The sequence below is a fragment of the Xenopus laevis genome, chromosome 1L, assembly GCF_017654675.1.
Source record: "Xenopus laevis strain J_2021 chromosome 1L, Xenopus_laevis_v10.1, whole genome shotgun sequence".
In the NCBI taxonomy this organism is placed as follows: Eukaryota; Metazoa; Chordata; class Amphibia; order Anura; family Pipidae; genus Xenopus; species Xenopus laevis.
Genome location: NC_054371.1, coordinates 70,915,271 through 71,472,390, shown reverse-complemented (window position 1 = coordinate 71,472,390; position 557,120 = coordinate 70,915,271). Strand labels below are relative to the sequence as shown.

General features: G+C 37.3%; 10 protein-coding genes and 1 long non-coding RNA gene across 28 annotated transcripts; 8 read left to right on the top strand and 3 right to left on the bottom strand.

The window, feature by feature from the left end:
• Positions 1 to 12,593: 12,593 nt before the first annotated feature.
• sec24b.L (SEC24 homolog B, COPII coat complex component L homeolog) lies at positions 12,594 to 53,172 on the bottom strand. Of its 2 annotated transcripts, XM_018251284.2 has the most exons (24): positions 53,015 to 53,172; positions 48,165 to 48,847; positions 43,188 to 43,256; positions 39,758 to 39,850; positions 35,662 to 35,742; positions 33,565 to 33,746; positions 32,233 to 32,417; positions 31,669 to 31,771; positions 28,696 to 28,822; positions 25,967 to 26,076; positions 25,058 to 25,170; positions 24,236 to 24,354; positions 23,428 to 23,483; positions 22,591 to 22,797; positions 21,302 to 21,425; positions 19,865 to 20,023; positions 19,150 to 19,323; positions 18,360 to 18,470; positions 17,953 to 18,128; positions 17,470 to 17,607; positions 15,978 to 16,082; positions 15,400 to 15,492; positions 14,750 to 14,853; positions 12,594 to 13,421 (listed from the first exon to the last, which is right to left on the bottom strand). In XM_018251284.2, the coding sequence occupies exons 2-24, from the start codon at positions 48,715 to 48,717 to the stop codon at positions 13,307 to 13,309; spliced, it is 3,297 nt and encodes a 1,098-aa protein (XP_018106773.1). In that variant the 5' UTR covers positions 48,718 to 48,847; positions 53,015 to 53,172; the 3' UTR covers positions 12,594 to 13,306. The 2 variants fall into 2 exon arrangements, with proteins under 2 accessions (XP_018106773.1, XP_041446020.1); XM_041590086.1 differs by lacking the exon at positions 39,758 to 39,850.
• A 78,215-nt stretch (positions 53,173 to 131,387) lies between these two features.
• LOC108710147 (collagen alpha-1(XXV) chain) lies at positions 131,388 to 371,725 on the top strand. Of its 15 annotated transcripts, none has more exons than XM_018251222.2 (38): positions 131,388 to 132,348; positions 136,125 to 136,194; positions 267,359 to 267,403; positions 269,686 to 269,693; positions 283,171 to 283,197; positions 283,376 to 283,402; positions 292,879 to 292,938; positions 295,094 to 295,210; positions 297,018 to 297,053; positions 303,163 to 303,189; positions 304,925 to 304,969; positions 308,587 to 308,640; positions 309,292 to 309,318; positions 311,673 to 311,717; positions 314,968 to 315,000; positions 315,176 to 315,211; positions 319,026 to 319,070; positions 333,195 to 333,257; positions 334,280 to 334,348; positions 337,241 to 337,285; positions 339,226 to 339,270; positions 340,507 to 340,584; positions 341,132 to 341,155; positions 343,595 to 343,639; positions 344,582 to 344,626; positions 346,424 to 346,504; positions 346,658 to 346,720; positions 347,198 to 347,248; positions 347,596 to 347,622; positions 350,002 to 350,082; positions 352,584 to 352,619; positions 354,283 to 354,336; positions 355,262 to 355,315; positions 355,949 to 355,975; positions 357,519 to 357,572; positions 361,090 to 361,176; positions 366,136 to 366,174; positions 367,671 to 371,725. In XM_018251222.2, the coding sequence occupies exons 1-38, from the start codon at positions 132,052 to 132,054 to the stop codon at positions 367,704 to 367,706; spliced, it is 2,103 nt and encodes a 700-aa protein (XP_018106711.2). In that variant the 5' UTR covers positions 131,388 to 132,051; the 3' UTR covers positions 367,707 to 371,725. The 15 variants fall into 15 exon arrangements, with proteins under 15 accessions (XP_018106711.2, XP_018106764.1, XP_041445982.1 ...); XM_018251260.2 differs by lacking the exons at positions 292,879 to 292,938; positions 361,090 to 361,176 and adding exons at positions 293,540 to 293,611; positions 361,541 to 361,618 and having other exon boundaries at positions 131,390 to 132,348; XM_018251268.2 differs by lacking the exons at positions 292,879 to 292,938; positions 361,090 to 361,176 and adding exons at positions 293,540 to 293,611; positions 361,541 to 361,618 and having other exon boundaries at positions 131,390 to 132,348; positions 367,097 to 371,725.
• A 27,472-nt stretch (positions 371,726 to 399,197) lies between these two features.
• etnppl.L (ethanolamine-phosphate phospho-lyase L homeolog) lies at positions 399,198 to 425,983 on the top strand. The gene is given in 13 exon segments (NM_001093168.1): positions 399,198 to 399,337; positions 406,539 to 406,657; positions 406,819 to 406,978; positions 408,552 to 408,626; positions 411,404 to 411,497; positions 412,958 to 413,074; positions 417,059 to 417,141; positions 418,188 to 418,413; positions 419,226 to 419,380; positions 419,909 to 419,998; positions 423,855 to 423,985; positions 424,893 to 424,960; positions 425,045 to 425,983. Coding segments are annotated over 13 exon segments (1,530 nt in total). The 5' UTR covers positions 399,198 to 399,281; the 3' UTR covers positions 425,201 to 425,983.
• A 24,642-nt stretch (positions 425,984 to 450,625) lies between these two features.
• Positions 450,626 to 456,807, bottom strand: ostc.L (oligosaccharyltransferase complex subunit (non-catalytic) L homeolog). Of its 2 annotated transcripts, none has more exon segments than NM_001092333.1 (5): positions 450,626 to 450,944; positions 452,639 to 452,836; positions 453,843 to 453,936; positions 455,872 to 456,033; positions 456,767 to 456,807. In NM_001092333.1, coding segments are annotated over 4 exon segments (450 nt in total). In that variant the 5' UTR covers positions 456,011 to 456,033; positions 456,767 to 456,807; the 3' UTR covers positions 450,626 to 450,925.
• A 9,057-nt stretch (positions 456,808 to 465,864) lies between these two features.
• LOC108705586 (protein kinase C delta type-like) lies at positions 465,865 to 475,542 on the top strand. Its single transcript, XM_018242480.2, has 9 exons — positions 465,865 to 466,485; positions 469,209 to 469,315; positions 469,955 to 470,122; positions 470,493 to 470,584; positions 471,095 to 471,157; positions 471,930 to 472,068; positions 473,006 to 473,197; positions 474,213 to 474,341; positions 474,829 to 475,542. The coding sequence occupies exons 1-9, from the start codon at positions 466,308 to 466,310 to the stop codon at positions 474,937 to 474,939; spliced, it is 1,179 nt and encodes a 392-aa protein (XP_018097969.2). The 5' UTR covers positions 465,865 to 466,307; the 3' UTR covers positions 474,940 to 475,542.
• A 1,584-nt stretch (positions 475,543 to 477,126) lies between these two features.
• Positions 477,127 to 479,774, top strand: LOC121402972. The gene is made up of 2 exons (XM_041590011.1): positions 477,127 to 479,122; positions 479,640 to 479,774. The coding sequence occupies exon 1, from the start codon at positions 477,502 to 477,504 to the stop codon at positions 478,714 to 478,716; it is 1,215 nt and encodes a 404-aa protein (XP_041445945.1). The 5' UTR covers positions 477,127 to 477,501; the 3' UTR covers positions 478,717 to 479,122; positions 479,640 to 479,774.
• Positions 479,775 to 487,175: 7,401 nt separating this feature from the next.
• Positions 487,176 to 496,751, top strand: LOC108705587 (protein kinase C delta type). Its single transcript, XM_041590002.1, has 9 exons — positions 487,176 to 487,463; positions 490,237 to 490,343; positions 491,477 to 491,644; positions 492,032 to 492,123; positions 492,611 to 492,673; positions 493,442 to 493,580; positions 494,474 to 494,665; positions 495,610 to 495,738; positions 496,229 to 496,751. The coding sequence occupies exons 1-9, from the start codon at positions 487,286 to 487,288 to the stop codon at positions 496,337 to 496,339; spliced, it is 1,179 nt and encodes a 392-aa protein (XP_041445936.1). The 5' UTR covers positions 487,176 to 487,285; the 3' UTR covers positions 496,340 to 496,751.
• Positions 496,752 to 506,902: 10,151 nt separating this feature from the next.
• Positions 506,903 to 517,470, top strand: LOC108696485 (protein kinase C delta type-like). Its single transcript, XM_041589998.1, has 9 exons — positions 506,903 to 507,372; positions 510,277 to 510,383; positions 511,668 to 511,835; positions 512,223 to 512,314; positions 512,853 to 512,915; positions 513,657 to 513,795; positions 514,691 to 514,882; positions 516,003 to 516,131; positions 516,625 to 517,470. The coding sequence occupies exons 1-9, from the start codon at positions 507,195 to 507,197 to the stop codon at positions 516,733 to 516,735; spliced, it is 1,179 nt and encodes a 392-aa protein (XP_041445932.1). The 5' UTR covers positions 506,903 to 507,194; the 3' UTR covers positions 516,736 to 517,470.
• A 5-nt stretch (positions 517,471 to 517,475) lies between these two features.
• Positions 517,476 to 519,285, top strand: LOC121402971. Its single transcript, XR_005966909.1, has 2 exons — positions 517,476 to 518,428; positions 519,052 to 519,285. It is a non-coding gene; the product is annotated as an uncharacterized LOC121402971 (long non-coding RNA).
• An 11,340-nt stretch (positions 519,286 to 530,625) lies between these two features.
• LOC108719618 (protein kinase C delta type) lies at positions 530,626 to 540,306 on the top strand. Its single transcript, XM_041589997.1, has 9 exons — positions 530,626 to 531,095; positions 534,046 to 534,152; positions 535,476 to 535,643; positions 536,031 to 536,122; positions 536,653 to 536,715; positions 537,493 to 537,631; positions 538,010 to 538,201; positions 539,396 to 539,524; positions 540,018 to 540,306. The coding sequence occupies exons 1-9, from the start codon at positions 530,918 to 530,920 to the stop codon at positions 540,126 to 540,128; spliced, it is 1,179 nt and encodes a 392-aa protein (XP_041445931.1). The 5' UTR covers positions 530,626 to 530,917; the 3' UTR covers positions 540,129 to 540,306.
• A 10,061-nt stretch (positions 540,307 to 550,367) lies between these two features.
• On the bottom strand, positions 550,368 to 555,407 carry rpl34.L (ribosomal protein L34 L homeolog). 2 transcript variants are annotated; one of them, XM_018226564.2, is made up of 5 exons: positions 554,476 to 554,629; positions 553,133 to 553,206; positions 552,934 to 553,033; positions 551,399 to 551,502; positions 550,368 to 550,494 (listed from the first exon to the last, which is right to left on the bottom strand). In XM_018226564.2, exons 1-5 carry the CDS (start codon positions 554,572 to 554,574, stop codon positions 550,410 to 550,412), a joined length of 462 nt encoding a protein of 153 aa, XP_018082053.1. In that variant the 5' UTR covers positions 554,575 to 554,629; the 3' UTR covers positions 550,368 to 550,409. The 2 variants fall into 2 exon arrangements, with proteins under 2 accessions (XP_018082053.1, NP_001080832.1); NM_001087363.2 differs by lacking the exon at positions 554,476 to 554,629 and adding an exon at positions 555,376 to 555,407 and having other exon boundaries at positions 550,370 to 550,494.
• Between the last annotated feature and the right edge of the window lie 1,713 nt (positions 555,408 to 557,120).

The window sequence follows — 557,120 nt, the reverse complement described above, 5'->3', positions numbered from 1 at the left end:
TTTCCCCATAAAGAAATAGGGAATGACCATGAAATAAGACAAATGGTTAGAAGCAAGAGGCCCACTGACACCTGGGCCCACCGGGAGTTTTCCTGGTATGCATGTAAAAGAAACACCATATATTACTCATAATTGCCTGCAAAATTAGTTTTTTTTTCATTTATCCTATATGTCTCCTTTAAAGTAGATATAGATACAGTGTATATATGGACCAAATAAGAGCCTTGCGTGAAATCAAATAGGCAGATGTATTTAATGGGTATAATATTCCAACGGGGGCCATAGCTTTCATTTTCCGAAGTGCCATATATTATATCCGATAAAAATAATAGGAATTCAATTTCACAGACAGTTTGCAGCATCAGACTTTAGTACAAGCGTTAGCTGTGTTAAAAATAAAATGTGTATAATTAATGGTCAGATTGACAAGGAAGACTATTGTAATTAGCTTTAGAAAATGGACACCAAAAGTCCCACCAGAAGAACCTGACTAGGGCCCCACTGCTACCCACAAAGCATTCATAGTAAACTGGCAATTACTTTTCAGCACTTCCTAGATGTCATTTCTCTCCACACATTCCCCCGTTCTCTTTACCATTTAATTGTGTAGCTAGGGCATGGGAACAGAGATCAGGTCCCCATTCTGGTGCACAAACAAGATTCTGAGATGATGCAAGGCTTGTCTTAATAACAGTGTGCACAAAATGGCTCCTGCCTGCTTGCTATAATTATGAATTCCCAGACTGAAGGAAACAAGATTCAAATAATTTATATAATGTAATTAAAGTTTATTTTGCTTGACTAACGTGATTTGGAATATTTTTTTCAGATGACCGGTCCCCTTTAAGACATACCCTTAAATCCATATGGCTCATCCTCCCCTGTGGATAACACAGCCCCCCGGCACATGATTAAATGCCTTAGGGGCCCCTAACAACAATTTTCAAATGCTAAAAGACCCCCAGAACAAACTCCTACCAGGCTTATGTTCCACAGGCAGAACAGGGCACACCCAGGGAACAGAGGACGGGCAGATTATGGCACACACAGACAGAGAATGGCACACCCAGGGAACATAAGGCAGAGTATGGCACACCCAGAGAACATAAGACATGCAGAGTATGGCACACAGGGAGCATAGGGCAGGCAGAGTATGGCACACACACAGGGAGCATGGGGCAGGCATAGTATGGAAGACACAGGGAACATAGCAGATGACAATCGAACAGGTTTGAATTTTCCTGCTGTTGAGGGCCGCATCGGCTAGTTGATGAAGTCCTACAGCCTGTCGGTGCCCATTGCCATCATTATGATCGGATTGTTTGGCCCTAGGGCCGAACTAACGGATTAACCCGATATTGCCCTGCCCTTGGTGGGCATATTGGAGAAAGATCTTAGAAGGTATGGTCATCTTAAGCTCTGGCAGAAGTTGCTTAAGGAAAAATCGTGTAAAAAAACAAGTCATTTTTACGTCATTTTTTACACATTCATTTACCACCATTGTTGATCTGAAATTTCTGAAAACCTACTGGTGCTAAGGCCTGCTGTATAAGATGTGATAGAAATGGAAGGACAAGAACAATATGTTATTTGATATCAATTACGAACAGATGGAGCTATAATATTTTCTGGATTTAATACAGAGCCACAAATGAAAATAGTAATTCTAGGTGAACTAAAAATAAAGAGAAATACATGTATGTGAAGAATGCAAGCAGCTGCTGCAGTGAACAATTTAGGTCAAAGTATAGAATTACCAAATAGGCAGAATTACAAACCAAATGGAAAATATATTTGAGAAGGTCATTGCTACCAGTATAAGTAGACAAAAAAGAACATACTGTAGCTCCAAGTAGTAGCTAAACGCCAAAACCTTTGCTAGGGTGGTGGTAGACACACATTTCAGGGTACAGCTTGGGGCTCTTTTTCTTTATTCTTATACAGGTATAGGAACCGTTATCCGGAAACCTGTTAGCTATAAAGTTCCAAATTACAGGATGGCTATCTCCCGTAGACTCCATTTTAATCAAATAATTCAAATATATAGAAATTATTCCCTTTTACTCTGTAATAATACAGTACATTGTACTTGATCCCAGCTAAGATAGAACTAATCCTATTGGGTTTAATTGATTTTTTTAAAGTTGGTTCACTGAACTGAACTTTTAGTATGTTATAGAAGGACTAATTCTAAGCATCTTTACAATTGGTCTTCATTATTTATTATTTTATAGTTTTTTTTAATTGTCTTTTTCTTTTGACTCTTTCCATCTTTCAGATGGGGATTACTGACCCCGTCTAAAAAAGAAATGATATGTAAGGCTACACATTTACTGTTGGTGCTATTTTTAATTACTCATCTTTCTATTCAGGCCCTCTCCTATTCATATTCCAGTCTCTTCTTCAAATAGTTTGGACCCTAGCAACCAGATTTGCTGAAACTGGAAAGCTGCTGAATAAAAATCTAAATAACTCAAAAACCACAAATAACAAAAAACTAAAACCAATGGCAAATGGTCTCAGAACATTACTCTCTGCATCATACTTAAAGTTAACTCAAAGGTGAACAACCCCTTTAAGGTATGGAGATCTCAATTCCCCTTATGCGGAAAACCCCAAGTCCAGAGCATTCTGGATAACAGGTCCCATAGCTGTACTAATAGTTGAGTGTAATCAGTTAAGGCCTCTCTACATTGTAAGCAACTGAAATCATCTACCCAGTATTTACTTTGGGCAAAAGCTCATCAATAATAATAAAGGGGGTTGACCGTTCCTACATCTTGCTAGCTGCAAGCAGATGAAAAAGACCGCTCTAAGCTCCCCCTTGTTCAAAGCAGCTCCTAAAGACCAGGACCAGTCCACAGTATATATCTTTCTTTCTCTCATTGGATGAGAGATATTCTTCTCTTGACCGGCCACCATGCAGTGTATATACTGATCCTATAAAGATATCACATGATAACACCTAATGCCTAACCCTTATAAAATATTTTCCTGTTCTTACCTCTCTCTCTCTTCCAGCTTGTATCCAGCCCTTTGGGGAGAAATTAAATGTCATTTCTTCTCGCTTCCTGTTTGTCTTGTAAATTATCGCTTTTTATAATCTCTTACTTCTTAATGAAATTTGTTGGTGGACTATTAAATCCACAAAGACATGTTTTTATCAGTTGACAGTACGGGCTTGTGAGCCTCTTGTCCTTTTTATCAATTTCCTCTTATTTAAATATCAAAGGCAGTAATGAAGTTCTGAATGTTTGATGTGCAAATGTCAAAGGAGATGCACGGGGCATACAAAGCCAATAACTGCCTTGAAAAAGTATCCATCCTTCCAGTTATGTTCCTTTGGCAAAGAAGATAAAACATATTTTGTTATTAACCCTTCTACTGCCAGCCAATGGCCCCCAAATATTTACTCAAAATTCAGAGGCATTTCCTGAAGTGAACTTTTATTTTAACTAGGACATAAAATACATTATTTTATGTAGGACAACATATTGTAAATATGCCTAAATTTGTAACCCCCCCCCCACTATATATATAGAACGTATATATAGAACGTATTAAAAATGTGATTTTAGGTGAAAGTTAAAATGCTGGGAATCCAGAAGGCTTCCTCAGTTCATACCAGTTTCACAAATCTGCCCCAAGTCCAAATAACACTAGGGTTGTGTTTACAGCCTTACCTTCTTTTGTATGAATAGAAATTTCCAGAACATTTAAATTAGGGAACTTCAATGTATACATTCTACATCAAATATATTTGCCATATAAAGCCTCCCAACTGGTACATAGCACTTATAGATTTTAATGGCTTACATTTTTATGAGTATTCCATTTTCTGTGAACAGAATTCCTTTCCTTTTTGCATACGAATGTGCAGGGCCAGATTTACATACCAGGCACCCCTAGGCCCTCTAACGTTTGCCGCACCCGTTCCCTCCCTTTTGTTCACGCAAATTTCCATTGTCTGGACCAGAGCAATTGGGATTGGTGCTCAGGACATTTTAAAAACTATTTTATCTCCTGCGCATCCCCAGTGTTTCTGAACTAAATTGGGTGTGGTTGGGCAGCATGCCACCTCCTAAAATCCTGCCGCCTTAGGCACAACAGGAAGAAGCACAGGGTTGGGATCTTGGCTGTCAAGGGGCCCACAAGAGCGAGGGGCCCAATAGGTTTTTTCCCAGGGTCCCGCCAACCCAGCACAGGGCCGTGTTTATATATAGACCCCAGAGCACCTGTGCCTAGGGCGGCACGGTTTTGGGGGTGGCCCAAAAAATCCACCCCACCCTCTGCCATGGATTTCCATAGGAAATCCGATGACAGAGCTGAGGGGGTGAGGGTTCTGAGAACACTGCGGAAGTGACGTCACGCGCACAACGCGCCTATGGCACCGGACCTAAATACAGCCCTGACCTCGCATAAAACAAGATTTTGGCATGATGAAAAGCTTACCTTAATAACAGTGTCCACAAAATGGCTGCTGCTTGTTTCATGGGATTGCGACTAATAGAAACAACACTGAAATAATTTATATAGTGAATCAAAGTAAAGTTTATTTTGATGGACTAACATCATAAAATAGGATTTGGAATTATTTCTTAGGGTGACAGGTCCCCTTTAAGTGTCACTAAAATGTAAGAACAATACATTTCTAAAAACCTCACATACCAGGACTACAGATGCTAATCACAAAAGTGAAATGGATCAGAGCAATGGAGTCAATCAGAGACCATCTACTCGAGCGGAGCTACGAAGGAGAGCTGGAGTGGCTTCCGTGGACCCATTATTGGAAAACACACAGCAGAGACCTAGTAATCTCCCCTAGGGCGCCCATTATAAAGAACGTATTTTTTTTAGTAGTCTCTATGGAACCTGTACTAAAACTTGTACCCCTACCCTTATCTCTTCTTTCCTCCTGTACCCACCCTCCTCCCCTACTGGTTTGACGTAAGAGCTAAACTGTGGCACATTATGCTACCAATGTGCGCATTACTGAATCATATACATCTCAATGACTGAACGCATACCAATGTATAATTGTGACAGATGAAGTGACACTGAGCTACTTTTATTTGTACTGTGATTTCAGTATTATGTTAAACCTATCTTTCTTTGAAAATCAATAAAATGTTCAAATGAAAACAATACATTTCTGAAAGGATTAAGCTGGGTAATATGTACAAATCAGTTTTGACAAACTAACTAAACAAAATAACTTGCATCTTCACATATTCATGGGTATAAAGACAAACATCATAAATAGGAGTGGTGAAAGTCTTCCAACTAGTGGAACACCCAAATCACATGCTTCTGCCCAATACTTACTGACACCTTTTGGAACTCAGCATTCAGTGTTAAAACAGAGGAGACTCGATTTTAAAAGGGTTATTCTGATACTTTTGATGTGTACTAGAAAATAAATTGCATCTGTTTTGTGCCATCCTATAAGAATATAAACTACAAACATTACCTAAAGAATTCTAAAATGGGTAAATCTTTTTAAACAAAAATACCACAATGCAAACCATTGATAAAACTAGTTATTTTTTTACACTTGTACCCATGAAAATGTCAGACATATTTGTGACCCAATAACCCTTAAGTTAGTTAAACCATAGATACTATATTATATATATGATATATATATGATATATATATATATATCATATAGAAATGGACAGCACACTGTTCCAGATTTCTACCTGGGTGCACTGTAAAAAAATGGTGTAACATGCAATAACACCTGCTGGTCTCTATATGTACATACATACACATATATTAGGTAGGGAAGGAGGGATTTTATGAATATGCTTTCATAACTGCACATCTCACAGCCTCATACTGTGTCATAATATTTTGTGATAAAGGAAACTTTATAAAGGTTTTTTGGATTAAAAAGTTAAATACTCTGACCCCTCTTGGCCTTAATGAAAACTGTCCACTAACATGTTTCCTACAGCAGAGATGAGCTGATAAGCTTTTTCAGCCCTTGCTCAGCTTTTTGGTTACATTCTGTCGGTTGCTGACTTTTTAGTTACTGTTGCCATTTTTGATACTTTGTATTTAATATATATATCCACTAAGGTGTGATTAGTCATATGTTTCTGTAGTCTATCTATTGAGTGATTTATAACTATATGTATTTTAAATATTTTGTGACAGTGCTGACTTGTATTTTTAAACAGCACGATCTAACTCTTTATCTTATTGTGCTTTCCCTCACAGGGTTAATTGTTTCTTTCCTATATCACACGGTCAATATGGTACATGCTGGTGATTGCTTTCTTTCTGATGATTTTAAAACACTAATGGTCTTGATAAAGGTCCAAGAGGTGGACCGAAAAGGTGGCCTGTTTTTTAATTATCTGAATAAAATTATGATTTTAAAATAAACCTGTGGATAGGTTCCCAGTGTCCACTTATTTACCTTGGACTTATATATATATATATAAATATATTAGGTAGGGAAAGAGGGATTTTATGAATATGCTTTCATAATTGCCCATTTCACAGCCTCATACTGTATAATATTTTGTGATAAAGGAAACTACACCCATCCTATACAAGCACACATATTATAAGAGCACAGTAATATCTAATATACCAGGGTACAGAACTCTAAAATTCAGCTCATAGCTAAATGATGCACAGCAGTCATTAATTATGATTACTCAAACAGCTTCCAGGATGTATGGTATTTTGCACATCGTTGCTATAGCCAAAGCTCAGCAAGCATATTATTTTGTCATCTCTTGGCCTTTTGTTTCTATTAAAGCTGGGCTATATATACACAGTGGTTTTGCAATGCATTGAAGCAAATTTTAAAGGGTTTGTTCACCTTTAAATTAACGTTTCTTATATGAGAGAGAGAGAGAGAGATATTCTGAGACAATTATTTATTATTTGTGCTATTTAGCATTTTATTCAGCAGCTCACCGGTATGCAATTTCAACAATCTGGTTGCTAGAGTCCGAATTACTCAAGCAACTATGCACTGATATGATTAAGAGACTGGAATATGAATAGGAGAGGCCTGGATAGGAAGAGGAGTAATAAAAGTAGCAATAACAATAAACGTGCAGCCTTAGAGAGGAATTTTTTTTAGATTTGAGAGTTGGAGAGAGTCAATTGAAAAGTTGCTTAGAATTGGACATTCTATACCATACGAATAGTGAACCAACCCTTTAAATACCACCCCATCTGGTGATACATATTGAGCAGGGGATGGATCAGAAGTTGGATGCATCTGGACACTGCATGGTTTTTTAAGGGGGTATGGTCTGATCAAAACACCAGCTTTAAGAATGTTTTTTTTTCTTTGTAATTGTCATCAGCTAGCTTTCTCATCATATATAGCGAAACACAAGTGTTTTAATGGAGGGAGAGCACGTGGTTCCATACAGTGGTTTATAAATACAAGCAAGAGTACTATAGTACCCTTATAAACAATAACAAATCCAACCCACAATGCCTGTTTTCTCTATTCAATACTCTTCTCCATCCCTTACCAACAGTATTGGTCAACCTGACACACTCTCCTCAGGACTGCTGATTTCTTTAAAGACATAGTAGAGTCCATCCCCAATAATATCCCTACCTCTTCTAATGTAAACCAGCTCCTCCTTCCTAAGCCCCCTTCTGCATGTCTTAATTCCTTACCTCCTGTAACAATGTCTGAAGTCTTCAAATTTCTCGTCCTCACCACTGACAACTTGCCCCCTGGACCCTATGCCTTCTTGGTCAAACGTTGTTGCAGAGCTTACACCACCACTTACTCACATATTCAATTCTTCTCTAGCTTCTGGAACCTTCCCTTCTCCTTTCAAACATGCCTGTGTAAAGCCTAAAAAGGCCACGCTTGACTCATCCTGTCAATTACCGTCCTGTCTCACTTCTACCACTTGCCTCTAAACTCCTAGAGCATATTGTGTTCTCCTGCATTACCAACTTTCTACACATGCATGATCCGTTGGACATTCAGCAATCTGGTTTCCAGCCTGGTCACTCTACTGAGACTGCTTTGTGCCGAGTTACAAATGATCTTCAGGCTGCCAAAATCAAAGGTCACTTCTCCATCCTTAACCTCCTCGACCAATCATCTGCATTAGATACGGTTGAACACTCACACCTGATTCAGATTCTGTATTCGCTTGGCATAACCAGGCTGCATCTTGGCTCTCTTCTTACATTTCTAACCAATCATTCACTGTCTCCTATGATAACAAAACCTCATCTCCAGTTCCACTTAATGTGGGGGTGCCGCAAGCCTCTGTACTTGGTCCGCTGTTGTTCTCCCTGTACATTCTGTCTTTGGGAGATCTCATCCATTCATTTGGCTTTAATTATCATCTGTATGCTGATGATACCCAAATATATTTATCCACCCCTTCATTAACAGCTGAAACAGAGGCTCAAATCTCTAACTACCGGTACCTCTTAGCTATAGTATATCAAATTGAATGAACCAGCAACACCTCAAACTCAACCAAACAAAAACAAAACTAATCATCTTTCCACCTAAGCCTGGTCCTAGTCCCCTATCTCTATTGATGGGATGCTCATTAATCCTGTCAACTCAGCACGCTGTTTGGGGGTAATTTTTGACTCGTTTCTCTCCTTCTCCGATCCTATTAACACCACTGTCACTTTTTCTTACGCAATATTGCCAAAATCCATCCCTTCTTTTTACCTGCTACGGCCAAGACGCTCATGCATGCTCTCATCTTATCCCAACTAGATTACTGTAACCTTTTACCAACTGGCCTCCCTAACTCCAATCTCTCCCCTCTACAGTCTGTATTAAACACTGCTGCCAGAATTATTCTCCTCTCCTTATCATGGCTCCCTATAAAACAAAGAATAACTTGTAAATATGGATGTTCCTGCACACTTGATAAAGGGTCTAGCCCGAAGCATGTGTTCTTCATATTCCCAATACATTTTTGCAGTCAAAGAATACTGCTGTGGATTTGTCCTGCACTTTGATTTCTCTTTTGATTGACTCTATTGGGGGATTGACACAGGATACCCCGCAGGATAACCAGTACCAAGCAACTAAACAGTGAACTGCAGCCTATCTATATTCAATAGATTGTAAATAGGGATGCACTGAATCCACTTTTTGGGATTTGGCTGAATCCCTGAATTTTTTGTGAAAGATTCGGCCGAATACCGAACCAAATACTAATTTGCATATGCAAATAAGGGGTGGTAAAGTATAAGGTGGGAAAAATTGTTTTTACTCCCTTTTTTGTGACAAAAAGTCGTGTGATTTCCCTTGCCACTTATGCAAATTAGGATTTGGTTCAGCCGAATCCTGCTGAAAAAGGCAGAATCCTGGATTTGGTACATCCCTACTTATAAACTCCTCCTCATAACCTTCAAAGCCTTTCATTCCTCTGCACCTAACTACATCTCATCTCTTGTCTCTCTATATGTTCCTGCCCGAAACCTCCGCTCCACTCCGAGCAACTGCTTGGTTGTACCCACCACTACTTCTACTGTTACCCGTGTGAAACCCTTCTCTCTTGCTGCTTCTTATATTTGGAATGCCATTTCTGAATCTACCTCCTGAAGACTACCTCTGGGAGCACCTGGATAACACCTGAACTGGGAACTGGCACTTATATGACAGTGTCACCCACTGTAACCTACAGCATTTTAATACCCCTCTGACTTGTGTCCTTAAATTACCCTCCCAATTAGACTGTAAGTCCCATGGGGTAGGGTCCTCCATCCTTTTGTCTCCATGACACTGAGCACTTAATCTGTATTGTAATTATATTTCATGTGAATTGTATTTCTTATAATGCACTTACTTATTACTTACTTGTTACTTATTAATGCAATACAGTGCTTTGCCCTCACTATACAAATAAAAATATACATAATGTATCTCCTCTTATCGGTTGCCTGACCGGTAAAAGGTTAAATTGAGAGTGCACAAGATGAGCATTTTATGTGACAATGATGTTAACTGATAGCAAAACATGGAGACAAAGATAACGCTGAGCTCAGCAGTGGATCATTATTCAGTGATCACCTTGTCAGGTGAATAGAAAAGGAGAAATGCTATATACTTGCATCCATCACAGAATCCATTTCGCTTTTCATCCTGACACCTTTCTCATATCTACTAGGTGAAATACAGCACAATACTTGACAGCACAGTGGTTATTTATTAGGCTTTTCACTGGTTTATTGAAAAAATTTAAGTTTGGAGCAAAGTGGTTTCACCCAGTGAAAATATATATGATATTGCTGGCTCAGACACATTCTGACACAGCAAAAATAGAATTTCTATGTAGATTTTATTGACTAGAAATCCAAGAGAATTTTAAGTGCTTGCTGAAATTATGCTTTCCTTGATGAAAAGGAGATTTTCTTACCTGGAAACGTCTTTCTTATAGGTCTGTACTGTCAGTGCAGGATGACTAAAGTTAAATTGATGCCTCCAGAAGGGATAACTTAACCTCATTGGTCCTGCACTGAGAGGTAGGGCCGACTGAGAAATTTCTCTCTCATTCACTTTAAGAATGTTATAGATGAACCTATTCTACTTTTATACACCAAATATTTGGAATACATTTGAAGGCAATTCAGAGAAATCTATTGGAACTGCTTTTCACACAGCGATGTGTCAAGCAGAAGTGGGGTTTTAGCAGCGCATGGGCAGTATTACCTGTGAGACTGGTGATCCAGAGGAAGGATGTGATGACTGGTTCCTTAAAATGTCTCCAAGCTATGACTAAAAATATCACAACATGGGTTAACAAATTATTTAATACTTAATCAACACATTTTGTCAAAAACTCCCATCATGGACATTGTCCGTAATCGGAAGATTTATTAAGGGTCAAATTGAAAATTTGAATTTTCGAATTGTATTTTTGGTCAAGACTCACAAATTCGAATTGGGAATAATCCAAACTCGATTTGAATTAGAGATTTATCAAACCTTTACCCTGGGAACAATTCGAATTCGACTATTCGCCACCTAAAACCTGCCGAGTTCACGTAGAAGTCAATGGGAGAAGTCCAGTGACACATTTGAAGTTAATATTCATCCTGACATTTGAGGGTTTTTTTTGGAGAAAAAAAAAAAAAAAAAAAAAAAAAAAATTGATTCGAGTTTAGTCGAATTCGATTCAAATTAGATTTTTCTACTCGGTAATATTCGTTTTGAGTTTTAAACATTTGAATCCTTTCTTAATTAACCTCCCATATGAATTTAGAGTATATTTGAATTTAATAGAGTAAAAAAAAAAAAAGAATTTGCATGAATTTGACCTTTGATAAATGGGCCTCCAAGTAACAAAGAAGTTATGAAATTTAAACACTTACTGGAAGTGAAGCCTACATATAAGATTCTGCTGTACAGATAACATACTCCCTTTTTCTGTTTCTGTAGAAAAGGTCCATAAAATAAATTGCCAGTTATAAATTTAAAATGTATTTTTTGCTCTACAAAAACATACCGGATACCACAGATTGAAATTAACCCACGATAGCCTCTCTATTCACTGGCAATGGAACAAGGTACAGTATGGGTGAGGTTGCATTGTAATGGAAGTTGGGAGATTACTCGTTTCATGGTTTTCCTTCAAATCTGTGAAATCGGGGATGTTTGTGCCATGAAATAAAAACAAACCATCATTCATATTTATTCCTGAAAGTTCAGATAGTGTTTATGCAACCTTTCTGCATACGCCAAATTAAATGAGCTCATTTTGCCTTTCAATAACAGCCAAAACCAATGTAAAGTTAACCACTAGTTCCCCATCCACATGGAGAGGTCACAGACACATGAGTGTTTTTGCACTAACAGTTACCACTGTGAGTGCATGTGATAGTGGGGGCATTGACGAGTATTAGACGAGATTAGAGGCAGAGAGGGGCATTAATCTGCCACTGTTTACGGTGGATGGCAGCAGCAGACAAAACAAAATCATAACCCTAATTACCACAGATACACATTTAAAGGAGAATGAAAGCTACAGAAGCAGTTTATTACTAGATGAGCCACAATAGTGCAAAATTATATTTATTCTGCAGAATGCTTTACCATACCTGAGTAAACAGCTCTAGAAGCTGTTTGTTTAGGATAGCAGCTTCCATATTAGCTTGTTGTGACATCACTTCCTGCCCGCGTCTCTCCCTGCTCACTCATAGCTCTGGGCTCAGATTACAGCACGGAGGGGAGGAGCAAGCTGAGCATGTTCAAGCCCTAGTCGTTTAAGCTGAAACAGGAAGTCTGATGCAGAAATCCATGTGTACACAATAAAAGGAACAAAACACTTTTTCTTTTGCTAGAGGACTCAGAGCAGCATTACTTTTAGGGTTTACTGGTGATTTATATAGACCTTTCCGATGAAGCTTCCTTAATTTTAGCTTTTCCTTGTCGAGAAAAAAAAAGCACCCAAAACCAGCTGCCTAGATAGCCACAACAGTATACCTTTCTACTAGCTGCGCTTATAATAGATCTATTGGGTATATTTTGCATAACAAAGCATTATGCATAATATTTAGTGGATTGTGATGATTTACAATAAAAATATTTTAAAAGAAGAACAAACCGAGTTAAAAGTCAAACACAAGGGATTAAAATGTTTACTCAAACAAAGTGTCAATTATAATATATATTGTGTGTGCATACCTTAAAGTTAAAAATAGCTATTACTTAGGTATAAAAACACATTATCAAGCAAAATATTTTAATTAACAGGTCCGTCATAAATATATTCACAGAAAAGTTGTAACAGAAAGAGGAGAGGATCTGGTGGTGATAAACTTCTTTCAGACCCAAGCAAACCTCTGTTGGACTTATGAGTTCCACACTTAATTCAGTAAATCAGTAGTTACATGTTTCCATTTACTTTACAAATACAAATCTATTTACATTAGATATTTTATTGTTATCTCAATATAAGTCATTTAAGTCTAATCTTCCGGGTCAAGGATGCCAAATTTCATAAATATTCATTTAAAATGTTTAAAGGTACAACTGGTGTTTGGCATCTCTTTATTCCGGAAGGAAAGATGAATAATAAAGTAAATAATAAAATTTTTGCTAATTCCTCTGCAAAGAAAGAACCTGCTCACATAAAATGACCACAGCACCATAATGCTACTTAACTCAACATACATAAACCTGCATAGAACTGAAGCTATACTCTTGTCTCCTCCAACTTTGCTTCTCATAATGGAAACTTGCTCTTCATACATTGCTTGCTTTGTCAGTTTCCATTTAATCCACACACACCTTTCTTGGGAACTTTCTGCCTCGCTGCATTTCTGTATTGCATCTTCACTTGCAAACTTGCTGCTGAATATGAAGCAGGAACTCGTAGTATGAAAATGCAGCTTCCGTCCGGTCTTCAATTAAATGTTGAAAGAAGTTAGTCTTTGCTGCACTGTCGTCCCTAAGAATTGAAGAGGTATATTTATATATTTTTCAAAGATTAATATCAGAATACAAGTAAAGGGCCAATAATTATACCATGGTATTAGGCCAGATGTATGTAATACCATATGCATAAACCATGACAGGAAGTCCAAAGATTTCTCCCCAAATCATTATTAATAAAGCTTTTGTCTACCCTCTACCTGCGAGCACCTACAGTAACACAGTCAACACAATAGTTAGTTAATGGCCTTTCAAATATTGCAATAGTGCTTAAAAAACATGCTTCTTAAATCCATGGCATTTTATATTTAAGAGGCACATTCTGCATTCAATATAGTTTGCATCAACTGGTGAAAACTGCATGATGTAAAGGTTTTGTGTTAGGGCAGAGACCAACGGAGATTCAGGAGATGTTGCCTGGCAACAAATCGCCGCTTCGGACGACTAATTTCCCGGAACTACATTCCCGCCGGCTAGAATCAAATTGGTCTTCTTCGGGCGACTAATCTCCCCGAACTTTGAACACTTTGTTTTCAGAAGTCGCCCGAAGTTTCCTTGTGAGGCAACTTCGGAAAACGAAGTGCTGCGATTCAGATTCTAGCCGGCGGGAAGGCAGTTCGGGGAGATTAGTCGCCCAAAGATGAGATTTGGTCACCGGGCGACTAAATCTCCCCAAATCTTCTCGTATTCTGCCCTTACAGGGAGTTTTTTCATACATAAAAAGCCTTTCCATGAAAAATATATCTTTCAGTTATGTGCATATTCCCCAAATCCTTCTGAATAATGAGGCACAGTACTCACACAAACCAATGGCACACATATATGCAAGGTCAATGAATGACCAGTTATGTCTTCTCCTTTGAACCGCGACAGACAGACTGAGTGACTGAACACATTTTGACGTTCCTAACTAAATGTCAAAATTTTGGTCCGTATCTTTGAGCTTTATCAAGACTTGCTAAAGATAAGAACTGAAATGTTGACTTGCTTGTCACTAATTAAACATTTTGAATGATTAAATAAAGAACAAATGCTAGTGGCACACAAGGCTTATGATAGTCTTTTCTACACCCGTGTTTTATATGAAATTGGAGAAAAGCCGATTAACTACCTTTCACAATGCACTGAAATGAAGTCAGCCTGTGTACAGACACACGGAGTGGATTTCGGCATGAAAATGACAACAAAAATTTCCAATATGTATTTTGTATATTCCACTTTCAGCAAACTAGAAAAGTGGAGAAGACGCAACTGAATGGTATGATAACTGGGAGTAACCATTTGCAGTTTGCATATACAAAAGGACTCTTTAAAACATTTAAAATAACAAAAACTAGGACTTACTTTATTACATACAGAACAGGGTTTAATGGACTATCTTCTTTGAGCCATGAAATAAAATTTCTCAGTCTTTCTGATGCTGTTGTGTTTAAATCTGGGAGACAGGTCTATAAAGGCAAGCAGAACAGAACACATTCATTTTCTTTTGCTTCCTCCCATGGGTAATTAATCAGGTTGTATAAATTCAAACATCACTACTACACAATACTCAAATTCTCTCTCCTGTTCTAGTCTCAACCCAGACATCTACTTTTTTCTTCATTCAACCCAGACATCTACTTTTTTCTTCATTATTAACTAGTTCTACTTGGCAGTCCTACTGCTGCATTAAATGAAAGTCTAAGACTTACAGTTAGGTCCATAAATATTTGGACAGAGACCACTTTTTTCTAATTTTGATTCTGTACATTACCACAATGAATTTTAAACGAAACAATTCTGATGTAGTTGAACTGCAGACTTTCAGTGGGTTGAACAAAAAGATTGCATGAAAAGGTTAGGAACTAAAGCCTTTTTTTAACACAATTCCAAAGATTTATGGACCTAACTGTATATGGACATTTTTTAAATAGAAAAAGTAGTAAAGTATATGAAAACATTGTAACCGTTACCTTAGCCTAGCTTTGGAACAATTAAGCTTTTAACACACTCACCAATTTCTGTGGAACGGATGCATAGTTTGGAAATCCAAGAACATCACTTAAAAAGCTATTTGAACAATTCCTTCCTATCCAAATGTAGAGAGACTGCAAAAAGAATAAAATGTGTTATTAAAAAATATACTGACAGTCTTGAGTATGTTTGTGTTCAAGAAGGACTATAACTCAAACTAAAAGACTCATGGTGGCAGAAGGTTTCAGAGCCATCAATTTAAGGGATCTCCTGGGACGGTCTATGGCTTTCATAATCAAGTGGCAGACAGAGATAGATCATCTTGAAACGTTTTTTTTTCAATTTGCCTTTTAGCATGAGCTATACCTCTGGTGGTAGATGGACTAAGCTTGTCCCTAGACATAATTATTCAATTTTGAGTAGAGAACTTGTCCAATCTACCACCCAAGATAGAATTCTCAAATTCCATAGTGTATACTTTATGGCAATTAAGTAGGTAAAAACAACAGGCTTCTCTGCTGATTATGGTTGACTGTGTCATCACACTAAATCACACTGTGCAGCCCTACTAGTTTTGGAAATTTTGAAGACTTGCAGTATAAATAAACGTCAAACATACCAAACCAGAATCCATAAGGAATGCCCCTTCCCTTGACAGTTTTTCTGCTGATAAAGACTGAAGAGAAGGTTGTGGCACAACACAGTCATTTACATGAATAGCACCCTATGAAAAAAGAATTAAAGCCATGTTAGCACTGCAAATGGTTTAATGGTCTATTGTGAGCAGTGTTCATCAATACTCCATTTGAATGTAAAACACAAGAGAGAATAAGACTATTACTTGTCTTGGCAAAGGCTTTCTCTATTGCCACTGCTTGTTTTCGATTAGGAATTCCTAAGCCAAAAGAAGCAATGTGGCAAGTAGCACTCCTACATACAAAGGCAAATATTCAGAGATTCGTTTATTAAAGCTATGCCCTTATACTTTGTTTTATAGGACATGGCAAATGTAAATATTTATCCAGTGAAATTCGATAAATAAAATTAGCCTAAGTAAGTGTGTTAAATGTGCTAATCAGCTATACTTTGAGGGACTCAATTTAAAGCCCAAGGCATCAGAGATTCTGCTGTATAATGCAGTCTGTGAAACACTGTTGAAATTTGAGATTAAAATATACATTTCATTAATCGCCTCTTTAAACTGAGATAATTATGAATAACTTTTAATAATAAATGCATGAAATCAGCACTTCTTTGCAAGATATAATGTGTTCCCCTGGTTACGTGGTGCTCTATTTAGCCTATCTATGCAATGCTTGGATTTCATACAGGTATTACTGTACCTGGGGTACCTTTGTATAAATGACCCATTTTAAAGCATTCAATGAAAGAAAAAGTAATTTTTAACTAAATTCCAGCACACATTATACATTGTCAGTGATTATTTGTAAACACAGTTGCTGAAAGTAGAATCTGATCAAAAATCTGTCCATGCCTGACACATGAAACAATGTAGCAGAATTCATTTTCACAAAGGTCTGTTAAAAGGGCAGCATACCTCATTGTTCAACATAAGTGTAATAAAAAGGGCTACTCAGGAGCTATAGAAGCATTATCAATCTTGGAGTACCCAGAACAATATGCATTATTTGCAACTAAGTGGTGTTCACTTACCCTTTGCTCAGAAAGCCCAATGTTGCCAGGGGTTTAATGTTTTTACATGCACTTATTTAGTACACAGCAGGCAGTACATGTGGTATGCATGCTTGATATTTTAGCCATAATGTGGTACCAACACATCAATGCTTGTCATTTTTTTTAATGGGATTGGCACAGGATGAATTTAAGCCTGCCTTTTTTTCTCTTTTGTGCATAAATAATGGCTGTAGGTAGTTTGTTGCAGCAACTGCAGAGTGTAGGTTAGAAGAGTGCTAAAAAAATAGAAGCTAATCTACACTACAGCACAGCTTAGACCGAGCTCTCACAATCTCTTTCCTTTTCGTCTATCAAACCACATTTATAGCAAAGGACCTGTCTATCAAAAGATCTGTCACTTCACGCTAACAGCTTTTTCTGAAATTGCTTCATATTAAATGCAGATATGGTCATACCTCATCGGTAAGTCTGTCTATTCTGTAGAGGTGTGGATGAATCATCTTCATTAGACGGCCAACTGGCTGACATTTCATATGAGACATTGCAAACACTCTATCGTCCAGTCGTGTGCTAGTGCCAGTTCTGAAGGCTTTCTAAAAAGAAAGTGTTATTATTAGTTTTTATCTGACCATACAAGTACAGTTGTCCAGGTACAGTTCCTGCTTATTTACCATGCGGCGTTATGAAAAAACATCATTAAGAAAGGAACTTACTGCGCATGCAATCAATAAGCTCTTCCTATTTACAACCGATATCACACATTTTGAGAATTTTTGGTTGCTGTCAATAACTGTCACTATTTTGCCAGTCCCAGAAATTAGAAAATAAAAGTTTAGTCCTACGAAATAACAGTTATGGATCAGATAATTAGTAACACTAATTTTCTAATGATAAATGATTGTTGAAAAAAAGAAAAAAAAAAGGTAACTGGAACATACCTGTTTCAGGAGTGCCAACATATAAAGTGGAAACATTCTGAGAGAATTTGGTGAAATCAATGTGGACTGCTGAAGGTTTGAAAGTGTCGAACTGTAGGACGCCAATGAATCTACTACTGCATTTACTAAAGCATCTCTTGCATCAGAAAGACTTGAGGAAATTGACCTGTCTACAGCTGTAGAAACAAATTGTAAATTAGTCTAGAATGACCAGAATAAACTGGCAAGGGGGGAAAAAAAACCCTGATATTTTATGAATTCCAAGGCATTTACAGACGTTGCATGTGAATTATTTTTCAGTTACAATAAGGTGCCCTTAAAAGCAAAAAATAAAATGATAGAATGCACATATCAAAGCATAGATCTTTCCTTATTTACCACACCAGCTTAAATATAGATTTACATACCCATATTTGCCAAAAGGCAGGTAATTGCTTGAACATCTGCTCCGGCAAACACATCAGGCAGTGAATTTACGACTGGCAAGCACAATGTGTGGACACGAATCCTACGCTGACCTGAGCAGGAAAAAGAACCATTTGAAATTATGATGTGCAATATAAAAAAAAATGTACAGTATGTACACTGCAAAGTACAGTTGCATTTAAAAACATCTCCATGCACTATATTGCAAGGCAATTAGTATATTCTAAAAGTAGTAAACCAGCCAAACCTTCTGGCAATGCAACATACATTGTGGCTGGCACTTTCAAATTGAAATACTTGTAGGGTTACAGCCCACATAAATTCCAACCAAACTCATTTGTGGTAAATCATAATTTTTGTGGTCACTTCCATTAGCATCCACTAGCAGGACCTGATAAATGCACGCTTAGCAATGAGAAGGCAGTTTAAATGGCAACTTGTAAAACTGCAGGAAAAATCGCAGCTGAATACAGTCTTAGAACATCACTATTTACATTATACTAAGAGCTAATGGTATACGAACAGCATCTTTCTTTAAAAAGAGATGCTAAATATAAGGTTAATGTTCTGCACAAAATTAGTTTGATGGGCGAATCTGACCTGTTTCACCGAAAATCCGCAAAACGGTGTAAATTTGCTGAAATGCATTGAAAAGTCTATGGGCGACAACATTTTTTGACCCATTACAGTTTATGGGCATAATTTTTGGATGCCCATAGACTGTGGGTATTTACAAGTACATGTTAAGACCCACTAGATTAGTTGTAATACCTTTGCGAGATGTATAAAGAAGCGCAACTTGAAAACAAGCCAAAGACGTGTCCGTTAGGCTTTCCTCAATAGACATTTGTACTGCAAACCCAGCATCTTCATGAATATTAGCAAGTGACAGAAGATCCGTAGAACGTACAAATAAATTCCCATGGAAAGTGTGTATTGAGAGACCTGTAATATAAACATTTACACAGCATTGATAAATCAAATGTATTGCTTATGTCAAGGTGTGGGTGTGTGTGTGTGTGTGTGTTTAGGTCTCATCAAATCTGGGTAATGTTTCGAGTATAGGTACCTTACGCTGCTATAGTGAATAAAACCCTACATATTTGCATATTTTTAAAATTCAATTATTCAAATAAAAGTAAATTCTCACAGGTCAAATGTGTCTCTCTGGACAGGTTATGGAAATGCACTGGATTTTATATTAGGATTGTGTATGCAATGTGCATGACTGTATTCCATGGAGAGCCGGACCTGACAGCAAAGCTGGGTTGGTGTGTATTTCCCATCATCAGATAGAGTACAAATAGGTGGATCGAGACCGAACATGATAAAATTATCTCTTTGTGGACTGCAATGCAGTGCTGGACCCCCCAAAAAAATAATATGGCAGTAGGTGATTGTTTGCTATACTGTACAGAGTAGTCACTTTAAAAACCTGACAGAATCTACTCTTAAGTATCCGCATGCAATTTACTAAATTACATACCTTTAGTACATCGTATTCTCATAACAGCTTCAAATCCAATCTTTCTTGTGAGATAATGATCAAGATCTTTCTTCAGCTTTTCTGCCTGAGCTAAATTATGGGTATGGTGGAACATGGGGTAATAATATACACATCCTGCAGAATATTTTGACATACAAGCTATAAGAGGGGGAAAAAAAAAAAAAAAAGTACAGGGTTAGAAATGTTTTTAAAATAATAAAATGACTGGAATGTTTTTATAATAATTAGGAATATCACTTTATTATATTAATGAATTAATAGATCCAAATGGAAAAGTTAGAACCAATTTCAGTGCTTTTACCATTATTTATTGTTACAGAACAAACAGAAGCCTTATTTATTCCTTTGCCAAATACCACCTATAATAAGGCTTCGCTCTAGACCAAGCTGAAAATATAAGCAATACATTTTTCAGCTAGAGTTATAGCATAAAGCAAGTACAGCTGTGTATTTTCCTACCTCTTGCCTATTTTTTCATTTTGCATTGTACATTTCAACCAGACCATGCAATTGTTAAGTCTCAAAATCATATACCTTTATTTTATTTCCTTTGTACCCTGACCATATTAGATCTTTCAATCAAGGCAAACATGATTTGTTAGGCATCTGAGTGACATAAGTCTTTTAGCCCAGGCCAGTGCAACACTTAATTAAAACATGAATAATGGTGCCATCTTACTGGTGCTTCTATGTGTCCCTTAAAGTGGACCCGTCACCCAGACATAAAAAGCTGTATAATAAATGTCCTTTTCAAATTAAACATGAAACACAAACATTTTTTTTTATTTAAGAATTCGTAGCTGTTGTAAACTCATTTAAAAATCTCAGCTGTCAATCAAGTATTGCCTGACCCTCCTCTATGCCTTAGTCATAGAGGCGGGGCAGGCAATTACTTTCACTTTCCATTCAGCACTTACTAGATGTCACTGCACTCCCCACATTGTTCTCTTAACCATTAATTGTGTAACTGTCTTAATAACAGTGTCCACAAAATGGCTCCTGCCTGCTTGCTATAATTATGAATTCCCAGACTGAAGGAAACAAGATTCAAAAATGTTTACAGCGTAATAAAAGTTCATTTTGCTTGATTAACATGATAAAAATAGGATTTGGAATTATTTTCTTGGGTGACGTGTCCCCTTTTAAGAAACAAACTGGGTGAACATGCAGTGGAGCACAGCTTCCAAACACTGTGCATGCACCCAGCCCAAGCCACTACAAGGCATGGGACAATACTTTTGCCCTACTCTACAGCCAATAACCCTGGGCAGGTTCATCTATTAAAGAGGTTCTCTGACCCAGGGTAAAAGGTTAGCAACTTTGATCCCTGGGGGGAGCTTAATAAATCAGCACCTCCAGTTTTTTTTTTTTAATACAGTAAATTACATAAAACACAAAGATAAGAATACAGCATACCTAGTGAGGCAAGGTCAGAATATTGGGAACTTAACAAAAACAAATCCACAGCAGTTTGTTGTCCTGAGCAGTCCAGTGCTAATTTCTTGTAAAAGTCAGTGGCTGGGCCCAGATGTTGCACCCCCTTCACAACAAAAACATAAGACAAATCAGACAGGCTATTCATAAGCACTTGAATGTTTAACTGAACCCAAGCTATAAAAACACAGTAGATGGTAATAAAATTGTTTACAGGTGTGGGATCTCTTATCTGGAAAGCCAATATCCAGAAGATCCCAATAGGCCATCTCACCAACACTCCATTCATGCGATTAATTGTGTTTTTTTAAATTTCCTTGCACTTGATCTGAACTAAACTGCATAAATATACTGGGGACTGGCAAACAGTCCTATTGGGTTTATTTACAATTTGCATTTGTTAGTAGAGTTAAAAGGGTGGTTCACCTTTAAGGTAACTTTTATTATGTTATAGAACGGGCAATTTTAAGCAACTTTTCAATTGGTTTTCATTATTTCTTTTTTATAGTTTTATAGTTATTTGCCAATTTCTTCTGACGCTTTGCAGCTTTCAAATGGGCGTCCCTGACTCCTTTCTAAAAAAACAAATGCTCTGTAAGGCTAAAAATGTATTGTTACTACTGATCCTTCTATTCAGGCCTCTCCTATTCATATTCCAGTCTCTTATTTAAATCAATGCATGGTTGCTAGGATATTTTGGACCCTAGTTACCAGATTGCTTAAGATGCAAATTGAAGAGCTGCTGAATAACTCAAACCTTCAATAATAAAAAATGAAAACCAATTGCAAATTGTCTCAGAATATCCCTCTCTACATCATACTAAAAGTTATCTGAAAGGTGAACAATCCCTTTAACTGGATTCTGTATGATTTTCATGGTGTACTTTCCAAATAATTCACTCTACCAAATAAAATTTTATTCCTGAACCAACAAATGTATTTATTTTAGTTGCAATATTGGTGTGTAGACAGTCAATATTACAAGCCGAGAGTTGCAGAAGAAAAATATAAATATTAAAGAAGCCACAAAATTCGGAACTCTTATTGGTCCATGTAAGGGCAAAAACAATATACAAGTGACTGGTCTATTTATCAAGCAGTCTTAAAGATACTGTTGGCAGAAAAACAACAGTAACTTTCCCAGATCTGACTAAATCAGGCAAAGGTTAATTTATTGCGACAAGGACACTGACATTAAGTTGTTTTCTTTCTTAAAAAAACAAAAACAAAACAGGATAATTAACTTAGTTAATACAACAATCACATTGTACCTTAGTACTTGATCTTTGATTTGGATCCTCTCTTGACTGCAAAAGTCCTGCTCCTAAAGATGGCAGCTGAGTTTGAAAAACTGAAATTCTGCCTCCTGTAGGAGACATCAATTTGACAGCTCCTTGAAGGGCAGGACCTAGAGCACTATGCGTTTCTCTTGTGTTGGCAAACATGCTGGGCAAAGCAGTTAACAGATCCTTGATGAGCTGCAAGATAAGATGGTCATTTTGTTAGAGAGCAATAAAATCTTGCAAGTCCAATTAAAAGCTACACACTGCGCATCAATGCTTACTGTGGTGCTAAATATTTACATTTTAATGTATTCACTACAATTTTTAGGCATAGTAAATATGGGTTATGCTGTCACTGATGGGCCCAAGATGTGTATTGGAGGGGTATGTGGGAGGCTTGGAGACAGTTCTACACTAATGGGATTTGTAGGGTAAGTTAAAGATGTCACTAGCCATGAATATGGCCACTGACATAAAAAGCTGGTATGGAAGCCCAATGCACAAAGATTATTAAAAGCTTATTCTTGAAAATATGCAACATCCATACGGTATATAAAGAATTATAATTAAGAACTATTTTTTTACAGTAGGACTAGATGAATGAATGTCAAAACGGTATTCCTGGTAATGAAAAGAAAATTTGGTTTTTGTTGGAGTTCATTAGTGTACTTACAACAGGAAGCCATCTTAGTCAAGAATATTCACACAACCCATTTCAACATGACAAGCAAAAAGTTATTTACATTATGCAAAGTGTCCCTCACAACAGTAGACTTCCAACTTAAACTTCCACTTTACTGGAATTAGTTATAAATATTATCATACCTCTTTGCTTTCATGCATATTTACAAGCAAACCATCAGGTGTAGGCAAGAAAATATCTAAAATAAAGGCAAACAGTAAAAAAAGTAAAGGGTCATATAATTGAATGCTGTTTTATTAGTACCAACCTACATTTGCAGCTGCATAAAGTAATGAAAGATCATTTATTTAATCAACAGAGGTATGTACTAGGAGAATAAATATCATCATGAAATTTTGACCCATAAAGCAGCCATTGAATTCATGAGTCTATATTTATATTATGGCTCCTAAGAGTTATAATAGATCATAATGTCTATAATAGATTACATGCTGATCTAACAAATCTGATGTATGGTCTCCAGCCATAAAGCCCTGCTTGGTATGAAGTGAAGCACATGGACCTCTACAGCATAAACATATACATTTTTAAATATACTTAACCTACAAGAGGATTCCATAGACTTCCTTGTCTGATGTATCATCACATTGAGACCTTGCATCACATTAAACACTGAAAATGCAGCTCTTACAGTTAAACAGCTATCCATATAGCACTGTGGCAAAGGCATGTTTTGTCCATATTATGTAGACGTAGTAAATGAAACCTACTTTGAATTGTAAATTTCTAATGTTGTGATTGGCTTCAGCTTAATATAGGCAAATCCACTTCAAACGGGTTACACAGATGAACTCCCAACAGTGAAATATGGGTACTGAACAATAGCCCATTTGTTTTAGATTTTAAAATGTGTCTAAACAAAGTTACTTCATGGAGAACATTAAGAGACATATATGACTAACACACATTTCCCCAATGGTTATAACTTACCTTCAATATCTGTAACCATCAACATCTGGGGTTGAGAAAGGCCTTCTTGTAAATTGTAAAAATGAACAGTACTGTCAAAAGTAATAAATCCTATTTTGGTTCGGGAATCTCCTCGTAGCCTGTGAAAACAAAAAAGGAACATTTTTCATGTAAAAGTTATTAAACAATTTGTCCATACTTGAATTATCACCAATAATTTATCAATCAACTTAAACCTGTACTTTACAGAGGATTTTTTTAAAAATTAAAATGTAAAATATTTAATCAGTCAAAATTGCACATCTAATATTTGGTAACTGCAGTGGAATGTAGCAACTGGGATAAGATCCTGATTATAGTGATTATAGTGAAAATGACACCAAGAGACAAATAAGACATTAAGCTGTGCCTGGTTATAATCCATTAATGTTATGAGCACATTGAAATTGTGTGGACTATGGGCCTGCTGCTTATGGTAGTGATACACAGACCACATTGCTATCCAGGAACAACTTTGGGGGTGCAGAACAAAACGGTTTTAATTTAGTGCAACTGATTGTAAATGTAAAACTTGGAGACATCTAGAATCCAGGTGTCCACTCTCTATATTGGTTTAATTAGCTCTCTAGAATGCTACCAGGTGAACATGTGTGATACACCGTCAACTTTTCTTTTCTTTTCTTTTCTATATCTTAAATAAAACAACAGAAACTAAATAAGCTCATCAGAATTATCAATTGTTGGTGAGGTAGCTATTCATAATAAAATATGAATCCCCATTATATTATAGAACTACAGCCTGGTATTGTCAACTAACATAAGTATATATAATAATATACTTACTTGTCCAAATTATCCAGAAGGGACTGGGAAAAGACCCTCAAGTATCCAGATTCAATAGCATTGTACGAGACATCCAGAACAAACAGATATACTGCCGGTGGAGGAGGCCGTAGCTTGAGAGAGAGAGAAAAATTGAGATCAATATATGTTTATTTATGAGCATAAACAACTTCTTGTGGTGCAAAAGTGGAGTATTGTTTGCTGTAAAGATATTTTGATAAAATGAATGATAGTAACATGACTGTCATGAGAGAAAAGGCAGCTCAGTCATTATTTATGTCAGCGCATAGTGGTATGTTGGGAACAGAAGCAAACAATAGCAAGCCATTGCAAGCTCATTAAATCTCTATACAGATGAGAGAACAATAAACAATATGGTTTAATACATTATCCTACATGACCAGCCATAGCAATCTGTCCGTAGTAAAACTGTGAATATGACCATGTGTGCTGCTTGCACAATTTTAATGAACTATAACCTGTAGTCTATGGATATTCCCAATGTTTTGTTACCATCTTTGCATTGCTATAAGCATATTTATTCCACAGCAAGACAATCAATATTAGCCCATAAAATTGCATACAATATTGCCATAATATTGAAACAAAGAACAACACTATGTACTTTATAATGATATATCCTAACAGACCAGGTACCCAGCACATTAGAGCTCAGGCACTAGGCAGCATTATCTAGCACCATGGGCACGGAACACATGATGTCACTGATCCATAAAAAACGATCTCTAATTTATAGTATGTGCACAGCCCAGAAGAGCTACGTACACTACACAACAAAACTTTCAGTGTGGCTTTGTGCAATGTAAGGCACATGCTGTCAAAAACAAGGCTGATTGCCCTTTCTTAAACTTAACATACTGAAAAAATAAGAATTTAAAAAAAACCTACCATATAGTCAGACGAAGCAATAAACTCCACCGATGAATTCTGAACCTCTGGACGTTTGTGAGGCTCCCCATAGGATCGAGTCACTGGGTTATACATAAATTCTTCTGGTACTAAAAACACAAACACATAATTTTACATATCATTTTCTGCATAATGATAAACATGTTAATATACATAGTTACATAGTTTGTTACATAGTTAAATTGGGTTGAAAAAAAGACAAAGTCCATCAAGTTCAACCCCTCAAAATGAAGACCCAGCATCCATACACACACCCCTCTACTTTTAATTTAATTCTATATTCCCATACCTATACTAACTATAGAGCTTAGTATCACAATAGCTTTTGATATTATGTCTGTCCAAAAAATCATCCAAGCCACTCTTAAAGGCATTAACTGAATCAGCCATCACAACATCACCCGGCAGTGCATTCCACAACCTCACTGTCCTGACTGTGAAGAACCCCCCACATTGCTTCAAATGAAAGTTCTTTTCTTCTAGTCTAAAGGGGTGGCCTCTGGTACGGTGATCCTCTTTATGGGTAAAAAGGTCCCCTGCTATTTGTCTATAATGTCCTCTAATGTACTTGTAAAAGTGTAATCATGTCCCTCCGCAAGCGCCTTTTTTCCAGAGAAAACAACCCCAACCTTGACAGTCTACCCTTATAATTTAAGTCTTTCATCCCCCTAACCAGTTTCGTTGCACGTCTCTGCACTCGTATGAAAAAAGATAAAAAGTAACAATGTTTTTTGATTTCATTACATTTTGTTGAACAAATGATTCCTTTTTCGCTGACCTGTGTAAGCTCATTCACTACCTAACAGATTGAAATTTCTGTGCATTAATTTGATTAGTTCTCATCAAATCCTTTATGAAGCTAACTACCCAACCCTACTACAATAAATAGGTAATACTTTGCAAACATTGAAAACCCAAATATCTCCTGGTTGGGTCGTATTCACTCCATTAAAATGATAATTCTACCCAGAGTCCTAGTGCTATCTGCTAGTACTTCACCTTTTTTTTTTTTTTTTTAAAGCTTACATAAGATATGTTATACATATATTTGGGACAAAATTAAACCTTGAATTCCCAGGAAAAGTATTTCCCGCCACACACATAACGGAGGTTTGGGAGTCCTGGATTTTAAAAAAGATTTTATAGTGTCTCAATTAAGCCAAATGGAAAATAACCACTCCACAGTGGGTTTATTTGGAAGAGGCAGACCTAAAAAGCTACTCCTTTTCCAATTTATTATGGATTCCTAAACACCTTAGACCAAGAATTATGTTTTGAAACAAGAACTGCGATTATGGGACCAGGTGACAAAACACCATGCTCTGGTATCAATACACACACACACACATTGCTAGGATGGCCAGAGAACAAGGCATTTCCACCCAGGCTGACTGCTAATTTCACCAGGTGGCAAGATTCAAGACTATCCAGAATCTGGTATCTGCCTAAAGCAGGTTCACTCCTCGCAATACCATCTCTTATAGAGAAGTTTAACATTCCTCCATTTACGCCTGGCCCAAATCCACCATTATGAATCCTCCCTCCTCAAAGGTAAAGACATACCATCACCCACCTAGTTTGTCTCAAAAATTTATAGAGATCTGATATCTATTGATCCAATCCTCCAACTAAAAGGTGAAGAACTGGCAAATGAAACTTGGGAACTGGCAGACAGAGGAAGTCTGGGATGACATCTTACAACAGTCTGCAAAATGTTTAATTAACACCTTGATTCAGGAAACTTCATTTAAAGTATTGCAACATTGGTACTTGGCCCCAGCCAAAATAGCAAAATGGTTACCTGGCCCTTTTCCCCCAACTGTTTTAGGGGCTGTAATGTGGAGGGTAAAATGTCCCATATTTGTTGGAACTGCTCTATAGTAAAACGTATTTGGATTCGGGTCTATACGGCGATAGATAATTGTATAGGGACTTCTTTGGAAAAAAAATATGAGGCTTTGGCTTATTGAGCAATCGAAAGCCTGTTTAATTTTCAGCTTAAGTTTACAACGGTCATATTTATTGCTACCAAACAGGTTATAGCAAAATCATGGCGTACATCCTCATTAGATTTCTCCAAAATTAGAATGGACAACATCATGGTACTAGAAGAGCAGACTTCTTTATTGACAGATAAACAAAAGCAATTTAACAAAATTTGGTCCCCATGGTTAAATTACAGAGGTATTACCCATACTCCTAGCTAGCTTCTCCTGCTAGATGCTATTTTCAATGCTTTGTATTAGATTTGTGAACCAGACTGTATACTTTTATTCTTTTGCAAATTAATTTAGAAAACAAGTCATGTAAACCTGGTAATGGTTAGACAGTTAACACTTGTCATATACTTGGAATTGTATACATTTCCCATTGTTTCGAATTCACTTTAGCTACAACCATTTTGTCAGAAGGACAAAGGAACATTTAGGAATGTAAATAAATATAACAATTCTTTTGCCACCAGTATGGATGTATGCTATTATTACAAAAAAAGGAAACCATTAAAAAATTGCTTATGGACTGAGTGATAACCTTCCTGTATTGCAGAGATTTCCGAGTTAACGGTTTTCTGGACAACGAATCGCATAGCAGTATTCTCATGTCAAGGCCTACTCTAATACATGATATTGGATAAATATCATATAAGCCTGTATGTGCCAAAATGATGTATGTCTGCAGCACAAATTCTTCTATAAATGTAAACCTACCATCATTTATCCTGTAGCATAGGTTGCATTTCCACCTCCTCTGGTCAATAAATGATACAAAGGGATTAATATATGTTCTGCAAGACCTGCACCTCACAATTGTGCTAGGAGATAAGACTGGTATCCGCTGAAATGAAAGCAGAAGAGCAGACAGGCGATGAGTATAAAGCAGCTGGTATGTAAACACCTATTCAACGAATTTAAAGAATGCCATAAAGAAAAATATCTGTAAAATATTGAAGCAGCAAGAACAGCTTTAAAAGTAGCCTAAAAATATATTTCTCTTGCCTAGATTGGGGGACACAGGCACCATGGGGACGAAGATCCTGTTGCTTGGAGAAAGGACACTAAAAGGTTAAAGTTGCTCCTCCTCCTGCTCGGGGCTTCACCCCCCACCTACTTCCTCAATCCTCTGTTTTCTTTTAGTGCCCTCAGAAGGAGGAAGGACACTATGTGGCTGGAGCAGTGGTACGGATTTAATCAGTTACCATGCCACTTTTAGAGTGGTCTTTTCCAGAGCCCCTCCAGCCAAGTCTACAATTCCCAAGTCATGCTCCATAGCCTTTCCACTCTACGGAGGCTGCAGGCTCCCCCCCCCCACTACCCTGGGCAACTGGTTCCCGCTCTTCGGAGGCTGCACCTGCGGTCACAGAGAAGGGTATTTTTCAAGAGAGCTCACATGGCTGGCTGAGGAGGTAAGCTATTCCTCCTCCCTGCCCACGATCTATCAAATTTTTCAAACCACCCCCTACACCTTAGGAGGTACCTTCTAGGGGCAGAGGCATGGGAATCCAAGGGGGCGGGTACCTTCAATTACTGCGTTTCACAATAGCCCATTCTGCGCCATTCGCGCTAAAAGTTAACAGGCGCCATCTTGGTGAGGTCTCCCTTACTGCCTCCATCTCCTGAATGCGCCCTCATTAAACCGAACAGTTCCCTGAGGGTGCCAGCTCAAAAGCGCCTGCGTCATCCGATACAATCTTGGTAAAGGATACTTCCTTACCGCGTGCCCGGGAACTCTCTCTTGCGGCAGCAATCATCACTTTAAAGGCATTGTTTAGTGTAAAAATAAAAATTGGTAAATAAATAAATTGCTTCACTGGTCAGACAGGTTACGAGGGCTACCAGTAAGAATACAGTCAGACAATGTGACGGCAGTGGCAACCACCAGGGAGGCACAAGAAGTCAAGAGGCCCTAGCCGAGGCACAGAAGATGCTACAGTGGGCAGAGAATACAGTTCCAGCCATCTCCGCAGTCCATATTCCAGGAGTGGAAAATTGGATAACAGATTTTCTCAGCCGCGAAACAATAGATCAGTGCGAGTGGAGCCTACACCCAAAGGTCTTTCAAATGATCCTAGCAAGGTGGGGCACACCGGAGTCAACCTAATGGCATCCAGGTACAACAACAAACTCCCGGGGTTCATCGGAAGAAGCAACGACCCGCTAGCATTGGCGGTGGATGCACTTGTAATACCTTGGAAGTTTCACCTAGCATATGTCTTCCCACCATTGGTGCTACTGCCAAGGGTCATCAAGAAAATAAAGCAAGAAAGGGTAGAAATGATTTTAGTAGCACCATACTGGCCACGTCACACCTGGTTCGCCGATCTCATCAGCCTAGCAGTGGATGCTCCCTTCCATCTTCCAGAGAGGAAGGATCTGTTTAACTCAGGGGCCGATCGTCCATCTGAATTCACCACGGCTGGGTTTAACAGCACAGCACTTGAAGCCCTAGTCCTATCCAGATCGTGCTATACCGACCTTACTAAGGGCCAGAAAACCTGTCTCTGCCTGTATCTATCACAGGGTATGGAAGACGTTCATATCCTGGTGTGAGTCAAAAGTCAGAGACCCACAGTTCTGGGGGTAGCTTATTGTTATTCAGCTGACCAGGTTTGTGGGGCTGCAGTGTGGTCATCCATCCACACTTTACCCAAATTCTTCAAGGTGCATACATTCGCCTCAGCCAAAGCCAGCTTCAGGAGCAAGGTGTTACAGGCAGTTATTCCCTGAACACTAGGGGTCACAAGTCCTGCCTTCATGGATAGCTTTGGGACGTCCCCATGGTGCCTCTATCCCCAATCTAGGCAAGAGAAATAGATTTTTGTACTTACCATTAAATCCTTTTCTCTTGACCTACATTGGGGGACACAGGCATTCCCTCCCTGTGTTTAAGTTCAAGTTAATTAAGTTGAATTCTGTTACAGCTAAAGGTCTAAGTTTAATTCATAAAGCAGTTGTCACTGCAGTGCTTAGTTGCCTTGGGGAGGGGTGCCTTCTCTTCACATGGGTTATGGTAGTGCTCGTCATCACTTCTTCGGTCAGAAAACGGAGTATTGAGGAAATAGGGGGGGGGGTGAAGCCCGGAGCAGGAGGAGGAGCAACTTTAACCTTTTAGTGTCCTTTCACCAAGCAACACGATCCCCATGGTGCCTGTGTCCCCCAATGTAGGTCAAGAGAAAAGGATTTAACGGTAAGTACAAAAATCTATTTTTGACAGTTACTATATTCTATTAAATATACAGAGGAAGACCTTTAATAAACCCTTTTACTTCCCCCCCCCCCCTCATTCCCAGGAAAATACAGTACGCATGAGTTATCGGGAAAACTGTTAACTAGTTTGTTGTATACTTCAGCTGACACGAAACAAGTCAATGTATACAGGCATCTTCTTCTACTGACAAAGAATAGCTAGACTATATAGCCTTGCACCAAGAGAAACCCTATTTTGTCATTGAAATGTGTCACCTGATGTTCATTGCTTTTTGTTCTTTTAGGTTTTTGTTATTGTTTGAAATAGCAAGAAAAACTATTTTGGAAAAAAAAAAATATATATACAGAGGAAGCATATTGCCAGTTCTAAACTTTCCCAGAAAAGTTTAGATTAATTACAAATTATTATAAAAGTTTAGAAAAGCAATCATGCTAAGATAAAAACACTTTGAATGATAAACACTTGCAGCTCCTTACCGGTTTGCTTCTGAAGGGATGAAGTAGTAATCCTAAAGGAAGCTTAGCTTTGTTCAAGAGAGCTTGTGTCTGTGGAATATTTGTCAGTGTGCATCTAAATGAACTAGGTAGAAGAGAATGACTTTGTTAAGACGAGGCATTTCTCTCTCCAAGTATAGTCTTTTCAATTTAAAAATAAATAAATAAAAATCCTGTGTAGAAATGGCAGAAATTGAAAAAAAGGCTTTATGGCACAAGTTAAATAGTGGATAATAGATAACACCATTATGTTCTACACAGCTTATCTGCTATCTGATGTGTAACGTAAGCCTTTTCTCCTTTTAATGGCTGTCCCCCCCCTTGTTAAACAGCAGCGTAGTGTTTCTACTACACAGCAGTTTTACCAACGCAGGGCAGCACTACATTATATTTTTATTACTTTGAAACACTTATATTTTGATGTTACTGTTCCTTTAAGAGATACATGTATAAAAAAAGGCTTTTTACAGCTTCCTAATACTGGTTATAACACAAATATATACATATACTTTATTGTGATATTCATATTGTTATATTAACACCTACTTGGGGTTGCAGTTTAACCTTTTCAGATCTGAATTTAGGTTGGGAATTGGAGCCGGCACATTCAATATAGGAAGGAGATTTCGATCTTGGATAAGGTTTATAGGACGCAGGCCTTCTGGCTGCTGAGCCTGTTGAAGGCTTAATCCTCCAAGGGAAGCAGGCAGCTGGTTCAACCCACTGTAATTCTAAATTGCAGAAAGGTATAGAAAAATAAAAATGTGAACAAACCAGAGTGCTCTTAAGCTATTATAAGATACTTTTAAATAAATGATTGAATTAGGCAGATAAATAAAAGGGACTGAGAAAATTGTTATAGGAATGAGACCATCACATACAAAATAAACAACACATTGAAATATGTTTTTTAAAACTTGCCATAAATGAAGACATGAAAACAATTGCCATGGGGGGGGGGGAGATTAAACAAGACTGGTGCCACACATTTTGAAATAGTAAGTCTTGGTAGATAAGATGTGTTTCTTAATGGGTGGACTCAATCTTTGATAAATTTCCTAAAATCATTGTTTCACAGCAGAAAAGTTGTAATTGAATGCAATATCACCATTTTGGTCTGCTTATAGAATTGGCAAGAATGCTTCTAAGCACCAACTTAATTTAGAGTTAAGTACGTTGAATTTGAATACAAGTATAGTACTTTAGTATCCTCCGGTGTTCTATCCACCTTTGCATGAACTTTATATAAAGCTTGAAGAGCGTTGCCGTTCTTAGGTTTATCCTGAACAAGGCACGTTATGTATGGAGTTTGTTTGTTCTCTCCATGGTTCTGTGCATTTCCTCTTCATTCTGCTATTTATTGTCATTACAGGTTCATGAATCAGATTGGTCACCAAATGATTTCCAGCTTGGCATCCAAGCAATAACTCTGAAAATCTTCAGTAAGACTAAGGTTTTTCCCCATTCCCATTTGCTGGTATACCTGCAACAAACATAAAGGGCCTATCCCTTTTAAACATTTGTAAGCTATCCCTCTGGGGGGGTCTATTACAGCAATTTGTCACTGCTGCCTTGCCCTGGGAAAGTAGTTTGAAGTGGTAAACAAATCCCTTGATGTGACTGAATTCTGAAATAAGAAAGGCTACTTTACATTTTTAGAACATCTTATGAAAACCAGATCATTGTATTACAAGAAATAACAGAACTGGACCTAAATTTTCAGCAGTAATCCACTGCACAGGAAAAAAAGCCGCAGTTTTCACCCAATAGCATTGCAATTTTGTTGTTCAGTATGAAAATAAATGGGTTATTACTTTTGATAAATAAAAAGTAGCATTTTAATGTAGTGCATGTACAGAATGAGTTAGAAGCGCTTACAGAATTATATTGCGGATAGCTAGGCCGGTGTATCGGAGAACTGGACTGAGAGCCATGTGGGGGAGCAGCATTCTGATAACCAGGTTGAAGAGCCGGATATACTTGGCCAACTGGCTTGGTCTGCTTTGATGCTTGTGAAACGGGGTTGATAAAGGCTGGAGTGCTGGTTGTTGAAGTTGGTTCTAAAAAAACCAAAAAAACAAATAAGAGTTAACGCTTAATATAATGAATGCATTTTATAAAACCTCTAAAAAAAAAAACTTTGTTGTACATATTAGGCAGTGTTATACTGTTCTGCTTTCAGCCGCTCTATGCTTGTATCACAGATCTAATATGGCTTCACCGGTGAGGTGGCTCTGCAATTTGCCTGTGTATCACACTGATGCAGCTTTACTAGTAATGGTGATGCGTAAACAAGTTATGTGCCTGAACCAAGACACAGCCCTGCCTGAATGATGGGACTCTTCATTTTGACAGGCATCTGCTTTGTATTCTCTCTTTTTATGCCAGTGATATCAGCATGGGGAGGTAAGGCAGCACTTTTGGGGAAACATTTCATAACTGGCAGCAAATCCACAAACACTGTAGCAGACAGCACCAACAGGAATATCTGTTTATAAAGCCTTTATTTTGCTTTTCTTAGGCTTAATGATCAGGACAGTTACAACGTTTCAAGCCAAACAATTGCCCTTTATCAAGGGGTAACTGGCAGCAAAACTTAGAGTTAAAGTCCTGAGAGGGTGGAGACACCTATGACTAAGCACCGGAGGGTGTGAAACGCGTAAGGTGGGCCATGTGGGGTCAGTATGTATCTGATTTTTAATGTGAATGTAAATAAAAAAAATTGTTTTTACTAAAAGAGGCCTTGGGACACATCTTTTTGATACAAATTTTCTGCATGTGTGCCTGTGAACTGGGGCAGGTCCCTTCGGCTTAATTGGAATTTAATTGTGGACTCCCGATTTTTTGAATGTTTTAAAGTCCTGAGAGGGTCTAATTTTTGAAACCTGTAAATGACCAAGAGCACTGACCTGCACTCAAAACCTGCATTTTCAACCTCTTAACCAGATGCCCCACCTGCAACCTGCTGACCTCCTTTAAACTAGAAATGTTGTTGCTGCAAACCAGGAGTGACATCAGCAGCAATGGTTGAGGTTGAACAAAATTGGTGGGAGCTTAAAACTTAAAACTTGCTTGCATTTAGAGCTGCGATGCGATTTTCGGAGACGTCGATCTGCAGTCATAACCACATCCATCAGTACTACCCACAACTTGCAGGTTACCCGTTTTTGTTGCAGGTAGATATTTAAAGGAGAAGGAAAGGTTAAAACTAAGTAAGCCTTATCAGAAAGGTCCATCTAAATATACCAGTTAACCCCCAAGTAATGTTGCTCTGAGTCCCCTGTCAAAAGAAATACTGCATTTCTTTCCTTCTATTGTGTACACATGGGCTTCTGTATCAGACTTCCTGCCTTCAGCTTAAACCTCATTGCCCTGGGCAAGAGCATGCTCAGTTTGTTCCTCTTCCCCCAACCCTCCCTTCTCTACTGTAATCTGAGCCCAGAGCAGGGAGAGACTCAGGCAGGAAGTGATGTCACACCACATTAATACTGCAGCTCATATTCTAGACAAACAGTTTCTAGAGCTTTTTACTCAGGTATGGTAAAACATTCTACAGAATAAATATAGCATTCTAGCTTGCACTATTGCAGCTAATAAAATGCCTCCATAGCTTTCCTTCTCCTTTAAATATATTTTTTTTTAAATGGGGGTAATAGACTTTATGGTACCAACTGAATTGAATGATCAATCTCAAATGTAAAGACTGGGCCTTGTTGATTTGAAAACTTACACAAACATACGGCTAATTAGCAATTAGGCACAAATTACCTAGAAGTGTAGTATAATTAATCAAAACTTCCAAAACACAGTTTAACTACTAGTTGCCTCAATTAAAAGCTGCTGAATATAATCAATATGTGTGTCAGAACGACTGTTGATCATGTGTTACGCCTTATTTTTGCCTTTCATATACCATATAAAAACAGATCAAATTTTGTTTTTATTAGATTGATGAACAAAAATGTAACCAGACACCTGTATAACCTCCTCCTTCTAAGACATCATAGTTTGTGGGCTCTAGGGATGCTGTGCTGGTTGTTGAGGAGCTTTCAAAACCTGAGAACAAAAGGACACCAGTTTAGTTATATTTTCCATGAAGTCAAATATTTGCAATAATGTGGCCCCATAATATTTTTTCTGGGCTATATATTTCTCAGTTAAATAGAAACAGTACTTCCATCAACACTTAATGAATAATAAAAACATTTTTTACAATGACCCTTAACCAAATCTCTGATTTTACAAAATAAAAATTCCTACACTGAAATTTTGCTTATAGCAGGACAATGATGCCCAAGTAATTCTGGAGGGTTTCAAGAACCAAAAAGACAATGATGTACTAAAAACCCAGTCAAAGCCCTGTGGCATTATTTGAAAATTAAGGGAGCTCATTTACTAACACAAGTGCTAAGTCAGTGTATGCACAAATGCTGCCACTTCAAGCATACAAAGGTTTGGCATGTAGATGTCCCATGTACATAGTGACAGGTGGATGCCGCTGTTGTCACATAATACATTATGTGACATTAACCTACAGTAACTGGGATACAAGTACTTTCTAACTTGCTGGTGCAGTTGGCTGTCAGATTTATTTTGTATTGCTGAGAATCTAATAAAAATTTAACACTAGTCACATTTAAAGGAAAAATATACCCCTCTTTTTAACATGATCTCATTCAGTTGTGCTTATGTAGAACAAAATACTTTTTAAAATTTTTTTTTTTTTTTTTTTTTTTTTTACGCAGACATACCCGATTCCGATTTAAAGAAAACCCATTTCCCAACATACCTTGTGCTCACAGTGTATTTCCTTCCATCGTGAAGGGATGAATTCTTGGACACCAAGTCCCTTTACTTTCCACAGAATCTATGCACTATGCAGAATCTATGCACCTCCCACTATGGAAAGGGAAGAGAATTCAAGTCCCAGAATCCATCACTTCCCAACGGAACATAGTGAAAGAGTGTTTAAATAACTTTTGTTCTCCTTACCCGGTATGTCTGTATAAAAACTGAACTCAAACTCAAGTCACAAAGGGAGAGGGTATATTTTCTCTTTAACAGATTAAATGCTTTATTGTTCATGTTGGCAAAATAAAACCATGGAAATATCTTCATAAAATACATAACCCGAGGGGAAGAATATCACATTATTGCTATAGCAATAATCTATTTTAGCTTGCATGACAATCGCTTGCAATGAATTCTCAAATGACTTACCTGGAAAAGCAGATTTGCTTTGTGCCACAGTGCCATTACATTAATGGCTGACAGGGCAATTTCAAGCATTTTGCTGCTCCATTGGAGAGGGATAAAACTTTTAATATCACCCTCCCCATTCAAAGTGAATGGGAATTGCTACCAAGCAGGTACATGCGGCTTGAAAATAATAAAATAATAAAATACAAACATGTTTTCTGGTGATAAATGTTTGACTTGGCAGCACTATATACAATGCAGCAAATCCATTAGAATCAGAGATGATGTTTAGCATTCCCCTAAACTAGCACACAGCCTCATATTTAACCTACAACTGTTAAGCTTAAGGGTCCAGTTTTTCACATAATTCAACTGTATGTACGTAAATTAATAAAGAGGACAATAGGTTATACATGCTAAAATAAGTTAATTTATATAAAAGCAGGTTTTGGAAAAATTTTGTTTTTCTCTCTATTGTACAAGTTTTGTAAACTAGGTCCCAGATATGCTAAACTGCTATAATGTAAATGGTTATGTAAGTGTATGTTTAGCTGTCCCTTTAAGGTGGCCATACACGGATAGATCCGCTCGTTTGGCGTTGTCGCCAAACGAGCGGATCTCCCTCCGATATGCCCACCTTGAGGTGGGCAATATCGGGCTGATCCGATCGTGGGCCCTAGGGCCCAACGATCGGATCCTAGCGTTCGCCCAAACGGGCGGTCGGATCGCGGGACCGCATCAACGAACAGATGCGGCCGCGATCCGACGGGATTTTTAATCCCATCCGATCGAGATCTGGCCGACTTTCGGCCAGATCTCGATCGGGGAAGCCCATCGGGGGCCCCCATACACGGGCCAATAAGCTGCCGACACGGTCTGTCGGCAGCTTTTATCGGCCCGTGTATGGCCACCTTTAGTTTCTTTCTTTTCCCCTCCTTCCATATTCTTGCTCGTCTTTTGTCTCCCTATTTTTCCCTTCCCTTAAACCTCTATAACCTATTTTTCCTATGTTCTTTCTATCTCATTTGTATCATTCCTTCCCAACTTCCTTTATCTTCTGAACTCAATCTCAGATCTTCTTTGTTGCTAATCAGCAGGAACAACCAAACTATCAAAATACCAGCAGAGACAGAAATGGACTTATCTCCTGATAACTCTAGTCCAGCCCATAACCACATCTAAACCATTTTTTTGGTGCTTAATGATCTTCAGGTAATTATGAAATGTGGTAGATATTGGGGTTTTTATAGTTCGAATCAGGCTTCGTTCCGTAATCTGTTCTCATTTACATAGCACTGTGACTGATAACATTAGTGTGTGTGCAATGCAAGATTTTGCCTTTGCTTTTCCCATAGCCTAGAAACAAATTTGCTTGTCTATTTACTGAAGCTGTAGCTTTGCATGTAAGAGATAATATAGGACTAGTAAAATGAGCAGACTAGGAAGGAAAAACGCTCAGTGGGAAAACAAATGCTCCACTGGCCCCTGTACAGCAGTCCCTGGGCTATAAATGATTCACTTGAGGGTTCCCTCTCTGTTCCTGAGAGACTGACACGGTTACATTGGTAGCTGAAGTGCTTGTGAAAAGGCTGCAATATAACAGATCTCTCAGGGACGGAGAACCATCAAGTGAAAGATTTATAACAAGCACAGGGACTGATGAATAACACTAAACTAACAGTTTGGAAGGCTAGCAATCTGGTTAAATGAGAGGATACTTGGAAAGCCGAGGTGGAGGGAGCTGAATAAAAAAAATATAAATTTCAGAACTGTAAAAAATTAAAAAACAGAATCCAACTGAAAATACCATCTGCGGTGTACTATATGAAGATCATACATTTTGTAAAGATGAACTGCTCTTTTAAAGATGATCCCATTGGAGATAAATATCTCTGGAGATATTGCCCATAGCAACCAATCACATCTTTCTTTTGTTTCCCAACTTGCAGGTGACTGTTTAAATCTAATGGCTGATTGGTTGCCAAGGGCTACATCTCCGGATAGCTACCGCCAATGTTGGTAAACGTGCCCTGAAGTCTGCTAAAAATTGTGTAAATTTGTTATCAATCAAGGACTGTTTCCCTCCAATAAGGATTAATTATATTTTAGTTAGGATCAAGTACAAGGAGCGTTATTACTACAAAGAAAAGGGCAATTTTTTAAATATTTGAATTATATGATTAAAGGTGGCCATAGAAGCACAGATAATATTGTACGAAACAAATTTTCATATGATATTCGGTACATGTATTGTGGTAAAAGAGCTGACCGATATCGGTCGGCTCGTCAATTGGGCTGGGCACAAAATTTTGATTGGGCTCTTCTGAAGACACCCAAAGGTCGGCCATTGTTAGTGCTGAATCGTCAGATACAGGTAGAATTCTATTGTTTCTACTTTTATATCTGACAATTCAGCTCTATGTGTGTATTGAAACGGAAGATCTTTTCTAAGAAAATTGTTACGTCTATGGCCACCTTGAAATGGAGTCTATGGGAGATTGCCTTCCAGTAATTCAGAGCTTTCTGGATAACTGGTTTTCAGATAACAGTTCCCATACCTGTATATTGAGTACATATTTTCCATCTAGATGGGTTCTATAAAAGTTACAGTCACGCATCCAGTACATTTTTCTCAATGTAACTTTTCAGTCAAAGGTTAGAGTGTATGAGATGGAACTAATACAGTTAAAAATAAACACACTGCACTGTAAAAAAGGATTTAATGGCTGAAAGATGCAGGCTGCAATGCATGCTTTTTCCATATTGTATTCATAAGAGAAAGGTTACATGGAAGCCGTATACTCTACATGCTAGAAGCAAACAAAAACCAAAAAACAACCCCTCCCCCCCCAAAAAAAAAGCAAAATCAGACCTGCTTCCTCATCCTCCTCCTCTTCATCCTCTGAACTAGATGAAGAGGGAGTTGGTGCAGAGTTAGCATGATTATATCCACCAAACTGCATGCCTGTAAATTACAGAAAGCACAAGAATTAAGAAAAGCAGAAAAACAAAAAAGTTGCAAGCATTGGTAGATCAGCATCACACAGCATGCAGTCTTAAACTGTCCATATACAAATAAATCCACTGATTTGACAAGCAGATCTTTGCCCAATTTGGCCACCCATCTGCAGGGCCAAGTTAGACTGAAAGTGGTTGCCCCCATGGGAAACTAACAAGAGTCCATGCAGAGCCGTTGCGAAAGGACCGCATTAACATGCCAATGTATATGTCGCTGAATGGAATTTTAAAATCTTCCAGATATTTGTCGGGCTGGCTATAGGAAGGGGCCCTTATATGGGCCAATAAGATGATAACGTGACAGGCTTTAAACTGGCCATATTAGGGCCAAGACAACGGCTTAATGGCCCATGTATGGGGCCCTTGGGAAGGCATGTCTAAAAATGGGGCAGATATCTATCTGGCAAGTTTGAAAATCCCCCTTGGGCAAGGACTACATCAGTGCATTGGTATAGTCCTTGCCTGGCAGGTCTCTGTGGTCCAGCTATATGATGAAATCATTGGATCAGCCCAATCCTCAGCGTGGGGAGGGCAAAAAAAACACAAAGAACTGCTCATTTGGCAACCTCCCCAAGCAAGCAAATCTGAGATATGTTTACCTTTGTGAAACAATAGCCAATATTGTTTTCTGTCACACATGTAGCATTTTGTCATATAAATGTTTTTGTATTAACTGAAATTAAGTCAGAATCTGGTCTAGTTAAATGTTATCTGTAAAGGAGATTGCCGACCCCTTCCATTATGATGCAAAGAACACCAGCTGAACATCACACATAGTAAGGGCACTACAAGCCTTAAGCATTAGGGTTGGTAAGAAAAAAACATGCATTTAAGGTACTCAAGACAGACAGGACATCTGACTTATTAGGTACAAATAAGTCGATAACACATGCAAAAAAAAAAAGCAGACTAAAACAAAGAATGACTGAAAAGGGCATTGCAGAAAGGAGCAAATTTAATCTAAATGTTTTTTTAAATATGTAAATAAAATAATAAGGAAACAAGAAGGGTGGAATCCTCAGTGTCTGTCAGAGAAAGGAAAACTGGAAATTTGCATGACGAAAGCAGGAAAAAAAGCAAAAATTTTGAACTGTTACTTTTTGTCTTTTTACTCAACGGAGGAACCTGTTATTGAAGTTATAAACCCAAATACATTAATAGTACTATTAAAGGATGGGGGTGGGACTCAGGAACAAAATCAAAAATAGAGACTAAAACATGGGATCCAGGTATTCATCAAACAGTACTAAAAAGAGCCTTCTACGAGGTGAGCAGAAGTCTAGAAATGGGGTGGGGGGTTGGCCTTCGTCGGTGGATGTAATCTACTTAGATGTTAGTGGAGTACCACATGGACCTGTCTTTGGCCCTTTGATTTTGAATTTATTAATGACCTTGTGTTTGGCATTGTTAGAACTCTTTTTGCAGCTGAAACTAAATTGCATCAAACTAATTCCATGCAGCATATTGCCACGGTGCAGAGATTTGACTGAACTGGAAAACTGTGCAGCACACTCGCAAATGAGGCTCAACATGATGCATTTTGGTAGAAAAAACAAATGCTCGATATATGCTAAATGGAAGTGTTTTGGAGGCCTCCTTAAGCGAGAAGGATTTGGGGATTTTGGTGGGACACATTTGTAACTGTAGACAGTCCCTCAGTGGCTACTAATGAAAATAAAGTGCTGTCTTGCAAGAGATGAAAACATCATTTTGGCTCTTCATAGATAACTAGCAATGCCTCACCTTGAGTAGAGCGATTTTGGGCCACAGTACTTGGGAATATTTATGAGTTGGAGATGTGCAGAGACATGCAACTAGAGCAGCAAAGGGAATGGAAAGTTAAACTATTTTGAAAGACTATCAAGGCTGGGGTTGTTCTCTCTGGAGAAAAAAAATCTTGTTTTCACTTCGAAAAGAAGGCCACCTGTTTTAAAATTTAATTTGAAGTGGTGAAAGGGTTTCTTCAAAGTCGATGGCAGATAATTGTGGAATGCCCTGCTGATGAGGTTGTGAGGAAGATTTTTTTCTAACTGAAATTATAATTACACATTTATCTTAGTGAGGAAAATTTTTTATAAATTCCTTTAAAAGGGGTTGTTCACCTTCCAAACATTTTTTTCAGTTCAATTGTTTTCAGATTGTTCACCAGAAATAAAGTCTTTTTTCAATTACTTTCCTTTCCTTTTTTTTTTTTTACAGTTTTTTCAAAATCTAAGTTTAATGTCCCTGTCTCTTTTGTTTGAGTCTGGCAGCTCAGTAATTCAGGTGCAGACTCTAAACGGTTACAATTTTGCAACATTTAGTTGATACATTTCTCAGCAGCATCTCTGGAGTATTAGCAACTATTGTATCAATTCTAACAGCTGCCTGTCATGAAACTCAGGGATTCTGCTCAGCAGGGACAAAGTTAAGAAATGTATCAACTAAATGTATCAATTTAGAACAGTTTACAGGGTCAGCGACCCCCCTCCCAGAGCTGCTATAGAAGGTGAAAAATGTCACTTTACACTTCAATATTAGAAAAACATAGAAAATAGAAAGTAACTGGAAAAAGTTATTTCTGGTGAACAATCTGAAACCAACTGAAAAAAAGTGTTGGAAGGTAAACAACCCCTTTAAGAGTGGCTTGGATGACAAGAAAAACAATTCAAGACTATTGTGATCTACAATTTAGTATAGGTATTACTATATATAATTTAGCAGACGACATGCAAGCTGTTAACTGGGCACGCTTGGTAGAATGTTAAAAAAAAAAGGGTATGTATATATATATTTTAATTACTATTTTTGCTACTCAGCACAATATTCAGAAATTAACAATACGCATCTGATAATATCATAAGGGTTAGATTTATCAATTGTGAGATTAGAAAAAACTCACGCAATTTCTATACAATGGGATTTGTGATAAACTCTGATCTTCGATTTCGATAAACCAGTCCAGGTCAGTTCTTAGTTACCACAAAGTGCTTACTTACAGCAATTTGATTTTATGAGCAATTGTACTGCTACTTTGACAGTTAATAGCAACAATATATGAGTGTATTTATAATAATTTCAGCTTTTAGTGTGTTTCCGAACCATCGCAAGAGTACACGGTCTGCATTTTATTTTGTTTTTAGAAGTACACCGCAGTTAAAAATACAACTACATTGTTCTGTAATAGACAAAGATCTAAAATAAGGACTTCATAAAGTCTCCTATTAATAAATAAAATGCTAACAATTCCTGGAATACTTATATGACAACATAACTTATGAATATATTTTTTAAATCACAGGTACCTTCTTGCAGTGTTGAATGATGGAAGGATGCAGGAGATATTACAGCTGCAGGTCTTGGTGATTGGGTGTCTGCAAAATATGAAAAAAGCAGATGATTTAAAGAGAACAAGAAAGCATACAAACAAGTTTCAAAGAGCAGCAATACACAGGCAGATTCAGTATGGTACAGATATCATACAAGGCGTCCATTGTTGTACTCATTAAAGGGCTGTTTTACCTGTAAGTTAACTTGTAGTACATTAGAGAATGGTCAATGCTAAGCAACTTTTGGAGCAGTCTTCATTATTTAATTTTTATATATATATATATTTTTTTTTAATAATTTACCTTCTTCTGAGTCTTTCCAGCTTTCAAATGGGGGTCACTGACCCTGTCTAAAAATAAATGCCCTGTAAGGCCACAAATTTACTGTTATTGCTACTTTTTATTAATTATCTTTCTATTCGGTCCTTCTATTCATATTCCAGTCTCTTATTCAAATCAAAGTGTGGTTGCTAGGGTAATTTGGACTATAGAAATCTCAAACTGGAGAGCTGCTGAATAAAAAGTTTAATAACTCAAAAATCACAAATAATAAAAAACGATTACAAATTGTATCAGAATATCACTCTTCATCATACTAAAAGTTAATTTAAAAGGTGAACAACTCCTTTAAGGCCCGATTACCAGACTCAAAAACTTTTCCTAACACAGCAAAATAAACAATGCAGCTCCAGTAACGTATGATTTCATGAGGCATTTAAACAACTTTAGTATGATATAGGTATTTGGTAATAACTGGTGACCTCCACATAGCTACATTTTACATCCATGCTATTCCCATGGATTTTTGGAGTTTACACACATGCCCAATGTGTGGTGGTGCTAGCCTGAAGTAAACTGCTCTTGCGTTTATATTGTTCGTCAGGAGTGCTGGCAGTGTCACTATTCCTGGAAGGGCCCTTAGGATTAAGAACACTTGAGAAAAGCAAGTTAGAGCTATCTATCACGTTAATGCAAGTTAAAACTAAATCATTGGTGAAAGATAAAATTACAAGTATACTTAGAACAGTCATTCTTAATTCATATTCTAATACATGGCCATTCTTAATCAGATACCTGTATTAATTATGTGCACACTCCCAAGAGGTATAGTATTGTTTTGCGAAATCCATTGCAGTATGGGCCTTGGAAATTGCATGTTTTTCCACACTCCTTTTTTCTGTTCTATCTTCTAATATCCTGTCCTCTCTGACTGGCTCCATGTTTTTACAAAAAAGACGAGCAAAACAATTGCCTCAAACAATCCACCATCCGCAAGTCAGAAACGGATTCAAATTCTTACTTACAAAATTGCATCAAACTAGAGAACACTGTGAGCCAAGCAGACTTCCTCAATTTGTTGCTAGCTGACCAGTTCAGATGGTGATTGCAACAATGTATATAAAACTTAACTTTTACTGTTTGATAATGTTAAAATATGTTGCCCAATCTTATACAAACTCACTGCTCACAAATACCAATATATATATATCAGTTATAAACGGTGAGTTCTGATGTCATTTCTGTCACGACTCACTGAAATTGGTGTATTATAATATATAAAGTACCCGTTTGTAAAATATAAGGATATTATGAGTTACCGAGGAGTTTCATGACAATATAAAAACAAGAGGCAGAAGGCCGCATGTTTTTATACAGGTCATGGAACTCCGAGGTAACTTCTAATACCCTCATATTTTGCAACTGGGGGTACTTTATCTATTATAGGTCTTGTGAAGTGAAAAAAATTATTTAGTCAACGTTTCAGCTCCTGTACACGAGCCGTTTGTTGCACACACACACAAATATAAATACTCACAAATAAAAAACAGTGCAGGACTGTGTGCTTAAAAATACAAATAATTAAAAAACGCATATGGTGGATTCAATTCCAAAAGGTATTTACGGCTTACTGAAATTATCAAACTTTGGTTGCCTAATGCAGACAAGCGAAATAGTAAGTAATGTGCTGTACCCAAACCCTCCCTTCCAATGTGCCCACATGTGCAAACCTGCATGTCTACGTGGGGACAAGTGGGAGCTATACTCCCCACCGTCCACCTATGCCACCCTACGCGTTTTGCTGACTGCTCATAAGATTGCAGTAACAACGCATATGCGCAACTACTAAGAGGATTACATAAACTGAAACATCTGCTGGAATTACACATACTTTATACAAGGATTCTGTCACACCAAACAGGATTACCAAAATGTAACAACAGATCTGTGCACAGATGCCCCTCTATACCTTTACAACAAAGAGCATATGAAACGGCCATTTACAATAACTAATCATAGTTAAAATACATTGTGTATGAGCAAATCTCCTTAAAGGCAATTCCTTTTATAATTTAGAAAACAGACGGGAAATAAAACAACTACACACTGAAAAAACAGGTTGTAAACCTGGCACAGCATGCAGAGATAATTGCCTTTGGCTTGTGAGGTAGTTTCTCTCAATGCACTCATTCCATACATAAACAAAACATTATTTTGGGGCAGGACATTCTTAACCCAAGCCCAGTTTATGTTGAAAGCAGGTCTAAAAGGTGCTTTAAAGGAGGAAGATAGGTACGGACAACTGTGTGTGATTGATCTTTAACAATCGAGAGTCCATGAACAGGGCTAGAAATATTTCCTCTGCACATGCTCTCCCCAGGCCACGTGGATTCAAACAGTCAAGTAATCTATAAAAGAGTTGGCACAGTTGCAGCTGTTACCAAAAAATAAAATACCACTGTTTAATAGTATTTAACCACCTATATCATTTAAAACTAAAACCCCATTCTATTTCCTGATACCAGTGAGCAAAGTGAAGCACATAACAGCCACTGAGAAGGCCTCTGTATAAATACAGCCCTCCTTTTCCCTAGCTACTGCTATCTTTGTACTTTTAAATAATGAGAAGCTCAATATAGGGAGGCTGCTCTGCTGGTATGCTTAACGTTGCTCATTGGGCTTTAGTTTAAAGAAAGACAGAAAGAAAGAAAGACAGAAAGGTTCAATCTGGTATACTGAAAAGCAGCAACAACCTCCTGTGTTTAATGTGTAAAACAAAAGGAACACAACATTTTGGGGGCAGGTCTGATGATGGGGTCTGCCCCTGAAACATTGAGTTACTTTTGATTGAGTTGCTTTTGTTTGACACAGTAAATATAGAGAATTGTTTCCGCTTTGCAGCATGTTTATGTGCCAGCTGTTTTTTTTTCTGGTTACCAGTCCCTCAATTGAAAACCAGTACATTTGAAAAATGGAAAGAGGGATGAAAAGATCTGCTATGCACAGAGTTGAATTTTTGGCCATGCCTATTGTGTCCATACCTCATAAAAAGCACGTTCTTTTTCCAAAATTTGCCAGATTAAGGAAAAGTTGAACACAATTCTGTGGGTTTAAGGGTCATGTTATATGTGTTATTACAATTTTGCTATGAAGGTGAAATCGCCCTTTCAGCTGCAAGCCTCAGTTCTCCAAAAAGACCAGCTTATCTTATTAGTTACAACTGTATCTAAGTGCAGGTGCTAAGTATTCTGTGCTCTCTGCTAAAAATCTATTTCAATTATATTTATCTAAGAGTGAAGTAGTTAAGAGATCACCACAGTCCACTATAGTGAAATACCTCCTCTCTCCATTCATTTCTATGGGATTTTTAAAGGCGTATTTATCAAAGGGCGAAAGTTCAACATTTGATAAAGACACCTTTACAAATCCCATAGAAATTAATGGATGCCAGCAAATCTCCTGAAAATACATCTTTCTTCACTAACATTCAGATAAATACATGTAAAGCTCTAAAGTAATCAGAAGAAGGAAGGTAAAACAATTTAAAGTGCTGAGCCTTACAAATAAATTTAGGGACAACCAGTTCAATACGAACAGCCTCATTGTTAGCTTTAAACCTAATCTGCAAATCTCAGTTGCATCATTCGATAAAGAAATAAATAATTCAAACCTGTCCCTTGAGATGTCCCACAATAATTTTAGCTGTAACAATGCACCTGCACCTAGATAAATGCTGCTCATTTGTATTCGAATAAATACTTGTAGCTCTGGTAGCATTATGCCTATTCTATTTTTTATTATACAAGTCGACCTAACTCATATCCACAAATTAAACTCGTTTATCAATAATTCTACTCAAAAAAGTTGGAGTGAAAAAATGCCGCAAAACAAATTTGAACGTCAATTTAAATTGTTCGATTGACGCTCTGACAACTCCACGTTATCGAATTATCACTGCAAAATCTCAACTTCATCGGACGAAAACCCAGACTTTATTGGATTATCCAGCACGGATCACAATGACCTAGACAGGTTTGAGATGGAGTATGTTCGAATTTTTAGCAGCTTTGGGGGTATAACAATTATAATAACAAAGTAAAACAAATAACAGTAAGGCCAATGTCACACACAACTGTAAAGCCTTATAGAGTGGTACAGCTATAACCAGTGGCATAAGTAGGAGGTACTGAGCCTCATAGCAAATTATTTAAGGACCATCAAACACGTACTAAAATTTCTTATCAGCCAGTGCTCTACTGAGCCACCTATATCAGAGATTCATGTACAACTGCTCTCTACATTACCAGACTAACAATTTAGGGCAGAGACACGCTGCAATTCGGGGAGATTAGTCGCTCGGCAACAAATCTCCTCTCCTTCAGGGTGACTAATCTCCCCGAACTGCCTCCCCTGCATTCCCATTGGCTAGAATGAAAATCGTCGGCGGGATAGCACCGGGGAGCACTTCGGAAAACTAAGCGCTCCAAGTGTCATCCCGCCGCCGATTTTCATTCTAGCCGGTGGGAAGGCAGGGGAGGCACTTCGGGGAGATTAGTGGCCCCGAAGAAGAGGAGATTTGTCGCCGGGTGACTAATTTCCCCTTAGCGCAGTGTGTGTCTCTGCCCTTAATGGTTGTTTAGTAAAATGAAAGTAGAATTATCTATTTTGTCTTACCTGAATGAATATTCTGTTGTCCAAAGGATGAAGGTGCACCATGATTCTGCATGTGAACATCCCAGGCACCCAGTTGATCTACAGTGGACACAGGGGTTGTATTGTGCCTCTTCAAGTCCTGATGAAGTAGAGAAGAGCCCCCAGATGTTTGCACATTTTGGGTTGTGTTAGTCACCTGAGCACATGCATGAACATTGTGGGAGTATATCACTTGGCTATACTGCGTGCTAGCAGATGAACTTGCATACTGAGCTCCTGAATAGTGTTGGCTAGACACAGATGAAGAAATGTGATCAGAATAACCGGATAATCCCTGAGGTGTATACGAGGGGTTACCAGGATAAGAAGCATAGCTGTGATTGCCAGTAAATGTTGGGTATGGTTGTAAAACACCAGGAGGTCCCTGGGTGGCAGAAAGACCTATCCCCTCGGCTGGTTTTTGTGAAGCTGGAATATCATGGCCTGGAGATGGACTATGGTAAAACTGATGGGATAAATTGTTTGTATTTACTAAACTTGGTTTATGCTGTGGCATAGAATTTTGAGACAACATTGCATAGCTGAGAGAGTAATCGGCACCAAACTTGCTGTTTGTGTATGAATGAGTTACTTTACTCGGCACTTGGGAAATACAACGCTGGAAAAGAACTTGGCTTGAGATGGTGTGTTGGACTGAGCTGGGCCTGGAAAAAAATAAATATAACAATGTAATGCTTATATCAGCTCAACATACGGCTTCTTAAAGGGGTGGTTCACCTTTACCTTACTTTTAAGTATGTTACAGAATGGCCAATTCTAAGCAACTTTTCAGTTGGTCTTCATTATTTAATTTTTTTTTTTATATAGTTTTTATTAATTATTTGCCTGTTCTGACTCTTTCCGGCTTTCAAATGGGGGTCACTGACCCCATCTAAAAATAAATACTCTGTAATCCTGCAAAATGTATTGTTATTGCTGCTTTTTAGTACTCATCTTTCTATTCAGGCCTCTCCTATTCATATTCCAGGGTAATTTGGCCCCTAGCAAACAGTTTGCTGAAACCGGAGAGCTGCTGAATAAAAAGCTTGAATAATATAATAAATGAAAACCAATTGCAAATTGTCGCAGAATATCACTCTATCTACATCATACTAAAAGTTAACTCAAAGTTGAACAACCCCTTTAACGTCCGAATTGCTGCAAGGGTCAGGAACATATGACTATCCCTTTAATAAGCTACCCAAGGCTAATTTCAGTTTTCATTTGTGCCCCTTAAACCACCGCTGACCCCAGCTACAGATGACTGAACCTATGTTTAAACATCAGTTCCTGTAAAAGCAGGAGCTGTATCAGCCAGCGATACAGGTATATAACAAGGGCTGCCTGAAGGCAGAGTGCCTCAAATGAAAAATAAAATGGTATTGGATATCTTATTAAAAGGCACAGCAGTACATTTCAAACAAATGCAGAAATTGTCAGTAATCCCTTTAGGTTACTGCCACACCAAGCGGATTCTTGGTCAGTGTATAAATGCAGGCCAAGAATTGACCCCTACGCTGGCATCAGCCTTCCCTTGTGACTGTACCTAGTCACTACAATAGTCCAGGTGCACCTGAATCCACTCTGTGTGCAGTCACAAGGGTAGGCTGAGGCAAGTGTAGGGTGTGGCAGTTGCCATACATGACACGACTGGTACATCAGAAATGTAATCAGGCATATTTCTTAAAGGAACAGTTCAGTGTAAAAGTAAAAAAAACTGGGTAAATAGATAGACTGTGCAAATTAGAAAAATGTTTCTAATATAGCTAGTTAGGCAAAAATGTAATGTATAAAGGCTGATGTGAATGGATGTCTAACACAACAGAACACTACTTCCTGCTTTTCAGCTCTCTAAGGTTAGAACTACACAGGCAATTTTCCTCACCAGATGCGCCAAATCTAATGTAAGTAATACAAATGTCGCACATACAAGCTGATTGCATCCGACATGACTGTTGGATGCGAACGCTGCATGTTGCGTCTACATCCAACAGTCATGTCGGATGCAATCAGCTTGTACGTGCGACATTTGTATTACTTACATTAGATATGGCGCATCCGACGTGACGCCTGTACTTGCTTGCGTCGTAATGAATGGCCGCGCACTGAAAATCATTGGACCATTTCAATGGGTAAAGACTAACAGTAGAATGAAACGAGTGCTGTTGTATAGTTAAATGCACGTGGCAAGCACATGTTGAAACACCCACTGTTCTATCTGGCAGGGAACTGCCTAATGCTGCAACATCAATTCAATTAAAATATAAAAGCAATCTCATTTTACACATCAGCTTTTCATCTGCTGCACAAATCAAGATTCTAGCATGGTTCTGTTGAAGCCATATGGACAAACGGTCACTGGGCATAAGCTATACTGTGTTTCATAATAACTCATACTACACTTTAAAAAAACAAACAAAAAAAAAAAACAACAAATTCTGCGGTCATTGAAGAGCCAAAAGGAAACATCTGGTGACTTTCGATGGGTATATGTAACTTGACAATATGCATGAGTTGTACTCCCTTACTGACAAGTGAATGCTCTCAACTGACAAATGAATTCCTTTTTACATATGAAAAGAGCACCATCTGACATACAATTATCAACTCACAAATGAATCAATACACAGGTCCCTTTAAAATCAGAATGAATGTTAAATACAAGTGTGTACATTACTGGGATCTAGAGATATACATATTCTACAACCAGCTGTGACCATTTTAAGTAATTTTATTACTTAACACACGCATTTTTTATTTTAACATCATTAGCAAGTTCATGCTAAAGGAAAAGTATGCTAACAAATCCCTTTTAAACATGGTAGCCCAGGCCAGGACTGGCAATCTGTGGGTTGCGGCAAAACACCAGAGAGGCTGCTGTCAGTTGCCTTAGACAATCACTATTTATTGGGCTTGGGCTGGTGAGTTCTGTTTGGGCCTCTGTGTACCAGGGCCTATTTTGTATCTCAGTCCAGACATGTGATGGCCTTAAAGGAGAATTCAACCATAATGTTAAAAAAGCCTACCGCCCTACCCTACATAGACCCCCCCCCTCCAGCCTAAGTGTTACCCCGGGCAAATGCCCCGAACGTTTTACTTACCCCTCTGTGCAGATTCAGGCATCGGGGGTTCAAAGGCGCCATCTTCAGCCATCTTCGGAATGAGACCGGTGCTTAGACAATTTTCATGAATTTTGGCGCATGTGCCGCCATACCGGTGTCATTACAAAGATTTCCGAAGAGCACAAGATAGCGCCCATGAACTCCAATGCCTTTAACTGAATGAGGGGTAAGTAAAACGTTACCCCGGGCAAATGACCCTAACGTTTAACGTACCCCTCTGTGCAGATTCAGGTATTGGAGTTCACAGGCGCCATCTTCAGCCGCTTCAGTAATCTTCAGAATAAGACCGGTGCTTAGTCAATTTTCATGAATTTTGGCGCATGCACAGTAGTCGGGAAACAGAAAATTGCTCCAACTGCGCATGTGCCGCCACGCCGGTGTCATTACAAAGATTTCAGAAGAGAACAAGATAGCGCCCATGAACTACAATGCCTTTATCTGAATGAGGGGTAAGTAAAACGTTAGGGTCATTTGCCCGGGGTAACACTAAGGCTGGGGGGAGTAGGAGGTCTATGTAGGGATAGGAGTTTTTTTAGCGTTAGGTTGAATTCTCCTTTAAAAACTGGCAATAAAAAACCCAATATGCTGGCAGAAAGGGGTTAGATATATCTTATTATCTTATTATAGGTGTGTGTTGAAAGAGGACTGGCAATTATACCTTGTTCAAGATGAAATACTAAAACCCTAGCATTGTAAATAGTAGGGATGCACCGAATCCACTATTTTGGATTTGGCCGAACCCCAGAATCCTACATGAAAGATTTGGCTGAAAACCAAACCGTATCCGAATCCTAATTTGCATATGCAGATTAGAGATGAGAAGGGGAAAACATTTTTTTACTTCCTTGTTTTGTGACTAAAAGTCACACAATTTCCCTCCCCGTCCCTTATTTGCATATGCAAAATTGAATTCGGATTTGGTTCGGCCTGGCAGATGGATTCGGCCGAATCCGAATGAAAAAGGCCGGATTCGGTGCATCCCTAGTAAATAGCTTATCAGTTATACCAAGGAGCCTTCAATAGGGTAAAGACACACAGAGCCACTAGTAGCAGCTACTTGTCATCGCTACCAAATAGACAATAATTGTTTTTTGGTGTTTTTAGGCCATTCTCAGTATTGTCTATTGCAGGGTATTTTCTAGCCACAACAAGTAGCTGCTACTAATAACTCCAGAGCTACTTGTGACTACAAAATGGCAAAAAATACCCCGACATAGACAATAGCGAGAATTGCCTCTAATAAAACACACAGGTAGCGTCTTAGTAAAGGCAATTATCACTCTTATCTATATTGTAGCCATGACATGTAGCTGCTACCAGAGGCTCTGTGTGTGTGTTCAGCCTAAAATTGGGCAAGCCTGACCAGGAGCTTTAAGTTCATAATAAGGAAAGTGATGAGGGAATCTATAGAGGTATATAAATAATCAAGGAAAGTAAAAAATGCCATGAACCTTTTTTTTTTTTGTAAATTTTACATCTAGGCCAAACATTCCTTCCTTGAAATGATTGTTCCTGGATAAGTTTTCAACCTATTCTAAACAAAAATCTATTCACAAGCAGCATTTGCTATGTAATTCACACATTTGTACATAGAATATCTGCCAGTACAATATATTCCACCATATCACGAACACGAATATAAATAAACGATTTGATCAGAGCCACAGAAAGCAGACTTCATGTTTAAATACGCATAATCAAAGAACATACCGCCTGATAGCCCGGCTTTTGCGGGACAGTCCCGGTTTCTTCACACAGCCCGCAGTACAGAATCGCTGCTTAAACGTCCCGCAACGCCGGTGATGCCAAGCTCCTTAGCCCGATAGCTAAGCCAGACGTCACAAACCTTTCTCGCGAGACTTAGGCGTCACGACTACACGTATATAAGCGCAGTGACGCTGCACGTCTTATTTTATTACTCGCAGCTTCTGTTGTGTTGCTTTCCAGCAACGCCACCACCAGAGTCACTGCTCCCAATTTTTAATCTAAAGCACATTCATATTTTTGGTCTCTAGTTAGAGCTCTTACATGCCAGAGAACAAAAACAATCTTTTTTTATTCTTAAGGGTAGCCAACAATACCTTCTTCTGGTAGAGTCTGTTCTCCCAATTTGACCTGAAAGAAAAATGCTTTGTGCAAACTAGAGCCAGGTCAAATTAAGTAATTTTTTTATTGGTCCTCTAAGTGTTCCATTTTATTTTTTAAACAGAAATAATGCAGATTTTGAGGGACAAACAAATAGCAATTTTTGGAGAAGAAAATGGACCAAAATAAATAAATAGTTTTTAGGCTCTATTTTTCATGGTGGCATCAGAGGGTCTTGGTAGTTTTGTGCAAACAAGTTGCAGATTTAGGAAAACACTGGTTTATTATGGTTGGTGCAGCAGAAAGTTGTGGGGCCCCAAAACGTAGGTGTCGGTGAAGACTAGTCCTGGCAGGGAATTTCCACTGTTTCACAGATGAGTTAAGACCAAACCAGCAGCCCCCATGGTTATCCATAAACAAACTTCAAGCTCAGTGATTTATGTTAAGACGAGGGCAATATTTTTCACAATTTGGATGCGAAATATGGACTACTTTAGAAGAATGTAATGGGTGAAATATACAACAATAATCTTTAGTTTTTTGTGTTTTTTTTTTTATCCATGGTGCTGGGTGGTCCAAGTGGTTTTTGACCAAGCAAGTACCAGATTTAACATTTTAGGGACTAAACAATGGCCAATTTAGGAGAAGACAATGGCAGAAAGTGTTCTTGAGTTCTTAGGCTCTTTTTTTACCCTCTGGTATAAGAGGATTCCAGTGTTTTAGTGGAAACAATAAGAAAACAAAATTATTGGAGCAAGGCACTCAAAGGTCACGCGGGGATTAGACGGATGTAGAGTAAAAATAGAAATCTTTATTAGTATAAACTGCTCATGCCTGATGCGTTTCGTGTCGAGGACACTTAGTTATGACTAAGAGGCAGATTTACTAAGGTTCGAGTGAATTTTCGAAGTACAAATAGTTTGAATTTCGAAGTATACTACGACTTCGAAATTACTTCAACTTCAATTCGAAGTAGAAATCGAGTCATTGCAGTTTCCCATTATCTCTTCGTATTAGGGGTTTTACTGAGTATCAATGAACTATAGCATTATGAAAACATAATACCATTTCCCAACAGAACTTGTCAAATTTCCCTTACTGGGCTCTGTGATGCATTTACTCATGTAATCATGAAACAATTCCCATTGCATCAAATGGCCATTTGTCAGTTGCGTTGTCACTTGGGAACAAACTGTTACCAGTGCCTCTTTTCCCAATTTGACCGAAAAGGAAAGTGATTTTTGTCAAAATTAAGGTCAGGTAAAATGATTTTGTTTTTTTGCATAACACATCAGAACGATACCATTGTCTGTGAAAAAAGGGACAGGTATTTCACAATTTAGCGACAAAAAAGGGCAAATTTATGAGACGACAATAATAGTAAAACTGACCAAAAGTAATCTAATTTAAGCAAATGCAATAGCTGAAATTGAGCAAAAGTGATTTACTAGTCATAAGGCTGTTTTTTTTCCTGTTTATTTTTTTTTCTCTGCTCAATGGGAGAGGGTCATCATTTTGCCAAACAACAAAATAAATATATTTTTTTAAATACTTAATTGGAATACCCAATGCGTCTGGAGCCTCCACTTCCAAAATTTCCAAATGCACATTTCAGGGGCCACTGATCTGAGGTCTGATATTCACATTGCATTTTACCCTTACCTGTATCAGCTATTTGTTCATGTCCAATAAAATGATACATGTATCAAGGGGCCCATTTATTAAACATTGATTTTTTTCTGGTCAAGGTTTTTAGGGGGACTTAGTATACCCAAAATCTGCTAAAAATCCGAAAATAAGCCATCTCAAACCTGTTGAGGTCATGTAGAAGTCAATGGCAGAAGTCCCTGAAGTTTCTTGAAATCGTGATCTGTGCTGGATAATCTAAAAAAGTAAGGGGTTTTGTCAGATAATCCGAAAAATCCAATAAAGTCGAGTTTTCAAAGTGTCAATCATACAATGCAAATTGACGCTTGATTTTGTTGTGATGTGTCGCTTCATTTTCTTTCTAGAAAAATTATTAATGAATGAGTTAAATTCGTGGAAGGGAGTCAGGTTGACTGTTTTCAGAAAAAAATTAGGTACATTTTTTAGTAAATAATTTTAGTAAATCAGCCCCTAAGTGTTTGCTTAAGATTAAAATTATTACCATATATACAGCCCTCTAGTTTTCCAGCGACCCCCTTAAGCATAGATTTCTCTTTCAAGCCATTAGACAAATTCAGCAATACATTGGACAATTGACAGCTCTGCCACAGTTATAAGGCAGCACCACAGCAACTATCTGGTGGTGGTTACTGTGAAAGGTGAAAATCACCTTTTAGTTAACTTTACTATGCTATGGATTGTTCTCTTAGCATGTTTCTCATTTTGCCATAATTTTTCTATGATTAATGAATTATATACAATATTCTTTTTATGTTGCCTCTATCCAGCTTGCATTTTAAAATGCTGGAGTAACAAATGTATTCCTTTGGGAGGATACATTGTTATACTTAACTACTAATCTTTTTGTAGAGACAGTATCCTATTTATCTTACATTGGGCCTGGTTGCTAGGGTAAGTGGAACCTTAGCAACCAGATAGCAGATACAGATTGCAAGACAGAGCTGCACAAGAAAATAAATTAAAAAAACAAAAAATTAAGGTAATTTGCAAAGTTTCTTAGAATGCACTTTGTGCATCATTCTAGGCCCACCAATTACCTCCACCTATCAAGACCTGGAGTCCCCTAAGGCTTTTTGATTTTAGAGCAGTTATAAAGCAGCATTCACATCTAGTTAACACACAATCTAAAATAGTGTTCGTTGACCTACATAACCTAAATGACATACAAAACTTTTAAAACAAAGCAATTTATATACCATATATTTGTGGTTAGAGCTACTGTATGATGAATTATTTTGATAAGAAATAACTGGCTATATTTTGAGTGCACCTGCACAGCCTAGTGAAAATATAAAGGGAAAGTATAACTGAGAAAGAGGGGTTTCATAAGAATAAATGAAAAAGAAAAGGAGCAGATGCTGAAATTAAAATGTCATAAAATGACGTGTACTTTTAATATAATTGATCTTCAACAAAGTATCTGCCTGCTGTCCTTGACCCACCCACCCTCTTTCCCCCAGATGCTGTACCAAACCCTAACTACAGGGGTTAAATTCATCACACTCAGGGAACCACATAAACCCTTATTGTGGACTGGAAGCTACGTTACTCCATGAGGGGTATTGACCAGGTTAAGAAAAAGGATAACTTTGTAACTAAAAACTCTTGTTTTTAAGATATGCACTTGGGGACCAGGCAATGTGCAGTGATCAAGCACATTGATAAAACAGTAGGATTAGAGGACCTGCTTAAAAGGCATATAAATCTGCTGTATGTGGAGAAACTGACAATGAGGTTGATGAAAAAAATAAGTGATTTTTTAAAAAGAATAAGGTTTATACCTTTTTTATAGACAGGCAGATATTTAGGGAGATTGTCAAGGCCTGCCAGGAAGGGCAGATTCTTATAGTTTGCAATAGGGAAGTCCAGAGAAAAGCAGAAGAATCTTGCAGTCGAAGGAGAGGGGAAGAATAATACAGAGTAAGGTCAGAATAGACAGTAGGGAGCATGAAACCATACCATACCCATGGTGGCCATAATGTACATTTTATTATATCCACTGTAATCATATTGAACATTGATCGAGAATACCTAAAAAAATCTGATTCTGCAATATTGTTTCAAATACTATATTTTTTATTGGTGTCCCTTTAAAAATTGCAAGGTATAGCCACCCTATTTATACCCATTTTAAAATAAGCAGTTATCTATGGGTAGAGCATGTTGAAGGATTCTCATTATGCAGCTGTAGACCTTGATTCCTTTACAGAAGAAGCATGATTAACTGAGCATCTGGTATACTCAGCCTCTCCTTTTTCACACTAAAATCAATGTTGGCCTATGTGCCACAAAAACAGATAGAGATCAATAGTTTGCTCCATCTGCATGCATCTGAATTCTACACCCAAGGCCACAAATAAAGCAGATGCTATTTATTTTTTTCTCAAAAGGGGAGAGCATAGTCTCATGACTGCAAACAACAATGGTAAAGTGCTGGAAAATATATATGATAAAAATCAGTAAAAGGCTGTTAAAATTGTATTGTATTGTGCCCCTACAACAGTAGGATAGTTTGTGATAGTGTACTGTGTATGTAATAACCCTTCTTAAAGTAAAACTATACCCTCAGAATTAATACTTGAGCAACTTGAGCACCTTCAAGCAGGTGTTACAATTTCTCAATGCGCAATTTAGAGTCACAATGCAATAAAAAGTCTAATGAAGAATATTACATTACAGTATCTTCAGAGTATTTTGTAAATAATGTTTCCAGGAAGACTTTTCTTTATAATAGGCAGCCTGTAGGCTGGCATTACTAAATGCCATAGCATTTTTTCAGTCTGCATTTTTCAGCTTTCTTTTTCACAGCCTAAGTTTTACCATGAAATCTTTTTAACTGCTTTTTGCACCTGGTATTTGTCTCTACAAACACATGACACATACAGCTATGTTTGCATTGTATAAAATCGGTAACAGGTGTGAAAAAGGGCTGCATTACTAGAAGCCAACACTGAATTTACAAATACATTACAATAATAGCTACAGACCTGTGAGCTCTGGTACAAAATTCAGTGTAGGATATCCACTTTATTACTCCCAAACTCCTGTGCGGCAATCATTATCACTTTCCTAATGTATACCCATCTATCCACTCATTTATTTCCTTCTTCAAAAGTTTTTTTCTTTTTACCATTTTTGTTTAGACTTTATAATTGTCATAGTCAGGGTCGGACTGGGCTCCCGGGATACAGGGAAAAAACCCGCCAATAAATTTTGCTGGCTCTCCCCCACCTGAACACGGTGCAAGGAGGAAGTGTGGTCCACATAACATGGAGGCAGCATTGCTAGCCAGTTTCATATGGAGGAGCTGCAGCTGGTGACTAGGATGGGGGGGCCCTGGACACACCAGTCCAACACTGATCATAGTCTGGTCATAGTCATGACTGGCGCCTTACAGCCCAACCCTAAATAGCAAATAAGAAGTGCCATATTAAGAAACATAGGTGAAACCTTGCACAAGTATAGGAATACATAACTATGTTGATATTAGATTTTCATTTTATTTACTGTCTTAAACAAAGCAAACAAGGTAAATCCATAAGGTAAATCAAAATATATGTATATTTTGTAGGTAAAAAAGGAGAAATGCATTGTAACTGAAAAATATATATTTATAGATTTAGGATAATCTTTATCCAAATAAAGTTTTCAAACATGTGCTGTATGTAAATATTTCTGTTTTATTTTTACCTGGAGGCACAGTTTTGTCTTAGTCTATTTGCTCCCTCTCACAGATGCTATGGTAGCATCTGTAGGTTTTTCTCAGGCCTGTGTTTGCTGGGAAATGGGGCCTGTTGCAGATTGCTTTTATATTCTGTAATGGAAATGGAGGAACTTACCCCACGGGACATCCAAGATGGCGACCTCCTGCTCCACCATGCGGTTCTTCCTGGTCGCAGTGGGACTGCGTCAGAAACGTGTCGCCCCAGGATTGGTCGCCGGCGACGGAATGGACGCCGGCGTCAGAATGTGCGTCGGTGTCAGGACACCAACGTGAGGACGCCGGCGTCGGCGTCATGACGTCAGCGCGTCAAGTTTTGGCGCCAAACTATGGACTATTTAAATCCATTTGCCCATCCTGTCATTGCCCAATTATAGGTCTATCTTGTATAGTTCCTGGGTGCGATTTCTTGCTATTTGGATTCTCCGTGTATTGACTTATTGCCTGTTTAACGATTCTGATTCTTCGCTGCCTGTACCGACCAATTGCCTGCTTTTGACCATTCTTCTGATAAACCCTCTTGTACTGCGAACTTGGTGTTGTTTTGTCTCCTCCTTGGTCCACACCACAACAGAGCCTTCGGGCCCTGACATATTCATAGGGTTATGTAGTATAGTTATCTTTAGTTCTATAGACACTTCCTGAATCGTGAAAAATTCCTTCCTGAATCGTGAAAGTGAATCTGAAAAGGAGTATTGGTTCTTTGTGGATATAATATTTACTGTATGGGCCAAGTTTAATTGCATCTCTAGCAGTTATCTGACTGCAATGGTGCTTGAACCCTGCATCTACATCCAGTGTTTTGTGGCTATTTTCTGTTTTGCTCTTCTGGCTCTTACACAATAGTCATATCTCATGATTGCTGGGCAAGCTGGCATTACACGGGCCTTGGCCAATCCAGCTGTTACTTTCCCAGTGCCGTCTTTGAGTGGTTGACATGAAGACCTTTGCCCATGTGAAACATCTCATGCCAGCTTTCTATGGGGGTCACACGTTTTCTTCAAACCTCATATTATCTGTGCTGTATGGCCTTGGCTTAGCATTCCCATAGTGAGGCTTTCTTACAGACTAGGTTTTCTTTTCTTCCGTGCAGGACTTTCAACCTCATCTGCCTTTTTGGAATTTTTTTTCTTCTGTGCAAGACCTCCGGTTTAGAGATCTACAGTGTATGAAAGTTTTTCCACATGTCTGTCCATGCTTTCTGAACCAGTGTTCCCTGGAGGATGGTGTCATGATTCTTTTTCTTTGCAAGGGCCATCGCATTCCTACCAATGCCTCTTTATTGCTTCTACAGGGAAAGACTCCCTGAAAGATGTCTTTCTACACCTAAAAGACACTCCTTTGAAGATGACAATGTTCACATTTTGGACAGAGAAGACTACTAGTTTTAATGAGGCGTAAAAGAGGCTAAGTTGAGAAGCCATTCCTAAACAGAGTCTGCTACATACAATGCTGTCCTAACATCTTTTCCTCGTCAGTTTGCCAAAACTCCACACCTCCATTCATGCAACTCTCACAAGTAACACTCTTTCAGTTGTATGACTCTATCACAGTAACTACACAGCATTCACAACCTCTGTAAATTTCAGTTGTTACTTCTCTGGATAGTTACACTGCACCATTGTGATTGGATTATTGGAAGAGTTTATATGCCGAGGATTTCCCGTACCATTCAGTTGAACTGAAGCAGTTGCTCGGATGAGTAGTGAAACATCTTCAATGATTACACAGCAAGTCCAGATGCTCTACATTTACTTCTACTAGATATTTCAAAAGTACTGTTTCATGAAAAGGATAGGTAATGTCTAATAGACTTGGCTAAAAATTCATTCATATCAGTTTAATATAACATTTATCTTTGCCCTGTCTCTGTCCATATGTTTATATAGACTGATTCTGAATCCTTTATTAATGGCATGTGGCTTAAAAAAAGGAAAAACATTTTTTGTTGATGGGTGGTGTCTATATCAGTTGTGCACCAAGTTTAATATTCAGTTTAGGGTTTCGGCTCAGAGAAACCTTATGTGGGGGATTCAGCATCAGGCTGAATAACTGAATAACAAAATTATATATATTCTACATACCATAACATACTGTAATTCATTGTTATTTGCTTCTAAAAGCAAAGAGTCTATAGATAGGCAAAAATTCTCTTAGGAAGATAGAAACACAAATAAATAAAAAAAGGTGTAGGGTAACAGGCAGGTTTGGACTGGGTACCTAGGGCCCATGGTCATGCAACCCAGTTGTAAGCTGCCCAGAGACTATGGTGCATTAGGGGCCCAAAGCTGCCGAAACGGTTTCCCATTATAATCTACTGTAACAGCCATGGGAAAGAGGTGCACGGTAATCTGAAATCCTCAGCTCAATAACCATGCTTTTCTGCCCCCTCCCCTCTTTACAAAAGTAAATATGATTCCATTTGAACGAGTTCTTGACTTATTTGTAATTTAGCAGAAATACAGATGGAGTTCAGAACCCCTTTCCAAAATAATAAGCAGCAAAATCAAATTCTTGTCGTTATTGGTAATTGCATCACTATCACCACAAGAGGGCGATCCAGGTTTATAAAATAAAGTTATAGAATCTTGGTATTGGCTTTTGGCTTGATAAAAATGTTTTTCATGACTTGCCTAGAGTTGAAACTTAACAATTTGTGCTACACATAACACACAAACTGCACCAACCAGAACCTTCCCCCCCCCAACATTTGAATGGACCACACCACATGTGAAAGTTTGTCTCCATCTAATAATTTTATTTTCACACTGAAAAGAGGAAATACAATGTGACATCCTCAGAAACAGGGCAAATGAGGAAACCATTGGGTGCTACCAACAGCCACACAGTGTGATACCATTGCAACAGACTCACTTAAAATGGCTTGGAGTATCAGGTGATCTACCAGAACCTTTGTAGAGCAATAACCAGCAAGCTAATCTAACACTTAAAATGTTATATCCTATCTACATTTATCAAATAGATGCAGCGTGGGCCCTGAATGTGAGGTTCTCTGGTTGCTCACTCTGGTTACTCACAGATTGTTTTGTATAGAGAAGCTATACATTTTAAGGCAAATTTAGGCTTTTAAACTTATGGGAATATTTTATATCAGGGAATGTATAAAAAAGATCAAGCAGAAATAACATTATATTTATACTGATCAAGGAGGATCCGCACTCACAGATCTTAAAGATAATAAAAACTTTCAATACAAATCCAGAGACTAACGTTTTCGCTTGCAATCAAGCCTTTCTCAAAGTTTTTTGAGAAAGGCTTGTTTGCAGGCTGAAACGTTAGTCTCTGGATTTGTAATAAAAGTTTTTATTATCTATAAGACCTGTGAGTGCGGATCCTCCTTGATCGGTGTGGATAGCAGTACCCAGCACCCAGGCATGTGAACTGTTTTTTTCGTGACGGCATCTCTGAGGACCATTATATTTATATGTATTACATTATTTTTATATTACCATTATATTTGTGATACCTGCACACTATTTCATGAGCAAGGAAACATAGAAAATCAGCTCTGAACTGGTGACTACAAATATAAATCTATAGAATAAACAGTCAGTGCTATCAAGAGGCTGTGCAGCAATACATTGTGACCCAGAATGAAAAAGGTTGATTCACACTTCTCGTAGATAATTTTTGTGGTCCTTAAAAATGTGGAGATATTAACCAATTCACAAAGACCCTTTGTGGGGGCATTGTAGTAGTAATTTTTTTTTTATTAGTGTACTTTTGCAGCACTTAAAATTACTGGTATGGGATCTGTTATCGGAAACCCATTATTCAGAAAGCTCCGAATTACGGGAAGGCCGTTTTCCATAGACTCAATTTTATCCAAATAATTCTGATTTTTAAAAATTATTTCCTTTTTTCCTGTAATAATAAAACAGTATTGTTTGGAGGCAAAACCAGTCAATTAGGTTTATTTCATGTTTACATGATTTTCGACTAGACTGAAGATCCAAATTATGGAAAGATCCATTATCCTATGCTTATCCTAAGCATTGTGGATAACAGGTCCCATGTCTGTACCTATTCTGCATTTTGTTGCAAAATGTAAAAAAGAAAAATGCATTGTGTTTAAATATACTTACTTTTATATTACAAATATAAGTAATTGTGTATTATACACACATAAAGGTGTGTGCGTGTTGTTATGTCCATATGTGTGTATTTTTACACTTATATACTCTGATCAAACCTAATGTAATTTTTGGCATTAATATCACTTACACAACTGGTAATTCTTAGCATCATCACCAAAAGAAATGGTGTTACTAATACTAGGTACAGGGACTGAATAATATGTAATATGCTACCCTCTAAACATCAATCAATACTTATATAAAGGTAAAACTTATCATCAGAGGTCAATGATCACACTAAGTATTCATATAACACAATTTATGAAATGTAAGGTCAACTTAAGAATAATCAAAATTGGATCTCAAATATACCAATATAACACTTATTATAATTGGGTTCTCACCTACCACTGACCTGCCCCAATCTGCATTTTGCCATATAGGCTTCCTCATGGGGAAGTAATTTGCATTATTTTTTCACATTTATAGAATCAAAATTTCCCTGCGCTGCGGGAAGAATCATATGCACAGAATGCTAGGGCCATGTCACTCTCACAGTTCACTAGCTGCCTGACCAGAGCTTTCGGTGTTTGCTTCTTGCTGACAGCTAAAATACACATTTATTTCTGTAAAACTCTCAACGGTTCATAAATAGAGAGAATATAGTTTTTATACAGGTATTAGAAATAACTGGTGGTTTAGTTGGGAGATGGGATTATCATATGTGTAATGGCGACTCCCTATTTTGAGATGGTAGCAATAATGACAGTCATTGATTCTGCATCAATGATGAGCCAAAGATTCCTCCTTCCCTGATTGAAGATTTGAAGGGTCTTCTAGGAAAGGTCAGTATGAGCAGTGAAATAGAGTATTGGTAACATTCTCGTAACATCATGAAAATGCCTGATGAAGAGGTAAAAATTTGAATTTACTCCACCCATTACACCAATCGATTTGGTTGGAGCTGAAGGGGAAGAGAGTACCACCCTCTTTCCAGCCAAAAGTCTTTTATTGCTAAACACTTCCAAAGGAATTAACTAACAATGAGACACTGAACTGATGTTACTGTCCATCAGTTTTCTTAATGATATATCATATAATTTCCATTCTCATCCAGGGGCCCTGCCTCTTAGTTCGGAAACCACTGCTCTTGTCCCATTTCTAGGTCCTATTGCCATAAGACAAAAAGGGGATTTACATGCTGCACTGCAGTATCACATGGCTATGGTTATATGTATTCATGATACTTGTGTCAGCTTGTGCTCCTTGCACTTCTGTATAGTTGTGTTGTGTACCACTGCCTTCCTCCTGCCTCATGTCTGAATTGAGCACAGTTTTGTCTATTGAAGCAGGCCATGGTGGGAACCCTGGAGGACCATCACCTCCAAACCAGGCAGTAGCTCCAGGGTACCCACCAGCAGCCTGTGTCAATTGCTGCAGCATAGTTGCACCAAAACAATCAAGTTCACACGTTACTCTCCTGCTCCAGTATAAGGAACATAGATTTGTGCCTGATATTATGTGCAAAGTTGCATCATTTTAATAAAGACCTCCTGTCCTTTTCCCTAATACATAACTTTAACTGTGGGTATAATCTCTTTAACGCCCGCAAAACTGAAACCCTATTACAGGGTATACCAGTAATGAACAATGATCAGAATACACCCAAAATATGGTCATTCTAAACAACGAGTAAAGAGACTTATTTGTAACTTTCTGAGCAATTGCCATTTGTTTTCCCCACAATGCAGAATTAGTTACCAGTTTTCCTGTGTATCTGAGCTTGCAGCAATTTGTGGCTAGACAACTTTGTGTAAAATCTGTCACCTGTAGTAAATTATGTGCAACTAAATTGACATAATACCCCTGGGTAGACAAATTAAGTTTACATCTACAGTTTTGTTGTTTGACAGAATGTAAATAAAAATAGTGGCTTGCGCACCAGGAAATGAAGTCCTCCATCCAAGTCATTTGAAGTATTCATTGGGCAAAAGAGCAGCTGCCATTTGGAAATAGAGGGCTATTATTCCCTCATAAAGGAGACATTTGCTCAAATATTAGTATTAGATTACATGTGCAGTGGGTGGGCTCTGATGAATCCAAATGCCTGCACATGTAATTCATCTATTGTGAATCCTACATACTGTATGTAATAAAAATGATATCATAAATGGTATCTATCATAAATGGTATAAAACAGTAGCATTATATTACATAGATATGCAGCAAGGTGCATGGACACAAGTACTGTGAATAACATTTAAAAGGTGCTTGTGTGCCCTTAATATTGTCTATGTTTAACTTGGTATCTATGGCCAACAACAGAACTCCTGTTATTGCATTGTGTTTCACCAGCAAGAGATCCAGACTCACAAAAAAGGCTCATCTGAACATGTTATGGTGTCATGGAAGTGATAGTGGAGCTGGCCAGTGTAAATTCAGTACATATAGAAACAGTTTACCGTCTGGTTGAAGTAAAAGTGTGCTTTTTCTATCCTGATTCTAGTCAAAGGGTAATAAACCCTCCTAGACATAACATGAACCTAATTATCACAATATTTAGGGCTTGGTATTCAACTTGTGTGGCAATAACCCTCATAGATCTTGTTACACAAACCAACTTGGTCAGACTTACTAAAGACGGGTTTAAAAAAGAACACCAGCCTTTGGCTAATTCATCTTTATCTTTGTTGTTATTTAGCGAGTATTGCTGGGATGACGCTAAATTATTGCTATCTATCAGGATGCACATGTTGAATTGCAATTAAAAAAAAACAAAACAGATTCAGGCTGTAGGCCTCTGGTCTTAGGTTTTTCAGGGTCGAACCTGCAAGTTCATTCCAAATGTTACATTGTTTATTAATTTACACTATTAAAAGTGAAACTTGTATATGTTTATACTTTTTGGGCTCTTCCAGTGCTAATATTGGAGCAACAAAGCTTCACTTCCGAGCAGGATGGCAGGGTAAAAAATCCCAAAAAAATTTGCACAATGTGCAATTATTTTGCACATTGTAAACTACCTAAATTAATTGCACTCCACAGGTCTCTGCTTTCCACTCTGGAGAACACAAACCTGAGCAATGCCCATGAATACAGAAAAGTCTTTATTTGGCAGTGTGTCCCCCCTACCCATCCCCTAACTTAGGTGTGATTCAGATGAACAAGTTAGGGCATGATGGACCCTTTGGACTAGCCACACTTGGTGGAAGAAGTGCTCTTTGCATGAGCACTAAGGATGCTCTGTTTTCTATTGTATAATACTGAGGGACATTTTGTTGCATTATAAATGAATGTTAATCAAAATAATAATAAGCTACAAAAACTGCAGTGCTTATAACACCCAACACATCTCATCATTCAAATGTGCTACTAAAAATGCAGTGCTTACAACACCTTACACACCTCAACTAAATGTGGATGGGACAACCTAGAGAGAGCAAATGGCCCTTAGATGTCAAAAGAAACATATATTTCATGAGCAGAAAGTGCAGTGTTAATGGCTCTGTAGCTGGAATTGCAAAGAGCCTGATATCACATTTTTTTTGGGTTAAGACCTGAATATTATTTCTGTAATATAATTCTTTGTTATGCGGATTCAGAAGTGAAAATAATTTTAAACATACAGGGTCAGACTGGGCTGACGGGACACCAGGAAAAAACCTGGTGGGCCCAACCTTCATGGGCCTCGCTGGCCCAGACCCGCTCCCTACAGCCCGTGAGGGGCCCGTGGAGGTGTTGAGGGGCCCAGGTGTGTGTGTGGGCCCTTAATAGGCAGCCCCGGTGTCCAACGCCGTGGACATATGTGTGTGTATGCTTGTGCGCATACAATTCTATATACCCGATTTAAACTTCAGTCAAAGCAGCCAGCTCTTCAGTCTAGCCAGAATATAGCAGGTGTGAGTCACTGTAAAGGTTGCTATTTTCTACACACGCACACAATTGTGGAGAGAGACGAACTGTGTTATTGGTGAGGTATATTAGCTCCATTTCTCTTTTAATAATCCAGTTCTGTATACAGACAGTGTTAAAAAACAAAAAAGGAGATTTTTGAACAAAGATGCAATTGCTAAAGTACGTTTACTAGAAGAAAGTTACACCTATCTCCACCAAAAATTAAAATTAAGTAGTTGCTTGCGTGTGGTTGCCTGATATTCTCTGCACAAATAGACAGACCAACCAGTTTTGCACACAGCTTCAATGTGTAACAAATGAACATAACCTTTTTTCCAGGTACATATTGCATAGTGCAGCTTCATGATTGTCAAAGTAAATGCATTTTCAATTATAAGCTTCTGATCTCCAAAATGCACCCCCTCAAATGTCAAAAGTAGGCCCCATCAACCACTGGGAGGAACTTTGGGATTGCAGCTGAAAATACTTTAACTATTTTTGAGTGCTGTATATCTGACCAACAAGCAAACAGAGGATGTTGTCTCTATTCACTCAAACCATAGTGGATTTGATGATTTCATGTGCTTTAGATTCATTTTTACCATTATTCAATGCAGTCATTAGAAAGGTTGTGCAAATCTCTTAAAATGTTTGTTATTGTGAAGAAAGAAAAAAATGCAGAAGTCGAAAAACACTTTTTATGGGTGAGATTCACAGAGAAAAGTCACATTTCCTTTTCTAATTTTGATATATCTGCCTCTTAGTGCCTCCCTGTATGATTAGTGAAGAGCAGAATTTTTCACACATATGAATTTTGATGATCTTCCTCTACTCTGCCGAATGTTCTAGGGCATGCGCAGCGTGCACTTCCTTCGTTTAAAGCGTTGCGAGCGTCATGACGTCAGCGCATGGCGAAATTCAAATATTTAAAGAGGCTCTGTGGAATAACTCGTTGCCCGTTGTAGGTCTATCTTGTAAGTATCTGGGTGCGATTCTGCTATAGTCTGATTCCTGTTTTGACTCCTGCCTGCCTGACCATTCTGAATTCTGCCAAATCTGACCCTTGCCTGCCTGACCACTCTGAACTCTGATAACCTTGACCCTTGCCTGACTGACTATTCTGATTCTACTGGTTTAGACCCTTGTGTGCCTGACTATCCTTGAATTCTGCCTGCACCGACCCAGCCTGTCTGACCTTGCTTGAACTTTGCCCACTCCGACTCCGGCCTGTTTGACTACGCTTTGTCTACTCCTATAACTGTACCTTCCGGCCAAAACCTTGCTAATGACCGTGCCCCTTTGCTCGTTCAGAACCTTTGCTTGGATCCCCTCTTTTTAAGACCTGGCAGCATCCAATTAGCTGAGGGATCCTCCTGAAGTGAAAGGCAGCTGTTAAAGGCAGAAGCAAGAGCCGAGACCAGGGAGCTTAGCACTGGTTCTGATTTTAGGGTGCCGATCGTTACAATTTCACTTCAAGAACCATAAGCCAACAAGGCGCCCATAGAACCCAATGTATTTTGCACCAAAAAGAGTAGCTGTAAAAAAAGTCCTGAAAAAATGTATAATAAAATACAGTAGGTGGCTCTTCCACTTTCCATCTGCTTTATAGGGTGCAAATGGAGAGCCTGGAGCATAAGGCACCAGTGAAGAAGAATGAAACCAATCTAATGGAACCAAGTGAAAGTTGGGGAACAGGGACCCAGTGATTGAGGTAATTAGATAATTACAATATATGACCTGTGATAGTACACTTCAGAAGTGTGAGGTAGACAGGACAGTTATAAATAGCAGCACTTGGCTCCCATTATAATTGATAGATCAGCGCTAGCTCTCCTATGCAATAATAAAGTGAAGGGACACTCTGCTGGACAGGGAGTTCAACTAGTATCTTCTCCCTGAAGGTTTCACTGAATGGGATCCAGACCACTAAAGGGTATCTCCACAAGTTGATCTTAAAGCATATTCACAGTGGTCACAATGCACTTTATTTCTTTTAAGGGTTTGTCACTACAACTTTGCCTTCCTCCATGCAATCTTGTTCTAAGTGTCTACACTTGCATTTCTGTTTAATAAACCTTTATTTCATGGTTAATTGTCATTGACATCCAGATTCCTGATTCGTCATCTTCTTTGGTGTCATTCAATAGCATCATCAACACAAGGGCCCAACTAAGAGAGAGGTCTTTTGTGTGATGGGGTTTTGTGTCAGGGCCCACAGAGAACTCATATTCGTATGAGTATTCTTTAGCATACTTTTTTAAATTTCACTACCTGAGTCTATCTGCAAGCAAGCAAACTGCACTTAGTACAGTAGCTACAGCCGACCCGCAATCACTCACCCATGAAATTGAGGCATTCCATCATGGGAAACGCAGACATTTTCACCGGGGGAGTTGACCAGTGGCCTAGATCCAAGTCTGAATGGCTGGATGACATGACTTGAACTTACTGCTCATGACTAGAAATCACTGCAGTGTCATTTTTCTTACTTCAGTGGATATTATTTCACATGTGACCACAGTTTTCTGTTTAATGTCATAGTAAGTTTAACACATTCAAAAACATTTAAAAATATTTCCATCATACTCCCTATATTTTTCTTTAACATATCCAACTCATGAAAAAAATCCACATTTAGCTATAGCTTTTGCAAAATTACATTTATTGGTATCATTATACATACACAGTCCTCTTTCCATACAAAAGAGAGACTTATCTGTTCCATTCTGTTATGGAGTCTGCAGCTGTCAAGCACTGACTTGCATTAGGTTAGCCTGTAGAATAACATTGACTAGGTGGTTATAGCAGTATCTATTACAGCAGGAAATTCTTTAGTGTATAGGCTGAATTCTTTTTCATAATATAACCTGCACAGAAAAAAGTTTCAGTTCAGCACAACAGAACATGTAATAGCAAATAATCTCACTGATTTTCAAGGCATATCAGAATCTTCTCCCTGTGTGATTTGAGGTGTATGCACAAGGAGCATATCACAAGTCTTACATTTATAAGATGAGGAACAAGAGGGGAAAATACTGGTGGGAAGCTGTATTTCTCAGAGGTTCTTATTGTATGGACTAAAGCTCTGCAGATTAAAGAGATCAGTAACCCCCACCCAACCCCCTTCAATTCTTATACATTCTAATTTGGGTTTTAGAATTTGAGTATTTTGATTACCACATCCCTCTGATTAAGGATATGTAACCTATCTGGAATCATGGAGCAAAGAAAAGCTGAAGGACAAATTCATGCAACAATTAAAGGGGTTGTTCACCTTTAAATTAACTTTTAGTATGATGTAGAGGGTGATATTCTGAGACAATTTGCAATTGGTGTTGCTTTTTTATCATTTTTATTTTATGTATTGTGCTCTCCAGTTTACAATTTCAGAAATCTGGTTGCTAGAGTACAATTTACCCTAGCAACCAGGAATGTGACTAACGGGGGGGGGGGCTGATGAAGACAACTGCAGAGCATCTGTTTTTAGATGGGGTCAGTGACCCCCAACTGAAAGCTGGAAAGAGTCAGAAGAAAAAGGCAAATAATTCAAAAACCTATAAAAAAAAATTGAATCCAATTGAAAAGCTGCTTATAATTAGCCATTCTAACACATACTAAAAGTTAACTTAAAGGTGAACCACCCCTGTAAAGGTCACTATGCAGTTTCTGGCCAAGTTGATCCATCTTTGGGTATACTCCATCATTTATACCACACACCAAAATAGAGAAACGTGCTGGGAATTATAAATATGTTTAAAATTTCTACAAAACATTTTTCCTGTTTTTTGCAAATGAAGATGTTTATCTATTGTTTCATAAGTGATCCAATAAAAATTGCTAGGATGTTACAGTTGGGTTTTCTTCTGTTTTGTTTGCTCAGTCCTGTTGATGATGTACCAGAAACACAAGTTGCAAACAATATGCAGTGGGATTGCTGAGCGACCTGCCAATGGACATGGCCAAGTATCAAAGCCTTAAGTAAATCTGGACTGGAATTCTATTTTAGTGTTGCAATTAAAATTGCAGATTGCAGTGGAGAGTAAATACAATATAAAAGAAATTACAATGGCAAAAGGCAGATTTCACTGTGTATTAACTATATAAGGCATACAGTTTATGAATGTTTGCTGTTGGTGAACAGGATATGCATATTTAAAGGAGCAGTATACCCCCTTGTACAACATGAGTTTAATAAATAGGACTTTTGCAAAACATAATTTTCACTTATTGTTTTATGATGAAAAATCTCCTCCTAGCAAAACTGTCACAATAAAAATCTCCTCCTATCAAAACTGTCACAATAGAGGGGGTTTGTAAACTGGTAATCTAATTAGCTACTTTTGGACAGAAATATACACGTTAACCCTCTGGGTTTTTGTGCATTGTATATATGCTTTATAAAAATAACCCATTTATACTTATTGGGAGTAATTTCTAAATTTAAAATTAACTTTTGGTATGATGTAGAACCGATTCTTTCTATCCTTATTTGCAACTGGTCTTCATTGTAGAAAAGATTGGTCATCAGACAGAATGCAAGGAGAGCAGTCGGATTTTTGGTTTGGACATCATCATTTGGAAAGATTGAGCTATTGCTCTTATTATGTTACCAAGCAGGCCGCAGTTTGAAACTCAGAATGGAAGATGAATAGGAGAGGGCCTGGATGAAAATGCAATTTATAGAAAATAATCATAATGATAAAATTAGAGCCTCATGGCTGCTTTCTCTTTCTGTTGCTGATGTAAGTGACCCCATCAACCAAATAGCATTGTCAATTGTAGGTATAATGGCTTTAGAAGATAAAGCCATCTATAACATAGTAATGAGATTATTTAATAAAAATGGTTAAAAACTGTTCACCATGTAAACATATTTCCTTTGTATGAAAAATGTTTCCATTCAATATAGGTGTTGTGCAGCTGCAAAAGTATTTAGTGATCTATCTACTAATAGAAAAATTTACTAAAATGTTACAGTTAGCACCAGTGCATAGTGTATATAATAAAACATACTGGGGCTCATTTTTAAACTTTGCGCAGGGCAGATTGGTTTGCACAGTGAATATATTTGCCCAGCACATGTTACATTAAAAGTTACCTATAGGTCATGTTGATCTTTTTTTTTGCTGAGAGGTTTGTTTTTGTAATCAATTGTTGAAGTTCCTAAACCTGACTGTTTTGCCAACCTGACTGTCCCATCTCAGCCTGTCACTTAGAGTTTCTAATGCTAACGGACTCCTGCTGTACAAATATGGCAGCCCCCTCATAGAGGAACATGGGGCTCAGACAGGTAATGTAAAAACATTGTGCAAATACTATGGCAAAGTTAAAAGTAGTTTTCAAAGGCAACATTATGATAGAAAAAAGTTTAATTTCCGGTGTGGTCGCACTCCTGTCTCATTTGCGAAAATGTATTCTCAATACTAATTCGCAAAAACTGGAAAGACAGGCACAGCAGTACAATATTTTAGTGTTCAGGAAAAAACATGGGCAATACAACCATTTGAAAATAAATATGCGCTGCGTGAACTTTCTAAATGACTTACTGTCATTATATTTGCACCAAACAAACATGCCACCTTCAAGGAGATCTGCTATTCACAACTAAAGGGGTTGTACAGTTCTGGAAAAATGGCCAAAAATGAAAAATGGAAAAAAGTCTGGTATACCATCTAAAACCAACTGAACTGAAAAAAAGAGGTTGGAAGGTGAACAACTCCTTTAATATTTGCAGTGTAATAACTGCCTAATGAAAACTATTACTAAAATTATCGCTGTTTATCCGTTTATGACTTATATTGGATTCATCAACATTTATTTTATGGTGATCTTTCCCCTTTAACTGCCCCGCTAACAACACAAATTAAATGTTTCACTCCATTCATCCATTGACAATGACAGCAATGACAAGCAAATCTCTTGGTGGACATCAAAAGGGGTGAAAGAAACTGGTGTGCACAAAAGTGACTGCACTGCAGAGGCATTCAGCGCTTCACATAACTGCAGATTGATGAACTGGAGCTTGCAGCATTTGTGACTGAAAAAGTGAATGGTGTCATTAAGGCTGCATTTACTACTGGTCACGAAGGGATTAGTATGTGTTTGCTATTTCTGCTACAGTAACCCTGTAAACAGTTATAATGATTCATAGAGTCTCTCATTGATAACACAGAATTTGTTTGCACATGCTATGTCACAGGCCTGGGCATATACTCAGCTGATCACATATTTCCAACTTACCTTGTAGAGAAGAGAGTCATATATAAATAAATATTTCTCTCAGTTCACTCCTAACTGTGCCATATTTTGATAATTCGCCTGTACAAGAGAAGAGGGTGGCCCTCCATCCTAGGTAATGTTTCTGGGAGATGAAACACTGCATGTTAGAATGTCTAACCAGCAGTTCCTTTGGCTGTTTTTAAACTACAACTCCCAGCATCAGATGCAAATGGAAATGGCTAATTAAAGAGGTTCTTAAATTAACTTTAAGTATGATGTAGAGAGTGATATCCTGAGCCAATTTGCAATTTCGGTTTTCATTGTGGTTTTTGTATTATTTAGCTTTTTATTCAGCAGCTCTCCGGGTTGCAATTTCAGCAATCTGGTTGCTAGGGTCCAATTTATCGTAGCAATTATGAGAAACTGGAAATATGAATAGGAGAGGGCCTAAATAGAAAGGTGAGTTATAGAAAGTAGCAATAACGAATCTATAGCCTTAAGCTGGCCATAGACGCAACAATCCGATCGTACGAATCGTGGATTCATACGATTTTCGGACCGTGTGTGGAGAGTCCCGACATTTTTCGTCCAGCGGAGATCGGTCGTTTGCTCGATCGGACAGGTTAGAAAATTTCTGTCGGCTGCCGATAATATCTCTACATGTATTGCCGATCGTACGATTTTCAGTGGGAGACTGTCACTTGCTTTGGTTGGACATAGATATTGTACGATTGCTGTCAGGGGCAGAACATTGGCTGATCTGTTCATTTTATTTGATCGGAATGGTAAGACTTTGATTTGAATGGTTAGTGGCGGGTCGGGAGATGGGAAAGTCCGATCGTACGTTGATTCGTACGATCAGATCTTTGCGTCTATGGCCAGCTTAACAGAGCTTTTTATTTTTCAGTGACCCCTGTTTGAAAGCTGGAAAGAGTCTGAAGGAAATAATTAAAAAATGATAAAAAAAAAAAGAAATATTTTTGAAAAGTTCCTTAGAATTAGCCATTCTATTACATACTAAAAGTACTGATTATTGTATGCACAACTGTACTAAGTGCAAGTGCCTACTATAAAAATGAATAATAGTTATGTATATCTGAGGTGTACTATCATGTCTAGTTATCTGTAGAGGAAGTATTTAACTGACAGGATACATATAAAAAAGGCACTAATAAGAATATAAAGGGCAAATATGTATAGCATGTTGAGAATAACTACTGTACTTTTAATTTTTTGATAAATGTTAGTAATATATAATATAATAGCTGTAATTGCTGTAGAATTTACATTATTTTCTGCATAGAACAGAATGTAGATTCCAGTGTGAGAGAAAAGTACTTCGACACAACAAGTGGAAAGGAGAACGTTCTGGTCCGGGCTTGCTGACATGAAATTTGGAAAGCTGACTGACAATGGAAAACAAACCCTAAAATGACAGCACTTTTGTTGATTCATGTAAACACCAAATAGTCTCATAAAGCCGCAGAAGTGGTCATTTCTGTGGTGGACTGGATTTATTCAATGCTCATTGAAAAATGTGATGGGCAGTGTCATGTAGGGTATGCACTTACATCATTTTGTGTTACCTTCCTTTTTACTGGCTAAATATCAAACTGATAAAAACATTCTTTTGAGAAAGGTAATGCTTCCTGTAGCAATGCATGTTCTTACAACTTGTTATTGGTTAAGTATCCTGAGAAATAAAATCCATAAAATAGCTATTTTGCCTGTTAAAAAGAGAGGTCTGATAATGTTTTTCCATTTTGAAATATATCTGTTACAAGAAGACATTAAGCCTACTGAGATGTTATTTACTAGTGCTGGGAAGTAAGGGATATCATTCTCTGTATACACCATTTCATCCAAGATATATGTAGATAGAAATTTGTCTGTCAGTTATATACTAAAGAAACATGCAATCTGTCATTTTTTGGTACTGCCTTCTTCTTCAACCCTTCTTGAGTTTCTGCAGAGATGGAGCACAGAGACCTTCAGCTACCCTTGTGATTACATCCAATACCACTCTATTTATGAGGGGAGGTCAGAGAGAGACACAAAGTTGTACACCCCCTGCATGAGCACTCCCTCTGTTACACCCCTTAGTGCTTTTGTTGTAAATTACCCCTATAGCATAAACAAAAAAAGGCATACTGATTCTTGGCAACCTCCACCTAACCTAAGGAGCCACTTGAAAATGTTTTTGGAAATACAGAAATTATTAATCACAGCTTTTTACATGGCTTCTCCTAGAGCGACTTCCAGTGGAAGTTACTTGCATCTTGAATTTTCCCCATTGACTTTATTGGATTACATGACATCTAAAGCAGTGTATAATAACGGCATCAAATCCAGAGTTCACACTGTAAAAACCTTGAAAATTTTGTTAACAGATTTTTACTATCTTTTTTCTTCAAGATTCCTTTTATACAGCATGATAAATAGGCACCAACGTGTAGAAGGAAATACTAATATAAATTAGGTCTTACCTACAATGACCAACACAGAGTGCAAAGGGCAATTGGCCATTTTTTTTGCATTTTGCCCACTGGGTGGTGCTTTGTGCAAATAGCCACAGGCATCTGCGCTCCATTTCAGTTTCCCCTAACTAATACAGGGCTGGCTGCATTAGTCATTCTGAGGTGCAAGGTATGAATGGAAAGAGGCAACACATTGGGGCTCTGTCCTTACTACTTACTGTACTGGTTTCAAAAGACTACCCCACATCAGGGCCGGAACTAGGGGTAGGCAGAGTAGGCGGCCGCCTAGGGCGCAATAATGATGGGGGGCGCACTTTTAGGGGGATTTTGTTTTCTTTTTTTTTTAAACCCTGGTTTGATTGGCCTTTAATAGTTTTTTAATTCGCCTAGTCTAAGCCCCTCTTTCCCATGATTTGTACTGTGGGCACTCCCCACCTCCCTCTTGGCTGCTGCTGGTACAGCTACATTTTTGTGGGCAATATGGTGGATTTTTGGCTCCTGCTGGCACAAGTACATATTTGGGAGAAATATTGTGGAATTTCTGGCTGCTGCTGGCACAATATGAGGGATTGGCTGCTGATGGCACACGTACAAATGGGGGTAATATTATAGCTGCTGGCACAGGTACACAGATGTTTGGGGCATTATGATAGATTTTTGGCTTCTGCTGGCACAGGTACAAATTAGGGGCAATATGATGGATTTTTTTTTGGTTGCTGCTGGCATAATTACAGACTGGGGGTAACACCATGATGGATGTTTTGTCTTATGCTGGCACAGGTACAGCTTGGGGGTAATCTGAGTGATTGACTGCCATTGGCACAGGTACAAATGGGGGTAATATGATAGGCGCAGGCACAGGTACATGGGGCAACATAATGGCTGCTGGCAGAAAGTGGAAAATGATAATGTAGGGCCGGGTGGGGGGCACTGATTTAAGCCCTTGCCTAGGGTGCCAAAATACCTTGGCCCAGCCCTGCACCACATACAAGCAGTGCTGGTGTCAGAGCTATGCTCTGGTATCTCCACATTATCAGACAAGTAACATTTTAAGTGTGTCTTATCGCCAGGGGAAATGTTAGTGATTATACAATGGTGGATGACAGCTAGGACTGAGGAAGAGAGGTAGGCTTTATGGTGGAATTGAGAAATAGAATTTCAGAGGTAAGGAACGGTTAACGAGAAGGGCACTGGAATTGTGTATTGTTAAAAGGGGATGGCTCTTAAAGGAACAGAGGAGATGAGCAAGAACAGGTGGAGAAACAAGAGAAGTGAAGTAGTGAGGTGCAAGGGATTGAAGGGTTTAAAATTTTTTAAGTTATGTTTTGTTTAACATGAAACCATAATGAAGTTTTTTACAGAGTTGGAATATGTGGATTCTAGAATTTTAAAGGCATCGGAACACTGATTCTGGGTGTTTTGTCACACAAGTATTTAGAAGCTGTGTCGGTGGCTGACATAATGAACCACTTGCCGTTTATTGTAATGTCAGTTCCTGGACCCACACAGTGCACTTGCAATTCAGGTGATGTTTGTGGTAGGGGTTCAGTTTAACCAGTCAGGTAAGATGTCATCACAAGTTAGACTAGCATACTACCATGGTCTAAACAGATGCAATTCTTTTATGGAAAGCAAAAGCTGCTGATATAAAAACTCAAAGAAAGTAACAGTTTAAGGAAGCATCTCTTAAACCTGTTGACAGAGCCAGGTTTTCTTATGTCCACTAAGGAAATGTATGCAATATATTTTAATGGGCGGTTCAAATAGTCACTGAGCCACCATCTGCTCTATTGGAATGTTGGTAAGAGTTTCTGATATTTTATATCCTCTCTGCCTGGCACATTGCTTTCTTTGATGTGTTCTTTGGTATCCTGCGTGAAAACCTCATCTTTATGTTCTCCATCTCCATGACTATTTTTGCCAATTATTGGGCTTAATTAGAGGCTCCAAATCCAACAAAGATCTCAATTCAGTGACAACTGAAATAGAGAAAATGTACTGCTTGTCATTGCCAAAGAGCAATATGTATTAAAATGTAAATCTAGAAGATGAAAGATTAGAAGCTCTTTTGGGCAGGGCCCTCTACTTATATTAGTTAGTGGTTGTTTTTGTATGGTTTCTTGTTTGTGGATGATTAAAAGAGAAGGAAAGACCTATTTACTTGAAGGTGCCAGAAGTTAGGCACCCACAAGTGATTATACTGTATATACTTACCTGACACCCTGGGCCGGGCTCCTATCAGGAGAAAACTGCACTGGTCTAGGGATTCTTCTAGGGAGCACCACGAGATTAAATCAGATGGTGTCTGTCCGACTTTTTTTTCACATTGAAATACATTGAGTGTCGGATGTAGATGCATGAACAAATTACACCATCTGACTTTATATGATCCGACTTTACATTCTAGCTATAGGGGGGATAAGATTTCTTAGGATCCTACTAATCTTGTGCTGTTGTGTTGTTGTATGGTGTTGTGTGCAGTTGCATAGCAAGATCAGATAAAATCGGACCCACAAAATCTCCCATGTAGTTTTACCCTAAATTCCCAGTTTCTTCTTGCCTCCTACGAAAATGCCTATTGTGCAGCACCCATGAACTCAAGCTGGAGTTAACACCACTTTTTCATTTTGTTGGTGAAATGGACAAACTCATTCTCCCTTTTTGTTGTTTTTTAAGGGCAGAGTCAAAATAGGTGCTTGTCCAAGCTCTTCCCTCGGAGGTGAAGATTTTGGACAAGAGCCCAGAGTTCTGGTAGAATTAACTTAATTAAATATACAGTTGTGTGTCTGTGGCAGGGGATTAAGTGCATAAGAGTTAGTAATTGTGTGTTCAATGTAGATGCTTATGTTTAAACAGGTGTGAAGAGGGCCATGCATATTTTAAAGGTGTCTGGCCCCAGACATCCTGGTTTAAACTTAAATGCCACAGTTGAGTGTGCATGCCATTTGTTATTCCTCTGCTATGTACATCTTTTACAGCTCTCTGTGGTTTGCTGTTTGGCTCTTGCCCAGAGAAAGTGTAAATGCTCAACACCTTACCTGATTTTTTAGGAGCTGGATGCTGAGTTCTCCATCCTTCTCATTTATATCCCTCAACACTGCACAGCTATTCCAATTTAGCCACTAGAAATTCTTATCCCACATAGTCTGCCACATGTATCTTTGTAAATCCTCTCACATCTCAGTTAATTATCCCTTCTGCACCTGCCCTGCAGTGCCTTTTTATATGAGCAGTATGTTACAGAACAGGTGCAAATGAAACACATTCATATAAACTTGTATTTCCATAAGTCTACAGTCAACCGTTTTTTGTGTTTTACACCAGGGCGGTCCAACCTGTTGCCTTCAAACAAAGACTGTCAAGGGTTTCTGGTAATTGTGGCTCAGCAGTTTAATGTGTATACGTTACTCTGCATGATCCTATATCATTTTCTCTCTCTATTTATTTACTGTGCCATAGTATGGGCCAGTCCCTCCTCCTGGTCTGAACCAGGAAGTCTCAATAAAATTATTAGGTAGGGTTTGGACTTGTGGCATTTTGCTTGGTATTCTTTGGTATTCTTAGGGAGCAGGATGTTTTTTGGGGGTACTATTAGGCATTGAAAACAGACCTAACAAGCTTTGGAAGAAGAGTTGATTACAAAAGTGCAGAGGGAGTGTGGAGGTTCACCGAGTCTATAGACGTGCCCTGCTTCCATATGTGTTAAGATTCATCAGGGAAATGGAGAAGTGGAGTTGACTTCTCCAGAAGTTTTGTAGGTTATAGGCATTCAGTCAAGCAGATCATTTTCCAGATTAGGTGACACAAGTAGGAGCCAATTTAAAGGAAAACTATAACCCCAAAATAAATACTTGAGCAACAGATCGTTTATATCAAATTAAGTGGCATATTAAAGAATCTTACCAAACTGGTATATATATGCCTGGAACCACCATTTCAAAATGGTCTCAGAGATCACCTGACCAGAACTACTACAACTCTAACTGTAACAGGAAGAAGTGTTGAAGCAAAAGACAGAACACTCTCTGTTAATTGGCTCATGTGACCTAACATGTATAGTTTTGTATGTTTGTGTGCACCGTGAATAATACGATTTAATTTTTTTAAAATGGCAATTTTCTATTTATGATTACCCAATGGCAGATAATGCTAAAAAAGTATATTATTATGAAAAATTGTTTATTTACATGAAGCAGGGTTTTACATATGAGCTGATTTATGCAATATATTTTTATAGAGACTTAAATTGTTTGAGGGGTATAGTTTTCCTTTAACAGGGTAAGGTCCAATGTAGTCCTCACCTGACAGGATCTTCCAGTCAGCCTGATAGATATCTGACTAGACATTCTGACCCATATGCCAATATCAATTGTCTATGGCTAGCTTAAGAAGTCAGAATTGCAAGTGGCTTTTTTATTGCCACATCAATCATAATGCACCTACGCTGAATTTTTTGTCTTTGAAATTCAAAATAGATTACAAGATTCAGGTGCAACTAAAAGTGCACTGTTAATGTTAAAAACTTGATGCATATGAGGATTTTTAGCAATGGCACAAAGGAATGCAAGCAGCCAATTTACCAACATACAAACATATTTTTTTTCATTTGTGCATCTCTGACTGAAGCAAATCTTTCATAAGTCTCTTATAATTATTTTCTTTGTAATCAAAAAAAAATATTTGTGTGATCATTTCATGCTTTTCTTGTCCCAAGCAATGCTCCTTTTCAGTATAGGAATAGGTTGTATATATTACAGTTATTTACATGCTGAACATTTGCCATGGTGTGAGTGAATATAAAAGGTTTGCTGTATCAGGTCATCTAATACTTAGCACAAAAGGCACAATTAATTTGATAATAAATGCAGAGCAGGGTGTGTTTGACAGAAATGTAACTTTTGAATAGCTTTTAAAGTGTGGATATATAGACACTGATATTTAATGGTCTAGTTAACAGTACAAATGAAAAAGATTTCTTTGAGCTGTCATACTAAAAATCTTTCCATTCTGCAGTAGATAAAATTTTTTTTAAGTTGAAGCAGATGTCCTGTTTTTATTAGAGTATGTTAACTATCAGGTCTGATGTGTTTAGGCATCTTTTATTTGTTGTCTAAGCAAAGCTCCACCCAGTCTATTGTGTTTAGTTGAGCTATTTATGATCTTCCCTAAAAAACCTTGCAAAAGTTTCCAAATAAATATATCATGATTACGTAAATGACAAAGACTAAGTGAATAGAATACAGTATCTTAATGTATTAGGGAAGGTCACACTAGGAGATTCGGGGAGATTTAAAATGACAGTTTGCCTTTATTTAAAGGGATTGGGATTACCATGTGATTATGTCGGTTGAATACATAGTTTAAAAACTACAACCAACTGGGATAAATAGTGACCATGTTTTATATGTGTTTCTTTAAGTAGAATTTAAATTTGTATCGGTATTTGTAATTTTTATTAATATTTGATTGGGTCTAGGTGTCCCCTTCAATAAGGAGATAAACTCTGTATGTGTGACTTGGTCCATAGGATATAATGGTACAGAATATAAAATGACTGTTTGACTTTATATAGTGGGGACTGGGATTACCATGTGATTTTTTTGTGATTTCTTTGGTGATGAAATAATAATGGGGTAATAATATATTTTATCCCTTAAAGATATTGTTCCATACATACATGATGGAGGCATACCAGGGATAAAGTTAAAGAATACCGCTGCTTGTGTTAACTAGGACCTATACCATGAGGTAACAAGAGCTCACTGAAGTAAAGTGCACTGACCAATCAGAAAGGGAGGTGTAGTTATACTGGGATATGGGTGAGGTTAGTTTGTTTTCTGCCTGGTACTGGTCTTCATTGCATTCCAAAAATCCTTAAAGGAAAACTATACCCCCAAAATGAACACTTAAGCAACAGATAGTTCATATCATATTAAGTGGCATATTAAAGAATCTTACCAAACTGGAATATATATTTAAGTAAATATTGCCCTTTTACATCTCTTGCCTTGAGCCACCATTTCGTGATGGTCTGTGTGCTGCCTCAGAGATCACCTGACCAGAAATACTTCAACTTTAACTGTAACAGGAAGAAGTGTGGAAGCAAAAGACACAACTCTGTCTGTTAATTGGCTCATGTGACCTAACATACAGTACAGTGAATCCTACGATCCCAGGTGGCTGCCATTATTTTTTAAAAAAAATTTCTATTTATGATTACCCAATGGCACATACTACTAGAAAAGTATATTATTATGAAAATGGTTTATTTACATGAAGCAGGATTTTACATATGAGCTGTTTTATGCAATATCTTTTTATAGAGACCTACATTGTTTGGGGGGTATAGTTTTCCTTTAAGGGTAAGGTCACACTGGGAGATTCGGGGAGTTTAGTCTCTGATAGCTGCCATGCAGTGTAAAGAACATGACTTTAGTACAAAAAACTGCCAAGTACTCAAAGAGTGGGCAAAGAGAATGTGATGGGAGTTTCTATACATTGACAAATATAGCCATAACCCTTGCAATTTCTGAATCAAATGCCCTAAAAATTACTCTAAAGATTCTACCAAATTAGTGTACTCTTTCAGTGGAAAATGTATGCTTCTCTTGGCTCCTGTAAGTTGTTGCTTTCTATGTATTACTTTTTTTAAGTGATTCTTTAATTGTCTTTAGTTTTGATAAGAGATACTCTCCTGACGGTCAAACATTCTTATACTGATTTAAGAAGTCAGTCTGGCTGCATTTGATTGTTTATAAAGGATGCTTTAATTTGTCTTGGCCTCTTCCATTTTTTTTTAAACGTTTGTAATTTATATTTATGTATGCATATTTACTAATATAGAGCTACTTGAAAGCAAAAAAAAAGGAATAAATATAGGGATGCACCAAAGCCACTGTTTTGAATTTGCATATGTAAATTAGGGGTAGGAAGGGGGAAACATTTTTTACTTCCTTGTTTTGTGACAAAAAGTCATTAGATTTCCCTCCCTTTCCCTCATTTGTATATGCAAATTAAGATTTGGATTCGGTTCAGCCAGGCAGAAGGATTCGGCCGAATCCTGCTGAATAAGGCAGAATCCTGGCCGAATCCCGAACCGAATCCTGGATTCGGTGCATCCCTAAATAAATACAATCATAAATAATGTAAAAAGCGCCTATATGCTAATGCATGCCATTAAACATATGTGCCTGCTCTGAGAGCCACCTCACTTTGTGGTCACCATTTGCAGAGGACATTTCCATAAAAAAAACATAAAACCCCTACTGTTTCCCCCAAACAAATGATTGTAAGCTCTACAGGGAATACACTTCTTAAGTTTGTTCATCCTATGTGATTCACATAAACTGTTGCAACACACATTTGTGAAAGCATCAAGTTTACAATGCTGTTTGTGTAATATAGTACAGGAATGTTAGTGACCTGTATCTTTATACTAAAACATTATTTACACATTAAATGAACCCAATAGGTTGGTTTTGCCTACAATATGATTAATTATATCTTAGTTTGAATCAAGTGCAAGGTACTTTTTTTATTATTACAGAGAAATAGGAAATAGTGTATTTGGAAAATTTGGAGTCTATATGAGATGGTCTTCCTGTAATTTGGAACTTTATGAATAATCGGTTTCCCATACCTGTACTGTGATAGAAAGGCAGCCAACAATTGTGGTAAGGTAATATTATCTTGACTATTAGTGATTTTAACCTATATATAGGGTTCTACTGTAAACAGTATATATATATATATATATATATATATATATATATATATATATATATATATATAAAATACACAAAAGCCATGAATATCTTTTAAATTATATCCTTATAAAGATCTGATGTCATCAGTTATGAGTTCTGATGTCATTTCTGTCACATGACTCACTGAAACTTGTGTTTTATAATAAATAAAGTACCCCCAGTGGCAAAATATGAGATTAAAAAGTTACCTCGGAGCTCCATGACCTTCGGCCTCGTGTTTATATATGTTCATGAAACTCCTCGGTAACTTATAATATCCTTATATTTTACAAGAGGGGGTACGTTATTCACTATACATATATATATATATATATATATATATATATATATATATATATATATATATATATATATATATATATATATTAGAACAAACAAGGGAAAGTTGTGCTCACCACTAATTTTTAAAACCATTAGGCGGGGGTGCAATGAGGCTGTGACCACAAAATACATATAGACAAATACAAGAGGTCCTCTGTACTCAACCCATTATCAATATATTTAAGACAGAGACACTTTGTGCATACTGCTACTGAAAAATGCCTTACCCTTTAAACAAAACAGGGATGGTTTGTCCATATATTGCAATATATTTAAGCTGGCCAACTACGTCAAAGTCATCCCATATCTGGCCAGTCCTACGCTCAAATTGCATCTGATTCATTAAGAATTCTATTGCTTCATTATACATTTTACAAAGGGACTAAGTTTTACCTGCAACTTACTAGCTGCTTTAAGGTAAAACTCCCAAACTTGGCTGCCCTTTGTATATGCTTTTCTTGATCCTTGTGTATCTAGGGTCTTTAACTGGATTATACAACCCCTACTACCTGTCAGGTATAGTCAAAACACTACTACCAGTCAATGCAGGAAATTCAACTGGAAAGGGTCAGGGACATATTGGGTAAAGATCAACATAGATAGGTGAAGATCTTCTTGAACGGATGGTTCCATGCAAAAGTCAATGTAGGTAGCTGGAAGGGAATAGAGGAGTCTGGGAACAGAATAATACTTCAAAGCAACATATGGAAATGAAGAACAGAATGGGATCAAGAGGTAGGACAGAATTTAGGGCAAAGGGAACAAGAAAACTGAGAAATACGGCTGAAGGGAATCAGAACAGACACAAGTACAGAACACAAGGACATAGATGGCAAGTAAAGCTTGGGAAAATTATTCAGTGCTCAGACATCAGAGTGTGAAAGAGGAAAGATTAAGGAGACAGAAGTGTGATAAGAGTAGGCTGCACCTTAGAAGGTAAACAAGCAGCTGATGCCCTTTATTCACGGTAGGGTTAACAGGTCTCAAACTAGAATTCACCAGGAACCTTTGAGCTATCCCCCTGGTTTGAATCCCAGTAGATACTTAGAAGCAGATTTATCAATGGTCGAGGTGAAATTTAGAAGTGAAAAACTTTGAATTTCGAGCTATTTTTTGTGTACTTCGACTAGGGAATAGTCATACTTCGATTCGAATTTGAAAAACGTCGAAATTCGAAGGTCAAATTTTTTTCAAATTCTGTCTCTTTAAAACTTCGACTTCGACCATTCGCCACCTAAAAGCTGCCGAAGTGCTGTTTTAGCCTATGGGGGACCTCCTACAAAGTTTGGGAGATCGAAGGTCGAAGTTAAAAAAAGGCCATGAAGGCCATGTCCGATAGACTGCATTTTAATCAAATAATTCACATTTTTAAAAATTAAATTTTTCCTTTTAATAATGAAATAGTACCTTTTACTTGATCCAAATTGGGTGTAATTAAGGTTTAAATTAGTTTTTAGTAGACTTAAAGTATAGAAATCTAAATTATGGAAAGACTCCTTACCAGGCCACAAGCATTCTGGCTAATAGGTCCCATACCTGCTTTAGCCAAATAACTTATAGCCTTCAAAGAAAGAAAGAAAGAATAATAAATCAGCCACTTGTTTCCTAGGAATCAAAACAACAGATTATTAGGACCAAATCATATTTTTTTAAATGATTTTCTGTTTGCACAAACAAGAGTAAAAAAGCAGTGAGCATAAATTGACTGGCTTTTTAATATTTTGCTATTGATTTAAATAATTTTGCTATAGTTTACACTTGTCTTCACTGTGCGAATCAATCAATTAACATTACTCAGAGTGATTTATCATGTGTATCATTTTTCACTTCTGGTTTCCCCCAACTATTGTATAAAGACAGACGACCATGTTATCCACCATTTTACCTGAACTATAATGTCACCTTTCTTTGAAAACCTTGAGCCCCTTGTTATTAACAATTTAAGGTGAAGCTACAGAAAAAGAACATTGGGTGCAAGTTCACTGTTAAGGAGCCTTACTGTGGTTTAAAGAGGTCTAGATGAAATTACAAAAAACTTAATAAACCGTGAAGGGTAAAAATAGAAATGATAAACTATTTAAAGATCAGAATACATAATATACAAAATCAAAACATTAAAACAAAAACAAGTTCTATTTCTGGGTCATTAGACTGTTGAGCTTTATACTTCAAACTTTCCCAAGCAATAAAGTTTGTTTAAAAAAAATAAATAAAAATAAGAAAGAAATAGAAAATGCTCAAATGTTTACAAGTCAGTATGGATCATTTATTAATACTGGGCAAATTTGTAACAGTACAGTAACCCGCAGCAACCAATAATACATTTTTTTTTTCAATTTCTAACTTGCAGTATCCACTGCAGGAGAACTAAACCCTAAAAATGAATATGGCTAAAAATGCCATATTTTATATACTGAAGTTATTGCACCAGCCTAAAGTTCCACCTTCTCAATAACAGCATTGATCCAGGACTTCAAACTTGTCACAGGGGGTCACCATCTTGGAAAGTGTCTGTGACACTCACATGCTCAGTGGGCTCTGGCAGCTGTTGAGTAGCTAATTTGTCACAAATTATCAAGCAGAAAATTAGGTTGTCCTGTAATATAAGCAGTGCTTATGTAAAGGTGCTTGAAGGTGAATACTGCATATGACTTGTCATAATTTGCAGAACAGAGTCAGATTCACTAGATTTTAACAACAAGCAACTTTGTAACATTCTTATCTGGTGTTATCAGTTCATTTTAAAGATTACTAACATAGTTTCGGTTTGGATTATTGTAACAATTAAGGATTCCCTTATTAAATTATACAACAAACCGAAACTATATGTGGAGAGAAGTGGGTGAACTACAGAGGTGTAGTGTTTGATGCAGTTACAAAACAAGGTTCCTTTTCTCTTCTTTTTTTCCTTATTATAACTAACCGATACCTTGTGTGACTGTAGAGTTTGAGCATTCATTTATTATTGTAAGAGTTAACTTTTCTTCTAATAAAATCTGTAATATAAGCTGACACTACAAGGCTGATTATTAAATTCTGATGCTAATGGCACTAGTTTCTGTGCTGTCATGTAGTAATTATCTGTATTAACTATTAATCAGCCTTGTGACATTTCTATTCTATATGTATTGTATATTTTGAGTGGGTCCCTAAGCTCAGTAAGTTACAGCAGCACAGAGCATGTGCAGTGAATCAGTAGAAAAGATGATGGGGAGCTACTAGGGCATCTTTGGAGACACAGATCTTCCCTGCTAAAGTGTGTGATTGCCTAGGGCTGGTACAGAAGCCCAAAACATCATGTACACAATTTCTAACTACTTCTTTAGTTGAGCTTTAGTTCTCCTTTTAAAAAGCAAATTACTAATAAGTTTCTATAGTTTACAGATACAAGATCAGCAAGACCTTTTCACTTTTACAAGTTGTACACAATGCTCAAATATGAATGCAAAGTAGTGTCCATTTTGGTAAATAGTGTCACTTCTGGCATACATGAAGCTGAAGGGGCATCTATTGTAGGTGCTCCCTACAAGATGAAATGGAACCTGTATGGACACATAATTTTGCACTCATAGGGGCAAATTCACTAACGGGCGAAAATTTGCCAGCGATGGCTTTGTGCACATCGCAACACTTCACCATGTGTAAATTCGCTTGGACAACGCTAATTCACAAAAGATCCGAAGTTGCGCACAGGGTACCGAATGTTGGCGAAATTACGCTCACCAGTTCGAAGTTACGCTAGTGATGGCTAATTAGCATACGGTGTGCAGTTAAAGTACAATGCCCGTATATGCTGCAGCAAATACATTACACTACACAAGGCCAGGGAACCTTAGTAAAATTATATACAGTTGTTATAATGCCCTACACATGTGCCCACAGTATAGTTTAGGTTTTTCAGTCTATCACCCTTTAAATAGGAAAAAACGCCAGGGTTTTTGGGACTTAGAAAAATGTTCAACTTTTTTTTGAGGAACTCCTATCTACTCTATTGCACATCGCCTGGTCTGAGGTGGCGAAGGCAAGTCTGGCGATAGAGGTAACGTTCAGTAAAATCAAAAACTTAGTGAATTTGTGTAATAACGCTCTTTCGCCAGACTGAAAATTCGCCTGGCGTTAGAGTGCGAAGTTGCGCCAGAGTCTATCTCCTTGGCGAAATGACGCCAGCTACCGTTAGTAAATCGGAGAAGAGCCGAAATTACATCATGCTGGCGAATTTTCGCCAACGTTAGCCACTTCAACCTTTAGTAAATTTCCTCCATAGTGATTTGCACTTGCTCTTGCATTCATCAGCAAACTGTCTAATGTCTGAGTGAAGTTAAGCAATGTAGTTAAAAACTGTAGTGGCAGATTCAGGCAAATTCACTTTATTCTTTGTACAGTGGTCAGTAGTGAAGAGCGCACTTGCAGCATTTCACTTTGCAGAAAATTGCTGCTGTAAACCATAGTGTAAAATGTTTCAGAAATGCTTTGGAGTCACAGGAAGGTGAAAATTACAATGTGGGTAAGGCATTTTATAGCCATGCAATAGCAAACACATTGTCCTATCTTGCTATAGAAGATCCTCTCCACTATGCTAAAACAGTTTTTCACAGAAGAAAAAGGCTCCCATGTTGCTAAAACATGGCGTCCTGGCAGCTCCATCCATAGATGGAGGAGGGTAGGGAAGGGCTCCTATCTCATTGGTTGATGTGGATGCAAGGGCAGATAATACTGGTGTTTGTGTTATTTTTTGGTGCAACAGATCCGCATTTTTATATTTCTGGCAAAACAGATTGCAATGTCAAATTCTAGCATGGATTATTGGAAATTTCTCTGCTCCCAAAAACCACAATAGAGGTGTAGGTGTGTAAATAGTTAAACCCCAGACACCGACATACATATACATAACTGTTTATTCACACTGGGAGTCTCTCTGTCTGTCTGCCCCTCCCATACACACACACATACTGTATATATTTGTTTATATGTCCCTTTAAGATCTTAAAAATACGATATTTTATTTAATGTAATACTTTGTGTAAGAGTCACTTCTGTTGTCAGTTAACAATACAGAATAAATACCTTTATTCACAGCTGCTGCCCCTGTGTGTTGTGGTTTAAATTCCAACCACAGAACATTTGCAACAAGTCCATTAGATGTTTCATTCTAAACTAAGTCTTGTTAAATCCATTTTACAGCTCTAGTTTCCAAATGCAGGCAAGACTCGACTGCAGGAGACTGACAAGCGAGACAGGTGTATTAGGTCCTTTATAGTGAAACGATTTCAGGCTTAGCGTCACATCCACTACGGCAATGCATAAGGCAACTGGCAGCTTAGGCTCTGGTTTGCCTCTTTCACAAAGAATGTTAAGTCAGATGTTGCCCACTAAAATTATGGGGAGCTCCAAATGAGAGTTTATGTGGGTTGTTCAACAAAGCCAAATAGTCTATTGAGACTATTGCATAAGGTATGGTGGGCAATCTTATAACACCCTTACATCTTTTTTTCCAAGAGCAATTGCCACAAAAATCAACTCATTTATGAATTAAGAATTTTTGGCCTCTGTTTCAATTGTATATAATTAATAAGAACTATCATATGTTAGCATATTTTTGCAATTGGTCTTAATTTTTATGGTTTTTAAATTATCTATCATTTTGTTCAGCAGTTTTCCAGTTTGGAAGTTCAGCAACTATCTGGTTTCTAGGGTCCAGTTTACTGTGTAAACCAAATGTTTGTGGTTTGAATTTAAGACTTGAAGATGAATACTAGAGGGCCTGAATATAAAGATAAGCCTGTGTGTGCTGTAATATACAACATATACAACATATACTAACAAGAATTTTTTCGGTAAAGGGAGGCCATAGAGAGGGGATTGCCCAGAGGAGATACATTGATTGCAGGAAATACTAAAATCCTATGGCACAGTGAGCTAAGTGAGAAGATGAGGGAACAAGCCCCGGGGCACATTTACTCGTGGGCTCCCAGCGCAACACTTCACCATACAAAAATTTGATCAGACAACGCTAATTTACTAAGATTCAAAGTTTCGTCCTGGGCGGCAGACGATGGCAAACTTTCGCTAGCTTTACTTTGGCAATGCGAGCAATTCAAAGCGAAGAAGCGCTAGCGTTCAATTCTGCCTAACGCAACTTCGCTAGAGGTCTTGCGTTCAGGCTAATTTGCATACGGCAGGAAATTTAAAGTTGAATGCATGTCTTTATGTTACATGCTGCATCTAATACATTACATTTACACTGATAACTACACATGCCAAGGGAACCCCAATAAAGTCAATTGAGTTGTTATAATGCCCTACACAAAAGTCTAGTGTAAAATAATGTTACCATATGTTATAAAATGTATGGGGGAAACCGGTTACTCAAAAAAAAATTTTAAACACTTTTGCGGCCTGTCACCCTGAAAAAAGGAAAAGATGCCAAGTTTTTCCACTCCAAAAATATGATGTAAGTAACTTAAGATTGAGTTCTATGCACTCAATTGCACTTCGCCTGGTATGAGCTGTCGAAGGCAAGTCTGGCGAAAGAGGTAACGTTCAGTAAAATCCCCATTTTAGTGAATTTGCGGAGTAACGTCCATTTGCCAGAGTGAAAAGTCGCCCGGCATTTACTTAAACCAGCAAATGTGAGGGTAGTTTGCCTTGAGAGGGTTAGTGGAAGTAAGTTAGCCAGATACTTCCCAACTAGGCCATGCTTAGTTACATCCAGACTTATCACACCATCCTAACTTTAGAATACCCCATCCATTTTGGGTCTATAATTTAGGTTTATCCCATGGAATTCAGGACCCTTTGAAGGAATGCAGCTAGCTGACCAGGTCTGAACTGCCATTCAAAATAGGCCCTGACATTTCAGGTACACAGAAGCCTACTAAATAGTGACTATGTTTCTTACAGCAGCCCTTCTGGGATTTGCCAGAACCCATAGATTGCCAGCCCTGGCCTCAGTTGAGCAGTGGCGACTGCACTGAGAAAAATCAACTTGAAGTCCAGGCATTAGTCATTACAGAGACCACAGAGACAGGTCTAAGGCTAGTAAGACTCTTATAGACAAAGTTTGTGCAAAAAGGTTTAGTTACTACAATTGGCTAGGAGGATCTATGTTTAAGTATACATGGGTAATGAGTATGTTCTCCAGTGGTGGAGACAGGTGGGCAAAAATATTACAGCACCATGTGACTGATATACAGTAACCTGTGCCAGTATGTTGGTATCATCTGAGGTTGGAAAGTAGTAAAGGAGAAGTTGCATGAAAGATCTGTTTTAATACATGATTCAAGTGTTAAAATGCATGAAAACTATTGGGGCTCCTTTTAGATAAACATAATCTCTGTCTTGGTAAGGTTGTGAGCAACCTCCTTTCATTACCCCGTACATGTTAGTTAATGAGCTTCAGTGACTTAATTTCAGTCATCTGAGTGGAGAGATAAAAGGGTTCGGCTATTAAAACTCTCTGTAGTTCTAGTCACAGGGAGTGAATAGCACAATATTTTTATTGGTTTATTTGCTCAAGGTCAAAATGATGCTGCAATAACCAGTACTGAGTGGTAACACCAGACTCAGCACTACAATCAATAAAAGGTTACTATTATTCTGCTACTGTATATTACAGATCCCACAAGTACCATTTATGCCGGATATTGAAATACTATCTTCTTGTTCCATTTGTCTCTAAACATGGCCTGGAACACAACGATAAGGGACCTATTTATTAAACCTCAAGTTTTTTCTGGTTGAGTTTTTAAAGGGGAAAACTCAAATTTTTTTAGAGATGTATTATACTCCAAAGCTGCTAAAAATCTGAAACTACTCCAGCTAAACTGTCGAGGTCATGTAGAAGTCAACGGCAGATGTCCCTGAAGACGTTTCTTGACATTGGGATCTGTGCTGGTTTTCGTACGATAATCCGAAAAAGTCTGAGTTTTTGGGAGACAACTCGCCATCAGATTAGAAAAATTGGTATGATCTGAATTGTCGTACAATTATTTTGAGATTTTCCCATATCAAGAAATTTTTAGCTGATTTCTTGATTAATGAGTTAAATTTGGCCAAATGCAGTGTTCATTATTACACCAAAGGGAGGCTAAAAGGACCCCAGAACTCTGCATTTAGTTATCAATGTTAATACAAATAGATAGTTCCAGCAAATTTCCATCAGCTTCTATATTACTTCTATATTGCTGGTTTGATTTGATTTGTTTGGCTACTCAGCTAAATTTCCAAAAAATATCTATGATAAGTAAGCACTGCTGTGTAGTACATGTAGGCCTTACAGTGCTAAACCCGTTCATCCACAATGTGTTCAAATGACTACATTTTTCAATTTAAACGTGTGATACTGCAACTGTATTATCTTGTTCCTCTGAGAGTTAAAAAGGCTTTATTTATGAGCCTGGAGTTTAGACCAAAAGAGGAAATTCAGATTGTCTTATTACCAAATGGCTTTAAAGGGGCAGTTCACCTTAAAATTTACTTTCTGAATGGTGTAGACAGTATTGTAAGACAAACTGTAATTAAACTTCTTTTTTTAAATATTTATGATCTTGGATATTTATGAACTTAGTTTCAGGTGAAAAATCAGCACTCGGGCTTCATCTGTTATCTGGTTGTTACTACTTAATTATTTTTATTCAAACAGGCAATAGTTTATTTAGAAATCAAAAGAGAAAGTCAATAGAACAGGAAGATAATTATTAAAAAATAACAACAAATTTAAAGCCATTCAGTTTTTTGTTTACTGGAAGTCAGTGAATTTCCAATTGCAGATTAGAAAGAGGCAGAATAGGAAAGATGCTGAAAGATAAGCTAAATCTGACCTTGCACTTTAAGGCCTGTCCGGTATATGATAATTTTCTACTAAATAGTGAAACTTTTCCTGGCTTCCAGAGATGAATGCTGCAAACAAATGGATATAGCAGACTGTATTTAAAGACAAATATTTGACCATGCGTGTCAGGTGAGAAAATGTCGGAAAAAAAAAATCAGACCTTGTACCACTAAAAGACATAACAAAAATGTCTGCATGCCAATTCCACCTGATTCCACATTTCCTGCTTTGTGCATGGGATTAGAAGTTCTCCAGGGAATAGTCTGTGACCTTAAACACAACCATAAAAGAAGCACTTTAGAGGCTGAACAGATGACTACTTAGGAAATGTGAGTCTGTCGAAAAATCACATCATTGCCTTATTCATACACCATCCTTTACTTGCTTGTTAAATCCCAGTGACATGCTTCCTGTGTTTAATGTATTATATCCAGTCAGGAACCATGCAGTTTCACTGCAGCATTGCCACAGTTAATATACGTATATAGTTGTGGATGTCAGTGTGTGGGTTTAAAAGAGTATGTGAGTATAACCCTATAGACAAAGCTGAGAACTTTCCATAGTAGTGGGTAACCTGATTAGAGATGTCGCGAACTGTTCGCCGGCGAACTTGTTCGCGCGAACATCGGGTGTTCGCGCTCGCCGGAAGTTCGCGAACGTCGCGCGACGTTCGCCATTTTGGGTTCGCCATTGTTGGCGCTTTTTTTTGCCCTCTCACCCCAGACCAGCAGGTACATGGCAGCCAATCAGGAAGCTCTCCCCTGGACCACTCCCCTTCCCTATAAAAACCGAAGCCCTGCAGCGTTTTTTCACTCTGCCTGTGTGTGCTGAAGAGATAGTGTAGGGAGAGAGCTGCTGCCTGTTAGTGATTTCAGGGACAGTTGAAAGTTTGCTGGCTAGTAATCGTTTTGATACTGCTCTGTTATTGGAGGGACAGAAGTCTGCAGGGGTTTGAGGGACATTTAAGCTTAGGTAGCTTTGCTGGCTAGTAATCTACCTTCTACTGCAGTGCTCTGTATGTAGCTGCAGTGGGCAGCTGTCCTGCTTCTGATCTCATCTGCTGACTGCTGCAATAACAGTAGTCCTTGTAAGGACTGCTTTTATTTATTTTTTTGTTGTTTTACTACTACTACTACTACTACTACTACTATAAGAGCCCAGTGCTATTAGTCTAGCAGTGTTGGGGAGTGGGACTGGTGTGCTAATCTGCTGCTCCTAGTAGTTCAGCAGCACCAATTTGAATTTTTTTTTTTTAATATTCATTTTTTTTTTATTTTACTTTTTTTTATTTTACTACCGCTGTAGTAGTGTATAAGTTGACCTTTTAGGCATTATTTGCCCTGTAGGCATTATTTGCACACTGTTTTCTTCAACCCGCCATCTAGCTGTGTGACCTTGTTCACATTCTGTCTAAATATCCATAATATTACCGTCTCCAGAAAAAACACCGGAGTCACTTTTTTCAAGCAGCCATAATATATTTTACGTAATCCGTATCCACCGCTGTAGTAGTGTATACGTTGACCTTGTAGGCATTATTTGCACACTGTTTTCTTCAACCCGCCATCGAGCTGTGTGACCTTGTTCACATTCTGTCTAAATATCCATAATATTACCGTCTCCAGAAAAAACACCGGAGTCACTTTTTTCAAGCAGCCATAATATATTTTACGTAATCCGTATCCACCGCTGTAGTAGTGTATACGTTGACCTTGTAGGCATTATTTGCACACTGTTTTCTTCAACCCGCCATCGAGCTGTGTGACCTTGTTCACATTCTGTCTAAATATCCATAATATTACCGTCTCCAGAAAAAACACCGGAGTCACTTTTTTCAAGCAGCCATAATATATTTTACGTAATCCGTATCCACCGCTGTAGTAGTGTATACGTTGGCCTTGTAGGCATTATTTGCGCACTGTTTCTTCAACCCGCCATCGAGCTGTGTGACCTTGTTCACATTCTGTCTAAATATCCATAATATTACCGTCTCCAGAAAAAACACCGGAGTCACTTTTTTCAAGCAGCCATAATATATTTTACGTAATCCGTATCCACCGCTGTAGTAGTGTATACGTTGGCCTTGTAGGCATTATTTGCACACTGTTTTCTTCAACCCGCCATCGAGCTGTGTGACCTTGTTCACATTCTGTCTAAATATCCATAATATTACCGTCTCCAGAAAAAACACCGGAGTCACTTTTTTCAAGCAGCATTCATATATTTTACGTAATCCGTATCCACCGCTGTAGTAGTGTATACGTTGGCCTTGTAGGCATTATTTGCACACTGTTTTCTTCAACCCGCCATCGAGCTGTGTGACCTTGTTCACATTCTGTCTAAATATCCATAATATTACCGTCTCCAGAAAAAACACCGGAGTCACTTTTTTCAAGCAGCATTCATATATTTTACGTAATCCGTATCCACCGCTGTAGTAGTGTATACGTTGGCCTTGTAGGCATTATTTGCACACTGTTTTCTTCAACCCGCCATCGAGCTGTGTGACCTTGTTCACATTTTGTCTAAATATTGATAATATTATCGTCTCTAGAAAAACCACTTGAGTTACTTTTTTCAAGCAGCATTCATATATTTTACGTAATCCGTATCCACCGCTGTAGTAGTGTATACGTTGACCTTGTAGGCATTATTTGCACACTGTTTTCTTCAACCCGCCATCGAGCTGTGTGACCTTGTTCACATTTTGTCTAAATATTGATAATATTATCGTCTCTAGAAAAACCACTTGAGTTACTTTTTTTCAAGCAGCATTCATATATTTTACGTAATCCGTATCCACCGCTGTAGTAGTGTATACGTTGACCTTGTAGGCATTATTTGCACAGTGTTTTCTTCAACCCGCCATCGAGCTGTGTGAGCTTGTTCACATTTTGTCTAAATATTGATAATATTATCGTCTCTAGAAAAACCACTTGAGTTACTTTTTTTCAAGCAGCATTCATATATTTTACGTAATCCGTATCCACCGCTGTAGTAGTGTATACGGTGACCTTGTAGGCATTATTTGCACACTGTTTTCTTCAACCCGCCATCGAGCTGTGTGACCTTGTTCACATTTTGTCTAAATATTGATAATATTATCGTCTCTAGAAAAACCACTTGAGTTACTTTTTTTCAAGCAGCATTCATATATTTTACGTAATCCGTATCCACCGCTGTAGTAGTGTATACGTTGACCTTGTAGGCATTATTTGCACAGTGTTTTCTTCAACCCGCCATCGAGCTGTGTGAGCTTGTTCACATTTTGTCTAAATATTGATAATATTATCGTCTCTAGAAAAACCACTTGAGTTACTTTTTTTCAAGCAGCATTCATATATTTTACGTAATCCGTATCCACCGCTGTAGTAGTGTATACGTTGGCCTTGTAGGCATTATTTGCACACTGTTTTCTTCAACCCGCCATCGAGCTGTGTGACCTTGTTCACATTTTGTCTAAATATTGATAATATTATCGTCTCTAGAAAAACCACTTGAGTTACTTTTTTTCAAGCAGCATTCATATATTTTACGTAATCCGTATCCACCGCTGTAGTAGTGTATACGTTGACTTTGTAGGCATTATTTGCACAGTGTTTTCTTCAACCCGCCATCTAGCTGTGTGTATTATCGTTTCCAGAAAAACCAACTGAGTTTTTGTTGTTGTTGTTGTTTTTTTAAAAATAATGCCAGGCAAAGGCAGGCCGCCACGCAGAGGCCGTGCTAGGGGCCGTGCTGCTATGCAATCCTGTGGCCCTAGCAAATTGCCCAGTTTTAAAAAGCCAATGACCCTGAACTCCCAAAATGCTGAAGAGGTAGTTGACTGGCTTACACAGCACACCCCATCCTCTACCGTTTCTAACTTTACCACAACATCCTCCTCATCCTCCACTGCTATGGCCACCCCACGTAACACTTCCTCCACCACCGGTGCCCCTTCTTCACTGGGTCAGAGGAGTTATTTTCCAATGAGTTTCTTGAACTGAGTAATGCGCAACCATTATTGCCAGAAGAAGATGAAGGAGATGAGGACCTTACACCAGATTTAATTCTGGCAGAGAACACGATAGAGATGGACATAATGAGTGATGAGGAGGAGGTCCCCGCTGCTGCTTCCTTCTGTGATGTGTCAGAAGAAATTGATGCATCTGAGGAGAATGATGATGAGGAGATTGATGTTTTGTGGGTGCCTAGTAGAAGAGAGCAAGAGGAGGGTAGTTCAGATGGAGAGACGGAGAGTCAGAGAGGCAGTAGGAGAATAAGACTTAGAAGAAGCAGGGAGGACAGCCCGCAGGGATCAGTAGGGCAACAACATGTATCGGCACCTGTGTTCAGCCGGCCAACGCACCCGCCATTGCCGCCAATACCGCCAACTCCGCCAACTTCTACTGTTACCGCCAGATCGCACACTTCCAAAAAGTCAGCAGTGTGGGATTTTTTTAATGTGTGTGCCTCTGACAAAAGCATTGTAATTTGCAATGAGTGCAGTCAGAAACTGAGCCTTGGTAAGCCAACAGCCACATAGGTACAACTTCTATGCGAAGGCACATGAGCGGCAAGCACAAAGCACTTTGGGAGCAACACCTCAAAGGCAACAGGCAAACTAAAAGCCACACTCCTTCTGGTCCAGCATCTTACTGCTCTACCTCTGCTCTCCTTGACCCGTCTGAACCACCCTCCACTCCGCCTTCCACCTTGACCACCTGTTCCCATTCCCAGTCATCTGCCACCAGCCAAGTTTCTGTGAAGGCCATGTTTGAGCGTAAGAAGCCAATGTCTGACTGTCACCCCCTTGCCCGGCGTCTGACAGCTGGCTTGTCTGCACTCTTAGCCCGCCAGCTTTTACCATACCAGCTGGTGGACTCTGAGGCCTTCCGCAAATTTGTAGCAATTGGGACACCGCAGTGGAAGGTACCCAGCCGCAATTTTTTTTCTAAAAAGGGAATACCACACCTGTACCAACATGTGCAGAGCCAAGTTACCGCATCTCTGTCACTTAGTGTTGGGCCAAAGGTCCATATGACTACTGACGCATGGTCCTCCAAGCATGGTCAGGGCAGGTATGTCACCTACACTGCCCACTGGGTGAACTTGGTAATGGCTGGGAAGCAGGGAATGGGTAGCTCAACAACAACAGTGGAGTTGGTGTCACCGCCACGGATTGCACGCGGTTCTGCCACCACCTCTACTCCTCCATCGCTCTCTACCTCGTCTTCTTCTTCTTCTTACTCTGCTGCTGGGTCCTCCTTCTCCTCCTCCACACCTGTGCACCCCCAGCTCCCCCTAGGCTATTCGACGTGCCAGGTACGCCGTTGTCACGCTGTCTTGGGGATGACGTGCCTGGAAAGCAAAAACCATACCGGATCTGTACTCCTGTCATCTCTGCAGTCACAGGCCGATCGGTGGCTGACCCCACACCAACTGCAGATCGGAAAAGTGGTGTGTGACAATGGAAGCAATCTGTTGGCAGCGTTGAGACTAGGCAATTTAACACATGTGCCCTGCATGGCACATGTGTTAAATTTAATAGTCCAACGTTTTGTCTCCAAGTACCCAGGATTCCAGGACGTTCTCACCCAGTCCAGAAAGGTGTCGGCCCATTTCAGACGTTCCTACACAGCCATGGCACGCCTTGCTGACATTCAGCAGCGCTACAACATGCCAGTCAGGCGTTTGATTTCTGACAGCCAGACTCGCTGGAATTCAACGCTCCTTATGTTGGAACGTCTGCTGCAACAACAAAGGGCCGTCAACGAGTACCTTTTTGAACTGGGTGGTAGGACTGGATCTGCACAGCTGGGGATTTTTTTCCCCCGTTACTGGGTGCTTATGCGCGATGCCTGCAGGCTCATGCGACCTTTTGAAGAGGTGACAAATATGGTCAGTCGCACCGAAGGCACCATCAGCGACCTAATACCCTTCGCTTTCTTCCTGGAGCGTGCCGTGCGACGAGTGACAGATGAGGCTGTAGACCAGCGTGACGAGGAGCTGGAAGCGCACGATTTCTGGTCGGAATCACCAGAACGAACCCAGGCACCTGCTGCAACGCAGGGAGAGGTGCCAGAAGTGGAGTCAGAGGAGGAAGGTGGCTTTGGAGGAGGAGGAGGAGGACCAACAGGAGCAGGCTTCCCAGGGGGCTAGTGGTGACCTTTTGGGGACCCCTGGTCTTGTACGTGGCTGGGGGAGGAGACCGTGGATGATGCAGTCCTTGATAATGAGGAAGCGGAGATGGATAGCTCTGCATCCAACCTTGTGAGAATGGGTCTTTCATGCTGTCATGCCTGTTGAAGGACCCCCGTATCAAGAGGCTTAAGGAGAAGGACCTGTACTGGGTCGCAACGCTACTAGACCCTCGGTACAAGCATAAAGTGTCAGAAATGTTACCAACATACCACAAGTCCGAAAAGATGCGGCATTTACAAACCAGCCTGCAAAACATGTTGTACAATGCTTTTAAGGGTGATGTCACTTCAGGAACTCATCAACATTCCAGGGGCAGAGGTGCCAGTAATCCTGCCACGAGCACACCTGCAAGGACAAAGCCCTTTGGCCAGTCTGTAACGTCAGACATGCAAATGTTTTTCTGTCCAAGGCAGCGCCACAACCCTTCTGGATCCACCCTCAAAGAACGCCTCGACCGGCAGGTAGCGGACTACCTGGCATTAACTGCAGATATCGACACTCTGAGGAGCGATGAACCCCTGGACTACTGGGTGCGCAGGCTTGATCTGTGGCCAGAGCTGTCACAATTTGCCATGAACCTCTTGTCTTGCCCAGCCTCAAGTGTGCTCTCAGAAAGGACCTTCAGTGCAGCAGGAGGGATTGTAACTGAGAAGAGAACTCGCCTAGGTCACAAAAGTGTCGATTACCTGACCTTTATTAAAATGAATGAGGGGTGGATCTCGGAGGGTTACTGCACGCCGGAAGACTTGTTCTGACTTCTATGCAGCTGTCCTTCTCTTCAAGCCTCATGACTCCACACACAGCTGTCCTTTAGCGTCCTCCTCCTCCCTCCGCCACCGTTACAAACTAGGGTGCAAACCCTACTGGTTTAATTTTTTCTGGCCTCTGTGCTTCAGTGGCTGCAACCAAAAAAACTGGGCAAACAATGTCTACAAGGTCAACGTATGGCAAAAAATGACTATTTTCAGCATTTATATGGCATATTTTTTCTGGCAACTGTGCTTCAGTGGCTGCATCCAAAAAAATGACTATTTTCAGCATTTATATGGCATATTTTTTCTGGCCTCTGTGCTTCAGTGGCTGCGGCCAAAAAAACTGGGCAAACAATGCCTACAAGGTCAACGACGTTGACCTTGTAGGCATTGTTTGCCCAGTTTTTTTGGCCGCAGCCACTGAAGCACAGAGGCCAGAAAAAATATGCCATATAAATGCTGAAAATAGTCATTTTTTGCCATACGTTGACTCAACGTATATGGCAAAAAATGACTATTTTCAGCATTTATATGGCATATTTTTTCTGGCAACTGTGCTTCAGTGGCTGCGACCAAAAAAATGCATATTTTCTGCATTTATATGGCATAATTTTTCTGGCCTCTGTGCTTCAGTGGCTGCAACCAAAAAAATGTATATTTTCAGCATTTATATGGCATAATTTTTCTGTCAACTGTGCTTCAGTGGCTGCGACCAAAAAAATGCATGTTTTCTGCATTTATATGGCATAATTTTTCTGGCCTCTGTGCTTCAGTGGCTGCAACCAAAAAAGTTTATATTTTCAGCATTTATATGGCATAATTTTTCTGTCAACTGTGCTTCAGTGGCTGCGACCAAAAAAATGCATATTTTCTGCATTTATATGGCATAATTTTTCTGGCCTCTGTGCTTCAGTGGCTGCAACCAAAAAAATTTATATTTTCAGCATTTATATGGCATAATTTTTCTGGCAACTGTGCTTCAGTGGCTGCGTCCAAAAAAACTGGGCAAACAATGTCTACAAGGTCAACGTATGGCGAAAAATGACTATTTTCAGCATTTATATGGCATATTTTTTCTGGCAACTGTGCTTCAGTGGCTGCGTCCAAAAAAACTGGGCAAACAATGCCTACAAGGTCAACGTATGGCAGTTGTTTAAAGAGAACAGTAGATTACTAGCCAGCAAAGCTACCTAAGCTAAAATGTCCCTCAAATCCCTGCAGACTTCTGTCCCTCCAATACAGAGCAGTATCAAGCAGATTACTAGCCAGCAAACTTACTATCATCTGTCCCTGAAATCACTAACAGCTCTCCCCTACACTATCTCTTCCAAGCACACACAGGCAGATTTTTCAGATACATTTTTGCCCTTGATCCCCCTCTGGCATGCCACTGTCCAGGTCGTTGCACCCTTTAAACAACTTTAAAATCATTTTTCTGGCCAGAAATGTCTTTTCTAGATGTTAAAGTTCGCCTTCCCATTGAAGTCTATGGGGTTCGCGAACCGTTCGCGAACCGCTCGCGTTTTTGCGCAAGTTCGCGAATATGTTCGCGAACTTTTTTTCCGACGTTCGCTACATCCCTAAACCTGATAAACTAATATAGGGCATCAGCATCATTGGGCTGGTAATGTATGGACCAGTGGAAATTCCCACCATAAAATAAATAAACAAACAAAGTATGAAGAACAGTGATTCCCAGCAGTCGGCCCCTCTGTGGCTGCTAAATGCTTGAGGACACAACAGAATTGATTACAGCTAAATATAATAATTGGTTTTCAGGTAAATATTGTACTTTATTCAGTACAAGTATGGGATCTATTATCTAGAATACCTGGGGTTTTCTTAAATAGGAGCACCACATTAAAAATAAATAAACAAAATAGGACTTGATGTTCCTGTATTTATGAGTTTTCTAGATATTGTGTTTCCAAATAGTAGATCCAATACCAGTACACAGCAATCAGCAGGTATCACTTACACTCACATATGATTGGCTGCTATGGGTTACGTTTTTTATTGTCATGTAAAAAGTTGCACAATAGTATATATGTTATTTTGTGCAAGACATTTTATTTGTTTTTAATCATGCACAGTACTCTATCTTATCTTTATTGTATAGGTATATTGTATTACTGTGGTTGTTACGTTTGGTTGTGAAGGATTACAGCTATTTTTTAAGCACTGTTTTCTTTTCTTTTATTCCTCTGTGACAGCTGGTTCATGCATCCTGCACATAGTTCTGGGTCAGGGAGAGACAGCATAAAGTAGGAGAGAAAGGGGAATTGTGGGGGTCATTTTTGCTTGGCAAGTTTATAGGTGGGTACATTAGTGGGAAGAGTCTATGCAACACCACTGCACAGGTTGTCACATTTTGTAACTCACCAGCCTGATTGTATGAGGGCCATTTACAGTAATATAACAAATAACAAATGTTTGAGAAAAAAGTATTGCTGAAAGGCTTAAGGAATTGGTCACATACTGTATATGTTGAGCTCAGTAAATGCCTTCAACCATGAGAATGTGGACTTGAGAGAACAATATGAAGAAACAAATTAGAAGAGAGGGGAAATGCAGAACAAAGACTTATAACAGATGAGTGGGTGGCAAGTGGGGATTTTTCAAAAGATTCAATAGAGCTAAGGATAGTGGTGAGTTCAAGAGGCTCAATGCTAAGCACATATAAGGAGAGAGAAAGGAAAAAGGAAAGTGAGAAAAGATGGAACTGAAAAATGTGGTAACAGTATGTTATTGGAGAGTTACTTCCATCTAAACTTCTCCTTGCACTGCCTGGTGTCATTGGGTCAATAATGTCATCTCTTGTGAATCGTGTACAGTGTGCCTCTTAATGTAAGGGAAACCTGCAACTACTGGCACTTTGAAGGTGGCGGTATCTACATGGTACCCACAGCGACAAACAGGACAAACATTTTGAGAGACAGATAGACATTGTGACCGAAATTGTGTCCAATTTACTATGTCTGTAATTACACTGGACATATGGGTAAGAAACTGTGTATTGCGCGCAAAAAAAAAAATGGCGACTTGTACCCAAAATAGTTTTTTGCACTCTGCACTTGAGTCAGTAAAATAGGATTAAGGTAAAGATACACAGGTAACTTTTGAGTGCCACATTTGCATAGTAATCACCTGCAAGCATTTCTACAAGCTCCTGCCAGGCAATAGTCGCCAGGAAAAGTGGAGTGCTGTGTATCCTGGCGACTATCCTCTGACAAGCTATAAGGTAGACATAAACATTTACACATAAAATAGCATTTGAAAACAAACACAGGTTTTCAACTATGTTGGACACATTATTCTTGGTTAATATCTAACTCTTTTAACTGCTACAGTACTACATTGTTTCAGACTTGAGTTCATCGGCATGTACATTTCCATGGAATATTAATCTAAATACACACACAGAACGTGCATATAAGATAGAGAATTACATGCCTGTGGTCCAAGTACAGAAAATTGCTGTATTCCTGCTTTAATGGATTTTGGGATAACAATCCTACAACAGGATATCCTTAAAATTTGAAGCCCTGAATTGGTCCTTAGGATAAATGTTATACAGGGAGAATAATAACTGCTATCAGGAAAAGGTTTCCTTGTTTCCTTCGGGGCCTTGTTACATAATCTCTCTTAAAGCAAACATTGCAGCATGGAAATTATGGGAGGTGATCAGGGGGCTGTGGTTTGAAATTGATGCAGACATTGTTGTTGCTGTAAAAATGTTGTTTCATTTTTATATATTTTTTAGTGTTATTTTCTTTTAATTACAAAAGTAACAACATTTTCTTTAAGCACACAGCAGAGAAAATTCATAAGGAAATGAAGATAACATTGTTGAGGGACAATAAACCAAACTGTTACTGAACATTCTGTAACTCCTAAGGTACTTTGTACACACACTAACTGATTGTGGGAAGCAGAGAAAAGCATACCCCCCATTCTTCACAGTTCCCCTTCAGCCTTCAGACATTTCAGCATATAGATCACTTGGATAGTGACTAGTACACATATTGGGAAAAATAGCATTTACAATAGAAGTTAGTTTATGAATGGCTTTACTGTGTATAGCCAGCTGGTACCTATAATGACAAATCCCATCAAGCAAAACTAAGTAAAAAATATATTTCTTCAATCAGTACATTTTAGCAAGAGTTCTGAAACCTCTCACTTTGATTTCCTATGCAATAATGAAAAGACCACCCATCCAGAACAGATAACTAGGCTGCAGTATCAACAGAAGTGCAAACCCTTCTGTCTCTGATTCTGGGAACTGGATTATGAAAGGGAAAATATATTATGACTGTACGGTGTTTATCTTACATTTATTTAAATCAAAAATAGACAGGAGAAAATGAGGCCCAGATGGATAAAACATTTCTTTTCCAAATAACTGAATATTTCATAAGAATATTTCTTCCAAACAAAATTAATATATATGAAAATATCTGTTAGATTACATACTTAAATATAAAGATATATTATTAAGGGGTAATTTACAACTGTCTAGGCAGTGTTCAAAGTAATAAAATGGAGGCACTCTCTCCCACACCCTACCCATTCCAATAACTTGCAATTTATATCATATCATATAAAATTAATGTGGAAGTTTACCTTTAAATTGACTGTTAGTATGTTACATATTGATATCTTCTTAGCATCAATTCAGATGCTATCTATGCTTTTTAAATTAATTTATCCCTGCTTTTTAAATTAATTTATCCCTGCTTTTTAAATTAATTTCCTTATGAATGTAATCTAACTTTGGACCCTAGCAACCATATAGCAAGTGGAAATTCCAAATGGTGGAGTTGCAGAACAAAAAGTTGAATAATTTAAAATGGTCAGATTTTATGCAAATCTTGCATTCATCAAGTGTATGTAACAGATATATTTAATCTTGTATAATTACATTACTGTTAAAAGTGGGTAGCAACAGAGATGCTAGTACTGCTGTCTTGCTTTATTGCAATGTGAGGTGTGAAATACACCAATGGAGAAATGTTATGTGTGCCACAGGTGGGATGAAACTATAGTGTGGAAGGGATTTAAATGTGCATAATAAAAAGTTTCAAAGTCGGAAGCATTATTTGCTTTCAGACAATCAGTAAATGCTACTTTCTGATCGGTTGGTCTGGGTTCCAAGCCCTAGTTCAAACTTTGTGACTTTTATTGCATTGCCTACTTCAATTATAATTTGGACAGGGACAAGGATGTGAATGAGAACAATCGTGCAGGAAATGCTAACACTATATAAATTAGTGATACCAATAATAATCATAGGGCACTGCAATGTAAGTATAATTATTTCTATCAAATGTTTGCCTTAACACTATGTAATTCTCTGTATATCTAAGTTTTCTATAAGTTTTCTAATATAGGTGTGACTCTGTTGTTTTGATTTTGTAGAATTTTCGATGCGAAGAACTCGACTTTTTTGGATTATCAGACGAAAACACAGACTTTTTTGGATTATCCAGCGCAGATCATGATTTCAAGAAACAACTTCAGGGACATCTGTAATTGACTTCTACGGTACCTTGTCAGGTTTGAGATGGAGTATTTTCGGATTCAGGATTATAACGAGGTTTAATAAATGGGACCCCATAGTGTACATTGGTAGAAGGATTCACACTTTGTATCATGAAAAAAATATACATTTATTCACTGTGCATCCCAACATTTTGGTCTATATATATATATATATATATATATATATATATATATATATATATATATATATATATATATATATAATATCAAAACGGGGGTTGTGGGAGCACTCTAAAGGCTTTAAAGTATATATAAGTATAATAAATGCTATTGCATATGTACCCAAAACAGGGGTTATTTTGTTACAAAGTTATGATCATAAAATTGATAAGCCACCATACCACGTCAAGGTAAACCCCGAATGGCGGTCCCTAACTTGTTTTATATTTTATGTGCATTTTAGCATTACCTGTAATCAATGTCCGTTGAACGCTGTTTTTTCACTAAGGGCGAAATCCTCCCCAGCCAGCAATCAGGCTTTTAAAGGAGAGATATTCCCAAAACAAGCCCTCAGTGAAAAAACAGCGTTCAATGGACATTGATTACAGGTAATGCTAAAATGCACATAAAATATAAAACAAGTTAGGGACCGCCATTCGGGGTTTACCTTGACGTGGTATGGTGGCTTATCAATTTTATGATCATAACTTTGTAACAAAATAACCCCTGTTTTGGGTACATATGCAATAGCATTTATTATACTTATATATACTTTAAAGCCTTTAGAGTGCTCCCACAACCCCCCTGTTTTGATATTGTATATTTCGCCAGGAGCTGTGGCATAGCTTCAGTGGTTGTAGCACCCCATACCCCCCCTTTGAATTAGTGGTGATCCTATGCTTTTAAAATTGGGCGTTTGTTTTGGGAATATCTCTCCTTTAAAAGCCTGATTGCTGGCTGGGGAGGATTTAGCCCTCAGTGAAAAAAACAGCGTTCAACGGACATTGATTACAGGTAATGCTAAAATGCACATAAAATATAAAACAAGTTAGGGACCGCCATTCGGGGTTTACCTTGACGTGGTATGGTGGCTTATCAATTTTATGATCATAACTTTGTAACAAAATAACCCCTGTTTTGGGTACATATGCAATAGCATTTATTATACTTATATATACTTTAAAGCCTTTAGAGTGCTCCCACAACCCCCCTGTTTTGATATTGTATATTTCGCCAGGAGCTGTGGCATAGCTTCAGTGGTTGTAGCACCCCATACCCCCCCTTTGAATTAGTGGTGATCCTATGCTTTTAAAATTGGGCGTTTGTTTTGGGAATATCTCTCCTTTAAAAGCCTGATTGCTGGCTGGGGAGGATTTAGCCCTCAGTGAAAAAACAGCGTTCAACGGACAGTGATTACAGGTAATGCTAAAATGCACATAAAATATAAAACAAGTTAGGGACCGCCATTCGGGGTTTACCTTGACGTGGTATGGTGGCTTATCAATTTTATGATCATAACTTTGTAACAAAATAACCCCTGTTTTGGGTACATATGCAATAGCATTTATTATACTTATATATACTTTAAAGCCTTTAGAGTGCTCCCACAACCCCCCTGTTTTGATATTGTATATTTCGCCAGGAGCTGTGGCATAGCTTCAGTGGTTGTAGCACCCCATACCCCCCCTTTGAATTAGTGGTGATCCTATGCTTTTAAAATTGGGCGTTTGTTTTGGGAATATCTCTCCTTTAAAAGCCTGATTGCTGGCTGGGGAGGATTTAGCCCTCAGTGAAAAAACAGCGTTCAACGGACATTGATTACAGGTAATGCTAAAATGCACATAAAATATAAAACAAGTTAGGGACCGCCATTCGGGGTTTACCTTGACGTGGTATGGTGGCTTATCAATTTTATGATCATAACTTTGTAACAAAATAACCCCTGTTTTGGGTACATATGCAATAGCATTTATTATACTTATATATACTTTAAAGCCTTTAGAGTGCTCCCACAACCCCCCTGTTTTGATATTGTATATTTCGCCAGGAGCTGTGGCATAGCTTCAGTGGTTGTAGCACCCCATACCCCCCCTTTGAATTAGTGGTGATCCTATGCTTTTAAAATTGGGCGTTTGTTTTGGGAATATCTCTCCTTTAAAAGCCTGATTGCTGGCTGGGGAGGATTTAGCCCTCAGTGAAAAAACAGCGTTCAACGGACATTTATTACAGGTAATGCTAAAATGCACATAAAATATAAAACAAGTTAGGGACCGCCATTCGGGGTTTACCTTGACGTGGTATGGTGGCTTATCAATTTTATGATCATAACTTTGTAACAAAATAACCCCTGTTTTGGGTACATATGCAATAGCATTTATTATACTTATATATACTTTAAAGCCTTTAGAGTGCTCCCACAACCCCCCTGTTTTGATATTGTATATTTCGCCAGGAGCTGTGGCATAGCTTCAGTGGTTGTAGCACCCCATACCCCCCCTTTGAATTAGTGGTGATCCTATGCTTTTAAAATTGGGCGTTTGTTTTGGGAATATCTCTCCTTTAAAAGCCTGATTGCTGGCTGGGGAGGATTTAGCCCTCAGTGAAAAAATAGCGTTCAACGGACATTGATTACAGGTAATGCTAAAATGCACATAAAATATAAAACAAGTTAGGGACCGCCATTCGGGGTTTACCTTGACGTGGTATGGTGGCTTATCAATTTTATGATCATAACTTTGTAACAAAATAACCCCTGTTTTGGGTACATATGCAATAGCATTTATTATACTTATATATACTTTAAAGCCTTTAGAGTGCTCCCACAACCCCCCTGTTTTGATATTGTATATTTAGCCAGGAGCTGTGGCATAGCTTCAGTGGTTGTAGCACCCCATACCCCCCCTTTGAATTAGTGGTGATCCTATGCTTTTAAAATTGGGCGTTTGTTTTGGGAATATCTCTCCTTTAAAAGCCTGATTGCTGGCTGGGGAGGATTTAGCCCTCAGTGAAAAAACAGCGTTCAACGGACATTGATTACAGGTAATGCTAAAATGCACATAAAATATAAAACAAGTTAGGGACCGCCATTCGGGGTTTACCTTGACGTGGTATGGTGGCTTATCAATTTTATGATCATAACTTTGTAACAAAATAACCCCTGTTTTGGGTACATATGCAATAGCATTTATTATACTTATATATACTTTAAAGCCTTTAGAGTGCTCCCACAACCCCCCTGTTTTGATATTATATATATATATATATATCCTGATGAAGAGGGGTGGAGCCTCTTAAAATGCATTGGAAGTTAGGAGCAGTCAGCATCTTCTCCTTTGATTTTTCTACTGCTTGTACTTTTATCCACTTTGTGAGTAGACATCTGTTTTAACTATTTATACAACATTAATGCATGGTTGTATCTTCTATTGTTTTCTCACACACCGACTGAATGGGTTGCCATTGCTGAAACACTGAGGGATCAAATCGTATTTTGAAAAGCGACTCTTAACATTGTACTTGTGAGTGGGAGGGGGAGCTCTGTGGTGAACTCTTACCTGATACATATTACTCACATTCCCTGCTAAGTGGTAACAGGATTTTGAAACCCTGCAACTATACCATTGGTGATACACTATGGGAGTTTTCCCTTGTGCGCTCTCTTTTTCTTTTTAAGTATATATATATATATATATATATATATATATATATATATATATATATATATATATATATATATATATATATATATATATATATATATATATATATATATATATAAAATTATAAAGATCATGTGACTTTAAAAGGTTGGTCCATAATAAAGACAAACAAACCCCAAACTACAAATATAATAAAATGCATCACAATATTGCAAAATAATGTTTTTCTTTGTATAACACATATAATTTAAAATCAGGTACATAAAGTATAAGCATTCCTGAATCTAACATAAATGAGGTCTCTTAAAAACAGGGTTGCAGAAATCAGCCCACATGAGTGTTTTGTGTATATTTCCATTTTTGTTTGTAGACACATGCGCTGATGGACTTCTAGCCCAGATTAATATAAACAGGGCCTTTTACAACCAATTGGCTAAAATTGCGGTTTATGAATATTAAATGTGGTTAAAGCTGAAAATTAATTTCCCTTTCTCTGGAAAGTCTCCTGTTTAATGGTCCTTTGAGATACAGTTCACATGGCCCACTCTTTAAAACTGATTTCCTTAAGCTAAGTAAAACACTGTGAATAGATTTGGGATTTTGAGTATTTTTTTTTTTTCTACAGGCACAAGTGCCTCCTCGGAGACTGTTTTGTGAACAGAAAGAAAACTAATTGTATCAGTTAATAATTGAGAATGAAATTGCATTGCTTTCCACTTCACACCCAGAATTCTTTATTTGGGCTGTGGTTCCTAACCTTTACCAAGCATATCACCATGGCAATGGGATTATTGTACTACTCATTTATTCCTCTCAAGGTTACACAAGTATATGGCACAAATACATTTACAACACCATTTCAAAATATTTAAATTCTATCCATATACATATTGTATTTACCTCTGTTGCCCTCCTATGTATTAAAGATGCAGAATGTGCAGGGCAGATTCGAGCATGTCTACTGCTCATGTCTACTTACTTCATGTATTGCTATTCATTCCACATTTCTCCCAGATCAAACTAGATGGTAAGCACAGTAGCACGAGAAATAACCTTCCAGAGATAATATGTGTTCATTTATGCAGTGTTATATGCCTAGAAACATACCAATTTCAGCTGAATGCATTTGCCATTATTTTTCAGCTCTATAAATATATATTCTTTTGAAAGAGTTGACCTATCAAACAAAGTTTGCTTATGAAAGCTTTCTTTTTCTTTGGAATGGCATGAGTTGTGTCTGTAAGCCCCAGACTGGAGGCTTCTGTTGACATTTCTCATATTATGCCAATCCAACAAACTATTACTTACTTGATACCAGTGTTTCTTTCCACTAAGAGTCATCATGCAAATACATAAGGTAGGTTTTTCCAGTACTGTATAAACTCAGAAACTCACAGCTCTTCCTGTAAAAAGTAACAGGCATTTTACTAAGGACCTCTTTCAAAGTTACAGTACATTGGTTTTATTGATTTTTTAAATGATTTTCTTGCAAATTGTCATAATGCCAAGCACAGTTTCTTTGTGCTAATTTTTTAAATTATTTTTCGAAACATGGTGCAAATTTTGTTCATGGTATTTCAGGTAAAGTTGTTGTACTGTGTTAGCCAGTCACAGGGCAAAACAAATAACAAAAAGGTGGTATACAGGTGATACCTTTATTTGTTTTCCGAAGTCGCCCAAAGTTTCCTCGTGAGGCAACTTCGGGCAGCTTCGGAAGACGAATGTTCCATTTTTGGTGGGTTGTGATAGGACACTTAGGGGCAAATTCACTAAGGCGCGAAGCACCGAATGCTAGCGTTTTTTCGCTAGCCTTCGGCATTTTCGCTACTGCGCAAATTCACTAACGAACGCTGGCGTAGTTTCGCTAGTGTTACTTCGCAACCTTACGCCAGGCGCATTTTGCTAGCGACGAAACTACGCAAATTCACTAACTTGTGCAGTGTAGCGAACGCTACCTTTTACGCTAGACTTCCTTCGCCACCTCAGACCTGGCGAAGCGCAATAGAGTAGATAGGGATTGTTTCAAAAAAAGTCAAAATTTTTTCTAAGTCCCAAAAAACGCTGGCGTGTTTTCTACATGATGGCTGATAGGCTGAAAAAGATCGAAATTTTTTTGGGGCTCCCCTTCCTCCCCCCTACTTTTCCTGACTCATGGCAACTTACCTAGACAGTGGGCACATGTGTAGGGCAAAATAAAATTTTTATTTGCAGATTTGAAGGTTTTCTAGGCATTTGTAGTGCAGATACGTGTTCCTCCATTGAAATTTGAATTTTGCGCCGTATGCAAATTAGCCTTCGCTAGCGCAACTTCGCTTTATATAGCGAAACAACGCTAGCGCAACTTTGCAAACTTACGCTACCCCTGTGCGCAACTTCGCATTTTAGTGAATTTGCGGAGCGCTGGCGAAAATTCGCCTGGCGAAGTGCGGCGAAGTTGCGCCTGGCGCAACTTCGATTCTTAGTGAATTTGCCCCTTATTATTATTAGTCTTTTTAGATATGGGACCTATTACCCAGAATGCTCGGGACTTGGGTTTTTTTGGATAACAGATCTTTCTGTAATTTGGATCTTCATACCATAAATAAACACAATAGACCATTAAGTATTAATTATAGTTCGGATCAAGCACAAAGTACTGTTTTATTATTACAGGGAAAAAAGGAAATCAGTATTAAAAATTTGAATATTTGGATAAAAGTGAGCTTTCTGAATAACAGGTTTCCACATAATGGATCCCATACCTGTAACATGTATATGTAAATAAAATAATGTACAGTCTGGCAGAATTAAGTCAAGATTTTTACTTAAATATATTGGATAAAAAATGCCTAGAAAGTACCAGCAAATTCTGGCACAGAACACATTAAGAATGTCCATTAGAGAGTAGTCTGTGAAGGTGCAATGAAGTGACGGGTAAATGGATGGGAAATATATCTGCTTTATCAGTCCTGCTTACTTGCTTGTACACACCCCTCAGCCAAAACAATGATAATTTGTACCAAGCAACAGGAATTGTTCATAAAACTGAGTGCTCTTCTCCCAGATAACTAATAAGATAACTTTGTGGAAAAGATTTAAAATTAAATTAAAAACATTGTGACTCTCATTCTGATTAGAGGGACGTTAAGGTGCAGAGTGCAGACATTCCTCTGGCAGAAGTGCTCTTTCATAACTACACCCTTGCACTTCACTTCAACTATGGTGAATAGTAAATGCCCAATGTTGACTCAGTGTGCAGTAATATTATATCCTATTAATGTAATGTCCAACTGGAGGCCCAGTTATGGTCAACATACTACCCAAAGCCTCCAGTGGCATCTACGATACTGTGATTTTAATATAATGTAGCATGTTATAATCAGATTTCTGGCTCACTTCATAGGAAAACATAAACAACACTGGTTTAAACAGAAACATAGCATCACTCACAACTGCTGTCCACTAGGGATATCCCCTCACAAGAAGCAAACATGGGGTGTGGCCTAAAGTCATTGCAGGCAGCAAAACTATTTAAAATAATAAACATTTTTGCCAGTATGATTCACCAATAACTTTTCAATAGTCCTTCAGCACAGTGTAAAATAAAAGCTAGAGTTGAAGTTCACCAGTAGAAACATGGGGTCTGGGTGTACATGGTCAGATCTACAGATTGCATTTTGTATTTGATCTCCTGCACTAAACAGAGTGAAAAAGATACAGTACAAAGTTTCTCCAACTTAATTAGATAAGTAAACCTTTAAAATAAGTGAATGTAAAATTGATGAGGGTGCTATTCTAAGCACTTTTGTAATGTACATTAATTTTTTTTTTCATTCCAAGATATTAAGGGATAAATGTACTGTTAATATGAATGAATTTTGTTACAACAGCACCACCTGCTGATCAGTTTCCCACCAGTCTGACCACAAAGTAGTCAAGGAAGTTGTCAGGAGAGAGAAAGAGGCTGCTCTGATGTTCTTCTGCTTAGGAAATATTTGAAAAGGTACTTTTTTCATTATTTTCCTAAGCAGTTTATAATCAAAACTGTTATACATAAAGCATGGCCCTAAAATCCCCAGAATGTGTTAAAACATTTCATAACTTGCCACATTTGGTTAAATGGATGTGATATCTAGGGCCACAAAATTGGGGGTCAAAAATGCTACATGCGCCTGATCTTTTTGTCCATCTTTACAGTTTTCAAAGGTTTCAAAGATATGAGATTCCATAAACAGGTGTAAATAGAACAAAAATAAGTCTATTACAAAAACATATCAAGTACAAGATTTAAATGATACAATGTGTATGTATATGCCTGTTGTTTTTGAGTATCCTTAAATAGTGGCCAAATGAATCTAGCCTTGGCTGCCGTGAACTCAACAGGAGAGGAACTGCATGGAGGGTTCAGTAACAAGTTAGGGGTATTTGCCCGGGGGAGTTGGGGAGGAGGGAGAGGGGAGGGGTTGAATTCTCCTTTAAAGTAGACCTGTGCAAGGTTCTCCAGTACACAACCCACATGTCATACAGAAGTAGCTCTAAGTCTTATAATCTTCTTTACTTGAAGTAAATATCAAAGTAGCAAAATACTGACTTGTGTACTCTGTTGTAAATCTTAGAAATGAGCTCCCCAGACATTGCATTACTTGAACACTATAGGAGATTTAACACACCTGCAACTTAGCCACCACTTAGTTAAAATTAAATTGGGTTGAAAAAAAAGACAAAGTCCATCAAGTTCAACCCCTCCAAAAGAACCCAGCATCCATACACAAACCCCTCCCTACTTTCACATAAATTCTATATACCCATACCTATACTAACTGTAGAGTTTAGTATCACTTGCTTGATTATATACCAAAACTGGTAAAATTTGAAAGAAGGGTTAAACTGAGGTCCTTACTTCAGCATTAGTCAGTCTGTTGTAGAATCCAGAAATCTGCACAGGTGGCGGATAGAAAGGGGAATCCAGGACAAGGGCCAAGGTCATGTCATGCAACAGATGAGTAGACATTGTGTCCATAGGGTAAAGAAGAATCATAGTCACAGTTCATGTAAAGATCTGGGCAGGCAGTGTGCAGGATAGTCAGGGACCTGCCAGGAGTTGAATAACCAGAAGATCAAATTACATTAAATGAACATTGGAACTACCAGAATACCCTACAATTCGGAAATGCATTGGTGTTATGGTGGATTTCAAATTTACTCGCAACTATGATCATGTGACTGTGCTGTCAGAGTGAGCATAGAACTATCAGCACCTGCACTGAATATGCACATCTTTACACAATCCAATGGAGCAGGTTCAGGGCTAAGCTAGCATCAAAACCCCACCAACAACTAAAATGGTAAAATTGGAAAAAAGAGCCCTTTGTACACATGACCATGTCCCTCACCCACCTGGCCACTCCCCAGTTATGCTGCAGAACCTTCCATGATGCACCTAGACTCTACCCATTAACTCCACCCTGTTTGCACCAGCTAATTGTGCTTTTCCATCTCTGCCTCAGAGCACTTGACTTTAGTACCCCCTGCATCACCCCAGTGGTGGACCTGCCACAGACCTTCTGCTAGATGATCCCTGTGTTCAGTGTTGGACTGGGTGGTCTGGGGCTCACCGGGGTGCGCCTGGGCCCCCCAGCCGCAAGGTCATTATCAGGACCCTGGTAGGGCAATGGTCACATGGCAGCGCCCAGGGCTGCAGCGGGTCTGGGTTTGGGGAGTCCACAATGGCCTGAGCTCATTGGTTTTTTTTTATCAGTGTCCCGCCAACCCAGTCCAACCCTGCTTGTGTTGTCCTATAAATAGCTATTTGTGAATTTTAGTCTAGTAAAGCAAAGTTGAAGGTAAAATTCCTATGGAAATGCATAGTATAGTTTGAAGTTTGAATTAAATTAAATGAGCACTGTCTAGACCAGGGAGTAAGTTATAAAAAAAGCAGCTAAAGATCACTGTTGTGTTTGCAAGTATATGCTGCTTTATTTTTCTGCTATTTGTGGCTATATTTCCAATGTTTGTGACCGCTATATTAGTGGTTTTCATGTTTGCTCTTTCAAATATTTGGAGTTTATGAAAGTCACTTCTGCACTATACTGTTTAATAAACATCTTTATGCTTTGTGCCTTTACTTAACCACAAATAATATCCACAAACCATTAAGGACATTTCCATGCGCAAGCAAATACCAAACATAATAAACAACACTTTATCAAAGCAAGAACAAACTGTGAGTCTGGAAAAAACATGCAACTTGTTGCATAGTGAGACTTCCCTGTCGTAGAATGGGTTAGTAAAGTTACCTAATTCATTTGTGTGTGGATACTTTCACCTTTTCATTGTAAGAACTAGACAGCATATGTTTATATGATAAATATGTACTGTAGATGTGCTGCTCTTTTAAGGTACAAGTATCAAGTTTTGAAACAGGTCCAAGGAGGGGGGAGATAGATACAATATCCTACATATTTACTTGTTACTGTTACCCCCTCTGAATGAGAAATTTGAAATACATTGTTTCTTGTATAAAGTTGGGTCCTCAAGACTGGCAAGTATTATAATCCATCTGGTTAACAAACTATTGTCTATTCAGATGTATATGACTTAGTTAGTTAGTTAGGCTCTGGACACAATTCTATTAACTTGATGACGGCTGCTGTTGACATCATTGAAATTGAGAAAATTTAAACTGTTACAGATGCACACCTTTGGGTTTAAAGGAAAACTATACCCCCCAAACAATGTAGGTCTCTATAAAAAGATATTGCATAAAACAGCTCATATGTAAAATCCTGCTTCATGTAAATAAACCATTTTCATCATAATATACTTTTCTAGTAGTATGTGCCATTGGGTAATTATAAATAGAAAATTGCCATTTTAAAAAATAAGGGCCGCCCCCTGGGATCGTAGGATTCACTGTACTCACAAACATACCAACAAACCATACATGTTAGGTCACATGAGCCAATTAACAGACAGAGTTCTATCTTTTGCTTCCACACTTCTTCCTGTAACAGTTAGAGTTGTAGTATTTCTGGTCAGGTGATCTCTGAGGCAGCACACAGACCATCACGAAATGGTGGCTCAAGGCAAGAGATGTAAAAGGGCAATATTTACTTAAATATATATTGCAGTTTGGTAAGATTCTTTAATATGCCACTTAATATGATATGAACTATCTGTTGCTTAAGTGTTCATTTTGGGAGTATAGTTTTCCTTTAAGTTGATGATGGGGAACGATACATTGAGAAAAGGAATGTGAGGGCCCCCAAAATGTTTTTTCTCTGCATCCATGCTAAAGGCTGTCTCAAGTGGGCAGTCCAATAGCATCTTACCAGAGGCAGATCTAGGGCGTGCTCCCCAACACATTATACTAAATTTGTTTTTTGAGATTGCAAATCAGGTTTGGAGGTAAAATTTGAAATTTGAATTGTCACAAAGCAATTATTGTGGCAAGCTAAACAATTTACTGTATTTTGCATAATATATCTGTTTAATTACTTATGTGTACTTATCCCAATGGAGACAGCTATAACAAAAACACTTTTAAATGCTGTTTTTTCAGCTGCAGTTGAAAATTTCATTAGTGTGATTTGGTGCTATGGGGCTTATACTCAGGGCATTGCTTCAAATATTAAATCAAATCATTTTCCATTTTTGGCAAGACTACTTTGGGGGTTAGGCAAGCAGGTTAGTGGTTTAATGAGTGTAATTAATTCACCACTCTCCTAAATTCTATTCATTTTGGAATCAGTGTTGTGGAAGTATAATATATCTAGATAAAGTCTTAAATAGCCACAGATGATGAACTGGGGCAGCAATCTTCTGTTCAGACCCACTACAGCAGCTGGTTGGAAGAAAGGGCAGATACAGAAAACAGAGCATATATCACCTTATGTGATATATGTAACAACAATTTTCGGGGGTGTCCATGGAATACGGTTCCTGCTTTTATCCCACTACTTGTGGTTGTGAATTCCTCCTTATGATGTTGACCAGTGCAGCAAGTGCTTTGGCCTCTCGCTGTTATTGTGACCTTCAGTTTTTACTTTTACTACTTTGTTACATTCTCTATTGTCATTGTAGAAATCTGCAGGGGAAGCCTTTTCTGTCATGTAGACTTCTAGTATGGTATAATTATCATAATATATTTATCAATTATGAGCAGCTAGTGGCTTTTCTGCTACAAGTAAAAACATTGCCCTAGGTGGCCCTTTACTATAATGATATGATATTCCAGGTTTTTTAAGTGGTAAATTCTGCTATTTAGGTGAGAAAGTGCACTATTGGGGGGGGGGGGCAGTAGGTTGGGGGTAGTAATGCCCCAGGTGACAAAATGGCCATAATATCTGTTGTACACAGTGCTTTATAGTATAGGTATGGGATCCGTTATTTGGAAACCTGTTATTCAGAAAGCTCCGAATTATGGGATAGTCGTCTCTCATAGACACCATTTTATCCAAATAATAAAAAGTTTTAAAAATGATTAACTTTTTCTCAGTAATAATATAACAGTACCTAGTACTTGATCCAAACTAATATATAAATAGTTTTTATTGGAAGCAAAGCCAGCTTATTGGGTTAAAGGTTTAACCAGTTTTCTAGTAGACTTTAGGTATGAAGATCCAAATTACAAAAAGACCCGTTATCCAGAAAACACCAGGTCAAAACCATTTTGGTCCCAATAGGTCCTATGCCTGTTATATTATAAAAGGATTGGGGAGCATAGGTCAAAATAACTTTGTTTTGTTGGTTTGTCTCAAATTGCAATTGAATATTTCACAGAAAACTTCTACCAAGGGAAACATTCTTTACAATGCGGTGAATGTTTTGGCATATGGGGACATCAGGGCTGTCTAGAACCAACAGGTGATTACCATCTGGTGTCTGAGGGGGAAAGGGCCCACCAACAGAGTAACCAATAACATTGCTTGTCTTCAGTACTTTATTGCTCAAAAGGTCAAATACACCACTTCTGTCTCCTTTCAACTATTATAATTATATTACAAGGCAAGCTGACACCAAGTTTGCAAAAAATGCCTATTAAACCTCTTGTCCAAGGGGCTTGCATTCTAGGAATAATCTACAGGTTTTTTGGTCCATAAAATGGAAGTAAAAAGCTTGTTTTAGGCCCCTGGATCCTAATTTCTATGTTATTTTCAATTCTTTTTTTTCAAAAATTGGAAAATAAAATTTATGGAAGTCTAATGAGATCAGGGCAGTGCAAATTATTAACGAAACACTGCGAAGTACTTAAGAATAGAAGTAGAGTGGATTTTAGGGGAAGACAGGGTTCACGAGGCAAAATGTCCTCTGGTGGTTAATGAAAGCATCTCACCTATGACAGAAGGCTGTTGGGGGATGCTGGAGGTTGAAGGTAAACCTTCAGATAGGAGAATCAGTCTTTCTGCATGTCCAGATATGTCCAGATCCATTATTAACCTTTGTGTCATCATCTGTCGCATTCTATTTTCCTAACATACACTTTCTGATACTTCTTGTGAGACTCCATGGAGCCCCTTAGGCAAAATGCTTTCTAACAGCTGTTCAGTTATTGAAATGATAGAAGCCTCAGTGATGTCATCACCCAGCAACAGCTGCATCTAAAATAGCAAACACTTAGTAACGTCAATTGTGAGGAACATAACTAAAAAAGAGAAAAATAAATATACCTTTAAAATGAACTTAGAAAACAGATTCAACATTAAGCAATAGAAGAGGGAGCCATTGTAGCTACAAAATCACTTAAGCATTCATTTATTTAGATCACTATTTGCTTCATGTGTATAATTTTTGATATCTTAGTGCTGGAAAAAAAGAATTAAAAACGTCATGAGATGATTTAAATGGTTGCATTATAGGGTTTTCTTAGGGACTATTATGAACGATTTTCTTTGGAAAATTCTAGTAAAAATTAGATTACTGAACCATTTTCTCTTGATTTGAAAAATCTATGAATTAACAAAAATCAAATTGAAAAAAAATCAATTGCTTTTCACCCTAACAAGGTCAGGATTCGTAATCCGATTTTTTTTCTATGTTAGTAATTCCATCCCAAAGTGTGAGACTCAAAAGAACATATGCAAAAATGCTTATAAGAACGCTCACTTATAATATAACTAACAGCTATCTTCCAAAGGAAGATAAGGGTCAGTAAAGGACTTGACTGTACAAGTTTCGGGTGCATATTAGGAACTGATGCTATTAGTGATGAGCGAAACTGCGGAAAAATTAATGAAACACCAACATTTTGCCAGAATGCTTTGGAGTACATTGCTTCCCGCTGCCTGCCCTGATCTTATTGCCTGGATACGACAACAAACTTCTTTAACCCTTTGAATTGGACTTTCTGTATACAGCTTTTTCCTTGGTCCCTACTCCAACCCTACAAGAGGCCTTGACATACGGTAAAATACTGAAACTATTCAGTTAGTTGAAGGTAATAATATTGATGGCAATTCTTTTATTCATGTTGCCTTAACAATGTGTTTTAGATTATTAATGCAAATGTTATATTTTGTTTGCAAACATTTTTTTACCAAGAAATTAAATTATCAAAAATTACATTATCAAGTTAATGACAGTGATGGGTTAAAGATGTGTCTGAGGTAATGTAAGAAAATGGAATAGATGAAAGCACCACATTAGAGAGTAAGTGGCCAAGAAATACATATTGCCCCAATTTGACTACATGACAGCAGAGATGATTATAGATACAAGTACTTGTACTGCGTTCAAGTGGGGCATCTGCAGAACACTTAACAAAGTTACTTCTGAAAAGCCTAACATGAGGGTAGAGTTGTTTTGAGGACACTATATGGGATTATTCTAAACATGACAAGCAAATACCACTTCTGATATAGCTGGAAAAAAACAAGTAAAAATGGGATTTATTTAGCCCATTTATTAAGGCACTTGAAAAAATCAGTTATGCATTCAGTGATGCGATAAAAGTAAGTCTAGTGACCATTATTTTTGTTAAATTTAAACTTGGAATCTCTGAAGTTTCTTTAATTATCAAGTTGTTGAACTTTAGGGGGGAGTTGAACAGTAGGGATGTAGCGAACGTCGGAAAAAAAGTTCGCGAACATATTCGCGAACTTGCGCAAAAATGCGAGCGGTTCGCGAACGGTTCGCGAACCCCATAGACTTCAATGGGAAGGCGAACTTTAACATCTAGAAAAGACATTTCTGGCCAGAAAAATGATTTTAAAGTTGTTTAAAGGGTGCAACGACCTGGACAGTGGCATGCCAGAGGGGGATCAAGGGCAAAAATGTATCTGAAAAATCTGCCTGTGTGTGCTTGGAAGAGATAGTGTAGGGGGAGAGCTGTTAGTGATTTCAGGGACAGATGATAGTAAGTTTGCTGGCTAGTAATCTGCTTGATACTGCTCTGTATTGGAGGGACAGAAGTCTGCAGGGATTTGAGGGACATTTTAGCTTAGGTAGCTTTGCTGGCTAGTAATCTACTGTTCTCTTTAAACAACTGCCATACGTTGACCTTGTAGGCATTGTTTGGTGTTTTTTCTGGAGACGGTAATATTATGGATATTTAGACAGAATGGGAACAAGGTCACACAGCTCGATGGCGGGTTGAAGAAAACAGTGTGCAAATAATGCCTACAGGGCAAATAATGCCTAAAAGGTCAACTTATACACTACTACAGCGGTAGTAAAATAAAAAAAAGTAAAATAAAAAAAAATGAATATTAAAAAAAAAAAATTAAAGTTGGTGCTGCTGAACTACTAGGAGCAGCAGATTAGCACACCAGTCCCACTCCCCAACACTGCTAGACTAATAGCACTGGGCTCTTATAGTAGTAGTAGTAGTAGTAGTAGTAAAACAACAAAAAAATAAATAAAAGCAGTCCTTACAAGGACTACTGTTATTGCAGCAGTCAGCAGATGAGATCAGAAGCAGGACAGCTGCCCACTGCAGCTACATACAGAGCACTGCAGTAGAAGGTAGATTACTAGCCAGCAAAGCTACCTAAGCTTAAATGTCCCTCAAACCCCTGCAGACTTCTGTCCCTCCAATAACAGAGCAGTATCAAAACGATTACTAGCCAGCAAACTTTCAACTGTCCCTGAAATCACTAACAGGCAGCAGCTCTCTCCCTACACTATCTCTTCAGCACACACAGGCAGAGTGAAAAAACGCTGCAGGGCTTCGGTTTTTATAGGGAAGGGGAGTGGTCCAGGGGAGAGCTTCCTGATTGGCTGCCATGTACCTGCTGGTCTGGGGTGAGAGGGCAAAAAAAAGCGCCAACAATGGCGAACCCAAAATGGCGAACGTCGCGCGACGTTCGCGAACTTCCGGCGAGCGCGAACACCCGATGTTCGCGCGAACAAGTTCGCCGGCGAACAGTTCGCGACATCTCTATTGAACAGTCACATTTTAGTGATATAGAAAAGGGTTATTGTGGTTTGGCATTCTTACAAATCTACAATGGGCACCATAGTATGTGGATGTTTAGCTTTAAGAGACATTCTAATAATCATTCAGAATGTGTGAATATAGTTCACTTTCTACCTTTATTGTGCTTTATTGTACTTAATGATTCTTTCTCCAGTCTTTTACTGTGTATGGGAAGGGTAACCACTCTGATCAATCTAATAATAGGCTGATTTACACCAACTTGCTTTCACAAAGTATATACTTTAATTTATATTACATGGATTCCAGAGAGGATATCATTACAAACTTGTATAAAAAGGAAATAATATGATAGGGCTTTTTGTTTCCAAAAAAATAAATAGGCTTAACCTAGAAATGCCTTACATTTAACAGACATCCTGCCCCTACTCCTCCACACCAAAAAATGGAAAGACCCTCTTGCTACTATATGTGAGTTTGTATGGAAATAATGATTTTATTAATAGCAAACACACCCTGTCTACCTGCCTTCAACAAAATAGGGCTACTGTTTTAGTTTTTGAGGAAATATCACAATGATTTGCTTTCTGTAAAATATCTCTTGGGGAACATTATATTTAATGTTTTTTTTTCTAAACCGAAAGCAGTAAGGGTCATTAAATTGTAAAATGGGATTAAGGAAAAAAAAAAAAGAAGAAAATTTAGACACTGGATCCTAAATGAAACTTAGGAGAAAAACAAAATCCTAATGGGGGAATGTGATAAAAGTCAGTAATGTAAAAACTATTTGCAATGTGAAAAGTTATGCTTTTTTGAGAATTTGCAATGTAACTTTTGTGAACCTGGAAACTGTTTAGCGACCATTTCCGGAAAAAAGTTTGCAAATTTTATAGTGTGTGCCAATGTGCAGTGATTGTAAATACAACTTCTTACTAAATAAGTTATGATTTCTCCAAAAGCAACGACACTTTCAAGTACTTCTTAAAAGTGTGCAATTAAAATTCGCAATGCAATAACAGTTTAAGGAAGAATATTACAATTCGAAATCGACATTTTTATTCTTATAGGTGCAAATTGTCTTTTATTACATTCCCCCATATTTGCTAAAGTTCTTATAAGAACATAATTATAGCTGCTTTGATTCGATAATCTGGTCAAAAGTTTGTTCATTGATAAGAAGATTGTTTCTAGATGTTATATTTTTTAAGTATACATTTTCTGTGAAGGAAAAATATTGATAATGAGATGGAAGATAATCATCTAAATTTATGGCAATTATTTCAGCCATCAAAGGTGCAGTTCGCATACTGTAGTTACGTAGTTAATTTGGGGTGAAAAAAAAGACAACAGTCTATCAAGTTTAACTCCAGAGACCATGGATATTATTGTTGTCCCACAAGTTAGGCAAGCCACTCTGAAGATAAGTGTGATAATCTGCCAGGAGTTGAACCAGGGACGGTGTGTTTTTGTGCTGTCTGCATTACCATTGCTCTATGCAAGCAGACAGCTAAGGCCCTGGTTCAATCCTATGGCGATGCTTGGTAAATGCTAGTAAGCATGAATTGTTTCACCTGTTGCCAATCTTGCCACAGGTTATTTGTAAGCCAATTGATTGGCTATAAAACCCCCCCACTCTGCTCGGACTCATTGCCCGGTATAGGTCTATGTTCCATAGTTCATGGGTGCGCTTCTAAGTGCCAGTATTTGGTTTTGATCCTTGCCTGTTCCTGACTTTGCTTTCCTGCTGCCTGAACTGACAGCTGCATGTGTTTGACTATTCTTTAGATCCTGATTTGGTGCTGCGCTTCTGATCTGTGTTTGACCTTGGCCTGTGACCTCGACTACGCTTTAGCATTCTGACAGTATGGTATTGACGCGGCCTGTCTCTTGACAACGCTCCTTGTTTCCTGTCCTTCCAGTATTAGTTACCGTTCCCTTGCCTGCCCAGAGCTACCCACTTCGTCCTCTCACGTTAAGTCCTGGCAGCATCTGAGTAGTGTAGGTCTCCTCCCAAAGCCAAACTCGGCTGTTATAGGCAGAAGTGTAAGCTGAGACTTGGGGGTCCGTTTACTAAAGCACGGTAAAAATATGCACACAAAATATAGACAAATTTATCGCCGAATATGTTTTCGCCAGTTTACTAACCTGCAGTAAATATAAATTTGCAAATTTTCTTGCGCAAGAATATGTTTTCGGCAGTTATTGCATTTGCTGAAAATAACGCTACATACACATTAATGCCTGGTTTACGAAACAGGAAATGTACGAAAGACAAAATTAACGCCAGAATATTCGCAAAATTTTACCGACATCTATATAGTGAGAAAATTCTCAAGGGGACAGGAAATATTCCATAACACCTTGTTTTACCCATCATTCTGTTCCTGTTGTCATTCCTGACAGTAGAAGAGAGAAGTGACAGTGCACTGCATACTCAAGGTGAGGAGTTACCAAAGAACTATAAATAGACAAAATGACATTTTCATCCTTCAAATCAATTACCTTTTTTTTTTGCAAATCTGCACTTTACTAGTTCCCATTTCCTGCTTTCTATATACAGTTTACTTCACAGACACAAAGCATGCATAGAGCATCACTATGGGGCATATTTATCGAATAATAGGTCCGTATTCGGCCGAATTCGAATCGTACAAATCAAAGGAATAGCGCATTAGATCGAATTTGATTCGAAGTTTTAAGCAAAAAAACTTAGATTTTTCAAAGTTCACCAATTGACTCCAAATAGGTTCTAGGAGGTCCCCCATCAGCTAAAACAGCAATTCGGCAGGTTTTAGATGGCGAATGGTTGAAGTAGAATTTACAATAAATGATACATTTCAATATTCGAATTTTTTTCATTTGAAAATTCACCTCGACCTTTGATAAATCTGCCCCTATATGTAGTACACGCCATGTGAATAAAAGTATTCTTGGGGCTCCAAAGGGATCCCAGCAGTTTAATATATTTTCAGGGTTATTAACAGTTTTCTGATGAGAAAGTATTTAGCGAATCGGCACAATGATCTAAACAATACACTCTTTGAACAGTCAATCAGTTCATCGGAATTTGTTAGCCTGCTTTGAGCTGTTGAATTGCATACTGTGCTGTGGGGCACTGCCACTGAGCTCTAACACATCACTATATTGCAAAATATAACAAGCATTACTTTAAAATTAACACAATAAAGGGAGGGGCTTAACAATTAAGAAAAATCTCTTCTTAACTTTTTGGGTTTTTGTTCCACAAGCAATGACAATAAAAAATACAGTAAAGTAAATATGTATTTAAATGTAGTGCTACTAGGTGTTGTACTTTTTTGTCCAACTCCCATATTTCACTGCATAACTTATTAGAACATTTATTTTGCAAGATTAGAATTGTAAAAGTGTAAAAACATGAATCATGGGATTTGTTCAGTGTGCAAATTTGCTTTAAACAAAATAGTATTGTAGATTTAAACATGGTACATTTTTCAGTGTACAAATTTGTTTTTAACAAAAAAGTACTGTAGATTTAAACACATAACACAAATATTGTTATGATATCCCTTAAAAACTGTTTTGTTCTGGTATTTTCTTTTTTAGTGGTGTGTTAGGAGTTCAATTAGCTTGTTTTAAATTGCTTAATACAAAGCGTTTATGTTTGATAAAAGTCCTGTAAAAATGTGATCTGAAATCCTGGGTCCATAGCCATAGGAGGTTAGAATAAGAGCAGAGTCTGCCATGTTGTGCATTTAACAGTAGTTGAGCAGATGAGAGTGAAAACGGTCTTCGTGGAGAATAAACAAGTCTTGAGACATCCTAAAAGTGTTCATGTACCACCACAGGAATTTTTATTGTACAATTCTACAGAATATGTTGCTTTTTATATGTGCATGTTTATAATAGTAATAAGGGAGATGAGGAATCCTCAGACAAAATGTTTACCCTGAAAGGACATATATACATTTTTGGTGTGTGCTGGGAAGTTCCAAATTAGTACACTATTTCTGTGTTTAAACTGGTTTTGGTTCTTTGATCTTAGTTGGAACATTGGTGTAACTACAATACAGCCAGGCCCGGACTGGCAATCTGTGGGATCTGGCAAATGCCAGAGGGGCTGCTATAAGGTGCCATAGAAAGTCAATATTTAGTGGGCTGGTGGGGGCTGTTTGGGCCTATGGGACTATTTTAATTCTCAGTCCGGACCTGAATACAGCAGACCCCCTGGTTAATGGGGGCCCATACTGTGGGGGTCTGCTGTATAGAAATCCTCCCTTCCCAGCCCCTGTCATTCCTGAAAAGTTGGCACGCACTGAAACAACTTTATGTTGTCTAGTTATGCCACTGAACATTGCTATCTACCTCCAAGGCAAGTAAAATGCATGTGTTGCTGATGGGAGCTAAAATTGTCTAAGGTGGTCCCAATCAGGAAGCAAAATGGCTGGGTCTCTGTGAAAATTCTTTTAATAAACAAAAGTCACCTCTATCTGGAAGGGGACCACTCAGGAATAATGCCAGGAACGTACTGAATCTAAACATGTCTGTATGGAAAATAAATAACATCTAAAAGCAACAAGTAACATGGGCCATTCCTTTTGTACCCATCATGGGATTATTTGTTCCCTGTCTCTTTGTTTAAGATGCACTATGTTGAATGTTGCTCCTGTCAAGCTGAAGTACCAGATGCTCATACATGAAACAGAATGTCACTTCTGACAGACGTTAAGAAAAATGCAAGTGTTGGCTGCTTCCCACACTGGGGAAGCAAATGGAATTACGCTATTATGGGTTTCTTTTGTCAAACAGAGTACTGAAGGTAAAAAGTTTACTCCCAAGCCTACTACTCAGCACACAATGTATATCTCAAGTTCTTCAAGAGAACCAGCAGCAGCCCATGCACACATGCAAAGGTTAATTGGAATTTAAGGTGTGTAACTCCATAGCATGTTTGTGTGCACCATTTTTAAGCTGCAAAAACCCTTTGAAAGGGCTTTAAAAAACTGAATTTTTTATTACTTTTGATGCAAAAGTGTCTTTACAGGTTAACTATTTACTAAAATCTGGCACTTTGTTATGGCTAATTGCAAATAACATTGCCCAACTATTGTATTCTGTCTATATGTAACAGGGTGGGGGAGGGGGTTAGGGGCCTGTGGTAACTTTTTGCTTATGGTATGCCCTTGAATCCCATTAGCATACTCACATGTGAGTCAGGAGTCAGTATGAAAATTTGTGCTGATCAACCAGAAGGGTTTATTGCATGGGGTAAGGGAAGTATGAAAGCCAAAATATAGGACAGTAGCTGAGGATGAAAAAGACACATGCCCATCTCAAGCTCAACCGTTTGGTCTAAATGAAACTTGCCTAACCACTAGCTGATCAAGAGGAAGCTGAAAATACCCCATCCTTAGCCTCTCTCTTAGTCTTTAAGAAATAACTTACCAAAACTGCGCTTGAGCTCCTCTTCAGAAAAGTCAATCCGGCAATCCATCGATTTTGGCGCTCGTTTTCTCCAAAAATTTACTGATTCTTTAATGTACCATGAGTTCTAACCAAAGGTTGATTTAGTTAAATGTTAATGCCAATAATCTAATCATCAGCTAATACTTTTGATTCATTCGGGTTGCACTTCAATAGTTAAAAGCACAAACAAAAAAATAGTGGAACAAAAACATAAACTGTAAAAAAAACCTGACAGTAACTCCTTTTACAATGTACTCCCAGGCACATCTCAGGGAAATTCAGTACTGTGCCAGTACACATAAGCAGGGCTAAACTGACAATGGTAAATATCTCCTGTGATAAATTGCAGAATTATGTTGCTAGATAAACTGTCCTGAAGGTTTCCACTCCATTGACTACACACTGGTGCCTCAGGGATATGAAAGTACAATATCAGATATGTCTGGGAAGTATATCCTTTCAATAAACAGACAAATAGTGATACAGTAGAACCCCCATTTTACATTTTTCAGGGGACCAGGAAAGAATTATGTAAAATCCAGGTAAATTTAAAATCCGGGAAATGTGTTAAATAACTTTTTATTCAAGTACTGAAAGGATATAAGCAAAGGAGTGAGTTTTACTTTGAGATACCATATTTACTGTGTTAATAACAAGGTTTAAACATTGCAGTGTTAATGTGACACTATGGTAGGCATGTGCAAGGTCACATACACAACCTATAGCAATAAGTGATTGGTGCAGGACTGTATAAGGGGCAGACTAATTGGAATTGACCATTTATAGGCAGAACCATGGCAAAATATACACCTGGTTAGTATTTTAAACCTCTTTATTTCATGAATAACATTTATAGAGGGAAAAAAAGCAGTTTTTGGGAAAAACAAGACAACATTTTGATTTCAAAATCAGGGAAATGCATCCATTGAAATGCATTATAAATTGGAGGGACCACAAATAAAAAATGTAAAATGCAGGAAAACCTAAAATCAGGGTACTTAAAATCAAGGTTTTACTGTATTTTAATAATAATAATCCATCATTTTGAAAAGTGATATTCAGCTATGAATATATACAAGCATTTTGCTGGCATTTTGTGAGTGGGTGATGTGTCATATTTAGGGTCTGTCCAAGCATTTGCCTTTAAATTGGTGTATGGCTTAAAGGACCATAATTAAATGAATCCAGTTTTTCATTGAAATAATATGGAACAGCTCAAATGGGCCTTTGGTCTACACACTGGCATTAATCTTCCTGCAGATAAACGTTAGATGGTGGTAGCATAGCTATTAAGGAAAACAAAAGGGCAATGACACACTGGGACAATGTGTGTCATTATGTAATGTGCAACTATGATCTTAATTAATGAGGTACCAAAAGCAAAAACTATAAAACAAAATGTATCATTTATTTATACATGATACATGTTAAGAAGTTTAATTTTGCGCTGTCATGATTCAGATTTCCTTATACAGTGTACTTCTGCCTTTAAATCTAACTCTTCATTAGTAAGCGCATGCATAAGGGCTAACTGATCAAAATCCTTTCTGTTTCTGTTCTTCCTTAAAAAACTCAGGCCTCACAGCTGTGTGGGGCCATAAGCAAACTGGCACCTAGGAAGCTCATTCTTCTGTATATTAGCAGCTAGTTTTATTTAAGCCAAAATAACCAACATTTTAAACCCTGCCCTACAGACAAAACAACTAGTTCCCATGGCACAATGATGTCTGTTCCAATAATTCTCATGTCCCAAAAGCATACAAAAAGTTGTATCTAAGGCTATCTGTATGTGCATGGCCAGTTATATTGAGCAAGCAACCCGCTCATATGACAACCCTCTCAATCATATTTCATTTTGTATGGCCAATTTTAGATATATTTTGGCTATAAATACATTTGGGAAAATTAAGTGGGAATGTATGTTGCTTATTGTAGAAGCTCTGTTCCTTTTTTTTCAGACTTAGTTTAGAACACTTGCGTATCTTGACAGCGCTATATAAATAAATGATGATGAAGTGCCAGACTCAGGAGACCCTTATGATGAATTGCTATTATTTTTTAATTCTAGGTAGAGTCCACTCAGTGCCATTCCTCCATTGAGGGAGCAAAACCAGCCTGTTGGGTTTATTTTTCAATCAGTAATTTACACACCTGTAAGCATAGTGTAGCTAGTCCAACTGTCTCTCAGGTGCTCCATCCATGCACCTACATATACCAATGTAAATTCAAATAGGAGGACAGAAGGACAATATGCAGGATGACTGCTAATGTGCAATTTATTGCTTATCCACACGACATGTTTCGGGCGTCACAGGCCCTTTTTCAACACACTTGAAAAAGGGCCTGTGACGCCCGAAACATGTCGTGTGGATAAGCAATAAATTACACATTAGCAGTCATCCTGCATATTGTCCTTCTGTCCTCCTATTTGAATTTACATTGGTACCTGTTGGGTTTATATAATGCTTTTATGATTTTCTAGTATACTTAAAGGAGAACTAAACCCTAAAAATTAATAGAGCTAAAAATGCCAAGTTTTATATACTTATTGCATCAGCCCAAAGTTTCAGCTTGTCAATAGCAGCAATGATCCAGGACTTCAAACTTTTAACAAGAGGTCACCATCTTGGAAAGTGTCTGCGACACTCACATTCTCAGTGGGTTCTGAGCAGCTGTTGAGAACCTAAGCTTAGGGGTTGTCGCAAATTCACAAGCAGAAAATTAGGTTTGTCTGTAATATAAGCTGCTGCTACAAGGCTGATTATTAAATTATGGTGCTAATTGCACTGGTTTCTGTGCTGCCATGTAATAATTATCCATATTAATTACTAAACAGCCTTATACTGTGACATTTATATTCTATGTGTACTGTATATATTCGGTTCCTAAGCTCAGTAAGTAACAGCAGCACAGAGCATGTGCAGTGAATCAGCAGAAAAGAGGGCTGTGGTTGCTTGGGGGCTGGTACAGAAGCCCAAAACATAATGTACAATATTTCTAGCCTGTTTGTTTAGTTTAACTATACTTGTCCTTTAAGGTATAAAAATCCAAATTACAGAAAGATCTATTAGCTGGAAAACTCCAGGATCCAGCATTCTGGATTAAATGTCCCAAACCTGTACATGTCTGCTCAGCAGTACTGTACCAATCCCTTGTACTGCCCTGGACAAGCCTCCTCACCTGCCCTGGGTAAAGATCCCACTTGTGGACCCGCCCTCCCCTCACACTGCACAGACGACTATTCGTCCCATACCATCTCACCCAAAATTGTAATTATATATACATTCACACACACAATATTAAAGGGATCCTGTCATCGGAAAACATGTTTTTTTCAAAACGCATCAGTTAATAGTGCTACTCCAGCAGAATTCTGCACTGAATCCATTTCTCAAAAGAGCAAACAGATTTTTTTATATTCAATTTTGAAATCTGACATGGGGCTAGACATTTTGTCAATTTCCCAGCTGCCCCATTTCATGTGACTTGTGCCTGCACTTTAGGAGAGAAATGCTTTCTGGCAGGCTGCTGTTTTTCCTTCTCAATGTAACTGAATGTGTCTCAGTGGGACATGGGTTTTTACTATTGAGTGTTGTTCTTAGATCTACCAGGCAGCTGTTATCTTGTGTTAGGGAGCTGTTATCTGGTTACCTTCCCATTGTTCTTTTGTTTGGCTGCTGGGGGGGGGGGGAAGGAAGGGGGGTGATATCACTCCAACTTGCAGTATAGCAGTAAAGAGTGATTGAAGTTTATCAGAGCACACATGACTTGGGGCAGCTGGGAAATTGACAATATGTCTAGCCCCATGTCAGATTTCAAAATTGAATATAAAAAAATCTGTCTGCTCTTTTGAGAAATGGATTTTGGTGCAGAATTCTGCTGGAGCCAAATGGACAGGTGGTAACCCTGTAGGTGGCCATGGACTTCCTAAAGATAACCCTCTACACATATGATGAAAAAACACCCCTGTTAATTAAGCACAATATATTGTTACCAAACATCATTGTGTATGATAAAGAAATATTATAAAGTATGTAATATAATTATTTTAAATCTAAAAAGCTTGTATGTGTACATACATCAGCTTTCCAATAAATGGTAACACCTTACAACCTAAATTACATTTTTTACCTATTTTTTTCCTGCGAATGTATCATGATAACTTCTCTGCATACATTGCAAGGTAGAGTAACGTGCGTGTCAGAGAACCTTATATCTATGTATCAGCCTCTCATGATATGGCTTACACTTACTGTAAATGAATAGTAGCAGACATGCAGCCAATGGGCATCCCAGGGGTCCTGCTTCCTGAGGGAGTGGGTGGATGATGTATTGTTAGTAAGTGCCCTCACAGAGGGGTAGACGCACACACAGACTGAGTACTGCTGCTACTCACAGCTGGGATATTTAAAGCACACAAGGGGGCAGCGCACACACTTCTCCAGGCTCTGCTGATAAAAAGCATGTTTTCAGCCTCTCTCCCTCTGTTCTATAAGCACCGAGCTGAGTCTGCTCCGCTCCATCCCTTTATCCAAACGAGATGGAGTTAAGGTTGCAATCTTTGATGTCAGAGAGTCTCCAATAACTGCAGTTTGGCAATATCTCTGCCTGCCTGTCTGTATATCTGTCTTCAAAGAGACAAGTCTGTCCAGGTTGCACAGTTCAGCGTAGTAACCAGTCAAACACTGACAAGCCTGTATACCTGCAGAGTATTGCATGGTGACTAGCATAGACAGGGGGGGGGGTTGGTTTGGGGAGGCTAATTATAGCAATATTTAGCTTTTTCTGTTCTGTTTTTTTGCATAGTAAAATAGCACACAAATTCATCTATGTAAAATAAATCAACTTGATGACAGAGCCAATTGCCCCTTAAACATATGGCAGAATAATAAGTGTATGCCAATTCCATGTGTAATGCTAAAAAAAAATTATTATTATTTTAATTATAGCAGCAACATATTATTCAGTGCTGTACAGAGATTGTTCAACATTCCCGTCAGCCCCTGTGCCAGTGGAGCTTACAGTCTAAAGTTCTTATCTTATTCACACACATTAGGGTCACATATCAGGAGCCAATTAACCTGCCAGTATGTTTTTGGGGTGTGGAAGAAAACTGGGAGTACATGGGTGGATTGTAGTGAATGTGTGGGTAGTCTTAGCCTCCCCAAATCTGCGGGGTCAAATTTCCTATAATTCAGGACAACATCTGCATAAATCACAGAATGGTCAGCACGAGGAACAGCACTTTTTTCACAGAGAACGAGTGCCTTGCTGAAACAGTGCAGGGAGGAGGGAACAGGAGGAGGGCGGGAATTAGAGACAGAGCTCAGCGTGTCAGGGAAGATCTAAGCTCAGAACTGCAGAGAACTGTGAACCAGTGCCCAACCTGAGTCTTGTATCAGTGGCCAACATGGTGACCAGTTCCCTAGGACTGCTGTGTGCAATCTAATGAGCAACAGCCTGCTGGAGTATAGAGCAGCTCATCCTGCATCTGGACTACAACCCCACTGCCTGGCAGAGTGCACAACATAATTAGCAGCCTGCTGGAACAATTGTTTCTGTTTCCATTAATTGCAGGTTTGGGGAGAATATTTGCACGTTACATTACTATCGGGGACTGTCACTTCTCATCAGTTGGAATAAGCGAGGATTCCTCTGGACTTCCCTGCTGCTTGTGTCACTCACTGGCATTCGGCACAGAATAGAGAATACCACTAGCTGGGTAGCCCACAGCTGGGCACACAAAAAAGCTCACACCAAACCGACAAACATGTTGGTAACAGGAGAGAACAGAAAGAATGGAGAAAAGTCCCAGGGATGTCATAGGGGCAAGCTTGGAGGGGCACACGACTGGGTTAGGACTTTACCCAGTGTATTGGCATTTGTGTTCTCCCTTTTGTCCATGGCATCATTTATTTATCTGAATATGAAATCCAATGACCTGCAGGGAAGGGTTTGGGCACTGCAGCATGGCAAGTCTGGGAACATTGCTTTCCATATGCCAGGATTATCTGTGGATCAGCTTAACTCCATCGTCCAGGAGAAAGTGGATCAGCTCCTGTCCCAGGTGTGGATGATGTGCTCTGTGTTTGTCTGCAGTTCTGGTATTTAACTGGCTATTAGTTCAGAGTTGGCTGCACTTTGGCACTTCATATAAGGGCAAACCTGCTTGAGTTTTATTATTATTATTTATTATATCATCATTTATGAATAGATGCAGATTGGCTTTAATGCAATATACTTTGCAGTTGTTTTGCACTGTATTTGCCAAAAGAGGGGGACATGTGCCTGCCCCATTTATATTGCATTCCCTCCTGTGTTTATTGCATTCCCAGTATAGTTCTGGTTGATGAAACCTGTTTGATATAAAATGCATGTGGCCCCTAAACATGTAAATTGGCCCCAGTGCATACAGAATATTCCACAGTGTAATGTCAAACTTACAGTACTGCAACTGTTGATTTCTAGCAGTCCCACGGGCAGTGCTGGTAGTTGCAGTCATGCAGGAGCTGGAAAGCTTTAATTTCTCTCCTCTGTAGTGAACTAACTTTTGTAAAGGACATGTCAAAAGCATCTGAATTAGATATACTGAAAACCCACACTGAGCTAAAGACATTTTTATTTGCTTGCACAGGTGTCCCTCAGCAGGAGATTTCACTAGACTGACACCCCCCTATAAGAAGGGCTTGTGCTCTGTAACTGCTCACCCCAGTCTAAATGTGTAGGAGGAAATGAAAGGTCCATTACAGCGGCTTGGGGGGTTACACTTAGCACCAACAGCATTGCATTAAGTGGGTTAATGACGTAGCAGTGATTTAGTGGCTTGTCTTCCAAAATATCAATTTATAGACAATTTATGGAGTGATCACCAGTAAAGGGGAACGTGTCTGCATAGGGGGAACATGACAGCTCATTGAGCTGTGCGTAGTAACAGTTCATTTTTTTTTCTCGTCTTCCCCCTCCAAACCAAGAATGAGGCACAGAGAATTATTATTTATCAGAGTTGCATTTCTAGACCGCAGAGACATTCCAGAAATCCCATTGTAAATTATCCCTAGAATGGCCAGTATTGTGTTTATGGTAATATACTTCCATGTGTCTGCAGGAGAGATAGAAATACTGTCCCACAAGATGAAGCTAGGAAGTTGAATTTTACAAGCCATCCATCCACATTGTGTCATTTTTTAGGGGGGCAGATTATTAATATGCAATGTGATAGGCTATACCACTTGTGCAGAGTTTTTATATATGTATGGCAGGTAGGCTGGGGAACATGTGGCATATAAAACATCCACAGAATTTAGTAATACTTTGCTGTCTTTAGTAAAGGGATAAATACGGTATAATTTATGTGACCCAGACATGCACTAGAGAAAGACAAACTTTAGCATTCTGGCTTTTGAAGAATTATAGTACCAATAATCTTGCAAAACTGGCAGGGAAGTACTGGGATATGTAGTACAGCAGCAGTGGGAAAACCAAAGGTTATGTATTTCTGGCTTCCATTTCAATTGCCAGGGGTCAAGCTAGTTGGCAGTTAAGATAAACACCATTCAGTTGTATGTAGGAGCAACTCTGCAAATACCTTTTATCACTTTATACATGCATTTTCAACAATGATTTAGTCCTTTGTTGATGTTATTTCTGCATTAAGAATGGGGAGATCTCTGCTACAACTGGAGGTTTTGACAATTCTACCTACTATATTCTGAGTATGTGTCCCTCCATTGATTTCTGTGACCCCAGCTTATTCATGAGCCCCACATAATTCTGTCCTCGTTATTTTAAGAGAGCCTTGTCTGCAAATATGTTTAATATACAGATACTACAGAAATGTAATGTTATGGATATGAATAGTAGATGTAGGACAGGAGTGCCCATACTTTTCTAATGCAAGGTCTAGTTTTAGCGATGATGTCCAATGATGATCTACATCCATAATAGCATTGTTAGCATTCTGTTCTATGGAAATATTACTTAAATATTGATTTGTGAGAAAATGTATATTGTTATATTTTACATTTTCCCTGATTTTACATGATTTTATCCTGGTTTTGTATGGCATCCAGCATTAATCTCCCAGTATCCCATGTAGCATACAACAAGTTTGGCTTGATTCTTAAGCGACTGTGACCATTTAGGCAAAAAAATTTCAGCCAAAATTTGTGTAAAAGTATTCCTATCTTGGAATCGTATAAACCTGAAAGAGGAACTTCTTTAAACATTTTAAAAGACTGAAGACAATATTTATCTGTCTTTTGGCCTTGAATTCATATTGCGTTTTTTGTAATTTTTCATTATACTTCCTCTCTCTCCTACTTTTGTTCCCATGTGTTCTTCCACTCAGATCATTAGTTTGTTAATTGGGTAAGTGGCCATAGCAACCATCTATGTCTTTTGTTTCCTCTACTATGGTGTCATTTCATAATGGAATTGTACCACATATCTCAGCTGTACCTAGTATGGGGGGAACTGTATATCACAGGAATAGATACTTTGTCTATACATGGTCAATAGGACTAAGAGACAGGTGTCCTATAGTTTATAGTCAACAATCACTGGAGCCAATTATAGGTTTGAATGCAAGGCTGATGTAAAACAGTAGACCAACAATAAAGAATAGTTAAACGTCCACCAACCTAAACAAAAATATTCTAGTAAAGAATGTTTGCAACTTACTTAGAATATGAACTTACTTAGACAGTTCAGAAAACTTTCTGAACTGTCCTCATTAGAACTGCATGGGCTGGAAGGACGGAGAGCAAGAGGGTAGCACTGTGTGCTGGGGTTGATTAATAGTGACTAACGATCTGCCCTGCCCTTTAACATAGCCCTCTAGCCCTGGCCCCACTCCTGCTTCTTATCCATTCTTATCTTGCTGGAACATTGCTGAAGTTTGGCACTGGACCCAATAGGGACTATGGACCTTGAGCTACTTCATGGATAGCCCTTATAGTAATTCACACAGGATTTATTCCCAAGCGATCCTCCAAAAGACTTAATAGTCAGACTCTTCAACAGATTAGTGGAGATGCCATCTTCACAGCTGTATCATGGATCTTGTAGAAAACTGGAGAGTCTTCAAATGTGAAAAAATTTTAGTTTTTTATTGACCCACTACATGTTTCAGACCCCAAAGGTCCTTCCTCTGGTGCAACATCACCAAAGATGTGATAACTATAATAGCCAGGAAGAAAAACACCACATGCTTTGGTATGATTGGGTTTGAAACAGAACCCTGTACCCTCTCTGCCACTGACTCACTACAAGAAATTGTTCTATACAGTAAATTAACGTTCTTAATAGCTAATAACATCGGTGATATCTGAGCATTTCAAGATTCTGTACAACCATTTTATGTACTAGCAGTTTTGGTTAAACTCAAGCCCTGTGGCACTCCACATCACTTTGCTGATCTCTATACAATACTCAGTGCATATGAATAAAAACACATAACGACCATAAACGAGTCTTCTGGCATATCACATATGAAGTCATTCCAAAGGCTATAGGAAAGCGACACATTTCTTCTTGTTTGGCTGAATAAAATCTGTAAAAATGTTGATGTTCTTATGTACGTATGGTCGCTCTTTGTACTACTAAAATGTACTACTTAAAACATATAAAGCCCCTCCAGACTTAACTTTGTGCTCTCATGTTACCCTATACATTTCTCTCCCCACAAGCTTGGCCAAGGGATTAAGACTTAGCAGAGTTGTTTATATATTGTTGTAGCTCCTGTCCGTAAATTTGTTCAGGTTGAATCCAGTGGATGACTGTGAAATCCATCAAGCTTTTGTTTCAGTCACATAAGACCCTAACTTTTTAAATTTATTCCTGCAGAGGTCCTATGAACACATGGCAAAGCTCCGAATCTCAAGAGAAGCACCAGCAGACTGCAACTGCCCAGCAGGTAACTGTGATCATAACAGTTGTCCACAGGACGCAAAGGTGTTTGTATAGTGATTATGCTGTGATCAAGCTAAAGTCATGCCCCATTGACTACAGCGATAGTTTTCTACACAGTTCTTATGAACAGGTTTCTGATAAATACTTACCATAATAGTGCACTTTAGATTAAAATGTAACTGATCATAATAATATATATTTTTATATCAATGAAAGCAAAGCAATTTGTTTGTATTTGAGGCTTTTGGTGTGCTGATATCTTCAATCAATCCAACAATTTATGTAGTGGTTACATTTCTATCTGATTTATTCCTCAGCCATGAGCCAGTCTTGTTCTGCTTAATTTTCCACCCTAGGTGATAATGACCAGATTGGGTGCAAGCACTGTCTGTACCACAGAATAATGAGAGTAAGATCACAGATCTGGCTTTACACAGTGACATTGTGCAGAAAGGATTGATGAATGACCGTTCAGGGTCCTTGTGTGAAATGAAAGGCTATGTTTAGAGCAGGAATTCGGTGGGTCTGTTTCTCTATGTGCATGTGGCAGCGGGGACTAACTTGTGACAAACGCTGCCTGCATGACAGAGTGCTGGCCTCAAGGAATGAAACAGCCTGTGACAGTTGGTGCTCTATACAATACCCCTGGCAGAGTGCTATCATGCTGTCTTGCTTGGAAACATAATCCATTATATTAGCTGGAATGGATTAGTATAACCGCAGCTTGGTAGCTTTAGACCAACTCTGCTCACAAACAGCTTTATCAAACTCATTGTTTACCTTCTATTTGCAAGGTTTATATTTTGTCTGGGTCATCTCATCATCTTGTGGTTCATTATTTAGAACCTTATACAGTATTTCAAATTACAGATTCAGAATGAACTACAATATGCTAGTGATTATAGTCTTTTCTCCCAGTTGTCTCATTTGTAGTACATAAAATTGGGCTGTCAAACGGAATCCACAAATTGTCATTTCTAGGTTTTCTATGGTTTTCTCATTACCAGGGATCTAGCTGCAGATGCTAGTTCTAGAGCTCTCTATTACTTACGTGCATGCAGGGAATTGTGCATTTCTGTTCTGCTGCCACTAGAGTATAACATTACATCATTATACAGGACTGGTGAGAAGAAGCAGATTTTTTTTGCCTTAAGATGATCTAAAAAAGTTCCTATTTACCACTGTTATTGTCATTGCCTACAGGAAACATATAGCTAAATGCCGGCAGTTTTCTAATATAGTCATCCAATCCAGGCTGATGTGTATGCAGTCAAATACATTTTTAGTGCAAATCTGCAGAGTTATGTGATGACACAGATACTACTATAAAAACTATGGTTGTGCCATGAATTAGTAAGCCCCAAACTTTAGTATGTTTTGCTCTATACATTTTTCAAAGCTAGGACAATGCTGATAAGGCGATACAGTCTTCTTGCTCTACTGTCACTGTCTTGCCCAACTTTGCCGTAGTTAGTTGACCCAATTTGTACCCCTTAAAGACAAGGCACAGTACATGTAGATATTGCTTGACTTCTGAAAATATCTTTACAGAGGAGTAATGCTGTCTGTCCTCAATTTATGAGTGGTACTTATCCTAGAACCACCTTTGCAACAATATATATTTCCTTCTTATTATCCTTGATGAGTCCGCTATATCCATCCATGATGGTGGTACTTCATCAGCTACAGTGTTGAAAAGACCAGTAAAAGACCCAGGGGTTGAAAAGACCCAGGTGGGAAAAGAATAAATAAGGAATAATGATGAAAATTGAATATTAAGATTATATTGAATGGATTGAAGGATTTGCTTCATGAGTTGGAAGAGAAAACCGTTGCGGATTATTTACTTAACTGATCAGATCTGGCAACTATAACTGCAGCATTTTGATTTGGTTTGTCTGCTGTCATATGAATCAAATTTTCTGTTGCTGTTGTTTGCTACACTGAGGAACATTGGTCTAGTGTTGGTTAATAATCCAGCGTCCCTATACCTTTACTGTGAAACTGGAAACATCGCCAGGGTATGCAAATTACTTATTTTTACCCTATGTGCCATGATATGACCAGTTTGGGATTTGGCTGGCCCAAACAAATACACGTTTTAACAATTGAACACAAATGGCAGAACGAACAGGGGCAAATGATGTCATGAGTGTGGTCGGTGTTCTTCCCAATTATTTTCTAAATTCCAAGTACCTTTAACAACTTTCAATTTAGCTTCATGTTTGGCTGCTTCTTCAGCTCTGATAATGAGCAAATATTTTATTGATTTTTCTGGAATCTCAATGTCATATGTTGAGCAATTCGTATTGCCTCCTATTGCTCACCCAAAGTACTTCTCCCATCCTGCTATCTCTTATTGATGCTCAGTGACCAGTTGTACCATGCATTGTTCTGCAATGCAAGGGTTCAGCTATTTTTCAGATATTTTGTTATACACAAATTCATATCTGTGCCTGCAGATTCTATTGATTTGACAGAACAGTGTTTATAGATCTCAAGTGAGCAGCAAAACATTTGCTATCTTGATAGTCCAGAAGCCAGTGGGGATACTGCAGATGGTTCAACCTGATAATTAACAAAATGCAGAGCTGTGGCAATCTCTAACACTGTGCTACCATAAGAACTCTCTACGTTGTTGTGTAACGCAAAAAACAGACAAGCCGACGAGCAGTAGTCTTAATGCTCATGCTTACATAACAATTCTTCTGTAATAATTTGGCTGTAATGTTAATGTATATACAGCTTCACAAGTTGTCTCTCATCCTCCTATTTCATTTTAAAATCCATGTTTGTTATAAATCCTTTTCTTTGAAAGTGCTGCAAATCTAATTACTGCCATATAAATAACAATGATCACAATTAGCAATGAAAATATAATCGTGTAACAGAGCTGGTAGAATAAACTAGGCAATTAAACTGTGGAAGTTCAAATATAATAGCTTATTTTTCTAAGGGATTTGTGCCCCCCCTCCAAGCTTAACTGGCCATTTTGGGGGTGGGGGCTTGAGTTGTGACAGCTTGAGAGGCCCAGGCACAATTTAGAAAGATATGATCTAAAGAGTCTATTTATTATTTTCTCCTACATCCATACAGGTTTATATTTGGAGAAAACTGCTGAAAAGTAGTATAACAGTCAGATATAAAAACTGATGGTGGATCAGTTATAGCATTAATGTCCATTTTCTGGGAGAGATTTCTCCATATATAATAAGAGGGATAACGTTTATCAAGGTGCAGTATCCCATAGCTACCAATAAGATGTTTACTTTTAAACAGATATCAAGTTAAAGCTTAGACCCTGAGCCATATCTAGGGGTAGAGAGGGTAGGCACATGCCTAGGGCACAATTGTTGGGGGCTCAGTTCATGTCAGGGGTGTTAGGGGACTGGCAATTGAAGGGTGGGAGGGTGGTCAGATTAGCAAGTGTGCAGGGGCTAGACTGGCTAGACAGGCTTTGATTAGACCTATCTTTCCCAGTAATGATTGTTGCTGAGTACCACATGGTCCCTCATTCCCAGTACTGTAGATCCCAAAACAAAAATGTTATGGTTGGGGTGAGAGCCATTAGTGGTCAAGTCACTTTTTTTAATAAAAGGACCTAAACATTGAGTGATTTTCTCCCCTCCCAGTGTGAAAGTGGGTCTGAAAGTGTCACTATGACACTAATTGCGTGACGTTAGACAAATCTATTTCCTGCCCAGTAAGTGTGACCTACCTAATTACCAGATCTAAAGAACACTGAACCACTATAGGAAGCCCTGGAACATTTCTCCTAGTCTGAAGCTTTCATTCTTTAGTAGCCAACTAAATCGTTATATCGTTATTTCCAAGTGGACTGAATCTGTATTTAAGACAAAGGGATACATAATTTTGATTATTATATAGTAAATGGCTTACACATATTTATTTTTTCATTAGACGCTTACATGCACCAGTACTCTTTATTTATTATTTTATTTATTTAAATTATGTTTAAAGTTCCATTTTTTTTATACTTACCCATAAAATGAGAGGGGATATTTGAATTTGCACAGATGAGTGGAAGTCATAATTTTTGCTTAGACAGAAGCTTAATTCATGTACAGCACCAGATTCACACCTAGGTGGTTATTTATCAAAATTCTAATGTTTCTGATTTTTTTCATTAAAAAAAGTCAGACTCAACTAGAATCCACAATTTGACCTTATTTATTATTAAAAAAGCTTGATTTAATCAGATCGCAGAAAAAGTCGATAAAATGGAGCGAAAACCCAAATCATACGATTTATTCTGAGTTTTTCCTAAAATCCCTCGGTTTTTTTGGTCTTTTTCGCAAAAGGCCAGAATTTTTTGCCATAAATAGTTGGATTTTTGGGCTAATTCTAGCACAGTTCACAGAAACTTCCAAATAGGATAAGGACCTCTCCCACTGACTTATATACAACCTCGGAATGTCTTAGAAGTTGGATTTTCAGATTCTAACTTTTTGCAGCATAGGGTTTTAATACATCTCGAAAAATTCAATTTTTAAAAAAAAGCCCTAAAAACTTTTGCCCCTAAAAAACATGACAAGTTTAGTTAATAACCCCCTAGTGTTCAGTGGCACCAATCATCTTTATTTTGACAATTCGTATTTCTAACCAATACAAATATAGTTTCTTTTTAATAATTTAAACTATCTGAAATTCTATAGGAATACTGGCAAACATACTGAAGGTGTTTGGGTTTTAATTCAAACCTTTTAAAGATTTGCAATTCGTCTTTACATTGAAGCTGGTAACCTGAAGTCATGAAGAAACTGGAATGTTTACAAAGAGATGGAGCATATCTAAAGTATTTTTTTTGTGTGGTTTGAAATGCATGTTTTAATTCTGGTCCTTGTGATGGTAATAAGGCTCATTTCTAATTCTCGTGAAGAATAATATTTTGTTTTATTCTGCTGAAATCCAGTTGACACAGCTGAACTTTGAATCAGTTTTTTCTTTCTTTATCCACTTGACAACATAGAGTGGCAAATGTGACTGGAAATGCTAAAGCCCTTGATTGGTCTCCTGTGTATGTGATCACGCATATCTTATCCCCACACGTTCTGAGTGCGCACACGGGCATCATGTCAAGATCGCTGGGCTCCAGCCAGATGCTTTGGTCTTTGTGATGTGAGCACTGGGATTGATGGTGTTGTATGAAACATTATCCTTAAATCGGATTACAGCTACCATAGAAAGAAGGAGCATGTTGAAGGATTCATCTTTGAAATACATTTATTATGCCTGGGCTTAAGAACTTAAAAATGGAAAAAGAATTTATATCTAAAAAAATGGAATGGCATTTATCAACAATAATCATTTCAAAGGAGAATTATACCATAATAAGGGTAATATTTAGTAAACTTTGAAAATAAATCTGGAAGATCTGTGGCCAGTTTATGCCTAAATATGCCTAGCAAATCTGAATATTTACAGAGTCAGTTTTTAAAAATGTTTCATTAAATCTTGAGTCAAGTATCAGGTCATATAGACTCTACACTGCAGAGCCTTAAGGGTCAGGAACAAAAACAGGGCCTAGAGCGTCAAGTACCAAGGAAGTGTAGAACCTTGTGGTCAGGAAAAAAAGATGCCCAGAGCCTAGAGGGTCAGGTAAAAAAGCAGTGCAAAACCTAGAGGAACAGGTACCAAATCATTGCAGAGCCTTGAGGCCAGGGACAAAGTCTGCACAGAGGCTAGAGTTTCAAGGAGTGTATAGCATCAGGATCATGTACTTAATAATTTCAAAGCCTAGAGGGTTAGGTACCAAAGCAGTGCAGAGCCTAGACTCTGGTACCAAAGCTGTGTAGACACTTGAGGGTCAAGAACAAAGGCAGTTCAGAACCTAGAAAATATGATGCCAAGTTGGCAGGATTCGCTATCCTAGCATGCTAATTGCCAGAATAAGCATGGTTCCATATTTTAGTGTGCACTTTACTTCTTTGATTGCTTCTGTAATATAGATTGCACACCAGAACAGGCATCCTGTGAACATCACATTCCTAAAAATCTAGATATCCCAGAGTGCACTCAGCAAAGGGCCTTCCGATAAGGAATGAACACGGGCAGGTCATTGACCATGGGGCTCGTTGTCAAACTTTTGAAAGCTTCTATGATGATGCTGGGAATGTAATTTGCAGTTCAGTAACAATAGGAGGGTCACAGGTTGGATGTGTCTGATTTATATTTGCAACCTAGCATAACTGCATTGATCTAGGCCACTCTAGTGATGGCCCTGAAGGCAAGAAGCTAGTTATATGCACAACAAATGAATGTACACTGCTAAAGTGGGTAAGTACAGGTGCCAACTACACATGATTTAGCAGGCTCACGTTGATATCTTCAAGCCATCGCTGCATGGACTAGAGTTCCCCTGACTGTCTCTGGCCTCAGACAGCCAATTGCTTCCTGATAGGAAACTATGTGAGAGCTGACATCACCCCTAGAAATAGGAAGCATAGAGGCAAGGGAACTGTTCAGAGACAGCTGTTTACTAGATTCACATACAATGGATGATTGTTTGTCAATGTCTTGATACATATTGCACATGGTATACCTGCAAAGACAGTCAGACTGAATCTTGTTATATGGAAAGGACCAGAATGATTATACATAGGGTAGGAGCTTACAGTGTGCTTTCTTTTCCAGGCAAGTCATTATCTGCAAGTCATCCAGATTCAGACAACTGCTATTCTTTTCTAAATAATTTTCCTGGTTCTTGCTAATAGTAGCTGGCACTGAGTATATTCAGCTGTAGTACGGCTTTGCAATGATTACATTTATCTAGGGCAAAACCTGTTGCCAGAGTCATGAAACCTAAGCTGCCAATGATCCATTTAATCAAAGCACAGGTCTGTGGAATAGCTCTGCAGAATTTCATACCTCTCGGATCAATAAATACTGATATAGTGAAAGTGACAGGAAAAGAATTGAGCTCCCACTGGTGCCGTGTTGCTGCCGGAGAATTCTTTGACAAATACTTTTTAGAAGACATACTCGACATTAAAAGCTGCCAAGGATAAAATAGCAGAGCTCCCACACAGAGTTTTATACAGAGTGTAACTTTTCTGAGTTTTCCAGTGCAAATGGCATAGAGGATACAGTTGACATTCCACCACATTAATGATATTTGACCAGACAATAAGCAATTTGGTGGAAATAAGGTGAGCAAGACTGAAAGTGTACCAGATAGCTGGTAATCTCAGCAGGACAGCTGAGATTTTTTTTTTTTAATTTTGAAAGCAAAGGCATGGCTGCTAATACAAAGAATTTCACCTAACAATTAGATCAAACTCAGTTTAAAATCAGTGAAAACAACTTTAAAAGAAAATCTGAGCAATTCACCCGACAAAAAAAGTGAGTGACAAAATCGTTAGTGAGAACTTACCTTTGGGGCCTGTTCTTAGCTTGCAGTGACTGAGTGTGCCATTTAGACTAAGGATGCATTAAATGGTTTGAGATTTGGCTGAATCCAGGAACTTTTTAATGGATTCATATATGACAGAAGCATTAGTGGTCAACAGATCAAACTCATGTAACTTTAAATGCTATGGACAACTGAAAGCAGCAGTTATTAATAGATTGGGGCATTTTTAAATAATTTTCAGTTTGGTATCCCTTTAGATATTTGGTCAAACATGTGACATTCAGCTAAATACTAAAATGAGTGATTCGCTGCATCTCTAATACAGACTTTTCCTTCTGTACATAAAGGAGGGTTATTTATCAAAATCTGAAAATATCTCATTTTTTAAAATATACTCCGACCAAATCCACATGGGTTATTTCTCCTTATTTATCAATACATTTTGCTGAAAATATCCAGTGGGCAAAAAATAAACAGGTTAAAATTGCCCGAAAATTTAAATTGTACTAATTTTTCGGATTTTTGCCCAAAAACCACAAAATCTTTACTGCACGAAACCCAGCGCAGATCAGGATATCGTCAGGACCTCTCCCATTGACTTATATACAACCTCAGCAGGTCTGAGATGTTGGATTTTTCGGATTCTGAAAAATTTGAGGTTTTTTTCACCAACTATTTGGATTTTATAGTAAAAAAAACTTAAATTTTTTTAAGTTTTTGCCATTTGGACTTGAATAAATAACCCCCAAAAGGTTACGACTTTATGGTACAGATGCAAAACCTGTATGTCTTTTTAGATGAGTTTTATATAAGCATACTTCTCAAAATTTATAGCAGCTCAGCTTTTATCCTCCTCTTATCCATACAATAACAGGTTTGTTTATTTTCTCACTAAATTTTCAAGGTGAGTGAACCCTGTAATGTTTAGAAGAAGGACCTTTGAAGTTCCCTGATTCATAACTGTGAAGAAAAACAGCCCCTTTCCTTTCCATCACATCACAACTATGGGCAGCTGTGCTACATGTGCACCTTTCTGAAGAAACACACTTGTTTCTTGTTTCTATTCAGACTAATTCATCTTTATTTGCTGTGATGTTCTCCCCTTCATTGAGAAGGAAAGTACACCTAGAGGAGTTAATTAAGATGCATTCATAAAATTCTGGATTTTATCAACTTTGCAATTCAGGAGGAAGACAAAAAAACAAAGCTGGCTGTTACTGCACTTACAACTTATATGTAATTTGTATTTGCACACATTTTCTCCTTATAGTAGTAGTGCAGCGACTCGGGTACCTGCGGAATACCCTCAAAACAATCATGATTTGGCTAGCTTATACTTCATGTGCCCACCATGCAGTGGCCCATGGGTACCCGATCTGCTGCAGTGGGGTGTGCTACAGGTAGCCATTCCAGGGGTAATAGGCAAAAATCGAAGCTTACTAATGTAAAAATCGATCACTGTGATGTAATTTCCAGTTAATGTGACATCACTTTTCGTCCATGTTGCAATCCTTGCAGGGAGCTGGTCGGATGGAAAGCCATGGGGTTGAGAAAGCGGGTAAGTGGGTCCAGTTCAGGCTTAGGGAAAGCAGGTGCGGTTGGGCGCAGGTCTAAAAAACAGATCTGCGCAGGTTTCTATCTTATATGGTAAAACAACAGCAAAAAATAAAGGCAGTATTTCAGCCTCCTTACTGAGCCATACATCAGTGTATTTAGATGGTGGTCTACAGACAAGAGATACTCTTGGGTAGAGCTAAAATATCAGAAATGCAGGGAATCAGTAATCTTTAAATTTGGCCTAATACAAAAGATGCCAATTCCAAACCAAGTCTGAGTTACCTTATCCAAGCTCAAAGTGCATCTTTTATAAAGAAAAATGTGTCACCTATAGTTGTTTAATGCTTCGAAGTGGCATCACGTTAACAGGGTGACGTAATAAAATGCACTACGTTTGGCCAGGTCTAGTAACTCATAGCAACCAATCATATACTTGTTTTTAAACAGCTGACCAGTTAAAGCAACCTGCTGATTAAAGGGGTTGTGCACCTTTTTGCTAATTTATAGTATAATGTAGAGAGTGATATTCTGAGATAATTAGCTATTGGTTTTCATTTTTTATTATGTCCAATTTTTAAGTTTTTTAGCTTTTTATTTAGTAGCTCTCCAGTTTGCAATTTCAGTCCAAATGACCCTAGCAACCATGCACTCGTTTGAATAAGATACTAGAATATGAATAGGAGAGGGCCTGAATAGAAAGACGAGTAATAAAAAGTAGCAATAACAATAAAATTGTATTCTTGCAAACCATTTGTTTTTTAGATGGGGTGAGTGACCCTCCCATTCAAATAAATAAATAAATAATAATTTAAAAAAAACTATAAAAAAAATAATAAAGACCAATTAAAAAGTTGTTTAAAATTGGCAATTCTATAACATTAAAAGTTAACTTAATGGTGAACCAACCCTTTAAGGCTTTATACTACATTAGCCTACTAGTATTGTGTTTTAGTTAAATACCAAATATTTGGCTAAAGTAGAAATTGATGGTTTTCTACTGAACCCTGTTTTGGATTCAATGCCTATAGTGCTATAGGATTTGCACTTATGAACAGACATTGGAGAACTGTGAGACTGCCATATACAATTTTCTGTACAGGATGAGCTCAAAAAACATGACAACTAACTGTTAAATGCCCACATCCAAGACAAGAGTAGCAGGCAGAAATGCTGTGCCTCGTGTTAGAGAAATGGTAGGCATATAAACAGTAGTGTAGATTTTCCCATGCAGCCTTTTTCAGAGCAAGTTTCCATATCCATGATAGCAAAGTGCATTGGGAAGTGTGACTTGATGCTGCACATGTTATCAGCATTGGAGAGGAGCTGTTACATTTGTTAAACTGCCTTTCACCCCACTCATCTGAGAAATGTTAATCACCAGATGCAGTACTGTAATCTGCTAATAATAGACTTTAAATGCGGGTTAATGAGCCCACAAGAATGCTCTCTTTGGGAATATTCACTTCTTTGTTCAGGAACACTTATTTGAGACGGGTGGCAGATATCCCCTCAAATCATCCTTTCCCCCTGCGTCGTAGTATATTCTTTCATTGACAGCACAGTACTGTTCTCTTAACTGTTTTACAGGAAGGCACAGAAGGGTTACTCACAAGTCGCATTGTGTTCGGACACACTAATCTTTTTGTTGGCTTATGATTGGTCACCTCAGTCCAAACCCCAGGAAACCTTAATGAAATAGTCGTCTGAGAAGGACTTTTTGTTGTAGGAAGTGCCCAGTTCAAAGTCTATTAAAGGTTTGAAGAGAAGCAAAGTGGACGTAGAGGAAGAACTCTTAGGAGGTCCTTATAAGGTCAAATGGTCAATCGGCTCTCTCATCACTTGAGATCATACAGACAGCGAATAGGTCTAGCTCCTACATCTTTCCCTCTGTGGGTTGGAAATGTTGCAACATGATGGGAACACACTTCTATTCACAGGCTCAGCAGGAGAGCCTTTTACTTTTTTGCTAGTCTTACTTTCATGGTCTGTGTTGGTGGGAGGCTGAGACTGCCCTTTGTGAATTGCTTTAGATTTTTAGTAAAACATCAGCTGCTGTCAAAGATGCTATTGTGACCCAGCATTTCCCTTCCTCCCAAATCTAATTGAGCCATCCAGATGCCGTCCAAATAAGATGTAGACCTAGTAATTGCAAATTCTCAGTGCTTAATATTAGCCAATTTAGAGCTAAAGTTAAGAGCATTGAAACACTTTCTGCCAAGATAAAATCATATATACTTTAAACCACTACATATAAACAGAGAAGATGTATTGGACTTTATAGGAAGGATAAAAGTATTTAACTCTTATAGTTTCCAAGCAATGGATTTCTCATTTTTTGGTTTGGGAGGAGAGTTAAATTGATTACTAAAACTACACAATATGTAAAAAGTTGCAGAACTAAACCCCCTAAAATTCCCTCAGCAGCTTAGTGAGCAGATGGTTCGGTGTGGTGTACATTTGCAAAAGCTGAAGTGCCAAAGGCTACATTTTTCAAGGTCTATATATAAAAAACAAATACTTACAGCTATATCCATCTTTTCAATATACATGGTTGCTGCTGTTTGATCACCTATGACTTTTATACTGTTTTACTATTACAGAGAAAAAGGAAATCATTTTTAAACATTTTAATTATTTCGATAAAATGCAGTCTATAGGAGGCTGCTTTTCCATAATTTAGGATAACGGGTTTCCGGATAATGGATCCCATACCTGTACTGTGCAACATGCAGAAGGGCAGAAGTGGAGGTCAATAAATGCAGTATGGATAGATGTAGGTTCATATAAGGGTAATGTAATAACAGGCACAACATTGGCAATAGATCTGTTAAATAATTGCATCCGATCAAATGTTTGCTTTTAAACAGTGGACCAGTTAAGGCTACCTGCTAATTGGTTGTGGTAGGTTATTTGAACTAGAGTGTGGACTTTTTTTAGGAATTTGTTGTGCAACAAAAAAATATATGTTGCCCTTAGACTTCAATGCATTTCAGCGAATTTTCGCAGTTTTGTGAATTTTTAAGCGAATCAAAATTGGTCAGATTCGTCCATCACTAATTTGCAAATATAAATACTTTAACAGCAGTTTACAGTGCAGCTCACAGAAGCTAAAACATATTGGTTTTAATAAGTACACCAAAAATAATTTAAATACTTGCAGAGAAATATGTTGCCCCTGAATAATATATACATAGCACCAGGAAAAACTACATTTGAGATTCTGCAAATGGTACATAATATTAATTATAAAGCCACCTATAATATGATTCAATACTCTAAACTAATCCTGTGACAAAAGGGATACCTGATATCTGAGTGATATAAACAGATCTTTTGTAGATGTTTTGAATTCCATATGGTGAATGGTAGTTTTTCCAGTTCTAACCTCTGCATAAACTTTTTTCAGTAATTTATTAGATTAAATCCAGTGATGACTTGTTTGTAGGAAATTCAATCTGTCGCCCAGGCAGAGACTTCATTATTAGGCCATTTTTGCTAATAAATCAACAAAAACGCAGAGTTCAGTCCTAATGGTTTGCAGCACCTTATTGTGTTTCACGATTAATGTTGTGGTAGTTTTGCTTAAACAATGGGATGCAATGTATCCTTACCATAGTACAACTGGAAACTTCAGTTTAAAACCAGCAAGGCACTAGGGCTCACTAACTCATGGGGCTGGGAGCAAAGATCAGAAAACAGGCACTAACAATCATGTTTTTCACACTTTGCCAGTGGCTCTGTTGTGACCACCAAGAGATGCAGGTATTGACTTGCACCTTTCCAGTAAATAAATTGCTGCCCACGTTAGAACGCCTCATTTAGACACACAAGTTTTGCATATAAAGAAGTACAAAGTATATTTAGTATATGTGGCAAGAGACACAGTAGTAAGGAGGATCCTGCCCTGTGGAACCCAATCTACTGTATATATATATATATATATATATATATATATATATATATATATATATATATATATATATATATATATATATATACAGTATGTCCTGATCACTATTGAATGCATCACAAAGGTAGCTAATATTCTACACATTACATTGTACCGGTATAGAGCTAAAGATTGGCAATTTGCTTCTTTTACTCTGTTCATGGCAATGGACTGGTTTTGTTCAAGGATCTGCAATTGGCTGTTGCAGAAACATAGCTCCCATCATGCCATCTGGGGCAAACCTCAACAGAACTTATACAATGTGTCCCTTGGCCTGTGATAAAATGCAGTTGAGTCATATTCTATGCTCTATTTTTTTTTTTTTCACAAAATTTGCTATAAAGCAGTTCCTTTATGATTAAGGAGTGCTCACATTGGGATTATCATAATTATGACATCTAAATGGAATAAATGGTGTTTAGACTTTAGCATCTGCTGCAGATTGCACATAGCTGGGGCAGCTTGTGGTTCAGTTTAGTTCCGTTCAAGACGCTGTTATTTACTCCTGTACATGGTGCGTAAACATTGCCCACCATTTGTTTTATACTTCAGTGTGGGTGGCAGTACAGATGGACAAGAAATCTGTAAGGGCTCCACCAAGGTGATGGTGTGGAAACTGCCACTTTAACCCCAAGGTCAGATAGTTATTTTCCAAAATCAACATGTGCATGACCTTTCACACAAGTCCTAAATTCAACCAAGAATTCTGATTTTAACACCCAAATGCTCCTTTCTGGTTGAGTTACATCAGTTGAATGGTCTCTCTAGAAAATGTAAGAGAAACAAGAGATATGCATTTCCACTTTATTTTTTAATGGGGCAGCAATGCAGAAGTTTACTTATTTCATTTAAAACACACATTTGATTTTCCATCTGAAAAGATTTACTTATTTTTAACATAGTTTTGATTAGATTCCCTTCCTTTCTCTTGCAGCCCAAATTACAGCTATTTACATCACCAAACTGCTGGTTTTGGAACAAGTCACTTAGGCTTGTGGACACTTTACATTTTACGAATGTATTTGACTTTTGGGATATGTTGAACTGAATTATTTCTGACAGTTTGACACAATCTGCAGTAGAAGATAATCTCTTTTTTGCAACATTATTTCCTAAATATGTCTATTGTGTTAATGAAAAAGGCTGCAGGAAATGTATTAAACATTTATATTTGGTCTGAATTCAGTTTTAGTTACAGTATCGAGATCATCAAATGAGCAGATCTTTCTCTGATATGCCCACGTTGAGGCCCTTAGGCTAATAATTGGATCACAATTACCACTATGCCGATAAAACACAAAGATGTAGTAAAAGATCTGACAAAAATCAATACTGGTAATCGATATCCGGCCAATTTTTAGCCAGAGATTGGTTGGGCAGGCCCGTTCGCTGGCACCATACACAGGCCAATAAGCTACTGAATCGGATTTAAGTTCACACAAATCACTTAAAAGGGATATAAATTCTCTGAAAATTAAAGTAATACATTTTTCTCACAAGAAAATCAAATCTAATTACCAGTTATAGAGGTGTGAGAATACATAGTGAATAAAATACCCCCTCTTGTAAAATGTAAGGATATTATATTATATATTAAGTTACAGAAACACAAGGGCGAGGTTGAGTGCTTTTTTAAAGGCCATGGAACTCCGAGGTGACTTCTAATATCTAGTGATGGGTGAATTTGTCCAGTTTTGCAAAACGGCGAAAAATTTTCGAAACACATTGAAGTCAATGGGCGTAAATTTTGACTCCCACAACAATTTTTATACGTGCCTATATTGTCCAAATGCATTAAAGTCAATGGGGGTCCAAACTATTTTTATGCACGCGACTATTCTCATGTGCGCCCAATTTTTTGTTGCCAATACAGATTTTTTAACGGCGAATTTTCGTTCACAGTTTCGTGAATGTATTCAGTGTTTGCAAAATGTGAAAATTTGCTGCGAATTCGCGCCTGGTGAATTTATTCGCCCATCACTTCTAATATCCTCATTTTTCAACAGGGGGTACTTTATTTATTATAATACACAAGTTTCATTGAGTCATGTGACAGAAATGACGTCACTTAGCTGCGAATAAAACCGATGACATCACTAAGCACCGTTTATAAGGATATCAATAATTTATGGTATATTCATGGCTCTTTTTCCATGTACAATTTAGCCCATGAACAGCAGACAAAGACAGTCTTTGTCACTTTATCACTTATAGCTGTTTTGTGGACATGTGTGAGAATGCAAGTGCTTGGGCCATTCAAGTGAGCTTTAGTGCTGTTCACACTGACTACACAGAAACCTTTGCACGTCATCACCAGTATTTTATTTTAGTTTTTACAGCTTGAAGCCGTAAGAACCTCTTTATGCATTTACCATGGTAAAGGATACCAGGCAATGTAGGTTTGTTGAAGGCAACTCCATGTTCAGCTTCTGGTGAGATGATGTTTTATTGCTAACCAAGATGGTAAATCGCATACAAACCCATACTGTATATCACATTTTGCTGTGATATTGGCCATAGATTTCACTTTATCCTTTGTTTGCTCTTAAGCTGGACTTCTGCTTTTTCCTGCGGTTAACGAGTTGTGATTCCTGGATATATATTTATATATTTGTCATAATCAGATGGAACCTAAGCCTGTCTGCTGAGCCTTTACCAGATGGAGAGAAGGTAGAAAAGTCCACCAGGAACCAGAGCATTGTTTATTGTAGACACAAAAGGGTCTTGATAAGGGAGTATGGTGGATCTGACAAACATTTTGAGGATAAGTAGCAGATGTACACTCAATAGATCATTAGTCATTATACATGGATTCCTAGTGACTGATGTAATTCTCTACTTCTGTCAGTGTGATCAACATGCTTCATACAGTCCTTGATGTTCTTTTTCAGAGTCCTGCCAAAACAAAACCTGCAGTTTAAGGAAAAAGCAAAGACCATGTAGTCAGAGGTTAATGGATATAACAGCAATGCATCTGAATGTAATAGTTCCTTTGCTGCAAAATATCCTGCAGCTTCTTATTGAGTAGTAATTGCTGTACTATAGTCAAGAAATGGTTTGATGATTACTTTTCAGTTAGGTCAGTCATTTAGCAATGCTACCTGTAGGGCATAATCACTAGTATTGCTAATAATGGGTGTGCCAGTGTTGCAGTTTAACTGCTACCTTCTATCTTATCTCAGGTCTCTTGAAAGCACAGGCTGAGCTGGGCCTATGGGTTTTGACTCCCAAGACAAGGGTGACTTAGGTGACACTCCCTGAAGGGCAAAGATGTAGGAGCTGTAGATGCCGATTATAGGCAAATCCCAACTATGTTTTATAATCCAGACAATATTACAAAATTATTAATTGACATGATCATTTTCCTTCAATAGTGCACATTGTTTGAGTGTAATGTAAAAATAAATAACGAATATGTTGTAGGGCAGGGGTTGAATATTTGTTCTGTACTCCATGGGGGGAGGTTAGAAATGTAGTTTTTGTTGTTGTGAAAACCTTTGCATACCACAGAAAGGCACAAACTATAAGTAAAAGGAACATTTGATGAATGCCAGATATAAGAAAGTTTAAGTTGTCTTGCAGAAATCCAGTTAATGGGTGCTTTACAATTCTCTTATCTACCATCCCAGCTCATTCCATTGATTAAGCCGTTCTGTTTTTAACATTATTGCAGTATTTCACATTTGTCCTGTGTTTTTTTTTTTAGAATTAAGTAGTGCTTAGCATTGTGTCTTAGCACCTATTGCTCTGTTAATCCTTAGAGACAGCGGTTACACATTACAGTAGGACTAACGTGTTGGGAAAATGAATTAGGGTTTGTTGATCTTTTCATAAGATCTAAGTAACTAGTGAATTGATTTTAAATAAACACACAGTGCTACCGTAGCATATACCCATCTAATTATTGGCAGACTGCAGCCATCTGACTGAAAACATTCTCTTTTTGATTAAATGCATTCACAGTCCCAGAAGAATGCTGAATTATATCAGATTGTACACAGATTAAATTGTAGTTACATAGTTAAATCATGTTGAAAAAAGAAAAAGACCATCTAGTTGAACCCTTTCAAATGAAACCCAGTGTTCATACATGCACACTCACACACTCACACCGACACCTCCATACACTTACAAACTATATATACTCCAGTATCTATTTTAAGGGGGTTATTTATCAAAATCAGAATTTTTCAGATTTTTTTAATAAAAAGACCGACCAAACTAGCATCCGCAATTTACCCTTATTTATCATTAAAAAACCACTTAAATATCTGATCAATTTTTTGGTATTTGACACCTGAAAGTCAGAATTTTTTGTGAAATCGTCAGAAAAGCCCAAAATGTTCGGATTATAGTACGAAACCCAGCACAGAAAATAATATCTTCAAATAGCAAATAGGACCTCTGTCATTGACTTTTACGGGACCTCGACAGGTTAAAGATGGAGTATTCTCTCTCTTTTCTGATTTTTTTAAACCCCTGGGTATAATAAATCTCAAAAGTTTTTTTTTTCAACTAAAAATTTAAATATTGAAGTAAAAAAACTTTTTTACCATTCGGACCTAAATGTAGATTTAGGTATCATAATAGGATATTATGCTTGTCCAAGAAAACATCCAAGCCCCTCTTAAAAGCATTAACAGAATCTGCCATCACAACATCACCCGGCAGGGCATTCCACCTATGCTGCTTCAAATGAAAGTTCTTTTCCTCTAGTCTAAAGGGATGGCCTCTGCTGTGATGATCCTCTTAATGGGGAAAAAGTCCCCTGCTATAATGTCCTCTAATGTACTTGTTAAGTGTAATAATGTCCCCTAGCAAGCATTTTTTTCCAGAGAAAACAATCACATCCTCATATTTAAGTCTTCCATCCCTCTAACCAGTTTGGTTGCACGTCTCTGCACTCTCTCCAGCTCATTCATATCCCTCTTAAAGGAGAACTAAGCCCTAAAAATTAATTTGGATAGCAAAGCCATATTTTTCCTAATAAACTTATTGTACCAGCCTAAAGTTACAGCTTCTCAATAGCAGCAATGATCCAGGACATCAAATGTGTCTCAGGGGTCACCATCTTGGAAAGTGTCTGTGACATTCACATGCTCAGTGAGCTCTGAGCAGCTGTTGAGAAGTTAAGCTAAGGGGTCATCGCAAATTATCGAGCAGAAAATGAGGTTGGCCTGTAATATAAACTAACACTACAAGGCTGATTATGAAATTCTGATGCTAATTGCACTGGTTTCTGTGCTGCCTTGTAGTAATTATCTGTATTAATTACTAATCAGCCTTATACTGTGACATGTATATTCTATGTGTACTGTATATTGTGAGTGGGTCCCTAAGCTCAGGAAGTGACAGCAGCACAGAGCATATGCAGTGAATCAGCAGAAAAGAAGATGGGGAGCTACTGGGGCATCTTCAGAGACACATATCTGCTCTGCTAAAGGGCTGTGGTTGCCTTGAGCAAGTACAGAAGCCCAAAACATAATGTACAACATTGCTAGCCGACATCTTTAGTTAAGCTTTAGTTCTCCTTTAAGGACTGGAGTCCAAAACTCAACTGCATACTCCAGGTGAGGCCTTACCAGGGACCTATAAAGAGGCAAAATTATGTTTTCATCCCTTGAGTTAATGCCCTTTTTTATGCAAGATAGTACTTTATTTGCTTGAGTGACACTGCCTGGAATGATACACCTTGTTATCTGCAAAAACCCCCTAGATCCTTCTCAGTTAAGGAAACCCCCAACACACTGCCATTAAGTGTATAACTTGCATTGATATTATTTCTGCCAAAGTGCATAACCTTGCATTTATCAACATTGAACCTTATTTCCCAGTTTGCTGCCCAGTTTTCAAATTTAGTCAAAACACTCTGCAAAGTGGCAGCATCCTGCATGGAACCTATAGTTCTGCACAATTTAGTATCATCAGCAAAAATAGAAACAGTACTTTCAAATGAGGGGAGGTTGAATTTTAAATGACTATTTTTTCTTCTTTTCTAGAGTTTGGCATTTGAACGGTTATCAGGCTGATAAAGTCATTAACCCTAGATAGATTGTGGTTTGAATGCCATAATGATAATTGCCTAGAAGTGAGCATGAAAACAAGTCCACAACTACGACAGTCCAGAGATTATCTTTATTCTTATTGTTGTTATACAGCATGTTATTTAAAAAGTGTTAGCCGCAAGATTGTATCCTGGGGGGGTTAAGGATGCAAATAAAAGTGACAAATGCACATTAGTACCAAAAGAGCTTACAATCTAGGGCAGGAATGCCCACCCTGTGGCGTTCTAGAAGTTTTCACAGCTCCCCACAAACTTCTAAAGTAATGCAAAATGACTGGCATTAATAGCAAGTAAACAGATATGATAGGGTTTTCTGCAGTATTTCAAGATTATTGTCAAATGACTAAATGCCACTGTTATATTCTGAAATGCCAGAAATATCCAGCGGTTTCTTGAGAATGTAAATCTGTTGTGCAGTTTTCAGCAAGTGAAGCAAACACAAGATTCTAATACAATTAACATTTTTAAATGGCAAAAATAATGAGCAGACTCCACTGTGAATGTGCATGTGTTATAAGTAGCATGTAATTAAATATTTACCATGTATATTCATACTGTATTCTATAGAGTCTGATAACTCTTGTACATACCCGTTTTAAAACAATTCATTTACTGCCAGAGGCATATTGAAAAAACAAGCTGAATATCTTGTGTTTTTTTTGCCAAAATTCAACAAATCAACAAACCACCATGTTGTTTGTGTGCTATTTATTTAACACAGAATGTTAGCTTTTGCACAGGTGTGTCAGTTCAAAGGCAGGTAGTCACAAGTACTGTGTAGGCATGAGGCACTAATGTTTTCTAGTTGTCACGATAAAGTAAATGAGGCCTATATACTTTAGAGCAGGGATCCCCAATTTTTTTTACCCATTAGCTACATTCAAATGTAAAAAAGGCTGGAGAGTAACATATATATAAATTATGACAGGCCTAGTTGTCATATTAGGCTGGATGATCTTTAAAGTGCCGTATATTTCATAATAAACTTCAGGCATAAATACAGCATTGGGTCTGGATGCAGGGTTGGACTGGCCCCGTGGGAAACCGGGAAAAACCCAGTGGGCCCCGCCAGGCCAGACCTGCCCCCTGTCGCTGCTGGGCCAAAATGCCTCCTTCATCACTGATGAAGGGCCATGCGGTCCTGAAACGTTTGCTCTTGTGAACAGTGTTAAGAGCACCATGGAATAAAGCTTGGGATCACCCCGTTTGATGCATAAAGAGGTATCGGCTTTTCATTCATTGCCAAAATGCCTCCTTCTACCCTGTCGCACTTTGCAAAGTTTATGAGTGCGCACAGGGGGTGGGTACGAATGTGAGGTTGTTTGTGCGCCAGTAGCTTTGTAGTATGGGTGGGTGTCGGAGGGTGGCCCCGGAGACAACAGCCCTGGTGGGCCCCAGTCCGACCCTGTCTGGATGGTATTATAATATGTATATGTTTTTTTTTTGCTAAATCTTGAGCGTTTTCCAAAGCTTTTATTCCCACATAGAACTCAGCATAGGGTCCTCAAGGTCATGGTGGCAGGAGGCACTTTCTCTATGTTCTGTAGCTTTTTAAAGATTTTTTTAAAGTTATCTTAAAAATGTGATATACTCAGCTTCCTTATATGTTAATTTATTTGTAAGTCATTGTTAGTTATGGAACCATAAAACAAAAGCTCCACAGCTCTACTGAACTGTATTTTCATACATAGGGAAATAATCCTTTTTGGTACAGAGACCTTGAAATGCAGCACTGCTTGGTACTGCATCATGTATTACTTGACACCAATCACATTGCCACAGAATTTGTGTTGGGCACTAGTATAATGCAGTTATTTTGTACTATGGCTGTGACTGATGAAAAGTGTGATAAATAAAAAATAATAGTAAAAAAGAGATTGGTTGCTGAATGATGAATGGCTTTTCGATTTCACTCTGCCTGAAGGCTTCCATGCCATGTAATCATAAATTATAAAAACAACTCATACTGAACTACCTAAAAAAAAATCAAAATTCAAGTTCTGCAAGCAGTACTGTGTCTGGGGGCAAAGATCAGCTATAGAGACTTGTAAATAATGTATCAGTCAATCTATCTGTCATGTGTTTTGACTTCTGTTTGGTTTTGAGATATATATATATATATATATATATATATATATATATATATATATATATATATATATAATATATATATATATATATATATATAAATAAATTGTTGGATTTGAAATTGAAACAATCCTATCCAAAAGTTTATGACCTTCACCTAGTCTGGTCTATTGACAGTCCAGTCTAGTCTGGTGTTTTTGACAGAGGTTAAAAATGGATGGACATTTGTTCCAATTAAATCTCTATGTAACTTTGATCAGGTGAAATACCTTTCAGGACTGCTTTTATGCTCAGACAGACAGAAAATAAAGAAATCTGTGTCATGAACTTTAAGAGATACAGATCACAGGACATTTTGTTTCATAAGTCCTATAATTTCTTAATTTTTTCAGTTGGGGGTAAAGTCTGCACAAGTGAAAATATAATATCCACCCACGGTCTCTTTCAGTTTGCTCTTTTCAATGCTTTTCAATGGATATGCTAGTCTGGGTCTGCTGCATTTATTGTCATCCTGGCTGTGTTTAAATGCCTGCGGTTAAGTCTTTACTACTGGAACAGACAAAAGATAGCTTGTGAACACTGACATTATTGAAATACATTGGATTTACTGGATTTGTATTGTAAAGGAAAACATGCATACCTGGTATGTACATAATGGCTTATGAGAAAGCCCATAAAAACTTCATCTAAATCTAGAAGCCATTTTTAATGAAACCTTATTTTTGGCAAAATGACTGAATCCTTTTTCCTATGAGGTTGAGCACCTTTCCCTTCAGGGTTTCCAAACTGTGGGGCCACCCCACATAGAGGAGCTTGGAGCAATGTAGAGGGGGGGGGGGTAGCCTGAAGGTCGTTAAAGACGAGAATAAGGGAAAATCATTTAATTTACTAGATATGCCCACCAGCTTGAAGATCAGTTAGGGTATGATTTGTGGTAAATATATATGTGCTGTCCTAGGAACTATGGCTGAAATAGTGATGCATATCTGTACCTATTTCAAGATATAAGGGGGACCCTGACCAAAGGTTAGACATTCAAGGGGTGCTTGAAAATAAAAAACATTTGTGTGAAACCAACCACAAGTTGCAGAAGTTGTAAACAGCAAGTAGCAGGCATAAACTGATATTAAGTAACATTATCCAGGCTTTGCTTAACACTGGAAAGCAGAATTTTGTTTTGTGTGCTGTAGAACTTTCTAATTCATATGTGTGATACTATTGCTATTACAGCACAACATTTATATTAAGCCACAGAATTTCACTTCAAAATCACCTCCTGCAAACATGAAATAGTTCTAAAGCAACTGGTACTTCTGAGCGTTGTTCCAAATGCTGTGTGCACATTTAGGGGCAAAATGACAGACACACAAAGAGAACCGGAACACTTGCTTGTTAAGCTGTTTGCTGAATAATAAAGCCGGCAGGGACAAGTGCTGTCATGATAGTTTTTTCAACAATTACACGATAGACCAAACTGCTGACAAATACATGCTCAGTCAAATGGGTCTCTCTATTCACAATAGTTTCTTGGGGTAAATAATTTGAAACTTACAAAAAAAAAAGAGAACAACTGTTACCCTTAACATTCTTGCTGTTCTGTATTTGCATACATAGTTTATTTTGTAACCATTGTTAATTAGTATTATTATTATTTATTTATAAACCACCAACATATTGCATAATGCTTTACATTATTATTTATACATCATTTGTATTCGCCCGGAATAGCTCTATTCTATGTTTTATGGACAGATACATGTGTGTGTGTTTTCTAAAAGTGGCTCAGGTGCTCTTGTTATGCTGAGGTCCATATATTAAGCTGTCAGTGACTAGATCCTGTATATCCCTTTGGGAACACAACTAAAGACCAAATCTGCCAGCATTAAATTCACCATGACCATGGCCTTTTGCATTTCTATGCATTTAATTTATCTGTAGAGCTGACATAAGAGGTGATGACCAAGTAAATCAATTAAGACACTATAGAGTAATAATATAATGGCCAGTTCCACTGGTCATTATAACTAGCAAATATAATGGCCAGTTCCAAGTTTAGAACTGAATGTACCACAATGCAAGCATTACTATTGTTAAGTGAAACACATGGCTAATATAACCACTATTATATTATAAAGCTTGAACTACAACAGCTAAGATCCCTTGTACTACACAAATATGTTATTCCAGAAATTATTTGGCAGTGTTGTACTATACTATAATATCCAACATAACTCATCCAAGAACCAGTCTTGTGAAAATATTGTCTGTAACTTGATTGTATAAAACACTGAAAAATCAGCAAACTAGGAAAAGAGTAATTGTGATATAATAAGGGGCTACAATAGGTATGGCTATTGCAAAGTGATTGAATTGCTTATAAAGTAGCAGCAGTTGGTTGCAAATATATAAAGTTCTAAAAAGCATTTTCACTTTTATATAAATATTTTAAATTCTATGAGGTGATTGCTCAGTAGTACTATGCTAGTCCTATTAAAGGCTGGTGCTTTAGTAATAACTGCTAATAATAATAATAACTCGCAATCTAATAGGAAATAGGCTTGCAAATTAACAATAACTTACAATAGGTTCTCAAGAGAAAGGGAATCTAATGGCCATCTTCATTACTTATTTTAGCAAACAGGATCATGTCTTTATTTATTTAACTGTAGTTACTGGGTATAGACACTCATCATACAATTACAAACCTTTTATAGTCTTATTTTACAGAAGATTAAACAGTGCCGTTTTAAGTCAAAAAAGATTAGAGTTAGATATTTTAGAGACTCAGTGGTTTTGTTTTGCTTACATTTGACAAACATTTATATTGTTTCTGCTCTCCTAGAGCAATATATTGCATGCTTCTTTAATTAGCAATAATGTAAATGATCCTGATTGTTGATCTCGGGGTTAGGCTAGTGAAGACATTTCTCCGATTGAAACTCCTAGGCATAAAACAATTCAGTTCATCTTTAGGAGAATACAGAACACAGATGGATCCCACTAATACCATACATTTAGCAACTAAGGTACTAAACCTGCACCCAGAATAGTATGTATATTTATTGCTGGGGCAACCAGCAGAAATAGTTCAAGGGCAGCTAGTAATTGATCCATCTCCTAAAGCTACCTGCTACACAGATAGAGCTTGGATCAACAGGGGGTGCTGGAACTTCACAATGTCAGGAGACTTTACTACATTTACCAGAGAGTAAGCAGTTTTAATAAATGGGCTGATGTAGGTACAGTTGCAAAGATTTAGTAGTACAGATACATGTTAGGAAACTCAAGTAAATGGAGCACCCCACCCTGTTGAATTGATAGCAAAATAGTGTGTGTAAAATACAGCAGACACATTTAGGAGGGTAATAAGTGCCACCATGCACATCTGTTGGGCATTTAAGGTTGAATCAGATACTGTTCCAGTGCTCAAATATGTCAGTGTGTCGGATACTGCTTCCACCATAGGGTAAAGATCTACTTGATGTCCTGGCTAAACAAGCTGGTCATAAATTCAATTTAAGGTAACCGTAAATCCACTAATTCGGCCTGGTAGTTTAGGTGATATTGACTCTATATGGACACCCCAGAAACACGTTTTACAGACCGCCCTTTAGTTCGTCTGAATCACAGATGGTCTGTGTTTACAGAAAATTTTATCTGCTGATGCCTCTTCATAGCCAAGCGGATGAGACATCAGTATCCAAATGTGAGAGAAACTGCAGTCTCCTCTCACTTTTTATGTAGATTTGCAACATTGGAACAAATAAACGAGTATTTTTTGGACATCCGTGTAGATAGATGGCCAAATCAGACAGGATCCAACTGTTTGACAAAATAATCAGACAGGATCCAAAATCATATGAATTACTGATTTCATAATATCTGGCATTTCAGGAATACAAAACCTTTATGCAAAATTTCTGCTGTTATGTATTATGATGTAGCTCTGTTAATCTTATCCTACTTGCCTAGCAATTTTACATTACTTTATATTTCCAGATTTGTAAAGACATGAATGCTGAAGTGTAAAAAAAAGATTGTTTTTACTTTAATTCTTTAAAGTTTATGGAAAAACATGGGAGGACATCGAACAGCAGTGCGTGTTTGGTTGTAGTATTGAAAGACTGCATTAACTGATCAACTGTATGTAATCAAAAAATTCAGTGGTTTCTAGAACTAATACAACTCTTGTTACTTTTATTACATAATATCCTACAGATCCTTAAAGACAGAGTTAGTTGTATTATGACAGATGCTTTTTAGGGCATTAGGGATGATTTCAGGGCCTTTGGCAAAACATTACATTTCAAGTTTTCCGGCATCATTCACATGGAAATGCTTGCACAAGCACTTTAAGGCCAATCAACAGTAAATATAGAATCCTTTTCCTGACCAATATTTTATATGCGTTATTTTGCTGCTATACTAGAACAGTGGCTTCTTTATTTAGTTTGAATAAGCCTAAAGGACTTGGGTTAACGCTTGGCAACACCAATTACACTCCAGTAACTTGCTCATGCTGGCAATTAAATTTTCCAAAACAAACTCACTTTTGTTATCATGCAATATTGTTGTTCTTTTTCATTCATCCTTAAGGGTAAAAATATATCTATATTTATTTTCTTGTATGTCATGGTGGTTTTTCTGGAAATGCCTTGTGGTGTACAAACTAACTTCAGCGTTTATTTCTGGAAGGTTATTCAGTACAGAGCAATTACGGTCTAATTAGCATGATTTCAATGTTAAAGGCTGGTCCAATAATTGCTGTGACGGCATTAAATTCTACGGTACAGGAAAATTAGCCATAAATAGCATTGCCAGGGCTTGCTTGTAAATGCCATGTTTGAATAAAGTGAAGCCACACACAATTAAGCATTGCATTTTGATTCCAAGTGTATGATCTATTTATTGCACATGCTACGTAGGAGAAGTACTGGAATCAGCATGGAGCTTTCATAAACAAACTGGATCTTGTCTTCATTTTTTGCAGTCAGTAGTGTCGTAGGCCTTAGCATCACAAAATATAATACTTTTGATTTGTCTGTAATTGCAATGCCTCTTGCAACATGGTGCTATAAAAATACCAGTAATACAATTTATTTTACAATTAAAAAAGAATACTTGTAACAATTTAACATTGTGCTAAAGGGTGCTAGCATACTTACGCCTTACATGCACTACCACCTTATACTAAGGTAATACTCCAAAGCATGGAAATGCTCTCCATTGATTTGAATGGCAGTCACCTGGAATTACAAAGTCATCTGCTTGACTGTTCCTCTGAGCACAAAGTTGAACATTTCAAAGTCAAAAGCACATGGATGCACAGCGATTCAAAGGAAGTGCAATTCAAATGAATTAAGCATAATCCCAAACTTTTACAGAGCTATGAATTGCTTAAACTTGGGCCCTGGTGATAACTTGTGAGTATGGGAAACACTATACAGAGGACTTCATTAATAGGCTTTTAAAGGACATAGGTACCTTAGTCACTGCATGTTTTCTCTTCTTCTAGATAGGTAGGATCTATTACTCAAGATTAAGCCCTGCAGTAACTCAGTTTTGTTATTGGTTCCCTTATTTCACTAGGAGAGAAGAGTTCAAACAGGAATATAGTTTGTGGAAAATTTCCTTATATAAAATTACATAAATTAGATGCAGATGAAAAAAAATCTTATTTTACTTTGTGATAAAATGTCAGGAACACAACTTATTCCTCATCATGCAAAGTGTGACTTTGTGCGCTCTTTCAAAATTGGAACACCATGAAGATAAACCTGAACCAACATGTAATCATGTGAGTTAATCCCCCTGAATACACTTAAGGGTAAAATAAAGGGTAAGTACTATGTGTACAAATTTTCAAATTGATATTTGTTTTCCTTAAAAAAATGTCAGTGCTGCTGGCAATGATAACTTTAATCACAGGGGGGGTTAAGGGTTTATCAAAAAGGATCAGAATAGACAAGGTAGGGTGAGTGTGGCATGAAGCACCACAGGGAACACTCAATACTCTGCAGATTGTGTTGTAGGACAGGGAAACATATAGCAAGGCATGCAAAAAAAAATGCAGTGTATTGTGTCTAATAGTGAATGTTTGGTTGCATGCCAAAGAGCTCTCGACATTGACAAGGGTGGGGAAGTTTACATTTAATGTGATAAAATTAATGATCAGCTTGTACAAGGCCATGGAATGTATCAAGCTGCTCTGAGGCAGTAGAAAGACTTAAAATGAGATTTTAAGGAAAAGATGAGAGACCTTTAACAGTGTGTTTATTACTCGGGGTTATTCTTAGAAGACATTTGGGAAAAGTCTTACTCTGACAGTATGAATGCAGGCTGGGTTGTGTGTTACGTTCAATTTGCTCATTGACTCATTTAGCTGCGGAGCAAATACAGGACGAGCAGGAAAAATGAGCAGATGGGGATTAATAAAATAAATCACAGGGGATAACGCATTCATCTTGTTCAGTATAAAACAGGTGTGACTGATGTGAGGACTCCCATATTAGGGATGGGATAACTAGCAAGCAAAAACATTTTCATTTCCAGGGGACGCTTTCATAGAATGAACTAAACCACTGCAATTTATGTGTAAGTGGTTTTATTGTTTAACCCAATAACTGTTAAGGATCTTATTCACTATTAAAAGCTAAGGAATTAAACATGGTTCTGAATTAATAGAATGTAATGATTTAAAATTGGGTATTTGTATTTTGGTAGAACTACTTTCCAAATTCTCCCTCAATCACCCTTCTAAATGGTGTTCTTTGCCTGTATTAGTAACTTCCCCCTTCCTTTAAGATCATATGAAAATACTGCACATTATTTACTGATGTACTCTGGGAAAGCAAATAGCCAGTGTAAAACCCCAAGAAGTTGTTCCTGGTATAGAGAGGTTCTATAAATGGCCTTGTTTGGCTGGTACACTTTCCAGATACAGTTTGTTTTGTTTTGTTCTGTTAGGTTGACTAGTCACATCGCAACTAGGGATGGACACATTGCCTGATTATAGGGAACAAAAGGGACATCTTTATGTATTAAGAATTTAAAAGAAACCATAATTACAGGGCAAATGTATCTGTGCATCTATAAAATAGTATATTTTATTCATAATTATAGTGTAACTCTAATGGGTTACACTTAAATAGACAATAAAGTATCATGTACTCATTGTGTTCTTTTTTTATATTAGGAGAAGCTGCCATATTCCTAGTCTTGGATCACCCATTTCCCACATACAGAAAAAAACATTTTATATTTTGATGCTGAAGGTAAAGAAACTTCTAGCCGTCACTTCTATTATATGCAGCTTATCTTACAAGAGAGGAAGTTCTATCGATGACTACTCGTGTCAGTGTTATGGCACTCAGACAAGGATTTTTTGGCAGGGCACAAAGGCCTGGTCATAGTGAGACAAAAATTGTGGGGCGGCATGATGTGGTCATGCAGTTTTGAATCTCCCCTCCAGTCCCAGTGGAAGAGATCACAATGGGCAAGAAGAAGCAGATTGATGCAAGGATTGTCGGTGGGGGAGTCGGGGTTGAGGGATAGTGGGACCAGGTGGGTCAGGTGCGAGCAGTGGGGGCCTAGTGGTGCAGCCTCTTGAAATCTGGCCCTGCACGCAATCCCTACTTACTCCTATAATAGGGAATAGCTGCCAACAGTTTTAGCTGTTGAGATCTACACCAAATTTCTCTGAGAAAAAGTAGCTTCATCAATTGCTGTGATTTTGAAGGGGCTGTCCAAACAAAAGCTGATTTTTAATTAGGAAGAATTAGTAAGAAAATATAATTAGAAATGTAATTGTATTAGAAGGAAGTACTTGTTTATCCCTTACTGTTCTTTTCACTCTGGTTCTGACCCTTGAAACCAAGTAACAGAAGTCAGTTCTCCTCCAGGTTTGTTATTCATCTGGTTTTTATTACATTATACAGGAGTCATAATAGAAAATATCAGCCAATCCACTGAAACTTTTATATTGTATAATGGAAGTTCCATTTTCTTTTACGGTGCAAAAACTTTAAGCAGAGAGTGGTGTCAACTTCGAGGGAGCAGACCTTGCACCCACAAAGCAATTTTATTTTAATCCTGACTCCCCCCAACCCAGCGATGCAGTAGATATGCTGTAATTTAATGTTGTGAGATGGCAATATTCAGTGCTGTTTTTACTCAAAAACATAAGCCTATACATTAACATAAGGTTCATGCAGATTGTTTATCAAAGCTGTAAAAATATTGTGGCGGCTTTATTGAGCTCTACAGAACTTCACAGTTATTGCACTCAGTCACCTCTATACAGTCTAATTAGCAATCCCTTGACCAGTTTGACTTTTCAGGAGTGAAATGTTATTTTACCATTGAGAAAGATGAATGGCATTTTGCTATAACATCCAGCCAGTCATCATTCTCATAACATAAACACAACACATTTGCATTGCTGACTGAGTGCTAGCTCTGTAATCAACAGCACCAGTAAACAGGAAATCTGTGCCATCTGCATGCCTGCATTGGAATGTTTAGCTTTGTTATGATGTATGTATGTGCCTGCACAAAACTAATAAGCTTCATGTTGCCTGAAAAAATATTTTGGGGTGTTATTTGCTTGATGCTCTGTTAAAGAATTCAAAGTTCTTTAACTCAATCAGGCTTCAAAGACCAGGCTTTATATATGTTGTGACTGCTACAGTGTTTAAAGCACAGGGCATCTAAAAATGGCTTTGAATACATTCCCTTTACTTCAGACTCTAAATCTATCTAAATCTATAAAGTTTGTGTGTTGGAACTCTAATTCCATCCTATATAGAGAATTTGTGAAGCCCAAGTTATACTCAAGAGTGTTATAAAGTTGGTTGTAGTGTGGTGGTCTTTAGAAATGTAACTAAAAGACTTAGGACTCCCCCACCCTCTACTTGCAAGTTGGATTATAGATCAGAGAAGGGGGTCATCCCAGAGCTTTAGACTTAAGGTGCATGATTTGCCCTTACTAAAAGAAAAATTCTGGTAAGAGTCAAGGCCCCCTAATGCTGTTAAATTATTTCTCATTTTCTCTTAAAAACCAACAAATAGAATTATTAAACAGTAAACCACCCAAAACATTTAGGCTTAAGTATAATTAGAAATAACAAAATCAAAGAGCCTATTTTCATGACACCAACAGGGATAAACTGAATGGTCCCTGCCAGCGTTTGATTAACCAGCATAGAACCGTCACTGGGAACTATATCCAGAATGAGCAAAGACTTGCAGTTGATCACGGATAAGCACTGCATACTCTTTAATTGGTGTGATAGTGTCTTCACTATCCTCTTCACTATTAGCAACTGCAGAACCTGCAGCACCCGATGGGGCCTTCTTCCTTTATTCTTTGTGGCATCTTGAAAACCAAGACTTTTTTTTTTAGCTTAAATCACTGGTGGAGGTTTATTTATCATATGCATTGTACAAACAAGTTTGACATGGGACAGTTGAGGTCTCATATAAAAATAGGGTCAACAATTATTTTTTCCATATTATGATGCAGTAGAGGATAACAGAACAAATTCACCTTACTACATGAATTTCATTTTTCTTTGATACAGGTAAATTGTATATTGCTATACTATGTCATTCCCTGCATCCACAGTTCTAATTCAGTAAAGCTAACAATACTTTCATTGTAAATTGATCCATGGCAGTAACACATTATTGATAGAAGGGCATGTGGGGTTGGGGTTTCCACTTAGCTCAAAGTCAGAATGGATTTCTTTATGTTTTTGGCATCCACTGAATTAATAGTGTTACAACAATGTGTCTCTTTTCCTTCTTCCATTCAAGTGGCTTCACTATGGTTTTGGTAAAGCCCCACTTGTGAAAGATTGTGCATTAAAAAGACTAAACATATACTCACAGTCCTATATAACCTCTTCAACAATAGAGCTGTCAATCTTCATTCTGCTTTAAATCCATTATAGAGAATAATGAAAATGGCTTCTGTAACTTAGATCTGCTGCTCAGGACATATTAAGCATCTGCAGGCTTGGTTGCACTTACTTTTGTGTCAGGCAGTGGCATTTCATATCAGGCATACACTGTATTTACTATTCCATGCATGAATTTCCTGCAAACAAACAAAACGTGTTTTGGTCTCTCATTTATTTTGTTCAATAAAGCTTATGTGTATGCCTTGCTTCTCTGCTTTAAAGAGATCCCTAGAGGGCATATTCTCATTTGCGTCCATATTTTAAATGCTCTGACTGCTAAAAGGCAGAGATATTACAGTTGCATTCTGATGCAGATGTATACAGTCACGTACACAGTAAATGATTTTTTTTATTGGTCTGATTTAGTAGGACACATAAGTTTGTTATTTCATGGCTTACCCTATATTTATATTTTAAATAAACAGATAGACTAGCATTTGGCTCTGAGGAGATACAGTTTAATTCCTCTGTGGAGTAGGATGTAAATTCCCTAATAGTATTGATTTTCATCCTGATTTGTCAAACAGATTGTAAAAGTAATGCAAGTAAAGACTGTTAGAATGAAATGATACTGAAACCCCAACTATTACTACCTGAAATTAACCCCCCCTCACCCAGTCACCTACAGTAACAAAGCTAAATGCACGCGGATTCCTATAGATCTGGGTTGACGTCACTACCTGAAGGAAATATGCACTGTGTAAAGAATATAATAGTTTAGATTTAGATAACTATGTAAAGATCAATCCTACATCAGATGTAACTTCAGTTATAAGTGTCTTTTTTCCGAGGTGACTAAATTAAAAGTGGGGCAGGTAGTTATTACTTTTCAGCGACTTAAAAATTGTGCCCCTAAACATTAATTTCTCTCTGAATTGTACTGTAATACTTTAAATAAAAAAGTAAACTAAACACGTAGAAGACAAATGCTAGAAGCTAAGTAAGAATTCAGATAAAAGGAGATAAAATACAGCAAAGATAGGGCTTCAAAATAGCTTAAAGGGGATATAAAGGCAAAAAATAAAATCCCATTTTTACTTTCTTTAAAGAAAAAGAAATCTATCTCCAATACACCTTAATTAAAAATGTGTACCTTTTTTTTATAATAAACCTGACTGTATGCAGTGAAATTCCCCTTCAGATGGTCCCTAAATGCTCTGCAGGGAAAGGATCATACTTTCAAACAGCAGGGGGCGTCCCCCCACCTTTCTTCCCAGAACTCGAGCAGCTTTGTTTGTTTTCCTATAGAGCAGCCGGCGACTGTGTAGAGATTTGTATCCACAGGCCCAGTGCAGTCTGCATCTTCTGATTATAAATCAGTCTTGCTGTATTTGCTACTATAGCAGACATTATTTGACTTGTGCTGACTTGATAATGTGATCTCCCTTAACCTCCCAACAGACACCCAGACCATACTGAGCATGTGCATGGTCTTCGTCTTGCAAAGATGTTTAATAAAGTTACAAGATGGTGACCCCCTGCGGCCAACTTTGAAAGCATAAATCATTTGTTTAATTAGGCTTGTGGTGCAGTAAGTTTGCATTTAGTATACAAAATACAGCATTTCTAGCATTATTCTATTTTAGACTTTAGTTCCCCTTTAATGAGCAAAAAAGACCAGTTTGCTGGAGGACATTCAGGTAATTAATAGTTTGATCTGTAGTCCATCTAAATTGACTTGGCTTGATATTCAATACATGTCTTGCACTGTACATTTTTGTAGCTGTACATTCTGCGGTCAAAATTGTCTGTGACTGTCTCCAAAGCTTGGGTGCTTTGTGCTAATGGTGCCTGAGCTGACCCAAAACACATTAGACCTGGAAAATCTGGTTCGAATAGCACACTTTTAGCATGCAGGCTGGCCACCCCAATTTACAACATTAGAGCCCCAGTTCATCCATTTCTCCTCCAGCATCTGATGTCTTTCAGTTATAAAAACATGCCTGCCACACCTTCTGGTCATCAGAGATGGATGGGTTGACAGCATAATAGGGTCCTGATTGGAAGTTTTGGGTCAGACATGTGTCTACTATTTGTCTATCTTTGCATCACTACTTTGTATCTTCTCCCTGGTGCAGGTATAGGGTAAACTGGAGTAATCATATTCCCTCCCAAGCCTACCCACATATTTTACAGCTATGAGCATGCAGTTACAATGCCAAGAACAATTCATATGCTCTACAGTAACCTTTAGCTGTAACCTTAAATACTGTGTATTACTAGAATCACAAGAAAATGGCAACACACATACTCATATCTCCAAAATCAGTGCTTACTATACTTATTTTCCTTTCACTGCCTCTGATAATCAGCAGCTCCCGGTATTCCCTTCCAGCTACAGAGAAAAAGCAATTTCCTACAGACTTGTAAATGGATTTTAAACAGCAACTCGGTGCAGCTCCAATAAGCTCATTGCATTATTGGATCTTTCATATTGGTGTTATTTTCATTTAGCAGCTTTGACCCAAGAAAGATTTATACATTTGCAAGTGCTTTCAACGAAATATTATTTTTAGTGCCTGCTGAGTAGCTCACAGCCAGCTAACAGTGTAACTTGTCACAGAACACTTTCCATATCTTCCCATCACTCCATCGCTGCTAGATTCTGCCTGGCTCGCGGTGACAACATTAAGAAAAAGTTGTTTGCTGCTTCAGCACCGGAAAAAAATGGTGGCAATCATTTCTACATTTGTAGGGGACCAGACTATTCAGAAATCAGGAAATATATGTTGTAATAGTGAGGCTTGTATGAAGAGCTTTGTTAAATAATGGAAAAAAAACCTTTCTTAATAAAAAGGGTCCGTCATGCAGTGGTGCAAAGGTTAGCATAGAGGGGACTTAGTTGGATTACGGACAGAGCACAGGGTGTATGCTCTTTTTACGCTTGAGCAGGGTTTCTTTGGATACTCCAATTTCCTACTACTTTCCTAATTGGCTCCTGATGTATTTGACCGTATTGTAATTATGATACGAACCTTACAATGCAAAAGGACTGGTTTGAATGATATAAAAACTTTGTACAGCACTTTAGAGTATGTGGGCATTATACACTGTAAATATATGTTAAAATGCATTTACTTGTCATTATATGCCAGTGAAGTGCTATATGATAAATTCAACCAGCAGCTAGGCAAATAATGAGTTTGGAAAAAGAAGAGAAATCTACATTATGCTCTAACTATACATTGATGCCAAAATGTGCTCTATTAAATAGCTCGGATGATGAAATTATCTCATCATATTCTTCAGCCCAAATTCAGGAACATTTCCTACTTCTTAAATAATACCAAATTAATTTAAGCATCAGCAAAGAGAATTATCCTTAAAAAATAGATTGCATTGCATCAAATCCCCCATTTATAATGGAAATCATTACAGAGTTAAAAGTCCAATGCACCAATGAAGCCATTGCTTTCAAATTTGACAATGTGAAGAATAGTATGAATTTTTGGACAAAATGGAAACTTCTTATGAGCAACCTATTACTTAACAATAGAACTCATTTGGACTCAATTCTCTATTCACCATAGTTCAGTGGAATCCTTACAGATTTTTAATAGCATGTTCTGTTAAAGCAATACAAAGTTAACCCTGGACTAAGAATTTGGACATTAGTCTAACAATATGTTATTATATTATAGTATCACCTTTTTTATTTAGAATTCTGATCTAATCTGAATACATCCAAAATGTAAATTTAATTATATTGCTTCTATCACTGACCTTGTAAATCCGTGTATGGATTTTGCATGCATTTCAGTTGTTGTAATTACCTAAATACAAAATAAAATTTTAAAAAAAGAGAAGGTCGGGAAAAAAGTAAATAATGAGTGCACAATTGTATCCCAATAAGATGAAATGGAAAGAAAGTACTTCCTATCAAGTAATATTGTACTAGTCCCTGCTTTGCATCTTGCTAATACAGCCATAAACTGAATGTACATATATTGTATTCCAGTGACCCTAGAAAAAAACTGTCTACTCTGAGAAGTTATGGAAATAGTTCAGCCCAGAAGAGCATTTAAGCATGATGTAGTACAGGCATTATCCATTATCCGGAAACTGTTATCCAGAAAACTCTGAATTACAGGAGGGTCATCTCCATTTTAATCAAATAATTTTAATTAAAAAATAATAATAATAATAATAATAATAAAACATAACCTTGTACTTGACCCCAGTATAATTAATCCTACAATCCTACTGGAATTGATTAACGTTTAAATTAATTTTTAGTAGCCTTAATGTATGGAGAGCCAAATTACAGAAAGGCCCCTTGTCCAGAAAGGCCTTGGTCCCAAGCATTCTTGATGCCAGGTCTCTTACCTGTATGTGGCTATCTTATTTTTTTGTTATTTTTACATTTTGTTCCTTGCTCTCCTGCCACTCATGAACCTAAAATTGAAATATGATATCTAGCAGCTCTTTCTCTTAAGGCCCTCTCCTATTTTTCATCCCTTCTGTCATTCAAACCAATGGTTGCTAAGGTAAGTTGGAGCCAGAGAAAATGTTGAATTGCAAACTGGATTTAAGTAATTCAGAAACAACACTCAATAAAAAGCTAAGACCTATCAAAAAGTGAGTTGGAGTATACAGTATATGGAGTATATAGGCAAAAGTCTGTATTTACTTTACATCGTAATATTAAATACCCATTTATTAAGGTTTAACATTTGTCAATGGCCATTTGGGTAAAATGTAGACTGAAATGAGGCCGCTGTATATAACATGGATGGGTAGGATGTGGTTCCATACTTCCATACACTTTATACCACCTCTCTGCTGAATATTTTGACTATAGTGTATATATATATATATATATATATATATATATATATATATATATATATATATATATATATACGAATAAAATAGAACATCTGACCAAGAGATCTGTGGAGCTTGGTAAATATCCTACTCTTCTATTAAACAATTAACAAGACTTTCCTTAAATAATCCAGATTTAGATGTCCTGCCATCTAACCTCTATGGATACAAACAATGAAGAATGACACTTGTCATGCACAGTGACCTTGTTATATGTTATAATTACAGTTACAAATAACTTTAAAATCCATACATATTTTATTAATGTATATTTTAAAGTTGATTATATTTACATTTTTCTTTCATTATCCAAGAAACATTTTTTGGGAGGTTGAGGGCCCCTTTAATGGATTCATTTGCTATACCTTTAAATGGTAAGAGCAGCGATAGAGAAGCTTATTCCTCTAGTGAGCAATACTCATGAAAACGTATATTGGGAAGTATAACAATTCCTGATTTTAAAGGTTACATTTTGGCTGATTTCTCTTTTCATGAAAAAAGAAGCTTCAGGGGCAGAAAATAAATAAGGGATTTAGGAAAATATATTGATCAAAGTAATTTCTCTGTAGCCTTGGAGCACCTATAGAAATAAGTCAGATCCTCAGCCACTTTATTCCTGCCCTGTGTATTTTATGAAAGGCAAGATTCTACTCTAGCAACAAATCATTGTTAGCAAATAAAGACTTGAACCACTCTTCTAGTAAATCAGCTGATTACGGCTGAGGGTAGTGGCTGTCCCAGATGTGGTTACACAGCCAGAAAAGCTTCATCGCCTTCAAGCAATAACTGTTTACAGTAGACCTGAGCTACCTGAATTCCCAGGGATGTGGAGTATTTTCCTTCAATACACTGAAAAGGATCTAGAATTAAGGTGTTTTATAGGGAACAAGCAATAGTGACCCATTCATTTAATAGGTGGAACAGAGAGGCTGATACAATACCAGCAGCCCTAACTATGTATGATGGATAACCTGCTGTTCTGTTGCTCAAAATGGCTACCAAAACTGTTTTCCCAACTCCTAGGACCCCTAGCAAGCCTCAAAGTTGTTAAAGGGGGGGTTCACATTTATGTTAAATTTGTTATAGAATGGCTCATTCTAAGCAACTTTTCAATTGGTCTTCATTTGTTCTTTTTGAATTATTTGCCTTTTTCTTCTGACTCTTTCCAGTTTTCAAATGGGGGGGGGGGGTCACTGACCTCATCTAAAAACAAATGCTCCGTAAGGCAACAAATTTATTGTTATTGCTACTTTTTATTACTCCTCTTCTATTCAGGCCCTCTCCTATTCATATTCCAGTCTCTTATTCAAATCAATGCAGGGTAGCTAGTGTAATTTGGACCCTAGCAACCAGATTGCTGAAAACTGCAAATCGGAGAGCTGCTGAATAAAAAGCTAAATGACTCAAAAACCACAAATAAAAAAAAAATGAAAATCAATTGTGAATTGTCCTCGAATATCACTTTCTACACCATACTAAAAGTTAATTTAAAGGTGAACAACGCCAGAGTAACCTGTTGGTGCCACACAAATAAACTAACTTAAACTTAGATGTTAAGTGGGTTTTTATTTAGCACGAGCCACTGAAATATGAATATTTAGCAAGACATTATTTAACATATGTTTATTTAATCATCTTGCAAAGTGATTACTCTCAGGTATTTTAATAATCTCTCCTGTTGATATCTTCATTAAAGCTCATCTCATTTACAGTAGGGAATTGGCAATACTTCTAAACCTGACACATTTAACACGTTAATGATATGACAGGGTTGGTTTGTCTTGCTGTTTGCTGGCAGGGCATCTAAAAAGTCACTGTAGGTCAGGGGTCTCAATAGCCAATGCCCTTGTTTTTGACATTGCATCATCTATTCTTCATATTTATCCGTTTTTTAGTATTTTTATGGTGCTAACACATTTCTGCAGCACTTTACAGAAATTATACATCATGCCCTGTCTGAGTGGAGCCTACAGTCCCTATCACACACACTATGGTCAATTATAGGAGATAATCAACCTGCCTGTTTGGTTTTGGAGTGTGGGAGGAATCGGAGTACCTGCAGGAAACCCAAGCAGGCTCTGGGAAAAAACTTTTCAGTTGGTGTTTAAGACAGCAATAAACTCAGCACCCCAGTGCTGCAAGACAGAAATGCTACCCTCTGAGCCACAGTTTTAGTTCTTTTTATAAACATCAAACTTTTTAATTGGACAGATATGAAATATGTTGGAATGATGTGATGCTTGGGACCTGGGGTTTTCTGTAATTTGGATAACTATACTTTAAAGGAGAAGGAAAGCCTTGTTCCACTTGGGGGTGCCAGTGTTAGGCACCCCAAAGTGATTGTATTTACTTTTCTGAAACCCCGGGCCGGTGCTCCCATCAGCAGAAAACTGCACTGGCCCGAGGTTCTTCCAGTGAGCACCATGGAGCGATCCTCTTCCGGCAATTTCTTTCTTCAAATTTCCCGGGGCAGACACATACGCAGTAGAATGAAATAGCAGACTTTTTAGTTAAAGTTTGGCTTTTTGCTCTACTGCGCATGCGCTGCCACGAGAAGAAAGAAGAAGCCAGAAGAGGATCACTTTGTGGTGCTCACTGGTATAACCCTGGGCCGGTGCAGTTTTAGGTAAGTATACACAATCACTTGGGGATGCCTAACATTTGACAACTCCAAGTAAAAGAAGACTTTCCTTCTCCTTTAATGGTTTGTTTTGTCATCAATATGTACTTATGCAGCTTAGTTATAAGTACAAGTTACTTCCAGAGAAAAAGGACAAAATAAAAAAAAAACGAATCATTTATTTAAAATACTCAAAGGGAAGATTTATGAAAATTTTAATTTTCTAATTTTTTTTTACATTTGGAAAACTCGAATGTGCGCTTGTTTAAAAAAAATCTAAATTTGTGTTTCTGGATAAGAGATCTCATACTTGTCTTTCTGTTAATAATTCCAGGGATTACACAACATTATGTAAAACGTTAAATTATTACAAACCTTCTTTCTTTCTCAAATGCTTAACGACTGCAGTTTAAATGTAAATGATCATCAACCACATGTGGTGCTTAAATAACCAAGCTGTTTCCTAAAATGGATTTATTTAAAGCAAAAATACATAACAGAGCAGCATTAAACAAATATTAGTGCTTATTCCCTGGTCATACCTCTCTGTTACTGCCTCTTAATTCTGCATATAAGCATCACTGAAATATGTTAATGGATATTTCATTTTATCATAGGAATACTTCTGGTGGTATACCCTACAGTAAAACTTTTGCACACACCAAATATAGTGCATTCTGCATTAGTTGTCAGACGCCTGAACTTCCCGGGTTTTGACTTGACTACCAGAGTGCCAGTTACCTGCTGTGTAAGCTCTTTTTTTGTTTAATTTATTGTTTGTTCATATATTACAATGTGTATGAAAAAGGCATCCCTGGTCTGATTCATTAAGAATTCTACTACTTCATGATACATACATACTGTGACCTCAGCCTCATTGCACCCCGCTTAGTGCCCCCCTACCTAACTTAGTAGTGAACACAATTTTCCCTTTTTTACTATAGTTTATACAGGAGCAGAGGCCAGCTCCATATTGTAGCTCCTACCCTTTCCAGCTAGAGCCAGATGATCCCAGTGGGGGCCAATAAAAGGGCAACCATTTGGGTGTTTTAACCGTGAAAGCAAGCGAGTTGCAGGTGAAACTTAGTCCATGTGTATAATGTATAATGAAATAGTAGAATTCTTAATGAATCAGAAAGTGACTGTAGGACTGGCCATATATGGGATGGCTTTACGTAGTTGGCCAGATTAAATATATTGCAATATATGGACAAACAATCCCTGTTTTGTTTAAAGGGAAGGGCATTTTTGGTAACTTAATGCATAAAATGTACTTACTAGCCTCATTGTAGCCCCATCTAATGGTTAAAAATTTAGTGGTGAGCACAAATGTAACTTTTATGCTATAAAATATACATCTTAATTTACAGTCTTTGACACACAATATTTCAATTGATTCGTTCTTGTTAAACCTTCACCTTCCACCTAGCCTTTGTAACAGTCTGCCATCCTTTTTCTTTTATCTCATTACTGTTCCTTCCTTCTTACTTTGTAATTCCTGTAATTGTACCCTTCATTTCAAGTACATAGGCTCCTGGATGGGATTTGACCACAGATCTTCTTTGTACTGGCCTTAAATCATTATCGATATTTGATTGATCCTGCAAGTTTTTTTTTTTTTAATTACTGCAGGTGATTCCATACACTGCATCATTATGGAGAGATAAACCTGAGACTTCCACAATATGATATCTAGGTATAGGTGGATCTGGTTTATAGTCTTACCACAGTCACCTACTTTATTTAAATATTGGGATATGCAGCACATTAATTATATGTATTGCCCACACACAAACTCAATGTATGTCACTATGCAGCTTTCTACATTCTGTGTACATGAAGTCAGTAAGGAAGCAATTACAAGATTTCTTACTAATGACTGCATGATTGCACTGCCCTGGGGGGATTTGTGCCTCACTATAAAATATGTAATTGTGGGATATCTGCTTATTTGCATAATAATTTAAAACTGCATTGAAATGCACAGTCAATAAACATTTGCTGACGACAATATAAATACCTGAAATCATTCAGGCAATAACAAAACAGATGTTTCCAAGCTATTATTTAGGTTAAATAATATATTCCACTAGCAGAGATCCAGTACTGTATATGACTGAAATACACTATATGAGTGTATTGCAACCAGAAATATGTTCTGTATATAATGATCATGATTTAAAAGAATTGTTGTCAAATGCTTAGGACAATTCATTCCAACTGAAAGCCTGCTGGCTGGATAATGCTTTCCAAGTTCTTTTTATGGTCCCAAACCTGGCAGATGTATTTGAGCAACAATAGCCCCAAATGTTAGGTATTTTGAATATCTGACCTAATATGTGAAAAATTAAAGTTCGCCATTTGCTGTGTCTATTTTGATTAAAAGTTACAGAAGTATATAGATTTTATAAATATGTGTGTGTGTGTATAGTAGATAATATACCCCCTATTTTATAAGTATATTCATATATATATTTGCAAAGTAATAAATTACTTAAGCTGGACTGTTTAGTTTTTTGCTTTGTGCAGCTGCAATAAATGGTGGGTTTACACCAAATATATGAATGGGCAGCCCTGTCTGCTTGGAATGTCAGAATAAATGCGTACGTCTGGCCTCTGACCTGCCTCAGTGACTGTACTAAGAGCCGGAGCACTGCTGGCGACCCCTCTGATCAAGTACAGCATGGTATTAATAACATCGCTATCACTAATATGATGCAGGGACAGTGCCAACATTTCCAGTTTTTTTTACTGCTAATTGATTATCTGATATGGGATGTGTTGGCTTGACAGTATCATATTCACATAGTCTGAGATACAAGGGCAGCTGGCATGCTCCTTTCTAAATATTCTTTCTGGCAACTTCCGAAAACCAGCTCAGGGCATACTGAAAAGCTTGGCACTTCCCCCAGAAGAAGCATAGATTGCTTGTAGCTAAGCCACAGAATGAGGGGTAGAGCTAAACCGGATGTTCACCAGTGTCACCCTGCCGAAAGGCATTAGACTTAAAGTAAATAAAACAGTAATTCAGTACATGCATTGAAATGCTTGCAATAATTCCATACCAAGTAAATAAGTTGGCACTGTGACTGCTGTTCATTTCTATAGACATACATACACTAAACAGACGAAAAATCAGTTTTGAACAGCACAAAGGAATAATCATTTGTGTTAGCTCTTAAGAACAGAACCAGGTTACTGTATAGAACTTCTGTAAATGTGTATCTTGTAATGACAACCTTGAAGGCTGCTATAATAACTTTACTACACTGCCTTTAACACTATAGTTTACCAGGTTTTTAATGACAGAAATTTCTGAGCTGCATGATCTTGAAAATGCAGCCACAGCTTCTGATTGTGGTCAAATCACATTCTAAATATGAGTATATCTACATATTTTATTCAATCTATCACCATCTAAATGTCCAGTGTCCAGATTCAAAACATTTTGAGTAAGGAAGTCACAGGATTATTTTGACATGGCAGAGGAACTAGTTCTAATCTCTCCTGTGTCCGTTACCAAGCTCGGATCTATTGCACACAAAACAAGCAAACAAAGTAGAGCTATTGGGTTTCAGTGAGTGTTCTTCACGCCATGCTTTACAATAGCCCGGATTTCCCCATACAAACTGCCAACTGTGGAAGAAATAAATTATAACTCTTGTCTCATATTCTGTGATTATCAACATGAATACATACTTTTTTGGAAATAAAGGCAAGCCATTCAGCTCTAAAATAAATGTATATATGGGTAAAGGACCGGTTATCCAGAATGTTCAAGACCTGGGGTTTTCTGGAATATGGGATCTTCATACCTTAAGTCGCCTAGAAAGTCATGTAAACATTAAATAAACCCAATACGCTGGTTTTGCTTCCAATAAGGATTATATCTAAATGAGTATCAAGTCCAAGATAATGTTTATTTTTATTATAGAGAAAAAGGAAATCATTTATAAAAATTATAGACTAAAATGGAGACTAAGGAAATAAACTCTGTCCTTGTTTTTTCCAAGTGGTAACCCCCCCCCCCCATTGCTCTGCTAAAATACCTTGCCATGATGCTCTATCAGCAGAAAGAATGCAGTGGTGATCTTCTTGGATCACTATTACTGGTGACTCAAGCATTTATACTGAAGGCAGGCCATTTATCCACTGATAAACTATTTGTAAATACATTGTTGTACATATGAAAAACAATACCATGTAGTGCAAGTAATAAAAGTTGGTGAGCTGTATACTTTGGGAGACATGTGTCTTATTTCATTGTAAGCACCCTGTGCTGCACTTAAGCAAACCAGCACATTTTCAGGATTGAGGAAGATGAACTCCAGCAGATTAATTGCAAGTGCATTTATTCAAGGTAGTGTTTACACGGCATGCTTCGGGCCAATGCCCTTTATCTAAGGCATTGACCCGAAAAAGGGCATTGACCTGAAAGATTTTGTGTAACCACTACCTTAAACAAATTCACTTGTAGTTAATCTTATTCTTCTTAATAATGGAAATTTGCTGGAAAACTGTGTTCTATTTATACCTATGATAAAACGATCAAGCTAATAAACAGAATTAAATGTAATGTGGTATGTAATTATAATAAGTATCAGATATAAACAGGAGAGTAAAAGCCATGCCACTTGGTCAAAAAAAACATTCATCCAAAGATACTGTACACGCATGCTGTAAAACTGTTCCTGATATGCTGAATTTAACAGAATTTTTAACCTAAAAAATCCTGAAAGGTAAATTTATAGTTGACTAGTAAGTAGAAGATTGTGTCATATATTTAAATTGCTTATATATATTTTTTAAGAAAATAGAATGTGACTTTCCATTCGTTGCCAAAGGCACCCGAGAAGAAAGGTAGTAATATGGTGATGATCTGATTATGCTCAATCATTGCATCTGCTTTGGGTTTAAGGCTAGGTTTTGGAAACCTTTCTGCAGACATGAATGTGATGTGATACTTTTGCTAATTGAGGATGTAATGAAGCATTTATTTCATCACTTTTCTTTCATTTTATCGCTTTGATACTATCCTCTAAGAATACTCACTCAAATATCTTAGTTAATTATAACTTACTTATAACTTAACTATTATTTAAAAATAAATAAATAAATAAGCACAGCGTGTCTTAGTCTTTTAGGGAGCAAGCTTTATTATGCCTTAAATGGAAAGAAATGTTAAATACTCATTCTTATGAAAGATATGTTCAAAAAGCATATCAAGTGTGTTCCTTCTTTAATCCACAGGAAAAACATATAATAGTACACTATCTCTGCTATTACCCTTCAAAGCCTTTGATTCTTTGAAGTCACCTCCTTGGCAGCTGCCTGAAAGCTAAATGAATGCATCCCAGAGTACTTTTTCAGAACACGATACCAACTCCATATTTCCCCATTGAGGAGATGTTCTTATTTTATATAGGGGATATGCTGAGGAAGTCTTTCATCTCATGTCTAACACTTTAGTTGTTATTTATGACTTGACTCTTGGAATGAATTACAGGCTAATTAAACAACCTTTAAAGCAGTTTTTATTAAAAGAATTATGATTCTGTTCTTGGTGTGTGCACTTGCTAACAGAGGAGAAACAAGTTGAGGTTGACCGGGCAAATGAAAAGCTTCAACCACCACAAAATTCTATTTCCAGAATCTCTGCTCAAGCAATTACCTGGCTGGAAGACCTTAGAATGTGAGACATGGAATGTCAGTGTACACAATGGAAATCTTATACTTCATATAACTTTCCCGTTAAGGACGGTGTATATATATTAGAAACATGTGGACTTGCTTGCCCAGATGGGCTTCTCAGCACACTGAATGAGAATTTTTTTCTCCAAAATATAGCTTGTACGGTGTTATTGTTGTCACTGCAGAAGAAACACATAACAGCATGTGTGATCCAATAAAACACAATTTTGTTTGTTTGCCTTGGCTTCTGAGTCTTGTGAGATTTGCAAGAGTTCGCAGCATGGGAAAATGTAAATAATGTTGTGTATTTTTTCACAGCAGGACATTTCTGGGGTAATAAAACAAGTATAATGTATTAAAACACCCTAACAGAGGCTTGACCGGTGTTCAAATTTGAAACTTTTATGTTTATGTTCAACTTCTGTTTTGTTTTTTAATCTGCCTGCGTTTAGGATAGTCGTCATTTTACAATTCACTAGTGTCTAGTTGATTGCTCTGGGTGGCTGCACCTATTCCAGTTGCATAATCACCATAGTCAGTGAAATATTGCCCATGTACAATTGAAATATGGAGAAATTAGCCCAGCTTCTTTGTAAATGACATCAAATTACTTTTTTGCCGTGTGACTACGACTGAGATTCCAGATAATTGACTAATTTGATGAGAAAAGCTTGTCTCCTTATTCAGTTTTTTCCCATAGTGCCAGATGCAATTCACAGAGAAGAACTTCTCACTATTTATCACTTGAAAGTTATTTTAAAGACTGGAGAAAGACTGGAACTGAATTAAGAGAAATGTTTTTTCTCCTCAAATACAATCTTGCAGATAGGTTTTACGTTATAAAGAATGAAAAAGTTTAAAAACCGCAGGCAAGTTTTCTATTTTTAAAGTGGGATTGCCTTCAAAAGTCCGAACTATTAAAGATTTACACATTTGAGGGGCATGCCACATATATTTTTGGGTGGTCTCATGTCTAGGGCATTAGAGGAGCTTTTATGTCTTTATTATGGACATTTGAACATTTGTAATAAAAAGTGGTCATTTCTAGCATTTACCCCAACATCTCTAGAAAATATGTGTATACTTTTATGCACCCCCCCCTAGTCAAATTGACCTAAGCATAAGATTACTATTGAATATTCGATAGGCACAAACGAACGCTAGCAAATCTTCGCTATGAAATGCTCACACTGAAGACATATTGCTAGCGAAAAGTCGCCAGGACGCAACCTCACATTTTAGTGAATTAGCATAGTGGTAACGCATTTGCCCCTGGCGAAGTGTGCGAATCGATCGCTGGCGATAATTTGCCCCTTTAGTGAATCTGCCCCAATGAGTGTAATTTTAGATGTGAAACTTGCCGAAACATTTTGTTCATTACTAATGGCCACATCTAATAGAATTGTTTTTCAACCTGCCTTATATTGTTGGTCAGTCTGGTATTCAAGTTATTCTGGTCCAAAATTATTCTTTTTTTCTCAGACTCGGCATGTTTAAAACCAGGAAAGTCTGACTGGTATACACAACCTGCCAGGACCAACTGAGCAATGGCCAATCTGGTCAGTTGGCTGCCTGACATGTTGCAGGATCAAAACATTGGTCTTATGTCTTTTTTCCACCACATGGGTGGTCATATTAGCCTCAAGTGGGTTGTTTTGCTTTCTGGTCAAATGCATTGATCTTAAGTTGTATAGCTATTTGAATCTGTGTTAAATTACATGTATTATGTTGTTTACACCACTGTAGCAAGGTAAGGAATCTAAGCAGGAAATAAGGAAGCAATAGCAGAGCACTTGAAATGCTAACAAAAAGCAGAACACAAAATCCATTGTTCTGTGTTTGGAGTCCTGGAAGTATTTTAGGCAGGAAAAATGTCAGTTGTGCCTAAAAACTGGCTTTAATTTCAAAGACGGTTCACACATTTTCAGGGACCAACAGCTACTTACTATTTAGCTGCCACCTTGCCAGCGGGAGGGGATGTGTCTGCATTAGGGAAGGATTTTTCATAAAGAATATCACTTGTAGATGATTTGCTGATATGTTCACTTTCTATTGCAGTGCAGAATGTCCTTGGATTGCTATCTACATGAAGCATAATATTTACATTAATCTTCCCGAGTTTTCCTTTGTGATAGCTATTATGTGTTGTGCTCTCAGAAAAGCATGGTTTCACCTTTCAGAGTTGCATATCTCTTTCTGGATGGATGCAAGGAAGGAAAGAAAGAAAGAAAGAAAGAAAGAAAGAAAGAGAGAGAGGTTTAAAATGAGGAGGGATACTGAAGACAGCTGTTAGATTGTGTCACTGAGGTCAGATAACTAAAATTGTATTCTTCAGTATGCTTAAGGCTTTGGAGAATCCCACTGTGGTGCCCTTCCTACTGGAGGACAAGGTCAAGTCTATAAGTCACTGTTAATCTCAACCGAAATATAAGAGTTGGTTGTTACAGAATTTACAGTTTAAGCTACATTGAAGCTATAACCGTTTAATGTTGAATATTGAGGTTCTTTCATCCCACTTATTTTTATAGCGGTTGAATTTATTTCATTCAGTCATTTGAAGATTAATCTTTTGATGGCCCACTTAAGTCTTACATATAACCTTGGGTAAGGTGCAATGAACACACTCAGAAGGACAGATTGGTACATATCCTATCTCTTTAAAATGAAAGCACTCAAGCAATCAATAACTGCAATAGCTATAGTGCTGTTAGAACATACTGCAGATACGGATATAGAACCTTTAAAAAAGACTTTATATTTATATACATTAAAAGAGCCAGTAAGATTAAAAAAGCTTATACAGATAAATAAAGGGTGATCATAAATTCTTCTCCATAATTCGACCATCACAAATCTTATGGTGAGTTAGGCTTTGAAGTAAGCATATTTTAATATAGTATATTCACCTTTTAATAAAGTGTCCATGTAGTCTTCCCTTCCTAATACACCGCTTCATTTAAAAACAAAGCGGTGCAAAATCTTTTTTTAATTTAAGCTTCAAAGGAAACATTTTTACACATTGATTGAATAGCAATAATTGGAATTGGAACAGTTCAAATAAATAATTTAAAATTGTCAGGTTTTTTGTAAACTATGTTCTGTAATTCCAAAGTCACTTAACAAGATGAGGCATACTTATTCCAAAATGCCACGGGTGATTGGTTATAAAATCATGTGAGTAAATAAAGTAAGAATTTTCCACCTGGTAACCATGTAATAATCTGGGGCTTAATATGCAACAGAATACACAATACAAAAATCCTGTTTATATGATGGAAAGTATATTTCCTGTCTGTAAATGTCTGCACCATTTAGCAATAAACTGTTCGGCACATAAATACTTATTTATCTGCATATTTTTAATTATAACATGGAGCTGCCAGATTCTTTATATTGTCTAGCATGAAATCAAAAACAAAAAATTACACAGATTCTAATGAAAACCATGCCCTGGCTCGGTGACCAAACAGTAATGTCCGATGCTTGCATATTTTCAACAGCATCAAAGAAGTACAGCATGGAATCTGAGGGCTGCACTAATAAATATAGAGGCAAAGTATAAAGTACTTGACTGAGCCAGCAACTGGACTGAGTATCAGGTGAACGGGACACGGCACTTGTGAGGGAAATCAAACAGGGACGGGGGGGAAGTTACTAGTCAAGTGGCATAAGTATCAGCATTGCAACTGCTGTTTGCACTTTCAGTGCCAGTGACATAATAGAAGGAGTGAGCTTTCCACTGATGCGATGATAGATGGCCAGAAGCTGTGTGAAGACAGAGACTCAGGAGAAGAGAGCTTAGATTACACAATGGGATCTTATAATGGGTTTCTTTGGAACCTGTGTAGAGGACACTGCACATATAATATACTTTGGTTGCAAGGTGAACAGTTAGTCATACTTTTAAAATATGATTAAACATTTCTGAGTATTGTATGTCCCATAATTGCTTTGTGTAGTGGAATAGCACATTTGTAATCGTCCACCCTACAGGTATTGCCTTTAATCCATGCATAGAATAGTAAAGTGTGTGTTTATATAATGGGGACTGGCCAAAAATCCACCCCGAAGCAAGTTTGAAACTAATAAAAAGTCCACTCTAAACTACATTTTACCCAGCATATATCTACTTCAAATAAGTTCCAAGAAATTCAAAATAAAGTTCATTTAGAATGAAAGCTCTAACAACACAGGGCCTTGTACATTTCTCTACCAGTATTTTTCAAGGCCAATCATCATCATTATGCTCTAGAATACTTATGTGCCTTAAAAACACAGACTAGTAATAGTAATCATTGATGTGTGGCCTAGCCCAAAACCTGCATCCACACATCTTTTGCAGATTTGGGGCAGGTTTGGGCTGGACTTTACCATCCACCCACCCCTCCCATGACTTTCTATGCCTCTGTCAATATTTATAGACTAGTGCTTGCACAACCCCCTTTGGTGGGTTAGGGTCAGGTGTGGATCAGAAGCCAGCACGCTAAGGGTTGATGCAGGTCGTAATTTTCACAACCTGCACAACACTAGCATATAGATATGAGGATACATTGAGGGTACGTTGCTTTTTGGTAACACAAATATCACCTCAGCACCACTGAGGCATCCAATGTATAAAAAAAATATATAGCCACAGTAAAGACTGCTCTGGGAAGATTTAGGGGCCGATTCACTAAGCTCGAGTGAAGGATTCGAATGAAAAATACTTCGAATTTCGAAGTATTTTTTGGGTACTTCGACCATCGAATGGGCTACTTCGACCTTCGACTACGACCTTCGACTTCGATTCGAACGATTCGAACGAAAAATCGTTCGACTATTCGACCATTCGATAGTCGAAGTACTTTCCCTTTAAAAAAAACTTCGACCCCCTACTTCGGCAGATAAAACCCATAGGCTTGCTAAACTTTTTTTGATCGAAGGATTTTCCTTCGATCGTTGGATTAAAATCCTTCGAATCGTTCGATTCGAAGGATTTAATCGTTCGATCGAACGAAAAATCCATCGATCGAACGAACGTTTAGCGCTAATACATGCCATTCTGCAAGCAAGACCAAACAACACCACTAATTATTGTAGACTTTAGACCTGAGCTGTGTAATTTGCATAGGTTTTTTGAGACAGGCAAGGGTGTGCAAATTCACTTCTTGCAGCCGTTGTCTGTGTCCTGAATAGTAAATATGAAACTGAGGCGTCAAAAAATATTTTAACTTGATTTGAAAATTTATATATATGCATGGGTTTGATGATGGATCTAGTTTCTGAAGTCCCAAAGAGTTGAAGCAAATGTTTGAGATCGCTGCAGCATATCAGAAGTCTCGGGTGTCCATGGCAGAACTAGGATGAGACTGGGACACATAGTTTAACCGTACAGGGCTTTGAAATCATCAGCAGTGTTCGTCGCTGTCCAAACAGTTGTCGTGTCAGGTGCAGTTGGGGGCACTCAAGACAGGTTGATTAGAAGACCATCTCCTGCTGCCAGAGGATGTCATTCCTTTGCCAGCTTGGAAGAATTCCAAAATCATCAGCACTGAACATTCATTTAGCAGAGCACAGATGGAGACTGTCACCTTTTACTGGTTTCCAGCCATGGGAGGGCAAACTTATAACTACTGGAGACTGTTAACAAGGATATGACATGCTACATTCTTGTATTTGGGTGGCAGAAAAACACATACAGAATTCTGTACATTCTGTATGTTTACATCTCCAGCTAACAGCAATAAACATACAAATATACAAAGTCCTTTAGTAATTAGAAAAAAAGAATAATTAGATCATTCATTTTGGCATTCCACGCGTATTGTATGAAGTCAAGAAAACAGGTGGCAGGCATTGAGAGCAAATGGCCAAATCAAGTAGGATATTAAGAAAAAGGCAATATAATTTAGTTGAATGTTTTAAGTGAGATGTAGACAGGTCTATCGAGTAACAAATGTAAAGTATCTGAAGGCTCTAATGTTAACATATAAAACAGCAACTATGTAATAAGTCATAGTGATGATAAACATGCCCCCATTTCCCCAGTTTTAAATATATTCATGTAGCAGTAGGAGTTAAGAATGAAGAATGGAGGTCTGTGTTAAATCTTTGTACTGGCATCTGGCCTAGGTTAGCATGGAAAGTCTAAACTCAAATGTCCGCAGATACTGATGTACTATGCATGTACCAAACCCCTTACAAATAAAAAGCATCACTGTATAAAATGGAAAGGCTTGTGAAGAATTTTATTTAATTTTCTTTAAAGTTCTAATGCAGAAACAATGGACATGTCAAGTGATTGAGAGGAGTTGAGGATATGTTAGAAATCAATATATAGAATAAGAGTTCATATAATTTGATACCACAAGGTACCATTTATCTCATTTGATTCTTCTTTCCATTATATGAATGTGTGGGATGTACGTTATGTTATTACTGGGATTGTAAAGTAATTTGTAATAGTTTACGCATCATTTACTTACGGGTTTAAGTTCACAATGCTAGGTAAATAACCCACCCACAGAATTCCAGAAATAGCATGCACCGCATGTATGTGATTTAGCCACTGCAGGCATAAATAAATATCTACACTCGGAAATAGCGTGCAAGTTGCAGAGTAATGGTTTCATAGTCCATGTGTGCCAATAAAGCCATAACTTCAATTGCATGCAAAATCGAAAATAGCTTTCATGTTCTTTTCAGTAGGTGCAAAACAGTTATGTGATACACGCTAAAGGATTTATTTCCTCAAGGCAGGTGTTCATTCCAGTAAATTTCCAGTAAATTTGTAATTCCCTGTCTTGCTTTCACCTGCACATTTAAGCCCCCTTCCAAACTCCCACAACATTCAAATCCCCAATCTGCCCCCATCAACCCATTCTCATCCCCGGTTCCACCTATTCCCACCTATTACCGGATGCTGTGTGCATCTTGTTTGCTGTTGCCCACTGTTTATTAGAATGGGCTAAACTGGCACGTTGACACTAGACACAAGCTGCAAAAAGCACATATAGCTGCAAGTTCCTTTATAAATAGTATTTAAGCAAGTTTTTAACATAGTAACATAGTGAGGTTCAAAAATGACACACGTTCATCAAGTTGAACCTTTTATGTGTATATACTGTATATCCTGCCTAACTGCTAGTTGATCCGAAGGAAGGCAAAAACCCCATCTGAAGTCTCTCCGATTTGCCTCAGAGAAGGAAAAAATCCTTCCTGACTCCAAGATGGCAATTGGACCAGTCCCTGGATAAACATGGTCTATGAGCTATCTTCCATAACCATGCCATCCAACCCCTTCTTAAAGGTATCTAATGTATAAGCCTGTACGACTGATTCAGGGAGAATTCACACTGTAAAACCTCCTTTCTTCTTATCGGAATGGGTGCCATTATTACTAGCGCTCTGTACAGTGTTTGCCCTTGAAGCTTCTGACTGGCATTGCTTGCTACAGACACATTTATTATTTACTCCAAGGTTCTTCTCCATTATGGATTTGCCTAGTGCACTCCCATTAAATGCTCTTTTGTTTGTTTTTTTGCTCTTTGCCCTTGTGTACTTGTCTTGATCTGCAGTTACTTTCATTTATATCACCTCAGCTTTAACCCCTAATGCTCCCATGTCCAATTTATTTCTCTAGTACCAATACCAAATATAAATACACAAATACATGTGTATTTAGTTCTCTTAATTACAGTAATCACTCTTTTAATTACATGCCTTTTCCAAATTAATGGGAAGTATTTTTTTTATTATATTACATGCTTATTATGCTATACCTGTATATATATATATATATATATATATATATATATATATGTATACATTCATATAAAACAACTGTCTGGATTTCACCATGGCAAAGTATCACTATTGAACAAAGCATCAAAGGATTTGGCCCATCACACTATTTTTTAAATTATTAAAAAAACTGTTTTTGTTGTGAGTTGTACACCAGTTCATTAGCATGGTTCCAGTCCGGCAGGCAGAATTAAGCAGGCAGGGGAAATTCATGAATTGCTAGGCCTGTCATCTTCTGTTAGCTCACAAGTTAGAAACCTGGCCAAAAACAAATCTAGACTAGGAAATGTGTGGATTCTATTGATAACAGATGCTCCCTGCTAGGTTTAGCCTAAAGCGTGCAAAAGCAAAGACAGTCACATTTCTCCACAGAAGCTCAATATAAGATACGTATATGGAAACTGCGTTTGTTAAAGGTTCCTTTCCGTGTGATAAGTAGGCTGGTGTGTCTGCATACATTTTCTTTTGGCCAATACGAAAGCAGTAACCATCTAATTACAGCTGCATAGCATTTGGCCACACTATAAGATGTACAATTATCAGTACAAAGTAATAGTTTACAGTAAATATGAAACCACCATGCCATGCACCCAGGGCCAGGCTCCTGGTTATCTGGTTCAGTTCAATGGAATTTCTTTCCCACTGAGACCTACAGTCTACCAAGCTTCTATACTATGGGGCACATTTATCAAAGAGTGAAGTTAGAAATCGCCACAGTCCACCACTCTCCATTCATTTCTATAGGATTTTTGAAAAAGTATTTATCAGTGGGTGAAAATTAAAAGTTCAACTTTTGATAACTAGGCCTTTCATAATGCAATAGAAATCAATGAAGAGTGGTGGAAATTCTAGCTTCACTCTTTGATAAATATACCTCTTAGTGTGAACAGTTGTCTACCTGACTCTATGCAATAAAAGGCACACAGTTTGCTGAGGTGTAGTTGCCCATAGCAAGATGTTTGCTTTTAAAGAGGTGATCCATAAGTGCTACCTGCTGATTGGTTGTCATAGAACTTTAGCAAACTTTTTACTACATAACCTTCATGTACCTAACCAAACATGTCTTGAATGAGTTCAATGACTTGTGCTACCTATCTAGAGCTATTAGAGAGAACCTCAAACCAGTGATTAACCTTATTCATAAAAGCTCTGTTCCTAAAGTAATTTTCTGATCCCAAAGCAGAGAAAGGGAAACACTGCCTGCAACTGATCCCATTAACACACTGGAGGAGAGTCAAATCACAGAATCACTTTATGTTTGGATTTAGATAACTCTAGAGTATCTTATGGCATAGTGGCGATATCGCACAGAAGTAAAAAGCACTGGAGGTTCCTTGTTGAGTAAAGGTGACAATACAAGGGCAGCTTATCTGCCCATATATAGGGCCCTCCTAAAAAACTACCTGACTGATATCAGACCAAAAATCAGCCAGATATCAATCGTGCAGTCTCGATTTTCACGTTGGATCAAGGACCACATCGATCTATGGATTTTTATCAGAACATGTCAGTATCCCTTTAAGGCTACTAAGGAACAATTTAACATTAAATAGACCCAATAGGATAGTTTTATCACCAATATGGATTTATGCAGCTTAGCAAGGATCAAGTTCAAGCTACTGTTTTATATTTACAGAGAAAAATGAAATCATTGCATTTTAATATCTTTTCTGCTATGTAGAATAATAATAGGTGATGTTTTTATACATTCATGATATAAAGAAATCCTAATCTGTATTCCAAAACATTCTTTTTCATTCCTGCGTGGTATTATGATTACTTTCTGCTTTTTTCATTTTAAAGCATTTTTATGCCTGTCTGTCTGATTCTAAAGCAATTGTTCTGCCTGTATGACTTTCTAACATCTCTTTTTCTGCATATTTGCTAATGCAAATGATTTGTTCTTCCCCACGCGTCTGCAATTTTTTTTTTCAGTTATATTACAATGCTATGCCCTTTAACACTGAGCAGTTTTCAGCATCCTTCATTTCATATCCTTGTTCCATATAAAGTACTACTGTTCTTTATGAGAGGGGAGTGTTTTTCTTGCAGAACTAATGCCAAAGATACATTTCCACATATAGGTATATCATGCAGTGTTTGAGTTTTGTACCTAATCATACCCCTGGCCTTTGTTGTTAATCCCTGTTATTTTAGCTTTGACTACACGATTAAGATGTTGCATGCCCAAGCTGTGAGAAGTGATTCTTACATAGCAGTATATATTTTTTTTAAAATATAAATTGTGCATGTCAGTTTTAATTCTGTTCCTTACTAGCAGGGGAGCAAATGTAATTTTGTCATAATGAATAAAACATCAGGAAAATGTATGTAGAATAATGCTCAATTTCCTCCTCACCTGCATTCCCTCTCTGAAAAAAATATGAAGTGCTATCTGTGACAGCGCCATACAAACAAAGTTCTGGTTCTCTAAAGTTTAATTGACAGTGTTATGGTTTTTGTTTTCAACCTGAAAAAAAACACTTGAGCGCAAATTAACTTCTCTGTTAGCACATTAAACATGTGTATTTCATTTACAGGTATGGGACCTTTAAAAAAATATAAGAAGTGGGGAAAAGGCAAAGATTCTTTATCACTTTTAATAAACCCTCAGTCCATAGCTGGAACTGTTTATGGAGGTGTGAGGCTCTAAACATGAACAGCTCAGATTTTATGTGAAAGGCTAATCTTGCTCACCTATCTTTTTATGAAACACAAGTATCAAGTGTTGAAGGGATTTGTTAGGTGTAGGAGTCTTGGTGTAGTTACATGTGTTTATTTCCAGATTCTATTCAAATTCAGTATCTTCTTTTGTGCAATGGCACGGTAACTGTTTCGCCTGTAAATCTGTCACTTTAAAAAAAAATATATATATATTTTTATGTCCAAATATATATGAGCATGCATGTGAATGAGCATAGTCCTTGAATACTTGTTTTACATTCATTTAGAAAAAGTTATGCAGGTATGGGATCTGTTATCCATAAAACTCCGAATTATGGAAAGGTGGTTTCCGATAGACTTCATTTTATCCATTTATAATTTTTAAAAATGATTTCCTTTTTCTCTGTAATAATAAAACAATACCAAACTAAGATATAATTGGTCCTTATTGGAAGCAAAACCAGCCTATTGCGTTTATTTAATGTTTACATGATTTTCTAAAAGACTTGGAAAGATCGGTTATTCAGGAAACCCCAAGTCCCAAGCATTCTGGATAACAGGTCCCATACCTGAATCTAATGGAACAATAAAAAAACAAGTTAATTGTAGTCTGGTACATGAATCATAATGCTGAAAATATATTGACAAAATACATAACAGGCAGAGTCAAAGCACATGGATTTAAGGAAATCTGTTGTTTATATGGTGGAGTTGCCAACTTAATTTATTAAATTCTCTTTAAGAAAGCTTTCCCTTTTCTATTTATGCAAATTAGTTTTGTAGACGGGGTCTTCAGAAACCAAAGCTCTCTGGAACTATGCGGAGCAGCATTATTTCTATGACTGTATAAAAAGTAGACATTGTTGAGGCTGGACTAGCTGTGCAAGCTGTGGTATAAGTAATTAAAATAAACATACGATCAAATTTGTCAGTAAAACCTTTCACAGTATAATTTTATGTTCCAGAGCCAATAATAATAATTATAAGAAATCATTATGCTTGCGACTTTGTCAAGAAAATAAATGTTACGGTTCTTTGAAATTATCCCAGTTCTCTTTATAATCTGAAAGATGGAGAACAACTACATGCAATATAGTTAGTCTGGCAGGGAGCAATTTGTCATTTAACTGTAACTTGTAACTTTTTTTTTTTTTTGCAACTATAAATTATACTGGATAAGAATGCTGACAATTAATGCCACACTTGTGCCAAGGCAAACACATTTTCTGTTCAACAGGGAATAAAGAGCATGCTACTGAATATTTTACTAGTGTTTGAGTCATTTTACAGTAAGTATTGAGACAAATCCCAGCTTTAAACAGACCATAATATTAAAGTATAAGGCTGCATTATATAGTACTTTTTTGGGCAGGATATGTGCCCTATATTTCTCTACATTATCATTTTTATCTGTGGTTTTTCAACACTTTTACCTTCCGGCTAAATGTTTTCATGATGAGATGGATATAGGGTTATATCCCTATATGTATGCCAGTTTCCATAGCAAATGCAAGAGGAGTAGGAAAATTAATGTAGCAGTCGAGGGCTATTCACTTAGCTAAAGTAAAAAAAGAGATACAAATTTGAGCTTTCACATTAGCAGTGCATTAAGAGTACACCTGTGTTATGCATTCATTGAAATTGAATCTGCAACATGATTAGATGATTGGAAGACTGCAGGACTTCCAAAGCAGGGCCAGAATTAGGGGTAGGCAGAAGAGGCACGTGCCTAGGGCGCAAAGGTAAAGGTGCGCCAAGCACGTACCTCTTCTCTCTGGCTGCCCCTAGTTCCTAGCTCCTGAAGTGAAGAGGACACCCGCTGCAGGTAACTACGGGAGTACTTTAAAGTACACTTTGCGCTCCTGCCTGAGACGAGCGTTCCTGCCTCTGAGACATTGTAGCGCGTGCCAACATACGCACACACAGAGGGCGCGCCTGCCATGGGCGCTCCAGCAACTTGGCCTGGCCTTATTCCAAAGCCTCTCGTTTGAAGCTACTGCAGCATTAATGAATCATTTCAGAATCTGAGCATTCTAGATGCACTTCTTTGCAAGTCTTTCAATGGTTCAACTAAAACAGATCTCTATATAAACACCTGCACCAGCAAAATAAATCATCACAGATCAGGATTAGATTTGGTTTAGATTAATCACATTGCCAGTTTTGTGGGTGTTCTGTCTCTTGAGAATCAGCTTTCTTCCAGCGTTTCTTGAACCTTCTATAAATAATACTACAAATTACATCAAAATGTCCAGTTCTTTTTGATTAGCGCAGATGAAGAACAGATCTGGAAAGATACTAGATGAAACATGATGTAGACTGATGCAATGTGTTGCACACATGGAGGTAATCTGTTGACAAATAACCTATAAGAATTTAGGCTTCATTTACAAAAAATGGAGCCAGGTGCAAAGTGCAAAAAAAAAAACAGGTGAACTTTGCATCCTAATTTGATGCAAATCACATTTTTAGCTCCTGGTAGGTTATAGATAAGTGGCTATTGCAGAATATTTTGAACAGAGGCTGTGGATTAATAGGATACTGGTGTGGTTGAACACAGCAAAGGATTCAGCAGGCGAAGGACCCTGCCTGCAGGACTATGTCTGGCACAGATTAACCTTATACCAGTAGGCATGCTAATGCACTGTTTCCAATAAAAAGTATATCCCCTAGCACTGGCAATTTCTGTACATGTGTTGCACACACAGAGAAACTTGGAAGGCAATACAATACCCATGCTCTTGATAAGGCACTGAAGCTCAGATCGATAGAGCTCTCTGTGTTACTGTGATGATATCATTGTGTGTGCTTCATGAGTGATAGATCTATTTTGGCTACAATAATTTATTTGAAAAGTCCTGTTACCGGTAATATAATTAATAATGCTACTGATACTTGTTTACATGTTAAACTGTTTACCTGTAAAACTGCCCCTTATTGCAGGATGTTAAGTCAAATGTGCATGTTTTAATGACCCAAAATCATGTCAAGGCAACTGAAATGTATATTTAGGTTCAATATCTAAATATAGAAATAGCTATACTGACTGAGCACAAGATGAAGTTAAAAGTATAATACACATGATCTACCCAGTTTTCTAGCATTGATGAAAGCAAAAATATGTACTATTCAGCTTTCTTTGCTGTCTCCATAGGAATGCTTTAAAGCCTTCTAGTAAAAAGCTGTAGCCCTCAGGGTCACTTTTCATCTTTGCACATGAAAAAATATCCATCTCTTCTACTCTCTGTCCCTGTAGCAGTTGCTGAGACTCTTCACCCTGTTACTGTAAATTTACCCAGAAAGTCATTGATACCCCTGGGACTGCAAGTGATATCCACATTTGTACTATGATACTTTTCTCCTGCTACTAGAAAAGCACAACCAATAGCCAGTTCCTGTTGTCTTCGTGAATAGTCAAATGATGTTGCTGTTAGAGTTACTTTAAACAAAAATGTTGCTGCTAAAAAAATGTTGCTGAAGACTGTGGGCTGAATGTGCCCAATGAAGGTATATTGGAGGGACAGTAACCCCCCTACTTCCCAGTCTGTTTAAAGGCTACAGAGAGTCCTTTGCATGACTACATAATTTTAATATAAATATGGTAGGTCAACAAATTTGTCTACTGTTTGTATAACTTTGGATAGCACTGAGAGAGCCTTGCTTTTTACAGCGTAGGGTTTCTGGAACAGAAGGTAAAGCTAGGTCAAGATGAAGGCAATCAAGCCACTGACAACATCTTCTGTGTTACAAGATCTGGCATTAAGCCAGTCATTTAGATGATACAACTTAAACAGATGAAGGGTTGCATTTTCTTCAAGGTTGATTCTAGTTTGTTCTTCTTCTAAGGCAAAAAATTTAACTGATTTTAAAGCAGAGGTGGGGAAAAACAGCGGAAAGCACCAGTGAAGAACTATTTTGGGTCACCTATAGTGATGGGAGAATTTATTCGCCAGGTGCGAATTCGCGGCGTAAAAAAAAACCATCATTACCCAGATGTATGTCAGCAGCAAACACTTCTATTACTTATAGCCCATAGAAATGATTACTATCCTGTCCAAGCCATATGAAAATAATGCATATGAATTTGTATTTGCCCTTGTAAATTTTGAGTGCCATCAGTTATTGGTTCAGTGTACCATGCTCTTGTTTTGTGTAGTGCAGTGATTGTAATAAAAAAATAATGTCCTTTTTTACCAGTCTGTGGTCTTTACCCATATTGAACCTTGTGCCTGATGCATGTAGGAACTGTATGAATATCAAAGCAGAATTTTCTGTATTTTCGTGTGCTTGTAATGCAGCGTATGAGTATTTAATACTCAGATCTTGGGTTTCAATTATTTTCTTGAAAATGCAACTTTCCTTATTTTTTCCATTGGTGTTATTTAAACTTCAGCATTTCATTTACACCCCTTTTGCAAATCTTTGCATCATCAATAAAAAGATAACTGTTACTGCCAACCTTTGTGTTATATCACTAATAAAAATATTTTATGGTATTGGCCCAAGGATAGACTCCTGAAGCATTTAATTTATCTGCCCTTCTAAAAGAATTGCATTTACCATAATGGTTTGAAATCTACCTTTCAAGCCATTACATGTAGGCCTACATTTATTGTCTTGCAGAACTGCCCTGCACTTTTCAATGTAGCTTAGCTTCTGAAGCTCTAGTGCAAGGTATATAGTTAATATGCTTTGCAGCAATGGAGGCAGTTATGCAGATTCTTGTAGGGCCTATGTAACTGGATAACATGTTTATGCCTAAAGAGTCACAGTAAATACATTTTTCTAATAATGTTCAGGAAGGCCTGCTCCAAAATAATTTGTTCTTGAGCAATTCTATCTTTCCTCTCTCCAAAAAATTGCACTAGTCACCATGATGGATGGTTTTTATTTCTGGCAGTAGCCAAACCATAGAACAGCTTTGTGTATTGAAAATATGTTGTTCTGATGAGACCTTCCATTTGTAATGTATTCATAGGAAAGGGACCAACCCCCAGGAACACCCATTTAACTATTATACACTAACCAGTACTGGGACATTATTATTACTTATTGTGATGCATCCAGTTGGAGAATAGTGGAAAACCAAGAGAGCTAAGAAAGTTATAAAGATGTGGATGAGCTCATGTAAGGACAGACAGAGGTTATGACTGAGGACAAAAACATTGAATGTTATTGTAGATATTGCAGCAATAGACATTAGAACTAAAGCATTTAAATGGGTTATTCACCTTTGAGTTAACGTTAAGTATGATATAAAGAGTAATATGCTGAGACAATTTGAAATTGGTTTTAATTTTTTATTACTTTTGGATATTTAGGGGCCAATTCATTAACTTCGAGTGAAGGAATAGAAGAAAAAAAACTTCGAATTTCGAAGTGTTTTTTTGGCTACTTCGACCATCGAATGGGCTACTTCGACCTTCGACTACGACTTCGACTTCGAATCAAATGATTCGAACTTAAAATCGCTCGACTATTCGACCATTCGATAGTCTAAGTACTGTCTCTTTAAGAAAAAACTTCGACCCCCTAGTTCGCCACCTAAAAGCTACCGAACCCAATGTTAGTCTATGGGGAAGGTCCCCATAGGCTTGGCTAACTTTTTTTGGTCGAAGGATAATCCTTTGATCGTTGGATTAAAATCCTTCGATCGTGCGATCGAAGTATTTGCGCAAAATCCTTCGACTTCGATATTCGAAGTTGAAGGATTTTCATTCCCAGTCGAATATCGAGGGTTAATTAACCCTCGATATTCGACCCTTGATGAATTTGCCCCTTAGAGTTATTTTCAGCAGCTCTCCAGATTGCAAATTTAGTAATCTTGTTGCTAGGGTCCAAATGACTGGAATATGAATAGGGAAGGTCTTAATAGAATAATGAGTAACAAAAAGTGGCAATAACAAATACATTTGTAGCTTTACAGAGAATTTGTGCGACCCCATGTCAAAGCTAGAAAGAGTCATAAGATGAAAAAGGTAAATAGTTAAAAAAACTATAAAAAATAAACAACGAAGACCGATTAAAAAGTTGCTTAGAATTGGCCATTCTATAACTAAGGGGGTTATTTATTAAAACACAATTTTTTTTGTGGTGTCCATTTTGAAGCCGAAAACTCGGTAAGGTAAAAAAGACACCATTTTTTTTTGTTCCAGGTCCGAATCCGGAAATATATCTAAAACCTGCCGGATTTATGTAAAAGTCAATGTCAGATGTCCCCTTAACCATTTGAAGATGTTTTAACCCTCTGAGTTTCTGTGAAAATTGTTTGTGGTTTTTGGGTGTGAAATTCGAAAAATCAGTTTTTACGTGCGACAATGTGAAAGGTTGCAGTTTTTCCTGATCCACCCCTTTAAGTGTTGGTGAATATAGAGGCAGGAAACCTTAGATTTTACAACGGTTACTGATGCCAAGTTGAAGAAAAGCATCAGAGTACCGTATAAGTGGGGTATTGATAAACTGGAGATTTTCATTTGTTACAAATTTTACATTGACATGTTTTAGCCAATGGCATCCCTGTCATCTTTGAGGCTTGATGTTTGGCTATAAATACAATTTCCTTGAACAAGGAACAATTTTTTTGCTGCTCTGAAACTTCTAGAATTGACACCCTATGTCAGTTTTGCATGCTGGACTGCTGATTGGTTGGACAGTGTTAAAAGTCTGACAGCAGATTTATGTAACTACTGAGAAGGTTTTTGCTCTTTAAAAGTTTATCAGGTCAATCATTTCTCTGGAGATAAAATGAGTGGGAGAGGTGATATAAACATTCCTAGCCATACTTGACTGCAATTGTTTTACATAAATATGGGGATTTTCAATGTCAGGATAAGGGGAATATAAATTAGACATTCTAACCTACAGCCCTTTAGATGTCGATGGCATCAGGAAACATTCAGAGCAATTTTTATCTGCCATAGTTCCACAAAAATGAGGGGATTTTTAGAGTCAGGATAAGAAGTATATAAATGAAGGAATCAGACCTTTGACCCCATACAATTTCCTGAGTTGTGCCTCCCAGCAGGAGCCAGTGTTAGAGAGCTGTAGACTGGATTCCCGTGATGTACAGAAATTTTGTTTGGGTGTTTATTCAAGGTCTCATGCGTAATTATGTTTATGAATATAATATAATGTTTAAGCTTAGCTCACCAGAATTTTTAGGCACATTAAAATAAGGGCCATATTATAGGTAAATTATATACCTTCAGTATGCTCACCTTCTAAACTACTTCAAATGATATGTCTACGGTATATGCATTTAGAGTATTTATGAAGAACTCATCTTTTTAATACTTTCCTTCTAAATGGCAAATACCAGACACTATTGGGAAAATTCACTAAAGGGCGAATTTTCACCTATAAAGGCTTTGCCACACTCCGTGCTACTTCACCAGGTGCAAATTCGCCGCCACTTCGCTAATTCACTAAAATGCAAAGTTGCGTCTCGGCAACTGAACACTAGCATGAACATTTCATTGCGAACTTTCGGTAACGATCATTCCTGCCTAGTGAAACTTTGTTAATACACTTACACTTAGGTTAATTTAAATATGGCGGGTACATATAGGTCTTTATTAGTGATGTTGGGGAAATTGCTTGAAGGGGTCACTTATTAAAAATGTTCAAGGAAGCAAAATAAAGGCAAAAGAGATCCTCTATTGTCCTAGACATGAGCTAACCTAAAACAAATGTGTCATGCCCCTTAAATGGTTAAAAGAAATGTTTAACAGTCACAACTTTTAAATACAATCCTACTTTAAAATATGAAAAAACACCAGTTTTTTTTTTATCACTTTTATAACTTTTCATCTTATCGGTTCACTGGCGAAGGAAACTCTGCCTGAATTTGTGGAGTAACGATTGTTTGCCTGAGCGAAATTGCGCCTGGCAAATAGGTGGAAAACTTTGCTAGAGAAGGTCTCTTGAGCTAGTGAATTGTCCTCTACGCCTGTTAGTACATGGGCGATGTCACTGCGGCTAGCACAAAGAGAACAAATCTGCAAACAATAGTTTGCATGTCACAATGTAATATTCTTCATTAGACTTTTATTGCATTGCAAACCTTAATTGCCCATTGCAAACTTTTAAGACCTGCTTGAAGGTTTTTTGGACGTCTATTCTACTGTGACGTGAGGAGCAAAATTGTTTGGTATGTGAACATTTATTCGCATAGCGAATGAACTGCATACAAGTTTTCCGCTATCGACCAATATTTCATTCCCCCATACACGTGTAAAATGGAGTGATTATTGCTTTCTCTATCTGTCCATTTTCCAAGCATCAAAATGGCAAAATGTAGCTTACAGTGTGTTGCTCTTTGTGTGTCTAACTCCTTTATAAGCTATCACAGGCTTCAACAAATTGCTTATGTAACCTTATCTCAATTGTATTTATTTTAATATATTAGTGGTTGATCTGATATTCTAGATCTGTTATCAGTGGTTTAGGAAGAATACACGGCTTATATACACTGCTGCCAACTTTTATTTTTTGTTAATTGATTTCATAAGAGACTTCTAGACATATATATAGACATATAGGTCCCCTAACCAGGGTTCTAAACTGTTGTTATATCTGATATTAATTTACTGATATACAGGGAAAGTCAACATGCAGCGCAGACATGCCAAATCTGATGCTATTGATTGTATAATACACAGGATCAACGTTTGGTTTGTCCCATTTCCAGACACATGGGAGATGTTGACCCTTCGTCTGGCTCAACATTTTTTGAGCAGCCCAAGCTCTGGAAGCATTTTTCTCAGAGACATTCTTTTCTTTTTCAGCTTCATTTATACATAAAATAGGTCCCTAAACAATAGAGCTTTTCTTTGGGGCCTTGGGAATGCTTATTTCATTAATTGCTATATTTCTGCAGTGTTTATATTTTCACAGTTAAATGATTGGCATTGTATCACAGATGTGGTTCCAAAAAATTACTAAAATAGAGTCTATTGTTTACAGCCATCCACATTTGGTGACTGCTGTAATATGTTGCTAGGAGTTGTGGTAAGTCGACAATAGTAATGTCCATTACGTTATTCATGTACAATTCATTTGGCAGTTTCCATCAAAAGTATTCATATGTATATCCTGTGTCACTCTTTTCATCCTGACAGGTCCAACATCTATTTGTATAACCCATTTTATGGTGCACTGTAACAGCAGTACATGTGTTAGGTCAAGCTTGGCTCATCAAACAATGTCTTGTTTCCATTCCCACAAGCAAAATATAGCATTAAGGAAACGAGTGCAGAAACCTCTAGTAGGTTTAATAATGGCATTATGTTAAGGAAGATTTGGGCTCCGACACACAATGCTTTGTCACCAGGGCTGGGCCAAGTCACTGAAGCATCTGAGGCAGAGCGCACTCATCACCCTGCCCCTAACATGTATGGCATGGATGAACTCTCTCTCCTGGTTACCTGCAGTGGTTGGGGAAGAGACAAGCACAAAAAAGTCCTCTTCCAAAGCCAGGAACTAGGGGCAGCCAGGGAGAAGAGGTTAGTGCTTGGCACCCCTTCACATTTGTACCCTAGGCACTTACATCTTTTGCCTACCCCTAGTTCTGGCCCTGTTTGTGGTGTATGCATAAATACTGTGCCTTCCAGTTATCCCTATTTCAGATGTACAGTGCTGATTTTCTAACCAATAAGGGGCAAGGTTGAAAGCAAATTTACTAATTCCAGTTCACTGTCAATTTTTGGTCTGTGCCCTTACTCCCAACATGAATTTACAGTGAGTATTGAGTTTTCACCATTTATAAAAAGAGCATTACTCTAAGGGGAGTTATTAGCTATTGAGAGCAAAAGCATTGTTAAATAAATTCCCTAGTTTGTACAGCTGGATATAATGCAGGTGACTTGCCCCCAGAGGCCATCTTTGAATGAATAATGAAATAATCTATTCTAATTGCCCCTTATATCAATTTCAAGTGCAACAATAACATTTTTCTGTGTGTTTCCTAATAGTCCTCTGTGCATTTATCTACAATATATTATCAGAGAGGCACTATTTACTTAACCTTGTGGCACATCTTGACACCAATGACAAACAGCTGGATTTCCCGTAAGTTGAAGGCTACCTATTTCTTCACTTGCGTAATTCGGCTGCACTCTTAGGTTACTGCAAAGCCATTTTTAATGTGTATTTCTGAATTACTTTTATTTTCATGTTCCCATTCATCAGTCCTAGTCTTAGTTAATTGATATCCATAACTACCTCATCAATAAAGAAGCAGTTCCCTATTGGCAGATATAAAGCAGCAGAACATAACCTTTACTCAAACATCTTAATTAGCTTTCTTTCGCCGACTAAAGGATAATTGATTAATGTGCAGTTTGTGCCCACATAAAAGGCTTTGGAAAACAGTAAGGCCCTTTACCCCTGGGAAGTTCAACTTGCTTTTGCTGTGGCAGCACCGGCATCTACTTTCACATTCACAGACCCACAGGGGAGGCTGAGATTGATTAATGGTTGAAACTACCATGGGTTGAAAACCTTTTGGTATGCCATCTCACCCCTTAACATCTGTATAGATGTGGCACACATAGGGATGATGATGTGTATAGATGCCTTTTTTTTTGTAATGGAACTCTGGGAGTGGAACGCACCTCATTGAAGGGTTCTGAGGGCAATTGTGCTTGTTGGGGGAGCTATGGAGCAATAATCCCCTTCCTTCCTGGATTATATTTAATTTCTAGTTGGAGATATTAGATTGTGGGTTCAGTGAGAAGGCAATATAAAGCGGAGTGGTGGTGGTGGTGGTTCATTGGAAAAGTCAAGTTGGGGAAGGTTAGCAGTTATTGGTATTCTCCTGGTGGTATTTTGAGGGACCACATGTCTGTTCAAATGGTTTTTTTTTGGGAAACTGGTGGAATAGTGGATGGTGGTGATATTGACCACTAGCAGACAGTATGGTTAGTGAATGAGTTTCTTTGTATGGAGATGTGGACAAGAAATATGTCATTGGTTAATGGCATATTGTAATCTCCAAGATATACTTGCTTTTATAATTCTGTGTTAAAGACTAAGTTGATGACCCAGTTTCTGTCATGGATGGCACTTTTTGTTGCAAGTTTGCATGCTGCAATTTTATTTAGGCTGTGATGTGCATATCTAAATAAATCTTTATTATTAGTGTTGTTATTATTATTATCATCATCATTATATGCCAACATATTCCATAGTGCGGTACAGTAGGAGGGGGTATGCATCAAACATACAGATAACATACCCATAATAAATACAGGAGGTTAGATTCAATAGAATTGGAGTTTTAAAAGATGCATACTGTGTAGACTATGGGCCAGATTCAATTCAGTGAGAAAAAGTTATCTCATGGTTTATCACGTGAAAAGTCATGGACGAGATACAATTCAAGGAGAAAATAGTTTTCTCAAAATTCAGTTCCAGTTTTTTCCCATGGACTTCAATTGAGTTTTCATGATAAACAGTGAGCTAAGTTATTCTGAATTGAATTGCACCTCAAATTGAATCTCGTCCATGACTTTTCACATGATTGATAAACCTTTTTCTCGCTGAATTGAATCTGGTTCTATATTGGCATATCTGTAGTGATGCAGCTTGTTTGCTAATTAGCAAGGCAACAACTGGATTTTACTGTGCATGATTTTAATGGGGTGAGTAATCAACTGAGAAAGTATGGGTGGTCGCACTTCCCAACCTTGTGTAACTGTAGTGCTCTTCCCCTTTTTTAAAAATACATTTGACCAGGTTCAGTAGCCCCAGCTTGCTATTCAATTACTGATTCTACAGTATATCAAACAATTATCCCACATAAGGCAATAAAAAGTAATTTATACTTCTACAAGGGGCATTCACTGGCCAAGGGGCCCCTCAGAGCCTGTGGTCAAAGTTCAAATGCCCTATCCACCCTGCCATACAAAAACTGAACTAGATACTGGTCTAGCGGAAAAGAATTAAGAAGTACTGCAGACAGTTATTTATATGAACAGGAAAAGTGTATAATATATTGCTGAATTATGTGTTGATATTCATTGCTAGTATTCAGACTCAATGAATAGCTCATCATGGTTCATTTTGGTCACTGGATGTTTTATAGTGAAATTGCCAGACCCTGATATATAAATGAGCAGCAATTAACCATATGAAATATTTGAGTGGTGAGCTGCAGAAAGCAGAGGTCACAGAAAGCACCAATCTGCTGATCATTTCCTCCATCCGCATATGATAAAAACACGCCAGTGGCGATTACTAGCTAATACCATTGATATTTTACTGTCACCGGGAGAATGATGTCTGAAATAAGACTGTTCTTATTTGTCTCAAACCATAATTCAATGAGCTATTTCATTTCTGAAAAAAAAACTGGCATATTAACATCTTGTAAAACGTTCTGAAACTACCGTGCTTGGAAAGAAAGTGGCGTTATGCAATATTTCAAATTATGGGTATAAGTTTAAATGGAAATTTCATGAGCCTATCGCTGAATGGTTGAATTGTGCTGCTTGACACAAATAGGTTTTAAAGCTTTTAGTATAATTCTAGATGGGAATGCTAAAAAGTACAGTTTCTGTAAGCCTGTATATGCCTAGCAATAAGCATAATGGAGCTAATCAAACTTTCCAATACTAGTCTTCATTTGTTCTATTTTTGTATGTATGTATATATATATATATATATATATATATAGTGAATAAAGTACCCCCTTTTGTAAAATATAGGGATATTATAAGTTACCGAGGAGTTTCATGACCATATAAAAACACGAGGCCGAAGGCCGAGTGTTTTTATACAGGTCATGGAACTCCAAGGTAACTTCTAATATCCTCATATTTTACAACTGGGGGTACTTTATTTATTATAATACACAAATTTCAATGAGTCATGTGACAGAAATGACATCAGAACTCACCGTTTATAACTGATGACATCAGAACTCACCGTTTATAAGGATATAATTTACAGGATATTCATGGCTTTTGTGTATTGTATATATATATATATATAGAGAAATACTTGCCGTCACTGCACTCACCACTCATTTGCGTCAAGGCTGGGTGCTAAACAAAAAATTATAAAGTCCAGTAGATGAAAGCACTCACAGCTCCATTGTAAAGTTAAAGTTTAAAAGGTTTCTTTATTGAACCCACATCAGATCAACGCGTTTCAACCCCCTGATGACGGCCCTGTGGGGGTTGAAACGCGTTGATCTGATGTGGGTTCAATAAAGAAACCTTTTAAACTTTAACTTTACAATGGAGCTGTGAGTGCTTTCATCTACTGGACTATATATATATATATATATATATATATATATATATATATATATATATATATATATATATATATATATAATGAATAGAAGATCAGCACACTCTGTAATATTTAGGTGAAAACAAGTGCTGATTTATTCACACATCTTATCCATTAGGTGAAAACAAGTGTTGATTTATTCACACATCTTATCCATCCATAAGATGGATAAGATGTTTGAATAAATCAACACTTGTTTTCACCTAAATATTACAGAGTGTGCTGATCTTCTATTCATTATTACTTCAAACTTGATTGTGCACCTCTGGCTTCGTCATTGACTGAGTGCGGGCACTGTCTGATAATATATATATATATATATATATATATATATATATATATATATATATATATATATATATATATATATATATATATATATATATATATATATTACTTTGGAAAGATTCTACATCCCTTTTCATTATTAAACCAATAATGTATATAGTGCCAACACAGTACTTTAGAGATTACAGATCAGTCACATCACGACCCCAACCCAGTTTAAAATCCAAGGTTGATCAGAAGTCAACTAACCTGCCTTTATGTTTTTGGGGTGTGGGAGGAAATCAATTTTTATTTTTTTTCCTTTAATCAGGTACTAGTGTTGGAAAGCAAAAAAAGTCCAATCTACGCTGCGTTTGACTATTCGACCATTCGATAGTCAAAGTACTGTCTCATTAAAAAAAACTTTGACTACCTACTTCGGCACTTTAAACCTACCGAGCACCAATGTTAGCCTATGGGGACCTTCCCCATAAGCTTTCTAAGCTTTTTTTGATCGAAGGAAAATCCTTCGATCGATGAATTAAAATCCTTCGAATTGTTCGATTCCAAGGATTTAATCGTTAGATCGAACGATTTTTCCTTTGAAGTATTCGAAGTATTTGCAGTAAATCCTTCGACTTCGATATTCAAAGTCGAAGGATTTTACTTCGATGGTCGAATATCGAGAGTTAATTAACCCTCGATATTCGACCTTTAGTAAATGTGCCCCATTGTATTAGTAAATGAATGCTCTTTGGTATTAAATTCCATAATAGGCTATGGGGAATTGTTTTTTTTATGTATTCTTCATATTACATCTATTCTACATTATCATCTACGTCCGCTGTGTGTTGCATCTGTAGATTATTCATTTTCATGCATCTCGTGTTGATAACCTTATGCTGAAAGTTATGCCTGCTTGGACACCTTGGAGTACATAGCATTAAACATGTAGGGGCCTATTTATTATGGTCTGTAAAACTAAATTCACCGAAAGAACAGTGTAAAGAGCTGTGTAAAATAAATTGCGAATTTATCAGCATCTCATTTTTGTTTTTTTAATGGTTTTTGAAACCATTACCACACTCACAAACTGTAAAACTAGAAATGTCATGAGTTTTATTGAAATATAAGAATAAAAGTACGAACGGAAAATGATGCTGAACTCTGTGTTAAAAAATGTGAATACCTTGAAAACCTCTAAAAATTTGATTGTTTTGGACAATTCCTGGCAGAAAAAAAAACCTCTAAAAGTCTGAATCGATTTAGAGCAGTCCAAAAAGATTAGCACAGCTCCCAGTGACTTAGACAACTTTTACCTGGCAAAGTTTTGTATTAGTGGTTTCACACTAATCTGTTGGGTTTCATAATAAATCTTTAATTTTTAGAGCTTTTTAAAATAATAAGATAACCACTAATTTTAAGAGGTTCATGGAAAAAATCTTAATCTGATTGTTAGTAAATGACCCGGTAGTGAAAAAAGTGTAAAAAAAATTTGCTCAGTTTTTATACATGGCAAAGCCTGGGAATGTGTGGCGAATTTTTGTCACTGTTTTTTAAACCGCATAATAAATCTGCTCCATAGTGTAATGTGCAAGTGACAAGTACCACCATGAAGTTATAGTTTAGCCTAACAGATGGCATTTCTGTAATGTTATACGGAAATATTTCAAAACTTAAGTTGTGCTGTCAATGGTATGTCAGCTCTTTTCGTGCCTTTAGAACATTCCGTGGAGTCTGGAATGTATGGCACGCTTATAAAGCCAGAAATATCAAAAATATGAAAAATATTTATTAATGATATAATTCTATATACTGTATATATATATATATATATATATATATATATATATATTTATATATATATATATATATATATATATATATATATATATATATATATATTAATATCGAATTGAAATGTACATTGTTTTTGAATATTAGAAAAAGTCTACATCTAGTAACCATGATATCTTTATTTAGAAATAATTTTCATTATCCTTAGGCTCAAGTCATAACTATGAGTTGTATAAAGTTGTATAAAAGTCATATGGATTCAGCGAAAACAACAGATCAAAGGTGTGCGTGCATTGAGAAAGCAGATAATCAACACATACACAAATAAATACAGGTATACGATCCGTTCTACGGAAACTGTTCCAGAAAGCTCAGCATTACGGGAAAACCATCTTCTATAGGCTCCATTTTAAGTAATAATAATAGTGATGGGCGAATCTGTTCCGTTTCACTTCAGCCAAACGATCGCTAAATGCATTGAAGTCAATAGGTGTCAAAATAATTTTGACGCAAGCGACAATTTTTATACGAGTGACTAATTCTTTTGTGGCGGTAAATTTTTCACCGCAGTTTTGCAACAACAGTCGTGGGCGGTGAAACATGGAAATTCACAGCGAACCTATGCCTGCTGAATAAATTCGCCCATCTCTAGTAAATAATTTATATCTTTTTTTAACAATGATTTCCATTTCTCTGTAATAATAAAACAGTACCTTCAACTTGATCCCAATTAAGATTTCATTAATTCAAAACCAGCCTATTGGATTTATTTAATGTTTAAATGATTTTTTAATAGACTTATGGGGTTATATAATAAAAGGCACTGTTTACCCAGGGTCAGTAACCAGGGCCGGACTGGGGGGCCCAAGGCCCACCGAGGCTGCTGCCTCAGGGCCCCCCTCCCTGCGCCATCCGTGTGTGTGTGTACTTCTGCGTGCACGTCTGCGCACGCTGTGTTCTACGGGCCCAAGGCCCACCGCCGCTACCACCTCAGGATGGTTAAAGTATGAAGATTCAAATTACAGAAAGACTCCTTATTAGGAAAACCCCAGGTCTTCCATACATATACTTCATGAGGGTCCGTAGTATATCATTAAAATATTTTTTGTAACAATTTTTTATTTGTTGTGTTTGTGTTACTCCTAATTTAAAGTGGCGATCACACAGGTGAGAGCTTGATATTCATTTCATTACATTTATAATGTCTGCACTTAAGAATGTTGTTTGTATTGCATTATATTCCTCATTACAGTATATTCCATAGGCTCCTAGTAATGTAATTATAAAGGGTGGTGTGTTGGGATGGCCACTTTGCAAGTTCCTTCATACTGTCCTCACCATAATTGTAACATGTACCAGGGCTCCCACGAGGAGGGTCCATTTATCAATGAGAAAAAGGAGACAGCAGAATTTTATCATTGATCAAATGTAGGTCCTAAAGTGGTTATGCACTTGGCAAAAAAACGTTTAAAAAATAGGCTGGATGTTTGCATCCTTGGGGGAGTATGGCCACAAATCTGCTTTACATATCCAGAGTGAATATTGCAAACTCACAGGTATATATTGAATAGCGGACTGGTAAGAAAAGATTACTCCTCAACAGTTTTGCAAGGCATAGAAGCATGTTTCGGATGACTCACTCACTACCATCTCTTGAAAAGGTCCTGCAATAAAATATGTTTCATCCTTTGAATGGCACATGAATACACCATATTGTCCCTCAGCTGTTGTCAATTTTTACAAGCTACCAATTACATAAAGCATTCCATTATGCCATCAACAACATTGTATAGGATTGTTATTGTTGTTGCACTGCTGTTGTCTCGGTATCTCAGGCAACATCTCCTGGTACTGTTGAAAGCACGAGCCAAGCGCTCACTCATGTTTTAGCATCATATTTTAGCTCAAGAGATATATGGCTCCTCTTGTTTTTTTTCCACTGTCCTAAATAACAGGTTTATTCACAACCCTGGCCTGCATTCCTAAAGGAATCCCCATTTTACATTTAATATACTTGTGGATTAAATATAATGCCCTTCAGATATGTAACAGATGAAAGATATTTCTTTGTGATATAGTATTGCTTTCTGTACTAAGGTAGGACATCTGGAAAATATTTTATGAATACAAATGTTGTTACCAAACCGATAGAATTTTCCTGATCCTAAAGGATACTGGTAAATTCAGCAGCAGGGAAGTACTGTATATGTGTAGTTGTAGTTTTATGAGCAGCATATACACAGAGATTCTGTATCCTGTATCCAACAATTTTCAATCTTTGTCACAAAAACTACTGTTTACATGTACAGTAACAGTAAGTTAACATAATATATAATAATACAGTATTAAATATCTTTCTTTTCCATTGTAGGTGGTATATTAACAAGTGCAATTCTAGCTCTATGTCTGAAAGCCATTGCATTCAGACAGCCAATCATTTGTTTGTATTTAACCAACCTATTCAAGTTAGATGAATGAACTTGATGGTTGCAGTGGGTTACTAAATTTACTGTATATGCCTTATTCATGTTTATCCCCTATATGTAATAAAATGCACTAAGTTGCCCGGGAGCAGTAACCCATAGCAACTAATAAGATTTGCATTTAAACAGCTGACCAGTAAATGCTTCCTGCCGATTGGTTCCTGCTGAGTTACTGCTCTTGGGTAAACGTAGGGGTTTTTCTATCATGCTGTGTAAAAAGTGGAGTGAAACATTGCCCGTGATGTTTCCCAGAGCATCCAATCAACAATTAGATTTCAATACAAGCAAATATCTCATTGGTTGCTATGAGCAACATCACATCACTTTTTACATAGCATCATAAACAGACCCCTTAGCATCTTTTATTACATATCCCTGTATGTGTCATTAAAGGAATGTTTTTTTTCAAAACACATCAGTTAATAGTGCTGCTCCAGCAGAATTCTGCACTGAAATTTGTTTCTCAAAAGAGCAAACAGATTTTTTTATATTTCATTTTGAAATCTGACATGGGGCTAGACATATTGTCAATTTCCCAGCTGCCCCCCCCCTCATGTGACTTTTGTGCTGATAAACTTCAGTCACTCTTAGGGTAAGGGCACACCTGGCGATTTGCGGAGATTGTCACCTGGCGACTAATCGCCTTGTCTTTGCGGCGACTAATCTCCCCGAACGCCTTCCCTCTGTCTTGCGTCGGCTATAATGAAAAGTGGCCTGCGGCATGGCACATGCGGCGCTTCGTATTCCAAAGTCGCCCGAAGTTTCCTCGTGAGGCAACTTCGGGGCAACTTCGGAATACGAAGCGCCGCGTGTGCCATGCCGCAGGCGAATTTTCATTATAGCCAGCGCAAGACAGAAGGAAGGCGTTCGGGGAGATTAATCACTGCAAAGACGAGGCGATTAAATCTACCCGAATCGCCAGGTGTGCCCTTACCCTTAACTGCTGTACTGCAAGTTGGAGTGATATCAACCCCCTCCCTCTCCCAGCAGCCGAACATCAGAACAATGGGAAGGTAACTAAGATACAGCTCCCTGATACAAGATAACAGCTGCCTGGTAGATATAAGAATGGAACTCAATAGTAAAATCCAGGTCCCACTGCAACACATTCAGTTACATTGAGCAGTAGAAATCACAGCCTGCCAGAAAGCAGTTCCATCCTGTGCTGGCTCTTTCTGAAAGCACATGACCAGGCAAAATGACCTGAGATGGCTGCCTACACACCAATATATTAATTAAAAAAAAATACACTTGCTGGTTTTGGGAATGACATTTTACACGGTAGAGTGAATTATTTGCAGTGTAAACAGTGTAATTTAGAAATAAATATACACCATAAAAAACATGACAGAATCCCTTTGATTAAAGGACATCTGTTACAGGCCCATTTTTGGAGCAATATGCAGTCAAAATCCACACTAGCCAACAATGTATTATGATAAATGTAATATAATAACAAATGTAATATAAATGTTGAAAAATACCCTTATGTTATATTTTTGGTAAATCGGTTGATATAGTAAGGTTGAATAGCAAACCTTGAAAAGACGAATACATGAAATAATATGTAGTACAGCAAATTAACAAAGGTAATTGGTTTTATTATAAAGAGGGGTTGCTGTGTGTGTTATATGATGAAATAATACTGTATAAATAGAGAGTTGAATAAGTTATCCCTCGCTAATAGAATAGTGAAATTGACTCCGGGTAAGTCAGTGTTGGCACTTTTGCTGAACAGATTAAATCAGTAATGTCATTCCTAATGTCACCTCAGCTAATGAGCTAAGCAATCCTTCAGAAGTTGATGTTTACAAAGTTGCTTTAAGTCAATAAAAAAAACAATGTTCTAACAATTGTTTCCTACCCAGTGTGGAGTAAAATAATTGAGCCTAAATTAGTTTTTAATGCTAATCCTTACTTAATAAAGATGCCAATCAAATGATATTATGCCTTTGCAAAGGTGCAAAAATGTTGTTTTTATTTAAACAGTGTTAAATAATTTGTGGGTTTCTTGCTTTGCTAGCTGCCTGCAAGTTTTACATTAGCCCTACAGAACATTGTGCATGGGAAGGTCTCCATATAAACAGTATGCCTCGTGAATTTTCCAACTAGTTCATTATTGTGATTACTTCTCAATTAAAGGTCATTGCCGTATAATTAGATATGGTTATTTGCAATAGAAATGATAAACATAGGTTTATTAGTAATTAGCCTAAAAGAGTATTGCCTGTGAAGAGTTATGTCATTGCGGTTGTATCTGCTGCTTGTTCATTAACGCAAACACAAAGGTACTAGCAGGGAAATAGAGTTAGTCAACTTTGCTGTACAGAGTCTAAAAATGAGTTCAGTTTCTTGTAGATGGAAATAATTTAACAACTTTGCAAATGGTCATTATTTTATATCCTTTTCTTTAAATGTTTTCTTCCTCCTGATGGAGCAAAATTTACTATGTTGCTATGGTTAATGAACTTAATAGCCAAAAGGCAGATTTGTTTGTGAGGCTAGCTCTTATTAGTAGGACAGGGGTCTTTCTATGATATGTAACCCAATGCCTTAAGGCTGGTAGGATTGTTTGGCCGATAACAGATTCATGCTAGCTTTGGTACTATCAAGTGCAATTACAATTTACTGTCTTGAAATGTATTGTATTGGAAATGGCACTACAATGTTCTGAAGCTTTCTGCAAAACAAATTAAAAAGCTATTTCATCATGCCTAATGTGCAATTTAAAGGGGTTGTTCACCTTTAACTTAAATTTTAGTATGATGTAGAGAGTGATATTCTGACAGAATTTGCAGTTGGGTTTCATTTTTTATTTTCTGTGGTTTTTGAGTTATTTGGCTTTGTATTCAGCAGCTCTTCAGTTTGCAATTTCAACAATATGGTTGCTAGGATATGTATGTATGTATGTATATTTTATTTGTAAAGCGCTGTTAAGGAGCCGCAGCGATGTACAACGCATAAAAGTAAAATATATAATATATAAAAGTATACACGGGGAAGACAAATCACAAATAAATATACACAGAGTTCATATCACGACAAAGAGCTTAAGTGCTATGTGGTAAGAGATACAGAGAGAAGGAGGTCCCTGCCCCATAGAGCTTACCATCAGTTACCCTAGCAATTATGCATTAATATGAATAAGAGACAGGAATATGAATAGGTGAGGCCGTGAATATAAAGATGAGTAATAAAAAGTAGCAATAACAATACATTCGTAACCTTAAAGAGCATTTGTTTATAAATGGGGTCAGTGGCCCCCATTAGAAAGCTGGAAAGACTCAGAAGAAGAAGACAAATAATTAAAAAAAAACTCCAAATCTTGATTAAGGGAAGACAGCTTCCTCGGCCAGCAGAACACGGGGAGGCACATTTAATAAAGGTCAAAATTCTATTTCATTTGCCTTTTTTTAAAGGAGAAGGAAAGGTTAAAACTAAGTAAGCCTTGTCAGAAAGATCCATCTAAATATACCAGTAAACCCCCAAAGTAATGTTGCTCTGAGTCCCCTGTCAAAAGAAACACTGCATTTCTTTCCTTCTATTGTGTACACATGAGCTTCTGTATCAGACTTCCTGCCTTCATCTTAAACCTCATTGCCCTGGGCAAGAGCATGCTCAGTTTGCTCCTCTTCCCCCTCCCCTCCCTTCTCTACTGTAATCTGAGCCCAGAGCAGGGAGAGACTCAGGCAGGAAGTGATGTCACACCATGTTAATACTGCAGCTCCTATTCTAAACAAACAGAGAGTTTCTAGAGCTTTTTACTCCGGTATGGTAAAACATTCTACAGAATAAATATAGCATTCTAGCTTGTACTATTGCAGCTAATGTATTGGCAATAAAATGCCTCCGTAGCTTTCCTTCTCCTTTAACTCTTATAAATTTGTATATACTAGAAATTCGATTGGGAGGTTATTTAATAAAAAACTCGGGTCTCCCATTGACTTATACATGAACTCGGCAGGTTTTAGATGGCGATTAGTTGAATTCAAATTGTTCCATGGGTCAAGGTTTTATAAATCCCGATTTGAGTTTTTATTATACCCAATTCGAATTTGAGAGTTTTGACCAAAAAAATTAGAAAATTTGACAATTCGACTTTTAGGGTCAGATTTACATATGGTCGAATATCGCGGGTTAATTAACCCTCAATATTCGACTGCCGAATGTAAATCCTTGGACTTCGAATATCGATCGAACGAAAAATCGTTTGATCAAACGATTAAATCCTTCGAATCGTTCGATTAATCCATCGATCGAACGATTTTTCTTTGACCAAAAAATTGTTAGAAAGCCTCTGGGGACCTTCCCCATAGGCTAACATTGCACCTTGGTAGGTTTTAGGTTGGCGAAGTAGGGGGTCGAAGTCTTTTTTATAGAGACAGTACTTCGACTATAGAATGGTCGAATATTCGAACGATTTTTAGTTTGAATCGTTCGATTCGAAGTCGTTGTCGAAGGTCAAAGTAGCCAATTCGATGGTCATTCGAAATTCGAAGTTTTTTTTATTCTATTCCTTCACTCGAGCAAAGTAAATATGCCCCCACATAAATCTGCCCCTTATCCTTAAGGACACTGTGGCATGCATAACCCTAATACTCTTTAGTATGCTCACACCCACATTTTCCTCAAATGAGGAATTTTGGGAGGAAGAATTTTAAATTATTTAAGGTTCATGCATATTATTTTTTTTTTGTGTTTCTGTGGCCTACTCTCAATTCAGAACCACTGGTTTACTAGAACATATACATCCTTAAAATTTAAAGCCATAATTCCAAACTTGCACACTTTATAAATCTCATATAAAAGTGCATAGTGGAACATGGTTTCCAAAAGACAGAAGTTGGAGAGCAACTAAACCACTTGGTTTAAGCACTCCCCACCATAAACTCCTTGGTTCTTCCAACTCGACAGATTTTTCTACTAGCTGGTCAACAATAATGCTTGTCTCAGCAGCTGTATTTGCCTGTATTAACATGTCAGCTATTATCAATGTATTAAAAGCTGCAAAGGATTGTAGAGATGTACCGTATGTACTGAGATATGTTATTACTTTAATATTATTTGCATTTTTTCCACATTTAGAAAAATCAGTTTTGAAGCTTACATTAGTCGTTAGTCGTTACATTTAGGGGCACATTTACTAAGGGTCGAATTTCGAAGTTAAAACTTCGAAATTCGACCATCAAATTTGATTCTTTCGATAGTCTAAGTATTTTTTCGATAAAAAATGGACGTTTTCGATCGAAGTAGAAATCGATTACGATTTGAAAATGATTCAAACTATTTTTTTAAATCTAAACAGAAATTCGGCAGGTTTAAGGTGGCGAAGTGTCAAAGTCAATGTTTTTTAAAGAGTCAGTACTTCGATTTTCGAAGTCTAAGTTTTTTCAATTCAAATCAAATTTTGCCCTATTCGATGGTCGAATACCCAAAAATGACTTTGAAATTCGAAGTCTTTGAATTCGAAAATTCACTTCGACCCTTAGTAAATGGGCCCCTTATTGTCCCAACCATGTCAAAATTAAAATTTGGGAGAGTGATAATTTTCCTTTATATAGGAATACTATAGCTTACCTTATAGCTGTTACTGAATTACCATCAAAGAGGAATGTACCTTAGGTTGCTGTATGCTATGTACAATATACTCATGATTCATAGTGTTTCTTTTTCTTGGAGGAGTTTTTCCCTCAGCAAACAGTCAAAGCAATCACAAGTTCTATCATCATATATTCATTTTAGCACCTTTCAAAATATTTTTTTGTAATCTGTAATAAATGAAATTTCATTCATCACTTCCTCTTCAAGAGTCAGCATTGCTTGTTTTGCTACTCCTTGCTCTCCACCAATGACTAAAGAACTCTATCATCTGCCAGCCATCTGCTTAATTATGAGCAGGTCCTTGCTGCAGACCGAATTAAATCTAAGTTTTCTGAAAAGTTCACAGGGCTACAAAGCAATGGCATATGATACCTGAGACAATTTATTTTGAATGCTTAGTGGCTACCAGGTCTGGCCATCTGGTGAAGCTTTCACACCAGTTGGAATCTAGTCTTGCTCCAACTGGTAATTCTAGAATCTTAAGGTTTAAAAGAAGAAAAGTGTTCAAGTCAAGCAAACAATACATATCTGAAAAAGACATAGCAAATCCTAATACAGCAATATTGGGGTATTTAAAAAAAAATGCATTTCCATTGTTCCTTTTGGAGATATAGACTCCTTTACTTTTTCTTTCCTTTTTGTGATGCTAAAACTATTTGACTGGCAAAGCCAATGAATGGAACTTAAGGAATAAAGGAAAAAGAGAAGGAAGTACTAATTGGTAAATTACTCCTTGTTATTTACTTTGGCTTCCAAGTTGAAAATGACGATAATTAGGATCTTTGAGGGAGATGCCCTTGAGGGGGACTAGAAGGCCTTTTGTTCAATTACTTTTAAATGTGAAGATATTCAAGGAACATATTGTAACATTTAAGTCATTGGTTTTTATTGCACAAATATTTTAATTTAATGGTGTTTTAATCTCACCCCATGGATGCTTATATATTTAGAAAACGATGTGCTGCCAGTGCCAACCGAACCTGAAAGGATTCTCTTGTCTGATAACTTTCCTACTGTTTGACTCAAGCAGTGAGATACACTGATCCCAGTAACTTGTCAAGTGAATATAGAAGCTGCAATTATTTTAGGATGCTTTTTGACATGGGTATTTTTATTCTGCGGTTATGTAGTTTCTAAAGATTCCTTGTACAGTTACGCACACATGCTGTAAAATATGATAATATTAAAGACAGCCTCTGGAACAGTTAAACGAAGCATCCTGCACTGAAACACATTTTTTTTTAACATTAGGAAAATATTTTAAAGGGCATTTTAATTTTTGTTCATAAGAAAGCAATAAGCTTTTATTAGCAGATACCTTATGTAAGTATGTATTTTGATAGCTACAGCTGGGCATACAGGGTGGGATACATTTTGTAGCATGAAAAGTGGTATAAAATGCAGTTGCAATTAATTGTGTTTTTTTTTTTCAAACTAACACCTAGGGGCCGATTCACTAAATTCGAGTGAAGGATTCGAAGTAAAAAACTTCGAATTTCAAAGCATTTTTTGGGCTACTTCGACCATCGAATGGGCTACTTCGACCTTCGACTACAACTACGACTTCGAATTGAAGGATTCGAAGTAAAAATCGTTCGACTATTCGACCATTCGATAGTCGAAGTACTGTCTCTTTAAAAAAAACTTCGACCCCCTAGTTCGGCAGATAAAAGCTACCGAAGTCAATGTTAGCCTATGGGGAAGGTCCCCATAGGCTTTCCTAAGTTTTTTTGATCGAAGGATATTCCTTCGATCGCTGGATTAAAATCCTTCGACTTCGATATTCGAAGTCGAAGGATTTCAATTCCTAGTCGAATATCGAGGGTTAATTAACCCTCGATATTCGACCCTTAATGAATCAGCCCCCTACAGTTGCCACCTGTTCAGTTCTTCTTGGAGCTGATCAGTTCACAACTGTCTTTTCAGGTTGAAGCATTGTGAAACTTGAACAAAAAACTGGCCAATACCAACCTTCCATGGCATAGCCCCACCCTTACATGGCACAGACATGCCCTTAATGTCATGGACACAATTTTATAACATTACCCCTTGGTTTTTTTTAAAGGAGCATTTCCCTTGAGATATATGTAGTTCTGACATGTAGCCTAGTAGCCTAAATTAAGTTTAATTCTGTTATGTCACAAAATATTTAGCTTGGGCAGGGAAACTTGTTTTTACAGAGAAAAGCAGACTGTTTTGACAAATGACAACACTAGTGATTGCCAACTGACGGTCTGAAGAGCCAAGTAATAGGGGCATCCTGAATATATGCTACTGGTGAGCTCCTGTCATCACCTTCCCAAATTACACACTTCAAGGGAAGATAGAATAGATGAGTAGGTTACATGTTATCCTGCTGGGGAAAAATCGCAATAGCAGAAAATGTTTTATTTTAAGCATGACCAGAACACAGCATAAATAATAAAAGCTGTTTATGCAGGATGTCTGCAGGTATAATTAGGTGCAGATGCTTCCTCCCTTTGCATATATATATATATATATATATATATTTTCATCATTTTGGAGATCAAGGTAAGCCTTTATGGAAGCTGATTGTGAGAAAAGGAGATTTCAGATGAATAAATGCATAGGGCAGGGTATAGAGACATGTACCTTTGCACTCCAGAGTTTAGAGGGGGAAAACTGTATACAAAATTTTATTCAGTAAAATTTTGTTACGTAATGCTATTATTATCATAATAATAATAATTATTATTATTATTATTAGTAGTAGTAGTAATATTATGTATTACATATATTTATAAAATGCCAACGTATTCCACAGCATTGTACAATAAATGGGTGTATACATTAATCATACCATATAGGAAACCACACAAAAACCAATACAAGACCTAAAGAGGGCTCTTTTCAAAAAGCTTACAAGTTAATTAGAATTATGTGAGGGTTGTCAAAACTGCAACCTTCAAAATAATCTTTATAATTATTTCCTATTACTCATTTTAATAAGCACTACTAATTTTAGAACAGCTCAGTGAAGAAAAAATACATATAATGGTTTCTTTGTAAATGTTATTGCAGTTGAAAGCAGTGTTTGTTTATCCCCTTCTGTTCTCAAGCATTTTATCTGGGAAAAGTTTGGTTCGGACCTGCCCACCAGGGTACCAGGGAAAATCCTGGTAAATCCCAGTTGTGTTTCTTCCTGCTGCATGATCATTTAGAACTGTTTCTTTCCTTTAGGCAGAGACAAAATAAATTAAAAATAGCCATGTGTTCCACGGTGCAATGCACAGCCATGTTTAATTTTTTTTCAAATAAGAGGGAGGCAGAGCGAGATAAACAGCATGGGTGAACTGCGAGAGAAATAAAAGTTTTTGGTATTCTGCTTGTACAGGTATGGGTAAGGGATTGCTTTCAATCTATCCATTTTCTGCAGTAATCTGACATATTTGTGGTTAGTGTAGGGTTTATTATCCATTGTCTGCAGTGATTTTTCTTAAATATTTGGGGTTAATGTGTTAATCAATTTTTGTAGTGATCTAATTGGATTGTGTGGGGTTTCATGTTCTCATTATCCTTTTCTGCAGTAATCTTACAGGCATGTCTGGGGTTAATGTGCAGATAATCTGTTGTCTGCATTTATCTAACTGGCATATCTGAGTAATTATTTCTAATGGGATTGACAAAAGGTGTAAGATATTGGACACCAGTCTTACATTGTATAATACTTTACACTGTGCTAGTTCTTGTAATTCAGAAGGCATTGTCTAAAGTAGCACATTCTACAATGTTATCTAAATGTTTGTCTGGAGACCACAAAGAAAACAGTAAGGGTTAGTTATGCATTGGCTATAAAGAGACATTTAGGGGCAGATTTACTAAGCTCGAGTGATGGTTCGAATTTCAAAAAGTTCGAATTTCGAAGTACATTTTTGGGTACTTCGACCATCGAGTAGGCTGTATTCGACCATTCGACTTCGATTCAAACGGTTCGAAGTAAAAATCGTTCGACTATTCGCCCATTCGATAATCGAAGTACTGTCTCTTTAAAAAAAACTTCGTCATACTTCGCGAAATTAAAGCTACCGAAGTGCAATGTTAGCCTATGGGGACCTTCCAGAGCACTTTTCTACGTTTTTTTTTTTTGGTTGAATAAAAATCCTTCGATCGATCGCTAAAAATCGTTCGAATGAACGATTTCTATTCAATCAAATACGGTAAAAATCCCTCGAATTTCGATATTCAAAGTCGAGGGATTTCGATTCTGCCCCTTACTGTATTACTAAACCCCAACAAGTTTCATATGTCCAGCATAGTCTATTTAGGTGGGAATTGTATCTCACATATCTTTTGTCATAAGGAAGTACTTACTATATGACTAAACCATGAAGAAATTGACAAACTCATTATCCACTCTTGTCAACAACACTTCTTGGAGTGTGACCTGTCGAATGACCGAGCCTTTGCTTATCAGTTTGAGGAATGTACAAGCATTTGTGTTTCAAAGTGTAGCACCTAATTTGTGTTGATTTTTTATACGATTAACTATAATAAAATTGTTTCAAGAGACAAGCAAGCATTTTTCATGTAATTGTTTATCAGTTTTCATGAAAACACTAAATCACTTGTCTGAGTTTTTAATTGCTGTTCCAAGACAGTGCACAGACTTTGGCTTTTAACACAAGCTAGGGGATTAATAGACATAGGTGCAATTTGTGTGACTGCAGCAAACCATTGTAACTAACCATCTAGCAATTAGTTTAGAAAGGCTACTGTGGGTATATTAATAATAACTACATTTAGGCACAATAATGCCCATGCAGCCTTAGCTCTGTGGCCAGGACACTCTCCCAATATAAAGTAAAGCTCACGGGTTTGCATTTTGACAAGCTAACATAGGAATGCACAGGTATAGTATTATTATAAACATATATGAAGTGCCAACATGTTCTGCAGCACTATATAATAGAAGGGGTTATACACTGAACATTCAGTACAGGTTTTCATAAAAAACAGTAACCAATAAAAGAATTAAAGAGGGCCCTGCCCAAACAAGCTTACGATCGGAAATAGCCAGCAAAAAGTGTCCAAATCTACTCATTTGAACAAATGAATTCATGCAAAATTCAGATTAGTTTCTTTTGTTTGCAGAATCGCATCTACGTTTGTAAATTACCCCCCACCCTACACAGCAGTGTAGAGAATAGATTCTTAAGTAAATGTGTTTAATACACTGGCATATATATTATTTTATTCTTAAGTTTTTTTATGCTATAATTGCTTGGGTTAAGCTTACAATCATTTCTGCAAGATGCACAAAAAACCCCCCAGACTTTTTAGCACGCATTTTATCATTTACATTTTGGCATGTTTTTGGTCTGTGGGAGGAGACCCACACAAACATAGGAAGAGAACATCAATTCAACACAGATGGTGCCTGGTCAAAATCAAACCCAAGACCATGTCACACATTTTTGTAAATTACCTGTGATTGACCATCATCACAAAAAGAAAATTAATTTAATGTATTTCATTTTGTTGGATGTGCAGGATAGGACTTTTTAAGGGTTGGATATTGCAGTAGCTCCAGGGTCCCTTTGCATCAATACACACATAATTCAGAATGGATGCAGGTTGGACTCATCAGCACTCAGTGCAAATATACAAGTACCTTTAATAAGTGCACTGACTGCATTCATTTTTCCATGACTGCATCTAACAACATACTAAAGTATTCTCTTTTTTATGTATAGCCATGTTTACTCTGCTTAAGGATGACTGCCCTGGATTTTGAGCATTTTGTCCACTAAATCTGTGTGGTGTTAAATATAGCTGTTTTACACATGTTCTCCGCTGCTGGAAAGCAATTTGTTGCTGTCATTGATTGGCTCTAAAATTGACATTTTCCTGTGGGCTGTGCGTCTAAGTAGATGTTTTGATCATGATGTTTTCATGGGAGCTAAGGAATGTATCAGTGAGAAATGATGGTACAGGTATAATGATAAAGGCAAAGCTGTATGGAAAACAATAATTAAGGAATAGAGAACCTTTATATACATAAATATATACATAATGACCGTTTTATTTAGAACCTTTAAGGAGTTAAGGCCTTTATGGACTAATTAACAAGCTGCATGATAACACTTAATTATTGGGGTTGGACTGGGCTGGTGGGACCCTGGGAAAACCCGGTGGGACCTGCTGACCCAGACCTACTCCCAGGACCTCCATCAGAAATCATAGGGCCCCATACGACAAAATTTCCTGGGCCCCCTGGGCTGCACCCACCGCAAGCCCCACCTACATGGGCCGCCCTCCCCACCCCACAGGTCCGCCCCCCACCACACAGTAAAAAAACAAAAAAAAATATTGGTGGATAGGATTCCCTCCGGGCCCCCTACAAGTCTCCTCCCTGTCCCCCCCCCGATGGCTGCCCTGCCCACTCCTGCCAATTACCCTCTTCTCTGGCCCCAATTGTGGCCACAGCAAGAGAACAGGTATGCAAGGAAAAGGTGTAGGAGGGGGGTTGCGACCAGGCGGGGGATCTGAAATGGGGTTGCGGCTGGGGTGGGTGGGGGGCCTGGGAATGAATTGGGGCCTTTGAGGCAGAAGCCATTTTTGGGCCTCGTACCCTTCACTCTTAGGCTGATTATTTTAAATGACTCCCAGAATCTCATGTTTATAATGGAAATATTTTATACAAAAGGAGCAGCAGCGCAGTGCTAAAAGTTAATCCTCCAACATCATAGTAGGATAGAAGCTGCCAATTGTTCGCATTTGAAACACAGTATTGGGTAAAGATGAGCAATAAAATTTCAAGTGGCAGCACAACGTCTGATCTTGGCTGAGACAAGAGAAACGTGCGCTGTATGAAAACAATTGATTGAATTTATTGAGTTGGAGTCAAGTCATGCAAAACTGTTTCCCTTTGTTGCTGAAACGTTTTCCATCAGTATTTTCAAGGTGAAAAAACAAATTGCATAACACACACGCTAAAGAAAATGCACAGTCAATTTCTTATTCTCTTGGAAAACAAAGCAAGCAGAAAGGATTAGGCTATTTTGATTGAGGTTATAGAGAGGGCGAACAGTACAGCCATTATATTATGGTTTGGTCGTGATCCATATATATTATTGCTGCTGCTAGTACCAGTCTGATCGTAATACTGTTGCATCTCAAGATTTACAGTACATACAGATTTACAGTACATACAAATGTATTTCTAGAAACCTTGTAGGTGCCAGGGATTAGAGCAAAGCAATTTATTCAGCTGGGCTTGACTTCGGGGATTCTTTCACTGTGATGGGGCTTCAAAGGAGGCTGGAGCTGGTCCAGACTAAAGATTTAAAACTTTTTTGTAGGATAGTAATTTTTATGCTATGAAAACTACTGTTAATACTTTGCTGCACTAACAGGGATTTAACTCATGCATTAATAGGTTAATGACTTACATTCTGGCTACATAGATATGTAGATGATTAAATATGTCTTGTAACAACATATTCCATTTAGGATAGCATTAATATTTAGAAGACGATTTAGTATTCTTCCCCAGAGGTTTACTGCTCATTAATAGAATTGTTTTTACTAGTCCTTTTTTAGCCAGATCTAGGACTAAGGGGTAAGCAGGCAAGGCAAGTGTCTTGGGCACAAGTGGTTGGGTAACAAGTGAGCAGATGGGCAGAAGGAAGGGAGCAGCAAGCCAGTGGCACGGGGCAGGGGGTAGTTAGTGGGTGTGAGTGAGCAAGGCAAGACAATGTTGATATTAACTGAAATGCCACTTCTAAGTGTTAATTTGTGTGTAGACATTTACATACTCCTGGCAAAATTGCATAATTTGTGAACACATTTTGTTGTCTTCTTTTGCCCACTGCATTAAAGTCACATAACATATAGGGGGTAAAGTACTAAGTGCCTGGCCAGGCACCACCAGGCAACCTGGCCAGCTGCGCCGCCTCTCATGCAATGACGTGTGTGTGCACGCAAAAAGGCGCATGCGCACAAATCGACGCACACACAGTCCCTCTCAGCTGGAAACACCCCACTTGAGAGAGAACCAGACTGGGGTAGGAGGCAAGTACATACCTGGTGCCCCCCCAGCTTTGCACCCTAGGCACGTGCCTACCCCTAGTTCCGGCCCTGAAAGTACTAAATGGTTCTACAAGTCTATAAACTCCTTTCAACCAAAAACAGTGATCCCCGACCAGTGGCATACAAGCAGTTGCTTGTTTTTTAAATCCGGGCTTGCAGGCAATGTATGGGTGTAAAAAAACAGATGTCCTGCCAAACAAAGCCTCTTGAAGCTGCCAGTCCATATAAGGGCTACCAAATGGCCAACATAGTACTTATTTTGCACCAACTTGGAACATTTTTCATGCTTGCATTGCTCCCCAACTCTTTTTACATCTCTTGCTCAGGGTTAGAAAAGGTTGCTATTGGTTACTGGACCTCGGTAAAATTTGCCCTTTTGTTGCATTTAACTTAAAGTCACATGACAGGGGGTAAAGTACTTTATGGTTTTACAAGTCTAGCAACTTGTATCAACCAATCAGATAAGGTAAACATTGCCCTTTTTTATACTTACCTGGGTAAACTTTGCAGCTTTATTACATTACCAATAATTCAACTCTGAATCATGCAATAAGTCCTGGAATTCAACCATAAGTCCTAGGTTCAACCTGAGAACCTGACATCTAGGATCCATGTACAAGACACTTGCATATATATATAGACAATTACAGTATATATAGACAGAACTACAGTAAATGCTATGGGTGTTTGGTAGGTCTGTGGTGGAAAAAAAATAAGGTCTGATAGGATTCTAAACATTCCGACTGCTACTAGATGGCTAAATTTGCAGTAATAGTTTATGAAAATGGCCCTTTCTGTGATCAACCATTACTATGGACAGCACACACCTATGAGAAGTTACGTTACAAATAAAAAAACCTGAAAAAAAGAAAAACTATGTTGTAAAAAAAACATTTGAAAAGTTGCTTATACTAATTTTGAAAACCTGATACTAGAATTATTCTTAGGTTAACTTCCTTAGTGATCTGTAAAGAGGAATAGTCTAAACCCCACCACACTTTGAGGTGCAAGGAAACCAGCATTAATTGATGTATATGTGCCTAGAACTGACTTCTTTGTATGCAAGACCATTTTATTTAATGCATCTCAGACCATCGAGAAAAGTATGGGGATAATCGTTTTTTTGCCTTATTTGTGCCTGTGTTTTAGTGTTTGGTTTAGAAATTCCATGCTCAAATACAGAAATGTTCTCACGTGCAAATTGTTCTGCAGCACTCTGTCTTGAATAAAATGACTTCCTGTTTGTGATAGCATCATCATTAATCTGGCAAATCACATACCTTTAGCAGACCATAGGAAATGCTTTGCGTCCTTAATTAAACTCTTCAGGAATCCACCATTATGCCTCGCAGTTGTGCTAGATTTTCCAAATACACAGATGTAAGCAGGGGAGTAACTACAGCAGAAGCAGACCCAGAAGGTATTGGCGGCCCATGAGGCTCTAATTAAATATGTATTGGTAAAGCAGGTCAAGAAGATAGCTTCTTACTGTCGCAGGAGTCTATAATGCTTTAAATTTTCATAACATTTACAAATAACTTAAAAATGAATATATTTGATCAACTTATTTTACTTGTGCTTACAATTACATTTACTTTCATTGGTGGTGTTCCTCTTAAAATGCTTTTTCTTTTTTTTTGCTTTTGAATTCTAGAAGAACCTAGAGCTTTGCTCAGCACATATTGGGGATTAGCCATGTGCTGCTGTACGACCAGAGGTGAAAAGGCCTTTGTGTGTAGATAATGCTAAGCATGTGTAGTCAAGTATTATCCTGTACATATTTATTCTGCTCTGCTTAAATTGTATTTTGCCCAGAAGTACAGGGAAATCACAAACAGATTATATATTTTGTTGAGCAAAAATAAATAAAGTATTTTTTAATTGTCATCATGAAATTGGTTATCGATTCAATACACAATAAAAGAGTGGAAAGTTGAAAAGAAGGAAAAATCTGACTTTCCCCTTTTGACCTGCTGGTGGCTTTGAGCAGATACAAATGATGTAGCCATTGATGAACTGCATGTGTGTGTGTTTAGCCTTACTAACTGCACAAATTATAAGTAAGCATTGGTAATAGATTAGAATGTGTTGACCGTGAGGTACTTTCCTTAACCTCTGAACCCCCTGTGCATACAGCAATGTCAGCCACTGAACCTCTGCTAGTCATTAAAGCTCCTCTTTTTTTCTCCTATGGAACACTGCCCTTTGTAAACATGAGCCACATCTGTCTTTAGAAGATCCATGCATGCTTTAAAATTCAATTGTTTCCAACATAACTTCAGTGCAAGAATGTTTGATATTTTCCTCTCCGACAATGCCTTAGAAAGTAGCAAGCAATAGATCAGTGTATGACTTCATTGCATCTATCTGGCCCTGTAACAGCATCACACAATGAGCTAAGGCAACTTATAAAAGAAGAAGACAGTAAAAGTAGTTAATGTTCTGTGTTATCTGTGAGAAAACACCCATAAAAGTGATTGAAGCAAAACATAGAGAAACAAAATAGTTCCATTAACACAGAAAGTCATACTGAGTGAGCAGTGGCTCTTGGGGCTTCCTGTATATATCACTCCAGTGTTAGACACCACATGAATGGCCACAGTGCATGACCGGCAATTTACTTCGTTACATTATGTGAATGCACGGATGCACTCGTAGCACTATGTATGTGAGGCGCGTCATTCAGAAAGAGAATGGCAAAAATTGGTTCTTAAAGTACTAAGCTCACAATAATAACATTAGAATATCATTTTAAAAATGTTATACACAATCTTAATTACATACATACAGTATGGTAAGTTTACACTGTGTATAAATAAAAAAGAAAAACAATGCACAAATAAGTTTAATTGAAAATGTGTTTAAGGGATGGTTATTATATGGGTTGTGCATATGCATGACATTCTAGCTCAATATGGGAATTTATCATAACAACCAGTCAGCATTAGCTTTAGTCTGCTGTCGTTAAAGTACTCAAAACAAGCATCTGAACTTGTGCAGCCTTATTTTTGATTATAAAAAGCCACATATAAGATCCCTGTTATAATATTTTAAATACAGATCACTGTATATACTATTTACTTCTTATTCCCCTATTCCATGATATCTTAATGTGAATATTTATCAAAACAAATTTTTTGGTAATACCTGTTACCCGAGGCTTCAAATCAGGGGTGTAAAGTATTTTGTAACTTTATTCATTTATAACTTTATTAATTTAAGTGTAACCAAAGATGGCTACATGCCCGGTGTGTCTCAGAAAGCTGTAAGAACTGTAACAATATTAATATGTAACATATTAGAGCAAATGGCAGTAAGGAAGAACAACAAAAAAAACCCCAAAAGATCAGAACATAAAAACATGAGCATGGGGTGGGTTATAACCAGTACACTGTAGTTATACACTCAAGGAGAGTGTCCTTTGTATGTCCCACCGGTGCTCCGTCGCAGCACCAAATATTCCAACAGGTAACGTAGATGAGGGGAACAGAAGGACAGGATGCAGGATTACTGCCACAGTGCTATTTTATTGCGATCCACACAAAATGTTTCGGGCATCACAGGCTCTTTTTCAAGTACAGCAACGTATAACTTGTATTACACCATAATTATTAATGTAATAAACATTATGTGATAATCAACAATGAATTATCCTACTGGGGAAAGTACTGGCCTGGGAAGAGAAATCATATGTCTCTAAAGCTTTATTGGGGTGCAAACGTTCCCCATTTGGGATGAAAGGTCTAAGAACTGATCATCCGGTTTGAGGATGTAGCAGATCCGCTGTGATTTTTTAAATGAGAACTTAATACAAATTGCATCTACACCTCAAAGTAACTCTGTGGACTATAGTTTTGTTTCGGCTACCCCTTGCAATGTACATTTTGTATATATTTTAGAATACTAGAAACCATGAATAGCCCCAAACTTGATTTTTTTTTTACAGCTTTTTCTTCTTGAATATTTGTAGTATGTGTAAGGGTGCTAAGCCCCCCTAATCTTTTCATCCATTAATATTTACTAGCACCACCTATTCTATTGGTAGGGACTGTTTGTCTCAGCAAATCCTTTGTAATTAGAGTTCCACATTAAAAACTGACAGAACTGGGCCTGCAAGAACTTTATAGTTGGCATTAGTATATAGAGAAAGTTGAAGATTCAGAGGAAAATTACTTCATCTCCCACAAAGGATATTAAAGGAGATTTCAACCCTAAATTTAATAAGCCCCTACCTCCCCTACCCTATACAGACCCCTCCTTGCAGATTCTGTCCAGCGGAGTTCATAGGCGCCATCTTCAGCTGCTTCGGTAATCTTCGTAATGAGACCGGCGCTTCGGAAATTTCCGTGAGTTTCGGCGCATGCGCTGATTTTGCGAAACATAAAATTCTCAGTCTCATTCCGAAGATTACCGAAGAGAAGAAGATGGTTGCCGTGAACTCAGCTGGACATAATCTGTAAAGAGTTAGGGGCATTTGCCCTAGGCGGGGGGGAGAGGGAGGGGGGTCTATGTAGGGTAGGGAGGTAGGGTTTTTTTAAATTTATGGTTGAATTCTCCTTTAAGTTGTCCCTTGCTAATTGAAAACCTCCTGGCAAGAAAGCGAGGAGCATTTGAAGATTAATAACATGTACTACAACTTAACTAAGGTTTGTAAATGGTTTGGTGATCTCTTTGACATGACAGCAACTTGCATTTTACATTAGTATCCATTATCTCTAACAAAGGAAAGTCTAAAAGCTGTACAGAACATCAAACTCTCTTTAAAGCTTTGGGGTTGAGAAAAAACAAAGACGCATTAAGGTTCTTTGCAAGAACTGTTTGATCCTACATCCTTTATAAAAATGGGATCTGAGTTTAAGGAAAAAAACATTCATAACATTTAAACTATGCTGAAGGTCAGGACTCGAAGCACTACCAGCATATGATAAAGGTACTATAGAAAGATGTCAAAGGGACGTCAGCTACAGATGAAAAGTATAGGAACACCGGTTTAACCTTTTCTGCCCTGTCCCAATGACCCTTAACCTTTATGCATCAATGGGACTAATCCTGCCCAACAGAAAAAGCTGTAATTAATGTAAATAAAAATAAAGGGTGTGTTTACTTAAAAATAAGGCATACTTAGTAAGAGTTAAAAAGAGCTGATTGACACGCATGGAAAATGCTAGTATGTGTCAGTAAAGAATGTAGACATCAAACTGAAACATTTATATATCTTTTCGGCAATCAACTATTTTTTTGGTTTCACGACTGACATTTCCGTAGCAGAACAGAGTGTGTAAAATTATAAATGACATATGATATAATTTAATAAGTGAGAGATATTTTTAGTATCTATGTAAAGGATGTTTAGAGTGCTGCCCTCCAGCCATTGTTGTTCCAGCCAAGTTATTCTGTTGAGCAATAGGTGGCTTAGAATACCTACAAGGGTAACTCTATGCAGCTTTAGGACTCATTTATTAGAACTGCTGCTTTACAGTGCTGGTTTTCCAGCCAGATTACTATCTGCAAGGAGCTTTCTTGTTCTTCCCATGCTTGTGCGTGTTTCCTCTCACACTACAATATCCAGATTTGTTAAATGACACTTAGGGGCAGATTTATCAAGGGTCGAAGTGAATTAGAGGGAATTTTCGAAGTAAAAAAATTCAAAGTCATTTTTGGATACTTCGACCATCGAATAGGATACTACGACTTTGAATTAACTTCGATTTGAAGTAAAAATCGTTTGAATATTCGACCATTCGATAATCAAAGTACTGTCTCTTTAAAAAAACTTCGACTTCAATACTTCAACAAATTAGACCTGCCGAATTGCTATGTTAGCTATGGGGACCTTCTACAAACTTTTTCCAAGTCTTTACACATCGAATTAAAATCCTTTGATTGATCGCTAAAATCCTTCGAATCGATTGAACGTTTTTAATTTGATCGATTGGCAAATTCTCTGAAAAAAACGTTGAATTCGATATTCGAATTCGAAGTATTTAAATTCGATTGTCGAATTTCGAAGTATTTTCAACTTTGAAATTCGACCCATGATAAATCTGCCCCTTGGGGCTGATTTACTAAAATTCTAATAAATATATTTTTTTTATTGCTGCTCCGAAAACTCAATTTTATAGAATTAAATGCAAAAAACTTGACATTGGGATTACCAGACGAAAACCCTGAATTTTTTGGATTTCCATAGCAGATCATGACGTCAAAAAACAGCTTCAGAGACATCTGCCATTGACTTCTACATGAACTCAACATGTTTGAGATGGAGTATTTTCAGATTTTTAATAGCTTTGGGGTATGATAAATCTCTAAAAATTCAAGTTTTACACCTAAAAACCTCAATCAGAAAAAATGGAGGTTCAATAAATGTGACCCACACACACCCTTCGATTGTACTTCACATTAGCATTTAATAATATTTCTTCTCAATGGAAAGAGCTACCAAATTTGTTGGCGACCTTTATCAATGCTCAAATTATAATTTTTGCCATGATGTTTTTTGTGCTAAAATTAATGAATTCGTATTATGGCTTTAAAAGCACAAATTATAGATATTTATTACATGCAAAATGTAATGTAAAGAGTTATGGAATTTGTTGGCAACATTTATCAATGCTGGAATTTTTGCCATGATTTGAATTATTTTTGTGCTAAAATTCATGAATTTGAATTATGAATTTAAAAGCACAAATTTTTGATATGTATTATGTGCAATGAATTTGAAAACCTCAATGTACTTTGGCATTTAAAAGCTTGCAAGAATGGGAACCGTCCTAGGCAAAATTTCAAGTTTTTTGAATTTTTTTAAGAGCTTGTAGACGCATTGAAAATGATGAGTAAAATACAAATTCCAAGCATTTGAGTTTTTTTACCACTGATGTTTATATTAACATCTTTTAACAAATAAGCAAACATTTAAGTTTGGTGAAAATTCAAGTTTTTTTGCATTCAGCTTTTTTGATAAATGGGCCTGCATTAACTAAACGAGTGATGGTATTTTCCTTTCCCCCATGTATCCTGAATCAAGGTGCATTTGAGTTTTTTTCCCACTGATTTTTATATTAAGATTTATTAACAAATAAGCAAACATTCAAGCTTGGTAAAAATTCTAGTTTATTTGCATTTCATTTTTTTTGGATAAATGGGCCTTCAGTTGCTAAATAAGTGCTAGTATTTTCCCCCATGTATCCTGAATCCAGGTGCACAAAAATAAAAATATGTTTCAATGTATGATAGCAGATCAGAGAATGCTAGGTAGGCATCAAATCAATTATCTTTACAACGTCTAACTACCCTATTCTATACAATAAATGTATCCAAACTGTAATTCTTTGCATATTCACAATTGTGTACAATTCACTGCCTTCATGTCTTTTGAGTATCTTCTAATCTAAACACACAATGGAAAGAGTGGCCCATTGAGAGACATGTATGTAGAGTTTGACATGCTAATGTATGTGGCACTGGGTACTTCAGCTATAGTTACAAAAGGTATATTCAAACCAAACTACCATATGTCATTTTAAGCAATTTAGCATCTCCATGAATGCCTGAAGTTAGAAGCAGGCCATAGATCAAGGGGTTCTCAGGAAGCAAATGACTTCACAAAAGGTTTTCTTCATTCACAGGAACCTTCACATCCATTCTACTCGGTGGTGATAAACTGCCTCTGTGTAGATGTGGTCTAAGTGATATGGAAAGAACATCTGTCTTCCAGCGGATACTGCTGCTTCATAATTCCAGGCAGACGTCATTTTCTCCTTTACAGAGTGCATTGCCTTGTTTACTTAGAACAATTACAATGGCTTACATTTCAGAAACTATTCTTAAAACAGAAATGGGAGCTTTCCTTTTCCTTATGAATATGCTGCATTTGCACTACTAGGCAGAGTTAGAATAGCATTGTGGTTTTGGCAGAAACTGTAAAGATAATCGTTCATGTTATCCCTTACATATTTCAACACATTCACTTGGGCTGATATCATGCATGGTATAATCACATAGGATTACATTTCAGAAGCACTGACGTATCTCCTTAATTCTGGGTTACAGTTAGAGCAGCATGTTTGAGGGCCATAAGTTAGAGGAAGGAAACTGAATAGTAGCAATAGTGTGTGTCAGATATAATTCCATGCATGTGTCCTTTCATGTTGTCCTGCTCTGTTTGAAGGAACTTTTATTTTATTATCCAGTGGTGATGGATTTAAAGGAGAATGAAGCCTAAGATTGTGTTAAGTGACAGATATTGTACATTAAGCATAGGGTAACTGTATCCAACTAAAAGGCACTGCTGCCATGATCTATAGTGAAGATCAATGTCCTCAAATGGTCTCTGTAGCTTTCACTCAGCTTGTATGAAATTAGAATTAGATCTCCTAACTTTCTTTTAGCTATTTTGCTGTATTCTGTAAGATTAGCGTACAGGCATTGGATCTGTTATCTGGAAACCTATTATCCAGAAAGCTCTGAATTAAAGAAAGGCCGCCTCTTATAGACTCTATTCTATCCAAGTAATCCAAAGTTTTATAAACGATTTCCTTTTTCTCTGTAATTATAAAACAGTACCGTGTACTTGATCCAAACGAAGAAGCAAAACCAGCCTATCAGGTTTATTTAATGTTTACAAGATTTTCTAGTAGACTTAGGGGCAGATTTATCAAGGGTCGAATTTCGAAGTAAAAAATACTTCGAAATTCGACCATCGAATTCGAATATCGAATTTGTGTATTTTGCGGTCAAAGTAAAATCGTTAGATCGAGCGATTTAATCCCTCGAATGGAACTATTCGCACGATTTTATCATACGATCGTACGATTTTACTTTGACTTCAAAAAACTTAGAAAAATGCTGTAGAAGGTCCCCATAGGCTAACATAGCACTTTGGCAGGTTTAATTTGGCGAAGTATTGAAGTCGAATTTTTTTAAAGACAGTACTTTGATTATCGAATGGTCGAATTTTCAAACTATTTTACTTTGAATCTAATTCGAAGTAAATTCAAAGTCGTAGTATCCTATTCGATGGTCGAAGTATCCAAAAAATTACTTTGAATTTGAAAATTCCCTCGAATTGATAAATCTGCCCCTTAAGGTATAAGGGTCCAAATTACGAAAGATCCATTATGTGGAAAACCTCAGGTCCTGCGCATTCTGATGAACAGGTCCCATACCTGTATACCTTACTATGAAAAGGATGTAGCTGCAGTTCCCAATTCACCAGAGACGGAACTATACAGAAACATGGGGAGCTATAGGAAAAAACATTAGAAGAAAGGGTATTGGATCTTTTATCCAAAATGGGGTTTGGTCTTTTAAAAAAAGATTTTTCTGTAATTCATCAAGTAATTCATTAATCATGTGCCTGTATGCCATTTTGAATGTGTTTTGATGTTTGAAATATTTTATTTGGTTTTCACAATAAACCATAAAAATCAATATGATAATAAATAGTATGCAGAATAAGAAGATTAATACAATGACATATTATATAGAATATATAACTTACAATGAAGTAATATGTAAAATAAAATAGAAACTAACAAGAACTAACTATTACTAACTAAGCCAGTGGATGCATAGACATTCTTAAAAGAAAAAGAAGAAAGAAAAAGCCCATTGTCTTGGGAATGTCAGATAACCCTTTTTACAATTGAAGAAACTGAGATATTTGACTTCTGGTATTGGAGTCACAGAACTCAAAGTGAATGTGTTTTGAATGTGTTTGTTTGTGAAGCTTTAGTTCCTCTGTAAGAAGTTCATTTTCTCTTTAGGCCCATTCGACAGTATATAGGAATGTCATAGGGACTTTTATTGCTTGGTGCAAACAGACATTAGTTCTTATCATCTGGTGACCACATCTGTTATTAAGTTCATGTAGGGAATTATGTAGAATCAAGCAAAGTATGAGGATGTACAATTCTGTGTACTATAGCTCTTAACACTAACTACATGATCCAGGAAATTGCTCCCGACAAAGCACAACCCTAATGTAATAAAAAAAAAGTTACGGATTTCCTGATGTACTTTATGATAAAGGCTTCCTGGAAGGGTTTAAGTGAGTCTCAAAGATCATTTTTTTGTTAGTATGTTTAGGGGGTAAAGATTTTATAGATGGCATTAAATGTCTGTAGGTTTCATTGCAGAAAACATTTGTAGATCCAAATTAAAGGTGAATTGAATTTACTAAAATGGTGTAATTTACATGTAGCCCCTCTTTTTATTTTTTGCATCCTTCACTGTCGAGTGCAAATTCTTGCATCTGGGCTATGATACACCTTGACTGCAGCAGAACCTGTTGACTGGACCTACAAAGGGGTCTGCTTAATTGTATTTATTACCCCACCTTCTCCACCTGCTGCAAAACATACCTAGGAGCATTTGCCTGTGGATGGAGGAATGGAGTGCATACATCTGAGGCTGCAAACCAGGGGACAGCTTTGTAAAGTTACACCAATGTCCTGCCTTATTATTGTCCCTTCAAATGTATGGAATAATGAGCAGCTTAATTATAATTCTTAGCATTGTACTTGTGTATATATAAATACAGTATATGATAAGTTCCACAGTGCCAGGGTTGAAATAAATGAGGGACTCCTTAATTTAGCTACACTATATTAACTGTAATAATATTTTTAAAAACTCTGCCTTAGCTTCTCAATTTTGACTAACACCAAAAAAGTTCCAGGACATTTTTCTTGCCCCAAGCACATGGGGCAGCACTGGTGTGACAATATATTGTACCTGTCATTCAGAAATAACTGGAAAATCGAAATATCCTTATTTAAGATATCATCTACATGGGAAGTAACTCCATTCAATTTAATTGGTACAGATTTCTGTTCTCTCTCAATTCATTTGCTGCATTGAGCACAAGACTTTATAACAAGGAATAATACTAATAAAAATTTTAAGGAATCCTGTTTTCAAAAATTTCACTTTATACAAAAATGAGTCACATTAACACTTATTTTTTGGCAGCACCCAAATAAATCAACCTATTTTTATATCTGCAGTGAGTAATAGTTTCCCTTCCTGCTGAACTTTTAATTGCATACGTATAAATATACATATTCACGTTGTACCAATATTACTTCAAGCTATAAAATATGAAGTATGCAGCCTGGGGGAAATTGATTGGCCTGTAACTTGACTCACAGAAGCTCAAAATATACAGACATTAAACACAATAGCAAGATTTACTGGTACCAATGAGAAATATTATGCTGGAAAGGAAATAGTAAAACACACACAAATTCACTTTGTATCCATCCTAAAAATAATAACTCCTGTGCCAATGAACTGATGAACGATGGGATAGTAATGGAGACTGAATTCATGGGCAGTTCTTTGGGGAACCTCGACTTGTCTGACACGACCTCAAGGCAGACCTTGACCAATGTAGTATTACATCCATAATGTATGTAAATTGGATAGATTCCTTTCTTGTAATATTGCTGCTATCCCCAAAACCTCCTTTTTTTACGGTTTACATTTATTCAGATCACTTTAGCTTGTCAAGATAGCAGTACATTACAATCATCATTTTTGCACTAAGCTTGGGCATTTGAGAGGTGTTTAAAGCTTCGCATTTCGAGATGTAGCCGTAGAAAGAAACAATATGGAAATGTTATATAATTTAAAGCTTGTTGCTTGGCAGTTTGGAAAACAGCTGTAAGTTAAGACGCTGTTATAATTCTCAAAGCACATGAAAGTTTTTTTTCCTTGCACTTTACATCTTTCTTATGAAATGTTAACATAGATTTAAACATCATTCCATATTAAAATCACAGTTGAGTTTATGTACTTTGACTTTATTTAATGTTTCCCCTTCTTCTGCATCAGAGCCCTATGTATGAACTCAGTTTCTCAAAACCAAATGTGGTTTCTGATTTAATTTTTCTACAGGTTTATAAAATGCTGACTACTGACAACATATTCCAAAAGTTTTACCCAGATTATACATCATTCACAATCTCTGCTCCAGTGCAGTTTACAATCCAGCATCCTTATAGTATTTTAACACATCACACGTCTATTTATTACATAATTCTATGCTCTAATCACATAGCAATGATGTTATATACAAAGCTCCAGACTATTTACTACAATATTTAGATTTTTTGCTAGTATCTATAGCACTAGCAGATTGCTGTTTGAAAGCTTTTATCTGATTGGATGTCATGGAATACTAGACCTGGAGCAAGCTCTACTCCTGCTATCACAGTACATCCCATTCATAAATACAAAAGCCTTTCTTTTGCTGCAAGCTCTCTTAAAACATGGAAACATGGAAAATCTACTCAGAACAACAGTCAAGCAGTTAAAAAATAAACATCTTTCTTTGCCCCGTTGAAATTTTGTCTATAGATTTGTGACCAAAAGAGAAATGATATTGGAATCTAGACTTTGCTGAATTAAGCAACTGATTGCTTAACTGACTGTCATTTCTGAAGTGATGAATTGGTATCAGGGCCTAGTCCAGTAGACTTGTTGCTTAGGTATGGATAACATAAGTTGAAACATACAATTTCTGCTATTAAAGGAAAATATGCATTCATTTTTATTTGTTGTTTTGACCATGGTGGGAGCGCTGAATCCAACTGCTCTAGGCATAAATAGGGGAATGTAATATGTTTCATTAGTGCAAAAAACTTTGCAAAGATCATTGCGGGTATTAGCACCATGCTTGGCATCTGAGGTTTTCCGGATAAGGAGTCTTTCTGCAATTCGGATCACCATAAGTTAAGTCTGTAAGCAATCGTTGAAGCATTAAATAAACCCAATAAGATTGTTTAGCTAACAAAATGGATTCGTGCAGCTTAATTGGAATCAAGTACAAGGTACTGTTTTATTATTACTGTGAATTTTTTTTGCTTAAAACGAGTCTATGGGCCTTTCCGTAATTCAGAGCTTTCTGCATAATGGGTTTCCAGATAACAGATCCTATACATGTACAAGTGTTGATAAAATACATTTAATTGTCTTTGGTTCATTTTAAATCAATATGACTGAAATATAATACAACATTATGGGGCACATTTACTTAGTTCGAGTGAAGGAATAGAATTAAAAAAACTACGAATTTCGAATGATTTTTTTGGCTGCTTCGACTATCGAATCGAACGATTCGAACTAAAAATCGTTCAACTATTCGACCATTTGATAGTCGAAGTACTGTCCCCATAGGCTTTCTAAACTTTTTTAGGTCGTAGAAAAATCGTTCGATCGATGGATTAAAATCCTTTGAATCATTCCATTCGAAGGATTTAATCTAATAGCGGTAAATCCTTCGACTTCGATATTCAAAGTCGAAGGATTTACCTTCGGCAGTCGAATATTGAGGGTTAATTAACCCTCGATATTCGACCCTATGTAAATCTGCCCCTATGTATATAATATGTATGTAATGTATTTCTCTTTCTGTGCAGTGGGTAAATTGCTTTGATACAGTAGGCAGCCAAGATTTATTGGTAGAGAAAAGATTGCTTTTGAATGATTTACTTTTAAATTTATCAGTCTGAAAAATAATGTTATGTTTCAACACTGATGTTTCAGGTGGAGTCTGGATAGTTTAACCAAGTTCAATTAGCTTCTTCCAATATCAATGTACAGTACATCTAAGTGCCAATGACATTTTATTTTTGTTCTAATTTTTCTCAGTTGGCTTTTTGCCTAAGTCAGCATTCCTAGATGAAAAATCTGCAGAAGAATCCACATTATTGGAGGGACCGGGAATAGATTCACTCTACTTTACATTGCTCTCAGCAGCCTAGAAAATAACAGCTTTTCTTTGGCAATAATATTTCAAATTATTACAATTTTAGCCAAAGCCAAAGAAAAAAAAATCATTACTGGTCATTTACCTATCCCTAACATATAAGCAGAAAGAGAGAGTTTGCAGAATAAAATTAAAAGGATTTATGTGTTTATATCATGTTTTATAAATGTATGTATCTGTTCGCCTATAGATTCAATATTAGCAATTTCATAAGTTTTGATTTGTGCTTAGTAAAAAATAATGTACCCCTATTGGAAGTTCTGTGACTTACAAAAAGCCTTTAAATGGTCATGGAGCTCCATTATGAGCACAGTACTTATTACTTTATATATTACAATGGGGTACATTAGATTATCTGTTATAGGGATTTGCTATGTGAATATATGCAAGGAAAGGAACCTAGTGGATTCAAATGTTAGTAGGCCCTGAAACTTTTGATTTCATTGCTCTACTTGCAGCTGGCTGAAAAAAACAAACCACTGTCTGGTTGCTGTGGGGAACTGCTCAGTTGCAAATGTACCTAATGTTGGTAAATAAGCCCCAGTGGGTGAACTTCAGAGTATTCCATAAAGCAGTCCATGAGTAAAATATGATTTTCTTTTTCCAGGATTGCTATGCATATAATGAGTAAGTAGTAATACAACTATTATAATGACCTATAAGCATTTCTTCTTTCTTTAGAAATCATGACACCATCTTTAATGTATATGGTTATGGGTAAAACAAGGATATATAATACTATGCTAGTGCTTGCTTGTGAATCCAACAGGCGGAATGTGATATGCTTGTGTGTAGACTTCTCCCTTCCTTAGAGCGTGTGATGATGGGGAATCTAAAGGGACATCTGAGACAAATGTTCACATCCATAAACAACACATCAGTGGAACTTCTAATGGAAAGATGGTATCACATCACTCCTTTAGAAGGAGACATTGGTAGTATCCCTGCCAAGTTTCACTCATCCTGTCCTGGTAGTCTGTGATGGGCCAATACGCAATTGAGGCTGAACCTTCAATAAACAAATACAGGGTTGGAAAATTCCCTCCCTAAGCCAATACATTGCCATAATGGCAGCTGTGATGCATCTTACGATAATAGAAATTTTAGTGCCTATAGTAAAGCTCATTCACATGTCAGCGTGAGCACATTAATAGTTCTTGTTACTGTGAGTGGAATGGTATTTGGTACATTGCAAACTAAATACTGGATATTATGGCTACTATCCTATTTCATTCTTTGCAGTAAATAAGTGCTTGCTCCTTTGGAGTGATCCCAAGTCATCTCTGGGACGATGTGACAAATCTTGCTCTTCCCGCTGATGATTAATTTAGGCTAATCTTGGAGCGTTCATGGGAGAAGGTTACATTTTGCAACTGAAAAGGTTTTTCTGGTTTAGCCTTAATGTCAACCCAACGGGGTTTAGAATCTGACAATTAAAAAAGGGGGTCTGCCTCCCAGAAGCTGTATAATAAAAGTTCCTTTTAATTAAACTTGAAACATTGTTTGTTAAACATTCACATCATAAAAAAAGCTGTCCCCGGCCTTTATGCCTCTGACATTGCAATCACTTTTCGATAAACTAGGTAGAAGAGGATTTAGAATTACTTCTTAGGGTGAAAGGTCTAGTTTAAGGTCATGTGACGGTTCCCCAGGTCCATGTCTTTTTGTATGTATTGCTAGGCTATAATTAAATATTCGTCCATGTTAATTATAGAACATGACTTCTTGAAAAAACTTCTGGATAAAATAATGTAAGACATAGCGAAAAAGCCCATGTTTAATAGTATGTTCAATAAAAATTAAACAGCATCTACAGCCAAAATGAAAGTGTAGAGAAAATGTTCATCTGCACTGAGCAATGATCATAACTGCAATCCATTGCATCGCTTGTCAAATCAGATGGAGAAATGAATTGCTGAAGAACTCTAGCGGCCCTGGTGCAGCTAACAGACCATTTCATATGTTTACACTCCATGAGCCCATAGAGATGCCATTATTCACAAAGATAACCATTGTTAGAGATTTTAATGAGATTTTTTTTGCAAGCCTTGCAAGACCTTGCTTGCTACAATATAGGGCTATTATTGCATGTAAATTGCACGGTAAAACCTTATGACAACTAAACCATTTTTTTTTTATAAAATGCAGTAAATGAACAGTTCGTTCTGTCCCTACTTTTTAAAAGGCTTTTCAGCATAGATGGTGTATATATGAACGGACCCTGTAATTAATTTGTAATTTTGAAAATGTTTAGCTTAATTATTATCCATTAAGCCTACTGCATTTCTTACAGTAATTGAAATACATAGAGTGCAATGTATTATGGGCCTGTTGCTTTTCATTACTGGAGGATCTACAGGAATGTTTATTCACCTTTTCAGTCTGTGTTAAAGGAACACCATCTCTAAAATACAGCTTGGTGTTTATGAAAGAGTTGCATGTAAAATTCACTGGAATAGTCATATTTTCCATGGTTTGTTAAAGTATATGATACAGACCCTGTTCCATGGAGGAGCTCATTTTTATGCCCAGTAGACTCCATGATCGCATGAGGCAAGGGGATATACAGTAAGGCTATTGAAACACACAGCAGAATTCCACTAAGAATATCAAGGAATTTAGTTGACTGCAGACGACAAAAAACTATTGCCTGTTTTTTTTTTTTATAGCTAATAGATATATTAATCGATATTAAGTTATATGATATTAATAATAATGATAATAATAATAAATAATAATATTAATATAATAATAACCACAATAATAATAATAATAATAATAATATAATATATATATTATTAGATATTAAGTTATATAATGTATATAAACTGTATACTACACTCTCTCTCTTGTCTCTCTCTCTAGTATGTGCGGGTTATTTATAAAATGTCAAGTTGTGTTTTCCCAAAAAATGTTTAGTTTTTCTAGGGTCGTTTTTAGTCAAAACTACATTTTTTGGGTTGAAATATATATAACTAATACTTATTGGAAGCAAAACCAGACTATTGGGTTTATTTACATGATTTTCTAGTAGACTTAAGGTATGAAGATCCAAATTATGGAAAGATTCATTATCCGGAAAACCCCAGGTCCCGAACATTCTGGATAACAGTTTCCATACCTGTACTCACAAAATAAAAAGAACACAAAGCAGAATCTACATCCTGATAACTGTTGTTTAATGACAATTTCCCTTCCCCACACGAGCCGAAGAATGCTGATGAAAAGCTGGAGGGAAACAGATAGGTATTTCAATTATAAAACCTAATTGTAGGACTTGGCATCTCCAGCTTAGTAAATGCATGCTGCTGGGAAAGTAGGATTCAAATGATAGACAAGTCTATAACTGCTCACAATTATTAGTCCCACGCTGGCACTGTCAGCAGCCCTGTTTTAGCATGAAAGCACCTGCAGCTTGTATCTTCAGTCCTGTCACCCCATTGCTCATCTTTAAATGACACATTTGTTCAGCTTTGTTTCATTGCTGAGTGGAACTCTCTGCTGTTCTTTGTCAGTAGATAAAGAGATAATCCATAGTTTACTACATCAACAGAATTTCCATGAAAAAAATGTCTCATATAAATGGGGTTTTGATATGGCATCCCATTAGGTTTCATTGAGCACCACCCATACCTCACAGCAGGGGGCCTAACAATAAAAAAGCCATAAAAATATTCAGAGGACCTGGCACACATAGGCGCTCCTGCTCCGGGCCCCTTTTTCCCTGGGCCCCCCCACGACTGTCGGGTCTGCCTCCTCTATAGTCACTGCCTCACAGTGGATCTTACTGTTAATGACAGACTTTTTGTATGTACATATGGATATATATAATTGAGGGATATATTTAGGGACATCTCTAAATAAGAAAATTATAAGAAGATAAATAAATTCTTGATGTTCTTATTGGTTCATTTTCATTTATTTTACTGTGGTTAGTACTTCTGCCTTGTAGCATTGGGTTCTTAGGTTCAATTCCAGCCAGGCTACTTCCCACAAGGAGATATGGGGTTATTTATTAAAGTCTGGATCTAAAACAATTATTTTCTATAAAGACGTCTATCAATGTAGGTGTTAAAAATATCCTTATTCGATATTAAGAAATTTACTAAGATTTATTCAATTATCCATCAAACAAAAACTGTACATACATTTATGCTAAAATCTTAATATTAGGGTCAGTGTCAGGGAAATTCTGTGTCCATTAGGAACTTTAAACTGGCATCCTCTGTGGAAAAAACCAGGCATCCAGCCAAGACACAGATGGGCCTTTTTTTGTAATTTTAAGATAAGAATCCCAGTGTACTATTCTGTATGCAGCCTTGTTTATAGTTTAAACCTTTGGCAAACGAATCCTGAGAACTTCGTTCTGCTTTAGCACCCAGGGCTCCCCTGGAGCTGACAAATATAAAGCAAGTGATGTTGAAATAAATATGCTGGACCACAAGAACTGGCTGTGCCATTTATTGAAGCTCATGTTGAATTACATGTTGAAACACAAACTTTATATTTTTGGGCATGAAATATAGGTAGGGCTCTTAGTTAGTGAGATACTGGGGATGATGGTATTGGCTTGAATTTGTTTCCACAGGTGGGCATAGGTTTTCTCTGCTGGCTCCATTTGGAATTGTTTCTAAATATTATAAGTGTAATTGTATTGCTCTCACAGTGTAGTATATAGAGCACTTATCTAGCGGCATTTGGAAATCCTATATTATTAGTTATATTCCATATTCTTTGTCAGTAAGGGTCGGTTCACTGAATTCTGGCCTGATAAAAGAAAAAGAACACTAGATAGAGCTAATCTGTGTGTAGTGTGTAAAATGATGCCATTACAAGAAATTAGACCTGTTATAACTCCACAGGACAATTTCAGGAGTCTAAGAATTCCTGGCATGAAATTTGGTATAAAATGCTGTGTGAAAGCAGCACTGATGCATACTGATTTTTTCAGATTTTTACACGTTGCTGTGCAATTCTAAATGGTGTACCACGATAATATAGTGGTGGTGGTTATATTTCTATTCTGTTTAAACACCTTTATAAATACGTCTGTAGGTCTCCACCTACAAGCTCTCCACCTCAGGAGGGCATAGATGTCTGATTGACTGGATATCTGCTTTGTAAGGCACATTAGTAAGAGCACATTAGGAGAGCAGAAAAGAAGGAATCAATAGAAGAACAATAAGGAAATGGCAACATCCTTTGCCATACAATGTCCTTTAAGGCCACTATAGCCATGTTGCCAAGAAGATAAATATCAAACAAGGGAAAGTTGTGCTCACCACTCATTTTTAAAACCATTAGGCGGGGTGCTAATACAGTACAAGAGGTTCTCTGCACTCAACCCATTATCAATATATTAAGGACATTGAGATATTTTGTGCCGTGAGCTACTAAAAATGCCTTACCCTTTATACAAAACAGGGATTACTTGTCCATATATTGCAATATATTTAAGATGGCCAACTACGTTAAAGTCATCCCAGTTGCAATGAGGTTATGACCACAAAATTCACAAATACAAGAGGTCCTCTGCAGTCAACCCATTATCAATATATATAACATGTCAAGGTCCTTAATATATTGATAATAGGTTGAGTGCAGAGGACCTCTTGTATTTGTCAAGGAGATAAATATCTACAGAATGAAGCTATGCATCATACTTTAGTGAAAGTGCAAAATTAGCCCTACGGTTATTTACAGATCTCTCTAAAAATACCACTGAAATCCATTCTAATATAGGACACAGCCTGAGCAGTTTATAAAGTTGGTTACCTGGGAGCACCGCGGTGTATAACTTCTCCTCTGTGTGCATCACGTTTTGGAAAAGTACCCCAGACAAAACTTTGTAGTCAAACTTGTATGTAGGAACATGGAGCACCACAGGAATGAAGTCAGGAGTAATAATAAAAATCCAAAAAATTATCGATCCATTAAAAGCGGCACATCATAATAGAAACAATTTGAGAACCATAGGCTTAACGCGTTTCGTGGCTATCCAGCCTCTTTCTCAAAAGCACATAAATTCAATCCACACATAATATAGGACACATCCCCAGATGATAATAACAAGCAGGGAGGCCTATTTATTAAAGGTCAAATTTTGGGGGCCTATATAACTGGTTTCCTGGTTTTTGAAACTCACAAACTCTAAAACTGCGATTGTTTCGATATTTATTACAAAATCTGTATAAAAAAAGTAAGAACTGAAAAATGTGATGCTCTAAAACAAAGTATATCTGGAAAACCTCTAAAAAGTTTTTGAACAATTCCTAGCTCAAAAAACACAAAAGTCCGAATTGATTTAGAGTAGTCCAATGGGATGAGCGCGGGTACCATTGACTTCTATAGGACCTCTACAACTTTTACCTGGCGAAGATTTGTATTAGTGGCTTTCATGGTTTTTACACTCAATAAATCTCAAATTCTTAGAGCTGTTTAAAAAATGCGAAACTACAAATTTTTACAGATTTGTGAAAAAATTTGAATGTTTATAAATGACCCACTTAGAGTTATCAGAGCTTTTTAAAACCACGATTACACAAATTTTCTCTAAAACCACAAATGCCATGAAAGTTATTAAAAGAACCAAGTATTAAAAGTCCGAATGAAAAAATTGCTGTACGATACACGGAAAAATATGAAAACCTCTAGCAGAAAAAAATCCAAAAAGCTCTAAAAGGCTAAATGGCTAAAATAAGATTAGATAGGGTCATTATTAGAGTTTTTGTGGTTTTTACACTTCATAAATCTCAAATTTCTATCGTTTTAGAAAAATTAAAAAACACACTTTTTTCGAGAAAAGAAAAACAGTTCATGAAAAAAATAGAAATTTGAATGTTAGTAACTTGGCCCCTTAGAGTTGTTAGACTTACAGATACAGAGGCAAAGGCAAAACATCCTAGCCAGTTATAAAACCAAGTCTTATAACAAGAAGCATTTGTGTGGTCAGAACATGTACTAGCACTTATGTTGAAAACTTAAATGCAGACCTTTTTACTGATGATGATAGTGCTGAGAAGTGTTCATTTTATTTTATGGCTCGCTGGTGAGATATTTTAGTACAATTTCCACTGCGGCTGTTGAGGGAACATCATATAACTCCTATTAATGTCAATGGTAATTGTCATTGAAGGTAAGTACAAACCACCATGAAAATTACGACAATATTTTAAACTTAATATGCTGTTTATAGGATGAAGAGGGACTCTACTTAAGCTCAAAAGACATTTAATTTTCCCTGCTACTATTAATTTACTCACTGCAGTGAAGTGATATGGAAGAGACTTTGCTACCTTAAATTCTTCACACCATAATTCACTCCTAATCTTGTAACCATAAGGAAATTGGAGAGATCTGCATTTTACATTGTAGGTCAGGATAGGGGTGATGACAGACTCTAAACAGTTGCCCCCAGTATATTTTTTCCTATTAAAGTTAAATCTGCAATTTTTGATCTGCAATTTCCAGCATCTTCCTGCTAGCATCAGTGGTCCAGGGATGGGCAGGTGGGGGCAGGATGTCCTGGGAGTTGTAGTTCTGAAACAGCAAAGGGTCGACTATTTCCAAAACAGTTTTTTTAAGAAGAAGAAGCACTGTATTAAAAAAATGGGTTTCAATGACATTTGACTACTTGTATAACATCAAAGGGTTTATTTATCAATGGTCTCTTATTTTGTGCTGTCTTTTTTTGCTCCAAAAATTATGAATGTGAATAATGGCTTTTTGTCAATATTTAAATGAAAAAAACATGAATTTAAAACTTCAGCATCTAAGTCAGTGGCAGCTATCCTAGCGAAATTTTCAACTATATATTCCATTTCAAATTTTTTTTTAGCTTGAAAACTTACTTAAAATCAGTAAACCCCAAATTTGAGGTATTCTGGGTTGTTTCAACAATTTGATTCATTCAAGTTTTTGTTATTCTGTCTTTTTGATAAATAAGACATTAATTAATGGGGTTTTTTTAAACATATTTATTCAAAGTTGAAAAAAACTCCAAAATTACACAATTACCCTCAGATTATTTTGTAAAGATGCAGTTTTATATGGACCACCAATGATGTATACAAAATATAACCATAATAATGTGCATAATGTAAGCACCTTTAGATCAGAATTTGGACATCTGCAATAGTTGGAATATTTTTTTCTAAAGGGGAACTAAAGCCTAACCACATAATGGGCTGGAATTGCTACTCACAATACTTTGGGATTATTGACAAGCCAAGGCCACCACTGTCTTTTAATAAGGAAGATCTGTACCACAGAAGATGCCCCTAATAAATCCCAATTCATTACATATGCTCTGGGCTACTGTCAGATACCCCATCTTAGGGAACAATAATATACAGTATATATGAAATGTATAAAAGGCTTATTTTAAATTAATTCAAACATTACATGCCAGTTCTGAAATCATTTTAGTCTGCATCAGAATTTCATAATTTGACCTGTAGAAACATCATCAGCTTCTATGAGAGACAAACCTTATTTTATGCATGATGATTTACAACAACCCCAAGCTTTTCTTCTCAACAGCTGTCCAGAGCACACTGAGAATGTGCGTGTCCCTAGCACTTGGGTTTTTTTTTTTTGTTACTAAAATCTGAATTTACCTCATATTTTCTTAAAAAAAAAGTCAACCAAACACCCATGTCCGATTTTAGCTTATTTATTAATTAAAAAACTAGATTTAATTAGATCCCAGAAAAAAATTATAAAATTGAGCAAAAACCTGGATCGCTTGAATTTTTCTGGCTTTTTCCAGAATTTTGCAGAAAACCCAGAAAAAGTAGGAGACCACGAAAACTGTGATAGATAGGTGCCTCTCCCATTGACTTATACAGGACCGCGACAGGTCTGAGATGGCGGATTTACGGATAAGGGCTTTTTGCAGCATCTAGGTATAATAAATCTAAAATAATTCTAGTTTTTTTCCTCTAAATATTCAAGTTTTCTAGTGAAAAAAACTCAGATTTTAACATTCAGATTTTAATAAATAACCACCTTAAAAAATGCTCTAACCTCTTTTTTGGAGAATCTGGCTATCCCCTCTCTCTCTCACACCCAGAAGGAGTCCCTAATATCCCCAATTGATCCACAGGAGATTCTGGAGGCAATTAAAGCGCTGAAATTAAAAAAATCCCCGGGTCCAGATGGTCTCACCGGGAAATATTATAAGACATTTGGCCCCCTTTTGATCCCAAGATTGCTTAAATTATTCAATGATATTCAACTTGGCCTCCACAAATTCCATCCCGAATCTCTGGCCTCGCACATTGCAGTAATTCCTAAACCCGATAAAGACCACTCTGTTTGCAAAAATTTTCGGCCCATCTCCGTTTTGAACCTAGACATTAAATTACTAGCAAAGATTATGGCTACGAGATTGAATGTTTTTCTAGGCCAGCTGATTCACAAAGACCAATCGGGCTTTATTCCGAAACGACAGGTGACTGATAACACCCGCAGATTAATTAATCTTCTACACATAGCTAAATCTACTGCGATCCCCTCCATGCTTCTCTCGTTAGATCTGGAGAAAGCTTTTGACACGGTCTCATGGCTATATTTGCGTAAAACCCTTTCGCAGTATGGCTTTCCCGAGCCCTTTCTCAATGTAATTTTGGCTCTCTATGATACTCCTACGGCACAAGTTCAGCATATGGGCTTCCTCTCCTCTAAATTTTTGATAGGCCGGGGCACACGGCAGGGGTGCCCTTTGTCCCCCCTCCTGTTTGCCCTCGCCATCGAACCCCTTGCAATTTCGATTCGATCCCATCCCCGAATTTCCGGAGTCAGAGTGGGTGATATTGATTATAAATGTGTACTGTATGCTGATGATATCTTGCTTTCCATTTCTAAACCAATGACTTCTCTCCCGTTCCTGTACGATTTGCTGCAGTCATTTGAGGTAGTCTCTGGACTCAAGGTGAATGCCAACAAAACAGAAGCCTTAAATATCAATCTTCCCCCCAGTTTACTAAAGCTACTTGAAATTAACTTCCAACTCCAATGGCAGCCACATAAGCTAAAATATCTTGGAGTGGAATTACACCGGGACTATGATTCGCTCTCACGGGCTAATTATAACGCAATTTTCTATAGGATATTACGCTCACTGCGGTCATGGGGCAATCTCAAGCTTTCCTGGATGGGCAGGATCAATGCCCTCAAAATGTCGGCTTTACCTCACCTACTGTACCTATTTCGGACCCTTCCGGTCTCCCCCCCTACGGGGATGTTGAACTCTCTACAAAAGCATATGAATAAATTTGTGTGGGACGGTAAAAGGGCACGGTTAAAATTTTCAACGGCTGCCAGACACCGCTCCAAAGGGGGGTTGGGTATCCCTGATCTGCGGAAATATTATACTGCTGCCCAAGTTGGTCAGTTGCTCCATTGGCATGACTCCCCAGACAATCCGATCTGGGCCACTATTGAGCAGGATACCCTCCCTATGGGATCTTTACATAACTTACTGTGGACTACTCCTCCCCCACAGCGAGGCAGCTACAGTCCGGTAGTCTCACACTCCTTGAGAGTTTGGAAGTCTGTTCCCCTTTCACACAAGTTATTTTCCCCTCATAAACCGGTGGCCAGCTTTAGCCTCAACACGGAGTTCTTACCAGGGGCTGGGACGGGGTCTTTTCAGTGGTGGAAACTGAACAACCTCCTCAGCATACATGCTTTGACCAAAACCGGCCAACTACTGTCATGGCAACAGTTGCAGGACTCTTACCAAGCCCCTCAGTCTGAATATTTCCGATACCTACAAATCAGAAGTTATATACTTTCCCTCTGGCCTGACAAAAAATTTCCTACTCCCACCTTGTTTGAGAAAATGTGTTTACAAATACTCCCACGGGAGAAGGCTCTTTCTGCGCTCTATGACCACTTGGTTCATCTGGTTCCTCTTAAGGACCTCCGTTTTATTCAACTGTGGGAAAAGGATTTGCGTATCTGCATGGAGACTGACCAATGGCTTGATATCATTAACGACAACATACATTGTTCCGTGAACATTTCCATTCAGGAAACCTCCCAAAAGGTTCTTCACCAATGGTATTTGGTCCCCTCTACATTGGCCAGGTGGTACCCTGCTTGCTCCCCCCTGTGCTTTCGGAACTGTGGCCGCCATGGTTCGTTTCTCCATGTGTGGTGGGAATGCCCTAAGGCGGTCCGATTCTGGATTCGAATATACACGATGATTACAAATGTGACAGGACTTTCGCTTAAAAAAGACCCGGGGGAAGCATTGATCAATAAGAGAATCCCAAGGACTAACAAGTTCACCAGGAAATTATTAACACATATTTTCTCTGCCTCCAAGCAGGTCATTGCTGCAGCTTGGAAGTCTCCTATCCTGGACTTTCCTGAGGTTAAAAGGAGGCTGGACAACGTCCTAATCCTTGAGAAATTGACTAGCTACACGAACGGTTCGCAGAAGTCTTTTCACAAAATTTGGTCCCCCTGGTTATCTTACCGAAATATTTCCTCAACCTAATTGCTTTTGCATGTCCTCCCACTCTGACTCCGGGGAATCCCTAAATTTCTTTGTCCTATGCTGTCCCAGTTAGTGCAGAGATATTGACAGTACTCACAAGTGTTATAGGCAACTGTTTATTCAGTTCTTGGTTTATTTTTGCTTATTTCCTTTCTTTTCCTCCTTTTTCTGTTTCTTTTCCTTTTCTTTTTGTTTAATTTTCTTGTCAGCTACTTGGGCTACTTTGCTATACTACTCAGGAATAACGGTTTTGTGCTTATGTGTCGTGATATTACTGCAGCCTGGGGATTGTCCAGTACCTGCAGTTTCTGAGTTTGACTATGTGCCATTTATTGCTACCTGCTGATATTTGAAAATAAAAATTTTAAATACAAAAAAAAAAAAATGCTCTAACAAGGTGCAAGATGGAGCACACCCATGGACAACTTTTATAGGGCTGCTGATCCTCTGGGATGGCACAGTAAGTTCAGAAGTATAGCATATCTAGCCATATGAATTTTTTTACATTACTTTTAGCAGGATTTTTCAGTATGCAGGAGGCTTATTTATCAAAATTAGAATTTGTGATTTTTTTTAAAATTGTAAAAGCTCAAAAACTTGAGAGGGTTTATGAAAAACGTGAATATAAAATAAAAATTTGGAAAAAAAACTTGCAGCAAATTTGTGTTCTGCTCATCAAAACAGTGGAAAAATGTGAAAAACTCAAATTGAAAAAAAACTTTTTTGCCTAAAAAACTCCCATTGACTTCTACATGAATTATAAGCTTTTAGATGCCAAATTATTACATATCCTTTATTCTTTATGTGAATGAGTTTGTAGGGTACAGTATGCAGCGTGGCATGTAACATTAATCAAACTAAAGTCTTTCACTAATAAAAAGAGAATGGAAGAGAGTTATGTCCAAAAATCCAAATAATTGTATTTTACTTGTGTCAATGGCTTCATTCCCAATGGAAAATTAGTCATATGTGTGAAGAAAAAGGGAATAAAATATTACAGGAAAAGCTGACAGAGCAAGGGGAATAATAAGAACAAATGCAGAGGCATTGGAATTTGTCAGTAAGAATGCTGTTAATAGTTGAGGGTAGTTTCTTTGGGATATCATTTAATTTAGACTAGAGAAAGAAGATAGCATGACATTGGGGTTTGTGAAGGACAACATGCAAGATGAAACCATTTGTCACAAATACATGTAACTGTAGTAACAAAAGTTAGGAAGGAAGCAGAGTGGGAGCTACTGTAGATGGAAAGGTCAAGAGTAGAATTCTTGGAAGAAGTAAGATGCCAGGCTAGAGGCATGTGTCCAATACAAGAGCCAAGTAGGCATAAACAAGAAGTAGGAGGCATGGCAGGGCTAGATTCATATTTACACAGAAGTATCACAATGTAAACGAATGACTGGCACTGAAATGTACTGTAAGCACAAAATGCAGTTTTAATGCAATGGCCTATATTTTTAATCTGGTATATGATATAAAAGCACCAGTCAGTACTACCAGTCACACCCCACAAGTAAAATGCTTTATATACACCTTCTAATTGTATCTCGCTGTCTAGTATATTGAAAAATAAACCTGTGCAGCAACAGTCCTTGTTTATACCAAAATATTTTGCATCATGTAAGTGTGTAAAGAGCTATAAATTGCATTTAAACACTGGTACTAACATCACTGTATTATAGATACAGATGGAGCAAACTTTATTTATAGACATTTGGCTCCTCATATGGCTCCTGATGAAAATGTGCTAGTAAAATACTTGTGAACGTGTTTGATGTTTATTTATGGTGTTTATAGTCTTTAAATCTATAAATAGATTTAGAAATCTATAAATAGTTTTAAAGTCTATGGATACACTCAAAAAAAATGTTCTTTACATATTACTGTATGTGCAACAGTATACAGAGCCTGGAACGATATAGTCTAATTATTATTTATGTTGGCGAGTACCTGTTAAGACATTAAGATACAGAGGATTAATATCAAAGTGGTAATCTGGTAATCTATACAGGTATGGGACCTGTTATCCAGAATGCTCGGTACCTGGAGTTTTCCAGATAAGGGTTCTTTCCAGAAGTTGGATTTCCTTACCTTAAGTCTGTTAAAAAATAATTGAATCATTAATTAAAGCCAATGGGATTTTTTTGGCTTCAATAAAGATTAAGGGGCACATTTACTTAGCTCGAATGAAGGATTAGAATAAAAAATACTTCGAATTTCGAAGTATTTTTTTGGCTACTTCGACCTTTGACTACGACTTCGACTCTGAATCGAACGATTCGAACTAAAGATCATTCGACTATTCGACCATTCGATAGTCGAAGTACTGTCTCTTTAAAAAAAACTTTGACCACCTACTTCGCCACCTAAAACCTACCGAGCATCAATGTTAGCCTATGGGGAAGGTTCCCATAGGCTTTCTAGCCAATTTGGGATCAAGGTAAAATTGTTCGATCGACGGATTAAAATCCTTCAAATCGTTCGATTCGAAGGATTTAATCGTTCGATAGAACGATTTTTCCTTCGATCGTTTGATCGCACGAAATGCGGTAAATGCTTCAACTTCGATATACAAAGTCGAAGGATTTTACTTCGATGGTCGAATATCGAGGGTTAATTAACCCTCGATATTCGACCCATTGTAAATGTGCCCCTAATTATCTCTTGATTTGGATCAAAATATTATAATGTCTCTAAATATTATTATATTGTGCAGATTTATATTAACAAAAATAAACGAGCACAAATTGCAAATAGAAGGAACCACTTTACTTATATACAAGGAATATACTACTTATACTGAATCTTTGGTGTATTAAGTTGTTCTGCAAAATGTGTAGAAATATGAGAATGCTCTTATCAAATATGCTTAGCTATTTAATAATCTATCAGAGAAGCATGGATATTTAATCTCTTAGTGAAGTGCTCAGTCCCAGAACACAATTCCAGCTGTAGTTGACTGTACAGTATTTACTGCAATGGAAATTCCGTTTGTCTGGCAGTTTCATTAATATGTAAGTCATGTCAAAAAAACTTTTCTTCCTGGCTTTTTCATATGCAAAATGATATATAATGGGTTCAATATTCATAAATACAGGGCTAAACCTTCAATCTTTTATAAACAGTCACAATAAATACTGCTTTTCAGAATCTTCAAAGTAATCGCAAGGAATAGTTTCATTTCAAACAGAAAGCATAACAAATTACAGCCGCTGAGGGCATTCTTTAGAGGTACAAATACTGCTTTAGCTGAAGGACCAGGGAAATGTATTTTAAGAAGCAGTATGTAAGTGTGTGTGCTAATAAAAGGGATGTAAACTCAAAAAGATGTGCCTGATAAAATATAATATAAGCAACTTTCTAATATTAGAAACATTAAAAAACGTTTAACTTTAGAAATGTTAAATCGTTTTAATTAGGGATGCACCGAATCCACTTTTTTGGATTCGGCCGAACCCCTGAATCCTTCGTGAAAGGTTCGGCCGAATACCGAACCGAACCCTAATTTGCATATGCAAATTAGGGACGGAAGGGGGAAAACATTTTTTACTTCCTTGTTTTCTGACAAAAAGTCACGCAATTTCCCTCCCCGCCCCTAATTTGCATATGCAAATTCGGATTCGGTTTGGCCGGGTAGAAGGATTCGGCCGAATCCAAATCCTGCTGAAAAAGGCCGAATCCTGGCCGAATCCCGAACCGAATCCTGGATTCGGTGCATCCCTAGTTTTAATGTTATTTGTGAATGCAATTGCTATTTTTGGGTTAACAATCCCTTTCTATTGACCATACCATATAAATTACATAATTTACATATTTCTGCATGTGGAAAAACTTGATTGATTAAAAAATGGATAAAAACTCAAATGCAAATTTGAATTCTACTCATCATCTTCAGTGGGTCTACAAATTGTTAAAAAAATGTGAAAAACTTGAATTGAAAGCAATGCTCTCTTTTTTACTTGAACGTTGATAAATCAGACCCTTAGGGGCAGATTTATCAAGGGTCGAATTTCGAGGGTTAAAAAAACCCTCAAAGTAAAATCCTTCGAATTCGAACAACGAATTCGAAGGATTTTAGCGCAAAAGGTTCGATCGAGCGATCGAATAAAAATCGTTTGATAAAATTAAGCGATTCGATCATAAAAAGTGCCCAAAACCTACAATGTCCCCATAGGCTAACATTCAATTCGGTAGCTTTTATTTGGCGTAAAATTGAGTCGAAGGTTTTTTTTAAAGAGACAGTACTTTGATTATCAAATGGTCGAACGATTTTTACTTCGAATCATTCGAATCATTTGATTCGATCGAATTCAATGTAATTTGACCAATTCGATGGTCGAAGTATCCAAAAAATTACTTCGAAATTCGAATATTTTTGGATTCGAACTATTCACTCGAGCTTAGTAAATCTCCCCCCCCAATGTACAAATATATATTCTTATAAAAAGGACCAAAAATCTTAGTGGGAGTAAGCCAATTTATGGTATGGTTGTCCAAATTAGGGACAATGCTTACCCTTAAAACCCCAGGTTCCCAAGCATTCCAGATAACAGATCCCATACCTATAATTTGTTCTAGCAAGGGAAGTGTTAATGATAAGTGTCTAAAGGAGTGGGGTTTGGATAATAGTTGTCTATTTGTCTGAAGCATTTTCTTTTCAGCTATACATTGTACTGTTTTGAATATACTGAAAGAAAATGTCATATATTCAGCAGGCATCACCTGTCTTATGCTCAGCAGGATATGATACAAATAAAAATCTTTTCCTGTCTAATCTGCTTGGTGTAGGTGAAAACAAAAGCCAATGAAACCTAATAAAACTGCAGTTTCCCCATGCTTCTGATTTAACTGAGACGGATGGGGAATTATTGAATTTAATGGTTTGCATGATTGTATCATATTGTGCTGTGTGATAAAGGAGCCTTTATTTCTGAGCATGTTACAGGCTCTAATGCTGAGTGTTATGATGCTTCACACTTTTAATATCCAAACAATCCAGCTGAAGAAATGTATGTGAGTAATCTTTGATATATCTGAGCTTTGACTGAGGAATTGGAGTTTCCCTGTAGTCACAGTAAAGTAATGTATGCATATTTGACATATTTGAAGTATATACAGGTACGGGATCTGTTATCCAGAACGCTTGGGATTTTTTCCATAATTTGTGTCTTCATACCTTAAATCTAATAAAAAAATATTTAAATATTAAATAAACCTAATAGGCTGGTTTTGCCTCTAATAAGGATTAATTATAGTATGGATCAAGTACAAGAGAAACAAGAAAATATTTTAAAAAAATGGATAACAGGTTTCTGGATAATGGATCCCATGCCTGTACATAATAGTGGGGCTGTAGTGATGTGTGGGCCGGTCCGATACCCGTAGGACCCGTGGATTTACCCGGGGGTTGGGCGGGTTTGAGCCAACCTCTTACCCTATTTGCTCTTTGAATTATTTCGCTTTTTGTTCATCATCTATCCAGTTCGGAATTTCAAAAGCAATCTGGTTTCTAGGGCACAGTTTTCTTTAGCAACTGGGTATGATTAAGAGACTGCAAGATAATTAGACGAGAGCCAGAAAAGAAAGCTAAGTAATAAAAAGTAACAATAAAAATAAAATTGTAGCCTCGTAAAGTAATCATTATTTTGGCTGTTGGGGCCAGTGATTTAAAAGCTGGATAGGGGCAGCAGAGGATAGTTACCCCTGCAACAAAAAATCTGTTACCACACGAAGCTATAGTTGCATTATTATTGTTCGATTATTTGTTTTCATTTATTTCCAGTCTATCATACAAACCCCTAACCAAGTTAAATAGGAGCCTAGCAACCAGATAACGGGTACAATTCCAAACTGCAGGGCTGCTGAAAATGAATAAATAAACAAATACCGATAAAAAACAAAAACTAAAAGAAGAAGACTAATTGGCTAAGGGCATCACTGTCCAGGTCATTTTCATGTTTTGGTGAGCTCACCTTTGGAAAAGTCTCCTCTAATGTGAAAACCATTGTGAATGGAACAAAACCAAATAGTAGAGTCAGAGATTCAAAGAGTTTCATATCACTGACATTACAGTCCCATGAAGGACCTATCCTTGCTGTGTTTTCCAGTGTGTATTTGATTTGTTGTTTGTTTGCTGTTAGCAACTGTAATAAAAACAGCTGAATATGTGCATTATGCCCAGTGTGTACTATACAATGCTGTGTTCAGTTCATGCCTCTCATGCACCTGTCACATTGGTCCTCTTGAAATGATATATTCGTTGTTTTAGACAAGACTTTGAACTGAATACAGCCCAGCTAAGAAATGGTTTAATGTGCAAAGGGATGAGCGGCATGTGTTGCAGAGGCAGATTATTGACTGGGACGCTGCTCCGGGTTTCTAATGTGCCGCACTTAATCTGGCAGTATTGCCTTTCCTTCGCGTTCATTCAATGCCGTCACAACTGAAATGCAACACCTTGGCGTTCAGAGAATACTTTCATCTGTCATCATAGTCAAGAAGGGCTGTCAAGGCTGTCGGTGGAGTTAAGTGTGCAGATCGGCTCTCTTGGCGGAAGTCATACATATACCATTCTTCAAGTAGGTTTCCCCCTCCCTGTTGCTTTTATTCTGACAGACTCACAGGGATCTGTCAGTGCATGTAACACCATGCCTATATGAGATTGTACACTAGGCGCCTGGGTAGCTGTAGCTAAATCATAAATTTCTCCTCTCGCCTGCAGAGGCCCCAAAATATTTGCGCTTTAACGAAGCTTAAAGGAGAACGGTACCTAAAGTTCACATGGTACCTAAAGTTCACTTTTGTGTGCTCACAAAACAGCACATGGAACTTAAAATCTGCTCAAGGATATGTATCAGTGTATTCTGTAAAATGCTTTTATACTTGGAAAAATGTTTGAAATGTGCCTGAAACTGAAAGTGTATCAAAGTAATTCAATGACAGGAATCAGATCCATTATCCGGAAACCCGTTATCCAGAAAGTTCCAAATTATGGAAAGGCCGTCTCCCATAGACTCCATTTTATCCGAATATTCCAAATTTTTAAAAATGATTTACTGTACTGATTTACTTTTTCTCTGTATTAATAAAACAATGCCTTAAATCATTTAAACATTAAATAAACCCAAAGGCTGGTGTTCAAGGTACTGTTTTATTATTATTGCAGAAAACAAGGAAATATATAAAAATCTGGATTATTTGGATACAATGGAGTCTATGGGGCAGATTTAGTAAAGGGTGAAGTGACAAACGCTGGCGACAATTCGCCAGTGTTACCGTCCACAGGGACATCGCCGATTTACTAACGGGCGCAGGCACCAATTCGCTAGATAGGAGCTAGCGCTCATTCGCACTCTATCACTAGGCAACAATTCTCTCTGTGGAATGGACATTATTCTGCAAATTCACTAAAATGCGGATTTTACTGAGAGTTTTACCTCTTTCGCCAGACTTGCCTTCGCCAGCTCAGACCAGGTGAAGTGCACTGCAGTGCATAGATCTTCTTCAATCTCCTGTTACTTTGAGGAAGCATCAAAGTTCAAAAAACGCTGGCGTCTTTTCTTTTTTTCAGTGTGATAGCCTGCAAAAGTCCTTCTAGCAAATTTCTGCCTTCTAAGCAGAAGTGATGAACCCTAGTCCTCTCTTTGAATTGCTCGCATTGCCGAAGTAACACTAGCGAAAAGTCGCCAGAGTTCAACGTCCGGGGCGAAACTTCACATTTTAGTGAATTAGTGTTGTCTGAGCAAAATTTCGTGAAGATCCAAATTACCGAAAGATCCGTTATCTGGAAAACCCCAGGTCCTGAGCATTCTGGATAACAGGTCCCATACCTGTATGATGTAGTGCTGACCTGCACTGGTAAATGTTGTGTGTTTGCTTCAGAAAGACTACTAGTTTATATAATCAAAGCTGCTATATAGCCATGGGGGCAGCTATTCAAGCTGGAAAAAAGAAAAAATTCACAGTGTACATAACAGATAAAACACCATTGTATTCTACATGGCTTTTCTGTTATCTGCTATGTAACCTGCGCCTTTTCTCCTGTTTTCAGCTTGAATGGCTGCCCCCATAGTTACACAGCAGTTCGTTTATATAAACTATTGTAGCCTTTCTGAAGCAAACACACAGCTTTTACCATTGCAGGACAACAGTATATTATACAGTATATTAATTACTTTAATTTTTTGGTGTTGCTGTTCCTTTAACAATGTAGAGCTATGGGATCTATTATTTAGAATGCTTGAGACCTCTGGTTTTATACAGAACAGAAAATGATATAAATGTTATGATTAGGCTGTTTATTTCAATAATGCCTCCATTTTATGTTTTGTTTAGTAATTGATGTTCTTTGAGGATGCTGGGAGCTGTAGTCCATGCACAAGGGAGGGATTCATATTAAACATCCCTGCAGTGCAGATGTCTGGCAAACATCTACTTCTGATCTGGAAAATCTCTATCCACTCATCTGTAACTGCCAACAGCTTTTTTTCTTCCTCTTGTCTTGAACTTTATAAACAATATGATTTCCCCTGCAATGAAAAGCAGAGAGCACATGTATCTGCTGGTGAGCAGTGCAATTCAGCCATGTGTTGCAACCACAGAGAATGTGCATTTATTATCCTACTAATACATTTTCCTTCTCGCTTTTTTTCAAACAGTAAATCCCTCTCTGGCAAAGTTTGCAGCTTCATTGTTGGTGCCTGAGAAATGGTCCATGAACTTTCTTTATTCCCCACTTGAAATTACATTTGGATTTTGATTGTAAAAAAAAAATAACAAACTGCTCTAACCAGTTTAGGCTGCAATGTTCTCGCTAAGCTTAATAAATGTGAGAAATCCTGTATTTAGGAAAACACATTATTTAGTGACAGATTTTTTGTTGTTGTTAGAATTCTCTGTTCCGTTTATTGAGTACATGCACAAGCAAACATGCTTTAAAATGACAGAAACTGGTAGCTCTAGCCAAGAGAGATGGGCTTTTTGATTTAGTATGATAAGGGGGTAGATTTCAACACAAAAAAATATCGTATTTTTGCTTTTATATGTTGAATTTCTCCCTGTCTGTGCATTAATGCTGAGTCCGCAGAACAGTGAACTTTCACTAAGATGCATTGGAGTCCAGAGGAAGGTGAAATTAAAGGTTCAGGTGTTTTTGTTGGGGCTGGTCTGGATGGTGCACAGGTTTTTGCACAGGTCTCCTGCTCCTTCTAATTGGCACTTGCTAGATGGCAATGTAATACCAATGGTGTGCCATTCTCAAACAGTCAAAATTGTAGCACGGATTGCAGGGAAAAAATGGCTGCTGGCAGAACTGCGAGTGTCGTCACAAACTGTACTGTGCAAAAAAAGTTCACTCTCTATTCAATTACACATCTTTGCAGATGTATTACAGATATGGGATCTGTTATCCAGAATGCTCAGGTCCTGGGGTTTTCTTTTTCCGTAATTTGGATCTTCATACCTTGTCTACTAGAAAATCATTTAAACATTAAATAAACCCACAGGCTGGTGTACAAGGTACTGTTTTATTATTATTGCAGAAAACAAGGATATAGAAAAATCTGGATTACTTGGATATGATGGGGCAGATTTACCAAAGGACGAAGTAGCTAATGCTAGCATCAATTCAAAAGCGTTACCGCCCGCAAGCACATTGGCAATTTACTAACAGGCGCAGGCACAAATTCCCCCTTCGAAAGAGACAGTCACTGGCGGTCATTCACACTCTATCGCCATCTCAGACCAGGCGAAGTGCATTAAAGTAGCTAGATCTTCCTCAATCTTCTGTCACTTACATTATATTCTGTGAGACGAAAATGCATCAAAGTCCAAAAAACTGTGGGGTCCTTTTTTCAGCCTGATTGCCTGCAAAAGACCTAACTTGAACTTTTTTTGGAACATTAATTTTACAGTGGGCACATGTGTAGGGCATTAGAATAACTCTATTGTCTTTATTAAGGTTCCCTGGACATGTGTTTTAAAACGTGTAATTTGTAAGTACTGAATATGCACCAACATTTAACATAAAAACGTCCATACAACTTTAAATTTCCTGCCCTATGCAAATTGACATAAACGCAAGATTCCTAGCGAAGTTTTGCTAGGCAGAAATGAACGCTTCTGCATCTTCACTATCAAATGCTCGCATTGGCGAAGTAACGCTAGCGAAAAGTCGCCAGTGTTCGGCGCCTACAACGAGACTCTGCATTTTAGTGAATTAGTGTAGTCAGATCTCATTTTCGCCTTGTGCTGGGTGCGAAGTGGACGATGGCGAATTTCCGCCGGTTAGATAATCTGCCCCTATGGGAGATGGTCTACCCATAATTCTGAACTTTCTGGATAACTGGTTTTTAGATAACAGATCCCGTACCTGTACTTCCTGTGCTCACTTTGTCACGTCTGACTTGCACATGATCATGAAAACAAATTATTCAATATCTATCATCACAAAAATGTATGCATTGGTAAATCATGTGCAAAATGTGTCATACGCTATTTATCGGACATTCACTATTACAGTAGAATAAAATTGTAATTTACATGCATATTAGCACTTTGCATTCATAAATAAGTCCTCGTAAATGTTACGTAGATTGATAATATTGAGCAATTTCAAATACATGTGAAATGTGTATTTCAGACTCTGCCCACTTCCTCTAGTCATTTGTATCCAGAGCAGCCATACAATTTATTAGCTGGTAGGTGCTACTGCTTCCACAGAGCGGGGATTGAAAAGAGCCAACTACTGTTTCATATCTTTCAGGATGTGCTCAGGCTAATGTACAAAACAGAGAGTGAAATGTATTCATGTGGGGGAACATTTTTCCCTTTTTTCCCCATTTTTTCAAATAACTCACTTAACATTTTTGTAAATCCACTTTGAGATTGCAAAGACCATCCTTTTAAGCTGTTATAGGAAACAAATGTTGACAGAGGAGTATTCAAGGCTTAAGCCCTCAAGAGATATAACCATACAGGCTTAGCTTTATGAGGCAGGATTCCAAACCACCATATAGTGCTGGGTTATTCCATTAGACTAGTTGGACTCTGATGATAGGCCAGGAATTGAGTCATGCACATGTAAGAATTTTGCTTTGTGATACAGACAAGTAAGAAATTGTTTCATTAGTGTTTATGAAACCCCTATTAAATGTCAGCCCTTGTAGCGCTTTTACCAATTGACACACTTGGAGTGATCTTTTTCTGCTGCGTAACTGACACAGAAAAGTCATCATTCTTTGTGATAAACGCTAATGCCGCCTCTGTCTCGTATTGCTAATACGTCGCAAGGGTAATTAAACAAAAATGTCAGTTTCCTTTTAACTTTGTATTTAAAAGTTTGTGTGTTAATATCTTGGCATTATTTTTTAAGTGAAATCGTTCTTTTAGATCTACAGTTTAATGATTTACCCTTTTGCCTTTTGTTAACAATAGCCAGATTATCAAGAACAATTCTAAAAAAAAACGGCAGTTTTTCGTTTCCCTTTTACAATGTAAATTAAAGCTTGTGTGTTAATATTCTCGTCTTGGTTTTATCTGGATTTGGCATTCTTATCTATTTTATCATCTATTATTTGGAATATTTGGGACTAGGAGATTCCTGGATTAGGGATCTTTGTGTAATTTAAATTATTACCCAATTAAATAAAGCCGATAGGAATATTTTGCCACTAACATGGATTTATGCTGCTTAGTAAGGGTCAGCTAAAAGAGAAAAAAGATAGCATTTTTAATCAATTAGAATAATATGCTTATAATGGGCTCTATGGGAGACGGCCTTCCCATTATTTGGAGCTTTGTAAATAATGGATCAAATCCGTTAGGGTTTTTTATACTTATTTATTATTACATTTTCCTGAAAATTTGCTTTGGGTAAAAAAAAATTTTCATACGATTTTCACGATTTTTTCAGAGTTGTCACCCGAAAACTGTGAAAACTTTAGGGTATGTCACAAAACCAAGCGCACATCAAAAAATCATTGGGACTTCTCCCATTGACTTATATGACTTCTCCCATTGACTTATATGAGATGCCGGATTTTCAGATTTGGACTTTTCTATCCTCAGGGTTTAATAAATTCTGAAAAATTTGTGATTTTTTAAAAAGTCCAATTTTATTAAAAAAGATCACAAATTTTTCATGATTTTTGCTTTTGGAGTTTACTAAATAACCCCCTTAATACAATGGTTGAGGGGCTATGTTGGGGTGCCAGCCTTCCTGCAATACGCTGGGTGCAAAAAAAAAGCTTTGAATCTGAATAATATGTTTAATTAGCAGTGCAGCAGTACAAGCTGAATGTTCCAAAGGCTTGTCACTTCACACAAAGCCATTTCTGTATTTCTGCAAATTGAAAGTCCATGCCCTCTAGGATTTATCCTGCCTCCATCTGGAAGAGTGAATACCGTGCTAATGTCTAAAGTGTTTAACAAGATGTAAAAAAGTTAGCCATCAAGCATCTGACTTGTAAAACATCATTGCCTAGACTGACATCACATGTGACAGTCTGTGCTTTGCAGCAGGAAATGTCTGGCCAGTTTTAATGGCACTAAAGGTTTCTGAAGTCGGGATGAGTTATTTTCGCTGTCACAGCTGCTGTGAGATATAACCATGGTCTAAAGGAAATGTAAAGGTTGTAATATTAAAGTGTGTGTGTATATATATATATATATATATATATATATATATATATATATATATATATATATATATATATATATATATATATATATATATATATATATATATATATATATATATATATATATATATATATATATATATATATATATATATATATATGTGTGTGTGTGTGTGTGTGTGTGTGTGTGTGTGTGTTCTTACATGCACCAGCATACAGGGGCATTTCAGCTTTCTGTGCCACCCTAAGGCAGCCAAAGTGCTGAGAGCCTATGATTAAGTATTGATACGAAATGCGTAAGGCTGTACCTGCTGCACTGAAATAAAAATACTTTTTTACTGACGTCTGCTTGGAGGATTGGTCTTTGAAAGTGCCTGCTCATCTTGTCTACATGGTTATCCGCTCCCTCAGCTGAAGGTTCAGGGCGGTGCACCTGGATCCCCTCTCTAAATTGGTGAGTTTTTTTTTTACTTCACAGTGTGTATTAATCATTTTTAAAGTGCTGACACCACCTCACCCTTCTGAGCCGAACTTTTCAATGTCAGAGCAGGGCAGGACTTATTTGTAGACCCAAAATTCTGTTTTAAGAATTTCAGCTCTTAAGGTTACAGGGGCAGCTTTTTGTACCCCTGGTAACTTCAGAGGTGCTGCCACCTGAGGTAGATTTCTCAAAATTAAATGCCCATTGGTTGTTACAGATGAAAGCACTGAGCAATTGATTACCATTATTAGTAAGCTCAAGCTGCCCAATATTTCTAATAGACTTATACTAAACTTCCGCTTCAGGTTTCCAGGGGCCACCAGGGCTGCACCTCAAGGGCCCCTCCCAGCCCCACAAACCCCCAGTTGCAACCCCCTCTGCTTTCCCTTCCCAGCACATACCTTGTTTCTTGTTCTCAAGGCAGAAATCTGTGCTGGGGAGGTCAGAGGGCAGCACACAAGATGTCATGTGGGGAGCAGGTCTGGTTTGGCGGTTGGGCCCTCCAGGTTTTTTCCTGGTGTCCTACCAGCCCAATCCGACCCTGAATGCTTTTTGAGTACAATAGTTACAATATTTACTAGGTATATATTTAAAAAAAAAATATTTGCTAATCAAAATTATCGGGTGAAGTTGCTATTGAGTTGTTTTCTGTTCCTATAAAAAGTCTGGCCTGGTGATGCCCCATAAAACTCTCAATGTATCACATAGGACTGGATTTCTTTATTTGGCATCTGCTGCTGTCTGAATAATTCAGCGTAACTGCATTCAAAATGATTTAACTACCTCACTGAAAGAAATGATTTCCAAATGACAAACTACTCAGAAGGCTGGCACCGTTTCACAAACAGGTTACTGCACCTACTAACTTTGTGCTGGAGGATTAGATTGAACACAAACAGTGGGAAACTTTATGACAGGTCACATATTAGCTTTACAGCACTTGACATCTGGAAATGTTACAGCTTTTTTTCTTTTATAAAAGGTATGATATGAACATTCAATACATGTGAAATAAATCAGTTCAGTATTTCATTTTCTGTTTCATTTTTCATAGCTTTTTTTTTTATCCTGAGGAAATGTTCTTTGTTTTTTATAATTCTTTCAATCATATTTTCTGACAATGTTAGCAAATTTTCTGAAGTGCATTGCTCCAAAATGGAGCTATGATGTAAGGTTATCCCATGGCTTTCCACTGTTTAACTCACAATCATTAATCTTTATTGAAATGGTTTATTCCCCGTAGAGTACAATTTCTTTTTAACATAAGAGCTTTGAAATTGAAGTAGACACCCAACAAACCAAATATTTCATACTGAAATATAAGATGGCAATATGAGGCGCCAAAGCCAATATCAATGTCCTAATACACTCATTTAATGATATAACAGGAATGACATGCTGTAGCTCCTGATATGTGTTAACTAAGTCCTGTCTTACTTATTCATACTTAGGGTTGTATTGTTCAGACTTGTGGGCACCTCTGCTAAGACACCAGCTGTCCAGCTGAAACTCTTGGGCTTTAATGTAAGTCCTGACTTCACCTTCCAGCAGATTTTATTATGATGTAACAATAACACAAAATAATAATGATTTGTGCATTAACAAAGAAGCAAAAAAAGAATAAAAATAAGGATTATTACACCTTTTCCTCAAAATTAGAAGTCAACATAGTATCCTCTTTAAGAGTCCTTGAAATCCCATCCGATGGAAAAGACTGCAAATGGAAATCTTCCCGGAAATGTTAACCAACTCTATAAACTGCTTCAACTAATTTACTTGCACAGAAGTATGTAGGGAACAAAGTTATAGACTCGTTCATTTAGCTTACAAAAACCTTCAGCTCAAAAAACACAATTTTACATAACAGATGCCCTTAATGCAACAAACCAGTACCCAATACATTCTATCTCTTATGGAACTGTTCTAATATTAAAAGCTTTTGGCAAGAAGTAAAGAATCATCTGAATACTAAAGTATGCTCTAAGTATACAGTAAACTAACCCAAAAGGTGCCATATTAAATCTCTCAGAGGACTCAATGAAATCATCCCATTACATTCTTCAGCCTAAATTTGGGAACATTTCCTACTCTTTAAATTACAAAAAAGAAAATGTCCTACTCTTTACATTACACAAAATTAATGTTAATTGCAGCTAAGAGGATTATCCTTAAAAAGGTAATTAAATCAAACCCTCCAGATATGACGGATGTCATCACAGAGCTAAAATGCCTATGCACTAACTAAGCCATTGCTTTCAAATTTGACAAAATAGAAAATTTTCCTGGGCAAACTTTCCTAAAATGATAGAACTAAGTTGGACTCAATTTTCTATTCACCGTAGTTCCATGAAACCCTTATAATATTGCATTTGCTTTTACTATTACGAAAATAACAAAGTTAAATCTGGACGATATCTTAGACAATAGTCCAACAATAGCCAGTCTCATTAAAATATTGACTTTTACTTTTTGTTGTACTAGAAACTTGATCTATTTGAATTTAAAATGTATATTTTATTAGAGTGTTTGTATTATTAACCTTATTTGCATGCTTTTTATGTTGCTGTTGTAATTACCTATTTACAAAATAAAATGTAAATTAAAAAAAAGTGCCCTTGAACCTGATAATATCTTTAGTGTTACCTCTAATAGCCAGCAACGTTATATGCAAATTCCTAAATACTACTTCCACTTAAGGACTTAAAGGGATTGATCACATTTGAGTTACTTTTTTATATGATGTAGAGAGTGATATTCTGAGACAATTTGCAACTGGTTTTCATTTTTTTTTTGCATTTTTTGAACTAACTTTTTATTCAACAGCTCTACAATTTGAAGTTTCAGCTGGTTACTAGGGTCCAAATAACCCTAGCAATCATGCACTGATTTAAATAAGTGACTGTAATATGAATGGGAGAGGCCTAAATAAAGTAGTATAGTACTATATAAAGTAGTAAACATGCCAAATACTGTATAATACTATATAAAGGCATATTCATTGAAGATACAAAAGGAGGGAAGAGAACATTACTGGTATCTATTATCCAGAAACCTATTATCCAGAAAGCTCCAAGTTACAGGGAGTTTGTCTCCCATAGACCATTTAAATGAAATAATTGAAGTTTTAAAAAATGATTTCCTTTTTCTCTGTAATAATAAAATGGTACATTGTACTTGATCCAAGCTAAGATATAATGAATCCTTATTGGAGGCAAAATAATCCTACTGGGTTTATTTAATTTATTTTTTTAGTAGACTTATGGTATGGCGATCCAAATTACAGAAAGATCTTAACAGGTCCCATGCCTGTACTGAAACCAAATCCAAAAGGTTGTTGACTTGTTTGTTGGCATAGGTTAGTCACATATACATTCTGTTTTTAATATACCAGTTAGTTGGATTGTGCATGTTTTGCAGCCCATGGGAAATGTACAGATGACATGTGCGTAGCATTATGCCTTACAGTCCTTGCTCTTTGACCAGGCTCTTGTTCAAGTAACTACACCATTACAAAGAGCTTTTGTCAGAGCTGTTCTATTTATTACAAGTATTTCCACTAAAACCTTTATTTTACCACTAATCATTTTCTTCTCCTGTCCACAGTTCTTTTTTTATTAGAAATAAAGGAAAATGAATGGCAATATAGCGTGAACTTGGGCAGTTGAGGATGTGACATCATCGTAGTACAGTATGTAGGGACATAGTCTCTATATCAGTATAACAGAATGCATTTCAGCACACAATAATGATTACAGGCTGCCTCCTCTATTCCCTTCCTTTCAATTTTAGCAAGAAATCATGACATTTTCAAGAACGCTGATGCATGTGGTCATTACAAAACAGTGTCAACATTGATGAGAAAGATTCTCAATGCGTCTGTTCTCTTGAGAGATTGCTGCTGCCTTTCCTCAAAAAGTAATTCTTTGATTACTGCAGACAGGCTTCATAAGCCCACACACAAGTGGAGCTTTTTTTTCCTTGGGTGACATTTTAGGACCTTTGACAGTTATTTTTTTTAACACTAAGCTATATCCACACATTCTCAGATGCAAACAGAAGAAGCACAATCTTTTCATGCCAAAACTCCACAACTCCACCTTCCTCAAGGTGCCCCGCGGTTCTTTTCAATGCACTGCTTCCTACAGTCCAAGTAATTGAATGTAGGATTGAAAGAGAAGTTAAGAAGGCCTAACAGGGAGATTGAAAGAGAAGTTACCCTTTTAAACACTCATGTTTTATAAAATGTAGGATTGCATAGGGTTGCAATAAATAATTATATTGTTACCAACTCATGTTACAAACTAATTATGACTATGTTACCCAGATTCTATCCTAGACTGACACTCAATAGTGCAGGTTTATAAATATATAAAGTTTTATAAATATATAAATGGAATTGATGAGTTGCTTTTATGAGGCTAAACAACTTTATTCCTTCCTCTTTTACTATATCATTGTGAGCAAGATAGCATTAGCTTGTGTGTAATTTAGTGCTTCTGTATTTGTGATTATTTAAACTCTTTACTTTGGTGTCAATGTTTTCATTAGCTTTTTCGTTATTGTATGATGGCCTTAGCAATTATTGTTATACCAGTTACACAAAAGTGAATCTGTTAAGCATATCTGACAAAGGCCATACTTGACAGAGTTATCCACTCTCTGAAAAAAAGAATCACTGCCACTAATGTAAAAATGAACTTCCATATATAAGATCTAGGGACAAGTTGCAGTAAAGACGGCATTTCCCGTATGATCTAACAATAGTATGTCTGGTTGTTATGAGATGTTGATCTCAACTAAAGACCTGTGCTCAATATTTTTATATATTCTTGTACCTGAAAAAGTTATTGATAATAATTAAAGCAACTTAGTTTTCAATATTGTCAATTTTATTTCTCAGACCAGGAATTAATCGGCAAAAGCCACATCAGATATCTTTAGGAGAACTATTGTGAAAATTAAAATTTAATACAAGCGTCAGCATACTGAAATAAGAAACTTTGTGAATACAATCAGTTAAATATTCGGAAACGTTTCAAGTTATGTTCACTATCCCTCTCTCAGCATCTGTTTTGCTTTATTCTGTCTTCATGCAGCAATTGGATGTCAGATATTCATTGACAGTTAGATCCAATATATCTTATGGGGGGGGCTCCCTTTCCTAGCAGATGTATTAGAGCTCATTCAAATAACTGATTCCAGTACAATCAAAGTCTAACAATAATAACTGCCTTTTGCACAAATTCTGCATGTAGAGAGACATGATGTCTGCTGATTTTAATAGAGTGAGCTCTAATACATCTTCTAGGCAAAAGGAGCCCCCCTGTATTGGATCTAAAGGTGGCCATAGACGCACAGATAATATTTTACTAAACAAATTTTTGTACGATATTCAGTACGTAAATGATGGGAAAAGAGCCGACCGTTATCGGCAGAAGACTTGGATATCAATCAGCTCGTTGATCAGTCTAGACAGAAAATTTTGACCGGGTGCCTTTGAAGGGACCCAAACATCGGCCATTGTTTAGTGCTGAATCGTTAGATACAGGTAGAATTCTATTGTTTCTAACTGTATATCTGATGATTTAGCTCTACACGTGTGTATTGAAATGAACGATCTTTCTTGGAAAGATCTTTTCCAAGAAAGATCGTAATTGTTATGTCTATGGCCACCTTAACTGTCAATGAATATCTGACACCCAACTCCTGCATGAAGACAAAATGAAGAGAAACAGATACTGAGAGAGGAGCAGTGAAGATAAACTTGATTATTTCAGAAACATTACAGAATTTTCAATTGATTGTATTTAGAAAGTTTCTTATTTCAGTATGATGAAGCTTATATTAAATTTTAATTTTTGCAATAGTGCCCCTTTTTTGTGTTCTAGGTTTTGTTTATGAGGAGTTCCAAAGTTCTAGTTGAGCTAAGAGCTAAACTATTTTAAAAAAAAAAAGCCAAAGTAATGACAAAAAGGCGTTGAAGAAATAGAAAAAGACGCTGAACACCCATAGAGTGATTGTACAGTAGCTTTAAAAATGTAACACTGTTTTAGTTACTCCAGTAACTAAATTAAGGTTTTAGCGGATACTTCATTCTACTTTTCATTAATAATGGATGATCCAGTCACTAATTGCATATCATTAGCAATAATGATAAAATTATTAAATACGCTTATATATAATTTACAAGGCTCCAGCCTTTACTTTCTTGGTGTTTAAGATGTCAGAGGTTAAACTGGCAAGGTTAATATAGGCTTTAGATCCAAAATACAGAGACAATACAAATGACTTGCAATTGAATTGTTTACTTAAACTTAAATCAGAGACTGGCAATGTCACAAGCTATTCTGAAGTCATATTTCTAAACAGATGAGCTGGGAGTTCTGTAATAAAATACCTGTATGTTGCCAACCACAGAATTTTGGGTTTCTGGTCTGCAATATTGGAGGCAATGTTTGTGCCAGTGCCAATATTCATAACATTGCAAATTCTTGCTTCAGTTTTGTTCTAACTATAACGGCAATGGATTACTGGCCTGGGAATACGTTGCCCATTACTGTACTAGGTGTACATTGGAAAGTAAGGTATAGAAAGTAACCAGTGTTATGATCTCCATGTTTACTATACCAAATAAATGTTAATAATTAATTAATTCTTGCCAAATTAAAATAAATATTTATTTATTTTTCAGGCCCACCTGGACAGCGAGGAAAAAGGGGAAGAAGAGGTGAACCTGGTAAGTAATTCTGTTTCATTGTATTTAAATACAAAGGTTTGTGCTCTGACAACAGCTGGAGCACATGAGATTGACGATTGATGAAAGGTACCTTAGAGAATTGAATCTAAAGAATTTGATTTTTGTTAATTTGCGGGTTTTCACCTGATTATGAAGACCCACCAAAGCTACAATGACAATAATATAACATTTCAATGTTTAAACATATATTACCAGCATGTAGAACTGCACATGCCAATTGGTTATGAGAAAACACTCTTCTAAATATACTTAATAAATGCTGTGCTGATATGCTTTACCATTTTGAAAATAAATCCGAGAGCAATGTGTCTGCTTAGCCTCATAAAACAAATCCTGCACAGGAAGGTAATTTTTCAGCAAAGAAAACTATTTTACTGGTCTATGAATCAACCTTGCAAAAAAGAAATTCAATATCAAACGTGAATTAAAGATACATCTGTTAGCGCTTTTGTGCTGTCCCAGCATCTTGTATTACTCAGAAATCAGAGCAAGGCAGAGAAGCTAATTGAAAGCATTGATTGGGAAGTTGTGGCCGTTTGGCTTAATAAGACTGCAAATACTGAGTTTGATTGGCAAACCATTTGTTTCACAGTCCCCTGAAGGTACACTTTATGGAGGCATGCAGACTGCACTAATCAGTGCAAGGTGAAGATATCATGTCACAATGTGTGACATTTTAATAGCTACTCATTTATTGTGTTCTTGTGGAGGCAGGTGATGAAAGCAAATCTCCAGATGATCACATGAAATACACTGTATGCATGCTAGCAAGGGAAGCAACATAAGCTTGATTCAAATGAAATTGATTCCCTGAGCATTTCTGAGCTCAGGATTGTAGACAGCGTTACTATAATAATTGAAGAAAATAGTTTGTACAGTCCTGATTTAAGAGAAAAAAGTTACTTTAAGTGGGTGGACTTATAAATAATAGGTATTGCAGGAATGTATTCAAATAATTGCTGCCTAGGTTTGCCTCCTGGCTGATGTTGCTGGCCTTTCAGTCAACTAATGCTTGGTGCCAATATTTTAATAGGATACAAAAATAGAAATATCTAAGTGGCTTATTTATTATGCTGTGTAAAATGAATCTTTTCAAAAAAAGTGGTGTAAAAATCTGTGTAAAGTATATGGCAAATCCAAGCGCCAGATTTGAGGCCATTATTACTTGCCACTTCAGACCTCATCTAATCCATTAGTTAAAGGGATTGTTCACCTTTAAATGAACTTTTAGTATGATGTAGAGAGTGATATTCTGAGACAATTTGCAATTGGGTTTTAATTGTTTTGTTATTTGTGTTTTTTGAGTTATTTAGCTTTTTATTCAGCAGCTCTCCAGTTTGCAATTTCAGCAGTGTGGCTGATAGATTCCAAATCACCCTAGCAACCATGCATTGCTTTGAATAAGAGACTGGAATATAAATAGGAGAGGGCCTGAATAGAAAGAAGAGTAATAAAAAGAAACAATAACAATTAAATTGCAGCATTACAGAGCATTTGTTTGAAAGCTTGAAAGCGTCAGAAGAAGAAGGCAAATAATTAAAAAAACTATAAAAAATAAAGACCAATTACAAAGTTGCTTAGAATGAGCCATTCTATAACATAGCAAAAGTTAATTTAAAGGTGAACCACCCCTTTAATAGGGAAAATTAAAGTAGCAAGCAATTTCTGGCATTATCTAGGTAAAAAGGTGCGATGGATGATCGCCATATTGTCACATTTTTAACTGGGTGCTTACAGTTAAGCCGGATTTGTTCAAGTAGGTAAGTTGCTGCTGAAAATCAGTTCAAAGATTAATAAGCAAGACTTTTTTCAAGCAGCAATGCCTGGCGATGTCTGGCGAATTGGAATGACATTTCTTACATAGCTCAATAAATAGACACCTTAGTCTTTCTATTGGTTTACTGAGATTTGATGCATGCTGAATCTGGTGTGGACCATTAGGACAGTTAGATATCAACCAACAAACAATACAGCAGGGATTTCAGACTTGCATCCCAACTGTTATAAAACACAACTCCAAGCTTCTCAGCCCAACCTTTTGACATACCTGCAATCAACTGTATGATTCCTAAGATAAATGGCAAGGTCATACCACAGCTCTATTAAAAGTACAGCTTCTTCAAATATAGCCCTTGTAAAGACAGTGAGGGATGAGGGAAATAGATCATGGATGTGACCTTGTAGAATAAGATGCGATACGATTTTGTTGTTATTAGTCTTAATATTGCCTTGCTAACTATATTTTTTTCTTTTCTTTTTAGGACCTCCTGTAAGTATTTTGTATCATTTTCTCATGGTAAAATTGTATTGAAGGCTTGCAGATATTCAAACAATTGTAAGTTGTTTCACATATATATTTTAATAATTTGTTGGCTTTGGCAGAATAATGACGTGGTTTTGGTCTGTGCAGTACACTAGGCATTACGTTTTTCTGTAGCTGTGTAAGAGTTTCTGTAACCAAGAGAGTAAGGCATTGCTTCCAATATACAATATATGTATCTTATATTAAAAAAAATTCACTCCAGTCCATTTAAATATTTCAGCTATCTTATTTCCCACACTGCAGGTGTATGGAAATGAAGCTCAAATTCTTTAGGCATCTCTGTCCCAGTTTCTCCGAATCTCCCATTTCTTTTGAAACATATAATTAATTTTTTTTGTTATTTTCATTTTCTCATCACTAATAAGACAGTACTTTGTTCTGGAACCTTAATAACCCAGCATAAATATATATTGTTTGCAATCATACAGTATTTGGTTTATTGAAGGTTTTTAGCAGATGTAAGGGTTAGTGGTCCCAGTAATTCAGGGATGTCCATCTTGCCACCTTAATAGGGATCTAAGGCCTGAACATTCATGGTGTAAATGTACAATACGTAGCGTATCCTCTAAGCACTTTTGCTGTTTACATTCATTTTCAATATTTTGTAGTTCCTTATATAAGCAGTTTTTTTCGGAGTGTACCAGACTTTAAGCTCAGACAATTTTTTAAAGGTCTGAATATAAGTCAGCCTAATTGTCTATGCACTTTCTGTGCAATACCTGTCATTTAACACTAGGGCCATTTAACACCAGGGTTGCTGACTTTTTTGATTTTAGAGACAGCTGTTGAGCCAAAAGTCTGGTATTAACAGTGTAAAATGTTTAAACAAATATCCCAGAATCCAGAAAAAATAGAATATGAATGTATAATTCAAAAGTGCTCAGAGAAGCACTATATGTAAGTCTATGTAATTTTATTGTTTTGGGTTTAGATCACTTTTGAGTAATCGCAGTACTAAAACATTTGCATTGTGCACCCCCAAAAGAGATAATATTTGTCTTGTTTTCACCGTTTTCAGCGGTGGAGCGGAATGGGGTTTTCTAACAACTATAAAAGAACACACCCCATGATCCATCCAGCAAAATATGGCCCACAAATGTAGTTTGACATAAAAGGGCATGTACATTTTTATGTATAAAAAATAAAAAATGGAAAATCTTTTAAAAAGGAGGTTTATGTTTTGCATCACAAGAATGCTGTACAGAAACAATTATAAAATGACCCTTCTTTAAAAGTTAGAAAGAAGTTTAGAATTTCTTTAAAAACTTTTGGGCTTTTAACAGAAGAAAATTAATTTTGAAAATGTAGAACTGTAGTACAATGTCATGTGCTGTATAATAGCAGTATATCTTTCAGTAGGTGTAGCACAGTTCACAGAAATAAATCAGGTTCTTATTGTTCTTTCCATAGATTGGAAGGAGCCGTGGTCTTTACAGTTCAACATTCTTTGATTTCATCCTCTGTTCCACCCCCTGCTGAGTTACTGAATGAGATATTACAATTAATGTTCACTTTACTGTAGAAATCTTGCAGAATAAGACCCACCTGGCTCTAATTACAATGTATTTTTTGGAGAAGAAATACTGTAATTGCAGTTCAGTGCAGGCCTGTTTTTAAGAGAGTCCAGGCAAAGCTGACCCCTGAAATATATCTAGGAGAATATAATAGAGTAAACGTTTTGTTTGGTAGTTTTAAAATTACCTTAAAAACCACTGAAACATACATACATAGTACTTACAATATACATGCATAAAATAATACACAATAAAGTGCAACAGTTACAAACAACAGAATAACAGATAATACGCATAACCTATAAACTAGTAACCACAATTCACACAATGCAGAACTCACCCAAACACAATGCACAGGACAATGAAAAAAATTGTAAAAGGAAAGGTAAAAGCCAAATGCGAAACAGATTGCTCATTCTAAGGGGGTTATTTACTAAACTCCGAATGCCAAAAGCCTGAAAAATTCATGTTTTTTAGTATAAAATCCGAATTTTTCTGGATTATTATTATTATACCCCGAGGATGGAAAAAGTCAGAATCCGAAAATCCAGCATCTCAGATCTGCCGAGGTTGCATATAAGTCAATGTGAGAAGTCCCAAAGATTTTTCGATGTATGATGGGTTCCGTGCAATAACCTGAAGATTTTGGGATTTTCGGGTAAAAGTCTGAAAAAATCTTTTCTGGTGGAAAATCCGTTAAATTCGTACGATTTGTATTCTTCACAATTTATACGGGTTTTTTTCAGCAAAGTGTATTAATAAATAAGGCAGATTTTTACAGAGTTTTTTTCAGAAAATATTGAGATAAATCCGAACTTTGATGAATAACCCCCTGTGCACTGCTCACATTTCATGTGGTTGGAATGTGTCACATGATGTAAGTAAAACTGTAAAACCAAACACACTTAGATGTGATAAGTAGATCATATAAAATGTCATTACTGCAATATTAGTTTGTAGGATGTTGTATAATACACAGAATACAAAATATATAATATATTGGTGGGTTAATATTATTATTTGCAAAAATTATTTTAAGCACTCATATTTTGCTTTATGCAAGGGCATCTGATCTAACAATCAGGTTTCTGAATTTCTGCTCACATACCAATCTATCAGTGTTTAAAGAATATAGTATTTCTCAGCATGTTAAATTATTCTGTGTAATACTGGTTTTATGTCTGTTGCCAGGGGTTTACATACCTCTGGCAACATTTGTAATACGTGGACTATTTTTTCAGAAAAAAACTAGACAACTAGACCTGTATCAAACTTTTTCACATTTTATCCTGTAATACATTTAAAGAGATACTGACATCAGAAAATAACCTTTTTTATTATCTATCATAATTTGAATGCTATTTATAATTTTGCGATAAAAGTATGTGCCTGATGCTTTTACAATACCTTTGTTACTACCCTGTTCATCTATGAGGGGGCTGCCATATTTGTGCAGCAGTAGTCAGTTAGGATTAGAAACTCTAACTGGCAGTTTAAGAAGGAACAGTCATGTTGGCAAAACAGTCAGGTTTAGGAACTTCAAGTGACAATTACTTACAAAAGCAGAACTGTCAGCGAAAAACCTACAGGTAACTTTTAGGGGCAGATTTATCAAGGGTCGAGTTTTGAGGGTTAAAAAACCCTCGAATTTGACCCTCGAAGTGAAATCTTCAGAATTCGAGTATAGAATTCGAAGGATTTTAGCCCAAAACGTTCAATCGAACGATCGAATAAAAATCGCTTGATCGAACGATAAAATCCTTCGAGTCGAACGATTCGAATGATTTTAAGTGATTGATCGAAGTTTTTTTATTCGACCCACAAAAACTCCCCATAGGCTAACATTGGACTTCGGTAGGTTTAAAATGGCGAAGTATGAAGTCAAAGTTTTTTTTAAAGAGACAGTACTTCGATTATCAAATGGTCGACCGATTTTTACTTCAAATCGTTCGAATCATTTGATTCTATCAAATTTGATCGAATTTGACCAATTCGATGGTCGAAGTACCCAAAAAAAACCTTCGTAATTCTAATATTTTTTTATTCTAATTATTCACTTGAGCTTAGTAAATCTGCCCCTTAATGTAGAATAATATTTTGAAAAGAAAATTTTTAGTAAAAGTAGTTAAGTACTGTTAGTAACTATAAGAAAAGGAACTGCAAAGAATATATAAAATAGTAAATGATTAATATAGACATAGCAAATAACAAAAACTTGCTGTTGTGTAGATATGCATAAGAATACCTTCTGGTATATGAATATTTGATGGTAGACCTGTTCCCTATGGAACAGTGATTCTTAACTAGAAAGGCTTGGACTGAAGCCAGGCAGAGCATTCACATGTAGAACTTTAAATCTCGGTGATCCATGTCTTTTTCAGCCTCTCTTCTGCCTTGTGGCACCCTAGTGTATAATGGAGGTTAAATAAGAAAAACATAAGCAATTCCCATTATTACTATACTTACTGTGCACTAATAAAGAGAGGTAAAACAATATACACCTCCATAAATCAGTTACTGTATTACCTTTACTGTACTCGTGTATTTTCTATGCAAACACATTTCATCCATTATCTCTCATCGCGTTTCTCTCTCACCACCAATACAGACTTCCTCCTATTTTTTCATTCTGCAAGAATATTATTGTCTGCTTGTCATTATTTTAAATCGGAAGTTAACCTTTAACTTAACTTTTAAGATGATGATGGGCCTAGTCTAAGCAACTTTGCACTCAGTCTTCCTTATTTATTGCATTGTGGTTTTCCGATGATCGTACTTCCTATTCTGTTTCTTTTTGGCCTTTAACTGAAAATTATATATGGTGTTGGATTCATTGTTCCAAGCAACGCCCAAAACCCTTCCCCATCTTCCATTCTTGCTTCCAATCTACTGTCTGACTGCTAAGGCATAAGTTGTAGACTTCCATGCCTCTTCTTATCCATTCTTTCTCCTCCACTATCTGAGCTTCACAAATGGTAATTTCGTCTATCCATTCTATCCTGCCTCCTCGATTTGGCCCATACATGCTTCTCTTCTTTTCCTTTCTCCTCATTTCAGTGTCAGTTGGATAGCAAGTATGTCAGTATTGAAATTATCTCTTTCCCCTCAGTTTCAATTACAACCTAGTTTGCTTTTGCTCCTTCTTTCTCTAATTCAAGAACAGTTTTGGTTCATTCATCCTCTCTTTGTCCATCCTTAATGTTAGACTTTTATGTCCTGATTTATCTTCACAGATGTCCTTCTCTTCCATAATATGATTGTTGCTGTCTAACAAGCATGCTTATGTCCTGATCTCCTTATGTCCTGATAGACAGAATAGCTATATATACTGTAGCTACTTCTCTGCTGCACTTTACTCCACATGTTTATTGCCCTTTCAGTGATCCCAACTTTCTATTTCTCACCTTTGGGCTGTCAGACCAGGCATAGATTTTGGGCCAAAAATGTACACTTTTTACAGTCTCATGCCAGTGGAGAAAATGTCTGGTGTGACATTAGAATTAATATTCTTACAGTCACATCATGTTACTATTTGTCTATTACTGTTTTTTCATATCACCTTTCTGTATTATTATAGTTTTTTGGGCTACTTCGACCATCGAATGGGCTACTTCGACCTTCGACTACTACTTCGACTTCGAATCGAACGATTCAAACTAAAAATCGTTTGACTATTCGACCATTCGATAGTCGAAGTACTGTCTCTTTAAGAAAAACTTCGACCCCCTACTTCGGCAGCTAAAAGCTACCGAAGTCAATGTTAGCCTATGGGGAAGGTCCCCATAGGCTTGCCTGAGATTTTTTGATCGAAGGATATTCCTTCGATCGTTGGATTAAAATCCTTCGAATCGTTCGATTCGAAGGATTTAATCGTTCGATCGAAGGAATAATCCTTCGATCGTTCGATCGCAGGATTTGCGCTAAATCGTTCGACTTCGATATTCGAAGTCGAACGATTTTAGTTCCTAGTCGAATATCGAGGGTTAATTAACCCTCGATATTCGACCCTTCATACATCTGCCCCTTAGTGTTGTCTAGAGCTTTAATGGCGCATGGCTTTATGTTCAGTGGGTTCAGATTGACAGAAAACTAACCCTCATATTGTATAAAAGACAGCACTGTATTTGTCCGTGTGCTGCTGTAAGCATTGGTCAGCAGATTGCCCCATACCCTTGCTGATCAGTGAATGCATAGTACAGTCGTTTTTTTAAGCTTTTTTTTTTATAGTTTTTATAGTTCCTCTGATAAAAGGCACAACATTTACCCAGGTGCAGTAGCCCAAAGTAACCAAACAATGAAAGCTTTCTCTTTAAAACAGGTGACCAGTAAATACCACCTGCTAACTGGTTGTCAAAGGTGACTAGACCTGCAGGATACATTCCATATTTTATTATATAACCGCTTTAGGATTTGGCCATATCTGAATTGTGCAAAAAGTGATAAGATTACGCCAAATTCCAAACCAAATCCTGGAAAGTGAATGTTACACAGACATGTTTATAGAGCAGTTTCATTTCTTGTTTTTTCTGGCCTTCTATTTTCAAGACCAACCCACCAGCCAGAAAAATACAAAAAAGCCTGAAGATTATTCCATAAATGTCAGCTTACTCTTTAGCTGGAATATTTCTTCCTATTCACTTACTACAGGTACGGGACCTGTTATCCAGAATGCTCGGGACCTGGGGTTTTCCGGATAATGTATCTTTCCGTAATTTGGGTCTTCATGACTTAAATCTACTAGAAATTCATTTAAACATTAAATAAACCAAATAGGCTGGTTTTGCTTCCAATAAGGATTAATTATATCTTAGTTGGGATCAAGTACAAGCTACTGTTTTATTATTACAGAGAAAAAGGAAATCATTTTTAAAAATTTGGATTATTTGGATAAAATGGGGTCTATGGGAGACAGACATTCCATAATTCGGAGCTTTCTGGATATCGGGTTTCCGGATAAGGGATCCTATACCACTATGAATTTCCAGAGAATTGCTTACAAATGCTCACTAGGGTGCCTTGAGGCATTTTGACACTATGAAAAGCAGTATCAGGTGAATAAAATGGTTTTTACCACTCTTTTACACCAGACGACTGAAGATGTGGTCAAAACATTCACTGTGACATTAGCCTTAACATATCCTGTAATATTGTATTTATATAACCATTCCTTTAATCGGTCAGTCTCTGAACATTTCTTAAGCATAAGCAAAACGGTTATGTTGTTACACTATATTCCCTTTTGATCAGTAAAAAAAAAATATTTCAAAATCAAAAATAGTTAAGAACAAATTCCATTGCATTGAAATCAACCTTTTGTTCAACACGATGTCTGTCCCATTTTTCCAAGCTAGGCACATAGTGATTATTAGATGAAAAGCTTTGTAAAGACTCAGCAGTATCAAGACCTGATTTTCTATTTTACCTCTGTAACAAAACTAGTCACTAGGTTTTCCATTATTGTAATGCCTGGAGAAATAGCATTATCCTTAACAGAGTGTTCTTTGATGTGAGGATGATATCTGTACTAATGTATTGCAAAAAAAACATGATTTACCATTGGAATTCTTTGCAGTAAAGTAATGCAGACATTTGTTCTTTTATCTGTAAAATGTGTGCCGCCTTGCCCTTTGCTATGCAATTAGTCACTTTTTCCACGGCCAATCATATCAATTTCACAGCTAATTCCTTTTGCATAAAAAAATGTTGATTTTAGTTATGTGTAGAGCTTTGATCAAGGACTACAAGTTTCATGTTTTCTGATTTCTGTTTTTTTACATAAAGTTGTTTGTATTGTAATATACGTAACTTTTTGTGACTCCTTATAGTTTTATAACAATGTAGGGGCAGATTTCACTATGCTTACTGCCAGCTGTTTTAAAACCTTCCTATTTGTTTAATGTGAAAATCAAATACAATTTTTTAAAACAAAACCTTCCTAACACTAGTTCACATTAGTTACACATTAGTTCTTCCATGATCATTCCTGCAATATACTTTTCATGGTTGCTTGCTTTTTGTAAATACGTTTGTATACACATAGTTCAATGTAGCATATATCGTAGTTGTTTAGGCACACACACTGAAAGCCATGGACACATAATGACATCCTCTGCCCAACCCTGACTCCTACATACAAGTTAATTCTCTTTTTTAATTTGACGTTTTATTGATTTTCTTTAAAAACAAATAAAGTTTTAGATACAAGGTATCTACAATAAGTACATACTCTTGTATATCTTGAATATTCTTCCACTGGGTTTGTATTTAATTGGGTATAGATATTGTTACTTTGCACACTGCCTTCTGTATTGTAAATGACTACTAATATATTATTCAGATACAGTTGAAATAATTGTGGTCAAATTATGTCTATGGCAGAGACACACTTTCATATTCGGGGAGATTAGTCGCCCCTGAAAGAAGAGGAGCGACTAATCTCCCCGAATCACTGAACTGCCTTCCTGCTAGAATGTAAATCACCGGGGGGATAGCACTCGGAGTGCTTTGTTTTCCAAAGTCTCCCGAAGTTTCCTCATGAAGCAACTTTGGGGCGGCTTCGGAAAACCAAGCGCTCCAAGTGCCATCACGTCGCCGATTTACATTCTAGTCTGTGGAAGGCAAGGGAAGGCAGTTTAAGGAGATTAGTTGCCCCCAAATTATTAATGTAAATAAAGGCGACCAATCCTATGGGGGTTGCATAGCATAAGAAGTTTATACTTTTGACTTAGTGGCTGTTTTGGATGAATTACTTTAAAAATTCTCATTCAGAGGAGACGGGTTTAATTCAGGGGTGCCCAAAAGGTAGATCGGGATCTACCAATAGACCTTTAATTGGTGATCAGTAGATCTCAAGGCACTGTCAACAAACAACTTGTCTAAATCACCCTCCTGTTTTATAATTTTTATTCAGATATTTACAGTACTATGTTAAATTTACATAAGAAATAGTTGTTTATTAAATATAGCAATATCTATTTTCCCATAAATCCGTATTATTTTCCATGGAACAGAACGCTAACAATGCATTTATGGATGTAGATCATAATGGAACAACATCACTAAAAGTAGACCTCGCCTTAGTAAAGTATGGGCACTCCTGGGTTAATGTATGTAGGCAACAGAACAATAAAGCCCTTAATGAAGAAAAGTAAGGGTCAAGATAAAGTTATACCCTGTTACTGTGGGTCAGTTGTTCAGAATGCAACTTTTGGAGCTAAGATAAGATTATAATAATATAATGATCAGATACAAAGAAGTCTGTGGACCCCTTGGCCATAATCAGAACCATAATAGTTTCTTGGAGGGCCATATCTGACCCAAAGGGGTCCAGTAGGATATTCTTATTCTTTGTAGTGATTGTGTATGTGTTTGGATGGAAGGCTCCACCGCCACAAAGAAGCTCCTGGAGAGCTCTGTGAGGCCTTTTGTTTGCATTCTGCTTCCTATTTCTCCAAACACAATCAAAACAAATCAGCATTCCCTGGAGAATATAATTAGTCTGTAACTGAGGGCAGGAAGGAGTTTGTTTATACAGAGGCTTCTTAGTAGGCTGTTGACTCCTTTTGATTCTGCATAGATGAATAAAAAGAAGAATGTGTCTTTACTTTCAGAATTTGACATCTTTAGCGCAAAAACATAGATACAGTTTTCTTAATTAAAATAATAGGCAAAATTAGTTCAGTAGAAACCCTATGCATTATGCTAATGTTGAAAATGCGTTGAACTGCACTGTAATGTTTTGGATGGGTGCATATTTCTGCAATATGACGATAAAGTGGAGCTTTTATTAGGTGTGGTCATTTAGTCGGAGAATACACTGTTTTCCCCATGTTTTATAGGAGATGTGTTTATTTTATATGACTGTGTAAACAGTATTGGATAACATTTGACATTTGTTTATGCAAAGCTTAGAACTCTAGCAATAAACAAAATGCTATCTAATTGCATTCTAAATAGCTTATCAGTCATAGAATAAGCAAACAGAGAGCAGTAATAGATAGTAGATTGCATGAAGCATCAAGTAGTAATTAGTCTAAATAAACTGGGCTTGCTGGGCAATCTTGAAAAGGTTTCACCACTCTTCTTAGCAGCTTCTTCATTTCAACTGAAGAATTGAAGGTGACGGCCAGCGTCAGTGGTGAAAACTTTTCAAGATTACTCAGGCCATTGCCATTGCCATACAAGGCCATTGTTTTAGACTTATCAGTAATTGATGCTGCATAACATTACCTGCTTGAAAAACTTTCACAGACACATTGCATAAGTAAAAGTAAAAACACAGACACACTGCATAAAAATAAGTAAAACAACTGGTGGTGGGTGATTTCTCTCACATGGTATTATTGCCAGTTATGAACAAAATAGAAGGCCTATGCAAATTAATGGCAAGCTGTCTTGCCAACCTCATTTATCCAATTTGCTCCGCAAAACACACTTTCCTGCCACACTGAGCCACAACATATGGTCCTGTTTGCAGTAAAATCTGATAATGCATCTTTATAAAGTCATAAAAGCATGCAGAAAAGAAATTAAATCATTTAAGCACAAATCATTATGATGGTACTGTCAGATATGGTAGAAGCACACATTACAAAATATTAACTCTAACTGGCTATTCCAGATGTCTTTTCAAAAACATGACAGTCAGCTATAAAATGAGTTTTGGATTAAGACAAGATCTAACATCTGCCTTTTGGATTTGTACCATAAATCGGTTTCTCTTCAGTGCTTGGCACTACTTGTGCATTACCTTGAAGTAGCTGAAATGCCAAAATAATCAGGTTTCACAAAGAGACTTTGTTTATACTTTATTTTAGTTGTTGTGGCTTTTCAAGGTCTGTATGCACATTTTCAGTGGAAATGTTTGCAGTTGGTAGATGAATTGCTTCCTCTAAATCTCCCCTGGCCCTATAATATCAATGGTATAATTGTATTTCAAACAAAAATGACTCATAATCGTCAGGGTCTGATGCACTTAACTGGCTTAGATGTTCCTGACTTTGGGAGAAACCACAAATATACTTTAGCAGTACTGTTTACCTAATTCTGCTTATCTCTTGCACAGATAAAATACATAATGGCAACCATTGTAAGGTCTCCTTTAGTTTAGTTTTTTGTAGGTGACATCACAAACATCTGGAAAGTATAACATATATAATCTGACATTGGTTGTTTTGTGTCTGTGGTCACAACAGGGAATATGATATGTAAATGTGTAAAAAGAAAAAAAGTAATTTATCACATAGATAGATAGATAATGGCTTAGTATATACAAATATTATGTAGTACGCCTTTATGGACTTTGAGGTCAATTTCTTAGACTGACGCTATTTGTTTTTATTTTTTTTATTAAAATGATAATCACTATCCCCATAAACGTATAATGATGTTCTCTCAATATGTTGGTTTTGGCATATATGAAACACCTGTAACTAATAATCTGACCACATGATAGAAATCCATCAAGAAACCATAATAAGCAGAAATAAAAAAAAATCAGAAATGGAAATAAAAATAAACAGAAATGGGAATAAAAGACACATAAGAATAAATCATAATGCATATGAGTATGACTTTAAGTTAAATATATCATATTAGTACTTTTTGTATATGAAACCAGTACGTATAATTAAAAGACATTGGTGACATCCAGGTAGCTGTAGATCAAGGGATTATAACAAACAAGACCATTGGTGTCAGAATTATGGATTTTTAACTGTTGACAATTCTTAATTGCCCACAAAAGCCCATAAATGCTGGGAATGCTGCCCATTCCATAAATTTGGCACCCCTGCATTATTAGATATGACTCTCTATGAATCATTTTTTGGTTGATATTAATGTCTGCTTATATGGGTTACCATATCTTTGGCAGAACTGAATATTTGAAACAGCTTGAGCAGGTTGGCTTTGCTTTTTCACTGAACAATTACTGGGTAATGGGCAGTTATTTTACCAGGACGTGCTTAGCAAGGGAGGGTTGTAGATGAATAATTATTCCCCTAAATGCTGAAAAATAATGCAGGCTTTCCAGGATGATGAAGCCTAAGTGTGACCAAATGTTTTGCCCCATAAATTGTGTTCTACTGAAGCCACAGTAGATAAATGAGAGAGGAAGTAGCATATCAGACTGGAAATGAAGGATATTTGCATTTGACATGAAGTTAATCTCTAAAATGTTATTTCTGTGTAGCACTCAGGCAGAGCTTCCTTGTCTTGAAATCATTTCCCCTATGTTAATACTTTAGTCTACACAAGCCAGCATCCTGCCCAAAGCTCCTGAGGAATTGTACTTTACCTGTACATCTGTTAGTATAATGCATTTCTGCACAGTACTCTTCATTTGCCCAAATTTCTATTAAGTATACTACAAAAAATGTTTTTGTCACAAATGAGTGAGTGATTCTTATAAACTGTCCCTAATCTCTCACTTTGAATTGGTTCTATGCTGCAAATGACTAAAATACAGAGCACTCTACCCTGTTAATGTGCCCAATGTATGTCCATGCTGTAGACCTGTGATATTTCAGTTACGCTCCTTTCTTTTATATTTTGTCGTTTTAGAAATTAATTAAATGTTACAAGTTTTTTTTGTGACAATGTCACCATTCCAGTTTAAGGGGCAAATTCATCAAGGGTCGAATTTCGAGGGGTTAAATCCCTTGAAATTCGACTGGGGAATAGAATGGAATAGAATTGAATAGGCAATTCGGGCGAATTTACGCGCTGGCGAATAGTCGAATTGTCGAATATTCGCCAGGCGAATAGGCGCTCGATCGAATATTCGCTCGAAGGATTTTCATTCAATCGAATGCCTTTTTATTAGATCAAAAACTTGGAAAACAAGCCTAAGGGACTTTCCCATAGGCTTTTAAAGCAATTCGGTAGGTTTTAGGTGGCGAATTAGGCAGTCAAAGTATTTTTAAAAGAGACAGTACTTCGACTATCGAATGGGCGAATAGTCGCAGCGTTTTTTGCGCTCGATCCAGTACTTCGACTATCGAATGGCGAATAGTCGCAGAGTTTTCGCGCTCGATCTATTCGAATCATTCTACTCAGGCGAATTTACGCCAATTCGATAGTCGAGGAGCACAAAAAACTACTCGAAATTCGAAGTTTTTTTACTTCGAATCCTTCACTCGAAAGTTAGTGAATCGGCCCCTTAATGTAAGGGTACATATGAGGAGAGGGCATGCTTTTTACATGCACATACTTCCTTTGCTCTACATACTTACCAGTAAAGGTGAATTCAATCTGTGACTGAGATTTGATCAGCAACTGACCTGGCTGTTCTATAAAACTGATTGGTCAAGCTTTTTGAAAAAGGTTCCTGGGGTACCAAGTAAGGGGCTATTTGAAGGCATCTATGTTGACTGTCAGCCTACAGGAGGCTCTGTTTGGCAGTACACATGGTTTTTATGCAACCAAAACTTGAAAATTAGAAAAAGCACCTGCTTGACACCACCAGCAGGTGCTTTGACACCACTGGGAGCCATATCTAAGGGGTTAGAAAGCAACATGATGCTCATGAGCACTGGTTGGGGATCACTGTTTTATAATGAACCTGAATTTCCTTTCCACATTTAGTCAGGGTTAGACGTGGGATTTCATTGTCTCCTATTGCTATTTCTAGTCCTTTAAATGCAAACTAATGATATAGTAATACATTATCCCCCATACGTATGTAATAAAATGCACTATGATTGCTGCAGTAACCTATAGCAACCAGTTTGATGTTTGCTTTTAAACAGGTGATCAGGAAATGCTACCTGCTGATTGGTTGCTATGGATTACTGCTCCTGGCCAAACTTACTACCCTTTATTGCATAACCCTCTATGTGTGCTATATATAACTGTTCTTATAAAATAACTATCCATAATACAATTCATTTTTTTGTTTTGCCTTTCAGGGTCCTCCTGGCCCAAAGGGAGACAAGGTCAGTAAAATAAAACTGTTGATATGCAAATATAAGAAGTGGTGAAGCTGATCCACACTTCACTTGGAGAATGTCTCTGCATAATGTAATTTCTCTAAGGATTCAGAGTTTAGCTTGTGCACTGACACAAGTTGGTGCTAAATAAGACTCAAAAATCATTTCTTCTTTCCCCTTGCAGGGTGATCAAGGTGATCAGGGACCTCGGGTAAGCACTTTAAAATATAAAGCTGCTGTTTTCAGTAACCAATGGCCCCACTGTATTTATGTTTTAATTGCTGCATTTTCTCTGAATGTGAATTGTATAACTGTTGTACACAATGCAAGTCAATACATTGGTGTTCATATTGCAAGACATCAGGGGTCAATTATTATATGAATAGCAGGGTGCAAAACACCACCAGCAGTCCCATAGTATGCATTCTCATGTAGAGGTTCCCCAAAGTTTTTATGCCTGTGGGGGTGGCAAATATGATCTGTAATTGGCTATGTTGGCCAGGGGCTCTTTTTGGCATTAAACCTGATTTGTATACAATTAGAGCTTACTTTCAAATTAAGAATTTAAATAAAAAAATAAGCAGCTGCTTTGAAGCCACTGGGAGAAACATCCCAATGGGCTGGTGAGCAACATGCTGCTCATGAGTCACTGGTTGGGGATCACTGATCTATAGTTACACCTAGCACCTAACCTGCAATTCTTCCTCCCAAAATAATTTCTCATGTATCAATCCCCCGAATTGATACATAGGAAGAAAGGAACGCTAGAATGTATTGAGGCATTTGTTTACCATGTTTAATATCTATTTGTGTGATAAAACTTTAATAGTACATTATAAAAAAAAGTGCCTATGCTAAATACATATGTACAATTATTTATACCATAGGTGTTGGTCTTTATAAGGACATTCAGAATAAACCTGTGTCCTTTAGTACTGACTATAAAAAATCCAAAGGGCATAACTGCCTCTTATACTGAACAAATCTGCCGCTGATAACATTCTTTTCTTTGCAAGTCTCTGTAAAGATAACTCTCTTTTTAACAGATGTTTATTTTTAATAAACAAATACAAAAATATAATTTGCCATCGTCTTTTCTAGTTTGCTCTCTGGTGATGGCTTTTCTGTCAGCTGGTTAATTATTTTCTGCGGATTTGTATTTCGGTGGGGAAATGTGTGATCTGTGCCTCCAGGGTGCAGAGGAATGATGAAATATAGACGTGACTATATGGAAGGAATGCAAAAACTAGTATTTTTATATAATATTCCTTAATTACAAAGAAAGATAGACATAGATTTGAAATAGTGTGTTTATATTGGTAACGTTTGCCCTCCCATGGTATAAATAATGTTTGTGATGTCATGCAGTGTGATGTGGGTTTTATAATTCATGCTGAGAAAGCAAATGGGAATAATCCTCTCATTAGACTAAATCTCCCAGCAGCAATATTAAAACTCAAATCACATGGTGTATATGTTGTGGGTATATCTGTGTCCATAATAAATTAACTCTTATACTTTTTCACTTTATTCAAGGAACTTTACTTTTACTTTTATGTTCCTCTTTGCTCATATACTACCAGTCAAGTTATTCCAGTGTGGAACCCACCCCTTTAAAAAATGTATCTTTAGTGGCACACAGAGCGTTTTGCCCTTTGCTGTAAGGAGGTATAACACTGTGGTGGTTAGAACACTCCTATCTGCCTGCCATCACTTTCCATATAAAAATCACATACATAGGAATGTCAGTGGGACCTCTGCTCAGAAACACTGTTCTCTGCCTGATTATAGATTTGCAGTTTCAGAAAAGGAACCCCAAATTCACCAGTAGGCTGGCTGAGTTTGGGTGCCAAGGCCCAAACCATCTGTAAAGGGGAGCTGGAAACTATAGATTACAAGAAACATGTCCAGCACTATTAAAAATCAAACTGGCAGGCCAAAAGTATAACCCAAAAGTATAACAATTATTATTATGATTTATCAGGAGGCCTAGTTATCATATTGTGTACAAAACTGTGTAAAAAGCTGTGCAAAATAAATGACAAATTTGATTTTATACCACTTCGGACCTTGCATAATCCATTGAAGTTAATGGAAAACTATTGTTAAAACAATCAAGTTGCTTCAGGGAAAAAAACGCAATGGGTGAACCACTGTATTTTCCCATAGCGTTTCCGTTAACACAGGAGTACAGTTGCTGAAAATCAATACACAGCTTGATAATTATGCAATTTTTACAATGTGTTGCCTGGTGATATATGATGTATTTTGATAGAGAGGCCCATTTATTACAATTCAAGTTTTTGAAACGTCGAATAGACTAATTTTCTCTCATATGAGTTGTTCTGACAATTACTAATGAAAAAAAATACGAAAACCTCTAAAAGTCCAAATGACTAAAACAACCTCTAATAGTATGAGTGCAGCTCCCATTGACTTCTATAGGACCTTAACTGCTTTTACTTGCCTACATTTCGTATTTCGTGGTTTTTACACCTTATGAATCTCAAATTTTAGAACTTTATGAAAATTTTAAAAAACACAAATGTTTAGAGAAATAAATTCTGTTAGTGAAGTAAATAGAAATGATAATGTTAGTAAAGGCCCGTGAGTGTATAAGTCCATAATAAGCCATACATTGGGGCACTTAATCATAGGCGCATGACAAAGCGCTAGGGCACTTATTGGTGCCTACGATTAAGGGCCTTAGGGCACAAAACACATAAGGCTTATTATGGACTTGTACACTCAATTAAGATTTTTGTACTTTTATAATTTTGGCAGGATTTTTGAAACTTGTGCCATTCAAGTTTCTTATAATTTATGATTATAAAGATGGTCAAAACACCCTGTGTGTCATATTCCTAACATGTCAAACTTGGCTATGTGACACTTATGCTTTGGGGAGTGGGTTCCCACCTACTTCTTCAATGCAACAATGCCCATAGTACAATCAGATTCTAAATTGTAAGCCAAAAGCCATTTTATTTAGTGTCCTATAATGTGTTTCTAATATAACCCAGGTAAACACATCCCATTGTGCCACTTTATGACCATTATGTAGCGAGGTTCCTTTCATCTAATATAGTACATCATTTAGGATTGAGCAGTGAGTTAAATGGAAAACTGAAATGTTTTGGGGCTTTCTAAAGACAAGTTCTGCCTGTACCTGTGCAAGGAGCCTTCCTTTCCCAAACCAAGAAGACAATTATAGTATATAATAGATATTTCTGCTAAATGTAAAGCAGAAGAGTAGAGAAGGCGGTGCGTGTGTTAGGATAGGAATTATAAGATGTTGTATGAACATGCTGACAGCTTGTGAATCATTGTTCTCCCAAAGCAATTTCCAATACATTTCTCCCTCTGGCCTTAAAAAATGATATAAACGACACGTATCCGAGACAAGCTAAATACGACTTGGTAAATGGAAGCCATTGCATGGCGCATGGCAGCAATAGCTAATGTGTTGACTATACCAGTAAGTGACAGAGTTTTAATAACCGGGAGGTATCATTAAAGTGTCAAATGAGGTCAGATGCATGAATAGCTCTGGGTTTGCTAGTCTGTCAAGGATGCAGCATAGAGAAAATTCTACTGAAGATATCTGACAGTACTTTCTGCTTCATTTAGTACACAAGTTGGTCCTGCTTTTTATTGCTGAGACTGTGGTACAGTCATTGCCACTGAACTACAATTCTCAGAATTATTTGTACTTATGCCCAATCCAAATTACATAATAACTATCATGTCTTCAGATCATCACATAACATCTGGCATTTGAATAAGCCTTGTGTCTCACTCCTTTACATTACATTACTCAAATTACATTTTCTGAAACCTTTTCTGCAAAGCCTCCCTTGAAATAATATGCAATTTAGTCAGATAGTATCTTAAGAAATTCCCTCTGGAATGTATTTATTGTCAGAATGTAAAAGGAATTTGTCATATAAATTAGACATTTTGCCAGATGGGTAATGAAACTATTACCTTAAAGGAAAACTATCCCTGGCTGTTTCTTTTTAACCAGTAGCTTCTTTCACAGATTCCATTTCCAACCACATCAGCTCCCACAAATTAACCCCTTACCCCATATCTAGGGGGTAAATACAGAGCTGCATGCAAGGGTGTCAGTCACCATGTTTAACCTTGTCACATCCCATCCCAGGAACTGGTATAAGGAATAGTGTTTGCTTGTAAAAAGCTTGGTCTAAAACTAGACGTCATTAGTTATAAAATGGGAAGTGGATAATAAATTCATTTACAATAAAAGAGATTTTGCACTAGTAAACATTGGTTAAATGTGTGCAGCTTATATATTTAATACTAGTGGAGATTAGCAACATATGTGGTCTGGGATGTAATGAATATGGAGGCTGTTTCCAGTATCAAGCTATATCCTTTCCACTAAATATTTCTCGGAAGACTCTGCTCAATAACCTAAGTGCCCAGATGACTTTACACCATAGTTGACAAATCTGGAAGCGTATAATTAAAATTATGGGATGTGACAATATATACTGTAATTATATACACTATTTATAGACTAGACTTTTAGATGTAGTCAACAATGTTTTTTATTTTTTATGACAAAACTGCCACCAGAAAAGGTATAATTTTTCCTGAACATGTTTTTATGTTTAGGCAAGAAACCCAAAAAAGAAACCCAAAATTTTTCTCCCAGTAGAAGCAACAGAAAATACATGCCCCTTATTGCTCATTCATAGAGCACTTAGAGTAACCGTCCAGAGTCTGGCTACACATAAAAAATCAAGAACAGGGGGCAGGTCATCAAAAAACACAAGAATTAATAAATATATTCAAAAACAATATTAACACCATATTTAAAGTCAACCTGTGATGCAGGAGGCAAAGGAAGAAAAAAGGTTGGGGATGAAATCATCAGTATAGAAAATGTTTTTTGCTTGCTAAGTGAAATGAAATCATCAGTATAGAAAATGTTTTTTGCTTGCTAAGTGTCATTTATTTACTAAACATAGTTGGTAAAAGTGTCTGTCCAGTACAGGATTTACTGTCTCTACTCAATACTGAATTAACCAGCCACTTCATTGGCCAAAAATGATCTAGCTAGACCTAACTAGAGATTTCTCCAATAATGACCACCCTGTTCCCTTTTCTTTAGACTTTTTTAATATCAAATTGTATTAATAATTAATTTAATTCTAAGCAACCAACTCTTAATAACACATACGGCATAAATTATAACAATAGAGAGATGAGTTTGAAGTCATTGCTGTTATGATAAAAAAAAATATAGATTGTTTTCCAAAACGATAAAAACTTTGCTCAAAAAGAAAAAAAATTAAAAGTATCTTTAAACTGTTCTTGCTGCTAATATTGTCTTAAAACTTTTAATAGGCCCAGCAAATAGGGTAGGAAATTAAGTCATTATCCTTAATGTAGAAAATAATTGTTGTGCTTATCCAAGAAATATACAAAAAAGCTACAATAAAATACGGCAAAAAAGATTTTCAAACTGGCATTTCTCACTTTCTTATCCAAAATGGTTAAAGGATTTTGCCACATTCTTAAAGCTAAGCATTTAACCTTGTATAGACTGTAATGGATAATCAGAATAATAAAGTAGGGCTTTGCTTATAGGGGCTGAAAGTCTAGAAGATATCCTATTAATGACTCCGCCACCTAGAAACACATTTTAATACACATCATGATTTATAACATACTGCCAAAACCATTCAATCAGGTAAATCAAAATAAGCAAATCCAATTTAATGTCATTAGAAGATCATAGAGGTTTGTAAACACTGGGTCACTAATTGTATAATGTGTCTGTTCTGGCATTTTAAAGGCATTCTTAACCTTTAGAGGAAAATTGATGAGCAGAAGAGCAGAAGCACAGTATATAGTCTGAAGCCAGAAGATACTGTAGCTTTGAATAATGCATAAACTTGTTATCCCAAGAGCTCCAAGATAAAGCAAATGCTATTTCCCATGGTATCCTACTAAAACAATTTATTATTTATTTTTCACTTCTATTATATTCTCTGTAAGTATAAGAAAATATATAACTGCTTTTAACTCAACTAATATAAAGCCATGTTCTTGGCAAAACAATCCAATTTATCCTTTTTTCATTTTAATTTTTACATAGGCTTAAGGAATGGCTTTCCATGTATATATATATATATATATATACAGTATATGATTCATTGTATGGAAAACCCCATGCTTCAAGTATTTCAGATAATAGATTTCATACATAGACAGATTTCTGTAAGACACAAATGTTAACCAGTTGGTAGATGTGGCTAAAAAAGTGGCCCAAAATGAGAACTAGGAAAATAAAATAGGCAGTCTAGCCAAAACATAAAATCAAATATATTGAACTTTTGCATTCAAATTGAGGCTTGCTGATAATAGAATTGTAACTCTGTAGTTCATGCATTACACTTGCTTTGAATAATTTGGTATTGGAACTATGCTAAAATTGAACTATACTTGTTTGGTAAGATACTGCAAGACCTCTGTGTGCTATGCTAGCTGCTTTGGATTGTTCCAATTGTGCAGGGTTAATGTGGTATCAGATTGTACCAATGGCACGTGCCCTGTAATAGTTTATTCCTAGCACAGGGAGTAGGGCTGGATGGAATGTGCTTGGTGCCTGTCAGTCACACACACGTATTTTACCTATACATAATGATATCTGGAACAGAGTACACATCCCAGATATAGAGCATGTAATTTAATTTGTATATTCTGTAACTAATTAAATTAATCACCGGCACCTCCATGTCAAAAGTGTTTCCATCTGCTCATATGCCGATGCAACAACAGTGACCTCAAAGAGTACATTTATATTTATTAGCCATCCCTAGTATAGAAAAACATGTGCACAAAACCATGTGGCCTTAAAATGATAAATTGCACTGAACTGCGAGGCACTGATAATTGAAAAAACAGAAACAGACAAGTTGCACAAAATTGTGTTCAAAGAGCAGTGCAGAGTCATGGACAGAATTACTCGTCAGTTGCACTGCTTGCTGATTTGTGACACTTGAGCTACCACATGTGTACAGGTGTATACCAGTATACTTCCCTAGTTACACAGCACTAACCAAAAGCAAGAAATTATAACTCCTGGCCTTATTAGGAAGCCATATTAATCTGCAGCCTAGAAATTAACTGCTGCAGAATTATTATGATTCAGAACCAGCATGAGGGTCATCCAAACCGTAAGGGGTTTTCTGGCCACAAGCCTGAGATTGATGTAACACAACAGCAGCTGGTTGTAACTTTAGGAAGTGCAAGTAAGCAGCAGGTGGCAATTCCTGTTGTAATACCTCCTTATGAACAGCGAACCTTCAGCATAGCGATTCTGCTGGCAAAGGAAAGATTATGCTCTGAAACAAAATAAACCCAGAAAGCTCTGTAGCTATCTGCAAAACCGTTACGTTTTCAGTAGATGTCAGATGGAATCTTTCAACCAAATAATTGTAATAAAATGGTGGTGAAATGGACTTCGGGCTTGGGTGAGTTCACAGGTAGTAATCTTAAAAATTATATAAGAGAAAGGGGAACAAACATTAAATATATATAATCCCGTGGCAAATAGAGTAGAATCTTAACTATGTTGAATGTCTAAACATTGAACATATACCAAATAAATCATTTATGCATGAACCAGATGCATCACAAGCCCTCGAGAATACAGTGCAAGGATTATTTATAAAGCACCACATAATAATACATAATAATATAGTGAATAAAGTACCCCTGTTGTAAAATATAAGAATATTATAAGTTACCGAGGAGTTCCCTGACCATATAAAAACACGTTTATTATAATACATAAGTTTCATTGAGTCATGTGAAATTACATCACTAAGCTCCAATTATAACCGATGACATCACTAAGCACTGTTTTTAAAGATATTATTTACAGTATATTCATGGCTTTTATGTATTATATATAGATATACAGACTGGTACCTCAAGAGCATAATGTTCATTTACAATGTAGAGGGATAAGGAAAGGAGGTGCTAATGGTTACAGAGAAAATTCTGGCTTATTTCTGCTATAAATTGCACACACCATGGGGATAATGTTTTAAAGTCTGTAGCTGGTCTAGTAACTCATAGCAACCAATCATCAGGTAGTATTTACCAGTCACTTTTTTAAAAGCAAACATCTGATAGGTTGCCATTGGTTACAGCCTGGGGCAACATTTATGAACAGTAAAACAGTCTAGCCACTAAATGGCTAATATAGCCAATTCATTTGTATATGTGATGAATATGTCTCTTGGTCGGGGCTTTTATTAGTTTCAACCATATACCTCGTTCACATCTGTAAATAAATATTCCATAGAACTAGGTTTACTTGTCCTGAAATCTCAATTGGAATAGATATGCTTCCTGTGGCATGCTCTAGATCAAGGTTATATGCTTTAAAGAAAGAAGAGAAAAGCAGAGTGCAAAGTGCAAAAAACAAGTGCAATCTGCTATTGTACGGCACCCTGCCTTCCACTCTATTGAATTGCCGCAGGTCTTTGTTGCCAACATGAATGCAGCACTGCCTGTGTTTGGCAGTGCTGTATTCATGAGGGTAGGGGAAGCACAAACGTGTCCTCCTCCCACCCTGTGCTAATCCTCTAAATTGCACATCATTTAAACATGCACGTTAGGGAGCAGACATGGGCTGTAGGCTGTTTCACATGTAATAAACACAACTTGGAAATTGTTGATTTTCAGTATAAAAGTAAATTACAAATACAATTTGTTTTCTTCCTTTAAATTTTGTAGACATTCCCAGACAAATACAAACGGAAAAGGCTCCATATAAATTATAACCGTTTTATAGCATTTAATCTATGCTTACCTTTTAATGTGCACAGTAATGCATGGAGGAATTAAAGTAGTTTTCAACGCTTTGGAAAATAATATTTTTTCTTTTCTGAATGTAGTAAATAGCTGATACCGCTGGTGTACTACCCCATAAAAGAGAAATATTGCACAATGTAAAAAATGTGCATTTATATGTGGCATGTTTAATGATACTAAATTCAGAGTATAGGAAACCAAATCGTAATAATATAAAAATATTAATGTATTTTATGTTCTAAAATATAATGTACTAACAGGAACATTTTGTTTAAAGTGGATTAAATCAAGATGATGCGTGGCAACTGCCATGTTTGGAACACATTTTGAACTCTTAACTAAAACTCTTAAATATTTAGATAATTTGAAAGACAAACAGTGAGAAGGTCAGAAAAAAACAGAAAATGGTTGGAATTGGTTCAGTAACCTTGGCCTGGACATGTACATTACAATATAAGCTTCTCAGAAGGCAATTAAACTATATTTACCAGTGTGTAATGATGTAGCATGTTTATTGTCTCTCTGCGACATGGCACGTGACAAATGTAAAAATAATAAACTGTGCTTCATCCCTAATTAAGGGAATAACTGTAAAGTAAATATTTAAAGTAAATCATTTGTATGTATGAATACACATTCAATGACAGTTTTTAAAAATGGTTGGCTTTAATGTTCTACAAACCCTTTATGACTTTTTGTTCTGTGTACATTTTGGTTTATTACTGTTTTGTAAATAATACATTGTTCATTACATGTTATGTTTGTCTTTAATTGTCTTTGTAAAGTTTGTGTTGGTTTGTTTGGTGCTATGTGTTGTTGTATCCCTAGGGTTTGCCAGGCTATCCTACAATGGCTGCTCTCCATAGTAATCAGATCCTCACAGTCAAGGTTTGTGGATGATGTTGTGCCCAAGTCTAGTTGAGAGCCCAGCAGCAAACAGTGAACATGAATTTGAAAGAGAATTTGATAGCAATCTTCATTTTTATTTGCACGGGATGAAAAAAGCAGACCAAAACATGTTTTCACCTTAATTAGAAAATATAAAAAGGATGTTAATGAAACAAATTCTCTTGCATATCCTGTTTTTCATGTCACAGAATGCTGACTGGATACTCTTGACTTGTACTGTACTGCTGGTACTTTGTCATGGGAATCACTGACTATGTTAGTTTAGAATATACATCACCTTTTATAAAAATGGAACACTTGAGTTATTCATTGTAAGTTCCAAACTTGTATTATTATTTCTATACAGACAGGCTTGCAGACCACAAAATGGAATTTTGTTTGAAATAACACCTCTGTATTTGTTTTATTTCTCCATAAAGTCAAAGATTCCCTTCCAGACAAAGGTTACCAGTAGGGGCTTGGCCTGATTTTTTTTTATAGCTAATGCTTATGTCTTATTTCTTTCCTGGGGCCTTCTGATGTCTATGCTTCAACTTTCTCATCTCTGAACTTCAACCTTTGACCTCATCTCACTGATCAGATGGTGTTTCCTAAGATCAATCATGGCTTTCTCTCTGCTGATCAGCAGCTAATAAAACGCCGCCTCATTAAGGTAGTGCTTAGTCTGGATTTTTCCACACCAGGTTTTTGCCTTTTTTTTTTTTTAGATTTTTGTTTCGTTATTACACATTTAAAGGAATTGTTTGCTAACATATTTACTTTTAATGTACTATGTTTTTATAAAGAATTTTTTTTTAATATCCTATAACAATGATAACAACAGTGAATTTTGATTACCATGATAAGTGTTCTAAAGCCAATTGGGATCTATTACTGTATGTATAATTTAGAAGAAACAGTGCCTCTGTGAGATTTGTTAAAACAGCTTCCTCTGCAGCAGGTTCTTTGCTTTCTGCTAATTTCTGCAGAATTCTGTACCTATTCTCTTTCTTTCTGCTGCAATGCATGATCAGGCAAGCATAACTGTAAAACAAAACAATTAGATGATCACTGTAAAATTGCTCCTTTCAAATCTGAAAGAAGTTCCTTCACCAAGCTTATTAGGATTTATTTTGACAGTAATTAGAGCTGAAAATCTAATTTAGTTCACTAAAATAATCATAAGAAACATCCATAGGACAGTTTAGTTCACTAAAATAATCATAATAAACATCCACAGGACAATTTAGAAAGACAGGTGCAATGAGATACATTTGTGATAAAAATTTGAATAGTAAAAACAATAAAGCTGCATCTGGTAGATGGATTTTGATAGATTTTATACTGTATGAATGAAATATTAACTTGTTCCCAAATATACAAAAAATCTAAATAACTCAGGGGGTTATTTATTAAAACTCAGTTTTTTTCTGGTCTAGATTTTTTGAGCAAAAACTAATTTTTTTTAAATTTATTATACCCTGATGTTGCAAAAATCCCAATTCTGAAAATCCGCAGTCTCAAACCTGTAGAAGACATGTATAAGCCAATGGGAGATGTCCCTATCCCAAGTTTTTTTTTTTCTTGATTTTATAGAGTTTTTTCCAGTCCGATTTTTTCAAGTTATTTTAATGATATATGAGGCAAAATCTGGAATGGGAGTTTGGTTATTTCAAATAATGAGATAAAATTGCATTTTAGTAAATAACTCCCTCAATATAGCAAATTTTTAAATACAACTATTACACTGTTTAGGATTTTTTTTTTTAAAGCGTTTAGAAATTTACCAATAGATTCATATATTTTGCAATCAAATAAAAATGTAAAATCTAAAAAATAGTGAATTTTACTTGCAATAGGCTAGCAAGCGTTATTGCATGTAACAAAAACTATGCAGGTTAAAATCCATAGTTGGAATAATTAAAGAATTATGCATGTCTAGTAGCCAAATGTATTTGGAGCATCCCTTTAAATATGTGCGAGTGATTTTACTTTTAAAAAAATAAACTGTGCACAGATATAATATGATAAAACATTTTAATACATTATTCTATTAGGTAACATAGATTTTCCCCAGTGCCTTCCCAGACTCACAAATTAGGCTCAACAAACTCAGAGAATGATGTGATGACTAAAACCTTTCTTTATTAACAAGGGTGATCAAGGACAAGCAGGAGCTCCAGGCCCACCAGGCCCACCAGGTCCACCGGGCCCTAGGGGTCCTCCAGGAGATACTGGCAAAGATGGCCCAAGGGGATTGTCTGGAGTACCAGTAAGTTTGCAGAAATTGTGTTGACTTGAATGCAATGTGTTGATTTATTTCTACTTTGCAATATAGCCTTGTAAAATAATCTCATAATACAGGGAAAAAATTGTTTATGCAGTTACATTTATTAATTGTCAAGATACTGTATGGTAACCTCTAAGGGCATAGTTCAAATATAACCACAGAAAACACGCTTTTCCCCAATGGCTTCCTTGTAAGGCAAGAAACTAGTGAAACACGTCACGGCAACTACATTAAGATTAAATCCCATTGCTTTAATGCTTTTTAAATATAATTTAAAGACACTGAGATAATTCAGAGGTATTAGTAGGCATCTGTATGCTTTGTTTTTCTTTAGGTTCAGATGGTAATTTTTAATAAATTTTAATTTATTTGTTCTGACTGAATTGTACAAGCTTTCAAGTTTGTATGGGATGGTGAAACCAAAACCATACGCCCTTGGGTTCCAGCCTTCTCCTACTTTGTAGTTTCCCTAGGGATTAGAGAAAAATTTATTTATTTAATAACATTCTTTGAGATATCTCCACCCTATTATTCTTATTATTTTACTTTTTCTCATTTCATATTTCATACAAGGTTTCACCTGATTTAAGATATACAGATGAAATCACAGTTTTATGCAAATTCACTTTACTAGTCACTTTATAAAGCACCATTTAATTTGATATTTATGACTAAATGAACTCTATATTAGAGCACTTACACCTTCAGTTGCTTGAATTTTGGATCACTTGGGGGCAGATTTATCAAAGGTCAAAGTTTGAAGTTAAAAAAACTTCGAACTTCGAATTCAAAAAGACTAACCGAATGGTGGTTGAAGTTTTTTTATGTCAAAGTGGGCCTACTTTGAATCGTATGATTCGAAGTAGCACTACTTCGAATCAAAGTTTTTTTTACTTCGACCTTCGATCTCCCAAACTCCCCCAATTGCTTCCACACGGGTTCTAGGAGGTCCCCCATAGGCTAAAACAGTACTTCGGCAGCTTTTAGGTGGCATTTGTCACATTCTGCATTTAACTTCTTCCCAATGGTATTATGAGTGTTTTAGCTAATGTTATAGATTTCATGTAGAGTTCATGAACATTACACGTAACTGTTTCACCTATATATTAATAAACGTGCTTTTAACAATTATATTTAATGACATATAAAGGCAAATGAGGATTCCTTATGTATAATAATCAGTTGCCCTGCTCTAGTACACTCCAGTTTATCCCAGGTCTTTATAACGTTCTCTCAAAATAATTTACACATGGAGTCAGAGTAATGAAAAACACAGACAACTGGATAAAGACAATAGCAGATCACATACAGTATGTTCTATTTGTAGTCAATAAATATGAACATGTTATAAATGAATAGTTATGTCTTGCCTAACTAAATCTATGTGTCATGAAACCATAAATATTGATCTAAGTTAAATAAGCATGTTGGTCTTAGTTTGACATTCCTAAAATCAGATTAGAGCCATGAGTCAAGATCTCGGCTGTAAAAGGTTGTGTTTAAATTAAAAGCACCTACTCTTTGCATGAGCTGATGCTGGTGATGATCATTGGTTAAAATGGCTAGGTACTGGAACTAAAAGATGTTTGACAAACATTGTAAAGAATATTCCCTCTGATTTAGTTCTCATTATGCTTATTAGTTAATTTTCTTTACAATTTAGACATAGTCAAAACAGAAACATACAATGAAAGTGTGGCAACAACTTTTTGAATTTTTTTACTAAATATAAACAATATGAATTTGAATTGTGGGAGTTTAGTAAATTAAATGTATTAATTTTTTTAAGGGGGAGACAGGGACACCAGGTGAACAAGGCTTAATGGTAAGTACTTCTACATATCAAAAAAATAAGGATACAGTACCTTACATTTTGCTTTGTAGTTTTGTGTAAGCATGATTACTATCCCATATTTCTAAAAAAACAAATATGAATAAGACAGCTGTAAGGCGAGTCGGTCCCCAGGTTCCCCCAGGCGAAAATGCGTATGTGCAAAGACGCCATCTGCGAGATTGCGCAATAACGGTGCATTGTGAAATCAGCGGACACACTGACGTCACGTATTGGCGTCAAATTCAACTATTCAATTGAACTTTTTGTTCGTTTTCTGTGCCCAAGCTGGCTCTCATTTCAAAGAGAAAGTTTGGACTTTGTGCTGCACTTTAAGGCATATAGAAATCTACCCGTTACCCATACCTAGTGAAGGTCCCGCCTTCTGTTCTGTATCCGCTTGTGTTTCCATACTTGCACACATTTTTAGAGACCACTAGTATTTATGTTCAGAAGCTGAATTTATTTGTTTTTTTATTCATAAAGAAATGCCTTGTTTTTCTTTTTTTTTACTGTTCTGCAAGAACTTTTAGACACAGTTCTGTTAAATGGTCATTGTTGAACAGTAGATGCATACAAAAGAATTATAATGCAAGGAGTTTGTATGTTCTGCCCATGTCTGTGTGGCTTTTTCCAGACACTCTGGTTTCCTCACACACTCCAAAAACAGACAGACAGGTTAATTGGCTCCAGAAGTTACCTTACTTTGTGTGTGTGTAGTGTGAAAGTGACAGACAAATTGAATTGTAAGCTCTACTGGGACAGGAAATGATGTGAATGATGAACAGTCTCTGTGAATATGCCTATGCTATATAAATAGTGTTCACACTATGGAAAGTTAGCAATAATTTATGGCATACTGTGCATCTTCCATGTGCTTGCATTGGAGAGCTAATATATAAAATAGTAGCTTATGCTAAAATTTACATTTGTACCTATTTCAGTCTTTTTATGTCAATTTCATCATCAATTTCATTTGTGAGAAGGACTTTTGTATACATTAAATAGTCCAAGTCTTATTATTTAATTCTGCTAATTACCCATTACTAATTTAATGAGGTGGCAAGCTTCCATACTAATCTATATGACTTGCAACCTCACTCTAAACTGGCACCAAGTGTTATTTTTAAGGAGTTACAGTAGGTGTGGTATGAGGTTACCTTACTGAAATACAGCTCTCTCCACACCTAAAAGGTCAAAGGAAGTTATCAAAGCTAAGAATCTCAATTGGGTCAATTAATTATAGGTCAATCAAACATTATCAACACATTTATCAAAATGCTGATTCACAATTGTATTGATATTGCTCAAGTACACTGAAAAAAACTTCACCCAAAATGTAACATATGATAGCTCAGACCAGTCATTCTTTTGGGGTTCTGAGGTATCAATCTCTGGAAAGCTCAAATAATGCTAGATGCCAGTTTTGATCCAATTGGTCAAATTGGCTTATGAGTTTAATCAGGCTAATCGTATTAGTTATATTACAAGTAGATAAAAGAAATTAATTGGCTGGGGTATCTGTAAGTTTCCTATTCAATATGGTCAATTTGCCCCTAAGTTGGATAAATAAAATGTAAAAATAAACTGCATTGTATTATATATTTGTAGCAATGTGTATACAGTATATTGATATACGCTATAAAGGGGGAGTAGAGTCAATGTGAGCTTTTACATGGGCCTCAGATTTATTGGCAAAAAAACAAACAATACAATAATTTGAGATGATTTCCATTTGCTCCTCATAGAACATTGTATTGTCCCTATTGGCACAACAAGTTGGCATAACAAATTGGCGGACAAATATTTTCTGAAACCTTGAATAGTTGACATTTATTAAAAAAACAAAACAACATGAAATGTCTCCAGAAAAAACTCACCCCCGACCCAACCCATCCTGACCCAAGCCCACCTGCACCCACCTCCTCCTCTCTATTTATAGGCCTGCTCCGCCCTACCAATGATGTCACAAAAGGGGTGGGGCAATCACCTACAAACCCAGAAGCTGGAAGCCGTCAGTGTAAGGTCGCATGAGGGGAGAGTAGGCAGAAGAGCTCAACCTGAACCAAGTCATGACCCACAAATGGTGTGCGGAGGTTGGCCCAAACCCACCCCACCTCAGGTCTAATGAGTATATCACTAGTATAGAAGTCAATGAGAATATTCTCTAACCACTAGTAGTAAGCACATTTTTTTACCAGCCATGGATTCATTAGATAATAAACAATGTTTTTTTTTCCTTTAAATGTTTGTTATTACCCAGTAAAATACAAGTCTGTACAGCTTGCATAGATGCAGAGAAAGGAGAAGTAGCGTGAGTGGTTGGCTGCAGAGGTGTTAAGCTACTCAGAAATCTGCACATTGCTTATTGACTTATATAGGACACTGAACTTTTTTTCCCTCAGCCATTCACCTATATTATTTTAACTGCAGTATTTATGTAGTGCTCTACTTGGTTTTATAACTCTAGAAAGTAAAACTGTGCTCCCTTGGCAGCAGATGAGAGTTTCCTGCTTTTAATTGAAAAAGTGTTTTCTTTACTATTCAGGCTAATATTGGCAAACTACAGCCGCCTCCATGGAAAAGGTTAAAGCTGCTTAATCTCTAAATGATGTACTAGTTAAATAATATGAAAGTAAGCAATGTACCCTCTGTGGTACCTTATGTGCTTAAGGCATCTCTAACACAATTTACATTTCTGTCATTTGGCTTCAGATTTGCTATTTACAATGGGTAGATTCTTTTTTCATATCAAAAGAAACATTTGGTAGTAAGGTCACATGTATATCATATTGTTAGCTTTGAGACCTTGGTATATTTTCTCCAACTATATTAGTGGAAATTTCTAGACAAGCTCCCTATAAGATGAATCCCTATTGCACCTTTTAGAGAGAAAGAGAAGATAGTCGGGTGGTGAATAAAATGCCTCTACACAGTGGTTAAAATATCAGGGGAAACAGGGTGCTCCACATACCCCACCCCTACAGAGGTGGGCTATCTGATATGAGAATTATCAGATAGATAATATAGACAGGCAGTTAATATATTTCATAAACAAAATTTATTATTTCCACTGCCCAACTTTTAATTCTTCAATCCTATTTATTCTTACCTCTTCCATCAGCCTCTGCCCTCCTACAAATCAAGGCTGCATAGTGCATCATGGGTTTGCAGTTTTTCTGCATATTTTTATGATAAATGTTTGTTTGTGTTGTTCAACATGGTCTTCTCTTCCTTCCACTATACATGGAATACAAGTCTGTAGTTCCAATGCCTTTAAAATTCTAAGAAAAATTAATTAGATGGTCCACTGTGACCAACTTTCTGCGTTATATAATGTCAAACTCACAAAGACAACCAAATCCAATTACAATATTATAAAAGTCTGATGGCATTTTACAGTGAGACTACATGAGTATGAAGTCTTTATCAGTCACTCTGTGCAGTTTTTGAGCATAGGTTGGTTCAGTTGTACACATAATTCTTTCTTTAGCAAATACAAAAATACATTTGTTTTTCATGCGCCTATAAGCTGGCTTTGATGTGCAAGTCCTTCTCATGCCAGTTGGAAACTCATAGCTGCAATTAGATTTCGGTGCATTCCCATAATGTTGGCACTTCCTACTGATTCTGACTGCATGCTGTCAATGCTGAGCACCAGCTGCTTCCACCTTATTCATCCTCGTCCACATACTGTATAGCAGAGTCATTCCTGTCCTTATTGGTCTTCTGGTCCTTATTGGTCTTCTGAAGGTGGGATTTTAGTTTGATCTGCAGAGTTTAGAAGTGTTTGTCAGTTACAAGGTGTTTATATACTGCAGGTGGACAGAGACAATTCCTGGCACTTCCCAATCTGTGGTTGATGAAGTTTGGGCAGAGCATTACCCTTTATGCATTGCCAGAATACCCATCCCTTAACCACACTTTTTCTTTTATGAAAACTTTCCAGGAGACACAGGGAAAAGACATGGCAATCTTTAATTATTTTCATGTTTGTGTTAACCTCTCCAAAAAAGTTCCAGCAAACCGTATTTCTACTTTTTATTGTCTTATATCTTAGTCATCCACTTCTCAAAATAGATACACATGAATAATACACTTTGTGTACAATTCCAGCTTTTTATCATTCAGTTTAGTTTATATCGAGCTGGAAATAATTTGTTGCCTGCAGTGCTCCTTAAAATTATACCCTTTTTACCAGACAAGACAGAAAATGGATTGACTGTGGTTAAACTACGAGAATATATCATTAAGCTTTTAAGATTTTGATGCTGTCCGTGCAATTTCTCAGCGAGAATAGTCTGGCTGTTCTAGTAAACACCCTACACACAACGTTTCTTCATTTAACTTAAAGAAATAACGTTATTATTATATAATATATATTTTTATAAATCTACTAACTCTATTAATATTACACATGCATAATTTTTTCTGTTGCAATTTATTGCACTGGTTTTGAAAACTTTTCTTATACTGCCCAGTGCTACTTAAATCTAGTTATATCTTTCCATGCTACTGCAATAAAAACAATTGAATCCTTGTACTATTCATCCGTTAGTGCATCATTAATCTTGCTGTAACTGTTTCTCAATTCAGAAACGGTAAGAGACATATCCAGAATTTCTGCTATAAGATTTGTCTGGGATACTGCTATTTGACAAGAAAGTAGTAGAACGTTTCAGTTAAACAGATAAAATGGGTGCTAATTGAACAAATTTAGTTAAGATGTATATGTAAGATGTTTAGTGTCCTTCAAGGACACTAAACATAGGAGTTACTACAATTGCACACCAAGTAATTAATTAGAGAAAGTCTTCTGTTGATTGGTCTTGGATAAGATGGAATCCTAATCAATAAGAAATCCAAATGGTTTGCTAGTTGGTCAGAATGTATTTTTAAAATAGCATGAACCTTGTTATAATTGCCCGTCTCCTGTTAAAAATGAGACCATCATCTAAAATGGCATCTAGTCCAAAGGGAGCTGACTTTGCAGTTAAACAGCTGCCTTCAGGTTGAAAGCACTGCTAACAGAAGCTGCCTCCTTGGGAATTGACTGGGTTGAGGTTTGATCCAACAGCTGCTTTCCTATCCAAATAAGTAGTGAGGCTGTTATGCATTCACTTACTTATGTGAAACACAGAAATAAAAGCAAAACACATGACCTTACTTATGCAGAAACCAAGAATCAGTTGCTATTGAGAGAGAACAGGAGCTTTTAGACTTTTAGAACAACCCCTGGAGTGTAAAGATGCTATGAAATAAATCCTCATTGTAATAATTAATAGTGTTTCTATAATGTGCTGACCCATGTAACCTAGGTTAATAATATAAGAGGTAGTTCGGTACAATGTGATCACTTGCATATTATTATGTAAATAAACAAAGAGACTTTATAACACTAATGAATTAAATACTATAGATTCTTTTTTACGTGTTAATAAAATATTTTTTTTTGGTGATAGTCCAAGATCTCTGGTATCATCGGTGCCTTTTCAAAATGCATTAAAGTTGTTTCGATTTGTTTTAATTCTAGGGTGGAAGCAATGAAAATAGGAGGCATTATCCACGAGAATGGAAAAAACTATACTAAAAAAATATATAGAGTATAACTAAATGGATGACTGGTCAGTAGAACCCTGCCCCATAAGAAAACTACTGACTATGTCATTACAGTCTCCTTTGCAAGAGAAGTTTGGAAAAAGGGAACATTTTGAGAAATTGTTGACATGGTAACTTTTACCCTTTGGACATAAAAAAACAAAATAAAAAAAATATTACAGCCTTTTTCAACTCCAAAAAAGTGACAAATGACTTTAGCTACTTTGTACCATATGACAAATGGGTTTGGTACTCCCCCTTTATGTTTTTTGTCTTCTGATTTGGCAGAAGGTATGGTATAATGCCTAAAAAGCAGGGGGCTATAGGGCTTTGCAGTTATTCATTAGAAAGCTATACCAGATACAAACAACTCATGAGCTCCGTGATACATAGTTTCATACAAATTTACATCATAAATGTTTTGTATACATGTAATGAATAAAAATACCTTCTTACATTTTAAGTTTTACATTTACATTTGGTTTTTGTTTTTTATTTATTTTAGGGTCCAATGGGGCCTCCTGGACAAAAGGTATGGCACTCAACCAAATAAACTGCTGCAAAAGCAATTACTTCTTTTTCCAGCCAAGCTGCAAACACAGAAGGTGCATGAGAATGGCTACTGTAGACCACAACGAAGTCTTTAGTTTAGTCTGTTGAGTGTGCTTTTCCAGAATTCTGCTGTATAATGGGAAGCACAAGATTTCTAATTTCCTCCATTATGGGAAACTCAAGCGACTCACGACAGACTGTTTTCCCTCTGTCTGCTGAACTTGAGGTTAAAAGGTTGCTGTAGTTTTCCACTGAGACAACGTGCAACTCAGGCTTGATATTTTTTTTCCCCGGCACGTATAATGTTTCCAAGTTTCAAACTGAAATTGTAATCTTGCATATGTAGTGCAGATCGGTGCCATATGATGAAAGAAGAAAACAAACAAAAAATAAAATTGGCCATAGGTGTTATTGATAAATGATGTAAAAGCAACTGCTTGAAAGTGACTCGCATGTTTCCTGAAAAAGAAACAAGACCAAGCTTCTTGTATGGGTTCTTGACATTTTTAGAATGTGAATTTATTGAAGTTATTCAGGGTACTAAGTGTGCGATTTGAAGCAGTAGAGTGTATAAGCACTAGAGATATATTTGTACAAATATTTATAAGCTAGTAACATTTAATAGCTTTGTGGGAATGAATAACTGCATCATTATTATGTAAGAAAAATAAACACCAAATTATTATTGTCAGTGATCACTAAATAAGTTTTGAAACATGCAATGCTCTGTCTCAGCTCTTGCCCTGAGAGCCGTGTATTCCCCTGTTGCTGGAAATGTTAATTGAAGGGGAACCTTTGCCATTTTAAAAAGGTCTGTTAAATTGTAGTGAAGGTTTGATAAATCTGTGATTTTTTTTCAACACAGTCATGCTGTAAGTCACAGACCAATTTCAGCTTCTTTATGTGACTGATGCCATCAGTTTACGATACTACTGACAAACAAGAGCAAGTATTAGGTTTAAGTAAAATATTTTTCTATGTCAAAAACTTTGGAAAAAACTATGCAAAAAACAAATTCTCTTATAGTTATTAAGCATCAACTACAGTTTGGTGCATATTTGTAGTGAGTCTTGAAAGAATACAAATTGGTGGAAGATGGTGAGCTCCATTGCGCTGCTCTGCATTTTAGGGTCAGATTTTTTTCAAGGTTTTTTTTTAAATGAATGCACAGTGCATATAGGGAGAGGGGAGGGGGGCAATGCCAGGCAGTTAAGGGGGGCTTTTTTGGTGCGTGGGTTTAGTTATACTTTAAGATAAAGAAGACTTCCTTTGTCATTGTTACCACTACATGCCAAGCCTTAGCATTAGGGAAATATATGGTATGTAGGATCCTGGTAACAGATTACCCCACACACCTTTTTTCCTCTGGTAATGTAGTGTCTAACCCACAAGGTGCTCTGAGAGTCAGCTTGCTGTATTCTTGACAATTTAGAGCTGGTCTCCCTGGTATCTTCACTACAAATGGCTAATCTGTTGGAGGAACTAACTAAAGAAACCGTACTTCTGTCATAAACTTCCACATACAACTGTACCATATCTTTCTCACTTAGACACCTCATTTAACTTGTAACACTCACGTTTTTCTTTTTAGACCTTATTATTTCATAGAGACTTTTAACTATTTCAAAGACTTTCCTTGTCATTTCATAGATACATTTGGCTGTTTCAAAGTTTGTAGACTTACTTTAGTATCCATTTGTTTTGTCTATGTTTAGGGGTCCATTGGTGCACCTGGAATTGCTGGAGTAGATGGTCAAAAGGTAAGTAGATAACAGGATAAACATTAAATCAATGTCAGATATTAGGTTCCAGTGTGCATGCTCCTGGTTGGCAATAGTATGTATATTGTATTTGAAACAACCAGACATGATGGCTCCCAACTCCACTCTACTGCTCTGCATTTATGGTCCTGGTAATCTGTATGGACAGCACTGTTTTGAAAGGGTGGGGTTTGTTGCACTTCAAGGGCTCTTTTATCAAGGCAAATTGCCACAATGCACCTTCCCCTCACGATTTGCATCTGGCACTGTCAGATCTGTGTCCTTTCCACATATTTGATTCCGATTTTGTTAATCGGTGATGAACTTTAGTGCCAATGGCAGTTCATGTAATAGAACGCTGTTTTGAAAATGTCATTAATCTTGTGGCCAAAAAAACACTTGAGGCAGGCATTTTAAAAATTGACTATGTGCAAGTTAAGTTTGCAGTGTAATTGTCTAATGAAAAAGATTATTATAAATATTACATTATTCACATTTTTCTCTTAATTATGGATTTTCATTGATGGCTTTTATTACATTTCCCAAAAAAAGACTAAACGTGTGTTATCTATTACATTTAAGAAAATTGTATTTGTGGGCCTTCAAAAGTTACAAAAGCTTGAATCTACTTCAAGTATGTTTTGGATGCTTTACTTTGAAACCTTAAACCAGCACAAACTGTGGCTACTGTTTAACCTCAGAGGAATAAACACATGTTAAATGCAAAAGCCACAGGAACCATTAGGTTTGCCTTGAATGGTGTTGATGCAAATCATATGGCTGCTCTACTGCTAAAGATAATCCAGAGAATGTCTACCCAATTTCATTGGTGTCCTAGAACTCAACACGTTGGTAAAAGGTTGTGGTGGTGTAGTAGCTGTATAAATAAAAAGATTACAAGAATTGTTTTATTAAAAAACACCATATTAGATCATCAAATATGTGGTTTGGCAATAGAAAATGACCAATTTGGACGTGTATTGGCTTGTTTCACATCGGAGTATTTAAGTCGATTATTTTTATACATTAGAAATAAAAGTTTAATTTTGCTATTAAATATATGTTTTCCCATGTTGTGTAAGATTAATGATTAGGCTAGCAGTTACATTTTTGGAGTTATTTTTTTCTAGGTTGATTTAAAGCAAATCAGACCATCACTAAACCATCAGATTACCATTTTCAATTGAATTATTGAAATCCAACATTATGACACAGACATTTGGTTTTTGGCACTTTTCACAGAATGTTTTGTAAAGCTCCAACAGTTTTTAGGTGAATATTAGCTAACAGTGTTGCAAGCCACAAAAACTTCTCAGTATTCGTAGCAAAAAGAGTGTAGGTCAGTAAGAAAATAAAAGTCATTACACACTCTCTAATGTTGTGCTAGCTGCATTCGGTGAAAATTCTCATTGTTGTCATTAGGGACTTTTGATTGATACCATGTGACTTGTATACTGAGCTCCTCCATAAATGGTTAGGTGAAACACATTAAAGCATTATTCCCAGCAACCCTCTAAATACCACACAATGTATTATGTTTCCACATGTAATGTAAGCAATAAAAGGTAGGAAAGAATCCATTAGTAGTAAATGTTGAGATGCATTTGTCAGAAAGGCTTCCTTAAACTCTTGTTCTGTTTGACCTGGCTATAAGACAAAGAAAGCATGGACTATATAATGTACACAGCTGAATTCTTCATTAGAAGGCAACCTAACGAAGGATACATTAAAATGTGTAGTTAAAGCCATGTGCGTTTTAATAAAATGTCATTGGTGCCACATCATTGTGACTGCCTCATTCTTCACTCAGTTTTCTTTCAATGTAGCCAGCCTATATGATCTGCAAAGCTCACTGACTACATTAACTGTGCCTCTGCTCACATGTATCCTTCATCGTAATAGTATATCAGAGACAAGAGGAAAAACTAAGATTGACAAATGAGCCTTGCAATTTCTTCTTACCAAGTGTAAACGTCTGCTTTGTGAATTTAAGAAAGGATTCATCTCTCCTTTCAAACAAGCAACAGGCAATGTGGTGAAGGAGTTGGAATCAATCTCAGAGACTGCTTTTAGCATTACAGAAGCAGAATACCTGTGAGCAGGGTCACATTTAGGCTTACTGGCTGCACATGCAGATTTATCAAGGGTCGAAGTAAATTCGAGGGAATTTTCGAAGTAAAAAAATTCGAAATTCAAAGTAATTTTTTGGATACTTCGACCATCGAATAGGATACTACGACTTTGAATTTACTTCGAATTCGATTCAAAATTAAATAGTTTGAATATTCGAAAATTTGATAATCGAAGTACTGCCTCTTTAACAAAACTTCGACTTCAATAGTTTGCCAAATTAAACCTGCCGAAGTGCTATGTTAGCCTATGAGGACCTTCTACAGCATTTTTCTACGTTTTTTGAAGTCGAAGTAAAATCATTCGATCGTACGTTAAAATCGTTCGATTTGAAGTATTTAATCCTTCGATCGAACGATTTTCCTTCGACCACAGAATAAACAAATTTGATGAAAAAAGTTCTAATTCGATATTCGAAGTATTTTAATTTGATGGTCAAATTTCGAAGTATTTTTTACTTCGAAATTCGACTCTTGATAAATCTGCCCCTAAGTGTCAAACAAGACTTGAAATTTGCTGGCCTGAATGCTTCATAAAGAATGAACATAAAATTAAATGCACCACTCAAATGCAAGAACAAAAATGCCTGTAAAACTGTGTCCGACCAAATATTAGGAAAAATGTTTTATAGTTGTAAAAATATGGTAAACATGATAATTTTTTTTCAAACAAATGCATAAAAGGACAGCCGGTGCTAATATGGAAATTGTTTATTAAAGGTTTAACAGTGCAAGAAGAGAAGTGATGTTCAATAAAATAAATTTAATGTAACATGTCAACCTTTTTCATCCTCAGTGACAGAACCCAAAATTGGCTGTTTTCTGAATGGTGTAGTTTATGTTTTGACCTATACACCTCCCTTCAAATTCTGTGCAGGTGACTCATTTCTAAGTAATGTGATGTCTGGAATAAGCTCCCAAATTAAAACAGAACACATTATTTTTATGAATACACAGTTTAATACTTGTAAATTAGAATAACCTATTAACCTTTACTAATTCATTTAAGCCATAAACCTTAAAATTTTTACTGTTCACAGGTGGGCCTTATACAATGCTCTCTAGCAAGATTTCATTACTTGATTTGAAATTACCTTCAACTTATATGTAACAAGCCCCTCTTTGTACTGTCTATATTAAGCTGACATTCATAGACACCATAAAAAATAGAATTAAATCAGTTTTAATTACAAAATGAAAAAAACACAAAGCAGGAATTAAACTGATTAAAAAAAATTGTCGTCCATCAAAATGTCGCACGCTTAAAAATTGTTGCACGTCAAAATTATTTGGGCGTCCATTGACTTTAATCCATTTGGTCAAAATAGTCGAGCATATAAAAATTGACGCTTGTGTCAAAATTGTCAAAATGATTTTGACGCCCATTGATTTCACAAATTTTTTGGAGTTTTGTGAATTTTTTGGTGACAACGGGACATATTGCCCCATCACTTATAAATGTGTAATTGCTATTTTCTTTTATTTCAGGGAGAACAAGGAAACATTGGGGCACCAGGAATTGATGGAGAACCTGGAATGAAGGTTAGTTGCCACCCTATAAAGTAATGTTGGATAGAGTAGGGATAATAAATATTATTTTTAGGTTAGTCGTATGCTTACATTTGCAGGTCTACAAGTGTTAGTAGGTATGAACACCCTTAGGCTAGCTAGTACAATGCTGACATTTTTTACTTTGGTTGCATTTAATAATACTTTTGCAAAATGTTTAGCATTACATCCACCATTGGAAAATAGATTCAATAAAAGGTTTTAGATTTTGCACCAGGGCACAGTGCATTTAATTCTTACTTTAAAAAAAATTCATTAAATGAAAAAAAAAAAATGTGCCACCTTCAAACAGGTATTAAAATGAGTTATGCACAATTAAAATTTACAGTGGAATAACTAATGAAAAGTATTACATTGTTAAATGTGAATTTGTGTTCTTATTTATACTGTACGTTTTCTATTTATGACTTTTATTACATACCTCCACAAGGCCCCCACCACGCACACACAGAAACACACTCACTTTTCTCCTGTATTTAGTTTACATTGTTTAGATTGTAGTTGGTGAAATATTTTATAACCATGCACAACCAATTCTTCTCCAGCACAATACAGTAACTAGTAATTGTCATCAGATTTGTTCATTGATACTATTAAGGTTTTTTTTCTATTGGTAAAAACCAGGGTGATCCAGGTGAACAAGGAGATAAGGTATGATATTTTGTTATTATAATTTCATTATATACAGTATAATTGCATTTACAGCACTTTAGAAAATGCATTCATATTATTTTAGTTCTAAACTATGGTCAGAGTTTTAACAATATTGCAAAACTTGCCCTCTGTACTATGGGACTATATATATTTGGAGTCAATGGAATTTAAAATTTGGCTTCACTTCAAGATCTGTGCATGTACAGTAAGCCAATTTCCGTGTGATCCCACAGAGCCCTTTTAATCTGTCTCCCCAAACAGAGCAATGGTTAAATAATTAGCTATTTACATTGCTGTGTGATTGGACCATAGTCAGCTTTGGTGGAAAATCACACTTTTGCTTCGTTTCACACCTAGCATGAAACAGTTGTTTCACTTACTGAAATACAGGTTTCATAGACATTTTCAATTTCAGAAGAGGGCTAATCCAAAAGTTTTTTATTTATATAACACCATCATATTTACACAGTGATATTTACAGCACTTCTTCATCATTCACATCACTCAAGCCCAAATGGATTTTAAAATGTATGGTCCCAATCACATGTTCATAATAAGCCAGTTAACCTTCCTGTATGTTTTTGAAGTGTGTGTGAAGAAACCAGAATTCTTGAAGAAACCCCACACAGACTCTTTACTGATGGCACCTAGATTGGAATCAAACTCCAAGACTACAAGGGAGAAGAGCTAATTACTGAATTATTAGAAAAACATTTTATACAGATTTTTAATTAGTAAAATGAAGAATCAAACTACAGAGCCATTGTTTGCCTTGCTTATTTAGCAGAAACATGAAGAATGATGCTGATGAGCCATTCTTGGGCTGTTAAACACAATTCTTACTTTTACTATAAAGTAGATATTATTATTATTATTTAGGTCAGGGAGATCATATTATTGTGCTAGACTTAGGGGTCCATTTACTAAGAGTCGAAGTGAGTTTTCGAATTCAAAAAACTTCGAAATTCGAAGTAATTTTTGGGTACTTCGACCATTGAATAGGCCAAAATTCAAATTGAAAATACTTCACAAATTCGACCTTCCGAAAATCGAAGTACTGTCTCTTTAAAAAACTTCGACTTCGACACTTCGCCACCTTAAACCTGCCGAATTGCTGTTTAGTCTATGGGGGACCACCTATAACCGTTCTGAGTGTTTGGCTAAGTTTTGAGTAGTTGAAGTATTTTTTTTTTTAAATCGTTCGATCGAACGATTTTTACTTTGATCGAAATGCCCATTTTCGATCGAAAAAATACTTTGAGTATCAAATTCGATGGCTGAATTTTGAAGTTTTTTAACTTCGAAATTCGACCCTTAGTAAATGTGCCCCATAATGTGGAAAAGTATTTGTAATAATCCTAATCCATAGCTATCCAAAGAACTGCAGTTCAACATTATCTGTGATGCATGCCATTGCTCTATGTTTATTGTTCACGTATGTGCAGGTATAAATGTGTTTTCAAAACCTTCATGATTTTGAAATGTATAATGATCTATTTAAGAAAATATAATTTCAATCGTTCCATTCCATTGAGATCATGTAGTGGTTTGACATAAAGGAAGTGAAGGGTTACTGCTGTGACCTTTATATTAGTTACAGAATGTGGTAAATAAATGCAACCACAGTCTTGGAACAATCTCACCATTATTAATACACTGGATAGTGCATATTTCATAGATAGTCTGTACATCTTGTTAGATTGGATGTGTATCTAACTGCAATAAAAATAATATAACTTGAACTCCTAATAAGGTTCTTGAGTAATTGTTTCTCACCTACTGAGAAAAACAAACAAAACAGCATTAGGAACTAGCAATGATCAACACTTATTTGTACCTATTTGTTAGGCACCATTCAGCAACTCTAGCCAATAACCTGGGACCCGTGGCCAGTGCTTCTTTTCTCTAAAAAAAACTCCACAGTACTTTAGATGAGAGCCATGGCATATGCACAGTATCCCTTGAAAAATTAAAGCAGATGGGTGTGATATCAAGCAAAGTGCCCAAAACAAGACAAGATGAGTGTGATCAAGGGTCCCAGTTTAGTTTCCATGCCAGTGAATCTGGGTGGCATTGTCCTTGAAATAGGACGGTATTCTTAGGCTTTACCAGAGAACCGGGCAATCTGGTTTCCTAGTTGCTCCAAGCCGTAGTGGGCACTAGCCTAGCATTTGCAGTTCCATCAGCCATTTTGTCTTTCTATCTTAGGTCTACTGGGTCTGTATCCAGTTGAGGGTCCAAGTCTGGAACACAAATGACTGGGTTCTGTAAATAGATAGTTATAATAGATATTGTTTTATTATTTTATAATATTATTTTATACTAAAAATGTTATTATTTCATTTACTCAGGGTGATCCCGGGGAAGGTGGCCCTAAAGGGGAAATTGGAGCTAAGGTAAAGCACGATAAAATTAACACACTCATTCCATAACAAGGCATCCAAAGTGAAAAAAACTATTTCTATAAAGGCTTTAATGTCGGCTAGGCATCTTACCATAGCAATGTATCAGGTTGGGAACTCACATCCTAAAATAAAAATCTCTCTTTTAAAAATTGCTCACTTTTTATATTCATTAACGTGAGATACAATATTATTTTTAAATATCAATAAAACAAAATTGTTCAGAGTATTCCTCAAAACTAACGAGTTTTTTTGCTCATAATCCCCGAAATCAGTGGTTTCCGGGGTTTCAGATTCAGAGTTTTTACACACATCAGACTTTAATAAATCTCGAATAATTCATAGGTTTTTTTTTTTTTTGCTCAGAAAATTACAAATTATTCGAGGTTCAGATATTCGGAGCCTAATAAATATCCCCCTAGATGTCTCAGTGCATTTCAATACACCAACACATTACACCAGGCCTCCTCAGTAAGTTACACTTGAACTTTGCTCAATTCATGCAAAAGTTACAGATTTATTTAGACTATTAAAACTAGTACTGCAACTGAACAAAGCTATAATCACTTTATTTAACTATACAATCAAAGAGTTTTAAGGAAAACAAGGGATTTGGGCAATGATATAAGTCAGCATGTGTTCCAAAATAAAGTTTGCATGGGTTATTAGGAAAACAAATCCCTGGAGCATGCTTTACCTCTGCGTAATAGAGAAAAATCTTTACAAATAACTTTACAGGACAAGTAACACCAAAATGAAAATGATCAGCTACATCTTTTATCTGCTGTCTGAAGCCACACCTGATGTACTATGTTCAGTGTAATTACAATCAGTAGCTGATCATGGAGCACCGAGATACTAGTGTTGTCCGGATTATACAATTAACTGTAATAAAGGTTTATGGAATATGGATTTAATTTGTTTCTAGTTTTAAAGGAGTATGGTGCCGAGCCTAATTTTATGAAATATAAGCAGAGGTTTTTAAAATGTTAGATTCTTAGTTGTACATGAGATATATTTTGTAGTTCCAAACTTATGTAAATGGGCTTATTTACAAACAAAGGAGCTACATTCACAAGTTTACTACAAGTTAGAAAATTAAAGCAAAGACCTAAATGGTTGCTACTGGTAACTGCACTTGGGAATTTGGCCTAAAATCTACTTCCTGCAGGGCTGAAAACAAGTTAGACACACACACGCATAGTATCTCTGTATATAAAACATCTGTAAAGGGATCCTGTCATCAGAAAACATGTTTTTTTTTCAAAATGCAGTTAATAGTGCTACTCCAGCAGACTTCTGCACTGAAATCCATTTCTCAAAAGAGCAAACAGATTTTTTTATATTCAATTTTGAAATCTGACATGGGGCTAGACATTTTGTCAATTTCTCAGCTGCCCCCAGTCATGTGACTTGTGCCTGCACTTTAGGAGAGAAATGCTTTTTGGCAGGCTGTTATTTTTCCTTCTCAATGTAACTGAAGGAGTCTCAGTGGGACATGGGTTTTTACTATTGAGTGTTGTTCTTAGATCTGCCAGGCAGTTGTTATCTTGTGTTAGGGAGCTGCTATCTGGTTACCTTCCCATTGCAGTACAGCAGTATAGAGTGATTGACGTTTATCAGAGCACAAGTCACATGACTTGGGGCAGCTGGGAAATTGACAATATGTCTAGCCCCATGTCAGATTTCATAATTGAATGTAAAAAAATCTGTTTGCTCTTTTGAGAAATGGATTTCAATGCAGAATTCTGCTGGAGCAGCACTATTAACAGATTCATTTTGAAAAAAATGTATTTTCCCATGACAGTATCCCTTTAACTGGGGACAGTATTGCAAGAATACATATATATTATAGTTGTCCTGCAAAATGCATTTTAAAAAAGGGAGATCTGGTTATCATACACTAATCATACACTATCATACACATGTTATCAGAATTCCAATCAACTCAGATATACCGGCAGATACGATCTTCAGGATTTCTGCATTATAAATGCTCTATTAAATTGAAAAAAAAATCCAATAAGATTAGCCAAGTGTGATTTAATCCAGTTTAATCATGATCTTGGGCACCAAGGCTTTAAGGTGTGATTGTTGCTATTTGCATATCACAAACAATATAGCTAAGAGCTGTAATAACTTGGCGTCTTTAACATAGTTGGTGACTGATAGGAACCTCTAAAGGTATCCTGTTTCCTCTTGTTGGAATTAACCTCTAGGTAAATACATTTAAGAAGAGCCGGTAATTAAAAGCAGATATCAGGATCTAATCATTATTTCTCAATCTCGCTGTCATGACAGTTGGAAATATATCTGTGCGGATAATGAATCTGTATAAAAGCCTTCAGCTACAGGACCTGCTGATGTATAATTATGTGTTTCAAGTATTCTAAATGTTGATGCATGTTATATCCTCCATTTAAGAAAGCATGGAGCAGTGGAGATTCTTTAGAAATGGCGCACTTGACTTCAACACTATGCATGTACAGTACCTTGGTTTCACTCGCTTTCTTTTTGCCTTTTGCCATGTCTGTGAGTAGTGACTGTAGTCTAAAGATGGTAGAGTATACCTGGCTTTAAGCATTTCACCAAATTTCAAGAAGGACCAGCACCATTTGTCCTTTGAAGAAAGTGTTTATTGCATCATTTTATGTATCAATAAAGGCATTTTTACACTTCAAAGACAAGTGGTGCTGGTCTATCTTGAATTTTGTGTATTTGCCAGTGGAAATTGGCCATTGGGAAACCTGCACTGCATTGAGAACTGAAGTATTGTTGTGCTACTCTCTGTTTAAGTATTTCACCTGCATACTTCATATGAGCTACAAACTCACAAAGTTCAATCAGAAGCTAAGACTGTGAGAGTCCTCAACCTTCTGCCCACAAATCATCACCCTAATTTAATTCCATACATTTCCATCAATTCAAATATAGACGCATTTTCACCCTTTATATGTTGTGCAAGCCAAGACAGATCACTGGGGACTACAAGTAACATTATTATCTCTGACCCTCATAACTTCCTCCTGTTGAGCATATAAAGTCTTTAAGACATGGAACCTTGTTGTTGCAGTGACTTAAAAATGTCAACTAATTAGTCATTATTTGTTTATATGGATGTCCTCCTGGCATTCAGGCCACTTCTACAGGCATGTTCTGTATAACAGGCAGGACTGCACCTCATCCCATTCAAATCCAACCCTATTTGTCCAAAAATTACATTAACTCCAGTTTATTTTTTCAGGGGGATCCAGGATCTTCTGCTGCAGGAATAAAGGTGCGACGTGTGGTTTCACACACTTTGGGTCCCTAATCAATTTAAGCATCCATTTTTGGGGGGTTTATTAGGTAGAAAATAGCCATTTGTTCAATTGATCTAAATGGCCCAGTGCCTTGAGTAAATATTGGTTAAGCGATTCATGTTTTCTTTTAATTTTCCTTTTTTGATATAGGGTGAGCCAGGAGAACCTGGACGTTTTGGGCAGAAGGTAACAATGACAGCAAGATTCAAGACAAATTTTTATGCTCATATTGAAATACTCAATGAAATAATGGATAATTAACAAAAAGCAAATTAAGCCAAGTACAAACATTTAGTGATGAGCGAATCTGTCCTGTTTTGTCCAAAAATTTACGAAACTGTTGAAAAATTTGCAAAACAGTCATGCATTAAAGTAAATGCATTAAAGTCAATGTGTGTTATTTCTTGCAGCGACTTTTTCGTCAATGCAACTTTTTTGTCACAGTAAATTCTTAACCGCAGTTTGCTGAAAAAATTTGCAGATTTGCAGAATTTGGCCACAAATCCATGCCTGGCTAAAAAATTCGCTCATCACTACAAAGAATATCTTCAAAGAGAATTTAAACAGTTAAACATCTTATAATTGTATGATATTACTGTTATCCTGTATTCTACTAGAAATATATTGTTTGAGGTGAAGCTTTTTTCAATTGTGTGTCCAGTTGTATTCAAAGCCACTAATCAACGTTTGCTATCTCCAATGGCACTTGAATGGTAACTTGCATGGTTTAACTTGAAATGCATCTCTTTTACTAATCTGTTTGCAAGTTTCTCACACAGTACAAACCCACTGCACATAAGAGAATGTAAAAAAAAAAAAGCCATCTCCTCCTTATTTAGTAATGTTCAATATCTGGCTAAGGATTCTGAGACTAAGGTTCACAACAGCCAATCCAGAGAAATGGAAGACAAAATAGAAGACTGGGTTTCATTAAGTCATTAGTTTCATAGTAGATTCAGAATCGAGGAACTATGCTAACTGGATATAAAACATTTTTGGAGAGATAATAAGAATTTTATTTTTAGGGTCAACCCTTTTGATGCTTTAGATTAAATAGATTTGAAACCTCACATATTTAAGTAAGAATTGAAAAAATTACACCAACCAACCTTTTTTTTGTTAGTTTTGCTGATAAACTTTTATCACAAGTCATATAAAGTCATCTGTTAAAGTCTTCCTGTTCTGACAGTCATATAAAATTGTCAGGAGTATATTCCTTATGCTCCTATAGATACAGGTATACTCTAGTTCATGTAATCTCTCTTTATTTTGAAGGAGAAAAGGCTCAATATGTTAATGATGTAGTAACAACCTTCATAGGTGCTTTTGGGTGAGGAAGGGACATCCTCCTGACATATTTATAAGGCTGTTGGACACAGAAAGGCTGCATTTAATAGATTAATTTACAATATTACATATGCATTTTTTTAAGAAGACAAACAACCCATTGCACTTTATTTTATAAAGAGAAATTGACCGGGGCATATTCCCTGCAAGTGTCTATAAAGGGAGTTATGAATTTAATAAACCTACCAAATGAACAGATCCTGAAACACCAGGTTTTTAAAAAGTGAACAATTTACTTATCAAGAATTGTTGAAGAAGATATATATATATATATATATATATATATATATATATATATATATATATATATATACATATATTCACTTATTTCTTGAATGCGCATTCATTTCTTTAAATGAATGCGATTATGATATCAAAATGCATTTATTTTTGTTTCCACATTAAGTAACTTTTTTTGTGTAAGCTTAGAAGGTTTTTCAGCTTCCGTCTGGTTAAGTAAAATAACAATGAAAGCATTTATTATAATATAGCTGTAAGGCATGCTGTCACCATAAGATAAATGAATCTGTGGTTGGAAGACCCAACATAAGCTGTAGCAAACTTATATTACAAAGTGGAAGAGATGAGGAAGTTTCTTTTCAAGATGGGTTAGTGTCTTCATTCTTCTTCAAGTAAAAATACAGCTACCTCCTTCTTCAAGCCAGCTCAGCTGGTGAAGAAAGGTTGTAGTTTTCCTGGAGCATCAAAGCTTCCCATGGCTTTCTACTGTATGGGAAAGCCTAAAGTATCTCTAAAATATTGAATTCAATACAAATCAGAAAAATTATTTATAACTATAAAACCTCTATAGTATGGGAAACCCATTCAATCCTGCAATATGACCTGATAAAATACTGCAAGAAATGTAAGGAATTGATTATTCATTAATAAGTGTAAAAAGAAAGTGAATAATACATTATGGGGGGTTTTTTTTGTTCTTTTTCGAATTCTGGCTATATGGCTTGGATGTTCTCTTATTACTTGTTTTTAAGAATTCATGTTTATTATGAGTAAGGAAGGAAACGTATATGTGGTTGCCTGTGACAGACACTTTGTAGTGTCCTCTGAGCAATCCAACTGGTTCGGAAATTTTAAAAACTATTCAGAACTTGAAGTTGAAAAACACAATCATGTAAGTGAATGTAAGTGAATAAGCAGGCGCTCACTCTTGGTGTGGGGTGGAAGGATGTCTTTCTGCCACATTCCATGGTGAAACAATAAATTAAAAAAACTTTAAACATAACTTAAAACTGCAATATAATGAGCCTGAATTAGATGCACCAAAACAAAAGCTCCACAATATCCTAGGAATTATCTATCCATTGTGTAGTTGTTTTACTGCACCGGGTAACTGATAAGCTAATCATAGATATGTTTTATTAATTTTGTACCACTATCGCTCCAATTTAATATACAAATAAATACTTGCCTCTATTTACACCTCCTAAGAAAGGTTAGCCCTTCTTTTAAACTTGTTTTTCTGGAGACTGGTAACCAGATGGACAGGTAGACAAATGTATACATAACGATGGAAAAATTAAGAGCTGTTAGAGCAGTGATCCCCAACCAGTAGCTCGCGAGCAACATGTTGCTCCCCAAACCCTTGGATGTTGCTCTCAGTGGCCTCAAAGCAGGAGCTTATTTTTCAATTCCAGGCTTGGAGGCAAGATTTGGTTGTATAAAAACCAGGTGTAATGGTAAACAGAGACTCCTGTAGGCTGCTAGTCCACATATGGGCTACCAATAGCCAATCACAGTGCTTATTTGGCTCCATCCAGGAACATTTTTTATGCTTGTGTTGCTCCCCAACTCTTTTTACATCCGAATGTTGCTCACGGGTGAAAAAGGTTGGGGATCCCTGTGTTAGAGAGACCTAGTATAGCTTCCCTTTTAAAAAAAAAGTCATTGTTTTTCTAATGAAGACTAGTATGCACCAAAGACTGATTTTTTTTCTAATCAGTTTTAATCATTTCAATGGTCATCAAGCAGACAAAGAGCTCTGTGCAGTGCTTGGTTCCTTGAGTAAATAAGCAGGTCCGGACCTCACCAATGTACTCATAAGGGTCTGGCCGCATAGTTAGATTCGGGGAGATTAGTCGCCAGGCAACAATTCTCCTCTTCTTCGCATCGACTAATCTCCCTGATCTGCCTTCCGACCTTCTAAAATGTAAATTTCCTGGGGGCAGGCACACGGAACGCTTCGTTTTCCGAAGTCGTGTGTATTTGCCACACGAGGAAACTTCGAACAACTTTGGAAAACGTAGCGCTCCGTGTGCCTGCCCCCAGGAGATTTACATTTTAGCTGGCGGAAGGCAGGGGAAGGCAGATCGGGGAGATTAGTCGCCGCGAGGAAGAGGAGATTTGTCGCCTGGCGACTAATCTCCCTGAATCTGCCCATGTGGCCAGACCCTAAAGGAGCAGACAGGTATCCTCAGAACATGCTGGGAAAGGCTTACATCAGATAACCAATGATCATTTGTTGAAACTGCAAAATAGAATGCATTCATTGATTTTAGAATGAGTGACAAGTCAAAAGAATATATCATTGTATTTCTACTTCCTGATTAAAACAAATCCACTGTTTTATTCTTCTTTATGACCCCCCACATCAAGATGATTTTTTTCTGTATTGTCATGTGATTTTCCTATGTAGGGTGAACCAGGGCTTCCTGGGCTTCCTGGACTTCCGGGGATTAAGGTAAATACTGTTGTTACCATAAAGAAGAACTCTATTAACTAGAATTTGAAATGTCACTCTTTTACAGTGTTATATACTATTGAGCAGTCCAAAAGTACCTAATTCCTACCCCTTCGAACAGTTGTTCAGCAAATGTATTTTATGGCATTTTGATTTTTTTTTTTTTTTTAATAGTGTCCAGGTTGCAAACCTGACATAATGAATATTCATTGTTTTATATAGGACTGGGGATAATAGGGATTTACAACTCTTAAAATGATTTACTAGTTGGTGGTACCAATCTAAGGGTCAATAAATTATTAACCTAATAATGAATGAATGCAAGAAGAGGTGGATTCTGTTTCTAAGAATTGGCCATTCAGAGCAGAATGGGACAAATAATTCTAAGGTGGTTAATTAAGTTTAAACTATTCTGCATCAATGTTTCTTCTTAGGAATAATCAGTGTGAGTAGGTCTGATTTTTAACATTTGTTTTTAACTTGGTTTCATTGAAAGGGGTTAATGGGAAATAAAACTGTGAGTCAGCAGCCCTGTTTTAACTGCTCTAAAGAATTTCCCATTTCAATTAAATACCTTTATTAAACAGTATGGTGATCTGTTTTGTATATCAGAGTTTTATTGTCAAGAGTCCTTGAGAGGCAATTATGATATATGGTACTGAAGCAAAGTTAACTTGTTAGCAGCATAGGGAATTTAAGCCAAATGCCAGGGGATTATAGAAAGAAAGCATGATGGTCTATGTTGAATTTAGCTGGATACTATGCTGCATGAATAGAAGACATGGAGACCAGATCAGCAGCAATTGAAGCAAAATGAGCATGTCCTCTAACTGACTGTAGATTGTTAGCTAGGCAGCACCATTCTTTTATAGAATTGCTATCAGATCTCCAAAGTTTTAGGAATGAAGGGTTTAGATTTAGAAGCATGTGCAATTTGAAGCTTGGTGTAATTTAGTAAGATTTCACTAGGATCTGCCTCTAACCAGACTCCCATGAGCCTTTGGCATAATTCCAAGACATCTGACAATTCCAAATTTCTTTTGTAATAGCTAGTCTTCTACTGTTGACGTATACTCTCAATATCACAGATAGAAATCATGACTTTGTGTGAATTTGTGAAGAGCAAAATTCTCTGTTAGCATCGGGTTTTCTGTGGGCTTCTTTTCTAGCACAGGAAAGTTTCTTCTAACATTGATTGCCCTTATATGAGATGATGCATGGCTGTCAGCACACTGGGATGCCTCCCCTGCTTAATGCTTTCCTGTCATGAAAACAGAAAACACTTTATTGTGGATTATTAATGGTCCACTCTTGCACATAATAACGCGTCCCATGTGTTCTCTTATGTAATTAGTTGATATTTCACAGAGATTAAATGGCAGGCAGTTAAGATGGCAATTTTTACCAGTCTTGACTGATTGACCAAATGAAACATATTATAGGTACATAGCATTTTCTGCTTTTCACTATGATTGTTAAAAGATTTTCTTTGTTTTCCTTGCTATTAATGAGGGAGCAAAAAAATACAAAAACAGCACTACCCAGCGAGACACACTAAGGCAATTTAACTATTGACTTTTGAGCAAAAATGGGACATTTTGGGCTATTGTCTGTATACATTTAAATATAAATATAAAATCATTTTCAGATATTTCTGTGCACAGCTTCCTTTTAATGGTTTTTCTCCATTGTGTGACAGTTACCCTGCAGCTTCTGCAGCTATGGTTTTATATTTGATAAGAACTCATTGGCAGCTGGAGGCCCTATAAATACCCTATATATAAATGCTATTTATCTTTTAATTTGTTCCCATACATTAGGGCTTGTTTTATTGTGTTCCCCATTTTCTGAATATTCTATGTATATGTAAGATAAGAAGCTGGCATATTTCTTGTCAGAACCATGAGATGTAGACTTTCATTTAAATGGAAATGAAATTCTACTTCTAAATAGCTTGCAGACTCAGGAAGATACAGTGGTGCCTCAGAGGAGAACATTTATGGAGCTATGCAGTATACACAGTGAATTTTGCACTATAGACTGCATAGGCCATCGATCCTGTTGTTGTGAGGACAGCAGTGAAAACTGCACCATTGGGCTTTATTGTTTATTCTCTAAAATGCCCTAGTTTCAGACTTTTAGGGAAATGAACGCTAAGTAATGTAACGTCCGTGAAGCCACATTGTGCCACAGAGGCAGAATCTATATGTAGGTCTTTACATTCTGTATTTCACATATATTCTAGGATTGCACAGGTAAATAGTGTCTGGAACAAACGCATTATAAAGATCATTTATATGGTACAATATAAAATACTTATATATATAGAAACAGGTTTGCCTCCATAGAGTAGCAATTTTATAACCTCTCAAGATTAGGGAAGCAACAATATAAGTTTACTAACAGGATGCCTCTGGAATCGAGTTTCAGATTTTTGAGCCATTGTTTTGTCCTTATAAATGCACAGTTGCATATGTTTCTTGAGCTCCCCCTAGTGCCCTATAATACATCCTAAAGCAAAAGACTCATGGTCTTTATAAGGATAATTCTAAGCGTTCTGTAAGCCGATTAAACTTTCAGACTGGAAACAATTTCGTATATTCAACTGAAATCGGAGATGTAATCTCTTGAACTTCAAAATTGTTTTAAATATAAAATGAATTATTCATGCAATCTTATTTTTGCCTTGTAATTAGTGGTTTATTTCATCAGGTTCACATTTCAAAAGAATATTTTGTGCTGTGCAGGATCAGTTTTCACAGCTTTGTATTTACAGACTACTAACTTTATTTTTTGTGTAAACTAGTATGATGTTTGAACTCCTACCTGTATACCAACATATTAAAAGCATCAAACAAATAAGTGAAAAGCATATACAGGTATAAGTCTAAAAAGAAGCGACTTCATAGAACCAATGTTTTGGCTACGCCACCAGCCATTCTCAATGTGGTCCATTCAAAACCTTAGCTTTTGCAATGAAATACTTTTGTTTTTATATGCAAAGTGCAGATCGTTTCTTCTTTTTGTGGATTGTACTTTGGCCTGTGACTCAATTATGAGTTGGTACCTATATCAAGGGCATTAATTATCAAAATACAAATTTAAAATAAAAAAGTCAGACCAAACTAGAAACCATGATTGGACCTTATTTATTATTAAAAAAACACAGGTTTTTCAGATCGGGGAAAAACTCAATAAAATCGAGTGAAAATCCAAAGCATATGATTTTTTCTGATTTTTTTCCCGAAACACTAAATTTTTCCGGGGCTGTTTCATCCTAATTTTTCAAATTTTTGCCTGAAACAGTCAGATTTTGGGACTAATACCAGCGCAGACTGTAGAAACTTCCAAATCGTATAGGGACCTCTTCCATTGACTTATATACAACCTTGACAGGTCTGAGGATTCTAACTTTTTCCATCCTCCGGGTATAATAAATTAAAAAAAATATGAGACTTTTTTCTCACATTTTTCGATTCAGACTTTAATAAATAACCCCCTTAGTATAGTGTTTGTATAAGTAGAGTTGTTGCTAGAAGCATTTGCTTACTTTGAATTTACTTTATGAAGCATAAGTTTGTAAAATATACACACTATAGCTAAGTATTACATATATGTATTACAGTAGGTGCATTATTATTATGAAATCAGAAATATGGATATGGTAATCTAAATGATCAATGCAGGAATTTATATGTATTAAATAAACATAATGTTGTTACTCATTTTAAACTGCAGAATTTGTGTCATTGCACACTCTGAGAAAATGGTTACTTGCAGAGCATTAAATTACTATCCTTCTGCTGGAACTTCACATAAAACCTCTAAAAGTTTAATTTGTTGTCCCACCCTTGGCCTCTCTCAAATGGAAACAACAACTTAGCTGCCAACAGAATGTCTACAGTAATGTGACAGTAACCTAGATAAGATTTTACAAAGTCTCATTCTAAATATTTGGTAATGTATTAAAAGACCTAAAGCTTGCAAAAGGTCTATTATCTTATAGCAATCAGCAGTTATCATTTATGGAAACACTCGATTGCTATGGGTCATTATACCTGGAGCAAACTTTTATTACATTGCCCCACTCTTGTACCTTCCAGAAGAGCAAAAGACAACCTGCAATAAGACTACATGGAAGGGGTTAAAGGAAAGGGAGTAATTCAATAAGATGGAAGCATTCTGCCAGCTGAAACTATATGATTCCAGGCAAACAATCCATTTCCAGTATCAGCCTTGCGGGTGTTGAAGACATATGCTTTCATAAATTACAACTTAAGTCATCTAAGTGCTTTAGTATGGAGAGGGGTGTAAGGAAAGCACAAGTGTAGTTAAACTTTGAACAAAGAATAATTTTTAGAGCTTTGTGCAGGCCACAATGAAGCTGGTAAAAAAAACATGTACATATACAGTAGCATTAGATTAAAATGAGGCATAGTTTGAGGGGTATAGTTTTCCTTTAAGGACAAACTTTTCTTTTTAAGGGCAGGAACAGGAACATTCTTGGGTAAAGTGGTCTTTACCCTGATTATGCTAGGAAGTGTCGCTTAATAATAGTTTAAAGTTTTTATGGCTCTTGTTTTAATGAAGGTTTACAGGCAGTATATTTTGGGGAATTAAGACGGAATTCAGTGTATAGTAAGGGGCAAATTCATCAAGGGTTGAATTTCGAGGGGTTAAATCACTCGAAATTCGACTGGGGAATAGAATCGAATAGAATCGAATAGGTAATTCGGGCGAATTTACGCACTGGCGAATAGTCGAATTGGCGAATATTCGCCAGGCGAATAGGCGATCGATCGAATATTCGCTCGAAGGATTTTCATTCGATCGAATGCCTTTTTATACTATCAAAAACTTGGAAAACAAGCCTATGGGACTTTCACATAGGCTTTTAAAGCAATTCAGTAGGTTTTAGGTGGCGAAGTAGGCAGTCGAAGTATTTTTAAAAGAGACAATACTTCGACTATCGAATGGGCGAATAGTCGCAGCGTTTTTGCGCTCGATCCAGTACTTCGACTATCGAATGGCAAATAGTCGCAGCGTTTTTGCGCTCGATCTATTCGAATCATTCTACTCAGGCGAATTTACGCGAATTCGATAGTCGAGGAGCACAAAAATTCGAAGTTTTTATACTTCGAATCCTTCACTCGAAGTTAGTGAATCAGCCCCTTAATGTATTACCTTCCAAATATTGCAGCTTTTTCTTGTTTCTGCTTCATTCCTTGAAAAAAACAAAAGCTGGCCTATAAATAATACTTACTTTTATATTGCAATGAACATTTCTTAGATAAGGGAGGTCCCATTATCTGCAAGTTAAGAAATTATTGGTAGAGTAACCTTTCTTTAATTAGGAATTTCCCTCTAACAGATAAGACAAGCCTGCAATTAGATAGACGTTTGTGCATTGCATTGTGTAGAAATAATTGGCTTACAGTTAACCTTGCCACTCAGGAGCTCATCTATTCATCAGTGGTAGAGTATGAAGCAATTCACATATTTCCTGAGATATTATTCAGCTGTTATTTCCTCTTCAGCTTAGTTTTATCAAAGGGAGATACATATTAAGGGTACTTTTTTATATGCAACAGGCTTTTATATTCCTGGCTATTAAAAACTCATTATTTTATCTCTTGCCTTTACAGGCACAAGGTCATGTTTCAAAAGAATGCTCTAGGAAAGAGTTTGTAATAAAACATGACTGATTTCCATTGGACACATGAGGGATCATGAGACGGCTTTTGGCCAAACTGTCTATTACTTAAGGATTCCCTTCAGAATATCTTTAAAACAAAAACCGTCAGCTTTCTTTTTTCTTAAGCAGTCCTTTCAGTTTATTTAATGGTGCAGTCATCCAGTGAGATAAAGTGGAGCAAGCTTTATAGAATTGGTTATATATCAAGGGGGCATATCTTTTGAAAAATATGTTCTTATCCAGAGTCACTAAGCAATTATTCTCCTGTTTGTGATTTTTGGACATCACAAATAGCTGCATTATGAAGGTAAAATGGGGATACATTCTTAAAAAGCAGACATTTTAGGCCTATTCCTAACTAATCTCTTTGCCATTCTTTATTTCACATTAGTACCTAATAGCAACATATATATGGGCAATAAATTGACTCAGCAATAGTAACCCGCAGCAGCCAATCAGCACTTAGCTCTGACTGCTCAACAGCAGTACCAATAATGAATGAAAAGTTTGATTTATAGGATGCCTAAATATTACATTATTGTAACAAGTATTAACTGTTGAAAGGCGTTTCATTATTGCATGGGCTGTTAATTAATCTTCATTATTACATTCCATTAGTCTTATTGAAAATGAACTAGATTTGAAATGAATAAAGAATAAATGAATTAAATATTAAAAGCATGAATATATGAACTAAACATTAATGACAAGTAAAACACTTTGTGGTGGTTAAAATAAAACCAGCCATTCGGGTGTACAGGCAGTTCAACTGGATGGGGTCCTGAAAAAACCTTTTTAGTATTGTGCAGTATGCCACAGGGGGGCCCCAAGATGTTATAATTGTAAGGGCTCCTAATTGAATGGCAGCCCTGATTAAACTGACATTATTTATATCTTAGTTGCGATCAAGTACAAGGTACTGTTAAAAATGTTTAATATTTGATTAAAATGGAGTTTATGAAAGTTGGTCTTCCATTAATTTGGAGTTTTTTGAATAACAGATTTCCGAATAACGGATCCCATACCGTTACCAAATACAAACAAATATGCTTTTGGGAATACAATATGAATATACTGTATATACTGATGCAAACTGTAAGTGCAGATTATCGCACCAACCAAATACTATTGGCATAATTACTCATAATATAGTGAATAAAGTACCCCCTCTTGTAAATTATAAGGATATTATAAGTTACCGAGGAGTTTCATGACCGTATAAAAACACAAGGCCCAGTGATTTTATACAGGTCATGGAGCTTATAATATCCTCATATTTTGCAACTGGGATACTTTATTTATTATAATACACAAGTTTCAGTGAGTCATGTGACAGAAATGACATCAGAACTCACCGTTTATAAATGATGACATCAGAACTCACCGTTTATAAGGATATAATTTTCAAGATATTCATGGCTTTTGTGTATTATAACATAATATGTTACCAATGCCTTATTACTAGTGATGGGTGAATAAATTAGTCTGGCGCAAATTCACGGCGGATTTCAAAATTGACGCAAAATTTTTGCCAAGCGAAACGGGAGAAATTCGCCCATCACTACTTATTACAGTATACTCAGTCTTGGGGCATTAAATATACAGTATAAAGCCCTGCATGCAAACCTTAAAGGCAAGAAACATTGACAAATGCCATACTATTTTAATTGGCATGTATCAATCAGTCATACTGACATCCAGTCATTATGCCCTAAGCTCAGATAAAATGGAGAACATTCTTGGGTCACCTTGTTTTCATGTCTCTGGCACATGTTAATCAATCAAGCCTGTTGATAAAAACTTTGGCATAAGGACATTGCAGCTTCAGGGAAAAGTGCCTGGAAAGTGATCTCTCTTGGAAATGGGTATTTTGAAAGGAAACAGCTTCTGTATGTATCAACCTCTTTTCCTTCCTTCCTTCCTTGGAGTGGTACACTATTACAGATGTCTCTCATCATCTTTCATTTAAGTGGTACAATACTAAGCAAATAAGATACATGAAGCTTTCAGCACTAGAAAAATGACAGCTTGTTTAGCACTGTTTTATTAAAGTCTATGCATGAGATTTTATATATAAGTGCTTTCATTACTCTAACTTGTGGCAGTGCTTAGAATGGCACTATGCTCTGTACTTAGGCTGCATACTATTTTGCACTGTATGCACAAATAATTTATTTCTGACCTGTTCCTTAAATCAAATTGTATTTATAAGAAAAAAAAAAAGCAAATAAGTATGTGTATGTAGGAGCTGTCATATTACTGAACTTATCCAGGTCAGTTGTTTTAGACAAAAATGTTTATCCAACAGTTTCTGATTTTATAATGTTGGCAATTAAAATGTAAACTTTGTGCATGAGGAATGGACATGCCCATGGAAGACAGGCCCAGATAAAATTTGTATGAATATGGCCCCCGGGGTGATATGATATTTGCTCTGAGGGCATTACTGGCTGGTAATCAGTCTTTTAGCATGAGAATGTGTCACCTGAAATGTGTTTAAGTCAAGAACAATGCATGATCTCAACGGGCTGGTGGATGTCTAAAATATAGTGCATTTTGGTTTTTATAGAAGGAAGCATAAAGCAAAACAGCAGCTTCCATCACTATATATATATATATAGAGAGAGAGAGAGAGAGAGAGAGAGAGAGAGAGAGAGAGAGAGAGAGAGAGAGAGAGAGAGAAAGGCCGATTGAAGTTCTGTTAATAAATGATTATTTTATTTTATAAGTCCTGAGAGTGCGGATCCTTCGTGAAGTATGATGGATGGATCCTATACCTGAATATATATATATTTTATATATATATATATATATATACAGGCCCCGACTGGCAATCTGTGAGTTCAATTGTCCAGAGGGGTTGCTATAAGGTTCCAAACAAAGTCAGTATTTAGTGGGCTGGTGGGGGCTGCTTGGGCCTCTGTGTACCTGAAATGCCAGGGCCTATTTTAATTCTCAGTCCGGACCTATATATATATATATATATATATATATATATATATGTCTATATATATATATATATATATATATATATATATATATATATATATATGTCTATATATATATATATATATATATATATATATATATATATATATATATATATATATATATATATATATATATTTATACACAGTACCCATAAATCCATTATCCAGAAAGATCCGAATTACATGATGGTCATCTCCCATAGACTCCATTTTATCCAAATAATTCTGATTTTTATAAATGATTTTCTTTTTCTCTGTAATAATAAAACAGTATCCGTACTAAGATAAAACAAATCCTGATTATTATCCAAATAATTCCGATTTTTATAACATTTGATCTATTTTATAATACATAGAGGAAAGAGTATAAAAGCACTGGTGATTAATATATTTACAGAATATCCCATCTCTGCCTAAGAGCATTTATATATACATGAACTTATAATCACCAGTGCTTTTATACTCTTTTCCTCTATGTAATATAAAATAGATCTAAACAGTATTGAACAGGGTATAAACTTTTTGTTAAAAAACACCTATTTTTCAGATGAATATGGCACCAAATACGCATAAGGTTTAAATAAAGAGCAGAATTCCTGGGAGTGAGGAAAGAATAATATTGCATCCACAAGAAGGATTAGACTGAGCACCCAAAATAACAAAGTTTAGCAAAAGGAAACGCATTACAGTGTTAAACAATATACCTCCCTCCTGTCTACCTCATACTTAAATTCACTTCAATGTGGCATGACTGTAAAGCAGTTTTTATTAGACTTACATTTTGCACTAATATATTCCAGGCTCAGGAAGCAGAACAGACCTGTATAAAATTGTCATACGTTCGACGAGCCCTTTTAAAAGGCAGCCATGGGATTGAGACAAACGTAGCCAGAAAGCAGCGAGAAATTATCCATTTCTGTCCAACTGCAGTGTAAATCCTCAAATAAATTAGTGGTGGTTACAATTTTGTTCACAGCTGGTGCTCCGAAGGCTTGAAAATCTCAGTCTTTAAAATAAATTGGTTGCACGGTGCACAGAGAGTTGTTTAAATATGGGAAGCGAGGTGCTGTTCCAAGTTTAAATGTCATTCCACAAGAGCATAAATATTGGGCTAAAATCTAAATTGTTACAAAAGTAACATCATTACACATTAGCTAGCTGGAGTATATATAAATGGAATGAATAGAAAACAAACTACTAGGGGTTGCTCTGGGTCCCTGCAATAATGCAAAGCTTTGCCTCTGATGATGAATTTCCCTTCCTAATAAATCTGCCATGGTTAGTGAGATTTATTATAATGGTACAGTTATGTGGTTCATAACCATTTACGTTCTATGAAATATACCATTTTAGTAAATATTGTTATACAACAGCAGCTCTATAAGCTATAGATAAAATTCCATTGCAACGACTGAATAGTGAGAAAATAGATGGAGGCACTACTGTTTATTGAAGCAAATCAGTGGTCTAAACATCTGTGGGAAACCACAGACCACAGACAGAATGTCAGGATAGCAACCAGTTCTTTGATTTCCTTTGTAGCTACATTCAAATTTCATGTGCTATTCCAGACTAGGGTTACCAGGTCATTGAAAGACTGGAGGACGCATTACAAACACAGTTATTAGGGCTGAACTGATTGCAGTTTGATTGCATTTTAACTTTATTCATTCCCAGCTTTGCTTGTAATATATACCTTCTACTCTTTAGTGATCTGGTAACCCTTCCTACCCTCCACTTCACACAAATCCTAACTATGGCTGCCATAAAATTTCTTAAAAGCTGGTGATCATATCTTGTATGGCAGTATGGGGCTGCAGGCTTACCCTGCAATATTCATTGTATTCCTATAGAAAGACTTCTGTAATAAATTAATAGCTGCTACTTTCAGCTGGGTAGGTTGTTTCTGGTATGGTAAAAAATAATGCTTGTCCATGAAGGAGGGCACACTGAAATCAATTCATTTTATTATTGTAAATGGTCTGCAAGTTGCACTCATGATTATCGGTATTACATTGGGAGGCCATAGGCATTTCATTTTCTCACCCTCGATACCCACAGTTTTGTGGGTGCAAAAAGGCATATGAGTCGGCAATGTGCTAATGGAGGCCCTGTATTCACTAGCTGTTCTAGATACAATGGGGATCATTTATCAACACTGGGCTAATTAGCCTGTGGGCAGTAACCCATAACAACCAATTAGTGATTGGCTTTTTCCAGCCAGTTGCAGGTAGAACCACGAATGCAACAATTTGATTGGTTGCCATAAGTTACTGATAAAAAAATAACCCCCAATGTGTCCATTAGTGATAGCGGAAAGAGAACATAGGTGCACGCAATTTAATAAGTATGGCCTTCTTTACAAGTTTGAATTTGTATCTAATCTGTATGTTTGTGTTGTACAGTACTGAATATGTAGGTACTTTATCAAAACTATTTTAATAAGTTTAGCAAATGTAGTATTTTGCCCATTCGTATAACTTTCAGCTATCCATGGGCTATTGGGATATAACTCTAGAAAACATGGTTAAACTGTTTATAAGCAACTGAACTATTTGGATAACTATCTGTGTGTGGGCCTTGAAGTTGTTGTTCACAACAAGAAACCTGATTGGGCAATGGCATCCATCAGCATGGAGCAGACCTAAATAATATGATATCCTGAAAATGGGACTGTATCATGCCACCTTAAAATTCTGGGAGGTCCCGGTTCATGGAAGGTGAGGGGCCCAATAACCTTGAATGGGAAGTCTATGTGTTGGGCCCTTCACCTCCTATGAACCAGGAACTACCAGGATTTTAAGTCATTAAGCTGCTGGTTAAATAGATTATGATTTTAAGTTTAAAACAGCTGGAAGAACTTACTTTTGCAATACTTTATCTAAGTTGTTAAAACAGTAGCGATGCATACGTGCATGACCCTGCATGACAGACACATAATAGCCCCCCAGACCACTAACAGGAAAGGCTCTACTTGTGCAATCCCCATTGTACAGTACAGTAGTGCTTCCCACAAGCTCATGACTAAGCTCTCATTCGATAAAAAGAATGTGCTGGTTTCTATATGAAACTGAATAAAAGAGTATCAGGTAGACTTTTGGACACTGAGCCAGCAGCCCAGCTCAAGAGCTCTAAGACAGTGTTTCTCATTTAGTGCTCACATGGTTTTTAGCTTAACGGAGAATTGCTGGTACAACTTGAGACATTGCTCCGTTTCCTGAAAATACCAGCTCTAATGCCCCATATGAAGTATCAATCACATCCACATGACGTAAAGGCTTGTTCATTTTTTTCCCCCTGCTTCTGTAGCCCACAAAGCAATTTCCTGCAGCTGGAGATGGTGGATAGTTTAATTGTGACTAGTTAAGATTCTTGTTAGATAACTTGGGTTTTTATTAGAGGAATAGCATTTGGTATTTTTAGAAGTCAGAAACGGTCTTAGTAAAAGAAAGGACAATAATACTTTTGTCTGGTAGATGAAGCAGGATAAAAGAGTATAAAACTGGAGTGGATGTTTGCACAGATTTACCTCTCACGACTTAATGGGAACACTTTGAGCCTACGGAACATTGAAAACAGATGTCAGACATCACTAAAGAGGCTTTCATTTAGTATCGATAAGTGCTCAAGCTTATCGTCTGGGAGCTGTAGTTTTGCAGTAGCTTCAATGCAAATAAAATGTCTTACTTATGTCATTTAAAGCCAATTACCTTTGGGCCAATTGTCATTACAGCCCAAGAGCAAATGGCTTTAAATCCAGGCCTAGACAGCCATGTATTAGCCTGTATTGGGACTGCTCAAAAAATATGTGGGATTAGAATACCATCCTGTTGGGTGAGAACCTCTTTGGCCTTGGATGCATGAGACTACATTACGATCCAGTTATTGGCCTGGATGCCAAATGGTCAGAGCAGTTCAATAAGGCTCAGCATGTGAAGAGGCAAAGAGAACAAAATGTGCCAAATGTGGTGCATTACATGTAATTCCAGAGTAAGTATATATATATATATATATATATATATATATATATATATATATATATATATATACACAGTTCGTATGGACGCACACCTTCAGCCAAAAACTTAACCTGGGTGCTGGTCGAAAAAATCAATATATAGTCCTGCAGTGTGACAGCACTCCAAGGAATTACAAACAAAAAGAAGTTGATGCAAAGGAGGTTTTATTAAATCCGACGTTTCAGCTCCATCTTGGAGCTTTCATCAGGGAAAGAAACAGAACATAGTGTCCAGGGGGGAGTTTTAAAACCTCCATTTTGGCGCCAAAAACTGTTGCTAGGCAACCAAAATAACAACATAGGTATGTGCGGGGAAAATGTAGCTCAATGTTACCCATTATGGACCTATTCCTGAATCGCACTGTGCCCACTTTCCCAAGTTCATGCATCCGCCTGTTCTATAGTGCAGCATTCTGACACTAAAACAACGCTACTGAGTGGGCGTGTCCAACGCCCCGTCCATGGTGCTGTAGAGGTGGGCGGTTACTATGACCCGAGGTCTAGTGGGCGGAGCGGCCGGTCCTCTGCTTTCATGCACGCCCCCCATATATATATATATATATGAACATAAAAAACAGCACACAATACATTGGAGAGAGATTTTACTTGCTTGAGAGAAATGTAGTGCATGATTATATAGAATAAACCTTGAATGTGCATCTAGTGAAATGCATGCTAAATGCATTAAAACGCATATTGCATTTATGTGCCTTATCTTAATGCATGTTTTTGTGAATTTGACAAGCAGTATTACATTGTATTTTGTAGATTGTATTTCTATTACATTGTATTTTGTATATTGCATTTCTATTATATTGTATTTTGAATGTGTACCAAATACATTAATATACAGTATTTTGCAACTGCACTGAATTGCAAACATTAACCCTTGTGAGTTGACATAATTAATTAGTGTGTGCATAAAATTATAGGGTACCCAGATATATGGGAAGGCAACCTTTTTCTAGTAAACTTTTACTAAATCACTTAGGGGGTTATGTAATAAAAGGCACTAAGTTTGTCCAGGAGCAGTAACCCATGGCAACTAATCAGCAGGTAGAATTTATCAGTCACCTTTTTAAAAGCAAACATCTTATAAGTTGTTATGGGTTACTAATTTAGTGCCTTTGATTACATATGGATGATCCTCTTTTAAAGGGATAATCTGAGATGGCCTGTTGTGGTCATCTAAATCTGGATAGTCTATATTATTCTATATACCTTTAGCCACAACAAGTTTATCTAATTGTCATAGTAAGATGGGCAGTCTTTGCCTAAATAAAATGTGTGGTATTTGGATTGGCAGGTAATAAAGGCTTCAAAATATTAAATAATGGTAGTCTAATGCGGTTTATAATACACCTTCTAATTGCATATCACCTTACTAAAATTCTCACAAATTTGATATTTCCTCTTCAAAGGGAGAGCCAGGATTTCTAGGGCCTCAAGGAGAACCTGGATTACCAGGCTTGCCAGGGACTAAGGTAAGAAATATATTTCATCATTTATTATCTTCAGTCCAGCATTTGTTTCCTAACATACATGAACAAGAAGAATGTTTTTTTACTGACCATTTAATGGAAAAGTAAGTATTTCATCAGCCTAGAGGTTTCTGAAGTCTGGGCTGCTACCAATTGCAGTTCAATGTGCAAAATGTTCATTTTCTATTCCTTTTTATGCTTTAGATCCCCTTTGAAATCATATTCTATCACTTTGTGTCACTAGTATGGATGTATCTGCCTCCCATTAAGGACTAGTTATGTACAGAGCATTATACCTCAAGATGCTGATGTTCAGTAAGGGAACCCTAGGTCATCACTTCTGCTCATGAGATGGGACTTGTTCTCCTCATACAAACATAGCAGATACAGGGTGCAAAATAACATGGGAATTACTCAGAGCCCTGTGACTGAGATTGTTATCATTTTAGATCTGATTTAGTAGCAGCTGTCAAAAGAGAAATATTTTCTTATAGCTTTTACCTTCTTGTCTTCTGTTTATTTGGCAGGAAATCAGTTAAGAGTTCTTTTTTACTTTGTTTTTGTACCACTGCCTTCCATGGATTTCCCAAGGAGATTACAGCAAACATAACTATTTTAAAAAGCATTGGTATGTCATTTACAGGACCCAATATCTTTGCGGTGACCCTTTGTTTTCTGCATTACAGTCAAATCCACTAAGGAATTGGACTTTAAATATGTTATGCAAAATTCTTTGGACCCAGGGCTTTTCAGATTAGGTTTTATTAGGATTTGATGCTCTACCCTAAGAGCTATTTTAGTGTAGCACTGGCCACCAATCAAGCTCTGCCTCCCACCTAATTTGGATCTGGATTGGAAGGCAATGGAAATGATTAGGGAAGTGTTGCTGGATTTTGCTGTACTTGTAATTATTAGTATTTCTTTGCCTATAGCAAATAACCCTAAATTAATTCAAACCTTCTTTTTTACTCAAAAAGTATTGTGCTAAGAAGTCAAATTACATGTGAAATTATTTTTATGTTTAGGGGGAACGGGGAGAAATTGGCCCACCTGGAAGGGGAGAGAGGGGCAGTACCGGTGGACCTGGACCAAAGGTAAGCCCCCAAATGATCATTTATTGGCCGTATGAGATTTTTTCTGTATAATTTACAGAACAAATATGAGCCATCATTGTGGAGTGATGTATAATATTGAACACTATCGCCTCTTTCAAACACCTCCCACTATTTATCCATAAAAGGTTGCATGGTAGGAACGAAGCATTTTAACCACTGGTGCAGTCACTGCATCATATTTGTAACATTGCCACCATGTGGCCTTCTATGGAAGCATTTGCACTCATCGCAAATTAAACAACTCGCCTCGACTCTAAGTTCTAAAAGTTAATTAATATTCCAAATGTATTCCACATCACATTGTGGGGATCCTGCCTATCCCATACAGCCTATAAATTTCTATTCTTGGAAGAATTTCAGCGAATATACTGGCTGTGGCTGTTAGGATTTATTGCGTCTTAACCCTAATGTCTGTGCTCCTAGTATTCAGACATCTGAATATATAATATGATCTTCATTGGCTGCTGTTGTGGCAACAAACGTATTTTTGCCAAGGCCAACTCTTGTAAATCCTGATTTAGTGTAGCGCTCACTTGGATCCTGAGGTGGAGTCAATGGTGTACAGTAAATCATAATGCTATAATTATAATAACCACTGCACTGCTATAATATTTCTATTCATTCAGGGCTACCCACGTATTTTGGCATGACTTGTTTATAATGTTATCTGATTTAAAAAAAAAACCCTGACATCCCCAGTATAGCGCATAAGTTTGCTATGAATGAAATAACTACATTCATGCCAGAATTCTGTAGTATTTCTGAGTACAACTGAAACTGTTCTTTAAACCTCATTTAGGGTCTATGTAAAGTCAACAGGGCTGTGCAGTCCACTTGTAAACGTGAGACAAAAATGACCTAATCACACACAATCATTATAAGTATGTATTTAATTACAGCAAGCACAGGTTTACAATATTTTCATTAACTGTGTAAATCCTGGGCAAACTAGGACATATTATATATTCTATATGCTCCTTCCATTTGTAACATGTAATACAGTTCTGTTCTCCTCTCTCCTCTGCAATTTTTGTTTTACCTGATATCATTAAAATCAGGGCCGGCCTTAGGCCAATTGGACCAATTGGGCCCAATTGGGCCCAATTGGGCCCCGCACCTCTGGGGGGCCCCGCACCACAGATAATATTTCCCTCAGCACATGATGCTGCCTGGCCTGCCCCCAACTTTGAGAGTCCAGCCCATCCCAAAATCCATAGGTCTAGCCTGCCCCCAACTCTCATAGGCCCAGCTTTCCTCCAACCTTGATAGGCCCTGCCTGCCCCCAATCCAACCAAGCCTGCTCCCAAGCTGAATCGGCCCAGCCCCAAACTAATTGGCCCAGTCCACTCTCCTATTTCCTCCCTCTCTCTCTTACCCTGTGTGCCCCTATTATGTTACCTTGTCTGCCCCTTTCCTTTCTATTTTGTGCCTGTATGCCCTTATTTTCCTAAATACTTGGTGTGTCAGTAGCCAGCAACACTTTGTCTAGGGGCCCCGCCAACATGGTCCCAATTGGGCCCCACATGTGATAGGACCAGCCCTGATTAAAATGGTAACTGCGTGTAAATGAGGAGTGTTTTGGGTAAATGTTACCAAATAAGACAATCAGGGCATGAAAAAGAATGAGGTAGAACTGCAAAATAAAGACTGGTTTACAGATATTGTCATAAGAACAGCTAAATCACAGGAAGAAAAAATTATGGAAGCCATAAGAGAATATGAAAGTGGCAGTAGACCACAAAATAAAGTATTGGGGATAATCAGCAACATGTAATGATTTTGGGCAAGGCACTTCGTAATACATGTGCTTGGACAAGGTGATCTGAAGTGATCAAGTTGCATCTTGGCTCCACCAACCAACCAAACATGTAGGGCCTGCTAGACACCTCACCATAATATCCATAATATAGCACTACTTCCATTCTGTCTCCATCCAGACTAGAAGGTGAACAGAATACGGGTACCATTGACTTAACACCATCCTGCACAGGCACCCCTGACAAAGGGTCCCAAGCCAGAAATATTAGGCTTGTGTTTGGCATGATGCTATTGCTAGGGCTGTTATCAAAACACAAGCCTTTCAAGCTCAGGGCTGCAGGAAACAAACCCTTCCAGTGCCAACTGTTGTCACAACTTGGCATAGGCAGAATAGGCATGTGTCTAAGGCACAATGGTGGGGGGCACTAGTCATGTACCTCTTTTGTTGCCTAGACCAGGTCCTTGTAAGAATGCTGATTTGTGTTCTCGTTTGTTCATGCACCATGAGTGAATGAGCACACTCAAGCATTGTAGTGGTGGGGTACCCTGCACTGCTTTTTGGGACCCCCATATATAAGCAATATATGTGCAGAGCAGATAAGGTTTTACTCTTGTGAATAAATTATTTCCCCATTATTACTTTATGGCCTGCTTTGAGAAGGTCATAAGCATCGGAATCCTTCCGCTCATCTCAGGACTGACATATATTTAGTGCTAAGAGAAAACTTTGTGGGCCAGTGACATTTACGTGTATAGTAAGTGGTTGGTGGCCATGAAAATGACATTCAAATAAAAATAGGTAATTATGCTGGGCCTTGGCTGTATATTTCTTATTAGCCCTACAGGTGACAGGTGAAAATGCATTTAAAAATGCTTTCTGAGCACTAAGGGTCTGGCACATATAATCTGAGGCCTTGTTATGCTTGGGAACACATCGCCATTATCATAAAATGTCATTGATTTTCAGAATATAAATCCTCATTAAAGGCAATTATGCTTTTTACTGCTTCTTTCTGGCATGTTACTCTTTGTATGGAAACCATGGCTATCTCTACCTCTGCTTCCTCTGTAACTGTCTTTGCTCTCTTCTTTTGCAAACTTTGCATGTAACAGGGGGAACCAGGTGAATCTGGATCTAGAGGCCCAAAGGGGTCAAAGGTCAGTAGCACTTGCTTCATGCTCCTATTTTCCTACTTTTTCTTAAAATGTAGTGTACATTTAAAAAAAAAAAAAAAAAAAAAGTATAAATCTGTCTGTTAGCCATTTGAGTCACTCTCCATGCATGTGCAGCTAAAACATGAAACTTAAACATGCATTTAAAGCTTGGGTTCCACCTAGTGGCTGAACATATTATTAGAAGTGCATGCCATTCTAGATGTCCTTCTTTGATTTAGCAAATAAAATATGAAAGGAAATCTGATGGATGTCTGAATTCTGATAAAGACCCCATAAGACTCAAAATCAGAGTGGGGCTCTTTGGCAGAAAATGACCTTGGAGAAATTACAAATGTTATATCAGAGGAATAGAAATTTGTGTTTGCCATTTGGGCTGCCAAGTTCCTGTAGATATATTTTGTTTGTTTTTCTTTTTAAAGTATTTTAATTGTAATAGTTTCATAACACATAACCATAGTTTCCATCTTAGCCATGTCATATATTTAAAATAGTATATAGGATAAAATATATATTAAAGGTGTTGTTCACCATTGATTTACTTTTTTTGTATGATATGGAGAGTCATATTCTAAGACAATTAGCAAGTGGAATTCATTTTTATTATTTTTGGTTTTTGAGTTCTTTAGCGTTTCATTCAGCAGCTCTCCAATCTGCTTGCTAGGGTCCAAATATCATGCATTGATTTGAATAAGAGACTGAAATAAGAATAGGAGATGGTCTGAATATAAAAATAAATAATAAAAAGTAACAATAACAATACATGTGTAGCCTTATAGAGCATTTGTTGTTTAGATGGGACCAGCGACCCCCATTTGAAAATTGGAAAGAGTGAGAAGTAGGCAAATAATGAAAAAAACCTATAAAAAATAAATAATGCAGGCCAATTGAAAAGTTGCTTAGAATTGGCCACTATATGACATACTAAAGTTAACTTAAAAGTGAACTACCACTTTAAAAAACTCATTAATGAGAAATTGACTTTTTTCAATTGCTTTAATTTTTATATCTTTTAATAAAATTCAGGTTTAAATGATTTAATTTTTCTCCCTCTCATATGAACTCTGTAATCGAGGTCAGCAATATATCTGATATATTAATACATTGTTCATCTGTATTAGAGAAATGACATCTAATGTGTCAATAGTAACAGCTACCCTGTAGCAGACTATAGTAAATTTTGGGGTGCATTCTCAGTAGCGGCTGACACTTCTGGTGCTACAGGGCAATTTTACAACTAATGTAATTGTAGCAATTTAGAATGTCAACATTAGGGAGTTGCTACTGGCAAAATAAAGAAAGAGAATAAAATTCAGGTCAGGAATAAGGGGAAGACAGAAGAGGGGGGTCTTCTGAAACGTTGATGGTAGCTTGGAGGGGGAAATGACATAAACACCCCTCTGTCACCTTGCTTGGAGCAGGTGCTTGAGGGAGCCCGTGTGACTTTGCCTAGCACTAATGAAATTAATTCATTTTTAAAACTTAAACTTTAGAAATAGTAATGAAAAAAATAATTATTAATCTATTTCAAAACTAAAAAGTTTAGGGAAGGTGAACTAGCCCTTTAAACACCCATCACTGCCACCATTTAACATCAGACTGCAAAAAGAATACTTCTGCCTTTATTTGACCAACTGGTATTTCTGTTACTAGTATAAATCATTGCAATGTATACACAGGAAAGTAGAACACATAATATTCTCAGTCTGTTCTGGGAATCATCACACAGAAACACATTATTAATCTAATTTCATCTATGTCATATTTTTCCCCAAGAAAAATATTAATTGCAGAACTGGCTGTTTTTCCACACCACATAATTGGTTTGGAGTTCCTTTAATTCACATATTTTATAGCACGTACAACATTAGTTTCTAAATTACTGCACATGTGGTTTCTCATTCATTGTTGCTTTATCTTATTAGGGTGATGCTGGAAGCAAAGGAGATTCTGGCCCCATTGGTCCTAGAGTAAGTGACAGTCATGTTATTCATACACATGAGGGGGGTATCAGCATAGTATCAGATTTTTGGATAAAGAGAAATCTAATAGATTGCAGTATATAAATGTATAAGACAAAAGACTTATCTACTATGTGTAGGTGCAAATGAAAGACAGGCAAAAGGAGACAGAAATGCAAAATACAGTATTATAGACTTAGCTCTTGTGTTTATACCCATTTCCATGCAGAAGAGTGCTGTACCCTTGTACTGTTGCCTTTATATTTGTGGATCTGGCACAGGTTACTGCACTTAGCACTTGAATCCATTCAAGTACAGGGTTACCTCTAAATGTGGCAAATGAAACACTGCTTGTAAGAGGTGTGCATTTGGATGTATGGCCTCCCATACATTTACAACCTGGTGCAAATCTTAGGTAGAGTAGTCCCACTGGAATGCTGGGCAATCACTGTGCATTTTGGCAAAAAAACTGTTGATTTTCTCCAGTATTTTGCACTTTGTCCAGCATGATAAATCTGCCCTGTAACTTGTAACCTGGAATAATGGGAATAATGATATATATATATATATATATATATATATATATATATATATATATATATATATATATATATATATATATATATATATATATATTAAATATAGGTATATCAGTAGTCACTGAGGCATTGCAATATAATGATGCCAGACTGCAGGCCTAATGCTTTTATTTGGCTAATGCAACTCAGCAGTGGGTACCTTATTTTCTACAATATACAAAAGTCATTAGTTACATCACTAAGCATCAGTCATTAAATGACTTCCTCATACACCAATTAGAAAATATAAATTTTAAAGTATATATATATATATATATATATATATATATATATATATATATATATATATATATATATATATAGCTTTTGTGTATGGGATTTTGATTCATTTTGGGAATCAGCTTGGCAACCCAAAAAACACTTTAAGAATCACTTGTGTACTTTTTTTTCAAATTGTAGTCAAAACTTTCCTACATTGAAGCAGACCATAGAGATCCAATCCCTTAGGTTAAGAATCTCTGTAAAACAGGATTCAGTAAGGTCATCAGGTGTTAGTGCTTAGAGGTGTTACTTGATACATATGATATAGTAAAATGTGTATTATAAGTAGAAGTACATGTATTAATGCACCAACTAATTTCCATTTAATAAGGATGTGTTGTCATATTGCAGATTTGACTAAACCATTATTTGATATCCCTTACAGGGGCCTCCAGGTCAAAAAGGGGATCAAGGGGCTACTGAGATTATAGACTACAATGGGAATATTCAGGAAGCCTTGCAGGTATGTGCTACAATAAACATATCTTGGGTTTTGTTTTCTAATTTATGACAACTGAATTGTGGCTTTGTTCCAAAGTGTATCTTTATTAACTGCTGTGTCTTGGGATAGTACATTAATCACAATGATTGTCTAGCAGCCTTTAAGATCTTCTGTCTCTCTTAATTTCTCCTTGAATACTGCCGGCTAGTGGAAAGAAACTGATATTTTGTTGTTCAGTCTCTTATAACAGCTCTTGAGGATGCAAATGATTTATGGCTGCCTCATTATGCTGCTAGGAGAAAGTGCAGATAGCAACTAGTAGTTCATGTGTAATGAATACCATTGTCTGCTCTTTCATTTGGGAAATAGAAATATTGATATTTAAAAATAAATTCTTCCTGCAAAACTAATTTCACTCAAGACTGATATGGAAGCTGCCAAATTCTTTAGACAGAACTGATTTGGAAAAATAGAGATGTCAATGATTTTATCTAAGGAGTAATCTGACTTTAAGTATAATATAATAATGAGTATGATCTTATTTCTTGTTGCTGTGCCTTGTCATCAGAGGATTACAGCCATTACTGTTACGGTAAAGCTATCTGCATGGTGTGCTGTGATGTGCGCCTCTCTGTCTCGCGTGCTCTCCCTCTGCATGCTTAGACACACTTTCCTCACCATAATCCATAGATATGTGTCCTGTGAAGGAATAACATATTGGTCTAATATTGCATGGATCATTTTCCTTGTGTAAGTGCGGTTTCCCATTCCAGTAGCAGAAGGTTTTGCCTAGTGCATCAGTCTTGCTAGCACTAAAACACTACAGGCATGGGGCTTATACTGTGGCTAACAATGTTGTTCTTTGCTGAGCTTATGGTATTCTTAAAAATTATTTCCCCCGCAGTAAGAGTGTGATATGTAACCCATATAATTACTCACTCAAGCTGTACAGAAGGTCCTTAGTCAACTAGTTAGGTAAATGTTATGTGGATATAACACAAATGTGATGGCAATGGTGGATTGAATTTTTATATGAGAGGTTTAACAGCATACATCCCCATTGGCCATTTTTCAAACTGTGAAAAGACACATCAGTAGGAGCAATCTCTGCAGAAAAAAAAGGTATTTTCCTCCAACTGATCACTTTATTTACCCCCAAAGCACTGAGCTCTAACACCCCTCTGAATTGTTAACATGAAATCAGCATGGCTACCACTAAATCTGCCCCATTGTTGCAGCTTCTTTAACAGGCACATTAATCAACTTTATTTCTATAGCGTTTAAACTGCATCTTTATTTCACTTACCCTTTATCCTGTTTATCCAACTTTCTACACCTCTTCTCATATCCCTGCTGTTCCTGCTTTTTGATAACCCATTTAGGCTAAGGATATTCTCTTTATGTGAAATAGTCCACATTGGACATGTCATAGATGATATACAACACTCCTGCTTATATTAGTTGTATATGGCACAGTATATAACTTAAATGCACTTTCACCTATATAAAATGTAATATGAATTGCTAAATCATATGGTAAGAATTGATATTAAGGCCTAAACTTGCATTCGGGCTTTAGGTTAGCCACTCGGCTACTTAGTACCAAAGCTTCCACATGTAATGAACGTTAACAGAGTTTGAAGCCAGAATTCAGTAATGGATATGGCAAGAACAGGCTGGGTAGTTAACAGTTTACATTAGACAGTGCCAAAACACATGGAAGTTTTGAAGTCATGGGTTACATACATAGTTTCATAGAAGTTGAGGTAGAAAAAGACACATACCCACCAAGCTCGACTTCCAGTATTTGGATGAAGTAAAAACACTAAAATTGGGAATTATAACATAAGTCACAAAGAGAAAAAAGTTGCACATTTTGCACAGTAATTGTCTTCATCATACAGTTACAGTATTACATTGTGGATTTTCATTTTTTAAAATCTTGGAGGTGGTATCTTTTTTGACACGAATAATGTTTTCAGTTTGAAGTTTCATTACGTATATTAGCACTAGCTTAAACAAAAAAAATGCTCAAAGATGTTTGCAATCGGGGGACAGTCAAAGTTGACAAAGCAAAGCAAATCAGAAACAGGTTTGCTAAACACATGACTATGTGAAGATAATCCAGTATAAAGCAAAGATAATTTGGATGCTATGGGGATATTCAGAAAAGACTGGCATTCAGGTACTTTTGCACAACAAAGTTGTTCCACGTGGCACACAGTGAATGAAAAAAATACACTTTCAAGCAAGTATTTAAACAGATAGAAAGGTAGAGCCATTGGATTAAGGGTAGAACTACTTGGGAGATGCTGTTGTCTGTGGTTGGATCAACAGATTTCATTGGATACATTTAAACATCTCTAAAAATAATGGAACTGATGTTAAGACCTGATTGGTAAACATGACAAATGATGCCATCTAACAGAGCACAACTGAAGGGAATGTTACATGCATTGTTTTAATTCAACAAGATAAAGTCTGACACAATTTTTTCTCATTGAAATACACTGTCAGTTGAATATGAATGCAAAAAAAAACCCATCCCATTTCATCTAATCAGATTTTACATTACAAACATGCAGGGATAGATTTTGTAGCATCTCAAAAATGTTGTGCTGTCCCATGTAGGTAAAAAGGCAATTATGTTACAGGCCATAATATTCAGGCCATAATATCCTGAAACACAGCTATGTGTTGTGCTCAGAACTAAAAATCAAATGTTACACATTGTTCGTGATTATGTATATACTGTATACAGGTATATGTTTGCTAATGAACATTCCAGCTGAAGGTTTTCGGTAAAGACAGAAAGAGAAACAACAGGAATATTATATAAAGAATACAACAATAAAATGCACATCTACATCATAGGTTTCCTTTAAAAATGTCCTGTTTCATTGTGATGTGTCTGTTATGTGTTATTTGTTGATGCTAACCATTTGGGCAGTCTATTTGTCAATAGCTCAGCATATGGGCTGTTACATTCTAATGTGATTATGTTCATTTATTTCTTTTTGTTTATCAACAGGGACCGCCTGGACCACCTGGGCCACCTGGTTTGCCAGGATCAAAGGTGTTTTAATTATATGTTTTATCTGTAAATGGACTATCTATAAAATCCTTATTTTATTGCTATAGTAAAAGTACTGAACAAAGTAGGGATGCCACCAAACTGGTGTAAAGGTTAACTTGAGGCAGACCTGTTACAGGCATATTTATGAAAGAAAAGAAAGTAAATTATAATTTTACATTTACATTAGAGTATCAATAGTATCACCCCTTTACCTATTGTATATGCATTCTACTCCAACCTAATTGGTCCCCCCATATATACTTCCACAGCTTAGTGTTTATTCCACCAGTCCAATACGTAACGCTATTTTCACCATCACCGCCTTCCTCCTGATATTTGTCTTATACCATCCCCCTCCCACTTAACACAGGGCCACAGAGCTTACAACAGTGATTTAAAGAATTCCAAACCTGCAGTCAAGTTGTTGACTGCTATTGGCCATAGGACCTGGGCAAACATTGGCCATGCTGCTATGTAACCCAAAGTTCTCTAGACTCTCCTATTATTTCTTAGTTTGAAATGTGCATGGATTGTCTCCTAGTTTGCGTGACACCACATGGCCATTAACATTGCAACGGGCAATCAATTGTTGCTTTCAATTAAGCTGCATGAGCTCTCTAATGCCCCTCTAATGCTTTAATAGATTATCACAAAATAAAACAGTTAGGTGAATGAATTGTGAAACAAAAGATTCACAGACATTTCAATTTATCAGATATGCTGTATTTAATTTGGAAACTGAGGCATGTTCCCCCTGTGATCCAAACTCTGTTGTTGGACTACACTTCCCAGTGGATGCCTGTTGCTGGAAACTAGGAGTTTTTGTTCAATAATAGCTGAAGGGCCTTAGGGTGGACATCCCATACATAAATCATCCCACACAATGCTTAAGATGCTCTTCTTGAAATACAGCTTGAAGACTAACATACATTGTTTCTACAGGGAGATGGAGGTCCTGTTGGTCCTCCAGGAGTTGATGGGGAGCAGGTAATGTTACTAATAATTTATATTGATACCATGGCTATAAGCAGGAGGGTAGCTACAATTGTTTCTATTTTTGAATCAAATCAGAATACAGAATCAATCTCCGGCTTGTCTGTGGGATGTGTTACTGCAATATTTTATTACACATCACCTGCATATGTATATGCATATGAATTATCATATTTAACAGATGCCCCTTTGAAAAGTTGATTACAGGAATTAGTGTTTTATTATGTGCAGTACTGGGTTTACTAATGAAAGTTCAACTTGCTCCCCACATGGCCGATGCATAGAGCACTTGTGGCTGTATCTATGGTAGATCCAATCAGCTGGTGCAGAAAGTAGCTCACACAAACACAAGGGAACCATACATTAAGGGGCAAATTTATCAAGGGTCGAATTCAAAGTTCATAAAAACTCCCATCAACTCCCATGAACACGAAATTCGAGTTAAAAAACGGCCATTTCGACTCTTTTCAATTTTCACTTCGACTCTTGATAAATCTGCCCCTAAATGCCTGCCTTTAGCCTTGTGACACTGCTGCCTTTACATCCAGAATAACGTGCAAGCTATAGGCATTCCAGGGGACACCCAAGTCCCACCCATGTGGCACCTCTTTAGTATGTTTCATAAGAAAACAGGCAAAACTCTTTGCATGTTCGGCAAAGAATGAATGGCAGGATTTTGAAGAAGGTGATTTTGGAAACGCCACTTCCAGTAGGAAATAACAGAAAAATATTTTTTGAAGCCAATAGTTTTATATATTGATTTCACAATTCAGAAAACAAGAGCCATGTGTAATAAATGTGTTGCTTTTTGTTATCTGCGCTGCCTATTGCACATTACTTTATAATGTAATAAAATAGATGCCTGGCTCTGCTTTGCTGCTGTTATTAAATGCCTGTCATCTGACTTTCACTTTATCAGATATTTTTGCCAAAGATTCAGGTCTCAAACTGGCAATCCTAACACTCCAAATAAAATCAAAGACAGCTACAGTCTAATGCCGCAACAACCAATCAGATATGCTTTGGTCCCTCTAACTTCAATAGGCCAATCAGTACTAACTGGTGGGTGATATGGGTGACTAGACCAAGGCAACATTTATGCACTAAAAAAATCCCCAAAGTGTATATGACCAACATGAATTTTTTCAGCTATTGAAATGTGAGATTCAGTAGTTCTGGGCAGAAACTGAGAGACAGCTGTGCACCTTGAATGCAATTTAAAATTAAAGCATGTGAACCTGGGGAAATTAAGGGATGCCAGAGCCAAGGAGAAACTTCTGCTGGGGACATATACCTTCACTGATTCAAGTTTCTGTACTATTACTATTTAATATATTTGCTAATCTGCCATGTATTGAATATCCCTTTCCAATTCAGGTGTTTATCCAAAGGAAACAACATAATATTCTATAATTTAAATGTGCAGTGATTTGAATGGTATATGATTGAACTATTGTGATTGCAATGTAATTACTAAGAAGTTGTGTTTCATGAGAGATTGATGGTAGCTGCTAGCCTGATATACTCAGTGCATCTGAGCACCGCTCATTGCTAATAGTCAATTACCTCTCACATTAATCACAGCAAGTTGTACGAGGAAAGCAAATCAAGGTCTTTTCATAGCAATTTTTTAATTCTAATGGTATTAATCACTTCTACATATTTCACTGCATTCGTGGCAAGGTGAAAATCAGTGCTTATTTCTTATCCTATGTCACAGTGGATAAATTATTTCCAAGATATCTAATACAATTTTTAATGTTAATTAATTGCAATAATATGCTTTATCAGGGCCCTAAAGGATCAAAGGGTAACCATGGTGATTCTGGGACATCGGGAGAGAAGGGAGGAATTGGTCTCCCTGGTTTGCCGGTAAGTAAAATAACTTGTAGGAATGAGTTGTGTCCCATACCAAGGCATATTTTTATATTGTTCTGCTGATTGGTCATTTGGTGCATGGGTTTACTGAATTAAGATATGAAAAAACAATAAACATAAATATTACAAAGTCTTTGTTCCTTCCAGGGTGCAAATGGAATGAAAGGAGAGAAAGGAGATCATGGTTCCCCTGGGCCTCACGGAGCTTCTGTGAGTACAACATACAATAGCACTACAGTCTCTGAAACTATTGCAATCTTTAGTTCCTAACAGAAGATAGTGAGAGATGCAGGTCACAGAAGAAGAAGAGTCATGAGTTTGGCATCATGTTCATTTTAAGTAGACTAGTTAAGTATATATTACATTATGAATTTATTTTAAGTACCTGATAATTGAAGAAATCAAAGGGATATGAAGTCAATATGCTGCAAAGAACTCCTGCTCATTAAATAACTCAGAAAATTCCATGTTGTGAACTAATTCAACTCCTCAATAATATTCGGCTTGGTGAACCATTTCATTCTTTTGTACCTGGGTCATCCTTTGATTAGCACAGCAGTGCAGGTCTCTATTTCTATTACCAACATTTTTAATTTCAGAAATAATCCAATATTTTTGACGATGTGAGCATAAGTAGTTTATATTAATTTGCAATAGATTAATTTTATCTTAAAATTATTTTCACAGATCATCGGTCCCCCCGGACCTCCAGGGCCACATGGCCCCCCTGGACCTATGGTAAGCTCTTCAGACTTTTTGGGTTCTGAATCTCTTGGTCATAACATGGGCATAGATATAGGATATAGAATATGTCATAATAGGAGCCAAGCAAACAGTATCAAAAAATCAACCCAGTGGCTTATTAATACAGCTTTAATAGTAATCTATTAAGTATTTGTATAAATATAGCTTATTGAGTAACCATATAGCTTGCCTTGAGAGAGAAAGCCTTCTCCACAAACAGTATGAACATTAAATCGTATGGGTTAGTGAGAGTAGTCCTTAACTAATGTAAATGTAAACCAATGTAAATGTCCCTTCAATTCCAGTTGATGTTAGTAACTCTGACATTTAAAATGTTTCAGGGACCACACGGACTTACAGGGCCAAAGGTAACTGTATGATACATTATTTTCCTTCAATGAATGCACATTGCAGATTTGTATATTTGTCAGCTTTAATAATACTTGCATGCATAAATGTTGTGTTGGATGTTTGTGGAATTGTTATTTGTAGTTTGTGTGTAAACCTTAAAGCTCCTACTCCAGTTAAAACTGCTATGTAACACTGAGAATTAGCTATACAACCTACAACATATGAGAGCTCACTGATGACAGCTACAACGGGCACTGTCGAAAAAAAAATCAGGTCCAGTCATTAAAGGAAAACTATACCCCCAAAATGAACACTTAAGCAACAGATAGTTCATATCATATTAAGTGGCATATTAAAGAATCTTACCAAACTGGAATATATATTTAAGTAAATATTGCCCTTTTACATCTCTTGCCTTGAGCCACCATTTCGTGATGGTCTCTGTGCTGTCTCAGAGATCACCTGACCAGAAATACTACAACTCTAACTGTAACAGGAAGAAGTGTGGAAGCAAAAGACACAACTCTGTCTGTTAATTAGCTCATGTGACCTAACATGTATGGTTTGTTGGTATGTTTGTGAGTACAGTGAATCCTACGATCCCAGGGGGCGGCCCTTATTTTTTAAAATGGCAATTTTCTATGTATGATTACCCAATGGCACATACTACTAGAAAAGTATATTATTATGAAAATGGTTTATTTACATGAAGCAGAGTTTTACATATGAGCTGTTTTATGCAATATCTTTTTATAGAGACCTACATTGTTTGGGGGGTATAGTTTTCCTTTAAAGCCATTCTTTAAAGGTACTATGTTTTGATGCATCAAAAGCAATAGTGGCTGCAATTATGCTGGAATTATGAGAATCTATACAGATTATACTGTATGTGGATAGAGTGAGAGAGAACTGTTTTTTTAAGTCTACCTATATTAAGGAATGCCAACTTCACCTTGTTGCTCCCAGCCTGTTTATATGTAACCTCTTGGATTCTAGTCAAAGGCAACACAGGGGTAACCACAGGTCCACTATGTTCTGTCAAGCAAAATATATTACAGACAATGCTGAGCAAATATTTATAATGAAAATATTTATATCCCAAAAGCCAGACTAAAAACTAGAGTACTTTGATCCACTGTGCTCCAATGAATGGCAATTTAAGAGGAGTGAGCTTAAAGGTTTAGACAATAATGCGCTGCACATTCAAGTCTGGCATCTGCCCTAAGGCCACAAGACATTGGCACAATTAGAGTTAATATTTTTTGCACTCAAAAATAACAAAGAATATGATAGATTCTGAAACTGAACTGTAACAGAATATATTTTAAATTAAAATGAGAATGTGCCTTACACATGTGTCTGGAGCCAAATAAGCCATATTAGCTATGTGTGAGCTCCTGTAGGATGCTTAAAGGGGAACTGTCACCCTAAGAAATAACTAAATCCTATTTTCTGATGTTAGTTAAGCACAATAAACTTCAATTACACTATATAAATAATTTAAATCTTATTTAGTCTTGGAATTCAAAATCATATAAAGCAGGCAGGCGCCATTTTATGGCCACTGTTATTAGATCATGTCAAAATCTTGTTTATGCACCAAGATGGGGCACCTGATGCCAAAGTTAGATGTTGAAGATGGAAGGAGTACATGAGGAGTGCAGTGAAATCTAGGAAGTGCAGAATAGAAAGTAGAAGTAATTGGCCGTCTCCCCTCTGTGCCTGAGGCAAAGAGGAGGAGAAGGTGATTAATGTTTGACAGCTGAGACTTTTTAAATGAGTTTATAACAGGTATGGATGTTATAATAAAAAAAAAGAATTTGGGCTTCATGTTTAACTTTAAAAAGGACTTTTAGTATACAGCTTTTTATGTCTGGGTGACAGGTCCCCTTTAAAGGGACAGTAAAACCCCTTTTCAACATTGGATTAATTAATTGGTTTTGTCACACATTCTACTTTCTGTTCATCTGAGCACAATGAAAACAAATCACCAGTCTGCTGAGAAGCATCTATCTAACGAGCAACTCCTAACTGTATGTGAAAGTCTGTCAAAGGCTGCAGCTGGAGTAATAGATGGGTTTGTTCATTTAGAAGGCTTTACTGTCAATTTCAGATTGTGCCCTGTTTAATGCAATAAGAAAACCATAATATATTTTTTTTTAATTCAAACAATAGACAATAAGTATAGTAAGCAGAACCATATTTATTCAACAATGTTGAAAAAGGGAAGTATACTTCCACTTTTAGCTCACAGCAGATCATCATTATGAACTATGATTTACTGTATGGGCTCTGGATATACCAGATTTGGATTTGCAGCGCTATCTTCAACTGATCCTATTCTGTGCCAGCTAATGCAGCCAACAAACACAATTGGCATCTACTTTTACATTTAGGGTGAACCAGGGGTAAATGGTCTTAAAGGATTGAGGGGTGAGCCAGGTCAAAAGGGTGAAAGAGGACCACTGGGTCTTCCAGTAAGTAAATCAACTTCATTTTGCCTCAATCCATGTGCTTCTCTTTTCTTTATTTTTTACTTTATTTCTCAACCAGTGGCTAAATGTAAAGGTAAAATATACCCATACCATTAATTTATTTTACAGGTATACCCTTAAATGGATAGTAAAGCATGTGGGCGGGCATATATTATGTGCACATAAGTGTTGCATATTTTCAGTTAAATGTAAGACTAGGAGCTGACATATTGGCTGCAGCATAGCCCATGGCGACCTGTCTAATAGTTAAAATGAGTTATGCTATGACAGCAATATATGTAGACAAGTTGTCTTGTGCACACAGTAAGCTATTCCCTCATACATTACTGTCTATTTAAAAGCTATAATTAACATGTAAAACCCAGATTGAAGAGGGTATATTATCCCTTTGATGGTATATCATCTTTGCATACACATATCACATGCACAGTGCTGGAGCAGAAGAAAGACACTTGTTTTTTTTATGTATAGCATTACATTCTGTAACTTTCTTACTCCCTATTAATTACCCCTGACACACCTCCATTGTGTTTATATTTATGTCAGTTGTGTACTTGCTCACTCTGTTGGTGATGTCCAAGTTACCCTGTCAACAAATTAATCACGTCATGGTTTGAGTTCTGTTTGCTTCATATATGTGTGTGATTATCAGGAAATCATTACATGGGAATTTTTGCCTGCTAAGTCTCATCATTTTGTGTCTATTTAATTGTGTAAGAGGCAGGAGTCTGACCCTCTGTTATCTATCTACAACTACCAGTATCTGGGATGGGGAGCTGGGTGTTGTAGTGTGATAGTAGCTGCCAGTCGGACATCCTTGAATAACATTTATATACATATTGTATAAGAGTATGTAGCACTAATATCTAATGGCATGTCTATAGAGTTGCTGTGTGTTCAAAATAAGTGCATAAAGCAGTCAGGATATTCAGCCCATGGCTTTCTTTCAGTTGATAAACCATACCTCCCAACCGTTTTCATCGGGACAGTCCCACGTTTGACAGTTCAACCCGCAGTCCCTCGTTTGTACTGGAAAGTCCCGATTTTCTCTGCACTGAACAGCCAGAAAAACTTAATTAGCTTTTGGCAGAGAGGCCAGAACAGCCACAGCTGCAGATAAGATACTTTTGTAACAATTTTGAGAGAAGCAAATAAGTCATTGTAACAATATAAGATAACAGGTTTCTTGGGAGAAGTTAGACTCACAGCTTAAAGGGCAATTCACCTTCATTAGAAAAACTGTAATAACTGAAAAAAAACACAGAAATATGTTCAAACCTGCCAAATTTTGTAAAATGAACATTGTAATTAGGGGATGTGGTCACAAAAATGGGCGTGGTCAAAAAATTGTCGCCACGCTGCGCACAGCAACTTTTTTGGCCCTCTTTTAATTTCCAAAATGTTGGGAGGTATGGCTAAACTCATAGTAAAACAACTAGGAAACTCTAGGGCCTCGCTTTTTTCACACTTTATTTTTGTGTGTTTCGATTTACTCCATAAGAGGGCACCAAATCCAAAAGAAAAGCATAGTACATGCGTATTCCTTTTACTTGTTCGTTACATTGAAAACATGTACCTGAATAAGGTTTTAATATGATATGTTCAGCAAACTACTACTAATTCAGCAAATTAGAATGTGATAAGCCAAACTATATACTGTAATATATACGCTATTCTGTTAGCTTCCATATACCTAGACTATAATAATGGAGCCTTGTTTACGTCGATGACACATTCCTTCTCTGCCTTTGTATACATATGAATGGGGAATTGCCACATTGCTTGCCTCCATAGAGGTGCTATTGTTGTTTTTTTTAAAATACATAGGCTTAATAAACATAAAGGAAAAAGCAAAGATAGAGCCGTTGAAGTATTTGAACAGGGGATCATGAGAGGCAAGCAATGAGGGAACTCCCACTCCTAAGTATGAAAACTGATTTGCAGAGATGGAATTATCTGTGCAATCATTCATTTACTGTCTGTAAAAAGACAAATAAAAGAAAATAACTGCTCTTTCAGGTAGAGTGTATTTTCCCTTTAAATTAAGGTCTTCTGCTAGTCAAATACAAATAATATCACATATCTTTCTTAAAATCATATGAAAGTGTATACCTTTCTTTCTTTCTTTCTTTCTTTCCTTTTCCTTTATTTAATGATTTGTATATCCCAGTGGACTTCTTTAATTTTTTTAAAGAGAAACATTACTAATTAAACCTACATTTAGCAATATACATATGAATATCATACATATTTTTGTGTGAGCCTACAAAATAACAGAATAACACTGACTGGTTTCTTCTCTTTAAATAAGCTAAAAGTCATCTCAAGCAGTGATTGAACCTTACGGGCCATACATCAGTCTTTGTTATAACCTCCTTTATTGTTTGTTCTTACCAAGTCCAATGTATTTGTTGTATTCATTAGTTTCACATTCTTGTCATCCATGTTATACCCATCATCTGTACCTCCACCTAATCATACAGGGAGCATCTGGCTTAGACGGAAAGCCAGGACCCAGGGTGAGTGCCGCGTCTGTAAGTCTCCAGATCAGCATATTTATCAAGACAAGGAGGTTCAGGTTTTATAAGAGGCTAGGGTATAGTTAGGTGACACCAAAACATAGGTGTTCAAATTTGAACTCTAAAGTCCTCCTTCAGGACGTTTCAGCTACTGAATGAATAAACCTGCCAGGAGATACAGTTTATAACCTATTTAAACATATGAAGTCCGTTCATTAATAAAACAGCAGAGAACTCATTGTTCTGTGATTAAATGTAGGTCTTATTCTATGGGCTAATATGTGAGGCCTTGGAATAAATTGTGTCCTTATAGTGTCCTTGACTAATACCATAGACTAGCTGTATTAGTGGCATATTGTTGTTATTCCCTTAACCAAATTGGAAATATTTTTCCAAATTGTATTTAATAGATTTGTGTTTATGTTACACTTGCAGACAGTGCTGTGCTTTATTTATAAACTTTTAATTAGTTATGTCAGCTCATCCATAAACTTGTTAGAAGAGCAGACAAGGATATATGGATTGAATGCTATGATTAAAGACGTATAAGTTACAGTAAAATTATGCTGTACTTCTAATACATATTCTTAAAATAATAAGAACTATAGAATGTGTAAAACCTAGGAGACCCCTTGTCCTCAGTAATTATGTAGGTGCGATACTTCTATATTATTCACATCACAGTGTTAGTTCAATATGCCAATTTGCCCCAGGTTCAGTTTTAGGGGCAAGGTAGCCTACCTTTATGGCCATTAGGCTGTTTGGCTCTTAGACTCCGTCTACTCCAGTATCAGCCCTTTCACCCAAAGCAGAATATCCATTGCTAAATTGTATTGGTGTACTGCAGGTAATGTACTAAAATCAATCACATGATTGGTTGTTATGGGTTACTAGATGACTCCAAACCCCAAATGTACTTTGTTGACATTTTTCACAATGGCACCATTTGCTAATCTGTAAATCTGAGTAAATGTTAAGCAGTGAGCATCTTATAAAGCTGAAAAGTTAAGAGTTAGAGATTGAGTGAGTGAGCTGCACACTATCCCATTCAGGTATGCAGAGTCATGGCCTTAGCTCTTGTAATGAATTAGCACATGAAATCATTATGAAACGCTATAATATGACATATATATAGGATATAGCCCCATTTAATGGGGAATTCTTTTTTGAATGCCTTCATATCTGCTCTCCTTCTATATATATTCTAAGGAACTTTTCAACTACATGTTTTACTTAAAGCATGAATTTTCTTTAAGGTGGCATGATATTGTTTCTCAAACATCTGCGGTCACCAGGTTATGATCTTCAATCAATCTTTAGAATTACTCTGGCTGTACATTGCTGATTCATAATAGCTGTAAAAGAACTCTGTGCCCTGCATAATAGTGCAAATGAAAAGAGAATGCATTAACATGACCTGTGACAAAGTGATCATCCATTCATCTTCCTGTCTTTTATGTGTGTCTTGTTTGGTATGTTCTGTTCCATGACATTTAACATAACATATTTTATTCAATAATCCAGCTGCATGCTAATCTAACTGCATTTCTTTATTCATATACAGTATGTGACATTTCTTCTGAAAAGGGAGGGCCTGGAGGATACCTATTCTAAACATAGGTGGGCAGATGATTTAAATATTCTTTACTGTTTTTATTTCTAGGGGAATGATGGCCCCATTGGTCCTTCTGGCCCAGCTGGTCCAAAAGGAGACAGAGTGAGTATATAAATATTAAGATATATATTAATATTTAGTAACAATATCTTGTTTTATATCATGTATGGTGTTGTACTTTATTTCTACACCGTGTACTGTGGGTGGGGATGTAGAATGATAAGCATTTAGTTTCTGAATAATGAAAGGCCTGAAGTTCACAACATCTTGAGAGGCATACTCTTCCTATAATATTTTTTTGGTCATCATACATTGAGCCAAAATGCCAGTTTGCTCTATATGGCAGTGAGAATGTTCCATAAGACGAATAGGAGTCCATCTGATGTATTGTTTAATGGGCAGCAAAACACCCATTTCCAGGAATATTTTTTCTAGTTTCATATTCCACTGCACCCCTGCACAGTCACAAAAGCCAAAATAGTACAATGGGAACTAAGATCAGTAGGGATGGGCGAATTTTTTCGCATTGTTCCGCGTCGAAAATGTTGTCGCCCATAGACTTTAATGGACGTCGGCGTCATTTCACCGGCAGCAAATTTTTGGCGAAACAAAATGGGTCAAATTTGCCCAAGCCTAAAGATCAGTACTACAAAACACAATACCCTACAATGAGTAATAAATTGCAGAAGTTCCTAAAACCATTCATTACCTCCTTAAAACAGTTTATATTTTAGTTGAACTAACATGAGCACAGAATTAGCCTACCTATCTTTTTACCACTTGGTTTTATGTGGGTTGTTGCTGGGGAATCCAGCAACCCTGCACCATTTGAGTTACCTGAAAGCAATAAGAGCTAAGGAGCATTTAATAGCTAAAGCTATGGCAAGATCCATCTTTATTTGATGCATTTCTTATTGTGTTCATTATTGGCAGCACCTTCAAGATGGGCCTTTTTTGAAAGAGCTGGAAAGGCTAAGATTATAATGTCAGCAAGTCAGGTATTAATATTGCATGTGTCTATCCGCAGGGAGAAAAAGGAGCTGTTGGGGATCCAGGACCACGAGGACCTTATGGTTTACCTGTAAGTATTACATGAATTTTGTTTTGCAAAGTTTGAATTTTTTGGTGAGGAGGCTATCATCAATTTGTTTATTTAGAAAATGTGTGGCTGACCATAGCCTTTTCAGAATTAACATAAATAATATTTTCCATCACTTAAACATTGTTTGGAGTGTATAAATGTAAATATGTTTTCTAAGGAAGTTATTCTTTTACATTTTAAGCAAGAAATAGGAAATATTTTCCTTTTAAGTTGACCCTTTTCACTATGTTGACCAAGTCAATTCATTTAGTGAAATTAGTAGAGCATGGGTTACATTGGATGTAAGAAAAAAAACTTTGGAGCCAGTGGTTGTTTACACAAGAATTATATTGGGCATTGGTTCTATCACATACAGTACATAGTGCACAGTACTATGATACAACTGAACAGCAGTCCACTTAAGCACCTCTATCATTTTTATTTGTAATACTCATTCTATATGGGCTTTGTACTTATGGCTCCTCCACAGCGCCACTTACCCCCATTACACATATTTGCAGCTAATCCATATAAATAATGTCAAGTCAAATACATGGGCTGGTGGACCCAAGCAGAAAATCTGTATTATTATATTGATTGAACTCAACAAATATTCATGTGATCTTCTTACAGGGCAAAGACGGAGAGCCTGGTCTAGACGTAAGTCATAATCTACGTGAGGGGAACACAGTATATGTGCATGCTTCACAAGAATGCCTCGATCATATTCATTTCCATTCCGTTTTTACTTCCTTATTTTTATCATTTATTTATCATGGTTTTGCAATATTTATTAAACAAATAAGGATAAAGAGCTAAGTAACATGATCTTGATATTCTAAAGGACGAGGGGTCCTAAGACTGTTAATACACATTCCTTTAATATGCACACCCCTTTAATTTATTGAAATCAGATGCAACTACATTAAAAAGGTTTGGTTGGCACATTTGTGGTTGGTGTCATTGACTCGGGCCATAATGGGATCCCTTGAGTTACTTCCTGGTTTTTGGCAGTAGCTACAGGGTTCCTCTGAGTCAGTAGGTACAACTGCGTGAAAAACAGGAGGGAGGAAAAGACCAAGCGGTGAGGAGAACAACTACATGGAAGTGTAAGGAGTGCATGTTTATGCCCTACTGATTCTATTCAATTTAGCATCCCTGCAACTGCACATGGTTGTAAATAACCACATACAGTATTTTTATTGATTTGGCAGCACTCCATATAATAGTTCTATTCACTGCTCCTCTGTAGTAATTCACTGTACTATCTGTACTATTCACTGCTCATCTGTAGTATATAAGTCCCCAAATCCAAAAACTGGGACTACTGAGAAGGCCACACGTTGTCAAACCCCTGGTCATGCCACAGTAAGGTACTATAAATAGGTCATCATCCTGGTATTAACCCTCAAAATATTAATTTAAAATTAATTCAACTAAATGGATTTCACTAATGGTAAATACTATTTTCCTGCATTATTGCATAACACCAAAGAGAGTTCCCTTACCATTTGGAATTTGGAATTCGAGTTTGGATTTTTCCTAAATCAAATTTGTGAGTTTTGACCAAAAATTTAATTCGAAAACTCAAATTCTAATTTACCATTCAACCATTAATAAATCTGCCCCTAGGGTGAATGTAGTGCAATGTCAGCTCTATGTGTGACACACACAGAGGGGCTGAGCTATGAGCCAGAGACAGGAGGGGTGAGTCGGAAGTTTTTAGATTGTTAGAGCTGAAGTAGGAAACATAGATACATATACAATGAATACTTTAACATGAAAGCATGTTTGCCCTTAAAAACTTAAAATACAAACCCCTGAAGTCAGACAGTTCAGTTTTGAAAACCAGATGAAATGATATTGCAGGGAAAGAAGTTTAACCACAAAGGTAAATAATCACTATTAAAGTGATTCCATATTAACAAAAGCTCAAAAACATTAAATGATTTGTGGGATAGATGTATATATTCTGAATTTTCTAAACGTGCTTTTGCCCTTTGAACTCTTAAGTGTAAAAACCATGGGGCATATTTTTCAAAAGGTTAACAGTAAACAATACTCCAGGCTTATTGTTGCAAAACCCAGCTTAGGGGCTTCTTAACTCTTTGCTTAATGATTATGGCTAGCATATTAACCCTTATCCTACTGAGTGCACAGATATTGGTCAGTCAGACAAGATATTCTTATGTATTTTTTTTAGGGTTTTCCAGGTCCTCGTGGAGAAAAAGGTGACCCTGGAGAAAGGGGAGAAAAGGTGACTGTGTGTTAAATGCTAAGTTTGAAAACTTCTCCCTGAGTTTTCTTGACTTTATGATAGGTTCCATAAATCCAATCTAATCCTGTCTGAAAAGCAATAGCATTTATTATTAGTGTTGCACTTAGACCTCCCTAGCAAAACAAGTACAAGCCAAAATAGAATTTTGCTTAGTCACACACATACTTATCAGCAATGCCGCCAGAGTGACCTACAGTACAGTAAATCAATTGCCCCAAGCTGGCTTCACCTAAGAAACAATAACAAATTTAAGGAATGTAGCAGTCCATATGAATTTATTTGTTAAAGCAGATATGTTGCAGAAGAAAATGTTGCAAGACATAACCAATGCTTGTATCATTTATTTTTTTAAAAGACATGTAGGAGAGTTCTTGCTGCTCCACTTGTATTGATTTGTGATGTAGTCCCTACTAATAAGCCAAAACAGCAGTGTATTTTAGTATGTAGTAGTGATGTGCACCCAACCCTAACCCGCATTACCTCCACCCGCCCAAGTCCAACTTCCGGCTTCCATTTATAGACCCATGCCGACCCGCCGATGACGTCACAAAAGGGGAGGGGTGATCAGGCACACATCTTTACAAAAGGAAGCCGGAAGTCGGAAGCCGGCAATGCAAGGTGGCAGGCGGGGAGAGCAGGAACAAGAGCTGAACCCGGACCCGCCCCCCAATCCGCAAAAGGGGGGTGCAAGGTCAGCCCGAACCCGCACATCCCGCACATCACTAGTATATAGTGCTTTTGTAATCAGATACAACAGTGCTATAAAACATCTTTATTAACTTTTAAAAATAATGATAGAATGTCTGCTAAAATACGTTTACATTTTCTCACTATATTCTATATCTATGGTATGTTAGATACAAGTGGACCTTAATCAGAGGCCCCCAGACAACAGCAATGATGCATTTAGCTCATCAACCAAAATAAAATGTATACCCTAGCTGTAAATTTCCAGCTATTCTTGAACAGCAAGTCCTCTCCATCCATTACTGCCTTAGGCGCCAGTTTACTAAGGTGCGATAAGCAGTGATAATAGCCTGCGCCAGAATAAACAGCAGAAAATCTGCAAGAGCAAGTTTACGAAAGTGCCAGCACTTCTATCATTGTGATTTTTCTGGCAAACATATATATTAATGCCTATTATCGCATTGATGCTACGTAAGTTGTCTCGCAAGGTTTACTAAAGATTGGCGCCAGAATTGTCGCCAAATTTTATCGCCACCCAGCAATTTGTCTAATTGCTCATGCAAGCGGCATTAATTTTGTCGCTAGAATATTCTCAGCAATGGGTTGTAGGCAATTTTTACAAACTTTAGTAAACAGATCCCTTAGTCTGTTATCTTTAGAGGAATTATGGGGTTTGCAGCCCAGTATCACTAATTAAGGCCACATGACAGAGCCCCAATAATTACTCCTATAAGCTAAGAAATGCATATAGCATGTTAGACATAGAAAACCTATGAATTCAGTTAATTAAGTCCTTCTGTCCATCTCCCCAGTAACACAGTGCAGTTTGCTGCAACTCAGGAAATGATGCGCAGATCATCTTACACAAGGGCTTCCAACAGAAACACAATTATTGCTCCATCTGCTTTTGTTTATTTAAGAATTGCATTTTGTCATTTTGTTTTTGCAATTGGTTTCCTTATATATTCTTTTCCCATCAAATATTTGTCATTGTACCACTGAAAGATCATATGTGTGTGCTTCTTTCTTTTCCAGAGGTGCATTCCCTTCTCCTCCTTCAACCTGCGTTCTTTCCTGCAACTTATCCTCCTGTGTTTTATTTTCATTTCCCAAAATGACCCCACTCTTCTCAGATTTTCATAACAGAAAGTATTTTGATTGAGATACTCCTTTTATACTAAATACTGTCATCTTGATCTTTCAAACAGAGAGCAAACAATCAACAGAATCTTCCAAGTGATACGTGTTTAATGATGGCCATATACTTGTTTTATCTGAGCAAATAATATGGTCATAGAAGCCCTAAAGCAGTGAGAATGGTCATATACACAGGCTAGTTAGTTAATTGGCTGAGCTTTTATACCAAGTTCAACCACTGTCCTTTGACCCGAAACAGATGTTTATTATTGGGGGAAAAAAATAGATAATTTTGGCCCCATGCAAGTTTAGGTTTACCAGTGAAGGCAACAATAACCAGAATTAAGACATGTCACAGTTGACCAAACCGTACCAATTTCTCAATTAATTGAAGCCCTATTTATAAGTAGGGCTTTAAATTGCATAGCATAGGAAGCAAGTATAAAGACATAAACTGAGTACACAGAAACCCAACATATTCTATACATGCACATTTATGTGTGCATTTCAATTGGATTAAAGAATAGGATTAAAATATTGTTTGCAACCAAACTTTTAATTACATTAATATATATTAAAATTGAGCCTTTGCTGTTGGTATCAATGGTCAGTGTCTCGTTATAGCAGCTCCTTCTCAAATTTTTTTACGTACAGTAACCTTTACCCTCTTACTTTATTTTTTTGGTAGTGAAATGAAATATTAAAAAGTAAAGTATAAATAAGTTATATTTACACATTCATTTTCTCTCTACTTGATAAATCAAGGTCACTTGCAAAAGAAATCTTCAGTAACATTCCAGATTCTACCCTTGACGTCTTCCCATTGTAACACTAATATTAAGGCTTTCCCTTCCCTTTATTTTACACTCTTACTTAACTATACTGCTTCCTCTGCTTTCAATTAGAAATTCTTAACTGCAAATTAATGACGGGTGTGAAGAACATTTACCTATCTTTTCTCCATATTGTGTACCTCTTTTCAAGCAGCCATTTATTATACCTGATTTTTTGTAATAAAAAATATTGCTATATAAAAATAATAACTAGCAGCTAGAAACACTTTTTTATAACTTAAAGGAACCTGTCACCCTATGAAATAAGACCAGATTCCTCTTCTATTGTGTTCATTGAGCAAAATAAAGTTTATCTTCACTAAACACATTAGTCAAACTTGGTTTCCTTCATTCTTTGATTGCAGCAAGCAATATACCATATTGTAGAAGTTATTTTCAAGGCAAGCTTCCTAAATGTTGTAAATCTGCCAGAGAAGAGGGCCTATTGTAGGCACCCAAGAACAGGCCATCTGATATTATAGACAGTGAAGGAAGGAAGGGAGAATGGGAGAAGCAGAAGGTAAAGTAAGTGCAGTATGTGAAGTTAGTGTTATGCCAGTGGCATAGTGGAGGGAAGGCAATATATGATTGACAGCTGAGGATTTTAAATAGCTTTATAACAGGTACTGATATTGACCAAAAAAACTATTGAGTTTTAATTAAATGGTGTTTTTATTTCAGGGTGACTGGTGCGCTTTAAAGTTTAATGAATACATTCTAAATATCAATACATTTCCTGGACATGTAGGTCCGAAGTGGTAAATGTTCCCCCAAACTCCTTCATTGGCTAAAGATTTTGACACAACACATTTGCTTTGTTCAAACCGTTTTATCCACAGGGGGAAAAGGGAAAGAAAGGCAAAAAAGGGCCTAAAGGGGAGAAAGGAGAACAGGGTGCCCCTGGATTAGATGCACCTTGCCCATTGGTATGTCTCACTTGGAAATTTGGCCATCTCGCTCTGAAAGATAACGTGAAAGGAAATGAGCAAACGCTTAGCACTCAGAAGCCTTGTTTTACTTACCCACAACCAAGATGTAATAGGTTTCTTTATTTTTAGAATCATACAGGGCTTTCCCCTTTGTTGTTCAAAGTAACATAATTTCTAATGGAAATCTATCACAGTAATGTTGAATAAACAAGTTATTGGTCATAAAAGCTTGCGCTTTTGAACTGTGCCTAACGTTTGCTCCTTTCCAGCATTTCCTTAATTTGTTTTATTTTTCTACAGGCGAATCAGTATGTGAGTATTGTCACTGTCAGTAACATTCCAAGTTAATCTTTACAAACAGGGTTTCCGTGGATTAAAGGGGGAAAAAGGGGAACCAGGTCAGCCTGGCCTGGATGGGCTGGATGCCCCTTGCCAATTGGTACAGTATTTCTCTTTCCTATCAACCCTGCATGATAGTCCTTATCTAATTCATCAATGCAAACTCCTCCATGGGAAAACTTTGCATTGGAAGAGATCTGCATGTTCCTGCACGAATTAAGTTGTTCCTCCATATATTAATATAATTCCTGTCCCATGTCTAACCCATCCAAGTGCTTATACCATCCATCCTTTCACTATATTTTTCCTCAGAATGTTTTACTTGCAAGCACAGGTTGATGTGTTTGCCTAGACACATATAACCCTGCAGTTAAACAGGATAACCTCTGATAGGAGCTTTTCTCAGTGACTTGTGACTGCCTGCAGTTTAGATAGAACCTTATAATTAAGACTAGCAGGTAATCAATGTAGTGAAATAATAGCCTGCAGCCCATTACATAAACCCTTTAAAATTGCTTAGTTTAATGATCTCCCTCTGAAACTTACTTGACCTTTCCTATGGTTACTCCAAAACTACCCATCCTTATATAAGCATGAATCTAAAAAAAACTGCCAATACTAAAATTATACTAGAATATCCCTTTCCTTGTTGTACCAATATGGCAAACACAGTTTCCCTCAAAATTCTGAATGGCGAAGTATCCACTTAAAAAAACATTATTATGTGGAAGACACTTTAAGGATAAGGACTGTAGAAATATATTTGCATAATACATTTGTATAGAATTAGGCCAGATTTTCAGTAAATTGCTGGGGAAAAATGAAGCATGCTTACTGAATTCAGGAAATGTGTTTATTTTCTTATGTTTGAATGTTTTTTATTATGCATTTGCCATTTTCATCTGGAAAGCACTGTTTTTCTGTCTGCGTTTACCTACTGTGACACATAAAATAAATTCACCTCCAAAATCTCTTGGTAATTATATCTTTTCAAGTCTACATATAGTATGCACCATAATGAATAAATGCTACTCCCGGTGTCCCAGTACTGTCCATACAGACATAATGTTGGCTTGATAAGAACAATGGAAACTAACAGACCAAATGCAGTACATTATAGTTCCACTTTTGCTGGATACTTACAGTACAATTGCAATGCAAGGCGTGACTTCCAGATTGAAATGGCTGATCATTGCTAGTCATGAAATCAACCATGTACCTAAGACATCTTAGAAAGAAAGATCATTTTCTGTCAATTTGGGGATGTTGGTGTGCATGAGATCCTGGCAGTTGCACGCAGGGAAATTAAATGTTACAGGATGATGTGACTATATGTTTTGCTCTTTGTATCTTATAAAGGCATTCTAGTGTTAAGGAAGTATTACAGTAACTTGATACCATATATATATTTGAAAAAAATACTAAATGATAAATTATTGAGAAATGACAAAGTCACATACTCAATTTTTGTGGTGTCAGTTAATGAAATTCTTCCCACACTGTAAAGGAACTATATCTATAGGAATAAGTGTATCTTCAATTCAACAGATGGGCTTTCCTGTGGAAGAAATGGCAGTCACCCCATAAAGTCCTTTTTCATGTTAAGTAGCAAAGCATAGAAAAATAGCACTATATAAATACAGAATATAAAAAAAAGGTCATTTATAGAACTAATTCAATACAAAGGCTCCTTAAAAATAAGTGATATTAACATGTTTCTGATATCAATTCTCTTAGAAGCAATATGTTTCAAGTGTTACATGACAATTAAGTAAAATTAAGTTATGTCATACCCCGCCTAAAGTAAATAGAGGTGTAAAAAGTCATGTTTTAGTCCATTGACCTGGACTGAAGGCATAAGGCCAAGGCCTGAATGCTTTGATGCCAAAAATTAAGCTTAACCCACATGAAGCTTAACCACTTACCAGTTTATAAAACCATAACTGATAATCACAAAACCATAAATGAAAAACTCTAGATCAGCACATATCCTCACACAGATAAGGAGCTTGGGACACGATTGTACAGTGACCACGTATCATGATATTGTGCAAAAAGATTCAATTAACAAGCTTTGGCAAGCTTGAAAAACTGCTGATCACAGCCTAAAACATCACTTTTCTAATCCATGCTGCAATAAACCCTGTTTAACGTTTCTTCTTCCATGGTGCTGTTCATTGAATCTGTTTATGCCACAGATCTGCCACAAATTGGGCCCATTTTAGGTAACCCCCCCCATTCCTTTTGTAGACTGTCCTGGAATATTTGGGACAGATGACAAGTGAGATTACAAGTGTGGGTAACAGGACTTGTGCAGTTTAGAAGCTAGGTCGTGAATGAGTTCTGCTCATCAAAATTAGGGCTAGTGCAAATTACCCCAGAGAATGGCTGATCAGGCCTCACAATGCCCTACTCTTACCTCTCCTTATTGTCATGCATGCGTAGTTACCTACAGAGATTATATTCTAGCCCTTCTTACTGCCCCTTTGGTGACAGGCCTGCTGTGCTTGTTATCATTTAGTGGCAGATTTATTAAGGGTCAAATTGAAAATTCGAATTTGTGAATTTTTTTTATGGCCAAAACTCTCAAATTCGAATTGTGAATTATCCAAATCAGTGGGAGATGGGTTTGTATATAAATCAATGGGAGAGGTCCAGGGACCAATTTGGACATGTTAGTAGCCTTCCTGACATTTGAGTTTTTTTCTAAGAAAAAACTTGAATTGAGCTTATTCGAATTCAATTAAAGTCTTCGAGCCTGTAAAATTAGTGCAAGTTTTAGATATTTGATTATTTTATTAAATAACCCCCCAATCAAATTTCGAGTATATTCGAAATTAAAGGAGTTTTAAAAAACTCACATGAATTAGAAATTCGACCATTAATAAATGTGCCTCTAAATGAAAGGTGTTGTAAAGATTGCCATTGAGTCTACAAGCCTTTGCAGTAAAAACACTGTGTTTCAGTACTAGGTATGCAACGAATCCAGGATTTGGTTTGGGATTGAGCCTTTTTCAACAGGATTCTGCCTGGCCTAACCAAATGCTAATTTGCATATGCAAATTAGGGGTGGGGAGGGAAATCGTGTGACTTATTGTCATAAAACAAGGAAGTAAAAAATGTTTTCCCCTTCCCATCCCTAATTTGCATATGCAAAGTAGGATTCCGTTCGTTATTCAGCCGAAACGTTTGCGAAGTTTTGGCCAAATCTAAAAATAGTGGATTCGGTGCTGGGGACTGTACTGAAACTAAACTGGGACTTAGTATTATTATTGGGCTCTCCTGAAAAATAAGCAAATTTGTTTTTGCATATGACACAGGAGAGAAATCAGCCAAGGTCATACTAGCCTGGGAATATTTCCAGCAGTTACCACTTTTTCCGTAAGTTAACATGTTTACAAGGGCACAAACCCAGCAGAAAAAAACTTACAGCAAATAGATCAGATAGGAAAGTCCATCTGCCAACGTTAAGAAATGAAGAGTCACTTCTTCTTAAAGTTATAGGAAAATTATTCATGTGCTTCTGCAGTGTGAAAAGTAAGTGTTACAGAGGAATGAAAAAAATGAATATCATGACACATAAGGATAAATTAATTCCACTGCAGGAATTTCTCACCCTCAGTGATGTATCCTCAGGTCTTCTCAGTGCAATAACATAGCTGAGGGGTTCATTATGCATTCTGCAGTTGAAATAGGTCTCCCTCTGTGTCACCATCACATCATTTTTTTCATACTTTACTATTAAGCTCTTCTTTTCAGAAGAGTTATTTGTGCCTAACTAAAGTGTGATCAATGTTGGGCTTGATTCAAACTGGTGTAAAATGTTAAAAAATGCTTTTTTTCAGTTAAGGAAATGGCAATTATGCATAGTTTGCCAGCCGAGTTTTTAAAGCAGATGCAGTGCTTCATTTGTGAACAAGACTAAATAAAAAAAATACTTAAAAAAGGGGGTTATGCCTCTTGGCTGAAAAAAAGATTTGCTTTGCATTTTCACAGACCATTGAATCAAACCCTGTGTATCAGGAAAAATCTTGATTCACTAAAGATCAGTATTTCCACATTTTTCAACTGTCTGTCCTTAATGGTCCTTAAAAATGAGCAAATATTGACTGATTTCCTAAGGATACAAATAGTATTATAATAGAAATATTATTGGTCTATATAAAAAACAAAATGTGAATTAATCGTTTTACTAACATAGGTGCTAACTTGCAGAAGTTCAGTTGCCAGTAACAACCGGATCTCTTTCATTTCTTTTAACTAGTAGTAGGTACCAAACGAATTGTTTATTGGTTGCTATTGAATGCAATTTAGCACCTGTGTTGAGTCTCATTATTTGTGGGTATGTACAGGAAGCAAAGTGCAAAAAATATGATTGATTGCACCCATTTTTTGCACTTTGCACCCTGCCTTGCACATAAGCTCTTGATACAAAGCACTAAACTTAAGGGTTGAGCACAAGGTTTAGTGAACATGGGCCTATGTATTATTTGCTGTATAATTCCATTATGCTTTCATGGTATACTGTTGCATATTTATACTGAATGTGGAGTTTTATTTCACCATAAAACTGTGGTTTTTTTTTAATCTCTGTAATATTTTTCATGCATGGAACAGGGACCAGATGGACTTCCAATGCCTGGTTGTTGGCAAAAGGTAAGATCTAATGCATTAACAGAAGCATGCTAAACTATAAAACTAAAAGAATACATTGGAAACAAATTTAATGTGTTTGAGATGCTGTGATTTTTATTATTAACATGTAGAGGATTATGCATCTTACATCATGTATTACTGCATATTTTCTGTGAGTAACCTATATTGCAATCACACATTTGCCACTGTGGACACATTTTGTTTGGCTTCCTTTTAATTCTGGTAATCGTCTGGGCTCTTATGTCAAGATTTTCTACCAATTAAGTTTTACAGGTATATTATCAATTGAAACAAAGAATCAAATAATTATTTTTGCTTACTGTTGTAGGCCTGAGGCTTAATAGGGCTGGGCTTACTGCCATAGGGGGAAGAATTTGAAGTCCTTTTGTCTGGTGATAACATAATTAAAAAAACTTGACTTCAATACTCCTCCAGTTCTCCTGTCACATTATGGGGACCTTAAAAAACAATTCCGAATTTTTTCGGGATTTATAAAAGACCATGGTATGAAAACTCTGAATCCGAAAACCTGGCATCTTAAAGCTCTCAGGGTCCTGTATTAGTCAATGGGGAAGATCCCAGTGTCTGTTCTGCCAAAAAGTCAGAAAACTCATGAAAAAAAAAAGTCATGATTAAAATGTTTTGGCATGTCACAATCCCCACTCTGGCAATATTACGACAACTATTTTTGTTGCCCCCTAAAACCCCCAACCTACAGTTTGTGCTGCATGTTGAAGGAAGAAATTCACTGTTAGATTATTAAGCATGAATAATGAATATTTTGTACCCCAAATTTGTGGATTTGAAAATCTAAATGATACATAAATATACATGCAGAGAGACACGTTTAACTCCCAAATTAATTTCCACTTTGCATTTACTCATTACTCACTGGTGTGTTTTTTTCCTTTCTGTTTTGCAGTGATGACTCTAACCATGCAAGCATGAAGTTGTAAATATTAATTCAAACTATGTATTTATAGTTGAAAAGAAAGAGAATGGTTTCACCAAAAATGTTTACATGTACCTTCTACGTGTTCACGCGCACACCTTTTTTCACTTGCACATGCTGTTTGGCAGTCATAAATACTGCTGTTTAAAACCTTCAAAATCATGGAAAATATACAAACATATGCCTGACATGACTTTTTTTTACATAATGTGTATAGCTCACAGGTGTTTTTTTTTCACAAATATTTTGTAATCTGCCATCTAAAAGAACATTACAAACCAACATTCATGGAAAACAGTGACCAAATATTGTTAATGGTGACCAAATATGGACAAACCCTAATCCAATCACATTGAAGCTTACTTAGTTCCATGATTATGCCAAACAGCACCGCTGATTTGTGCCATTGTAGCTGTATGAAAAGACTAAAGACATGCATGACTTCTGTGTTCTAATATTTGCCATTTGATTAAACCTCACATGCCAAAAGTATGCTTGCCATTATAACCAAGCTTCTGAACACCTTCATTTTGTCCGTTCTAAGGGAGTGACCCCATGGCTTGTTGCCAAAAAGAGATGAGAGAAAATGAAGCAGCAGTGAAACAACTAATATAATTTTGGAGCTGTATGGCCATAATTGCAGGTCTTTGATCTACTGAATAAGACTTTGTAATACTGAGGTTTATTGACCTCGATTGTCTTTGCCAACGGTGGTTCTATGCTACCAAGGACTCCAGGAAGTAGAAGAGGACATATATGGAAGAGAGGATACATCACAGTGCTTCACTAACGTGTGGAGGTGACTGATGGAAACTGTGGTCTCTTTTTAAGTAAATTGACAGAGATGTTCCACTGAAATGAAAAGCATCTCAAATGTATCCAAATGTATCCAATGACCGACTGTTCTTCACGCCGTTTAGGGAGACGTGACTATGGCATATGGAAGTCTCATCTCAAACTTGTATGACAAGAATAGGAATCAAAATTCTCTATGATTTAATTTCTACAGCAAAAAATACACACAATGTGCAGAAGGGTCTTAGTTGACTTTGTGTTGATTGCTTTCCAATTGTTGACTATTAAGGTGTTTTGCATTAATGGAAACTATAACCACAGTAAACATGATAGATGCCGAAAGGTAAACAGCTTTGCTCATAAGTACTGTAATTTATTGACAGGCGCTAGCTTTTTTTTTGCCATTTGTTCTATGTTGACATTCAGTGATCCATCTGAATTGTCTAAACTTCTAAGTGCAGCACCTATAACAATTTAGCAAACAACTCCTCTAGTTGTCTCAGCACCGTTGTAACAGGTGTTTAAGAATAAACTGCAGCTGCTATCGGAATTGTAGATGATGTAATATATTCAGTTTTTGTTTTAAGTATTAATTGCTGTAAACTCAAATCTTTTTTTTGTTCATTTCTCAAGAGAGATTGCTTACTCTGTTAAGTTAATGTGCAAAATGCTTGGAAATGTTAAATGCATATGTAATTATAATTCCACACAAATGCCAAATGCATTAACAAACACCAAGTATAATTAAAGAGTTGCCAGTGTAGGTGGTTATCTGCTTAGGTAGGCTTTGCTGTTGGATTATACTTCCTTCCCTATCAATCACAAAGAAAGTTTCGGATTGTGATGATATAAAATCTCAGCATTCTGCATGTGTTTTTATGTTGTATATTCCAGTGTGTTTGTTCATCAGTTTCTGCCAGAAGAATATAAGCTACCCCCCATCAAAGAAAAAAAAATCAATTCAATACAATATTTGCACCTAGTCAATTAAATATATTATAAAGTCTCCTAATGAACTGGTATAGAAGCCATGTAATCTGGTTTAAAATATTCAGTCATATTTATTCTATTTGAACTATGCAGATGATTTGCTCTGCCTAAAAGCTGGACACATTTTTCTACAGTAGCAGTTCAAATATTTTTATGCCCTTACACATTAATTCCAAGCATACTTTTCTACATTTCATTTTTTTGGTGCTGTGTGTCTGTCAATATGATGCATTTATGGCTTTAAAATGATATTCATTAATATTACTAGCATTCCTCATTTTTTTGAATGAAAACAACAAAGCTGCCATTTATTTTTTGAGCAATGGCATAGTCCTTTAATGTGTGTGCAATTAAAAGAAACAATAAGCTGATGCTTTTTACGGTGTGTGGCAAAGTGGCATTGAAATTACTGTTGATCCCCTTGAGCTTTACTTATCCTTTAGTGAGGATATGCTTCATTTCATGCTTTTATTATTTCTTCAAGATATCAGCTTAATTATTTAACTCAACATCAGTTTACGCTGGCCATACTATATTTATGACAGCCTTGATGTGGTCATGTTTATTTCTTCACAAAGGTAGCATTTTTTTAGCCTTTAGTACTGAAGATAATAGAACATATCAAAAGAGTAGATCTTGCTTGTGTGGTTATCTTTGTAAATCTGTACACAGACAAAAATAACTTCAGCAGACAAATTTGCCTAATGCTTACAAGTATGTTGAGTTAGTGTGAATCACTGGAGGATTCATTTATAGAAAATATTGTACCAAGCAGTAAACTTTGCTTTAAAATGGACTTCAAGAATAAAAATAGACAAGATTACCAACGTTTCTATATTACGAAATTGTTCTGGACCTGTACTCTTTTGACTTCAATGGCATATTGTTCTAGATATTAATACAAAATTCCATTTTGAAGCCATAACATCTTTGAATTGGATCTCTTTTGCATAGATTCTAAACAAAAATTCCATTTGTATCCAGGCAGGCAGAACTGATTCATATAATCTGCCTGGTGCTGATACTCTTCAGGTGCCTCCATGTTGTGCAAGCTCATATTGTAAAATACACATCATGAAGATAATAATGACAATAAATATGCATAAAATAAATTACACACAAACTAAATTAAAAATGTATTTATATTAAAATATATTTAATTTTGATAAAAAGGTTGATGAAGGAAAGATATTTATATACAATTGGCTGAAAATAGATCACATGTAAGATTGCATACTTTTTTGCCACTTTTTTAAAGTGACACTGACATGTTACGTAAGTCTCAGTATTGCTGGGAAAGAATGGCCACTTAACTAACAAATGCTGACAATGTTCCTGATACTACTGATGGTCAGTCAGACACATATAAAAAATATATTTACACTTGAAGAAGAAATATGCCCTGTTATAGGTTACGTTTGTCTTACATTAGTTAGTTGGACAGTTGGAATATATAATATGGGATCCATAATATGGGATCCATAAAATGAAGTTATTCAATCCTTCGGAATTGTATTGGATACAATAATTTAATACAATTTGCTGTCCCTGTCCAAATCACTTCATAACGTAGGTAAGGGAAAGCACAGAGTAGTAAATACAATTTAGTTGATTGTATTCTGATTACTACCCAAGCAGACCACGCCACAGTCCATAATATTAAACTAACAGACCAATAGACATTAGTGGATGTTATAAACATATCTTTGATTTCAACAATTAATTGAAAATAATAGAAATTGGCCATGCTGTGAGTATGTGAATGGATCAGTCTGTAAGCATTGGTTAAAGTGGCACAAGTAGACTAGAGCCCTCTTTTTTTGGCTCAAACACTGCATTGTCCTTGTGTATATTTGCCATGTTAGACACGCAAAGTCATCTGCAGGCACACAGAGAATGCTTACTGTATAAGCTACTCGTTGTGCCATAGTATTAATGACATTACTTTATGTGAGCAATAGTGTTTATCATATGGTCTTTCCACTGCAGTCTGCCACCATGCTCTTACTTCGGTAGCTTAATGACAAGAGCAGCCTTGCTTATAAGAATTATATCAAATAGTAGGCTGAATGAAACTGTAGTAGGCTGATATCACTGTATGGGGTGTGAGTAACACATTCATATTCTGTTGTTTTGTAGTTTATTTTATCTCTTTTAATGATCCATAGTTGTTTTCATTGATTTGTGTTTCTTGAATGGAATGTTCCCCCCACCCTTAGGTCAATGAGCTTAACAAGAGAAAATATACCACCCCTAAAAATCAACCTTTATTAAACCCTGCTTTTAATTGCAGATGCTGTTGGTGCAATTTATTTAACTAATTGTAAGCAGAGGATTTTACTCCACTGCCTTCCCTGAAAAACGACTGCAGGATATAAGATAATTGCAAACAGAATTACAATGGGTAAATAAATACAGCAAAGAATAGAAACAGCAGTTGCAAATTTTCCATCTTCCAAAGCAACTCTGCAGTATTTGAGCCCTGTTTTTTTGTGCTTGTAGTCTAGCTAGTTGCGCAGTAAATAGAGATTTTGCACCGAATCCAGAATTCGGTTCGGGATTCTATCAAGATTTGGCCTTTTTCACCAGGATTCAGATTAGGCCGAGTCCAAGTGCTAGGCCAAACCGAATCGAATTCAAAAAATCACGTGACTTTTTATCACACAAACAAAAATGTTTACCGCATGCGGTTCTCTTTCCCCCCTCGTTTCCCTAATTTACATTTGCAAATCAAGGTTCTGATTTGGTTCTATAATAAAATAGTGGATTCGGTGCATCCCTGGTAATGATTTAACAAATACTCAATTTCTTTTTGATTTAAGATGAAAACATAGCAGCATATTTGTGTAGGATATTTTAGATGATTCACTTTAATATCTGTCATCCTAGTTCTGCGGGATTGATCATAAACTTTTTTGGTGCCATCTGCCGAATTTACGCATTTAATCATTCTGAAATGAGCTACTTTTGCTTTGAGATTCTCTGGATGCCTAATGGAAAACTTTTTTTTTTTTAAAATGGGAATATTATGTCATCATTTTACAATAATGTTCCTGTTGCAAAAACTTATGCTTGGATTATTTTAATAGGCATAGCACATTTGAGGTTGAAGCGCCTTTAATAGTCCAAGTTAACAATACACATTGTAGAAAGTTCACTTATATCCATGTGATACGTTTCACTTAGTAAAAAATGAATAGTGCTAATTTTGCTTTAAGACAATCATAGATGGCTAATATATTTAATAAAAAAAACTAAAGCCTTTCCTACAATATTAATTAACACATTGTTGGGATTAACTGTTGGATTTTCCATCTCTACCTATAATAAATAATATAGAAGGGCAAAAATGTATAGGGAAAACTTAGCTTTACTTACTACTAAATACATTCGCTCCTTCGTCCCCTATTTGTGTCCATCCTCAGTTTCAAAAAGTAGATGCTTTCTCATAAAACCAAACAATATAGATGATGGCCCAGGCACTGATTCCTTCCTGTTTTAGAGAGCCCTGAACTCGCACCTGGCAGCCGCATGTTACACGTTTGCACACACAAGTGTTTCCATTTAGCATTTGTTAAAGTTTTATTACAGATATATTATATGCCAGACACATATAGGATACTGCACATATCTCTTGACTGTTAACTGTTCAAAATGTTAAGATTTTTCCATCGAACTGTGTTTGGGGGAAAAAAAATGTAAGCAAATGCAATGTATTTTCAATGTATTTTTATCAAAAGATGTATGTATATTCATTTTCCCTTTTGTTAAGATATATATATTTTTTATTTCTTTTTTTACTTTTTTTTTTTTAAAAAACATTGTGTACATTGATTGTTTGATTTTGATTTTTTAACGCAGAATGCGAAACAAAAACTCCTATAAAGAAAAAGGAGTTCTTGTAGCATTATGCTGCTATTGGTAAGGCACAGTGGGTGTACTGTATCAAGGTACAAGGGTAAGCTTTGCCCCAGTCCAGCAATCCATAGCATCCAATCTCATGTTTGCTTCTATCTTATTTTACTAGACTGATCAGAGTCAACCGCTGACTGGTTGTTGCAGGCTACTGAACATAGCAACCTTTGTGCATAACCACCCTTTAATCATTTAAAGCAGTTAAAGGAGCGTATTTGTAAAGGTGTGAGAATTATTTAACTCCAAAAAAGGTATTAAAATAAACATGCATTTCTACTAAAGCTTAACTGTACTCCATGCATATGAATTAATCCCATTTATTCATACAGGGATGAGACCAGTTATCCAGAATGCTTGGGACCTGGGGATCTTCATACCTTAAGTCTACTAGAAAATCATTTAAACATGAAATAAATCCAATAGGCTGGTTTTGCTTTCAATAATATATTTTTAGTTTTTTTTTAAATTGTATTATTTGATTATAAATGAGTCTATAGGAGATGGCCTTTCAGTAATTCGGAGCTTTCTGGATAGCAGATCCCATACCTGTACTATTTTGTTATTACAGAGAAAAGGGAAATCATTTTTAAGTTTTATTATTTGGATAAAATGGAATCTATGGGAGAAGGCCTTTCTGTAATTCAGAGCTTAATGGATAATGAGTTTCTGGATAACGGATCCCATACCTGTATTGTAAAATCATTGTTGCAAACCACTGATTACAGGTATGGAAACTGTTATCCGGAATGCTCGGGACCTGGGGCTTTCTGGATAAGAGATTTTCCTATAATTTGGATCTCCACATCTTAACTCTACTAAAGAAATTATTTAAACTTTAATTAAACTCAGGATTGCTTTGCCACCAATAATGATTACGTATATATTTGGATCAAAGATTTTGGAGATATTTGGATCAAGTACAATGTACTGTCTTCTTATTACAGGAAAAAAGGAAATCATTTTTAAATGAATTATGTAATTAAGTTCATGGGAGATGGCCTTCCTGTTATTTGGTACTTTCTGAATAACTGGGTTTCCGGATAATGGATCCCTTACCTGTATTGCAATTATAAATGTGCATCTTCACCCAAGTTTACACCCATCATTTAAACAATTATTACATTGAAGTAAATGGAAGGAATTTTGGCTAAAAACCTCTTTTTTAACCAGAATTTTAATATCAACAACTTTATACATGGGATTTATAGGGAGTTTTAATGAGGCAGTGTTTGCTGTATAACAATTATGGACACACCTTTATAAATATGTCCATAACTGACAAGGTATTTTATGGCAAAAAGCAATTTCATGCACCATAGGATACAATTTGATTTTAGATGCTCATCTGGTGTCTTGTAATTTTATTTGTTGCCAGCAATTGTAAAAACTGCAAATATTTTATTGTACCCGTGGCTTTTTCTACTTATGTCAGGCTATTTTTCTTGGTCATGTTCTAATTAAGACAAAAAGCCTAAATGAATTTCTGATTGCTCACCAGATTTCTGATTGCTCACCAGATTTTGTTCCATGTCCTTTGAGTTTTGTACTTTTATTTGGGTATATCATTACATGGTGAGAAGTTGACCTTCAGATTTATTTTTACACTATGTATGACATATTTTCATAATGTAAAGAGTGTGTAATTAAAATATTAAGCTTATCGTTACGTTTGAAGAGTATTTCTTATATTAGTGCCACCATAAAGCTCTTACTACAGGCTCTTCCATCTGAAAAATACCAGTGCATCCTGTGTTGTAAGAGAACAGAGGAATCCCCCTAAATGAAAATTTGTTAGTAGTAAAGATATTGCAGGTTATGTTAAACGAAAACAATTTGAAACAACCTAACTCCAAATTCAGTGCAAGCAGTACGGCTTTTTGATACCTGATTGGAACCCAGATAAATAAAATGGGGAAATGATGGTTTTGGTCTGTGTAAAAATGTTTATACAGTAAATACCGTGTGGTAATTGGTGCAAACAAGTTATACAATGCGTAAAATAAATGTAATACACTTACAACAAAGTAAATCATCCATGTACACAGTATATCATGTAATCACAACATTGCCGTAAGGTTGAATTATTGTTTGAGGTTTGATATTTAAATGGCCGGTACGGGTGTTACAGTTAGTCAAATATTTTTTTTATGAAAAGGATTGACACCTTATTATTTGATTGAATTGTAAAGGACATTTTTGCCTTGAAAAACAGTAGATTATGTTTCCAACAGACTCTACAACAAGGGACATTAAAGGGGTCATTCATGATGTGCAGGGCAGGGTGCAAAGTGCTAAAATATAAAGCTACATTCTGGTAATTTGCTCTTCAGCTTTAATTCTCACAGATAAGTAATGTGGACTACACTGACGCCTATGTTTCTGCAGCTGCGTGTTCTTCTGATATTGCATGGTGAATTTCTACGGCCAGCCTGTAGTTGAAGAACAACAGCTGAGGTATGCTGTAGTGGCGACATTTGTCATAAAGCTTATTACATATTTAGAGATAAATAAGAGTCACTTACAGCTGGCCTAAAACTGGTTTCACCGATCCCCGAGTAGGAAAAAAATTCTAGAGCTTATGGAGTGCTAACATTTGTATTAACAAAGTGTACTTGCAGCAGTCTAAATTTAGCACTGCTGTGCGACAGTAGCGGTAACTGTAACTGATGGCCCACATTCTCACATGACAGCATGTTTGCACCTATGATATTGTGGAATTAGGAGAATCTGCCTGAACTGCAGTTCATTTCACACTCTGAACTGTGCATTGAAACCATCCTCTGGCGTGTAAGCAGGACATTGCAAATTGGATCATAATTGCTAACTGTGATCCAAATTGGCAAGCAAACCTTGGTGTCTGCAAATTCAGTTTGTACAGTTCTTTGGGAGTAATATAATAATAGGTGAGAAGTTTGCTCTAGTTCCAGTAACCCCAAATAACCTCTGTCTACCCATATTTGTCTATTTATTTATCTAATTGGTTGTTAGCTAGGGTTTACTAAACCTGATGCAAACTTTTCTTTTATTACATAACAACCTTGGAATGCAGAATACAGCCCATGAATTCGTAAGGAGTGTGTAGCGTTTATACAGCTAGGAATACATACCTAGAAAATGCCACTGCTTGAAGTTATGGTTTATGTGATAAGTACAATAAATATAGGAGGGTGCATGTCTCAGTTTGTGAAACACGTGCAAAGGATTGTAATCGTTGTGTGCCAAGGAAGGCCTATTGCATCCCTTCTATGATATTTCCACGTTAGCAAAGCTAAACACTTTTTATAGTATTTTCGAGAGTTGTTGGTCAGACATGTCAACTAAAATGTTTTTTTCAAGAGTCACCCTAATTTAAACTCCCCTCACCCAGTCACCTGCAGAAACAGGTCCATCAACTGCAGTCAGTGCACCCAAAACCTAACTTGATGATTTGAAATGCATAGAATCACCACACAAAGTCCTTCAATATCCAACCAAAGCAGTGGAGTAGGGTGGGGCTCAGGCAGAATGGGATGAGCCAGGGAGGGTTTTACCGCACATCAGGTTCAGTTGGGCAAAATATTTTTGAAGTCTGTAATTTCCCGTGTTAGCCAGGATTAATCTCCAGCATTATGGCAAATGTACAGTACGTCCACTACAGGACTGAGGTATATTGATATATAGATAGATATGACACCTTCAAGAACTTCTGCAATAACAGTCGAAGGAAGAAAATGACAAAGCGAAATTGGAATTTTTTTCTTATTTGTGCAAATTATTTGTTCCTCATTGCGACTTATAGGGGCAAATTTACTTAAGGTCGAATATCGAGGGTTAATTAAGTTGAAGTTAAATCCTTCGACTTCGAATATCGAAGTCGAAGGATTTAGCGCTATTTGTTCGATCAAACGATCGAACGATTAAATCCTTCAAATCGTTCGATTCGAAGGATTTTAATCCATCGATCAAACGATTTTTCTTCGACCAAAAAAAGCTACCAAAGCCTATGGGGATCTTCCCCATAGGCTAACATTGATTTCGGTAGTTTTTAGGTGGCGAACTAGGGGGTCGAAGTTTTTTCTTAAAGAGACAATACTGACAATCAAATGGTCAAATAGTCGAACGATTTTTAGTTTGAATCGTTCGATTCGAAGTCGAAGGTCAAATTAGCCCATTCGATGGTCGAAGTAGCCAAAAAAAAACATTCGAAATTCAACGTTTTTTTCCTCTATTCCTTCACTCGAGCTAAGTAAATGGGCCCCTAATTGTATACACCACGTTTTTCCCTATTTTGTAGATGGTGCTTCTGACATGGGGTGATGTCAGGCTGCCCAGCCACCAGTCAGGATTCTTTCAATTGGCTGCAAGAAAATAGAAATAATTTAGGAGTGCTGATGGACTGCTAAGAGTCTCCAAGGACAGGTAGAAAGCATAGAATCATTAGGAAGGTGTATTAAACATAGACAATAAATCACCCTTTTCAGTCTCAGCTTAATTAAGACATTGGGGGAAAATGATGCATGTAGAAGTTAGAGCGTGGGAATAATAGGAGCAAAACTCATGGAAGAGTTAGATAGGATAGGATTTTGTGAGCGGAGTGAAAAGGGGATTATTGCGTGACTATTGTGCACTCCCCTATATTTAGGCCTGGGAAGGTTCTTACTTTCCAATATGTGAGTAAATTCTAAGTAGTTATGAAGCCCACAGGTCATGGATTCAGTGCTTTTTAGTGTATGCCTAAAATGTATCAATTTACATTGAGCTGAAGTTTGGTAGGCGGTTGGGGCCAAAAGTTCCAGGATAAAGCCGGAAATAAAGCCTTGCTGCCATAAGAAAACTGCTACTGAAGATATAATGGAATGTGTACGTCCGCAAGTGCGAAGTGCAATTTTGAGTGTAATCGTCATGGTTTTTTTTTTCTACAACCCTTTTTTCTGGAGTCATTGCAATTGCAAAGTAGCAATGCTCTTGATGCAATTGTGCTGCGCAAGAAAGCCTTGCTGCCATAAGAATTGGGTCAGGAAGATATGCCCAATTTATATACATGGTAGGAAAATGTAGGCTTTATATGTCCGTTAATGAAAGTGGCATTATATATAATTGACTGCGGGGAAAGTGTGGGAACCGCAACTGCACTTGGCAAATTACATGTGCCATATTATTGGATATATTCTGTTTGTTTCATTAAGCACTTTAATGAAATTGTTAATATCAATAATGTACAGGTATGGGATCTATTATCTGGAATAATTGGAACCTGGAGGATTGTTTTGTGATCAGTACAGATACTGGCCAGTTATTTTTGCAGTTAAAACTTTAGCATAAATCAGTTCTATATAAATATATTTGTCTCAACAAGAAAAATAATTGAGGATCTTGAAGAAGTAAGTCAAAACAAAAACACGTAAGACAAAGGTAACTAATGGAGTTTGATATGTGCTCTACTCGAAGGGACTGCAATTTATAGACATACAGCTCTTACACATACACAGACATCATATAAAGGGAATTAATTCTCTATATTAGTCCAGACCTGTCTTTATTTGTGCACAATTTTGTAAACCACTGCTACACTTGATAGCACTTGTCCTTGTGATATGATTTCTGAGAAACAACCCAGAAGATTCAGGATTACACAACATAAATAATTAGATGTGTTTTCTACTTAAATCAGGGGAAGTGGAATAACATGTACACACTATATTCTGAGACAATTAACAAATGGCCTTCATTTTATATTTTGTATGTTTTTTTTCAGTTATTTAGCTTTTTGTTCAGCAGCTCTCCATTTGGTATTTCAGCAGCTATCTGGTTGCTAGGGTCTTATGTACCCTAGGCAGTGGTTTGAACAAGAGATGGGAATATGAACAGAAGTGGACTTACTGTACATGGAAAGATAAGTAATAAAAAGTAGCAATAACAAATTGTAGCCTCACAAAGCATTCAGTTTTGGCTGGTGGGGTCAGTGACCTATGACCTATGAATATGAACCTATGACTATGGGATCTACTCCCGAAACTCCTAAGGTTTTACAGCAGCAACCCCAATAAACCTATTCCAGAAGTGCCGTCTGTCTGTCGGGTCAGTGACCACCCCTTTAAAAGTTATTTAGATGGCTGAAAATTACCCCATACATGTATGTCATCAGCCTAAAATTATTATCTATTTGTTCCATCTCCCTGTGTCCTTTTTTCCAGGCAGAACTAGTAGCTCCACATGCTGTTTGTGTATGGATGATGCTAATAAAATTATCAAGAATGTTCTGGGTAACTGGTGTCTTCCATCCAATGACCCCCACAATTATTTTCCTTAAATAAATTGCTGCACAAGGATGACCTGAGGATGACCCCAAATGTGTTGCCTGTAAGCGCATCTCTACATTGTCTTTCATATGTTTATGTGAATGTGGACTCTTATTTACTAATACAATACATGATGATGTACTCCATTTACAACCACAAGTGCATGGGAAACTTTTCCCACTTCCAAAAAAGCTTTTTGTTTTTTTTAAATCCTCACAATAGCTTTGCAGTACAGCCTGTGAAGCAATGCAAAGCTGGTACAATAACAGAGTTCTGAAGCTGATAAAAAGCCTCAAAGTGTATCATCCAAGTGACTCAGCAGTACACAGGGTACATTATATTCCTGGTACACTCGAGGGCAAAACCTGACAGAAATACTGTTTTACATGCATGTTTCTGTTACTTATTGACTTACTGGCATCTGAAATGGGTGATGCAGCCTGCTGATGAAAGTTGTTTGTCTACCTCCTCCCCACCCTCAGACACACACCTAGTTATGCACTTAGAAAACTCTGTATGTCAGCAAAACAATAAAGCAAGTGGCACATATAAACAAGGTTTCTACATGTTATTACTGAAAGACCAGAACAACTGTTTGCTGCAGACACAGTGTGCCACCTCACCTCATAGATGAAATTTCTAATGGAAAAATTTTATCATTGGGGACAAGGGGAAAAGTGTGAAATACCAGAGCTATGCACCCGCCTTGGTAATGGCTAAATTAGCAATAGGGGCATCATAGGAAAGGTAGGAAAAGGTTAACTACTCCTTTAAAGTTTAGAGAGTTATTGAGCTACTTTGTACAGTTTATAGGCTGAAGGAAACTCAATGAAACAAAGCAAATGACAGAGGATAAAGTGGGCGGCATTCAGCAAACTGACAAATAATTATATTTTCAGTCTAGTGAGGGGTGAGTCTGACCCGTTTTGCTTCTCCGGTAATTCTTGAAATGGCGAAAACTGGGCGAAATGCATTGAAGTCTATTGGCAACAAAATTTTTCTGACGTGCAAATTTTTTTTTGACCCACTGGAGTCTAAGGGCGCCATTTTTGCGGCAAAACTTGGCAAACAATTTTGCTCATCACTTTTTCACTAGTGATGGGCAAACCTGTCCTGTTTTGCTTTGCCGAAAAATTTGCGAAATGGCAAAAAAAATCAGAGAAACAGCGGAAAATTCGTGAAACTACAAAAAATTTGTGAAACGGACTGAAGTCAATGGGCGTCAAAATAATTTTGACGCACCACAATTTTAACGCGAGCGACAATTTTGACTCACCACTAGAGATGTCGCGAACTGTTCGCCGGCGAACTGTTCGCCGGCGAACTTGTTCGCGCGAACATCGGGTGTTCGCGCTCGCCGGAAGTTCGCGAACGTCGCGCGACGTTCGCCATTTTGGGTTCGCCATTGTTGGCGCTTTTTTTTGCCCTCTCACCCCAGACCAGCAGGTACATGGCAGCCAATCAGGAAGCTCTCCCCTGGACCACTCCCCTTCCCTATAAAAACCGAAGCCCTGCAGCGTTTTTTCACTCTGCCTGTGTGTGCTGAAGAGATAGTGTAGGGAGAGAGCTGCTGCCTGTTAGTGATTTCAGGGACAGTTGAAAGTTTGCTGGCTAGTAATCGTTTTGATACTGCTCTGTTATTGGAGGGACAGAAGTCTGCAGGGGTTTGAGGGACATTTAAACTTAGGTAGCTTTGCTGGCTAGTAATCTACCTTCTACTGCAGTGCTCTGTATGTAGCTGCTGTGGGCAGCTGTCCTGCTTCTGATCTCATCTGCTGACTGCTGCAATAACAGTAGTCCTTGTAAGGACTGCTTTTATTTATTTTTTTGTTGTTTTACTACTACTACTACTACTACTATAAGAGCCCAGTGCTATTAGTCTAGCAGTGTTGGGGAGTGGGACTGGTGTGCTAATCTGCTGCTCCTAGTAGTTCAGCAGCACCAACTTTAATTTTTTTTTTTTAATATTCATTTTTTTTTTATTTTACTTTTTTTTATTTTACTACCGCTGTAGTAGTGTATAAGTTGACCTTTTAGGCATTATTTGCCCTGTAGGCATTATTTGCACACTGTTTTCTTCAACCCGCCATCTAGCTGTGTGACCTTGTTCACATTCTGTCTAAATATCCATAATATTACCGTCTCCAGAAAAAACACCGGAGTGACTTTTTTCAAGCAGCCATAATATATTTTACGTAATCCGTATCCACCGCTGTAGTAGTGTATACGTTGACCTTGTAGGCATTATTTGCACACTGTTTTCTTCAACCCGCCATCTAGCTGTGTGACCTTGTTCACATTTTGTCTAAATATTGATAATATTATCGTCTCTAGAAAAACCACTTGAGTTACTTTTTTTCAAGCAGCATTCATATATTTTACGTAATCCGTATCCACCGCTGTAGTAGTGTATACGTTGACCTTGTAGGCATTATTTGCACACTGTTTTCTTCAACCCGCCATCTAGCTGTGTGACCTTGTTCACATTCTGTCTAAATATCCATAATATTATCGTCTCTAGAAAAACCACTTGAGTTACTTTTTTTCAAGCAGCATTCATATATTTTACGTAATCCGTATCCACCGCTGTAGTAGTGTATACGTTGACCTTGTAGGCATTATTTGCACACTGTTTTCTTCAACCCGCCATCTAGCTGTGTGACCTTGTTCACATTCTGTCTAAATATCCATAATATTACCGTCTCCAGAAAAAACACCGGAGTGACTTTTTTCAAGCAGCCATAATATATTTTACGTAATCCGTATCCACCGCTGTAGTAGTGTATACGTTGACCTTGTAGGCATTATTTGCACAGTGTTTTCTTCAACCTGCCATCTAGCTGTGTGAGCTTGTTCACATTTTGTCTAAATATTGATAATATTATCGTCTCTAGAAAAACCACTTGAGTTACTTTTTTTCAAGCAGCATTCATATATTTTACGTAATCCGTATCCACCGCTGTAGTAGTGTATACGTTGACCTTGTAGGCATTATTTGCACACTGTTTTCTTCAACCCGCCATCTAGCTGTGTGAGCTTGTTCACATTTTGTCTAAATATTGATAATATTATCGTCTCTAGAAAAACCACTTGAGTTACTTTTTTTCAAGCAGCATTCATATATTTTACGTAATCCGTATCCACCGCTGTAGTAGTGTATACGTTGACCTTGTAGGCATTATTTGCACACTGTTTTCTTCAACCCGCCATCTAGCTGTGTGAGCTTGTTCACATTTTGTCTAAATATTGATAATATTATCGTCTCTAGAAAAACCACTTGAGTTACTTTTTTTCAAGCGGCATTCATATATTTTACGTAATCCGTATCCACCGCTGTAGTAGTGTATACGTTGACCTTGTAGGCATTATTTGCACACTGTTTTCTTCAACCCGCCATCTAGCTGTGTGAGCTTGTTCACATTTTGTCTAAATATTGATAATATTATCGTCTCTAGAAAAACCACTTGAGTTACTTTTTTTCAAGCAGCATTCATATATTTTACGTAATCCGTATCCACCACTGTAGTAGTGTATACGTTGACCTTGTAGGCATTATTTGCACACTGTTTTTTTCAAACTGCCATCTAGCTGTGTGTATTATCGTTTCCAGAAAAACCAACTGAGTTTTTGTTGTTGTTGTTTTTTTAAAAATAATGCCAGGCAAAGGCAGGCCGCCACGCAGAGGCCGTGCTAGGGGCCGTGCTGCTATGCAATCCTGTGGCCCTAGCAAATTGCCCAGTTTTAAAAAGCCAATGACCCTGAACTCCCAAAATGCTGAAGAGGTAGTTGACTGGCTTACACAGCACACCCCATCCTCTACCGTTTCTAACTTTACCACAACATCCTCCTCATCCTCCACTGCTATGGCCACCCCACGTAACACTTCCTCCACCACCGGTGCCCCTTCTTCACTGGAGTCAGAGGAGTTATTTTCCCATGAGTTTCTTGAACTGAGTAATGCGCAACCATTATTGCCAGAAGAAGATGAAGGAGATGAGGACCTTACACCAGATTTAATTCTGGCAGAGAACACGATAGAGATGGACATAATGAGTGATGAGGAGGAGGTCCCCGCTGCTGCTTCCTTCTGTGATGTGTCAGAAGAAATTGATGCATCTGAGGAGAATGATGATGAGGAGATTGATGTTTTGTGGGTGCCTAGTAGAAGAGAGCAAGAGGAGGGTAGTTCAGATGGAGAGACGGAGAGTCAGAGAAGCAGTAGGAGAATAAGACTTAGAAGAAGCAGGGAGGACAGCCCGCAGGGATCAGTAGGGCAACAACATGTATCGGCACCTGTGTTCAGCCGGCCAACGCACCCGCCATTGCCGCCAATGCCGCCAACTTCTACTGTTACCGCCAGATCGCACACTTCCAAAAAGTCAGCAGTGTGGGATTTTTTTAATGTGTGTGCCTCTGACAAAAGCATTGTAATTTGCAATGAGTGCAGTCAGAAACTGAGCCTTGGTAAGCCCAACAGCCACATAGGTACAACTTCTATGCGAAGGCACATGAGCGGCAAGCACAAAGCACTTTGGGAGCAACACCTCAAAGGCAACAGGCAAACTAAAAGCCACACTCCTTCTGGTCCAGCATCTTACTGCTCTACCTCTGCTCTCCTTGACCCGTCTGAACCACCCTCCACTCCGCCTTCCACCTTGACCACCTGTTCCCATTCCCAGTCATCTGCCACCAGCCAAGTTTCTGTGAAGGCCATGTTTGAGCGTAAGAAGCCAATGTCTGACTGTCACCCCCTTGCCCGGCGTCTGACAGCTGGCTTGTCTGCACTCTTAGCCCGCCAGCTTTTACCATACCAGCTGGTGGACTCTGAGGCCTTCCGCAAATTTGTAGCAATTGGGACACCGCAGTGGAAGGTACCCAGCCGCAATTTTTTTTCTAAAAAGGGAATACCACACCTGTACCAACATGTGCAGAGCCAAGTTACCGCATCTCTGTCACTTAGTGTTGGGCCAAAGGTCCATATGACTACTGACGCATGGTCCTCCAAGCATGGTCAGGGCAGGTATGTCACCTACACTGCCCACTGGGTGAACTTGGTAATGGCTGGGAAGCAGGGAATGGGTAGCTCAACAACAACAGTGGAGTTGGTGTCACCGCCACGGATTGCACGCGGTTCTGCCACCACCTCTACTCCTCCATCGCTCTCTACCTCGTCTTCTTCCTCTTCTTCTTCTTACTCTGCTGCTGGGTCCTCCTTCTCCTCCTCCACACCTGTGCACCCCCAGCTCCCCCTAGGCTATTCGACGTGCCAGGTACGCCGTTGTCACGCTGTCTTGGGGATGACGTGCCTGGAAAGCAAAAACCATACCGGATCTGTACTCCTGTCATCTCTGCAGTCACAGGCCGATCGGTGGCTGACCCCACACCAACTGCAGATCGGAAAAGTGGTGTGTGACAATGGAAGCAATCTGTTGGCAGCGTTGAGACTGGGCAATTTAACACATGTGCCCTGCATGGCACATGTGTTAAATTTAATAGTCCAACGTTTTGTCTCCAAGTACCCAGGATTCCAGGACGTTCTCACCCAGTCCAGAAAGGTGTCGGCCCATTTCAGACGTTCCTACACAGCCATGGCACGCCTTGCTGACATTCAGCAGCGCTACAACATGCCAGTCAGGCGTTTGATTTCTGACAGCCAGACTCGCTGGAATTCAACGCTCCTTATGTTGGAACGTCTGCTGCAACAACAAAGGGCCGTCAACGAGTACCTTTTTGAACTGGGTGGTAGGACTGGATCTGCAGAGCTGGGGATTTTTTTCCCCCGTTACTGGGTGCTTATGCGCGATGCCTGCAGGCTCATGCGACCTTTTGAAGAGGTGACAAATATGGTCAGTCGCACCGAAGGCACCATCAGCGACCTAATACCCTTCGCTTTCTTCCTGGAGCGTGCCGTGCGACGAGTGACAGATGAGGCTGTAGACCAGCGTGACGAGGAGCTGGAAGCGCGCGATTTCTGGTCGGAATCACCAGAACGAACCCAGGCACCTGCTGCAACGCAGGGAGAGGTGCCAGAAGTGGAGTCAGAGGAGGAAGGTGGCTTTGTGGAGGAGGAGGAGGAGGACCAACAGGAGCAGGCTTCCCAGGGGGCTAGTGGTGACCTTTTGGGGACCCCTGGTCTTGTACGTGGCTGGGGGGAGGAGACCGTGGATGATGCAGTCCTTGATAATGAGGAAGCGGAGATGGATAGCTCTGCATCCAACCTTGTGAGAATGGGGTCTTTCATGCTGTCATGCCTGTTGAAGGACCCCCGTATCAAGAGGCTTAAGGAGAAGGACCTGTACTGGGTCGCAACGCTACTAGACCCTCGGTACAAGCATAAAGTGTCAGAAATGTTACCAACATACCACAAGTCCGAAAAGATGCGGCATTTACAAACCAGCCTGCAAAACATGTTGTACAATGCTTTTAAGGGTGATGTCACTTCAGGAACTCATCAACATTCCAGGGGCAGAGGTGCCAGTAATCCTGCCACGAGCGCACCTGCAAGGACAAAGCCCTTTGGCCAGTCTGTAACGTCAGACATGCAAATGTTTTTCTGTCCAAGGCAGCGCCACAACCCTTCTGGATCCACCCTCAAAGAACGCCTCGACCGGCAGGTAGCGGACTACCTGGCATTAACTGCAGATATCGACACTCTGAGGAGCGATGAACCCCTGGACTACTGGGTGTGCAGGCTTGATCTGTGGCCAGAGCTGTCACAATTTGCCATGAACCTCTTGTCTTGCCCAGCCTCAAGTGTGCTCTCAGAAAGGACCTTCAGTGCAGCAGGAGGGATTGTAACTGAGAAGAGAACTCGCCTAGGTCACAAAAGTGTCGATTACCTGACCTTTATTAAAATGAATGAGGGGTGGATCTCGGAGGGTTACTGCACGCCGGAAGACTTGTTCTGACTTCTATGCAGCTGTCCTTCTCTTCAAGCCTCATGACTCCACACACAGCTGTCCTTTAGCGTCCTCCTCCCTCCGCCACCGTTACAAACTAGGGTGCAAACCCTACTGGTTTAATTTTTTCTGGCCTCTGTGCTTCAGTGGCTGCAACCAAAAAAACTGGGCAAACAATGTCTACAAGGTCAACGTATGGCAAAAAATGACTATTTTCAGCATTTATATGGCATATTTTTTCTGGCAACTGTGCTTCAGTGGCTGCGACCAAAAAAATGCATATTTTCAGCATTTATATGGCATAATTTTTCTGGCCTCTGTGCTTCAGTGGCTGCAACCAAAAAAATTTATATTTTCAGCATTTATATGGCATAATTTTTCTGGCCTCTGTGCTTCAGTGGCTGCAACCAAAAAAATTTATATTTTCAGCATTTATATGGCATAATTTTTTCTGGCAACTGTGCTTCAGTGGCTGCGACCAAAAAAATGACTATTTTCAGCATTTATATGGCATATTTTTTCTGGCCTCTGTGCTTCAGTGGCTGCGGCCAAAAAAACTGGGCAAACAATGCCTACAAGGTCAACGACGTTGACCTTGTAGGCATTGTTTGCCCAGTTTTTTTGGCCGCAGCCACTGAAGCACAGAGGCCAGAAAAAATATGCCATATAAATGCTGAAAATAGTCATTTTTTGCCATACGTTGACTCAACGTATATGGCAAAAAATGACTATTTTCAGCATTTATATGGCATATTTTTTCTGGCAACTGTGCTTCAGTGGCTGCGACCAAAAAAACTGGGCAAACAATGCCTACAAGGTCAACGTATGGCAAAAAATGACTATTTTCAGCATTTATATGGCATATTTTTTCTGGCAACTGTGCTTCAGTGGCTGCAACCAAAAAAACTGGGCAAACAATGTCTACAAGGTCAACGTATGGCGAAAAATTACTATTTTCAGCATTTATATGGCATATTTTTTCTGGCAACTGTGCTTCAGTGGCTGCGTCCAAAAAAACTGGGCAAACAATGCCTACAAGGTCAACGTATGGCAGTTGTTTAAAGAGAACAGTAGATTACTAGCCAGCAAAGCTACCTAAGCTAAAATGTCCCTCAAATCCCTGCAGACTTCTGTCCCTCCAATACAGAGCAGTATCAAGCAGATTACTAGCCAGCAAACTTACTATCATCTGTCCCTGAAATCACTAACAGCTCTCCCCCTACACTATCTCTTCCAAGCACACACAGGCAGATTTTTCAGATACATTTTTGCCCTTGATCCCCCTCTGGCATGCCACTGTCCAGGTCGTTGCACCCTTTAAACAACTTTAAAATCATTTTTCTGGCCAGAAATTTTTTTTTTAGATGTTAAAGTTCGCCTTCCCATTGAAGTCTATGGGGTTCGCGAACCGTTCGCGAACCGCTCGCATTTTTGCGCAAGTTCGCGAATATGTTCGCGAACTTTTTTTCCGACGTTCGCTACATCCCTACTCACCACTATTTTGTTCAAATGCATTAAAGTCAATGGGTGTCCGAATAATTTTGACGCACTGCAATTTTTATGTGCGCAACAATTTCGACACGCATCGATTTTTTTTTTTGTATCGTATTTTTTGTTTACATTCGCGGCCCCCCCACAATGGTTAATTGTACTTGGTGTTTTGCTACTCAGTGTAGTTTTGTCAAGAGGTTGCAAAATGGCTGTTGAGAAGTGAAGGCCCCTGTGGAAGAAGGGGGCCTCTCTCTGACCATGTGAACTGAAGTCTCCCAGTAATAGTCTCTCCTTAGACGCATTCTGAGTGAATCTGAGAGATATGCTGCTCATAGGATGTAATTATATGGAGATCTTAACGGAAGTTACACCAGTGTATGGAACTTGTGTCAAGAGTGAGGGGTCCTCCTCTTATAGGGTTTTAATGTGTTTTCAATATGTATGTGTTGGCATGGTTGACTAATAAACATTGCCATCTTAATTATATCTAATAATCCCAATTAAGTATCTTATTTCTTGACATTAAGGGATGAAATCCTATTGAGTTTCTTGTTTTATATTAAAACCACATTAATGCAAGCGAATCCTCCTAAAAAGATTCTTACCTGCCGTTTGTATCCCAACCTAACAGTTTTTGTTTTTTTTACTACAGTGGTCACCCAAAGAGACTAGTAGGCCCTCGGGTTTCTAGATAGGAAATAAATGCTTTTAAAAAAGTCCCATCTGCCAGCAAGTCTTTACAGTAACCTTTGGAGGGGACTTTTGGCTCCGTTTAGGCCACATCACCATAGCATTACTAATACTGTTTTTTTTAAATCAGAGGATAGTGTATAAACTATGACAGCATAGCGTATAATGGCTTGATACTATATTGCTGAAACAGTTCCTACATTTCCAAGGAATTTGTCCTGTGATATAGATTTCCATAGTTAATCATAACTCGCAGGACTTGTGGAATGACATATCTTTAAATGAGTGCTATAAAGCCAATTGTGATGTAGTTCATGTATTCATGCTTCTTGTTGGTTATACAGTATTATATAGTTATAGTTGTGTATAATTATAATTTAAGTCATATTCACAACTTAGCATTACCAGGGAATGATCCAAACTATTGGCTCCCATTTACATATAAAAAGATTGCAACTTACATTGGTAGTCAGTTTGTCCTTGATATGGAGGTCTGGGAACATGTCCCAGCCATATAAACTATGCAGCCCTTCAGATCCTCATACTATCACTTCCCTTTGAGCCACTATATCATGGTTAGTGATCTGGTAAAACCCCACCTGCACCCGACCCAAACCTGCCTTACCTCCACCCGTGCCTGCCCGAGCCCGACTTCTGGGTTCCCTTTATAGACCTGCCGATGATGTCACAAAAGGGGCGGGAAGAGCAGGCGCGCGGCTATAAAACCGGAAGCCGGCAGTGTAAGGTGGCGGGCAGGGAGAGCAGGAAGAAGAGCTTGACCCGGACCCACCCTCCACCCACAAATGGGAGTGTGAGGTCGGCCCAAACCCGTCCCACCTGCGGGTAAACCCTGCAGGTCCCTGGGGTATAGAGCCGGCCCGCACATCACTAATCATGGTAATCTCAATATGCTTAATAACAGCAACATGTCCATTGCAACAGCATCATCTGTAATTAACATTAACCCCATTTATTAGGGCTACTTTGAATTATGGAAAGGCCATCTCCCATAGACTACATTTTATCCAAAAAATCCTAATTTTTAAAAAATATTTCCTTGTTCTCTGTATTAATTAAAACTGTACTTTGTACTTGATCCTAACTAAGATACAATTAGAGGGGTGGTTCATGTTTAAGTTAAATATTAGTATGTTATAGAATGACTAATTCTAAACAACTTTTCATTTGGTCTTCATTATTTATTTTATATTGTTTTTTAAGTATTGCCTTCTTCTTCTGAATCTTTCCAGCTTTCAAATAGAGGTAACTGACCCCATCTAAAGACAAATGCTTTGAAAAGCTATAATTGCATTGTTATTGATAATTTTGATTGCTCATCATCTGTTCTGGTCCTCTTCTATTCATATTTCAGTCTCTTGCATAAGTGCTAGGGTAATTTGGACCCTAGCAACCAGATTGCTGAAGATGCACAGTGGAGAGCTGCTGAATAAAAAGCTAAATAACTCAAAACCACAAATAATATAACATGAAAATCAATAGCAAATTATCTCTGAATATCACTCTCTACATCATACTAAAAGTTAATTCAAAGGTGAACAACCCCTTTAATCCCTATTGGAAGCAAAACCAACCTATTGGGTTTATTTAGGGGGTTATTTATTAAAGTCTGAATGCAAAAAACTTGAAAAATTAGAGTTTCATTACTATAAAATCTGAATTTTTAGTGGAAAAAAACCTTGAATCTTTCAAGATTTATTATACCTCTAGGATGCAAAAAGTCAGAATCTGAAATCCAACCTGCCAAGGTTGTATATAAGTAAATGTGAGTGGTCCTTACCTATTTGGAAGTTTCTGTGGTCTAAACTGGAATTATCCCAAAAATCTGAAAAAAACGAGCGATTTGGGAAAAAACACAGAGAAAATCATACTATTCAGATTTTAGCTCGATTTTATCGAGTTTTCCCCGATCCGATTAAATTGTGCTTTCTTAATAAATACAGTCAAATCGTGGATTCTAGTTTGGACGCACTTTTTATTTTAAAAAATCTGAAAAATTCTGATTTTGATATATAGCCCGCTTAATGTTTTCATGATATTCTAGTGGCTTTAAGGCATGAAGAATTACAGAAAGATCTGTTATCCAGAAAATCTTAGGGCCCAAGCATTCTGGATAGCAGGTCCTATAACTGTATTTGTATATTTTCTTTGTCTTTGAATCTTGAAAAGCCTTGTGAAAAAAATCTAGTTTAAGCCAAATATTTTGCTATTTTATCTGCACATGAGCCAATAAACAAGATTTTCATAATTGTATTATCTGAAGTGCCACAGTCCCTAGAATATAGGCATTTCATTTAATTGATGTGATTATTAATGCAAAGCAAACAAACAGAAGCATCTAAACCAAGAATTTTCAGCCCTTTTAGCTTTTATACTTACGGATGAAATAAAGTCCATTATATTTTGTGAAGACTGTTTTCAGATTTCAGTAAGAGAACAATGAACACTGGCCAGTACATTTGCAGCTTCCTTCTGCGAATACTTTGAACATGTTTGGAAAGCATGAATTGAGGGTACTGAAACAAAGCATATTTGGCTTGGTTACCCAGCAACTCCATTTTCAAGGCCTTGTATTATTTGTTGTTGTTTGGAATCTCATTTCCTTCAGACACTTAGGGATTGAGAAAGTACAAAACATTCTCTCAGTGAAGGAGAGAAATATGTATATCATCCCTGCTGTGTGATTAGCTATACTCTGGTAACAGCATAAAGATCCTTGTTCTGTCCAACATCAACACGTTTCTTAATAATTTAATCATCACTTATTTTTTTACGGTAGGAAAGAGGTGATATTTATTTATATTTAGCGCTTGTTTTCTATTTATGTCTATAGAAGTAACTATGTTCAGTAAAACATAGTTGAACTTATTTATGATTGGCTCCCGTGAGTACAGCTAGTGCTACTGGGCTCTGTGCCAATCCAGCACAAGATGCAAAGTACAACACTTGTGGCCCTGACGGTATCTGTCGTCCTGACTGATGAGCAAGTTACAGCGTGTGCTAAGTGATGCCATTTTTTTTTCTGTACACACAGGGGCAGGCAGGAGGACCCACTACCAGGCAGATGTTATTGGCATCAGTAGGTTTAGGTGTGGTGAAGTTTAAGTGAAGACATTGACTGTCCATGCCAAGACTGGCAGAGGGCCAACCTGACAATAGTATGTCAGCACTTTAAAAGATACAGGTCTGCAAGAACCAGTTTCGCAATTCGAGTATGTAATTTTGTTGTCAATCAGTTCACAGTTTGTAAATCACTGATTTTATTGTATTTGTTTCGCTTGTGTATTATCAATGGGTATGGTAGGCATCGGTATACAGCTCCAATAACCCTGATGTGTTGTATCAGTACACTTGACTTTCCTTGTGTGCAGCGTTCATCTTTTTTTCTCATTTTTCCATCAACCAATGGTCCAAGATGTGCAGTTGGCCAAAGGAACATACAGTATAGGGAGAGATTTGGTTGTATGTTTCCACGGTTCCGTAAATGACAGTCAATCTCTAATGTTTATTTTTTTCAGTGTAAAGCATGAAGTGAGTGAATACTCAACAACACAACAACATGCATTGAGTGCAACAAACCACTCAGGTTTTGCACATAATCAAATTTTTACTGGTCACAAAAAGCATAGCAGGGATTTGAAATGATATAAGCTTTTTCCTTTATATTTATCCTCTGTGCTTTCTCTTTTTTTTTTTTAATCATTGGGTATTTCTGGATAAGGTGTCTTTCCTTAATTTAGAGCACCATGCTATAAGACTGATAAAACACAACAACAGTATTGTTTTGCTATCACAACACCATAGCTTTATGATAGCTTCATTAACATCAATAACAAATGCCGTCATTGAGCTGGCGTGACAACAGCTTCAACAAGCCAATTAGATGACAGGGATTATGCAAACTGTAATGTCAGTGTGTCACCAAGTGGAGCAAACATTACCTTTAAGGGCCTACTATGGTCACTGTTTCTAGTTATAGGCCCTCTTGCTATCCATGTGTTCTCACTTGTATTGTATCCTGTTATGCTGGAATTAACCTTAGCCTTTCTTGACTCCAATTGTACAATTGTGGACTTGTACCTTGTTAGCCCCTGTGTTCTAAACTTTGAACTTTTCTCTGCGTTACCTATTAGTAAGCTTATTTTCCTGTCTGTTAACCCTGTTTGTGCCAGTTCTTATCCCCAGCCTAGCTTCTTTACCTGACTGTACTTCAGTATAAGAGCCTACTTTCAGTTAACCCTCACTGTTCCTCAATATTCTTGCTTTCTTCATGCCTGCTTGTCTGCCCGCTCAGCCTCGTTGTAGGTCCTACTCCAAACGCCCCTGAGATACTGCCATAGGCCCAGGTTGACACAAGGCACTAGGGGGTCCGTTTACTAAAGTGCGGTAAATCTGACTTTAAGTTTCCGCATGTTATCGCTGAGAATATTTTTACGCCAGAATATCGCAGCGACTAAGTTTACTAAACAGCGATGCGCTCAGAAGTCATTGCGATCACTTGCGGTAACTACGTTAAGGAACTAGCTTACGTTAGCGGTAATTTTAGCGAGTTGCGAATTTTCTGGCGAAAAATTACGTTTTTGCGAATATTTATGCTATAAAATAGTCTTGTTTTATGGCGGTTATTATGGCAATTTTTACTGTGACATTTATGGCCAGAAATGCATCTTCAAAACTCATAAACTTTATTGACTGATGATTATACCATCCAACAACATCACCAGCGTGACACCAATCAAACATGTATGCATCATATAAACCCTTCTGCCAATAGAATCATAGGAAATGATACCAGTCAATCTCTTTGCTTCATAGAAATGCACAGTTTAATGTAGCCAATCCCAATGAAACCAAAAAAGTGTAGAGGCTGACGAATCCTTGGACTGTGATGCCGCTGCCAATAATACACCTCTGAGCTGAAACTGCTGCTGTTGCACCAGATAGAAGCAGAAGCCAAAACATCCTGTCAGCAATAGCTACAGATCTGTCTCCTGTCAGCAAAGAATGATGGGTAAAAAAAAAAACATTATTATGGGATATTTCCTGCCCCTTGAGAATTTTCTGGCGGAAAAAATACTTTTACGCCACTTCATAGGTGGCGGTAAAAGTTTGCGAATATTCTGGCGTTAATTTTGTCTTTAGCACATTTCGCTGTTTAGTAAACCATGCGTTAATGTGTACGTAGCGTTATTTTCAGCAAATGCGATAACTGGCGAACAATTATTCTTGCGCAAGAAAATTCGCAAATTTATATTTACCGCAGGTTAGTAAACTGGCGATAACATATTTGGCGAAAATTCTGTCTATATATTGTGCGAATATTTTTAACGCACTTTAGTAAACGGACCCCTAGGACTCATTTACTAAAACACCAGATGCAAGTACTGGAGCACTAAGCACTAACTCCAGTTATACAGCAGAGCATAGCTGCACTCTTTACCTTGCACAGGTGTAACACTGGGCCCGGACTGGAAATCTGTGGGTTCTGGCAAATGCCAGAGGGGCTGCTGTATAGTTCAATAGAAATATACCATATAGTGGGCTGGTAGGGGGCTGTTTGGGCTGGTGGGGGGCTGTTTGGGCCTCTGTGTACTTGGAATGGCAGGGCCTATTTTGACTCCCAGTCCAGGCCTGTCAGGACTCCATTACTCCCATTTGTGTTCCATGGCTTGCACCTCTGTACAATGCTCACATTCCACTCCTCGTGAATACAGCACCACTGAACACAGGCAGCATTGTATTCATGTGAAATGTACCATTGTGAATCACACAAACCTTCGCCTATGGCACAGGGTGCAGCGTGCACTCATTATTTCAGTTAGCACTCTGCCCCACCAATTGTGAGCTCCACTGGCTCATAAGTATAGAGAATAAGTTTATTAGTCAGAAATAAATAACTTTTTGTTTAAACAAGACAGAATAACAACACTGAATATCAAAACCTGAAAGTGGACACGTCACCCAGACATAAAAATCTGTATAATAAAAGTCCTTCTTAAATTAAATATGAAATCCAATTTCTTTTTTTTATTAAAGCATTCATAGCTGTTGTAAACTAATTAAAAAATATCAGCTGTCAATCAAATATTGCCTACCCCGCCTCGGCGGGGCAAGCAATTACTTTCACTTTCCATTCAGCACTTCCTAGATGTCACCACTCTCCCTTCATTCCCCCAGCTCTCTTAACGATTTAATTGTGTAACCAGTGCATGGGGATGGACATTGGGTCCCTGTCCCCTGGTGCACAAACAAGATTCTGAAATGATACAAGGCTTGCCTTAATAACAGTGTCCACAAAATGGCTCCTTCCTGGTTGCTATAATTATGAGTTCCCATACTGATGGAAACAATATTAAAATAATTTATACAGTGTAATTAAAATTCATTTTGTTTGACTAACATGATAAAATAGGATTTGGATAATTTTGTTTGGGTCCCCTTTAAAGATTGTCTGATTTCTTAGCCCATCCAAGTATATGTCTATGTTCAAGTAGTGATGTATTTTACAGTTTCATCTATTGATTGTGCTTCCTCAAAAAACTTCCTTGTCATAATGATTATATCTTACTACCAGGATAATTTGAACTTTATTAAAAGGGAGTGGGCATGTGTCGAGATCATCTGACCATTTTTCCAACAATCAGTAACCGATTATGAACAGGACCAGTTCCTTTGGACTGTTGAAACTGTTCCAGTTCTACATTATCAATTTATTGAGCCACACCAGCTTTAGTACAGTTACAGTCCACTGTTTTAGAAACTATTAATGATATGGGCGAATGAAGCCAAATACTAATCCGCTGTAAATGAAATACAACTAAAAGTTTCATTTAATATAGAAATTATTATCTTGTCCCGTGCCATACAAGAAGCATGGTCTTATGTACATCAAAAAGTAAGATTTGTGGGTAATATTATGCAAATCAACCCTTAATGTATTATTTAAATGGAACCTGTTAGTCAAGCAAAATAAAGTTCACTTACATTAAATAAATTATTTGAAGTTTTTTTTTTGTTTTAGTCTTGGTATTCAAAGTCACAGCAAGCAGACAGGCGCCATTTTGTGGACACTGTTATTAAGACAAGTTTTGCATCATCCCAAAATCTTGTTTATATGCCAGAATGGGGTGGTGCTTATGCCCATACACAGGTTACACAATTAGATGGTGAGGATGGAGGGGGAATGTGGGGAGAGCAGTGGCATCTTGGAAGTGCTGAATGGAAAGTGAAGGTAATTGTCTGCCAGCCTCTATGCATAGAGGAGGAGCAGGCAATATATGATTGACAGCTAAGATTTTTAAACAAGTTCAGAACAAGTATGGATGTTTTAATAAAAAAAAAAAAGAATTTGGGTTTTATGTTTAATTTGAAACGGACATTTATTATACAGATCTTTATATCTGGGTGACAGGCCCCTTTAAACAGAAAGTCATAAATTCAGAATCACCTATCCAAATTTACAGACAAAATTTTGATCAATATCTGCAGTCAGGGCCGCCATCAGAAATCGCAGGGCCCCATACGACAAAATTTCCTGGGCCCTCCGCAAGCCCCACCTACAGGTCCACCCCCCACCACACAGTAAAAAAAAAAAACATTGGTGGCTAGGGTTCCCACATGTTTATAAAAAATAAAAAAACATTTGTGGTCAGGGCCCCCCATTAATAAAATGTTTGTGGTCAGGGCCCCCCCATTAATAAAACATTTGCGGTCAGGGCCCCCCTTTAAAAAAACATATGTTGTCAGGGCCCCCCATAAAAAAAATTGTGGTCAGGGCCCCCCCATTAAAAAAATATTTCTGGTCAGGGCCCCCCTTTAAAAAAACATTTGTAGTCATGGCCCCCCATAAAAAAATTGTGTTCAGGGCCCCCCATTAAAAAAAATATTTGTGGACAGGGCTCCCCCCATTGAAAAAAACATTTGTGAACAGGACTCCCCATAAAAAAACATTTGTGGTCAGGGCCCCCCTAAAAAAAATTGTGGCCAGGGACCCCCTTTAAAAAAACATTTGTAGTCAGGGCCCCCCATAAAAAATTGTGGTCAGGGCCCCCCATTAAAAAATATTGGTGGCTAGGACCCCACATGGTAAAAAAGAAAATTGATGGCCAGGGGCCCCTCCCCACACTATAAGAAAATTGGTGGCTAGGGCCCCCCTTAAACGTCCATGTAAAAAAAACTTGTCCCCCCCCCAGAAGTTTAAAAAAAAATTGGTGCCCAGGGCCCCACCACACAACAGGGACCACAAAGGGTTACCTTTAGGGGGGCCCTGCCATGTTGCACTTAATAGATTAGTATGGCCCACTTGCTGTAAGTGAGCTGCCAACTACAGAATGGAGGAGGGGAGCACAGGTGGTTGCATCTTCTTCCCTTATTGGTCACAGAATTTCAAGTCCCGGTAAAGCTGCATGGTGATTGGATGAGCTGGAGGGGATGTTCAAAGCTCAGCTATCCAATCCCCCAGTAGCACAACCGGGACTTAAACTCTGTGACCAATAAGGGAAAGTAATGGAGAGGAGATTCCTCCCCGTGCTCCCACCCTGCCTTCCTGAAGTTGGCAGCTCTCAGAAAGTAGGGGGTCGGCTAATCAAGTAAGTGCGGCGTGGCGGGGCCCCCCTTACCCTCTGGCCCCCTACAACTCTCCCCCCTGTACCCCCCTGATGGCTGCCCTGTCAGCAGTGCACAACTTTTATTATGTTTTGATCTCATTTGTGCAAGATATGGAACATGGACATTGGAAGCTGCCCATACACTTACCAATAATTTTGTAGGAAATGATGTTTCATGCCATTATGGTACATGTATGGTGCCCAACAATCCCGACCAGTATCCACGTACTACAGATAAGGGTCAGTTCAGGCATTGGACAGGTATGACAATTTAATTTAATGCACCAATAGCTAGCAGGCCCGGATTTGTGGGAGGATTTTAGGGGTGGCATGCTGCCCAGCAACATCCATATTGGTTCTGAAGCACTGGGGAAAAGCATGACATTTAGGGGGGAATATAATTTAAGTCGCTAACGGAAAAACTATTCACAATGGGAAAAGTTATGCCTTTGCGTGAACAAATTTTGCTTTGCGCAAATTTAATATACTGTAGCTTTTGTGAGCACGGAAACTGTCAAGCGACCACTTGTGAATTTTATAGTTTGCGACAATGCGCAGTCAATGTAATAAAACGTCTTACTGAAAAAGTCGTTAAGTTTGCTCCAAAAGATTACGACACCTTCAAGCACTTCTTACAATTACAACTCACAATGCAATAACAGTTTAAGGAACAATATTACATCGCGAGATGTGGATTTTTGGTCTTATCGACGCAAATTGTTTTGCGCTTTGCGATTTTAATTACATTCCCCAGTTAATAGTTTATTAAATTTCCTGCAAACCAATCTTCAGTGCTTGAGACCTGGCACGTGGCATGGGGCTAGGGGAGCCCAATATGTAAATCCGGCCCTGTTAGCAAGTTCATGGTGCATCTGCAGATAATGAAATGAAGAGGAGCAGAAACTGAATTGGTGAATTTAATAGAATAGACACATTTAATAGAATAGACACATGAGAGCTGATTTGCTAAAATAGGTGTTCATAGTAAATGACACAAGTGCAGTTGTCAGGAGCAACTAATCAGAAATTAACTTTAGACAGTATATTACACTTTGTTAATGAAAGTGTAGGGATGTGAAAATCTTAGACACCCTTACACTTTACAGACAGGCACATCCCTAGTAATATGGACACCTCAGTGGGACCTTGTGCTTATGTAACCCCTGCAGTTCACACAGTGTACACTAGTGGCACTGTGCCAGAGTATAAAAGGCTTAGGAACCATGTGCTCTGGGTCCATTGCTTTAGCCCAACCAAGCAGGCTGGAAGGGAATGGGTGATGCTGACCCTAGGCGCCTTGGCCCTAGTAATTAGACAGCTATACTCGTTTTATAGATCGCTCTAGGAGTGATAGAGAGGTTAATTAGTTGAGCAGCTCAAGGCTCCGCCGAGGAGATTAGAGGGATTAAGATCCCAGGGTATTACTGACCCAAGTAAGGAACCAAGTGTTGAGATAGGGATGTCAGGAGTTCCCCTAGTCTGCCACTGGAAGATATCCTGAAAACCGGGCAATACCCCTCACATGCTGTCAACTTACTCTATGCTGTATATTCCCTAGCCTGTGTGCCTATACGTGCTGTGAGTATATGCTTCCTTTATGCTGCTGTGTAATTTCTATACTCCATTGTGGATCAATGTGCTAAATGATCTCTGTGCTCTTGTTCAATAAATACTGTTCTTGGTTCAACTGTTAAAGAACTACTGGCGCCCATCATTGTGCTATCGCTTCAGGTTACAGTTACACCACACCCTGCCTCCACCCCGCTGCGAGGGCTTACCCCTGAGAAAGAGAGCTCATCGGTGGTCTCAGCCCACCAAGGAAAGTAGAGTAAACGGCCCTAGCACAAGTCAGTTTACTATAGCGCTACAAAAGCATGAGAAAAGCATATTAGTTGAAGAGATAGCTTCTTCATTGGTATGCTGCACTGCTATGTGTAAATTCGCCCCATACTGCAAGCATAACAGAATGTGTAGGCAATATCAGTCTTACCTAATGTCACATTACTGTAAAAAAACTTGCTTAACAAGATTGTTTCCATTAAACGTGTGTTTGTGTGCTGTTTTCTTGATCATTGGGCAACATAATCCCGTTAAAAACATTCTGCTGCTATTTCATCCAGGTCACTTTGTAATTGTTGGGTGATTGTTACACTTACTGTATGTGACAAGGCAAAAGGCAAACTAATCAGTACAAATAACCTAAAGGGCAAATTGTCCAGTCTGTTAAACAACAACAGGCTTTTTCCTACTATGAAGGGCTGGCCTTGCTTTTCCTGAAAAGGAAAAAAAGAAGAGGTGTGGCGGGGGAGTGAAAGAGGCAGTGTCCTCAGACAGCACAGCTAGATTATAAATAGAGCACTAGAATGACTTTGTAGAGTAGCAGTTACAACACTGAGCCACCGGTCCGGCAGTGAGACAAGCTCAGCTGATCCCAGATCCCGTGCCTAAAAACTTCACAGCTACAGCAGCCGAGATGTGTGAGGAGTACACCAAGGAAAAAATCATGGAAATAAGAAAAAAGCACATTGGGTAAGTATATACTTTTGCTTATACCACAGCATCCATCTATGGCATTTAGATTAAAAAAGAATTTACATAAAAAGGGTAACTATCATTTTTAAGCAGCATCACTGAAAAGGAGCCTGATGGGAAGTCCATTGCTGCATAATGCCTTGTCATCAGAACAGTTATTTCTGAGCTCTGATAGTATCAGTCCCTTCATCTGAATGATACTCCTGCGTATCCTGTTACTTTATTTAGTAAAGTATTTACTTATTCTTTAACTGTCAGCACTGGCCAGATTTATTATGATCATGCAAGTGTTTTTAGCTGCAGGAAGGTCACTCCAATCTCTTACCACTAAAACAGCAGTGGAAAACACTACGTGACTTGTTATCCTATAGAGATAAAGCAATTTGCTGAGTGGCACTTTTTACTGCCCTTCAAATATTATAGATGAATGTTTTCCCTTGCAGACGTTTAGGATTTAAAACAAAGGAAACTCCAATTAAGTATCATTTATTATTAAACAGTGAGAAACACTATAGTGAACCAGGTGACACATTTTATATAACCACCATATTTTCAAGCATTTGCCCGACTTGCTTTCCCTGAAACCAAGAATATTCTATTATAATGTACAAAAATGTAATATGAATGGATTTTCCAGTGGGCAATGGCACACATGCTAGACATATTCCCCTCAAGGCAAGCAGAAAATAATCAGAAATCAAGAATGCAAAACACAAACACACAAAGTAAATAACTTACACGCTGTAACCAGAGTCAGTGCTTAAACATTTGTTTTGAATGAATGTTTCCCCTATTATGGAGGAATGGAGAACAGAAACGAGGCACATCTGCAGCAACGCAGCAGACAGATGGCTGGGGCTCACATACTGGGGCTGAGTTTACGAGAAATCCCTCATTGGGTTAAATTCAAAAGAACGAGAAACACAGACTCCAGGGCTGTTTGTGAAAGGAAACAGCTGTGCAGCCAAAGTACAGCCAATAATTATTACAGCGTAGGTGGAAAATGACTTTGCCATATATGTATTCTTTCCATTCTCAGGCATTTGTTTTTCATTTAGGAAATTCAGTCTTGGATTTTGCTTCCTCTGTAGCGTGCTGCTTTCTTCCAAATGCCACTCATCATCTTTAACCATTTCTACACGACAAAAAATAGTTTATGGTATTTATGGATCGTTGCCCCCAAATATCTGACTTTATATATGTATGTTAGATCTGCCAAACTGGCTTCTTTATTTTCTATACAGCTAATAAAAATAGCGCACCTTGTGGTCACAGATAATCCTCACTCGTTTCTGTAAATGCTTACAGTATATGAAGAGAAGGAATGTCGTATGCAAAGTTTGCACCAAGTACTCTTTATATAGCCTCCATTACATAGGCCAATCACTTGAAAGGTCACAGCCACGTTAAAAAAAGATGTAGAAAAGTAAAGATGAACCGATGAAAACCTTTTGCATTTTGTGGAGTGTGCCCATTTTTGGCAGATGATGTGTGTGCCTTAAGTCTCAAGGAATGGAAAAGAAAGTAGCCCTTTCCTATGCATCTAGCTATTTATTTGCAGTCTTGTCATCTATAAGCAACAAGTGAATAAGCATTATGAATAATATACTGTCAGTCATCGCTATATAAATCAATGCTCTGATTCGGTCAAAGCAAAGCGAGCAAAAAGAGTCACAGCCAGATATAACATCTGCAATCACAAAGGAAAGTTAGCAGTTATAATTTAAATTTGTAGAATGCTGATATTAAAGGGGAACTCTGGCTTCTAAACCAAAATTTGATAAAGAGACTCACATAACACAGAATCCCCTAATTTACCCACCACAGTTACCTGTTTCTTGAAAAACTATGAATAAATGCCATTTTCTAGGCTGCAATCCAGTTGGTTAACAGTTCTTCTCTTTCTGCATCATTTGAAATCCTGGCAGGGAAGGAGGGACTAAACGCTGATGTTACAAATTGTAACAACTTCTCCACAGCTTATAGACAACATGCAGGAACAACATAACCCACAATGCAATGCACTGTGATGTTCCATTCTTTATTGAAATCGCGTGTGCAGGGAATTGTGGGGTTTGGAGGATGCAGGCTGAGGACAGATGGCTGTTTATACAAAGTAACAGTAGTCAACCAGCTCAGCAAAGTAGTCAAACAGATCAACAGGAGAGCAGGGGGCTAGGCTTAGGGGACTGTTCCAAACCATTAAAAATCATGAACAGTCTGCAAATTTTGAATTTTTTTAATTGATGTATATTGCGAAGTTTCTTGAAATGATGTTTACTTTTCAAAAAGCTTAAGTTATGTTTTTGTGGAGTTCCCCTTTAATGAATAGAATCACCAGCTTTGTTTGCAACATTGTTCCCATACTTTGTCTACTGGGCTTCACCCTCCTCCACTAAATGAATATCTGGAAAATAGTTGTATATGACAGTGATTCAGTTGAGCCAACAGAAAGCTTCTGGTTCAATAAACTGAAAGCACAATGAACAACAGCAGGGGGATTTTATAGCACTAGATACGTTTTTAGCTGCAAATGCAGTATTGTGTTAATCTCTGGCTCTACATTATGTATTCAAACCATGTAGGTTTGTGTGGCCCAATATGAACTAAAACACTATATAGTGGACCTATTTTTCGATATAGTAAATGCTAAAGAGGCAGATGATGATAATAAAATAATGATGCTTTTCAAACAGATCTGTGGAACTCTAAAGCAATCTGGTGGCCATGCAACCCTTGACCTTAGAGATCAGTAGTTTAATAAATTGATACCAACACGTTCCAAAGAAAATTCATAGAAATTTGTGTTAGAAATAAATAGCTACAAAGTTCTTTTACGCCAAAGTTGCCACCATTGCACCCCCTGCCCCGTGGTACATATTGCTGACACTGTTGGATTAGAGACCCAGACTGCCACTCACACAGAGACAGTGTGATTCTTCCATATGGTGGGTTATTGTTTACTTTTGTGGCTATTCCAACATGTCACTATCACTTTAATCTCCATGCTATGTGCCATGCTGTCACATGGAAAAAGCCCTCATGCTTACAGTTTTGTCTCCTCTTGCATGGGGCTTTAGGAAAAAATGGAACTCCACTCACAACTTGTTCACCTCTATGCTTTTCAGAAGCATGCAAGTGCCAACAAAGTGTAAAACGGTCTAATCACAATGTGAAAATTCACAATGTGAAATATAGTTATCAAACATAGCTCACTATTAAGGGGTTATTAAGCTGGGCTCACCACTAAGGGGCATATTTACTGAAGATCAAACTTGGGAATCCATAAGGATGTAATGATTTATGAAACTTTTCTGACAGGAACATATTTAATGAATTACGTAGTTAAATAGTTAAGTTGGGTTGAAGAAAAACCAAAAGTCCATCAAGTTCAACCCCCTCCAAATACACACCAGTGCACATCTATACACATACCTTATATTGCTTGTTCAAGAAATCATTCAAGCATTAATAGAATCAGCAATCATTACATCACAATCAACTCGCATTTATATTTTTCTGGAAAAGTGTATAAACTTGCACTTGCACATCAACATTTCTGTAAGATTATACATATGTCAATGCATTTGACTGCTTATAGCAGTGATTCCCAACCAGCGGCTTGTGAGCAACATGTTGCTCACCAACCCATTGGATATTGCTCCCAGTGGCCTCACAGCAGGCGCTTATTTTTATATTCCTGTCTTGGAGGCAAGTTTTGGTTACATACAAAACTGGTGTACTGCCACACAGACTCTCCTGTAAGCTGCCAGTCCACACAGAGGGGTAAATTTATCAAAGAGTGAAGTTCCGCCACTAGAGTGAAATTCCGCAGCTCTCAATTCATTTCTATGGGATTTTGAAAGGCGTATTTATCAATGGGTGAAAGTGAAAGTTCACCCTTTGATAAATACGCCTATAAAAATCCCATAGAAATGAATGAAGAGTGGCGGAATTTCACTCTAGTGGCGGAACTTCACTATTAACTTCACTCTTTGATAAATATACCCAGCGTCTTTCAAATAACCATACCATAGCCCTTATTTGGCACCCCACAGGACTTTTGTCATGCTGGTGTTGCATATGAGCGACCAAACCCATACTCTCCATGCAAGTCACATTTGGGGAGAAAAGATCAAGACAAATAGAATTCAACTGTGACAGTTAGTGATCAAGCAGATCTTATTTGAAAGTGGGTGGGATATGCAGAACCTGCCCATGTTGCCTCTCACAGTGGCCTCCTTACACATTGGTGGGAAACATGAGTTAACCAGAATATGCTTATTTATGGTCTGGAACAATTAACTGTGGCCCAATTTGATTACATGATGTTAGTCTGAAACTTCTTGCTGAAGGATTTAGCAATGAACATCACTGGTCAAACTGTCTGTGCATATCCTTAAGAACTATTGCGAAAATGAAAATTTAATTTTAGCTACAGCATATTTCTTATGAAATAAGAGACTTTCTAAATACAATTAATTAAAAATTCTGTACTGTTTCTGAAATAATCAAGTTTATTTTCACTATTTCTCTCTCAGCATCTGTTTCTCCTCATTCAGGAGTTGGGTGTAATATAATGATCCATTATATCTCATAGGGGGGCTCTCTTTACCTACAAGATGTATTAAAGCTCACTCTATTAAAATACCCAGACATCATGTCTCTCTACATGCAGAATTTATGCAAAAGGCAGTTATTTTGTTCAATTTTATTAGTACTGGAATCAGTTATTTGAGTGAGCTCTAATACATTTGCTAGGAAATGAAGCCCCCCTATAGATACATTGGATCATTCATCTGACACCCAACTGCTGCATGAAGACAGGACGAAGAGAAACAGATGCTGAGAGAGGAATAGTGAATATAAACTTTTATTTCAGAAATAATGCAGAATTTTTAATTGATTGTATTTAGAAATGTTCTTACTTCAGTATGAGGACGCTTATATTAAATTTTCATTTTCACGATAGTTCCCCTTTAATGTAGAACCAGCCAAACAGACTAAACAGAATAAGAAGCAATGTTTGTAGCAGATAACGGTATAGACTGAATAGAATTGTTATTTTTTTTTTGGTAATTAATATCATCACATTTTTCACAGATTAGATGGATTTTCATGTTTGATTAAAAGAGCAAAATATTAATCTTAATGAACTTCAATGAACCTTCAACCCGAATATCTGTAAGCCAATATATCAAGTTGAACATCATATCAAAGAGTATTTGTGAAAGAGAAGTAAAGTGCCAGTAGGAAAGCATGTGACCTGTTATTTAAAGCACCGGCAGATTAAATAACCTGCTGGGAGATATTTTGTACTGACCTTTTAAACTATTCCTGACCAACAAAAGAAAAAAATAAGGATTTAAAGAGAAAACATGCCTTTAGGATTTAGTTTCTCTGAATGTACTTATGTGTTTTCATAGCTACAGAAAATGTTTAAAGAAGTATGATAATGCATATTATTTAAAGTAATCTGCTATGGATGTGGTGATGAACAATACACAAAATATTATATAGTCTGATATTCTGTAACCTTAAAACTGATGGTCTGGAATAAGTAATAGTCTGATGTCCTGTAACTCAAAACTGATGGTCTGGAATAAGTAATTCAATAGTCAGCCTACAGATTAACCTTCGTTCTTTACAAGGCTTCTCAGAATTTTCAGTCTGTGGATGAACAAACAACTTTCTGACTTGCTCTTGACTTTTTCACTTATGATGACCATATGTGCCCAGACCATCTGGGCATATATGCCAGATTGAGGGTTGGTTTGAACAGTCCATCCTGCTACAAGATCTGTCATGTTTGAAAATGTTTTCTGCCAACGACCCATGTTGGCAAGTGGTGCATCAGCAAATGTCCTAACTCCTCTTCACTGCACTTTCCATTACAAGAGGTAAATAAGTTATGAATAATGTTTGACATTTTGTTCAAACCATACCAAGTATTTTTTTCAAAAGCCTACACAGTTATTAGAAAAAACCTAATCCTATGTTCTATCACCTTGTCTTCAATATTGCCAATCTTACAAAATTTTGAGGGCATCAAAACCTACTGAGTTTCTTTCAATGTAAACAGAAAAAACATACGCATATCAATTTAAAAAAACTAGGCAGGGCAGACTTGTCATGTGTGTGACTTTTAAGAGAGATAAACACTAGAACAAATATGTTGTGTAAGAACCTTTTAGAAGGGACTTTGGAGGGAAGGTCCAGGAGTAACAGCAAATTCATCAAATTGTAGTAATTATATGTAGCTGTATAATTAATTCAGTCATTTCTGAGGTTTATTTTACTAATGGGATGAGCAGTACTTTCATTTGTTTGCCGTGAAGATGGCTATCATGATAACTTGGTTGGAATGACATCTGATAAACATTAACAGCGTTAAGAGAATTCCATAGGGAGTATGTTTTTCTGTCTGAAAAAATGTCCACTAATGACCTTTAGGGTAGGGACACACTGGGCGATTTGGGGAGATTTAGTCGCCTGGCGACTAATCGCCGCGACTTTCCACGACCAATCTTCCCCGAATGCCTCCCCTCACTCTGCGCCTGGATAAAATGAAAAATCGCCTGCGCTAATCACACGCGGCGATTTGTTTTCCGAAGTCGCCCGAAGTTTCCTCGTGAGGCAACTTCGGGCGATTTCGGAAAACGAATCGCCGTGTGTGATTAGCGCCGGCGACTTTTCATTTTATCCAGGCGCAGAGTGAGGGGAGGCATTCGGGGAGAAAAGACGCTGCGATTAGTCGCCAGGCGACTAAATCTCCCCAAATCGCCCAGTGTGTCCCTACCCTTAGTGTTATGTCTGTAATACTTTAGTCTTTACAACCAGTCTGAGCTGGTTTAAAGCACAAATGAAAATAAGTCAAAGGCATACCTCCCTGTAGTCAAGAAAAGGTTACATCTTTTTGGCGACATTGTATTGTTCACTTGTCAGAAAGCTTCAACTGTCCTTTAATATTACATATATCATCACACGCAACCAAGTATTTGTGTACATAGCCAGTCACATACAGTATTGGCATACTTCACCCTGCCCAAGGAAAGCATGTGACTAATAAAAAGCATGAATATCCCATTTTAAAATCCATTATAGCAAACTGGGGTTTAATTTAAAAATGCATCATGTTACTTTCTCTGATGATTTGCAAAGTGTTCACACTTTTCGTTGCTTGTTTTTTGTGTTGTAGGCCCTCGTGCAAAGTGTTTTTTGCAAATGACCCAATCAAGATTGTGCATGCAAAAGGACAATACATGTTTGATGAAAAAGGAGAGAGATACTTGGACTGCATAAATAATGTTGCTCATGGTAAGTACATTAATAAATAATACCTTGGAGAAAGCTAATATCCACATACAAAGTGGATTATCTAACATATAATTAGATGGGCTGAGCAGCTTTGTGCAAGTTCCTGACATGATATGATCTAATTGGATGGATATAATAAAGCATTGCTGTTTGTTTTGCAGTTGGCCATAGTCACCCCGAGGTAACAAAGGCTGCTTTAAAACAGATGGAATTGCTAAACACCAATTCCAGGTTTCTACATGACAACCTTGTCCGTTATGCTGAGTGCCTTATATCCACCCTTCCGGAGAAGCTTTCAGTCTGCTATTTTGTTAACTCTGGGTATGTTCTGTTTTTACCCTTATAAATCGGATCCTTAATACCACAATGTATTATTTGTACAATCTTAATCTGTAACAGTCCTGTCATGCAAGTGCCCAAGCACAGGCTATAGAGAGTTTGGAAGGGAAGTGCAGTATTTGAAGTTATTTTAATGACAGATACATAGATAAGGGGATGGCAATATATGACTACAGCTGAGATCTTAAACTATGTTTAGAACAAGTACAAATGTTAAAACACTATTTTGGTTTCATGTTTGATTTGAAAATGGCACACCTTTTTGTTTGGGTGGCAGGTCCCAGTGTCGGACTGGCCCACCGGGATACTAAGAAAAGTCAGTGGGTGTCAGTGGGCCCTCATGCCGCTAAACATTTGGCCTATGTCATGGTCATTCTCTATTTCTATGAGAAAAAGAGGCTAAATATATGGAATAATGGATTATAGTATGTAAAGAAAAAAGACTAGGAGAATAGAGTTTGAGTGAGGAAAGGAAGAATAATAGTACTGAGAGTGGGCCCCTGGTTTAAGGTTTTTTGGTGGGCCCCTGGTCTAAGGTTTTTGGGTGGGCCCCTGGTGTCCCGTCTGACACTGGCAGGTCCCCTTGAAATACTTAAATACCATGATATGGGATAATGACAGAGAGAACTGCGAAATTTAAAAAGGAGTGTTTATCCTGTTTAGCATTCAGGACGCAGAGTCACACTCTTCCAGGACATTGTGTAACATGCACAAGATCAATAGTTTCTCAGACTCATTTGCTTTCCCAAGGTAATGGAAATAAACAGTGTCAAGTCATTCTATGTACAGTACTTGAAAGCAACAGGACACTTTTGCACATTTACTAATGCAAGTGCAGCTTTAAAGTGCAATTTCCGATGCAAATTGGTATCTTTTCTACCCATAATGCAGCATTTTTCCTATAGTTTCAGCTTTATTGCTCCAAGTTATGTCTGCCTTAATCAAACCTAATTAGTAATTGCTCTTGTATACTGACACAAAAACAGTGCAAGTTGCATCTAGCGGTTTTAGACTGGTCATTTGTGTTTGCATTTGATACACTGGACTTCAGTATGGTGCACTTATTGCTGCAACCTGCTGTGGGACCCCTAGAGTTATCACCAGGCCATAGCTGCAGGCTCCCCAGTGTCAATAGGCGCAGCTGCTCACCATTCATCAGAAGAGTCAGAATAGACGCTTTGGCAACCGTGAATTGTGTCTCTGTTGCATCAGTTTTAGAGCACCCACACTAAATAACTCCTATTGCCCATAAGCCGTTTTTTCCTCCATGTGAGCTCTTTTTACACACCATGCGCAAAATGAGGACTTTGTTAATATTCTCATTAAATTATATGATCTGTTATTATTAATTCCAAAGATAATGCACACAGATCAGCTGACAAAGTGCCAGAGAAATCCTGAGAAATATATTTATGCTACATTTTCAGCCCTTTTTTCATGAATGCAGTGGCAACAAAATATTCTTCTTGCACTCCAGAAAATGCATTTCATGTTGTCCTGGTAACTTGTCAAACTGTGTCTTTCAAAAATGATGTTATTATATTTTCCTCTGCAGCTCAGAAGCCAATGACCTTGCACTGCGTCTGGCACGACAGTATACTGGCCATCAGGATGTGATCACTCTAGATCAGTAAGTTAGCAAAGACAATACCATTCTGGCACTTGCAAAATGTCATATAAATGTCTAACAAATTCCACCGTCACCCTTAAATTGGCCATACACCAATGGCGACCAATATCAGCAAAAGCCTTGGATCGCCTTGTCGATCGGACAGGATGGAACATTTTTATTGGGTGCTTTGAAGGCAAGTGAACATCAGGCAAATTTTAATGCTGAATTGTCAGAAAGAGGTAGAATTCTATTGTTTCTACCTGCATACCTGACAATTCAGCTCCTAACGTTTGTAGAGAAAACACATCTTTGCCAAGACCAATGGTTGTGGGAAAGATTGTAATTCTTACGTGTATGGTCACCTTTAGTACCAGCTGTAGAAGAAGCTGTACTGCAAGGCCACAGTGATCAGTGGTGTCCCAAGGCCCAACAGCTCAAGGACCTCAAAAGTCTTCCTGTAGTCCTGGACCCCAAGCAAATGTCAGCTCTGCTGCCTTATTGTTATACCCCTAACACTGAGTTAATTTACAATTTTGGAAGGCTTTTTGAAGTCTACAGAAAGTACATCTGTTAAGAAGCAAACTAGATGTAAAATGTTCATATGTGCACTAAAAGCTATAATACTGATGTAGGGTGGCATATGTCCAGAAAGAAGTGTAGAAGAATAATTATTATTTATTCTAGGCCATTACCCATTAAGAGTTTGCAAAGTGAGCGAACACATTAGGTACTTCTTGAGGGGCCTAACAAATGTATACACCTAGCATATGCTAATAGTAGGTTCATTCCAATGCTGACTTGTCTAGTACAGTCTCAGATTTTGTAGCTAAATCTGAAAATTAAAAAAAATATATATTATTCTAAAGACACAAGTTTGTGTGTGCTAGTGGAAATCTGAAGCAATCTGAATCTATTGCTCTGATGATTGATTTATATGGACACATTTTTAACTTATTGACTTTATTAACAGAGTTTTGCTAAACTTAGAACGTACATGTGTTCAAAGTCTGGAGTTTTTACATTACTGATTATTGGTTTGGGGAATATTCGGTTCACATCTGGTTGTTCATTGTATATTGTGCTATATATTATTTTCATTGCTCATATACTAGTGTATGCAATGCTGATTTGTTGCTTTTGGGTACTAATCCTGGAGCAAAATTTGCCCATGGCAATACATCCTCCCCATTTGTTTCAGATGAGAGATCAATAGTCCAAAAGGTCTAAACCACTAAGAAATATGGGAAGGTCTGAGATAAAAGTGAACAGACTTATTGCAATGAAATATTGACATAGTGTAGGTGTGACAGCACGAGGCTATAAACTGATCATAATTTACCCCTTTGTGCTGGTGAAACTATATAAAGAAATGTATTGTACTGTAAAAATAAAACATTACGATTTGTGTAATGTGCTTTACTAATGGAAAAATTACTTATAGGCTCAAAATGTTAGTGGGCACGAATTGCAGCTGCCACTTCACTGATGGTTTTGCTTACCCTTGCATTATGCCACATAAATGACCCGACATAACCTTTGTACAACACGTTTGTTTTGTTTTAATAACGCCTTGCTATAAAAGTCGTATCTAAGACCCAAGACAAACAATAAAATATATTTCCTGATGTCCTGCCAAGGCTTGTGTGCTAGTTAGACTTTCTGTATTCCAGCTAGGCTGATTCCAAAATTCCAAAATGCATACTAGAGAGCAAAAGCCAAATGATCATCTCTCCTTAAAACTATGAAAATCTGAAAATGTGTTTTTGATTTTTACTTCTTGGAATATGTGTATACAGAATTGAATACAGGTAAAGGATCCCTTATCCGAAAACCCGATATCCAGAAAGCTCCGAATTACGGAATGGATGTCTCCCATAGACTCCATTTTAGCCAAATAATACACATTTTTAAAAATGATTTCCTTTTTCTCTGTAATAATAAAACTGTAGCTTGTACTTGATCCCAACTAAGATATAATTAATCCTTATTGGAAGCAAAACCAGCCTATTGGGTTTATTTAATGTTTACATGAATTTCTAGTAGACTTAAGGCATGAAGACCCAAATTACGGAAAGATCCGTTATCCGGAAAACCCCAGGTCCCGAGCATTCTGGATAACAGGTCCACTACCTGTACTAAACTAGTTCCTGTATTTTTAGCTTTACCTATTTCTAAGAAATGTTAAAGAATACACTGGATGTATATAAACTTTTTTTTCAGAGCAAAATTCTTCAAAACAGCATATCTAAGAAATAATAAAGTGAAAAATGTACCCCCTATTGTAAAATATAAGGATATTATAAGTCACCGAGGAGTTCCATGACCATATACAGGTCATGGAACTCTGAGGTTACTTTTAATATCCTCATATTTTGCAACAAGGGGTACTTTATTAAATATAATACACAAGTTTTAGGAGTTGTTTGACAAAAATGACATCACTACTCACCGTTTATAACTGATGACATCACTAGTCACCGTTTATAAGGATATAATTTACAGGATATTCATGGCTATTATGTATTATATAACGGTATACATTCAATATTATACTTGTCTAATTAATGTCACACGTCACAGAATCAGTAACCTAGAAATATATATTGCAGTGGAATCCCAGGAAAAGTGTAACTAAATAGCAGCTAAACTGTGGCTGTTTGGAGAGGCCATTTTTAAAGGACAGAATACAATGTAAGAAATTGCATTATTAATACCTGAAAATATATATTTGTGCTATTATTTAGTAGCCCTTATAATAATTTTAAGTAAAACTGTTTCTGTTGTCTCTTTTCAAGTGCTTACCATGGCCATGTAACTTCCCTGATTGATATTAGTCCCTATAAATTTCATCAGCTGGGAAAGGATGCACAGAAGGAGTACATACATGTGGTGAGTAATCATTATCAATATACTTTATTGCACTTCCAGATAGACATGCACTGGTGGATTAAACTTTTCAATACTTGGGGCCCTGAGCAGTTTGAAGTAATGGGCATGTTTTAAGTGAGTTTATCAGAATTTGGCTAAAAGAAAGGCAGCTGCAGAGTGATATTTAACCATTAAAGTAAGCAAAAATCTACCATTGGCAACTACAGTTGCTCTGTAGTTTGATCAGAGGCAGATTAGCTTCCGTAATGGACCTGGGTTATGGGCTGCCCCCTCCTCAGGCCTGTCCTAGCTCCAACCATCCTCCCCTCTCCATAAATCAGAACCATCTGGAAACTATGGGCCACGAGTGACTGCCCAGCCCAGATGAAGCCTCTAAATTTGTAGTTAATTCTTAGGAGTATATTTATCAAAGAGTGAAATTCCGCCACTCTCCATTCATTTCGATGGGATTTTGAAAGGCGTATTTATCAAAGGATGAATTTCACTCTAGAGGACTGTGGTGATCTCTAACTTCACTCTTTGATAAATATACCATCAAGTACAAAAAACTTCGAAATTCGAGCATCGAATTAAAAAACGTTGAATTCGAATTTTCAACGTTTTTAGAGATTTTACCTCTAAAGACTTAGAAAATGGTTGTAGAAGGTCCCCATAGGCTAACATAGCACTTTGGCTGGTTTAATTTGGCGAAATATTGAAGTCAAAGTTTTTTTAAAGAGACAGTACTTCGATTATCGAATGGTCGAATATTCGAACGATTTTTACTTCGAATAGAAGTCGAAGTAAATTCGAAGTAAATTCGAAGTCGTAGTATCCTATTCAATGGTTGAAGTATCCAAAAAATTACTTTGAATTTAGAATTTTCGATCCTTAGTAAATCTGCCCTTTAGTGTCGCTAAACCAGCCTTGGGTTACATCTAGGGATGCACTGAATCCAGGATTCGGTACAGGATTCAGCCATTTTCAGCAGGATTTGTATTTGGCAGAATCTTTGTGCCTGGCCAAACTGAAACGGTATCCTAATTTGCATATGCAAATTAGGGACAGGGAGGGAAATAATGTAACTTTTACTCACAAAACAAGGGTTTTTTTTTTCCACTTTTTTCTGTCCATAATCAGCATTTGCAAATAAGAATTCCAATTTGGCCAATCTTTCCTGAAGGATTCAGGGATTCGGCTGAATCCCAAATAGTGGGTTCGGTGCATCTCTAGTTACATCAGACCTATAACCATAATGTGCCTTTCCATTAATGAGTACCCCAGATATCCAGATGTGACCTGTCTAATTTGGTGAATTTGACCCATTACTCAGCAAAAAAAAAAAATCTAGCAAGTTTGAATTACAGTAATAAATAATGAACTTAAATAAATTGTTTTCATTAAATATTTATGTAAGAAAGCAGTCAACAAGTTGTACAAACAAGGGACCAGATGACAACACATCTGTGTTGGTATTTCAGGCTCCTTCTCCTGATACTTACAGAGGAAAATACAGGGAAGATCATCCCGACCCTGCATCAGCTTATGCTAAAGACGTAGAGGACATCATTCAGAAAGCTCATCAGAACAAACGTCAGGTCAGTATTGAAAACAAAAAAATGGTTATTTGGCTTTTATTCACACTTCACTAATGGTTGTTGGATTGCTTTTACCTTTCTTCCTTTATTTATTTTTTCCATGCATGGTGTAGCACAGGACTTGGGTGTACATTTTGTCCTGACTCTACTTTACCAGCAGTTTTAGACTGTGTGTATATTTGTACCTAACCAAAAGAAAGTGTGGTACAAGCACAAGCACCATATGCAAAATTGCACCCAGAAGCATGTAATAGATCAATGCGTTTGTGCCTGCACACCAGTTTCACTCTTGTTTTCACCTGACAATGATGGAACACATCTTTTACTTTCATGAACAAATAATTAAGACCAATTCTGTAGGTGCAAAGATTGGATTCTGACAGGGGCAGTGGAACGAGTCCTATAGTATTTCATTTTTAAATATTAAAAAAATCTGGTCATACATGGTTCTACATTTGCACCCACTATAGACTGAACTGGCATTTTTTTGTTATGTATGTGTCCATGTGATAACCTCCTGGATTTAAATGGGCCTTGCTTAGATATCAGTTGGAAATGCCAGGAAAAAGGAATTAGCCTAACAGAACAGTATACTTTTCACACCCCTTTGATCTTTTTTTCATTAGGGATTGTGTCTGTAACTCAATGTATCTTCCACTGCAATAGACACGAAACCCAGAATGTTTCCATTGAGAAATTTTTCCACCTTCTATTTCAGGATCTAAGACTAGTAGATGACTGTTCTTACTGTTGATGTATAGGGCAGGGTTTATGCAAATGTTAAATAAATACAGAGTAAGCAGTAAGGATATCCTGCCTTGTGACCTGACTAAGTCCAGTAAAAACAGACAGAGCTCCTGCCTGACTTTGATCCTACAAAACCTCACGTGCTGTTTCCTAGAACAAACATAAAGGCCATATTCATTTTATCTAATGTAAACGTCAGCCAATGGGTACATTTAGACATAAACCGAAACATTATACAGACTTTTCTAACTGTACTGCATCTGACCCAAAACCTAATTATCAGTAACAATTGCCTCGTTTTTAGTTAAAGGAGCTGTTCAACTTTATATTAACTTTTAGTATGATGTAGAGCAGTGATCCCCAACCAGTGGCTCATGAGCAACATGTTGCTCACCAATTCCTTGGATGCTGCTCCCAGTGGCCTCAAAACAGATGCATATTTTTGAATTCTAGGCTTGGAGGCAAGTTTTGGTTGCATAAAAACCAAGTGTACGGCCAAACAGACTCCTGTAGACTGCCAGTTCACACAGAGGATACCAAATAGCTAATCACAGCACCCCCTGGAAATTTTCATCTAAATGTTGCTCACAGTTAAAAAAAAAAGTTTGGGGACCCCTGATGTAGAGAGTGATATTCTGAGACAATTTGCCATTGGCTTTCATTATTTATGGTCATTTGTTTTTTAGATGAGGTCAGTGACCCCATTTAAAAGCTGGAAAAGATCAGAAAAATAAGTCAAATAATTAAAAGCGATTTAAAAAAAGATTAAAAAAAGAAGACCAATTGAAAAGTTGCTTAGAATTAGCTTAGAATTAGCCATTCTATAGCATACTAAAATTAGCTTAAAGGTGAACCATCCTTATTATTTATGGTCATTTCTTTTTTTTTAGATGAGGTCAGTGACCCCATTTAAAAGCTGGAAAGGATCAGAAAAATAAGGCAAATAATTAAAAGCTATTTAAAAAAAAATTTAAAAAAAGACCAATTGAAAAGTTGCTTAGAATTAGCCGTTCTATAGCATACTAAAAGTTAGTTTAAAGGTGAACCACCCACATCTTTAAGTAAAAGCCTTATGTACATTTACATATAATATTTACTTACTCTGCAGCTTAAAAATTTCCGAAATATATAGAATTTTTTTGTTGAAAGACTTATTTAGGTTTAGGTCTGGGCTTGTCGGCCAGTTCATAAATATGTAACATCTAAAGTTTCATTGTGCTCAAATAACCAGTCGGAATTTTCTTTACAAAACATATAAAACATGACTGAACACAGCAAAACTGGCCACCTGCAATAAAACACGTGCAGGTACTTCAAAGCTATGTTTTTTTGCAGTACGGGATAAAAATAACTTGTAAAACAATTCCAATGAATAATATTCACCTTATAGAGCTACTGGCCTTTATTCATGCCATTTTCCTTCCGAAAGACCGTAAAAAGACCGTTAATAGTAACCAAATATTTTGACATTGAAATAAGAATTGTGACTATTCCCAATGCATTTTAAAAAAAAAAAAATGCATGCGTATTTTGTTGACAATTCTAATCTTTTGAGACTCAATCTTGCCAAGCAACATAATTCTTTTAGTCCAAAGGATTAGATGGATCAATGACCTGTCTTTCACAAATCTTTTAAAACCTCTTTCACTAATGGGCAGTTTTTATTTTTTTTTTCCTCTTCTCCTTTTTACTTACTTTAGGTTTTGCTGACGTTGCCCTGTTGCAGAACAAGCTGTGCTAACCCCACCCACTTTGGAAAGTGCCATGATGTTACACTCTAGTGCATCTCTTCGAATATAGTGTATATATAAATATATATGTTTCTTTTCTCAGTCTTTACTCAAATTTGGTATTAATTATACAGTGATGCCTGATCCTGCATAAAAAACTTTTTTATTGAATTAAATTCAAATTTATTTATTTTATAAACATAAAGATGTGATTTGTCACATTTGTCCCTAATAATATAATATTTATATTTAAGGGTTTTTTTCTTTAATGACATAGGCCCATTTATTACTTGTTACATGTTATCTATAAATAATATCATGAGAGTCAGAACTCCTTCCTTTCCTCAAGTTCAGGGCCAGCTTACTTGGAGAACACGAGTCAGCGTTACAAGGAATACATTTATGTATTATGCAAGGTGAAAGTGAATATGCGTTGCCATGCGAAGCCATAGAGACTTATGAAGAGTTTATTTTATCATTTAAAAATATAAAGTGGAAATTCTTTCCACAGTTCTCAATTATTTCAAAATTGTTTTCATATTTTGCATTTCATTTTTTGCTGTTTTTCATGCGGAATTCTATTGGAGCACAAACACGTCAATGCTTGTTTTACTGTGGTTGTCAGACCTGGATAAATGACTTTCTTCCATTACAGAATGAATAGTACACTGGTGTTTCTAAGTGAAAATTGTTTTCATAAATAAATTCATGTAGAGGTATGGCACCTTTTATCTGGAAATGCTTATGCAGAAAGCTTCACATGACGGGAAAGCCATTACCCTTAGACTTCATTTTAAGCAATTCTAATTTTTAAAAATAATAACAAAACACTACCTTGTACTTGATCCTAATCAAGCCACATTACTCTATATTGGTAGCAAAACAGTTTTATTGGGTTTATTTAATGTTTAAATGAATTTTAGCTCATTTAAGGCATGGTGATCAAAATAACAGAAATACTCCTTTTCTAGAAAAACCCAAGCATTCCGGATAATGTATTCTATACCTGTCGTGTATTTATTTTTCAAAGTATAGATTTCAATGCTATTGTATATAAAACTCTTTAACCAGGGTAAAAGGTATTGATTGATGTATTTGCTTTATAATACCAAAATGTTAACAAAACATTCTCTTAATTATCATAATTCTGCACTTGTACAAATGGAACAGTTAACTGATGCATCTGGAGAGCAAAGCACACACACACAGTGGTTCTCTGCCCCAAATGCTTCATTAATGTCTGCTCCATCAGTTTGTTCATAGCTACCTTTTGGCACAAGTCATTGTTTTAGCATCTGCATATTTAACAAATATATTATTCTGTAATAAGATTATTTATGTATTATATGGATACCATTTTTTATTATAGACAATTATGTTTTGTCCTTTATTCACAGAAATGTTCTCTATAAATAATTTCAATTTTTTTTTCCAGCTAGCTAAAGTGAAATTCTTTTGTACTGATGACAAGAGGATAAACTTAGATCTGATATCTTCTTTTATATAGATTGCTGCTTTTATTGCTGAGTCCATGCAGAGTTGTGGAGGTCAAATTATCCCACCAGCAGGCTACTTCCAGAAAGTGTCAGAGTATGTACATAGCCTACGAGAAATAATGGCTTATATCAGTTCAACTAATCTAGCTTTTCTGTCCTATAGCACACGAAAATGCATATAGCCCATGCAATTACAAAACATAAAACATAAAAATCACTGATTTACTAATAAAGGTGCTAAACTGCAGCAGAGCAGTTGCAAATCGCAGCAAATCAGCAATTTGTTTTGATTGGTCTGTTACAAAATTGGAATATGAACATAAAGGCCTGGTGAAATGTAGCTTTGTTAGTAAATCAGCCCAATAATTGTAAGCCTAAGAACAATGATACTATTCCTACAAGACGCAACCTTGGTGTAGACATTCACTGTATACAAGCACAATCTTAAGAAGAAACTTTCAAATAATTAATTGTGAGTTTTTTTTCTCACTTTTACCTTCATTCTCTTTTTTTCCCCCAACCTTTACAAACTTCATATCTTTCCTTTCCCTCTGTTTTTTTCATCATCTATTTTGTCTAGAGTAAGTCTGCAAAGTTCATTGACTTCTATTGGCAGACACCATGCAAGTCTAGTAAAAGTGGGTATTTACACAATTTTACAACAGCTTGTGTGCAGCTTTCTTTAAAGATGCTACCTTGCTGAATATGCCAAATTTAAGGCAATTGGATGGGTGAAAAGTTACTCTTTATAAATCTGAGCTGAGCATTATTTGTCACAGCTACACTTACCAGTGACACATAAGTTTTACTATTCCTCTTGTAGAGTTATTTCCCACTAGCTTTACCAATAACCAATGTCATCCCAAATGCAGTATCCTGTGATGACATCTTTTTCCAAAATACTTGTTTTTGGTGGTACAGCCATCTGACATTTCTGTTGCTACTCACTTTAGAAATAGGGTTTGCAGTGCACTTCCATAGTGGAAACATCCAGCAGCCACATTTTCAGGGCTCCTTTGTTATTTTGCCATATTTGTTGGTTTCCATTTATACCCTTCTATGAGATAAAACAATTACAATTAAGAAATGTAGCTGCCCATACAGTCTTTGTCTTTTGCTGCAAAGTCCTTTTGCTTTCAGGTTTGTCCATAAAGCAGGGGGAGTCTTCATAGCAGATGAAGTTCAAGTTGGCTTTGGAAGAGTCGGCAAACATTTTTGGAGTTTCCAACTACAAGGAGAAGATTTTCTACCAGATATTGTCACCATGGGAAAGCCAATAGGCAATGGGCACCCAATGTCTTGTGTTGTAACAACAAAAGAAATTGCAGAAGCCTTTGGAGCAACTGGAATGGAATATTTTAATACGGTATGCTATTAAATATTGGTGAACTATTTTCATATTAATGAACATGGTATGTTAGGAAAACTGGACAAGTAGAATGTATGGAATTATTGTCCTGGAATATGTGACATGAAGTGCAGCATGGTGACTCAGTGTGTAGCCCTTCTGCCTTGCAGTGCTGGTTTCCCAAGTTCAATTCCAGAATTACTTACAAGGAGTTTTGCTACACGGGTTTCCTTCCACACCCAGAAATATACAGGCAGATTAAATGGCTATTTATAATTCGCCTTAATGTGTGTGAATGTAATAGGGACTATAAGGTCCACTGGTACAGTAAATAATATATAATCTCTGTACAACCCTTTGGAAAATGTAGGCACTATATAAATAATTAATAATGAGGAAGGTGCTGCAATTTTGATTGGTTTATAGTGACATCAGTCAAAGGCCCATTATACCTTGTGCAGCTGCCTCTCTCCCTATCCTCATAATTATATATTAATAGATATAATGAAAACAGTTTACTTATATATTATAGTAAACAAGCACTTCCTTGTTAATATACTTTGCTGTATATTTTCCAAATTGTTTATCATAAAAATCATCCAACACAAAATGAAAACAAATTGATTCTTTCCGTTTTTAGGTTCCCGTCTGCTATGAAGAACAGGTTGGGATAGAAAACGTTTTCTTTACTCAAAGTTAATTTCCTTTAGTAATACAAGAGAGATGTGTTGGACTGGCATATACCATTTTGCATTATATTATATTATGATAAAATAGAGTGATATGTAGGGGTATAGTAGAAATGTGTTGGTTATGTGTTATCTATACAGTTTGGAGGAAACCCTGTATCCTGTGCAATTGGACTGGCTGTGCTGGATATTATTGAAAAAGAAGATCTCAGAGGGAATGCTACCACGGTGGGGAATTATTTAACTGAGCTATTGAATGAGCAAAAACAAAAGCATCCTTTAATAGGAGACATCAGGTAATTCATTTGATTTTAATGAGGCCATTTAACAATTAATGAACATGCAATAACTTTTAAAGATAATTGTAAACTCATAGGGGTTATTTACTAAACTCGGTTTTTATGGGCAAGGTTATTTTGGGCAAAAACTAGAATTTTTAGAGGAAGAAAAACTTGATTTTTTTCAAGATGTATTATACTCCAAAGCTGCAAACAGTCTAATTCTGTAGCTAATAGCTGCCATCTCAATGGGAGTTGTCCCTTTTACAATTTGAAGATATTGTGATCTGTGCTGAGTTTCGTCCTGGGTTTTCGGGGGAATAACCCGAAAAGACAGATCGATTTGGACGTCAAATCAATACAATTTGAGTTTGATTTTTTAGCCATAATTTTTCTTTGTGCCGCCACTAATAAATGAGCCCTGTGTTTAATAAGAATCGATTTCTCAGTGCAGACTCCATAATTCAGACTCAATGTATGCTTTGTGTGTTAATCATGTCTTACTTGGAGTAACTGATTTTCCAAAATATATTTTTCTATTTATAGAGGAGTTGGCTTGTTTGTCGGAGTGGATTTGGTTAAGGACAGGTTGTTTAGAACTCCTGCAACGGCTGAGGCCCAGCATATAATATATAAGTAAGTGCACTCTAATTTGTTTAAAAGCGAAGATAATAAGGATTATTTGCTGACAATGATATGATACAGTATAACCACATTTTCGTAGGTTACAGAGATCTTAAAGGAGAAGGAAAGGTACTGAAGCAGTTTATTGTCAATAGATTAGCCACAATAGTGCAAGCTATAACACTATATTTATTCTTCAGAATACTTTACCATACCTGAGTAAACAGCTCTAGAAGCTCTCTCTGTTTGTTTAGGATAGCAGCTGCCATATTCACTTGGTGTGACATCACATCTGGCTTGAGTTTCCCTGCTCACTTATAGCTCTGGGATCAGATTACAGCAGGGAGGGGAGAAGGGACAGGGTGAGGAGCAAACTGAGCATGCTCAAGCCCTAGTCCTGGAGGTTTAAGCTGAAAACAGGAAGTCTGATACAGAAGCCCATGTGTACACAATAGAAGGAAAGAAATGTTGTGTTTCTTTTGACAAAGGACTCAGAGCAGCATTACTTTGAGGGTTTACTGGTGTATTTATATAGACCTTTCTGATATAGCATACTTAATTTTAGACTTTCCTTCTCCTTTAAATCAGTAGGGAACTCACTGGTCATTATTTACAAATTAAAAATAGTTCATAATCATTTGTGTAGCTGATATAGATGCAAACTTAGTCTGGTTAATGCTCCTTGGAGCGAACAGTTGTAAAAAAAATTGCCTCCATGTTTTCAAAGTTTTTTGCTTATAACATATAATCCATACAATGCATTTTATTTGTGAAGAGCACATATCTGTAAATGACAAAGCAGATTCTAATAAAGTTGGTCTGTCTGAGCAGTCTGTGTCCTGATGAAACACGTCTGGCACCATGACAGGCTGCTTCAAGGCAGGGTGGAATAAACAGCATGGGTGGAATAATCATAGCAACTTGGTTTATTATATTATTGCTGGGAGCAGTGGGCTGGCAACACAAATGCAAAGAATTAATGACAGAATAGAACTGGCACTAGTAATTATATCATTCTGTAAGTACATTACAATATAAACTGTACACTATACATCTTTGATTGAAGTCAATTTCACATTTCAAATGGTCCCACTCGTTATTTAAACTACACAAAGGGATATTCAGCTTTGTATGAAATAATAATAAAAGTATTTACCAATAGTGTGAGACAAATAGTACTATCCTGGCTGTGTGACAACTAAGAATATGGGAGATGTGGCCGGGAGAAATGGACAACATTCTAGATTGTGATTTTCTACCAAGGCAAACTGCACTCATCTCTCATCTAAGTAAAATTGTCACAAATGACGGAGGCTGTCACATATGATACAATTTCCCTTCTCAACTTGCAATTTTGTACGTATGGCACTGGCTGCTCATTAAATCAGAGTGAATCAGGATGAGCTTTTGTGTCTGACTCCTCGTGATTGCAGGAATAAAATATATGTGGCATAATGCTGAGAACAATTTAAAATGGGCCTAGACTGTCCTATATAATGTAACCTGCTCTAGGGAGAAGGTTGCTGTTTATATTAGAGAGAATGCAGAGATATGCTGTAGCTTCAGGCTGTCACAGCTGATTTCCTAGTAACATTCCATGTCACATGTTATACTATAATCTCATTGTGCTGCATATTATCTAGTCCAGCCAACATTCAGTCTTGGCCCATAGCCATTAAGACTGATGCTTAAAGTGGACCCGTCACCCAAAAAAATTATTTCAAATCCTATTTTATCATGTTAGTCAAGCAAAATAAACTTTAATTACACTTTATAAATTATTTGAATCTTGTTCCCATCAGTCTGGGACTGATAGCAAGCAGGCAGGAGCCATTTTGTGGACACTGTTATTAAGACAAGCCTTGTATCATCTCAGAATCTTGTTTGTGCACCAGAATGAGGGACCTGATGTCCATCCCCATGCACTGGCTACACAATTAAATGGTTAAGAGAACTGGGGGAATGTGGGGAGAGCAGTGACATCTAGGAAGTGCTGAATGGAAAGTGAAAGTAATTGCTTGCCCCGCCTCTATGCCTAGGCATAGAGGAGGGGCAGGCAATATTTGATTGACAGCTGATATTTTTAAATGAGTTTACAACAGCTATGAATGCTTTAATAAAAAAAAGAAATTGGATTTCATATTTAATTTGAAAAGGACTTTTATCATACAGATTTTTATGTCTGGGTGACGGGTCCACTTTAAAGGCAGGGTCGGAGGGGGGGGGGGCGGGCCCACCGGGACTGCAGTCCAAGGCCCCTTACTGTGACGTGCCATACGGTGCCCCATCGGCACGAGCATCGGGAGAGGGGGTCTGGCCCAGCGGGAGCCCATGAGGGTCGGGGCCCATCGGGTTTTTTCCCGGTGTCCCGCTGGGCCAGTCCGACACTGCTTAAAGGGGTAGTTCACCTTTAACTTAATTTTAGTGGAAATTCTAAGCAACTTTTCAATTGCCCTTCATTTTTTATAACAATTTTTTAATTATTTGCCTTTTTCTTCTGACTCTTTCTGGGTCACTGACCCCATCTAAAAAAAAAAATGCTCTGTAAGGCTACACATTTATTGTTATTGCTACTTTTTATTACTCATCTTTCTATTTAGACCCTCTCCTATTCATATTCCAGTCTCTTATTCATATTGATGCATGTTTGCTAATAAATAAATAATAAAAATCGAAAACCATTTGCAAATAATCTCAGATTATCACTCTCTACATCATACCAAGGGGCAAATTCACTAAGATCCGAAATTGCGCCAGCGACAGCTTCACCGCACCTCGCCAGGCGTAGCTTTGCTAGCGCTACGCAAATTCATTAAAATGCGAATTTGCACTCAGGGAGGCGAACGATAGCGAAGTTGCGCTACCGTTACTTCATCAGGCAAAGCGAAGTTACGCTAATGATGCCTAATTTGCATACGGCGCGAAGTTAAAATAGAATGGACATATATGCTGCAGCAACTACATTGCACTACACAAGCCCAAGAAACCTTTAAAAATTTAAATAAAGGTGTTCTATTGCCTTACACATGTGCCCACTGTATCGTTGAGTTGCCATATGTTAGGAAATGTAGGGGGGAAGGAGGGTACCCCCCAAAAAAAATCGCTATTTTTCATACTATCACCCTTAAAAAATAAAAGACGGCAGCGTTTTTTGGGACTTAGAAAAAATGTCAACTATTTTTGGACAAAGTCTTATCTATTGTATTGAACTTCGCCTGGTCTGACCTGGTGAAGTAAAGTCTGGCACAACAGGTAACGTTCAGTAAAATTCAGTAAAAGTTAGTGAATTAGCGTAGTTACGTCCCTTTGCCATAGCGCAACTTCGTCTGGCGTAAGAGTGCGAAGTAGCGCTAGAGTAGGTCCACTTCGCTAGCGAATTTACGCCAGAACCTGTTAGTAAATCAGCGAAGTAAGGAAATGTCGTCACGCTGATGAATTTGCTCTAGCCTTAGCCGCTTCAGTGAATTTGCCCCCAAATGTTAATTTAAAGGCGAACAACCCCTTTAAGTATTTTATTTGGAATATTCCATTCAGCACCGTATTTTTGGTGCTACATGTGCATACGATGACAGGCTGGCTTCAAACAGGCAGCTTCTTTGCCAAGCATTTTAAATAACAAACTAAGGTTTCATAGAAGCCACTGGTAGCAAAAACATGAATGTATTACTGTGCCCATTAAGCAATACAAAGAAAACAGTTAAAAAAGAGTCTGTGGTCTTTTTAAAATGAGAAAACATTTATTATTAGATATCAAACCAGTATCTGAGATACTTCCAGTCCACTGCAATGTTTTTATAAAATGTCTGTCACTGGATTGATATCACTTCCTCTTCTAATTTTTAATAACATGTGATCTGTTCCTTTAAAGGCTAAAAGAAAAACGAATCTTACTGAGTGCTGATGGCCCTTACAGAAATGTCCTGAAATTCAAGCCTCCAATGTGCTTTAACAAAGAGGATGCTAAACTGGTTGTAGATGAAATTGATCAATGTCTTACAGGTAATAGCTGTACTGTACTTTAATTTTCGATGACATATTTCGATGATCTGTTTCTCAGAATGGGTCCAGCCTTGTACTTATTGTCTTTCATAGGGCAGATGACAAGTACAGGGTCTCATTGTGGATTGTGCTGTATTAATGGGGAGGCAGCAGGTCTCTGTGATCTGAATTCTTTACTAAAAAATCACATTCATTTCAGTACAGGTATAAAATCTGGAAATCCATTATCCAGAAAGCTCCGAATTACGGGATGGCCATCTCCCATAGACTCCATTCTATCCAAATAATCAAAATTTTAAAAAATGATTTCCTTTTTCTCTGTTATACTAAAATAGTACATTGTACTTGATCCAGACTAAAGGTGGCCATACACGGGCCGATAAAAGCTGCCGACAGACCGCGTCGGCATCTTATTGGCCCGTGTATGGGGCCCCCCGACGGGCTTCACCGATCGAGATCTGGCCGAAAGTCGGGCAGATCTCGATCGGATGGGACAGAAAATCCCGTCGGATCGCAGTCGCATCTATTCGTTGATGCGGTCCCGCGATCTGACCGCCCGTTTGGGCATCGTTAGGATCCGATCGTTGGGCCCTAGGGCCCACGATCGGATCAGCCCGATATTGCCCACCTTGAGGTGGGCATATCGGAGGGAGATCCGCTCGTTTGGCGACATCGCCAAACGAGCGGATCTCTCCATGTATGGCCACCTTAAGATATAATTAATCCTTATTGGAGGCAAAGCCAATCTATTGGATTTATTTAATGTTTAAATTATTTTCTAGCAGACTTAAGGTACAAAGAACCAAATTATGGAAAGATCCATAGTTAAAATTATTTATTGACTATATATGTTGCTCTCTGTCTGATACAAAATTAAAGTTTTATGCTGGTTTCTTTATATTTACAGCTCTTGAAAAAGCAATAGGAATCCAATCAAATGCAGGTTTACATGAAAAAACTTCAGCCAAGAGAAAGGTGAGCAGTTATACACATCATCATCATTCATATATAGGCCAATATCCAGTGTCCAGTGTATTCATAGATGTTACTTTACTGCAGGTGCATAATGAAAATTCAGGGGATACTAACGCAAAAGAAAAGGAAACCTGTTCCAGCAACTCACAAGAAAGAAACCCAAATGACCATGCCTACAGACAAAGCAATGGGCTGCACCCTGAGAGCCCCACATTTACACGCAAAAGAATAAGAACATAGAAAAGGCAGAAATATTATGAGTCGCGCATCTTCAAACTGTTGCTGCCTTTATATGCTCACAACTCTCCGTTTTGGCTGCTGGGGGGAATTGTGGGAGTTTATGTTGTGCACACAGTTTGTTTTTTATTCTGTATTTGCAATTTCAGTATATCATATTGAAATTATAACTTTTCTAATTGCTTAGATTTAATATGCAGGTTAAAAGATTTTAGTGTGCTGAATGTACTGGCCCTGCTATATACAAGAACAAAATGTGATTTCAACGGTTCGGATACATTATTCTGCACGAGGGTTCCCTATGCTAATACACAAATCTGAGATCCCTGTGTACATGATTCTTATATCCCTTTTACTTGAATATGAACACTATAAGCGATAGCATTGGGGGCAGCGGCGATTTTCTTACTGCCTATAGTATTTCTTTTATCATCAAGTTGCTATACAGTTTTATATTTCTATAATGAAGCCATTCAGAGGTTTTCTTAAATTGCAGAATATGGACTATGCGCATAAAACTGAGAAAACATAAGCAAGTTCCATTAATTGAAGTGTCAGAACATTTCAGATACAACACAGCACTTGACAGCCATGACTATAAAATAGTGCCAGATAAGCAGATTCCCATAATCGTATTATAGCAGAGTACACTTTACTGCTTTGTTAAATCCATTCATATGTATATCACTTGTTCCCTTTGTACTCGATTTAAAACATAATAAATAGAAGCTTATTTGTTAAATATTGTGCATCAAACGAATAAACGTATATTTGTTTCTGTATGTTTCCAATATTTTCCCCAGCTTTGTTTTGTTTTATTTATTTATTTTTGAACAGTAAATCTAGGTTTGCAACAGAAAAATGGTGGAACAGAAAGTCACAAATCAGGAGTGTTTCAGTCATGAGTCTCAAATGCCAGACAACAGAAATCGATGTCAGGCATTAATAGCAATATGTTATATCAAGTGAAATGGAAATAAAACCAAGCACGTTTGTATGCCTATGCTGACATAGGGTCATAAGGCATGCATCATTTAACATAATTAGCACTAATGCATCACAAGGAATAATTTGCAATAAAAGAAGAGACGAAACCTGCCTCAAAGAACTAACACTCTTATTGAGAGGCAATAGGGATTAAATTAAGCAGAGATGAGTCTGCCTGATGTTCATCTGCTGCTAGCACCAGTGCAAAGTGAATGCAAGGTGCCATGTTTTTAACCACATTTAGCATTTTCCCCAAAAATTCAGTTTAATAGAAGTCACCCACATTTTACAGTTTACTGCAACTTGTAACCAGTTTTTTGTAACACTTGTGCAAATTGCAACATCACTTTTTATACTCATTTTGAACTGTTGGACACTTTATCCAAACAGTAGTTAGCATACAATATTCTAGGTCAGTTGTGCATTTACATGCAACATATAAAGGGAACACAGTAAGTAAAAGGCCCTGTGCACTCAACCCATTGTCAATATATTTAGGATTTGAAGACATTTTGTCCCCCCCTTTTAAACAAAACAGGGGTTGTTTGTTCATATATTGCATAACCATATGTTGCATAACATGGAGCAGGCCACTGCATCTGTACAAAATGTAGAAAAAAAGGGGGGGGTTATGCTCACCATTACATTTTAAACAATGAGGTGGGGGTGAAATGACGCTGTGACCACAAAATTCATATAGATAAAAGGTCCTTTGCACTCAACCAATTATCAATATATTAAACACGTTTAATAACAGTAAGTAGCACAGTCTCAAGGCACATTAGGGATGTCGCGGACTGTTCGCCGGCGAACTTGTTCGCGCGAACATCGGCTGTTCGCGCTCGCCGAATGTTCGCGAACGTCGCGCCACGTTCGCCATTTTGGGTTCGCCTTACCTGGCGCTTTTTTTTGACCTCTCACCCCAGACCAGCAGATACATGGCAGCCAATCAGGAAGCTCTCCCTCCTGGACCACCCCCACACCCCCTGGACCACTCCCCTTCCATATATAAACTGAAGCCCTGCAGCGTTTTTTCATTCTGCCTGTGTGTGCTTGCAAGAGCTAGTGTAGGGAGAGAGCTGCTATTGATTTCACTGATTTGAGGGACAGTTGATAGTAAGTTTGCTGGCTAGTAATCTACTTGATACTGCTCTGTATTGGAGGGACAGAAGTCTGCAGGGATTTGAGGGACATTTTAGGGTAGCTTTGCTGGCTAGTAATCTACCTTCTACTGCAGTGCTCTGTATGTAGCTGCCTGCTGTGGGCACTGATCTCTTCTGATCTCATCTGCTGACTGCTGTAATAACCCAATAGTCCTTGTAAGGACTGCTTTTATTTTCTTTTTTGTTGTTTTACTTTGCTACTTTAACAGCCAAGTGCTATTAGTCTAGCTGTGTTGGGGAGTGGGACTGGTGTGCTACTGTGCTGCTCCTAGTAGTTCAGCAGCACCAACCCGAGAATATTTTTTTTTTTAATATACATATAATTTTTTTTTTTATTTTACTTATCTTACTGTTCTTTAAGGTGTCCAGTGCTGTTTGCTGTTCTTCATAGTAGTGCACCAATAGTAGTGCACTTGCAGGCATTATTTGCCCAGTGGCCATCTAGCTGTGTGAGCTTGTTCACATTCTGTCTAAATATCAATAATAATACCGTCTCCAGAAACACCACCTGAGTGACGTTTTTCAAGCAGCAATAATATATTCCGTATCCACCACTGCTGTAGTGTATACGTTGACCTTGTAGGCATTTTTTGCCCAGTGTGTTCTTCTTTTCAAACCACTGCCACTTAGCTGTGTGAGCTTGTTCACATTCTGTCTAAATATCAATAATAATACCGTCTCCAGAAACACCACCTGAGTGACGTTTTTCAAGCAGCAATAATATATTCCGTATCCACCACTGCTGTAGTGTATACGTTGACCTTGTAGGCATTATTTGCCCAGTGTGTTCTTCTTTTTCAAACCACTGCCACTTAGCTGTGTGAGCTTGTTCACATTCTGTCTAAATATCAATAATAATACCGTCTCCAGAAACACCACCTGAGTGACGTTTTTCAAGCAGCAATAATATATTCCGTATCCACCACTGCTGTAGTGTATACGTTGACCTTGTAGGCATTATTTGCCCAGTGTGTTCTTCATTTTCAAACCACTGCCACTTAGCTGTGTGAGCTTGTTCACATTCTGTCTAAATATCAATAATAATACCGTCTCCAGAAACACCACCTGAGTGACGTTTTTCAAGCAGCAATAATATATTCCGTATCCACCACTGCTGTAGTGTATACGTTGACCTTGTAGGCATTATTTGCCCAGTGTGTTCTTCATTTTCAAACCACTGCCACTTGCTGTGTGAGCTTGTTCACATTCTGTCTAAATATCAATAATAATACCGTCTCCAGAAACACCACCTGAGTGACGTTTTTCAAGCAGCAATAATATATTCCGTATCCACCACTGCTGTAGTGTATACGTTGACCTTGTAGGCATTATTTGCCCAGTGTGTTCTTCATTTTCAAACCACTGCCACTTAGCTGTGTGAGCTTGTTCACATTCTGTCTAAAATATCAATAATAATACCGTCTCCAGAAACACCACCTGAGTGACGTTTTTCAAGCAGCAATAATATATTCCGTATCCACCACTGCTGTAGTGTATACGTTGACCTTGTAGGCATTATTTGCCCAGTGTGTTCTTCTTTTTCAAACCACTGCCACTTAGCTGTGTGAGCTTGTTCACATTCTGTCTAAATATCAATAATAATACCGTCTCCAGAAACACCACCTGAGTGACGTTTTTCAAGCAGCAATAATATATTCCGTATCCACCACTGCTGTAGTGTATACGTTGACCTTGTAGGCATTATTTGCCCAGTGTGTTCTTCTTTTTCAAACCACTGCCACTTAGCTGTGTGAGCTTGTTCACATTCTGTCTAAATATCAATAATAATACCGTCTCCAGAAACACCACCTGAGTGACGTTTTTCAAGCAGCAATAATATATTCCGTATCCACCACTGCTGTAGTGTATACGTTGACCTTGTAGGCATTATTTGCCCAGTGTGTTCTTCATTTTCAAACCACTGCCACTTAGCTGTGTGAGCTTGTTCACATTCTGTCTAAATATCAATTATAATACCGTCTCCAGAAACACCACCTGAGTGACGTTTTTCAAGCAGCAATAATATATTCCGTATCCACCACTGCTGTAGTGTATACGTTGACCTTGTAGGCATTATTTGCCCAGTGTGTTCTTCTTTTTCAAACCACTGCCACTTAGCTGTGTGAGCTTGTTCACATTCTGTCTAAATATCAATAATAATACCGTCTCCAGAAACACCACCTGAGTGACGTTTTTCAAGCAGCAATAATATATTCCGTATCCACCACTGCTGTAGTGTATACGTTGACCTTGTAGGCATTATTTGCCCAGTGTGTTCTTCATTTTCAAACCACTGCCACTTAGCTGTGTGAGCTTGTTCACATTCTGTCTAAATATCAATAATAATACCGTCTCCAGAAACACCACCTGAGTGACGTTTTTCAAGCAGCAATAATATATTCCGTATCCACCACTGCTGTAGTGTATACGTTGACCTTGTAGGCATTATTTGCCCAGTGTGTTCTTCATTTTCAAACCACTGCCACTTAGCTGTGTGAGCTTGTTCACATTCTGTCTAAATATCAATAATAATACCGTCTCCAGAAACACCACCTGAGTGACGTTTTTCAAGCAGCAATAATATATTCCGTATCCACCACTGCTGTAGTGTATACGTTGACCTTGTAGGCATTATTTGCCCAGTGTGTTCTTCTTTTTCAAACCACTGCCACTTAGCTGTGTGAGCTTGTTCACATTCTGTCTAAATATCAATAATAATACCGTCTCCAGAAACACCACCTGAGTGACGTTTTTCAAGCAGCAATAATATATTCCGTATCCACCACTGCTGTAGTGTATACGTTGACCTTGTAGGCATTATTTGCCCAGTGTGTTCTTCATTTTCAAACCACTGCCACTTAGCTGTGTGAGCTTGTTCACATTCTGTCTAAATATCAATTATAATACCGTCTCCAGAAACACCACCTGAGTGACGTTTTTCAAGCAGCAATAATATATTCCGTATCCACCACTGCTGTAGTGTATACGTTGACCTTGTAGGCATTATTTGCCCAGTGTGTTCTTCTTTTTCAAACCACTGCCACTTAGCTGTGTGAGCTTGTTCACATTCTGTCTAAATATCAATAATAATACCGTCTCCAGAAACACCACCTGAGTGACGTTTTTCAAGCAGCAATAATATATTCCGTATCCACCACTGCTGTAGTGTATACGTTGACCTTGTAGGCATTATTTGCCCAGTGTGTTCTTCATTTTCAAACCACTGCCACTTAGCTGTGTGAGCTTGTTCACATTCTGTCTAAATATCAATAATAATACCGTCTCCAGAAACACCACCTGAGTGACGTTTTTCAAGCAGCAATAATATATTCCGTATCCACCACTGCTGTAGTGTATACGTTGACCTTGTAGGCATTATTTGCCCAGTGTGTTCTTCATTTTCAAACCACTGCCACTTAGCTGTGTGAGCTTGTTCACATTCTGTCTAAATATCAATAATAATACCGTCTCCAGAAACACCACCTGAGTGACGTTTTTCAAGCAGCAATAATATATTCCGTATCCACCACTGCTGTAGTGTATACGTTGACCTTGTAGGCATTATTTGCCCAGTGTGTTCTTCATTTTCAAACCACTGCCACTTAGCTGTGTGAGCTTGTTCACATTCTGTCTAAATATCAATAATAATACCGTCTCCAGAAACACCACCTGAGTTTAGCTGTGTGAGCTTGTTCACATTCTGTCTAAATATCAATAATAATACCGTCTCCAGAAACACCACCTGAGTGACGTTTTTTCAAGCAGCAATAATATATTCCGTATCCACCACTGCTGTAGTGTATACGTTGACCTTGTAGGCATTATTTGCCCCAGTGTGTTCTTCATTTTCAAACCACTGCCACTTAGCTGTGTGAGCTTGTTCACATTCTGTCTAAATATCAATAATAATACCGTCTCCAGAAACACCACCTGAGTGACGTTTTTCAAGCAGCAATAATATATTCCGTATCCACCACTGCTGTAGTGTATACGTTGACCTTGTAGGCATTATTTGCCCAGTGTGTTCTTCATTTTCAAACCACTGCCACTTAGCTGTGTGAGCTTGTTCACATTCTGTCTAAATATCAATAATAATACCGTCTCCAGAAACACCACCTGAGTGACGTTTTTCAAGCAGCAATAATATATTCCGTATCCACCACTGCTGTAGTGTATACGTTGACCTTGTAGGCATTATTTGCCCAGTGTGTTCTTCTTTTTCAAACCACTGCCACTTAGCTGTGTGAGCTTGTTCACATTCTGTCTAAATATCAATAATAATACCGTCTCCAGAAACACCACCTGAGTGACGTTTTTCAAGCAGCAATAATATATTCCGTATCCACCACTGCTGTAGTGTAAACGTTGACCTTGTAGGCATTATTTGCCCAGTGTGTTCTTCTTTTTCAAACCACTGCCACTTAGCTGTGTGAGCTTGTTCACATTCTGTCTAAATATCAATAATAATACCGTCTCCAGAAACACCACCTGAGTGACGTTTTTCAAGCAGCAATAATATATTCCGTATCCACCACTGCTGTAGTGTATACGTTGACCTTGTAGGCATTATTTGCCCAGTGTGTTCTTCATTTTCAAACCACTGCCACTTAGCTGTGTGAGCTTGTTCACATTCTGTCTAAATATCAATTATAATACCGTCTCCAGAAACACCACCTGAGTGACGTTTTTCAAGCAGCAATAATATATTCCGTATCCACCACTGCTGTAGTGTATACGTTGACCTTGTAGGCATTATTTGCCCAGTGTGTTCTTCTTTTTCAAAACCACTGCCACTTAGCTGTGTGAGCTTGTTCACATTCTGTCTAAATATCAATAATAATACCGTCTCCAGAAACACCACCTGAGTGACGTTTTTCAAGCAGCAATAATATATTCCGTATCCACCACTGCTGTAGTGTATACGTTGACCTTGTAGGCATTATTTGCCCAGTGTGTTCTTCTTTTTCAAACCACTGCCACTTAGCTGTGTGAGCTTGTTCACATTCTGTCTAAATATCAATAATAATACCGTCTCCAGAAACACCACCTGAGTGACGTTTTTCAAGCAGCAATAATATATTCCGTATCCACCACTGCTGTAGTGTATACGTTGACCTTGTAGGCATTATTTGCCCAGTGTGTTCTTCTTTTTCAAACCACTGCCACTTAGCTGTGTGAGCTTGTTCACATTCTGTCTAAATATCAATAATAATACCGTCTCCAGAAACACCACCTGAGTGAAGTTTTTCAAGCAGCAATAATATATTCCGTATCCACCACTGCTGTAGTGTATACGTTGACCTTGTAGGCATTATTTGCCCAGTGTGTTCTTCATTTTCAAACCACTGCCATCTAGCTGTGTGAGCTTGTTCACATTCTGTCTAAATATCAATAATAATACCGTCTCCAGAAACACCACCTGAGTTGTTGTTGTTTTTGTTTTAAAAATAATGCCAGGCAAAGGCAGGCCGCCACGCAGAGGCACTAGGGGCCGTGCTGCTATGCTATCCTGTGGCCCTAGGAAATTGCCCAGTTTTAAAAAGGCAATGACCCTGAACTCCCAAAATGCTGAAGAGGTAGTTGACTGGCTTACACAGCACACCCCATCCTCTACCGTTTCTAACTTTACCACAACATCCTCATCCTCCACTGCTATGGGCACCCCACGTAACACTTCCTCCACCACCGGCGCCCCTTCTTCACTGGAGTCAGAGGAGTTATTTTCACATGAGTTTCTTGAACTGAGTGATGCGCAACCATTATTGGCAGAAGAAGATGAAGGAGATGAGGACGTTACACCAGATTTAATTCTGGCAGAGAACACAACAGAGATGGACATAATGAGTGATGACGAGGAGGTCCCCGCTGCTGCTTCCTTCTGTGAGCTGTTAGAAGAAATTGATGCATCTGAGGAGAATGATGATGAGGAGATTGATGTTTTGTGGGTGCCCAGTAGAAGAGAGCAAGAGGAGGATAGTTCAGATGGAGAGACGGAGAGTCAGAGAGGCAGGAGGAGAATAAGACTTAGAAGAAGCAGGGAGGACAGCTCGCAGGGAACAGTAGGGCAACAACATGTATCGGCACCTGTGGTCAGCCGGCCAACGCACCCGCCATTGCCGCCAACGCCGCCGACTTCTACTTTTACCGCCAGATTGCCAGCCTCAAAAAGGTCAGCCTTTTGCCTCTGACAAAAGCGTTGTAATTTGCAATGAGTGCAGTCAGAAACTGAGTCTTGGGAAGCCCAACAGCCACATAGGTACAACTTCTATGCGAAGGCACATGAACGGCAAGCACAAAGCACTTTGGGAGCAACACCTCAAAGGCAACAGGCAAACTAAAAGCCACCCTCCTTCTGGTCCAGCATCTTACTGCTCTACCTCTGCTGTCCTTGACCCGTCTGAACCACCCTCCACTCCGCCTTCCACCTTGACCACCAGTTCCCATTCCCAGTCATCTGCCCCCAGCCAAGTTTCTGTGAGGGCCATGTTTGAGCGTAAGAAGCCAATGTCTGCGAGTCACCCCCTTGCCCGGCGTCTGACAGCTGGCTTGTCCGCACTCTTAGCCCGCCAGCTTTTACCATACCAGCTGGTGGACTCTGAGGCCTTACGCAAATTTGTAGCAATTGGGACACCGCAGTGGAAGGTACCCAGCCGCAATTTTTTTTCAAAAAAGGGAATACCACACCTGTACCACCATGTGCAGAGCCAAGTCACCGCATCTCTGTCACTTAGTGTTGGGCCAAAGGTCCATATGACTACTGACGCATGGTCCTCCAAGCATGGTCAGGGCAGGTATGTCACCTACACTGCCCACTGGGTGAACTTGGTCATGGCTGGGAAGCAGGAAATGTGTGGCTCAACAACGACAGTGGAGTTGGTGTCACCGCCACGGATTGCACGCGGTTCTGCCACCACCTCTACTCCTCCTTCGCTCTCTACCTCGTCTTCTTCCTCTTCTTCGTCCTCTGCTGCTGGGTCCTCCTCCTCCACACCTGTGCACCCCCAGCTCCCCTAGGCTATTCGACGTGCCAGGTACGCCGTTGTCATGCTGTCTTGGGGATGACGTGCCTGGAAAGCAAAAACCATACTGGATCTGTACTCCTGTCATCTCTGCAGTCACAGGCCAATCGGTGGCTGACCCCACACCAACTGAAGATCGGAAAAGTGGTGTGTGACAATGGAAGCAATCTGTTGGCAGCACTGAGACTGGGCAATTTAACACATGTGCCCTGCATGGCACATGTTCTGAATTTAATAGTACAACGTTTTGTCTCAAAGTACCCAGGATTCCAGGACGTTCTCAGGCAGTCCAGGAAGGTGTCGGCCCATTTCAGACGTTCCTATACAGCCATGGCACGCCTTGCTGACATTCAGCAGCGGTACAACATGCCAGTCAGGCGTTTGATTTGCGACAGCCAGACTCGCTGGAATTCAACGCTCCTCATGTTGGAACGTCTGCTGCAACAACAAAGAGCCGTCAACGAATACCTGTTTGAACTGGGTGGTAGGACTGGATCTGCAGAGCTGGGGATTTTTTTCCCCCGTTACTGGGTGCTTATGCGCGATGCCTGCAGGCTCATGCGCCCTTTTGAAGAGGTTACAAATATGGTCAGTCGCACCGAAGGCACCATCAGCGACCTAATACCCTTTGCTTTCTTCCTGGAGCGTGCCGTGCGACGAGTGACAGATGAGGCTGTAGACCAGCGTGACGAGGAGCAGGAAGCGCACGATTTCTGGTCGGAATCACCAGAACGAACCCAGGCACCTGCTGCAACGCAGGGAGAGGTGTCAGAAGTGGAGTCAGAGGAGGAAGGTGGCTTTGTGGAGGAGGAGGACCAACAGGAGCAGGCTTCCCAGGGGGCTAGTGGTGACCTTTTGGGGACCCCTGGTCTTGTACGTGGCTGGGGGGAGGAGACCGTGGATGATGCAGTCCTTGATAACGAGGAAGCGGAGATGGATACCTCTGCATCCAACCTTGTGAGAATGGGGTCTTTCATGCTGTCATGCCTGTTGAAGGACCCCCGTATCAAGAGGCTTAAGGAGAAGGACCTGTACTGGGTCGCGACTCTACTAGACCCTCGGTACAAGCATAAAGTGGCAGAAATGTTACCAACATACCACAAGTCTGAAAGGATGCTGCATTTACAAACCAGCCTGCAAAACATGTTGTACAATGCTTTTAAGGGTGATGTCACTTCAGGAACTCATCAACATTCCAGGGGCAGAGGTGCCAGTAATCCTGCCACGAGCGCACCTGCAAGGACAAAGCACTTTGGCCACTCTGTAACGTCAGACATGCAAATGTTTTTCAGTCCAAGGCAGCGGCAGAACCCTTCGGGATCCACCCTCAAAGAACGCCTCGACCGGCAGGTAGCGGACTACCTGGCATTAACTGCAGATATCGACACTCTGAGGAGCGATGAACCCCTGGACTACTGGGTGCACAGGCTTGATCTGTGGCCAGAGCTGTCACAATTTGCCATGAACCTCTTGTCTTGCCCCGCCTCAAGTGTCCTCTCAGAAAGGACCTTCAGTGCAGCAGGAGGGATTGTAACTGAGAAGAGAACTCGCCTAGGTCACAAAAGTGTGGATTACCTGACCTTTATTAAAATGAATGAGGGGTGGATCTCGGAGGGTTACTGCACGCCGGAAGACTTGTTCTGAGTTTCTGATTCTGACTCCCCATGCAGCTGTCCTTCTCTGCACGCCTCATGACTCCACATACAGCTGTCCTTTAGCGTCCTCCTCCCTCCACCACCGTTACAAACTAGGGTGCAAACCCTACTGGTTTAATTTGAATCCAGGTAAATCCTGAGTTTTTCTGGCGTCTGTGCTTCAGTGGCTGCGACCAAAAAAAACAGAATATTTTCAGCATTTATATGGCATATTTTTTCTGGCCTCTGTGCTTCAGTGGCTGTGACAAAAAAAATGAATATTTTCAGCATTTATATGGCATATTGTTTCGGCCTCTGTGCTTCAGTGGCTGCGACAAAAATAAATGAATATTTTCAGCATTTATATGGCATATTTTTTCTGGCCTCTGTGCTTCAGTGGCTGTGACAAAAAAATGAATATTTTCAGCATTTATATGGCATATTTTTTCTGGCCTCTGTGCTTCAGTGGCTGCGACCAAAAAAAACAGAATATTTTCAGCATTTATATGGCATATTTTTCCTGGCCTCTGTGCTTCAGTGGCTGCGACCAAAAAAATTTAATATTTTCAGCATTTATATGGCATATTTTTTCTGGCCTCTGTGCTTCAGTGGCTGCGACAAAAATAAATGAATATTTTCAGCATTTATATGGCATATTTTTTCTGGCCTCTGTGCTTCAGTGGCTGTGACAAAAAAATGAATATTTTCAGCATTTATATGGCATATTTTTTCTGGCCTCTGTGCTTCAGTGGCTGCGACCAAAAAAAACAGAATATTTTCAGCATTTATATGGCATATTTTTCCTGGCCTCTGTGCTTCAGTGGCTGCGACCAAAAAAATTTAATATTTTCAGCATTTATATGGCATATTTTTTCTGGCCTCTGTGCTTCAGTGGCTGCGACAAAAATAAATGAATATTTTCAGCATTTATATGGCATATTTTTTCTGGCCTCTGTGCTTCAGTGGCTGCGACCAAAAAAAACAGAATATTTTCAGCATTTATATGGCATATTTTTTCTGGCCTCTGTGCTTCAGTGGCTGTGACAAAAAAATGAATATTTTCAGCATTTATATGGCATATTTTTTCTGGCCTCTGTGCTTCAGTGGCTGTGACAAAAAAATGAATATTTTCAGCATTTATATGGCATATTGTTTCGGCCTCTGTGCTTCAGTGGCTGCGACCAAAAAAATGGAATATTTTCAGCATTTATATGGCATATTTTTTCTGGCCTCTGTGCTTCAGTGTCTGCGACAAAAAAAATTTATATTGTTAGCATTTATATGGCATATTTTTCCTGGCCTCTGTGCTGCAGTGGCTGCGACAAAAAAATTTTTTATATTGTTTGCATTTATATGGCATATTTTTTCTGGCCTCTGTGCTGCAGTGGCTGCGACAAAAAAAAATTAATATTGTTTGCATTTATATGGCATATTTTTTCTGGCCTCTGTGCTGCAGTGGCTGCCACAAAAAAAAATTAATATTTTCAGCATTTATATGGCATATTGTTTCTGGACTTCTGGTTCAGTGGCTGCGACAAAAAAAACATAATTTTTCAGGAAAGTACACATGCCTAATTTTTCAGGGTTCTGCAACAGTGGCAAAATCGCATCTTTTATGGTCACCGCAGGTGATCAATAAAGTAGACCAAAACTGGGCCCACACTGCAGAATCAGTGTTTTTTGGTTCACTTCACTGTACATTGAATTACCTCTGCCTGACCGTGCACGTGCGCACAAGCACGGTGACTGCTAAACACACCACTACAGAAATATTGCCACCAACAGGACGAACATCCTGGAGGTGACAAGCAACTAGTAATTAAAAACTATTATTTGCTCACTTGACGGTATCATTCATTAAAGCTCTTTGCGTCTTTTAGCGTTGCAGTAAGCACCGCGTTTCGTCTTTGCGTGTGAACAGGCTGTAACTTTTACACGACTTGATTGGCATGTAGACGCCGGACGTTTTAAAGCATTTTATTACACAGGTTTAGAAATGTAGTGTGATTTCTGCCCTTTACAGCACAAAACGCAGCGCTGTGTCAACAATGGATTTTTCAGATACATTTTTGCCCTTGATCCCCCTCTGGCATGCCACTGTCCAGGTTGTTGCACCCTTTAAACAACTTTAAAATCATTTTTCTGGCCAGAAATGTCTTTTCTAGCTTTTAAAATTCGCCTTCCCATTGAAGTCTATGGTGTTCGCGACGTTCGCGAACCGTTCGCATTTTTGACGCAAGTTCGCGAATATGTTCGCGAACTTTTTTTCCGACGTTCGCTACATCCCTAAGGCACATGTTTACCCTGTTCTTTGCACCTTATTTGCTACTTAAAGGAGAACAAAACCCTATCCATACACAGGCTCTCCATCACCTCCCCCCCTCCAAGCTCCCTCCCTGCACAAGCTTTTCTGCTCAGAGGTCTCTCTGTCTGTAATAAATCTGCAGAGTTGCACAGCGTCTGCCTTCTAACCTCTTCTTTCAGTTGCCAATACAGATCTTGTGGGAGCCTGTGTAGTAGAAGCTGATTCAGGACATAGATAGACTCTTTGAACTTCGCTGCTGCAACTCTGCATATTTAATGCAGGTCAGCAGACAGGCAGACTTCTAAAAAAAAAAATAGAGGCTCTGGAAAAATGTGTGCACTAGGTGAAAGCTAGTCAAAGAGTCAGCAAGTGCATGTCCATGAGCCAACAAAAAAAAAAACAGAAGAGTAATTTGATAGAAACAGTATTTACGCAAAACTCACAAGTCAATGAACAAGCGAGCAATAAAACCAGAAAAGTAATTTAATAGAAACAGTATTTAGGCAAAAGTCACATCCAAATTAGAGTAGTAAATACACACAACGACAAGAAGATCTACACATGGACATTAGCAACACAACTGTCTGCCATTAAATTACATATTTGGTGCACTTGAACTAGTACAAATGATGCGTCATTTCTGCTTTTAAACACAGGGGAAGATAATCCCACCCCTAACAATACTATTAAAAATCAGACATGCATTATGACCACAAAACAGATGGTAAACCACAAAGAGAAATCACAAGAAGTACCCAGAAGTCAAGTAGAACACAAAAAACATATGGGGGAATGTAATAAAAGTCGCAAAGAGCAAAACAAATGGGAATAAAAAGTCTCATTTCGCAATGTAATACTGTTCCTTAAACTGTTACATTTGCGAATTTTAATTGTGCATTGCCCACTTTTAAGAAGTGCTTGAAGGTGTCGTAATCTTTTGGAGCAAACATAACAACTTTTTCAGTAAGAAGTTTTATAACATTCACTGAGCACTGGCGCTAACTATAAAATTCGCAAACCTTCGCTCACTGTCAGAAGTGGTCACTAACAGTTTCCGGGTTCGCAAAAGCTATATTAAATTCGCCCAAAGGGAAATTTGTTCGCACAGAGGCATAACTTTTCGCATTGCGAATATTTTTTCCGTTACCGACTTTTATTACATTCCCCCAATAGTGTATAAACAATGTAGGTGACATTTAAACCACTCACTTTGCCACTCAGAGTGACAAAGGAAATATTTATGAATAGATTGTGTGTGGGGTTCAACAAATCCTTTATAAATGGAGGCGCAGAGGGTACAGGCTGCTCTAGAGGGTACAGGCTGCTCTAGAGGGTACAGGCTGCTCTAGAGGGTACATACTGATAAGATTGCATCTCTGGAGTGAGTACATGATGGATAGTCTCCTGCAGACCTAGAGGAGATTCAGCAGACCTAGTTATCATTATTCCATGGCTTAAATCAATATAAAGCGATGTCATCTTTTCTAGTGTCATCATCTCTTATTGTGCTGAAGTTGTCATCCTCCCTAATCTGACTGTCCCAAGTCACAGTCTCAGTGGGACCATAACCTCCACTTGTGTATCATCACATCCAAATTACAGTCACAGACCACAGTTAGTGTGGCTTAGTTTTGACTAAAGGATAGATACCTCTATATGGTTGAAGTTTAAGAATTTATATTCTTGGGTGTTTTGCTCATTGTATTTTAAGTACAAATTGATACCTCAACATTTTGGGGCAGATTTATCAAGGGTAGAATTTCGAAGTGCTAAAACTTCGAAATTCGACCATCGAATTGAAAAATTCGATAGTCAAAGTTTTTTTTTGTTTAAATGTAGCTGTTTGCGATCGAATTACAACCGTTCGATCGATCGTAGAAATTGTTGAATCAAACGATTGAACGATTCGAACTATTGGATCGATTGAGCGATTTTCAAAAAAAACCTTTAACTTCTAAAAACTTAGCCAAATGTTGGCTATAGGTTCTAGGAGGTTCCCATAAGCTAACATAGCAATTCGGCAGGTTTAAGGTGGCAGAGTGTCGAAGTCGAAGTTTTTTAAAGAGACAGTACTTCGATTTTCGAATGGTCGAATATTCAAAGTTTTTTCAATTCAATCGAATTTTGGCCTATTCGATGGTCGAAGTACCCAAAAATTACTTTGAAATTCGAAGTTTTTGAATTGGAAAATTCACTTCGACCTTTGATAAATCTGCCCCTTTATATAAATGTATGTTCCATGCCTTACACCTCTTTCCATGCCTCTTCTATAAAGAGTTTGTTGCCCTCTGGTTTGTTCTTCTTTGGCTATTCCTGTGTATTACAGAGAATGATCAATACCTTATCACACTCTCAATAGAACGCATGTGCCAGTGGCAGGTGGAATACTAGCATAACACATCCCAATGAGTGCATGATTTAACACAATTAACTGCTTACAGTCATGTGCCATGGTGATTAAGTCAGCATATGAAATAATTCAATAAAAAAGCAAACTCAGAATGTTTTCACAGATCTGATTCTGCTGCAGCTGTTTTCAGTTTTTGTTCAGATATGATTTTCCTTATCCAAAGTACACCTTGTACTGCAAGAAATTTGACCTATAGTGATACTGGGGAGAATCTTATTAGGTCATATAGTGAAAGTGAACAACAATAAATAGATACTAATGGATTTAACAGACACTGAATGATCATTCTCAGATACTATTGGCAAAAGTCTTTAGACAAATAGGACAACCTTAAATAAAACAAAGATTGCCATACAACTTATACATTAACTGTAGCATTCATAAAATTGTATTAAAATGTTTTTGTTTTTTTCAAAAAGCGAATCAACCACAGGCATACGGGTTAAGTTAAATTAGTAAGCCAGAGCAGGCCTGAACAACTACAGTGAAACTAAAAGTATCCAACCAAGATGTAAGCCCAGTGAGGCAGCATTCTCAATGAAGAATTCTCCACTCCTTGACCTCAAAGAACTTGAATCTGCAATGGGAGAGCACACTATGACAAGGAAAACATATTTTTGTAATATTGCAATTCATGGGGAACCAAAAGACATTAAAAGAACTATTGTAGTTCCTCAATCATATGTCTACTTAAAGCAGTGATGTCTGTTATATTCCTTATTTAATGTGTCATACAAACAGGTCTGCGGATCTCGTGGACATGCTGGGGGTCATACACATCTCTAGAGCAACACATCCAGCCCAAGGGCCTCAAGTATAAGATGTGTACAGAACTTCATAATATCACACAGCCATCCATGCAGCATGAGCCATGCCTTTATTAAACCTATAAAAACCATTACACTTTTTATAACCCCCTTAGTCCTGTAGAGCATATGCAATGTAGATATGGTCACAAAACAATCCAAAAGTCCAACAGTAAACAAGACTGAAATAATTAATACATTACATTTACATTTGGAGCATTATGGCCAAAGGTGTATATTAATTCCTACTACTCTCTAGCACTGTTACATTAGTCTCTGTCTCTCTCAGTCCACTTCACAGTATAGTGAAGGGGAAGGATCTTCAGGCAGAAGTAGATACACAAAGAATTGGGTAGCAGTGGTTCTTAAACAGAAAGTAGCTTTATTTAACAGTATAATAAATATATGAACAGTACTTGCTTTGTACATTGAATAGTCACAGTAGCTTTATATTAATCTCACTCTTACTTTAGAGTTTGCCCCGGCATATTAGAATCTCTCAGTATTGCCTCAGAGATTTATTAAATAACCTTAACCCCTAACCACTGAGGTCCCAGTAGTCTAGGGCTCATTTATAAACAATGGGCAAAAATCTCCATGGCAGTAACCCATAGCAACAAATTAATGACTGTCTTTTTCCTACTGTCAGGCTCTGCTGGGATTTGAGCCAGGACCCTTTGGGTTTCTGGTTCTGCACCTTAACCACTGGGCCAGGTGAACAGTCTGAAGGGTTGCTCACTATATATTAGCTGGCTGTTGCAGCCCCAGCCCAGCAGCAGCCTGATTGGTTGCAGTCAGGGCTGACTCTGCTCTCTTTAAGGCCAGCCCTCTGAACACTCCTTGCTGGAGCATTATTGGCCTTCCTAGTACTGTGGCAGCGCCCCCTAGCTAGGTTGTTCCAGCTTTTGCCCTTTTCCTTGTGAATCTTCCTTGCCTTGATCTGCCTTGTACTTCCATGTCTTGCCTTGCCTTACCTTGTCTAAACCATTCCTTGTCTTGTCCCGCCTTGCCCTGAACTTTGTCTTATTTACCTTGCCCTGATCTGCCTTGCCTTCCCCTTACGGTTCTGCTCCAGTCCTGCTTTTAACCTTGTCTCGACCTTGCCCTGCCCAGCTTTCCTTGCTATTATGTATCTTGCCCTGCTTCTCACTCCAAACCTTTCCCTGCCTTGACCTTGAACCAACCTTGCATTGCCTGTTCCTGATTCTTGCTTCTTGACCCTGCCTTGTACCTCCTCATCTCTTTCTGTATCTTGCTCTGCCTTTTCCTCCCTCTTCTGCTATCCGCTTCAGTCCTCTCCTGCTATACGCTCCAGTCCTCTTCTGCTCCAGGTTTCTTGCTACTCTGTCCCCAGTCTGATCTGATCTTCGCCCGCACCATCCTTTCAGTCAGCTCCCAATCTACACCCGCACCGCCCTGGCCATTCAGTCTGTTCCCATCCTGATCTTCGCCCTCTCCGTCCTGTTCTGCTCTGTATGGTCATGTACTCGGTAGTAGATTTCCATGTATATTTGTGATTGCTCTAAAATGCACTTTTCTAATAATGTATTCAGTTGACATATGTAAAATGTGTCATTGTATTGCATTATCTTGTATATAATGGAACATTTTCCAAATAGAGGGCCAATGCCATGTTCCTGTGTAAACTGGAATGACTGCCCGTGCCTTTGCTGAGGGAATATTATAAGGACACCCGAGGTTAAGAGAAGTATTGCTTGGTATTTAAGTATGTTTCTCTAAGACCAAAAGTACAAATCTAAAAAACCGCTGCAGAATTCCTTAGGCAAGTTGCTTACTTTGTGTGGGAAGACTTACTGAGTCATTTCCCTTACTGAACATGACAAGGTGGGAGTCTAGTCCAGGAATATTATTTGGGCCCCTCAGTTAAAAATGTTGTTCCTTTTCTGCTGAGCAAAGGGTATACATGTGGTTTTTTATGTAAGAAAGTTAATTCACATACTATACAAAGTTTTGAAAAACAGAAAAAACAGAAAAATATGTTCATTAGCATAAATGAAATATGCAGATTTTTAACGCTAACAAAAAATTAACTGGGGCTGATTAAAAAAACAAATGTTCAAATTAACTCCCATGCATAGCACCTATCTGCCACTTCTGTTTCATTAGTGGAGGACAATTATTAAGATGACCACTATGAAACTGGTAAAGTAGGTGGGTCAGGGAAGAGTCAATGCAACTATTTAGGGAATGCTGAGTGCATGGCCAAATCAAAACCAAACCATTACTATCATATGACTTTAAAGCCTTGTACAACTATGGGTGATTTTTTAATTTGAATGATACAATTTTTGAGAATGTTTATCAAATTTGTATATGCAAATTCAAATTCAGAATCATTTTGCATTTGGTCAAATCTATAGCTAAATTATGGACTTGGTGATATAACAGGCATAGCAAAAGTTTATTTTTTGTACAACATGAACATATTCCCTTTTATTTGGCCTTCAGAACTGTACCATGTATAACAGGCAAAGAATTCAGCCACATAAAGGAGAACTAAACCCCCTGCGATGTTAAGTCCCCACTGGCCCCCCTCTCTGCCTCCCCCCAGCACAGTCTTACCCCAGAATTTTGTCCCCTTGAAATAGTGACCGCACATGCACATTGAGCGCAGGGGAGCTTATGGGCGCCATTCTATTTCAAGAGGGGACAGTATTCAGTTCAGCTATCACCCAAGATGCCGCCAAAATTCTAATTCACTCTCTCTCATCATATCACATCTAGACTACTGTAACTCTCTTTTAATGGGTCTTCCCTGCCAAAGATTGTCACCTCTCCAGACCATAATGAACACTGCCGCCAGGATCTGCCGTCAGCATCCACTCCTCCACTCTGCCAATCCCTACACTGGCTTCCACTACCTTTCAGAATAAAATGAAAATGAATGACCCTGACATTAAAAGGACTTCAAAACTCTGCCAAAAAAAACCTGGTGAGTCCCCGCCAGCCCAGATCATACCCTGCACTTCTTCTTTTCTTCTGCCATTGTAAAAACACAGTGCATGATGCGCGCGCTAGCGCACATGTGCGGCGGGGGCCCTGAGGAAGCAGCCCCAGTCCGACCCTGACTCTGCCCCACCCTACATCTCTGAACTCATCTCTATATATTCACCCAGCCGCTTACTATGCTCCTCTACTGACCTGCTACTCAACTCTTCTCTCATTACCTCCTCACATGCTTGCATTCAAGACTTTGCAAGGGCTGCACCTCTCCTCTGGATTTTTCTCCCACTGTCTGTTTGACTTTCTCCCAACCTTTCTGCTTTCAAAAGATCTCTTAAAAAACACTTTTTTAGAGATGCCTACCCTCACTCTGCTTAACTACCAAATGCAATACCACATACTGCATCTCTCATCCACTTAATTCTGATCTTGCCAACTCCCACACCTTGTGTCCTATTTCCTACCCTTTAGATTGTAAGCTCTTTTGCACAGGGCCTCCCTCACCTTTTGTACCGGTATTAGTTGTGATGTATGTAAATCCATATGTTCGAAGTATGTAATTCATATGATTTAGCTGTATAAACACATTTACTTTACAGCGCTGCGCAAAATGTTGGCGCTCTATAAATACATGTTAATAATAATAATTTCTTCCCACGGTGAAACCGTCAAAAACATAAAAAGGATTTTGGTTGTTATTTGGAAAAATATATGTATAGATCGCGCTAAATGCATTCCTTTATATTATAAACCATTTGCTGTGTTTGTTATTATCTAGTATTTTATTACCTGGGCCAAGAAATGTTTACCACAGTATTTTGTTTTTTTAATGTATGTCTGCGTTACACTAGCACTGACATCAGCTACTTGTTCTTTGAACTTTTGCAAATACTTAATAACAAACCAGTTCAGTCTGGTTCCCTTAGCGAAAAGTATGTTTATTTAATGTTAGGTTTATTGTAATTTTTTTTTAAAATAGAGCTGATATGTTACACACCACCTTATGTTCATAAATAAACCCCAGTATAAATAAAGATGCATGTTTAGTGATTTAAGTGGCAGTATTCTGGTACTTTGCCTCACAATAACTAAGCTGGTGCCCAACACTAAGGGCCTCACATCTGTGTCCGAAGTATCTTGGTCACCCTACATTAAAAACACGGAAAAGCTTTTTTGTACTAATATTATTATTAATAATAATAAAGACATAGAAATGTAATACATCCTCAGATGAGGCTGCCTCTTTATGGGTTGCAGTGGCTGTAAAAAATGCTGAAGGAGTATATGCTTCTAGAGACTGGTAAGTAAAAGTTTCTTTTTGCTTGAAGCCAAAGGCTTAAGCAGCATTAAGGGTGTTGGACAAAGTCTGCTAGCTGAGCAAATCTTTATCCCCCTGGGAAATCCATGAATAGATGCTGGCACTGCACGCAGGCCATCTAAGGTCCTACTGGCCACGATACAGGAGAGACCTGGCCTGGAAACAAGAAATAAAGTGTTGATTATTTACTCTTTCTGTCCCGATAGGCAGTTACTGTGCATCTAAAATTACTCATCACTTAAACACCAGATACACTGGATCCTGATAAAAACAGTAACTTTATTCAGAAGTAAGCATAATACCATGAGTGAATAATACTGGAAAAGGTACAGCCTGACGGGTTTAGGCTTAATGTCCTTAATGATAGACAAGCATTGATGAGGTCACACTGAGCTGAATATTATAGCACACAGCACCCTCTATAGACGTTCCCTATTATATCAATATAGGAAGATAGCAAAATTAAATATATCTAGCGACGACATCAGGTATGAAATGCAGGGTGCTGCTGAGGCCAGTCTGATGCACCCATGGTTTTATTAATACTGCCAAACAAAGTTATTGATTTCATCCAGACCCAGTATTGTGAATAAAGCAGTTTGTGTTAAAAGGCTGGAGAAGTGCTGTAGAGCTTGTGCCTACATGTTTAATACAGATCTTCACTAGGCATAACTAGGGATATTTAGCAATAAGATTAATACAAATGGCCAATATGCATATGTAATAAACATAATATCTTGCTTGTTAGCAGTTCTTTCTCCTGGGCATAATACATCTGGAGCATAGTTCAAAGTCTTAAAATAAGGCTTGCCACAGATTATCACCAGATTTGACAGCTCTTTTTTTATTCATATTTTCTATCAAAGTATAAAAATACATTGATTGAACTCTATGATAAATACGTTCATAAAAATCCTATACAAGCGAAGAGCGAGTTGGGGAGTTACCGCTGGTGAACTGTGATGATCTCTTTCTTCTCTCTTGAATCAGGTGCATCAGCTTAAGCCTGTTTGTGTTTTGCATATTCATTTCTCTCAGCTTTCCACCTTACTGGACTTAAATTTGAAAAATGATTCAACTATTATTATTAAGAGATTGATTCATAAAAATTAAAAATTTACTTACCTGGTTTTGGCTGCAGCTCGTATTTCCATTTTCTTATGTTGGAAAAAAGAAGATTCACCTAACATGAGTAATATTTTTTCTTATTAAGGGTTAGTTCACACGATGAGATTCGGGGGGATTTTGTCGCCTGGCGACTAATCGCCTCGTCTTCTGAGCGACAATCTCCCCGAACTGCCTCATCGTGTTTTCCCATAGGCTATAATGAAAAGTCGCCTGCGCTAAAGCACACGCGGCGATGCGTTTTCCGAAGTTGCCCGAAGTTTCCTACGCGAGGCAACTTCGGCGATTTGTTCCATTCCAGATTTTTTCCATTCCATTTTTTTATTAAATTAGAAACTATTCCAGTTAAGGTCTAAAAAACTATAAAATTCAACCTTTGATAAATAACCCCCGTAGTGTATTATTTGTTAATACCTATAGTTATAAGGTAATGTTTCTCATTTTGTTTCATTTTGATATTTGGTGCTATACTTACTTTATGGTTTATCTGAGATATTGTACCACATTTTCTCATGTTAGATTATTCTATGTTGTTAATTATCTCTTGGTATATGCAAGTTTGTACAAGCAATATAACCAAGCATGCCTCTGTTTTATTAAAGTGGCAGTTCCCCTTCAAATTGACTGTATGATATAGACAGTGATCTTCATTTTTTGTGAATTTTGAATTATTCAACTTTCTGTTCAGCAGTTCTCCAGTTGTTTTTTTAACACTTATATACTGTAGCTTAGCATTCCAAAATTTTCCAGAGTTTTTATTCATGTAAGTATTACCTACATAAAATGTGCTATGCTTGGCTTCAGTTATTCTTGCAAGACTAGGGTTCTCACCTATGCTTTACAATCCAGATATATACATTTGGCATATCTCAAGCCTTACTACTCAAAATTTAATAGAAGATGTTGATCATAGGGATAAAATAATGGTTTTGGATCGGGCCTAGTCTATGGAGGGAAGCCATTCTTGGCCTCACCAAAGAATAATGGGAGGAAGCCACATACTCAACGTATAACTTTCTGATCTCTATAAGTGACAGACATATATTACAAACTCCTCCACCAAATCTACATAACCTCCCTTAAGCTCAATGGCTAAGAAACAGAATGACATGTCCCGGTTGCAAACCTCCAGGAGCCAAATTCATTCACATGGTGTGGGATTGCCCCATACAGGAATTCTGGGAAACCATAATGGAGACCATGGCTGCCGACTTGGGAAAATCACATGTTGTTGACCCAGTGGTCAATCTCCTTGGGGTGATAGATTACTTAATACCCAGTAATGCAACTAGCCTGCTTTTGCACCGTTTTACACTAGGAAAACAATAATTATGCACTGGATAGGGCAAATACTACTGTCACTCACCTTCTGGAGATGGCTGACCGACTGGTTCCTCCTGCTAATCATACTTAACTATTAAACAAAGGGGTCAATTGAAAAGTTTGAGACGGTCAGGGGAGCTTGGTGCGACTGAAAACTCCTAGAACTGTAACCTTATGATGTAGCTCATCTGAGTACTACCCCGGTTACTACATGCCCCTGCCAATTACAGGCAAAGCCAGAAATGTAATACACTTCTCTGTTATGTGAACATACACTGCTATGAACACCAACTCAAACTGCTGTGATTGATGTTGTATGTTCTTTATTGTGTTAAAAAACAAATAAAAACATACTTTAAAAATGGTTTTGGAGTATGACCACTGGAGCACTTCATGGTTAGAATGTGGGTGCATTGGTTCTAAATGATAGGGTGACAGTCACAGGTACATTTTTATTTATTGTTATCCTTTTTTCAAACAAGCCAAAGCCTAAACAAATGTTGGCTTGCATGAAGGCTCTGTAACATAAATAGTCTAGAAACATCTGCTGCAAAAATGTTCTACAGAAAAAAATGAGTAATAACATTAATGAATGCATTTTGCATTTGCTCTCATTGCTTTACTGACTATGTAAATGAATGCGATCTCTGCTTCCCCCTCTTTAGTATTTTTAAGTTGACAATACACAATGCCAAGGGGCAAGTGTAGGGTTTATTTTCATGATATTTGCTACAATACTGACACCTGGTGTTCTGTTCCCAATTCAATATTACCTACTTTATTTGCATTTTGTTATGTTTGTGTTTCTATTGATTAATAAATGACTGAATGCATTCTTGCCCAGGAGTATGTACATTACACATACACAATTAGTAACAGCATTCCTATTGTAATCCAGACAATAATTGCATACTCAATTCCTCTAAGATTTAGAAGTGAAGTAATTTTACTTGGGGGGGGGGTCGATTTTGGTAATTTAAAAGGGAGTTTCTACACATTTTAGGCTCTATGTGGAGTGAAATGGGTAGTTCTGTATTTTTTTTTCTCCAGGGAATTTGCACCAAACATCACTTTGGCCAGTGCCAAAAGGCAGTTTCCATTCCAGACAATGAGGAGTGGCATAGGTTATTTTGAGTTGCATCTCAGTTACCTTAACACCTGGCCTAATATTAACCCAAGGTTTTTTAAGGTTAGATATGTATTCTCAATGATAATGAGTTTTCAGGTGCTCTGATGTATACAACTTTAAGTAGTTTGGGGATATTTCCAATATATGATCACCCAAGATACCAGCAAAATACCGTTTCACTGTCTCTTCATATCACATGCACATTAACCACTAGAACTCTGTTAATAGCCCTTCAGAGACTGTATGCGGCCAGGCTCATACACCTCAGCAACTGGACCTCGTCTGCCATGCTACTTTGCCAGTCTCTAGACTGGCTTCTGTTACCATTTAGAATTTATACTAATTAACCTGATTCCCTCCTAAGGTGCTGGCTAATAGAGTTCATGCTCCTGTTATGGGAAATAATATTATTTTGCACCAAAACATCATCATTTATGCACATTTGTCTGCCATCACATGCGTGTGTATAGAATGATTCTCTCATGCGCATGTGTCACCAAATGTAGGCCAATATAGTATGGTTTCCTTCACTGGAGTTTGAGCTTCTAATCTGTCATTTTTACACTACTGGAGGGAAGCCACTTTATCCCTCCAACATCTAACAAAATAGAATGATAACCAGGAAGTGGTACATGCTAAATAGAGACAAGTCTAATGAGAAGTCTTTAGTAATTAATTAACCCATTGTCTGCCAAAACCACATATCTCTAAGAGCTCAAATAGCACAGGACACACTTAAGTCTATTTAATGTTATTTGAGTCCCATATCTCATTTAAGGATAAGGAGCTGTGCCAGCACAACTCTAAGCATCAGAGTGCTTTGCCCTTGAAAAATTATAGAGAACATGGTAGATATTTCAGAGACAAAAACAAAAATGCAAGTGACCTTAAAAAACCAAAACATTATAATATACCCTATAGTCTAATACTGTGTGTCAGAAAGGAATACTTTTACACAAAAACAGCATCACTCAGTGTTTGGGGTCATGTATTGATCAGTTTAGCTGAATTCCAACATGATGACATGGGGAGTGAATGCCAAAATGAAAAACGTGTTGGCCAGCATCAGCTCAAGTTAGAATTCATCAGGAATTAGATGAGGCTACATTCTTAGAAGAATTCAGTTGACTGTCCCTTGAATTGAACAAGTGTCATTTAACATTATGGATTTGTCAGAAGATTTTACAGTAATCATCTTCAGGGCCTCTGGTCTGGAAAACTTAAATTACTGGAAGTAAAATGTGGCCTAGTTTTTTTAGTTGTTTTAATAACTTGGAACAAAGACAATGATTATAGCATAGAAACTTACTATATGTAACAAAATTGTGTTTTATTTTGAACTAAATAAGGACACACTAAAGCAGTGAAAACAATTTATAAAAATATTTTGTGACTGGCAAGTGATGTCCATGGAGGAAAATCCATTCTCAGTACTTAACATCCATATTAAAGTGCTGCTTCCCTTGAAAGGAATGCCAACTGCTTCTTCTTCTATCATTACTGCTCATAAGGTGTGAATATTTTAGATGGAAACATGTAAAGGATTCATCCCATCAGGTATCCTCTGCCATTAAAGAAAAGCAAAAACATTTTAATTAAGTAAAAATCGAAAATGCATGTTAATGGTAATTTACAAACACAAGTCAACAATACAACAATGCTGCAATTCCCAAAATTCTAGTATTATAGACAGCTGTATGTTCTAGCACTCACCCTGTGGCCTTGATAGCTACATTTGCTACAGTTTTTTTCCCTATTTTACCTTCTGAATAGGCCACCTCTCACAGCCTAGTCACAGGCTCAATTTTGTTGTTTGCTATGCCATAAAGATGTCCGCACATGTGCAAACTATTCTCCGCCCACTCTGCGTCCTAGATTCTTGTGAGATACTGCTAAATGAGTAATATGCTCACTCGAGATTAGAATTAATGCACATGGTCTGTGGTCTTAATCACAGTGCAGGAGAGATGGATTATGGGAGTTGTTTTTTTTTTTTAGTTGGAAATATTTTCATAAAGCTGACTGTAAGATAAATTAGAATGTTTAACATAATTTCCATGGCCTTTAAATTGATGAAGAATCAGCAAAATACGCAGAATCAAAATGCCAGATTGGAACAGTTAAAGCCACAGTAGTTTTACATTGAAGAAATGTTATAACATGAAAAGTAGAAAAGAATCAAATTCAGGATTTGCATGAGCATTATTAGATGACTGCAAGAACCTTGTATAGTTACATTTCAATGAATCATTATTGAACTGAACCAAAATCCTTAAATATTATGTATCTTACTATCTTATACTATCTTATTATGTATCTAACGATGAAACTGTAGCTATGGAACTATTTTTCTGATTTCTCTAATTTCTATAAGCAAATTATTGCTTGCATTTTTTGATTTGGTGGAATGAAAATGGATTTAGTGCCCACCTAATCCAATGGTTTTTCATGCTTAAAATAAAAAAAATAAAAAACTGGGATTTTTAAGCAATGGTATCTTTTACCTACGACATTGAAGGTCATTACTAAGTAAACACTTTTAGGCATATTTATAAAAAAGGTGAACGTTCGCCTTATCCAGCATCAACAAACCTTGCCTCAGTTCATCAGGTGTAGGTTGACAATGACATTGCATATTTACTTAAAATCATAAGTACCCTGTTGTGGATGGAAATGTGACTTTAGAGAAAATATGCCATAAAGAATTACTTATGAGGAATAGAAGCATGGAGGAGATGACATAGATAATGAGAGTGGCTGCTCTAGCCTGAACCTATCACATGGAAGGTCATTACTAAATAAACTCTTTCAGGCATATTAATGAAAACGGTGAACCTGACAAATTTCTCCTGGTGAGAAAAACCAGAGATCGCCAATCCTAAGAGAATACTCACCAAAACTTGTTGAACTCTCCCGTTAGGAAACTGGCGATGTTGTGCTGAATTTCCATTTTGGGAGAAAATACTCCAGATTTTATGTTTTGCCCTTAAGTAAATATGCCCAATGTGTCTTTTTCTGGATGTAACTGCAGGTGTTTTGTGCTGGAGTATGAAGTGCTTAAGAAGTGTGGGAAAAACTTTATCTTGCTGTCTCAATATATAGTTATCTATGACTTCCTAACAGACTATGCAGTTAGTTCAAGTACAAAATACCAATTAGCCTACGCACTTTGATATCCCTTTCCATTAATTATATAGCTTTACTGTGTATGCACTGATAAGTAATTGACATCAGTGGTAAACATTATAATTAACTTACGGAAGCTTCATTCGCATGAAAACTCTGGCCATGAAAAAGCTCAGCAGAACACAGACAAAGCCAATGAAGAGCAGGAGGAACCTGTTTAGCTTTGGGATGTTTGGTGTATTTGAACGATCTAAGATTATAAATCCAAGACCTCCCATTGTGAAGAGGAAGCTGGAAGCCAGGCCTTCCATAATGTACTGTCCATTCACTCTGCAAAGAGGCAGAAAAAGCAAATATAAGAAGAGATGCTCCTTTGTGGATTGATCCTCAAATAAATACAACTTTGTTTCATAAAAAACAGATCAACAACATTTTCTTACATAATGTAATTCTAAGCAACTTTGCAATTTGAAAAGGAAATTGCTATTTAAAAAAGAAGGAAAGCTACTAAGGCAAATTATTGCCAATAGATTAGCCACATTAGTGCAAGCTATAATGATATATTTATTCTAGGGATGCACCAAATCCAGGATTCGGTTCGGGATTTGGCCTTTTCAGCAGGATTCGGCTGAATCCTTCCGCCCGGCCGAACCCTAGTTTGCATATGCAAATTAGGGACAGGGAGGGAAATCGCGTGACTTTTTGTCACAAAACAAGGAAGTACATTTTCCCCCACCCCTAATCTGCATATGCAAATTAGGATTCGGTTCGGTATTTAGCCGAATCTCTCGCGTAGGATTCGGCCGAATCCAATATAGTGGATTCGGTGCATCCCTAATATATTCTGTATAATGCTTTACCATATCTGAATAAACAGCTCTAGAGACTTTCTCTGTTTTAGGCTAGCAGCTGCCATATTAGCTTGGTGAGACATCCTGTCTGAATCTCTCCCAGCTCACTAATAGTTCTGGACTCAGGTTACAGCAGGGAGGGGAGGAGCAAACTAAGCATGCTCAAGCCCTGCCCTGGAGGTTTATGCTGAAAGAAGGAAGTGTGATACAAAGCTGTACAAAATAGAAGGAAAGAAATGCTGTGTTTCTTTTGACAGAGGACTCAGAGCAGCATTACTTTGATGACTACTTGCTTAGTTTTAGCCTTTCCTTATCCTTTAAACCAGTATTTGCCTGGCTGACAAATAACCAATGGTACATGGATATTGGTAGGGATCTTTGGGCCACCACACATATACTATAAATCGGGTGACTTTATATGTACCTCTGTGGTTTGCTTTATGGAATATGCTTACAAACAAAAAGAATAAAATAAAACACTGTACCTGTAGGCTAGAAAAGCCACTGGCCTCTGATGCCCATGTTCATCGGTCATAGAGCCCACACTCGGTGGTTCCACAATCACATCATATATTATTCCTAAATCCACAAAGACAAGAAGGTCACCACAATAGCACAGGGATATTGTTGTTTATATTTTGTTGTATATGGTAACTGAATATTTACCAGTATTGCAAATGGTCTGTTAAGAATATGGCATGTAAAAAAGGTTAACATATATGATAAGGATCCAGTGCTAAAATCAATAGCCTTATGTAATAGCAGCAGTAGATGGCTGCCTGCCTCTGCTTTACTGCTGCCCTCATGTGGGTAAGGAACTCATAATACATATTTTAAAGCAAAAAGGATCTATAGATTTAAGTTAATTCATTCAATTCTATTTAACCACGAGTCTTTATTAACTAATCATCAACTATCAAATTCATATATGTATACTACATGCAATGCAAATTAATATAACAATTCATGTGCAATAGATTAATTAATTATAATAGTCATATATAAATTCATAATCGGTTACTGATATAAATAGTAAAGTTCCCTTCAATTTGGATTAAAATTAACATAGTTAACATAGTAGGGGAATTGCCTATGCCAAAGTTTGAGTCATTCAAACTTTTACCTCCTCCTGCAGTATTTTTATTAGTAAACTGGTGTACAGCACAATGGATTTTAATCTGGCTCGTGTATGACTATTATAATTAATCTATTGCACATGAATGGTTATATCAATGAATTGTTATATTCATTTGCATTGAATGTAGTATACATATATGAATTTGATAGTTGATGATTAGTTAATAAAGACTCGCGGTTAAATAAAATTTAATGAATTAACTTCAATCTATAGAGTGCGAATTGAGATAAATATATTATATCTTTTTCTCATGCACCGTCAGCTATTGCAGACTAAATAGATCATTATTTAAGCAACAGTGTGCACAGACATTTTTAAATAAATATAATACATAATGGCCTTTCTGGCACTTTTCTGCCACTTCTTTATGGTACTACAAGGTGTATTGATGAGTGAATCTGTTTTACATCGCTGGAAAATTTGCAAAACATTTGAGAAACGCATGGAAGTCAATGAGCGGCAAAAATTATTTTATGCACAACAATTTGTTACGTGTGGGCCATTTTTTCTCGCTCTAAATTGATCATTACTGGGGGTTTTTCCTGTGGCAAATTTTTATTTGTCTCTGCGACTTTTTTGTCCAAATACATTAAAGTCAATGGGTGTTTTTTCTTATGGCAACTTTTTTGTCTTGGCAACATTTTTGCCGCTATTTCACAAAATAATTTGCAGATGGTGAAATGCATAATTTTTCCGTGAATCCATGGCTGGCAAAAAAATTCCCTCATCACTAGTAGGAGTTTCATTGTCTGTATCCCATTCAAGATGGACCCGCTTCATATTTTTACTCAGATGGACCCGATAATTTATCATCATCATTTCTACCCACCACAAGTGAGATTATCTTAAAACCTTTATCTGGGCAGAAGTGGGGGTAAGGCTTTCTACCCAGTAGCAAAATAAACACACTGTAAGGAAAGGAAGAGAAGACATTGGTCCCTTTGTGTTCAGTTCTGTGCAATTTGCTCATTCTGTAATCTAAGGTTTACAGATCAATTGTAAAATCAGGTACACTTCTAATAAATGCACACTGAGGGGCTGCACTAATTGTATTGATATTAAGCCCTGCTAGCTGGGTTTTCTTGAAGCACCCCTAATTTTTGAAAATTCTGCACTTTCAGCACAAGGCTGAGCCACACCAAGATTTGGATTGTGGGTCGTGGATATAGAAACAAACTTTTTGAATAGTAAAGCTATGTGGTACAAGTTGCATTATCCAGTTGTGTACCAAAATCGGAGCTCATTATAAAAATCTTTTCCGTTTTATGAGTGATTCCTAATGATCTCATGCACATTCAGAGCATTGTGAAGTAGGAGATTGCGTATGAATGAGCTGTTGGGTGCAATGGCAGCAGCAGAATGTACACAGTCATTACCTCCAGTTATGAGGAAATAGGACACAACCACCATGGCGTATACTGTCATTGCAGATGGCATGTGCAGCCAGGAGGGCTTCTTTAGCTTGAGGTTGGGGCATTCCAACACAGTAAATGGAACCCGGTAGAGGCTCTCCATCCTGAAGTCTTACAGCTCCCCTCCTGCAATAAAGGGACAGTCAGTCATTGGTGAAATGGGGTATCCATTTGCCCTGCAGCTGACACACACAAACACACACACAGTGACACCTCAGATGACCAATACCTTATTGACAACAAAACTCCCCCAAAATATCTTGCAATTAAATGTACTGCCCCCAATATCCTCCTAACCATACAACTCCCAGCATTCCTGCCATTTCAATGTACTGCCCACCAATACCTTTCTGACCATATAACTCCCAGCATCCCACCAGTTAATGTACTGTCCCCAATACCCTCCTGACATAGACCTTTCCTTCCAATTGAATATTCTGCTCACCAATACCTTCCTGACCATATATATATTCAATATACTGACCCAATAGCCACCTGACCAGTATGCATACCAGTTCAATGTACTGACCCAATACTCACAGAACCATATAACTCCCAGTATCCCTGCCAATTCAATGTACTGCTCACCAATACCCTCTTGGCCCTACAACTCCCTGCATCCCTGTCATTATAAAGTACTGCCACCAACACCTTCTCGACTAAATAACTCCCAGCATCCCTTCATATATGACGTGTTAATCCCTGCGCTGACTCCTTAGTCTACTAATTAGGGGGCCCTCAAATCATCAGTAGCTTAAAAGTTTAAGAATTGCATATAGCCCTTCTGTACTGATACTAGAAAACCAATTTTCAATCGTACTTTGTATTGAATTGGAGCCCAGCATAGCAGTGCACTTACTTAGCCCCCGGAAGAAACGTTGCAATGAGCTGCGCTGCTCCTAGCAAACCGGAACTGAGCACAGTGAGCAGGCCTGACGTGGCGATGCAGCCAGCGAGGGGAGGGCTTAGGAAGGGAAGGCGGGGCTAAGACGCGTTCGGGTGGGAAAGAAATAGGTAGCGTAGCCGGAAGTCTGGTGTTCGTGCAGATCATTCTAGTCATGGAATTTACACGGGCAGTACAGAGATTAATCTCATTGCAAATAGCAGTACAGGGTCCGCCTTTGCTCTATCTTCTAAACATAGACGTGCGGAGATCGGTTGCTTACGAGGCCAGTGTAGGCCGAATCGTTAGCAATCTATGGGGATCGAAACTATTCCATGAGTAATAAATCAATGTATGATCGTAGCTGGGTAATATGGCGGGCGGTGGCCATTGTAGCGGATCTGCATTTATTAGTTACTCTCTGCCACGAAGGGTGGAAGTGCGGGTTCGTCAGTCGATAACGTTGGGCCAAATCCAAAGCTAAAGACGCACGGCCTAATGGGATGCGCGGGAATGGGCAGAGGGAAGGATTGGGGTTGATGGACGGACATGTTGGAAGGGAACGGGGCAGAGCGGTTAGCCGAGATGGGGGATGAATGTTGTGAGAGGTCAAGAGTAGAGTCATTGAGCTAACTAGGCAAGGTGTACGCATTAGAATACTTGTGCTGTGAGGTGGGCGGGAGACGGTGGCACCTCAGGTGCAAGTGACTGGACTGCAGGGTAGGCTCTCTATACCCAGTAGTGCTGAGCTAATAGGGCAGCTGTGTGTGCCAGGGACAATGTGGCTACATCTGCCAGTGGCCCTTGGGGACCCAGATCACCTGGTGTATGTGCATTAACAATTAAAGTGCCTGTCAATTCATAATAAGAAACATTACAGACAGGGCTGGATTTACCTTTCTTGCCCCCCCCTAGGCCCAGCTGCAGTGCCGCCGCCCCAATCTACTGGAAGCAAACTACTGATCCCTCCCTGAATACTTGAACAATACTGGGGCTGAAGCAGCTAGCCAAATTCACATGACCGCCTCTGTTGTGCACAGCTCTGTGGCAGCCTCTGATGAGAACTAGCGCTTCATCTGACCCAGTGACGTCACGAGGTTGCGAGCACACAATAACATGCGCAGTCACTGCCTGAAGAAGATACAAGGCACTGCTTTCCACTCCTTTTTTCAGAAGCGAATAAAGTACCGGATTCTGGGTCAAGGTGGCTACGTGGGGGTGCCAATGCTTTAAAAAAAATAAATGGCACAGTTTTTAAAGAGTCACAGAGCTGAGCAAGTGGTCCATTTTGGCTTATCCTGTAAGAAATATAGATGTTAGAGGTGCCTGCATGCCGCCCCTAAACATCTTGCCGCCCGGGCCTAGGCAGCCTCTCCCCAAATCCGGGCCTGATTACAGACTCTGGCAGAGCAGAATACCTGCTAGACCCACTATCATGGATTAATCTTTGGCACATAAAATGCTAGAATTGCTTTTTTCAAATTTAAATGAAAAGCAGGGGTGGATACCCTTGATTATCTACTTATAATCTTATCCAATTGTTACTACAGGGGTCTGAACCATGTCAGTATCGATTGGACAATTATTATATCTTGCCTTGAGAAAGCTAATATATAGCGATATGTGCATTGGTGATTCTTTGCCCTGAGCATTGGTTTTTAAACTTGGGATCATTTTTAGCAATTTGTATTTATTCGATCCGGATTGGTCGTGAGCGGTTGGTGAATAGGTGACCTATTGCTCAAACTTGTACTTCCTTTCTCCTTCTCCATACTTTATTCATTTCCAAGGGGGCCGATGATTTGTGTGTTTTTAGACTAAGATCTCCTACAGATTAGGGCAAGGTAAAATACAAGAACACAGTCTCGGTTAGTCTGTCTTCTCCTACTTTGTGATGTCCCAGGAATAGAAAATAATAGGCAGCAGCATTTGGGACAACTCCACCATCCTACATTTCCTTTTCACTCTAATACTACATGAATTTGAGCATAACGGTTTTATATCCTTATATTTTTTATCCTTATTAGTGGTCACAGAAATGTGTTCATAAATCATACTTAATTGAAAAATTAATTTATTGCACTGCACTTTAAATCAAATATATACTTAAATAAGTTAATGAATTGTGAATGAATTGACACATGCACTTTATGGTTGAATTAATTAATTATTTCTCAATCAGTACTTTAAGGTTAGGTTCTCATTTAAATGAATCAATTAAATGATTGCACTGCACTTTAGAGATACATTTTTATTTTAAGTTTATCTGAAATGTATTTATCAACTAGATGGGATACTTTTAGATGTTGCACAGTTGAGTAAGTGGTTTAATAAACTCATTTGTGACCATAGGTATATGATAATTGGCTACAATGGGGTTCCTTAATCTTTTTTATAATCATTTTTCAAATTTGTGATACACCAATTAATATACTCCCACCCCCCATGTTTTTTTCCTGAAAGACATTGCACTCCTTGTTTAGCTTCTCTTTATCTACCCCTGCAGCAGTCATACCAGTATTGGACCTAAGTCCCAAGTGTGTCAAAGGCAGAAGGCACATTAAATACACACTGGGTGGTGCAGATCTGTCAACAACCTTCTGTTAAAGCAGGATAGAGAGAAATAACATATATGCAGGGATATTAAACATTCAGTACTCCAACTGTAAACTAACTCCAGCAAGGAAAATGTAGCAAAACCAAACTGTTATGGTTTGATAGAAGCATTTGTGTTGAGTTTGGTAAGTAAGAAATGTTTATTGAAGCATTCAAGTTAGATGGGACAGCTGGAGGTCAGTAAATCATAAAAAAAGCTAAAATAGAGAATGAAAAGGAGCAAGGAGTAAAATTTAAATTTATTCTTTAAAAATAAATAGTAAGATGCAAGTACGGATGGGGCCATCAGTGAGATATTGATTCATGAGAATGGGGAAAATGAGATATTTGAACTGTTATTTGTTGTCTCGTTACACAACTAAGGAGCTACCTATTGGTTTCCTTTTTAATATATCCAATTCTAATTATTAAATCAGTGATAACTGGTAGACTCAGAAGGAAGTTTGAAAAAAGAGACTAAAACATGCAAAAGTAAACCAAAGTCCAGACCTGAATGGTATTCACCCCAGAGACATAAAATAACTAACCTCTGTTATTGGCAAACCACTTTTGTAAATTTCCAAGATTCTTAAAGGTCTGGCACAGTGTCAAGAGATAAGCAAATTGCTAATAATATCATTGTTCAAAATGGGATCCTGTTCTCAGCCTGAAAAATATAGGCCTGTTTGTTTGACGTCAGTGTTAGGCAAGCTTTGGGAGGGTGAAATTAGAGTCATGATGCTGGAATTACTTTTTATAGCATTTTATACAGTACCACACGGGTTACTGATAAAATTAACATTGGCCTGGAACATAATATATGTACTTGGATAGAGATATGGCTGAAGGATAAATTACAAAGAGTGGTGATAAATGGAACATGTAACTAGGCAAGTGTTGTTAGTGGGATCTGTCCTTGGTTCTTTGCTTTTTAAATTGTTTATGACACTGAGGTGGGTTGAAAGAATTGCCTTTATTTTTAGAACTATATGAATGTTACAAAGTGATTTGACCAAATAAGAGAACTTTGCAGCAAATGAGGTTTATTACTTATTTATAAAAATAAGGACCATCTATCCTGTTACCGCAGACTTCACAAACATATACCAATGGCTCGTGAATTCTAATTGTCTTAGTCCTTGTAGGTGCAGCACACAAAATGACACCCTATCACCGTTACCACAGTAAGTGGCACAAAGCTGAATCATCGTTTGGCTAGAATCAGTATTTGTATTTTGTACACAATAGATAAGCAGTTATTAATGCCCCCATCCAGTCATATATATAACCCCTACATTGACATCTTTTGTCAGAACTACATTGTGGATTCATGTTGGCTAAGTGCTTGTGCACCTAAACTACAAGCAATAGACAACTATAGATTGCAATTTACACAGTTGTGGGAAGACACTGGGTCCAATCTGGTTAATATATATAAAAAATTTATAACCTCACCTGCCTCAATATTAGTTTGCAGTGGACGCTTGGTAAAACTGTTAAGAAACAGGTGAATTATGAGTTCTTTCACTGGACACAGAAATATCAACACAGAAGAAGTGGGAGTGGAAACCTGGGCTGAAGATGAACAAGAACATTGCATCATAAAAAGCATCATCAGCAGGGTATTTTCTGGCATTTGCAGCCGCGATAAAAATTTGCGACAAGTAGCACTGTGTATTATTGCCCTAAGGGGGATTATCTTGTATATAGTTAAGTAAAAGTGATGTTTTAAAGGTTGTATGTGACTCCTAATATACAGCTTTTAGCCTCACTTGTAAGTTGTATTTAAATATGGAATCATACCTCTGCAGTCGTTACACTTTCCCCACTGTAAACATTTTAATGGAATATTACATTATTTAAAAACTAGGTTCTGATTTCTAGAAATATTAAAACTAGGAGTCAAAATGCAGAGTCTATAGCACGAAAATACAATTGTAGTAATGGCAAATGTTATTTTAGACAACAGGCTGGAGAAAAAAAACATTTTTTTAATCCCCAGACACAAGACATTGTTTTTTTCCTTGAGAGATAGCTCACCTGACTTAGAAATTAAATTTGGCTCTCAACATCATGGGAGGAATTGATAAACTGTCAATATGGGCTTAGTTGATATTAAGATTTATTATTAATTATTAAGATAAAGATTTTTCTAAGGGTTTTTTCTTCCATGTGATTTTACAGGTGTCTAGAAGACTGCGGGAAAAGACGTTTCACCTTTAGCATACAAGGGGTTTCATTTTGATGAAGAAAGTCAATTTAATTATACAATTAATTTACGTGAGCCATTGATTTCTTTCTTTTGTTTATATGTAGTTTGGATGCTTCTGTAGGGTGAAAAATACTGCTTTCTCTTGTATCCTGAATTGGTTTGGTCATCAAAGAATTTCGCTATTTATATGAAGCTCACCACGCCATTAGAATAATAAGGGACCTGGTTTGATCACTAACTCTTAAATGCCAGCCAACTCTTGCAAAACATTGACGAAGCCCCTCATGTACTGCCAGCTACATTTGTAAAAAAATCACAGTGCATTTTAAATCTATTGCATTTTAAACCTTCTCCAGAGATATACCAGAACTTACCAGATCTCTTACATATTACACAAGATTTGATACAAATTAAGGGTATTCACATGAAGCACCCAGACAGTAGTTCTTGGGGGGGCAGAAGTTTAGAAGACCTGGTGTGGGGAACATAGGGAACTTTGTAGATAAATAATGTTTTACTGGCAGCATATACTACTCCAAGGTCAACACTCCCATATACATATCAAGACTTAGGATTCTCCATTTAGTTAAGATGATAACTAAGCTGCTGAATAAGTGCTTAGGGATGCCTGCGTCTTGATCAGTATGAAAAGTAACATGGCATTTTACACCTCACCACTTTTATTACAAAACACAAAGAATGGGATGATTGCAAAGTGAAACATACAGCTATTTTTGCCTAAATACACAAATATTTGTTTCTTCTACCAGAACTCATCATGTACTATAGTTTGTCATATTATAAATAAAAGTATGCAAACAAAAATTTTGATTTATTTATTTCCAGTATGAAAAGGTAATTTTGACTTTTAATACAGGGGTGTTGGGTGCAGTAGTTAAACCACACCCAAGCCCACAAAAATGTGAAGGAGCCAAGGCACTAAAATAACATACATGGGGCTGAACATTAGAATAAGGGGACTGAGTAGGTTGACGCAAATCAGATAATGTTTTATTACAGTATAACTTATAAGAAGGCCCTGGATATAACACAGTTCTAGGACACACTTTGAGGGCTAAAGCAAGAAAGTACCACCTACTCACCATTATGTTTAAAATGTCATTAGTTAATTATGGGTTTGATCAGTGCTTCAGAAGGAAAAGATGGCAATATTTTTTCATTCTAAAAAGTACATTTCTGTTGAAACAGGGTCCCTGTAATATGTGTAAAGTGGCATACCTATATGAAAATATTTTTTATTGAAGAGAAATACTTTTCCAAAGGAACATGGTAGGGCCTATTATCTGAATGTCCTTGCAACCTTGCTATAAAGAATAGTGTGGCAAAAATAAAGGGACATTACATTCACAAGTTATAGATGAGGAAACATCATACATATTCAGGAATAGTCCTTGCAACTACAGAAAGACCACCTCCCATAGAGTTGTAAGCAGATAATTTTTGAAATGATTTCCTTTTTCTCTGTAATAATAAGAGTACCTTCTACTTGATCTTAACATAACTTGAACTAATTGCATAAATCCATATTGGGGGCGAAACAATTCTATAGGGTTTATGTAATGTTTAAGGGGCAGATTTATTTTTTCCACGAAAATTCGAGTTTTCGAGTTGTCTTTTTTGGTCAAAACTCACATTTTCGTTTTTTTTTTTAAAAAAACGCGAATATATTATGCCCCGACTCTGAAAATAGCTTGAATCTGAAAATACACAATCTACACCCCGTCGAAGTTATGTAGTTAATAGCAGAGGTCCCTTGAACCAATTGAAGAGGTTAACAGCCTGTGTGATGTTCAAGTTTTTTTGGAGGGTTTTTGAGTGATTCAAGTTTTTTTTCGCTGAATACTCGATTAAATTGAGTTTTCAGGTTGGGGGACTCGCATATTTGGGTTTTTGCCAATCAAGTTTTTTTCTTAAATAAGATACCATTTAAATTTCGAGTTCATCATGCCATCTAACCAACAGCTCTTTTTCTCTTATGTGAATCACTTGCATTCATGTTTCCCTTTTTCCCTTTATTTTTTACTCCCTTTCCCTTTTGGTTGACAATTTGATGGATATGCTTTCTTGTTTACCTTATGTATGTATCAGTAATATCTGTGACAATGAAAACTGTGCCCCGGGATGTTCCCGGTCAGCACACACGAATGATGTCAACCTTCACTTTGAAAATAAAAATATATAAATAAAATAAAAAATTTCGAGTTCATTCGAGGTAAAAAAAACTAACACTCGACCTTTGATAAATAACCCCCTAAATGTTTTTTAGTACCAGGTATGATGACCCAAAAGCAAATACCTGTTTTGGTGATGTTTTAGCCACTGCAGGGCAATGTTTAATTTTGTATAACATTTCCTTATGAGAGTAAATGTGTGCTCCAGCTCATATGGCTGAATCCAAATATGCAAAATAAGGCTTCCTGGCAGTTCCGGACTGAGAATAAAAATAGGCCCTGGCATTTCAGTTACACAGAGGCCTAAATAGGCCCTGGCATTTCAGTTACACAGAGGCCTAAACAGCCCCCAGCAGCCCACTAAATACTGACTTTCTATGGCACCTTATAGCAGCCACTCTGGCATTTGCCAGAACCCACAGATTGCCAGTCCGGGCCTGCTTCCTGGGCATAACTATGAATATTTAAAAATAACACCTTTTCCTGAGAACATTCCACAATTTTTTGTGGTGACCCACTCAAACGTTGACATTAAGATGGAGGATTTTTTAAATATACCATGTGCACACTTTGGGGCACATTTACTAAGCTCGAGCGAAGGATTCGAAGTAAAAAAACGTTGAATTTCAAAGTATTTTTTTGGGTACTTCGACCATTGACTACGATTCGAACTAAAAATCGTTCGACTATCCGACCATTCGATAGTCTCTTTAAAAAAAACTTTGACTAACTACTTCGGCAGTTTAGACCTACTGAGGTACAATGTTAGCCTATGGGGACCTTCCCCATCAGTTTTCGACCCCCATCCTTTGTTCGATTCGAAGGATTTCATTCTTTTTTTTTACCCACACATCACTAGTACAAAGGGTCTCCATCCTGTAATCCCTGGAAAATCATGTTAGAGCCTTAAAGTGGTTGTTCACCTTTAAATTAACTTTTAGTATGACGTAGTCATATACTGAGTAGTGATAGGCGAATTTGTGGCGTTTCGCTGAAAGATTCGCGCACATTTGTCGACAAAAATGCGCCGGCGTCCATTTTTTTTCCGCCGGTGAATTTTTGCTGCGGTTTCGCAAATTTATTCGCCAGTGGCGAATCGGGGGAATTCGCCACAAATTCGCGCCTGGCGAATAAATTCGCCCATCACTTATTCTAAGACAATTTGAAATTGTTTATATTATTTATGGTTTTTGAGTTATTTAGATTTTTATTCAGCAGCTCTCCATTTGCAATGTCAGCTATCTGGTTGCTAGGGTCCAAATTACCCCAGCAACTATGCATTGATTCGAATAAGATACTGGAATATGAACAGGACAGGGCCTTAATAGAAAGATGAGTAATAAAAAGAAGCAATAACAATAAATGTGTAGCCTTCCAAAGAATATGTTTTTTAGAAGTGACCCCTGTTTAAAAGCTGGAAAGAGTCAGAAGAAGAAGGCAAATAATTAAAAAAAATATAAAAAATAAATAATGAAGACCAATTGAAAAGTGGCTTAGAATTAGCCATTCTATAACATATTAAAAGTAAACATAAAGGTGACCCAGTCCAGAACATTTTTCAAACGAACTAAGCTGAGGAAGTAGGAGCTATGGGACAGCTCTCTGTTATGATTCTCCTGGTTTGCTCTGTATTTTCTGCGATGCAGTTAATGCATGGAATACATTTTATAACAAGTCTGCGTGAAGGACATTTTCATTTTAGTAACAAATTAAATATTGGGACAGATTCCATTCCATGAGAAAATAGTGTTTCACATGAACACTTAGGAGCTAGATTCAATTTGAGGAGAAAAATGTTGCTCCTAATTCATTTCCAGTTTTTCCCCATAGAGTTTTCATGTGGTAACCAGTGAGATATGTTTTTGACATTGATTTGCACCTGGCTGTATTGAATTAGACAATAAGATTTTATCATCAAGCTGAATCTGGCCCATTATGTCTTTAAAAGTGGTTCCTGCTAAAATGAAGATGTCACTCATAAACATCTTACAATATATTTTTACAGGTTCTTGTCCTTCAAATACTGATTTTTATATGTATAAGTATTTAATGGCACATGACTTGATTTTAGCAATGCTAATTGAAATTGTTGCAGAATACAGCGCATTGGAAATAAAGCAATTTTGCATATCTGGCATAGGGAAGTTGTACAATATGTGGATGGATCTGTTATTACTATTGGCTCCTAACATTTAAAATGATATTTACCATCACATGCTTTATTTCTACTTCTGATATAGGTGTTGGCTGCTGTGGTGTCATGGCCGCCTTGTATACACACAGAAAGCTGCCATCTTGTGAATGGCAAAGTAACAGTTGGGTGCTACCACTACTGGTCAACTCAGAGCGGTTGAGCTTCTTATGAGAGACTCAGTGCTTTTTGTTGCCCTTGCGATTTTAGTGCGATTTATTGAGATTTTTGTGAGATTTTGCCTTTCAGAGAGATTTCTTGTGCTTTCTTTGAATACCCCTTGCTGCGTAGAGGAAAGTGCTTTTAAGCATATTCTCTACTGCAAGCATGGTGTCTGTATCCAAGAAAAGACGAAGAGAAGAAGAGAAGACTACAGATGAAGAAATGATGACGAAGAAGATCAAACTTGAGGATAACATCAGTATTGCTGCCAATGACCATCATGTGAATATAGAAAGCAGCAGAAAGAGATCAAGGAGCAGTGAAGACAGTGCCACTGTAGAAGGTAAGGAAACTGTTCACAAACAAATGTGATGGCATTTAATATTTACATATTTATATTTTATAACACTAGTACTGGGGCTGATTTTTTAATACTGGTTTGTATTTCAATTCAAACACTGGGTGTTGTAAGTTATTAACAAATTCCACTGTCTGTATTTTATATCTCACCATGCTGAGTATATATACCAATCCAAGTGAAGTAAGGACAGTTGTAAACCATTGCCTTTCCTCTGCCCTCTATTTAAACAGCATAGAAAGAAAACCTGCATATAAAACAGCAACTGTTTTTAAGGGTATATTGGTGGGTGTATGACCCTCTATATCTGCATTTACAGTATCTCCATAGGAGTTGGCAGCTGACCGTGTAATCATTAGTAATCTAGTACAGGTATGGGATCTGTTATCCGGAAACCCATTATCCAGAAAGCTCTGAATTTCGGAATGTCCATCTCCCATAGACTCCATTTTATCCAAATAATCTATATTTTTTAAAATGATTTCCTTTTTCTCTGTAATAATAAACCAGTAGTTTGTACTTGATCCCAACTAAGATATAATTAATCCCTATTGAAAGCAAAACCAGCCTGTTGGGTTTATTTCATGTTTAAATGACTTTTTAGTAGTCTTAAGTTATGGCCCATAGTATTAGATCCATTATCTGGAAAACTCCAGGCCCCTAGCATTCTGGATAACAGGTCCCTTACCTGTACTATGATTGACTACATATAGCTTTTCTGCCATGCTCACTTCAAATATTCAAATACAGAGTTCAAAATGGTTGTAGAATTTTTTTTATTTTGGTATTCTATGTATTAAATACTGTACATTGAACATGGTAAGAACTGTCACTGAATGAAAACAAAATGCAGAACAAGAGTTATTTAGCTTTTTATTCAATAGCTCTCCAGTTTGCAATTTTTTGCAAAAATCTGGTTGCTATGGTCCAAATTACCTTAGCAACTATGCATTGATTTAATAAGAGACTGAAATATGAACAGGATAGGGCCTAAATAGAACGAGTAGCAATAACAGAAAGGGTTTTTTTTTTTTATCAAAATCCAAATACATATCATTATTTTCTGAAATATACTCTGACCAAATCCGCACATTATTTCACCTATCAATTCATGTTTTCAAAAAATTCCAGTGCTGGGAAAAAACGAAAAAATCTGGAAAATTGTATGAAAATTCAAATTGTATAAATTTTTGGGATTTTCCACCCGAAAACTCTGAATTTTGCCCGAAAAACACGACAACCTTGGATTATTGCATGAAACACAGGGCAGATCAGGATATTTTCGGGACATCTCCCATTTACTTATATACAATCTCTGCAGATCTAAAATGTCAGATTTTCTGATTCTGACTTTTTCCGAATAATAAATCCCGAAAAGTTCAAATGTCTTTTTCACAAATAATTTCCATTTCATAATAAAAAAAATCGAATTCTTTGAGTTTTTGGCATTCAAAATAACCCCCCAAATGTGAAGCCTTACAGAGCATTTGTTGGAAAGAGTGAAATGAAGAAGCCAAATAATTCCATAACTGTAAAAAAGAAAAAATTAAATACAATTGAAAAATTGCTTAGAATTGACCATTCTATAACATACTATAAATTATTGTAAGGATAAACCACCCCTTAAAAGGTTGAGTTGTTTTTTCCCATGAAAAATTTGTATTTTTGAGTAAAAAAGATTTATTATACCCCATCCCTGGAAATAGCTTGCATCCAAAAATCCACCATTGAAAACCCGTCGGTCATGTAGAAATCAATGGCAGAGGTCCCTTGAACCATTTAAAGATGTTAATAACCTTCATGATGTTAAAGTTTTTTGGTGGATTTCGCTCAAAAACTATCAATTCGAGTGACTCAAGTTTTTTCCTGCTGAAAACTAGGTCAATTCGAGTTTTCAGGGTTGTTTTTTACATTTGAGTTTTTTCTTAAATTAGAAACCATTCAAATTCTTTAGAGGTCTAGGCTCACATAGCTCTAAAATTCAACCTTTGGTATATAACCCCCTAAATGTTTAGGATGTAGAACTCTTTCTCCCATATGCTATAAAAGGCACTAAGTTTGCCCTGGAGCAGTAACCCAGCAACCAATAGGATCTTTACTTTTAAACAGGTGGCCAGTAAATGATACCTTCTGATTGGTTGCTATGGGTTACTGCTCCTGGGCAACTTAGTGCCTTTTATTACATAACCCCCTTTGTGTTCTGGCAAATGCCAAAGGGACTGATGTAGATGCCATAGGCAGTCACTTTATAGTGGGCCTGTGGGGGACTGTTCGGGCCTCTGTGTACTTGAAATGCCAGGATTTATTTTGAATACTAGTACAAACCTATGAGCCTTGCACAATAAAAAAAAAAGTAGTTAAATCCAGTATAATTTTGCCTATTGCATTGCCAGGTTCGGCGCATTTCCCATAAGTAATAAAAGTAGTTTCTGTTTAGTTATATTTTTTAAAAATCATATTTTTTAAAATCAAGATAAGGACTGGCTGTTTAGATGAATATTTATAAACACCATAAGATTCTTTTGACCTATTTGTATCTATACACACCACCCCCATGACCCTCCAGATTTTACTGTGTCCTGGTGGAAGGTCTGCCTGATATCCAACACTAAAAAAATTGGACATGTAATCTAACCATATAATGAAACTTTAAATCTTAACTGCTTGTGGTACTTATATGAATTTCCACTTTTTTTTTCTCACTCAAGAAAGAAACAGCCAGAAGCGACGGCGTATTGAAGCTGAAAGTTTGCCGGAACACATGCTAACCAACTACAAGTTCCACTGGGGTCTCGGCCGAGGCTCATTTGGCAAAGTAAGTGACCTCTGTATTATCTACAATAATAGAGGAAAAGAGTGAGAAATGTGGGGTTGTGGGTGTTAACAGTTGTAGCTACTATTCTAACATAAGGATAAGGGCTAGGGCTTGACATATAGATAGGCAGCACAATTACTAAAAATTAATGGGTATTATTTTAAATATGTATGTTGTGCTATGTACTCCAGTACAATATATGAGCAGCTCAACAGACCAGCTAGTTTTTCCTTACCCTTCTTGTATAACCTGGTTTAAGTCCACTGCCAACTCTTCCAAACATGGAAAATGTAACAGAAGCTCCTTGGCCCAGCTCAAATAAGAGTTAAAGAGAATTCTTCTAAAGGTGGGTCCAGTGGTAGATTCCATGGTACCATGGCAGCCCAGCCAACCAGAATAGCTGATATGTAGAATAGATTCAGTCCCTTGAATTAACTCAAGATATGGGCTATGGTACCAATGACATGCTCTGCAGGTGAGCTGCAAGGTAAAATACTCTTGAGAACAACCACATAACTAAAAAATATTCTATGTCCAGTAAGGGCTGGTATTTAGCAACTTGTAAATGTGAAGGTGCACAGAGCAATTAATAAATTAATTCATCAATTAACCTTCTATTGTTTTTATTTTGCATTTTAGGTGTTTTTGGCTTCTACGCAAATGAAAAAAGAACGTGTGGCTGTAAAAGTTATCAGGAAGACACCCAAGGAAGAGCAGAAGGATATGATCCAGAAGGAGGCCAGAATCCTGAAGGTTACTTCCGGCAGTCCATTCTTGTGCCATGGCTATGCAGCCTTCCAAACCAACGTATGTTACTTCCAATGCTGCCATACAGTTTGTTCACTAGTTGCCAGTTTCACTAGTTCACTAGTTGCCAGTTCCCCAAAGCTCAGCTACATACCTTTAACCATATAGCTAATGCAGTTAGACATAAACATTCTTAGTTATATGGGCAACAAAAGCCATATAAGAGGCCCCTTTGTTTGCTGTTATTACATGCACTTTACATTTACTCATGACTATGTTCACTATAAGCCTAATTAAGCATATTTCCTGATTAGTAAATAATTATTCTTCTGTATTTAGTTATGTTGAGGGACATGCCTGCATTACACTTGATAGTTTTGTGCTTCTAGTTCCTGTGTTTCACTCTCTTCCCTTTTATCTCTTCACTCAGCAATACGCCTTCCTCGTCATGGAGTATGCAGGGGGAGGCAGCCTCAGTAATCTTCTGTCCATCAAGCATCATCTGAAAAAAAGACACATCATGTAAGTAACTATGTACTAGTGACAGCATCAAAAGGAATTGATGCTACAGATATATAACAATGTGAGAGTGAAAAGGCATCAGATAAACGGAGTTAGGAGGTAGCTGAGGTAACACTGTCAAAACTGAAAAAAAAAAGGGCATACAATGTTGTATAAGTGACACATTCATGAGAGTTCAGTGGACTTCAATACACTTATAGTTAGATACAGTGGGTTATGAAACATTTATGAGACACAAAAACAGGGGGCAAACTGCCATGTTTTTGCATGTTTACAACCCCCCCACACACACACACGTTGCACCACAGACACAGGTATTTGAGCTCTAGAAATGGATTAAGATATCTATGTACCCCATAAATAAATTGCTGCTGGCCTTTGGCAGTGCTATAGTCATGAGGGGAGGCTGGGAGAGGAACATGGGCCTGTCTGTTTCATTTCTACTCATGCAGTGTAAGGAAACATTATTGCGTATTCAGTGTAGCTATTAATTTGAGTCTTTTTTTTCAGCTTTTACTCAGCAGAACTGATTTGTGGACTTCAGTATCTCCATTCTCTAGGCATCATCCATCGGTAAGTATACGCTTGATATTCTTGTGTCTGCATATTTTATATTGTTAAGATAATATATGTTTTGGCCCTATATTCCTGTAGCTGTGGTCTTTGGGTGTGGGCAGATGTTATATGTAGGCTGAAATCTGAATGAAGAAAGTACAAAAGGGAGGGTCACATTACATATGCAGATGCGCCTGCAGAATACTGATACTTGTACCAATGCATGCAGATTAGAAATTATTTTCTGTAACACTTCATAAGGGGACTTTGGAGATCACTGAGCTTAGAGGAAGGGGTTGGCTAGGAAGCAAGAACAGAATGAGTATATGGAGTGAGGGTACTGGTCAATTAGATTTGTTGAGGGAATGAGTGAGCAGGACTGGACTGGCAATCTGTAGATTCTGGCAAATGCCAGCAGGGATGCCATAGACAGTCACTATTTATTGGGCCTGTGAGGGGTTGTTTGGGCCTCTGTGTGCTTGAAATGCCAGGGCCTATTTTGGATCCCAGTTCCAGACATGTGAGTGGATATGAATCAAGTGGGGCTGAATTGGTATGGCTATAGACTGGAAGAACACTAAAAAATCATGGAAGGATAACTGTGAGTGCCTGAGGGGCTTTGAAGTGAGAATAAAGTAATTAAGCAGTCATAGAATATGAACATCGTAACTGAGCAGTTATGGAGTGAGCGAAGGGAACTAAAATGGATGTGACACTATGATAGAAGGGCTACAGTTTATCATTTACTAACAGCCACTAAATGAATTCATTCTCTCTCTCTCTCTTGCAGTGACCTAAAGCCTGGAAACATCCTGCTTACCTGTGAAGGACACATGAAGATTGCTGATTTTGGAGTTGCAGCCGAAGGAGTTTTTGATGACAATACCATCGGTGAAAAAACAGGAACAAGCTGGTACATGGCCCCAGAGGTAGGAAACTGTTCAGTATATTTAAAACATCTATTCACTTCAGAGGGAAATACAGGATTGCTGAAAGAAAACTATTTACTAGACTTGAAAAGGTAAAAAAGTGAGCATTAGCTTTACCAACATGGATGCTAATTTGCCATCCTTTTGCTTAATCACCCATAAGGAGCATTCATGTTTTTCTTCAGCTGTTCACAATGCTGGCATGTAATGCTGGTTGGGTGCAACTGAGCTGTGTGCAAAAGGTGCAACACCAAAGGGATCCCTATACAGTAACACCTCCTCAATGCTCTTTTTTGTCTGTTAACATTGCACCTTTTTCTGCAAAGCAGATGCAACTGGCACAAAATATAAGTATAGAGGACTATCCATGCCACCAGTATCTTTGTAAATGGCATTTTGATTATTGCAGTTTTGCCTATTGCACTAGTAAATGAGCTCTTACTGATTATGTGTAAGTGAATAAAGCAGCATTATATCTTACTAATATTAATGTGATATATTTGTAAGGCTACATCTCTGCTGGACCTATGGCATATATGCCGTGTCTTTATGCCTTCCACAACTGCACAAAGGTTGTTTATCTTTATTGCCTGTACCAGCAGTGCCAACCTTGCCTGCCTTGTTTGTTACCAGCATTGCCTTTTGTACCTGTCCTGTCTGAATTCAATACAAGCATTGCCCTATATCTGTTCCCTAGTACCTGTTTTCTCAGTCCTTACTAAACTTCTCCCTGCGACCACCAGCCCTTACACTAATCTCAGGTCCTTATAGGCTGCCAACTCTTACAATGTATTTAAATTTTGCAAAGTATCTTTCTATTTTTTTTTCCTTGAGCTATCACTATTTTTTTCTTGGCTCATACAGTATATAAGAAATACATCAGATGTTAAAAATAATTTATTTAGCAATTTGGTAACATCTTTTCTTTATATTTCAGATGCTAGCTAATAAGAAGTACAATGCAGCAATAGACTGGTGGTCATTTGGGATAATACTCAGCGAAATGGCCACTGGAAGATCCCCTTTTGAGGACGACAGCTGCAAACATGATGTGAAAAGTTCCATCCTCACTGAGAAGCCGGTGTTTCCTGAATGGATGAGTGCAACATTGCAAGATCTCCTTCAGAAGGTGGGTTTGGGCAATTAGTTCATTGGCCACACAAACTGCAAGGATTTTCTGTTTTCACAACTCTCAGGGGTCACTCACCATTGGTGTACCACAATAGCAACTTGGACAGCAATCCAAAATCTTCAGATGTAACTTGCTGGAACCATGTACAGTCAATAAATGATGATAATGATAATAAAAAGTCTTTCTTATCAGAACATGGACACAGGCCAGTTTTATGATGTAGTGACAACATGAAAGATCCCTGTGCATTGGATGTGCCTGTTACTGGAGCATTTTTTTTTTTATTGTAGAGGCTTTTTAATTGAAAGGTTAATTTGTCACCTCTGTAACAGATATCACAAACTAATACGAATGTGAAAAAACAACAGATACATATTGTGTGTTTTCTCCAACAACTATTTGGAAGGAAAAACCTGTTAGTACCTGCTCTATAGAACAGAATACATGTGCCCTTTTCTCTGTAGTAGTTGGTCAGTTATGGTTATCTTGCATATTTTATTCTGGTGTTACTGATGGGAGAATTATTATTAAAGAAGAAAGGTAAATCAGTAACAAAAAACAATGGTCACATTTTGGACTTTTCTGAATAATTTGATTCTTGCAAAAAGACATTCCCAATATGCTATTTCTGTAATTACGGGTGATGTGATGCTGGGAATATTATAATATATATGTTATATTAATGAACGCAAAAAGCAGTAATGCAGTAATGATTCCCAGAGACTCAAACATAAAGACATTTTAAAAATTAAAACATGCAAGAATTTCAGCTAGTAGTTTGGAATTAACTGTGACCAATAATTCAGGTAATAGCTCACTGTGTTTAGCAAAATCCTCCTTGTTGTTCCGCTAGTGGAGGAAATTTCATGTGTACCATAGACCTAATAGCCCAACATAAAAATGTGGTATTTTGTGCCATACACCTAATCTACTCTGGCCACAGCTATGTACGGGAAAGTGGAGTAGTATGCTATGTAAACAACTGTGTAACAACAATTTTTTTCTTTCTTAGCTTCTCAAAAAAAGACCACACAAACGTCTTGGAGTGAATGGAAATATAAGGGAACATCCACTTTATAAGAATATCAATTGGGAGGATGTTGAACGTCAAAGGATTCCACCACCAATCCGACTGGAAGATGTGAGTTAATGATTATGGGATGTACTTCTCCTTTCTGTTTAGACTTTATTGGCTCTTCCTCAGCACTGTGTATGTTTGCAGCAGTAGGGCAAGTTATTAAAGTATATTCATACAACTAGATGGTACATAAAAGTGAGTATTAAGAAGCCAAACAAGCCAAATGTTACCAATATGAGCATTGGCTTTCAACAACATTTTTATAATCTCTGCATATTCATAATTTGGAGAATGGATCTTGCAGCCCTAGAAACAATAATATTAATATTTGTATCTTAAATACTCCATTCACTATTTTCTGATTTGAGGTGGGTTAAGCTCATCCAGCATTTATATATATTTCACATTTTCCCTGGGATTTAACAGCCTTGTGATTAATTGGTAACTAGAGGTGTGGGATTTCCTAGGAAATACTGATGTAAAGCAGTTTCTTCCTGTAGTGTGTTCTGTATAGCAACAATTGCACTAACAATTTATATTTATCTTTCAGAATCACCCTGAATCTACAACTGCCAACCTGCCATTCCTCAAATGCAACACCACTAAAGATTCAGATGACACCATCCTCAAATGCTTTACATATCTGAATCCCAGCTGGTAGGAGTGAGTAAGTCTGTGATGTCTTGGCTTAGCTACTAACATCCTATGCCAACTTTGTATCTACTCATTCCTATGCCTGCTGACTTGGTACCTGTAAGTCATCCATTGGTATAACTAGCTGCACATACAGCTCACTTTCCATCATTACCACCACAAGCAACACTATTTGTTTATTGAATAATGTGCTATTTATGCTGATATTTTAAGGTTTTGTGCAGTTGTCCCCCTACTTCTGATGAGGGGTCATGTCCTTGGTAAGCCTATGGGATCTGAGGCAATTTTAAGTGGTTTGCATAAGAATCCTAAGACATCATCTAAATAGGATGGATCAAGTTCCTGCCCCTCTTTCCCCTAACCTGATCACAAATGAGGAGGTAGGGAAAGGGAGTCAAAACCCCACCACAGTTAGGAATTAAGACAACCTCTATGCAAGCCTTTATTTTAAAATTACCCCTTATACCATTGGCCATAGGGTAGGGTTTGGGTGGGCCAAGGACATAGCCACTCATTCAGATTTGGGTTTGAGAGACAATGTACAGTTTTAGAATGTAACAAATGCAACACCTATAGTAATAATCTGTTGTCCAGGGAGTTAAAGATCCTTAATCTTAATCAAAGGTTTATCTATATTTCCAAGTTCTTATGTACAGGTGGTAGTATGTTCAGCCTAGTAAATGCTGGGTCAAATGCAGCAAGCAGGGCCAGGTGGTGAAAGTTATGGTACAGCAATTTGAAGCTGGTATTATTATGGTAAGCATTTGCCACACTTCAGTGTTGTAGCCATGCAAATTCTGTAGAGGTTCTGGATAAAACAGGCTCAAAAACCGCAGATACTTTGCTGCAAGGTTTATTCGAAACAACTTGCAGCAAAGTATCTGCAGTTTTTGAGCCTGTTTTGTCCTCAACCTCTACAGAATTTTCATTTGCAGTAGCTACTAAGTGGGACAGAAGCAGTGGCACAGGCAAGTTATCGTGTAACTGGTACCAACCCTTATTATTTGTGTTGTAGCCATGGATATTACATCTGATATAACATCTATTGTACAGTGGCTAAGGAGATCTGCTTCATGGCTATACAAACCTTTCATATAGCTATACCACCAATGGAGCTAGATTTCCTGTTAAAATGGTTATATAGATAATATAAATATATTGTAACCCCCTACATCTTTTTTAATAGTAGCTTTCCTTTTTACATGACTTTCGTGGAGGGTAAATTCCCATGTAATATAAATAATTTGCCAGGGCTGTTCAGAAAAAGTGCCTTTTCTTAATATATTCTTAATATATTAATTATTCATTGCTACAGTAGTTATAACCACAATGTTCCTTTTAGGAAAGGGTAGAAATATATTATTAGGGAAATTCTGGCAAGGTAATGTTAGAACTGGGGCTTGGGGAAGAGGGAAGGGTGTAAAGTGGAGTTTATGGATATTTTATGGGATAATGTTTGTCTGGGGTGTCCCTGGAGCTCACAATGACATGGTTGAAGTTGGTGAGTATAACTGTGGGAATATGAAGGGGACCTTCATGATGTTTTAGCGGATGATGTCATCTGGAGTGTTCCTGAAACTCACAATGACATGGATGAAGTTGAAGATGGTGAGTATAACATTTTACTTATGTACATTTATTTATACATCGTTGTGTGTGTACTTTAAATTAATGTTATAATTTTTTTTTTTCATACGCTACCCATGAGGGATTACAAGATCACAGTTGAGATGGAGCTTCTTCATGTGACAGAACTGACCACGGTATACATATATTTTAAATATATATACTGTATATAGGATAATGTAACTCCTATTTATCAGAAAACCTATGGGCCAAATGGATTCACAGCATACGAATCTCCATAAATGTACATGACCCCTTTTCAATTCCATTTTTTTTAGGATGAAAGTGAATAGAGGCTCCTAATGGTCTCACGTGGAATGCATATTTTCTAACATTATATATATATATATATATATATTCAGATGATTACCGCCACTCACAAAAAAGAGGTGCCTGGGTGCGATCCTCTGGTTAACTGTATGGAGATATCGTGATGAAGACGCACTCACAGGTCTTACAGTAAAATAAAAAACATTTTTATTGTGAGTGCTCCGCTGAAAAAGAGGCAATTAAGAGTCTCAGAGACAATAATGACATTATCATAAAGAATGCGGACAGAGGAGGGGCTTTGGTTATAATGGACTATTCTTACTATAGGATGGAGATTATGTCACAGCTCTCCAATACTGACAATTATGGTAAATTAACGTCTGATCCAACTGACAAATTTAAGGGTGAATTAAAAGCCCTTATAGACATGGGAATATCCCAAGGCTGGCTTTCTAGGGAATTGGGGGGTTAATTAATACCCAAATACCCAGTGTTGCCCGTAATTTACACTTTGCCCAAAATTCATAAACACCCCAAAAGACCACCAGGGCGCCCCATAATTTCTTCAACAGGCTCATTGAATTAAAAGATTGCACAATATTTAGACATTCTGTTGCAACCCTGTATAAGTTCTACAAGTAGTTATCTAAAAGATACGACTGATTTTTTAAATATGGTAGAGAGTATTGATCTGCCTATAGAGAATTTAATAATGGTCACTATGGACGTCCAAAGCTTGTACACATGCATTCCACACACAATGGGGATCGAAGCAGTGCGAAAATTGATAACACAAAATCCCACATACAAGGGTCCATGCATAGAATACACACTTGAGCTACTTGAATTTGTGTTTCAAAAGAATTATTTCAAGTTCGAGACCAACTTTTACATCCAGCGGACGGGCAACGCAATGGGCTCGAAAGTAGCTCCTGTGTATGCTAACGCATTTATGAGTGCTTATGAGGATCAATATATATATGGACATGAGCTTTTCAAGAAATATGGCAGTTTTTATAGACGCTATATAGATGACCTCTTTTTTATATGGTCGGGCCCAATAGACACACTGGAAGGATATATTAATAGCCTGAATACCCTAAATACAGCAGTCAGGTTAACGTTAAACTACAGTCTGCAACAGATCAATTTTTTGGATGTTGAAATATACAAGTACAAAGGGAGACTACAAACTCGCATATATACCAAAGCAACAGATAGAAACACGTTGTTGCATTATAGCAGCCATCACCCCAGGCACCTCGTAAATTCTTTACCAAAGTCCCAAATGATAAGGGTGGTCAGAATAGACAGTGATCCAGAACAATGCCTAAAGGACCTAAAAAAGATGGGAGATAAATTCCTGGAAAGGGGGTACCCTAAACAATTAATTACGGATACAATTAATACGGTCCAAGCACTTGAACGCAAGCAATTGTTGCAGAATAAACCACAAAAGACAAGGAGGGATAACAACAATGATCTTTATTACATAAGTAAATACAACCCCCAGAGTAAAGACACTAAGGAAATCATACTTAAATATTGGGAAGTTGTAGCCAGGGACGACAGTCTGAGCTCTAAAATCCCCAAAAGGCCTAGATTCAGTTATGCCAGGAACACAAACCTTAAGGAGCATCTGAGTCCATCCGATCCTGTAAAGAAATACATGCTCCCTAAAGCACAACATTTTTTAACCCCCTGCCCAGGTGTATACAGGTGTACGGGTTGCGTAATATGTAACACATTAATTCTGGGGAAAGAATTTAGGCACCCAAGAACGGGCAAAAGATATGTCATAAAACAGAGATTAACGTGCACCTCAACAGGAGTTATTTACATTATAAAGTGCCCATGTGGGTTAGTCTATTGTGGAAAAACCACTTGACAGTTAAAAGAAAGAGTAAATATGCACAGAGCCAGTATTAGGGCAGCGTTGAATACAGAAAGAAAGGTTGAGCCAGGTAAACAGGACATAGCCCAGCAGCCAGTGGCGAAACACTGGAAGGAGGCTAGGCACGATCCTTCAGCATTTAAATGTATGCCAATCGATCAGATATTAAAACCACCAAGAGGTGGTGACATTGACAATATGTTATTGAAACGAGAAGCGTTTTGGATACATGAGCTAGATTGTGTCACTCCAAAGGCATTGAATGGACAGCTCCAACTAAATTGCTTTTTAACATAATGATTGTGTTCTTGAAGCATAATACAGTTATATCCCTTTATTTCACAGGAAAATATATACATAATAGCAATACGATACTTGATGTGAATGACTCCTGCAATCTGTGAGTAACATGTTACAAATGTTTCAAGGTGATAATTTTGTTATTAATTTTGTTACTGTTTTTAGCAAAAAGATTACTATGTAACAAGTATCCATAATATGTTGATTATGATTTCACTGGAGAATGTAACACTGACACCTTGTGGACCAAAAAGGTTATGACACATTGGAACAAAGAAAGAAAGAGGACTTTTTTTGGAAGCAGCATTCTGTATATGGACACATGACGTCATAAGGGCGCCAAATTCAATAATTGGGGGTGGGTATTTAAGCTTTTAAATGTATGTACACACCATCCTTGAAAAAGGTCCCCAAGTGGGACCAAAAAGTCGGCTCTAATGTTGTGTATTCAATAAAACAACACTTCATTCACTAAACTAATGGGAGAGTGCTGATCCTTCACACCATTATATATATATAACTATTATAAGTTTCCATAAAAATTACGCTGAGTTGGAAAAATATGTTTTGTTTAAATGCAATGAAATGTAATTATTTATAAATTGTACAACCTACAGAGGATGAGGACCAGTTTTTACTCTTCATTTGGAGCAAAAGAAGAAACAATAAGAAGACACAGAGGAGCAGTCAGAGAACAGTTTGGAAGACCTTCAGTATCAGCAGCAAATAGGAAATACACAGCTGGAAGGGCCATCAAGACTTTAACAAATGTAACTTTAACAAATTTACATGATCAGATTGTACTTGAAATAAAATACTTTTTTTCAAAATGTTTTGGTGTAGTTGTGGTCAATATAATTCCATATAATTTTAGAAAGAATTTCTGAAAAGATTTCTCTATCTAATCCTGAGAAGATAAGAGAATGACTTTGCCTGATGTCTTGATTTTAAAGGGATTGTTTGAGTAGACTTTTAGTAAGATGTAGTAATATTCTAAGGCAATTTGCAGTTGGTTTTTATTGTATAATTTGAAGTGTGGAGTTATTAGTTTTTATTTAGCAGGCGGTTTGCAATTTCAGAAATCAGGTTGCTAGGATCCAAATTACCCTAGCAACCATGCATTGAGTTGAATAAGAGACTGGAATATGAAAAGAACAGGGGCCTGAGTAATAAAAAGCAGCATTAATAGTACAAATGTAATCTTATAGAGCATCTGTTTTTAGAAAGGGCCAGTGATCTCCATTTGAAAGCTGGGAAGAGTCAAAAGAAAAGCAAATAACTGAAATATTTTAAAAAAATAATGAAGACCAGTCAGTAAGTTGTTTAGAGGTGGCCATTCTATAACATACTATAACATACTAAAATTGAACTTGAAGGTGAACCACCCTACAGTAAATAAAATCAGTGCAGGAGCACTATTAATTGATGGTTCAAGCACACCATGTTTTCCCATGACTGTATCTGTTTAAAGGAGAAAGACAATCTCTGACAGATACAGGCATTTTATTTGCACATAACAGGGCAGCAGTGTATGTATGTGCTGAGGTCAGGTATGGGAACTGTTATCCAGAATGCTCAGGACCTGGGGTTTTCTGGATAAGAGATCTTTCCGTAATTTGGATCTTCATATCTTACGTCTGTAAACATTAAATAAACCCAATAGGTTGGTTTTGCTTCCAATAAAGATTTATTGTATCTTAGTTGGGATCAAGTACAAGCTAGTTTTATTATTACAGGAAAAACTGAAATATTTTTTAAAATTTGGATTATTTGTATAAAAGAGTCTATGGGAGACAGCCGTTCTGTAATTCGGAGCTCTCTGAATAACAGGTTTCTGGATAACGTGTCCAATACCTGTACAAGATTATTAGAACAATACAGGGCAAATGTGAGAGAAGGCTGCTGAAATAAACAAGGAAAAAACAGGGACCCTAGGCTGTAAGCTCCACTGCAGCTGGGAATAATGTTATTGATAGACACCATCTGCTAAAACCTGTGTTACATTCCAGCACTATAATAATAATAAAGGTATGTTGAATAACATCACATTTAGGGGTTTATTAATCAAAGTCCGAATTTATCTCAATATTTTCGGAAAAAAACTCAGACCAAATCCGCATGATTTTTTTAGGACTTCTTAATTAATACACTTTCCTGAAAATTTTGTTTGCGGAAAAAAATCCTGAAATATCCGTGAAATATCGAGTTTTTTTGGATCTTTCATCCGATTTTTACAATTTTTTTGATTTTTCACCTGAAAAATCAGAATTTTGCCCGAAAACTTTGGGGTATTGCAAAAAACCAGCCCACATCAAGAAATCATTGGGACTTCTCCCATTCACTTATATGGAACCTCGACAGGTCTGAGATGCCGGATTTTCAGATTCTGACTTTTCCATCTTCTGGGTTTAATAAATTCCGAAAAATAGTGAATTTATTAAAAGTCAGATTTTATTTAAAAAAAATCACACATTTTTCGTGATTTTTGCATTCGGAGTTTAGTAAATAACCCCCTTAAAGTAGAAATTGCTCTTTGTCTTATAACCTCTACAAGATTATCTGTGCCTAATACATGTAACCTGCAACATTTAACACCTTATTGGTTACTGTACCTGAGCAAAGTTTGTGCTGTACATTATCACATATGGGGTATGAGAGAATAGGTCTGTAGCTATAGACTACTAGTTATGCATCCTGTTCCTTTCTCAGGGTCCTCATGTACCTTCCTGAGATGGACTCATTAGGGTCAATCTGAGATGACATTTCTTTTGTATAGTTAGATTGCACTAGAAAGGAAAGAATTCCTTTTTTTTTATATTTCAGCACAGTCTTAGCTCATTTCCCCATATCTCAGTATTGTAGGGTCACGGAAGACTCTTTTCACTTTGTCCACTGTCTAAAAAGAAAAAAGGATGCTACATACATGCAACAACACATGATATTCTAAGCATTTTCATACTACAGGTATGGGACCTGTTATCCAGAATGCTTGGGACCTGGAGTTTTCCAGATAATGGATCTTTACGTAATTTGGATCTTCATGCCTTACGTCTAGTAGAAAATCATGTAAACATTAAATAACCCCAACAGGCTGGTTTATTTTCGTATAAGGATTAATTATATCAAGTACGAGGTACTGTTTTATTACAGAGAAAAAGGAATCCTTGAAGTCTATAGGTGTTTTTTTTAGCAGCAACACCTGGTGAAACATTTCACCCAGCACTACTCATAAAGCAATGCAATAGGAACCAGCAATAAACAAGTGTAGAGAGAATTGCTTACTGCTATATTGTTGACCAAATGTGACAAATACTACTTTCAATGGCAATTATGTTTAAAACCACTGAAAATATTTAAAAGAATATTTCACCTTTCAATTAATTTGTAGTATGTTGTACAATGTCCAATTCTTTAACTGGTAATTGTTCTTCAATTTTTTTATATAGATTTTCCTTTCTCTTTAAAATGGGGGTCACTGATCATGGCTGGCAAAAAACTATTGCTCTGTGAGGCTACAGTTTTATTATCATTATAACAAATTACTTCAGACCCTCTCCTATTCAGTCTCTCAGACAACCCACTGCCTGGTTGCTAGGGTAATTTGAACCCTAGCAACCAGATCAATATTGAAAATGTTAATGGGAACAAAAGGTGAAATGCTGAACAAAAAGCTAAATAATTCTAAAACCACAATAAAATACAAACCCCACAAATCACAATATCAGTCTAAAGTGTGCTAAAACCTCATTGTAAAAATGAATAATTTTAAAAGGTTGCTTAGAATGACATCTTTCATTATTGAGGATAGAATTTTTTTTGTGTAGGGTATAAACCGTTATCCAGAGAGATCTTTACATAATTTAGATCTCCAAAACTTAACACTACTAAAAATTAATTTAAACATGAATCAAACCCAAAAAGATTGTATTGCCTCCCTCTAATAAGAATTAATTATATCTTAGTATCAATTACAAGGTACTGTTTTTATATAACAAAGAAAAAGGAAATCATCTTAAAATATTTGAGTCTATGGAAGATTGGCTTCCCGTAATTCGGACCTTTCTGCATAATGGGTTTCTGGATAATGAATCCCATTTAAATGGTACAGTATTGTAATTATAAATGGTTTGGGGCACATATTTTCATACTTTGGTTAACCTTTCTATGCTCATTTCCCTGCTGTTGTAAATGCAACATACTAATATTCGGGTTTCAATTATGATCCCTTAAGAGACGAAACTTTGCAATAGGGATCACTTTTTTAAAATATACTGACAAATGTAATACCAGTTGGGCAAAGATGTGGATGTCGGTTGAAGCTTGAACTTCTCTTAGCATTATTGGGCAAGGTGGCAGAACATACCATTACATACATACATGCACATCTCTTGGTCAATGATCCCAACTACTGGCAAAACAGTTCCTTCAGTGTGTGGACTTGCAGGGGGTTATGGGAGTTGTAGCTAAAAATAGATAGATCTGCTTTGAACATATTTAACTTTAGCGGGAAATGGGCTAATCTGCTACATATGGGGCTAATAGTGGAAGAGGTGGGGAAGTCCCTGTACCTAGTGCAGAGTTTTCAGTCATTGTAACAGGAGAGAGACATCGTGAAACTGTAGGATTGGCCAGTAACACTAAAGCAAGAGATTGAGGGGAATGGCTAGTACAAGGGGTGCAAAAGTAGGGTTTGGATGAAGGGGCAGTAGCTATAAGAGCCAAACAATGGGAAAAGGAGCGAAAAGCACAAAAAATGGATTAGACAATGGTCTGGTGCTGCCGGATAAACATGTGGTGCAGAAGTTTAGAGCTTCCTGGTCTCCCTCATGAGCACGTTAAAGTGGGGACAAAAGATAAAAGGAATGGTAGGTGTAGTGTATTCAAAAATAAGCCCCACCCAATGGCACACCCACCAACACACCTGTGTGGCCCTTAAGCATTTCGTGACTGACATAGCTTGTGCCCCCAAAGCATTTCATGACTAATACAGTGTGACCCTTAATATTTCATGAAAGACACAGCATAGCCCCTTAGTATTTCATGACAGACATAAAGTGGCCCCTTAGCATTTCCGTATGTTACTTCCAATGCTGCTATACAGTTTGTTTCATGTGTTGCCTATCTCCAAAGCTCGGCTACATATCTTTTACCATAACACTTCCACAGTTCCTCAAAGTTTCCATTTAGATCTTATTTCACCCTCCACCATATTGGTACAGTTTTTACCCACTAGTGATTTGTTTGTATTTGGCCTTTGAAACTGCAGATTTAAGTAAAAACAGACACGTTTGTTAAGACAAAGTGGATGTAGTACACATAGGAGGCCTATAAGTTTGCTGCAATTCTATATCCAATGCAATCCAATAAGTACCTCTGTACTTGTGACATCATCAGGCAGTGATCATTGATGCTACAGATATATGACAATGTGAAAGTCACAGTATAGCTGCATGTAAGCTGTTTAGTTCACTTATCCAAAACTGTAGCTGAGGTAACACTGTAAACTGAAAATTAAAGGGCATACAATGTTGTATAAGTGACACATGCATGAGAATTCAGTGGTCTTCAAGTGTATTCAGCTGGAATACCTGTGTTTTTGGTGCCGTCTGTTGAGCAGGGTGCAAACATGTAAAATGTATGGCAGTTTGCAATTTTTTACACTTGCAGACCACTGAATTCTCAAGCATATGTCTTTTTGAATATATTGCTGCTGGAATTTGGCAGCATGTAGTCATGAGGGGCAGGCTGGGAGAGATTACGAGATTCAAACTCACAAATTCGAGTTTTTGCCATTCGAGTTTTTTCTTAAATAAGATACCTTTCAAGTGCATTCAAGTTCATTTGAGGTAAAAAAAAAACCTCTAACCCCCTAAATGTTTTTAGAAGCAGGTATGAACAAAATTCCCTAATGAAAGCAAATGTGTGCTCCAGCTTATGGGGCACATTTACTAAGCTCGAGTGAAGGATTCGAAGTAAAAAAACTTTGAATTCCGAAGTTTTTTTTTGGGTACTTCAACCATTGAATAGGCTACTACGAGCTTCGACTATGACTTAGATTCGAACGATTCGATCTAAAAAATCGTTCGACCATTCGATAATCGAAGTACTGTCTCTTTAAAAAAAACTTTGACTACATACTTTGGTAGTTTAAACCTACCAGGCTACAATGTTAGCCTATGGGGACCTTCCCCATTACTTTTCTAAGGGTTTTTTGATCGAAGGAAAATCGTTAGATTCGAAGGATTTAATCGTTCGATGGAACGATTTTTCCTTCGATCGATCGATCGTAGTATTTGCGGTAAATCCTTTGAATTCGATATTCGAAGTCGTAGGATTTTACTTCGAGGGTCGAATTCGAGGGTTAATTAACCCTCGATATAGGACCCTTAGTAAATGTGCCCCCAGATGTCTGAATCCAAATCTGCAGAAAAATAAGGCTTACTAGGCATAACTATGAATATATAAAAAATAACACATTTTCCAGAGAACATTCCACAGTTGTCTGTGGTGACCCACTCAAAAACTGACAAGATGGAGAATTATTACATTGATTAAATATACCATGTGCACATTTGCTGTTTCTATTAAAAAAAAGGAGGTATGTTGTTTATAATACATAAGTGAGTCATATGAAATGACATCACTGAGCACAAAGTATGGACCAGATTCAATTCAGTGAGAGAAAGGCATCTCATGATTTACCATGTGAAAACTCATGGACGAGATTCAATTTGAGGTGAAAAATCTTTTCTCTGAATTCAGTTCCAGTTTTTTCCCTGTAGACATCAATAGAGTTTTCACGTGATAAACAAGTTTTTCTGAATTGAATTGCATCTCAAACTGAATCTCGTTAATGAGTTTTTAACGTGATAAACCTTTTTCTCACTGAATTGAATCTGGCCCTATATCTTATAACATCACTAAGCACCTTTTATTTAAATATAATTTACAGGATAATCATGGCTCTTGTGCATTGTATATGGGATCCGTTATCCGGAAACCCGTTATCCAGAAAGCTCTAAATTACGGGAAGGTCATCTCCCGTAGACTCCATTTTATCCGAATAATTAACATTTTTAAAATGATTTCCTTTTTCTCTGTAATAATAAAAAAGTACTTGATCCAAACTAAAATACAGTGTAGATAGATAGATGATAGATAGATAGATAGATAGATAATAGATAGATGATAGATAGATAGATAGATAGATAGATAGATAGATAGATAGATAGATAGATAGAACAAACGGTGTCAATCCTGAAATCCCTGGAAAATCCTGTCAGAGCATTAACACCAGAACAATTTTCAAAGATTAATTTAGCTGAGGTAGTAGGAGCTATGGGACAGCTCTCCTGGTCTGCTCTGTTTTTTCTACGATGCAGTTAATGTATGGAAGATATTTTAGAACAGGACTGTGTGCAGGACATTTTTATTTAAGAAACAAATCAAATATTGGGCCAGATTCCATTCCATGAGAAAATGTTATTTTATAGTGTTTCACATGAACACTTCGGGGCGAGATTCATATAGTTTTTATGTGGTAGCCAGTGAGATATGTTTTTGTTATTGAATTGAACCTGGCTTTATTGAATTAGGCAATAAGCTCATGGCTCATTATGTCTTTAAAAGTGGTTCCTGCTAAAAAAAAAAAGTCACTTATAAACATTAGTATACAATATATATAGGGAGGTTCTTGTCCTTCAAATACTGATTTTTATATGGCCAAATACACTGTTATCACATTGTTACTTGTTAATTTTTACACTTCTATTAACTTATTTGTATCAGTATTTAATGGCACCTGATTTTAGCAATGCTAATTGAAATCTTTATGTTGCAGAATATTGTGCATTGGAAATAAAGCAATTTTGCATATCTGGCATAGGGAGGTTGTACAATATGTGGATGGATCTGTTATTACTATTGGCTCCTAAAATTTAAAACCATATTTACTATCACATACTTTATTTCTACTACTGATATTGGTGTGGGCTGCTGTGGTGTCATGGCCGCCTTGTATACACACAGAAAGCTGCCATCTTGTGAATGGCAAAGTAACAGTTGGGTGCTACCACTACTGGTCAACTCAGAGCGGTTGAGCTTCTTATGAGAGACTCAGTGCTTTTTGTTGCTCTTGCGATTTTAGTGCGATTTAGTGAGATTTTAGAGAGATTTTGCCTTTCAGAGAGATTTCTTGTGCTTTCTTTGAATACCCCTTGCTGCGTAGAGGAAAGTGCTTTTAAGCATATTCTCTACTGCAAGCATGGTGTCTGTATCCAAGAAAAGACGAAGAGAAGAAGAGAAGACTACAGATGAAGAAATGGTGACGAAGAAGATCAAACTTGAGGATAACATCAGTATTGCTGCCAATGACCATCATGTGAATATAGAAAGCAGCAGAAAGAGATCAAGGAGCAGTGATGACAGTACCACTGTAGAAGGTAAGAAAACTGTTTCTAAATAAATGTGATGACATTTAAGCTTTAATTATTATTTTATAACACTAGTACTGGGGCTTATTTTTTAATACTGGTCAAATGTACAGTAGGTGTGATAATGGGTAAGTTTGGTGATGTGTCAGTATGCGGGGGCTTCTTTATTGCACAGTGGGGGGGGGTTATTTTATAATTCCCATTCCTACACCATTTGTATTTCACTTCAAACACTGGATGTTGTAAGTTATTAACAAATTCCACTGTCTGTATTTTATATCTCACCATGCTGAGTATATACCAATCCAAGTGAAGCAAGGACAGTTGTAAACTGTTGCCTTTCCTCTGCCCTCTATTCAAACAGCATAGAAAGAAAACCTGCATATAAAACAGCAGCTGTTTTTAAGGGTATATTGGTGGTTGTATGACCCTCCATATCTACATTTACAGTATCTCCATAGGAGTTGGCAGCTGACCGTGTAATCAGTAGTAATCTAGTACAGGTATGGGATCTGTTATCCGGAAACCCATTATCCAGAAAGCTCTGAATTACGGAATGTCCATCTCCCATAGACTCCATTTTATCCAAATAATCTACGTTTTTTAAAATGATTTCCTTTTTCTCTGTAATAATAAACCAGTAGTTTGTACTTGATCCCAACTAAGATATAATTAATCCTTATGGGAAGCAAAACCAGCCTATTGGGTTTATTTCATGTTTAAATTACTTTTTAGTAGACTTAAGGTATGGCCCATAGTATTAGATCCATTATCCGGAAAACTCCAGGCCCCTAGCATTCTGGATATCAGATCCCTTACCTGTACTGTGATTGGCTACATATAGCTTTCTAGCCCTGCTCACTTCAAATATGCAAATACGGAGTTCAAAAGGGTTGCAGAACAAGGGCTGCAACAGATCTAGAATTTGACAAAAATAGGTAATATCAATAGGTTCACTTTTGAGATAACTTTTAGTATGATGTAGAGATTGATATTCTGAAACAATTTTAAAAAGGTTTTCTTTTTTTATTATTTTTGGTTTTTGAGTTATTTAGGTTTTTATTCAATCACTCTCCATAAATCATTATTTTCTGAAATATACTCTGGCCAAATCCGCACATGTTATTTCACCTTATTTATGAATACATTTTCCCAAAAGATTCCAGTGCAGGAAAAAAACACGAAAAAATCTGGAAATTTGGATGAAAATCCAAATTGTATTAATTTTTTGGATTTTCCGCCCAAAAACTCAGTTTTTTTCCGATTTTTGCCCAAAAATTGTGAAAACTTTGGATTATTTCATGAAACCCAGGGCAGATCAGGATATTTTCGGGACATCTCCCATTTACTTATATACAACCTCGGCGGATCTAAGATGCCAGATTTTCATATTCTGACTTTTTCCAAATAATAAATCCTGAAAAGTTCAGGTTTGTTTTTCACAAATAATTTAAATTTTATAATAAAAAAAAAATCGAATTCTTCGAGTTTTTGGCATTCAAACTTTAAAAAATAGCCCCCCAAATGTGAAGCCTTACAGAGCATGTGTTTTTTTAAATCTGGAAAGACTGAGATGAAGAAGGCAAATAATTCCATAACTGTAAAAAAGAAAAAATTAAATACAATTCAGAAATTGCTTAGAATTGACCATTCTATAACATACTATAAATTATTGTAAAGGTGAACCACCCCCTTAAAGGTCGAGTTGTTTTTTTTTCATGAAAAATGTGCGTTTTCAAAGGTATTTTTGAGTAAAAAAACCCTCAAATTTTACCGTTTTTAAAAAAAAAACAAAAAAACACGTTTTTCAAGATATATTATACCCTAACCCTGGAAATAGCTTGCATCCAAAAATCCACCATCGAAAACCCGTCGAGGTCATGTAGAAGCCAATGGCAGAGGTCCCTCGAACCATTTAATGGTTTGGTGCATTTACCATAAGTAATAAAAGTGGTTTTTATTTAGTTATATTTTTTAAAATCAAGATAAGGACAGGTTTTTCAGATGACTTTTTATAAGCACCATAAGATTCTTTTGACCTATTTGTATCTAGACACACCAACCCCATGACCCTCCAGATTTTACTGTCTTGTGTTCTGGGGGAAGTTCTGCCTGATATCCAACCCTAGTGCTCTCATGTATATGCTTAGATCAGCATTCCCCTATGCATATAAGGCACATGTTACATTAACACTTTGAATGGACAGCAAGATGAAGAAGGTTATGGTTAAGGAGGGAAGATTGTTTTGCAATAAGTTGATCTGCATAGGCTTCCTTGGTTTGACTCAGTTCCTTAGTCCTGTTTATGATACTAACTAAAGGCAAAAGAGTGTTGTGGAGCTTTAGTGCCCTTTCCAATCCAGGACATGTTTTTAAAGGTACACAAAAATGAAGTTTCAAGGTGACAGGTGTTAAGTGATTGAAATGGATGCTGTGCCATAATGGCTTATGAGCTGGTTCAACCCAATAGTCTGTGCTGTATCCAGATGTAGAAAAGTACCAGGTAGCATTCTTCTGGCAACACAGTGATAGTTTGCTAAAAACTATTGTAGTGTACAATGGAGTAAAAATAGTGATGATATGTAGACCTGGTTTGCACACAGTCACTTTAGTTGTTTTATAATTCTAAACTGCAGACAAGAAAGCAGATAATAAATCTGATTTAGTAAACAATCTATAATAGAATCATGTAAAAAAATTGGACATGTAATCTAACCATATAATGAAACTATAAATCCTAACTGCTTGTGGTACTTATATGAATTTCCACTTTTTTTCCAAGAAGGAAACAGCCAGAAGCGACGGCGTATTGAAGCTGAAAGTTTGCCGGAACACATGCTAACCAACTATAAGTTCCACTGGGGTCTCGGCCGAGGCTCATTTGGCAAAGTAAGTGACCTCTGTATTATCTACAATAAAAATAGAGGAAATAGAAAGAGTGAGAAATGTGGGGTTGTGGGTGTTAACAGTTGTAGCTACTATTCTAACATAAGGATAAGGGCTAGGGCTTGACATTTCGTGGGAAGTGGCTAAAGCTGACAAAAATTTTAATTTTTTTTTTTGGGGTACCCTCCTTCTCCCCTACATTTGATAACATATGGCACCTAAACTAAACTGTGGGCACATGTGTAGGGAAATATAACACCTCTATATAATTTTATTAAGGTTCCCTGGCCTTGTGTAATGTATTTGCTGCAGCATATACAGCCTTGTACTTTAACTGCACACCGTATGCAAATTAGCCAACGCTAGCGTAACTTCGAACTGCTGGGCATATTTTAGCTAGCGCAACTTCGCCAGCGTTCGTTACCCAGTGCGCAACTTCGGATCTTCGTGAATTAGCGTTGTCCAGGCGAATTTATGCCTGCCGAAGTGTTACAATGTGCCCAAAGCCAACGCTGGCGAATTTTCGCCGGTTTGTGAATTTGCCCCATAGGCAGCACAGGGACCTGTGTAAAGCACAATTACTAAAAATTTATGGGTATTATTTTAAATATGTATGTTGTGCTATGTACTCCAGTACAATATATGAGCAGCTCAACAGACCAGCTAGTTTTTCCTTACCCTTCTTGTATAACCTGGTTTCAGTCCACTGCGACTCTTCCAAACAGGGAAAATGTGACAGCAGATAGCTATCCTTGCCTTGGGTACAGAAGCTCCTTGGCCCAGCTTAAATAGAGTTAAAGGGTATTCTTCTAAAGGTGGGTCCACTGGTAGATTCCATGGTACCATGGCAGCCCAGCCAACCAGAATAGCTGATATGTAGAATAGATTCAGTCCCTTGAATTAACTTGTAAGATATGGGTTATGGTACCAATGACATGCTCTGCAGGTGAGCTGCAAGGTAAAATGCTCTTGAGAACAACCACATAACTAAAAATTGAAGCTTCATTATGGTAATATGTCATTATTCTATGCCCAGTAGGGGCCAGTATTTAGCAACTTGCAAACGTAAAGGTGCACAGAACAATTAATAAATGAATTAATCAATTAATTAACCTTCTTTTGTTTTTATTCTTTAGGTGTTTTTGGCTTCTATACAAATGAAAAAAGAACGTGTGGCTGTAAAAGTTATCAGGAAGACACCCAAGGAAGAGCAGAAGGATATGATCCAGAAGGAGGCCAGAATCCTGAAGGTTACTTCCGGCAGTCCATTCTTGTGCCATGGCTATGCAGCCTTCCAAACCAACGTATGTTACTTCCAATGTTGCCATACAGTTTGTTTCACTGGTTGCCAGTTTCACTAGTTCACTAGTTGCCAGTTCTCCAAAGCTCAGCTACATACCTTTAACCATTTATCTAATGCAGTTAGACATGAACATCCTTAGGTATGTGGGCAACAAAAGCCATATAAGCCAAAAGCCATATAAAAGGCCCCTTTGTTTGCTGTTATTACATGCATTTTACATTCACACATGACTATGTTCACTATAAGCCTAATTAAGCATATTTCCTGATTAGTAAATAATTATTCTTCTGTATTTAGTTATGTTGTGGGACATGCCTGCATTACACTTGATAGTTTTGTGCTTCTAGTTCCTGTGTTTCACTCTCTTCCCTTTTATCTCTTCACTCAGCAATACGCCTTCCTCATCATGGAGTATGCAGGGGGAGGCAGCCTCAGTAATCTTCTGTCCATCAAGCATCATCTGAAAAAAAGACACATCATGTAAGTTACTATGTACTAGTGACAGCATCAATAGGAATTGATGCTACAGATATGTATCAATGTGAAAAGGCATCAGATAAACGGAGTTAGGAGGTAGCTGAGGTAACACTGTCAAAACTGAAAAATAAAGGGCATACAAAAGTGACACATGCATGAGAATTCAGTGGCCTTCAACACACTTATAGTTAGATACAGTGGGGTAGGAAACATTTATGAGGCACAAAAACAGGGAGCAAAATGCAATGTTTTTACATGTTTGCACCCCCCCCACACACACACACGTTGCACCACAGACACAGGTATTTGATACATAAATACATGTACATGTACCCCATAAATACATTGCTGCTGGCATTTGGCAGTGCTATAGTCATGAGGGGGAGGCTGGGAGAGGAACATGGGCCTGTCTGTTTCATTTCTACTCATGCAGTGTAAGGAAACAGTATTGAGTATTCAGTGCAGCTATTCATTTGAGTCTTTTTTTCAGCTTTTACTCAGCAGAACTGATTTGTGGACTTCAGTATCTCCATTCTCTAGGCATCATCCATCGGTAAGTATACGATTGGGGTTCTTATGTCTGCATATTTTATATTGTTCAGTTAATATTTGTTTTGGCCCTATATCCCTGTAGCTGTGGCCTTTGGGTGTCGGCAGATGTTATATGAAGGCTGAAATCTGAATGAAGAAAGTACAAAAGGGAGGGTCACATTACATATGCAGATGCGCCCACAGAATACTGATACTTGTACCAATGCATGCAGATTAGAAATTATTTTCTGTAACACTTCATAAGGGGACTTTGGAGATCACTGAGCTTAGAGGAAGGGGTTGGCTAGGAAGCAAGAGGAGAATGAGTATATGGAATGAGGGTACTGGGCAATTAGATTTGTAGAGGGGAATGAGTGAGCAGGCCTGGACTGGCAATCTGTAGATTCTGGCAAATGCCAGCGAGGATGCTATAGACAGTCACTATTTATTGGGGTTGTTTGGGCCTCTGTGTGCTTGAAATGCCAGGGCCTATTTTGGATCCCAGTTCCAGACATGTGAGTGCATATGAAACAAGGAAAGTGGGGCTGAATTGGTATGGCTATAGACTGGAAGAACACTAAAAAGTCATGGAAGGATAACTGTGGGTGCCTGAGGGACTTTGAAGTGAGAATAAAGTAATTAAGCAGTCATAGAATACGAACATCGTAACTGAGCAGTTATGGAGTGAGCGAAGGGAACTAAAATGGATGTGACACTATGATCGAAGGGCTACAGTTTATCATTTACTAACAGCCACTAAATGAATTCATTCTCTCTCTCTCTCTTGCAGTGACCTAAAGCCTGGAAACATCCTGCTTACCTGTGAAGGACACATGAAGATTGCTGATTTTGGAGTTGCAGCTGAAGGAGTTTTTGATGACAATACCATCGGTGAAAAAACAGGAACAAGCTGGTACATGGCCCCAGAGGTAGGAAACTCTTCAGTATATTTAACACATCTATTCACTTCAGAGGGAAATACAGGGTTGCTGAAAGAAAACTATTTACTAGACGTGAAAATGTAAAAAAGTGAGCATTAGCTTTACCAACATGGATGCTAATTTGCCACCTTTTTGGTTAATCACCCATAAGGTGCATTCATATTTTTCTTCAGTTGATCACAATGCTGGCATGTAATGCTGGTGCAACTGAGCTGTGTGCAAAAGGTGCAACACTAAAGGGATCCCTAAAAAGTAACACCCCCTCAAGGCTCTTTTATGTCGGTTAACATTGCACCTTTTTCTGCAAAGCAGACGCAACTGGCATGTTGTCATAAAATATAAGTATAGAGAACTATCAATGGCACCGGTATCTTTGTAAATGGCATTTTGATTATTGCAGTTTTGCCTATTGCACTAGTAAATTAGCTCTTTCTGATCATGTGTAAGTGAATAAAGCAGCATTATACCTTACTAATATTAATGATATATATTTGTAAGGCTACATCTCTGCTGGCACCTATGGCATATATGCTGTGTCTTTATGCCCTCCAACTGCACAAAGGTTGTTTATATTTATTGCCTGTACCAGCAGTGCCAACTTTGCCTGCCTTGTTTGTTACCAGCATTACCTTTTGTACCTGTCCTGTCTGAATTCAATACAAGCATTGCCCTATATCTGTTCCCTAGTACCTGCTTTCTCAGTAAACTTCTCCCTGCGACCACAAGCTCTGCCAACTCTTACAATGTATTTACATTTTGCAAAGTATCTTTCTGTTTTTTTTCCTTGAGCCATCACTATTTTTTCTTGGCTCATACAGTATATAAGAAATACATCAGATTTTTTTTTAGCAATTTGGTAAAATCTTTTCTTTATATTTCAGATGCTAGCTAATAAGAAGTACAATGCAGCAATAGACTGGTGGTCATTTGGGATAATACTCAGCGAAATGGCCACTGGAAGATCCCCTTTTGAGGACGACAGCTACAAACATGATGTGAGAAGTTCCATCCTCACTGAGAAGCCGGTGTTTCCTGAATGGATGAGTGCAACATTGCAAGATCTCCTTCAGAAGGTGGGTTTGGGCAATTAGTTTATTGGCCACACAACTGCAAGGATTTTCTGTTTTCACAACTCTCAGGGGTCACTCACCATTGGTGTACCACAATAGCAACTTGGATAGCAATCCAATATATTCAGGCGTAACTTACTGGAACTATGTACAGTCAATAAATGCTGATAATGATAGAAAAAAGTTAAAAAGCCATTCTTATCAAAACAGAGACGCAGGCCAGTTTTATGATGTATTGTGATCTTAATGGCCAGTGACAGTATGAAAAATCGTTGTCCATTGGATGTGCCTCTTCCTGGAGCATATTTTTTTTTATTGTAGAGGCTTTTTAATCGAAAGGTTAATTTGTCACCTCTGTAACAGAAAAATAAGAATGTGAAAAAACAACAGATACATATTGTGTGTTTTCTCCAACAACTTTTTGGAAAGAAAAACCTGTTAGTACCTGCTCTATAGAACAGTATACGTGTGCCCTTTTCTCTGTAGCAGTAGGTCAGTTATGGTTATTTTGCATATTTCATTCTGGTGTTACTGGTGGGAGAATTATTATTAAAGAAGAAAGGTAAATCAGTAAAATAAAAATGGTCACATTTTGGACTTTTCTAAATAATTTGATTCTTGCAAATAGACATTCCCAATATGCTATTTCTGTAATTACGGGTGATGTGATGGTGGGAATATTATAATATATATATATTATATTAATGAACGCGAAAAGCACTAATGCAGTTAAAAATTAAAACATGCAAAAATTTCAGCTAGTAGTTAGTGTGACCAATATTTCAGGTAATAGCTCACTGTGTTTAGCAAAATCCTCCTTGTTGTTACGCTAGTGGAGGAAATGTCATGTAGTATTTTGTGCCATACACCCAATCTACTCTGGCCACAGCTATGTACGGGAAAGTGGAGTAGTATGCTATGTAAACAACTATTTTTTTCTTTCTTAGCTTCTCAAAAAAAGACCACACAAACGTCTTGGAGTGAATGGAAATATAAGGGAACATCCACTTTATAAGAACATCAATTGGGAGGATGTTGAACGTCAAAGGATTCCACCACCAATCCGACTGGAAGATGTGAGTTAATGATTATGGGATGTACTTCTCCTTTCTGTTTAGACTTTATTGGCTCTTCCTCAGCACTGTGTATGTTTGCAGCAGTAGGGCAAGTTATTAAAGTATATTCATACAACTAGATGGTAAATAAAAGTGAGTATTAAGTAGCCAAACAAGCCAAATGTTACTAATATGATCATTGGCTTTCAACAACATTTTTATAATCTCTGCATATTCATAATTTGGAGAATGGCTCATGCAGTCCTAGAGAAAATGTTAATATTTGTATCTTAAATACTCCATTCACTATTTTCTGAGTCATTTGAGGTGGGTTAAGCTCATCCAGCATTTATATATATATTTCACATTCTCCCTGGGATTTAACAGCCTTGTGATTAATTGGTAACTAGAGGTGTGGGATTTCCTAGGAAATACAGATGCAAAGCAGTTTCTTCCTGCAGTGTGTTCTGTATAGCAACAATTGCAATAACAATTTATATTTATCTTTCAGAATCACCCTGAATCTACAGCTGCAAACCTGCCATTCCTCAAATGCAACAACACTAAAGATTCAGATGACACCATCCTCAAATGCTTTACATATCTGAATCCCAGCTGGTAGGAGTGAGTAAGTCTGTGATGTCTTGGCTTAGCTATTAACATCCTATGCCAACTTTGTATCTACTCATTCCTATACCTGCTGACTTGGTACCTGTAAGTCATCCATTGGTATAACTAGCTGCACATACAGCTCACTTTCCATCATTATCACCACCAGCAACACTATTTGTTTATTGAATAATCTGCTATTTCTGCTGATATTCTAAGGTTTTGTGCAGTTGTCCCCCCCCCCACTTCTGATGAGGGGTCATGTCCTTGGTAAGCCTATGGGATCTGGGGCAATTTTAAGTGATTTGCATAAGAATCCTAAAACATCATCTAAATAGGATGGATCAAGTTCCTGCCCCTCTTTCCCCTAACCTGATCACAAATGAGGAGGTAGGGAAAGGGAGTCAAAACCCCATCACAGTTAGGAATTAAGACAACCTCTATGCAAGCCTTTATTTTAAAATTACCCCTTATACCATTGGCCATAGGGTAGGGTTTGGGTGGGCCAAGGACATAGCCACTCATTCAGATTTGGGTTTGAGAGACAATGTACAAAGTTTTAAAATGTAACAAATGCAACACCAATAGTAATAATCTGTTGTCCAGGGAGTTAAAGATCCTTAATCTTAATCAAAGGTTTATCTATATTTCTAAGTTCTTATGTGCAGGTGGTAGTATGTTCAGCCTAGTAAATGCTGGGTCAAATGCAGCAAGCAGGGCCAGGTGGTGAAAGTTATGGTACATCAAGTTGAAGCTGGTATTATGGTGAGCATTTGCCACACTACAGTGTTGTAGCCATGCAAATTCTGTAGAGGTTCTGGACAAAACAGGCTCAAAAACCGCAGATACTTTGCTGCAAGGTTTATTCAATACAACTTGCAGCAAAGTATCTGCAGTTTTTGAGCCTGTTTTGTCCACAACCTCTACAGAATTTTCATTTGCAGTAGCTACTAAGTGGGACAGAAGCAGTGGCACAGGCAAGATATTGTGTAACTGGTACCAACTCTTATTATTTGTGTTGTAGCCATGGATATTACATCTGATATAACATCTACTGTATTGTGCAGTGGCTAAGGAGATCTGCTTCATGGCTACACAAACTTTTCATATAGCTATACCACTGCCAATACCAATTATGAGCTCTACAATAATGGAGCTAGATTTCCTGTTAAAATGGTTATATAGATAATATAAATATATTGTTACCTCCTACATATTTTTTAATAGTAGCTTTCCTTTTTACATGACTTTCGTGGAGGGTAAATTCCATTGTAATATAAATAATTTGCCAGGGCTGTTCAGAAAAAGTGCCTTTTCTTAATATATTCTTAATATATTAATTATTCATTGCTACAGTAGTTATAACCACAATGTTCCTTATAGGAAATGGTAGAAAGATATTATTAGGGAAATTCTGGCAAGGTAATGTTAGTAGAACTGGGGCTTGGGGAAGGGTGTAAAGTGGAGTTTATGGATATTTTATGGGATAATGTTTGTCTGGGGTTTTCCTGGAGCTCACAATGACATGGTTGAAGTTGGTGAGTATAACTGTGGGAATATGAAGGGGACCTTCATGATGTTTTAGCGGATGATGTCATCTGGAGTGTTCCTGAAACTCACATGGATGAAGTTGAAGATGGTGAGTATAACATTTTACTTATGTACATTTATTTATACATTGTTGTGTGTGTACTTTAATGTTATAATATTTATTTTTTCATACGCTACCCATGAGGGATTACAAGATCACAGTTGAGATGGAGCTTCTTCATGTGACAGAACTGACCACGGTATACATATATTTTAAATATATATACTGTATATAGGATAATGTAACAGTTATTATAATTCCTATTTATCAGTAAGCCTATGGGCCAAATGGATTCACAGCATACGAATCTCCATAAATATACATGACCCCTTTTCAATTCTATTTTTTAGGATGAAAGTGAATAGTGGCTCCTAATGGTCTCACGTGGAATGCATATTTTCTAACATTATATATATATACATATTTATATATATATATTCGGATGATTACCGGCACTCACAAAAAAGAGGTATCGGATGCCTGGGTGCGATCCTCTGGTTAGTTGTACGGAGATATGGTGATGAACGCGTACTCTCAGGTCTTACAGTAAAATAAAAAGCATTTTTATTGTGAGCGCTCTAATAAGCACGACTGACGTTTCGGCTGGAACCCACTTTGAGAAAGGCTCGCTTATTAGAGCGCTCACAATAAAAATGCTTTTTATTTTACTGTAAGACCTGTGAGTGCGTCTTTATCACAATATCTCTATCTCTCTCTCTATATATATATATAAATAAAACTATTAAGTTTCCATAAAAATGACGCTGAGTTTGAAAAATATGTTTTGTTTAAATGCAATGAAAGGTAATTATTTATAAATTATTTCAGGATGCAAATGTACAACCTACAGAGGATGAGGACCAGTTTTTACTCTTCTTTTGGAGCAAATGAACAAAGAATAAGAAGACACAGAGGAGCAGTCAGAGAACAATTTGGAAGACCTTCAGTATCAGCAGCAAATAGGAAATACACAGCCGGCAGGGCCATCAAGACTTTAACAAATGTAACTTTAACAAATCTACATGATCAGATTGTAATTGAAATAAAATGCTTTTTTTTCCAAAATGTTTTGAAATGTTGTTGTGGTCAATATAATTCCATATCATTTTTGAAAGAATTTCTGAAAAGATTTCTCTTCCTAATCCTGGGAAGATAAGAGAATGACTTGCCTGATGTCTTGTTTTTAAAGGGATTGTTTGAATAGACTTTTAGTAAGATGTAATATTCTAAGGCAATTTGCAGTTGGTTTTTATTGTATTATTTGAAGTGTGGAGTTATTAGTTTTTATTCAGCAGGCGGTTTGCATTTTCAGAAATCAGGTTGCTAGGATCCAAATTACCCTAGCAACCAAGCATTGAGTTGAATAAGAGACTGGAATATGAAAAGAAGAGGGGCCTGAGTAATAAAAAGCAGCATTAATAGTACAAATGTAATCTTATAGAGCATCTGTTTTAGATAGGGCCAGTGACCTCCATTTGAAAGCTGGGAAGACTCAAAAGAAAAAGGCAAATAACTGAAATATTTAAAAAAAATAATAAGAAGAAGAAGAAGACCAGTCAGTAAGTTGTTTAGAGCTGGCCATTCTATAACATACTAAAATTGAACTTGAAGGTGAACCACCCCTACAGCAAATAAAATCAGTGTAGTTCAGAGTTCTACTCGAGGAGCAATATTAATTGATGGTTCAAGCACACCATGTTTTCCCATGACTGTATCTGTTTAAAGGAGAAAGACAATCTCTGACAGACACAGGCATTTTATTTGCAAATAACAGGGCAGCAGTGTATGCATGTGCTGAGGTCAGGTATGGGATCTGTTATCCAGAATGCTCAGGACGTGGGGTTTTCTGGATAAGAGATCTTTCCGTAATTTGGATCTTCATACCTTACGTCTACTTGAAAATCATGTAAACATTAAATAAACCCAATAGGCTGGTTTTGCTTCCAATAAAGATTTATCGTATCTTAATTGGGATCAAGTACAAGCTAGTTTTATTATTACAGGAAAAACTGAAATATTTTTTAAAATTTGGATTATTTGGATAAAAGAGTCTATGGGAGCCGTTCTGTAATTCGAAGCTCCCTGGATAACAGGTTTCTGGATAACGTGTCCAATACCTGTACAAGATCATTAGAACAATACAGGGCAAAGGTGAGAGTAGGCTGCTGAAATAAACAAGGAAAAAACAGGGACCCTAGGCTGTAAGCTCCACTGCAGCTGGGAATAATGTTATTGATAGACACCATCTACTAAAACCTGTGTAACATTCCAGCACTATAATAATAATAATATCACATTTAGGGGTTTATTAATCAAAGTCCGAATTTATCTCAATATTTTCGGAAAAAAACTCAGACCAAATCCGCATGATTTTTTTAGGACTTATTAATTAATACACTTTCCTGAAAATTTTGTTTGCGGAAAAAAATCCTGAAATATCCGTGAAATATCGAGTTTTTTTGGATCTTTCATCCGATTTTTACAATTTTTTTGATTTTTCACCTGAAAAATCAGAATTTATGCCCGAAATATTGCAAAACAACAGCCCACATCAAGAAATTTCACTTATATGGAACCTCGACAGGTCTGAGATGCCGGATTTTCAGATTCTGACTTTTCCATCTTCTGGGTTTAATAAATTCCGAAAAATAGTGATTTTATTAAAAGTCAGATTTTATTAAAAAAAAATCACAAATTTTTCGTGATTTTTGCATTCGGAGTTTAGTAAATAACCCCCTTAAAGTAGAAATTGCTCTTTGTCTTATAACCTCTACAAGATTATCTGTGCCTAATACATTTTATGTAACCTGCAACATTTAACACCTTATTGGTTACTGTACCTGAGCAAAGTTTGTGCCGTACATTATCACATATGGGGTATGAGAGAATAGGTCTCTAGATATAGACTACTAGTTATGCATCCTGTTCCTTTCTCAGGCTCCTCATGTACCTTCCTGAGATGGACTCATTAGGGTCAATCTGAGATGACATTTCTTTTGTATAGTTAGGTTGCACTAGAAAGGAAAGAATTTCTTTTTTTTATATTTCAGCACAGTCTTAGCTCATTTCCCCATATCTCAGTATTGTAGGGTCACGGAAGACTCTTTTCACTTTGTCCACTGTCTAAAAAGAAAAAAGGATGCTACATACATGCAACAACACATGATATTCTAAGCATTTTCATACTACAGGTATGGGACCTGTTATCCAGAATGCTTGGGACCTGGAGTTTTCCAGATAAAGGATCTTTACGTAATTTGGATCTTCATGCCTTACGTCTAGTAGAAAATCATGTAAACATTATATAACCCCAACAAGCTGGTTTATTTTCGAATAAGGATTAATTATATCTTAGTTGGGATCAAATACGAGATACTGTTTTATTACAGAGAAAAAGGGAATCCTTGAAATCTATAGGTGTTTTTTTCTTTTACAATACATTGAAGTCTATAGGTGTTTTTTTTAGCAGCAAAACCTGGTGAAACATTTCACCTAGCACTATTCATAAAGCAAAGGAACCAGCTATAAACAAGCTTATAGAGAATTGCTTACTGCTATATTGTTTCCTAAGACATTGTGGGACATTCACCAAGATTCGTAATTGCGCTGGCGTGCACTTCGCCGCACTCTGCCAGGCGTATTTTCGCCAGCGCTCCGCAAATTCACTAAAATCCAAAGTTGCGCTCAGGGGTAGCGTAAGGTTGCGAAGTTGCGCTAGCGTTAATTCGCCATTTGCATATGGCGCCAAATTCAATTTCCAATGGAAGTATTCGTAGCAGAACTACACAAGCCTGGGAAACCTTCAAAACATCAAATAGAATTGTTATTTTGCCCTACACATGTGCCCACTGTATTGTTAAGTTGCCATGAGTTAGGAAATGTAGGGGGGAAGGAGGGGAGCCCCAAATTTTTTTCGATCTTTTTCAGCCTATCACCCATAATAAAGAAAAAACCTAGAAACATTTTTCACTTTTTTTGAAGCAATCCCTATCTACTCTATTGCGCTTCGCCTGGTCTGAGGTGGTGAAGGAAGTCTGGCATAAAAGGTAGCGTTCAGAACAATGCGCACGTTAGTGAATTTGTGTTGTTGCGTCCGTTGCGCAAATTCGCCAGGCGTAAGGGTGCGAAGTAACACTAGCGAATTTACACCAGCGTCCGTTAGTGAATCGGCGAAGTAGCTAGCTAGCGTTAGGCGCTTCGGCGTTTAGTGAATTTGCCCCCAAATGTGACAAATACTACTTTCAATGGCAATTATGTTAAAAACCACTGAAAATATTTAAAAGAATATTTCACCTTTCAATTAACTTGTAGTATGTTATAGAATGTGCAATTCTTTAACTGGTAATTGGTCTTCAATTTTTTTATATTTATTTTCCTTTCTCTTGACTTTGCCTTTTCCCAGCTTTAAAATGGGGGTTACTGATCATGGCTGGCAAAAAACTATTGCTCTGTGAGGCTACAGTTTTATTATCATTATAACATATTACTTCAGACCCTTTCCTATTCAGTCTCTCATTCAACCCACTGCCTGGTTGCTAGGGTAATTTAAACCCTAGCAACCAGATCAATATTGAAAGTGCTGAACAAAAAGGTAAATAATTCTAAAACCAAAATAAAATACAAACCCCACAAATCACAATATCAGTCTAAATTGTGCTAAAACCTCATTGTAAAAATGAATAATTTTTGTTTAAAAGGTTGCTTAGAATGACATCTTTCATTATTGAGAATAGAATTTTTTTTGTGTACAGGTATAAACCGTTATCCAGAATGTTTTGGACTTGGGGTTTTCCAGATAAGAGATCTTTACATAATTTAGATCTCCATAACTTATCACTACTAAAAAATAATTAAAACATGAATTACCCTATGAATAACCCAAAAAGATTGTATTGCCTCCCTCTAATAAGAATTAATTATATCTTAGTATCAATTACAAGGTACTGTTTTTATATTACAAAGAAAAAGGAAATCATCCTAAAATATTTGAGTCTATGGAAGATTGGCTTCCCGTATTTCAGACCTTTCTGCATAATGGGTTTCTGGATAATGAATCGAATTTAAATGGTACAGTATTGTAATTATAAATGGTTTGGGGCACATATTTTCATACTCTTTGGTTAAACTTTCTATGCTCATTTCCCTGCTGTTGTAAATGCAACATACTTATATTCGGGTTTCAATTATGATCCCTTAAGAGACGAAACTTTGCAACAGGGATCACTTTTTTAAAATATACTGACAAATGTAATACCAGTTGGGCAAAGATGTGGATGTCGGTTGAAGCTTGAGCTTCTCTTAGCATTATTGGGCAAGGTGGCAGAACATACCATTACATACATACATGCACATCTCTTGGTCAATGATCCCAACCACTGGCGAAACAGTTCCTTCAGTGTGTGGACTTGCAGGGTTATGGGAGTTGTAGCTAAAAATAGATAGATCTGCTTTGAACATATTAAACTTTAGCGGGAAATGGGCTCCCATATGGGGCTAATAGTGGAAGAGGTGGGGAAGTCCCTGTACCTAGTGCAGAGTTGTCAGTCATTGTAACAGGAGAGAGACACTGAGAAACTGCTAGGATTGGCCAGTAACACTAGACTAGAGCAAGAGATTGAGGGGAATGGCTAGTACAAGTGGTGCAAAAGTAGGGTTTGGATGAAGGGGCAGTAGCTATAAGAGCTAAACAATGGGAAAAGGAGCAAAAAGAAAAAGCACAAAAAATGGATTAGACAATGGTCTGGTGCTGCCGGATAAACATGTGGTGCAGAAGTTTAGAGCTTCCTGGTCTCCCTCATGAGCACGTTAAAGTGGGGACAAAAGATAAAAGGAATGGTAGGTGTAGTGTATTCAAAAATAAGCCCCACCCAATGGCACACCCACCAACACACCTGTGTGGCCCTTAAGCATTTCGTGACTGACATAGCATGTGCCCCCAAAGCATTTCATGACTAATACAGTGTGGCCCTTAATATTTCATGAAAGACACAGCATAGCCCCTTAGTATTTCATGACAGACATAAAGTGGCCCCTTAGCATTTCCGTATGTTACTTCCAATGCTGCTATACAGTTTGTTTCATTAGTTGCCTATCTCCAAAGGCTCGGCTACATATCTTTTACCATAATACTTCCACAGTTCCTCAAAGTTTCCATTTAGATCCCATTTCACCATCCACCATATTGGTACAGTTTTTACCCACTAGTGATTTGTTTGTATTTGGCCTTTAAAACTGCAGATTTAAGTAAAAACAGACACGTTTGTTAAGACAAAGTGGATGTAGTAAACATAGGAGGCCTATAAGTTTGCTGCAATTTTATATCCAATGCAATCCAATAAATAACTCTGTACTTGTGACATCATCAGGCAGTGATCATTGATGCTACAGATATATGACAATGTGAAAGTCACAGTATAGCTGCATGTAAGCTGCTTAGTTCACTTATCCAAAACTGTAGCTGAGGTAACACTGTAAACTGAAAATTAAAAGGGAAACAATGTTGTATAAGTGACACATGCATGAGAATTCAGTGGTCTTCAAGTGTATTCAGCTGGAATACCTGTGTTTTTGGTGCAGTCTGTTGAGCAGGGTAAAAACATGTAAAATGTATGGCAGTTTGCATTTTTTTACACTTGAAGACCACTGAATTCTCAAGCATATATGTCTCTTTGAATATATTGCTGCTGGAATTTGGCAGCATGTAGTCACGAGGGGCAGGCTGGGAGAGATTACGAGATTCAAACTCATATATTCGAGTTTTTGCCATTCGAGTTTTTTCAAGTTCATATGAGGTCAAAAAAAACCTCTAACCCCCTAAATGTGTTTAGAAGCAGGTATGAACAAAATTCCCTAATGAAAGCAAATGTGTGCTCCAGCTTATGGGGCACATTTACTAAACTCGAGTAAAGGATTTGATGTAAAAAAACGTTGAATTTCGAAGGTTTTTTTTGGGTACTTCGACCATCGAATAGGCTACTACGACTTAGATTCGAACGATTCGATCAAAAAATCGTTCGACCATTCGATAGTCGAAGTACTGTCTCTTTAAAAAAAACTTCGACTACATACTGTAGGTAGTTTAAACCTACCGAGCTACAATGTTAGCCTATGGGGACCTTTCCCATTACTTTTCTAAGGGTTTTTTGATCGAAGGAAAATCGTTAGATTCGAAGGATTTAATCGTTCGATCGAACGATTTTTCCTTCGATCGATCGATCGTAGTATTTGCGGTAAATCCTTTGACTTCGATATTCGAAGTTGTAGGATTTTACTTTGAGGGTCGAATTCGAGGGTTAATTAACCCTCGATATACGACCCTTAGTAAATGTGCCCCCAGATGTTTGAATCCAAATCTGCAGAAAAATAAGGCTTACTAGGCATAACTATGAATATATAAAAAATAACACATTTTCCAGAGAACATTCCACAGTTGTCTGTGGTGACCCACTCAAAGACTGACAAGATGGAGAATATTTTACATTGATTAAATATACCATGTGCACACTTGCTGTTTCTATTAAAAAAAAGGAGGTATGTTGTTTATAATACACATGTGAGTCATATGAAATGACATCACTGAGCACAAAGTATGGGCCAGATTCAATTCAGTGAGAGAAAGGCATCTCATGATTTTCCATGTGAAAACTCATGGACGAGATTCAATTTGAGGTGAAAAATCTTTTCTCTGAATTAAGTTCCAGTTTTTTCCCTGTAGACATCAATAGAGTTTTCACGTGATAAACAAGTTTTTCTGAATTGAATTGCATCTCAAACTGAATCTCGTTAATGAGTTTTTAACGTGATAAACCTTTTTCTCACTGAATTGAATCTGGCCCTATATCTTATAACATCACTAAGCACCTTTTATTTAAATATAATTTACAGGATAATCATGGCTCTTGTGCATTTTTACTGTATATGGGATCCGTTATCTGGAAACCCGTTATCCAGAAAGCTCTGAATTATGGGAAGGTCATCTCCCGTAGACTCCATTTTATCCGAATAATTAACATTTTTAAAATGATTTCCTTTTTCTCTGTAATAATAAAAAAGTACTTGATCCAAACTAAGATACAGTGTAGATAGATAGATAGATAGATAGATAGATAGATAGATAGATAGATAGATAGATAGATGATAGATAGATAGATAGATAGATAGATAGATAGATAGATAGATAATAGATAGATAGATAGATAGATAGATAGATGATAGATAGATAGATAGATAGATAGATAGATAGATAGATAGATAGATAGAACAAACGGTCTCAATCCTGAAATCCCTGGAAAATCCTGTCAGAGCATTAACACCAGAACAATTTTCAAAGATTAACTTAGCTGAGGTAGTAGGAGCTATGGGACAGCTCTCCTGGTCTGCTCTGTTTTTGCTACGATGCAGTTAATGTATGGAAGATATTTTAGAACAGGACTGTGTGCAGGACATTTTTATTTAAGAAACAAATCAAATATTGGGCCAGATTCCATTCCATGAGAAAATGTTATTTTATAGTGTTTCACATGAACACTTTGGGGCGAGATTCATATAGTTTTTATGTGGTAGCCAGTGAGAGATGTTTTTGTTATTGAATTGAACCTGGCTTTATTGAATTAGGCAATAAGCTCATGGCTCATTATGTCTTTAAAAGTGGTTCCTGCTAAAAAAAAAAGTCACTTATAAACATTAGTATACAATATATATAGGGAGGTTCTTGTCCTTAAATACTGATTTTTATATGGCCAAATACACTGTTATCACATTGTTACTTGTTAATTTTTACACTTCTATTAACTTATTTGTATCAGTATTTAATGGCACCTGATTTTAGCAATGCTAATTGAAATCTTTATGTTGCAGAATATTGTTCTTGGAAATAAAGCAATTTTGCATATCTGGCATAGGGAGGTTGTACAATATGTGGATGGATCTGTTATTACTATTGGCTCCTAAAATTTAAAACCATATTTACTATCACATACTTTATTTCTACTACTGATATTGGTGTGGGCTGCTGTGGTGTCATGGCCGCCTTGTATACACACAGAAAGCTGCCATCTTGTGAATGGCAAAGTAACAGTTGGGTGCTACCACTACTGGTCAACTCAGAGCGGTTGAGCTTCTTATGAGAGACTCAGTGCTTTTTGATGCTCTTGCGATTTTAGTGATTTTAGTGCGATTTTAGAGAGATTTTGCCTTTCAGAGAGATTTCTTGTGCTTTCTTTGAATACCCCTTGCTGCGTAGAGGAAAGTGCTTTTAAGCATATTCTCTACTGCAAGCATGGTGTCTGTATCCAAGAAAAGACGAAGAGAAGAAGAGAAGACTACAGATGAAGAAATGATGACGAAGAAGATCAAACTTGAGGATAACATCAGTATTGCTGCCAATGACCATCATGTGAATATAGAAAGCAGCAGAAAGAGATCAAGGAGCAGTGATGACAGTACCACTGTAGAAGGTAAGGAAACTGTTTCTAAATAAATGTGATGACATTTAATAAGATTTAACTATTAATATTTCATAACACTAGTACTGGGGCTCATATTTTAAAACTGGTCAAATTTACAGTAGGTGTGATAATGGGTAAGTTTGGTGATATGTCAGTATGCGGGGGCTTCTTTATTGCACAGTGGGGGGGGGTTACTGTATTTTATAATTCCCATTCCTACACCATTTGTATTTTACTTCAAACACTGGGTGTTGTAAGTTATTAACAAATTCACTGTCTGTATTTTATATCTCACCATGCTGAGTATATACCAATCCAAGTAAAGTAAGGACAGTTGTAAACCGTTGCCTTTCCTCTGCCCTCTATTCAAACAGCATAGAAAGAAAACCTGCATATAAAACAGCAGCTGTTTTTAAGGGTATATTGGTGGTTGTATGACCCTCCATATCTACATTTACAGTATCTCCATAGGAGTTGGCAACTGTGTAGTCATTAGTAATCTAGTACAGGTATGGGATCTGTTATCCGGAAACCCATTATCCAGAAAGCTCCGAATTACGGAATGGCCATCTCCCATAGACTCCATTGTATCCAAATAATCTACGTTTTTTAAAATGATTTCCTTTTTCTCTGTAATGATAAACCAGTAGTTTGTACTTAATCCCAACTAAGATATAATTAATCCTTATTGGAAGCAAAACCAGCCTATTGGGTTTATTTAATGTTTCAATCACTTTTTAGTAGACTTAAGGTATGGCCCATAGTATTACGGAAAGATCAATTATCCGGAAAACCCCAGGCCCCTAGAATTCTGGATAACAGGTCCCTTACCTGTACTGTGATTGGCTACATATAGCTTTCTAGCCCTGCTCACTTGAAATATGCAAATACAGAGTTCAAAAGGGTTGCAGAATTTTTTTTCATTTTGGTATTCTATGTATTAAATACTGTACATTGAATAAGAACATGGTAAGAACTGTCACTTAATGAAAACAAAATGCAGAACAAGGGCTGCAACAGATCTAGAATTTGACAAAAATAGGTAATATCAATAGGTTCACTTTTGAGATAGCTTTTAGTATGATGTAGAGATTGATATTCTGAAACAATTTGAAAAAAGGTTTTATTTTTTTATTATTTGTGGTTTTTGAGTTATTTAGCTTTTTATTCAATAGCTCTCCAGTTTTTGGTAATCTGGTTGCTAGGGTCCAAATTACCTTAGCAACTATGCATTGATTTGAATAAGAGACTGAAATATGAACAGGATAGGGCCTAAATAGAATGAGTAGCAATAACAGAAAATGTTGTTTTTTTTATAAAAATCCAAATATATATCATTATTTTCTGAAATATACTCTGACCAAATCCGCACATGTTATTTCACCTTATTTATCAATACATTTTCCCAAAAGATTCCAGGGCAGGAAAAAATATGGAAAATTGGATGAAAATCCAAATTGTATTAATTGTTTGGATTTTCCGCCTGATTTTTGCACAAAAATTACGAAAACTTTGGATTATTGCATGAAACCCAGGGCAGATCAGGATATTTTCGGGACATCTCCCATTGACTTATATAGAACCTCGGCGGATCTAAGATGCCAGCTTTTCGGATTCTGACTTTTACCAAATAATAAATCCCGAAAAATTCAGGTTTCTTTTTCACAAATAATTTCAGTTCTATAAAAAGTTTTTGGCATTCGAACTTTAAAAAATAACCCCCCAAATGTAAAGAATTACAGAGCATTTGTTTTTTTTAAAGCTGGAAAGAGTGTAGGCAAATAATTCCATAACTGTAAAAAAGAAAAAATTTAATACAATTGAAAAATTGCTTAGAATTGACCATTCTATAACATACTATAAATTATTGTAAAGGTGAACCACACCTTTAAAGGTCGAGTGGGTTTTTTTCATGAAAAATTTGAGCTTTCAAGGGTATTTTTGAGTAAAAAAAACCCTCAAATTTTACCGTTTGTTTTTTTAAAAAAAAAACACGTTTTTCAAGATATATTATACCCCAACCCTGGTAATAGCTTGCATCCAAAAATCCACCATCGAAAAGGTCATGTAGAAGTCAATGGCAGAGGTCCCTCGAACCATTTAAAGGTTCGATGCATTTCCCATAAGTAATAAAATGGTTTCTATTTAGTAATATTTTTTAAAATCAAGATAAGGACTGGCTGTTTAGATGACTTTTTATAAGCACCATTCTTTTGACCTATTTGTATCTAAACACACCACCTCCATGACCCTCCAGATTTTACTGTCTTGTGTTCTGGGGGAAGTTCTGCCTGATATCCAACCCTAGTGCTCTCATGTATATGCTTAGATCAGCATTCTCCTATGCATATAAGGCACATTTTACATTTAATAAGTTGATCTGCATAGGCTTCCTTGGTTTGACTCAGTTCCTTAGTCCTGTTTATGATACTAACTAAAGGCAAGAGAGTGTTGTGGAGCTTTAGTGCCCTTTCCAATCCAGGACATCTTTTTAAAGGTGCACAAAAATGAAGTTTCAAGGTGACAGGTGTTGTTATTGAAATGGATGCTGTGCCATAATGGCTTATGAGCTGGTTCAACCCAATAGTCTGTGCTGTATCCAGATGTAGAAAAGTACCAGGTAGCATTCTTCTGGCAACACAGTGATAGTTTGCTAAAAACTATTGTAGTGTAAAATGGAGTAAAAATAGTGATGATATGTAGACCTGGTTTGCACATTCTTGTTACTCGGTCACTTTAGTTGTTTTATAATTCTAAACTGCAGACAAGAAAGCAGACAATAACACTGATTTAGTAAACAATCTATAATAGCATCATGTAAAAAAAATTGGACATGTAATCTAACCATATAATGAAACTTTAAATCCTAACTGCTTGTGGTACTTATATGAATTTCCACTTTTTTTTTCCAAGAAGGAAACAGCCAGAAGCGACGGCGTATTGAAGCTGAACGTTTGCCGGAACACATGCTAACCAACTATAAGTTCCACTGGGGTCTCGGCCGAGGCTCATTTGGCAAAGTAAGTGACCTCTATATTATCTACAATAAAAATAGAGGAAATAGAAAGAGTGAGAAATGGGGTTGTGGGTGTTAACATAAGGATAAGGGCTAGGGCTTGACATTTCGGGGGAAGTGGCTAACGCTGGTGAAAATTCACCAGCGTCATTTCGGGACTTTGCGGATTTACTAACGGTCGCTGGTGTAATTTCGCAAAGGAGACTGTGGTGCAACTTCGCACTCTAACGCCAGGCAAATTTTCGCTCTGACGAAAGAGCGTTACTAAGCAAATTCACTTCAAGTTTTTGATTTTACTCAAAAAAAAGTTGAACATTTTTCTAAGTCCCAAAAAACGTTGGCGTCTTTTCCTTTTTTAGGGTGATAGGCTGAAAAAGATCAACATTTTTTTTGGGGTACCCTCCTCCCCCCCTACATTTGATAACATATGGAATCTAAACTATGCTGTGGGCACATGTGTAGGGCAATATAACACCTCTATATAATTTTATTAAGGTTCCCTGGCCTTGTGTAGTGTAATGTATTTGCTGCAGCATATATGTCCATTGTACTTTAACTGCACACCGTATGCAAATTAGCCAACGCTAGTGTAATTTCGAACTGCTGAGCATATTTTTACTAGTGCAACTTTGCCAGCGTTCATTACCCTGTGCGCAACTTTGGATCTTCGCGAATTAGCGTTGTCCAGGCGAATTTATGCCTGCCGAAGTGTTGCGATGTGCGTGAAGCCAGCGCTAGCGAATTTTCGCCGGTTAGTGAATTTGCCTCATAGGCAGCACAGGGACCTGTCTAGAGCACAATTACTAAAAAATGAATGGGTATTATTTTAAATATGTATGTTGTGCTATGTACTCCATTACAATATATGAGCAGCTCAACAGACCAGCTAGTTTTTCCTTACCCTTCTTGTATAACCTGGTTTCAGTCCACTGCGACTCTTCCAAACAGGGAAAATGTGACAGCAGATAGCTATCCTTGCCTTGGGTACAGAAGCTCCTTGACGCAGTTCAAATAAGAGTTAAAGGGAATTCTTCTAAAGGTGGGTCCACTGGTAGATTCCATGGTACCATGGCAGCCCAGCCAACCAGAATAGCTGATATGTAGAATAGATTCAGTCCCTTGAATTAACTTGTAAGATATGGGCTATGGTACCAATGACATGCTCTGCAGGTGAACCACATAACTAGTAAGGGCCAGTATTTAGCAAATTGCAAACGTGAAGGTGCACAGAACAATTCATAAATGAATTAATCAATTAATTAACTTTTTTTTTTATTTTGCATTTTAGGTGTTTTTGGCTTCTATACAAATGAAAAAAGAACGTGTGGCTGTAAAAGTTATCAGGAAGACACCCAAGGAAGATCAGAAGGATATGATCCAGAAGGAGGCCAGAATCCTGAAGGTTACTTCCGGCAGTCCATTCTTGTGCCATGGCTATGCAGCCTTCCAAACCAACGTATGTTACTTCCAATGCTTCCATACAGTTTGTTTCACTGGTTGCCATTTTCAGTAGTTCACTAGTTGTCAGTTCTCCAAAGCTCAGCTACATACCTTTAACCATTTATCTAATGCAGTTAGACATAAACATCCTTAGGTATATGGGCAACAAAAGCCATATAAGCCAAAGGCCATATAAGAGGCCCCTTTGCTTGCTGTTATTACGTGCACTTTACATTCACACATGACTATGTTCACTATAAGCCTAATTAAGTATATTTCCTGATTAGTAAATAATTGTTGTTCTGTATGTAGTTATGTTGAGGGACATGCCTGCATTACACTTGATAGTTTTGTGCTTCTAGTTCCTGTGTTTCACTCTCTTCCCTTTTATCTCTTCACTCAGCAATACGCCTTCCTCGTCATGGAGTATGCAGGGGGAGGCAGCCTCAGTAATCTTCTGTCCATCAAACATCATCTGAAAAAAAGACACATCATGTAAGTAACTATGTACTAGTGACAGCATCAAAAGGAATTGATGCTACAGATATATAACAATGTGAGAGTGAAAAGGCATCAGATAAACGGAGTTAGGAATACAGCAGGTAAGCAGCATGGGGATGCACCATATCCAGAATTGTAGCTGAGGTAACACTGTCAAAACTGAAAAATAAAGGGCATACAAAATTGACACATGCATGAGAATTCAGTGGCCTTCAATACACTTATAGATAGATACAGTGGGGTAGGAAACATTTATGAGGCACCAAAAGAGGGGACAAACTGCAATGTTTTTGCATGTTTGCACCCCCCCACACACACACACACACGTTGCACCACAGACACAGGTATTTGATACATAAATACATGTACATGTACCCCATAAATACATTGCTGCTGGCATTTGGCAGTGCTATAGTCATGAGGGGAGGCTGGGAGAGGAACATGGGCCTGTCTGTTTTATTTCTACTCATGCAGTGTAAGGAAACAGTATTGCGTATTCAGTGCAGCTATTCATTTGAGTCTTTTTTTTCAGCTTTTACTCAGCAGAACTGATTTGTGGACTTCAGTATCTCCATTCTCTAGGCATCATCCATCGGTAAGTAAACGCTTGGGGTTCTTATGTCTCCATATTTTATATTGTTCAGTTAATATTTGTTTTGGCCCTATATTCCTGTAGCTGTGGTCTTTGGGTGTGGGCAGATGTTATATGTAGGCTGAAATCTGAATGAAGAAAGTACAAAAGGGAGGGTCACATTACATATGCAGATGCGCCTGCAGAATACTGCCAGTGCATGCAGATTAGAATTTATTTTCTGTAACACTTCATAAGGGGACTTTGGAGATCACTGAGCTTAGAGGAAGGGGTTGGCTAGGAAGCAAGAGGAGAATGAGTATATGGAGTGAGATTTGTAGAGGGGAATGAGTGAGCAGGCCTGGACTGGCAATCTGTAGATTCTGGCAAATGCCAGCGAGGATGCTATAGACAGTCACTATTTATTGTGGTTGTTTGGGCCTCTGCGTGCTTGAAATGCCAGGGCCAATTTTGGATCCTTATTCCAGACATGTGATTGGATATGAAACAAGGAAAGTGGGGCTAAATTGGTATGGCTATAGACTGGAAGAACACTATCAAGTCATGGAAGGATAACTGTGAGTGCCTGAGGGGCTTTGAAGTGAGAATAAAGTAATTAAGGAGTCATAGAATACGAACATCATAACTGAGCAGTTATGGAGTGAGCAGAAGGAACTAAAATGGATGTGACACTAATAAAAGGGCTACAGTTTATCATTTACTAACAGCCGCTAAATGAATTCATTCTCTCTCTCTCTCTTGCAGTGACCTAAAGCCTGGAAACATCCTGCTTACCTGTGAAGGACACATGAAGATTGCTGATTTTGGAGTTGCAGCTGAAGGAGTTTTTGATGACAATACCATCGCTGAAAAAACAGGAACAAGCTGGTACATGGCCCCAGAGGTAGGAAACTGTTCAGTATATTTAAAACATCTATTCACTTCAGAGGCAAATACAGGATTGCTGAAAGAAAATGACTTACTAGACGTGAAAATGTAAAAAAGTGAGCATTAGCTTTACCAACATAGATGCTAATTTGCCGCCCTTTTGGTTAATCACCCATAAGGTGCATTCATGTTTTTCTTCAGTTGTTCACAATGCTGGCATGTAATGCTGGTTGGGTGCAACTGAGCTGTGTGCAAAAGGTGCAACACTAAAGGGATCCCTAGAAAGTAACACCCCCTCAAGGCTCTTTTTTGTCGGTTAACATTGCACCTTTTTCTGCAAAGCAGACGCAACTGGCATGTTGTCATAAAATATAAGTATAGAGTATAGTATAGACTATAAATGGCATTTTGATGAATGCAGTTTTGCCTATTGCACTAGTAAATGAGCTCTTTCTGATCATGTGTAAGTGAATAAAGCAGCATTATACCCTGCTAATATTAATGATATATATTTGTGAGGCTACATCTCTGCTGGCACCTATGGCATATATGCTATGGCATATTTATGCCCTCCAACTGCACAAAGGTTGTTTATGTTTATTGCCTGTACCAGCAGTGCCAACCTTGCCTGCCTTGTTTGTTACCAGCATTGCCTTTTGTACCTGTCCTGTCTGAATTCAATACAAGTATTGCCCTATATCTGTTCCCTAGTACCTGCTTTCTCAGTCCTTACTAAACCTCTCCCTGCGACCACAAGCTCTGCCAACTCTTACAATGTATTTCAATTTTGCAAAGTATCTTTCTGTTTTTTTTCCTTGAGCCATCACGATTTTTTCTTGGCTCACACAGTATATAAGAAATAAATCAGATTTTTTTTAGCAATTTGGTAACATCTTTTTTTTATATTTCAGATGCTAGCTAATAAGAAGTACAATGCAGCAATAGACTGGTGGTCATTTGGGATAATACTCAGCGAAATGGCCACTGGAAGATCCCCTTTTGAGGACGACAGCTGCAAACATGATGTGAAAAGTTCCATCCTCACTGAGAAGCCGGTGTTTCCTGAATGGATGAGTGCAACATTGCAAGATCTCCTTCAGAAGGTGGGTTTGGGCAATTAGTTTATTGGCCACACAACTGCAAGGATTTTCTGTTTTCACAACTCTCAGGGGTCACTCACCATTGGTGTACCACAATAGCAACTTGGACAGCAATCCAATATCTTCAGGTGTAACTTACTGGAACTATGTACAGTCCATAAATGATGATAATGATAGAAAAAAGTTAAAAAGCCTTTCTTATCAAAACATGGACGCAGACAGATTTATGATGTATTGTGATCTTAATGGCCAGTGACAATATAAAAAATCCCTGTCCATGGTATGTGCCTGTTCCTGGAGCATATTTTTTTTTTATTGTAGAGGCTTTTTAATCGAAGGTTAATTTGTCACCTCTGTAACAGAAAAATAAGAATGTGAAAAAACAACGGATACATATTGTGTGTTTTCTCCAACAACTTTTTGGAAAGAAAAACCTGTTAGTACCTGCTCTATAGAACAGAATACGTGTGCCCTTTTCTCTGTAGCAGTAGGTCAGTTATGGTTATTTTGCATATTTCATTCTGGTGTTACTGATGGGAGAATTATTATTAAAGAAGAAAGGTAAAAAAAATGGTCACATTTTGGACTTTTCTAAATAATTTGATTCTTGCAAATAGACATTCCCAATATGCTATTTCTGTAATTACGGGTGATGTGATGGTGGGAATATTATAATATATATATTATATTAATGAACGCGAAAAGCACTAATGCAGTTAAAAATTAAAACATGCAAGAATTTCAGCTATTAGTTAGTGTGACCAATAATTCAGGTAAATAGACATTCCCAATATGCTATTTCTGTAATACGGGTGATGTGATGCTGGGAATATTATAATATATATATATATATTATATTAATGCACGCGAAAAGCAGTAATGATTCCCAGAGACTCAAACATAAACACATTTTAAAAATTAAAACATGCAAAAATTTCAGCTAGTAGTTTTGAAATAACTGTGACCAATAATTCAGGTAATAGCTCACTGTGTTTAGCAAAATCCTCCTTGTTTTTCCGCTAGTGGAGGAAATGTCATGTGTACCATAGACCTAATAGACCAACATAAAAATGTAGTATTTTGTGCCAAACAACTGTGTAACAACTATTTTTTTCTTTCTTAGCTTCTCAAAAAAAGACCACACAAACGTCTTGGAGTGAATGGAAATATAAGGGAACATCCACTTTATAAGAATATCAATTGGGAGGATGTTGAACATCAAAGGATTCCACCACCAATCCGACTGGAAGATGTGAGTTAATGATTATGGGATGTACTTCTCCTTTCTGTTTAGACTTTATTGGCTCTTCCTCAGCACTGTGTATGTTTGCAGCAGTAGGGCAAGTTATTAAAGTATATTCATACAACTAGATGGTAAATAAAAGTGAGTATTAAGTAGCCAAACAAGCCAAATGTTACTAATATGATCATTGGCTTTCAACAACATTTTTATAATCTCTGCATATTCATAATTTGGAGAATGGATCTTACAGCCCTAGAAACACTAATATTAATATTTATATCTTAAATACTTCATTCACTATTTTCTGAGTCATTTGAGGTGGGTTAAGCTCATCCAGCATTTATATATATATTTCACATTCTCCCTGGGATTTAACAGCCTTGTGATTAATTGGTAACTAGAGGTGTGGGATTTCCTAGGAAATACTGATGCAAAGCAGTTTCTTCCTGCAGTGTGTTCTGTATAGCAACAATTGCACTAACAATTTATATTTATCTTTCAGAATCACCCTGAATCTACAGCTGCCAACCTGCCATTCCTCAAATGCAACAACACTAAAGATTCAGATGACACCATCCTCAAATGCTTTACATATCTGAATCCCAGCTGGTAGGAGTGAGTAAGTCTGTGATGTCTTGGCTTAGCTATTAACATCCTACGCCAACTTTGTATCTACTCATTCCTATACCTGCTGACTTGGCACCTGTAAGTCATCCATTGGTATAACTAGCTGCACATACAGCTCACTTTCTGATGAGGGGTCATGTCCTTGGTAAGCCTATGGGATCTGGGGCAATTTTAAGTGGTTTGCATAAGAATCCTAAGACATCATCTGAATAGGATGGATCAAGTTCCTGCCCCTCTTTCCCCTAACCTGATCACAAATGAGGAGGTAGGGAAAGGGAGTCAAAACCCATCACAGTTAGGAATTAAGACAACCTCTATGCAAGCCTTTATTTTAAAATTACCCCTTATACCATTGGCCATAGGGTAGGGTTTGGGTGGGCCAAGGACATGGCCACTCATTCAGATTTGGGTTTGAGAGACAATGTACAAAGTTTTAAAATGTAACAAATGCAACACCAATAGTAATAATCTGTTGTCCAAGGAGTTAAAGATCCTTAATCTTAATCAAAGGTTTATCTATATTTCCAAGTTTCTTATGTGCAGGTGGTAGTATGTTCAGCCTAGTAAATGCTGGGTCAAATGCAGCAAGCAGGGCCAGGTGGTGAAAGTTATGGTACAGCAAGTTGAAGCTGGTATTATTATGGTAAGCATTTGCCACACTTCAGTGTTGTAGCCATGCAAATTCTGTAGAGGTTCTGGACAAAACAGGCTCAAAAACCGCAGATACTTTGCTGCAAGGTTTATTCGAAACAACTTGCAGCAAAGTATCTGCGGTTTTTGAGCCTGTTTTGTCCTCAACCTCTACAGAATGTGAATTTGCAGTAGCTACTAAGTGGGACAGAAGCAGTGGCACAGGCAAGATATCGTGTAACTGGTACCAACTCTTATTATTTGTGTTGTAGCCATGGATATTACATCTGATATAACATCTATTGTGCAGTGGCTAAGGAGATCTGCGTCATGGCTACATAAACTTTTCATATAGCCATACCACTGCCAATACCAATTATGAGCTCTACAATAATGGAGCTAGATTTCCTGTTAAAATGGTTATATAGATAATATAAATATATTGTAACCCCCTACATCTTTTTTAATAGTAGCTTTCCTTTTTACATGACTTTCGTGGAGGGTAAATTCCCATGTAATATAAATAATTTGCCAGGGCTGTTCAGAAAAAGTGCCTTTTCTTAATATATTCTTAATATATTAATTTTTCATTGCTACAGTAGTTATAACCACAATGTTCCTTATAGGAAAGGGTAGAAAGATATTATTAGGGAAATTCTGGCAAGGTAATGTTAGTACTGGGGCTTGGGGAAGAGGGAAGGGTGTAAAGTGGAGTTTATGGATATTTTATGGGATAATGTTTGTCTGGGGTGTCCCTGGAGCTCACAATGACATGGTTGAAGTTGGTGAGTATAACTGTGGGAATATGAAGGGGACCTTCATGATGTTTTAGCGGATGATGTCATCTAGAGTGTTCCTGAAACTCACAATGACATGGATGAAGTTGAAGATGGTGAGTATAACTTTTTACTTATGTACATTTATTTATACATTTTTGTGTGTGTACTTTAAATTAATGTTATAATATTTATTTTTTTCATACGCTACCCATGAGGGATTACAAGATCACAGTTGAGATGGAGCTTCTTCATGTGACAGAACTGATCACGGTATACATATATTTTAAATATATATACTGTATATAGGATAATGTAACAGTTATTATAATTCCTATTTATCAGTAAGCCTATGGACCAAATGGATTCACAGCATTCCATTTTTTAGGATGAAAGTGAATAGAGGCTCCTAATGGTCTCACGTGGAATGTATATTTTCTAACATTATATATATATACGTATTTATATATATATATTCGGATGATTACCGGCACTCACAAAAAAGAGGTATCGGTTGCCTGGGTGCGATCCTCTGGTTAGCTGTACGGAGATATGGTGATGAACACGTACTCTCAGGTCTTATAGTAAAATAAAAAGCATTTTTATTGTGAGCGCTCTAATAAGCACGATTGACGTTTCGGCTGGAACCCACTTTGAGAAAGGCTCGCTTATTAGAGCGCTCACAATAAAAATGCTTTTTATTTTACTGTAAGACCTGTGAGTGCGTCTTTATCACAATATCTCTCTCTCTCTCTCTCTCTCTCTCTCTCTCTCTCTCTCTCTCTCTCTCTATATATATATATAAAACTATTAAGTTTCCATAAAAATGACGCTGAGTTTGAAAAATATGTTTTGTTTAAATGCAATGAAATGTAATTATTTATAAATTATTTCAGGATGCAAATTTACAACCTACAGAGGATGAGGACCAGTTTTTACTCTTCATTTGGAGCAAAAGAAGAAACAATAAGAAGACACAGAGGAGCAGTCAGAGAACAGTTTGGAAGACCTTGAGTATCAGCAGCAAATAGGAAATACACAGCCGGCAGGACCATCAAGACTTTAACAAATGTAACTTTAACAAATCTACATGATCAGATTGTAATTGAAATAAAATACTTTTTTTCAAATGTTTTGAAATGTTGTTGTGGTCAATATAATTCCATATAATTTTTGAAAGAATTTCTGAAAAGATTTCTCTTCCTAATCCTGGGAAGATAAGAGAATGACTTGCCTGATGTCTTGTTTTTAAAGGGATTGTTTGAATAGACTTTTAGTAAGATGTAATATTCTAAGGCAATTTGCAGTTGGTTTTTATTGTATTATTTGAAGTGTGGAGTTATTAGTTTTTATTCGGCAGGCGGTTTTCAATTTCAGAAATCAGGTTGCTAGGATCCAAATTACCCTAGCAACCAAGCATTAAGTTGAATAAGAGACTGGAATATGAAAAGAAGAGGGGCCTGAGCAATAAAAAGCAGCATTAATAGTACAAATGTAATCTTTTAGAGCATCTGTTTTAGATAGGGCCAGTGACCTCCATTTGAAAGCTGGGAAGAGTCAAAAGAAAAAGGCAAATAACTGAAATATTTAAAAAAAAAAAATAATAATAAAAAAGACCAGTCAGTAAGTTGTTTAGAGCTGGCCATTCTATAACATACTAAAATTGAACTTGAAGGTGAACCACCCCTACAGCAAATAAAATCAGTGCAGTTCAGAGTTCTACTCGAGGAGCACTATTAATTGATGGTTCAAGCACACCATGTTTTCCCATGACTGTATCTGTTTAAAGGAGAAAGACAATCTCTGACAGACACAGGCATTTTATTTGCACATAACAGGGCAGCAGTGTATGCATGTGCTGAGGTCAGGTATGGGATCTGTTATCCAGAATGCTCAGGACCTGGGGTTTTCTGGATAAGAGATCTTTCCGTAATTTGGATCTTCATACCTTACGTCTACTTGAAAATCATGTAAACATTTAATAAACCCAATAGGCTGGTTTTGCTTCCAATAAAGATTTATCGTATCTTAATTGGGATCAAGTACAAGCTAGTTTTATTATTACAGGAAAAACTGAAATATTTTTTAAAATTTGGATTATTTGGATAAAAGAGTCTATGGGAGACAGCCGTTCTGTAATTCGAAGCTCCCTGGATAACAGGTTTCTGGATAACGTGTCCAATACCTGTACAAGATTATTAGAACAATACAGGGCAAAGGTGAGAGTAGGCTGCTGAAATAAACAAGGAAAAAACAGGGACCCTAGGCTGTAAACTCCACTGCAGCTGGGAATAATGTTATTGATAGACACCATCTACTAAAACCTGTGTAACATTCCAGCACTATAATAATAATATAGGTATGTTGAATAACATCACATTTAGGGGTTTATTAATCAAAGTCCGAATTTATCTCAATATTTTCTGAAAAAAACTCCGACCAAATCCGCACGGGTTTTTAGGACTTATTTATTAATACACTTTGCCGAAAATTTTATTTGCGGAAAAAAATCCTGAAATATCCATGAAATATCCGATTTTTTTGGATCTTTTATCCGATTTTTAAACATTTTTTTGGTTTTTCACCTGAAAAATCAGAATTTTGCACGAAAACTTTGGGGTATTGCAAAAAACCAGCCCACATCAAGAAATCATTGGGACTTCTCCCATTCACTTATATGGAACCTCGACAGGTCTGAGATGCCGGATTTTCAGATTCTGACTTTTCCATCTTCTGGGTTTAATAAATTCCGAAAAATAGTGATTTTATTAAAAGTCAGATTTTATTAAAAAAAATCACAAATTTTTCGTGATTTTTGCATTCGGAGTTTAGTAAATAACCCCCATAAAGTAGAAATTGCTCTTTGTCTTATAACCTCTACAAGATTATCTGTGCCTAATACATGTAACCTGCAACATTTAACACCTTATTGGTTACTGTACCTGAGCAAAGTTTGTGCTGTACATTATCACATATGGGGTATGAGAGAATAGGTCTGTAGCTATAGACTACTAGTTATGCATCCTGTTCCTTTCTCAGGCTTCTCATGTACCTTCCTGAGATGGACTCATTAGGGTCAATCTGAGATGACATTTCTTTTGTATAGTTAAGACTCGAAAGGCAGACGGCACTTCTGAAGATGGGGTTTATTGGAGTTCCTGCTAGGAAAAAACCTGACGCGTTTCGGGAGTTATCCCTTAGTCATAGGTTAGCAATTCACTTGTTACAGCTGGATTTTTTATACACTAGGTAATAGTACCCTCTAGTGGGCTCATAATAAAATTGTATCTTTATTTAAATCAATTAAAACCTGAAACAAAGTGAAACAATTAAAATGAAACAGTTAAAAAAAAGTTTCTTAGAAACAGTGTTCATTAATTAATTAAGAACCAAACAAACTGTCGGTGCAGCTCTTGTAGAGAGGGTGATTCAGTTATATTACCCCTCGAGTTATCTTTATTAACAACGGGGGGGCTGGAGAAAAGATCTACTTAGGTACAATCTATTGAATACGTCCATCCCTGGTAAATTTCTTTAATTTAATCGGGGTACCTGTGCTCATACTTTTAGTACAAATAACTAATGTCATGTCTGTAATTCAGACCGTTCGGGATTCTTGTATCTAATTTGAGGATCCAAAAAGCCTCTCTGAGGTTTAATCTATGGATAATATCACCACCTCTAATAGGAACCCGTACCTTTTCAATGACTTTCACCTTTAGGTCTTTTAGACCATTGGGTGAGCATGTTTTAAAATGCCTGCCAACCGGGGTGTTCTCCTCTCTATTGGTAATGCTTCTAATGTGTTCCCTTGTCCTTTCCTTCAGCATGCGGGATGTGCGGCCCACATACTGCTTGTTACAGTGACTGCACTCGAGTAAGTATACAACATTCCTAGTGTTGCAATTATAAAAGCCAGTGTTTTTGAAGACTTGCCCTGATACATTAGATTTAAACTCCGGCCCAGTAGAAATCACTTGGCATGTCTTACAGGTATTCGCCCCACATTTGTATGTACCCTTTACTTTTAACCAGTTGTCTGCCACATTAGATGGAACCGATGAGACTAAACTCGGTGCCAACATACTCCCTAAAGTAGGGGCCTTTTTTGGGACATATTTAACCTCGGTTTGGGCCAGGATTTCTGACATTTTTGCATCACTATTTAATATAGGTAAATATTTTTTGATAATCTTGCAGATATGGCCATACTCCTCACTGTATTCAGTGACAAAAAACACTTTTCGTTTGTCAGGCCCAATTTGGTCTACACAATCCTGGGTTGACCTTCTTAATTCTTTTTTCTCTTTCCCCAATACAGGTGCTGTTTTGGCTCTCTCATGTGCATTTCTTATGAGATGTTTAGGGTATCCTCTCTCTTGTAGTCTATGTCCTAAATGTTGTGATTGACGATCGAATATGGCCTCTTGACTGCAATTTCTCCGGAATCTAACAAACTGACTGTAAGGAATACTGTTCAAAGTGTGTTTAGGATGACAGCTGTTGTACTTTAAAATTGTGTTGCCTGCTGTGGGTTTCCTAAAGATTTCAGTGTCTATAGAGTTAGTACTCGTGTTCCCTATTAAAGTTAAATCTAAAAAAGTGATAGTCTCCTTGTGATGTTCCAATGATAATTGGAGATTGTGTTGATTTACATTAAGATATTGATGGAACTCATCAATTAAATGCAAAGGACCATCCCATATGAATAGCAGGTCATCGATATACCTGCCATACCAAATTATGTGATCACGAAAGGGGTTAGCACATCCATAGACGTGGCACTGCTCCCAGCGGCCCATGTATAGGTTCGCATAGGAGGGGGCAAAAGATGCCCCCATAGCAGTGCCACGTCTCTGGAGGTAGTAACCCCCGTCGAAGTGAAAAAAATTATGTGTTAATAGAAACTCAAGAACCAGTAAATTAAAGTGAATAAAATCTGGTGTGTAAGTATGTGATTCCATCAAGGTGTCTGCAATCGCTTGTATACCCATATTGTGTGGGATCATGGAGTATAAAGATTTTACATCCATGGAAATCCAATGGTAAGTGTCCAACCAAGTGAGGGTAGATAATTTTTCAATGAGATGTCCTGTGTCCCTTATGTATGAGCCCAAAAGTGGGACTAAAGGTTTTAGGTTCAGATCAAGCCAATCTGAAAGCCCCTCGTTTGCCGAGCCAATGCTGGCAACTATAGGCCTACCCTCTGGTTTGTGGATGGACTTATGTATCTTTGGGAGATGGTGGAAGATTGGGGTGGTTGGAGTACGCCGAACCAAATAATCCCTATCACGTGTATCCACCACTCCCAAAGATATGCCATAAGACACCAATTCTTCTATAGCCCTCATGAATTTTTCTTGAGGATTGAAGGAAAGGGTAGAATAGGTTTCAGAATCATTCAGCTGTCGCTTGGCCTCTGCTATATAATCAACAGTATTCATGACAACCACACTCCCTCCCTTGTCTGCCTGCCGTATGGTAATACTCGTGGCTGACTTAAGAGACATGAGGGCTTTCCGTTCCTCAAGGGAGATGTTCCATTTGTTTCTATGTGCAGCACTAGTTTTCAATTTCTTAAGGTCCTGTTCCACCAGGTCCTGGAACATATCCATTGAGGAACATCTAGACTGTAGAGGATAGAAGCCAGAATTGCTCTTTTTATTGTCCAGGGACGACTTCCCAATTAGGGGCTCTTCTGGGGAACTTTCCCTAACGCTCTCATTCTCTAATGTACTTAGATCAGAGAGGCAACAGAGCTCCCTAAACGTCTCAAAACAAACACCCTGTTCAGATGTCTCTTTGTCCCTCAAATCAATTCTATAATTTCTATGGGGGGGAACTGAATCAACTCCCTCACCACCAGGCCCAAAATGTCTCCTAAGGGTTAGCTTGCGAACAAACTTGTTCACGTCCAATAATGTGTTGAACAACCTGAAATGATGTGTTGGGGCAAAGGATAAACCTTTACTAAGTACTGAGGTCTGAGCCGAGGACAGGGTGGTGGAAGATAAATTGACAACGTTCAGGAGGTTCGATCCTTCTTCTTGGGGTTGGTTCTTAATTTGTAGGGTCTTTCCCTGGAACCGTTTGTATAGTTAGGTTGCACTAGAAAGGAAAGAATTTCTTTTTTTTATATTTCAGCACATTTCCCCATATCTCAGTATTGTGGGGTCACAGAACACTCTTTTCACTTTGCCCACTGTATAAAAAGAAAAAAGGATGCTACTTACATGCAACAACACATGATATTCTAAGCATTTTCATACAACAGGTATGCGACCTGTTATCCAGAATGCTTGGGACCTGGAGTTTTCCAGATAATGGATCTTTACGTAATTTGGATCTTCATGCCTTACGTCTAGTAGAAAATCATGTAAACATTAAATAACCCCAACAAGCTGGTTTATTTTCGAATAAGGATTAATTATATCTTAGTTGGGATCGAGTACGAGATACTGTTTTATTACAGAGAAAAAGGGAATCCTTGAAGTCTATAGGTGTTTTTTTCTTTTACAATACATTGAAGTCTATAGGTGTTTTTTTTAGCAGCAAAACCTGGTGAAACATTTCACCCAGCACTACTCATAAAGCAATGCAATAGGAACCAGCTATAAACAAGCTTATAGAGAATTGCTTACTGCTATATTGTTTCCTAAGACATTGTGGGACATTCACCAAGATTCGTAATTGCGCTGGCGTGCACTTCGCCGCACTCTGCCAGGCGTATTTTCGCCAGCGCTCCGCAAATTCACTAAAATCCAAAGTTGCGCTCAGGGGTAGCGTAAGGTTGCGAAGTTGCGCTAGCGTTAATTCGCCATTTGCATATGGCGCCAAATTCAATTTCCAATGGAAGTATTCGTAGCAGAACTACACAAGCCTGGGAAACCTTCAAAACATCAAATAAAATTGTTATTTTGCCCTACACATGTGCCCACTGTATTGTTAAGTTGCCATGATGAGTTAGGAAATGTAGGGGGGAAGGAGGGGAGCCCCAAATTTTTTTTTGATCTTTTTCAGCCTATGACCCATAATAAAGAAAAAACGCCAGCGTTTTTTGGAACCTAGAAACATTTTTCACTTTTTTTGAAGCAATCCCTATCTACTCTATTGGGCTTCGCCTGGTCTGAGGTGGTGAAGGAAGTCTGGCATAAAAGGTAGCGTTCAGAACAATGTGCGCGTTAGTGAATTTGTGTTGTTACGTCCGTTGCGCAAATTCGCCAGGCGTAAGGGTGCGAAGTTACACTAGCGAATTTACACCAGCGTCCGTTAGTGAATCGGCAAAGTAGCTAGCTAGCGTTAAGCGCTTCGGCGTTTAGTGAATTTGCCCCCAAATGTGACAAATACTACTTTCAATGGCAATTATGTTAAAAACCACTGAAAATATTTAAAAGAATATTTCACCTTTCAATTAACTTGTAGTATGTTATAGAATGTGCAATTCTTTAATTGTTAATCGGTCTTCAATTTTTTTATATTGATTTTCCTTTCTCTTGACTTTGCCTTTTCCCAGCTTTAAAATGGGGGTTACTGATCATGGCTGGCAAAAAACAATTGCTCTGTGAGACTACAGTTTTATTATCATTATAACATATTACTTCAGACCCTTTCCTATTCAGTCTCTCATTCAACCCACTGCCTGGTTGCTAGGGTAATTTGAACCCTAGCAACCAGATCAATATTGAAAGTGCTAATGGGAACAAAAGGTGAAATGCTGAACAAAAAGGTAAATAATTCTAAAACCAAAATAAAATACAAACCCCACAAATCACAATATCAGTCTAAATTGTGCTAAAACCTCATTGTAAAAATGAATAATTTCTGTTTAAAAGGTTGCTTAGAATGACATCTTTCATTATTGAGAATAGAATTTTTTTTTGTGCACAGGTATAAACCGTTATCCAGAATGTTTTGGACTTGGGGTTTTCCAGATAAGAGATCTTTACATAATTTAGATCTCCATAACTTATCACTATTAAAAAATAATTAAAACATGAATTAAACCCAAAAAGATTGTATTGCCTCCCTCTAATAAGAATTAATTATATCTTAGTATCAATTACAAGGTACTGTTTTTATATTACAAAGAAAAAGGAAATCATCTTAAAATATTTGAGTCTATGGAAGATTGGCTTCCCGTAATTCAGACCTTTCTGCATAATGGGTTTCTGGATAATGAATCGAATTTAAATGGTACAGTATTGTAATTATAAATGGTTTGGAGCACATATTTTCATACTCTTTGGTTAAACTTTCTATGCTCATTTCCCTGCTGTTGTAAATGCAACATACTAATATTCGGGTTTCAATTATGATCCCTTAAGAGACGAAACTTTGCAACAGGGATCACTTTTTTAAAATATACTGACAAATGTAATACCAGTTGGGCAAAGATGTGGATGTCGGTTGAAGCTTGAGCTTCTCTTAGCATTATTGGGCAAGGTGGCAGAACATACCATTACATACATACATGTACATCTCTTGGTGAATGATCCCAACTACTGGCGAAACAGTTCCTTCAGTGTGTGGACTTGCAGGGGTTATGGGAGTTGTAGCTAAAAATAGATAGATCTGCTTTGAACATATTTAACTTTGGTGGGAAATGGGCTAATCTGCTACATAATAGTGGAAGAGGTGGGGAAGTCCCTGTACCTAGTGCAGAGTTGTCAGTCATTGTAACAGGAGAGAGACACTGAGAAACTGCTAGGATTGGCCAGTAACACTAGATCAAGAGATTGAGGGGAATGGCTAGTACAAGTGGTGCAAAAGTAGGGTTTGGATGAAGGAGCAGTAGCTATAAGAGCCAAACAATGGGAAAAGGAGCAAAAAGAAAAAGCACAAAAAATGTATTAGACAATGGTCTGGTGCTGCCGGATAAACATGTGGTGCAGAAGTTTAGAGCTTCCTGGTCTCCCTCATGAGCACGTTAAAGTGGGGACAAAAGATAAAAGGAATGGTAGGTGTAGTGTATTCAAAAATAAGCCCCACCCAATGGCACACCCACCAACACACCTGTGTGGCCCTTAAGCATTTCGTGACTGACATAGCTTGTGCCCCCAAAGCATTTCATGACTAATACAGTGTGACCCTTAATATTTCATGAAAGACACAGCATAGCCCCTTAGTATTTCATGACAGACATAAAGTGGCCCCTTAGCATTTCCAAACCAACGTATGTTACTTCCAATGCTGCTATACAGTTTGTTTCATTAGTTGCCTATCTCCAAAGGCTCGGCTACATATCTTTTACCATAACACTTCCACAGTTCCTCAAAGTTTCCATTTAGATCCCATTTCACCCTCCACCATAATGGTACAGTTTTTACCCACTAGCGATTTGTTTGTATTTGGCCTTTGAAACTGCAGATTAAAGTAAAAACAGACACTTTTGTTAAGACAAAGTGGATGCAGCACACATAGGAGGCCCATAAGTTTGCTGCAATTTTATATCCAATGCAATCCAATAAGTAACTCTGTACTTGTGACATCATCAGGCAGTGATCATTGATGCTACAGATATATGACAATGTGAAAGTCACAGTATAGCTGCATGTAAGCTGCTTAGTTCACTTATCCAAAACTGTAGCTGAGAGGTAACACTGTAAAATGAAAATTAAAGGGCATACAATGTTGTATAAGTGACACATGCATGAGAATTCAGTGGTCTTCAAGTGTATTCAGCTGGAATACCTGTGTTTTTGGTGCAGTGTGTTGAGCAGGGTGAAAACATGTAAAATGTATGGCAGTTTGCATTTTTTTACACTTGAAGACCACTGAATTCTCAAGCATATGTCTCTTTGAATATATTGCTGCTGGAATTTGGCAGCATGTAGTCACGAGGGGCAGGCTGGGAGAGATTACGAGATTCAAACTCACATATTCGAGTTTTTGCCATTCGAGTTTTTTCAAGTTCATATGAGGTAAAAAAAAAAACTCTAACCCCCTAAATGTTTTTAGAAGCAGGTATGAACAAAATTCCCTAATGAAAGCAAATGCTCCAGCTTATGGGGCACATTTACTAAACTCGAGTGAAGGATTTGATGTAAAAAAAACTTTGAATTTCGAAGGTTTTTTTTGGGTACTTCGACCATCGAATAGGCTACTACTACTTAGATTCGAACGATTCGATAAAAAATCGTTCGACCATTCGATAGTCGAAGTACTGTCTCTTTAAAAAAAAACTTCGACTACATACTGTAGGTAGTTTAAACCTACCGAGCTACAATGTTAGCCTATGGGGACCTTTCCCATTACTTTTCTAAGGGTTTTTTGATCGAAGGAAAATCGTTAGATTCGAAGGATTTAATCGTTTGATCGAACGATTTTTCCTTCGATCGATCGATCGTAGTATTTGCGGTAAATCCTTTGAATTCGATATTCGAAGTCGTAGGATTTTACTTTGAGGGTTGAATTCGAGGGTTAATTAACCCTCGATATAGGACCCTTAGTAAATGTGCCCCCAGATGTCTGAATCCAAATCTGCAGAAAAATAAGGCTTACAAGGCATAACTATGAATATATAAAAAATAACACATTTTCCAGAGAACATTCCACAGTTGTCTGTGGTGACCCACTCAAAGACTGACAAGATGGAGAATATTTTACATTGATTAAATATACCATGTGCACACTTGCTGTTTCTATTAAAAAAAAGGAGGTATGTTGTTTATAATACATAAGTGAGTCATATGAAATGACATCACTGAGCACAAAGTATGGGCAGATTCAATTCAGTGAGAGAAAGGCATCTCATGATTTTCCATGTGAAAACTCATGGACGAGATTCAATTTGAGGTGAAAAATCTTTTCTCTGAATTAAGTTCCAGTTTTTTCCCTGTAGACATCAATAGAGTTTTCACGTGATAAACAAGTTTTTCTGAATTGAATTGCATCTCAAACTGAATCTCGTTAATGAGTTTTTAACGTGATAAACCTTTTTCTCACTGAATTGAATCTGGCCCTATATCTTATAACATCACTAAGCACCTTTTATTTAAATATAATTTAGAGGATAATCATGGCTCTTGTGCATTTTTACTGTATATGGGATCCGTTATCTGGAAACCCGTTATCCAGAAAGCTCTGAATTACGGAAAGGTCATCTCCCGTAGACTCCATTTTATCCGAATAATTAACATTTTTAAAATGATTTCCTTTTTCTCTGTAATAATAAAAAAGTACTTGATCCAAACTAAGATACAGTGTAGATAGATAGATAGATAGATAGATAGATAGATAGATAGATGATAGATAGATAGATAGATAGATAGATAGATGATAGATAGATAGATAGATAGATAGATAGATAGATAGATAGATAGATAGATGATAGATAGATGGATGATAGATAGATAGATAGATAGATAGATAGATAGATGATAGATAGATAGATAGATAGATAGATAGATAGATAGATGATAGATAGATGATAGATAGATAGATAGATAGATGATAGATAGATAGATAGATGATAGATAGATAGATAGATAGATAGATAGATAGATAGATAGATAGATAGATGATAGATAGATAGATAGATAGATAGATAGATGATAGATAGATAGATAGATAGATAGATAGATAGATAGATGATAGATAGATAGATAGATGATAGATAGATAGATAGATGATAGATAGATAGATAGATAGATAGATAGATAGATAGATAGATAGATGATAGATAGATAGATAGATAGATGATAGATAGATAGATAGATAGATAGATAGATAGATAGATAGATAGACAAACGGTCTCAATCCTGAAATCCCTGGAAAATCCTGTCAGAGCCTTAACACCAGAACAATTTTCAAAGAGGAACTTAGCTGAGGTAGTAGGAGCTATGGGACAGCTCTCCTGGTCTGCTCTGTTTTTTCTACGATGCAGTTAATGCATGGAAGATATTTTAGAACAGGACTGTGTGCAGGACATTTTTATTTAAGAAACAAATCAAATATTGGGCCAGATTCCATTCCATGAGAAAATGTTATTTTATAGTGTTTCACATGAACACTTTGGGGCGAGATTCATATAGTTTTTATGTGGTAGCCAGTGAGAGATGTTTTTGTTATTGAATTGAACCTGGCTTTATTGAATTAGGCAATAAGCTCATGGCTCATTATGTCTTTAAAAGTGGTTCCTGCTAAAAAAAAAAGTCACTTATAAACATTAGTATACAATATATATAGGGAGGTTCTTGTCCTTCAAATACTGATTTTTATATGGCCAAATACACTGTTATCACATTGTTACTTGTTAATTTTTACACTTCTATTAACTTATTTGTATCAGTATTTAATGGCACCTGATTTTAGCAATGCTAATTGAAATCTTTATGTTGCAGAATATTGTGCTTGGAAATAAAGCAATTTTGCATATCTGGCATAGGGAGGTTGTACAATATGTGGATGGATCTGTTATTACTATTGGCTCCTAAAATTTAAAACCATATTTACTATCACATACTTTATTTCTACTACTGATATTGGTGTGGGCTGCTGTGGTGTCATGGCCGCCTTGTATACACACAGAAAGCTGCCATCTTGTGAATGGCAAAGTAACAGTTGGGTGCTACCACTACTGGTCAACTCAGAGCGGTTGAGCTTCTTATGAGAGACTCAGTGCTTTTTGTTGCTCTTGCGATTTTAGTGATTTTAGTGCGATTTTAGAGAGATTTTGCCTTTCAGAGAGATTTCTTGTGCTTTCTTTGAATACCCCTTGCTGCGTAGAGGAAAGTGCTTTTAAGCATATTCTCTACTGCAAGCATGGTGTCTGTATCCAAGAAAAGACGAAGAGAAGAAGAGAAGACTACAGATGAAGAAATGGTGACGAAGAAGATCAAACTTGAGGATAACATCAGTATTGCTGCCAATGACCATCATGTGAATATAGAAAACAGCAGAAAGAGATCAAGGAGCAGTGAAGACAGTACCACTGTAGAAGGTAAGGAAACTGTTTCTAAATAAATGTGATGACATTAAAGATTTAACTATTAATATTTCATAACACTAGTACTGGGGCTCATATTTTAATACTGGTCAAATTTACAGTAGGTGTGATAATGGGTAAGTTTGGTGATATGTCAGTATGCGGGGGCTTCTTTATTGCACAGTGGGGGGGGTTACTGTATTTTATAATTCCCATTCCTACACCATTTGTATTTTACTTCAAACACTGGGTGTTGTAAGTTATTAACAAATTCACTGTCTGTATTTTATATCTCACCATGCTGAGTATATACCAATCCAAGTGAAGTAAGGACAGTTGCAAACCGTTGCCTTTCCTCTGCCCTCTATTCAAACAGCATAGAAAGAAAACCTGCATATAAAACAGCAGCTGTTTTTAAGGGTATATTGGTGGTTGTATGACCCTCCATATCTACATTTACAGTATCTCCATAGGAGTTGGCAGCTGTGTAGTCATTAGTAATCTAGTACAGGTATGGGATCTGTTATCCGGAAACCCATTATCCAGAAATCTCCGAATTACGGAATGGCCATCTCCCATAGACTCCATTTTATCCAAATAATCTACGTTTTTTAAAATGATTTCCTTTTTCTCTGTAATGATAAACCAGTAGTTTGTACTTAATCCCAACTAAGATATAATTAATCCTTATTGGAAGCAAAACCAGCCTATTGGGTTTATTTAATGTTTCAATCACTTTTTAGTAGACTTAAGGTATGGCCCATAGTATTACGGAAAGATCAATTATCCGGAAAACCCCAGGCCCCTAGCATTCTGGATAACAGGTCCCTTACCTATACTGTGATTGGCTACATATAGCTTTCTAGCCCTGCTCACTTGAAATATGCAAATACAGAGTTCAAAAGGGTTGCAGAATTTTTTTTCATTTTGGTATTCTATGTATTAAATACTGTACATTGAATAAGAACATGGTAAGAACTGTCACTTAATGAAAACAAAATGCAGAACAAGGGCTGCAACAGATCTAGAATTTGACAAAAATAGGTAATATCAATAGGTTCACTTTTGAGATAGCTTTTAGTATGATGTAGAGATTGATATTCTGAAACAATTTGAAAAAGGTTTTATTTTTTTATTATTTGTGGTTTTTTAGCTTTTTATTCAATAGCTCTCCAGTTTTTGGTAATCTGGTTGCTAGGGTCCAAATTACCTTAGCAACTATGCATTGATTTGAATAAGAGACTGAAATATGAACAGGATAGGGCCTAAATAGAATGAGTAGCAATAACAGAAAATGTTGTTTTTTTTATCAAAATCCAAATATATATCATTATTTTCTGAAATATACTTTGACCAAATCCGCACATGTTATTTCACCTTATTTATCAATACATTTCCCAAAAGATTCCAGGGCAGGAAAAAATATGGAAAATTGGATGAAAATCCAAATTGTATTAATTGTTTGGATTTTCCGCCTGATTTTTGCACAAAAATTACGAAAACTTTGGATTATTGCATGAAACCCAGGGCAGATCAGGATATTTTCGGGACATCTCCCATTGACTTATATAGAACCTCGGCAGATCTAAGATGCCAGCTTTTCGGATTCTGACTTTTACCAAATAATAAATCCCGAAAAATTCAGGTTTCTTTTTCACAAATAATTTCAGTTCTATAAAAAGTTTTTGGCATTCGAACTTTAAAAAATAACCCCCCAAATGTAAAGAATTACAGAGCATTTGTTTTTTTTAAAGCTGGAAAGAGTGTAGGCAAATAATTCCATAACTGTAAAAAAGAAAAAATTTAATACAATTGAAAAATTTCTTAGAATTGACCATTCTATAACATACTATAAATTATTGTAAAGGTGAACCACACCTTTAAAGGTCGAGTGGGTTTTTTTCATGAAAAATTTGAGCTTTCAAGGGTATTTTTGAGTAAAAAAAACCCTAAAATTTTACCGTTTGTTTTTTTAAAAAAAAAAACGTTTTTCAAGATATATTATACCCCAACCCTGGAAATAGCTTGCATCCAAAAATCCACCATCGAAAAGGTCATGTAGAAGTCAATGGCAGAGGTCCCTCGAACCATTTAAAGGTTCGATGCATTTCCCATAAGTAATAAAATGGTTTCTATTTAGTAATATTTTTTAAAATCAAGATAAGGACTGGCTGTTTAGATGACTTTTTATAAGCACCATTCTTTTGACCTATTTGTATCTAAACACACCACCTCTATGACCCTCCAGATTTTACTGTCTTGTGTTCTGGGGGAAGTTCTGCCTGATATCCAACCCTAGTGCTCTCATGTATATGCTTAGATCAGCATTCTCCTATGCATATAAGGCACATTTTACATTAACACTTTGAATGGACAGCAAGATGAAGAAGGTTATGGTTAAGGAGGGAAGATTGTTTTGCAATAAGTTGATCTGCATAGGCTTCCTTGGTTTGACTCAGTTCCTTAGTCCTGTTTATGATACTAACTAAAGGCAAGAGAGTGTTGTGGAGCTTTAGTGCCCTTTCCAATCCAAGACATGTTTTTAAAGGTGCACAAAAATGAAGTTTCAAGGTGACAGGTGTTAAGTTATTGAAATGGATGCTGTGCCATAATGGCTTATGAGCTGGTTCAACCCAATAGTCTGTGCTGTATCCAGATGTAGAAAAGTACCAGGTAGCATTCTTCTGGCAACACAGTGATAGTTTGCTAAAAACTATTGTAGTGTAAAATGGAGTAAAAATAGTGATGATATGTAGACCTGGTTTGCACATTCTTGTTACTCGGTCACTTTAGTTGTTTTATAATTCTAAACTGCAGACAAGAAAGCAGATAATAAAACTGATTTAGTAAACAATCTATAACAGCATTATGTAAAAAAATTGGACATGTAATCTAACCATATAATGAAACTTTAAATCCTAACTGCTTGTGGTACTTATATGAATTTCCACTTTTTTTTTCCAAGAAGGAAACAGCCAGAAGCGACGGCGTATTGAAGCTGAACGTTTGCCGGAACACATGCTAACCAACTATAAGTTCCACTGGGGTCTCGGCCGAGGCTCATTTGGCAAAGTAAGTGACCTCTGTATTATCTAAAAATAGAGGAAATAGAAAGAGTGAGAAATGGGGTTGTGGGTGTTAACATAAGAAAAAGGGCTAGGGCTTGACATTTCGGGGGAAGTGGCTAACGCTGGCGAAAATTCACCAGCGTGGCGTCATTTTGGCACTTTGCCGATTTACTAATGGTCGCTGGTGTAATTTCGCCAAGGAGACTCTGGTGCAACTTCGCACTCTAACGCCAGACAAATTTTCGCTCTGACGAAAGAGCGTTACTAAGCAAATTCACTTCAAGTTTTTGATTTTACTCAAAAAAAAGTTGAACATTTTTCTAAGTCCCAAAAAACGTTGGCGTCTTTTTAGGGTGAAATTTTTTTTGGGGTACCCTACTTCCCCCCTACATTTGATAACATATGGCACCTAAACTAAGCTGTGGGCACATGTGTAGGGCAATATAACACCTCTATATAATTTTATTAAGGTTCCATGGCCTTGTGTAGTGTAATGTATTTGCTGCAGCATATATGTCCATTGTACTTTAACTGCACACCGTATGCAAATTAGACAGTGCTAGCGTAATTTCGAACTGTTGAGCATATTTTTACTAGTGAAACTTCGCCAGCGTTCGTTACCCTGTGTGCAACTTTGGATCTTTGCGAATTAGCGTTGTCCAGGCGAATTTATGCCTGCCGAAGTGTTGCGATGTGCGCGAAGCCAGCGCTGGCGAATTTTCGCCGGTTAGTGAATTTGCTCCATAGGCAGCACAGGGACCTGTCTAGAGCACAATTACTAAAAATGAATGGGTATTATTTTAAATATGTATGTTGTGCTATGTACTCCATTACAATATATGAGCAGCTCAACAGACCAGCTAGTTTTTCCTTACCCTTCTTGTATAACCTGGTTTCAGTCCACTGCGACTCTTCCAAACAGGGAAAATGTGACAGCAGATAGCTATCCTTGCCTTGGGTACAGAAGCTCCTTGACGCAGCTCAAATAAGAGTTAAAGGGAATTCTTCTAAAGGTGGGTCCAGTGGTAGATTCCATGGTACCATGGCAGCCCAGCCAACCAGAATAGCTGATATGTAGAATAGATTCAGTCCCTTGAATTAACTTGTAAGATATGGGCTATGGTACCAATGACATGCTCTGCAGGTGAGCTGCAAGGTAAAATGCTCTTGAGAACAACCACATAACTGAAGCTTCATTATGGTCATATGTTATTATTCTATGCCCAGTAAGGGCCAGTACTTAGCAACTTACAAACGTGAAGGTGCACAGAAAAATTAATAAATGAATTAATCAATTAATTAACCTTTTTTTTATTTTTCATTTTAGGTGTTTTTGGCTTCTATACAAATGAAAAAAGAACGTGTGGCTGTAAAGGTTATCAGGAAGACACCCAAGGAAGAGCAGAAGGATATGATCCAGAAGGAGGCCAGAATCCTGAAGGTTACTTCCGGCAGTCCATTCTTGTGCCATGGCTATGCAGCCTTCCAAACCAACGTATGTTACTTCCAATGTTGCCATACAGTTTGTTTCACTGGTTGCCATTTTCAGTAGTTCACTAGTTGTCAGTTCTCCAAAGCTCAGCTACATACCTTTAACCATTTATCTAATGCAGTTAGACATAAACATCCTTAGGTATATGGGCAAGAAAAGCCATATAAGCCAAAAGCCATATAAGAGGCCCCTTTGCTTGCTGTTATTACGTGCACTTTACATTCACACATGACTATGTTCACTATAAGCCTAATTAAGTATATTTCCCGATTAGTAAATAATTGTTCTTCTGTATTTAGTTATGTTGAGGGACATGCCTGCATTACACTTGATAGTTGTGTGCTTCTAGTTCCTGTGTTTCACTCTCTTCCCTTTTATCTCTTCACTCAGCAATACGCCTTCCTCGTCATGGAGTATGCAGGGGGAGGCAGCCTCAGTAATCTTCTGTCCATCAAGCATCATCTGAAAAAAAGACACATCATGTAAGTAACTATGTACTAGTGACAGCATCAAAAGGAATTGATGCTACAGATATATAACACTGTGAGAGTGAAAAGGCATCAGATAAACGGAGTTAGGAATACAGCATGTAAGCCGCATGGGGATGCAACATATCCAGAATTGTAGCTGAGGTAACACTGTCAAAACTGAAAACTAAAGGGCATACAAAAGTGACACATGCATGAGAATTCAGTGGCCTTCAATACACTTATAGTTAGATACAGTGGGGTAGGAAACATTTAAAAACAGGGGGCAAACTGCAATGTTTTTACATATTTGCACCCCCCCTCACACACACACACACGTTGCACCACAAACACAGGTATTTGATACATAAATACATGTACATGTACCCCATAAATACATTGCTGCTGGCATTTGGCAGTGCTATAGTCATGAGGGGGAGGCTGGGAGAGGAACATGGGCCTGTCTGTTTAATTTCTACTCATGCAGTGTAAGGAAACAGTATTGAGTATTCAGTGCAGCTATTCATTTGAGTCTTTTTTTTCAGCTTTTACTCAGCAGAACTGATTTGTGGACTTCAGTATCTTCATTCTCTAGGCATCATCCATCGGTAAGTATACGCTTGGGGTTCTTATGTCTGCATATTTTATATTGTTAAGATAATATATGTTTTGGCCATATATTCCTGTAGCTGTGGTCTTTGGGTGTGGGCATATGTTATATGTAGGCTGAAATCTGAATGAAGAAAGTACAAAAGGGAGGGTCACATTACATTTGCAGATGCGCCGGCAGAATATTGATACTTGTACCAGGCAGATCAATGCATGCAGATTAGAAATTATTTTCTGTAACACTTCATAAGGGGACTTTGGAGATCACTGAGCTTAGAGGAAGGGGTTGGCTAGGAAGCAAGAGCAGAATGAGTAAATGGAATGAGGGTACTGGGCAATTAGATTTGTAGAGGGGAATGAGTGAGCAGGCCTGGACTGGCAATCTGTAGATTCTGGCAAATGCCAGCGAGGATGCCATAGACAGTCACTATTTCTTGGGGTTGTTTGGGCCTCTGTGTGCTTGAAATGCCAGGACCTATTTTGGATCCCAGTTCCAGACATGTGAGTGGATATGAAATAAGGAAAGTGGGGCTGAATTGGTATGGCTATAGACTGGAAGAACACTAAAAAATCATGGAAGGATAACTGTGAGTGCCTGAGGGGCTTTGAAGTGAGAATAAAGTAATTAAGGAGTCATAGAATATGAACATCGTAACTGAGCAGTTATGGAGTGAGCGAAGGGAACTAAAATGGATGTGACACTATGATCGAACGGCTACAGTTTCTCATTTACTAACAGCCACTAAATGAATTCATTCTCTCTCTCTCTCTTGCAGTGACCTAAAGCCTGGAAACATCCTGCTTACCTGTGAAGGACACATGAAGATTGCTGATTTTGGAGTTGCAGCCGAAGGAGTTTTTGATGACAATACCATCGGTGAAAAAACAGGAACAAGCTGGTACATGGCCCCAGAGGTAGGAAACTGTTCAGTATATTTAAAACATCTATTCACTTCAGAGGGAAATACAGGATTGCTGAAAGAAAACTATTTACTAGACGTGAAAATGTAAAAAAGTGAGCATTCCCCCCTCAAGGTTCTTTTTTGTCTGTTAACATTGCACCTTTTTCTGCAAAGCAGACACAACTGGCATATTGTCATAAAATATAAGTACAGAGAACTATCAATGGCACCGGTATCTTTGTAAATGGCATTTTGATGAATGCAGTTTTGCCTATTGCACTAGTAAATGAGCTCTTTCTTTTTTTTTTTTCCTTGAGCCATCACACAGTATATAAGAAAAAAATCAGATTTTTTTTTAGCAATTTGGTAACATCTTTTCTTTATATTTCAGATGCTAGCTAATAAGAAATACAACGCAGCAATAGACTGGTGGTCATTTGGGATAATACTCAGCGAAATGGCCACTGGAAGATCCCCTTTTGAGGACGACAGCTGCAAACATGATGTGAGAAGTTCCATCCTCACTGAGAAGCCGGTGTTTCCTGAATGGATGAGTGCAACATTGCAAGATCTCCTTCATAAGGTGGGTTTGGGCAATTAGTTTATTGTCACACAACTGCAAGGATTTTCTGTTTTCACAATTCTCAGGGGTCACTCACCATTGGTGTACCACAATAGCAACTTGGACAGCAATCCAATATCTTCAGGTGTAACTTACTGGAACTATGTACAGTCAATAAATGATGATAATGATAGAAAAAAGTTAAAAAGCCTTTCTTATCAAAACAGGGACGCAGCCAGTTTTATGATGTATTGTGATCTTAATGGCCAGTGACAATATAAAAAATCCCTGTCCATTGGATGTGCCTGTTCCTGGAGCATATTTTTTTTTTTTTGTAGAGGCTTTTTAATCGAAAGGTTAATTTGTCTCCTCTGTAAAAGACAAATACGAATGTGAAAAAACAACAGATACAAATTGTGTGTTTTCTCCAACAACTATTTGGAAGGAAAAACCTGTTAGTACCTGCTCTATAGAACAGAATACGTGTGCCCTTTTCTCTGTAGCAGTAGGTCAGTTATGGTTATTTTGCATATTTCATTCTGGTGTTACTGATGGTAGAATTATTATTATAGAAGAAAGGTAAATCAGTAAAAAAAACAATGGTCACATTTTGGACTTTTCTGAATAATTTGATTCTTGCAAATAGACATTCCCAATATGCTATTTCTGTAATTACGGGTGATGTGATGGTGGGAATATTATCATATATATATTATATTAATGAACGCGAAAAGCACTAATTCAGTTTAAAAATTAAAACATGCAAGAATTTCAGCTAGTAGTTAGTGTGACCAATAATTCAGGTAAATAGACATTCCCAATATGCTATTTCTGTAATTACGGGTGATGTGATGCTGGGAATATTATAATATATATGTTATATTAATGAATGCAAAAAGCACTAATGCAGTAATGATTCCCAGAGACTCAAACATAAATACATTTTAAAAATTAAAACATGCAAGAATTTCAGCTAGTAGTTTGGAATTAACTGTGACCAATAATTCAGGTAATAGCTCACTGTGTTTAGCAAAATCCTCCTTGTTGTTCCGCTAGTGGAGGAAATGTCATGTGTACCATAGACCTAATAGCCCAACATAAAAATGTGGTATTTTGTGCCATACACCTAATCTACTCTGACCACAGCTATGTACAGGAAAGTGGAGTAGTATGCTATGTAAACTACTGTGTAACAACTATTTTTTTCTTTCTTAGCTTCTCAAAAAAAGACCACACAAACGTCTTGGAGTGAATGGAAATATAAGGGAACATCCACTTTATAAGAATATCAATTGGGAGGATGTTGAACATCAAAGGATTCCACCACCAATCCGACTAGAAGATGTGAGTTAATGATTATGGGATGTACTTCTCCTTTCTGTTTAGACTTTATTGGCTCTTCCTCAGCACTGTGTATGTTTGCAGCAGTAGGGCAAGTTATTAAAGTATATTCATACAACTAGATGGTAAATAAAAGTGAGTATTAAGTAGCCAAACAAGCCAAATGTTACTAATATGATCATTGGCTTTCAACAACATTTTTATAATCTCTGCATATTCATAATTTGGAGAATGGATCTTGCAGCCCTACAAACAATAATATTAATATTTGTATCTTAAATACTTCATTCACTATTTTCTGAGTCATTTGAGGTGGGTTAAGCTCATCCAGCATTTATATATATATTTCACATTCTCCCTGGGATTTAACAGCCTTGTGATTAATTGGTAACTAGAGGTGTGGGATTTCCTAGGAAATACTGATGCAAAGCAGTTTCTTCCTGCAGTGTGTTCTGTATAGCAACAATTGCACTAACAATTTATATTTATCTTTCAGAATCACCCTGAATCTACAGCTGCAAACCTGCCATTCCTCAAATGCAACAACACTAAAGATTCAGATGACACCATCCTCAAATGCTTTACATATCTGAATCCCAGCTGGTAGGAGTGAGTAAGTCTGTGATGTCTTGGCTTAGCTATTAACATCCTACGCCAACTTTGTATCTACTCATTCCTATACCTGCTGACTTGGCACCTGTAAGTCATCCATTGGTATAACTAGCTGCACATACAGCTCACTTTCCATCATTATCACCACCAGCAACACTATTTGTTTATTGAATAATGTGCTATTTCTGCTAATATTTTAAGGTTTTGTGCAGTTGTCCCCCCACTTCTGATGAGGGTTCATGTCCTTGGTAAGCCTATGGGATCTGGGGCAATTTTAAGTGGTTTGCATAAGAATCCTAAGACATCATCTAAATAGGATGGATCAAGTTCCTGCCCCTCCCCTCCTTCCCCTAACCTGATCACAAATGAGGAGGTAGGGAAAGGGAGTCAAAACCCCATCACAGTTAGGAATTAAGACAACCTCTATGCAAGCCTTTATTTTAAAATTACCCCTTATACCATTGGCCATAGGGTAGGGTTTGGGTGGGCCAAGGACATGGCCACTCATTCAGATTTGGGTTTGAGAGACAATGTACAAAGTTTTAAAATGTTAGCAATACCAATAGTAATAATCTGTTGTCCAGGGAGTTAAAGATCCTTAATCTTAATCAAAGGTTTATCTATATTTCCAAGTTCTTATGTGCAGGTGGTGGTATGTTCAGCCTAGTAAATGCTGGGTCAAATGCAGCAAGCAGGGCCAGGTGGTGAAAGTTATGGTACAGCAAGTTGAAGCTGGTATTATTATGGTAAGCATTTGCCACACTTCAGTGTTGTAGCCATGCAAATTCTGTTGAGGTTCTGGACAAAACAGGCTCAAAAACCGCAGATACTTTGCTGCAAGGTTTATTCAATACAACTTGCAGCAAAGTATCTGTGGTTTTTCGGCCTGTTTTGTCCACAACCTCTACAGAATTTGCATTTGCAGTAGCTACTAAGTGGGACAGAAGCAGTGGCACAGGCAAGATATTGTGTAACTGGTACCAACTGTTATTATTTGTGTTGTAGCCATGGATATTACATCTGATATAACATCTATTGTGCAGTGGCTAAGGAGATCTGCGTCATGGCTACACAAACTTTTCATATAGCCATACCACTGCCAATACCAATTATGAGCTGTACAATAATGGAGCTAGATTTCCTGTTAAAATGGTTATATAGATAATCTAAATATATTGTTACCCCCTACATCTTTTTTAATAGTAGCTTTCCTTTTTACATGACTTTCGTGGAGGGTAAATTCCCATGTAATATAAATAATTTGCCAGGGCTGTTCAGAAAAAGTGCCTTTTCTTAATATATTCTTAATATATTAATTTTTCATTGCTACAGTAGTTATAACCACAATGTTCCTTATAGGAAAGGGTAGAAATATATTATTAGGGAAATTCTGGCAAGGTAATGTTAGTACTGGGGCTTGGGGAAGAGGGAAGGGTGTAAAGTGGAGTTGATGGATATTTTATGGAATAATGTTTGTCTGAGGTGTCCCTGGAGCTCACAATGACATGGTTGAAGTTGGTGAGTATAACTGTGGGAATATGAAGGGGACCTTCATGATGTTTTAGCAGATGATGTCATCTGGAGTGTTCCTGAAACTCACAATGACATGGATGAAGTTGAAGATGGTGAGTATAACTTTTTACTTATGTACATTTATTTATACATTGTTGTGTGTGTACTTTAATGTTATAATATTTATTTTTTCATACGCTACCCATGAGGGATTACAAGATCACAGTTGAGATGGAGCTTCTTCATGTGACAGAACTGACCACGGTATACATATATTTTAAATATATATACTGTATATGGGATAATGTAACGGTTATTATAATTCCTATTTATCAGAAAGCCTATGGGCCAAATGGATTCACAGCATACGAATCTCCATAAATATACATGACCCCTTTTCAATTCCATTTTTTAGGATGAAAGTGAATAGAGGCTCCTAATGGTCTCAAGTGGAATGCATATTTTCTAACATTATATATATATACATATTTATATATATATATTCGGATGATTACCGGCACTCACAAAAAAGAGGTATCGGTTGCCTGGGTGCGATCCTCTGGTTAGCTGTACGGAGATATCGTGATGAAGACGCACTCACAGGTCTTACAGTAAAATAAAAAGCATTTTTATTGTGAGCGCTCTAATAAGCACGACTGACGTTTCGGCTGGAATCCACTTTGAGAAAGGCTCGCTTATTAGAGCGCTCACAATAAAAATGCTTTTTATTTTACTGTAAGACCTGTGAGTGCATCTTCATCATGATATCTCTCTCTGTCTATATATATATATATATATATATATATATATATATATATATATATATATATATATATATAACTATTATAAGTTTCCATAAAAATTACGCTGAGTTTGAAAAATATGTTTTGTTTAAATGCAATGAAATGTAATTATTTATTTATAAATTATTACAGGATGCAAATGTACAACCTACAGAGGATGAGGACCAGTTTTTACTCTTCATTTGGAGCAAAAGAAGAAACAATAAGAAGACACAGAGAAGCAGTCAGAGAACAATTTGGAAGACCTTGAGTATCAGCAGCAAATAGGAAATACACAGCCGGCAGGGCCATCAAGACTTTAACAAATGCAACTTTAACAAATCTACATGATCAGATTGTAATTGAAATAAAATGCTTTTTTTCAAAATGTTTTGAAATGTTGTTGTGGTCAATATAATTCCATATCATTTTAGAAAGAATTTCTGAAAAGATTTCTCTTTCTAATCCTGGGAAGATAAGAGAATGACTTTGCCTGATGTTTTGATTTTAAAGGGATTCTTTGAGCAGACTTTTAGTAAGATGTAGTGAGTAATATTCTAAGGCAATTTGCAGTTGGTTTTATTGTATTATTTGAAGTATGGAGTTATTAGTTTTTATTCGGCAGCCAGTTTGCAATTTCAGAAATCTGGTTGCTAGGGTCCAAATTACCCTAGCAACCATGCATTGAGTTGAATAAGAGACTGGGATATGAAAAGGAAAGGGGCCTGAATAGAAAGATGAGTAATAAAGAGCATCATTAATAGTACAAATGTAATCTTATAGAGCATCTGTTTTTAGATGGGGCCAGTGACCCCCATTTGAAAGCTGGGAAGAGTCAAAAGAAAGAGGCAAATAACTGAAATATTTAAAAAAAAAATAATAATAATAACGAAGACCAGTCGGTAAATTGTTTAGAGCTGGCCATTCTATAACATACTAAAATTGAACTTGAAGGTGAACCACCCCTACAGTAAATAAAATCAGTGCAGTTCAGAGTTCTACTCAAGAAGTACTATTAATTGATGGTTCAAGCACACCATGTTTTCCCATGACTGTATCTGTTTAAAGGAGAAACATCTCTGACAGACACAGGCATTTTATTTGCACATCACAGGGCAGCAGTATATGCATGTGCTGAGGTCAGGTATGGGATCTGTTATCCAGAATGCTCAGGACCTCGGGTTTTCTGGATAAGAGATCTTTCTGTAATCTGGATCTTCATACCTTACGTCTACTTGAAAATCATGTAAACACTAAATAAACCCAATAGGCTGGTTTTGCTTCCAATAAGGATTAATTATATCTTAGTTTGGATCAAGTACAAGCTACTTTTACTATTACGGGAAAAAAAGGAATTCATTTTTGAAAATTTGGATTATTTGGATAAAACATAGTCTATGGGAGACAGCCTTTCTGTAATTCAGAGTGCTTTGGATAATAGGTTTCTGGATAATGGGTCCCATACCTGTACAAGAATATTAGAACAATACAGGGCAAATGTGAGAGTAGGCTGCTGAACTAAACAAGGAAAAAACAGGGACCCTAGGCTGTAAGCTCCACTGCAGCTGGGAATAATGTTATTGATAGACACCATCTACTAAAACCTGTGTAACATTCCAGCACTATAATAATAAAGGTATTTTGAATAACATATCAGCATTTAAAGTAGAACTTGCTCTTTGGCTTATAACCTCTACAAGATTATCTGTGCCTAATACATTTTATGTAACCTCCAACATTTAACACAAAGTTTGTGCCGTACATTATCACATATGGGGTATGAGAGAATAGGTCTGTAGCTATAGACTACTAGTTATGCATCTTGTTCCTTTCTCAGGCTTCTCATGTACCTTCCTGAGATGGACTCATTAGGGTCAATCTGAGATGACATTTCTTTTGTATATTTAGGTTGCACTAGAAAGGAAAGAATTTCTTTTTTTTATATTTCAGCACAGTCTTAGCTCATTTCCCCATATCTCAGTATTGTAGGGTCACGGAACACTCTTTTCACTTTGTCCACTGTCTAAAAAGAAAAAAGAATGCTACTTACATGCAACAACACATGATATTCTAAGCATTTTCATAATACAGGTATGGGACCTGTTATCCAGAATGCTCGGGACCTGGAGTTTTCCAGATAATGGATCTTTGTGTAATTTGGATCTTCATGTCTACTAGAAAATCATGTAAACATTAAACAAACACAACAGGCTGGTTTATCTTCGTATAAGGATTAATTATATCTTAGTTGGGATCAAGTACAAGGTACTGTTTTATTACAGAGAAAGAAGAAAGAATTTGGATTATTTGGATAGAATTGAGTCCATGGGAGACAGCCTTTCCGTAATTTGGAGCTTTCTGGGTAATGGGTTTTCAGATAACGGATCCCAGACCTGTATGTTAATTGAAAATTGTTTATATTCTCTGCAATTCCGGTTGTGACCCCTGAATAGTCAATTTCTCCTGTTTTGCTGCACTGAAAAATTTCGTAACCAGTAAACATTCATGAAATGCATTGGTCAATGGGCCTTTTTTCACAATGACTTTTTCCTGTGCAACTTTTCTTTTACAAAACTTTGAAGTCTATAGGTGGGTTTTTTTAGCAGCAAAACCTGGTGAAACATTTCACCCAGCACTACTCATAAAGCAATGCAATAGGAACCAGCTATAAACAAGCGTAGAGAGAATTGCTTACTGCTATATTGTTTCAGAAGTCAGAATGTGACAAATATTGCTTTCAATGGCAATTATGTTTAAAACCACTGAAAATATTTAAAAGAGTATTTCACCTTTTAATTAACTTGTAGTATGTTGAAGAACGTCCAATTCTTTATACTTCATACCCTCTCCTATTCATCTTTTAGTCTCTCATTCAACCCACTGCCTGGTTGCTAGAGTAATTTTAACCCTAGAAACCAGATCATTATTGAAAATGTTAATTGGAACAAATGTGAAATGCTGAACAAAAAGCTAAATCATACTAAAACCAAAATAAAATACAAACCCCACATCACAATTTCAACATCAGTGGAAAAACAGGAACAATCTGGTACATGACCCCAGAGGTAGGAAACTGTTCAATATGTTTAAAGCATCTATTCAAGTATATACATGCTTTATTATTAAAACAATACATAAAAAACATTAATTTGACTTCAATTGCCCACAAAGTAGCATGTGTTGCATATTGATTAGTCAATGTTTCACCCCTGTAACAGATAATATCAAATAAATATAAATAACACATCTTGTGTGTTTTCTGTGTGGAAGGATATCACTGCTCCATAGTCCCTGCTCAAAAGTTTACAGTATGTGATCATTTTTCTCTTTAGGGCAGATTCGGGGAGATTTAGTCGCCCGTAGACTCTTCTTCGGATGACTAATGTCCCTTAACTGTATTCCCGCCAGCTAGAATGTAAATGGCCGGTGTGATGGCACTCGGAGCGATTAGTTTTCCAAAGTCGCCCGAAGTTGTCTCGTGAGGCAACTTCGGAAAACGAAGTGCTCAGAGTGCCATCCCAGCGGCGATTTACATTCTAGCTGGTGAGAAGGCAGTTCAGGAACATAAGTTGCCCAAAAAACGAATCTCCCCGAATCTCCACGTGTGTCTCTGCCCTTAGTAGCAGTCCACTTATGCTTGCTATTTAATAATTAGGTAATTAAATAGTATTAATATATTTTGGCGCTTTCTGGAAATTTTGGTTCTTGCTAAATTGATCCCATACCTGTATAAAAAAAATCAAAAGTGGCACTTTATTACTAGGGATGGGCACATTTTTTCGCCTTGTTTCGCTGCAGAATTGACACCCACAGACTCCTATGGCTGCGTGCGAAAAAAAAAAAGACGTGCAACAAAAAAATTTGGCCACACGTCAAAATTTTCTTGACACCTATAGACTTTGATGGCCGTCGGCGACAATTGGCCAGAGGTGAATTTTTGGCGAAACGAAGCGGGTCAAATTCGCCCATCCCTATTTATTACCCTCCGAAAATATTGAGACATTTTAAAAAAAGCAGAAATATGTTGGTGTTAACTTCCTTTTTCTACCAAAATTAATATTTAAGTGGTGACGATTCCCAGAGACTGAAACAGGCAATACTTTTAGCTAGTAGTTTAGGAATAGCTGTGATGATCTTCCCTGACCACAACTAATAACTGGACAGTTGAGCTGCTTCTATTTAAACAACTGTGTTACAACTATTCCTCTTTCTTAGCTCCTAAAGAAAAGACCACACAAACGTCTTGGACTGAAGGGGAATATAAGGAACACCGACTCTATTAAAATCAATTGTGAAGATGTAGAAAAACAAAAGATTCCATCACCAATCCGATTTAAAGATATAAATGAATGATTATAGAATGTACTTCTCCTTTCTGTTTAGACTGTACCCAAAGAAGCCACATAGGTTAACAGAGGGATTATAGATCTCTTTCAACAACATTTTTATAATCTCTGCATATTCATAATTTGGAGAATGGATCATGCAGCCCTAGAAACACTAATGCTTAATATTCATATCTTAAATACTCCATTTTCTCTTGGTAGTTGGAGAGGGTTGTGCTCACCCAGAACTTACATATACCACATTCTCCTTGGGATTTAACAGACTTGTGATCAACTGGTAACTGGTATGAGATTTCCTGGAAATTATTGGTGGAAAGCAGTTTCTGTATGCAAATTGTTCCAATTTGATCTGACAATTTATTTTGTCTTTCACAATCACCCTGAATTGTCATCCTGCCATTCCTCAAATGCAACACCACTCCAGATTCAGAAGACACCATCCTTAAATGCTTTATCTGAATTCCAGCTGGTAGGAGCGAGTCATTTTGTGCTGCCATGGCTATGCTTTTTCATTCCTTTACTTGCTCCAACTAGTACCTGCAAGTTATCCATCAGTCTAACTAGCTGCTTATACTACCATTTTCCTTATATCTCATTTTTAAAGCACATAAAGTTATGTTAGCGTGGCTTGGGAAAGAGGGAGCTTCTACATGTTTTAGGGGATGATGTCATCTGGGGTGCTCCTGAAGCTCACAACAGATGAGGTAGAAAATTGGTGAGTATAACTGGGAACATGAAGGGGGCCTTTAATATGTTTTAGCGAATTATGTCATCTGGGACGTTCCTGGAGCTCAAAATGACACGAATAAAGCTAGGGGCACATTTACTTTGCTCGAGTGAAGGAATAGAATAAAAAAAACTTCGAATTGCGAATGTTTTTTTTGGCCACTTTGACCTTCGAAACGAACGATTGAAACTAAAAATCGTGCGAATATTCGACCATTCGATAGTCAAAGTACTGTCTCTTTAAAAAAAACTTCGACCCCCTACTTCGCCACCTAAAACCTACCGAGGTGCAATGTTAGCCTATGGGGAAGGTTTTTGATTTCATTTTTTCAGGCTGAAAGCTGAGGGGCTTCGTGTCCTCACTTCTGTCAGGATGCAGAAATGTCTGTCGACTTTCTATACATTCTCAAGTGTTTTAACGGTATTATCTAAATCAAAATCTCCAACCAAATATGTTTTTGAAAAAAAAAAAGTTAACATAGGCAGTTACATTGCTTCATAATTTTAACAGCAGCACTGCAACTTCAGTTTAAAAAAAAAATCATACCTTTTGAGCAACATAATGTCACATGTAGATTGCTTTTTTTGTGCTACTGACATCCCTAATAGTTACATGTTAATATTAGGAACAGGTTGTAGCAGCACTTTAGTCCTGTATGCATTTTTATTTACAGGCTGGTTTACAGGAAAACTTTTCTTTTTGAATAAACTCTAGCTGCTCAAATTGGTTGCTTGTGATTTGTGTGCAATTAGTGATGCTGGTTGGGGCCACAATGGGTGCATGTGACTTCAGTTCAGAGTATTTGAGTAGAATATATAGTGGAATATGTATTGCCTGTGATTATGAACATAAGTCTTTAAAATATGGGCTCATGTGAGAATGTGTATTTTAGAACATTTTATACATCGCTATTTTGAGTTTCCATAATATACATGCAACTACATGTAATTGTTTATAAATTATTAGGCTGAAGAGAATGTAAAGCCCACAGAGGATGAGGGCCACTTGTTACTCTTTAAAAGGAGAAGGAATCAGAAGACACAGCAGTGAACAATTTGGAAGACCTTCAGGCATAGCAAATAGGAGACACACAGCCAGCAGGGCCATCATGTCAAGCAACTTCAACAAATCTAGAGAATCAGATTCTAATTGAAATAAACATGTCTTGAAATTCTGGTGTGATCAATACCATATCATTTTAGATAGAAATTATTGTAAGCAGATTTCAATACAGGGTTCTGCCCAAGGAGCAGTATTGATGTATTGTCATGTTTCCCCATAAAAGTATCTCTTTAAACACTGACTCAGGCATTGTATTTGCCCATTACAGAACCAAATGGGCAGCAGTGTATGCATGGGGTGAGGTTAGATGAGGGGAGAGTGTTTGCTAAAAAAAAAAAAAAAACCTTTGGCTGTAGGCTACACTAGGCTTGGGCTCTTCCTTGGAATGTAGTCTTTAACAGACACCCCCTGTTAAATCCAGTGTAACATTCCAGAACTATAGTGTATAACATAGCAAACTTGAACTTCCTCTGGCTATAACCTCTACACAATTATGTGCCAATAAATTTAATATAATATGTATGAAAAGCATAGAGAAACTAGGCTAGTAGAAAAACAAAGCGATCATACAGATTATCTTTGGAAGCTTCTGCACGGTCACAATTTTAGGTGCTATTGGTCTCTGCTCTCTACTGGTTCTACTGCATGTACAGAGAGCTACCATAAAACTATTGAGAGTTATAAACCTATTCCAAGTTTGTTACAGCTCTAAGCACCTATAACAAGCAGTCAGTATTAAATGGTCATCTGTTTAAAATTGATTCACCTTATGAGTTACTGCACCTGTTACAGGTGGTATGAGAGTGCTTTTGTAGCTATGGAGTACAAATATGCCAAATGACTTCTTTGGACCTCCCCTACTACTTTTCCTAAAACGGACAATCTGAAATGACAACATACTGATTTCTTGTATAATTACATTGTACTATAATTATCGAGTTTTTACATTTTGTATAGCTCACCACAGTATTTACCCATGTCTAATATATTTCTTAGCAGATTTCCCATATACAGTGAAACCTCAATTTTACATTCCCTGATTTTAAGTTTCTCATTTTTGTTTTCTGGTCCCACATATATATTATGCATAATACATTTACCTGATTTTACACCATATTTGTCTGGACCCCTGAAACATGTAAAATGTGAGTTCTACTGTATATCAATTGCCAGTACTTTGTAAGTTATTTGTAAATAGAATTACTAATGAAAGCAGTAGCTGTCTTTATATTCTCGGCACTTGTGGTTCGGACTCCTGAAGCCAGCTAATGGAACAAAAATACTGCCTTTACCTTTGTATAAGCTTTAAAAATGTATCAGAACTGAGACAAACTGGCCCCTGCATTGTTTACACCCCAGAGTGAAGGATCAGCACTGGCACTATGTCACTGTAGATCTTTGCTCTGAATGTTTTTTCTTTTCTCTGGTGATAGCCTCCAAAAAAATTCCCAAGCTTCATATTCAAAAATAAAGGTGGCCGGTGGCCACACTACACCTGCCACCTACCTAAGCATTATGTTCCACATACATCTAAAATCAAAATAAACGCGGCTTAGCTGCATGGTTTTGAATTTTACTGAACATCTCAAATATTTTTTGCATTTTTAGGCCGGCATAATAGCTTATCCATCATTTTGCGTGTCACTCCACTCTATCAAGGACCTGTTGGAGTGCTGTTCCTTAAGTGAATATACTTTTTAGTGTGAATTATGGAGAGCCCCAAGGCCTGCACCTTGGTATAAAACAAGCTGTGGGGCTAGTGCAGTTTTTGACCCCTTTAAAGTAAAAAGACACAGAAACAGATGAACAATTAACCATATTTATTGTGAAGTTACAAAGCAAAAATGTTACTTTGCCTTTTGGCTTTGTGCCTGTGCCTTCAATACTTTCACAACAATCTTCTGCTCCTCAATAAGGAATGCCCGCTTAATTCTGAAACATAAAATAGTTGTGCATGTTAAAGACATTATTTTCAATTAAAATAAAGCGAGTTCTCTTAACAGTAGATATTTACAAGCCTCATGCAGCACGTTAGCAGCCCCTTAAACAGTGGTAACCCCCATGGGGGAACATGAAGGTTAAAGGCAGAGCTTGAAGGCCAGTTTAGGTGAGATTAGGGAGGCATACCTATGCTCTCCTACAGACAATTGAAAGCCCATTGTAAGATAAGTGGGGGGGTAGCTAGCTACAATACACTATGAGCAAAGGTTGGACCCCCAAGGGCAGACATGAATGAAAAAGTCCAATAAACCCTGCCTTTTAAAAAAGAATGAGGTTTTACTTGACATAGCATTAAACCCAAACTTCCAGATGGCCTGTTTTGTTAATGTTAGATTTAGTTCTGTAAGCTGTCCAGCTCTCCTCTCATCCATTATTCCACTCACTCATTCAAGGGATTCCAGCAGAAGTTGCCATGTTGTAAACTGTCTTGCAGTATGCCGCAACATTACATGCAGGTGATCTTGCTAAATTACTCATAATTGTGCATATACAAAGTCCATTTAAACACATCCCTAACGAACTGAGTTTCCGTCATGTAAATATACTGAGCTCCAATGATGCACGTGTCACCTCACATATAATTAAATACACTAAATTAACATGGGAAAAGTCACAACACTAGTATTTGTTTCGCTGAAACTAGTTTGATACACAGGACAAAACAGAATGAAAAAAAAAAAATCTTATTTGCAAACCATAAATACTTTCCCAAGCCATCTCCAGGTCCTAGAACTATTTACAATTCTAAAACATGCATGATTTAAATGCAATTCCAATTTCAGGCCCATGTACTGAAAAACCATCAACAGCTGACATTTCTGAGAATAAGCCTTACCTATCACGAACACATTTTGCACACATGGATCCACCATAAGCTCTGCTGACATGCTTCTTAGTCTTTGAAAGTCTCATGAGCACTTTAGGTCTAACAGCACGGATCTGGATAGAAGAATAATAAAAGTATACACTTATATAGCTACACACCAATTGATATTTTATTAGCTCAGACATTGTACAGTTTCTATGTAACAGATTTGTTGGCCATGTTATAAATGTTGTTTAATTGCAGAAAAAATGAAAACAGGCATTTTACTGTGATAAATGTACTTGCACCAATGAATTTTAGCAAACAGCAAGGCATTTTCAGGGAGATTTGTCGCTGATGGTAGTGAATGCAGACGACAAATCTACCCATGTCTTTGCCGTAAGGATAGATGGTAATATTTATGTTCATGTTAAATATGGGACAAATGCAATACAGAGTGAAAAGGATAGAGCTGGGACAAAACTATCTAAAAAGCCACCTCTATGGATTACATGAACAAAAGAGTGGATTTGAAGGAGATACCCAGCTTGAAGCCCTGTCAGTTGTGATCTGAGGTAAATACTTATTTGCGGTCAAAAATAATTCTAGCACCATAGATTACATATTACATTTCCAAAGATGTGGAACCCTGTTATAAAGTAATCCAGAACTGTGGAGTAGGAAGCAATTTTTGGGTATCACCAAAAATGTACCAACTCCTAATAACTAAATACAAGCACTAAAAAATAAGGATATTGATTTATGTAGTTTAACTTTGATTTTGGTTTAGACTTAAAGGATGTGGTTTATATTTGAGCTTTAGCAGTGATAAAATGCCGTGTGGTTGACCTTTAAGTTAACATTTAATATATTCGAAAATGGCCAATTCTAAGCAGCTGTTCAATTGGGTCTTCATTTTTTCTTTTTTCCCTGTAAGGCTACACATTTATTGTTACTTATTATTCCTGATCCTTCTATTCAGGGTCTCTCTTATTCATATTCCAGTCGCTTATTCAAATCAATGCATGGTTGCTAGGGTAATTTGGAACCTAGCAACCAGATTGCTGAAACAGCAAACTGGAGAGCTGCTAAATAAAGCCCCAAATAACTCCGAAACAACAAATAAAAAAATAATGAAAACCAATGTTTGCAAATGGTCTCAGAACATCATACTTAAAGTTAACTCAAAGATGGACAACCCCTTTAACTTCTTTCAATCAGCATGGAAAATACATTAGTATATAAAATGATCAGTAACACCAAAAAGTTTTAAAGTACTTAACATATAATATACTGTTAGCATGCATGCTTCAGAAACACTACTATAGTTTATATCAATTAGCTGCGGTGTAGTCATTGGGGCGATTTCATAATTGCAGAGCAACAGCACATTATATTTTAAGTACTTTGATACACTTTCAGTTTTTGGTGTTACTGTTTCTTTAAAAACATGAGTCTGAGGTAGCACAAACTAACGAGTCTGAGTCAAAGAATTGAAGACTCCACAGCACTGGAGTAATTAGCACCCTGATAGTCTTCGCCTAAAAATAAATTGGTTTACTTACACCACGTAGTCTTCCAGGGCAGATACCACAAGCAGATTTGGGTGCTTTGCCAACTTTCTTGGTGTACAGGTACACAATTCTGTTACCTGGTGTTCGGGATCTAGACAATAAATGAACCAATACAATAAAACATTATCTTAAGGTTGAAAACACACCACCAGAACATAAAACTAGAAAATTAAATAATGCACACACTTACAGTCTTGTTTTGTTGGAGGTTGTATTGTAGGACAGCCTACGACGGTATGTGAGACGCGGAGCCATTTTTGAGATCTAAAAGAAAGGGCATCAGAGATTAGATATGGAAAAACATCACCAGGCACTGCCTAAGTATCTTTAATATACGCCTACTGTAATGCTAATTTACCAGTGTCCCTATTGGAGTTTGCTCTACAGCATCTGGGGGCCCAAGCTGCAAAGCAGGAAAATATCACTTCAAAATAGATCACTAAGTGAATTCACCCATTTATAATCAGTGTGATGCAAGAGAAGAGGGCTTGTGCCTTTTAGGGTAGGGACACACTGGGCGATTTGGGGAGATTTAGTCGCCTGGCAACTAATCGCCGCGACTTTCCACGACCAATCTTCCCCGAATGCCTCCCCTCGCTCTGCGCCTGGCTAAAATGAAAAATCGCCTGCGCTAATCACACGCGGCGATTCGTTTTCCGAAGTCGCCCGAAGTTTCCTCGTGAGGCAACTTCGGGCGATTTCAGAAAACGAATCGCCGTGTGTGATTAGCGCCGGTGACTTTTCATTTTATCCAGGCGCAGAGTGAGGGGAGACATTCGGGAAGAAAAGTCGCTGCGATTAGTCGCCAGGCGACTAAATCTCCCCAAATCGCCCAGTGTGTCCCTACCCTTAAACATCACTCTTACTATAATCAGTTACATACTAGAAGACTTCCACTTGTTAAAAACAAGGGTGACTGTTACCTTAGACCTTGTAGCTTAAATCAATTAGTTGGCTTCTTCCTTGTAATGTACCTCCTCCACAGATTCAAACTGGAAGCAAAATGTAGTGGTAACAAAGACTAGCCTATGAGGCAGGTTAACTGCTGAAAGTGATTTTATTTGCACAATACGATCACTTTGAGCAGCTAACCTGCCTCATAGGCAATTCCTTGTTACCACTACATTTGACTTCCACTTGTTACCTGCTCCTAGAAGACTTAGCAAGAGAGAGAGAGACCAGAGTTGATTTTATTTGCAGTGGACTTTGTACTACATAGATAAATGTCGTGTGGATAGGGGAACATGCCCCAAATAATACAGAACTATGTCCTCTTTGCTGCCTCCTTATGTTTCTAGTATACAACACTGTAAAATATTGTCATCAACATACAATTATACAGTTGTGCAGCATAATCCCACCACAAACACTTGACCAGTGATGTCTATGAGGACTACCACTTTATCTCCAAAACATGGTCTTGGGAAAATACAACATAAATGAAGGCTAGATAGGGTGTATGCTAGTGACTGTAAATAAACATGTATTCAACTGCTTTTCCCAGAGAAATCTGCACCAGTACAGGAATCTTGCCTGGGTTTCCCAAAACTCCCAGAATGCACAGTAACGACATGATCCATCTTCACGATATTCCACATGCACAAGCCTAGAAAATCCCAATCCTGACGACATGCATAAATCCAATAGGGCAGGGACTCTTCATTCTCACAATTTACCCCAATTCTGTCTCTAAAAACTCTAAAAAAAAACCCTCTAAAAACTCAAGATTCTTCAATTTCACCTGTCACTTGCAGCACAGGATTTCTTTAGCTAAACAAAAAGTTATGAAGCAAAGGGATAGGGGAAACTGAGTGGCTGCATATGGGAATGTTGCTAAATAGCAGTTACTGTGCAGATCCCTATTGAGATTTACCAATTCACAGCTATTATAGGGTCACATTAATAAACATTCACTTGGAATAGGTCAGGTGAAGGTGCTGGCTCCACATATCTATAGACTAATTACAGAGCAGCACTAAACACCACACACTGCGTGTCCTGCTGCCACTAGAGGAAATTAAAAAGAGCCAGAAAGCAAAGACAGCGAGGCGTCTCATTAGAAACCTAAACTGTCCGTAGTCGCACAACTTGTGTACTCTGCCGGTGATAACCCTGAAGCCATAGATCTCGCCGTCTATTGATACAATCACGTATCAAGCAGCGACTAACGTGTGTCCCACGTGATATCGCAGTGGCAGTGTCCGGCGTAGTGCAACTAAATGGGACTTCAAGGCCTGCGACAACCTCCAGCTCTCATCCCAGCCTCGCTCCGTTTCTCTGTCAATCTGAGGCCAATACAGCCCTAAGCCAACTGGGCACACGTTAAACATAGAAAACGAGACATTAGCCGGCTGAACGTGAATCACACCAACAAGGATGGCGCTGGATAATAAACTCAGAGGGCAGCTGCAATTGAAGCAAAGACGGCCATACCTGGAACCGCCGTCACCGGAAGAGAAAGGAAGGAGGAGCGGAAGGCGCGTATAGGAAGAAGAATATCTAGTCACGCCTACTTTTCTTTCGTCAAACTAGTTGTGCTGTAGTTTATGATGGGCAATAAGTGTTGCTACATCTATAGATTTTTTTCCTTATTCACCAAACGTTTCTAATACAATGTGTGTCTCTGTTAGGCCGAGCAGCTCCTTGCTATGTAATGAACTCTTTATTCTTGTCACGTGGTTATGTTTTGTCACCCGCACCCTGTTCATGTGCTTAATCTGGTTTTTTAGTGCGTCACTCTTGCTACCTTATGCATATTATCGTAGATAAAGCAGGAATACAGCGCGTGTATTACTGGAGCTCTGTGGCCCACCTGTTGTGCCTTTATAGCCAAACCGAATGTAATGTAAAATGTGTAATTCCCCAGAAAGCACAACTACCAACAAGGGCATACCTAATGTTAGTGTTTAAAGTGGAAAGGTTGCCAGAAACTGATTTCATTCTATTCTTTACACTGGAGGTTCTGACTACTGAAACAGGGCTGCCACCTTTTCTGGAAAAAAATACTGGCCTTGCTATATATTTATCTTTTTTCCCTATTAATAACATTAGGTCCACCGTCCTGGCTAGTAACACCGTCCAGGTGGCAACCCTCCCTGCGAGGAAGCCTGCAAGACAGTGTGAGAAACAGAGTCTTGGCCGAAGAGCTGGTTTCTGCTACTGTACATTGTTTTAATAGCTAGAACCAGAAGTGCAAAATGGTACAAATGGCCTTTTTCAGCAGGATTCGGATTCGGCTGAATCCTTTTGCCCGGCCAAAACGAAGCCTAATTTGCATATGCAAATTAGGGTCGGGGAGGGACATAGCGTTACTTTTGGTCGCAAAACAAGGAAGTAAAAAATTTTTCCCGTTCCTCTGATTCGGTTTGGTATTCATCCGAATCTTTTGCGAAGGATTTGGGGGTTCAGCCGAATCCAAAATAATGGATTCGGTGCTTCCATAGTTATTTATGAGTTTATATCAGCTGTAATGTACCAGATCACATATCAGATTAAAGCAAAACATCAAAACTTGATGAAACCATTCAACGAGGCCCAGACTCAGACTGGGTTCTGGCAATGCCATAGGGGCTGCTCCAAGTTTTAAAAGACAGACTATTTATTGGGCTGGTGGGTAGGGTTGCCACCTCTTCTGGAAAAAAATTCCGGCCTTCCTATATTTTTGCGTTTTTTCCCTATAAATAACAGCATCAATAATCATTTTTACCGGCCAGGTGACAAACCTACTGGTGGGGCTGTTTGAGCCTCTTTTTTACCTGAAATGTCAGGGCCTATTTTGATTCTCAGTCCAGACATGCATACAGCTCTGAACTGTATAGCTCCCTGCATCCCTCACAGCTTAATAGGGGTTCCCCAAGCTAGTATGTCACCTGTCCAGTCTGTAAAATACTAGTCAAGGCCAGGCCTGGCATTACAAGCAATGTATTTTCAATTAAAACAAAATTGTTTCTTAAAGCACACATTCTACACCAAAAGCTAATAAGTATCTGTACGGACACTCCAAAAAGCCACATTCTATTTTGAAATGACTCCCATACAACATGGTGTTACTAGCATTAAAACATAACATGCCCCTGACAACTTTTGTGTTTTTAGAAACTATATGCCTCCAGGTATTGCATACTGTAAATATTGATCTAAACTGATATGCATCTCAAATATGAAAAATGTCTTTCCCA

Bases quoted from the DNA above. Each gene is read 5' to 3' on its own strand.
- sec24b.L (XM_018251284.2), bottom strand. From the start codon at position 48,717: ATGTTGTCTCAAAATTCTATGCCACAGCATAAACCAAGTTTAGTAAAT. The intron at 35,743-39,757 runs GTCTGATTTTGC...TTTTGTTCTCAG, and splicing joins GGAGGAGGATGAGGAAGCAG to GTTTTGAAAGCTCCTCAACA. The intron at 24,355-25,057 runs GTAAGTATATTA...TTGTTTTCACAG, and splicing joins CTTCTGGATAATTTGGACAA to GCTACGAGGAGATTCCCGAA.
- LOC108710147 (XM_018251253.2), top strand. From the start codon at position 132,052: ATGTTGGTAACAGGAGAGAACAGAAAGAATGGAGAAAAGTCCCAGGGA. The intron at 304,970-308,586 runs GTAAGTAGATAA...CTTTTATTTCAG, and splicing joins CTGGAGTAGATGGTCAAAAG to GGAGAACAAGGAAACATTGG. The intron at 355,316-355,948 runs GTAAGTATTACA...ATCTTCTTACAG, and splicing joins GAGGACCTTATGGTTTACCT to GGCAAAGACGGAGAGCCTGG.
- ostc.L (XM_018242477.2), bottom strand. From the start codon at position 456,010: ATGGAGAGCCTCTACCGGGTTCCATTTACTGTGTTGGAATGCCCCAAC. The intron at 453,937-455,871 runs GTAATGACTGTG...TTGTGGATTTAG, and splicing joins CTATTTCCTCATAACTGGAG to GAATAATATATGATGTGATT. The intron at 452,837-453,842 runs GTACAGTGTTTT...GCCTCTTTGCAG, and splicing joins GTGGCTTTTCTAGCCTACAG to AGTGAATGGACAGTACATTA.
- LOC108705586 (XM_018242480.2), top strand. From the start codon at position 466,308: ATGGTGTCTGTATCCAAGAAAAGACGAAGAGAAGAAGAGAAGACTACA. The intron at 466,486-469,208 runs GTAAGGAAACTG...TTCTCACTCAAG, and splicing joins AGACAGTGCCACTGTAGAAG to AAAGAAACAGCCAGAAGCGA. The intron at 474,342-474,828 runs GTGAGTTAATGA...TTTATCTTTCAG, and splicing joins CACCAATCCGACTGGAAGAT to AATCACCCTGAATCTACAAC.
- LOC121402972 (XM_041590011.1), top strand. From the start codon at position 477,502: ATGGTAGAGAGTATTGATCTGCCTATAGAGAATTTAATAATGGTCACT.
- LOC108705587 (XM_041590002.1), top strand. From the start codon at position 487,286: ATGGTGTCTGTATCCAAGAAAAGACGAAGAGAAGAAGAGAAGACTACA. The intron at 492,674-493,441 runs GTAAGTATACGA...TCTCTCTTGCAG, and splicing joins TCTCTAGGCATCATCCATCG to TGACCTAAAGCCTGGAAACA. The intron at 493,581-494,473 runs GTAGGAAACTCT...TTTATATTTCAG, and splicing joins GCTGGTACATGGCCCCAGAG to ATGCTAGCTAATAAGAAGTA.
- LOC108696485 (XM_041589998.1), top strand. From the start codon at position 507,195: ATGGTGTCTGTATCCAAGAAAAGACGAAGAGAAGAAGAGAAGACTACA. The intron at 511,836-512,222 runs GTATGTTACTTC...CTCTTCACTCAG, and splicing joins ATGCAGCCTTCCAAACCAAC to CAATACGCCTTCCTCGTCAT. The intron at 512,315-512,852 runs GTAAGTAACTAT...CTTTTTTTTCAG, and splicing joins CTGAAAAAAAGACACATCAT to CTTTTACTCAGCAGAACTGA.
- LOC108719618 (XM_041589997.1), top strand. From the start codon at position 530,918: ATGGTGTCTGTATCCAAGAAAAGACGAAGAGAAGAAGAGAAGACTACA. The intron at 531,096-534,045 runs GTAAGGAAACTG...TTTTTTTCCAAG, and splicing joins AGACAGTACCACTGTAGAAG to AAGGAAACAGCCAGAAGCGA. The intron at 535,644-536,030 runs GTATGTTACTTC...CTCTTCACTCAG, and splicing joins ATGCAGCCTTCCAAACCAAC to CAATACGCCTTCCTCGTCAT.
- rpl34.L (XM_018226564.2), bottom strand. From the start codon at position 554,574: ATGTCGTCAGGATTGGGATTTTCTAGGCTTGTGCATGTGGAATATCGT. The intron at 553,207-554,475 runs GCAAGATTCCTG...CCTTTCTTTTAG, and splicing joins GGGAGTTTTGGGAAACCCAG to ATCTCAAAAATGGCTCCGCG. The intron at 550,495-551,398 runs GTAAGGCTTATT...TTTATGTTTCAG, and splicing joins GCAAAATGTGTTCGTGATAG to AATTAAGCGGGCATTCCTTA.